This window comes from Hydra viridissima, unplaced genomic scaffold (genome assembly GCF_058129835.1).
Source record: "Hydra viridissima isolate aposymbiotic clone 2 unplaced genomic scaffold, HvirCarnegie_v1 scaffold_11, whole genome shotgun sequence".
In the NCBI taxonomy this organism is placed as follows: Eukaryota; Metazoa; Cnidaria; class Hydrozoa; order Anthoathecata; family Hydridae; genus Hydra; species Hydra viridissima.
The window spans coordinates 903,625-1,455,000 of NW_028324310.1; the positions used below are offsets into that span (position 1 = coordinate 903,625).

At 30.2% G+C, this 551,376-nt stretch overlaps 30 protein-coding genes, 4 long non-coding RNA genes and 24 pseudogenes across 78 annotated transcripts in view; 35 read left to right on the top strand and 23 right to left on the bottom strand.

Moving 5' to 3' along the window:
- Nucleotides 1–15,589: 15,589 nt before the first annotated feature.
- On the top strand, nucleotides 15,590–32,305 carry LOC149881575 (adhesion G protein-coupled receptor G2-like). Its single transcript, XM_090067160.1, has 10 exons — nucleotides 15,590–15,719; nucleotides 17,360–17,598; nucleotides 18,337–18,635; nucleotides 18,940–19,223; nucleotides 19,387–19,594; nucleotides 21,359–21,627; nucleotides 21,704–21,770; nucleotides 21,955–22,163; nucleotides 22,261–22,443; nucleotides 32,229–32,305. Exons 1-10 carry the CDS (start codon nucleotides 15,590–15,592, stop codon nucleotides 32,303–32,305), a joined length of 1,965 nt encoding a protein of 654 aa, XP_089923286.1.
- A 1,659-nt stretch (nucleotides 32,306–33,964) lies between these two features.
- On the bottom strand, nucleotides 33,965–64,996 carry LOC149881576 (adhesion G protein-coupled receptor G2-like). 3 transcript variants are annotated; one of them, XR_016445090.1, is made up of 12 exons: nucleotides 64,861–64,996; nucleotides 52,928–53,296; nucleotides 43,794–43,843; nucleotides 43,079–43,252; nucleotides 37,345–37,639; nucleotides 36,031–36,336; nucleotides 35,643–35,850; nucleotides 35,056–35,324; nucleotides 34,913–34,972; nucleotides 34,595–34,812; nucleotides 34,304–34,498; nucleotides 33,965–34,201 (listed from the first exon to the last, which is right to left on the bottom strand). XR_016445090.1 is itself a non-coding variant. In XM_090067104.1 (12 exons), the coding sequence occupies exons 1-12, from the start codon at nucleotides 64,928–64,930 to the stop codon at nucleotides 34,143–34,145; spliced, it is 2,280 nt and encodes a 759-aa protein (XP_089923230.1). In that variant the 5' UTR covers nucleotides 64,931–64,996; the 3' UTR covers nucleotides 33,965–34,142. The 3 variants fall into 3 exon arrangements, 2 of the variants coding, with proteins under 2 accessions (XP_089923230.1, XP_089923231.1); XM_090067104.1 differs by having other exon boundaries at nucleotides 34,906–34,972; XM_090067105.1 differs by lacking the exon at nucleotides 37,345–37,639 and having other exon boundaries at nucleotides 34,906–34,972; nucleotides 64,861–64,990.
- LOC149881577 (uncharacterized) lies at nucleotides 50,525–51,057 on the top strand (annotated as a pseudogene).
- Nucleotides 55,122–60,240, top strand: LOC149881578 (uncharacterized). Of its 2 annotated transcripts, XM_090067124.1 has the most exons (9): nucleotides 55,122–57,063; nucleotides 57,935–58,140; nucleotides 58,283–58,366; nucleotides 58,509–58,601; nucleotides 59,130–59,246; nucleotides 59,338–59,510; nucleotides 59,611–59,675; nucleotides 59,891–59,988; nucleotides 60,098–60,240. In XM_090067124.1, exons 3-9 carry the CDS (start codon nucleotides 58,312–58,314, stop codon nucleotides 60,211–60,213), a joined length of 717 nt encoding a protein of 238 aa, XP_089923250.1. In that variant the 5' UTR covers nucleotides 55,122–57,063; nucleotides 57,935–58,140; nucleotides 58,283–58,311; the 3' UTR covers nucleotides 60,214–60,240. The 2 variants fall into 2 exon arrangements, with proteins under 2 accessions (XP_089923250.1, XP_089923251.1); XM_090067125.1 differs by lacking the exons at nucleotides 55,122–57,063; nucleotides 57,935–58,140; nucleotides 58,283–58,366; nucleotides 58,509–58,601 and adding an exon at nucleotides 58,984–59,024.
- Nucleotides 55,151–57,167, top strand: LOC149881579 (uncharacterized). Its single transcript, XM_090067122.1, has one exon. The coding sequence runs from the start codon at nucleotides 55,151–55,153 to the stop codon at nucleotides 56,012–56,014; it is 864 nt and encodes a 287-aa protein (XP_089923248.1). The 3' UTR covers nucleotides 56,015–57,167.
- On the top strand, nucleotides 56,153–57,167 carry LOC149881580 (uncharacterized). Its single transcript, XM_090067121.1, has one exon. The coding sequence runs from the start codon at nucleotides 56,153–56,155 to the stop codon at nucleotides 57,065–57,067; it is 915 nt and encodes a 304-aa protein (XP_089923247.1). The 3' UTR covers nucleotides 57,068–57,167.
- A 5,408-nt stretch (nucleotides 64,997–70,404) lies between the features above and the next one.
- LOC149881581 (uncharacterized) lies at nucleotides 70,405–72,966 on the top strand (annotated as a pseudogene). The gene is made up of 7 exons (XR_016445115.1): nucleotides 70,405–70,503; nucleotides 70,771–70,961; nucleotides 71,121–71,260; nucleotides 71,421–71,871; nucleotides 72,100–72,178; nucleotides 72,566–72,718; nucleotides 72,832–72,966. The product of XR_016445115.1 is annotated as an uncharacterized LOC149881581 (transcript).
- Nucleotides 72,967–74,756: 1,790 nt separating this feature from the next.
- On the bottom strand, nucleotides 74,757–77,035 carry LOC149881582 (uncharacterized). Its single transcript, XR_016445110.1, has 3 exons — nucleotides 76,872–77,035; nucleotides 76,567–76,747; nucleotides 74,757–75,201 (listed from the first exon to the last, which is right to left on the bottom strand). It is a non-coding gene; the product is annotated as an uncharacterized LOC149881582 (long non-coding RNA).
- A 523-nt stretch (nucleotides 77,036–77,558) lies between these two features.
- Nucleotides 77,559–92,507, top strand: LOC149881583 (uncharacterized). The gene is made up of 6 exons (XM_090067123.1): nucleotides 77,559–77,687; nucleotides 81,270–81,620; nucleotides 84,620–84,712; nucleotides 86,211–86,560; nucleotides 91,598–91,647; nucleotides 91,799–92,507. Exons 1-4 carry the CDS (start codon nucleotides 77,618–77,620, stop codon nucleotides 86,453–86,455), a joined length of 759 nt encoding a protein of 252 aa, XP_089923249.1. The 5' UTR covers nucleotides 77,559–77,617; the 3' UTR covers nucleotides 86,456–86,560; nucleotides 91,598–91,647; nucleotides 91,799–92,507.
- An 8,989-nt stretch (nucleotides 92,508–101,496) lies between these two features.
- On the top strand, nucleotides 101,497–102,722 carry LOC149881584 (adhesion G protein-coupled receptor G2-like). The gene is made up of 5 exons (XM_090067126.1): nucleotides 101,497–101,734; nucleotides 101,813–101,879; nucleotides 102,011–102,219; nucleotides 102,308–102,484; nucleotides 102,598–102,722. The coding sequence occupies exons 1-5, from the start codon at nucleotides 101,497–101,499 to the stop codon at nucleotides 102,711–102,713; spliced, it is 807 nt and encodes a 268-aa protein (XP_089923252.1). The 3' UTR covers nucleotides 102,714–102,722.
- Nucleotides 102,723–116,742: 14,020 nt separating this feature from the next.
- LOC149881585 (uncharacterized) lies at nucleotides 116,743–124,598 on the bottom strand. The gene is made up of 3 exons (XM_090067057.1): nucleotides 124,554–124,598; nucleotides 123,449–123,517; nucleotides 116,743–118,044 (listed from the first exon to the last, which is right to left on the bottom strand). Exons 1-3 carry the CDS (start codon nucleotides 124,596–124,598, stop codon nucleotides 117,067–117,069), a joined length of 1,092 nt encoding a protein of 363 aa, XP_089923183.1. The 3' UTR covers nucleotides 116,743–117,066.
- Nucleotides 124,599–125,168: 570 nt separating this feature from the next.
- On the bottom strand, nucleotides 125,169–127,148 carry LOC149881586 (uncharacterized; annotated as a pseudogene).
- Nucleotides 127,149–132,139: 4,991 nt separating this feature from the next.
- On the top strand, nucleotides 132,140–133,637 carry LOC145182774 (uncharacterized). Its single transcript, XM_090067107.1, has one exon. The coding sequence runs from the start codon at nucleotides 132,184–132,186 to the stop codon at nucleotides 133,534–133,536; it is 1,353 nt and encodes a 450-aa protein (XP_089923233.1). The 5' UTR covers nucleotides 132,140–132,183; the 3' UTR covers nucleotides 133,537–133,637.
- Nucleotides 133,638–143,536: 9,899 nt separating this feature from the next.
- On the bottom strand, nucleotides 143,537–144,653 carry LOC149881587 (uncharacterized; annotated as a pseudogene).
- Nucleotides 144,654–160,203: 15,550 nt separating this feature from the next.
- LOC149881588 (uncharacterized) lies at nucleotides 160,204–163,971 on the top strand (annotated as a pseudogene).
- A 1,907-nt stretch (nucleotides 163,972–165,878) lies between these two features.
- LOC145201936 (uncharacterized) lies at nucleotides 165,879–168,793 on the top strand (annotated as a pseudogene). Its single transcript, XR_016445099.1, has 3 exons — nucleotides 165,879–166,298; nucleotides 166,447–166,531; nucleotides 168,700–168,793. The product of XR_016445099.1 is annotated as an uncharacterized LOC145201936 (transcript).
- A 7,302-nt stretch (nucleotides 168,794–176,095) lies between these two features.
- On the top strand, nucleotides 176,096–177,691 carry LOC145186314 (uncharacterized; annotated as a pseudogene).
- A 3,225-nt stretch (nucleotides 177,692–180,916) lies between these two features.
- LOC149881589 (adhesion G protein-coupled receptor G2-like) lies at nucleotides 180,917–182,089 on the bottom strand. The gene is made up of 2 exons (XM_090067143.1): nucleotides 181,790–182,089; nucleotides 180,917–181,610 (listed from the first exon to the last, which is right to left on the bottom strand). Exons 1-2 carry the CDS (start codon nucleotides 181,974–181,976, stop codon nucleotides 181,474–181,476), a joined length of 324 nt encoding a protein of 107 aa, XP_089923269.1. The 5' UTR covers nucleotides 181,977–182,089; the 3' UTR covers nucleotides 180,917–181,473.
- A 5,637-nt stretch (nucleotides 182,090–187,726) lies between these two features.
- LOC145193897 (uncharacterized) lies at nucleotides 187,727–209,667 on the top strand. 8 transcript variants are annotated; one of them, XM_090067108.1, is made up of 9 exons: nucleotides 187,727–187,764; nucleotides 206,683–206,762; nucleotides 207,202–207,258; nucleotides 207,785–207,855; nucleotides 208,040–208,323; nucleotides 208,474–208,807; nucleotides 208,903–209,096; nucleotides 209,234–209,393; nucleotides 209,499–209,667. In XM_090067108.1, exons 6-9 carry the CDS (start codon nucleotides 208,795–208,797, stop codon nucleotides 209,585–209,587), a joined length of 456 nt encoding a protein of 151 aa, XP_089923234.1. In that variant the 5' UTR covers nucleotides 187,727–187,764; nucleotides 206,683–206,762; nucleotides 207,202–207,258; nucleotides 207,785–207,855; nucleotides 208,040–208,323; nucleotides 208,474–208,794; the 3' UTR covers nucleotides 209,588–209,667. The 8 variants fall into 8 exon arrangements, with proteins under 8 accessions (XP_089923234.1, XP_089923241.1, XP_089923236.1 ...); XM_090067115.1 differs by lacking the exon at nucleotides 207,785–207,855; XM_090067110.1 differs by lacking the exon at nucleotides 187,727–187,764 and having other exon boundaries at nucleotides 206,658–206,762; nucleotides 207,168–207,258; nucleotides 207,780–207,855.
- On the bottom strand, nucleotides 189,253–192,633 carry LOC149881590 (uncharacterized). 7 transcript variants are annotated; one of them, XR_016445101.1, is made up of 9 exons: nucleotides 192,140–192,258; nucleotides 191,857–192,006; nucleotides 191,363–191,398; nucleotides 191,229–191,266; nucleotides 191,097–191,139; nucleotides 190,634–190,733; nucleotides 190,312–190,501; nucleotides 190,055–190,194; nucleotides 189,253–189,654 (listed from the first exon to the last, which is right to left on the bottom strand). It is a non-coding gene; the product is annotated as an uncharacterized LOC149881590 (long non-coding RNA). The 7 variants fall into 7 exon arrangements; XR_016445103.1 differs by lacking the exon at nucleotides 189,253–189,654 and adding an exon at nucleotides 191,526–191,663 and having other exon boundaries at nucleotides 189,677–190,194; nucleotides 191,104–191,139; nucleotides 191,363–191,404; nucleotides 192,140–192,251; XR_016445100.1 differs by lacking the exons at nucleotides 189,253–189,654; nucleotides 192,140–192,258 and adding an exon at nucleotides 192,301–192,633 and having other exon boundaries at nucleotides 189,669–190,194.
- On the bottom strand, nucleotides 201,457–204,828 carry LOC149881591 (uncharacterized). Its single transcript, XM_090067134.1, has 3 exons — nucleotides 204,607–204,828; nucleotides 204,092–204,297; nucleotides 201,457–202,799 (listed from the first exon to the last, which is right to left on the bottom strand). The coding sequence occupies exons 1-3, from the start codon at nucleotides 204,644–204,646 to the stop codon at nucleotides 202,686–202,688; spliced, it is 360 nt and encodes a 119-aa protein (XP_089923260.1). The 5' UTR covers nucleotides 204,647–204,828; the 3' UTR covers nucleotides 201,457–202,685.
- A 476-nt stretch (nucleotides 209,668–210,143) lies between the features above and the next one.
- Nucleotides 210,144–211,403, top strand: LOC149881592 (uncharacterized). Of its 2 annotated transcripts, XR_016445109.1 has the most exons (3): nucleotides 210,144–210,545; nucleotides 210,822–210,880; nucleotides 211,059–211,403. It is a non-coding gene; the product is annotated as an uncharacterized LOC149881592 (long non-coding RNA). The 2 variants fall into 2 exon arrangements; XR_016445108.1 differs by having other exon boundaries at nucleotides 210,144–210,880.
- A 12,266-nt stretch (nucleotides 211,404–223,669) lies between these two features.
- On the top strand, nucleotides 223,670–224,660 carry LOC149881593 (uncharacterized; annotated as a pseudogene).
- A 4,562-nt stretch (nucleotides 224,661–229,222) lies between these two features.
- On the top strand, nucleotides 229,223–231,856 carry LOC149881594 (uncharacterized). Its single transcript, XM_090067059.1, has 2 exons — nucleotides 229,223–231,173; nucleotides 231,288–231,856. Exons 1-2 carry the CDS (start codon nucleotides 229,223–229,225, stop codon nucleotides 231,854–231,856), a joined length of 2,520 nt encoding a protein of 839 aa, XP_089923185.1.
- Nucleotides 231,857–232,227: 371 nt separating this feature from the next.
- LOC149881595 (uncharacterized) lies at nucleotides 232,228–233,557 on the bottom strand (annotated as a pseudogene).
- Nucleotides 233,558–237,349: 3,792 nt separating this feature from the next.
- On the bottom strand, nucleotides 237,350–239,892 carry LOC149881596 (uncharacterized; annotated as a pseudogene).
- Nucleotides 239,893–240,784: 892 nt separating this feature from the next.
- On the bottom strand, nucleotides 240,785–242,064 carry LOC149881597 (uncharacterized). The gene is made up of 3 exons (XM_090067142.1): nucleotides 241,879–242,064; nucleotides 241,273–241,460; nucleotides 240,785–241,007 (listed from the first exon to the last, which is right to left on the bottom strand). The coding sequence occupies exons 1-3, from the start codon at nucleotides 241,919–241,921 to the stop codon at nucleotides 240,894–240,896; spliced, it is 345 nt and encodes a 114-aa protein (XP_089923268.1). The 5' UTR covers nucleotides 241,922–242,064; the 3' UTR covers nucleotides 240,785–240,893.
- On the top strand, nucleotides 241,927–250,804 carry LOC149881598 (uncharacterized). 6 transcript variants are annotated; one of them, XM_090067137.1, is made up of 4 exons: nucleotides 241,927–242,273; nucleotides 245,677–246,451; nucleotides 246,703–249,021; nucleotides 249,098–250,653. In XM_090067137.1, the coding sequence occupies exon 4, from the start codon at nucleotides 249,235–249,237 to the stop codon at nucleotides 249,577–249,579; it is 345 nt and encodes a 114-aa protein (XP_089923263.1). In that variant the 5' UTR covers nucleotides 241,927–242,273; nucleotides 245,677–246,451; nucleotides 246,703–249,021; nucleotides 249,098–249,234; the 3' UTR covers nucleotides 249,580–250,653. The 6 variants fall into 6 exon arrangements, 5 of the variants coding, with proteins under 5 accessions (XP_089923263.1, XP_089923262.1, XP_089923267.1 ...); XR_016445098.1 differs by lacking the exons at nucleotides 241,927–242,273; nucleotides 249,098–250,653 and adding exons at nucleotides 244,807–244,946; nucleotides 250,704–250,804 and having other exon boundaries at nucleotides 246,703–248,790; XM_090067136.1 differs by having other exon boundaries at nucleotides 246,703–250,653.
- A 12,574-nt stretch (nucleotides 250,805–263,378) lies between these two features.
- LOC149881599 (uncharacterized) lies at nucleotides 263,379–265,977 on the top strand. Its single transcript, XM_090067127.1, has 3 exons — nucleotides 263,379–263,517; nucleotides 265,185–265,271; nucleotides 265,437–265,977. Exons 2-3 carry the CDS (start codon nucleotides 265,197–265,199, stop codon nucleotides 265,857–265,859), a joined length of 498 nt encoding a protein of 165 aa, XP_089923253.1. The 5' UTR covers nucleotides 263,379–263,517; nucleotides 265,185–265,196; the 3' UTR covers nucleotides 265,860–265,977.
- LOC149881600 (uncharacterized) lies at nucleotides 263,826–275,627 on the bottom strand. Of its 5 annotated transcripts, XM_090067135.1 has the most exons (5): nucleotides 275,341–275,627; nucleotides 274,685–274,794; nucleotides 267,786–267,908; nucleotides 266,307–266,717; nucleotides 263,826–265,001 (listed from the first exon to the last, which is right to left on the bottom strand). In XM_090067135.1, exons 1-2 carry the CDS (start codon nucleotides 275,583–275,585, stop codon nucleotides 274,689–274,691), a joined length of 351 nt encoding a protein of 116 aa, XP_089923261.1. In that variant the 5' UTR covers nucleotides 275,586–275,627; the 3' UTR covers nucleotides 263,826–265,001; nucleotides 266,307–266,717; nucleotides 267,786–267,908; nucleotides 274,685–274,688. The 5 variants fall into 5 exon arrangements, 1 of the variants encoding a protein (XP_089923261.1); XR_016445094.1 differs by lacking the exons at nucleotides 274,685–274,794; nucleotides 275,341–275,627 and adding an exon at nucleotides 268,497–268,691 and having other exon boundaries at nucleotides 264,455–265,001; XR_016445096.1 differs by lacking the exon at nucleotides 266,307–266,717 and having other exon boundaries at nucleotides 274,685–275,605.
- On the top strand, nucleotides 266,397–268,562 carry LOC149881601 (uncharacterized; annotated as a pseudogene). The gene is made up of 5 exons (XR_016445091.1): nucleotides 266,397–266,919; nucleotides 267,019–267,577; nucleotides 267,822–267,919; nucleotides 268,086–268,285; nucleotides 268,508–268,562. The product of XR_016445091.1 is annotated as an uncharacterized LOC149881601 (transcript).
- Nucleotides 270,106–272,725, top strand: LOC145198072 (uncharacterized; annotated as a pseudogene). Its single transcript, XR_016445107.1, has 3 exons — nucleotides 270,106–272,137; nucleotides 272,253–272,507; nucleotides 272,632–272,725. The product of XR_016445107.1 is annotated as an uncharacterized LOC145198072 (transcript).
- LOC149881602 (uncharacterized) lies at nucleotides 272,826–273,540 on the top strand. Its single transcript, XM_090067061.1, has one exon. It carries the CDS (start codon nucleotides 272,826–272,828, stop codon nucleotides 273,489–273,491), a length of 666 nt encoding a protein of 221 aa, XP_089923187.1. The 3' UTR covers nucleotides 273,492–273,540.
- A 1,288-nt stretch (nucleotides 275,628–276,915) lies between the features above and the next one.
- On the bottom strand, nucleotides 276,916–280,954 carry LOC149881603 (uncharacterized). Its single transcript, XM_090067130.1, has 3 exons — nucleotides 280,703–280,954; nucleotides 277,665–277,839; nucleotides 276,916–277,514 (listed from the first exon to the last, which is right to left on the bottom strand). Exons 1-3 carry the CDS (start codon nucleotides 280,854–280,856, stop codon nucleotides 277,382–277,384), a joined length of 462 nt encoding a protein of 153 aa, XP_089923256.1. The 5' UTR covers nucleotides 280,857–280,954; the 3' UTR covers nucleotides 276,916–277,381.
- A 384-nt stretch (nucleotides 280,955–281,338) lies between these two features.
- LOC149881604 (uncharacterized) lies at nucleotides 281,339–285,562 on the top strand. 4 transcript variants are annotated; one of them, XR_016445093.1, is made up of 5 exons: nucleotides 281,339–282,378; nucleotides 282,985–283,050; nucleotides 283,225–283,421; nucleotides 283,859–284,813; nucleotides 284,942–285,562. XR_016445093.1 is itself a non-coding variant. In XM_090067132.1 (5 exons), exons 1-4 carry the CDS (start codon nucleotides 282,342–282,344, stop codon nucleotides 283,934–283,936), a joined length of 378 nt encoding a protein of 125 aa, XP_089923258.1. In that variant the 5' UTR covers nucleotides 281,339–282,341; the 3' UTR covers nucleotide 283,937; nucleotides 284,942–285,562. The 4 variants fall into 4 exon arrangements, 3 of the variants coding, with proteins under 3 accessions (XP_089923258.1, XP_089923259.1, XP_089923257.1); XM_090067132.1 differs by having other exon boundaries at nucleotides 283,859–283,937; XM_090067133.1 differs by lacking the exon at nucleotides 283,859–284,813 and having other exon boundaries at nucleotides 281,339–282,086; nucleotides 282,245–282,378.
- A 930-nt stretch (nucleotides 285,563–286,492) lies between these two features.
- On the top strand, nucleotides 286,493–288,552 carry LOC149881605 (ATP-dependent DNA helicase PIF1-like). The gene is made up of 2 exons (XM_090067129.1): nucleotides 286,493–286,745; nucleotides 286,878–288,552. Exon 2 carries the CDS (start codon nucleotides 287,775–287,777, stop codon nucleotides 288,240–288,242), a length of 468 nt encoding a protein of 155 aa, XP_089923255.1. The 5' UTR covers nucleotides 286,493–286,745; nucleotides 286,878–287,774; the 3' UTR covers nucleotides 288,243–288,552.
- A 4,164-nt stretch (nucleotides 288,553–292,716) lies between these two features.
- On the bottom strand, nucleotides 292,717–485,629 carry LOC149881606 (uncharacterized). 5 transcript variants are annotated; one of them, XR_016445092.1, is made up of 3 exons: nucleotides 296,088–297,868; nucleotides 292,955–294,462; nucleotides 292,717–292,888 (listed from the first exon to the last, which is right to left on the bottom strand). XR_016445092.1 is itself a non-coding variant. In XM_090067116.1 (2 exons), the coding sequence occupies exon 2, from the start codon at nucleotides 294,441–294,443 to the stop codon at nucleotides 293,313–293,315; it is 1,131 nt and encodes a 376-aa protein (XP_089923242.1). In that variant the 5' UTR covers nucleotides 294,444–297,515; nucleotides 485,394–485,629; the 3' UTR covers nucleotides 292,717–293,312. The 5 variants fall into 5 exon arrangements, 4 of the variants coding, with proteins under 4 accessions (XP_089923242.1, XP_089923244.1, XP_089923246.1 ...); XM_090067116.1 differs by adding an exon at nucleotides 485,394–485,629 and having other exon boundaries at nucleotides 292,717–297,515; XM_090067118.1 differs by lacking the exon at nucleotides 296,088–297,868 and adding an exon at nucleotides 298,158–298,308 and having other exon boundaries at nucleotides 292,717–294,462.
- LOC149881607 (uncharacterized) lies at nucleotides 299,294–301,274 on the top strand (annotated as a pseudogene).
- Nucleotides 306,892–308,653, top strand: LOC149881608 (uncharacterized). 2 transcript variants are annotated; one of them, XR_016444735.1, is made up of 3 exons: nucleotides 306,892–306,906; nucleotides 307,417–308,027; nucleotides 308,367–308,653. It is a non-coding gene; the product is annotated as an uncharacterized LOC149881608 (long non-coding RNA). The 2 variants fall into 2 exon arrangements; XR_016444736.1 differs by lacking the exon at nucleotides 306,892–306,906 and having other exon boundaries at nucleotides 307,315–307,602; nucleotides 307,838–308,027; nucleotides 308,367–308,641.
- On the top strand, nucleotides 311,087–313,716 carry LOC149881609 (uncharacterized; annotated as a pseudogene).
- On the bottom strand, nucleotides 322,653–324,239 carry LOC149881610 (general transcription factor II-I repeat domain-containing protein 2-like). Its single transcript, XM_090067163.1, has 4 exons — nucleotides 324,167–324,239; nucleotides 323,673–324,034; nucleotides 323,331–323,609; nucleotides 322,653–323,279 (listed from the first exon to the last, which is right to left on the bottom strand). Exons 1-4 carry the CDS (start codon nucleotides 324,237–324,239, stop codon nucleotides 322,653–322,655), a joined length of 1,341 nt encoding a protein of 446 aa, XP_089923289.1.
- Nucleotides 342,811–345,319, bottom strand: LOC149881611 (uncharacterized; annotated as a pseudogene).
- On the bottom strand, nucleotides 350,509–352,123 carry LOC149881612 (uncharacterized; annotated as a pseudogene).
- Nucleotides 360,786–371,310, top strand: LOC149881613 (uncharacterized; annotated as a pseudogene).
- LOC149881614 (uncharacterized) lies at nucleotides 375,874–377,031 on the top strand (annotated as a pseudogene).
- LOC149881615 (uncharacterized) lies at nucleotides 377,572–383,039 on the top strand (annotated as a pseudogene).
- Nucleotides 383,964–385,082, top strand: LOC145186317 (52 kDa repressor of the inhibitor of the protein kinase-like). The gene has a single exon (XM_090067169.1). The coding sequence runs from the start codon at nucleotides 383,964–383,966 to the stop codon at nucleotides 385,080–385,082; it is 1,119 nt and encodes a 372-aa protein (XP_089923295.1).
- Nucleotides 390,209–392,806, bottom strand: LOC149881616 (uncharacterized; annotated as a pseudogene).
- LOC149881617 (uncharacterized) lies at nucleotides 418,613–419,017 on the top strand. Its single transcript, XM_090067171.1, has one exon. It carries the CDS (start codon nucleotides 418,613–418,615, stop codon nucleotides 419,015–419,017), a length of 405 nt encoding a protein of 134 aa, XP_089923297.1.
- Nucleotides 422,133–423,600, top strand: LOC149881618 (uncharacterized; annotated as a pseudogene).
- On the bottom strand, nucleotides 443,919–444,860 carry LOC149881619 (uncharacterized). The gene has a single exon (XM_090067177.1). It carries the CDS (start codon nucleotides 444,858–444,860, stop codon nucleotides 443,919–443,921), a length of 942 nt encoding a protein of 313 aa, XP_089923303.1.
- LOC149881620 (uncharacterized) lies at nucleotides 464,695–465,235 on the bottom strand (annotated as a pseudogene).
- LOC149881621 (uncharacterized) lies at nucleotides 468,048–469,865 on the top strand (annotated as a pseudogene).
- LOC149881622 (uncharacterized) lies at nucleotides 477,866–486,205 on the bottom strand. Of its 2 annotated transcripts, none has more exons than XM_090067102.1 (2): nucleotides 486,058–486,205; nucleotides 477,866–481,114 (listed from the first exon to the last, which is right to left on the bottom strand). In XM_090067102.1, exon 2 carries the CDS (start codon nucleotides 481,093–481,095, stop codon nucleotides 478,330–478,332), a length of 2,766 nt encoding a protein of 921 aa, XP_089923228.1. In that variant the 5' UTR covers nucleotides 481,096–481,114; nucleotides 486,058–486,205; the 3' UTR covers nucleotides 477,866–478,329. The 2 variants fall into 2 exon arrangements, with proteins under 2 accessions (XP_089923228.1, XP_089923229.1); XM_090067103.1 differs by lacking the exon at nucleotides 486,058–486,205 and having other exon boundaries at nucleotides 477,866–481,022; nucleotides 481,093–481,381.
- Nucleotides 486,206–499,015: 12,810 nt separating this feature from the next.
- On the top strand, nucleotides 499,016–514,471 carry LOC149881623 (adhesion G protein-coupled receptor G2-like). Of its 2 annotated transcripts, none has more exons than XM_090067462.1 (9): nucleotides 499,016–499,060; nucleotides 499,284–499,457; nucleotides 505,361–505,655; nucleotides 506,120–506,425; nucleotides 506,581–506,788; nucleotides 513,431–513,699; nucleotides 513,779–513,845; nucleotides 514,001–514,208; nucleotides 514,297–514,471. In XM_090067462.1, exons 2-8 carry the CDS (start codon nucleotides 499,401–499,403, stop codon nucleotides 514,188–514,190), a joined length of 1,392 nt encoding a protein of 463 aa, XP_089923588.1. In that variant the 5' UTR covers nucleotides 499,016–499,060; nucleotides 499,284–499,400; the 3' UTR covers nucleotides 514,191–514,208; nucleotides 514,297–514,471. The 2 variants fall into 2 exon arrangements, with proteins under 2 accessions (XP_089923588.1, XP_089923587.1); XM_090067461.1 differs by lacking the exons at nucleotides 499,016–499,060; nucleotides 499,284–499,457 and adding exons at nucleotides 502,024–502,189; nucleotides 502,452–504,054.
- A 3,827-nt stretch (nucleotides 514,472–518,298) lies between these two features.
- On the bottom strand, nucleotides 518,299–519,172 carry LOC149881624 (uncharacterized; annotated as a pseudogene).
- A 4,183-nt stretch (nucleotides 519,173–523,355) lies between these two features.
- Nucleotides 523,356–526,983, top strand: LOC149881625 (uncharacterized). 2 transcript variants are annotated; one of them, XM_090067464.1, is made up of 4 exons: nucleotides 523,356–523,809; nucleotides 524,359–524,730; nucleotides 524,886–525,093; nucleotides 525,902–526,983. In XM_090067464.1, the coding sequence occupies exons 1-2, from the start codon at nucleotides 523,647–523,649 to the stop codon at nucleotides 524,379–524,381; spliced, it is 186 nt and encodes a 61-aa protein (XP_089923590.1). In that variant the 5' UTR covers nucleotides 523,356–523,646; the 3' UTR covers nucleotides 524,382–524,730; nucleotides 524,886–525,093; nucleotides 525,902–526,983. The 2 variants fall into 2 exon arrangements, with proteins under 2 accessions (XP_089923590.1, XP_089923589.1); XM_090067463.1 differs by lacking the exon at nucleotides 525,902–526,983 and having other exon boundaries at nucleotides 523,358–523,809; nucleotides 524,425–524,730; nucleotides 524,886–525,025.
- Nucleotides 526,984–541,297: 14,314 nt separating this feature from the next.
- The window catches only part of LOC149881626 (adhesion G protein-coupled receptor G2-like), a 28,003-nt gene continuing 17,924 nt past the window's right edge, over nucleotides 541,298–551,376 (bottom strand). Inside the window, exons 5-11 of one of the 4 annotated variants that reach the window (XM_090067342.1) lie at nucleotides 544,930–545,224; nucleotides 543,370–543,675; nucleotides 542,982–543,189; nucleotides 542,393–542,661; nucleotides 542,239–542,305; nucleotides 541,928–542,145; nucleotides 541,298–541,534 (exon numbers count right to left, since the gene is read on the bottom strand). In XM_090067342.1, the coding sequence (XP_089923468.1) occupies nucleotides 541,476–541,534; nucleotides 541,928–542,145; nucleotides 542,239–542,305; nucleotides 542,393–542,661; nucleotides 542,982–543,189; nucleotides 543,370–543,675; nucleotides 544,930–545,224 (1,422 nt within the window). In that variant the 3' untranslated portion in view covers nucleotides 541,298–541,475. Of the gene's footprint in view, nucleotides 541,535–541,598; nucleotides 541,832–541,927; nucleotides 542,146–542,238; nucleotides 542,306–542,392; nucleotides 542,662–542,981; nucleotides 543,190–543,369; nucleotides 543,676–544,929; nucleotides 545,225–551,376 lie in introns of those variants that run through there. The other 3 variants (XM_090067341.1, XM_090067340.1, XM_090067339.1) reach the window with 3 other exon arrangements.

The following is a 551,376-nucleotide window of genomic DNA, read 5'->3' on the forward strand; positions in this document are numbered from 1 at the left end:
AAAATGGCATGAAGTATCTGCGCTAAGACATATCATATGAAATTGTATAATTATGTGAGATAATCATATATGATAATCATGTTTAACAGCTATGCAAGATAGTTATGGAAGAGAATAACACAAAAGAAAAATGCATGGTAATTTTGTAAGGTAATTATGCAAAATAATAACGTAAAATAATTATGCAAAACAGTTATGCAAGATAATCTAATGGAATTCTGATGAAGAGTATAAAAATGTACGAGGAGCCAAATAGAAGGATTCTGTTTTACAGTTAACAAGACTTTTTTTTCCTAAATTTATCGATTCTACAGCAATTTAATCGGAATATTTTTTTAAAGTGTTTTTCAAATAAAAAATTTATAATTTTGTTGTCTTTACATTTATTAACTAAAATCGTTCATTCTCCTACGATGTCTTCAATCTCATCATTATTTGTATGCTTCTTGGTATTGCTTTAAAAAGCTTACACAGTAGTTTGCATCATTCTATTGCCGAAATATATATATATTAAGCATTGTTTTGTTTGAAAATTAAATGAAGAACTCAACAGTTGAGACTTTAATAAACATGATAACATTCAGGGTGGGTCAAAGTTGCCCGCATTAAAAAAAGCTTGGAGCATTTTCCAGATACTCCGAAACATAGTTTTTGAAAGTAAAAATTTTTATTGAATGTATAACAATAGAAAAAACAGCCCTCATAGATTTCTCCGTTTGCTTTTTTACGAGACGTTCAAAATGAGGTTGGGTCCAAGGAAAAAAATATGTCATCCGTCATTTATTCAAAAAGGTTAAAATTTCTGACTCACTTTGTCTACACCCTGTAAAATTTGTTTGAACATTAACAGTTTAAATAAAATTGCTTAAATAAGTCCAATTAAATGTAAAGAATAAGATGGCATAAGATTTTTAAGATCTGCCTGAAACAAAATGAGATTAAAGAACGTTATATTTGAATTAATGTGAGGTTCTTCGTACGTCTCTCTCTCATTAGCGCCAGAGCAGCCATGATAAGGAAGGTATAGAGACTTTGATGAAGCATTTTTTTATGTAACTGAAAGAACCACTGCATTTTCCTATGTCATAATGATTTCATGCTGATGACATGATTGTTGTGGATGAAAAACATAAAATATCACCAAACGTCCATCTATAATACAAAAGTAAAATTCAGCATTGTAATCCATTATAATAAATCAATATTTTTAAGTAATAAAAATCATAAATGATAAACTTATTTCCTTTCTTAGTTTTCCGATAAACGAGTTCTGCCTCCTAATTTTCATTACCATCCTCAATCCAAGCGAATTTTTTTACTAGTGTTTTTAAATCGAAGTAGCTAACAGATTCTTTGAAGTTTGGTAACAAGTTGGAAATACTCTGCAATAAACACCTTTTCGAAAGTTTTGATATTATTATATGATCAAGAATGGATATGAAAATATTCGTTTTAGGATATCCATTAGGAGATGTTCAATATCCTGTACAAAGTCGATGGCCGGTAAGGGTGTGTGAGGAATATTTTCTTCTATTGGTATTGACCAAATAACTACTTGAACTTAAACTAGGAAAAGGTCGCTTTTTATAAAAAATTTAGTTTGCAGAGCCATCTATATAATTATAGAAAAACCAATAACTGAGGTCCTCGCCGTTTTATATTTTTCAAAATTAGTTTTTTATTTCATCTGAAACTCATTTTGCCATGAGGTTTTTTAATTTTAATTTCGTGCCATTTTATTTGAAAATTTTTTAGATTTTTCTTTAAAATCTTTTCGGTAATGTAAAGATTTGGTAACAAACAAAAAACCATATTTGTAGAATATCCAAAAGAAATGTTTGCACTAGATATTTGATCACTAACAGACAGTAACTTTCGATTCTAATATTGAGAATTTAAAGTAACCAACATAAACGTACATTTACCTAATCTAATGACCTACTTTAATCCTATCTTGAACGAATTTATTAGCAGTATAACAAACAGAGCAATTTTTTTGCATCGCGTTACCAGGCGTTCGTTGGTGTCAATATCCCAATTGAAACAACTAACCTTTTAATGAATTTTTACAATGTCTATGAGAAATAATCGCCTAAAATTACTGCAACTTTAGGGAATTATTTCTCATAGACGTTGCAACTAAATTCTTTTTTTTACTCTATCTTGCTTAAAACCACCTATTATAAATATATAGCTCGTTTTAATAATCAAGAACTAAAAAATGACGAGCTAGGGTTAATTATTAAAAGATATGTATTTAAAATAGTTATGCTTCAAATTTCTAAAAGATTTTAGCATAGTGCGTCAAATAAGTTACGCATGTAAATTTATTTGCTCGTTTATTTGAGTGTGTAAATAAATGAAATTGTAGTTAAGGCCACGCGGATAACCGAACCGTTCTTTCGGTTAAAACCGAACAAAAAGAAGAAAAAAAGCAAAAGAATAAATCGAACCAATCAAAATACTTTGAATATGATAAAAGCGAAACCAAGCTCAAAATCCTTGAATAAATCGAAGCTTCTTTTAAATCAACATGTCTATTTATTAAGTGATAACAAAACCAAAAATGGAAGCATCTCGAAACATTTGCTTAAAAAAGGAACATTTGGTTATAAACAACCGATGCAGGTAAGGAGCGAAAACTTAATGAGCAAAAAGACAAAAATGACAAAAGCAGAGACAAGTGATAAGTGATCAATAATCTAAAATATGGTTCAAACCAATTAAAGTTTGACTTGACATAATTTGTTTGCAAATCTTGGTCGACCTTTTAAAGTTTTAGATAATGAAGGAGCTCAGGAATTTCTTAACGAAGTTAGCTGTTGTACAAAAAGGTAAAGGAACAATTGAATTTGAAAAAGATTTTCCCGAAGTAACTCGAGTTAGTTTTACAATAGTTCCTTAGGCCAGCCGAAGCAATGGTTTATAAATGAGTCACTCTTCACAACATCAATTTAGACTTTAATTTTATAAATTTTTTAATTGCTTGCATATCCTTTCCTGGCCTTTCCTTGGAGATACACAGGGGTAGCAGTTGTTTACTGCAATTTCCTGTGCGTCCACTTTAACACTTGTGTAAACCCTTTTAATGCAAATTTAAACTTAAACGAAGAAATGCATGGAGCCTGTGGCAATGTCATTTGCAGCAACATTTTTTTAGCTGCTAAAGCAAATGAAAAAATAACTCGGATTTGCGCTGCAATAATTACACAATCCAGCTAGTTATGATTAATTCAATCAAGATTTCATATGGAATTTATAAAGTAATTTAAATTGCACAAACCTAACATTACCTGCCTACAGAAATGGTGTCTCTACAACCAAGTAACAAGATGCCAATGAAAAAATGGAATTAAGCCAATTGATTGTTCATTTTATTACACAATGGAATCCTGAGTACATATGCGTAAGGTCAGTTCTTCAAGTTAAAGATGAAATTAAGCCACTTGTAAAAACAAATGGTAAAGTTGAAAGATCTTTCCCCTAAGATGATCAATGGGAGACATTAGAATATTATGCTGCTATTTTGAAAACTTTTACAAAATATATAAGTAGCTTTACCAGTTAACAAAAAACCCAGAATTCATCATATCATACCTGAATTCTATTTCTTGCATTAACAGTAACGTACCCAGGAACATCATTGACACAAACCAATAAAAATACTTCTCAGAATACTAATCGGAAACCTGCAAAAAAGGTATCCCCTTAATAGTGCGAAGCTGTTGATTAATTGTAGTGCAAAATTTCAAGACCAACTCTTTTAAGGCCTGTATTTTGATTGAACATAAAATAATTGGTGAAACAAGAAAAACAATATTGATTCAAAAAAAAGAAAAAAACAGTGTTCTAGAGGGGTGGAAAGTAATAAAGTTGTACAACCCATTTCTTCCTAAGTATGCACGAAAATAACAGCAAATTTGCAAATTCAGAGAGAGCATTTTCTACTGATGGTCATGTGGTTACAACCAGAAGAATGTTCACAATATTGTTTTTATGAGACCAAACTTTGAAAAATCAAAAATAAACTTTTGTTGTGTTTTTGAAAGGGATTTAAGATCTATTAAATCATAGATTTAAGATAATAATAGAAAATTTAATCATAGATTTGTTTAATCATAGATTTAAAATCTAGTAAAGAAATGATCTCTAAAAATATGTTTAATTTATCAATGAAACCGAACCTATAAAATATAGAAACTGTCTTCAATAGTAGATTTACTAAATTTAACAAGACCAACATTGAGTTTCATGAATATTTTGTGTTGATTTTCTCTTCAATCATTAACATAAAATACTGAAAATAAATCCGCTTAAATTGTTTATGATGAAAAAATATTTCTGTGAGTAAACTAGTGACTGGAACTCAACATAATTTTTTTCAACAGTGGAGTTTTTTGGCTGAAGTGTGATTCGCTACTTAACAACAAAGAAAAACAAAACGTGATTTTGAAAAGTTTCAAATCAGTAATTTTTAAAAAACAACTTTTACGCATTTCTAAATATTAGGTCAAAATAAACACTTCAAAATGGCGATAGCATCATAAATTAACTCATTTAAAACATCTAAACTTATTCATGATCTTTTATTTCATCCAAAGAAAATTATTTCTTCGGATGAAATGATAGGGTTAGGCATGGTTATGGGGGTTATAAATTTAACACCTCAACAATTTTATTAACTTCAAAAACTGAAATTTTCATTTTTTTCAGAAACAATTTCATACCAGAATATCAAAATTGCATCAAAAACTCATCCTCATTAAAGTCGGAATGAAGACTCCAAGTTCAAAAGCATTATATTTGTTGTTGATAGGGTTCAATTTTTTGCAAATTTATGCAGCGCCATAATACTATTGCAAAAATTAAATAATAATAGCATTAATGTAGCAATATAATGCAGGCGCGGATCCAGGAATTTGTAACTGTGTGGCCAAGTTTTATTTTCACGGTTGAAACTTCGATAAAAGATCGATACTTTTTCACACCATTTATTGATTGAATAAAACGTCGGTAACGTATAATAAAAACCGTTGTGGCCATGGCAGGAATGTGGCCATTGCCATAATGGCCACTCCTTAGATCCGCGCCTGTAATGTAATATGATGTAATATGATGTGATATAATGTAATATGATCTAATATGATGTAATATAATGTAATATGATGTAATATGTAATATTGATGATGTAGCTGGTCAATTAACGATGCTGTTGTGATCAATTCTTTTTTCGACAATTTAATAATTGAGGCAGAATACCACCACAAATTTGCGGCTACAATGAAACTAAAAAATATTATCAACAACAAATATTTGCAACCACGATGAAACTAACATCACCCTTAGTGTAATTCATTTTTGAAAGAGAATAGTCATCGAAGTCAAAAAAAGTAATACCACTGAAAACAGTTTACAAGTATAATTAATAATGTTGTTGGTTCTTCCATCCTACAAGGAACAAGACTTATGAATCAAATTTTGAAAAATGGTGGCTACCACAGTTTATGGAGTTACCAACAGAGGTTGGTTTAACAATCATACTTTAAAAGTATGGTTTATAAAAGTCTGTTTGTTTAGGGCTTTGCTTTTGGTCCAATGGCATTATTCAATTAGACATAGAACAACTCCTTATACAGTGCTAACCAAGAACAATATAGTTTGGACCAATCTAAAGTTTGTGGTACTGCTTTAGTCCAAAAACTCTCACCACTCTGTACAGCTTTCCCCTCTAATTTCACTTTTTATTACTCCAATAGATTTTTAATTACCAATAAGAATGTGATGAAGAACCTAAGGTTAGCTTAATTTAGACCTAAAATATCTATAAAAGAGCTGTATGTGATATGATATTTTGATTGTAAATATTCTCATATTAATTAACTCTAATAATCATACAAGATTCACCTTTATTTCAAAAATGAATCGATATCAGAAAACAATATTTTATAAAAAATATATTTTATTAAAAAGACAATTGTTAAAGTTTAGAAAATTTCAAGATGATTTAAAATTAGTGTAGATTGTCCGGACATTTGTCATTTTGGGTTTTGTTGTTATTTTTCTGTATCACACAAAAACATTTCCAGTAAAAGTGTAAATATTTTAAAATAACACAGAGGAAACAAAAAAAACAACAAAACTATTGTTGATCTCAAATATTGCCACTCAATTTACTTGACTGGTACTTTTCATTTGAATAATTGTTGTTGATAGGAATTTCTAAAAATCGCGCCTGCCTAGGAGCAGACAAAATTAATTTTGGGCATCTCAAACGAGATGTTTGAGGTAAGGTATTCTTTTAATGAAAAAAAGCTGAGAATCTTCACACTTTAAATGTGAGTAGCAGTTCCCATTTGATTGAAAATAAAATAACTTGAATTGATAATTTAAATCACAATTTAAATCAACATAACAAATCAAAATTCTAATGAATAAAAAAAAAATTAAATAATTTCTCAGCTTCTTTAGTTTTTTTATCATTTTTTTTGAAAATAAAAAAGCAAAGGGAAGGGGAATGGAATACAGTTAAAAAATATTAACTATATAGCATTTAGTTAAAACCGAAGATCTAAAAAAAATCTCTTTTATCTTTGATCCTGTTTGAGAAACCCTATGAAAAATATTTTTACCCTTTGTCCTTAAATAGGAATATTTTCCTGTTTTGCTAAACTGTACTTAAATAAATTTGAAACTCTTTTTTTTTTCATTTCCAGTATTCGGAGTTTCGATCCAACCTTCAATAAACAATAGCCACCTAATAGAAGGTGATTCAGTAGAGATTTCTGCAGCAGTTAATTACAAAGGCTTTCGCTTTAGAGCTTTTAGGTTCTTGAATAACACCACTCCTATTGCAGAACAAAAGCTTGGTATGCCTTTTTCAATAACTGCGAAAGGAAGAGAGCTGTATGGCGGCAGAGTATCAGTAAAAGTTAGTTTGTATAACTATACCATTTTTATTTTGAACTTGAAAGTGGCAGATTCAATGATAGCATTAATGGAATTTAGCTACGGTGAAATTTTGGCAACTGTAACTGAGAAAATAAATGTTGTTGCAACAGGTAATTTTTGTTCATTTGCATTTATTCACACTCACTTAGCATTAATAATTTCTATAATTAGAACAAATTAGAACTCTTATCAATCATATTTACATAACAAAAAGTAGTTGTGTGAATGGGTGGGTAGCTTTTTCGACAAGAAATATTTGTCACAAATCCTTAAGGCGTTTCTTTTTATAAACTAAATTTCTCCATTTAACAAAGAAAGTTTCTCAAGTTACAACTGAATTTAGTTTGCAAGAATTTAATATGATCAACGTTCCCAACAACTTTGGTTAGATTTACAAGCGTGACTAGTAGTGACAAGAGAGAAGCGAGGTTTTTTAGAGATTTATCATTTGTTTAACTAAGTACTTTGTTTAACTATTTTTCTAAGAGTAACTTAGTACTTAGTACTTTGTTTAAGAACCTTTTGTCACTTTTGGTTTCAGGTTTTTGATCAGGTTTTTGTTTATAATTTAATTAAGAGTTTAAAGTTTCTCTAAAAAGAAAGATTCATTTGCAAGTTGCAATAAATCTTTAAATAATGGTAAAAAAATTGAAATTTCATTGTTGCTGCATTTAAATTTTGTTGCTGTTTTTCAAAACACCGATCTTGAGATGTCTACTTTTTCTTAATTAGCCACTGAATTAGGCTCATCGAAGAATGAGATACAGGGTGTATCTCATATGGAATAAATAACAGTGACTTTAATGGATATGCGAAAGCATCAGCTGTTAGTTTTTGCGGAGTTTTTTCATTTTGTTTCAATAATCAGGTTTTATCACTTTAAGAAAAAAAAAGGAATATCACTAAAAAATGAAAGTCGTGGAAAGTTTGTTGGAATTATAAAATGGCTGGATTGAAAGTAAGGTGCTCATCATGAAAATAAAATCTTATTTGGGTCTTTAGGATTTCATAAGTTTTTTTCCACGTGTTTTTTTAAATTTATATATAATTTATAACTCAAGTTTTTATCTATTTTGTTAGATTTAATTCAATTCTAAAACAGTAATGGAAATTTATAACTAGAAGGAGATATAGTTTGTTATATCTTTTTATTAATAGTAGTTCTTTAAATATTTTTAATATCAAATAACAAATATGGTATTTTCTTATTCAGCGTATGATTGTAAAAGTCAATATGTAAAAGTAATGGTAATTCTTTTCATAAAATTCCTTTAAAAGATCAATTCTATGTGAGATAAGGGTAAATTTAGTCAAACCTGCAACAACCACTTAAAGATTGATGATTTTAGGAGTCGATGAAAAGGAAAAACTGTGGGGAAAAAAAATGTTGTGACTTTTATATTTGATTTTGTTGTGTTCTTGAAAAGTAAAACCAATCACAAAAAGAATTCGCTTTCTAATGATGATATAATTAACTTTAAAAAGCAATGATTTCTATTGTAAGTAAACTGTTAACAGAGGCTAGAACTTATATTGTAGAAAATAAAAAAGCTCCAAAAATAAAATTCTCCAAAAAAATCTTTACTGAGAAAAAAAAACTAAAACATTGAAACTCAAACAAAAAGAAAAAAAAAAAGGCTCTCTCACAAGAATAATTAAAGAAAAAGAAAATTGTTTCCAATGATCTTGCAGAAATATTTGATCATAAATTTATGAGTTGTTAAACTCCAAAAATTTTTTTAAAAAAGGATTGAAGAAACCTCTGTTTCTGAATGAAGCTGAAAATTGGGTTGAAACCATAGAAAAATCTTAATTTACCAGACATATCTCCTTAAATAATACACAGAAGAAAGATGCTTGACCTTGGTTTCATTATATCAGTTACAAGCGTAAAAGATCTGTCTCTAAATCTTTTATCAAAACTTGAAAACGTTTTCAATTTACTTTGAGATATAAAATGTCGCATAATTACATTGAATTAAAACTTGCTTGTATTCGGGGAAAGAATGATTTTGATAAAAATCTGAATCCAATTCAATTGAAAACTGCTTTGAGGATGAATTTTTTTTAAAGAGCTTTATAAGTGGAAAACAATTTCGCAAATTTCTTGCTTTTAATAAAAGATCTTCTGGATCATTTTATTAAAGTTAACAAAAGAAGATCTACTGTTGTATATATAAAAAAAAAGACATATCGAAGATTTTTACATAATTAAAGATCTAGGTGCTTATCTTTCATCAGCCTCTGATTCAGTTTGTATGCATAGATCCATACTTAGATCCATATTTAGCACATTACTTGTCGTTTAATTAGGCACATGGTGCCGCATGACTAAGAATATAATACCATAGTTTTAACAACTGAACCTCATGGTTTAGACACAAGGACCCTTGGTGCAATTATTGGGACATATCTGAAAGCAATAGAACCCATGGACAAACATTTGGGACCCTTGAGGGAACAATTGGAACAAATCTAGTAACCATGAAGACCCATTACGTGCAACATGCCGCATGAATTGTAAACCAAGGAGCCCCTTATAATTCTGTGAGGTTTTAATTGAGTTCCATGGTTCATCCATCAAATTCCCATTTAGTATTTCCGTAATGGATAAGATGGCCAGGTAACTTCGAGTTTTTCGATGATACAAAGAAGAGGAAATTATATCTTTCGATCTAGTAAATAAATCTCCAAGATTCAGCAACAAAAATCGGACTAGGATAAAAATGCACTTTCAAAGAGCATAATGATCCAAAGCATATTGCATGGATCATTAAAAATGATGTGAAAAATTAGACAAGATAGACTTAACTGGCCTCTTCAATCTTCCGATTTGAAACCCATCATAAATTTTAGGGGTCAAATTGACCTTACCATTCGAAAAAATAGTCCAAAAAAAAAATTTTAAAAGGGAATTTTCAAAAGATAGTGACCTCAAACAGGAATTTTGTGAATCATGTGACAACTTTAGAACTGGAGGTTGCGAAAAAAGTTGTTAAGTATTGCTAAGTGTGGTCCATTAAAAAATATTAATGATTAATATATGTGTATATGTAAATAACTACTTTCTTTTTCAGAAGCTAAATATTTGACACGAGAATAAAAGATAGCATAACTATTTAAAACACAAAATGATTGAATTGGTTTTTGTATACCTGAATTGTGATGCTTCATTTTTAAGAAACAAAGTTATTTTTGCACAAATAATCTTTTATCACTCTTTCAAATGACACAGTTTTAAAACTGGTCAAGTATTTGAAAATTTTTTGATACTCTTGTAAATGCGAGGTTAAATCTTGTAAATGTGACGGTATGATTAATTTTGAAGGGTACCACTTATCTTTATACAAAAATCGTTTTTTTTAGTGCTTTTTAGATGCTATTTATGATTATTGAGCATCGCATTTTTCTATTTTTATATTATCACATACATACTTTCATATTTATACTTTCATATTCATATTTTTATTTTTACAGCCCGTGATAAAAGATCAGCTACAACAAGACAACTGTTTAACTTATACAATGTGGGTTTAAAAACTTTTTTACTTTCCTTTATTTATTATTATGCGTAAGTTTTGTATATATTGTATATATATATATATATATATATATATATATATATATATATATATATATATATATATATATATATATATATACATTTCCTTTTTTTTAGACTTCCATTTGCAATGATCTGCAAAAGTTCAATTCTTGTTTACTTCCTGAAGAAATGATAAGCAAAGCCAATGAGATAGTAAGTTCAAGCCTTTTAATTACAACGCCTGAAGATATATTGCTGCTCTCAAATATTATCGATGAAATTGTTATAAATTCAACTCATGCAAAAAATGTATTTAACTTTTAAATTTTTTAATTTTCTTTCCTCATATGTATTAGTTCAAACATTTACAGTTTTTTGTATGTTATATATAGAATAATAGTAATTAGCTTTAATAAAGTACAATAACTTTAAAAAACTATAAATAATTATAAATAACAAAAATAAGAATAAATAACTATAAGTAACAAATTACAAATAACTATAAACAACAATAATTAACTAATTATAAATAGCTATAAATAGCTGTAATTAACTATAAACAACTATATATAACTAATTTAAAATGACTGTAAATACAATCAATAGCTACCTATAAATAACTTTAAATAACTATAACTAACTATATGTTAATAACAATAAATAGCTTTAAATGACTATAAATATAAGATTATGGCTATGCTATAAGATAACCCAGCAAGCACACAACGTTGAAACAACGTTGAAATAACGTTGATCAACGTCGATCAACGTTATTTCAACGTTGTTTCAACGTTGTGTGCTTGCTGGGAAGGGTTGTAAATTATAAAATTTTAAAAGTTAAAAATTTCATAGAAGCAATTCTTAATTTTTAAAATTCATTCTTTGTTATTTGAAGACATCAAAAATTGTTATAATCTTTTAGCAACTTTAATTTTTACGGCAATCTGTCAAACGGTTCCCCCGGCTCATAGTGTCCTTTTTCCATAATTTAGCTTTTTTTTTATCTTATCTTTAGTAAAGAACTACAAATATTTACAAACAACTTTCCACATTCATAACTAGCTTGAAATGGCTTTGAATGAATATAAATCAACATAACAAAATACGGCAACACATAACAATAGAGTAGTTGATGTTGTTAGTAAATTCTTACAAGTAGTGCTACATTATGCATGTAAGCAAGTACTCTTTTGTGTAAAAGGAAACCTTTAAATTTTCAACTACTTTAGTTATGACATTTTGCAGATCACGGGTTTATGCTGCAAAGATAAGGTGGCCTATCTATTTTATAGTAAAAGGGTAATATAACAATTTGTACAACGTTCTTCAGTTCTCTATTTAAAGCCATTTTTTTTTGAAAGTGATATTGGACGGGAGTTGATATTTGATGCTGATAAATTTAATTTTTGTTTACAGTTTGTTGTTTACAGCTGCTCCCTTTTGACAAGTTACTATAAAGTATTTGCAAAAAACGCGACGTTATTCAGTTTGAGGAAAGTTTTAATGACATTTCATAAACTAATATAATAGATCTACTCAATTTTTAGGAAAATGCCTGAAAAACTGTTGACATTTGGTTTTGGAAATCAGGCTATTTCCTAATAGCCTAATATGGTACTCATTAAAATATCTCAAAAAAATTTGATGAACCATCATTTTAACTAAGTTAGCTTACTTTACAGCTTCAAAATTCTTTAAAATATAACTAAGTGTTAAAGATTTTGAATCTAAGCTAAAAAAATTGAACTAAAGCAATCCAACTAGTTTCTAAATAATATTTTGTATTAATTTACCCAAGAGTTTAAGATAAAATTTCTTCATTTGTGTTTTAAATTATAAATTAAAAGTAAATTCTGAATAAGTTTTGAACTTTAATACGAGCATCAAAAACCAAACTGTCACAAAAAGTTTTATTCTTTTATTAAACTTAAGAGTACTTTTAAAACGTTATGCTTCTGTTAGTGTGATTTCTCCTAAAAGTAGTCTACGAAAAAGTAGATCTAGACATGCCTGCACGTTTCCTAAACGATGCTTGTAAATTAATCTTAAAAAAAAACGAAGTTCAAATTTTATTGTTGTTACAAGCTTATCACCATTATTTAGATTTATTAGAAAATAGTAAATATTAAATATTAAAGAAAAAGAAAGTTAAAAAAGTAAAATTGATTAAATGCTGCTCCTTAGAAAAAAACATGTTTCTGATGACTGCACCTTCCTTAGGGACCAGCTAAACTTAAAGTTAATTCTTTTGAAACCCTATATTTATTAATAGTAAAATGAGAGAACATGCTGAGAACAAACTTTCAAAAAATTTTAAAATTTTTTGAAAAGTTGTTTAAACTTTATTTGTTGTACAACCTCTCTACATGAGTTTAACAAGTGTTTTTTTTTATTGATCCATGAGTTTAAAGAATTTGTCTAACTAACCAACTTTATTAGGATTTTTTTTTTTTTTAAATTTGTAAATCTCTTGTTCTGTTTTATGCAATTCTGCTTACGTAGAATGTTAAACTTATTTCTTCATTTCTATAATCTTTAATCTTATATGTAACTGGAGTTGTATTTTTACTGCAGATATTGTCAATACTTCTTCAGTTCATTAATTGTTTAGAAGTTGAGTTTTTCTTTTTTATTCTTACTTTGTTTAGCCGGCTTGCCAGATCTGAAAGATCCTGCAGCTTGCCTGCTTTCTTTTATTTTATCATTATCTGGATATAGGTTTCTTCAAACTGTATTTTCATTTTTCTTCAAACTAGGTTCAATAAGTGTCATCTTTTTAAAAAGCGTATTGTTTAACTATTTCATTGAAGACGTTTATGAGTATGTGTGTGGAATAGGCTGAAAAATATTTCCACGCTTTTTCTTTGATCGTATGATTCCATCTATCTACATCACTCGACACTTTTTCTGTAAAGTTCAGTCGAATACGACCCAACTAGATTTTGTATATCTCTATTATAAAACTCTTTACTTTTATTTAGCCACTTTTTGCACTTCCTGCCCGGAGAGCCTCAAAACATAAAAGTCATGATCAAAAAGTAAAACCAATTGGGTTTGGTAGCCCATACATCCATGTTTCAAAAAATAAAAAAATTGAAATCAGCTGCCTACGTCCAAGGAAAAAAAAATGACTTTGAATTTTCTCATGTTATTGGTTCTTTTCCTAAAGGCATAAGGAAAAAAAGATGATACTTATTTATGAATATAAAATATAAAATTTGATAGATAAAATCACAAGAAAAAATAAAATTTATTAAAAAAAAAACAAAATAAAATAAACAAAATGAAACTAGATTGCTTTTATCGTTAATCCTTTATAAATTGCATATCCCTAGGGGTATCTTTACATGCTGATTCGCTTTCTTTTAAAAGTCCAAGTGTTTTAAACGCTTTTTTAAGCCCATATTTTTTGAATAGCTAGGTCCATTTTATTGCTTAGTACTTAATGTTACAGTGTTACATATTTATGTCATTTAACAGTGCAATAAAGAAGCTGTAAAAGCATAAATTTTTTTTATTAGTTGCTGACAATAAAATAAGTGCTTTATCAAATGAAAACACAAACAAGTACTTTTTGCAATTTTAGCTTTATTTGGACTCTTTCCAAATGCCCAATAGTGCCAAATCTCACGAAGAGTGTAGAAAAACAGTGTGTGTTGTATGTATGAAAAAGTGCAATTCACCAATTTCTGGTGTAGATTTTGAGAGATTCAAAAGCATTTTTGCAACAGACATTGACTTTTTGGACTCTAGAGTTCCAACTGGAATGTGTGGAACGTGTAGAAGTCAACTTAGAAGGGTTGAAAGAGGAGTATCTGTCAAGCTGCCTACTCTTTACAATTTTCAAACTATCAATTTCAAGACTGTGACAAGAGGTTCCAACTGTAACTGCCTGATTTGCCAAATTGGTTAACTGAAGCTGAGTGAAAAACATCCTTTGGATAATTTTACAACTTCAAATCGCACAAATCCCCTGAAAAGATGTTCAGATTGTTTGTCATCATCAATGAGCCAAACTAACGAGCAAATTTTCATGAAGCAGGGTTGCAACTTGCAAATTTTTTTACAAAAACTACAATTGCATAATCAGGCAAAAAAATGCCACACAAAGGGTGCACAGTTGTTCACTGCAAAAATCTCTCTGACTTTCTAACAGAAATTTCACTTAAGAGATAACTTCAAGCAGGTCATCTCATAAAGGTTGGGATTGATGAAGTTCGAGGCTTCCTAAAGCTTACAGTAAGTCTTCAAAAAATGAATGATGAAGATAATTCAAGCAGTCCACCTTCCAAAAAAAATTGTCACCTCTCGAGCTTTAAAAGACAGTGGAGTTAAAAAGCAATTTCTGATTGCAGTTGAAGAGGATCTACATTAGAATTACAGCAACATCAAAAACTTTATTGAGCTTGTTTAACCTGGAAATGTAGACTTTGTGGTCTCTTGCGACTTGAAAGTTGCTAACATTTTATGTGGCTTGCAATGTCACTCTAGCTCACATCCATGCCTATACTGTGATAGCAAAGCAAAGAACTTAGCTGAAAAAGGTGGGCTTTTGAAGATCAGACGCTGTCTGATCTTCAAAATTGTTACACAGACTTTCTTTCAAAAGGTGGTGACATTAGTAAGGCAAAGTTTTTCAACAATATTGTCCATAAACCGCTTCTAAAAACTGATCCAAGCAAGTTAATTTTCGAACTAATTCCCCCAATGGAACTTCATCTGCTTATTGGGATAGTAAATCACTTGTTCAAAGCACTAAAAGAAGCATTGCCAGAAGCAGATGAGTGGCCAAAAAGACTCAACATCACAATCCAACCATATTATGGCGAACAATTTGCTGGCAATGATTGCCAAAAACTCCTGAAAAATATTGAAGTGATAGATCAGCTCTTTGAGAACCTAGATTCATCAGTTTTGGCCATCATTGATGCATTGAAAATATTCAGTGCTGTTGTTAGAGCCTGCTTTGGAAAGGTCATTGACAAAGAATATGAAAAAAAAAATTGAAGAATTTCGGACATCTTTTTTAAGTCTAGGATTTTTAAGTGTTACCCCAAAAGTGCACACCGTTTTTTTCACATTGATGATTTTATCAGAATGAAGAAAAAATTCCTTGGTCCTTTCAGTGAACAATCTTTAGAAGCTCTTCATCACGATTTTTCTGTTCAGTGGCAAAGATACAAATATTCAAAATTACATCCACAATATGGAAATTGGCTTGAAAGATGTGTGGTTGAATACAATAGCAAGCACATTAAGGTGAAATATGTCTGTTGCATCTTTAATGAACATTGAAACCTTGCTACTTTAGAATAAGTGTTTGTGACAAAAAAAAATTAACTAAGAAAATACCTATGGATTTATTTAAACTGATTAAAAAATTTATTGATGAGATTAAATCATTTTAAATATTTATTTGTTTAACCTGTGTGTAATTGTATATTATGAAAAAAATCCACAGTAAATAAAACCTATATTATTTAGAATTTTGAAACAGCCTTTGCCAAAGTTTAATTATAGACACTATGTTAACAGTTTTTTTTATTTTGTGATAGTGTTTTAAGTTTAGAAATGATTCAAATTCAAAGAAAAAATGGTGGTTAAAGAAATCTTTTCCATTAAAAGTAAGGTCAAAATGACTGACAAGTTCAAAGTAACAATGATTTCCTATATACATATTGGCTGATGGCTTAATTTTTTATTTTTAAAGCCTCTATGCATAGACGATGCATATCAATTACAGTAATATCAGTTTTATTATTTGTTTCTTATTTTTGAGTGTGTCTTTTGTGGTTTGAGGCTCTCCGGGCGATAAAGAAAGGAACAAAAAAATCCAAAAAATCAAAATCTTTTTTTTTTCCTTGGACGTAAGCAGATGATTTCAGTTTTTTTATTTTTTTAAACATGGGTGCATGGGCTACCAAACCCAATTGGTTTTATTTTTTGAGCATGACTTTTATGTTTTGAGGCTCTCCGGGCAGGTGTGTAATTCAATTTGCTGACCACTTTGCTGACGCTTGATGTCACTAAAAAAAAAAATCAAACCATTAATAGTCAGAGTTGCATTATCAGCATTAGCATAATCTTCTCTAGTAGCTTTAGTTAGTTTACCTTCAAATATCAGATAACTCTCTCTTGGATGAGTATACATATCCTGTGATTCAATGTTAATACCTACAATACCAGGCCTATTTAGTTTGTACTATTATCTGGCTTATATAAGCAACATTCTTATGACCGAATACTTTCATCTTTTAGCGAGACTTCAATAAAATTTAAAATGTTTATTCTTATAATTTCAAGAAAAAAATTTTTAACTCATTTAAAACAAATCAAAAGCAGTGAAAATAATTTTTGTTTTTAATTTACATATACGTTTTGCAAATGTTTAAATTGAATGAGTTTTTTAAAGTTTTTGGTTTTAGCTGTAATCTTGCTGTTGTACAATATCTGAGCTGAGATAATCATTTCTCGCCTTTTTCCATGTTTTTTTTTGATAATTTTCCTACCACTTTCTGAAAGCCATGCTCTATACCTTCAAGTTTTAATACTTCATATCCTTTGAAAGTTACTTCAACAATTTTTATAACAACAGAAGAAGTATTGTATTTTTATATTTATCATTGCAAAGTCCCATTTTTATTCATTATTGAAAAAATGTTTTTTTTTTAAAGTTAAACAATGTTTGGAACAGAATACTTCTTTGATTTATTGGATTTATATGATTCTTTTGGTCTATTAGATATATTCAACTTACATACTAACTTTTTAACATCTATTATTCTCTTCATTTCACAACCATAACATAACATAACGCATAAATATCTATTAAACCTTTTTTTGAATTTATAAACTTTTGTTCGTTAGATACTGCATTGTTGACATTTTTTTCCAAAATACCATTTGCTTTATTATCTATTTCATTAGACAAAGATTATTCCATGGGTATTCCAGCATACTTTTCTGATATAGATTGTGATTTTGTTGTCAACAATTTAGATGCTGCTTTGTCTATCATCTTTTTACCCACGTCTATTGCAACAATTTTACCAACATGTTATGACTTTTTACCTATTCGGTTTGCAGCATCTTTACCAGCACCTAGCGTAGCAGATTAAAGTTAAACTAGATTACAAATCACTGTCTAAAATTAATCTTTGAAGAGCAATGAGGTACTTCAAAATTAAATACTTTAGAAGAGAGTACAAACATAAATAAATATTAAAATTCAATGTCTACTTGTTTCATTTTAAACAAATTAAATGACCATTTAAATTTTGGTCACCGAGAAAGATTTCCACACTTTTTAATTAAATTCATAGTAGTTTAAACGCTATTCAATCAAATATTAAAATCAACCGTCATTGTCAACAGATAAAAATAAGAAGTGATCTTGCTTACTGTTTATTGGTACCAGCGCTCAAAGATTTTTATTTTCAAAAAATTTAAACCAAGCTTCTAGAGAGAATAATATAGCTAATATGTTAATAGTTTATCAATTAAAAACCTATACTGGAATTACGTTTGACAAAGTCATTCTGAGCTAGTTTTATAAATTGACGTGCTTTTTAGATAAGTTTTACAATGAGTTTGATTAGTTCAGACTACTTTTGGCTTTTGAAGTTGCTTATGATTCTAAGCCAGTACAATAATTTTACTACTACGTTTATTCATAGCCTGCGCTCTAAAATGTTCCTTCAATTAACTGTATCTAGAAAACTACAAAAAATAAGTTTCTCTACTCGATTATCCATCAAAAAGTTGTGTCATTTTTAGAAGAGTTTTCTTTTTTTTGGTTTTAGGTTTTCATCGCTGTACTTGTAGATGTTTGATATGTTTTATAGATTTCAGTCGGAATTATTAACTTGGTTGATAAAATTCTAGAAGTTAACATCTCTTTACTTTCTGGATCCCAAACTGAATACAATTCATCAAGAAATATTTTGTCTACTCTTGATTCGCTAGCAATCTTGATCGCTAAAGAACTTAAAGAGTATAACAAAATGGAATATAATGTTTCAAAAAGCAACATTGCATTTAGTATAGGCGTTGTAGAAAGACAAGATGTTTATATTGTCGCATACAAAGATGTTGGAGAAGAAAAAAAAGTTACTATATTTAACACAATACCTGAAACTTGTAAGTTTTTCTAAATTGGGCATTTGCAATTTGTACTTGTAAGATGTTATCGTTATGTCTTCTTATTTTAACAACAAACTAGCTCTAATTTAGTATGTATTTGCGAAACTAAAAAATTTGCATGATAGGTAACCTTGCTTTTTTAAGCGAAATCTACAAACAAAACTACAGTGCAAGTGTTTCTTCCTGGATTATTTTGAAGGACAAATGTTCTTTTATTTATTACAAAAAAAACAAATGTCATCAATTGAAAGATACTCAGTAAAAGATTTTTGTTTATTTAACAGGCATTTTTGTTTATTTAACAGGCATATTCCTGGCAATGCGCTTATTAATGCCTCCAATACCATTTATTCTTTTCTCTATACCAAACCTCATTTTTTCACCATCCATGAGAAACTGTTCATCAAAGATTCAGAGGAGTCACAAAATACTACTAAAATTGGAGTTGCTGTCAGCACTGTTCTTTCTGCAAGTGTTATTAATCAACCTATTAAATATCATACAAACCCAATTTCCATAAAGTTTAAGAAGATTAATCCAAAAAAGTTAGAAGGAAGATTTGATTGCTATTTTTGGAGCGTCACGTATGGTAAGTTTCATAGTTTTGCTAACTTGCTTTCTAAAATAGGTAGAGGATGTAGATATGATAAGAAAAATGTTAATGTTATGCATCAGTTTGGTAATAAAAAATGCAATCCCTAAAAAAATGCGCTTAAAAGTGTATTTTTTCTTGATTATATTTAAAAATATAGATGCGTGGTCAAATATCGGATGCCGCAAATTAAACGAAAGCAGTCTCGAAGTTCATTGCGAATGTAATCATCTCACTAACTTCGCACTTATCCTGGATGTATCACAAAGCAATTATAACCCTCCAGTGCTTAAATGGGTCTCTTGGATTGGATGCACTATTTCGTTAGTGGGATTGTTTTTAACACTCATAAATCTGATATTTTTAAAGTAAGTAAAAACAAGGAACTATTTGACAAAAAATACTTTTAAACAAGCTAATAATTTGTTTTAGAGTATACCATAAGCAAATTATTTGTTCCAAAGTCATTTCTCCCACACGTCAATTCACACGTCAACTGAAGCGTCGCACATGACACAATAATAATGTGGAGCAATTCAACAAGTAAAAGGAAGTTTTTCTTCATTCGTAAAACCGTCTTTGTTATAAGGTTTTGTTTTTTTTTAACTTCCTAATATTCTGTCCAGAAATTCCTTTTATCTTCGGAATCCCTGCAGACTTCTTATGTAGCTCTGCCCATTAATCTTACTGCTAGCTCTTTTTGGTCTATTGTTACCGTTTGCTTTGGGCGTTTCGTGGCAAAACAAAACAAACAGTTTAAATATTTTTTCAAACATCTCAACTTATAAATCATATATAACAATTTACAGATAATTATGACAATATATGTAATAATTCACCATTTTATAAATATTGCAAATTAAAAGATAATTTGACAATTTACATTTATATTGCATGATAATTATTATGATCATGAGAAATTTTTTATGTAATCGACAGTTTATATAATATTGTGAGTGCGGTGGATTTTATTTAAAACTTATATTTTATATTAATGATGTTAAATGTGATTAATGTGACGATGGTGATGCGGATAGAGTGAAGCAGAATAATTTAGACGCGCGATAGGAGCATCAGACTTTTTAATAACAATTTTTAACGCATAAAGCAATAATCAAATTACTAATAATAATAATATTGCCTTACTCAAAATGCAAACAAAAACAAATATACCTACGATTGGTTTTTCATCTCTTATTTATTTTTTTCTTAATCAATATTTTCAATTATTTCTCATCAATATATATATTCTCTTAATATTAACTCATACAAATAACAATACATTAATACTTATAATAACGCATATTGAAAGTTACTCAAATACATTTCCTTACCAAATCCTTCTCATAAATTCCTCTTTGAATTGTCCATAAATTCTTTTCATTAAATTCTCTTTAAATCTTCAAAAATCCTTTTTTTTCATAAAATCCTCTTTTAAAGTTCAAAACTCTCTTTAAAACACTTCATCAAAACCTTCCCGAATCATCTCTCCAAAGAGAGGGCTCCAAAAAAAATCTAAAAAAAAATCTCTCTCAAAAAAATCTAAAAAAATCTTCTCAACCGTTCCTTTTCTATCTGTCCGCAGGTGTTATTTTGAGTTCCCGTCCAGACAATAGATTTCTTTTTTTTCTCTTCAAGTTCGTTCAGTACTTTATTTTCAACTGCTGAGTCATGGTATTCTTTAAAACAAGTTTTACTAGTTTTCTTTTTATTAGTCTTTACATCAGAGTGGCTACAGAACTTTCTAGAACTTTACTAATTAAAATCATATCATTGTGTTTCAATTCATGTTTGCGAAAGCAGTTTTAATCATTAAGGTGAGACTTATTCATTTTTCATGTTATTAGACATATGTGTCCACCTGGTGTTTTTGGTTGACTCGCTCTTTTCATCGTTCGAATGTAGCGTGTTTGAGTCGGGTAAAACTTAAAGATAATGTTTAAACTTTCCTCATCTTCCCTCCCCACAATAATATGACAACTTATATAGCAATTTACATGATAATACGACAATTTTTATAAAAAAATGATAAAGTTATATGATAATAAAACAATGTGTCAAAATATTACAGCAATTCCTTGAACATGGTTTTTGTGAACACTTAAAAAAAGTTGAGGGTCTCTATTTTTAAGGAAACTACGACAAAAGCTTCCAATGAAAATTCTCATTTGCCTGTGCACATCAATATTTTTATTGCTTGTGATATTCCTTGCTGGAGCAAAACGTGGCTCTTCATCTCCGTATTCCTGCCGCATCATGGCAGGAATGTTGCATTACTTTGTGTTGACTACCTTTTGTTGGACAGCTGTTCAGGCAGTAAATTTGTACCACAAGTTTGTGACGAAATACAAAAAAGATGATTCTGTAAAGTTTATGGTTGTATCTTCAGTATTTGCTTGGGGTAAGTTTTTTTTTCTTTTTTTTTCGGAGTATTTTCTGTAGTTGTGTTTCCATTTTCTCATTTAATTATTTTTTAGGATTTCCACTGGTTGCTGTTTTAATTACTGGTGGTACTGCCAACAATTCCTATATCGGTAGTGAGTTGTAAGTTTATATTTTCGAAGGCTGTTAGAACAGTCTTTTTTTATTTAACGCAAAGCTAAAAAAGACAGGATAAACATTTTAATAGTTCTTCTTGATTTTTTAGTAAACTAGCTTTTTAGTAAACTAACTTTTAAATGCATTCGTTTTGTTGCAGTTTATCAGTTAATTAGTTTGTAATTTTTAGCTGTATCATCCAAGGAAACTACTTTTATCTTGGTTTGCTAACACCTGTGGCTGTAATCTTGTTAATAAACTTTTTCGTTTTCATGCTGGTGATGATTGAAATAAAAAAACATCACACGAAAGGAAATGATTACAAAAGCATCCTTCACTCGTGTCGTATTGCATTTACATGCAGTGCCTCATTTGGTTTAACATGGGTTTTCGCAGTTGGTAGGTTGTTAGAAAGTTTTCCTATTGTCATAAAAATTTCTTTTAATTGTGGAGTTATTAGTTCCATAGCTTAAGTATTTTACGCTCTCGATTTTAGGCTGCATGGAGTACACTTTCCAAATACTTTTTGTCATACTCAACAGCTTGCAGGGTTTCTTTTTATTTATACTGTATATTGTTCGAAATCCTGATGTTCGGACTGAGTGGCGTCATTTAATAGAAGGGATAAGGAATCAACATAGCAGGAAAAATTGTCTTGACAATGGAATTAATAACAAAGGTAAGCTTTTGTAGAGAGTAAAAAAGTCTAACAAAACTGTTTCAGCTTTTAAATGGAAAGTTTAAACACCTAATTACAACGTTCGTTTTTTTTTTTAATATTCTTTTTAATTATCAGGTTTTATTTCGGAACCATCAAAGAATAGTTTTAGCTCAACTTGCAGTGATGTGACTTAATTGAAGACCGAATTTATTAAAATGTTACAGACGCAGATAAGACGCACATTGTTCAACGCGAAGAAAACTGGACACTCGGCAAAAAAGCATGCAAACATTCGTTTTGAAATATAATGTTGATTTGTATAGATTTTTTCCATATTAATGTTAAGTTGAATAAAAAATTTAAAAGAAACTCTGTTATTCTTTTTAACTTGTAGGTATTTTTAACAGATTCCAACGGGAAGGATTCAAACAACAACTGTAGCACCGGTTCACGTTATGAATTTTTACCTTCATTTGTTAATTATTTAATTCAAACTCCTGTCCCTCATTAGTGCTTTATTTTAAATTATGCTTATGTACCTTGATGCCTGTATTTTAAACAGAGGCATATTGGTTTGTAAGCAGCAAATTTATTTACCAGAAAAAGGATCAGATTTCCAGAAAATGACTTGCATCATATGATGAAGTTGGGATTTTTTAGTTAATGTTGTCATGAGATTGTGTTTTAGCTAATTCACATACTACGTGGTAGTTACATTGATTTTAACCAACCAAAGAATAACGGCAGCCAATAATCACCGTAATTAATAACAACAGCTGCAATAACAATCCATTAAAGGTTGCGATTCCTTCAAAAGTAAATAAAAAGACATCAACAATTTAAAAATAAATCGATGCCTAATTTTATTTAAATATTTTTGAAATTTTTAATTAAGCAATAATTTTTCAATTAAAAAAATTGAACAATTATTGCTTAATTAAAAGCAATAATTGTTCAATTTTTTAAAATAAACATTTCTTTTATTTAGTATCGGTTTAACGCAATATCTGCAAGCCTCATAAATCGACAATTGAAGGAATTATTTATTTGATTGGATTTAACTTTGAAAGGTAGAGGAGCTTTGAAGCCTGTTCACAGAAGAGCCCTATGGCTGTTTTCTTCATTTTTTCAATTTTTTCTTTTTCAGAGAGTTCTTGTAACTTGTTTATATCTCTCAGGAGTTCCTCCTTCTATTCCTAATTCCAAAATAGTAGTGTCTGTTAGCTACCTAGATGCCCGGAAATTATCACTAAACTGCTAATGCAAAGACAGAAAACAACTTGGCGTTCCACATCGCTGTCAGACGAACAAAAACTAGTTACTGTAAAGATATTAACAAGCTTCTACTTACCTAAAGCGAATTTTTATAAAAATATCTACTCTACAAATCGAATTGGGCTGATTGATCTAGAGGTGATCCAAGTTTCATCTTTCTATTGTTAAAGAGCCCTATAATCTGTTGAATTTAAAGAGTTGTTGTATCCTATAATCGAAGAAATTGTTAAGGCCTGCTTTTAAATCTTTAACTGAAAAGAAAAACGAAAAAGAAAGTTCGATCATAGAGTTAAAAAATCTTCTTTCTCCTTTTTTCCACTTTTTTGATTTTAATTTAACTTCCCACGAGGAGATTCCTCTTTGGAAGTCAAAAATGACGATACCACTTGATCAGCTCCAATTGGATTAGCACCCGCTATGTCTCTTAAGTTTTTTTGTCTACTTCCAGGAGAATAATAGTGAGGAAGCCCACGAAAAATGATTGACAAGCATTTTGTACAACGTTTTTCAAATCAAACAATCAGAAATGATACACATGATGGATTTACAAATTCCCCCTGCCTCCTCTGTCTTAATCAAGAGCAGAATAACAATCCAAAAAATACTGAATCGTGAAAGAGTTTTTAAACTTAGTATTCCCTAACTTAAAAATAGTGGTCTTGACTAAAGTTTAGTAATCATAAAATCCTGATTTTACTCTCATTGAATTTTTATCAAAGCATTTGGATTGTTAGAATAAATAGGATTTTCCTAAGGTGATGAAAAGGTGCCAACTTTAGCAGTTATTGATTGTAAAGGTCATTCTACCAATTACTAAACTTATAGTTAACTTGTAATTTACTTTTTACAGTGTCAATCTCTTTTTTTTTTTTAAATTTATAATCTTGCAAACTGATAACATTCTCACGTTATGATCATGAAATGAATAAATGGTTAAATGGTTCTAAACAGGTTAGTGAAATAGACTGTTGTCAAATTTAGTAACTATAAGTTAAATTTAAACATTTATGCATTTGGATGTCACTAATGGTGCTTTAACTAAGAACAACATGGGATGATAACATAAATCATGCAAGATGATAAAGAGCTTGATGTTTGATACCTTTTGAGTAAGTAATTACTTTCATTTAGGTTTCCACGTTTTATTTTGATAAGCTCTAATAGGTTTTGAAAGAGGAGACTTCACTTAGCAAAACTGCCAATTGATAGTTGTTTTTTTTTGTGCGTTTGAAACTGCCTTGTAATTCAGAGCTCATTAACAATTTTTTTTTTAAAGCAGACACGTATATATAATTTGCTTTTTGTCATAATGCAGAGCAACAAAACGTTATAATGCAACCTGCTCTTCAAATGTCGCTGTTAATGGCATCTGAGTTAAATTTTAAACTTCTTGAATTCCATTACTTTGCAGTTACTTGATCATGCCGAAGCAAGTGTGCCATTGTCTTCAAAAATTAGCAAACCAGTTTTACCAGCAACAAGTATTATTACCAACTTGATATGTTAGTTGAGAAGATGAAGATTATGATCGGGTTTTCTTTTTTACGGGCCATTATGTCATCAGAATCTACCTGTTTCTTGATCTAATTTAAGAAAATTATACTTTTCCATCATTCCAATCAAATAAAAGGTATTATAACGGCATAAAATAAAATCATTAAGTTTCAAGATATTGATTTTAAACTTATGTTGCTTTTTTTTTTTTTTCAAACTTGGGCTAAACATATTTAAACTTCTTACTTTTTAGAAAGCAATCTTCATTCAAATTTTTTAAAAAACTTATTGAAAGTATCATTAACGTTACGACTCCAAAAGTTGAGTATATTATCACTATATAAAATCTGATCACTTAAATGTTCTTTGCAAACAAGATTTAGCTGTTAGTCTGTATACAACTGTTTCTTTTCCATTGCATGACGACTTTCCGTGACTTGTGGAAAAAACGTCCACTCTGCATCAATATTGAATTAAATTTTATGACTAAAATTTTTTATAGCAACATTTTTGTGATTTTTATATTGTGTAGCACCACCATCTAAAAATAGTTTTGTTTTAGTTATTTTTAAGTGAGAACTTCTTACACAAAACAAGTTTTATAATAACTGTTCTCTGTATCAAAGAAGAATACTCCATTTCATTTAATTAAAAAAAAAAAATACTATGAAAGTTGCATCCAATTTTGATGAAAGAATAAAAGTTGCATCCAATTTTGATCCAATGATAACTTTGAATTTCATTTTGAACGACAAATGCAGAGCTTATCAAGCTATGCAAGATTCATTTTTTTAATTTTTCTTTCAAACATTTTGTTTAACACTTGGTGATATAAGAGTTTTATACCTGTCATTATGTCTTTGTGTCAATATGTCTTTTTTGCTTCACACAGCATCCCTTTGTATCAGTAGTTTTCCATCGAATAGATTTCCTTCATGTAATCGTAATGTTTTAAATCCAGGAATACTTTTAAAGAATATACTCTTTGACAACTTTGGCTTGTATGAATCACGCACTCATTTTAATTTAGATTGCATACATTGCTCTCAAATTAATTCTTTGAAAGTAAACCCCATTTGATTGGATTTACAAACGAAATTGTATTTTGGTGAAAGGCACAGATAAAAACTGAATGGGTTCCAGATGACCCTGGTGTAACATACCATTTCGTCTATTGACAAGTAAAACTCATTAAGTGCAATTAGCTGCAGTGTCACTTAATGAGTTTTACTTGTCAATGGACGACTTGCGTTTTAAACTACAAAACTTTGAAAAACCAATTTTTCGGTCGGAAACTTTGTTTTGAATGCTATATGCAAGTTTTTTAGGGTTTATTGTACAAAAAATTTGTGCATTTGATGGTTTAAGCAATTTTTTTTGGTCTTTAATTCCCGCCATTCGCTTAAGTAACTCGTCATCATGATAAAAAACCGGCTTCTTTTAACGTTGTTTCACATACCCATTTTATTAGATTGATTGAAAAAATAGCTATTTTTTTGAAGTCTTGTGCTATAAGTGTTATTGATTTTGTTAAGTCACAGTATTCAGCAGCGTACTTTCTGGACCAAGACATTAAAGTCAGTGTTAGCAGTTAAGTTTGGTTATATCTATCTGATTTTTTTTTTCATATTAAATGGCCTAAATAAATTTATACATATTTATTTAGCATTACTTTTATCACTTGTAACTTATAAAGATCGCGGTGATTTCTGTCTCAGTTCTGTATCACTAACAATATACATGTGCACTGTGTATATGTGCAAGAGATTTTTTTTCAGTTTAAAGTTTTGTTCGAATGCTTTGTTTATATTTTTTAGCTTATTTTTTGCTATAGAAAGACGTTGGTGTTTCGGAATTCTGTGAAATTTTATCGGTGAATATTTTTCAAAAGTAATGTGTATCTCTTTCTTTAATGTTGTTTAACTCCAATTGCATACTTAAGAAATCGATTTCGTTTTTACTTTAAGAAAAATATTTTCTTCTTAAAACGTAATGACTTCTTCTTCATACTTTGCAGTTCTCAGATTGACTATTTTGTAATTATTTCTCTCGGATATCTGAAAATCAAACCATTCTGAAATGCATGATGACATTTAGAATTTTTGAGGTGGAAATACCCGTAGTTCTTAACAGCTTTCATAGCAAAATTTTATGCCTTTAAACGTGTCGGTTGATAAACTCTCCTTGTCTTCTGCCGCAAAAACATATATATAATTGACTTAAAAAAATCATTTGGATAGAGTTTTTATAAACGAAAATATCTTTTTAAAGTTGTTCAATCAATGCCAAACTTGCAAACTAATACATTCAGTAGTCTATTTTTTAAACTTTACATTTGCTTTCAATAATTACTTTGGTGCAGCAGGTCTATCTATCTTTCTTTTATCATTTTACGAACCATTTCGAGAATTGATTGAAATTAAAACATAACAAAAAGTTGAATTTAACATAATTGTTTTTAATAATCATTTTACAAAATATTTGTTTTAAATATAAATCTTTAAAATGGTTTAAAATGTTAAAATGGTTCAAAAAGTTAAAAGCTATACTTTGATTGTGAAAGGGACCGTGATTTGATTAGTACGGAGATATATTTAGTCTTCGCGAAATATAGTCGCTTTGTTAGATGTTTGGTTGTTTATGATTTGATTATTTGGTTGCTCTCAGTGTTGTGTGGGTGTGCGTGGTTCACTAAAGGTTCGTATGTAGTTCTTATAACGGTAGGCAACTTTTAACTTTTTTACCTACATAAAATTTAACAAGTTAATCTTAATACAATTAACAAGGATAAAATAATTCTTCAATCAAAATATGAATTAAAATGGTACTTTCTAATGGTCTTTCACTTCTTATTTAATAAGTACTCTAAAATATTTTATTGAAGTATATTCTTTACAAACACATAAAATATCATACAACCAAGTCAATCAAAAATATTCTCTAATCACTAACGAGCTCATGGCCAAATTGTCAATGAATACTAGGGCTATTTTATTTTAAAAATATATAACTTGTTTGAGAACATCCCTTTATTTTTTTATTTTTCTGTACTTAATTTTTTCAAATATCTTTTCTCTTTTTCCAAAACCTCTTTTCTAAAAAATCTCCAAAAAAATCTTTCTATCAATTCTCAAATAAAATCTTCTCAGATTTTCTTAACCGTTCATTTCCCATTCGTCCGCAGATATTTTATAAATCAGGTGTTGTTCCACCATAGAAATTGAATTTTATCTTCATTTAGTGATTTTTTTTCGAATTCTGAATCATTATTCTCAAAAACAGATTTTACCAGTTATGTTTTGATGGACTTTTTTTCATATTGGTCTCCACTTTTAAAAATCATTACTAGCTACAGAACTTAAACTATTATCATTATATCAGTGTAGTTACAATTGATATTCTGGTCGTTCATACAAAAACATTTTAAACTTTAATAGTGTAATTGTGTTGTTTTTCATGCAGTTGTACATGTGTACGAATACGTTATACGTTTGAGTGGAATAAAACTTACAAATTTTGTTTATAATTTCTTTTGTTTTCCATTCTCACACTTGTATATAATATTTTTAAATAAAAGATTTCAGGTAGCAAATGTTTATTAGTTTTCGACGTCACGCATGATGGGGCCAAAAATATTAGTAGACATTTTAGGAGTGAGTCCCAAAGATGTTAGGGGAAATTATTTTCAATAACATTTGATTGCGTCTTAATGTATTTGTAGAAAATTAAAAGATAAAGTATGAGTTCAAAATTTAAATAAATTTAATTACTTTAAAAGACAATAAGTTCTTAATGCATATATTAACAATATGCAGTAAGCATATTGCTAATATATGTATTAAGAATTTATTGTTAAAGTTTTACGTCAATCTAGAGTAAAAAGTCAGTTTCTATCATTACGCGACCAATTACACAAACCATTCACGCACCATCTACAAACCATATAAGAACCATACGCAAATTAAAATAATACAATTCCACGAGAGACATGCATCCAAACACTTAAGGAAAGGCAATCTAATAGAATAAACACGTGGCATTCTTAGCATACGTAAGAAAACAAATCCTTAACAAAACCAGAAACTATAAATAAGAAAAATAGCACCCCTCAAAATATTAACTTGAAAAGAAGTCTAAGTAATTTATTTTTAGTATTAAAACTTATGAGCAATGGAGAATCTATTATCACATTAAATCATTTTTTAATTTCCTATTCAAAAAAGCAGAAAGGTGAGTAGAGTCAAGAAAACTTCAAATGGTACATGGACAGCTTTCTTAAAATAAAAAAAACTCCAAACAAAAAAAAACTAAAAAATTTAGCAAATGAGTTTGTGAAGTAATTTATTCGAAGAAAAGTAGGAATAAAACAATGTAGCATTCCTTAAGATTATTTGTTTACTTTAAACCGATGTTAATATTCAAAACGTATGAGTTATAAAATGTGTCAATAAGTCGTATGTGTTTTAGAGAACTGTTGACAAAGTAACTTTACTAAACTAAATTTGGAGATGATATTGAAAATTTTCATGTCTAGTTTTAAGGTGAAAGTGAGTAAACACTTTCTTGCCATAATTAATTCTGAAATGAACATATTTTTGAGAAATTTGAACACATTTCATTATTTTTAAGAAAACTCGCTCTGGCAATTGTAAATGACTAATTGTTTCACTATAATTTAACCCATCAACGATGAATCTGAATGTCAAGAAGCACAAGACAAATATGTCATCAGTGTTATTGAATATGATTTTGTAATTAAAGGGTGTAGTAGCAATATGTTAGCTTTTTCTAACTACTAGACTTACAAAACTTTACAGTTGATATTGATGACAAATGCGACGATTAACATCATTCCCATCTGAGAATACTTCTGATCACTGATGGACAGCTCTTTAAACAATTTGGAAGCTTTTTTTTATTGTTCAAATCTGAGAGCTTTAAGTCTTTCTTCCCAAGAGTCTTCCCAAGAGTCACTCTCATGGTCCTTTCCTCAACTTTGAGTTGTGTTATTGTTGTTTAATATTAAACTATTAATATTTACAGTATATTGTATTGAATATAAGATACTCATTAAATCATAATTTTTTATCATCCTTGATGAAGAACTCTCATCACCTTGCGTGGCCAAATATCTGAATAGTAAAATTCTTTCTAAATGGCATTTACAATTTCGACCAAAATGTTGCTGCCGCATTTGTGTTAGTTTTGTATTTTATGTACTTTTTTTTTATTTTCTCTACTTCTTATAATTTACGTATAAATTTCTATTACTTCTTTTTTTTTTTTCTTTTCCTCTACTTATTATTTCCTCTTTAATTCTTTTAAATATTTTTTTACTTTAATTTTCTTTTACTATTTTTAATGTATAGAGTATACTATCAATATAGGATATCCTTTTTGGGCAACCAGCCTTTAGCCCCACTATTGTTTTTCTTATGTTAATCTGATTTCAAAAATTAATTTTTTTAATGTGATTTCAGAACTTAATTTGATTTCACTTGGTACAATATCAAAGTTTTCTTTGAAGAAGTTCTCACAATAACATAGATAACATAATATTAAATAAACTTCTTAAACAAATATAAAAGAAGCAGCCTACGTGTTTCTATTTTTGTTTCTGAGTTGACAGAATAAAGAAGGAATCCATAAAACTCTTCTACAACCCTTTTTTGGAAAGTTAATGAAATCATACTCTTTAAAACTATTTTTTTTTAGCCAAAAGACAAATAACAAAAATGACAAAATAAGACTTAGAGAAATAATGTAAAAAACTTCTTAACGGATAATCCCGCTTTTAAATATAAAAAATAGAAAAAAACATAATTTTCAATAAAGTAATATATACATAACGTAATAACCAAACTTACAAAATCAAAAGTGATACAAAAATAAATTTTGTATTGGACTATAATTGTTGCATTAAACCCCAAAAACGCTCTAAAATAAACAGAATGTAGTATTTGCGCTACCCGTGTTTAACCAAAAACGAATAAAAAAGGCAAAATGAAACTGTGCTAACATATTTAGAACAGTTTTACATGTATTTTAAATAGAACAGATTGGTTTTTAAAATTTTAGGTCTTGGGACCTGTACGCTGAATTTGATAATAGGATAGAGGGAATTGTTTAGAAAGATTAATTAGCTGGTTTTATTTTTTTACTAATTTTTTCCTTGACTAGTTAAATTTCTTTTCCACTTAAAACATACATACCAGACTACAGCAGTTCACGTCATAGATAAAAATCTACAGCAATTCCAGCGTGACAAACTTTACTTTTGGGAAACAATCTTAAATTATTCAATTGAAAGGATCGTTGGAATTTTGTGCTGTGCCATCAAGACTTTTTGGAAATTTAGTCTAGTTTACAATCAAATTTAGTCTAGTATACAATCTCTAAGAGAAGATCAGGATATGGCTCGTAGATGTAATGACATTACTTTTTTCGCTGTTGATTTTCCACCAACTACTTGTTGGCCGATGTGGGAGGTACCAATTGTTAACCTTAGAAGATGCGACATGAACACGTGGAGAGAGCGCTGCTGACTTCAACTAAATAACCAGTATTCTATTTTATTTTTACGCAAACGAAGTTTTCTAATCTATCAATTTTTACATCTATCTCCCACTGGGTATCAGCAATAGAATATAATTTATCAAGGTACTTACTTAAAGAGCATCTCCTGCATATTCATTTATCACCTCAACATCTAAAATTTTTCCACTGTCCATTATGAGTACTCCAAATATACCATTCAATGAGAAAAACCACTAACGCTGCCACGTACCGTCCTATGTTACACCAATATTCAAAATCTCATCATCATTTTGAAAGTGCTGTCTTAAATCGCCGACAGAATCAGCTATTACTTCCTATCAGATTCTCTCTGTAATGTTAGCTATTTTCCAAAGTTTATCCCAGATTTTTTGAACCATTTGTTTTCACATACTCAGGAAAATCATACATCTTTCAATTCCAGAATGTTATATTCCAAGAGTTTTCATTATATGTTATATTCTGGTATTTATTAATAGATTTATACTTTGAACAAAGAAATGAAAGTTCACAAGGAAGTGTTCGCTTTTTGCTTTTAATTTCGATTATTGTTTAAGTTGTTTGAAACCAAGTTGGGCAGCTCGAAACGCTAATAACGTCAGACAAAATAACTTTACATTAGTTTATAAACTCCCACATCATTGCTTTTGATATGAGCATACTTTTATGATGTTGAGCTGAAAAACGCTTCAAAGTTGTGAAAGTAAGAGCTAGGAGAATCGAAAATGTCGGTGGACACATAAAGATAGAGGGTTTACTATATTTACAACTTCTCTGCCTCGTAGCACCTTCCGATCAAATACCCTTCATTTTTCTCTTCATTTAGTTCATACTTTAACTTTATACAAGTATATGGAGTTAAAGTATGCTTAAAAAAAGACTTAAAACTTTCAACAGCAAAATGAAATAAATATTGAACTGAAATTCAACAAAAATAAAATTTTCCTTTACAAAGGAGAAAAAGGTTCTATAAGGATTTTTCGCTACACAACTCATTTTTTTAGGAATAGGACTAGCACAACTTTGAGAGCTAAATATTTTTTAGGCATTATAACAATAGCTATTAAATTTAAAACAGGTTAGAAAAAATAGATATTGTTTTTTTTATTCAAAGTTTAGTAAGTTAAGCAGAGTTTAGATTTAGCTAACGCAAAATTTTTTATCCTGTACGAGATTTACATAAAATTTATTGCGCTATAATTAAAATTATTTTGAGAAAATTTATCCATCCGACTGATAATACGACTTTTAAACCGGCCTTCTATTTTTTTTCCGATTTCAGCAGGATAATTAAGGTGTAATTAAGTAGAACATGCCCTTTAAAATTGCTTTCACCACAAAGATAATTTTCCGTTTTTCAATTTAGGTCTAAAAAAATATAGGGTAACTCTGTAATTCGGACAATGCAGGTTTTATTTGGACACTCAACGTATCACTGCCAATAGAACTAATTTAGTACATTGACATGTTTTAGTAATTTAGGTGTTAAATTGAATGAGGAAATTAATTCTATCTGTTTTCTGCATGGTATTCTAAGTTTATCAAAATGTACCAAACTCTTATATGTATTTTTGTTTAAATATTCGGTCATACCATATTTCTTTTGTAAAGCAAAGCAAGTTGAATATTTTCAGTACATCTATATATATCCGCCTGCTTTATAATGAGCGATAAAGGGCGAGACTTCCAGTTACACTAATAATAAGCTTGATAAGAAACTCATCTAGCTGCATTTAATAAGGACACCTATACGTGAAAGTAACTTGGAAACTCTCTAATTAGCAAAAACACTGATTAAAAGTAACATGGAGATGTTTGTAGACAAACAGTGGTCTAATAGCCTAGATGAATAACGTGGACATTATGAGCAAATAATTTTATTTATTGTCCTTTTTGTTTCAACGATTCGGGCCCAGAAATTTTTAACTAGATGCCTAAAGGAAAGTCTTGATTTACAAAACAATACTTCTGCAAATATATTTTAGTTCTGCTTCTGTAAAAACGACTTGAGTAAATGTTGATTAATCGCTTGTGTCGAAATTACAATATCAGCTCAAGTGCTCAATTAACAAGCAATCTTATTTGGGGACTTTAAGTTTATAAGGAATTGAGTTATTTTGAAATTAACAAAGTTGAGAAAAAGTGGTAGTTTTTGAATCAATAGTGAAAGCAAATAATTTTGTCAGATCTACAAGTTAAGAAATTAAAAGAAGCGTTTCTTTTAAACATTTTATTTATCTATATAAACATTGAAGAAAATTGCATACAAATGAACATGTTTTCAAACGAATGTTTGCATGCTTTCTGCCGAGTGTTAAATGTTCTTCGCGTTGCGCCATGTGCTTAAATTCTCTTTTTTACTTAAGTAACATCTTGAAGGATATAGTTTCGTATTAAGTCACATCAGTGCAACTTGTGTTAATACTATTCTTTGATGATTCCAAAACAAAGCCTGATGGTTTAAAAATAAAACATTCAAATGATAGAAAAACATGACTCTCCATTAAATGGAAGAAGTTTTGTTAGTCATTTTAAATGTTTGTTAAAAACTTACAATTGTTTGTATGTCCTCTATCAAGACATCTTTTCCTTTTGCTTCGTCTATTTTTCTTGTTGCATACGTCTGCTATCAGATGCCGCCATTCTCTACGAACTTCACGGCTTAGAGGAACATTTAATATAAATAAAAAGAAGCCCTGCAAGCTGTTAAATACGACGAAAAGTATTTGGAACGTGTACCCTTTGTCACCTAAAATTGATAGCATTGAACACTTTAGTATTTTAAATAACAAGACCAAAAATAGAAAAAACTTTTTGATAAAAGTGTAAAGTTTTAACAACCTACCAAACGCAAATAATCCAAATACCCAGGTCAAACCAAGTAAGGTACTACATCCAAATGCAATACGACACGAGCGAATGATGCGATTGTAATCTTCCTTTTGCGCTAAACGTTTACTGATATAACCCATAACCAATATAAGAATTGAAATATTCATAAACAAGATTACAGCCACAGGAGTCAATAAACCAAAATAAAAGTAGCCTCCTCGGATAATACAGCTAAAATTCAGGATTTTGATTACCAACTTAAACAAATATATTTAAAAAAAAAGAAGAGCATTGTTCTAACAACTACCATAAATGCAAACTTACAACTCACTATTGATATAGGAACTGTTGGCAACACTAGCAGTTATTAAAACAACAACTAATGGACATCCTGAAAAAAAAAATCAAATAAATAGAAACAGAAGCAATAGCAAACGCTCCCAAAAAAAAAGAATAAAAGAAAAAAAAACATACCCCAAGCAAATACCGAAGATATAACCATAAACTTTACCGGATCATCTTTTCTAAAAATTTTCACAAAGTCGCGGTACAAACTTACTCCCTCAATAGCTGCCCAACAAAAGGTTGTCAAGACAAAGTAATGCAATGTTCCTGCAACAATGCGGCAAGAGTACGGAGATGAGGAGCCACGTTTAGCTCCTGCAAGGAATATCACAAGCAATAAAAATATTGATGTGCACTGGCAAACGAGAATTTTCATTGGAAACCTTTGTCGTATTTTTCTTAAAAAAAGGGATTTTAAAGGCTTTTAGTTTTTGCATGATTGATGTTGAATTAAAATGTCATATTATTATAAAATTTATCATATTCAGTTACAAAGTGGCATAGATAATCAAATACTTTCATAGAAACTATCATTATATGACTTATATAGGCACAAAACAAAAAGTTCCTCTGAAACAAAATATAATCAAAGATTAAAATGATATTACCTTATACATCATCTGTTGCCAAAGTTCTATTAAGTTATTTGTTTATTAAGTATTTTACGACAAATTTTAACTATTCTATTTGATAATTACTATTTGGAAGATACTAACTTGAAAAGAATCAGATTTAACAGTAATAACGTTAACCCCACTAATGAAATTGTGCATCCGATCTGAGACAGCCATTGAAGTTCTTTAGGATTTGAATGACTTTGTGATACATCCAGGATAAGTGCAAAGTTTGTGAGATGATCACATTCACAATGAACTTCAGTATCGCTTTCTTTCAGTTTGCGGCAACCATTGTTTGACCAACTGTCTATGTTTTGAAATAAAATAAAACTACTTTAAAATGCAAAATAAATCGCTTCTTTCTGTTTCTCATAGCAACCATTTTATCATCTATTATACCAACCCTAATTTCGTTTTACTGCGTCCTTCTACACTGCTATAATATATTCCTGTAATTTTGAATGCTAATTAAAACAATTTAACTTACCTAACTTGACGCTCCAAAAATAGCAATCAAACATTCCATTTAAATTATTTGGATTAATCTTTTTAAATTTTATGGATATTGGATTTGTTAGACTTTCAATTGATTGATTCAAAACACTGGCAGAAAGAACGGTGCTGACAGCAACTCCAAATTTAGTAGAATTTGATGACTGCTTTGAATCTTTCATAAACAGTTTTTCATTAGTGGTGAAAAAATAAGGATTCATATAGAGAAAGGAATAAATATTATTGGCGGTATTAGCAAGCGCACTGCCAGGAATAAAAATAGAAGCAAGTTCTTCAAAGTCTATAAAATAAAAAATAATCTTTTACTGAGTATCTCTTAATCGATTATATTTATAATACCATAACGCTTTAAAAGAAGTTTTGTCTCTCAGAATAAACCAGTGATAAAAACTTGCACTTTAGTTGGGTTTTGATATAAAAAGCAGGGTTATCAAGCAAAACTTTAAGTTTTCCTTGTTAAGAGAGTTCAGTACTTACTCGAACGCATTCTTTATTTACTATACTATATATAAAACATCTCGCCTTTTTGCAATTTTATTCTCTTTTTAGAACTTCAAAAAAACGTTTGTTGCTGGAAGCATAAATTAGTTGCCAACTTTATTACAAGTACTTATTATAGAATGCAACTTTGAAAAGCTTAAAAATTTTTGAAATCTATATCATACAAAAACTGTTTTCTTCTTCATAATCTTCACATGCAAAACATCTTGCCTTTTTGTAATTTTATTATCTTTTTACAACTTTACAAAAAGTTTGTAATTTGTTCTTAAATCCAATACTGCTACCTAAAAACCACTTTATTAAGAATTCATTTCCTTGTTTTCCATTTTTTTCTCTAAGAATTCGACATTAAAATGACTTCAGCACAAAAAACCTCCGAGCATCAAATATTTTGATCAGCTTTTAATTTTTCCAATTAAATATTTTAGAGATTCCGTTTCATTACAAATTCCGGTTGCTTAGTCTAGTTGACTTTTTTTTGTAGCTGCAACGCCCCAGCATTTAAAGAACTTTATTTATAAACTTTTAACTGAAAAGTTTAAATTAATTGCCAATAACAAAAGCTGCATTTTTTTTTTTTGCAAGAAAATGTTTTCATATTCTTAAAATATTAATCTCTTAACCAATAAATTTGATAAAATATTTATACAATAAGCAATAAATATTTTAAGTTGTTAAAGCAATATGCACAAGTCTAAATAAGAGCTAATTGTATTCTAAATTAAGAAGATGTTACGAGTATACGCTAGATTTACAAATTCCAAGTACGCAATTTAGAAAAACTTACAAGTTTCTGGTGATTTATTTGATATGGCAACTTTGTTTTCTTTTTCAGCAACTTTGTATGCAGTAATATACACATTTTCACTTTTTACAGTGCCCACACTTAATGCAATGTTGTTTTTTGAAACATCATATTCCATTTTACTATGCTCCTTAAGCTCTTCAGCCATCAAACTTGCTAAAGAATCAAGACTTGATAAAAGTTTTCTAGAGGAATTGTTATCAGCTTGACCTTCAGAAAGAAGGGAGATGTTAACTTCTAGAATTTTATCAACCAAATTTAAAATCCCAACCGAAATCTATGGCAGCGAAAAGAAAAGACTAAAATGAAGAACTATAACAAATTAGTATGCTTTTAACTCTTTTAAGAATAAAAGAGATTTTTTAGTTTAAAAATAATTATTTATAAAAAAGAGTGCATAAAGTTTGTATAGTTAAAACGTTCAATATTTAATTATTTGATGGAATATTCGGGAATAAAAGTTTTGCATTGCCAAAGCTTTCAGCCAATTGACCGATTTTTGAAATCGTTTTTTAGAGATTTAAACGACTTTAGAGTTATTAAACTGTAAATTACTAAATAATGATGATGAAATTGATGATGATGATGATGATGATGATGATGATGATGATGATGATGATGATGATGATGATGATGATGATGATGATGATGATGATGATGATGTTTAGGATGGTTTTTTTAAACTTTGACGAGTCACAAGTTCCGAAACGAACGACTGAAAGCCAATACCAGATATTCGTTGCTATTATAAACTAAGGTAATATTTGATAAATTTTAAAATTATGCACTAAAACTTAGTAAAGCACTGTTAAAATATGAACTATTTTAAAAATTTGAAAGTTATATTTACTTTGTGAACCTAGAAACTAGCGCAAACAGTTGAAATAGATAATCAAATTCTGCACCTTTGAGGTTCTATATGTAATTAATCACAAAAAAGTTAAAAAAAAAATAGAAATCTTATACTCTATCTTATGACAAAAATGTACTCCTCTTGTTATAATGCTTTTGTTGTTTAAAAGTTGTATCAAATAAAAATTTTTATGTATGGTGTACTTTACAAACCAAAGGAGCTGAATGGATGTGACTCTTTTCGCAACAGTGTCACCATATTTAATTTTATAATTTTGAATTTAAGTATTTTTCTAAAAAGGTTGTATTTAAATTTTTTGTAAGGTTTCTCGGCAACTGACATAAATTTGAATTCACTAAGCGAATTACTGATTTTGCTTTATATTTACAAAACTCTTTCCTTTATTCCATTTTCTTAATTTCAACTGATAGATCGAGGCTCCTTATATTGTTGAAAAGTAAATCTAGCTAAGATAGAGCGACTTCGGTAAATTTTGAAAACATAGCTTAATAAAAAGAAGAATTTTTGAAGAAAAACTTCTAAAACTTTATTTTTCTTTGATATTCATTAAGTCATTTTCACCCAATATGAACTAATAACTTAACCATAATTTAACCAATTATAACCAATATTTAACACCAACATAATCAAACAACTAAACATTTAATTGCAAAAAATATTAGCAAAATCTGCGAAATGGTTTTTTCAGTTATCAACAATCAATCGGCACTGAGTTTCATTATGTTCAACCGATAAAAATATTATGATACCAGTTATATACATTAATATGCATTAAGTATTATTATATTTAATTTAAATATTATTTGTCATACACATTTATTAAACCACGCGATGACGTCAAGTACTTATACAGTAATTAATATATGGTATGAAGTTGGTAATTATTATCGTATTTTTAGTTACGAGTAATTGTCAACTATGTCAGATTTAGTATAAATAACGCTGTTTCCTTTATAGCAATATATATAAACAAGTTACAAAAAAGGAGTCAATCATCCTTAGTCAGTTAAAAACAAAGAAATATTCACAGCACAAAGTGGCGACCCTGCCAGGACAACTGGAATCTACGGAACACTCTTCAAGCCATCAACTGACGTAAGGAATCAAAGATTACAATAGAATTTAAAATGCTTCCGTAGCAGCGCGAAGATCCAATTGCTAAACTATCAAGGAAATTGGAACTAACATTAACAAAAGTTGAGCAACTTAGTCTGGAAGTACGCATATCATTGAACAATAACGATACACACACTAGATAGATTTGAACCAACCATCAAAGCAAAACTGTCGGAGACTTTTAACTTAATCCAAAACATAGAAGAATTAAAAAGAGACGAAGAAAACGCGGACAATGAAGAAATCGGCAACTGGTACGAACAACAGAACAACTTAATTAAACAGCAAAGCGAACTTCTGATCTCGCTGGAACAATACCGCATAGAAAGAGAAATTACGAAAAAGAAGAAAATGCACGAAGAAATTGCTCGTGTAAAAGAAGAACTAAATGAACAAAAACAAGAAACAATTCAAAGCATGCACAGCGCACACACAAATGATTGTAAAGCAAAGCTTCCCAGACTACAAATTTCAAAAATTGATGAGAATATTCTGGATTGGGTGCGGTTCTGGAACAATGCAGCACAGAAATTGACAACAGAAGCTATCCTCCAGTAACTAAATTATCATAAATACGTAAACTACTATCAAACACGCCAAAAGAGGAAATTGCTGGACTCCCTTTTAATGGAAATGGTTATGAAAAAGCGAAAATGATTCTAAATCAAAAATATGGAATCACTTCTGAAATTATACGCCAGCATGGTCGTGATATCATGGATCTTCCCTACATAAAAAATGCCGACGTGGATCAAATACATAATTTTTATAGAAAATTAAATGTAAGCATAAACTCGTTGAAAACTTTGAACAAATTGAAAACAGCAGAAATACTGGTACGTGAAACTCTCGGCAAACTGGGCCCTGTTAAAGCTGATATTACTCGAACAGATCCAAAATGGCAGCAATGGGGCTTTGAACAGCTAATTGAAGCTCTACGTAAATATACCTTACGAAATTCAGAATCATCTATTGGACGAGCAAGAAATAATATCAGAAAAGAAAATTCAAAACCCCAAAATAATTGGGAGCACAAAAATCAAATGGAAAAATACTTCCAACATAACGAAACTAAAAACATTGGTTGTGTCAACTGCAGTTCGCAAAATCATCACAGTCACAAATGTACGAAACTTCATTCAAATCAGCAAAGGAAACAATATCTTAAACAAAACCATCGCTGCTTCAACTGCACGTCAACAAACCACACAGTATCCAACAGACGTAGCAAACTTTCTTGCTACTATTGTTAAGGAAGGCATCATTCATCTATATGCACTGGGGTTAATAAAAACGAATCAAAAAAGGGAATCCTTATAAATGGATACGAAGGGCAAACTATTCATCCCAAAATTGTTGTGAACGTTTGCAAATATAAAGTGAGAGCACTCTTGTATACGGGAGCTGGTAGTTCTTATGCTTCATCTACGCCAATCAACTACCTAAATTTAGAGTCAAATAATTGGAAATCGAAAAAGATTGAAACAACGACTGGATCAGTACATCAAAACCTTCCGTTGTTCTACACCACTCTATATTCAATAAACGGACGCAGCAGCCTTGATATTAAACTCTACAAGCTAGAAAGGAAAGTGCTTACAGTGCTACAAAATCCGAGGATATCCGTCCTAAAAAAGAAATTCAAACGCTTAGAGGGACTACATTTTCATAATGAAGATGACTGCGATGATCATAAAATTCATCTTATAATTGGTGCTGGTGATATATTGGACTGGAAATGATGTAGAAGCTATTGCAGAAGAAACCATATTTAGTTGGACGGTTATGGGACCAAGACAAAGCACCTCGGACTGTTTATATTTTACAAAGTCAACCAACGACTGTTACAAAGAACTATATAGCTTGGATGTTCTTGGTCTAGAAGATCAAAGCGAAGGGAATCAAAATGAAGTATATGAAGAATTTAAAGAACAGCTACAACAGACTCGACTGGTTCTTATCACACTGGATTACCATGGAAAGTAGAACATTCAAAACTAGCATCTTATTCTGATGGGACTATCTCAAGGTTGCATAGTGTACTTAGAAAACTGGAAAAGAAACCAAATGATCTCATAAAATATAACGCTATTATTCAAGAACAACTCAAGGACGGGATAATTGAGTATGCACCGAACAAACCAACTGGCAAGAGAATATACTACATGCCTCATCGAGCAGTAATAAAGGAGGACTCCGAAACAACCTAGCTAAGGATTGTTTTTGACGCGTCAGCTAAAGAGTATGGATCACCCTCACTTAACGACTGTTTACATATTGGTCCTCCATTACAACGCTTACTACTCAAAGTTATTTTACAAAACAGATTGCAACCTGTTTGTCTTACTGGAGACATTAAACAAGCGTTTCTACAAATAAGAGTTGATACTAAAGATCGTGATGTTTTCCGTTTCTATTGGATATCGGACTTGAGAAGTAAAGAAGTAATAACTCTAAGATTTACTCGAATCTCGTTTGGCTGTTCATCTAGTCCCTTTATTCTTGAGGGAGTAGTCAAGCAACATTTATTGACATAAGAAAAACATTATCCGCATAAAAAGAGTGAAATTCAGATAATCAACAAGGGTATATTTGTTGATGATATAATCACTGGGGGAGTTGACCTGGAATGTGTCGAAAAATTTAAACAAGTAGCAATTCATCTGTTCGAAATGGGAGGATTCCAGCTTCACAAATGGCAATTGAATTTTCCTGCATTAGAAACCGTTGATTCAAAAGAGAACAATCATGAAGTTACCATCAATGAATAAAATAAACGTTATTCAAAAATTCTTGGTTTGTTGTGGGACAAAAATGATGACACTTTATTAGTGGATTGCAGACCAACTCGTCAAACAAACATCACAACCAAAAGAGGAATTTTAGAAAGCTTGGCTAGAGTTTTTGATCCACCTGGTGTGATTTCCCCAATAACACTAACAGCAAAACTTATATATCGACAAGTTTGTGATTTAAATATTGCTTTGAAATCCATGGATTTGGTGATGCAAGCAAAGATGGCTGCTGCAGTGCAATATACGTAGTAGTACATCAAGGAAACAAAGTAACTCAAGGATTGTTTACAGCTAAATCACGCATATCAAAACGAGGTTGTGCTATTCCCAGACTTGAATTGATTTCTGGACTCATCGTAGCTAATGCTCTTACAAACGTTAAATTGGCACTTGAAGGACACCCATTTATGGAAATATACGGCTGGCTTGATAGTTCAATAGCACTGCATTTGATCCTTAATGACAATCGTAAATGGAAACAGTTTGTATCAAATAGTGTCAAAGAAATCAATAAACAAAGTTGGATTATCTGGCGTCACTGTCCAACCAATCAGAACCCAGCTGATATTGGAAGTAGAGGAATTAAAAATGGAAAAATTCCACATATATGGTTCAACGGTCCAACATGGCTTACAAAAAAGAGTGAGTGGCCACCCAATATACTTCATACACAAATGGATGAAGTAATGAAAGAAGTTAATCCAACAAAAATGTATAACTTTGCCCTAGCAGAGAGATTTAACTACTTTAATATATATATATATATATATATATATATATATATATATATATATATATATATATACACACACACAATATTATGTAATTAATATTGATTAAAACTCTAAGAATTATGAAAAAAACTGTCCTTAATATTTTATGACTCAAAATATTAGAAAACTCAAAAAAAAATTAATTAGTTAATAATTACATTTTTTGCATGATTTGATTTCACAACAACTTCATCAATAATCTCTGACACCAGAAATATATCCTGATGCGTTGAAACTAAAAAACTTGAATTGACAATTTCATTAGCTTGGCGTATTTTTTCTTCAGGAAGCAAGCAAGAAATTAACTTTTGTGAACCATTACAAACAGGAAACTTTAATAAAAAAAAATTTTTCATAGTATAATATACATACATACATACATACATACATACATACATACATACATACATACATACATACATACATACATACATACATACATACATACATACATACATACATACATACATACATACATACATACATACATACATACATACATACATACATACATACATACATACATACATATATACATACATACATACATCGAGTTCACTGGGGCAACAGAGGCAGTGCCCCCCAGGAAATTTATACTAATATATATTATCACTGATTATTATGATGGTGAGAGTATCTATTCGCCCCCGAGATAATCCGTGATAATATATTATTAGCATAATTTCCTGGGGAGGCAGTGCTTTTGCTGCCCCCGTGAACTCGGCGCCTATGTATATATATATATATATATATATATATATATATATATATATATATATATATATATATATATATATATATATACATATATATAATACTGACAAAAATCTTGCAAATAATTATATATAAACTCAAGCATTTGTAGAAACCTACCTTATATAAAAGAATAAGTTGCTGATTTGTTAACGATTTCGCATCGTAATCTGCAAAAAGAAGCACATATAAAAGTGCTTTTATAAGTCGTAAAAAAATTCCATCTTGAAGGATCAGTGCTGAGAAAGGTAAATGAGATTCCAATAGTCTTGAAGCATAGATTATATATAAAGAGATTGTGTATGTCTTCACATTAATGAAAATATATTGACACACTACTTATATTTTTAGCCAAATGAATTTTAGGAAAACATTCAGCTACATGCTATGTAATGTGTCAATATATTTTCAAGCAAGCAAATGACTAGTTTGTAAAATTTTTTGGAAAACGGATTATTTGTAAACATATACAATATATAACAATTTCAATTTTAATCTGTTTTTGACCTTCTCTCTCAGGTATTTTAATATTTTTTCAGCTTTCAAGAACAGTATCATCATATAATCAATTTTTATGATTTTTCAATCAGTCCAAATGAAATATCACGAGGTTTTTCTGTAACACAATGTGTATAAGCCATTACGATAACCTTAGCCTTAATCTACACACAAAAAAAACTTAAATGTTAAAAAAAGAGATGTATGGCGTATTGATTATGCATTTTGGAAATATCAAAAACAACTATTGGACCGAACTCATTACATTCACATCAAAGGGATAAATTTTCTGCAGTAAATAATACCTAGATTTTAAGGAAGAAACCAGTTCTGTAGAAAGATGTCAAATGAATTTTGAAGCATTTCCAACATGGTCATTTTGCAATTCAAAACAGTTTATTGTAATAGTTGTATTAACGTTTGCTGTGGAACGCATTTTAAAAACGTGTACAAGAAATGAAATAAAGACTGACAGAAGTAGAGAATAAACCGGATTTCGCTTTGTTTTAAAGCTGTATAAAACGAGTTTTGTTAATTGATTTTAAAATAAATATATATAGGAAAAGATATAAATAGTTATATATTTGGGGAAAACATAACAGTTGCCGACGATAAGTAATATGTGGCAAAAGCAAATAGTAATTTATCGGGTGTATAGCAATACATTGTGAATAAAAATGGCATAAAAAATTTAGATAAACACTGGGAAATATGGAAATAAATTTTTGTAATTCAATTTAATTGCAACAGGAATTACGCAAGATGAAAAAAATGGCATTACTGTTGCATTTAGCAGGGAAAAATGTAAAACAAATACACAAAACTCTTAAAGGAAACGATACTGATCAATAGAATGCTATGTATGAAAAACTAAATCAATATTTTAAAACGAAAAAAAAAATCACATATGAACAGTACAACTTTATGAACTTAAAACAAAATTGTATAGGAGAGCACTATGAGCTTTGTCGTTCAATCACGAAAACAAGCCGAATATTATACGTTTTCAAATATCGCTGAGGCAGTAAAGGAATATTTAGCTTTTCCAGATATCGCTGAGACAATTTATATGAGCAAACCATTCTATAAAAATTAAGCAAACACTTCTCAAGGATAGAGAAATGAACATTTAGAAATGTGTTGAAGTTGGTTGATTTATGGAAATATCATATTAACAAGCAATTGATATGTCTGATAAAAAAAACAATTCAATGCACAGAAGAAATTGGCATGGTAGACCATTTTAAAAAAGCTGTTTTTTGAAAACAAAAACAAGCAGCAGATTTTAAATCAAAATCTAACCGAAGCAAAATTATGTATAAAAGAGCATGTAACTTGTTATGGTTTCGATGTGGGGAGAAGTATTTCGTTGGACACCAAAATGGCAACACATGTTATAAATCTATAAAGTAAAAATCATCAAGCCATTAGTTGCTGAAAAATCTCTTTTAGAACAACGCAACAAGTTAAAGAGATAAGTAATAAAAACAAAAGTGAAAGTAACTCAGAAAATGAATTAAAGGAAGTGCTTTGCCCTTACATATCGTTCAAAACAAAGATGACAATCCTATGCAACAACATTAATAAATGTGCTGGTGGAAAATCCTAAAATAAAAATGATTATTGACTCAAGCTCTTATGTGAATCTAATTGAACATAAACACATTTGAATGGTTTAAAAACCATAATCCTAATTTATTATTTAAAAAAACAAGTTGGAAAATATCGTTTACGTAAGGAAACATTATTTATGTTACGTTGAATCGTAAGGAAATATCAACATGGATATTTTCTTACGCTTTAGCGCCTCTAAAATTTAAAGGATGTTAAAAGGCTGAAATTTAAACAAAAAACCAAATAGCTACTAACAAAATCGTATGTCGGTGTGTCATAAATAAATATAATGTTGGAAATATCATGCGAATTGAAACCACAAAAGAGCTGAATATTTTAAAATTTGTTGGAAAATGAAATTCGTGCTTAACAAAGATAATGGTGTGAATTCATTGGTTAACAAATCAAATGAAACTAGACAGCTTTTAACTTGATTAAAAATATTGATGATGCAATTAAATCTCTAACAAATCAAAAAAAAACAAAAAAAAAAACATGACTTGCAATATTTTGATACAAATTGCTAAATCACTTTGCAATTTATGAAGATATGTTCCAAGAACATTGTAACCTCAAAAACTTTGATTGCAAACTTCATTGAGACGAGAATATACAACCAATTGCGCAAAATTTGCATCGCCATTCTTATCACCTTAGAAAAGAGTTCAAGCTGAACAATGGCGTCTTGAAAAAGTAAAAATTATTGAAAAGGTTGAAGAATCTTGAGAAAGGATTTGTAATCTTGTAATTGTACCAAATGCAAATAAATCAATTCGATTTTATCAAGATGTTACAACCATCAACAAAGCAATTAATCGTGAATGATACCCAATTTTGAAATAGATATAATGTATGGTTAAAGATATTTGCTAAATCAGACATGATAAAGGCGTATACTCAGTTAGGGTTAGATGTTGAGTCAAGTAAAATCACAAATTTTTAAACGGATGAGGAAGTTTATAGACACAAACGATTGTTATATGGTATTAACAATTTGTTCGAGATTTTTCAAAAAACTATGAAACAAATTTATGGTAAAAATATATTGAGTAAAGTTTATCAGTGATGATATCATCAGAAGAATAAGATTTGTTAAGAAAGTTTATCAGTGATGATATCATCAGAAGAATAAGATTTGTTAAGAAAGTTTATCAGTGATGATATCATCAGAAGAATAAGATTTGTTAAGAAAGTTTATCAGTGATGATATCATCAGAAGAATAAGATTTGTAAGAAAGTTAAAACTATTGTCCATCAAAACCCAAAACATTTGGTTTGAAATTATATAAAAAAAAACCTCATTTTTGCTCAAGAGAAGATAACATTTTTCGGTAACGAAATATACAAATATGGTATTAATCCTGATCCAAACAAATTAGAGGCCGTCAAGAATGCAGCACCACCAACAACTATTAGTGAGTTTCGTAGTTTTCATGGTTTATTCACATATGTGTCAAGATTTGTTAACAACTTTAGTGAAAAAACAAGAGTCTTAGGCGAATAACTAAAAGAATAAAAACTTAAGTGGGTCAAAAACATAATGATGCTTTCAACATGCTTTGAAATGAATTAGCAAGTGAATCAATCGATTTTGGCTTTTTGTGTTCTGCACAAAGAAGTATAGTTAATTACCAATGCGAGCAATTATGCAATAACAGGAATACTTGTACAAAAAGATGTTGGAGTCAAACCAATCTGCTTTATCTGTAGATAATTGAGAGAAACTAATCTAAAATAGTGCTTTACAGAAAAAGAAGCTCTAGCTTTGGTATGGACAATTGAAAAGTCACATTTGTAATTGCACGGAAAAAACTTTGCTTAAAAAATTTGAAAAAAAAGGTGGAGTGGACCACAAACTGCTGAAGTTTGTTTTTCCTTTCGGTTCTAAACTATAGCAAGATTACAAATGAAATTGCAGGCACATGATTTTGACATAATACATAAAGAAGGAGAAGAGAACATTGCAGATTTGATATTCAAAAACTGCATCCCAAATAAAATATCTAGTGAGTCAGATGAAAATAACGTCGCGGCTTACGTAAACTCCTTTGTGACAAATATGGCATCCAAATCAATATCACTTGAAGTTATAAAAATTGAGACAACTGCAGACTTTAGTTTCGTTGTAGTAAAGAATGAATTGTTGCTTGGTAAATGGTATGACAACCCAGTAATTGAACCATATTGTAGATTTTAAAATGAGTTAACTGATCATGAGGGGATTATATTTAAAGAAACAATTGTCTTACCTAAATCTGTTTAAACTGCACATAAAGGACTTTTACGAAGAAAGAAAAACTGCTGTTCGCTTTCTTTTAAAGTTGTATAAAACAGCTTTTGTTAATTAGTCTCAAAATAAATACATATAATAAATGATATAAGTATTTATATTTTTAGAGGAAACGTAGCAGTGGCATTGATATATTGCCATACCTAACAAAGATTTGATTGTCAACAAATTTTTTTAAATAATGGACAGCAATCAAAATATGTCAAGGCTACAAGAAAAGAAACGGCAGGGTCACATTTTGAATGTTTTGACATTTTACACTTTCTAGCTTTATTAATCATAATAGCATATTTTGTATATGAATTCAAAGCAAATTCACGATTTGATGTATGTTTAAAATTTGATGGAATGAAATCTCTTTTCTTTGTTATACAAAAAATTACCTCCTCGAAAAACAAGTTTTTAAGAATGTTAATAATGTTCGGCATTTACTGATAGACATCAACCAAGTTAACTTTCCTTACGTTTTGAATTATCAAGACTTACACTAATAGTTCTAAGTCATTGTTTTTCGAAATAGTCAAAAATGATTTGATTGATGTAAATTTAACAAAAAATGGTGGCACATAAAAAACCATAAGAAATGCCAAAGAAATCCCCAAAAAATAAAAAATAAGGAAAGATTGCGTGAATATCAAACATTGTGAAATAAAAAAAAAAACAAAGGCTAGCATCGCATAAAACAGGACTTGAATGTGACTGTTTAAGGTTGAAATGCTTCGAAGTTGTTAAAAGAGATGATAGAATTTTTTTATTAAACAATTTTAACTCTCAAGCTAGCAAGGATGCTCAAGATTCGTATCTTGCTAGTTTTATAACTTTAAATAATGTTTCAAGAGGAAGACCACGAAATATAGATTCAAAAGGTTATAATAGCAGTGTTAAATATAAATTATTTTTTTTATATCAAGAGGTAATTACAAGTAACAGTTTGTTTGTTCATGTTTGTATTTATGAATTTAGTTCAATTTGTGCTTATTTGATCAATAAAAATTACATTTAGGTTGCCCTTAAATATATCACATTATATTATTAATATATCTATTAAATTTTCTAAAATTAATTTTTTAAAAAGAACGAATGGTAATACTACCTTAACTAAAGAGAATGTCATATCATATGATTGTAGGTTCTGGAAGAGCTGAATATGTATTTCACTTACAAATTGTTTTGGTATATATCACTGGATAGTAATTACAAGTGATAGTAACTAATAGTGACAATAAATAACCTGATGAGATTTTTTGTTTTAATTCTAGGCGCTTTCACACCACCTCCTAGAATATTTGAACCTGTTGTGAAAATCCCTCTAAATATGTCAAATGATACCTTTTGTATACAATAACCCTTTTATGATGCATGGAAATTTTTTATTCTTGTTAACTTTACATTCAAAGGCTTACTTCATCAACACATAAAGCCAGTCATTATCATTCAGACTATTAATAATATATCTACTAAATTTGCTAAAATTAATTTTTTAAAAAGAAAAAATGATAATACTGCCTTAACTAAAAAGAATGTCACACCATATGTTTGCAGGTTCTGGCAGAGCTGAATATTTGTAGGTGAGTCAAATTTCTTTCTTATCACACCCAAAATTACATTTGGGTTGCCCTTATTCTCTATTAATGTTAGTTTTAACATTTTGATGTAAACTTTTGTACAGCACTATTTTTTTGTTTGATGTACCATTCTTTGATCATAACTTTTCATTGTGAACTTTTGTAAACATTATAAACATTTCAATAATTATATTTATGCTTCAGTTAAAAGTGATTTTTCACTGATTGTTAATGACTAAAAACCTGCGATTATTTTTTATTTTTTACTTCAATAAGTTTGTGATAAAGAAGGAAAGGTTGAAAGACAATAAAAAGAAGGCTTTTAACCACATGCAAATTATAATTTTTTATTGAATACATTAATGATTACAAAATCTTTATTCTTAATGTAAGTTTTCAATAACATAAATCATAAATAAAAATATGTTTTTTCATTATATAGGTCACTCACCTCACAATTGAAGAGGAAAATACAAACATCATTATAAAAATTTTACTCCTTAGCTAAAAGATAATCACTTAAAATGTAATCACATTTCTTCTTTCAGAGGTCGAGAGTCCCACTCTCCTCAAAATAAATTGAGAACTATATCTTCCTGAAGAACTGAATATAAACAAGAAGTTTAACCTGTTTAAAATCAAGTTTGGAAATGACAAATTGTCGTTTGAACTTGATAAATTGTCGTATGAACTTGACAAATTGTCGTATGAACTTGACAAATTGTCGTATGAACTTGACAAATTGTCGTATGAACTTGATAAATTGTCATATAAACTTGACAAGTTGTCGTATGAACTTGATAAATTGTCGTATAAACTTGATAAATTGTTGTATGGCCAAAACAAAAACTGTGCATTAATTTGTTTTATGGATTTCCTTACTTATGAAAAAAAAAAGGTTTGACTTCATTAAAGTTGTTTGCAGAACGCGAACATTCTTATATGGAATGTGATAAAGATATGGGGTAAATTAATTGCAAAATACCCACCTTTATTCCATCATATTGAATAAAAATATTGAGAAATGCTTGTGAATGATCCACTCCATTTCAAGTCGTAGAATTGATGAAAGAAAAAATGTAACTGATTTTATGAGAGCATTTTATAAGAACAAATGTCCAATTCCAACACGTCCCCTTCATGAAATTTTTTTTAAAGGAGACTCAACTGGCATTATATTCCATCATGATTTGTGCAATGGATTATTGTTAAAAACAAATTTAAAAAATAATAGCAAAAATGCTATATAAGGTGAGATTCTATATAATGCAAAACTTTGTATCTCGGAGGCGAAGTACAGAGACATACAAGTATTAAAAAGTTCACATTAAATACAGAGTTTTACGATTCTGTGTCTTACAATCAGAATCTTGACGAGACACTTAATGAAAATATTGATTGTGAAGATGAAAAATAGTAGCCTTTTTTCATTTGTAGTTTGTACCATTTTTTTTGTTGTTGAAGTTTTTTGAAAGATTTTTAAACATTAATTTTTTTTTCTTTCTCTGCGTTTAAACTAAAACAATTTTAGTAGCGAAGTCGATTGGTAAAATAGGCTCCGGTTTGATTTTATTTATAAACTAATATAAAATAATTATTAATTTCACTTTTTAATCGATCTAAAAGCTAAAAAGACGTCATACGGGAAAAAAACAGCAGTTAAAAAAAAGCTTCACTTAAAAAAAAAAAAATGTAAATTGAAAATTATTGTACTTACATTAAAAATATAACTTTTTAATTGCATACAAAGATGGCTATTTTTGCAATATACTTTAAAAATGTACACCTTTTTCATGAAAATTAAAAACTTATATTGGTTTGAAAAGTTTAATGATGAATTATTTCAAAATGTATAAACGCGGCCCTGGGGTTTCTTCCCGTAGAGTCTAAATATCATATTAGTATCTTCGTAAGCTCATTGTGTAAAAAAATCTGGCGGTTGAGGTACAAACAAAGACCAAAAAGAAAAAGAATATTGGTTAGGAATAAATTTGAAACACTTTAACGAAAATTCAATGAAAACGAATAGCTCAGGTTGCTAAAAACTGAGATGGCTCAAAAACAGATGTTAATGTAAACTGTCCATTCTCTGATTCGACAATTGCTACATATAATATAGGAGTTAAAACTGATTTATATATTAATTAGAAAAAAAAGTCATAATTTTGAATTTTTTAAAATTGAGTGGTGTGTAAAAGCATCATAGTATATTTTTATAACTACGTGGTAAGGAATTGATGGCTTTCACGAAATCTTCATTAAAACATCCCAAAACTTAATGATTAAAGCTATATATTTTTTTTAATATTCGATTGTAAACGCCAACTTTTACTTACATAATCTCGTGAAAATAAAAGTATTCATTCAAGGTTATTGATCTTTGAGATGACTTGGTCTTATTTGATTTAAGTTCTTAATGCGGACTGCCGACATATCGTGGTAAAAATTGATGAACTTTATTCTTAAATTTAAATGCGTCTCGCACTTAAATTTAAATGCGTCTCGCACTTAAATTTAAATGCGTCTCGCACTTAAATTTAAATGCGTCTCGCACTTAAATTACAAACATGAGATTAATAATCTGAAAGAAAGAGGATCTAAAAGAAAAGGTTGTGGAGTATTTAATTATTGAATTATAGCTCATAGCTTTTTCAAAGTGGTCAAATAATAATTATAATATCTTTTTATTTTTCATTTGATAAAACGATATATTATTTCATGATTAAGTAAAAATAGTATGCAGAAATACTTTAAGACAGAAGCCATTTTCTCTGACGAAAACTGGGAGTTTTTATGACTAACTCATGCATGTAAACGGACCATATGAGATAAAGCTTTTAGCGTACCAATTCAAATAACCAAATTTTTTTTATGAACTCTTAAAAAAAAAATTACCCTACCTTAAACCACTATTTTTGAGGTTAGTTTTGTATTACTTTTAAGGATTTCTTCAGGTTTCTTCCATTTCAAGTCCTTAAATTTTTCACAATGTTTTGGTCACTTAAAATTAATTTTTTTAGACAAAACAAAATAGGCTAACAAAAAATGTTAATTCTGCTCTGACTAAAAAAACCTCTTTGTTAAAAGAAGAGTTTAAAAAAAGCAATATCCAAAATATAAATGAAGAGTATTTCCGGTCTTAGAACCACTCTAAACATTCACCTAACCAGTTTTTTTTTTGAATACGATTGATATTATCATATTATTAGATTGATTAGTTTTATTTTGTTTTAATGATAGATATAGTTAATGCTATATGACGCTAAACAAATATATATGAAAGTTACCTGTAACAACAAAACTTATTTTCTCTGTGAGAGTTTTCTTCGAAGGAAAATAATGATAGCTAAATTCCATTGATATCGTCATTGAGTCTGCTGCTGTCAGGTTCAAGATACTAATGACAAAAATATACTTTTTTTCTTTTCTTGATGCTTTTACTGAAACTCTGTCACCAAAAAGTTCTTTACCTTTGGTAGTTAATACAAAAGAACTAAGATTTTTACTGTATAGTTCTGCAATTGTAGTCGTGCCACTTATAAACTTAAAAGTTCTAAAGTTATCGCCTTTGTAATTAACTGTTGTGGTTATCTCTACAGAATCACCTACTTTCAGGTTGCTTTTACTTATTGATGGTTGGATTGAAGCTGCAAATACTAAAAATGATAAAAATGTACTTCAAATTTACGTAAATATATTTTAACAGAACAGGAAAATATTTCTATGAGGGGAAAAAGATATCAAAATCCTCATTTAGGTTTCTCAAACGAGATGTCAGAGAAAAAAGAAACTTTTTAAATAGTAGCTGTTCACTAAATGCCATCTTTTTCAAATTTATCAAAGTATGCACTCGGACTCACCCTTCTCTCAGTTATTGAACATAATGAGAAAAAACTAAACAAGCTCAAAAACTGTTACTGAACTAATTTTTATGTTTTTTTTTCATCTCAGCTATGATTAATTTTTTGATTTAAATTATCGGTTTAAATTATTTTGTTTAGACCAATTGAGCACTGCTAATCACATTTGAAGATTGAAGATAGAAAGATAAATATTTGAAGATTGAAGATAAATAGAAAGCTTTTAACCTAAAGATCTCGGTTGAGTAACCCAAAATTAATGTTTTTTGCTCGTGTGCTATTGAGAATATAAAAATTCTTGTTAATAATTATAATCATTTAAGTAAAAACTACTAGTCAAGTAAATATAGTTAAAATGGAACAAAACCTAAGCATTAGTTTTATTACACAAAAAAGTATGCACCTGCAGGTAACAGATTGAATTAAGATGTTGAGTGGTAATATTCGAGTTCAACAATAATACTGCTTGTTTTTTTTTTATTTTGAAAAATTTACACTTTTTAAGGAAATCAAGAAAAATCAAGGAAAAAAAACATCACAACTTTTCTTTTGCTCACAGAGATATTCTCATGGAGATAACTGGTTTTGAGTGGCAATATTTGAGTTTAAGAATAGTCGTACCGCTTTGATTTGTTTTCTTTGTGTTATTTTAAAGAATTTAAACTTTCATAGGAAATATTTTAGTGATATACAGAAAAACAACGGCAAAACTTGACAACTGTACGTACAATCCACATAAGTTTTTAATCATGTTAAAGTTTTCTAAATATTGATAATTTTTTTTCGGATTTTGTTTTCTAATATTGTTTCCTAATATTGATGCAGTTAACAAAGATGAAATATAAAATTATTAGAGTTGAATAGAATGAGAGTTTTTGCAATTACAATGCCATGCCGCACACTGCACTATTATAGAGAGTTTAGGTCTAAGTTGATTTTAGCTGAGGCTTTTCATCACATTTGTGATTTAAAAAAAAGCTATTGCGGCAATAAAAACTAAAATTAGAGAAGGAGTTTTGTACTGAGTGTTAAGAATTTTTTGCGCAGCAATTTAAATGAGTTTACTTTGTGTTATTTTAAATCAGATAAGTTGTTTTTAAATAAGGAGACTTTAAACCAAAGTTTATCGAGATGAACTTTTTGCATAACACCTGACATTGAGGAAATCAGTTGTATAAGTTTAAATAGAATCCATTTAAGTAAAATTTATCCCAGCGTGCACAGACGTCAAAGACACGTCCTATGGACGTCTTAATTAGGTCGCGACGTCTCCGACCAAATTATGACGTCCCAAGACGTCCTCACAGGAAGTCTTTGTTAAGACGTCCTAATGACGTCTTTGAGACGTCTTTAAAAACGTGTAAATTTATACGTATAAATTAATTACGTACGTAACTGAGTTAACGCATTAATGCGCTAACTCAGTTAATTAAAAATGTTCGCTCGAGCTGGTCGTCATTAAAATTTCTTTTTTTTGGGGGTTATTTATCGTTTTAAGTCATTTTCTAATTTTTTACATTTTTCGGAGTATTTTAAAACTTGATTAACCTAGTTATTATTAATTAACTTAATCAGTTAAATAAGTTTTATATAAGTTTAATGTTTATTTTTAATAATGATCTATTTAGATAATAAAAATTTATATCTGAAATGTCTAACGCAAACTATTTAAGACTCTGGCGAAGAAACTATGAAACCCAGTTGGAAGTTCTTAATTATTGTCACGACTCTTGTGAAGAGACCATTTTATTGGATTCACCATCCGATAAAGAAGAAGTTGAAATAGTTGAAGAAGAAGTTGAAATAGTTAAAGGAAGACTGGATTTAAATGGCGAGGTTTCACCCTCATCTTCCATTTTTAGCGATGTAAATAGCATTTATATCTCAGAAAACGGTGATGTACACAATAAAGATAACTTGGCCTCTGAACTTTCATCTTGGGCATGTGAACATCACCTTACAATGGCAGCAACAAATCATATCTTGCTTATATTAAGAAATCATGGTCACAAAGAATTGCCTAAAGATTCAAGAACCTTATTAAGCACACCAAGAAAAGTTCCTCTAAAACAAAAATGTGGTGGTGATTATTTTTACATAGGTTTAAAAAGTTCAATAAAAAGTAAGTTAGAAGAGTTTTCATCTCATGATATTAATTCTTTGAAGACAATTAATCTATTGATTAACGTAGATGGTATACCATTGTTCAAATCATCAAACACTCAACTTTGGCCTATTCTTGCATCGTTTCAACTTGCAGGTCCATTTGTTGTAGCTCTTTACTGTGGTAGTTCCAAACCTGACAGTTGTGAGGAATTTTTAAAAGATTTTTTAGACGAGTATCGTAATTTGGAGGTTTTTGGTTTACACTATAATGGCAAAAAATTTCATGTAAATATTAAAGGATTTATTTGTGATGCTCCAGCACGTCAGTTTTTAAAGGGAATTAAGGGTCATACTGGTTATGATGCATGTGAAAGATGTAAAGTTCATGGAGTAAATATAGAAAATTGAATAGTTTTTCATGATCTTGACTGTGAACCAAGAATAGACCAGGATTTTAAGCAGATAGCTTATACAGGACATCAGTTACTTGTGAGTCCTTTAATCCACTCCAGTGTTCAATGCATTAAAGATTTTTGTTTGGACTATATGCATTTAGTTTGCTTAGGAGTTGTTAAAAGATTGCTTCTATACTTAAAAGAAGGCCCTCGTTGTTGTCGCATATCATCTAATCAGTTAAATGTAGTCTCTGACACTATTTTATTGCATTATGGAAAAATGCCTTCAGAATTTGTACGCCAGCCACGTGGGCTAAGCGATCTACGAAGATGGAAGGCAACTGAGTTTAGACAGTTCTTGACATATACTGGAATAATAGCCCTTAAAGGAACTGTTAGTTCACCAATTTATATTAATTTTTTATCTTTATCTGTTGCAATAAGAATTATGCTTGAGGAAAATCAAGATTACAGAAATGACTATTTGGAATATGCTCATAAATTACTGGTCTATTTTGTTGCAAGTAGTAGGGAGTTGTATAGCGATTCTTTTTGTTCATATAATGTACACTGTCTTATTCACTTGCATAACGATGTTTCAAACTTTGGATGTAATTTAGATCAAATTTCTTGCTTTCCTTTTGAAAATTATTTAAAGTTGTTAAAAAGGTTTATTCGTCAAGCAAATAATCCTATATCTCAAGTTGTGAAACGTATTCATGAGTTTGAAATAAATAAATCAATAAACTTTTCAAAGGATATCAAGACCAAAATTTCTACAAATGAAAAAGACAATTGTTTTCTTCTCCATTCCGGAAAAATTGTTTTTATTACAAGTATTTTAGATATGACTACTTTTATTTGTAAAATGTTCCACAAGAGTCTATTAAGAAATTACTTTCCTGATCCATTTGATTCAAAGATGGTCGGAATTTATTTTTTATGTAAGTCTAACATTGGCAAAAGAAAAACTGTAAATAAGGTAGATATTAAAAGAAAGGTTGCATGTCTACCAGTCAATGATGGGGTTGTTCTATGTACTTTACTTAATGATGTGATGTGGTAAGCCAACTATGTATGTGATTTTAAAGAATTTAAGTTAACTTTGCTTTCTTGTATAAAATAAAAAATGTGCACATTTATTAAATAAATTATTGCGTTAAAAATTAGTTATTTTTATGATAAATATATGTTTTTAATTTTTAATATTTTTATTATCATTATGTTTTATTATAACTTTTAAAATAGTTATATATAATATCTCTATAATTTTTAACAACATAGCTTAAAAAATAATTTCATTGTAATTTTTTTTTTTTTTTGTTATATAATATTATGTTGTATAAATAAATAATAGTTGATAGTAAGTGCATGATGATTTTCAAATTACTTTAATGCTGTTTTTATGAAAGAATGTTAATTGCTAATTTTTTTAAATTCATATTTCTTTTTTAGAATTTTAAATTTTTTTAATGATTAATTGTGAGCTTTTAATGAATAATGGAGAGCTTTTCAATAAATACTAATTTGTTTAATTTAACTTTTAATTAAGTCTACAAGCATCATTTTCTGTATAAATTTTATATAATTTTTCTTTTAAGTATAACAATCATTTCCTGTTATATCTAACATCTATTTTTTAATTACAATAATAAAGTAATTGACAAATAGTTAAAATTTATCTGTCTGATTTTTTACTGGTATAAAAATGCATTTTTAAATAATCTTTTCACTCAGTTTTGAAGATATTGGTTCTTTTAGGAAGAGTAAGCTTCATTTTAATTTATTAATAAATTTAAAAAGTCATTTATCTTTTCATTTTAATCAATTGTAATTCTTAATTTATTTATATAAATAAATTATTGCTTTTTGAGTTATTTTATTTTTATTTAATAATTTATCATATTGAAATATGATTGTCTTTATATTTTAGATTTCTAATCAAAATATCTTATTCTTTGGTTTCTCTTGTGGAGAAAAACAAAAAAGTGGTAGATGCTGTTGTACCTAGTCATTGGATAAAAGATGACAGAGTATTTTGGCCTGAAGGTGCGTATGTAGAACGAAGTGCTAAGAACTTGGATGAGTTAGATGAAACCTGGCCTTCATATAAGTTAGTCAAAGTTAAATTCACTGCAGGTAGGATAGTTTACTAGTAAATAAGACTTCCTAACTATTTTGAATAATTAAAGCCATTGCTTTGTAGTTATTTCACAGTTTAACATAAATGTAGCTAATTTCAAAAATAGTAAATCAATTGTAATTTTATCATTATCATTAGATGACTATGAATGGTGCAAAGATGTAGAAATGTCTACTACTGAACATGACAGTGATGCTGAGCCTGTAATGAGTCAAGCAACAGGTAACATAAAGCTTAAAACAGTTTAAAGCTTATGTCATAGTTTTCATTTAACAGCAAAACTATTTTTTATATATTTATTATTGAAATAAAAGATATTTATTCTTTATCCTATTTTTCACTGATTTTGTTTTATTTTATTTAGCAAATAAGATAACACAAAAAATTGACCTACCTAGACCTTTTACAAAGTCAATGGAAAACAAAACAAAGTCAAATACTAAAAGAAGCAAATCTGGTGAGAATTATTCATTTGAGATTTATTAAAGTACATTAGGATTCATAAAATTTTCTTGCACTTAAGTGCAAGAATATTTTCATGATACTTTAATTAAAGTGCAACAATATATATATATATATATATATATATATATATATATATATATATATATATATATATATATATATATATATATGCATATATATATACATATATATACATATATATATACATATATATGCGTATGTATGTATGTATGTATGTATGTATGCATATATATATATATATGTATATATATATATATATATATATATATATATATATATATATATATATATATATATATATATATATATATATATATATATATAGTGCATGAAATAGTCGATCTACTAATTCCTTCGATAAACTCATTAAAAAGAAAACTAAGTCATACTGCTGGTTAGTACTATATGCTTTTGTGTACTATCAAGGAAAGTAAAGCTTTTGGGGACCTGATGTCCCTAGTTTTTTTTTAAGTTTACTTTTTATATTGTTTTTTTAAAGAATTAAATATCATACCGAATGTTATGGATTCCTCTTCTTCAAGCAGACCATTGCAGCCCGAAACTACAAAAGATTTAGCAGGTAGTTGCAAAAGGATGTATCCTTTACCAGATGCAGGTAAAGTTGCTTGTTTCCATTTCATGTTTTCTTTTGTTGGTTTGTAATATCAGTAAAGTTTTATTTAAATTATTGTTTTTTTACTTTTTAGAGTTTCAGAGAAAAGTTATGTTTCAACTTGCTGAAATAAAGAACTTGTTGATAGATAGAACTGCACATTTCTCTAATGATGCAGAAGAAATTTTTAAACAGTGTAAAAGTTCAGACGAACTTATTATTTTAGAAAAAACAATTGCTGACGGGGATATTCAATACAGTACTTTTGTATGCTTGAATATAATTATTTACTCATTTATATTATTGTCTTAGTTTTTTTTTTTAATTGTCATAAATTGTTTATCATATTATTATCTATTTGTTTTAGGTAAAACATTTATCATCAGTTGGCGGTAAAAATCCAGCTAATGCAATAAAAAATATTCTACTCACGTAAGTTACCAGCATAAGTTTTTTTTGACGCTAATTCTAATCCATATTTTTCAGAAGAAAGATATTCGTTTTCTTTTGTTTTTATAAAAAAAAATTTTTATATAAGAAAAGTTCAAAATAGGATAAATATTTATCTTATTTTGAATTTTTTTAATAAATATCTAAGATATAAAATTTCTAAGCACTGCTAGTGAAATATATTTTTGCATATTTAGACTAACAACAGACGATGTTTTGTCAGAATACAGCATGAATGGTTTAAAGAAAAAGAAAATATTTAAAGAGCTTGTAAATCTATGTAATGCAATCACCGGTATCGATCTTAGCTTATTATTGTATTCAATTAACTCATGTTTAAAAATTTTTTATTTTTTTTGATGCACTGATTTTGTTGATGAATTTTTTCTTATTCTATTTAATAGATGCTGTTTTAAAGTCTTATAAAAACGTGACAAAAGCAGAAGCAATGCACCTTATTGGGACAATAATAAAACATTCTTCCGAACGATTGAAGAGAAAATCCTCCAATATTAATTGACAATGATTAAATTCTAATATAATTAAATGTTGTATTTTTTAAATTTATAATCCTTTATAAATTTGTAATTCTTTATGTCTCTCTATGTCTCTCTATGACTAGATAGAATCATATCAAATTCGATTGCTATATGCAATTTGTTAAGTAAAGGGCTTGGAAAAATATCAAAGACTTTCTAAAGACTTTCTCTTGAGAAAGTCTTTACGTCTGTACATCTTTACATAGATACTTAGAATCTATATAAAGGTGATAAGTAATCTTAGAGTCTGTACATCTATTAATAGATGTACAGACTTTACTAGTAGATGTACATCTAATTAGATTTACAGACGTAAAAAGACGTTTATAGGAGGTCTTTTTCAGACGTCTTAAGGACGTCTGAAAAAGACGTTTTCAAGACGTCTGAAAAAGACGTCCTCAAGACTTTCACCTGAGACCGAATAAGGACGTCTTACAGACGAGAAATCAGACGTCTTATAGACGTCCTTAGGACGTCATTGTGCACGCTGGGATACTTCTGATTTAAGTCTAGCTTGTTTACAATTTTATTAATGAACCTGAATTTTTTGATCGCATTTTTTCCTCAGTGTTGCAGAGAAGATTGTCTTTTGCCTCCTTTCTAATAGATATTTTCCCAATCAGGCTTCTTTCAGTGCAACCTCTTTTGATCTAGAGAAGTTAGAGCGGCCCAAAGGAATTTCCTTCAGCATCTTCAAATTACATGTTGAGTGTTAGATTAAAAAAGTTATTGAATGAAATTGTTTCTGAAGGAAATGAAAGAAAAAGCATAAGAAAAAAATACTTAAAATTTGAAATTAATAATACAGATGAGGAGATAACCTCTCTTTACCTCTCTGCTTCAGAATCATTTTTCTTTTGATGAAGCAAAATATCACAAGTAAAATAAAATATTTCATATAAAATTATTCGTGATTCTCTCACTAATTTGATTTATTGGAACTGAGGTATTAGATTTTACAAATGCATATCAGGTGATGGTGTTTTTAAATATGTAGAAACAAAAATTTTCTGCTTGTCAACTTGCTTATGTTGTTTAAAAAACTGTTGCTAAATCCCTGTCAATAATTCACAGTAAAATGGAAAAAACAAGTTTGGTTGTTTTTATTTTGGTATAAGTATAATATGCATTACTAAGCTCACGTTTTGTTAAAACAAAAAAAAAAAAAATGTTTTATCTTTGTTTAAGTAGTTTGTATTTAATGGGAAAACGCTCTCTACCTCTTCAAATGGGGCAAGTTGAGAAAAATTGCAGAATGGTTTGGTGTAATAGTTTTGCCTCAAAAAAGAAAACTTATCCTTGAAGATCCTGCAATATCACGCATATTTTTTTTTAGGGATAATTTCGACGAAATACCACGAACAGTAAAAAAAGTAGATGACACGTAGTTTTTACGAGCGATATCGAGTTGTTATTTTCCCTTACATGAATAAAGCTAGAAAGCTAAAAGAGGATATTGCTCCCGTTTGTTGAAAAACAAAGAATTAATAGTGAGATAGACACAAAGGAATAAAACAAAACAGTATAAAGCTATGGGTTCATCATAATAAATATTGCATGTAACATTTAGTAGAAAGTCTAAACAGGTTCTCCTAATTCAAATTATGATAGAAAATAGAAACTCCAGCAACAACGTAGTTGACCGGAGCAAATTTTTCTTTGATGCCCATTATTAAAAAAACCTACCAGCATATTTGAAAGGATGAAGGTTCGTCGCATAATATCTGTTTTTTACAACCGGGCTCAGTAAGAGAAAAAACAAAAGATTTTCCTGCAATTTATATCTCTGCTAGAGGGAGGGCAGCCAAAGCTGCAACCATTTTTAGAGGTTAAGAAAAACGCATTTCACAAGTGCAAAAAATCAGCTCGGCACAAAAGGTATTCACATTTAAATTGAAGGTAATGGTTTGTGAGACCAAATGTTTGTTAGCGCTAATTAAATCAAACGCTCCTCGAATTTTTAAAAAACAAAAAACTTGTTAAAACTTGCCCTTCACCTTAACAGCTTAAAAAACATGATACAGTACGATTTTAAAGATGCAAAGGCGGATGGAAAAGAACTGCTTTGGTGCGCTCTGCCTAGTGCCACTGATGTTGGGCAATCAATTGATGCAAGAGACGTAATCACGCTGAAGACTGCGTAATCACTACTTTTAAACATCAAAAGTAACTGGATAAAGATAAAACTGGATAAAGATAAATATTCAGATAAACTGTACTTTAATGAAAGGTCTGTACTGCGGATAAACTTGTAAAATAAAAACGTGTTTTTTTCTTTCTAGTTTTGATTGTCGCCACTTTTATGTTCAGCTTAACAGTAAAAAATTGTTAAAAAATTATGACATTTTTGATTAAACTGTCCTCGTTTGTTTGTTTTAAATGTAGCTTATTAAACAATATCAATACTCACTCCCCCAAACCTCCTTTATGATGGTAAAATTCGCAATTCTAAAACTAGTATAGGGCACGATGTTGTTTACTTTTAAAGCTATTTTAAAATAGTATTACTTTCTTATGTTCTCGTTGGAATATTTTAAAATTCATTAATGTATTAAAGTATACATTAAAACTAAAGCGCCAGTTAATTTAAATGTACTTTCAATGAAAATCAATGACGAAGAAGTAATTCTCTCACACAAGATAAGAGCTTCGCCTAGTAAGGGTCTGCGTCTCGGAATCGTTTTTTCGAAATGATCCGGGAAAAGCTTAACGAGACGAGAAATATCCCGGAAAAAAATAACGAAACAAAGGAAAAAATTGTCCCCGAATGAAGTTATAAATCGGGACAAATATTTTTTCTCCGAATTAAAAAATCGTGTCCCGGATATTATCGTCTTGTCTCCTCTCGTCTCAAGTTAAATAATAACGAGACGCAGATGCTTATCGGCTAGCAACAAACATTAGCGTCTTAAAGCATTTGCTCAAACATTTTATTCGTAAGTACTTTTAAATTTAAGAAAAACACACAATCTTTCTATTGTGGTAAAATTCGTCTATTTTTTTAATGCAAAAGTGAAATGATAATAAAACTGCAATATATCGGCAAATATTAGTGCAAGTATAAAAAGTCTTTCACTGAATACACCAAAATAACATACACAAACAAATAAAAATATTGTAAAGTTTTATTTAGAAAAGCGCATTTTAATACAACTATCAATAAGAAAAGTTATCAGCTCAGTTTTCAGCTTGAAAGTAATATTTTTTCACTAATCATTAATTTAAGAAAACTTTATTTAACAAACATTTTAATTCAAACTAGGCGTTTTGTTTCCACATAAAAATTTATAATAATCAAAGATTAACGAAAGAAAAACAACAACTCATTTAGTTTCTTTAAGATATAAGAAGTTATATGCGCTATATATATATATAAGTAGTGATATGTGCTCTTGTTTTGAACTTGGCAAAAGAAGAGCGGATATAATTTGTGTACATATATATAAATATATATATATATAAATATATATATATATATATATATATAAATATATATATATATATATATATATATATATATATATATATATATATATATATATATATATATATATATATATATATATATATATGTATGTATGTATGTATGTATATATGTATGTATGTATGTATGTATGTATGTATGTATGTATGTATGTATGTATGTATGTATGTATGTATGTATGTATGTATGTATGTATGTATGTATGTATGTATGTATGTATGTATGTATGTATGTATGTATGTATGTATGTATGTATGTATGTATGTATGTATGTATGTATGTATGTATGTATGTATGTATGTATGTATGTATGTATGTATGTATGTATGTATGTATGTATGTATGTATGTATGTATGTATGTATGTATGTATGTATGTATGTATGTATGTATGTATGTATGTATGTATGTATGTATGTATGTATGTATGTATGTATGTATGTATGTATGTATGTATGTATGTATGTATGTATGTATGTATGTATGTATGTATGTATGTATGTATGTATGTATGTATGTATGTATGTATGTATGTATGTATGTATGTATGTATGTATGTATGTATGTATGTATGTATGTATGTATGTATGTATGTATGTATGTATGTATGTATGTATGTATGTATGTATGTATGTATGTATGTATGTATGTATGTATGTATGTATGTATGTATGTATGTATGTATGTATGTATGTATGTATGTATGTATGTATGTATGTATGTATGTATGTATGTATGTATGTATGTATGTATGTATGTATGTATGTATGTATGTATGTATGTATGTATGTATGTATGTATGTATGTATGTATGTATGTATGTATGTATGTATGTATGTATGTATGTATGTATGTATGTATGTATGTATGTATGTATGTATGTATGTATGTATGTATGTATGTATGTATGTATGTATGTATAATATGAGCATATATTCATAATTAATATAACATTTTTATAACACATGCATTTCGCTACCCTTTCGTAGTCGTTATCTACACTAGTATTAAATTCATCCTGCTTTATCACCCTGCATGACACTTATTTAGTCAATGTTTGAGCAGTTAAAAATGCTTAAACGTAAGCTCCAAATATATTTAAAAAAACAAAAAATAAAGTCATTTCAAACTGAAAGAAAACCTACCGTCAATAATTAAAACTGCACTCAGGATGAAATATTTTTGGGGCCAATCTAACATTTTAATCATTAACATTTTTACGATATATTAAAAGATGCCATTTAATTTTTGCAATTGACGCAAATTATGCTGATGCGGTACAAAAGTTTTATTTGTAAATTTGTTTAAGATTTAAAAAAGTTAAAAGTTTATTAAGGATCGAGTTTCTTTGACAAATATTCCTTGGATATTCTATAAAACAGTTTTTCTTATTTTTTCTATAGTTAAGGATTTTTTCTTTTTAGTAATAAGAGTTTTATTTTGTAACCTTAAATAGTTTAGTTTTGTTATAATTAATATTTCAAGTGTCTTTTTGTTAATTTTTTCTCCATTTTTAATATAAATATTATTATATTTTTGTTTATAATATTTTTATGTTATTATCAATATTCTTTGTGTATTTTATAAATTCTTGATTTAGTCATAACGAATGTTTCTCTTTTGCAGCTTTTAATTTCTTACTTTATTGTCACTAATGTTTTTCTTATACCATAAATAATATATATATATATATATATATATATATATATATATATATATATATATATATATATATATATATATATATATATATATATATTTATATATATATATATATTTATATATATATAAATACATATAGAATAAATTTTCTTTATTTGCATTTATTAATATTATTAGATAACGAAAAGAAATAAATTATGAAATTGAGAGTAAATTTTAATGAGATGAAAAATAATTAGATGAAATTGACACCACCTTTGTTTAAGTATTTGTTTGTTTTTACTTTGCAATCATCTTTTTCTTGCCATTTTTCAATAAAATCAATAGATGATAACTTTCTATTTTTTTACTATGTGAATAAGTAAACGTTCATTTCTTTTATTAGAAATGCTGGGTCTTCTGGTACGCGGAAGATTAACTTTTGTATTATATTCATGATATCGGTTAATTATTCTGCTAACAGTTGCATGTGCTGTGTTTAAATGTTTCGCAATTTTTCTCATTGTGATATTTTGTTCATTCATTGCTATGATTTTGCATTTTGTCATATTATCAAAAGTTTTTCCAGTCATTTTGATTCTTTTGTTACTGAAATGTTGTTTTTAATTAGATACTAATTTTTATATTTCATTTCACACAAATTTTTCTAACATTAGTAATAATTTAAATAAAAATTCTCTAATAATTGTTATTAATTTGCAAATAAGTTTTACTCAAAGACAAATGCATTTTTCAATGAAGTTTGAAATAATAGAGTGGATTCTTAATTTCGGCCATTATAATTATTTTAGATTACGAGCTATGTGTCAAAAAAAAGATAAGATAATCAGCGCATCGATTAATATTTTTTGAAAATATATGGTGCTTATAAATTAACACTTTTTATATTTGAAAAGAGTCAATCAATCATTGGTTCATTGTGAATCAAAGTCGAATGATGTCAAAAAAAAGGTATAATGGATTGATACAAATGGCCAATACTGTATATAATACATTTAACACAAGAAAATGTTTCGAATTTGTTAGTCAGATTTGGATGCACAATTTATTTTTGCAGAACCGATACACCAACTTTGCTTGAGAATGTCGCTTACATGTAAATGTCTGGCAATCGTGGATTTCATTGACGCTGTGGTTTTCTTCCTGTCTTATGCTCACGAGCAACATATATCGTGATTTTTTGGCATTTGTTTTTCTCGAACTCGTATTTTAGGTACTCAATAATTTGATTTCATAAATGCCTGCACAAAATGGCAAACGGCAAATTCTGGAAATAAAGGCTCTCTTGGAAAGTTAGGTGTTTATTCATAAAAGAAAGTGCTCATTGTTTCAAAAACAGCTTTCGAGGCAATTTTGTGTTCTACTGATCCACAAAGGAATATAAAGTTTTTGAGTTGATTACAGCTATATCTACAAGGGTATAAAAATACTGCACAAGGCCATCGTTTAGTTATTCTCGAAAAAGAAAGTGTCGAGCAAATCTTAAATGACTGCAATTGTACTAATAGCCGCGCACCGTTAGCCTTATTCGCGAGGCATTCATTTAAAAATGACTACTTTTATTTATAAAAGCAAAAGATAAATATCGATAATGATAATACTAAAAATTTTGATAAAGATTACATAAAAATACAATGAAAAATGAGCCAAAAATATAATATAAAGTGCAAAAAATTAACAGGTAGAAAATGTCAGCAGTAATAATAACAAAACTAAATAATTAACTTTAACAAAATAAAAACTGTAATAATAAATTTAGAAAAACCTGAGCTATACCAAAATGAAAAATATCTGTTTATAAAATATCTATGGAATTTTTACGCTAGAAATTCTATCGTCAATAAATTTTTAATTTCGATATTTAAATCTTAAACTGAAGTACAATTTAATTTGAACCACATTAGCATCATTATTGTCAATTGCAAAAATGAAATGAAGGCATTTCACAAATCGGTTCGATGCATATAATTAAAAAGATTCATCGGTCTAAAAATTTTGAAAATTTTTCAAACCTTGATATTCATCGATCAATGCGCAAACATTGACTAAATTAGAGTCATCCACGGTGAAAAGCTGGTGAATTTTTACATTAGAGTAGATGACATTTCCTAAAGGGTAGAAAAAATTTATTTTGTTTTAAATTGTAATTAAAATTAACTGACGCCAGAGCTGAATGGCTGATTTCTTTTTTACATAAAAATATGAAAAACGGAGTCGAAATTTAGTCTTATCAAACTGTACATCACCAATAATAATTTCAAAATTTTGAGAGGAACATTGGTCCCTCAGACTTTCAGGAGCTACACGGACCTATCGATCAAATTATTCTACGTCTATCTTCAGAGTTTTAGTCTACTTCCAATATATATACTTGTTGCTAAACTTACCATGGGTGGCTATTGCAGATTGATAACGTTTGACCTCGTTTAAAAATTTTTAGTTGTTGCTGAATTAAACATAAAAATTTTAATGAGTTTTTTTTCTGACTGCCGAAAAAATTGTTGATGTTCTTGATTAGGTCCTGGAAAAGATCTTAACAGAAATCAGGGATATCTTCTGAAGGCATATTTAACTGTGTTGGTAGTACGTGAGTATATAAGTCAATTAGTCAGATCAAGATATTGTGTTTCCAGTGCTTCAGAACAGCTGCTATTTTGCTCATTTTGAATATTTTTGTGCCAAGCTGAATTTAAATTGTAAAATGTGTTTCCTTGACCTCTAAAAGTGACTTGCTTTGACTGTTTTCCTTCTGGCAGAAGCATTACTTAAAGGGAAAGCAATCATTTATTCCATTAGCAAACACAATTGAAATGATTTAGTTTTATGCGAAGAATCCTTACTTTTTTTGACTATACTGGTATGTTTTTAAGCGGAGAGGGCTCCGGTCAATATTTAGCTTTTGAGGGGTACCGCAGAAAAAACTTAAAGTTCAGTTTCTATGAAAAAAACTATTTACTCTATAGGAAAAAATATGAAACTTTATAAAAAAAACCTATAGGTTAAATGATTCTCTTAAATAAAATGAATCTACAGCTAAAATTTCAACTCTGAAGCTTTATTTTGAGATGATATATCATGTTTTGAAATATTACATTTCCACAAAAAAACCATAACACTAGAAAATTGAAGGCAAAGACAATACTAAGTTTTAAAACATTTAAAATTCTTAGATGAAATCACCGGGTATTTTGGAGTTGTTTTTTTTATCTTTTTCATTAAGTCTTTTATGTTTTACTCCAATTCTTTTTCTTTGGTTTTTCGATTCAAGCGAATTCTTCCGCTTCATTCTTCTTAGACGAATAACATCTTGTTATACTGATTTCTCTAGGGTGCAATTTCTGTTTCAACGTCTATTAAAATTTTGCTTGTTAGTTGTTTTTTTTTTTTCATTCATAGTTATTTTATCACTTTAGTTTTATTGTATTCTAGTACTAAAAAGCCAAATGAGAAACAACATTTAGTAAAAAAATAAAACTTTACTAAATATACACTCAGCTAAAAAATGCCCCAGTTTTTACAAGCTGAATTATAAACGTTTTACCATAGTTGCTAGTTTTAACTGGTATGGAAGCTCCATAAAATCTATTGCTTAGCCTTTTTAAAGCGTAAATGAAGCGTTACAGTGCACACAAACTTTTTAACAATGTTTATTGCTTACTTATATTGTTAACTAATTATTCATTTATTTCAGAGATTACACTCTTTAAAAAGTTCAGGCAAACTCTGTCCGGAATGGTTCAGGTCGACAAATTTACCTGAACATTCAGGAAATTTACCGTATCGGTTCAAGTATTTTAGAAAACTAGCTGAACACTTAGTATTAAACTCCTGAAATGTTCAGGCAAAAGAAGTTGCGGGAACTTTTCTACCGGAACGTTCAGGTGTTTACCGGAAACATCAAGTAAATGGCCTGAAAACATGAAACTATTTTTCCGCGTCAACAGCAATCGTCATTAAATCTTTTAGAGGTCGCATGTTCTTGCTTTCTCTTATTTTAAAATTTTTTGTTAAAAATGAGCATAAAAAAGTTGTCAGAGTCAAAGTTGGCAGAAAGCTTAAAAGTAAGCTATCTTTTCATATTTTTTGTGAACGTACGTAAAAGAGATGTGTACATGGTATATTTACATATTTTTATATGTATATTAATATATATATATATATGTAAATATACATATAAAAAACCGTTGTCGAATATTACATTTACATACATATAAATGTATATATTTTTTGCCAACGTACGTAAAAGAGATGTATATATAAATAAACACATCTCTTTTACGTACGTTCGCAAAAAATATACACACATATATGTATGTAAATGTAATATTCGACAACGGTCAGCTCAGATGCTGATTTTGTTTTTACATTTACCATGTACTTTAGCTGATATTATTGAGAAAGTAGATGATTTAAAGTGACTTTTGTATCAATTGCTAAAGTAGCTGACAGAAATTATTTTCATCCCAATCTCTGTACTGTCACATGTTTTGTACTTAAAAGATCTTGTATCAGAGCATCATGAGTTATTAAAAATTTGTTATCCTGATAAAAAACTTTTATATAAACATCACAGAATGGTTCACTATGGTACTATAATAGAAAATAGTGGACCACTTTTACATATGATGGTAATGTGGTTTGAAGCAAAGCATAACTTTTCTAAGCATCTTGCTCATATCATTTGTAACTTTAAAAATATAGCGTTTCCTCTTGGAAGCAGACACCAACTTTCTCATGTTTTTGTTTGGATGTCTAGATGCCCATTAAAAGGGATTTCAGTTGTTGGAAGTTGTACAATTATTTCATCATCAGATATTAGGCATAAGTCATTAATTTTACCTCTCATTGGTGAAAAAATAGATGTGTTTATGACTGAAAAAGTAGTCATTTTTGGTCAAAAGTACAAAACAAAGATGTCTGTATTTCATTCTATTAGTGATGAAGGTGAACCGTCATTTGTTAAAATTTAACAAATATATGTTCATCAAAATGTAATTTATTTTATTGGACTTAAGTGGCATGTCCACATGTATTATCATCTAACTCTATCGTATTGTTGTTCTCTTGATTCAGAGCGTATATGTTTGAAAGAAAAAGACTTAGCAGATTATAAACCTTTTGATGCTGTTCATTGTTTAAAACCTACATGCATATATGAGCACATTATATATTTAATATGCTCGTATATACATGTATATATATATATATGTATATATATATATATATATATATATATATATATATATATATATATATATATATATATATATATATATATATATATATATATATATACACACACATTTGTTGTTTTGAACAAGTACATTTTTTCTCCTTTAATAAACAGCTTGAGAAGAAAATATAAATTGATTTTTTTTTTTTTTTTTTTGTAGAAAAATGATATAACATCTACAGCTCTCAGTTTAACTGAAACTAAACACCTCTGATGAGTCGGCTTTGTCACTGACATTATCACCGAAAATTCAATCTTCACCTGACGTTTTTAAATGAGTGAAGAAAGGTTAAATTAAATATTTCTACTTTTGATGTACAGGTTGCTTTAAGATTGGATAACATTGACTTTGTAAGTATACCTTAAAAGTAATTTTTTTTAAGTGTTTTGTTCATTATTTTAAACAAATTATAATAAACCAGGATTCCCCCAGCAATAAGTTCCTTTTATAACTAAAAAAAAAAAATTAAACTTTCAACTTATATAAATTAAGATCTTCTTTTTATATAGAACATACGTAGTTTGGTTGATGAACATCAAACAGGTAAGCTTGTTTTGGCAGAATATGATTTTACAGGTGCACTTATTAAAAGGCGTCAAAATATGATCCACATTGTTGTTAACTCAATGGTCCATAGAGTTGGAAATATGTAAGTTTGTGTGTATTTCCGTAATATTAAAAAACTATTGATGTAACACTGAAAATTTTAGTGGAATAAAAATTATTTATAAAGTTATTTATGAAAATTTATCAAACTTTTGCTTAATATAAATTTGGCAATACAAATATTTCCTTTAAATATGTTTTAGATATCCTTCAACAAAAACCAAATCTAATCTTGCAAAAGCTATTATCACTGCCTTTGCAAAGCTACATTCTGGTGAAAAACTTGGATAAGTGAGACTATTAGAGACATTTTATTAATTTTTTTTTTCCTCCCTTTTTTTTCTCACTAACACCAAAGGGGCCACTTCAGTCAAGGAATAGTAATTAGTAGTAGTAGTATCTTCACAATTTGTTAATTATAAGTTAAGTTGTCTATGAATTAATAAAATCTAATATCATAAAAAAAAAAAAAAGATTTTGTAGGAAAACTATTGTAACTCATATACACAGTATATAGTGGGTAATAAGAAAAAGTAGGTCACTCCTTATGGCCACATAGAAGAGAGACTGAAAACTATGCGTAAACATGTTGGTGTTGATGTAAAGCTTGTCGAAAGAGAGTTATTGTTTCAGCAGAAGAGTTCCACTTGTCCGGTATTTTAATATTAAGTATATTTTTCATAAAATCTTTCTTCCTTTAATTAAGGCATTTACCTAATACTCAGTATTGTAATAAATTTTCCAAATAAAGCAAATAAACAATCAGCTAATAAATCTAGCTAAAATAAACATTTTATATCTATATAAGTATTGAAAAATTATTTTTTAAATTTATCAAATTAAATTTAGATGTTATAAGTAATATGTATATTTTTTGTATAGCACCTTTCTCCAAAGAAGAACTCAGTATGATAGGAGAGTTGAGATTTGATGACTTAGGCTATGAAATGGATTGTGAATTGTAAGCCAACATTTGATGATTAACTCAAAACATTTCCGCCATTAAAAGATCTACCCATACACATAAGAATAAAAATCACCCTATTATCATTAAAATTTTTCACCAATAAATATTTAAAATTATTCAATCACAAAAATTAAGTTTATTGTAATTCATACAAGATATATCTAAGATGCATCTTGTATGAATTACAAGATACATCTTTTAAATTACAAGATACATGCAAAACCTATACGACAAAAAAATATTTAAAAATTACAAGATGATCTTGTAACTTTTAAATATTTTTTTGTCACATAGGTTTGGCTAAAGTATTCTTAGGTTTTGCTAAAGTAAAATTAAAGAAAATGGTTTTACAAGCAGTCTTATACTATATTCTTATCTTAGTTTCAGCAGAATTTCTGTTGCAATATCCCAGAGTCAAATGATTTTTTGGCTCATTGGGAGCAAATAACGCCACATGTTGGGCAAGGCAAAAGACAAATTTGATGGTGAAGCGCATTCTAGTTGAGCTTGATATGCAAGACAACCCTTCTTTAGGTATCTTAGTGTTATAAAACAATACGGCAGGGTGTATTTGATATGTTAAATCATTATAATATTTCATAAATTAATAAAATGATTTCATTGACAAATTCGTTTTTTTAAAACAGGAATTGAAATGGATTTTGCATTCTTATTACTCCCCTTTATCGTTAAAGTGCTATCAAAGAATAAAAGTTGTGCATCAGCTGCTGAAGTTGCAGAACATTTCATTCGATTTTATCCAGTATACTGGAATAATAGATTTTTAATAGATATAAATTTATACATATATGCATAAATTCTTCTAATAAATATAAATATATGTTATAAATGTTATATTAATAATTTATAAATTATACATGTTATAATAATATGTTATAAGTTACACATATATGTAAAATTAGTCTAATAGATATAAATTTATACATATACATTTTTCTGTATAGCAATGCTAATAACATGTAAAGCTATTAAATATATTATTGTGCATATTACTACAAACTTAATATTATACTTAATATATTAGTTATAATATTAAGTTTGTAGTAATATGCACAATAATATATTTAATAACTTTACATGTTATTAACATCTCAGTCGGCACAACTCGACGATATGTTACGCGTGGTTTCTGTTACGTGTTTAAAACCCGCTAAAACAATAAGAATAACACGTTTCAAGAATCGGTTTTCAATCCGAGAAATAAACTTGCTCTGTTTACCGAAGTACCAATTGTAATTGTGATGTATTTTATAGAATATTATGTTTTTACGGATGGTCTCACCGTTGCACAATCGTAGTATGATTTTGTTAAGGTTTTTGTAATGGTTGTGAAACCAGTGATAAAAACACGCGAATATTTAAAAGTTGATTTATGCGCAGAAGCAGTTACGGAAAGTGGATACTGACGTAGTTTCCTTCAAATGCTATAAATATAGCTTTAGCGGGTTTTTTTTATGAACTTATTTAAAGCATTTTAAAAAGTATAAATTGAAGGAGAGACTTTCGTAGAGCAGCTTTTAATGAGTATAGAAGATTTAAAATAGCAAAGTTGTGTTCCCTGCAAGAAAGCAACAGCTTCTTCACCTTATATTTTCTTGAAGATTCAACAGTATACTTAGAGTACATTTGGGGAAATATTTGTCAAAAAAATATGTTATTAAATATATACTTATATGTTAAGTAATAACAGTTTTTATATGTAATAGACTTTAATGTTTCTGCTTTTCATACATTTGTTGCCTTATGTAGAGTTTAGACCAAGCCTATGCAATATATTAGATATATCTATATTTCTGGTAAATATTTTTTGTTGTTGTTGCCATAATGTACATTAATTTGTTGGATATAAGCAAAAAAAATGTTGGATTTTATAACGATAGTTGGATGTTATTATATTCTCAATAAAATGATAATGTGTATATCGGTAATATGGCAATATTATGGATATATACCTATACTTATATTTTTTCTAATAATTAAGTTTGTTTCCTATATTTTAACATTTTACAAGTTTTAGTAGTTAATGCTGTAAAATTAGCATTTTAACAAAAATGAAAACAGCATCATATATAAAAGAATATATGAAGAAATGTCAAGCAGCTTTAGCTGGAAATATATCTTTGGCTTGTGCTTTCAATTTATCTTCATCAAGCTCTATTTTCTGATATTTCTTAGAAGAAATATCAGAAAATAGTGAGAGTAATATTTCAAAGTGTTCTCACAATGATTCACTAACGATAGCTTTAAGTGCAAGTATTCATTCTCATTTTGATTCCTCAGAAGAAACTGATCCTTTTGAAAGTTCAAGCTCAGAAAATGAAGATAAATGTTTAACTAAGCAAACTGTGCATGAACTTTTGTCAGTTCTTACCAAATGGGTAGTAAAATACAAACTCCAGAGAGAGTATTTTGATGAGTTTTCTCTTCTTAGCCACTTGTTACTTTATTACTTATTATTTTTTCTCAAATGTTGTTTTCTTCTATCAATATATAAAAATAGGGGTGTAAATCCCTTTTTAGAGATTAGAGATTTAGACTTAGAGATTTCCACGCGTTAGTTTTCTGAGTTTTATTTTGTGCTTTTTACGTTCGGCTACAATTATTTAAAAAAAATTTGGTTTGAAGAGTATAATAACGTTAACATACCAAAAAATGTTTACAATATTACTTTATGAATTCATTCTTTATTCTGTCAACTCAAAAACAAACAAACAAACAAAAAAATGAGTTGCACCTTTAGGATATAGTTAAGACGCTCCTATAACATTTTTGTACCTAAATTTCACAGGGAAACTTTTTCGCTGATACAAAGCATCATAGCATGTAAAACTAAATCATATTCTAAAATCAGATAAACAAAGTTTTAAATTATCAGAATAACAACCTTGGTATTTGTAATTTGGGATAGAGAGACAATATCGCAACGATGAGATAGTCGTTGAAGACCAAATGCCATTTTAGGATCATCTATATTGGTATTACACTCTCTACCTTAACTAAAGGAAAGAAACAAAAAACATTAACTGCAAATCAGGTACGGTGGTAAATTTTCTGTCAAAAGTGTATAGAGATTTAGGAGGAACTCAGTAATTGGTGGTAAAAAATAATTATTTTTTAAGTCTTATATTCAAATTACATAACACAAATATGAATAAAATAATTATAAACACCTTTTAGACAACATGAATACAAAGACAAATGTAATTCTTTAAACTTTTTATTGCATAAGGGATGTTTTTCTTTTGCTCGATTTATATGTAGTATCATTATATGTAGTTGATAATATAAAAACTGATGATTTACAAGGTGTGACTTAAAAGGAATAAAACAGTTGACAAAATAAAATCATAGAAATTAAAAAGCGTGTTGAGAAGATATAAACTATATTCATTAGAAAGAAAGCCCAAGCATTTTAAGTTGATGAAAAGAATGTGAAATTGACTTAGAAGACACTTGGGCGGCTCAGTATTGTCAGACCTATCAGTCAACTTTTTGACAGAATGACTCAAAGCTTTCGAATTAAAGCAATCAAAAAGGCTTTCAGATTTTTAAAGAGCTGTGACCCATCAATGATCAAAAATGTTCACAGTTGAGAAGGTATGAACCTTTGACTCTGCCATCAACTAATATGAACCTTTGACTCTGCCATCCAATAGTATAAAAAAGTTCAAAAATTGCAAAACTTGTTCATTCAATAATCATTGCAAAAGTCAAAACATGGGAATTTTTTCATTCATTAATGATTGTTTATGTTTTTGTCAAAACTTGCGAACTTTTTCATTTAATAATGATTGTTTATGTTTTATTTTCATTAGTCAATATGGTCAGAAACCGAAACCAGATTCACAAATAAATTTGTAAACCAGTTTGTCAAGTGGAACAAGTTTTAGTAAAACAAATTTTGCTGAATTTTTTAAAAATCTGGAAGAAGTTCTTAGAAAATATAGCTTTAATCCTAATGACATCTATAACGCAGATGAGACAGGCTTTTGCACAGTGCAGAAAGTTGGAAATATAAATCCATTGCTCGTAAAATAGATAAAGAAGTTGGAAAAATTACTTCAGTACAGAGGGGTTTTCTGGTTACAATTTTTACTGCGGTAAATGCTGTAGGAAATGCAGTTCCTTCGTTTATTGTGTTTCCTAGAGTTCATTTCAAGCACTCAATGATACACGGTGCTCCATCTGTATCAGTCGGGACAGTTAATATTGTAAGACTGGATGGCTGCCTTATTGTTTTCATTTACTAATAAAATAATTTAGTAAATCAGCAAAATGTTTAAATAGGCATTAAGTCTTTCGGATAATCAGAAGACACAACTTTTTAACAATACATTAACAACTCTTTAAAGAAGTTTTACCGTTTCGTAACACTACATTTCCAGTTCTTTTCATGAAACATTTTAGTTCCAGTTTTAAACCATTAAAGAATTAAACGGTCCAAATGATTTTACAAATTCTTGATTTATGATTTTTCAACTCTGAAAATTGTGTAATTATTTCATCAAGTTCTCACATATGAACCAAGTGTTGCCGCCCATACTAAAAAAAGGAATCATTTTTCAAACTAAAAAAAAAAAAAGATAAATAGTAAATACAAACAAGTATTAAGATAAGGTTTTGGTTCACTGTTTAGGATTAGAACCCTCAAAAGAAATCTAGATACCGTTTCTTAAAATTGTTTGTGCTGCCGATTGCATCTAATTAAAATCCACCATCATGTTCATAACTTTATTTCTATTTAGTATCTGAAATGTTAATTATAACAGGAACATTGATGATGATATAAGATGATATGATGATATGATAAATGATTTAAGATGATATGATACAAGCATCAATAAAAACAAAACCAGAAATGTTAATAACAATTAAAGGGAAATAAATATTGTCAGTATTATAATTGTTAATAATAAGTTTAAAATATTAACAAAAATAAAACAAAGACAATTATAATAACAAAACTGAATTAAAAAAAAACACTGATGATATAATAAACTTATCTAAGATGATATGATCCAAGCATCAAAAAAAAAACCACTCAAGAAATATTATTAACAAACAAAGGGAAATGTTAATTGTCAGAACTAAAATTGTTAACAGTGACAACGATAAAATATCAATAAAAATAAAACAAAGATAATTATAATAACAAAACTAAGTTTTGATTAATAACAAAAACTTTTTAGTAGCTGAAATAGTAACAAGTGAAAAACCTTAGCTATAGGAAAACAAAAAAAAGTTTATAGAATATTCAAAGATTATTTGCGCGAGAAACTCGATCTTTAATAAACTTTTAATTTTGCTATTTAAATCTTGAACAAATAATACAAACAATGCTATTGTGTACCGCATTAGCACTATTTGTGTCAATTGGAAACGCTAAATGGAATCATTTAGTAATTTTTTACAATGTTTATGATTAAAAAGTTTCAATGCTCCGAAAATTTTTTCATCCTGTGTGCCTTTTTTTTTATTGGCGGTAAGTTTATGTCATACTTTTAAATTTCATTTCATGCTTCAGTTTAATGATTGATAATTGAGCAAACATTGACTAAGTAAGAGTCGTGCACGCTGAAAATGCAGCGTGATTTAGATAAGTACATGAGGGCAAGAATATTGACATTGTGTTATAAAAATACATTTTTATAACCCAATATTCAGTTTGATACTCATTAGAAAATGTTATTTACTTTAAGCGTTATATATATATATATATATATATATATATATATATATATATATATATATATATATATATATATATATATATATATATATATATATATATATATATATATATATATATATATATATATCTGTGTGTGTGTGTGTGTGTGTGTGTGTGTGTGTGTGTGTGTGTGTGTGTGTGTGTGTGTGTAGGTGTGTACAGAAACACACGCGCATGTGCGTATATACAAGAATATAGCACCTAAATGATTTCTTTCGCCATGTTCAAATATAGAGCGCATACAACTTTGAATTCTTTGAAGTGCATTAAAAGGTCAGTGATTACTGTAACTGGAAGCGGCAATACAAATCACATTTATTCTCGGTAAATATGCAATAAAACACAAAACTTGTTAACTTTTTATTTTTGTTGACACCTTCATTTGCTTCAATTTTATTACACATACACAAACACACACACACAAACAGAAACACATTTTTGCCAATAAGTCGTGCGTTTAACGGCGTGTTTTCCTCAACCTCCTACGGAGAGGTGGAGGGGGAAATTTACAACTTTTATTATATACCTATACCTACTGAGTATACTTTAAAAATATTCACTGCTTACATCTACTACGAACAAATATATCTAATTTTGAACTTTTCAAGTTAAGTATGTTAATTGGAAAATTGTTAAAGTTGATACTTTTCATTTGATGCGGTGGTTATAAAAAATGGTTTAAATTTAATTTTCTCTTATTTTTGACATAAAGGCAAAAAAAAGTAAATACTTACTCACAAGATTAAGGTTCTCTATTATGATTAATACAAGTTTACATTAGCGGCAAAGACACAGAAGTAAGACTCTTCTAATTTGAAATGATTGATAAAGAATTAAAATACTAAATCATCAAAAACATCCACTAACTCACGAAAATTACATAGACTAATTTTACAAAAGTCTTTCACGTGACATATGCAACATGTTGGCTCCTATAAAAGTTAACTTAGTTCAAACAAAACTAAAAGACTTCATAAAGTGTTTCCATGAACTCTCGATAATCATGCAATATCTCCCAAAGCGTATTTTTATGGTGCAGGTGATGATAGCTATGAATATGTACAGAGAAATGCTTCACAACGAACCATGTAGGCTTATAAAAAGTTACATAGAAAAACTCAGTTAAAAGTTTTTAACTGTTGATAGTTTCGTTTTGTAAGAGTGCAGCTTGCATGAATGTCATGTCTTTGTAAACCATTTATTGTGGCCACAAGGTCATTTTTTCGGAGACTCTAAATTCTTACTGAAGGAATCCTCTACATATTTCTGGTCTCCCAACACTTACTTACAAGCTCTTTTTGGTTCTTATGTGAAAGCTGAGAGAGCTAAGATCTATATATCTGATGACAGGATTATAGATGATCTATATCTGAACATCTATAATCTTGTCATGAGAAAAAAAGATCTACTAGTATTTTTTTAATTGGTCTAACCGCTTGGCACATTTATGCTTGTCCTTTAATATCATTTATAATAAGGAATAATGGCGATTTGCAAATGGAGAATCAATAATCCAATGAACAGCATGTTCTGCTCTTACGTAGTGTTATCACATGCTAAGATTTCTATTTGTTCAATAAAGTTTTTATCTTAAGGAAACTTAATGAGAGTATTTCCAATTTTTTTATTTTTGCAGTTAAATCTTAGTTGTTTTGAGTTTTTTATGTGGCAACAAAAAAAACTTGCTTATATTAAAACAAATCTATGTTAAATAAATGATTTGTTAAATAAATCATGTATTATATGTAATTACATGATATATGTTATATATAATTTATTATATATAACATATATCATGTATAAGATATTATATATAACAAATATTATTTGTAATATATTTTATGTAACATATATTATGTATAATATATTATACATAACATACATCTTATATAACATATTCAACACGTTATTCTCACAAAAGTAATTGCTCTGATGAAATTCATACAAGTATTCTATTTCCTGCTCAACAAACTTGTTTCATTATTCTGTTTAGATTTTTTTCAAGCTTTTTTTTCAAGATTTTTTAAGTATTTGAAATTTAATTTTTATTGGAAGTACGTTTGAATTTAGTGGCGCTTTAGAATTAATGTGTAACTTAGTGTAATTATGAATGTATTTATCATAGATGTCAGATTAAAGAAAACGTTTTGCGTAATGTTCCACAATGATTTTTAAAAAGTTTCCACAAAAACATTAGAAAGCAACAATATTTAAAAAAGGCTTTAATGTAAACAACTGCCGTGTCCCATACTACTTTTAGAACTGTGAGTTGTAGCTCTATTATGAGAGTTGGGAGAGTCAGTATGGCTGCTTTTTTTAAATGTTCAGGTCGCTGAACATAACTTCGTTAGTAAACTATATTCGAACGTTTTTGATATTGGCTCGAGTAAGCTATCGCAAAAAAAAATAAGACTTACAAGATGCTAACATAGTAAGCAAATTTCCATACTTTTCCCAATTGTCTGTTTTCTTGTTCTTGAAAGGCTATAAGACCTAAAGAACGTCTATATAGTATATACAAGGCTTATTTGCAAAGTTGCAATAAATACTTAACGGAGTCGTACCGGCGTGATTTTTTCTATGAGATTTTATAACTGGTAGCAACAGTTGTGTATTTTGGGAGCACATTGCAATTATTAAGTCATTCCGGTTTGATAGGGGAGTTAGTTAGGAGTGATCAAGCACACATTAATTATACAGCATTTCTTTGTGAAATAGCACTAACGTCTAGGCCTTGTTTCGCTTTTAACTTGGATGTTTATCATGATAGACAAGGTCTTGTAAAAGTATACCAGCCTAGGAGCACGTGATGTTATTAATGGGATAGTTAAAAGTGATCTCTGATGTATAAAAACCTTTTTAATGAGTAAACCATTGAAAACCCTCAACTAAGAAATGTGAGTAGTAGAACTTACATTATTACTTTATTACATTATCACTTATTGCTTTATTACTTTATAACATTATCACTTATCACAGATCAAAATTAAATTGTATAAACAGATGATTAAATAACACCTTAAATCAAAAACTTTAAAAGAAAAAAAAATCATTTCTGTTAAAGTGATTTAGTTTTTCCTCATTTTATTCAATAACAGAAGAGGTTAAGGGGAGTGGAATACAGCGTATAAATGTAAACAAGAAAGCACTAAATTGACATCGACAATCTATGAAATCGATTTTTCATTTAGTTAGGATCTCATTTCAGAAACCGAACAAATTATATAATATATTTAGTTCACCTTATAGGAATCTTGATGGAATATTTTTTTGTTCAGTTAAAATTTATTAATCTAAATTTGAAGCGTTTTTATTTTTTTTTTTTATTTTTAGTATTCGGAGTTTCGATTAAACCTTCAGTAAGCAACAGTGATCTGAAAGTTGGTGATTCCGTAGAAATTACCGCAGCAGTCACATACCAAGGCAGTCAATTTATAAGTTTTAAGTTCTTGAATGGCATTACTCCTATTGCAGAACTAAAAAGTTCTTCTCCAAAGAACTTTTTAATAACTACCGAAGGCAAAGAGCTGTTTGGCGACAGAGTATCAGTGAAATCAAATGCGTACACTTTTACCATGAGTATTTTGAACCTGACAGTGGCAGATTCAATAACAATAACAATGGAATTTGTGTCTAAAGTACCTCTGGTCACTGTAACAGAGAAGATAAATATTGTTGTCACAGGTAAATTTTGTTCATACTATACAATTTACCCTCACTTAACATATAAAATCTCTATAACTATAACAAAGCAAAACCTATTTAATCAATTATATTCTTAAAATAAAAATTGGTTGAGTGAATGTTTAGTTATTTGGGTTTGGGCTAGGGTTAGCGTAATTACGCTTACATACATGGCCAAAATGGTGGCAAAAATTGGCCAAATGAAACTGTTGCAACTTTATCTCAGTTGCGACTTTAAAAAAACTTTTAAAAAAATTCTAAAAAAAAACTTTATCAAAGTTGACCGAGAATGAACAAGTGTTCCGTTTCTTAAACAAATTGTAAATATCTAAAAACTAAGATTTTTTAGATAACTAAGGTTTAGATACCTAAGGTTTTTTAGATATTTACGATTTCTTTAAGAAATAGAGCTTTCGTTCATTCTCGATTAACTTTGATCAAGTTTTTTTTTAAGAGTTAAGGAAATAATTTAATGTTTCAATTAAAGAAAGATTATTGAATGCTATAATAGATCTTTAAATATAATTAAAACATAAATAAAATGTCATTATTATCTAAAACTTATTGTTGTTTTTTACATCACCGGTATGGAGGTACCTTTTATTTTTGAGTTAGCCACGAAGTAGACACATCGAAGAAAGAGTTAACAGGTAAAGGAATAAAGCATTTGTTTCTTCCAAATCAGACAATCACACGATCGCAAAAGCACAGTAGCCTTTTTTATAGCAAAATATGCGATTCTTTATCGTGAATAAAAACATGTTAGTGTTAAAAAGATTAATTTAACATTTTAAATAACTACTTTGAAAAGGTATGAGTTATATTTCAATATTTACACATTCCACGATCTTTACTTTCAGCTCTTCTGCTCTCTTTCCCCAATTATTAATCTCAAGTTTATCACTTATGTACATGATGCATTTAAGTGATTAATTTGAGAATAAAATCCAAGAATAGTAAGGATGGTAAGTAGGCAGTTAGTTTTAAAAGAATCAATCGACGAAAATGTCGGTTCTCTAAAAGATCAAAAACCTTGATTACTCATCAATTTTATTCCTATGAAGTACTTAAAATAATAGTTAAAATTTACAAATAATAACCAAAAAAATTTAACAGCCATACCCATCAAGTACGGATCTTATAAAGCAAATTTAAGGTAAAATCATTAATTCATCGCCAGATAATTTTTAAAAACGTAGTATAATGCTGTGTATTATTTTAATTCATGAAAAATAGTCTTGAAGTCTGTAAAAATGTCCTCAGAGCGTGACAAAATATCCAAAGCATAAAATTTGTATGCACTGGTGAGATGAAAAAACTGTGAATCATTGTACTTAACATTTAAAAATAACGTTAAGGCATGGGAATGAAAGCATAGTGCTTCTGAATTATTTGGACGAGTTGTTGATGTATCAGGAGATAAGGCTGTTAATTTTTTTCCATGCTAAATTCGTTTTATCATCATCAATGTTGCATTCTTTATCAAAACAAAACGCACTTAATTGGTCTTGTTGTTTTATGAAAACAGATTCCAGAATATCAATGGCAACGTTTGGTGAAACAACACTACAAATATTATAATTATCTACATTGTGAGCAAGTTCGAAACGCTGCAAATTATTCAGACTCTTTTTTGGATTAATTATATCCTTTATAATTTGAAGAAAATTTATGCTTTGCCCATCCAGAATTAGAAACTTTACGAGGTCTTCTTTCAAGAGCTGTAAGAACTATTTAAGGCTCTCATGGTTATACTATTTGCAATAATGTGAGGAGTTATATGAATGCTTAAGATGACAATTGTTTCACTTTTTCCATTTGTTCAATTTTGCGTATACAGAGAACTTGACTTGACAATAACTTTGTATGTTCAATGCTGCATTTCAAAACAGTTTTATCCATGTTTCTAATTCAATAGAGATATCAATGAAGGCCCACTCCACCTATATATTTGCTATAGTGCATAATTGTATATAGAACCCTTTTCCTTGCCATGCTCTTTCAGTGAATGGTAACTGTGTCCTTTAAAACTCTTAGTTGAGGAGTTGAATGACTATTTACTATAAAAAATAATTTATTTGATGGTAATACTGTGCTTTGGTGCTATTTTATGGTATTTATGTGCTCATTGCCATATCTCCATGGTACTTTATATACTGATTTCTTCGAAAATAATAATCATAGAAGTTTATTTAGATGCATAGTCAACCAATCTAAGTTCATTTTCTCTTCCGAGATTTAAAGGTCGAGCTGGAAAAGCACCCATCTGGGTTCATGCACTTCAATAACTTTGTAATACACACTTAAGAACATACATTGAAGTCTTTCAAACAGCACAAACTTAAATTGAATCAGCAGAACTTACGTTGAGATCTTACATTCAGCACGTCTAGTGATTCACTTTTCATTGATTTTTGTGACTGCTTTCACCAATGGCTTTCTGAAAACTTTAACCCCTTTCTTTGGGTTAAGTTTTTTAATTTTCTTACTGCTGTATGTTTTTCATTTGAGTGGGAATCAAATAGCTAAACAAAAAATATATTAAAACATTATTAAGAAAATATTTTTTTGAATAAATTCATTTAAAATAATATTTAAATGATTTCAAAATATACATTATCTTGCTATATTTAACGTGTTCTTGCTATAATGTAATCTTTAAAGAAGAAGTAAATAGAAGAAGTGGCAACCATTATTTGAAATTGAATAAAACTTTTAAAATAACTAAAATCATAATTAGGAACATTTTTCCTTACTTACAAACACATAATCCTGACCGTTAAAAAACAAGGCCAAGAATAGGATGACTATAGCGTAATAAACTATGAATAGGTTATAATTATTATTAGATAAAAGTGATAAATCGAAGTAATTTTAATATCAAATAAAAATATAATCTTTTTGTTAATAGAATAAATCATTACATTTTGTTTTATATTTAAGAAGGTTTTTTTGGTCAGCAACATTACATCATTCAGTATCTTGCTTTTGTTTTCTAGATGATACCTCTACATCTACATTGAGCTCTTCCTCTTCACAAACAACAACTGTTCCACCTTCACAAACAACAACTGTGCTACCAACAAGACAAGGTTAAACACATATATATGCATATACTTATGTATGTATGTATGTATGTATGTATGTATGTATGTATGTATGTATGTATGTATGTATGTATGTATGTATGTATGTATGTATGTATGTATGTATGTATGTATGTATGTATGTATGTATGTATGTATGTATGTATGTATGTATGTATGTATGTATGTATGTATGTATGTATGTATGTATGTATGTATGTATGTATGTATGTATGTATGTATGTATGTATGTATGTATGTATGTATGTATGTATGTATGTATGTATGTATGTATGTATGTATGTATGTATGTATGTATGTATGTATGTATGTATGTATGTATGTATGTATGTATGTATGTATGTATGTATGTATGTATGTATGTATGTATGTATGTATGTATGTATGTATGTATGTATGTATGTATGTATGTATGTATGTATGTATGTATGTATGTATGTATGTATGTATGTATGTATGTATGTATGTATGTATGTATGTATGTATGTATGTATGAGTGCATATGTGTGTGCTTATATGTAAAACTTAAAAAAAAAAAGATAGATACCACTTTAATAGCACTAAAAAAAAAAATTTATGGAAAATGAAAGTGAGATAGCAGTCTGTACGTTTATGATTGCAAGGGTTCATAGTTACATTGCCAAGATCCATGGGTTTTATGGTGTCTAATTATCAATGAAAACTATATACTTACAAGCTTTCTTAATGGAGTTTTTCGAAAATTTAAAAATCATACGGTACTTTAATCGGCATAAAAACTTTCCATACAAAATTATGAGACAAGAGTTTTATCCCACAGCAAAGAAACTAAAATATCGTTGAGGTTTCTTGATTTATGGGTTCCGATTGTGGAAAGAGATTAATAAAAGAAGTGAAATGGATTTTATTTCCAATGTAACAAATCTTTAAAAAACAATAGCTATAATGCACAAGAAACGCCATAAGTTTACTACAGCATTAAGGGATGTTTATGCTTAATGCAAATATACTCATTATTGCAACTCATTAAAAAAAACTGAATTAAATCCAAGTATCAGACTATGAGTCATATAAGTGTATAATAAAAACTTTAAAGATGGTTTAATAAACTACAAAAAACATTACCTGTACGATTGTATATAACAATAATGTCAAATCCAAATAACCATAAAAAACATAAATATTAAAACTTTTGTAAACCTCATTATTTTGTAATATATTTTGCTTTAAATAAAATATCTTCACTATTATCGCATAATATGCAATAATTACGTATGTTTAACTACAAAACATTAGGTTCACTAAGCAGCATTAATTTAAATCGACTATCTATGAAATCGGTTTTTCTTTGGCGTTGCATATTTAATCGAGAAACCGAACAAATCATACAATATATTTATTTCAGATAATAGGAATCTTGATGAGATATTTTTCTGTTCAGTTAAAATTTATTAACGTAAATTTGAGGCGTTTTTTTTTTTTTTTTCATTTTTTTTATTTCTAGTATTCGGAGTTTCGATTAAACCTTCAGTAAGCAACACAGATCTGAAAGTTGGTGATTCCCTAGAAATTACCGCTGCAGTCACATACAAAGGCAGCTTTTTTATAAGTTTTAAGTTCTTGAATGGCGTTACTCCTATTGCAGAACTAAAAAGTTCTTCCCCAAATAACTTTTTAATAACTACCGAAGGCAAAAAACTGTTCGGCGACAGAGTATCAGTAAAATCAAAGGCGTATAATTTTCCATGAGTATTTTGAACCTGACAGTGGCAGATTCAATGACAATAACAATGGAATTTGAGTCTAAAATACCTCTGGTCACTGTTACTGAGAAGATAAATATTGCTGTCACAGGTAAACTTTTGTTCATATTATTCTATTTACCGTTGCTTAACATTTATAATATTTATAACTATAACAAAACAAAGCTATATAACCAATTATATTCTTAAAATAAAAATTGTTTGATTGAATGTTAAGTTATTTAATGGTCAGAAATGCATTTATGTGTATTTAGTATACTGCTTTTTATAAACTAAAGTTTTTTTTTTTAAACTTAGTTTTTTTAAAGTCGCAACTGAGTTTTGGCCATATATGCAGCGTGAGGTTTTTTAGCTATTTACAATTTGTTTAAGAAACGGAACTTTTGTTCACTTTTGGTCCACTGCAATTAGGTTTTTGTTTAGAACTAAGGAGATAATTTAAAGTTTCATTAAAAAGAAAGATTAACAAAGGTTCCAATAAATCACTTAAATTATTTATTATTTATACCTTCATTTCTATTTACAGCTCATGCATGCAGGTAAAGGTCTATATTTTGTACATTATAGCATATAGCTTGTGAAGAACCCAATAAAATCAAAAACCTATTGATAAAGGCTTCATTCAACAATAATATACCAATCTAAAGATACAAGAGTTTTAAATATATACATAACACAAAAAGTTCAAAAACAATAATATAAACACAACAAATCACAACAATCTTCCCATCTATATAGAAAAGACAACTATTTTCATCAGTTTAGGATAAAGTCATCAAATTTTGCAGGAACTTTGCAAGTTCTTGTAGAACGTCGCAAAAAGTTAGTTGATAACTCATTTATTGGTTTATTTACTTCAACACTTATTTCAGATGCAATTTTCGGTAATGGGCTTCTTTTTAAATTAAACACTTCCGCAGTTACATTATCATGAGATTCAATAATTCTATTCTCGTTGATATTATAAAACTTTTCTTGTGGGGTAGAATATGGTGCAAGATTTTGAAGTGAAATAGTTGATTCTCGTCCATCCGGGTAACGAATATTAGCATATGTTGGGTTTACATCCACTAATTCGACTTTATCAACAAGATTGTCGCTTTTGTTTGTTCGCACAAAACGTCTAAGAAAAATGGGACCAGGAGTTAACCATGAGGGTAATGAAGCTCTTTCTTGATGAAAGCCGAGGGAAACTGAATAACCTCTCATGGGTGTACAATTAGTTGCGGTTGATAATAACGAACGGAGTGAGTGAAGGGCATCGGATAGAACAATCTCCCAAAATTCTATTATCTAGGTTGTGGGTTTTTAGTGCGAAACAAATATCTATCCATGTCAACCAATTATACCTCTCAACTTGTCCTTTACTGATAGGATGGTATGCAGTGGAATTACTTGTTGCAATTCCTTTCTGAGTCAGGTAAGATTTTAGTTCATTAGATATGAATGACGAGCCTCTGTCAGAATGAATGTAAGTTGGAAAACCACAAAAAGAGAATATTTGGTCTGAACATTTCACAACGGTTGTTTAACTGATATCTGAACACGGGATAGCAAATGGATACCGAGAATATTCATCAATAGCTGTAAATAAGTACTTATTTCTTGAATTAGATGGCAATAGTCCTTTAAAATTTATACTTAGGCGATTGATTATACTTAGGCAATTGGACGTATTGATTTGATTAACTAACTGATATTTGCAGATTGATAAAACTTTGGTTTTAATTCTGAACAAATATGGCAGTTAGAACAAATATTCTAAACCACTTCTGTGGAAAAGGGTAAGCCTTAGATTTAACAAAATGAAGCATAGGAGTGACTCCTGGATGACATAAACAGTTATGTATATCGCTTAGGTTTGTTTGAGGTTGAGTTGTGGCACAAAAAGCACGCGTAAGTGCATCAGGGCCTACATTATCACTTCCAGGACGATACGATATAGTATAGCTAAACTCCGTTAACTCCATCCTCCAGCATTGAATCTTACTATTTTTAATCATTCTTTTCTTTCGTTTATCAAACGTAAAAGCTACAGAACGCCGATCAGTGATTAACTGGAATTGATTTCGTAACAATAAATGTCGCCATTTTCGAACAGCTTCAATAATAGCCACTGCTTCTTTTTCTAATGCTGGGTAATTAATTTTACTTTTGTTTAATGTCCGAGACATAAAAGCAACTGGGGGACCATTTTGATTCAAGTTAGCTGGTACAGCTACATCTGATGCATCACATTCAACAACAAAAGGTAAGCTCTCATCAATAGTACTCAAAGTGGCAGAAAGAAGTTCCCTTTTAAGTAATTGAAATGCTTAAAATGCTTCTCTACCGATTGGGAATGATTTAACATTAATTAAAGGTCGAACTTTATTCGCAAAAGAAGGGATCTACTTTGAATAATAAGAAAACATACCCAAAGTTTGACGAAGTGATAAACATTCAGATGGAGGAGGTAGTAAATCTAAAGGACATATTCGTTCAGTATCTGGTTATATGTTTTATGACTAATGCAATAACCAAGAATATTTATCGAAGGATCTGAAATGACAGATTTTGATTCATTTAATGTTAAGCCCCAACGTTGTGAAGCGCATTGAAACTGTAGACAATTTTCATCATGATGTGCCTGATCATAGCCATCAATGGTTATATTGTCAAGTTATGGAAAAGTGTCATGTAACTTTTCTTCTTCAACAGATTTGTCCATAGATCTTTGGAACATAGACATACCATTAGTAACTCCAAATGGAATCCTGCAAAATTGGAACAATTTTGCAGGATTCCATTTGCCTCAATACTTTTTATCTACAGGATTATACTACAGGATTTCATTTGCCTCAATACTTTTTATCTGAATTTTTAATGGGAATTTGTTGGTAAGCACTTTTTAACTCAAAGGTAGAGAATACCTTGTATTTTGCAAGTTCGTTTATCATATTATCTATTCTGGGGAGAGGGTATGCATCTAATTCAGTGTAAAGGTTAATTGTTTGAGAGTAATCCATGCAAAGTCTTTTTTTGTTTGGCTAAGTAAGATCCTTTACAACCACTACTTGTGCTCTCCATGGTGAGAAGCATGGCTCAATTATACCATCTGATAATAGCTGTGATATTTCACTTTCAATAAAATTTTGGTCATCTTTATTAAATCTTCTTGATTTGGTAACTATTGGCTGCGTTTTGTTTGAAATACTCGTAAACAAGGAAGGTATTTTTATTTTAGCCATTTGCAGTGCACATAGATTATTTTCCCTTGTGACTATTAAGTCTTCTTTTTCTCCACCAAATGGAAAAGTAAGATGTTTGTTTTGCATTTGGAAGTCATAGCCAAGTATGATATCACTACAAAGATTTTCCAAGACACCAAATTGAACATTATTATACAGTAAACCATTTAGTTCGAGGTTAACTGAACAACAACCCACCAAACCAGACTCCATTGTTGTGAGGGCCATAGAAATTTTTCTTTTACTGGGTTATGAATAATTTTTTTGCTTATAAAATTATCTGGCCGGCCAAGACAAACTTTGGAGAAATGTCCTTTTTTTCCACATTTAAAACATGTAACATTTTGAGCCGGACAATTTTTCCGAGCAGAGGTTCGATTGAGTTGGTTGTGAGATTGATTTCCCCAATAAATACAATTTGTTTGTAGATGAACAGGCATAGCATTGAGTGCTGCTGAAGATTCTTCTGGTAATTTTATAGTAGCAACAATATTTGGACTGGTTGATAGTTAGGGGGGTTTCTGTATATACGACTCAGAGTTCCTTTGAGCAATATCAAGAGAGCGAGCTTGGTTAAATGCTGATTGTAAATTCAATGTTGAATTTTCAAGAAGGCGTTGGCGAATGTAATTTGAAGTTCCAGTCCAGAAGTAAAAGCGTCTCTTATTTATTCCTCTCGATATTGTTCAGCTGAGGCATTTTTATAATTACAGTTTTTGCTAAGTTTGTGTAGTTTCTGAAGAAGTCTTCAAGAGATTCATCTGATGTTTGATGCCTGATTAGTAATTCATGCCTTGCAAAAATTTCATTAGGGGTTTTTATATATAAGTTTTCCAGGGTTTCAATAATGCTCTCATAGGAATCGCACTCTTCAATGTAATCATAAACATTGGATGATACAAAATTAATGATGGAACGAAATTTATCTGGAGCATCCTCTCAAAAGTTCGTTTCCAATGCTTCCATTCTTTCGAAGCAGTTGGTGCATTATGGTCAAGATCAAGCCTTGTTGGTTTTAAGATCTTTGACATTTTATATATATGTGTTGTTGAATAAATTGTGATGAACCCAATAAAAACATAAACCTCTTGATAAAGGCTTTATTCAAAAATAATATACTAATCTAAAGATACAAGAGTTTTAAATATATACATAACACAAAAAGTTCAAAAACAATAATATAAACACAACAAATCACAACATAGCTATAGCATATCATTAGGCTCATGGTGCTTTTGAACTTCATGGTGCAGTCATTAGGATCCATTGTACAACAATTGAGACCTAAGAGAAAGTAAAGGAAAAAATACTCAGAAAAAAAAGAGATTTAAAAGGGAAACTTTTAGAGGCACGGGACAACGTTAGATGCGAAAGTAAAATAAATTATTAAACTCAATAAATAATAGGATATTGCAAGGAACTGCTGTTCTGAGTTGACCATTTAACAACGTTTCCGTTAAATAATCATGTAAACGATTTTTTCCTATTTTCAAATTAATTGTTGAAATACTAATATAGTATGACTAGTTTTGACGAGTAAAAAAAATTTGTGTTCACCATTTACCTAATTTATGTTACTTCGTTTGTCATAAGTAAATTTGATTTTAAAAAATAATATTTTATTTATAGCTATAAAGTGACTCACTGATTTAAATCGGTCATATATTTGAAAAATCTATGATAGGTTATTTAGTAAATGCTGGCAGTATGATTAACTTTCAACAATACAGCAGTCTTTATGCAAAATAATAATTTTTTACAAGCGTTTTTTAGATGCCAACTTTTGAAATATATTACAAAATTTTTCAATCACTGGTTGTGCTTATTGAACTTTGAATTTTTCTATTTGTATATTCTCATATATATATACTTTCATGCATATACTTTTATCTTTACAGTCAATGACGCAACGTCAGTAACAACAAGACAACTGCTTGACTTATATAATGTGAGTTTAAAAGCAGTTTAAAAATGCTATGTTTGTTAATGTATTTATGCAATGCTATGAAGTTACCATGGTGCACACACACACAATATATATATATATATATATATATATATATATATATATATATATATATATATATATATATATATAGAATTCGTTTTGTTATGGTCAGCAAAAGTTAAATTCTTGTTTGCTTCCTGAAGAAAAAATAAACAAAGCCAATGAGATAGTGAACTCAAGCTCTTTGATCAAAACGCTTCAGGAAATAATGCTGCTGTCAAAGATTGTTGATGAAATTGTCCTTAACTCAACTCATGCAAAAAATGTATTTAATTTTATAGTTTTTTAATTTTCTTTTCCCGTTATTTACGATACACGAATTTTTTGATTCAGACCTTTAGAGATATGTACGTTAATTAGAGAAAGTAATTGTAGTTTTAAATAACTATAAATCACCATAAATAAGTTATTACATCTGATAAATCACAGGTTTATGCTGCAGAAATCAGACGGCCTAACCATTTTGATGTAAGTAGGATGTAGAACAACTTGTGAAACAGTTGCTATTTTCTATTTAAAATCAAATTTCCTGAAAGTGATATTGGATTGCGTTTTATTATTTGGTGATGATAAAATGCATTGTAATAACAGAATTGCTCCTTTTTTTCCATTCTGTTTTAAAGACGAGTGGTTAGCAAAGCAAAATCCCGTCTTATTAAATTTGAAGAAAGTTTTAGTGACATTTCATTAATTCATAAAATGAATCTACTCATCATAATTAAGGATAATATCTGACAAAATTGTAACGTTCGGTTTTGGAATTCAGGATACGCTAAGCCATAAATCCCTAAAATAAGAAATCTACAATAACAAACCAACAAGAGCTTACTTTCGCCTTAATGCAGTTAGATGACATAAAAAACAGTTGACTCCTTAATTGCATTCAGCAAAGATAAAAAATAAATTTAAAAACTTCTTGTAGGTTTTAAAATTAACGAGTTACGTTAAAAGTACAATATAGGCATCGGTACAATATTAGCAACCTTACCCTAGCTATGTACTTCGAAAAAGTGAAGATATTGAACCAATATATGTCAAATTTTATTCAACATTTTTATTCAAATTTTATCCAACATTTTTATTCAAATTTTTGGACATTTTTGTTCAAATTCAATATTCGAAAAAATTTATTCAGAAATTGACTTTCGAATTGATATTAACAATGAATATTCAAAATAATTCTAATTTATATTCACTTTTATATTTATATTCATTCAAACCAAGTCTAGTTAAGACAAGATGTAGTAATTGCCCAGTTACAGGGAAGTTCAAATATGAAAACAATATTGGAATGATAGAATGAAGAAATAATTTTGGAGCTGCTCAACGGCCAGACTGACAAGAAGATAAAATCTGTTGTCGCTTTTGCAGGTAACTGTAGCCTAATTTCTAAAGTAATATATTATAACCTAAATTAGTTGGTAAACAAAATATATGATAATTTTTGGTGTTATTGAACTTTTAAATTCCGTTAAAATGAGCTTTTTCCATTACTAAGCAGCTCAAATTTTTTTTGGCATTTGCTAAAGTTTAATGCCATTATACAAACTGTGTTATTCTTTTAATATTTTTTAAAAATATTTTTATTTTTTAGATTTATGAATGACTAACATGAGGGTTATAAACAAACAACAGATGACAAGGCTCCAGAGGTGCTTGGTCTATCAGTTAAGAAAAAAAAGCCAATATCTCCTTCCAAGGCTCACGCATACAAAAAATTTAACAAGTACAGAACGTTTAAGTTACAAGGCTCTAAGTAATTGCGTTAGGACCTGGATAATACCAAGGTTTTGGCTTGATTAATTTTGCCATTGAGCTAGTGGATACTAAGGCATTAAGGGCTTCATCTAGATTGCCTATCCTAAAGCCAATGTTAAGCACTTCTTCGCCAATCCACGTTTTAAGTAAATTAGTTATAAATTTTAATTGAAAATACTGCAATGAGGATTTTTTACCCTCTATTACCAAAATGTTAATTTCAGAACTTTTACTTAAAAATTCTCTTATTTGGTTTTCTTGTATTTCACTTCCACAAAATTAATTTCCAAAGTTTTACCGAAAAGTATATTAAATTGGATCTTTTACTTTTACGCATAATTTTTTATTTATTTTTTTGATTAAGGATATCCATTTTTTACAGAAACAAAGGCCCCTACTAAGCTGATACTATTCATCAAATCAATAAAAATGTTCAAAATGTTTTCTGTAGTCACATCATTTTAGAAGGAACACAGCGGATGCAATTGAAACAAAACCTGATTAGTATGTTAAAACACTAAAAAATTTTAAATTTTTTTAAAGTTTGAGAGATAGCAAGAAGTAACGATTTTTACAGATATTTTATAAAAATTCTAGTGTTTACAAATATATATTACGAAATATACGGTTTTTATCAAAATGTTTTAAAAAATATTATCCTTTTTTAGATATGTTGTGAGCTTACCTGGTCATTATACTGGAGTTGCTCAGCAAATCGTTTGTTTTTATGATTCAGCTGGAAACATGAAGGCTGCCGTTTAAAAATCTGTTCAAGAGCAGGAGTTACAACTTTGTGCGTATCATATGCTTAACCTGGCAGTCAATGACACTATTGATCGATGCAAGGCTACAATTTAATTTAACTTCGGGTTGGCTGTGGCTCAGGTTACATCAAGATGTAGCAAATCATCTCTTTCAGAGCAAGAAATCCAAGCAGAAGTTACAACATTACTGGACAGTACTGATGGGAGGGAAAAAGATGACATTAAATATGTTAAGATCATCACACCTGTCAAAACCCATTAAAGTTGTCTGCTCTTTATCGAAGAGCCCATTTTCAAGATGGGAAAATAGTTTTTTTCCATCTAGAACAAATAATTGACTGATGCTGGATCCAAGTTTGCTCAAATGTCATCTTGTCAGAGGCTGAATTTGTTCTACGTGACAAAGTTTTTCCTTTTTGCAGCAGAATGACCAATATTTTGGAAAAATCCTCAGACGACAACGTTTCTACCCTGGACAATGTAATTGGGCACTTAAATGGCCTTCACTACAGAGCTGTTGAAGCTGTCAGGAAGAAGCTGTAGTCTCCTTCTGCTGAATTTATCATGAGGAAACTTCTCAAAAACCTGTAGTCTCCTTCTGCTGAATTTATCATGAGGAAACTTATCCTTTTTTATTTATGTAGTGAGCTTACCTGGTCATTATACTGGAGTTGCTCAGCAAATTGTTTGTTTTTATGATTCAGCTGGAAACATAAAGGCATTAAAATTGACTGCTTTTTATAGAGGAGTCTATTGTCAAGATGGGAAAATAAATTTTTCCATCTAGATCAATTAATTGACAGATGTTAATTTAAAGTTTACTCAAGTGTCATTTTGTCAGAAGCTGAATTTGATCTACGTGACTAAATTTTTCCTTTTTGAAGCAGAATGACAAATATTTTGGAAAAATCCTCAGACGACAACATTTCTACCCTGGACAATGTAATTGGGCACTTAAATGGCCTTCACTACAGAGCTGTTGAAGCTGTCAGGAAGAAGCTGTAGTCTCCTTCTGCTGAATTTATCATGAGGAAACTTCTCAAAAACCTATATGAAATATTTGAGGACTGTTGCCCCAGAAATGTTTTTTACGCAGTTGTATTTTTTTTTAACTCTCTACAAATGCAAATGTTAGAAAACACTTGGTGGAGAAGATGTATTTGAGAATGCTTACAATGCACTTATCACTTACAGTGACAATTATCAGGCTTGGTTAAGAAAAGTCAGTAAACAAGTTCAGCATGCTGAGTTTGCAAATCTTAAACAATTTCCGATACATCTCTTCGAGAGACACCGAAAATTATTCAAGATTTGCAAACTCAGCTTGCTGAAAAAGATCCTTTGTTTGCTGAAAGTATCACCACTGATTATTATTCAACAGCCCTACAACCTGTGGCAATGTACTTGTCTATTCAAGCCATCTACCCAGATGTTCATGAAGGTTGTCTTCAATTTTGGAAAGTCAACAAAAACAAGTTTCCGTTGATGACTGAACTGCTAGGAAATATCTGTTCATTCCAGCTTCATATGCCTCTTCAGAAAAGAGCTTTTAGAGTTGGTGTTGCACTTTTGTAACACCAACACTAAAAGCTCTTTTCTGAAGAGGCATATGAAGCTCTCCTTCCTAGGGAAGGACAAAGCAGCAACCAGTCCAAGTGAAAAAGTTGCTGCACACCCAGTAAAACTTTAACAAATTTACCTATAAAACCTACATCTTGACTTCAAATTAAAAAGTGTTTATTGTTCTTGGAGACCCACTAGCAACACCTGAGTTTGAAGATTGGAGAACTCAAATTAGCATTCAAGAATCATCTGCTAAAGGAAAGAAACTGACTGAAACCAGTTGCTCACACTCCAACTGGGTCAAGACACTCATCAAATGGTTCAGCAGTTTATCTTAGACTTTTTGTTTTGAGGCTTTTCACTTTAATTAGACTTTAATTAATAACCTTTAACATATATTTTGATTGTGTATATATTTTTGTTTTAATAGAAAACACGCCGAGCCACCCCTGACGCCAATGGACGCCATTAAGAGTACCCACGCCAAAAGATGCTATTTGTTATTTATGGCTTAAGTTTTCTAAGTAAACTAAATAAATATAATATCATTAGTTAAATTTTGCATAATTTTTATTTTTTAACACCAGATACTGATAAATATCACTAGTTATCAAAAAATATTAATTATTGAAAAGTAATGAGAATTACAGTTATCTTAAGTTGAATAAACGCTTATTTATTTTTTATCTCCAAAAGTTCCTATAATATTGAAAATTAAAAAAGTTAAGCAAAAAGTTATCGAACATATCATGATAACTTTTCAAACCTGTAATAACTTATCCAAATCGTTTTGATAACATTGTCAATAAAAAATATCGTCTCGAAAATATATCGCAACGAAATAATTTCGATACGCATACGCATTATGTATTCTTAGTTTACTAACATTTTCCTTTTGCACAGTTCTGATTCTTTGGATATCACCCATTACCACTTGTTACCACCCACTACTACCCATTTGAGGCTTTGATAGGCAATTATTTTAAATCAGGATTTAAATCAAAAGCTCAAATTTCATTTAAAGATTAATTAAGAGTTAAAGATACTTAATCATTAGCTTAGCAAATGGAGGAAATCCACAAAAAGCTACGCAATTAGTTTCTAAACAATTTTTTTACTAATTAATCCAAGTATTTAAAACAAGAACCTATTCATTTGTGTGATACAAATTAAAATATTTTCCTGGAGTTTTAAATAGTAAATTTGGAATTTTTTTTGAGCTTTAAAACGAGCACAAAAAACGAAAAAATATATATTCTCTTGTTAAACAACAACTTTTAAAACGTTATTTTTCTGTAAGTTTAATATTTTCTAAGAGCAGCCTACAAAAATGTTATTTGAAACATAATGGCACATTTTCTAAACCGAGTTTTAAAGTTAATTTTAAAGTTTAACCAAGTTAAAATGTACTTGTTGTTTTGCATTTTACCTTGTATTTGAAAGTTTATCACTATTATTTAAATTAATTTTAAAAAATATTTATAAGTTTACTTAATTCAGAAAAAAAAGGTTCAAAATTTTAAATTGGTTAAGTCGGCAAATGTCGTTTAAGACCATTGCACCTTCCATTATGCAACGTTTAAATTTAAATTCACCAGTTAAATCTCAATTCAATTCTGTTCAGGTTCTAATTTAAAAAACTCTTGTGTTTTAAAATGTTCCATCAAATAATTATAAAAATTACTACAAAAAAAATGTCATTGCTCGGTTATCCATTAAAATGTAGTTTCATTCTTATAAGAGTTTAATGTTTATTTTGGTTTTAGTTCTTCATAGTTGTGTTTGTGGATGTTTGACATGTTTTATAGATTTTAGTCGGAACTTTGAACTTGGTTGACAAACTTCTAGAAGTTAACATCTCTTTAACTTCTGGAGCCCAAACTCAATACAATTCATTAAGAAATACTTTGTCAACTCTTGATTCGTTAGCAACTTTGATGGCTGAAGAGCTTAAAGAGTATAGCAAACTGGAATACAATGTTTCAAAAAGAAATATTGCATTAAGTGTTGGCATTGTAAAAAAAGAAGATGTTTATATTACTGCTTACAAAAATGCTGAAAAAGAAAACAGAGTTGCCATATCAAACAATTTATCAGAAACTTGTAAGTTTTGCACATTGTGTACTCATTATTTGATCTTGTAAAGTGCACTCATAATATCTTCTTCATTTAATAAATAATCAGCACTTATTTTGACATATATTTATTAACATAATATTTTAACATAACTAACATAATTATTTATTAGTTGTTGTATTATTTATTTAACATATTTATAGAATAATTTAATATACTTCTTAATTTAATGATATCTTAATATAAATATTGGCTACAACTTATTTAGTGTTATGAAAAGTTTTCTTTGTTCTTAAAAGTTATCAATTTTTTATTTGCTTATCAATTTATAAATTTAATTTTAAAAGTAATATAGGAGTGTTTAAATACTGCATTGTTACATCTAAGAAACTTAGTGACATGGCTACCCTAGTTTTTAGTGCAAAATAGAGTTTAAGTGTAACCTTTTTTCTTTGCTTGCTTATTCTAAAAGATAAATTTCTTTTTAGCGTTGCTAATTTATAAATACAAATGACAAAAGAAGTTAGAGTTTAAGACTGTTTTTTTTAAAGACCTTGAGGAACTCGCTTCTATCTTTATTCCTGGCAATGCGTTTGGTAATACCAACAATAGCATTTATTCCTTTTTATACAAAAAGCCTCAGTTTTTCACCACCAATGAAAAACTCTTTATTAAAGATTCAAAGCAGTCACCAAATACTGCTAAAATTGGAGTTGCTGTCAGCGCCGTTCTTTCTGCTAGGGTTATGAATCAATCAATACAAAATCTTACGAATCCAATTTCCATAAAATTTAAGAAGATTAATCCAAAAAAATTAGAAGGAAGATTTGATTGCTATTTTTGGAGCATCAAATATGGTAAGTTTCACAGTTTTTCTAATTTGAATTCTAAAATAGGTAGAAGATCTAGCTATGATAAGAAAAGGGAAGAATCAGTTTGGTAATAAAAAATTCAATCCTTAAAAAAATGCGCTTAAAAGTGTATTTTTTCTTGATTATATTTAAAAGTATAGATGCTTGGTCAAATATCAGATGCCGCAAACTAAACGAAAGCAATCTCGAAGTTCATTGCGAATGTAATCATCTCACCAACTTCGCACTTATCCTAGATGTATCACAAAGCAATTATAATCCTCCAGCACTAAAATGGCTCTCTTGGATTGGATGCACTACTTCATTGGTGGGGTTGTTATTGACACTCTTCAATCTGATTTTTTTTAAGTAAGTAAAGACGGTAAATATTTGACAGAAAAAGGTATTCCGAATTCAAATATCTTATTTCAAGTTCTATATTGCATATGTCTAAATAATTTTTTTCCCAATCTTAGTTCGTGTCTGAAGACTTATTTTATTCCAAAATAAGCCATTTCTCCGATCACATCTGCTCACTCTTCATCTGAAGTTACATACATGACAAAATAGTATTGCGGTACAACATGAAAACCATTAGGATGTTTTTCAACTGTTTAAAAAGTGTTATGTATAAACTACATAAGGAATTGGTGTTCCAAAACCGTCGATTTACAGTCCGAGTCCTTACTGACCTACAAAATAAAAGATTATATCGATGTTTATCTGATAATAACAACAGATAAAATATTAAGAATGGGTGTAAAGGATGATACTATAAATATTAGATGAGTTCCTGAACTTATAGCAAATGACGAAGAATGGCATATCACTGATAAATTCATTACTTTCGAAAGTTTATATCATCTTAATGTAGGTGATGTTAACTCTTGATCTTGTTAGTACACCAAGAGAAAGAATTGTAAACTTACACAAAGAAATTGATTTGTGACTTCTTGTGTATTAAAAACAATACTGATGAAATTGTTATGAAGATAATAATGATACAAGCTACTGAGACTTGTAAATGAATACTTGACATGTTATGCTGAATGTCTATATCAAGTAGATAGATGATTAACAACAGAATTATTTTATAATACTCGAAAAGTTTTTATCCTATTTGAGATATCTTTTATTAGTTTGAGTGGTACACTTTCTGCAATTCTAAGTCAATCTAATTTATCTACAAATATGAATAATAAGAGATGTTAGGTATTAGTTAATGGAATTAGTCCTCAGAGATTTATATTCTCAAAAGATCTAAATTCAGCATTTGGTATAGCTGATATAGTTAACAAATTTTTAGTTTATCGATTAAAGAGCTAGAATTCAAAAACATGTTGTTAGAAATGAATTTTTTATTCGTGATGATGAAGGGTATGTTAAGTTTGTCTCTTTTAATCCAAGGAGACTTAGTCAATTCAGGAACTAATGATAACTCAATAGCTATTCGAAATGGCTTTTTATGTAACGGAGCTTTAGTAGCTGGATATCAGACTAAAGCAAATGCTGGAGCTGTAAGTAAATGGATATATCTATCTATTAATTGGAATGTTGCCGGTAGAACTTTAGCTAGCTCAATATGGTGTAATGGAAAATACCAATCTAATTTAACAGCAAGATCATCTACTGATATTTTTCAATTAACGTTTGATGACTTAAATCCGACAGATATTGCACAATTAGATGGAGAAGCACATTTACACTTTATAAAGGATTCCATATTTCCATTGATATAATAAAAACACATCATACAGTATTTCCTGCTAGAGGTTTGGTTGACTGTGATCAAATCATTTAATAACGCTCGACGTCATTGTTTATGTAAAAGCTCTTTTGTTGATTATGTGACAAATGCATTTTTGTATAGTAGTGATTCTATTTTTGAATTATCCTATGGATTTTCAGAGCATATAAGGACATTATTTAAGAATTTAACAGTAATGATGTATTATTCAATGCAAACAGTATATCAAAAATGTATTTCAAGATTTACATTCTACACATGTCTGTTTTAATTTTTTATGCTTACATACAGCTGCACCTCTTCATTTTTTACAATGATTCTTAGCTCTTAGGTGAATTCAAAATCCTTTCGTAAGTTTACTTTCACTCAAACATAGCCTACACTGTGATGTTCTACCATACTCACATCTATACTAGCGCTTGTCAATACTTTATAAGACCAGCAAGGAGTCAAGCTCTCATTTCTTTCTTATCTAACAGCATATGTTTTATTTGCATATTCTTTTTATCTTAAACATTTCTTTTCCAATTTCTATTACAACGAAAACTATTTAAATGACTTTTTTCAAATTTATTTCTTTTTACAATTTTTAAAAGTTTACTACTTGTTCATGGCTGATTAAATAACATTGCTAAAAAAATCTATTCACAACCAAAAAATTTTTTAACTTTGTTGCATTTTCCGAGCTACTTAGCGGTTAAAAATGGTTAAATTGAGTTCATGTGTTTATGGTTACTTACATGGTTGATCATTTGATCATTATTCTACTGCATTATACTGCATGGGGGTTAAAATTAGATGGTCGAATTTTCAACCATTCAAAAAAATACTTCTGGAGGTGAATTTTTGTGGTTAGTAAATGTTCCAAAAAAAAAGGGGTTAACCAGATCTTGCTTTTTTCAACTTTTTATAAGGTTAGACAATTTATTTTAAATTGCATGGCACATTAGTTGCTCATGTTTCCATCAAACACTTGTAATATATGTTTCTTTTTTTAAGAAATTTACGACAAAAGCTTCCGATAAAAATTATGATTTGTTTGTGCACATCCTTGTTTTTATTACTTGTGACATTCCTTGCTGGAGCAAAACGTGGTTCTTTATCTCTGTATTCCTGCCGCGTTTTTGCAGGAATGTTGCATTACTTTGTCTTGACTACCTTCTGTTGGACTGCCGTTGAGGGAGTAAACTTGTACCGCAACTTTGTAACAATATACAAAAAAGATAATCCTGTAAAGTTTATGGTTGTATCTTCAGTATTTGCTTGGGGTGAATTTTTTTTTTTTTTTTCTCTTGTGACTATTTTCTGTAGTTTATGTTTCCATATTCTCGTTTAATTATTTTTAGGATGTCCACTAGTTGTTGTTTTAATAACTGCTGGTATTGCCGACAGTTCTTACATTGGCAATGAGTTGTAAGTTTAATTACGACAGTGGCTTGATCATTGTCTTTTTTATTCAATGCATCGCTAAAAAAGACAAGAAGGAACTTTTTAATGCACTTCTTTCTTTTATGTTTTTTAGTAAACTGCTTTTTAAATTTTAGTTGCATTATCCGAGGAAACTATTTCATTTTTGGTTTGCTAACTCCTGTCGCTGTAATCTTTTTTACGAATATTTCCATCCTTGTGCTGGTGATGATTGGAATAAAAAAGCATTACACGAAAGGAAATAATTACAAAAACATCGTTCGCTTGTGTCGCATTGCATTTTCATGCAGTGCCTTACTTGGCTTGACTTGGGTTTTTGCAGTTGGTATGTCGTTAAAAGTTTTTCACAAAGTTTCTTCTTATAGTTATGTTGTTAATTTCAATTCTAAAGTCTTTTACGCAAACGACTTTAGGTAGCATGGAGAACACTTTCCAAGTACTTTTCGTCATATTCAACAGCATGCAGGGCTTCTTTTTATTTCTGATATATGTTGCTCAAAACCCTGATGTTCAGACAAAATGGCGTTATCTGATGGCAGACACATGGATTCAACGCAAAAATGATCTTGATATAGGAGTTAACAACAGTGGTAAGCTTTTATAAGCGAAAAAAATCTGATTAAACTCTTTCAGCTTTTAAATAGAAAGTCACATCAGCTTGTTTCAATGTTCATTTTTTTCCAATAATGTTTTTAATTATCAGGGTTTAATGTGGAATCATCAAAGAATAACTTTAGCACAATTTGCAGTGACCTGACTTTATCAAAGGCTGGATTCATCAAAATATTACATAAGGAGAAGGAAATCTTCAGCACCTAGCGCAACACGTGAAGATTTGACACGTGCAGAAATGCATGCGGACATTCGTTTTTATTTATTATTTAATTTTAAAATAATTATTTAAAATTAATGAGTATGAATAAAACTTTTATGAAAGGTCTATCAGATATAGGTATTCTTAACAATTTTTCTGAAAAAGTTTTTAATTCAATTTAGCATTAACTATTTTGTGATTATGGTTTTTTCTAACTTTTTTTATCAAATTAAACCATGTATTTGTTTTTCCTTAATTACAATAGCTTTTCAATATTTTAGTGTTTAATATACATGCTAAAATTTAACCAAATGTTGATCTAAGTAGTATAGTGATTCATCATCTTCACCTAATGTTTTGTGGATGGACCGCCTCTGTATTTACTAACAACAACTTTTTATTCTTAAAAAGTTTAAAGTTTTTAGCGCCCTACGCCGTAGTACACATACTCCTACTATTTCTATAAGTTAGTTTATTAAACCTTCTCCTGTTGTTCCAGTAAGTTTAAAACATATAACATCACCTTCATTAAGATGTGCGTTAACAAAAATAGTTAGCTTTTTATTAGATGTATCCCATATTTCATCATTCACTATAAGCTGAACAACTCTATTGACATTTTTATCGTAATTTTCAGACCCATTTTGAATATTCAACCTGTTGTAGCATTGAGTAAACGTTAAAATAGTTTTTTTTGTTATTGTCAGCAAACTCTCGAAACTGCGTTTATCTGCTAAGATAAAATTTTGTTATATACGTTTATTATAGGCTTTTTTTAAAGCACTAAGTTATTGTTCAAGTTGATCTTGTTAAGTTTTACCTACAGAGTTCAAGTATTCAAGTATTTTACTCATTGTTCTACGTTCATCAGCGGTTTAAAAGTTTTGTTTGCCATTCATTACGTTCAATTTTTAGACTGGGATTTTGCTTATTCAAGAGCTACGAACCAATCGCATTTCATGTCGATCAAATCTAAGTTATATTTTATCTCCTCAAGGATTTCATAAGTTCCCATCTTGATCAATCAATCTTGTAACTGCTCCATTTATTGAATATTGAAAAACTGGAAGAAAGACTAGGTTAGATGGAGTTTCAATAAATTTTAAAATAAACGACCTTAGATGTTGAGCCATTAACATTAGATCCTGCAATGATATCCATGTGAACTTGAATACTGTTTACAATTAGAATACAAACAGTATTTCCAAATTCTTGGTAAGTTTGTGTGCATTTAATATTATTTAAATCTAAAACTGATGAAAAAGATACTATCCCAGATAACACATTGACGTCCACCCGATCTCTTGCCGACATGATTTATATCAGCATTAGATCGGCATCGTTTTACTTCATCAGCCCGATGTCAGTCCAACAAATAAAATAAATTAACTTATGTTCCATCGGAAAACATCATCGGCTTGATGTATACGAAAGCACCATAAAATGACTTGTTTTGTGAATGTTTACAATGCGCAGGCGTAATGATACTAAATGAGCGCAAATAGTCGCATTTCTTGTCTTAAAGTTTTCATTACCAATATTTTGAAATTTTCAGCTGAACTAAGTTTTAGACTTTAGTAAACTTAGTGTTTGAGACTTGAGTTCTCTATCAAAATTTATCTTTGTTATAAACTGAAAGGCAAGTTTTATTTTAACTTCTAAATTTATTTTGTAGACTGTAGACCAAAAAGGAAATAAAACTAATGCTAGAAAATAAAAAAACGTGTATTTTATTTATATATATATATATATATATATATATATATATATATATATATATATATATATATATATCTGCTTTCGTAAGCTAAAATATCATTATTTTATTATTCTGAAAATGGCGAATATTAGGTTTTTTAGTGGGATTTTTTTACCACTTTCACTTCGAATTAGAGCACTATCCATTGATTTTTAGGTCTATATTTTTATACTTTTCTGAATCAGCATATAATTCTCTATCATAATCAATCAAAGAAAAAAGGAGGGAGGAAGGGGGGGGGGGAGAAAGTGCAGTAGTGCCATATACATATATATATATATATATATATATATATATATATATATATATATATATATATATATATATATATATACAGTGTCTAAAAAAACTATCTGATCAAACATTTTTTTAAATAATTTTCCTAAAAAAAGTGCTTTATTTTCATAAATTTAGACTTTTTTGGTAAATTCAAGATTAATAAAAATAAAAGAGCATGTTTTTAAATAAATTTTATTTATTCTAATGTATAATATGAATCACAAAGTTGTCAGTCTGTATATATATATATATATATATATATATATATATATACATATATATATATATATATATATATATATGTATATGTATATGGCACTACTGCAGTTTCTCCCCCCTTCCTCCCACCTTTTATATATATATATATATATATATATATACACTGTGTGACAAAAGTTATCGCACGCTAAGAAAAAAAAATAATATTCAATATAGACACAATTTTTCTGCTATATTTAATGAAAACTATTTATAGCTTTTTTTTTTAATAGTATTTATTTTGTTAATTTATGAATTTTTTGGAATTTATATTGAAATAACATTAAAATTAGGCTCAAAATTTGAAAAAAGTTCATTAAAGATTATGACAAAAGTTATCGTACACTTGGCGTACACTAATATTTATTTTACTCCAAACCGTTATGTCCACAAATTTTCATATATTTTTGAAAATAAAGTAAACTATAAACACTTTAAGATTATTTTCAATTGTTTTAAATGAATTTTTTGGTTAAAAAAAAGTAAAATGAGCTCGAAACGGGTTAAGACCACTGTAGAAATTCGTAAGCTAATAATTAAGCATTAGAATGAAGGAAAATCGTTAAATTGTATTGCGAAAATTGTTGATTTTAAAAAATCCACAGTTTCTTCAATTATTAACAAGTTCAAAAAAACAGGAAAATTAGCTGATTTGCCCCGAAGTGGTCCTCCAAAAAAACAGAATAAGCGTGCTGAACAAAGCTTAGCTTCCACAATCAAGAAAAATCGTTTTGTAAGTGCCAAAACTTTAGCTTGCAAAATAGAAAACGATTTGGGGGTTAAAATTACTCCAAAAACAGTCATTCGAAGTCTTAAAAGACAAGGAATAGTGAGTCGCGTTCCAAGAAAGGTTCCTTGTATTAGTGATAAAAATTGTAAGCTTCGATTAAACTTTGCTAAAACGTACATTGATATGCCAGACTCATTCTGGAATAAAGTCTTATGGACAGATGAGTCTATATTTAATGTAAAAAGATCTGATGGTAGAATTCGTGTATGACGTTCATCAAAAAATTGCTTAGAAAATGGAACTACAGTCCGAACATTTAAACACGGAAATGGATCAGTAATGGTTTGGGGATGTATGTCGGCAGCAGGTGTTGGAAAGTTAGTATTTATTGAAGAAAATATGAATAAACATTACTATAAACGTATTATTAAAGAAAATGTTGAACAATCAGCACGTAATCTTGGTATTGGTGATGACTTCGTTTTTCTTCAAGATAACGATCCCAAACATAAGGCCGAAGATGTGATGGAATTTATGTAAAAAAAAAGGTTGGGACATACAAAATCATCCACCTCAAAGCCCTGATTTGAATGTAATAGAACATTTATGGGATGAAATCGATAGACGAATAGATAGAACAGGTTTAAACACCATAGAACAATTAAAAGTCCAAATTGTAAAGACGTGGGAATCAATCGATCCGTCTATTACAAAAAAACTCGTTGAGTCGATGCCAAGACGTCTTGCTGCTGTTGTAAAAGCTAAAGGACAAAATACACGATACTAAAATATAAGTTTAGTTCCCATAATATTTATCAAAGTGTACTATTTTGAAAGCGTACGATAACTTTTGTCACCTTCTTTTTGTTACTTTTCTTGCTTTTTCATCAAGATATTAAAATAAAATTTTTTTCTTGTTCTGTTTTTTCAATTTTTGTTTAAATAATTATAAATCAAATAGTTTTTATTCAGTTTTTAACTTGTTCCTTGCATTTCTTTTATTCTAAATTAAGAGTTAGTAATTTTTTTAAAGTGTACAATAACTTTTGTCACACAGTGTATATATATATATATATATATATATATTATATGTATGTATATATATATATATATATATATATATATATATATATATATATATATATATATATATATATATATATATATATATATATATATATATATGAAACTGCTTTTTTGAAGTTGATTAAAGTACGATTTTTTTCTTTTTTTAGTAAGCATGTCTGACAATGATTTGGAAAATGAGGAAGATAAGGAATTTGTGCCTATATAAAATCAAATGAATATGACATTTATTCCTCGCTTAGTTTGTTTTTGTGTTTCTTAAAAAACAGTTCATCTCAAACTGATGAAATGTTTAAAAATTCGAAAAGATTGTAAACGCTATTTTAAGTTTTGGAATTTGTATCTATCTAGTGATCCATGTTTAAAATATATTTTCTTTGGTTTCCAGATTTCCAGCACTCAGTTCTTTTCTTTCAACTCAATGTTCTTTGTTGGATGCGCAACAATGGGGGCAGAGTTGGAAACAGTTTAATAACAGCCCAACTAACTGCACCTTGATTCAAGATATGGACATGGTGAACACAACCAATGAGTTTATAGAATTTGAAAAGAACATCTTGAATGACACACTTCTATCAGTAAAAGTAAGGATAGTAGAAGGAAAATGCCGATTCTGGGACAAAACATAAAAATCACGTCCATGTCTCAAAACCGACATCTTCCGATTCTAGGACACGACATTAAAAAATCACGTCCATGTCCCAAAACCGACATCTTACTTTAGTTAAAACGACCCAAAAAAAATTTTCAAGTAAATTATTAAAAAATAATAATTAAAAAAAATAATAATTAAAAAAGATAATTAAAAAGTGGGGGTAAAAGTCCATCCCAGTTTTTGAAAAAATTAGGAGCAAATTTCATCATGCATCTTTTTCTTATCAATAGCTTTTGGAAATGAGAAGTTTTCAATTTTGCAAGGATGATTTCTGTTTTGTAAAAGTTGAAACAAAATATATTGCACACTAATGAAGCTTTTTCTATTAATTTCTTTCGACATGTTTTTTCTGTAAAAAGCGTCATAGAGCAAAGAGAATATAGAAATATAGTTGGCATTTTCATAGTAATGACTAAACCCAAGCTGCTTTAAGAAGATGAGTATATGCTCTTTACCAATTTTGGAATATTTGATGTTTTTTATATTAGAGTCTACTAGAAGGTTTAAAGCTTGAAACTTGCTATCAAGTTTATCAAAGACCTCCTTTTGAACTTTGCATTTTTGCTTTCCATTGTACTTTTTAATACATTCTTAGAAATGAGCAATTCTTGACGAACTCAGCCTATTTATATTGGAGTGATAGTACTCTGTTTTAGTGACTAGAGTATCCTGTTGGCAAGAGCATATTAAGCAAAACTTATACCACACTCATCTAATTCAAACATGTTAAGATCTTTATTGGAGCATTTATAAAATTATTTATGTTTGCATTTATAAAAGTAGTTTGGTTTTTGCTTAATTTTAATATAAGTCCCCTTTTTAGAATGGACAAGCTTTACTGCCATTTGAATGTATTGCCATTGAATGTCATCTTTTTCATCTTTAAATTTATCCATGTCGGTAAAGGGAATTTTTGTTCGTAGAATGTCTTCATACCTTTGATCGAGATGAATGGTTTTTAGAAAAAAGAAAGCTTTTTCAGTTTTCACCTTGTTTCCCATGTCTTTTGCAGCGTCAATGTCGAACTGCTTTAAAATTTTTTCATTTAACGAAGTGATATTAATCTTTATTAACAGCTTACAAATATCATAAGTTAATATATCAATTATCAGGACCGAAAAACTTATCATAATCGATCAAGTTAAAACAAGGCTTATCAGGACAAGGTCTTTTTTTGTAATGTCCAATAGCCAACGTGTGAATACCATCTTCAAAAATGATTCTTTTATCATCGTTAGCGCTAAGAGCCACTTTGTTAATCTCTTCGGTGTAAATGTCGTGAAGATGAGATCAGATGACGTTCATGGTTCTGAGTTTTTCTTTCTTATCCATTAAGCAGTCTTTATAATCTTGATGTCCTATTTTATTTTTAACGACGCTCTTCTTGACTCCTTTGCATTTTTTGTGTTCTTCTTCAAGAATCTTGTAAGAGTATGACTTAGTTCGAAGCCCAACAAACTCTTCAATTTGCTTTCCTCCAGTCTTATCCTTGAACATACCAATGACCTTTTTGTTAGCACCCACTTTAAACCCAACGTTTTGAATAGCAGGGTGGCTTTTATCGAAATCACTCGTGTCAAACTTGCTTTAAATATCACCAGCAATTCTTTATAAAAATCTTCCGTTTCGATTTTATAGATGAGAGAGTCGATGTCAGTCATCAACAATTTTACCTTATCACCGTATTTGGGTTTCATGTAATCGTAGTGGTGTTCAAACATGAGGGTTTTGCTTATGTCTAGGATACACATTCCTAAGTAAATAGGCATGTTGTAAACCAACTTTGTTTTCTTCATGTGAACTGCGACTAAGTTTTCATCAAAAATGGTTCTGCTTTCGAAATTCGGCTTTTTCGATAATTTAAGGGCTTCTCTTTCTTCAGTCACCAATCTCACGTCTACATGGTTTTCAATATTCTCCATGGTTTTTCCAAAGACGGAATTATTCATCAGTTTGAAAAAGTCCTTTTCAAAGTCGTTTTTAGATTTAGCCCTTAAATCAGTGTTAAGATCAATCTATTGCTTCATCCAATCGCTCTTTTCAAATTTAATGCCTCGATGAATTTTTGTAATAATCAAACCCATTCGTTCATAAAGTTTTAAGTTGGTATGATGAATAACATATTTTTCTTTGTTGTTTAAATTTGGAACAAGTTTGTCGACTTTATTAATTTTCAATCTTTCAGGAGCCAAAGGGTAATCGTTGTGATCGTCGTGATGGTGTGTAGGGTAGTCCAAGTCGACTTCAAGAATGCATGGAATAGATCTCCAATTGGAAAGTTTGTCTTCACTCATCCATTCAAATCCGTGAGTTGGAAGAGGTTTGCTCATCGCCCATCCATACAAGTTGTTGGCGTCTAAATATTAGATGAATGTAGATGGTTTTGAAGGATCGTAGGAATCACCCATATATTTGTTATTAGCAGTCCCAAGTCGTTTTGAGATCATGCTGATTCCTCCTCGGATTCCTTTTTTAACCATGACAAGCATATCAGGATCGCTCAATAACTCCAATTGAATGGCAGTCATTTTTAAACAAGCGCCCCAAGCTAAACCGGGGGAGGTGTAATACCAAGCAGGGTCTAGTTTATAATTTTTCATGCATACGTCTCTGAAGTTCTCCATAACATCTGCAAGCATCAAAACGTCTGACACGTTGTATAGATCGTGGTAGTCTTTAAAGGTGGTACAGCTAAATTCTTTCCAAACGTTCTGCGCATGCGTGTAATCTTCAGGTTCAATTCCTATGTCGTTCAGTTTAGAGAAAAACGCTTCCATGGGAGGTAATGACGTCTCTGAAAACTTGTTAATGGAGTCCACCCAGTCGTAAAAGTAAACACCTTTTTTCCTTAACAATTCAAACTTTTTTCCAGAGTAATAATGAGCAACGTTTCTGCATTGATCATCAGTCAGATTTTTAGCTAAATTGTCCAGACTGGAAGCCATGAATCTGAAGCTGTCAATAAACCTTAATTCTTTCCATACTTCCTGAAGTTTACCTTTCTTATTCATAAGTTCTCTTACTTTGAAATTTTTGGAGAGGCTAATATACTTTTCTTCGTTGTTGGGTATGCAGTTTAATTTTCCAAACCTATAAAAAACATGTCCAGATTCTTTTTATTTGTTAAATCTAAAAAAGAAGCTTCTACCGTAGGCAGCAGCGTTAATAGAACCTATTTTAACGTTCCTATCGAACTTGGAACCGAAAAAAAGTATGAAATGGCCTTAGTCGGGCTTGAGACGTATTGCAGCTACCCAAACATCACCTCGAAAAACAACGTCTTCAGATATAGCCCTAACCTAGGATCAACCAGTTACACCATATACATCGAAGAAGGCGCTTACGAAATTAACGAAATCAACGATTCCTTGCAAAAAGAAATGAAAAACCAATGTGGAACTTTATACAGAGGAGATAGTCATTCTTGGAACAAGTGAGACTACTTCAAGGTCTACTCTCACTTTTGGAAAACCTTGAACAAACACTCAATATTAGGTCGACTTTAACGTAAACAACAGCTTAGCCTCACTTCTCGGTTTTAATAAGAAAGAATACAGTTATGTTGAGAAAAAAGAAAATCCTGTTGACCCTAATAAAGTCACCAGCGTTATCGACTTTTACGAATCTGAAAGCATTGTAAGAATTGGAGAACTTGCCGTCATTAGAGTTACCAACGACATTATTGGTTCATCCTACTTAGATGATATTTATTCCTTCTACCCTGATGCTCCTTACTTATTGATCAACATGGATATTTAATCGACTTTAAAGGAGAAGACATCATTATTCGATTTCATGTTAGAGAAAGAATTTCTTCTGTGCTGCAAAATTTATATACAAACAGCGCTGTTGATCGATAAAAATTTTTTTTTTCTTTTCTTTAAAAAAATTGAGTATTTATCAAAACATCAAACTCAACATCTTACAGGGACAAGCTGATAAAATTAAAAAAGCAATTCATGATAAAACGATGCTAGCATTAAACTCACTCATCAAGACTTGAATGGTGAACATGTTCTCGCTGTCACAAACTCGCAATTGAACAAAATTAAAAAAGCATACAGCAATGGAAAAGGAGTCACACTTAAATTGAGCAAAAGACAAATGACACACAACTCTAAAGTGGAAGGAGGTTTCATTGGAGCTCTTTTACCTTTATTAGGAATGATTGGAAGCACTCTTGCTACAAAAGTTGTTCCTGCTCTTGCCACTGGAGTGCTTGCAGGTGTTGGATCTTCTGCTGGTTCGGCTATGGTTGATAAAATCGCAGGACGAGGAATTGTTTACATGAGAAAAAATGGAAAAGGAGTAAAACTCGCTGCTGCAAGCTCTGGTTTATACTTAAGACCTTGGACTAAAAACAAACCCATTTACGGAGATGGACTCTTTATTAAAAAAGGAAAAGGTTATGAACCTATTGGCTCTGGTTTGCTGCTTGGACCTAATTCACCCTTCTCAAGCATAACCTTTTTAGGCGCTATTCTATAAACTTCTTTTAAAACGTTTTTAAATGTTTTTAAAGAAAATAGACTTTTATTACTCCAATTTTTCCAGTAGACATAAACATAAGCGGATTATCCTTCTCCACAAAAACGTTCAACACGTCAGAAAATAGAACAATCTTTGATATTCGATACAATTGTTCCAACTTATACACTCTATGAACTTTCAACTCATCCAACAAATCCTCTACTCCAAATTTAAAACTCTCTGAAAAAATATCTTGAGTGTTCATCGAAAAAATAAACAACCCTTTATCTCTTGTTACGCTAAATTCAGAAGTAGGCTTAATCATCCTACACATGTCGCTAAATCTCGAAACTGAAACTCTTCTTTTAGACTCTGCATCATTTGAAAAATAATCAAGAAAATACACATCTTGAACATTTTCTGTTTCCACCTTAATGCTCTACTCAAAATTATCTAAAGACTTTACATCAATCATTAAACTACCAGGGCTAAAAATTGATAAAGTCACTGAACTCTTACTCTTCATCGTTTTAAAGGCCTTACTAACATAGCTCTCAATACCAATACACAAAGGCTCCTCAAATTGAAACACGTACTCATCAAACTGCTCTGCTGGAAGATTAACTTCAAATATTAAATTTATATTTGTTTTTGATTTTAAACGAATCCCTTCCTTACTAATGTTTAAGCTCACCATCTTCATATTATAAAACAAAAGATCTAACATAGCTTTCAACTCACCTGCATACTTTGTTCTCGCAATAAACTTTTTCTTTAAAAATTTATTTTATTTAAGTCAATTTCAAAAACTTGGATGGACTTTTACCCCCACTTTTTAATTATTTTTTAATTATTATTTTTTAATTATTATTTTTTAACTATTATTTTTTAATTATTATTTTTTAACTATTATTTTTTAACTATTATTTTTTAATTATTATTTTTTAATTATTATTTTTTAACTATTATTTTTTAATTATTATTTTTTAACTATTATTTTTTAACTATTATTTTTTAACTATTATTTTTTAACTATTATTTTTTAATTATTATTTTTTAACTATTATTTTTTAATTATTATTTTTTAATTATTATTTTTTAATTATTATTTTTTAATTATTATTTTTTAATTATTATTTTTTAATTATTATTTTTTAATTATTATTTTTTAATTATTATTTTTTAATTATTATTTTTAATTATTATTTTTTAATTATTATTTTTAATTATTATTTTTTAATTATTATTTTTTAGTTATTATTTTTTCATTATTATTTTTTAATTATTATTTTTTAGTTATTATTTTTTAATTATTATTTTTTAATTATTATTTTTTAACTATTATTTTTTAATTATTATTTTTTAATCATTATTTTTTAATTATTATTTTTTAATTATTATTTTTTAACTATTATTTTTTAATTATTATTTTTTAATTATTATTTTTTAATTATTATTTTTTAATTATTTTTTTTTAATTATTATTTTTTAATTATTATTTTTTAAATATTATTTTTTAATTATTATTTTTTAACTATTATTTTTTAATTATTATTTTTTTAATTATTTTTCTTTAATAATTTACTTGAAAATTTTTTTTGGGTCGTTTTAACTAAAATAAGATGTCGGTTTTGGGACATGGACGTGATTTTTTTATGTCTTGTCCTAGAATTGGAAGATGTCGGTTTTGAGACATGGACGTGATTTTTATGTTTTGTCCCAGAATCGGCATTTTCCTTCTACTAAAGATGTTAATAAGAATTTTTTAATAAATACATGTATACTATTAGTTGCCTATTAAACTCCGGAGGTTCGAAAAAAAAAATTAACAAGCGTCTTCTCTCGTTTATTAGGCACCTAAGAGTACATGTAAAATTCTTTTTATTTATGTATTAAAATCCATTTAACTGGGTTTTAGACGGGGAAAGATAAAACTACTTTTATAACAATGGTACAAAAAAAAACAGCAAAGAAATGTTTATGGAACTTGTGGTTCTCGAATTAAGTTTTTCTAATTTAAGCCCTAATAATTGAGCCCTATTAATTAATTAAGCGCTAATAATTTAAGCTTTCTCTAATTAAAGCCCTATTAATTGAATGGTTTTACATAAGAAGAACTTTTTTTTTTTAAATAATTTTTTTTTTTTATAAGAAAAAAAAAGTCTTCTTATGTATTACGACTACTTAAAAAAAAATTAAAGGTTAAGTTTTAGCTTATTTTTTTTCAGTCTAGCTGACGTAAAATATCATAAAACGTGTTCTGAGCAATGAGGTAATGGCTAATTTGAACATGCAGGGCCTTGTAAAGGAATACGTATAAAAAATAAATTTGCTTATACAAAAATCTACTGCCTAATACACAACGTTAACTGCTTAAGTTTCCGAAAACAACGGAAACTGAGTTTTACAAAAAAACTCAGAGCATATTAAGAAATAACTGTAGTCTAGGAGTAATAGGGAACGTTATTGCTATGTTTGGTGGAATACGAATAACTGAGGAAGAGGCATTTGTGGTTCATTCTTTATTATCTGAAGATAGTTTATTAAAGCAAGGAATTATTAATCTAACGTTAGTTGCAGCGTCAAGGATCAGGGAAGATAATAAACACTTTATTAGCAATAATATTATTTATAGTCTTGCTGAAACTTTTAATCAAGACCTAGTATGAAAAGAAGCGATGTTATTGTTACAGTTAGGTAAAAGCAGCTCTCTCCCGACTATTCATTTTTTAAAAAGCAGATGCTCTGAAAAGACTTCCTTACGCGGGCTTCAAGGATTGTTCATCAAACTGTGTCACATTGAATCAATGATAATTTGAAAAATATTATTTAATAAATAGCATTAAAAAATACAGATAAAACAAATTATTAACATAGAAGGGGTTTGACATGAAAAAAGATATAACAACTAATATATATAGCTGAGCTAAAAACCAAGTTGGGTTCAGTACAATACGAAGCGTTAGTTGAGAGTATTAAAAGGCTTAAGCCTTTTAATACTCTCAGCTTTTTTTAATACTCTCAGCTTACTATTACCTTTGTAAATTTACAAAGGCAAGCCATTACTTGGTTATTCGGGTTTGCTATATTTTTTAGTGAAGGATTTAACTCAAATTGCTTTACAAGGTGAAATGGACAGTCATCTGCGAGAAGATTGTTTGGAGCTAGGAGGCAAAAGTACTAAGGGGGTTACAACGAAAACTAAAAACTGGTAGTGGTTCTTTTTAACTTGAAGTACCAAGAGATCGTAATTCAACATTTAAACCGCAGTTGACAAACAATATTAACAGAAGAGCTAGATTATAAAATACTTGCCCTTTATGGTTTAGGAACGTCATATAATGGAATAGCTAGCCACTTACAAAAAATTTATGGGGTGGAGGCATCAGCTGCAACAATCTCAAGTATTACTGATTAGCTAGTTCCGCTGTTAAAAGAATGGCGAGCTAAACTGTTGGAACTGGTGTATGCGATAGTATTTTTAGACGAATTGTTATTTAAGGTAAGGGAAGATAGTAAAGTAGTAACTAAGGTTATTTAAAATATTACGGGTATTACTCAATCTGGCCACAAGGATATACTTAGGTTTTAAAATATGCAGAGTTCTATTGCAAGTATAATAAGATGGATCATTGGACTGGGAAAGTTTTGCGATAAATTTACCATTGGATGACAGTCGTTTTATACATAACCAAAAACCTTGCCCATCAAAAGATAAAATTTTAAAAGTAGTTTTACTTTTGTTGTAAAATAAAAACGAAGTTCAAAATAAAAACGAAGGGGATCCAAGGAAAGTCTTTGTCTGCATACAGCGATCAAACTATCGATACCTTTACGAAAATCGACGGCAACGGTGGCAACGAATATAACATAATCATATGTTAATTGTAGCATAAGAAAGCTTAGATTATGGCATTGACATTCTCTGTGTGGATTATGTTTCGTACCATTTGGCTTAATAATGTAGCAAGTAATAGTATCTCTTTTGGTAGGCACATAATCAGTATCATCGAATGTTTTTACTGGAGGTACTGGTTTTACTTGAAATGGAAGATAATATTTTGTTCATAGTTATGGGTAGGTTTCATTGTTTGAATTATAAAAGTAGTGTTTTGTTTTTGGACAGAAGTGATTGTCTGGTTAGTATTATGGAGATGACTAATTATCTCTTTTTTAGGGTAATGTGGTAATAACATTTTGACTAAACCTTTCAACCAATCAAGTATATGATCAAATTTATAATTTTTTTTTTTCCGCCAAGCTTTGAATTGGTTGGCAACTTCTTCAATAGTGACTAATGGTATTTGCATATGATAAAAACTCTATTTTTTTAAATTGGGTTATATTAACACACAAATTGAACAAAATTACGCAGTTTTGCTGCAAGCATTTGTATCTATAAATAGCAGCACCGTTTGCTTATTTGGTTTAAGCAGTGCCATTTAAAAAACAACAGGAAAATTTAAACGAAGAAAAAATGATGTACTAGTAGGTGAAGTGTTAGTTTCTAATCATTAACAAAAAAAAAAAAAAAAAAACGTTTAAAAAAACATTTTATAATTTATAGCATAAAAATATTACAATGTACTTTAACAAACTTCAATCTTTACCCTAACTAGGGATAAAAGAGTTGGAACTGAGACAAAGTAGCCAAAATTTAGGCTCTATTCAACCGTTTGTACTAATTTTGAGTTAATTAAAATATATTTAAAATTAGATTTTTTTACCACAGTTTTATTAGCAATTATTAATAGTTATTTAATATAAAGGATATAATTATTTACTAGAACTAGGCAATTTTATTAGCTTTGTAAGTTGCAATATAATCTAGATTAATAACAAATAAGTAAATTACATGCAGCTGTATACATACTCCATAGTAGCTGTTTCATAACTAGTCCGCGTTTGTACCTCAGCCATTTATTCTAGGAGGTATTCTGTAATTATTATTAACAAATAACTTTAATTACCTCCTTGTAAATATTTTGTGCTTCAATGTGCAACGGTGTCCAATCATGCTCCAATGTGCAGCGGTTTCCGATCATTCTTATCTAGAGCAACATGTTTTGCTCCTTTCTGAAATGAAGTTTCAGCAAAATCCTTGTGTCCATTTCGTGCTGCTCAGTGCTGAGGTCCTTTCTGCCAAAAAGTTTCAACAATGCCACTCATTAATGCAGCATATTGAAACGATGTTGAATTATTCATATCTACAGCATCAACCTTAGATCCATTCTGCAATAAAGTTTTAACAATGTCCTTGTGACCATTTTGTGCTGCAATGTGCAGCGGTGTCCAATTATTTTTATCTAGAGCATCAATCTTAGCTCCTTTCTGCAATAAAGTTTCAACAATGTCCTCGTGACCATTTTGTGCTGCAAAGTGCAGCGGTGTCCTATCATTTTTATCTAGAGCATCAACCTTAACTCCTTTCTGCATTAAAATTTCAACAACTTTTTTGTGACCCATTAATGCTGCACGGTGCAACAATGTTGCATCATTTTTATCTAAGTCCTCAACATTAGCTCTTTTCTGCAATAAAGTTTCAACAATGTCCTTGTGACCAGTTAGTGCTGCAATGGGCAGCGGTGTCCAGTCATTTTTATCTAGAGCATCAACCTTAGCTCCTTTCTGCAATAAAGTTTCAACAATGTCCTTGTCACCATTTAGTTTTGCAATGTGCAGCGGTGTCCAATCATTCATATCTAGACCATCAATTTTGGCTCCATTATCCAATAAAGTTTCAACAACTTCCTTTTGACTCATTATTGCAGCAAGGTGCAAGGATGTTGCATTATCCTTATTTACAGCATTAACATTAGTTCCATTCTGTAATAAAGTTTCAACAATGTCCTTATTACCATTCAGTGCTGCAATGTGAAGCGGTGTCCAATCATTTTTATCTCGAGCATCAACTTTAGCTCCATTCTGCAAAAGAGTTTTAACAATGTCCTTGTGACCATTTTGTGCTGCAAAGTGCAGCGGTGTCCAATTATTTTTATCTAAAGCATTAATTGATGAAGTCATGTTTTTTTTAATATGCTTTAACAAACCACCTTTTTGTTCGTTGGTAAGATGCTTAATCTTATCTACTTTTTCTACCTTGGTTCATATTTAATAATACCTGAAATACATGTAAAATATATGAATACAATGAATTCTAGTAACGACAACACAACAACAACAACTTTAGATAGAGCAGAGCCGCTAATTACGCCATGAGGTAAGATACAAAAAACATTTCGCAAAGTAGGTGGTTCATTAAATAAAGAAAAATCATGGCATATTAACTTAGAAATAGGATATGATTTTGGTAAAAGTAAAAAATATTACTCACAAACCGGATATGTAGATGAAATACTTGCTTTTTAGTAAAGTTGAGTAACCAGTTTAAAAAGATGACAACAAAAAGTAATATAAAAAAAGTTCTTAGCAACTTTAAGAATCCTAACTGGCACTGATGATTTTAAGGAGTTATTACTCAATGGCGAAGTTTTATGTCGATTAAAGTTTATTAATCAAAGAAATAACTAAAGATAGTGGAGATGTAGTCTTAATTACTAGGCCAAAGCGTTGAGGTGAAAGCCTTAACATAGATTAAGATCTTTAAATATTGCTAATCATGATAGTTCAATGAAACGTCAAGGTATATTTCCAGTAATAAAATCTTAACCTACAAGATGTTAAGGGCACTAGCTACCAAGAGATTGAAAGCCTGATTTAGTTTACCAAGAGATTGAATGCCTGATTTAGTTTTTGTTGATAAAAGCTTTTTAGTCAATGAAATAATTGAAGATAGTTGAGATGTAGTCTTAACTACAAGGCCAAGGTGTTGGGGTAAAAGCCTTAAGATGGATATGATTAAGACATGATCATATCCATGAATTGGATATGATTAGAAGGCAAAGCTTTGCCACATGAACAAAATAGTTATTGGAAGTTGAAGAAGATTTAAGTTTTGGAGATTGAGTTAGATCAAGAAGGCATACCTTTGCCACATGAACAAAACAGCTATCATAAATTGTTCATTGAAGGTGGAAGAGGATTTGGGTTTTGGAGAGAGTATAAAATTAAGATCAAGGGCGCTAGAGAGTGAAAGGGGCATAAGGACCCAAGTAATAAAACTATTTACTAACCATAGCTATTTAAAACATTTTATATCAGAAGAAGATCCAAGTTTGTTAGATGATGCACAAAAGAAAAAGTTAAATCGATATTTTACAGTAGAATTTGATAAACAAGACCTTAAGGATAGTCTAAAATTTTTAAGCGAGTAACTGCTTAAGCATTTTAATCAGAAAGTGTATATACTAATAGATGAGTATGATACATCTATTAAATAATCTTACTTAAAATTTGGTCATAAGGCAGAATTATTTGAACAAGTACTTGAGCTATTTCTTGGAATATTTGGTAGTAGCCTAAAAAGCAATCCTTATCTAGAAAAAGGACTTATAACAGGCATCTTAAGTATTGCTAACGCTAATTTATTCTCAGATTTTAGTAATGTTACTAAATATACTTTACTTGATGAAGCTTTTTTCAAGTTCTATAGTTTTACTCAAGACGAAGTTGATGATATATTAACAAAATTCTACCAGTAATAAATCCTGAAGGAATTTAAAAATGGTATAACGGCTATACATTTGGTGGAGAAGTTATCTACTACCCGTTATGCAATGTCTTGCCAATAAAGGGAAAATTGACCATAACTGTCTAGATAGCGATTATTGACAAGTCAGAAAATAGAAATATTTGGACAGAAACTAAGTGAATATTTAGTGAATCCAACAAGTTATCAAAGTTAAAGTAAGGAAAAGGATTACCATAATCTAATAAGCAGGATTTTAGCACCTTTATCAAGAAGATGTATGATAGAGTCTAATAGGGAATCTGGACATGGTAGATTTGATCATAAACCAATACCCATGGAAAATATGGGAGATGCTGCTATACTTATTGAGTAAAAACTACCCTAAACTACAGAGGACTTTATATCCATAGCCAAAATAAGCTGGAACCAAATAATCAATAAGTATTATCATGTTAAAGTAAAGGAATATCAACAGGTTAAGAAGATTATCAAAATCTCTATGACATTTTGTGGTAAGGTAGTCGATCTACAATGTCAAAATGATAAAATACGCTAGGTAGCAAAACATTAATATTGTTATTATAAACTAACCTACCTGTAACATTATTAAATTTCATATTCAACATAAAATAAGTCTACTATAAAAACTACCTTGCCTAGTTGTTCTCTTATAATCCAACAAAAGCTTGATAAGATTGTAAAAGAAATCTTAGCAGTCGCAAATGATAAAGTTGCATGTTTAATCTATTTGGCTCATAAGCGAGTGGAAAATGGCTGCGACACAAGGCTGTGTCAAAGAGTTGTCCTCTACTTTAGAGAGGAGCATCAGCGCCAACTGATGATGCCTAGCGATCTGAATAAAGTAGCGATCCAATGTATAGTGTTAGCAATCATATCGGGTTTAAATCGTGACAGAAGGACCTATTAGTAACGACAACACTGGGTAAGTGCAAGCAAGCTGTTATGGTGAAGGCAATTGAACCTGTGATAAAGATCATGACTTTAAATATGATAAAAAACTCAACTCCAAGCCACAAAACTCAGCTATTTCTACAATCCTTCAAGTTAACGCATTAACTTAAACCCCCGTTAAATGGGCTATACAAATCGAAACTAAAGATAATTGGAGTTTAAAGTTTAAACCTCGCTGTTACTTTAAGTGCTTACGAGATAAACTTTTCGCATTATTTAGTGGAGCAAATAACCAGGTAGATATCAATATGATTACCAAAGCCATTTATTATGCCAAAAACATTGTGGTGATAAAAAGAGAAAATCTGGAGAACCTTATTACTCTTATCCAGTAGACATAGCTATGTTAGTTATAGATGAAAAATTTGAGCTAAATGTTATAAGAGCAGCCTTATTACATGATACTATTGAAGATACAGAGCTTACTCTTGACAAGATTAAGTTAGAATTTAACAATATGGTAGGTCAATTTGTTAAAAAAGTAAAAGGGATTAAAGATCCAATAACTGGGAATAAACAAAGTGTTTGGTATAAAATACTCGAAATATGGCTAGATAAAGACGAAGAGGCTTATATTAATTATAGCTGTGATAGGGAACGTGACTTAAGCACATTACAAAGTAAGAAAAGAAAAAAGAAAATTGAAATATTCGAAGAAACTATAGATTACCTTTTTTATACTAACCCTATTGAGAGAGGAAATAAGTTAGCCAGCCTTTGTTTTGCTGCGGTGATGCAAGCTCCTATAATTTATAATCAAACCAAACTTTTTCAGGTCAAAAGACTTTTCAGAAGATAACTACCTGATTTTTTTCTCAAGTTTTTTAAAGTGATGAAGACACCACCATTATCCAATCAGAACTGGGATTATAACTGAAAATATGCCCATACAATCAAAGTATTTCACTAAGTAAACTAAGCCAAACGAAGTAGTTAGATACATTCTATTCCGTGAAGTTGCATATAATAAAGTGGCAGAACTAAAACGTTTAAACATTGGAAAATACCTCAAGAAAATTCGCGTGCCTGTCATGACAATAAGCAAATATTTAGCAATAGCTAATTGAAAATAAAATATTGAAGTGGGTATTATCTTCTTAAAAAAAAAACAGTTCAATTAAAACAACTACAAAAGTTAAGGCTAATAAAAATCTAATTATTTTAAGTGGGTATATTTTGACACTTAAATAACCAACAATTATACATAAAATTAGCTCAACGACAGCAATAATAAAATATGTATCACTTTGGCTAGCTACAATCATTAGTCCACGTATAAAATTCTTTCACTGAATACACCAATACATCAAATAGAAACCAATTACAAATATCAAAAACACCAATACAAACAACGTTGTAAAGAATTTTTTGGAAAAGCGCATTTTTCACATGTTTTAAGGAAGGAAATCAGGAAAATTGTAAACATATTTAACTCTTACCTGACTTAAGCATATAACATTCGAACAAAAGAAAAGTAAAAACAACAACAAACATGAAAAGACGTATACGCGGAGACTTATTCAGTTTATTATATAAATAAATGATGAATATGTAGCAAAACTGTAAACTACCGAAAACTATAAAGAGCTCGAAAAAGAGGAGATAGAGAGAGGAGGAAGAAGAGGATAAAAGAGTTTTAATAGATTTAATGAAGATTTTAAAATAAAAGAGTTTTAAGAGATTTGAAGGAGGATTTTATGAGAAAAGGATTTTTGAAAATTTAAAGAGAGTTTTATAAGAAGAATTTATGGAGAATTTAAAGAGCACCTTATGAGAAGAATCGGTAAGAAAAGATATATGAGTAACTTTAAATAAGCGTTATTATCTGTTTTTATGTATTTACATTTGTGTGAGTTTACATTAAGAGAATTTAAATTGATGAGAAATAATTGAGAATATTTTTTAAGCAAATAAGAAAAAGAAGAAAAACCAGAGTAAGTATTTTTGTTTTTTTTTCGGCTATATTTTTGTTATTATTATATCCGTTAATAATTGTTATGAAAAAGTCTAAAGCTCTAACCGCGCACTTATCATATCCACGCTGTTACACTTACGTCACACAAATATATCACCTAAGGAACAAAACATATAAACCATTTCATAAAATCCCTCAGATCCCCAACCATGTTCCCAACCTCCATACACCTTTCCAAACAACACTTTTCAAATCCAACCTCCCTAAGCCTAACCTTAATCATCGCACTAACAAACAAAAAGCAGTAAATAAAATATACTTTAATATAAAAAAAAATTAACAATAAATAAAAAAACGTCGTCCTCACAATATTTATTAGAAGGTAAAGATTCCAGCTCCGCTCCCAGTTTGAAAATGATATTTTTTCGTTATCTATTTATTTGACAAGCTTTTATTTAATAAACATTTTATTTCAAAATAGAAGTTTTGTTTCCATATTAAAAGTCACAATAACCAAGCATTAACGATAAAAAAGCAACTCCTATTTAGTTTCTTTAAGATATAACAAGTCATCTGCGATATATATATGTATAAATATATATATGTATAAATATATATATGTGTAAATATATATATGTATAAATATATATATATATATATATATATATATATATATATATATATATATATATATATATATATATATATATATATATATATATATATATAATATAGCATATATACATGATTAATATAATTTTTATACTACATTATGCATTTTGCTATCCTCTCGCAGTTATTATCTACTATAGTATTAAAACTCATCTACATAAATGGAACTATATACCGGAAACATGAAAATTGCTTACGATCAAATTCGATGTTTGATTGGTAGCCATTTCCATGTTTAAACGTAAATTTAATTGAAAGTCAAAAAACATAAAATAAAGTGATTACAAACGGAACTCACTGACAATAAAAACAACTGTCCTCAGGATTAAATGTTTTAGAAGCGAATCAAATACTTTCATCATTAGAATTTTTAAAATATATTGATGAATGCCATTTAATTTTTGCAATTGACGCATACTATGCTTATGCGATAAAGATATTATTTGTAAATTTCTTCAAGATTTAAATCATAAAATCCAAAGTTTATCGAGGATGGAGTTTCTAAGACAAATAATCATTGGATATTCTATAAACCAGTTTTTCTTACTTTTCCTACAAATAAGGATTTTAATGTTAAAAGCTTGTTTTTGTTACTTTAAATACCTTTAGTTATGTTATTATTGATATTTAAAATGTTTTGTTACGTATTTTTTTTTATTGTAAATATAAGTATCTTTATTTTTTGTTCAAGTTATTTTTACTTTGTTATGAATATTTTTGATTTATTCAAAAGAAGTATTTGTCTTTTGTTGTTTTTAATTCTTTATTGTATTGATACTAATGGATGTTTCTTATTTTGACAGCTCTTGAACGTTCATATATATATATATATATATATATATATATATATATATATATATATATATATATATATATATATATATATATATATATATATATATATATATATATATATATATATATTACTCAGTTTAGCTTTAAAAGAATAACTTTATTTATCAAGTTATAAAGTTAAATACGATTAACTTAAAAAGAATAGATTTACATAAAGTTTACTAAAAATTTAAATGCAATCTTTATTTTTATTAAACTACTGCTTAACATACAACTTAACCAACCATCAGGGCGCGACAAATCAACGAACGTGCGAACGTCTGCTAAAAAAAAGACTGAAAAACGAACGTCATGTTCCTTTACTTTTCCGTACACAAATGTTGGCGTTTGCTTAAAATTTTTCAAAACCAACGCATTACTAATTAAGCGATTGATAATTAAGCAATTGATCCTTTTTTATTCATTATAAAAAACACGTAATTGCAATACAAAAAACAATTAACTGCGAAAATTTTAAACGCATTTTCAAGGACTTTAAAAGAAATCACGCTAAAACTAATTTCTTCAATGGAATGAAGAAAGTAATTATTTTTGAGCATGGTTTTTGCATGCATTTACAAAAGCATTCAAAGTTTTACTAAAAATGACAGCATTAGCAATAACCTTTAAAAAGAAACCATGCTTAAACTTAACTATTGCTTTCTTCATAGTCAATAGAAATATACCCTGGTCTGGAAGCTATTGTTTTATTTTTTTCGGTCACGTGATCAATGTAGTTGCAAAACAAATCAGCCGTTGCACAGTGGGCCAGAATGCACTTTTACTGGACAAAATTCATAACTAATTTAATATTAGAGCTATATTCACTAAAATTAGTATGAGTACTAATATGATGTCTGCGCTTTTTATGAAGGTTATATTTTTTTATTTCGTTGCTATGGATACCTTTATTTTGCTTAGCAACAACCTACTTTTGTTATCTGCAGATATTTTGTAAGTGCTATATTCACTAAATTTGGCATGAGTACCAATATGAGATCACACTTCTTACAAAAGTGATAATTTTTTAAATTTAGTTGTTATGGATACTTATATTGCTTAGTTACCGGATACTTTCCGTAGTTACAAAGTGGTAAATTGATATTTGAATATCTTATCGGATTTTTGACCCACCTATATTGAATAAAAATTGAGTATTTAGGTAAATAATGTTTTAGGAATAATAAAAGCAAAAAATAGTGCAAGAAAACGTTATCAATTTTAAATTACATAAAAAAATTATAAAACAATAATATCGTTTGAAGATTGTTTAAGTAATTGTAAAACATCTGAAGGAAATGCTTTATGATTTGTTTGGTGTGATGTTGATTTACGCAATGATGAAATAACAGGATCACTGGAAACTAGGAGTCTATTGATAAGATCAGTATTTGTTGCTTTTCTGGATGTTTTTCTGCTGAAGTTTTTGCGATAAGATTTAAAGTCTTTATTTCTAGCCTCTTGAGCTTCCTCTGACATAAGTCCGATGGGTAATGTAAGGCTTTTAATTATGTCATGTCCATGTATCAATACTTTGTGAACTGATTGAGCCATGTAATACCATGGATAAAGGGACACATTTAGTCTAAAAGTGTCAAAACAATAATCCTTGAATTTTAAGCAGTCTATTTCATATCCTGAAGAGAGCGTTACCAAGATAATGTAAAATCTAAATATAAGCTTTTGGTCAATACCCAGAATTTCAGCTGTTTGTTCATATGCTGCAAAAGCACGCCTTGAGGTATTGCCATCATTACTTGTTCGAGAACCACCACTTTTAGGGAAATCAACAACAAGTCCCATTTTGTTCATAAAATCAGTCTGAATCTTTTGTTTAGCTACAGATGCCTTTTCTTTGTGTTCTTTAGATCTTGCTTGCCACTTTCTTGTTTCTTTTTTATATGAATTGTGCAATAACATCTCAAAAAATCGAATCCATGCATGAAGACTGGAAAGACCATATTTGAACTCTCTGTTAGTATAATCTATATTAAGGATATCAAGACTATTCATATTTTTTGGAGAGACACCACACACTGAACAGCATTGGTATGAGTTATTTTTTTCAGATAATATTGTTTGAACCTTCCCATCAATCATTGTAAGTTCAATAATACAATTCACTTCAATAGAAGATCCGCAAACCTCTAATAAAATCATACCCAAGCTTTCTATCTCACTTTTAATGTACTGATCTTCTTCAATCACAGATTCCTTGGATTCCATTTTGTATGCAAATCTTATGGGTCTACAATAGGCTGTGGAGGACGACTTTTGATTTCTCCAAATAGGCACCTTTTCGTTGCTGTTGTTAAATCCAGTCAAATCCAATGGGACTTGACAAGTAATAAATAATGATTCTTCACGCTTTAAATCTCTGTTAATGTCGGGTTCTGATAAAACTTGTTTATAAATGCTTTGGCCAGTAGCACCATCAAAACCAGCCTTACACGTTAGTGTCATTGTTTTTATTGCTTTGTTGTTCAATATCAAGTGCCTTAGCACAGGTTCCTGAACTGCACAGATTCTTTGCAAAGTATGAGTCATTAAATCTTTTAAAGGAACTGAAGCTGAATAGTCCTCCACTGTTATGTTTGCAGGATAACATTTCAATTTTGCATCTCTGACATCATTGTAAGCGGGGTAGATGTTATATTCTTTCCCCTAGGCTCCGCTTCTAATCAATTGATAGGAAGCTTTTGTCAGACTTGCATCAATTATTAAAGCCAGTACTTCGTCTGCTAAATATTTAGTTGCTTTATCTGTATTTGATATATTTAAAACATTCTTGGCAGCAATAACAACAGATTCATCTCTAAACTTTTTATTAGCAGCAAAAAATAATTAATTGGATGAATGAGATTCAATTAAACAAGATACACGCCGTTTTTTAGTTTTATTAGAACTATTATCAAATGCAACTGGTTTTCGACCACGTCTACTTGCAGTTGGTTCATTGTCTTTTTTTCTGACAATTAAATATTCATTAAGCCAGTTCACAAACTTCTTTTCAAAATTTTTCACAGTATAGTTTGCAGATTTCCACTTTTTTTTATACAAGTAAACAAATCGTTGAACAGCATGTCTAAAATCAACGTCTTTAAAATCAGCAAATTTTGGCTGAATAAATTTTAATATATCTTCAGTAATATTTTTTTTTTTTTTTTTTTGATTGTTTTTTTGGAGAAAATTATGAATGTCCAAGTTTAACAAAACCATATCTAAATAATTATTGTAACAAGTATTTTGTATTTAAAAGTAAAATGTTATAATATATATGCCGCCTGGACTACTAATACTTGTTAGTAATTAAGTTACTACAAGTGTTAGTAATTAAAATTAAAAGTAATTAAATTACTGTCAGTGTTAGTAATTAAATTACTAACAACTACCGAAAATATGTTGTTGCTATGTTATGCAAAATAAGGTATCCATAGTAACCAAAAAAGTTAACCTCATAAGAATTCTGAATCTCATTTTAATACATACCCCCAATATTGTGTACTTAGCGCAAGTAAAATACTGTTAAAACAACGTTAATGTAAAAATGAGTTGTTGCTATGCAAAATTTAGTACCATAGCAACCAAGTTAAAACATACATAAAATCTGAACGGGGATTTAAGGGGACGAGCAATCAATTAAAACTCGATTGAAGCATCATATAGCTCAAATAAATATAAGACAACACATGGCAAATTGTGGTAATTATTAGTTATTGTGCGGCAAAAAATAAGTTTCTTAAGAAATTTTTTTTTTTAATCTGTGATTTTCAAAGTATAACTGAGATAACATGCTATGACAAATTTATTTCACACATTGGTTTTTCTTATCTCTAAATACTCTAGAATAACATGTACTAATTTTTTGTTTCAAAAACGTAGATGTAATTGAAATTTAACACAACGTTGATGTCACCGTTAATTACTTATTTATAATTTTTATTTTTTTTATTTTATCTCAATATTCAAATGCTTAGAGTCCTGGTAACTAAGGGATTTAATATAAATAAATTATCAATAGATTTCTCCTAATATATGTAGATACTAAAATTAAATAGGTTTTCAAGATTAGACAACTAAAATTTTTCCCATTTTGTCCACCTACTGGCCCACTGTGCGTTGAAGAGAATTTTAAAAGATATATCAAAGAATTTTCAATTATAATTTATTTAAACAGTCCTTTTTAGAACTACATATAACTAATATATTTTAAGCAATTCCAGTTAGTGAATGTTAAAAGACATATCAAGGAATTTTCACTTAACATTTAATTAAACAGTCCTTTTCAAAACTTATATATACTAGCAAATAAGTAACCCGTAATACGGGTTATGGTCGGTCTGTTAATTTATAGTGGCTGTTTTCCACAATTTAAAGTTGCAAAACCATAACTATTACCCTTTTAGAAAAACGCCTTCAAATTAAAAAATATGCGGAGGTAAAATAATTTACCAATAATTTAACATTATTTGAGTGATTTACAACTGAAATAGGTCATATCAGTGTTAGGCAGAACCATTTTCCTCGACATTTCTAAGTTCAAAATAATACGTTTTTAGTTACTAACACAAAATAATATCATTTCCTCATGCTTTAAATTGACGAAAAAGTAGAGCTTAATTCGTGTTATATTTTTATAACGTGAACTTTAATTAATAAGATTAATATAAAGCGAACGTAAATTTTATATGAATTAATAATTCTTTGGCGTCCCCTTGATACACGTTTCTTTAACAAAGGAAATTGTCTTTAAAACGTTAAACGCACACAACTAAATAAATTTATTCAAAATATCTGGCCATTTGACTATAGCTATTTATGGCACTAATCTGACCATTTTTATATATGGCCTCTTTGTTTCAATAATTTTTAGTAAACGTTTATTTGCTACAATTTATTAAAACTTCCTTTTGTTACTCGAAATTTAATTCTCTTTAATAACTTGACACTAATAAAGGACCTCCCTTCCCCGTTTTTGCCTTAATGGTGGTACGGAGAATAGATTTATCTTCATTAAGAGTTATGAAGTTTTTGATGAAGACCTTCTACCAGAATAATAAAATGTAAAACAATGATTTACATGTATAACAATTTTTTCTTTTTAATATAAGAATTGTTTCTTTCCTCAAAAGTGTTGCAAATGAAAACTAAGATAATTAATTAGTTTAACACCTTATAAAATTTAAGTAACTCGGTATTTGACAAATGCGCTAAACTACAATTATAACCCCCTCCCCCCCGTATAAAAAGATCCCCAAAGTTACATACAACAAATAATTAGGAATAAAATAGAGAATATTTTTAAAATTGAACTAATTGCATATATTTATATCATTTTAACTGGCAAAAATTTACAATAAAAGGTAATCAGGTTTTTTTTATAAATCGTATAAATGCGTCAATCGTAAATCTTAAAGAAAAAAAAAAGGAATTATAATACCATAACAAAAAAAAAAAAAAAAAACCAAAAAAACCAAAAAAAAATCACCACATAAAAACTGAAAATCGATTTACCTATTTATAGTAACCTATTTTGACATGGCAGTTAATATAAACATTTATCGAAAATTTAACTATAAAATCTATTTCGAGGTACAAAAGGATTAACAATACAAATTTTATATATATATATATATATATATATATATATATATATATATATATATATATATATATATATATATATAATCAAATTAAGATATAAATTGCATTTTTAGCATAATGTTGTCTTGGCTTTAAGTAAATAAATAAAAGCAGTAAGTTTCAATAATGAAACTACCTATCATTCATTTTTAACAATAGACACCAACATGAAGGTGTTTATTGTTAAAAATGAATTTGAACACAAAACATCACAACAATAACACATAACAATAGAATATTTACACTCTTGATCCTAAAATCCAGCGAAAATAACAAACCAAATTAAAATATGAAAGTCAAAATTAGAAAACCAATTTAAAGTTAACTATATTTATTTTTTTACTAAACATATAACTACATAAAAGTATATTTGTTTTTATGTTCAATATTAGTTATTCAATTACTTCAAACTTAGGACATTTAAACACCCTAGATTTAAAGATGAAGGTTGCATACTCTCTCATACACATTACGCAAAACATTAACAGACATTGTGTTTCCAGAATAATTAAAAAGGCCACACAACACAACCTAGCTCTAAACCAGTAACACCGCCTGACCCTAAATGCTGCCAAGTCACCTCTGCTATAAATACATCGTTTGGCTGGCAAGGTTATCAATCTTGCTCAACAAAATCCAGAGTCACACCACTTTGAAAACATGGAAACAATATAATTTAAACATATATACAACTATAAACAAATATGGTTTTATATAACACATATAAACACATTTTATAACAATATTAAATGACATGTATTTATCAAAAACTATAATATATATATATATATATATATATATATATATATATATATATATATATATATATATATATATATATATATATATATATATATATATATATATTAGGGCTGTTCATGTGAACACAGGAAAAAAATTTTTTTCTCGGATTTGAATGCATAGTTGTTTATTTTGTGCCATTTGACATAGTAATTGACTGTGGAAAAAATCTTTCCAATCAGATAATGTTTAGGGGGTGCTCAATGACCATAAAGTTTTACGAAAAACGTCAAAAACGTGTAAAAAGTTCCAAAGTTCCAAAAATTTCTAGAACCTGGTTAGTTAGATTTTTTCCACTGAAATATTGTCTGATTGCGTGCTATATAGATTAATTAAAGTGCAGCAGATTAACTGTCATCAGGGCACCAGACTAAAAAATGTCTGCTAGTGTTTAAAATAACTGTGTTTATATCATTTTGTTAAAATTTGTATTCATAATTTTAATACTATTATTTAACTCAATTTAGAATTTGTTCAAACAGAATAAAAAGGTTTACAAGTATAAATATTATTTTTATTTGGAATTTCAGTTTGACAACAAATGTATTAATATTTTGATAGTACCTAACCTTAGTAACCTATTACAGAAAACTAGCATGGTAGTCTGGTAGTGTATTGTTTGTTATTAAGTGCAGATAATAATAATTTCTAATTTGAAAATATTTATTTAATTTCTTTAGTAATAATTATTATAATATATTGCTGCAGCTGCATATACCAACAACTGAATGATAAGTTTGTATAATATGGTATTGAGTTTTGATTTTCTCATAATATTTCAGTTATCATTGAAATGGCAGCATCATCTCGTGTTGCTATCTCTACACGACTTCAAACCAAAATCTTTTTAATTGGACAACCAGAGCCAAATCTTCCAGATAAAGTTCTTCCCTTAACATCTGATGTTTTAAAAACATTTTTTTATCATCTTTATTCAACCAAAAAGTCAGTGCCTGAAAGTCTTAAAACAACTGCTGATGAACTGATTATTATTTGGAATAAAGCCCGTATTCCGACAGCATTTCATCCGAATGTAGTCTTAAAGTTGAAAACTTTAGTCCAGGAATTTAAATTAATAAAAAAAAATAAATCCAGATTGTCAGATTCTCAGAAATCGAGAGAGAAATCATTTACAGACACCATTGGCCTACTTTTTGACATTGCCCACAAGGATGCTGAAACCATGATCAGAATTGAAGAAGATAAAGAATTTTTATTGGATCAGAGATGTCAGAGAAAAATGGTGATGTTTGGAGAGGACAAAAAACTTTCAAAATTAGAAGAAAGAAATGAAGCAAGGAAACAAGCAGAGAGAGAACGAAAGCTAAAAGAAGAGCAAAGACAATCTGGTGCGAGTGCAATAGTACCTGTTATTGAACCTTTACATGACGAAAGTTATAGTGATGACAACGATAACGATGCTGTTGATAATGACAAAATGGTTGATAGAGATTTTGAGATAGAAATCCCTGTTTATTACAGACAACAAGTCAGTAAAGCAAGTTCTTAAGGGTCAGCTGAATCAAGTTTAGCAAGTACTCCAAAACGACAATGTATCTTAGATACAATTCTTGACTCGCCTGATGTTTCATCAACATTAGACAGAATTAATCTATCTGACACAAAATTTACTATACTAGCAGCAGCAATTGCAAGAGCTGGTGGACAGAACCTCGATGATGGATCATTGTCACGTTCTACAGTCCGTAGAAAACGAACCTATCATCGATCAAATATTGAAGCCACTGTCCGAACTGAATTCTGCGATTTGGACAAACCACCATTAATCGTCCACTGGGATGGCAAACTGATGATAGATCGTACAAATTCTGCAGCCCCTAAAGCAAATGTTGACTGGCTATCTGTAGGTGTGACAGGTCACAATGTTGACAAAATACTTGGAATAGCAAAACTGTCAGCTGGAACTGGAGAAGCCCAAGCAAAAGCAGTTATTCATCTGCTTAATTTCTGGGACATAATTGGTAATGTTATTGGAATGAGTTTTGATACTACAGCCTCTAACACTGGCTCCAAAAATGGTGCATGTGTAGTTCTAGAGAAACATATAGGTAGAAATTTGTTATATTTCGCTTGCAGACACCATGTTCATGAGATCATAGTAGCAGGAGTGTTTGGATCACTATTTGGACCATCATCTGGTCCCAACATACCTCTTTTCCAGAGATTTCAGCAATATTGGCCCAAAGTTAATCAAGGAAATTTTAAACCTCTGGATGACATTCGAATGAAAATACCCCTGGTGCAAGAACTACAAAATGAAGTGATTGCATTCCTCAAAGAAAACCTGCATGTTAAAATGCCAAGGGATGACTACAAAGAAATCATGGATCTCTGTCTGTTAATACTTGGAAAACTGCCTGATCAAGAAGAGAAAAATTATCATTTCAAGATCCCTGGTGCTTATCACATGGCTCGCTGGATGGCCAAGGTTATTTATTGTTTTAAGATTTATTTATTTCGTGAAGAGTTCAAGTTGACCACAAAAGAGGAAAAAAATCTCTGTGAATTTTGCTTATTTGCTAGTCTGGTTTATGTAAAATCTTGGATATCATGCACAAATGCCAGCGATGCTCCAGTTAATGACTTGTTTCTGTTTCAGCAACTTAAGCAGTTTGCAGTTGTGAATAAAACGATTTCCGAAGCAGCAGTCAAGAACTTTCAAAACCATTTGTGGTACCTTTCACCAGAATTGGTCCCACTAGCTTTGTTTTCAAACAAACTTCAAACGGAAGAGAAGCGAAAAATGATTTCCAACATGAAATTTCACGGTGAAAACTGGTCTGAAAGGTTGATCAAATTAAAGAGCATTAAAAGTCTAGAGAAGAAATTTCTGGACATGCTAGTGACATCAGTTTCAGCAAGTGCGTTGCGGTCAATGAAGGTTGATATTGATTTTCTGTTCAACAACGATCCAGCTACCTGGAATGATTCCCCAGAATACCAAGAAGGAAAAAATTTAGTATATTCATTGAAAGTAGTAAATGATGCTGCCGAACGATCTGTGACTTTAATGTCGATGTTTAATGAATCGATTACAAGGAATGAATCTGAAATGCAGAGGTTAATTCAGGTGGTTGAGGATCACAGAAAGCGAGTGCCAGATGCCAGAAAGTGTACTCTGAAGAGTTATAGTCCTCGCTAGCATTAACATTGCACGAACTATAACATTACGATAATTAAATGTTAATTGCTCATATGTTTTTTTGTTTATAATTCGTATTTTAATCAATGACAAAGAGTCAAAAATCCTTGTGTTTTGTTTTGGAAAAATTCTGATATAACAAAAACCGCAGAACTTTAGTCGTATTGCAGTATTTTATTTCATTAATTTCTCTGCTAATAAACCAGTCTAAAGTGGATGTGGATTGTAATTTGTATTCAGAATTTAATATTTAGAGATAATTAAAACTGATCAAATCTGAAAAATCTAATTAACCGGGTTTTAGAAATTTGTGGAACTTTGTTACTTTTTCCATGTTTTTCACATTTTTCGTAAAACTTTATGGTCATTGAGCACCCCCTAAACATTATCTGATTGGAAAGATTTTTTGCACAGTTAATTACTATGTCAAATGGCACAAAATAAACAACTATGCAATCAAATCTGAAAAAAAAATTTTTTTTGGACAGCCCTAATATATATATATTAAAATGATAAATTTATACAAAAAAAATGTGCTCACAACTTGCAAACGGTAAATTTTCAAAATAAAAATCTTAAGACTATAAATTAAGAACATTAGAAAATATAACATTATTTGTGTAACACTTTTCACCTACCACACCTTGATGGAGATGTTTACTAATTTTGAAAAACAAACTATTAAATGTTCTCATTCTTGAACATGCAACATATAGTTGACCATGAGAGAAAAATGGTTTTTTTGAGATATACCCCAACTCTATTAAATGTTTGACTTTGATTTTTATTGATTGTCATTGAATAAGCCAATCTGACAGGAAACAAAAGGTAAATTAGAACCTGATGAAGCCAACTGAATTTGAGGAACAAAAACCCATTTACCACCAGAAACACCTGTCAAAACCTCTGCATCAATATAATTATTTTGAAGAGCACAAACTTTAATTCTAGTACCATTGCATAACCCAGCTTTGAGATCTAAATTTCTAAGTAGCATTATTACACAACCAATTTTCAATATTTAACAATGAGGTGGCATACCTGAAGGAGTTAAACTATTCAAACACTCAACAGGAAAGTCATTTCTTTCATTAAGGTCATCAGTATTAATTTGATCAGCACTTACATAAATTTTGACCATACCCAGCAGACATTCAAGCACTTCTTCATTGATTGAAAATGAATCAACAATTCATTGATTGATAATGAATCAACAATTCATTGATTGATAATGAATCAACATTTTGATCAGAATCTCCATAAATCTTTTCAACAATCGATTTATTTTCTCTAATAATGCACTGATTTGGTATTTTAGTACCTCTTTTATAAGGATCCTCCTCTTTGACAGGTATTGTTCCATTCCTAAGCTTTAGTAGCCATTGGGAAAATTCACCTTCCCCATCTTGTACTCTCATATTTTTAGTTCATGCAAACTTCTGCACCCATTGCCAATGCAAAGAACATTTTATGCACAATTCTACTATCTCAGCTGGTTGTCCTCTTTTCACAACAGGCAGAATTTGTGTAAAGTCACCACCAAAAAGAATGATTTTTCCTCTGAAGGGAAAGTTGTTGTTGCAAATATCTTTTAACAACCTATCAATTGCATTTAAGGCATGTTTAGGTATCATGGATGTTTCATCAAGCAAAAACAAACTAAATTGTCTTAAAAAATGCCCGTGAAATGAGTTAGGAGTTACATTCCATGTGCTATTATCCAATATTGGAACAGGAAGTTTGATTAAACCATGCAATGTAGATCCATTTGTAAGAAGAGTTGCTGCTACTAAAGGACTGTCAGGTTCACAAAAGGTCAAAACAATTGAAAACAACTGTCTAATTTGCTTTGGCATACGTGTTAAAACCGCCTCAGAAAGAGTATTCTGCCATTCAGTGTCATCTTGCAACAAACCTTTCAAAACACATGCTTCACGAAATGTTTCAAGGACAATACAATTAACAGTACGCACATCCTCCCAAGATGTTGCTCCTTTTACTTGCAAAAGTAACAGTCTAAGAATAAACTATTCTCCGGTTGGATTAACTTTATACATTCTTACTATCACCTTTTCTCCACCCCTTTGTCTAACCTTCCATTTACAATGTTTATCATCAAATATAAAGTGATAAGGAATGTCTACATACGAATAGCAATGTGCACTTTCATTTTCAGTATTTAACTTAAACCATGCTGTTAGGTGCGTATCGCGTTGAGCTGCACGCTCTAAAGCCATTTGTTCTGCTCCTTCTCTAAAATACACTAATTGATTTTCAGGTAGATGAACTTTAAGGCGTATAATAGTGTGTGACATATGACTTATTGGATACTCAAAAATTCGCCACAATGCTTCAGGTGCACTAACATAACGAAAATCTAAAAAAGTGTTTACTTCATCATGATTAATTTGTTCATTTATTAAAATATTGGCACAGTCGTGACCCTTGTATATGTATTTGTACAAATATTTAACAGCCTTGACAGACATGCAAGCTTCAACATTAATGTGAGCTTGATATTTCTTTGATAACCATGGATTGTAAGGTACCACCCAGCGGCTATCTACATTGTTACCTTTAATATTGATAACCAAACCATTATCACGACGTCTATATCGTGGATAACCATTATGAACTGCTACTGTGTTTGCATTAAATTCTTAAGGATAGTTTTTGCTGCACACCCCATCTTTCATGCAGGGAGAATTTGGATTCAGTATGCCACATGGACCGTGAATCATGCAAGTTTTAACAACGTCATAAAGGTCTCGATTAACAATCGGATCTTGAATTTCTGCAGATATTAAATTTTGATACCATGTGCTGTTTCAAGCTTATCATCATTTGCAAAGTGAAACAAAATATGAACATGTGGCAAACCACGCTTTTGAAACTCAATAACCTGAACATGTGTTACAACTTTCCCTAATACACCGTGCTTAAAAATGTCATTGAGAAGGTTATTTAATTTGAGTTTAAATACTTGAATAACCAAGTCAGGTCTATCATTTGCTAACTGACCTGGATATAAATTTTGAGTTATCTCGCGCCATTTTGGGTTGCAAGTGAAAGTAATAAAAAGATCTGGTTTACCATACTTTTTAATTATAGCCATAGCATCTTCAAAGTTTTCTTTTAAAGCTCTAGGACTTCCTACATAAGTTGATGGCAAAACTACAACACGCCCTGGTCTAACATTATGATCATTTCCGAGGTTGTTTACATGGTCGTGTAAGACATCATACTGCTCGCTTCTCAGTTTGTTTTGGTTATTTCTGATGAAAGCAAGGCGCTGGCCTTCAATTTTAACATACGCATCAACAGCATATTGCTGAAACAGTTTTTTGCCATAAAAGAGTGAAGAAAAAAATTGTCTAACTGAAAGTTTATAATTGTAATACTGAGATAATGTAACATGATTTCTAACCAATGTAGCACGCTCAGGGTTGTGAACCAATTTATTATGCCAACCAGCATCACCCCTCGGAAAAAATAGAGGATAAACCATAGGATCTAAGTTGGCAGACAAACTTGATATAGTTTTAAGAGGACAACCTCTTGGGTAAATAACAACTTCCCTGGAAGCAGGTGGTGCACCATCTTCACCAACAAATACAACTGCAACTTCGTTATATGAAGGGAGATTATAGCGACGTCTATCTTGCTCTTCAAGTAAAGACATTTTTACAACTGACACTGAGCGCCCTTCTAGAGCTGCTCGACAAACTTCTTCATCTTCCACTTCAGCCATGTTGCATTCTAAAATTTACTGCTGCAAGTGGATCATAGATGTATAGTTGACAATATGTTGGCAGAATATCTTGATCTGGTCTTAGATTACCTATATGATGAAAAACTTGACCATATATTCTAAAACATGGCGGCCCATTGTTTTATGGGTTAAACTACATAAGCTTCAAATGAAGCAAAAGAAAGACAGGCATTATAATTTCTAATATATTTTAAAAATTCAGATTGGCATTTCTCTCTGCATAGTTTCTTTTAAATAAATCTTCTAAATCTTGTGGAAATGATGAAGGTTGCGACAAAACTACCTTTCCATTATGGCAACATAAAAAATGTGTTTCATCAAGAAATTTCTTAGCACCACAATGCTGACAAACATAATTCATTTCTCCTAAATAATTATAATCTGGAATAGTATTACTTCTTGCTATACAATACATTCTTTCGTATCTAGCAGCATTTCTAGCATTTTGTTGATTATTAATTTCATCTTGCCTGAGCCGAGAGATCTCTTTCATTTCTGCGACAATTAACTTGCCTATTAACATTTCCATTTTTTAAACTAATATCTGCTTCTAGCCTAATATCATCCATTTAAACTTCACTTTCAATTGAAAGTTATACGAATCAGAAAAGAAACGAATCCTGAAGATCGCGATCTTTCCTATATAATTTCCTTTCTACTCTAAATAGCAGACACAAATAATTTTTAATTATAACAGACTGTCATTTAAATTAAATTATGCAATAACCTTATGACTATAAATATATATATATATCAGCTAGGAGATGTTTGAAAAAAGTTAGCTTAGCAAATAATTAAAAAAATTTATTAAAAACATGCAATTCTAATAATAAACATACTGCTAACAAAGAAAAATTAAAAAAAAAAAAAAAAAAAAACGTTGTAAACCCTTTTTTGCAAACTTAAACATTATTTCTTCAAAAAAAATTACTAGCAAACATTTTTTAAAAATTCACAAAACTTTACAATATTTTGTTCTTCTATACCACATAAATACATCATCTGATAAATCTAAAATAAAAAAATGTAACGAATACGTAAATAAATAAGAAAAACATTACCTACAAAAAATGAAAATCCATGTACCTTATAGAGAAAAGCTGCAATGATTTACCAGAGGAGTTGTAAAATATTAATATTTTATGTTAGCTTTTACAAAATAATTCATGCTGGAACATCATGATTCCAGAATATTTATAGCAAAATCATATCAACACATACACAAACAATAAAAAAACACTTTACATTATTTTAAAAACACATTGATAAAACAGCTATAAGTGTGCAAATAAAAATTTTAAAAATGATGCCAGAAAATTTAAAAAGATACAAAATATATATAACAATATATAACAATATATATATATATATATATATATATATATATATATATATATATATATATATATATATATATATATATATATATATATATATATATATATATATATATATTCAAGCCTTTATTATTAAAGATTATTCTAAAAATACATAATGTATTTTAATAACATTTTGCGTAATGTTGTTACTTATTATTTGTTTTATATATTGTTGTGTTGTTGCTGTGATGTTTTTTTGTTATCTTTTGAGTTAGTAGGCATTTGGCTTATGTTCATGTTGATGTCTATTGTTAAAAATGGATAGGTAGTTTTATTAAAAATCAATAATCTAAAAGCCGATACAAATTATTTTGCCAAATAAACAATTTGATTTATCTCAATTTGATTTTTTGTCTTTAGCGCTGTTTACTACATGATTTTGCTATAAATATTCTGGAATCATGATGTTCCAGCATGAATTATTTTGTAAAAGCTAACATAAAATATTAATATTTTACAACTCCTCTGGTAAATCATTGCAGCTTTTCTCTATAAGGTACATGGATTTTCATTTTTTGTAGGTAATGTTTTTCTTATTTATTTACGTATTCGTTACATTTTTTTATTTTAGATTTATCAGATGATGTATTTATGTGGTATAGAAGAACAAAATATTGTAAAGTTTTGTGAATTTTTAAAAAATGTTTGCTAGTAATTTTTTTTGAAGAAATAATGTTTAAGTTTGCAAAAAAGGGTTTACAACGTTTTTTTTTTTTTTTTTTTTTAATTTTTCTTTGTTAGCAGTATGTTTATTATTAGAATTGCATGTTTTTAATAAATTTTTTTAATTATTTGCTAAGCTAACTTTTTTCAAACATCTCCTAGCTGATATATATATATATTTATAGTCATAAGGTTATTGCATAATTTAATTTAAATGACAGTCTGTTATAATTAAAAATTATTTGTGTCTGCTATTTAGAGTAGAAAGGAAATTATATAGGAAAGATCGCGATCTTCAGGATTCGTTTCTTTTCTGATTCGTATAACTTTCAATTGAAAGTGAAGTTTAAATGGATGATATTAGGCTAGAAGCAGATATTAGTTTAAAAAATGGAAATGTTAATAGGCAAGTTAAAAAACACATTGATAAAACAGCTATAAGTGTGCAAATAAAAATTTTAAAAATGATGCCAGAAAATTTAAAAAGATACAAAATATATATAACAATATATATATATATATATATATATATATATATATATATATATATATATATATATATATATATATATATATATATATATATATATATATATATATATATATATATATAACAATATATATATATATATATAACAATACTCTTTACCTTCTTTTTTTTTTTTTTCATAAGAACTGTAATCCTCATGACAAAATTTAACCTTTACATACAGTAACATGTGACATGCCATGTCAGTGTTGGCACAAAATTTTAATTTATTTTCTAAATTTTCTAAAAAAGAACAATAATAGTTAATAGTATCACAGAAATTTCAAAGTAGTAATGATTTCAAAGTGGTAATAACCATTTTATGGAAATAGCATTAGTATAACTTTAAATAACATCCATACCCTTATTTTCCTTCTAAAAAATAAAATATCAAAAATAAAACTGCTAAAAGAAAAGCTAAAACAAACAAAATACAAACGATTTAAAAGATTAAAATCCTTTCTACTTTTTCTGATAAAAATTTGAACCCTTTCTACTTTATCTAATAAAAATGTATATATAACTATTTGGCGCTACTCGACTTTCTCCCCCCCCCCCCTAATTTTATGATTGATTCTGATAGAGAATTTTATGCTGATTAAGAATCGCATAAAAACATGGGTCTCAAAATCAATGGAAAGTGCTCTAATTCGAAGTCAAAGTTGTAAAAAATCCCACTAAAAACCCTAATATTCGCCTTTTTTTTTCAAAACGCTTTCATTTTCAACGAAAATTAATTACCGTTACATTGCGCAATAAACAGAACTGGTTTCCATAAGCCATAGCATTATTATTTTAAAGTATTGTAACGAAAGTGTTATAACGAAATGAAATTAATAGAAGATTTCAAATAAAGGTTGAACGTAGAATATGAGAATGTAGAAAAATTGATGAATAATTATTATTTTATCGTACGCTGGTTTTTTTTATTAAAAAAAAATGGTTTGAAGGTTACATTTTCTAAATTTTACATGTGATAGAACAACTATGAACTAAGTTTCAAAAGTTCTTCTTCTAAGAAAAAAAACTTTTGAATTCTTTTTTAAAATTTATTACAAAAGTACATTACTTGCAATATAGTTTATTCTCTAATAAATCAAAAAACGGCTATTTTCATTGCCACAAAAAATAGCGCAAGATAAACATACTTTAACGATTTTTTTAACGTAAAAACCATGCTATTAATGTTTTGCTTTTGTCAGCTAAAAGATCATTAACTTAGTATTTTCAAAATGGCGAATATTAGGGTTTTTAGTGGGGTTTTTTACAACTTTGACTTCGAATTAGAGCACTTTCCATTGATTTTGAGACCCATATTTTTATACGATTCTTAATCAGCATAAAATTCTCTATCAGAATCCATCATAAAATTAGGGGGGGGGGAGAAAGTTGAGTAGCGCCTAACTATTTTATATACTTACTTCAATTATAATATGATCTTAACGATTATCATTTATCTTAATATGATTCTTTATGTAATATATCTAAACTAATAATTTAATTCCAAAAGGAAAAAAGTTTCAACTCGCTCAAGAGATCTTTCTCCAATGGCCGCGTGCATTTAGAGAACGCGCTTTTTCAAAGCCTAGTAACTAATGACGAAACGACGTTAAACATAAAACGTTAAACGTTAAACGTTAAGCATTTCTGTACTAATTATATTAAGATAATATTTTGAAAATTGAAGGCAAAATATCTTAACAAGACAAGGTTTTTCGATAGTGAAAAAGAGAAAATGTTTATATCATCACAAACATTTGAAGGTTTAAAGATCACCTCCAAATCAGTTATTGAAGCCACGCAATTTTTATTAACTGCTGGTATGCCATTTGTTTTAACATAGAAGTTTAACCAAGATGTTTTTGAAGAATATTTTGGACGACACCGAAGTATGGGTCGCAGAAACGAAAATCTAAATGTTTATCAACTTGGTTATCAGTCTAATGCTATAAGAATGCAAAGGTCAGTTGTTCCTGTAACAGGTAACACTAGGGGCAAACAAAAAAAGATGCATATCATAGGATAAAGTTGATGATGATTTGATACAAAAAAGAAAATAACTTTTTTTAAGTAAACAGAACTCTTGCAAATCATATCACAATATGAAATATTAATAGTAGTATATATAATATATACAATATACAACATCAATAGTAGTATATATATAATATATACAATGTCAATAGTAATATATATATATATATATATAGACACTTGGGCACTGCCTCTTTTTTTTAAGGTTTTTGATAGGACGCTTTCACATATTGTACTAAGTCCAAACTTGAAAAAAAGTATGTTCATACCTATCAAAAGTATGTTCATAATAAAAATTTGGGATGGCGGAGTCCTTAACTTTTACATTTACCCAAAATTAAAAATAACCATACATTTGGAAGAAAAATTATTTAAGGTGGTCCTCCACAGAAAAGGCTAACTTTTGAAAGCAAAGAGTTTTTGATTTAATTTTTTCACCAAAAATGTGGTTCTATAAATTATTTACAAAAATCAACTTTAAAAAAAAAAAAATGTCTCAATCAGCCAATTATTTAAAAAATGAATGAAAAAACTAGCATTTTTTGTGACAAGCTAGCAATCAAAATACTTATCATGTCAAGCTGAAAATTGGTGTATATACTCATTGAGTTATATTAATCCGGATGAGAGAAGCATTTTATATTATTCACAGTATATAAAAAGTTACAAGATTTGAAACAAACATAGAAAAATTGGTGGACAAGTGGCCAACATTAGTCTCATAAAAAAGTACTTTCCTTATTTTAATTTATATATCCTTCTCTCATCCGGATCCTTTTTAATTATGTGAAAAATCAAAAAAAAAATTTGATAAAAAGCTTAAACGAGTCCAAATAAAAAGTTCACAAAAAACATATCAAAACCCTCCAGAAATATATTTCGAGTTTTTTTCTTCATCATCTTTGTCTAAGTAAACCTTTTAATTGTTCTTAGTTGTTTTCTTCTCTTTTTGACACGGTCAGTGGACTTTTGAAGAGACCGCTTTATAGTTTCTTTCTTTTTTTCATTAAGTTTCATAGGCGTAACATATCCTGTTAGATGAAATTTGTTTAGTACAGAGAGGATTCCATTAGGCCTTTCATTAAATTCAATAACAGATGAATTAACTGCAGACTCTAAGACCACTCTACCCACAAAAACATTTTTTGGGCAGCGTCTCCAAATAATCTGGTTGAGTGCCTCGTTGGCGTTTTGGGTCTTACCATGGAGACATTTTTTTAGTAAATCATCTAAAGATAAATCAGTAAAAGTTGGTTTAAAAATGTTAAAGACTGCAACAGAAAGATTCACTTGCTCTACATAAGTATTTAACCTAAAAATAACTCAAAATGTGGTTGCTATGGGCGTTTCTAAGGTAATTTTTTAAGATACCTAAATAAAACAGCTAATATCTTTTTTAATAGAGTTTGTTTACAATCCAATGTAATCAGAGACTATTCACAAGTGATGAATAAATAAAATAAGCTTTAAAAAAAAAAATTTTTTTTTATAAAAATAAGCTTTTATGAGTGTAGGACCACCTTAATGAGTTGTATGTCGTAAAATATTTAAATACATATTATAATTACGTATATATTTATCTGGTATATTATTTATTCTACATTTGTAATTAAAATACTTTACTTAATATATATTATAAGTTTCTGTTGCCTTTTTTATATTGTTTTTAAGTCCCTTAGACTTTTCCACTTTTAAATACTTTTTATGCTTTTCTGTTTTTGTCCTTTGCCAATGAAAAGGAGCGCACTCTACAATATAATTGCATCATATTTTCTAATAAATTCTTTTTTAATTCTTTCTCCACAACTATTCCTGAAGCATGGCAATCACTATTATAATAGCATAATATTTCTTCACTCCTTATTAATTCATTTGTAATTTTTGGAATGTCAATTTTTTTAATGCTATAAAAACCAGTTTTTATTCAAAAACATTCCTCGACTTTAATAAATAAATGCTGCATGTTTTTGTTAACAGCTTATAATCCTCCTCTGTTTTGCACATCAATTAGCTTTTGTTTTATATCATTGGTTAGCATACTTTCTAGTGACAAGATATGAGATTGATAGTTTTTAAAGTATTTGCTATTTTTACATTTTTTAAAAAACTTTTTAACCACATAACCAGCTGAAAATTGTAAAGCATCCATTTCAGAGTCTGTAACTGGGTTAACTTGAATGGGTTCTTTATTACCAAACTCTTTTTACTTTTTTTGAATGTGATATTAGTTTATCCACATATTTGGTTGCAAAAAAAGTGCAATAAGGCTTTTTCAATCCAGAAAAGTAGGATTCTGCACCAAGAACAAAGTCTGCATATATTTTAGAAAAATATCTTTCTACATCACCAGACTTACAAAGTTCAATAGTGTACTTTTTAGTTTCAGCATAAATCTGATCAGTTACAACAAAATTATATATTTTTAATAGGTTCCATTAAATCATTGGGATAATAGGATGTATTTAATATCTTTTTTTTGGCATGTGTAATTAATGAATTAATATCTTCAATGCTGATACAAGAAATTTCATCTACATTAGTCATATGTTTTGATCGTATGTGTCTTTTGCTTGTTTACATACCCGCCAAGATCAAAATGAGCTTCATCTAAAAAGATGATTTTTTTGGCAAAATCGGTATCTTCTGTAAGTCAATCGCAGGCCCACTTAGCGAAGCGAAAACGCATTGGATGGTCAGTTGGCTTCAACTCCTGAACCATTTGGACTTTGTATGGCGTCATCCAAGGTCTTTATGCAAAATTCGTTTCAATGATGTCTCCGAAATGTTCAATTGTTGAGAACGACGGTGAATTGATGTTGATGGCGCTTCACGCACACTTTCTGCCACAGCAGCAATATTCTCGGGTATACGCAATTTTTTTGGCTTTTCACGCTTTGGTTTATCGATGAGGATGCCAGTTTCTTTCACTTTTTTCACAAGATAACAAACAGACAGAGCTGACGGTGCTTCTCTTCTTCCAAAATCCGTACGCAATTTTTGCACTCATTCTGCAACATTACCACGATTTTCAAAGTAATGTCGCAATATTTCCCAGCGTTGTTCAAGCGTATACACAACCATATTAGTTCAGCGGAAGGATAAAACTAATTATCTGTCAAATCAGACATGAGCTAAGTGTTACCATTCACAAAATAAGCACTAGTTGAAAAAAAAAAAGTTAGACGGCGGACCCGTTATATATATATATATATATATATATATATATATATATATATATATATATATATATATATATATATATATATATATATATATATATATATATATATATATATATATATATATATATATAAATAGGGTAAGGTTGCCAATATTGTACCCCCTAAGACAAAAATAAAAAATGTAGTCAATCTACTGAGTGGAAACATGGATTTTCAATTGAATTTCATAATTTAGGGATTGTTTGTTGTAAAGACGTTAAAAAAACTCAAAATTTAAAAAGCGTTAAATCTCGAAGAATCAAATTAAAAAAGTAGCGCTAAGAGTACAATTAAGGAAACTAGATCCTTAATTGTACCGTTGTAATCCAATATCGTACCACTTTCTTAATTTTAATAACTCTATGCAACTTGAATTTTTTTTTCTTCTGGACAATGCCGAAAACAGATATCACGACATATGAAACAATTTTTATTTAAATTGTATGTTTACCAATGGGTTAGCTAAGATTAGAATAGAGGAGGAAGGTAGGTATTAAAGATAGTTATACTAAATAATGTAAAACATATATACTATATCTGTTTTAAAAACAACCACACTAAATATTGTAAAATAAAATACATAAAAACATTATTTTTGGCAAAATTTTCAGATATATTGTATCTGTTTTTGATTAACACCTGCACAGCCAACATGACACCAGTCTTGACATATTGGTAAAACTGAACTAGAGAGTGCATCTTTTTAAGGACTGCTTGTCAATACAAGAGTTATACTAAAATTTTTATTTTTTTGTTTAAGTGGTGAAGTTCGTATTGTAAGTGTGGATGTTTTTCTAATTGGAATCTCAAAAAGAATTCGTTAAACTTTACACGCGTTTTTTAGCGGTCAGAATGGTTGCGTCGGTACAATTTAGGACATGCCTTGAGGTACAATTTACGCAACTAATCTGACATACAGTTAATTAAAAAATTTGACAACTAAAAATAAGATATTTTAAATTCTAGGTATTTATTTTGAATTTAGATAAATTATGCTTTAACATAAATACACTGAACAAATCATATCTTCTGCTTTTTTTAGTGAAATACCCTTAGCCATAAAAACCTAAAATAAGAAATCTCCAATAACAAACCAACAAGAGCTTACTCTGGCCTTAATGAAGTTGGATGACAAAAAAAAAACAGTTGACTCCTTAATTTCATTCAACAAAGATAAAAAATAAGTTAAAAAATTTCTTGTGGGTTGTAAAAATAACGAGTTATGTTAAAAGTACAATAAAGGCATCGGTACAATATTAGCAACCTTACCCTATATATATATATATATATATATATAGATAGATAGATAGATAGATAGATAGAAATATAGATAGAAAGAGATATAGATAGATATACACAGATAATATATGAACTTTTTCACTGTTAGAGGTGATATTTTGTGTTACATATTTTTTAAATTGTGTATTTTTTTTTCATTATGTATTTCGGCTAATAATTGCCCGTATGCCGCACAGTGGGACGAAATCCCGATTTCGTGGCCAAAATTCCCAAAATACCTACACGAAGGTTTTCGAGGTCACTGATTACGAATCTCAGGTCAGATTTAAAAAATTCAAAATGGATGCTCCAATATGGCTGCCAAAACTGTTCATACGTTAAAAATATGAAATCTAATGTAGTTTGGTTTTCGAGGTCATTTCTTATGATTCAGGAGTTAAATTAGAGCAAAAACATTGTTATATTATTTCCAAATTTACGCTATTAATAAAAAAAATAGAAATTTGTAATTTTAGTTTTATTATTTTTCTTAAATTGGTGAAAGATTAAGTCACATATATGTAAAAAAATTGTTTATTTAATCCTAGTAACTAAAACACGTATGTCATATTCATCAATGTTCGAATCATTCGATTCGGAATCTGATGTTGAACCACTTGTATCTAAATCGGAATCGCTCCTTGTCTCTTGTCTGGTGACTTCAGGTTATTTTAACAATTGTAAAGCTTCTTGATGTAGAGATTTTGCCGGTCTATGGGGCAATTTCCTGATGCTCGAGAGGGATTATTAACGTGACATCTTAACAACTCGAGCAGCATGTACTTGACCAGAAGTCCTTTAACTCATTTGAGCAGCATATGCCAATTCTTCTGTAGAAAAAATAGAACGTAGTTCTTGAGTCTTTCGTCTCTTTGATCTATCACTAGATGAAGCAAAGGATTGCGAAGGTCGCCCACATGTTCCTTTTTTATTATCATTCTTCACAATCTTCTAATTTGTTGTGCATTCAGTATTGGATAATTTTGAAAATTGTACGGTGCCCTTCAATCATCCTTCTTTTTTTTTCAGAAAAAAATCTTCCCATCTTCCTGCTGCTCTCCATCTCAATCGCAAATTTGCAAATAACCGTGATAATGACATTTCATCCTCGCCTACTTGTATCAGATGTTCCGTTTTTTTGAAAATTGCATCTGTCAAAACATCAATGATGAATTATTTTTCATTTTTTAAAATGTCTTTCACCTTAAAGAATATATCTTTTCTTGACAATTTCATATTTGAAGACTCTGTAAAAAAAAACAGTTATAACGGCTGAGAGTTCTTTGAGGACTATTTTATAAAATTTTGAGATTATCATAAAATGGAACAAGAAGTAACTTGTAAAGCATATATTTAAAATAATAAATTATTGTATTAAAATGTAATTAGTGCCATTAAATAATGTTAATTCACTAATTTCCATGACCATTTTCAGACATTAATCTAGGTTAATAGAATAATGTCGCACCACACATTCCTCCATAAAAACTAGTCTCACTATTAAAATGGCACTCAATGGCAGCCAGTTTTTTTATATGTTATATTTAACACTATATACTATTAGTTCCTTGTCAAAAGAAGGTGGATAACCGCGTTAAATTTTTAAAACGACATTAAAAAATCGATTTCAGATAAAAAATTTACAATTTTTTATGTTCACTTGTCGCGCGATTGAAATATAAAAAAAAAATAAAATTAGCAATAACAGTGCATAACCATATATTCTACATGCCTCCAGAAAGTGATTACATTTTGCCGAATTCAAATTGAAATAGTTTCTTCAGTTTAACAACTCTTTAAAACAGGAAAGAATTTTTCGAGGTGTCCATTTGTTTAGTGCGTACCGAAAGGAGGCTAAATGTCAACTAATGTCCAGGCCAGCTCATAGCAGTTATATACCTGCCCTGTTCGGAATTTTGTTCTAGGATTATCTGTAAACAAGATCTGAACGTTAAAAGACGAAAATATAAAACTCAAAAGTTTGACTTTTGGCCACGAAATCGGGATATCGTCCCACTGTGCGCCGGTATGAAAATTTAACTACCAACAAATTTGTCATCCTTCGCTATATCTTCTATGTAATTGCTCTTGCCAGCAAGCTAATGAGCACTTTCGAGGGAAGAAGTCTCTCACTAATCACAATATATATATATATATATATATATATATATATATATATATATATATATATATATATATATATATGTAAATATACATATAAAAATATGTAAATATACCATGTACACATCTCTTTTACGTACGTTCACAAAAAATATGAAAAGATAGCTTACTTTTAAGCTTTCTGCCAACTTTGACTCTGACAACTTTTTTATGCTCATTTTTAACAAAAAATTTTAAAATAAGAGAAAGCAAGAACATGCGACCTCTAAAAGATTTAATGACGATTGCTGTTGACGCGGAAAAATAGTTTCATGTTTTCAGGCCATTTACTTGATGTTTCCGGTAAACACCTGAACGTTCCGGTAGAAAAGTTCCCGCAACTTCTTTTGCCTGAACATTTCAGGAGTTTAATACTAAGTGTTCAGCTAGTTTTCTAAAATACTTGAACCGATACGGTAAATTTCCTGAATGTTCAGGTAAATTTGTCGACCTGAACCATTCCGGACAGAGTTTGCCTGAACTTTTTAAAGAGTGTAATCTCTGAAATAAATGAATAATTAGTTAACAATATAAGTAAGCAATAAACATTGTTAAAAAGTTTGTGTGCACTGTAACGCTTCATTTACGCTTTAAAAAGGCTAAGCAATAGATTTTATGGAGCTTCCATACCAGTTAAAACTAGCAACTATGGTAAAACGTTTATAATTCAGCTTGTAAAAACTGGGGCATTTTTTAGCTGAGTGTATATTTAGTAAAGTTTTATTTTTTTACTAAATGTTGTTTCTCATTTGGCTTTTTAGTACTAGAATACAATAAAACTAAAGTGATAAAATAACTATGAATGAAAAAAAAAAAACAACTAACAAGCAAAATTTTAATAGACGTTGAAACAGAAATTGCACCCTAGAGAAATCAGTATAACAAGATGTTATTCGTCTAAGAAGAATGAAGCGGAAGAATTCGCTTGAATCGAAAAACCAAAGAAAAAGAATTGGAGTAAAACATAAAAGACTTAATGAAAAAGATAAAAAAAACAACTCCAAAATACCCGGTGATTTCATCTAAGAATTTTAAATGTTTTAAAACTTAGTATTGTCTTTGCCTTCAATTTTCTAGTGTTATGGTTTTTTTGTGGAAATGTAATATTTCAAAACATGATATATCATCTCAAAATAAAGCTTCAGAGTTGAAATTTTAGCTGTAGATTCATTTTATTTAAGAGAATCATTTAACCTATAGGTTTTTTTTATAAAGTTTCATATTTTTTCCTATAGAGTAAATAGTTTTTTTCATAGAAACTGAACTTTAAGTTTTTTCTGCGGTACCCCTCAAAAGCTAAATATTGACCGGAGCCCTCTCCGCTTAAAAACATACCAGTATAGTCAAAAAAAGTAAGGATTCTTCGCATAAAACTAAATCATTTCAATTGTGTTTGCTAATGGAATAAATGATTGCTTTCCCTTTAAGTAATGCTTCTGCCAGAAGGAAAACAGTCAAAGCAAGTCACTTTTAGAGGTCAAGGAAACACATTTTACAATTTAAATTCAGCTTGGCACAAAAATATTCAAAATGAGCAAAATAGCAGCTGTTCTGAAGCACTGGAAACACAATATCTTGATCTGACTAATTGACTTATATACTCACGTACTACCAACACAGTTAAATATGCCTTCAGAAGATATCCCTGATTTCTGTTAAGATCTTTTCCAGGACCTAATCAAGAACATCAACAATTTTTTCGGCAGTCAGAAAAAAAACTCATTAAAATTTTTATGTTTAATTCAGCAACAACTAAAAATTTTTAAACGAGGTCAAACGTTATCAATCTGCAATAGCCACCCATGGTAAGTTTAGCAACAAGTATATATATTGGAAGTAGACTAAAACTCTGAAGATAGACGTAGAATAATTTGATCGATAGGTCCGTGTAGCTCCTGAAAGTCTGAGGGACCAATGTTCCTCTCAAAATTTTGAAATTATTATTGGTGATGTACAGTTTGATAAGACTAAATTTCGACTCCGTTTTTCATATTTTTATGTAAAAAAGAAATCAGCCATTCAGCTCTGGCGTCAGTTAATTTTAATTACAATTTAAAACAAAATAAATTTTTTCTACCCTTTAGGAAATGTCATCTACTCTAATGTAAAAATTCACCAGCTTTTCACCGTGGATGACTCTAATTTAGTCAATGTTTGCGCATTGATCGATGAATATCAAGGTTTGAAAAATTTTCAAAATTTTTAGACCGATGAATCTTTTTAATTATATGCATCGAACCGATTTGTGAAATGCCTTCATTTCATTTTTGCAATTGACAATAATGATGCTAATGTGGTTCAAATTAAATTGTACTTCAGTTTAAGATTTAAATATCGAAATTAAAAATTTATTGACGATAGAATTTCTAGCGTAAAAATTCCATAGATATTTTATAAACAGATATTTTTCATTTTGGTATAGCTCAGGTTTTTCTAAATTTATTATTACAGTTTTTATTTTGTTAAAGTTAATTATTTAGTTTTGTTATTATTACTGCTGACATTTTCTACCTGTTAATTTTTTGCACTTTATATTATATTTTTGGCTCATTTTTCATTGTATTTTTATGTAATCTTTATCAAAATTTTTAGTATTATCATTATCGATATTTATCTTTTGCTTTTATAAATAAAAGTAGTCATTTTTAAATGAATGCCTCGCGAATAAGGCTAACGGTGCGCGGCTATTAGTACAATTGCAGTCATTTAAGATTTGCTCGACACTTTCTTTTTCGAGAATAACTAAACGATGGCCTTGTGCAGTATTTTTATACCCTTGTAGATATAGCTGTAATCAACTCAAAAACTTTATATTCCTTTGTGGATCAGTAGAACACAAAATTGCCTCGAAAGCTGTTTTTGAAACAATGAGCACTTTCTTTTATGAATAAACACCTAACTTTCCAAGAGAGCCTTTATTTCCAGAATTTGCCGTTTGCCATTTTGTGCAGGCATTTATGAAATCAAATTATTGAGTACCTAAAATACGAGTTCGAGAAAAACAAATGCCAAAAAATCACGATATATGTTGCTCGTGAGCATAAGACAGGAAGAAAACCACAGCGTCAATGAAATCCACGATTGCCAGACATTTACATGTAAGCGACATTCTCAAGCAAAGTTGGTGTATCGGTTCTGCAAAAATAAATTGTGCATCCAAATCTGACTAACAAATTCGAAACATTTTCTTGTGTTAAATGTATTATATACAGTATTGGCCATTTGTATCAATCCATTATACCTTTTTTTTGACATCATTCGACTTTGATTCACAATGAACCAATGATTGATTGACTCTTTTCAAATATAAAAAGTGTTAATTTATAAGCACCATATATTTTCAAAAAATATTAATCGATGCGCTGATTATCTTATCTTTTTTTTGACACATAGCTCGTAATCTAAAATAATTATAATGGCCGAAATTAAGAATCCACTCTATTATTTCAAACTTCATTGAAAAATGCATTTGTCTTTGAGTAAAACTTATTTGCAAATTAATAACAATTATTAGAGAATTTTTATTTAAATTATTACTAATGTTAGAAAAATTTGTGTGAAATGAAATATAAAAATTAGTATCTAATTAAAAACAACATTTCAGTAACAAAAGAATCAAAATGACTGGAAAAACTTTTGATAATATGACAAAATGCAAAATCATAGCAATGAATGAACAAAATATCACAATGAGAAAAATTGCGAAACATTTAAACACAGCACATGCAACTGTTAGCAGAATAATTAACCGATATCATGAATATAATACAAAAGTTAATCTTCCGCGTACCAGAAGACCCAGCATTTCTAATAAAAGAAATGAACGTTCACTTATTCACATAGTAAAAAAATAGAAAGTTATCATCTATTGATCTTATTGAAAAATGGCAAGAAAAAGATGCATGCAAAGTAAAAACAAACAAATACTTAAACAAAGGTGGTGTCAATTTCATCTAATTATTTTTCATCTCATTAAAATTTACTCTCAATTTCATAATTTATTTCTTTTCGTTATCTAATAATATTAATAAATGCAAATAAAGAAAATTTATTTTATATCTATTTATATATATATATATATATATATATATATATTATTTATGGTATAAGAAAAACATTAGTGACAATAAAGTAAGAAATTAAAAGCTGCAAAAGAGAAACATTCGTTATGACTAAATCAAGAATTTATAAAATACACAAAGAATATTGATAATAACATAAGAATATTATAAACAAAAATATAATAATATTTATATTAAAAATAGAGAAAAAATTAACAAAAAGACACTTGAAATATTAATTATAACAAAACTAAACTATTTAAGGTTACAAAATAAAACTCTTAATACTAAAAAGAAAAAATCCTTAACTATAGAAAAAATAAAAAAAACTGTTTTATAGAATATCCAAGGAATATTTGTCAAAGAAACTCAATCCTTAAAAAACTTTTAACTTTTTTAAATCTTAAACAAATTTACAAATAAAACTTTTGTACCGCATCAGCATAATTTGCGTCAATTGCAAAAATTAAATGGCATCTTTTAATATATCGTAAAAATGTTAATGATTAAAATGTTAGATTGGCCCCAAAAATATTTCATCCTGAGTGCAGTTTTAATTATTGACGGTAGGTTTTCTTTCAGTTTGAAATGACTTTATTTTTTGTTTTTTTTAAATTTATTTGGAGCTTACGTTTAAGCATTTTTAACTGCTCAAACATTGACTAAATAAGTGTCATGCAGGGTGATAAAGCAGGATGAATTTAATACTAGTGTAGATAACGACTACGAAAGGGTAGCGAAATGCATGTGTTATAAAAATGTTATATTAATTATGAATATATGCTCATATTATACATACATACATACATACATATATACATACATGCATACATACATACATACATACATACATACATACATACATACATACATACATACATACATACATACATACATACATACATACATACATACATACATACATACATACATACATACATACATACATACATACATACATACATACATACATACATACATACATACATACATACATACATACATACACACATGCATACATACATACATACATACATACATACATACATACATACATACATACATACATACATACATACATACATACATACATACATATATATATATATATATATATATATATATATATATATATATATATATATATATATATATACTAAAATGCAATCATATTCACTAACACAAGAAGTACATTACAATAACAGTACAAAAAAGCAGTAATTAGTAATAGGAAGCAGCAAAAAATATGTTAATATCTATGTTAAAAACTTTAATTAAAGCATTCTATTTATTTAAAGAGGTTTTTAAATCTGAAATAATCTTTCTTAACCTATCGGAGAAATTATCTACACAAAAATTATTTTAAAGATCTCAACATTAAATACAAAACTCAATTTTCAGTTCAGAGTCACAGGGAGAATAATGCGAAAGTTTTTGTTTTGTGAACCTTCACCGGGTCGTTGAATCAAGTTTCAACAAAAAGGGATTGAACAATGGAAACGGTCTTTTTTTCCAGTCTATATAATCTTTTGACTATGGTTAGACATGAAAAAAGCTTTAAATCAGTTTGAGTTAGATGCCGAGTCAAGAAAAATTACAAGTCTTTAAACGGATGAGGGAGTTTATAGACATAAAAGGCTAATATATGGTATTAAAAATTTGTTCGAGATTTTTCAAAAAACTATGAAACAAATTTATGGTAAAATAGCTGGAGTAAAGTTTATCAGTGATGATATTATAATATACGCATCACAAGAATAAGATTTATTAAGTAAGTAAGAACTGTTGTTTATCAAAAACCATGCATTAGGTTTGAAATTAAATAAAAACATCTGTATTTTTGCTCAAGAGTAGGGGAGAGGTGCCTATGATGGCATACTTAACTTTTCCGTTTCTCTGAGTCATTACCTGAAAACTTAAAAAATAATTTTTGACATGGGTATATTCCCTATAGCATGCAGAATAATAATGAACCTCAGAATTTTTACTATTTTGCTTTTTTATAAGTTTATACCATTAAAAAAAAAATACAAGTATGCCATCATAGGCAACTAACTGCTCCTATGATGGCACACTTTAAAGAAATTAGACAAACCAGAATTTTTTTTGTTTTTTATTAATGGAAACACCATTTATCAAAAAAACATAACTAAAAATAAATATTTGGTCTATTAGCATTGCTCACATATAAACTTTTTTCTTCTTCTAATTTTGCCTGCACATAAACAATGGCACCAAATAATGCATTTTTGACAACAAATCCATGGTTCTTTAGAGCAAGACAGCTAATAAAGTTTATCACAATAAAAAAAATGCTGCATAAGATTCAAAATCCATTTTACTATTACTTCAATTAATATCCTTACTGGTGTATTTTTCTTCAACAGCCAACTTTCATTTTGTTTTTCTAACAAATTTTTCGATTTCCATGTTATCTTTTTCTTTTGCTTTATCTTTTAATTCTTGGATATCCGGTATGGTATTCAGAGGTCCAATTTTTCCTTTTTTTCGTGCCCTTTTCAATTCAATTTTAGGGGTTGCTAAAGACACCGGACAAAACTTTTGTATACTAGATCTTATCCTTTCGTTGAAACAGAAGTTCCAATGCATATGGAAGCTTCTGATTGGGAAGATCTCATTTCGAAATATGTTGGTTTCTCAAACACTTGTATTTCATATTTGCTCTTAGCCCGATCACCTTTTTCTGCGCACTAAAATTTATTTCAGGCATTTTTTTCAATTCATTTTGCAGACTTTCCTAAGATATGCCATCATAGGAAAGAGTCACCATATTTGTTAAAACAAGCTGTATCTACCTTATTCTACACATAGCATTAAAAGAAGTATTCTAATAAATGAACAAAGCCTGCAGATGAAATGCATGAAAGTTTCACTTCTGTATAATGTATAATAAAAGCGTAATCCTAAATATATAAGGGCATGAAAACTACAACACCAGATGCGAAAATTTATGTTTGTTGATTACAAAGCATTATTTATGACAGAGGGACGAATTTTCACCATAAATGCCATCAACATCTGAAGACCACACTGGAAAAACAATGAAGCTACTTTTTTATTGTTTTGAGTAAATTAGATTTTAAACTTCAAAACACCATAGCTCACATCATAGCTCACTTATTTGTTTAACTAAATATCTGTGTAATTTGATCGGTTTTCTAGTTATATAGTCAATTAGTATATAGTTAAACTGCAGCCGAAAATAACAGGGGCAAAAACCAAAAAAAAGCAAAAATGTAGCTTGATCGTTTTTCCAGTGTGGTCTTCAACTATAAGTGAGCTTCGCAGTTTTTATGGTTTATGGGCACATGTGACAAGATTTGTTAATAACTTTAGTGAAAAAGCAATAGCATTAGGTGAATTATTAAACAAAATAAAAAATTAATTGGGTCGAAAAACATCATGGTGCTTTCAACATGCTTTTAAACAAATTAGCAAAAGAATCGATTTTGGGTTTTAAAGATCTTCACAAAGAAGTACGGTTAATAACCAATCCGAGTAAACATTCTATTATAGGAATACTTTCATAAAAAGATGTAGAAATCAAAGCAATCTGCTATACCAATAGATTACTGACAGAAGCTGATTTAAAATATTGCATTACAGAAAAGGAAGCTCTTGCTTTGGTATGGGCAATCGAAAAGTCACATATGTAATTATATGGAAAAATTTTGCTTAAAAACTTTGAAAAAAAGATTGTAGTGGACCACAATCTGCTCAAGTTTCATTTTTCTTTCAGTTCTAAGGTAAATTCACGTATTAAGGGATAGCAAATCAAATTGCAGGTACATATTTTGACATAATATGTAAAAATTGGAAAAGAGGACACTACAGATTTTGTATCCAGAAAATGAAGTCCAAATGAGATATCTAATGAGTCAGATGAAAATGAATTGGCGGCTTATGTAAACTTTTAAGTGACAAAAATGGCACCCAAATCAATATCACATGAAGTTATAAAAATTGAAACTGCTACAGACATCAGTTTAGTTGCAGTAAAGAATGCATTGTTGTCTGGTAAATGTTATGACAACTCAAACTTAAACCATGTAGTAGATTTCGAAATGAGTTAACTGATCATGAGGGATAATTAAGAGAAACATTAATAGTTTAACCTAAGTCTCTTTAATTTGCACATAAAGGACTTTTAGGAAGACAGAGAAACTGCAGTTCGCTTTTGATTTAAAGTTGTATAAAATAAGTTTTGTTCATTAGTCTCAAAGTAAATACATATAATAAATGATATAAATATTTATATATTCAAGGAAAACGTAGCAGTGGCAGTGATATATTGCTATACCTAACAAAGATTTCAATGTCTACAAAAATTTTTTAAAATTTGGCCGGCAATCATGAAAACGAATATCTCAGATTGCTTAAAGCTCAGATTGCTCAAAAGCGGATGTTGAAGAATAACTATATATTCTCTGCATATATTAAAAGAGTTAAAACTAATAAATATATTATTTGCAAAAAAATCATCAATATGCTTTTTTTTAAAGTTAGGTGGTTATTAAGAGCATCATACAACATTTTTAAAGTTAAGTAGTTAAGATTTGATGGATTTACCCTAAACTTCATTAAAAGACCCATTACGTTATGAATTTAACTTTTTTTTTTTAATATTCGTCTGTCTTTTATGAAATCTCGTGAAAATAAAAGTATTCCATCAAGATTTGTGATCTTTGAGATGGCTAGGTCTAATTTGATTTCAGCTCTTAATACAGACTGCCTACAAATCATGGCAAATGTTGTTGGACTTTATTTTTAAATTTGTCATTTAAATGCGTCTTGTACTTATATTACAAACCTGAGATTAATGATCTGAGAGAAAGAGCAGAGGAGTTTATTGCATTATAGTTCATCGTTTTTTCAAGGTGATCAGATAATTTTTGATTTATTAGTATTTTTTTATTTATTTGCTTTTTATTTATTTATTCATTTATTTTGATAAATCAATGTACTACTTTACGATAAAGTTACAGCAGTTTTCTTAAAACAAGGCTACTCTGCTTTTGTGATCACAATATAAAGAGGAAAATTGTTTGTTTCTTCTTTATCTGCTTAATAATTGTTTTTCTCATCAACGAAGTATGAACAAACATTTTGAGTCATAAGTCATTTTCTCTGACGAAAACAGGGAATTTTTATGATTCTAAGTAGAATACATTTAATAAAATTTATATTTAACTTAGTTATCAAACCTGAATTATTTGACCGCATTTTTTCCTGACCGTTGCATAGGGGAAGAAATTGTCTTTTGCAGCCTTACTAATAGATTTTTTAAAAATCTAGCTTCTTTCAGCGCAACTGATCCTGATGTAGAAAAGTTAGAGCGTCCCATAGTAAATGCCTTCAAATTACTAGTAAATGCCACCAAATTACAAGTTGAGTGTTGATTTTAAAGTATTATTGAATGAAATTGTTTCTAAATGAAATTAAATAAATAAATTTTTGAGATTAAGTATACCGTTGAAGAGCTAACCTATCTTTACTCTCTGCTTCAGAATCACTTTTTCTTTTGATAAAACAAAATATCACTGGTAAAATAAAATATTTCATATAAAATTATTCGTGATGCTCTCACGAACTTGATTTGTTTGAACTGAATTTTGAATTAAGTTCTCCATAATAGGTAATGCTGTTTTTAAATATCTAGAAGTAAAAATTTTCTGTGTTACTTGCTTATTATGTTAAAAAATTTCTTGTTAAGGGGGTATCCCCCTCTGATTTTAAATCTAAGCATTTTTACAAAATATGACTATTGGTGAATTGCTTATATTAAATTAAGAATAATACACTAATTTTTTTTTTTTAAATCCATTTTGTTGCAATGGTAACCACTAAATACACCTAAAATAACCAAAAAATGACTTTACGCCGGCCAAATTACTAAGAAATTGGCTCATTTCCACCTTTCCATATTGAACCATAATTTTGTTATAAGGCAGGGCTATGATATGAGTGGAACAGATTTTTCATAAATTTTTCTCACCATCACAACAGGATGACCAAAGTTTAACGTCAAATTTTTTATAATTTTATCGACAAAAACTTTTTTATAAATTTAAATAAAATCCACTCCATTCATATCATAGAGAATAATATGGACAACACTTCAAGAGAATTTCATTTAAAAGTATCATACCGTTCTCAAAATATATTGGCCGGCGTCCACAAATTGCTATTCTTAGAAAAACACGATTAAAGTAAAAACTTTAAATACAGAAATATTTTATTCATAAATTATTTCTGTATTTAAATAAAAACAGTCCAAATTTTTTAAACCCACCAAGTACATACAAGTCATCATCTTTTTCAATTATTTTGTCTTTTTTTTTTCAAATTTTTGGCACGTAATATTTGCTGTCTTGACTTATTATCAGGGATTAACTTTTTAATACCTGCGTATCCATGGCCTAGTAATCGCATGCAATAAATTATTCGCTTATTAATATCAAATCCTTTTTTATTATTATCGTTGATAGAGGTGAAGAACTGATGAAGATAGTTGCAATCTTTTTTTTTGAAACTTAAGATATAACAAGGAAGTTAAACCATGTCGTTTATTAAATCTCTCACCTAATGAGAGTGTGGGACTACCACATTCTGGACACTGAAAAGAACTAAAAACAGAAAATAAAACAGTAATATTAATGATATGATAACCAGATATACAAAGTTTCAAAAAAATATATCTTCTGAGTCTTCAACTTTTCGAGACGAAGCTGACAAGTTAAGTGAGTTTTCATTATTTTGTACCAAAATACAAGTGCTGTTAGCATCATTTAAATTAATTGTTGGCAACTCAATACTTACATTCTCAGAAACACTATCAATGTTCACAGATTTATAATGATTTCCCATAAATCTTTTCCTTTTACGGTGAGTTTGGTTACGTTACTTCATTCGACAATCTTTTCCCATTTTCACTAATAAAACTATGCTGATAAAATAATAGTAACTGATTTAAATTGTCTTACTTGATGTAGCAACCTTTACAAAAATTCTAGAAAAATTCATAAAGAAGCTGTTCAAGCTTGTACATTGCAATTATAACACACATTCGGTTTGAATTAAGGTAAAATGTAGGGTGTATACAGTTAAACAAGTCCGTTGCTATGGCGTTGCTAGGGGTATCACATTGAAATAGTTTATTTAAATAGACAAATTAGGATAGTTATAGGTTAATGTGCTACTTTACTTAATAACAAAAAGCGAGAAGAGAGATAACATTAAGTAAAACAATAAAACTTTACTGAATACACTCCGCTACAAATTGTACACCGTGTTTATAAGCTACATTGTAAGTACTTTACCATAGTTAATAGACTTAACTGGTTTGGAAACTCCGTAAAATCTATTGTTTAACCTTTTGACAGAAAAGCAGAGCGTAATTGAAGCGTGACAGGCACACAAACTTATTAATGGTGTTTATTGCCAAGTAATACTGTAAACTGATTATTCTTTTATTTCACAGAATATCTGCATCTATTTATAAGTGATTCTTTTTGTATGTAAACACTTTGCTCAGTGTATATGAAATAATATGCCAGGTGCTAATTGCTGTATAACGAACTTTGGAACATCAAGAAGAAAAAAGGGTGTAAGGATGTTCAAGCTTTCTAATTCAAATTCTACTGATCCTGCTCATCAAAACTGGCAATCTGAATGGTTCAAAACAAAAAACAGAAGGGCGTGTTATTGACCAGAGTTTATAGAGCAAATCAACTCTGGTAAAGTTTTTGCTGGATAATTGCACTTTAAGCCAGTTGATTTTGAAACACAAAAGTTGTAAATAAACTATATGTGAGTGTGTGTGTAAATTTCAAATGATTTTATATTTAGATATTGGTTTCAAAATGACAAAAAAGATCATGAAAAATGGAGTAATACCAACTCTATCTCATGTTCCATAAAATTTGAGACTGGTTTTAAACTTGAATAAAAACTTAAATAAACACAATAAAAATTTTTTTTTTTGGATGTTCTTAGAATTAAATATGCAGAGTAGGAAAATAAAAATAAATTTATCACAAGACTCCATATCTTCGAAAATGATCAAGTCTGGTATTGGTACCTTGTACCAGCTTTTTTACAGCATTTAGGTCAAGTCTACTGGCATAATAACGAATCCGACGCTCAAGGTGAGATATATTGTTTGTAAACCATCGATTCTTGTACACATCCCGTTTAAGCACTGCCCAAAAATCCTCTATAGCACGAGCTTCTGGTAAGTTTGTTGGATTGTCATTTTTTTGAACAAATGGTATCTCCTGGGTTTTTAACCATTTTGTTACCGATTTATCATAGTGAGATGTTGCTAAATCGGGCCAAAAGATATACTTGTTGTCTCAATAATATTTAATAATAAAAGGTTGCAAGCGCTTTTGTTAACACTCTTTTAAATAGATCTCTTGGTTTTCCGCTTGGCCAGAAGAAACAATGTAAATAGATATGACCCCTCGAGGGGAGATTGCCATTTATACAAGTAACTTTTTTTCAAATTTTGCAACATCATAATACTTAACAATGTCTGGTGTCAATTTTTGATCATTTGATTAGTATGTAGTATAACCAGCCAGTGCTTCTAAAAGCCTTTGAAAGTGATACACCTCTTCGATTGTTAAACATTTTCCTTAATTTGATGCGGTTGTTTTGTGTATAAAGAGTAGGCCTTCTTCCACTTCCAGCTTTGCACCCCAATGATTTATTTTGACTTTAACTGTTCATATATCTATAAATTGCAGCTTTTGAGTAGCCCTCCATTTTGAAATGTCTCCAAACAACGTGTTCTCTATCTTCATTTTTTATTTTATAAAAATTATACATACGACTTTTTAAGGCTTGTTGATTTAGAATTTTAAATTGTTGTCTAAGCAAAAAATAATCAGAGAATTTATATGCTAATTGAAAGATGAAAGATATAGCTTTCATTTGATACAAAATACTAACTATTTTATCAAGCTTACTAATTAAATACCGCTAATTTAAGTTAGTCTCAAACTTTATAGAATAGGTGTTACTACTACCTAAAAAAGCTGTTACACAGCTTCACCAAAACAAAGAATGCCAAGAAAACTTATTTTATCTGAGAGTAAGTACTTTAATAAACCTTATGACAATTCAAATCGAATTCCGAATCCAAAATTTTAAAATTGTTGGACAACAGATGTGAAAGAAAAAGAAATGTCTATTTTGAAAAATATTTCAAATAATTTGTTCTTCCAGAATTTGAGATGACTATTGACGAAAGATTAGGCTATAGTTGGCTGTATATGAATAGATGGATCCTGAATGTCATCCTATTTACTCAGACTACAAAAGAAGTGTGCAAAATATAACTGTGACAAACTTAATTAAAGTTCTTGAAAGTTATCAATTATGTATAGGTGCGCCAATTTATGAAAAGACAGCAAGAACCATATGCCATTTTATAGCTTTTGAAAGAAACCCACATTAATGTCATACACAATCATCACCATTCGATCATATGTCATACTATAGAAATATTAACTGCGATGTTTTACTTAAAAACTCAAACGGATGCAAAAAATGTTTATAAACAAACAAATCAATGATTTATTCAAAAATTCAGAAAATCAAGCGTCACAATGAGCCAGCCAAACTAAATGCTGCTATCTCTTTTATAAAATCATCTAGGCTTAAGTTAGTAATGCAGCAGCACCGTCTTAAATGTGCACAATTAAAAGCTAGAAATGAGGGCGATGAAGGAAGAGGTTATTATCATATTAATATAGCGAGTGTGATGATGGATTACGATTTACATAGTGATTTTCTATCAATAATTTCTAATACTAATCATAACGTAAGTGACTTCATGAATTTGTTTTGGCAAGAACAAAAAAGTTATTTAGTGTCTCTTCATCATTCAAGTATCATCCAATTATAATAAGATACTGTTTATCAATATAGCATCGAAATCCCCATCCACATACCAAGAAATAAGAAATAGTAAAGTCTTTGTGTTGCTAACCCTGAGGACACCTCCGAAGTAATAAAAGTTATATAACTCCAAAAGCTGAGGTTCAGGAAGGCATCGTTGTCAAATTAAGTATTTCAACGGAACAGTATACTAAAATTGAAAGATGCAATTTTCATCTTATTATTATGTCTATAAAACATTATGCGGTTTTTGAAAAGAATAGTCATGAGCTAATTGGGTTTGTTGATTTGGTTGATCCAGACCAGAATTCTGCTAGATTGGTAGATCCAGACCAGAACTCTGCTAGATTACAAAAATTTGAACTTGCAACTCATGCTCTTGTTTTCATGGTTTGTGGCATTGCAGCATCACTTAAGTTTATAGTTGCATATTTTACCACCATCACTATTACAGCAGTGCAGCTATTTATTTCTTTTTCGAATGCAGTATGCATTCTAGAAAAAAGATGCAATCGTTATCTAGTCTCTATAGTCGCTGATGGTGAATCATAAAACCGATTAATGATTAAACTTCACCGTTACATGTGCGGAGATTTGGTTACTCATGTTATTTTTTAAAAAATAAATTTGTATACCAAACATATATACATATATCTACTCTGAACCAGACCCACCACACCTGGGGAATACTGCTCGAATTTACTTATTAAACACTGGCGCAGGAAAATGAACACGCAACTTGCGGAATTACGGAAAATACTCATTGTTGCAGCACATTATTCAATTGCATCATGAAGATTTAGACAATGGTTTAAAACTTACTTCTAAGTTAAAGAATGAGCACTTACAAAACTCTTACCCTGCTATGGTTATGAAACTAGTTCCTCAAATTTTAAGTCAAACTGTAGCATTTGTTTTGAAAACCTTTGAAACTGAGGAACATTAGGAGACAGCTAGTTTTTGTGAAAAATTAATTGTCTTAAAGATTGGAAAAGATCTATAGATGACAGAGTAGACAATACTACTAGTTGTCAATACTCTTATGAGGCTAAAGCCAAAAAGTTCATTTCACATCAGACTCATGAAGGTTTAATAATGACATGTAACTCAATTGTGGAATTTATAAAGTTTCTGTTAGCAGAAAGTATGATTATGTACTCACTAAAAGATTTGTCAAGACCCTTGAGAAAAATATTTCATAGCTCAAAGTCAAATAGGGCGACATTCAGATAACCCTGATATTAAATAATTTGAATACAATGCTAATCCAATACGCACCCAAAGAAAGGTTTTGCTTAAGACTGGAAGGACAAGAGGCTCTTATTTTAAAAAAAAGTCTTAGATAAATGTGTCTGAATATCTTATAACAAAAAGAAAGAGAAAAAAAAAAATCTTTTATAAACTACTATAATATAACAACTATATGAAACTTTTCTTAAAACTGTTTTAAAACTATTGTATATATATATATATATATATATATATATATATATATATATATATATATATATATATATATATATATATATATATATATATATATATATATTTACATATATAGAAATATTATTTGTCTTTCATTTAATATGACTCTTTCATATTAGCAGGTAGTCCTTTTTTAGATAGTATTCCTGTTTTTTTATCGCTTTGTGATTATTAACAATGTCTTTGACAAATGACAGATTTCGAACTTTTAAATATAGCCCCAGTATTGAACACCAAGTAGATTTTTTTTATATCTTTTATTTTTTAAATTACAGCTTTCAAGAATAATCTTGTAATAATAATCTATATCTTGATCATATAATGATATTTCCGTAAATGTCCAGGCTTTTACTTAATTCTGACTGTTCTGTATATAAACAAATTGCTTTTTCTGCTATAAATAATATTTGCTCAAACTCAATTGTTATACTAGTGAGTCCTCCACGGCTAAGAGCATTAAAAAGTTTTTGGTCTTGAATATTTTTTGCTTAAGACAGGCGGCTTTTTGAAATTGATATTGCTTGTTGTATAGTAATGTCATTATTTGTTCAAAAACTTGGGATTTTTTTTTAATTTGTGGGTACAGTTACCTTAAAGATATCGCAATCCATACTTTTCCCTTTCACATACTGCTTGTCTATTTGATGCCTTTTTATCACATATATATCAGCCCTACAGTAAGATGCTATGCTGTCAGCAAGCTTCGTAATAATGTAGTAGCATCTTCATACTAATCATCACAATAAATGTAATACCGTTGCGGAAAAAGCTATAACATTTAATGACAAATGATAGTTTAAATAAAAACTATTAAAACTTTCAAAAATGATTGTTTCAATAGCTTTTACCAGAGAAAACCAAAGAACTGTAAATATGTGTTTGAGTTTGTTAGAGACGGTTTTTGAAGGATATTTTAAGAAAAGTATAGGGTATAAAGAAAGGAGAAAATATGCAAAAGGAGGTTATTTGTTAGGAGAGAAGATTGTTGCGATTTATTGATTTGTTTGTTGCAAAAAATCTACAATTAAAGTTATAGTTACCGCTGACTACCATTTTTACTACAACTTCTAATTATTCTATCAAACTGAATCTCATCTTTTATCTGGTCAGTCTGAAGTTTTTTAACAACTTCAATCATTTTATCACCATAAAGTAAGCATTCTTTTTGCAAGACTTTTTTTTTAGTAGTAAGATCAAAATCTTGGTGTTAAAATATGGATTATTAGCAAGTTCATCAACAATAATAATGATTAGGTGACTTCCCAGCCAACATTGACAAACGGGTACCGTATGGTTTTTAACTGGGCTTACGGGAACGGGATTTAGAAGGGTTAGTGTTCTGGTTTCCAGACGGGTCCCGTACGGTTGAAAAATTAAGCAAAAATACTAATATGGGCCGCATGTGGTGATTATAAAAGCTAAGAAAACTGGGATTTTTACGGGTTACTCATTAGGAACCCATCTGGTGAAAATAATATGCGGAAAAATCTATGAAATCAGACCATTATCGCCATTTACAATTTACCTTATGCAAAAAAAGTTTTTACAATATTACGTATAAATTTAAGTTTTAATCATTTTCTCGTTTTATGTTTTTTATGAAACTCTATATAAAAATTTGTTATAACTATTTTAATTTTTTTTATATAAATTTTTCTATTTTTCTTTCTTTAGTAAAAAGTTGAAAATTTTACAAAGTTTAAAATGCAATTTGAACAATAAATACTTTAAAGAATTCATTAATATTTACGTTTATGAAAAGTAACGCCACAAGGAAATGCATATAATATTTACTTGAGGGTTTTCATCATTGTCTTACTTCCTTGTGGCATATATTTTTAGAATCATGAATGGTTTTTGAAGACCACGGAACGTTTTTCTGTAAAACCAAAAGTGCAATTTAGTAATATTTTATTTCTATATAAAGGAGATTGCGGAGTATGGATTTTTTCTATTTTCGTTTACATTTTGTTGCAGAGTAACTTATTGTGTAATTTCTGTACTGTGTTACTGAGTAAGATGTTGTATGCAATTGTTGCATTCGATGAAGAAAACAATACAGATTACGTACCACAATTTGGTTAGTGAATGCTATGAGTGAAAATGTGTTATCAAAAATTTCCTCTAAAAAATCTACAGATTTTTATTGGCCTTGCTGGACAAGTTTGAAAAATATAGACTTAGCTAAATCAATATGTCAAGAACCTGAGGTTGGATGGCTTAGGTTTTCAGGAAGAATTTTGTCAACTGCAGGTAGTTTATATAATATTCTCAAAGATAGTAAAGTAATAATTTTGATAATTTTTTATAAATTTATTTAAGCATTTAATCATTATCATTGAAATTTGAAAATGATATTTTGATACATCAATAATTATCATAAGTACTTTTTAAAATTTAGACACAGAATCTGAAGCAAAAGAAAAATGCAGATATGCAGAATATACCTCAAATGTTGATGAAGTATATCAAAACCAAAAATATAGGTATATAAAGTTACATAATTTTAATTTAACATACAAAAGATGTTTTTGTTACTGGCTTAAAACTTGTACATTTATGAATTATTAAACTTTCAAAAAAACTAATAATACTTTTGATTATAAGCCAATCCTTTAGAGATTATCAAGAAAAGCCTTTTGAGAAAAGTGAGTAGGATATTGTTTTAATATTTGTTTTAATAATTGTTATCTATTATAATAATAGGTTCCAAATAAATATTTGTTATTTATACATTGCATAAAAATTTTTATGTATATTATAGCTTCCATTGTCAAGGTTTTTCTGTAGGAGAAAATTTTAATTTTTTATAATATTTTATAGTATAAATATATATATATATTTATATATAGTATATATATATATATAGTATATATATATATATATATATATATATATATATATATATATATATATATATATATATATATATATTTACCTTTAACCTTACTTGCAGGTACTTGTGCTAAAAGGGAATGTGGTGTGCATTGATATGAAACCAATTTACTTCATTAACCCCCTTGAATGCTTTAAATTATTGTATCATATCCCCTAACTGCCTTCTTTGTTCTAGAGTTTGTAGATTGAGATAAGTTATACAGGCTTTTATATATATAAATAAAAAATAAATACATGGGTTTACCCACAGCTACTGTGTTTTGCCAAAACACTTGCTCTGCTGTGCAACAAATTAAACAAAGCGAGAAATTTTAATAATCAACAGTTTTCTGGTGGAATAGTTCTCCATTCACCATTAAATATGATTTTAGTTTTTCATTAAAAATAGTTGTGTTTTTTTTGTCACTGATGGTATTTAGAAGTATATTCCAGAGTTTAAGACCATACCGGGATAATGCTTGATTGCTGAATTGATTATTGTATTTTGTTTCTTTTAGTTTTAGTGTTCTTTCTGACATAGAGTATTGAATTAAATTGCATAACGATGTTAGTGCTTCCTCTTTAATTGATTTCTGCATTATTAAAACAACCTTGAAATTTATTATTTCTCTAATTTTTAGCCAATGCAAGTTGTTATATTCTTTGTTATTTACTTGAGTTTCTATTCTGGTGTTAAATACCAGTCTTGCTCCACAATTCTTAACAGACTGCAGTTTTTTAAATAGTGTCTTATCAATTCCAAAGTAGAGAGAGTTAAAATTATATAGTTGTGAAAATAATAATGAACATACTATGGTGCACAGCTCTTTATGGGATAAGAATTGTTGTATTTTGGGTATTTTTCTCATTATATTGTAACAGTTTTTAACAGTCTTATTTATTTGTGTTTTTAAAGATAATTGATTGTCGAGTATCACATCTAGACTTTTTGCGGAATCAACAAATGAAATGCATTCCTTGTTAACAAAAGTACCCTTAATAATAATATCTTTTTGAATGTTAGGTGGTGCCATAATTAATATTTTTGTTTTTGATTGGTTTATTAATGATTCACACATCCATTATGAAATGTATTCAAGACATTTTTGTATATCCACAATTAGATATTTAAGAGATTTGGACCCAGGACTGTACCATGGGGTGCTCCATACTTTACATTTTGGTTAGATGAACAAGAATTACCAATTTTAACTTTTTGGGTACGGTCAACTAAAAAAGTTCAAATATATCATTGGTTAGTTAAAGTAAAAGTGTTTCAGTCAAATGATGTTGTTTGTAGCTAAGTGTTTTTACTAATTTATATATATATATATATATATATATATATATATATATATATTGTAAGCATATAAAAAGTATGCACAACACATACACAAACACACACAGGCACATACACTCATTCACTCTGTTTTCGGTTAGCATCAGGTCCTCTAAAAATAATTTTCACTGAAGTTTTGCCATAAAAAATATAACCAAGGTCAGAAAAAAGTTGCAAACCTCAGACACTTTAAGGTAGGCAATTAGGTCACCAATGCCAAATGCCAACCCTAATTTGGAGGGTTGATAAATATTATTATTATATATATATTTATATATACATATATATATATATATATATATATATATATATATATATATATATATATATTTTTATATATATATATTTATATATATATATATATATATATATATATATATATATATATATATATATATACACATATATAATATACATGTATATGTATAAATATATTAGATTTGTCAGTGAACTTGCATGAAGCCTATCAAAGAAATGCCAATGCTTCATCATTAGTATCACTGACTGAATTGAATGTAGCAGAATCTTTAGGTATGTGTTCATAATTTGTATTGTTAATATTATATTTTTATGAATTCTTTATGAGACATAATTTTTTATTTTTTATGGTACATATTAGAATTTTTTGCCAAAAATTTGTAACACGAATCTTTAAAGCCATTTGTAAAGCATTGGAACAAATTGAAGATACTCAAAAGATTCACTCTAAAATGATACAAAGTATTTTGCTAAATTTAAACATAGAAGGAGGCATGAATTCACCTGAGCTACCGGAAGGTTTACATATTCCACCAACTACAATTGAAGAACTGGATATGGTTCAAGAAATATTAACTGATGTTAATGCTCAAAAGATTTTGGTTAGTGTTTAGACAAATCTATTTTAGTGGGGAACCGAATTACCAAAAAAGCCTAAAATACTTTTTAAGTTCTTAGTGAGAAAAATTATATATGAGGTCCTTTTGAAAAATTCATGGGCGTCTTTGTCCCAACCCCCCGTCGTTGTAGTTATTGTATATATATATATATATATATATATATATATATATATATATATATATATATATATATATATATATATATATATATATATATATATATATATATATATATATATATATATATATATATATATATATATATATATATATATAGTGTATGTGTGTGTATGTGTGTATATATATATATATATATATATATATATATATATATATATATATATATATATATATATATATATATATGTTTATTTATTTATTTAAAAATATATACAATATCAATATAAAATTATAATTTATTTATCAGTAACTAATGGAATGTTATACATTTACTATCACAACAAATTTTTATCTGAAGAGTGTTGAGTAGAGAGTTTTATAATATATTATATGAATAAAACCAGGTGTGTTACCTATAAAATTTCAGACTAACAGTTAAATTTTATTTTTTAGAGCTTGTGTTAAAACAAGAAAAAGCTTCGAAACGAGAATAAAATGATGGAAAAGCTTCCAATTCGCGAAACAACCGTGAAATCAGATGATAAGCGATTAAAGAATGGTTAAAAATTCTCTCAATTTTGACATTGTAATTTTAATTGTTATATTGTTTGAAACATACAGTCAAATCATATACAGTTTTATTTTATCTGTAAATTATAAACGTAGTTTTGCAATATTTACAATTGGCAAACTTTGTAGGAACTATACGGGTTACCCAGCGGGCATACCCATATAGGACCCAGAAGAAAACTGCGGCCAAGATCTTACGGTTTTAAAGTACGGGATTTGACTGGGACCCATATGGGATACCCAGCGGGCATACCCATATGGGCCCCATATGAAAACCGCGGCCAAGATCCGGCGGGATATCGTTGGTCTTCCCATACGGGACCCAGTTGCGGACCCGTATGGGCCCCGTACGGTACCCGTCTGACAATGTTGGCTGGGTTTTAGAGATATGCAAGTTCAGCCGTCCTTTACTTCTACAAACTTTTACGCATACATTACCTGGGCAGAATCCAATGCTGAGCTAAAACTAATTTTAAATAAGGTATATGTTTAAGAAACTAAATCAATTAATCACTCAATCATTTATCTTTCTTTTAATTTGATCACTAATTTAAAACCTTAATGTTTTTATATGCTTTGTATAAACAAAGATGAAAAAGTGAAATATGTTTCTTTATGATTTACATGAAGAGAAACTTTTCACTTTTTTATCCTACTAAGAAAAAGTACCTACATCTTCGACAAAAGCCTCAGTATAATTTTGAAGTTCAGTATCTTTTTCAAAACATTTTTATAGCATTAAAAGGTCACAATTACAAAATTAGTCATCATCTTCTCTCTCTGCAGCCAAAGTGAACTTTTGTGCCTTGCACTGTTAATATCACACGATAACAGCTTCCACCTGAATTAGTTTTTTTTACGCTAAACACAAAGTTTCCAAACCAGTTGAGTCTATAAACTAAAGTTTACATACGTTTGTCGATTTGAGTAATGGTTTTTAGTCCGGAAAAAAGCAAAATTAATTTATCTGACATCTTATTCAGTGTAACTATCACCCATTTTGAGCAGTAGAAAGCAAGATATAAAAAATAATACCTGTTGATAAAGTGTTGCTATGGACTAAATCTTCATACTGCTTAGTAAAAAAACCTCAAAAAACACTCATTTAGCTCATAAAAACCCTGTAAACTTAAAAACAGAGATGGCTAGTCAAATACTAAATGTCTTAAACTAAACAAAAATGATCTCGAAGTTCTTTGCAATTATGATCATCTTACAAACGTTGCATTTATTCTGGATGTATCATAAAGCATTTATATTGGAAGCAAAATTTTGTGTTGGGGTTGCTATTGGCAATCTTAAACTTAACTTTAAGGAATCATTTGATAGGATATGTTTTGAAACAAATTTATAACTTGTTTCAAAGTATTCCAGAAGTAAATAGTTTCATTTAAAGGATTTAATACTTATGTCTCCATAATTTTTTTCCACAAATTTCAGAACAAGTTATATATTTTTATTTTAAAAATATATAACTTGTTTGAAAACATCCCTTTATTTTTCTTTTTCTGTACTTACTTTTTTTAAATATCTTTTCTCTTTTTCCAAAAACTCTTTTCTTAAAAATCTCCAAAAAAATCTTTCTATCAATTCTCAAATAAAATCTTCTCAGATTTTCTTAAACGTTCATTTCCCATTCGTCCGCAGATATTTCATAAATCAGATGGTGTTCCACCAAAGAAATTGAATTTTATCTTCATTTAGTGATTTTTTTTCGAATTCTGAATCATTATTCTCAAAAACAGATTTTACCAGTTATGTTTTGATTGATTTTCGTTTCATATTGGTCTCCACTTTTAAAAATTATTACTAGCTACAGAACTTAAACTATTATCATTATATCAATGTAGTTACAATTGATATTCTGGTCGTTCATACAAAAACATTTTAAACTTTAATAATGTGACTGTTTTGTTTTTCATACAATTGTACATGTGTACGAATACGTCATACGTTTGAGTGGAATAAAACTTACAAATTTTGTTTATAACTTCTTTTGTTTTCCTTTCTCGCACTTGTATATAAAAATTTTTAAATAAAAGATTTTAGATTGTAAATTTTAATTAGTTTTCAACGTCACTCATGATGGGGCCAAAAATATAAGTAGACATTTTAGGAGTGAATACCAAAGATGTTTGGGGAAATTATTTTCAATAAAATTTGATTGCGTCTTAATATATTTGTAGAAAATTAAAAGATAAAGTATGAGTTCAAAATTTGAATAAAATTTAATTACTTTAAAAGACAAGAAGTTCTTATTGCATATATTAACAATATGCAGTATGCATATTGTTAATATATGCATGAAGAATTTATTGTTAAAGCTTTACGTCAATCTAGTGTAGAAAATCAATATCTATCATTACGCGACCAATTACACAAACCATTCACGCACCATGTACAAACCATATAAGAGCCATACGCAAATTAAAATAATACAATTCAACGAGAGACATGCATCCAAACACATAAGGCAAGGCAAACTAATAGAATAAACACATGGCCTTCTTAGCATACGTAGGTAAACTAATCGTAAACAAAACAAGAAATTATAAATAAGGAAAATAGCACCCCTCAAAATATTAAATTGAAGAGAAGTTTAAGTAATTTTTTTTAGTATTAAAACTTATGAGAAATGGAGAATCCACTATCACATTATATCATTTTTTAATTTCCTATTCAAAAAAGCAGTAAGGTAAGTAGAGACAAGGATACTTCAAATGGTACATGGACAGCTTTCTTAAAATAAAAAAAACTCCAAACAATAAAAAATAATATATTTAGCTAATGAGTTTGTTAAGTAATTTATTCGAAGAAAAGTGGGAATAAAACAATGTAGCATTCCCTAAGGTAATTTATTTCCTTCAAACCAATGTTAATATTCAAATCGTATGTGTTATAAAAAAGTGTCAACAAAGTCGTACGTGTTTTAGAGAACTGTTGACAAAGTAACTTTACTAAGTTAACTTTGCAGATGATATTGAAAATTTTCATGTCTAGTTTTAAGGTGAAAGCGAGTTTCATCCAACCAATTTCTTGCCATTATTGAATCTGAAATGAGCATACTTTTGAGAAATTTGAAGACATTTCATTATTGTTAAGAAAACTCGCTCTGACAACTGTAAATGACTGTTTGTTTCACTATAATTTAAACCATCAACGATGAATCTGAGTGTCAAGAAGCACAAAACAAATATGTCATCAATGTTATTCAAAATGATTTGTAATTAAAGTGTGTAGTAGCAATATGTTAGCTTTTTCTAACTACTAGACTTACAAAACTTTACAGTTGATATTGATGACAAATGCGACGATTAACATAATTCTCATCTGAGAATACTTTTGATCATTGATGGACAGCTCTTAAAACAATTTGTAAGCTTTTTTTGTTCAAATCTGAGAGCTTTAAGTCTTTCTTCCCAAGAGTCACTCTCATGGTCCTTCTCTCAACTTCGAGTTGTGTTTTTGTAGTTTAATATTAAACTATTGATATTTACAATATCAATACATTGTATTAAATATAAGATACTTATTAAATCATAGTTTTTTATCATCCTTGATGAAGAACTCTCATCACCTTGCGTGGCCAAATATCTGAATTGTGAAATTCTTCCTAAATGGCCTTTATATTTTCGACCAAAATGTTGCTGCCGCATCTGTGTTAGTTTTGTATTTTATTTACTTTTTTTTTTTTCTCTTTCTTGTAATCTACGTATTAATTGCTATTCCTTCTTTTTTTTTTTTATCTTATCCTCTACTTATTATTTTCTCTTTAATTCTTTTAAATATTTTTTTACTTTAATTTTCTTTTACTATTTTTAATGTATAGAGTGCATTATCAATATAGCCTATCCTTTTTGGGCAACCAGCCTTTAGCCCCACGATTGTTATTCTGATGTTAATCTGATTGCAAAAATTATTTTTTTAAATTTGATTTAAGAAATTAATTTCATTTCTCTTGGTATGATATCAAAGGTTTCTTTGAAGAAGTTCTCACAAAAACTTAGATAACATAATATTAAATAAACTTCTTAAACAAATAGAAAAGAAGCACCCTACGTGTTTCTATTTTTGTTTCTGAGTTGACAGAATAAAGAAGGAATTCATAAATCTCTTTTTCGGAAAGTTAATAAAATCATACTCTTTGAAACTATTTTTTTTAGCCAAAAGAAAAATAACAAAAATGACAAAATAAATATTAGAGAAATAATGTGAGGAAATTTCTTAAAGGATAATCCCGCTTTTAAATATAGAAAATAGAAAACATAATTTTCAATAAAGTAATAACCAAACTTATAAAAATAAAAGTGATACAAAAATAAATTTTATCGGACTATAATTGTTGCATTAACCCCCAAATACTCTCCAAAATAAACAGAATGTGGTATTTGCGCCACCCGTGTTAAACCAAAAACGAATAAAAATGGCAAAATGAAACTTTGCTAACATATTTAGAACAGTTTTACATGTATTTTAAATGGAACAGATTTGTTTTTAAAATTTCAGGTCTTGAAACCTGTACACTGAAATTGACAATAGGAATTTTGTTTTGTGCCATGAAGACTTTTTTGAAATTTAGTCTTGTATACAATCAAATTTAGTCTTGTATACAATCTCTAAGAGAAGACCAGAACATGGCTTGTAGATGTAATGACATTACTTTTTTCGCTGTTGATATTCCACCAACTACTTGTTTGCCGATGTGAGTGGTGCCAATTTTTAACTTTTGAAGATGCGACATGAAAACGTGGAGAGAGCGCTGCTGGTTTCAACTAAATAACCAGTATTCTATTTTAATTTCACGCAAATGAAGTTTTCTAATCTATCAATTTTTGCATCTATCTCCCACTGGGTATAAGCAGTAGAGTATATTTTACCAAGGGTCTTACTTAAAGAGCATCTCCTGCATATTCATTTATCACGTCAACAAATTTTTCCACTGTCCATTAAGAGTACTCCAAATATACCATTCAATTAGGAAAATTTTTAACGCTGCCACGTGCCGTCTTATGTTACACCAATATACAAAATCTCACCACCATTTTGAAAGTGCTGTCTTAAATCAGCGACAGCATCAGCTATTGCTTCCTATCAGAATCTCTCTGTAACATTAGCCATTTTCAAAAGTTTATCCCAGTTTTTTTGCATCATTTGTTTTAGCATGTTCATGAAAATCATATATCTTTTAATTCCAGAATGTTATATTCCAAGAGTTTTCATTATATGTTATATTCTCGTATTTAATGATAGATTCCAAGAGTCATTTTGATATTTATACTTTGAACAAAGAAATGAAAGTTCACAGAAAGTGTTCGCTTTTTGCTTTTAATTTCGATTACTGTTTAAGTTGTTTGGAAACAAGTTGGGCAGCTCAAAACGCTTATAACGTCAAACAAAATAACGTTCCATTAGTTTACAAACTCCCACATGATTGCTTTTGATATGGGCATACTTTTGTGGTGTTGAGCTGAAAAACTCTTCAAACTTGTGAAAATAAGAGCTAGGCGAATCAAAAATGTCGGTGGACACATAAAGATAGAGGATTTACTATATTTACAACTTCTCTGCCTCGTAGCACCTTCCGATCAAATCTCGTTCATTTTTCTCTTCATTTAGCTCATACTTTAACTCTATACAGGTATATAAAGTTAAAGTATGCTTAAAAAAAGACTTAAAACTTTTCACAGCAAAATGAAATAAATATTGAGCTGAAATTCAATAAAAATAAACTTTTCCTTTACAAAGGAAAAAAAGTTTTATTTGGGTTTTTTGCTTCACAACTCATTTTTTTAGGAATGGGACTAGGACATGACATGATTTAGGAATGGGACTAGCGCATGACATGATTTAGGAATGGGACTAGCATGACATGGTTTAGGAATGGGACTAGCATGACATGGTTTAGGAATGGGACTAGCACAACTTTGATAGCTAAAAATGTTTTGGCATTATCACAATAGTTATTAAATTTAAAACAGGTTGGAAAAAATAGATATTGTTTTTTTTAATCAAAGTTTAGTAAGTTTAGCAGAGTTTAGATTAAGCTAACGCAAATTTTTTTATCCAGTACCAGATTTACATAAAATTTATTGCGCGATAATTAAAATTATTTTGAGAAAGTTTGTCCATCTGACAGGTAATACGACTTTCAAAAAGAGCGCCAAACCCCAAAGCCCATCCATACAGTGCTACTACCTATAATCATACTTATTTTAGCAGAAAAATAAAACTTGAATTGTGGAAAAGTTGCCTATCCAACAATCAACATGGCGAAAATGAACTGCTCAGATTTGGAAGAGTTTCTAATGAAAAGTGATTGTGATGATTCAGATGCAGATAACAACACTTCTTTAGAGGATGATGTTAGCGAAGGTATGTATAAAATTAATGCAGCATCAAGATATACTTTTCATTGAGTTTATCATACAATAATATAGTTTCTAGCCTCAATGTTGTTTAGGCAGGTTTTCCTCTTCTAGTTTTTCAAAACTGACATGCACTTTTTTATTTCAGTTACAAGTATTGGGGATCAATATGTTGAAGAAAACGCAAGACCTATATCTATACCAACAGGAGTTAATGGTATGTACAATTTGTCTAAAACTAAATAGACTTATAAAAGGAATTTTTTAGTCCTATTGATATGGCCTAGGACTGATTGTTTACATTGGTGTTAGGCCTAGCATTAGACTAGCTAGAGCCATTTAATTTGTTTTGTTAGGAATTCTTTTCTTGTTAGAAAATAATTTTTACCTAACATTTTCATTGCAGATTCAAATGTTAACCTTGTTGGAGAAGTAGGAGAGGACGACAGCTTTTCCCAGGAAGAACAAGGAGAAACCCATAGTCATAGACATAGTCGTAAGCGAGTTGCCCATCCAGAACTACACAAAAGAAATATTTTGAAACAGAAAAGGTCAACAGGGAAGGGATATGTTACATCAAAGGGCAAAGTAGTTGAACCAAAGATTTTTATTAACAAAGATTGTGGTTGCATTCTAGAGTGCAGCAGTAAAATAACAATTGCTCGCCGTAATCAAATTTTTTCTAACTTTTACACCATGAACTGGGATTTAAAAAACGCCTTTGTGATGGGTTCTGTTGATGTAAAAGAAAAACACAGGACGTATACTCATCAAATAACTCCCGTAGGGAAAATAGTCGTTCCTATAAACTAACTGATGAATGTGGAAATGTTAAAAAGACCTTCAAAACTTACTTCAAAGACACATTGCAGATACCTGATGGGACAATAACAAATACTTTAGCAAGGAAAAAAAGAGATGGTACACTTATCGAAGATCGCAGAGGTAAATCGACTCCACAAAATAAAAGTAGTGATGAAGACACAGAATATCTTCAAAGATTTATTCGCTTATTTCCAACGTACTAATTTCACTATAGCAGAAAAGACAACCAGTCCAGAATTTATTTGCCTCCAACTTTACGAATGTCAACGATGTACGAGAAATATGTTTGCAATTGCAATGAAAATGATCGCACCCCACTTTCAATTTTTGTATTTCAACACATATTCAATACAAAATTCAATTTACATTTTCACCATCCGCAATCAGATACACGTCGAAAATGTGATCTATTTAACAATAAAATTAGGTGTCTTTCGAGGGTGAAGAAAAGAACACTGTTAGGAGGGACCTTATTATTCATCAAGAGATGGCTGAAAAGGCAAAAAAAAAAAATGAAAGAAAATACACTAGATGCACATACAAATCCAAACAAGAGGGTATTAGTTTTCGACTTACAAAAAACTCTACCGACACCAATACTTATTACAGGAATAGCCTACTATAAAAGGCAAATGTGGACTTACAATCTTGGAATCCACGATGAAAACTTAAAGACAGGTTTTATGTATGTATGGAGTGAGGAACAAGCATACAGAGGTACTCAAGAGATAGGTTCGTGTATCCTCGAGCATGTTTTTCGACACATACCAGAAACTGTGACCCATTTAATATTGTATAGCGATAGTTGCGGTGGACAAAATTGTAAAATAAATATGTCTCTTATGTTACAATATATTTTGCACAAATCTCCATTTCTGATAACCATTGAACATAAATTTTTTGTACCAGGGCATAGTTTTTCCTCCTGCGACCGAGACTTTGCTGTGATTGAAAAAGGCAAAAAAATGAAGGACCAAATTTTTGTTCCAGATCATTGGATAGACCTTAATAAAAATACAAATAAGAGGGCCCCAATATTTATTGTAAGAAAAATGGAGACCCATGAATTTCTTAGTACAAAATCATTGGAGAGTGGGATAACCAATAGTAAAAAATTAACAAATGGCGAAAAAGTTTCATGGCTAAAGACATGCTGGATAAAATTGGAAAAAGAATCACCACGCTCGTTTCAAATGAAGCAAACACATTTAGAAAGTGACACATGTTGCTGGACGTAACAAAGCGAAATCGTGGACGGCCATCTACCACTATCAATGTTGAACTTGAGCCCTTGTACCCCAATGGGAGAAAACTCACAAGAGAAAAGCTAAGTGATCTTTTTGAGCTAATACAATTCATACCACCTGTCCATCATCCCTATTATCTTGCTCTTAAAGGTGACGAGGAGGCAACTGATTTGGGTCTAACAGATTATTCTGGCGACGAAGACATAAATTAGTGCATGCTACATATATAAAAGAATCATTAACAAGTCATAAACAAAACATCCATTTAGCCTAACCAACTCTATTAACAATATTTTAAAAAGTTTGAAGAAACATTTTTGTTATTGCAGAACACAGTAATATAGTGTCCTAATTTTTTAGTAGATATACCAGTGTATTTTTTCACCTGTCTATAATAAATACTATTTTTCTGATAATGATAATTTTTCCTGTTATTTTTAAAAAGATCCTTAAAGTCTTTTACAGTTTACTTAAAATGAAGTAATTGTGGCTTAGACAACTTTTCCGCTGAGCCCTTCAATTAAGGTGTAGTTAAGTAGGACATGCCCTTTAAAATTGTTTTCACCACAAAGATAATTCTCCGTTTTTCAATTCAGGTCTAAAAGTATAAAGGGTAACTGTAATTCGGACAATGCAGAATTTATTTGGACACCCACCGTATCACTACCAATGGAACTAATTTAGTAAATTAACATGTTTTAGTAATTCTAGGTGTTGGATTGAAAGTAAATATTATTCTATCTGTTTTCTGCATGGTATTCTAAGTTTATTAAAAGGTACCAAATTCTTATTTGTATTTTTGTTTAAATATTTGCTCATACCATATTTCTTTTGTTATGCAAAGCAAGTTGAATATTTTCAGTTTATCTATATATATCCGCCTGCTTTTATAATGAGCGATAAAGGGCGAGACTTCCAGCTATACTAATAATAAGACACCTATACGTGAAAGTAACTTGGAAACTCTTTAATTAACAATAACACTGATTAAAAATAACATGGAGATGTTTGTAGACAAACAGTGGTCTTATAGCCTAGATGAATAACGTGGACATTACAAGCACATAATTTAAGTTATTGTCCTTTTTATTTCAACGATTCGGGCCCAGAAACTTTTAACTAGATGCCTAAAGAAAAACCTTGACTTACAGAACAATACTTCTGTGATTATATTTTAGTTCTGCCTCTGTAAAAATGACTAGAGTAAATGTTGATTAATCGCTAGTGTCCATATTACAATATTAGCTCAAGTACCCAATTAACAAGTAATGTTATTTGGGGACTTTAAGTTAATAAAGAAATGGGTTTTTTTGAAATTAAACTGTGATTCTATACACTGCTTAATAACTTTTTACAACAAAGTTGATAGAAAGCGGTAGTTTTTAAATTAATAGTGAAAGCAAATAAATTTGTCAGATCTACAAGTTAAGAAATTAAAAGAAGCGTTTCTTTTAAACATTTTATTTATCTATATAAACATTAATTGAAGAAAAGTGCATACAAATTAACATGTTTTCAAACGAATGTTTGCATGCCTTCTGCCTAGTGTTAAATCTTTTTCGCGTTGCGCAATGTGCTTTAATTCTCTTTTCTACTTAAGTAACATCTTGAAGGATATAGTTTTGTATTAAGTCACGTCAGTGCAACTTGAGTTAATACTATTCTTTGATGATTCCAAAACAAAGCCTGATGGTTTAAAAAAAAAACATTCAAACGATAGAAATACATGACTGTCCATTAAATGGAAGAAGTTTTGTTAGTCATTTTAACTGTTTGTTAAAAACTAACAATTGTTTGTATGTCCTCTATCAAGACATCTTTTCCTTTTGCTTTGTCTATTTTTCTTGTTGCATACGTCTGCTATCAGATGCCGCCATTCTCTACGAACTTCACGGTTTAGAGGAACATTTAATATAAATAAAAAGAAGCCCTGCAAGCTGTTAAATATGACGAAAAGTATTTGGAAAGTGTACCCATTGTCGCCTAAAATCGTTAGCGTTAAACACTTTAGTAATTTAAATAACAAGACCAAAAAAAGAAGAAACATTTTGATAAAAGTGTAAAGTTTTAATAACCTACCAAACGCAAATAATCCAAATACCCAGGTCAAACCAAGTAAGCTGCTACATCCAAATGCAATACGACACGAGCGAATGATGCGATTGTAATCTTCCTTTTGCGCTAAACTTTTACTGATTTTACCCATAGCCAATATAAGAATTGAAATATTGATAAACAAGATTACAGCCACAGGAATCAATAAACCAAAATAAAAGTAGTTTCCTCGGATAATACAGCTAAAGTTCAGAAGTTCAATTAGCAACTTAAACAAATATATTTAAAAAAAAAGAAGAGCATTGTTCTAACAGCTACCATAAATGCAAACTTACAACTCATTAGTGATATAGGAACTGTTGGCAACACCAGCAGTTATTAAAACAACAACTAGTGAACACCCTGAAAAAAAAAATCAAATAAATAGAAACAGTAGCAATAGCAAACACTCCCAAAAAAAAAGAAGAAAAGAAAAAAAAAAAAAAAAACATACCCCAAGCAAGTCCCGAAGATACAACCATAAACTTTACAGGATCATCTTTTCTAAAAATTTTCACAAAGTCGAGATACAAACTTACTCCCTCAATAGCTGCCCAACAAAAGGTAGTCAAGACAAAATAATGCAATGTTCCTGCAACAATTCGGCAATAGTACGGAGATGAGGAGCCACGTTTAGCTCCAGCAAGGAATATCACAAGCAATAAAAATAATGATGTGCACAGGCAAATGAGAATTTTCATCGGAAAACTTTGTCGTAGTTTTCATAAAGAAAGGAATTTTAAAGGCTTTTAGTTTTTTGCATTATTCATGTTCAATTAAAATGTCATATTATTATACAACTTGTCATATCCAGCTACAAAGTGTCATAGAAAATCTTATACTTTCATAGAAACTATCATTATATGGCTTACTTAGGCACAAAACAAAAAAATTCTTCTGCACAAAATATAATCAAAGATTACAATGATATCGCCTTTTACATCATCTGTTGCCAGAGTTTTACTAAGTTATTTATTTATTAAGTATTTTGCAATAAATTTTAACCATTCTATCAGACAATTACCATTTAGAAGATACTAACTTGAATAGAATCAGATTTAACAGTAATAATGTTAACCCCACTAATGAAATTGAGCATCCGATCTGAGACAGCTATCGAAGTCCTTCAGGATTTGAATAACTTTGTGATACATCCAGGATAAGTGCAAAGTTTGTGAGATGATCACATTCACAATGAACTTCAGTAATGCTTTCTTTAAGCTTGCGGCAACCAATGTTTGACCAACTATCTATGGTTTAAAATAAAATAAAACTATTTTAAAATGCAAAAAAATCACCTCTTTCTGTTTCTCACAGCAACCATTTTATCATCTATTATACCATTTCTAATTTCGTTTTACTGCGTCCTTCTACATTGCTATAATATATTCCTGTAATTTTGAATACTAATTAAAACAATTAAACTTACCTAACTTGACGCTCCAAAAATAGCAATCAAACATTCCACTTAACTTATTTGGATTAATTTTTTTAAATTTTATGGAAATTGGAACTGTTAGACTTTCAATTGATTGATTCAAAACACTGGCAGAAAGAACGGTGCTGATAGCAACTCCAACTTCAGTAGTATTTGATGACTGCTTTGAATCTTTCATGAACAGTTTCTTATGGGTGGTGAAAAATTGAGGTTTTAAGTAGAAAAAGGAGTAAATACTATTGTTGATATTATCAAGCACACTGCCAGGAATAAAAATAGAAGCAAGTTCTTCAAAGTCTGTAAAGTAAACAATTATATCTCTCTGAGTATCTTTTAATTGATATTATTTATAACTTTGTAACACTAAAAAAGAAGTTTTGTCATTCAGAATGAACCAGGAAGAAAGACTTGCACCTTAATTAGATTTCAACACTTCGGTATATATAAAAATTTATTAATTAGTTACAAAATTGGAAGTTTAAATTAGTTGCCAACTATCTTACAACTACTAACTGCAAGCACGAAATTTAAAAAAATGTTTAAATTTATAGTAATTTTTTTTATATCACAACTTTCTTTTATTTTTCAGCATCTTTGTATGCAATAATACAAACATTTTCCCCTTTTTAGAATTTCATTACCTTTTTACAATTTTACGAAAATGCTTTTAATTTGTTTTTAAGTCCAAGACTACTACCTAATCAACATTATAATTAAGAACTGATTTCCCTGTTTTTGTTTTCTTTTAATCTTATTTTCACAACGAATTTTTACAACAAGTTGACTTAAGCACTAACAATCCTAGTAGCAAAATTTTGAACAGATTCATTTTTCAAAATTAGTTTATAAATTCTGGGTATTTGCCTGATTCTATTTTGCTCTAAAAACCATTTAGTTTTAAATTAATATCCAACTACAAAATTTATAATTTTTTTCAACAAGAAAATAATTTCAATGTTTTAGGTTCTAAGGGTCTGCGTCTCGGAATCGTTTTCTCGAAATGAACCGGGAAAAGCGTAACTAGACGAGAAATTTCCCGGAAAAAAATAACGAGACAAAGGAAACAATTATCCCGGAATAAAGTTATAAATCGGGACATAAATTTTTTCTCGGAATTTAAAAACTGTGTCCCGGATAATTACGAAACGTTACGAGACAGATCAATTATATTAACTAAGAGTCTGCGTCTCGGAATCGTTTTCTCGAAATGAACCGGGAAACGCGTAACGAGATGAGAAGTTTCCCGGAAAAAAATAACGAGACGCAGACCCTTAATATTAACTAGATATCTAACTCGCGCTTTCGCAGTGAAGAAAATTTTTTGCCAACCAAGTTTGTTTTGCCAGCCAGAAATGACGCACAGTGACTCAAAACAGCAAAAATATGGCACTAAATCCCTCACAGTTTTTTGGTAAATATTGTGCCCTTTTTTAAATAATATTAAATTAGAATGATCATTTATTTAAAAAGTAAAAACAGTTTTTTAATAAAACTTATATTTTACATTTTATGGTTAAAAAGAAGTTAAAAATTTTAATATTATTTTCAAAGAAATCTAAAAAATGAGAGATTTTTATTTACTAAAAATGGAGAACTTTTAATTTAAATTAAAGTCTATATTTACTTTGATATAACTTGATATATTTTTTGAAGAAATACAAATGTCAATTAACCCATAAAAACCTTGTCTTCCGCCATTTTTTTTATCAAAACAAATGAAAATGGTCACTGGAAAAACGATCAAGCTACATTTTTATTGTTTTGAGTAAATTAGATTTTAAACTTCAAAAAACCATAGCTGACTTATTTTTTAAGCTAAATATCTGTGTAATTTGATCGGTTTTCTAGTTATATAGTCAATTATTATATAGTTAAACTGCAGCCGAATATAACAAGGGCAAAAACCCAAAAAAAGCAAAAATGGAGCTTGATTGTTTTTCCAGTGTGGTCTTCATTTGTATTTCTTGAATTTGAGTTTTTTACTTGTATGACTTGTTTCAACATATCAAATATAGTTTCAAGAAACATTTTTATCATCATATGCTACTTAGAAATTTGTTAAAATGTTTTAATTTGAATAATGATTTACTATTCAAGAAGTGCTAGATATTTGAAATAGCATTACTTAACAACTTCAATATTTCCTGTATAATATAAAAGTAACGTTATTTACTTAAACATTATAGGGAACGTAGTGTGATAATTGTCAAAGAAGTTATAACATAAAATGTTAAACAGTGTAAAGTGAAAAATGATATAAAGTGCTTAAAAATTTTTCTGATATATATAAATGATTTTAAAAACAACAACAACAAAGAGATTAGATCTTATCCCGAATATACGTGAATTAGGAATGGATAAATTATCATTTTGGAAGGATTTACTTAATGAAATCAAATAACACTGAAGAAATTAGTAAATAGAACATAAATTAATGCTACTTAAGATAGATTTATTTCAAAAGTGAAGAAAAAAGCTAAAACAATGTGGTAGAAATTATGATTCTTTTATAGAAAAAGAAGACCAATGGCTTCAAAAAAATCTTATGACCAATAAAAGTAGCCATTTAGGTTCTGGAAAACCCCATAAACAATGGGTGGTCCTTGGAGAGCAAAGGAAAAGAGAAAAAATAAAAGAACTAGGTGTTGAACATCATGCTCTCTTGTTAGTCTCTGCAAGAAGTACACTTTTTAAAAAAAGTCAAATGTTTTATAGATTAAAAAAGTTAAAGACACTTTGGATAACCTTTCCCTTAAATATGAGTGTAAAACAAACTCTTGCATTAGAAGTGAATACTGACCTCAGCGGTAAACAATATTAAATGATCAGAAACTTAGCCCTTAGACATATATTTAACGATATTTTAGTGGAAAAAGTTAAATACTATCCCAAAAATATTTTTTTCCCCTGATTTCAGTTGCTACCATTAACTTTTATAAAGCTGTGTTTATGTAGATGGTATAACAATATCAATAATAGCAGCTGAAATAAATAATGGTAATTGTGTCAGAAATTCATTATTTAAATTGCATATTAAGGATTAACTAGTTATGTCTCGTTATGTCTCGTTATGTCTCGTTATGTCTCGTAATGTCCCGTTAAAAAGATGTAAATTCCGGGAAATTGTAAAGCTCCTATTTTGTCCGGGACATCTCGTCTCGTCTCAGTATCGTTCCGGATTTCGACTGAAAATTGAAAATTGTCTCGATATTTATCGCTAATCGGGACAAAGCTTTTAGGATCGTCTCGTCTCGTCTCGATTAAAAAAAATAACGAGACGCAGACCCTTATAAACATCTTCCCTTTTCACTATGTCTACACGTAATGCAATGTTGCTTTTTGAAATATTATACTTTATTTTTTTATACTCTTCAAGGTCTTCAGCCATCAAAATTGCAAACGAATCAAGAGTTGATAAAAATTTTCTTGAGGAATTGCTCTCAGCTTGGGCTCCAGAAAGTAAAGTGGTGTTAACTTCTAGAATTTTATCAACCAAACTAAAAACCCCATCTAAAATCTGCAACACCAAAAAGAAATGACAATAATGAAAAACAAAAATTAAAAATCAAGCTTTAAAAAATAAAGGAGCTTTTTTTTGTGCAAAAGTAACTTTTAATAAAAAAAAGTTTATAATATTTGTGTGGTTGAAATATTCTGTATTCAAATATTTGATGAAACATTCCGGAATACAAGTTGAATACATTTCTAAGGAAAAAAAGAGAAACTTATTTTCATATATAACTAACTTAAAAAAGAACAAAAAAACTAGAACTTTTTTTTGCGAGTTAAGAAAGAAGACGAACGTTTTCAGAAAACTCTCAAAGGTATGACTTAACACTTGCAACTCTTTGTATGCAAACAAATGAACTTTTGGGTCATTTCATATAAAATCACCTTATGGTCCCAATTTACCTACTCAAGTTTACTTCAAATTTCGACCACCTAAAAAATGCAGAAAACACCCTCAAATTTCAGCTTTATTGAACAATCACTCAAAAATTTATGATTGTATCAATATTGCTACTTTTCTTATTTTGAAAAGTTTGAAAGGTTAAATTCAATACATGAGCCTAGAAAATAGATTTAAAATTTGAAATAAATCATGGAGGTTCTTAATGCAATCATAAAAAAAAAAAAAGAAAAATAAAGGACTTAATACTCTATCTCTTAGTAAAAAATAAAACCCTCTGATTTTGATGCTTCTATAGTTTAAAAGTATTAGTTTAATATATCATTTAATTCTTAATATCATATTAGAAGGTAAAAATAGAAAGTAAAAAAATAAACAGAAAGATTTAATGCATATACACTTGAACCACAAGTAGCTCAAAGTTATATTCATACCTAAAAATTAACTTAGTGTCAGAAAATATGACAGCTTTGATATTTTTTTAATCAAATTACCGCTGCTGAAAGGAAATGTACCCAGTTGATAATACACATTTGTCGCCATTTTATTCATGATAATCTAGTGGCTTCTTTGAGAACTGGATTGCAGCCAAATTAGGTCAAAGTATTGTGAGGTTATGCTTTTTAATAAATGGCGAAAGACATTTCTTTATTCATTCCTCTACAAACCCAAATTAAAGTCTTTTCAGCTATGTATGGTGCACTTTATAAGCCAAAAGGGCTGACTGCTTGTCAAAAAAGGAACTAGAGATCAAATTTATCAATTTTAATATTCGCTAATTATTTAGTGACATATCTACCTTTTGACTGAAAAAAATATCGCTGGCCTGGCAAAGTTAAAAAGTTTTTTTTTTGCTTAGTTTTCTCAACTTAAAGGTTTGTGTAGAATTTTGAATAACAAATTGCTCTAAGTTCTACAACGATTGATCTCTTTGGAGTTTTCCTGTTATGATGTGCTTTATATTCTTCAGATTTTCGTACTTTTACAATCAAAGCTCGACAACATTTAAACTTTCTTGCAAGATCTCTTTGCATCTGTTATTCTTCTTTGATCTAGTTTATTTATTTGTAGGGTCTTGAATTAATTTAAAAACAAAAATTTTAAAATTTATGCGCTTAAACTTAAATCATCCCTTAACTTAACTAACCATTGGAGGCGGCCATCTGTATCCAGAATTAATTCGTTCAAGAATTTTCGAATTAATTAGATCAGAAAAATTAAAAATGATGCTTGAAGATTTAAAGGACCTAAAAGAATTAATATGTGCTTAAGGAGTTAATCCAGACTTCAGAAAAATCCATCTCTAAACTAAATCTCTAAATCCTTTCTTTTTTCCACTTTCTACTTTTCTATCAAAAGATCAAGTCTGTTTATGTTGTCGAAAAAAAAATCCAACAGAAGATCAAGCAACACCAATCAGTTTTGAAAAGTAAACTGAAAAAGATGAAGTTTTGAAGAAAATTTCTATAACATTTTCTTGATTTACTACTTGTTTACTAATTTAACCTTATATCAATGATAAACAACAATTAACAACAACACAATCAAACAGCAACACATAAGCTTCATTATGCAAAAATATTAGAAAAATCTGTAAAGTGGTTTTAGAGTAATTGAAAATTATCTGGCGCTAAAATTCATCATCTTCATCCAACATATATAATTATAAACGTGGGTATATTATAAATAGTAGCAGCCTGTTTAGCTGTGCTTATTTGAAATGAAACTATAGGGTTTTTGTAGAATAGTAATACCTTTTTATGAAATATAACTTAATATTACTTAAATATACTTTCAGTTAACTTAAGTGTTGAAACTAGCGTAAGAAATTGTATCATTGCGGATACGTCAAAAATTCATATGGTTCATTGTGCACAATGAATGCATAATTCATTGAGCATAATGAATTTAAAAATCGTATATAAAGCTTATAAAGTGAAAAATACATAACTCTAGTGAAAAGCAGTCGTTCTTGATTTTACAAGCTATTTCGGCAGTATGACACTAATGGTAAAAATGACGGAAGAAACACAACAATTTAGTCACTGTGAATTAAGCTTAATAAAAAGAATAGAGCTTGTTCAGTTTGGTAGTGACCTTAAAAACCAACCAAGAATTGTTATTCAGCATGACGGTGAGGAAGATTAGCATTCAAAAAGAAGTGAAGAAAGTAGTGATGAAGAGAACAATGCTGAAGAAGATTTTGATGAGAAGGCTATTGAAGAAAAGAGGAAAAAGAGTCGCCAGAGTATGAAGAGTCGTCAGAGTATGAAGAGTTGTTAGAGTATGAAGAGTCGTTAGAGTATGAAGAGTCGTTGAGTATGAAGAGTCGTTGAGTATGAAGAGTCGTTAGAGTATGAAGAGTCGTCAGAGTATGAAGAGTCGTTAGAGAATGAAGAGTCGTTACAGAATGAAGAGTTGTTAGAGTATGAAGAGTCGTTAGAGTATGAAGAGTCGTTGAGTATGAAGAGTCGTTGAGTATGAAGAGTCGTTAGAGTATGAAGAGTCGTCAGAGTATGAAGAGTCGTTAGAGAATGAAGAGTCGTTACAGATTGAAGAGTTGTTAGAGTATGAAGAGTTGTTAGAGTATGAAGAGTACAGTGATAGTGATGAAGAAAAATTTGCCTTAAGGTCAAAACCGGTTTTTGTTAGAGAGAGCGATCGTGTAACTATTCAAAAGCGTGAGCGTATTCAAATGGAAACAGAGATCAGTGAAGATAAGATGAAGAAGATACTTGATGTTAGAAAACGTGCATCAACAAGATTGGTAAATGAAATAATTCAAGAAGAACTTTATTTTTTTTTAGGGGGGATGTTGTAATTAGCGTAAGAAATTGTATAATTGCGCATGCGTCAAAAATTCATTGTACACAAAGACTATATATGGTTCATTGTGCACAATGAATGCATAATTCATTGTGCACAATGAATTTAAAAATCGTATATAAAGCTGAGAAAGTGAGAAATATGTAATTCTAGTGAAAAGCAGTCTTTCTTGATTTTACATAGGTCTCTAATTTTCTCTGTTTATATCTCTGCAAGATTATATCTCAACCATTATTAAGTGGACCTAATCATATGCACAATCAAACAAAGGCAAAATCATATAAAGTTATGTTTAATAAAATAATTCAAAAATTTTCAAAAAAAGACGAAATACTTCTTTTGCATGACTTGATTTAAAAACAACTTCAACAATAATCTTTGACACCAGCAATATATCTTCAGTTGTTGTTATTAAAAGACTTGAATTGACAATCTCATTTGCTCTGCTAATTTTGACTTAAGGAAACAAACAAGAATTTGGTATTTGCACTCCATTACAAATTGAAGTCTTTATAAAACAGACACATACCCGCCTTAAAAAAACTTCAGGGTCCCTTAAGGGCAAACCCTTAAGGGACCCTTATGAAAATGTCCGCGCCAAATTTCAGGGTCCCTTAAGGGCTAGCCCTAAAGCGGCCAAAAAAAAAACCACGCTTTACTACTCATCCTGTATGAGTAGTAAAGCGTGGTTGTTTTTTTAAACTAGTAATATTCAATAGTTTAACACAGTTTATTTAATAATATTTATATAAATCATCATTACATATCTTTATTTATAAAAGTGTTTTCTAAGTCTCTTGCTTTTTTTTGTCGAGGATCTTTGTTTTCACTGTCGTCTTCGTTTTCACTGTCGTCTTCGTTTTCACTGTCGTCTTCGTTTTCACTGTCGTCTTCGTTTTCACTGTCGTCTTCGTTTTCACTGTCGTCTTCGTTTTCACTGTCGTCATTATTTCCTTCATAGTCGTCGTCTTTACTCTCTTCCTCAATCGAAACTTCAAGTGTCTTTTTCTTACAGCGCTGCAGACGACCACCAGAGCGATCCTGGCGTTATTAAAAAATCGTGCTACTTTCAGTTCTATCTTTTTAGACGTGGTGCCAGGAAAAATGTGAACAGTTGAAACTATAAACATTTAAATAAATACTTATAAAAAAAAGAGAAAAAATATGTAAATAAATAGTCATTTAAAACTATAATTATATAACCAATTACTATAGTTATGCCTAAATATATGGATTCACATGTATTAGAGATTCACATGTATTAGAGATTCACATGTATTAGAGATTCACATGTATTAGAGATTCACATGTATTAGAGATTCACATGTATTAGAGATAGTATTGTTTGATATAGCCGCATTGACAATATATATTATATCTGCATATAAAAAGATATTAATAGTTTTACTTAATTTTACTGTTAAGTCAAACACCACAAGTCAATCTGTTGACTCACAGTTAAACAGATTCATATTTGTACAATTGTTCACAGTAGATGTAGATTACACTGATTTTCTTACGCTGATTTTCCTGGCTATCAAAAACTTCAGCTTCCCATGTGTTCCAAGCCTATTGATCTTTTGCTGTAAATCATGCGCCAGCAATTTGTTTGAAATTGTTCATAGACAGTCAACCCTCCTTCACTCTTCATCAATGCTAACTAAAAAAGATCAGTTAACAACTTAAATATATTACACCATCATTCACACTATGTTCCCTTGTCAAGAGCAACACATCATGGCTATACTTACATAATTAGAAATTGATAAAAACTTACCATATTATTTGGGTGCTTTTCAATCTCAGAATATTGCTGCAGAGAAGTAAAGATAGGAAATTATGTATGACACACATTCTGATCAACAAGATCACTAGCAACACATGCCTCCAATCTTCCCTGTCTTTGCTCAAGATTGGTCAACTTATATTCAGTTCACGAAGAATGAACATATTCATAAGAAACTGTCCTGTCATGATAACCACAATAAACAATATTCTACATATTTATACTTAAAATATTATACTACTGCCATTCATTTCATATGCCAAAACATTTTATAGAATAATTTCTTACCCCTAGTAATACAAAACATTCAAACCTTGTGCACTAAATGGTTCAACTTTAAGTCAGCTGCAAACCCCAAGCATACTACCATGTATACGCAGTAAACTTGAATCAGAAGAATCATGGAGACTTAACTAAAGTCACAAAAAATATTATTTTCAATAGTTTATATAACTTTAACAATTTATAATTACGCTTTGAAAAATAAAGTCTAAAGCAGTTTTGTACCATTATAAAACTAATACATAACTGACATAAAAATATATTTCTAATTTAATTTAAAAAAATGGATATGTACACCAATACATATTTTACATGTATTACTTGGGCCATATGTACTCCTACATGTGGACCTTGAGATTCATATCTAATCTCATTATTATTTATATCCTAGGGTTTTAGAGCATGGTGGCCTTATATACCAGGATATAAATAGTATTACTATAAATGCAGTAAAGATTAAGAGAAAACCTATACATGAACAATAAATAGTTTACTGCATACAACTGACTGTGTATCTGACCATGGAATGCTTGAAACCTATATGAAATCATTAAAAAATTAAAAAACACAATCAAATTTTTGTGTACCTAAAACATATAACTAGATCCCAATTTTCAAAAATTTACAATTGGCTGGGCAATACAGGTAGTTGAAAACTGAAAACCTTTAAAAAAAAAAAGCGTAGCAACAAAACACTTTCATATAAGAACAAATAAATCATCTCATCACGATAAACAGCAGAAAAGTAACTTTTACTTACATCACATAAATTAAGAGATGTACTTATGCAATCAGGCTAGAACTAAATAAAAATCATATTATTAAATGATATTTACTTTAACAATGACATTTAGCAACTGATAACATACATTTATGCATGATTAAAATCACATTAAAGAAATTTGATAATGTTAATAACTTACATGTGGGAATGGAGATTGAGACATTCAAATTTTGTTTTCACTCAAACTCAAACAGAAATAACAGCTTTATATGAAGAGATAAAAAATGACACTTGGATTCTTCTTTACTTTCATGACTTTCTCTTAATGAAACTTTACCTGAAAAAAACAATTTTTTTAAAAATAGGCCTTTTAGCACTGTAAGGTACAGCAGTGTATGAGTTTGTTCAATTAGTTTGACTAATTACTCTTAGTAAAAAAACTGACAGCAATCTTTTTTGTAGCATGCGTTTGGTGAGTGTTAGTCTCAAAAATTAATAATTTAGATTAAACAAAGGAAATCCTAATTTACATTCATTGCTTTTGTGCTCCATTTATACATATAATCCAGTCGCACCATCAAAAATAGTAGGCACACTTCTATCAAAGTTATCTTCACCAATTTTAATATTCTCCTCCTCTACAACAGGCTCACCCTGCGTCATATAATTGGAAGATTCTCCTAAAACAAATATATTTGACCAAAAATATTTTAAAAAAAAGTTACAAAAGCTTAGATAAAAGAAGGCAGTCAAGGTACTTGTCTGACAGTCTATAAATAGGATGAGATAAAAGCAACAATGTACTATAATTACTTTATAACATTACTTTGATATTTTTAAATTATCAAGATTATTAGAAAAACTCTTAAAAAAAACTCTTCTCTACTTAAGTTTTGCATTCAACTTATGCTTATAAAAATCCGTAAGAATATCTTAATTACTATCATAAAAAAAGCCACTCAAACTATATTTACAATTTTTTAAGGAAACAACGTCAATATAGGCTTTACGGAATTTCTTTCTGAATAGTTCAAAATTGTTCTGTTAAATCGTTTTTTTCCGAGTTTTAAAATTCCAGAAAATTAGAGCCGATTTCGGGCTAGCCCGAGTTTAGCCCTAAGCCACCCCTTATTAGGTTCTGCCCTAAACACACCCTAATTTTAAAAAATCATCAAAAGTATACTAATTTTGTGCTGAAAAGAAATGTAAGCTAATATTTTTTAGTTTTGATAAAAAATTGTTTGAGAAAATTCGCCCTTAGAATACCCTGAACCACGAAGGGACCCTTAAGGGGCCCTTAAGTCATTTTAAGGCGGGTATATATACAAGTTTATAAAATGATAATTTAATAAACACAGACCAGTAATTATATACAAAGAAAAAATTAGCAAACTGTATCATATAAACTCTAGCATTAGTAGAAACTTACATTATATAATAAAAGAAGTTGAGTAGTTAATGACTTTGCATCATAATCTGTAAAAATTAAAGGATAATTTCATTTTAATAAAAATTAAAGGATAAATATAGTGACGTTTTCTAATTGATCATAAAAAAAGTTCTTTAAAAATTCAGTGAAAAGTTCAGTTAAAGAATGCTAAGGATATTAAAGTGAAGTTCTGAACAATATCAATTTAAAAAAAATATAACACAAAACAATTATATTTCATTACTAAAGATTATCAATGCAGACATGTTTCCCAGTTATGTTCTTATTCCTATTTCAATAACACAAAAAAAAGTTGAATATAATGTTCTTATGCATTTAATTTGCTGCTTTTATTTTCAAAATTATTATAGTTGAATAAGTGTGACATTATTTCTGTTGGAATATTGCTTTCTCATATACTTACAATCAACATCAAATATTGTTTCTGTTCTTCTTCACAAATGTGGAGAATCATTCACAAATAAAAGCGAAGTAACTTTTGGCTTTGCAACTACATTATACTCATCATCTTTTCAACCAGAGGAATCATTGCTGAGAAATGAAATTGATACTCTAATAATCTCCAAGAAGCAGTATGCATTTCAGGAGACAAAGTTTTATGTTATGATTTATTATGTTTAATGATTAAGATATTAAGAGTACTGATAATCCATTTTGGAAAAATCTAAAACAACTTCAGCACCAAACACATTACAAGAAATGTTTTGCATTTTGTTTTGATAAAGAATTTGACATTGATAATGATAAAAAAATTTTGACATGCAAAAATTCAGAAATCTTATAATACAGAAGCACCAATTCCCCATCCTTTAACATTACCGTTAAATGAGTTCAATGATTCACCGTTTTTTCACACCAGTGGATGATGGAAATGGATCTTTTCACACCAATGGATTCACAGAATATGTTCTTGATAACTTGTAACACCCTGAGGACAAGTCAGTGATATATAGGGATGTGGATGCTTTGAAACCATGGAAGCAAAATGAAAATGAGTTACCTTTACCAGCTGGTCTGGCTGGAAGTTTCTCGGCTACACCTGTAAATTCTGCTTCATCAGAAAAAATGTTTTCAGTAGGAGGTATGACAGTTTTAGATTTTAGATATAATGCAAACTAGAAAAAACTAACATGCTAGTTTTAGCAACTAAGAATTACACAAATTTTCAATCTTATCTCATAGATTGGGAGAAAACCTGTCAAGGTGAACCATATGAGTTACCTCATGTCACACTTCCACCGGAGAAGACTCAACAACAGGAAAAATCTAAAACTGAGGCTTAAACACAAAGTCAAAATAAAACAAAAAAAAAAGTGCAGCTGAAAATGATTCTCGAAGTCAAGTACCATAAACTCAATCTGGTCTTGAACCTAAAGAGCAACAACACCTGCAACTACACACTCAAGAGATTCAAGGGACACTACCTCAACAAAAAGGAAACGAAGAATGAATAATCCTAACTTGAAGTCTCTTTTACTGGAGGCAGATAATGAATTACACTAGACAACAGAAGTTTGTGTCAATCTGTTATTTATTACCAAGCTGTTTATAATGGACCATTAAAAATCCTTGGGTCCTCATGTTATCTGCGGCTGTTGCAAATCAAAATTGGGCGAATGTTTAAGAGGCACCAAGAAAAGAATGCCATTTGCAGTACCCAGAGTTTGGAGAGAACCTGCAAATCTCCTGAATGACTGTAACATTTGCATGGCAAACGTTTGTGATTATAAGAAGACTAAGGACAAGAACAAGTCAGTCTATCCTGACACAAGGCTTCAACAATTTTAAGATTTTGCTGCAAAAGATCAACTATGATTACTACAAGTGGGATATGATTAGAGATTTAAAGATGCTTGATTCTCTTCTTGGACTGCAAGGAGGACCACTATCTCCAAAGAAAATGGGCTGAAAGAAAAGATTTGCAGCCAGGAGTCTATCTAAAAAATGTTGCTCAAGTACCTATAGACAAAAATCTTCTGCTTCCACTTGATATAAAAATGGGCTTGAACAATTTTTTAAGGCACTGCATCACAGTAGCCATATATCTATGGAAATAAGATCAATATTTCCTAAACTATCAGATGCCAAAGTTTCAGCAGGTTTGTTTACTGAACCACAGGTAAAACAGATGTTTGGATTAGATCTTCAAAGTAAAATTGAAGAGAAAGAAAAAAGAGCCTGCGTTGCATCCAAGCATATTATTTCAATTTCTGGAAAACAACAATAATACTTAGCATTTTTGTTTTCTACCTATGGGATCACCCAACATATTGCCACAACAGTTATATATAGACAAAAACATATGTGATTTTTAGAATTAGTATGCAAAAATATTTCTAGAAACATCAATATTTCAAATGAAACACATAAATTTTTTTTATCAATAACTTGTTTGTTTAAAGCTTTAAATGTATAATTTAGTTATTGAAATACAAACAACAATTTAAAAAAATCTTTGTTTAATATCTTGGTAATCAGCAAGAAACGCATTAAATAATGATAAAAGGAGGTAAAAAATGATAAAAGCGGAAAATTTAGCTTATCACACATTTTTATCCAAAATCTACGGAAATGAACAGCTGCACAGTGGAAAATTGTCGAGCAACAGCATATCATAAATGTCTTTTACTGATGTCGCTACTGTCATTATATTTCAATTTTATTTAATAGTCTAATAGTCAATCATTACTATAATGCCGGAATTTCACATAATTTTATGTAAAAAAAAAAAATAATTTTCAAGCCCTACTGTTTATTACTTTTGTGGATAATCAATTCAAACCTGTTCGCTTCATCACTATAAAAGTTACTTTTCTATAAAATTCTCTAGGAATAAATATAAAGTATTATGAATTTTTGAAAAGCTCAACTTATGGAGATTTTAACAAAATTATACATTTTTACTTATATGGTTCAGTTAAGGAGTAATTATTTGAACAATAAAACAAATGAAAAAAAAAAAATTCTTTAAGTTCACTGACACTTTTTGCAGTTATCCACGCTTCCCCACGCTTTACATTTAATATAGTATTAAAGCCTAGGTATTTATTAAAAACATGTTTAAGAATGAGTTGCAGAAACGTGCGGTTTCCAAAATTATTGAAAAAATAGTGATAAAAGTAAAAAAATACAGATTTTCAAATTTTGTTCATTTATAACAATAGCTTGGTATATGTTTTTTAATTTATTATCAATTTTTTATTGATACCATAGTATTCTTGTATTTTTGCACTCATTTTGTGGTGAATGTACACTGCCAATATATAAAGAGTTGAAACATTTATATCAGTTTAACAAATTCACAGTGGAAATTAAACCAACACGTTTGATAAATGAATATTATGTTTATTACTTTTGTGACTTGTTAAAATGACAACTTCTAAGTGTTCGAAATGTAAATTATTGCTTTCCTATATTGATGGAGGAAGGACAGTTGAGGCACTGTCAAAAATTTTAAAAGAAAATTATCAACTTTCTGAGGACAACTTGTGTTTCATCATTAGTGATATTCAAAGGCTCATTATTCCGTCATTTAATAAACGATAAATACAGGCTTTACGAAAAAAGGAAGCCTTTTAAACTAAGAACAGTGATTTGTTTGATTCTGAATATTGTGTATCTTTACCTAACTCAGAAGAGGCAATTACCGACTCCACGCTATCTACTTCTTTTGAAAAACGCGGATGATTGTGGGTGTCTTATGGAGATTCGTCAAAATCCAGCAAAAAAAGAAAAAATACCATGTTAATTAAGGAATATGGATTCGAGCACAACTTTAATAGATATCTTCAGGCGTTGCGTTCAATAGGAGAAGAAGCAGAAGCAAAACTTGTAGAATCATTAAGGGTTGCTGATAAAGACAAAAAAAAATTAATATCGAGTTTTACGGAAAACGCATGTAATATAATATCAATAAGCAAAAAAACAATCAAAGTTTTTTTTGCTTATTGATATTATATTGCACATTGTAGAATTTTTTTTTATTTGAAAAAGTTGATTTTTTTTTTTTTTTGCTAATTACTATACTAGCACCTTAATAAAGTTACTGGCGCAGTTGTTTGGCAAAATCCGGCACCTTCATCAGTTCGTTTTTGTCGACCCATATGCATAAAATTTTGCAAAGAGATTCCCGAGAAAACAGAGGCTGTCCGACGAAGATAAAAAAAATTTCAAATCTGCCACCGTTTGTCGCATTTGCGATGAAAGTCTTGAAAATGACAAAGTGCGCTTCCACTGCTTTTTTACTGGAAAATATCGAGGAGCCGCGCACAAAACTTGCAAAGCAAAATGCGAAATTCCAAAATTTATTCCTGTCATTTTTCTCAATTTGTCAGGTTATGACTGCCATTTATTCATCAAAAAATTGTCTAGCGGAGAACTAAGCTGCATTCCATGCAATGAGGAAAAATACATCAGTTTTTCGAAAAAAATCAAAGTGCGGGAGTTCACTGGGAAAGATGGAAAGCCCAAAGAAATGAAAATAGATTTAAGATTCATCGACAGTTTCAGATTCATGGCCTACAGTTTGGACAGCTTGTCAAAAAATTTGAAAACAGATCAGTTCAAAAACCTCGCAAAATATTTAGAAGGAAAAAAATTCGATTTGTTGCGCAAAAAAGGAGTGTACCCTTATGACTGGGTGGATTCGTTCAATAAATTTCATGAAACGAAATTGCCTCCAAAAGAAGCGTTTTTCTCAAAACTCAACAACGAAGCAATCAGCGACCAAAATTATGCGCATACGCAAACGGTTTGGAACGAATTTGGTTGCAAAACATTCAGAGAGTTTCACGATTTGCACAACGTGTCTGACGTTTTGATTCTGACGGATGTCTTTGAAAATTTCAGGGACGTTTGCATGAAACATTACAAACTCGACCCTGCTTGGTATTACACATCCCCCGGATTGGCTTGGGACGCTTGTTTGAAAATGACAAAAATAAAATTGGAGCTGTTAAGCGATTTTGACCAAGTGTTGATGATCAAAAAAGGAACCCGTGGAGGAACCAGCATGATTTCAAACCGACTTGGAAAATCGAACAACAAATACATGGGGGATTCGTTCGATTCTAACAAAGAATCGTCCTTCATTCAATACTTGGGCGCCAACAACTTGTACGGATGGGCCATGAGCAAACCTCTTGCCACTCACGATGACTGAAGACGAACCTTCCAATTGGAAATCGATTCCGTGCATTTTGGAGGTTGGTTTGATTATCCAGAAATCCTTCTCGACGAACACAACGGTTACCCTTTGGCTCCGGAGAGAATGACCATTGAAAAAGTGGAAAAACTTGTTCCAAATTTGAACGACAAAAAGAATTACGTCCTTCACTGCGAAAACCTGATATTGTATGAGCGATTGGGGATGAAAATTTCAAAGGTGCACAGAGGAATCAAATTTGAGGAACGGGATTGAATGAAACCCTACACCGACCTCAACACAAATTTGAGAGCAAAAGCTGAAAACAATTTTGAAAAGGATTTTTCCAAACTCAGGAATAATTCGGTCTTTGGAAAAACCATGGAAAACATTGAAAAGCGAGTTGACTTGAAACTGGTGACAAAAAAGGAAAAAGCAGTGAAATTGGCGTCCAAACCAAATTACACCAGGCACACAATATTCGACGAAAACTTGATCGCCGTTCACATGAAAAGAACAAAGATCCTTTACAACAAACCGATTTATTTGGGGATGTCCATCTTGGATTTGAGCAAGACTTTGATGTTTGAATTCCACTACGATTACATCAGAAAAAAATACTCCGAAAAAGCAAAGTTGCTGATGACTGACACGGACTCGCTCATTTACGAAATCAAAACGGACGCTGATGACGTGGAAAGCAAATTCGACACGAGTGATTTTGACAAAAACCATCCAGCCGTTCAAAGCGTTGGGTTCAAAGTTGGCGCAAACAAAAAGGTCATTGGGATGTTCAAAGACGAAACCGGAGGAAAACAAATTGAAGAATTTGTTGGTCTCCGCTCGAAATTGTACTCTTAAAAAATCCATGAAAAAGAACACAAAAGATGCAAAGGTGTTAAAAGAAACGTTGTCGAAAAAAACATCACGCACGACGATTACAAAAACTGCTTGAAAAGCAAAAAAGAAAAGGTTAGCAAAATGAACGTCATCCGATCCCATTTGCACGAAATTTACACGGAAGAAATAAACAGTCTCTCTCAGCGCTGACGACGACAAAAGGATCATTTTGGAAGATGGAATTCACACGTTGGCTTATGGTCATTTCAAATTAAAAGGTAAGGAAACAAAAGGTAAGTGACAAATTTTAAAAAAAGGGAAGGAACAAAAAATGGAAGGAAAAAAAAATAAACAAAAAAAAATGAACAACAAAATGATCAATGTGGAGGAAATTGTTTCGCCAAACGAGGCTTTGACCACTTTTCAATTGATAGATGCAGCAAAAAAACTGAAATTGAAAAACTTCAGAGGAGTTTTTGTCAGAGACGGATTGCCAAAAAAGGCAATGAAAAAAGAATGCGGAATTGTCAATGCGGGGGACTCAAGCACGGAAGGATTTCATTGGGTGTGTTGGCGCAAAGGCGGAGATGAAAAGTTCAGTTTTGACTCTTACGCTCAACCACCTTTCGTCGAGCTCGTCGACTATTTAAAAAGCCCAGTCTTTTACAACAGCGAAAGGGTTCAATTTGGAAACACGTCTTATTGTGGTCACTTGTGCCTTTACGTTTTGAAAAAATGTGAAGAGGGAAGCTTTCAAGACGTCATCAACACCCTTTGGTAATCGCTCGCGAATTAAAAAAAATTTGCCATTTAAAAATGATTGACAAATTCAACAGAAGCGAATTCAGCGTTTATTTCGACAATCTTGCAGCAGACTCAACAAGCAACGTTTATATTAAAACGGACGGATCCAGCACCATCACTGCAGAGATTGATTTCAATTCAAACAAAATCATCAACCAGACAGAACCAACCAACTCGCACGACGCCGCCACGAAAAATTACGTGGACACGCATGCATCAGGTGGCGGAGGAACGGTGATTGGAGCTGCGGACTTGGATTTAAATTTTCACAAAGCGATCAATTTGAATGAACCGACAAGTCTTCACAACGCCGCCACAAAAAATTATGTCGACGTCAGCTCGAGCATGAATGTTAAAGTGGACGGATCGAGCACGATCATGGGAGACTTGGATTTAAATTCTCACAAATTGCTCAACGTGAGAGATCCAACCACTTCTCACAATGCCGCCACAAAAGGGTATGTGGACACTCGAGTGGCTTACACGAGCATTATTTATTCGGACGTCAACATGACCTCACACAAATTGACCAATTTGGCAGAGCCTACTTCGTCCTCAGATTCAGCCACAAAAAATTACGTTGACACGAATGCGTCAACTTCAGTGGGAACATCGGACTTACTTAAGTTACGCAGACGCTTTGTCGCAAAAATCCAACTTTTTAGGAGTTGTTCCAAATTCAAGTTTTTCATCTTTAGGGTTAAAGTCGCAAATTGTGGCAGGATGAACCACCGCACCAGTCTTTAGCTACATTGACGGTCCTGGCGTTCTGAGAAGATTATGGTTGGCTCTTTACGGAACCGGAACAGGAGTTCCTGGATTTGTCTTTATTCAAATATTGGCTGACAGAGAGCTTGTACTCGGAAATAGTTCAACAACCACGGAAGGAATAGGAATGAACACCACTGCCCTTGCTTCCGACTTGCTCTTTTCTCCTCTTGGTGGACCATTTTACTCCAATTCTTTGCAAGGATGCAACGTTTACAACACCACTTCCTTTGGAGGATATTTCACGCTCGACTTGCCGTTTGCAACAAACCTGACCATCAAATTGGTCAATAATAATGCTGCGGCAATCACTTACTGGATTCCACCCTTCATTTCCACATTCACCTCCATCCCTCCTCTCCTTTCCTCCCTTAAATTGCACTCGACGACGTTCAGATACCTCAACACCACTTACGGAAACGAATATGTGCTTCTAAACACCAATGGAAAAGGAAATGGCGTTTTCTGAAAAACATCATGATGCACATTATTGGCTCCTCTGAAATTGGTGGGAGTCCAGAGTTAGAATGTATGACGGCAATGTGTCTCCAGGCAACGGCACTGTCCTCAGTCTCTGAATACCTTACAATGCAAACAATTACAATACTTTCCCTGGTTATGACGGCGACAGCAAATGCATCTTTTCCTCGTCTGGACTTGAAGATTTTTATTTCTCCTCGTGGAACGGATCAAACGTGTCTTCGTTCAACAACAAATCGACTGGACTGCTGTACCAATCCAATGCTTCCATCGCATCCACCACCACCATCTCCTTTTACAGAAATTTTGCAGAGGCAGACTCCATGCCAAGCGTCGCACCTGGAAGAAGACTTGTCATCACTCTCAACTCTGGAGACGCGCAAGTCGGTCAATTCGGAAGCTACTACCTTCTCCTCGGACAAACTTTTTATTACGCCTAATTCAAACCCTTTTTGAAAAATAATGGACTCAAATGGCGGGAAATAGAAATATGCAAATCCATCATCCAAACAAAAATAGAACAAGACCAAAGAAAAAAAGAACAAGAAATTTTTCGAGAAAGATTTAATTAACTTTTCAAAAATTAAAATTTTTTTGAAATTTTTTGAGCAAAGAAAAAATTTCAAAAATATTTTTTTTGGAAAATTTTTTTTTTGGAAAATTTATTTTGGGTTTTTTTTTCGAAAAATAATTTTTGTCCCAGAACTCTCATTTCCTAGTAGTTCTGTCCCACCCTGTATTAGTGACCCGCGGTTCAATCCTACCCGTGAATGAATGGCTCATTCCTCCCCAAGCTGTGCAACTGGATTAAAACATTAAATGTGCATTAAGTACGTGGTTTATGCAAGTAAAATACTTTGTTCTAAAAACTGCATTGTTTATTAGTAAATCTTCAACCACTATCTAATGTCTCGAAACAGCCGGTATGCTCATTAAAGAAGTTTCAAAAAATACAAACTATTTACTTTTGCACAGAAAAGAGTGGATGACAACGTTAACGGAGATACCCGCACAAAAAAGCGGTGAAAAAGTTGGATTGTGTTAACAACAATTTGTATGTAAGTACTTAGTGAAAATTTTGAGTCTTTAGTTTCCCATTTTAGCTGTAGGATCAACGATTCACTCCTACCCTTTGCTTACTCCTACCCATCCTCCCCTAATATTTCTTTTGAAGTTTTCATTTTATCAAAAAAGTATGCCGCTAAAGATAGTGGATGGTTGCAGCCCTACCTCTTATAGAATCTAGTTGACACTATAGACTAAAAAATATCAAAATATCAAGAGCATTTTATACAAAGTTTTAATTTTTCATCGAAGTTGAAGTTTAATACTTTCTTGATTTTCTAACTTCAATGCCTTAAAGCATCTAATTTTTATTTGGAAAAGGATATTTGCGACTGTGGAAAGTAGTTTTATACGTCAATTCGGTTGTCTTGTTTAACTGAAATATCATGCTGTTAACAACCAAACACCACATCTAACTTATATTTTTCTGGTTTAACAACTGTTTCACAAAAAAAAAGCGTTGCTGCTGCACTACTTTTGGGAAAATCCAATAATTTTTGATATCTTAAAAAGTATCTTATTTTAAACACATTTCGAATTACTTGTTTGAAACAAGGGGCCAGAATTCTCTCAAAGTTATTTTCAGCACACCTTCTTGAGTTAGAATAAGAGAAGTTACTTAGTTTTTTAAGTTAGTTAAGTTAATTATGATGACAATTGTTAAGAAATGTTTAAAAAAACAGCACAAGCAATTGCCGCTGACTTATTGTATAAAACTAAAAGGTATAAAACTTAAAAGAAATGAAAGCAAATCAAATATTGCCATCTAGCATACGTCAATTACTAGCAGCAACAGCAACAGCAAAATCCTAGTTGAAAATTTTTGTTGAATAAACTATCGAAAGCAATCCACCCAAAAAAATCCAAGCATCAACAGATGTTATTCCAGCAGCGTTGCAGTAATCAGTATAGCAGCAAGAGACCTAAATAAAAACACAAAGTTGTCTAATCATATAGCTGTGTGCTAAATGATTAGAAAAAAATTTAGCTGTTTGCTATGGTGAAGTACTATGGCTACTTGAATGCATTTATAACCTATTTTTTGTTTCAAACATTAGTAAGTCACATTTAGATGTAATTCACATTTAAATGTAATGAAACAGAAATCCTAATGTAACAGAAATTATCCTTTGGTCTGACTTATGTGTACTGCAAAATAGAAAGTTAATAATTAGTTTTGATTTAAAAAGTTTTATTATTGAAAGTACACAGTTTAAGACAATTTTACAAAAATTTGCAGAAAAAGGTCATTCTTTGAAAAAAACTTAACACTAATCACAGCTGTGTTGAAATATTTTTTAGAAAGAAATGAGGTATTTAGCCCAATCAGCTTAATTTGTACATTAAAAACGGTGAGGAGAACGCCCCTACTCCACATCCTTCAGATAAAATCAGCAGATATCTTTTAACTTTGAAAAATTACCAAAGACTATAAATTTTTTGAAGATTACGTTTTTTCAGTCAAATAGCTGAATTATCCATTCAAATCTGCCACATTTCATAACATGCAAAGAATTTCACGCTCACATCGAACCAGATATATGCGTAAGTATTTTGAAAAAAGGAAGGAAGTTACGAGTTGGAAAAAAAACACATTTGCAAGAAATAGTCCCATTCTCCAGGGTTTCATTATTAAAAGCACCAATTCCTCAGAGCAAAGAAAAAACTAATGCCATAAAATCAATTCTCCGTTTTATGCGTGCAATTGACTGCACTTTTTATGAAACAACATTAGAATTAAATCAACATTTTTTTTATTTTACAGACACTGATAATTTTTTTGTTGAAATAATCTTGGTTTCTTTTCAAAATGATTTTCTGTTTCATTTGTTTGATCTTTTTTGTGTACAGTTTAATTATCCACTTTCGCAATACAAACAGTGAGAATGTGATTGTAATTTCTGTTTCTGGAGATAAAATTAATAAGCATCGTTTTTCTGTAGATAATTTTTTGAATAATTTTAACTCCTAATCAATTAGTTTCAAATTTGTAAAGTAATTTTGCTATAATTTTTATTTTTTAATTACTCTGAAAGAACATGTTGCCATCTCTTCAAAATAAAGTTTGTTTGAAATTTTAGAAACATATAAATGTCGTGTAAAAAAATTTTGAGTCTTTTATCCAATATTTTTCAATAATGAATTTTTGGGAGTTATAACAAATAATATCACCGGTCGCGATATATCAAATCACAAACCATGTTTACTAATTTACCTTGCATTTATTTTCTGCTTTCTCCATTGCACACAATGAACTACAGTTCGATGCTTCGGCTCCGTAAAGACAAGCTTTTAATGTATTTAACCGACCATAAGTGATTTTTGATGCGTCTACGCAAGCTTTAAATCCTTTAGCTTCGTCACAAGTCTTGCTTACCATAGGTACATCACCATACCAGATGTAGCATTTCAAACCAAGTGCTTTATTTTGAAAAGAAAAAAGTTTTTTTTAAAAAAAACTTAAACAAACTACTTAATAGTAATGCTATTTTTTTATGTCTGCAATAATAAAAAGATCCAGTAAGTAATTTTATAAGCGCTCGATTGTTATAAGTTTTTTAAATTACTTACCGGAATCTAATAAGTTATTTTTTGGTGTTTTCAGTGTGGTGCTCAAGGCATGCTCAAAAATAATGTAATGTTGAAACTCAAAAAAGTTATATTCCTTCTTGTTTCTCCGCTACTAAAACTCCACTTATATTTAATTATATATAAAAACGAATTACAAACCTCCATGCGTAAGCATTAATATAAAAAGTACCAGTAACATGGTTGTTTAAAATCTTTAGGCCTTTAATTGTCAAAAGAATTTTCTTTCAAAATACTCTGAATAAAGTGTATAAAAATTAGATTTACAAAAAATATTGATCTCACTAGTTCAGTATCAGATTTCTAAGCTTTGGTTTCATATTTTAAATAAGATTTTCATTGTAATTTTTGCTTCCAGTCAAATAGAATGGTGCGACCATTAAAATAAACACCTATTATAGCTTTAGCGAGCTCGTAAGCTTTTTAGCAAATATTATTTTTCCTTCAACATTTAAGTAGGACCCACAAGTTGATCAAGTTTAACTCTATTGACACATCGATATTATGGAGCTTTATAAAAAATCACAAATCATTAAAACATTTCATGAACTGCACATTAAACTTTTTTATTAATACCAACCATTCACTATATTCCCAGAAAGTTTTTAATAAATATTTGCACAAAAATGTCTTTTATTTAAAGCTTATTTAAAATACATCGATTACAAAAAGCATTGACATTATTTTATTTTCAAGAATTATCACTTATTATTTCATTTTCAAGAAACATTCTCCTTAAACAAGTCTTGGATCAGAGTGTCATACAAGCCTTACATCAACAAGTCTTGTTTTTTGTATGACAACAAACATACAGTTGTATGTTTTCTTTAAAATGTTATCGTATGCAATATTAAGATAAATCAATAAAAAGGTTGCGATAAACCAAAAAGAACGCAGCATTTTTAATCGTCAAATTTAGTATTTAAAATTTCCATCACTTGCTTGTTTGCAAACAATACGTCTCTTTTGGATTGATTGATTAAGATTTTAACAGAATAAAGCAACGTTTTGGTTTTAACTCTTCTTGTTTTTCTAATAGATCTTTTTTGGAGCTTAACTAATACTTCCATATGTGCGGGAGGTATATTTTGAAGAAACTACTTCTACATTATCTAATCAATTAGCGTGTCAGCTAATGGAACCATGTAGTTTTCTTGTGTCTCTATATACTCGTGTTGGTTGATTCGAACAGTATAAATATTACAAAAATCTTCAAAATTTTAAGCAGGATTTTAATTCCTGTAGAAAATTTGCTAGTTGAACCTTTTCAAATAAATTGACATATTCTAATTACGAAAAGATTTATTTTACGATTAAAAACTTGATTTTATCTTATTCCCCATTTATAAATATATCTTTTAATGGCGGACCAAGTTGGACAGGAAACTTTAATTTATTGAATTTAACATCATTAATAATAAAATAAATCTATAAAAAATTGGTGACACTTCTAGACAATTATGAATGAATATTGGCTTTATTTCCTAAAAAGTAGTTGTTTAGTTGCTACGAAGAAATCATTCTTTGTTAGCTGAAAAAATTAAAAATATCTTTTGAATTATTATTGTATTTCAATTACACTTATTTGTATTACATTTGTAAGCATTACCATTATATGTTTTATATTAACACGTTAACTGCAAACTACGAGTTAACTCGTAGATTGCGGTCTTTTCTAGGACGCCAACTACGAGTTATCTCGTTCTCTGTTTACCCACCCAGTGGGCACAGGAACGTTTTGCAAACGTTTAGTAAACGTTTAATGGTCGGTTGAACGACGAATATATTTGTAAAACGTTTTAAAAACGTTTGATAAACGTTTTGATAAATTTTTTTTTATTATTTGATTTATAATTTTGCGGGACCTTAGAAAAACCTTTAAAAAACGCTTTTTGAAAACTGTAAACGCCTAACTGCGCATGCGTAACATTAGACAAAATTGAACAACAAAGATTATGTAAGCATATATGTATACACACAAACACACACACACACACAAATATATATATATATATATATATATATATATATATATATATATATATATATATATATATATAAATATATATATATATATAAATATATATATATATATATATATATAAATATATAAATATATATATATATATATATATATATATATATATATATATATATATATATATATATATATATATATATATATATATATATATATATATATATATATATAATGAGGAAGTTAAACTACCGTTTTCAATTATGAGCAACAAGGAAGCAATTCTAGTTACAAGGAAATGATCATAAACTTATACAAGGTATATTTGAATTGAAAACAATTTATAAATAAACTATTTTTGTTTATATGATTTGCAAAGTTAATTTTTGAGGTTTTTCATATAGTATAAATTATTGCATAAAGCATCTCCAGCTTACAGTGGATGAGATTTTACTAATTAGAGTATATATATATATATATATATATATATATATATATATATATATATATATATATATATATATATATATATATATATATATATATATATGTATGTATGTATGTATGTATGTATGTATGTATATAAGTATCTATATATGTATATATATGTATGTATGTATGTATGTATGTATGTATGTATGTATGTATGTATGTATGTATGTATGTATGTATGTATGTATGTATGTATTTATGTATCTATATATGTATGTATGTATATACTAAGCTACCATAACTAAAGTTAAACTACCATCCTCAAGTATAAGCAACAAGGAAGCAATCCTAGTTACAAGGAAATAGTCAGAACCTATTACAAGGTAAGTTTGAATTATAAAAATTTTTTTTTTCATTTTTATTATTTATGTATGTAGCTATTTTTAGCCAGACTGTTTCTACTCCTGCTAGAAACAGTTCTACAACCTTTGCACAAATAAAAACATTTTTTTCCCCTCGTGACATTCATAGGATAATATTTCTATAAAATTATTAAGCGATTACATGTTTTTAGCTTAATGAGAATTCTTCATTACGCAGTATCAATTATTGAGGAATAAAAATTTCTAAAATGACTGTAAATTTAGTAGACTTACACAAAAAAATTTATTTCACCTTTTAAAAGTTAGTAGGAAAATATATTGGCAAAAAAAAATCTTATTTTGTTGTTGTTCATTTTTGTCTGAAAAAAATGATATATGTAAGAATATATGTACATATATATATATATATATATATATATATATATATATATATATATATATATATATATATATATATATATATATATATATATATATATATATATATATATTTATGAATCTTTCACAATTTACTTCGAAAGTTAAGGAGCTGCTCTCAATTATGAATATTAAAGAAGCAAGAACAGTCACAAGGAAGCGATCACAACCCAATACAAAGTAAGTTTGATGAGAGAGCAGTTTTAAAATAAATTCTTCATTATAAATGTTGCTAATAAATTTTTTTTTATATTTTATTATATAAAGTCTGTTTATTTATATTAACTCTAATAATAAACAATCTTATATGTTGACATCAGAAAATCTATGAATCAGTTTTTCATTTTTTTGTTTTTGATTTTAGCCCAATAAAAAGACTTTATTCTGTAGTGACTATCATTGAAGTTGAAAAACAAAAGAAAATGACTGTACCTGTGCATTGGGTAGATGAACTCAAAAGTGTTGTATATTGGCCTCCGAAAGACAAAAAACAAATAAACTACTATATTAGTAATTGGGTTTCACCTGTTAAAGGGTGGGGAGAATATATATTGTTAAAAATAAATCTTGACAAGGGAACAAAGGAGATGTGTGATATTTGCATGAAGTTTGACTCTGAGTCTTCAAATTCTGATTTTCAAGAAGCAGGTATTTTGTAAATTTAACACACATGCTTTTAAACTTTAAAATGTTTTTTTTAAATTAGTATTGTCAGTTTTCTTTATTTAGGTACTTTATTGCAAGTACCTTATTAAAATGATACAGTCTTGTGTATTTATTTTCTAATATCAATTTTAGAATGTAATAGTGAAACATATTGCAATCGTCTTTGGGTTAGAGAAAGTAGTCCTGACGTTACAGTTGAAAAGGTTGCTGAATTGCCATTATTTTCTTCAACATCATTTTGTAAATCTCCTAGCAAACATCCTAAGAAAGTCTACTCAGAAATATCAAGAAGAGAACGTTTTGAATTCAAAATCATATCAAATCAATAAAAGTCAATCTAATTTGTCCTCTGTTTGTCAACATGATTTGTTTTTGGAACCAGTTCAAAAAACCATTCTAAGAGGGATTGGTGGTGCTTTTTTTTATGATGAACCACCAGCTAGCTTTAAAGCAATGGATGAAAGGCGTATGTTAATATTTATTGAACCTTGTATTGAAACTATGATTCTATTGAGTTTATATAAAATTTTTATTAAATTAGTTCTAACTTATTTATATTAGGTTTTCAATATGCAATATTTATGGAGTTAGCAAGTTTAAAATCTGAAATAAAAAAATCTTTATGTTCAATGGAAAAGCTGGGAAGAAGAACTGAGCCTGAAGAAACCTTATTTTATATTTGTAAATCAAATGATATAAGAGAGTTTGATGAAAGAGAAACATTTTTAAATGATAAGGAAAAGTTTCATTTGTTGGTATGGTTTTTGTATCTAATAATATATGGTGCTTTTCTAAATAAATCTAATTGAATGGCATTGTTAATTTTATAATTTTTTTTGTCAATTAAAAAAATAGTAGTGATATTGATAATGATATTCTATAACTTTTGTAGGTCCGTCAACTTAAACAAATAGGTGGTAGTTCGATTTCAGCCTCAGTTAATAAAGTTTTAGATGAAACCATGTCTAAAAGTGTTCAATTGCTATTTAACAAAGCAGGGAGACATGGCAAAAGATCATTTAGAAAAACATTATTGTATAAAGCTATTATTGGTAATTTTTAAATATTGATATAAATTTTTTTTCTTGTGGAAGTGTGTGTTTATGTAACCGCTTTTGTATGTGCTTTAAAATGCATAAATTTATTTTATATTTTAGAAACATTAGTGTCACATTCAACAAAATCTGTTTTGGTTGATAAGTTAATAGGTGACCATTTGAAAAGAGCTCCAGATCGAATAGAATAACAAATAGTTTATTTAGTATTTTTATGTTCACATTATAAATGAATACAAAATAAATAAACTTTAAAAGTCTTAGTGTTACACCTAAGTTTCTTTTTGTTAAGGACTTTTTTTTTGGATAACATAAGTTATTTACTTAACTTATAGATACAAAATGTTTTTACTCAGTGGGCACAAGAATGTTTTGCAAATGTTTAGTAAACGATTAATGGTCACTTGAGTAAGATTTATGTTTAAACATGTTAATAAACGTTTTAATAGTAATTTTTTTCTCAATTAGTTTATTATTTTACAAGTTCTTTACCACGACTGTTTTTTTTTACAAAAAAATTTACTTAAAGAGACAAAAATTTTATGTGCACACAAAAATGTCCCAAATAATCTGTTTGTCCCAGAGGTATAACTTTTTGGTAAATTTGTAAGTGATATATATGTGTGTGTGTGTGTGTGTGTATATATATATTTATAGATATATAAATATATATATATATATATATATTTATATATATAAATATATATATATTTATATATATATTTATATATATATATATATGTATGTATATAGATAGATATAAATATATATATATTGCATGTAATTTTTTTTTAAGATTTCATTTTAAGTATTTAAAAATGACCACCTACAAAGAAAGATATCATTGTAGAGTCTTAATACAGCTTTTTAAAATTGAGTATAGTAAAGAAACTGTTAACTGGCACCACACTCCGATGCGTTCTGCATCTCGCCACGGTCATAGAAGTCGATTTGAGAAAGAGATAGTTTGATCCAATAATAACAGAAGTAACTTCTTCACAAATTGAGTTATCGACAGCTGGAATTGCCTACCAGGTGAGATGGTAAATGCTGAAAGCCTAAATGCTTTTAAGAATCAGTTGTTAAAATTATTATTCGCAATTATGAGTATCAAAGGTGCAGACACAGTTACAAGCAAATGAATGCAAGGTATGTTTGAGTTAAAAATATTATATAAATAAATTTTTTAATAAATGTATGAAGCTATTTCTATTCATATTTGAATTAAACAGTGCAGCATATCACAGTTATTTGCACATAAGAGAAGCAAGTCCTATTTTTAAAGTGCAAAAAGTTGCTGAATGTAAGTTTATCAAAGAATGTCATCTGGTTTTATTAAACATTTTTTGTAAATAAATATTTTTTATCAAGTTTGAAAGTATTTCCAACGTTAATAAATAATATATGAAGTTTTTTTTCATCAAGTTTAAAAATCTACCCAAGAAGCATCACTTGAATTTATTGTTATGAGGAACTTTCATCAGGTTTTTTTTTTTTTGAATTTTATTACATAATCAAATTATAACAAGGTTAAAAAAATTGTTAAATAAACTAAAAGTAAAGTATAGAATTTACCATGAGTATAAATGTGTGTTAAAGTAACACCCTTTATATGTGCTAGTTGGAATCCATGAAAGATTTCTATAGTATTTCTGTTTTTAGAAACACTGGTGTCACATACAACGAAGTTCGATTCGGTCGATAAGTTGAAGATCATTTGAAGAGAGCTCTTGACAGAACAGTATAACAATTATTTTATTACGTTTTTGTAGGCTTATTTATAAATGTATGCTTTTTTTTGTGTGCTTATATTATAAATAAACAGAAAATTAAACTTTTAGAAATTTATTAAATTATCGGGATCAAGGCTGTTGCTCCTAAATTTTCGTTTGTAAAAGATTTTTTTTCTGCATAACATAAGTTATTTACTGAAATAACTTATACTTAAATAAATCCATTTAGGATAATTCTTGAAAAGATTAAAACGTTTCATTTACACAATAAAAACCCATCAAAAAAACGTTTTTGTGAGACCCTTAGAAAACGTTCTAAAAACGTTTTTAGGAAAACGTCCGGCCACCGTTTCATATGAACGTTCAAAAAACCATTAAAAAACGTTTTCGTGAGACCCTTAGAAAACGTTCAAAAAACGTTTTTAGGAAAACGTCCGGTCACCGTTTCATATGAACGTTCAAAAAACCATTAAAAAACGTTTCACGGGACCTTTAAAAAACGTTTGCAAAACGTTCTTGTGCCCACTGGGATACTTGCCATTTTTGCAGCTACGATTAAACTCGAAATATATCAGTGCTAATATTGATAGCTTCTGGGAAAAGGAAAAAAAATCAATGCTGGCTTGCATGAACAAAAAATTAATTAAGAAACTAACAAAAAATGTATTTATAAAAACTACTTCAAATTCAAGAGATAAAATAATATTTTATTGTTTGTGGAACTTCTTAAAATCTTCCACACAAAGGACTGGTTTCTCTTTACAGACTGGACAGAAAAAACGCGTTTCTGGACGTTTTTCTTTAAAAAAAAACAACTCATTTTTAAGCTTTTTGATGATAACTGGGCACTAGAGTTTGAGTTTTTAGTAATATGTGATAAAATCAAATTGTCATTTTTGGCAAGATTTCTGAAAATTGCCGTGGCAGTCGACATGTTAAAAAATCCTAGTTTTCTGGACTTGTCCTAAAGCTCATTTTTTTTATGGAAGTTTTTTTCTCCTTCTGGTTTTATCAACTTAATATTGAATTTCTTTTGAAAAATTATTTTAGGTGTAAGGTATGGTAAATTTTATTTAATATTTTGTTAATATAAACTATTAGCTTAAAGTAAAACCAGAAATTTAAATAAGTTAATTTTTATTCGTTTATTGTTGCGCGATTTTAGGCAAAACTGACTTTTGTGGGGCGCTTATAGCTGAACTTTGTTTTTGAACCAAATTTTCATGCAAAATTCTCAGCTAAATACTCCATGAAAAAGTATGGTAGCGATACACAATAGTTATATAAAAAACAAGTCTAACCTTTCTTTTTTTCAAAAGTTGTCAAGGTTTACATATGTTTCTAAAAAGAACCACCTCAAAAAACCGTTTGCCTAGGGCTACCTGAAAAAAATGGTATACTTGGTATAACACTAATTAAACTAATTGCTTATCATTATTTTTCGTTGAAATTTGGCATGTGCGTAGAAAATGCATGAAACAATTTAATTTAACAATAAAAAAAGCGGACTCTACATTTCTTCGACCACAAATTCAAGAGAGAATATCAATCTAATATTCAGGAGCAAAATATCCCATAAAAAAGTTTAGTAACTATACATAAAAATTTTAAAAAAATAAAGATTAGTTTTTCTTCTTTCCAAAAAGTATCTATGTGTATATATGTTTCTAAAAAGATACTCCACAAAACTAAGTCTGCCTCACGCTGCCTAAAAAAGAGTTAAAAAAACGAGAACCAAAATTTTAGCATAAAATTCGGTTCCGTAAATCGTGATTTCCGCGTACCTATATATAAGTATTTATCACTGATCTATACAATGATATATTAAAAATAACTAGATGTCTAACTTCCGCGTATTTTTTGAAGCAAAAATCGGCCATTATGGGGGGCAAATTTAACAAATCATAAGCTTCGTATTTGTTTTGTTTTGATAAATAGCGTAAAGATTTTGCCCCCCATAATGGCCGATTTTTGCTTCACTTTTTCTTATGCCGATTTACGGCAGTTAGACATCTACAGTATTGTGAAAAAGTTAAGAACCACAAAAAAAACAAATCGTAATTTATTTTTATTTTTAAATTTCTTTTTAACCGAATATATTTTTCTGGTAAAAAAAAAAAATAATAATAAATTTTAGAAAATAGACAAACAAAATAAAAAATAATAATAGTGATAAAAACTTTTGAACAAATATAAAAAATGTATTTAAAGTTTTATAGGTAATTTTTATTTTAAAAAAATTGTGAAAAAGTTAAGAACCACAGAACAAGAAACGATAATTTTTACCTAATACCGCGTAATTCTACCATGAATTTTTAAGCACTCATTTATACGATTTGGCATTGAGTCTATTAAATTCTCTAAAATATGTTTGGGAACATTTCCAAGTATTGCTGGTAAAATATTGCGCAACTCCTCAAGGCTCCTTGGTGCTTTCTTGGCAATCTCTTTATCAAGCCAACTCCAAAGATTTTCAATGCAATTTAGATCTGGGCTATTTGGTGGCCAAGTTAGACGCTCTATATTTTTACTTTCGAACCATTCAGAGACAATTTTAGCCCTGTGACATGGTGCATTGTCTTGCTGAAAAATGAACGGAACGCTTTGCTCAAGTGCATCAATTGACGGTAACAAGTTGTTATTTAAAATATCGACATAATAACTAGAGTTGAGTTGACCATCAAATAATTTAAACATACCGAGACCATAATATGTCATGCAGCACCATATTCCAACCGACCCGCTATCTTGTTTTGTTCTTTGAACGATACAATCGTGATTATATTTTTCTGAAGGCTGCCTGCGAATCATAATTCGGTTTTTTCGGTTATCAACCTCGATATTCATCTCATCACTGAACATTACTGTCCTCCATTTTTGTTTAGTCCATTCTTTGACGCTTTGGCAAAATTTTTTTCGCTTTTTTATATGTAGTTTGGTAAGTCGCGGTTTTAGAACAGCTTTTTTCCATAACATATTGTTAGCTAATAGTTTCCTACGCACAAGTGATGCCGATGCTTGACTTCCATTTGAAAGCTTCCATTCCCTTCTTAATTAATGCGACGGCATGGTTCGATTTTTCTTTGCCAACCTGATTAAAAGGCGATCATCATTGGGTGTCGTCAAACGCGGTCTTCCAGAACGATGGCGATCAACGTAAGATTTCGTCTCTTTGAATCTTTTGATGATTTTTAGCACCGAACTATGTGATCGCTTTACTATTCTTCCAATTTCGCGAGCGGATTTACCTTCCTGGTGAAAATGCACCACTTTTACACGATCTTCATAGGTAATAGCTTTTCTGCTCATTTTTTCAAAAGGAAAGAATATTTTTTTGTTTGAAATTAAATACTTTTTTTAAAAGTATTTAAAAAAATTAATTTTTTTCAAATGTTTTTATTGGTTCTTTGGTAATAACTCAGGTCATTAATAGAATATTTAAAAAAAAAAGGGAAAAATAAATTTAAAAAGACGTTTCCGCCGCATTTCGCACCAAAAATTCTTTGTGGTTCTTAACTTTTTCACAAAAAAAATATAAAAAAAAATTAACACATAATATTTACTCCTTATTTTTTATAGGTTCTATTAACTTATTTTCAAAAAAAAAAATTTTTTCTTTTTTCTCATGCTATATTTAATATGTTTGAAAAAAAAAGACTATTTTATTATCTATAGAATAAGAATTAATTAGATTTATTTGAAAAAAATATTTTTTTTTATTTAGTGGTTCTTAACTTTTTCACAATACTGTAGTTATTCTTAATATATCATTGGATCTATATTATAACTGGATAGCGCATCTCTAATATCGAAATTGAAGCCGAAAAAATATTTTGGCGGCCATATTGTGAGGACCCACGATTTGTTATGATGCGCTTGAAATTTTAAGAAAAGAAACCAAAAGAAAGAAGAAAAAAAGAAAAGGATTGAAAGTACCTAGAAATTAGAAGCAAAAAAGGCAATATCAACAAATTAGTAAAAATCTGTTGTAAAATGTCTAACGAATGATCGTATTCTTTAGATAATTTATCTAGATTCTTATGTTGATATTTAAAAATTATGATTATAAGTACAAGTTGAAAATATAATGCTCCTAAAAGTAGGTAAATAATCTTTTCAATTATTACGTTACTATTTACAATATAAAATAGTTTTGTGTTTGTAAAAGCTGTAGTTATTGATGATTTTTAGAACCAAGTGCATCACAAAATAACATACAAAATATTTGCTTTTTTGCCATTTTAACAACAAAACCAGATATATAAGAAACAGCTGCTTTTTTATACTCAGTTAGCAATGAAATATTAGCAATAAAAGAATAATCATGATCAGTAGTCTTAGATGTTCTTTCAGATAAGTCGTATTTTCTGATTATGTTTACTGTTGTAATATCCAAACTGCTGTTATTTATCATAACTGAATTATCTAAAACATTTAAAATATTTTCTGCTTGTAATTTTTCACAATTCCCTGATCCTCCTTCAATATGGCTCCAAAGTAAAAGTCGTTTATATGCTGTTTCTATGATCTGTTAATTTTTTTTCTGGAGTTAAACTGCAATTAAATATTTTTTTTGGGGAGCCAACTTTCATGCAGATAGGCATAACACTAGTTTCAAAATCACTTTTTACAGAATTTTCAAAAGTTGATCTATTAACAGGAACTTTTCTCTCTTTCATTTTCTAATATTGAAAGAAAAAAAATATATATATGTATATATAATATATAACAAATTAAAAAGAAAGTATATATATATATATATATATATATATATATATATATATATATATATATATATATATATATATATATATATATACTTGTATAATTTTCAAATTTTATATCAAACTAGAAGGAACCTCTAAGTTGTGTTTACTCACAGAGCTTAGCTAATAGTTCATGCAGCATTTATAAAATAAAAGCATACAATAGCAAAATGGTTATTATATGTTTTAGCTGCTTACCATACAGTTGTGTTATAAACCTTCTAGCACACTGCATAGGGTAACTAAGAACTAAAAGGTACATATCGAAGAAACCTGTACAATACATTAAAACAATTGATTATATACCTTTTTTAAGTAGTCTGGAAATTTTTTAAATCTTTTAGGAAAAGAATTTTCTTTTAATCTAACAGTTTGTCCAGTTCTGTCAATATATTTTTCTAAAAAATGATCAGAACATATCAAACTGCTACTACTTGGACTCCATTCTTGACGGTGTATTTTGATGGTCCATTCTTTTCTTTTTTCAGTGTTTGAAGGAAATCTGAATAAAATTAGTAGGAAAAATAACATTTGATATTTTATTAAGTTTGTTATACTTTTTGCACAACTGATATTATTTAAATCCATTTCTTCACATTGCAAGCAAACTTACAGAGGTCAATAAATTTTAAAATATTTTTATTTTTAAAAGTAATTAAGAAAGTCACCTATGAAATGTTCTTGGAAACTTTCGTTTTAAAGATGATTCATCATCAGAGATTCCATCGCTATCACTTCTTTTACTGTCGCTATGTTTTCTTTTATTGCAACCAAATGCAACACACTGTGTCCCTCGCTTTTTGGAATTTTCTCCAGACATTTATATAATGAATATTGTAATTATTCTACTAAAAAAAAATAATCATTATTTGAAAAAAAAATAATAATAACTTTCCTTACATTCAATCTATGTTAAATATAAAAAAATATAAAGTTAAACCATCAAAATAAAGAAATAGCTTGTTCACCTTTCAATATTTTAACTAAATAATTTTTCTCCGTGGGTCCTCCCAATAAGGCGCTGGTGAAAATATTTTGGCTTTAAAAATTACGCTATTTTCTTCGGAGATGCGCTATCCAGTTATTATATAGATCAGTGGTATTTATATTAAATTCTATTAGGTAGTTCTAATAGCATTGATGATGTAAATGAATTTATTGGCACAGGTATATATTTGTATAAATTTCATGCACTTATTATTCAAATCTTTTTACTGTGCTAAACAAAAGATATTTTTAGTTCTTTTTCAAGCATTTTGTCTTGTTCAAGTGTCAAAAATAATAAATAATATAAAAGCAAAATGCTTTTATTAACTTAGTATTAAAAATTTTAGAATGTAGTATGTTTACCAATGAAAATTTAAAAGAAGTTGTGTCGTACTGAATACTTATGTCAATATATGCTTGTCAAGATAGTGCTTTTTTGCTGTTTATAGCAGATACAAATATACTCTTACACATCTTACATATGATTGTCTATCAATTTAAAGCATGTGTATTAAGTTATGCTGAATTTATTTGATTATATGTTTAATGTTATGTAAACACACTTATCTATGTTACACTGTATACCTAGCTAATTTGAGATATGACCTAATGTATGAAAATATTTCAATTATAATTTTTGGTTTGTTTTTTATTTGAGTTTGGTTTATGTTTTAGCTATACATTTACAGACATATAATATGTATGAATCAGGTGGAAAAAACAAAAGTATGTATTATTTGTATGTGTTTTGATTACTTAACTGAACAGTTTTTTATTTAATTAGTTGTCACTTTTTATAATTTAAGGAACTTAACTAGAATAGTAAACAAATGATTATGTATTGTTGCGTTTAAATAATAGTTTCATTGTTCAGTTTGAAATGTTTTTTAAAGGATGTTTTCAGATTAAAGGCTAAAGTCATTCTAAGCTCACATATTTCTAAAAGTTCAGATATGTTTCTACAAGGTTAAATGAAAATAAAAAAAGAAATAATTATTAAATTTCAAAAAATTTTCTTGTTAATTCAGAAAGTTTGTGTGACTCACCAGAATTAGATAATGGGTCTGGTAAGCTGAAAAGGTAGTTTACCAATATTATACTAATGCCTGCGTGCCAAACATACTGCTGCCTGAGTAATCTTTTACAGAATGCTTTACATATCTAGAGACTCATACATGATTAAAATCTGTGAATAGTTTTTCTGTGAATGATTTATAATAATTCATTATATTCCAGATAGGAAAAGGTATTATATGTTTCTATGTTTTCTAGTACTCTCCTATATTTATTTTATTTCTTTTCCTCGCTACTGTTTATCATTTATAAATTTAAAAGATCAAAGGTTTTAAAAACTTAGGGATTATGAAATTAAAATAATAGGTATTGAAAAGAATTGCTAATGTTATTACTCTCCTTCAATATTTGCAAAAAAGCCATGATAAAAATCGTGATAAATCATTGTCATTTGCCATGACATTGATTTCAGTGTTCTGAATTTAGAAGAGGTTTGTATTGATTCAAGTAATGTGAGTTTTAAAAATATTGTGCTGTGTATGTTGTTTTTTTAGTTACATTTATTATTTATATTTTTAGTTTATTATAATTTTTGTGATTTTGTTTTGTTCTTAGAAATTTTGTGAAGATGTTAATGTAAAAAAGGTTTGTTTTGTTTTGCTGTGTTCAGAATTATTGAAAGCTGCCAAATATAATGGTATAACTGATGATCCTCTGGAGTGTTCAGGATATTAATTAGGAAGAAGCAAATAAAATATTATTTGATATTTTATTTGATCAACAATAATTAAACATGAACCTTTTTTTTTTTAAGATTTATTTTCTTTCTTATAAATATTATGGTAACACATTTACATGTCTTATAAATCATCATAAGATATCTAAGTATCTAAGCTTGGTATCTGGGTTCAAATCCTGGGATTTTATTTGCTAACACTCAATTACCAACAGCACAGATATTTATTTTATTTATTGCCTAGTTGTTTGTTGTAGGTAATACAAGTATTATGCAAAAATACTAAATTCAGCGTTAAATAATTTTTTTTTTCGAATCTCTTCTGTGATTAAAATTATTATTAGATTTAGAAGAGTTTTATTCCTTTTAGATGATGCTGTTGAAGTTTGGTAAAGTAACGGTCGAGAAAATATTTCAAAGCTTTGGCCACCACTTGTTCTGGATGTACCTTAAGTTTACCATATTAGATGGCTATGTAAATTTCTATGGTACTTTAAAAAATGGAAATGACACTACCACTCTTTTTCTTTTTTTGAATAGTTGAAATGTTCATAGGATTTATGGTGCCAAATTGTTATCAAAACAATAAAGTAAACAATAAGTTAATTTAAATATGGAAGTCATACAAAGTACACTTTTTACTAAAACTTAAACAATTAACTCTAAGTTCAACTTTTATACAAATGTTTTTATCAAAAAAAACCTTTTGATCAGATTAGTTTACCGCAATACTGAAGTAAAATACTAACACACTTATTGTGAGGGCGGCGTTTTTTAATGGTTTAAGTTATTTAATTTAATGTTTGTTAAGTGTTAATGAAGGTAAGGGGAAGTTTGGGTTTAGAGTTGTGTGGTTGCAAAGGTATATGGAGGTCGGGATCGAGGGTAGTGGTGTGGGGAGTACTTGGTTAGGAAAGGGCGAGGTTTGGGGATAATTTGGTTAGGAATGGGCAAGGTTTAATCTAAAAGGACTAAACTAATATTCGCCGTCCTCAGTATATTCTATAATATAATATAACTAAACAAATATTCTATTGGTGGGTAATGGTTAGCACTCTTATATTCATAACTTTTGTATAATAAAAATAATATTCTCTTACGCTTCTTGGAGTGCTTAAAACTGTTTATATCAATTACTCCTCTTTTTTATATCTTCTCTTTATTACAAATATCTCTTCTTTATTTGAATCTTCTGATTATTCTCTTTTAACCAATATTTAAATCTTCATTTCTTTTATTCAACTGCTTATAAAACTGGTTGTTCACCAAAGTACTTTTCTTATAACAAAATTCTCTCTTGTTAAAATTCCTCTTAAAACTTTCTTAAAACTTTCTCTTTAAAACTTGGTCTTCTTTTCTTCTTCTCTCCTTCCAAAGAGACGACCGTACTCATCAGTCCTTCTAATCTCTATCTTGATCCCTCTCTATTCCGTCTCTATTCCGTCTCTCCTTTATTTTTTCGAGTTTTTATAGTTTTTGATTGTTTTTCGGTTGCGATACCTATTCATCTTTTATTTATGCGGCAGGTCTTCGCCTTTACGTCTTTTCCCAGTTGTATTTAACTTTTCTTACCCTTTATCGTTTAAGCGTCTTCGTGTTAACGTCTTTTCCGAATTTTATTTAACTTTTCTTCTTACGCTTTATCGTTTATGCGTCTTCGTGATTACGTTTTTTCCCAGTTGTGTTTAACTTTTTTTCTATTGCTTTATCACTTATGTGAAGAGTTGATGAATCATCTAGTGTACATTTTTTTATCGATCGTCATTTTTTTTTAGTTCTTCCTCCTCACATTACACAATATAATATCCAATTTAAAAACAAATGCTGCATTTCGGAGACAAATTCAAATGTTGGAACTGTTAAAAACAAGTTCAAAAGTAGAACTCAAGTGAGAATGGCTTGAAGGAAAAGTAGACCTTAACTAAAATGAAGCTGGAATTTTTTAACTGGATGTTCTGGTCGCTTTCTTAGCTACTCCTCTTCTTTTTTTAATTTCCACCTTGATCCACATTTTTGTTCAACTCTCTTTTGCACGTACCATTTGTTGGTTATAAATGTATGATCGCCTATATTTGTTCACTCGAAAAGCACAAATTAGATTTAACCTTTCGACTTTATTACTTGTTTTGTTGCATTTTAAGAACTGCAGCCTTTCTGTGAGCGTTATTTTTCAGCCTCTTAGTATAAACATATCTTTTGAAGTTGAAATGCGTCTTTATCTTTGTATGAGTTTTATACCTACCCAGAAAAGTGAAATCTTAGTATTATTAAAAAAATTAAAACTAATAAGCCTGAGTTCTGAGTAACCTTTTTTAAGAATCTTATATAAGTTCGGTTATGGTTTAGAATTCGAACTTAATTAATAGGGTTCATTCAGAGTTTGTACAAGTTGAAGGTTAGGTGTAAAGTATTTTTAACGTAAAGGATTAATCAATCATATGGGTGGTAGGGGGTTTTATTAGTAAAATATTTATTTAAATAATATTCTGTAATCTATATTTTGTTTTTTTTTCCACAAAAAACGGCCTGTTCGGTATTAAAACCCTCAAAAGTTCGGCATTGGAACACTAAACATTTAAAAATGAAATTCTGATAAAATTTCATTCATTACAGATACAAAGAATCTGTTTTTTAAGACATTCACTTAGGTCCTATTCGAAAGGCATTTTTTGTTGAGTTCGGTAAAGCAATTCAATTTTTTAAAACAGCTGCTATATTTGAAGTTCAAATATTTTTTTAAAAATTAACATATCCAAGAAGAAAATAAATATACAAGTAAAAATCACCAAAACAATTCTTTATTGCTTGAAATAAAAACGGCTTCGTTCCAAAATCATGTGTGCCGATGTTCGGGTTGCAATACCGAGTAGAGATCCATGTTAGCATTATAAACAATTAACGCATGGTGTCTTCACCTTTTAACCCAAGAACATTTTTCTATAGGTCTTCAACTATAGCTCTTCAATTATAGCTCCTCAACTAGAGAAAAATGCAAAACCAGGGTTCGTTATAATGTGACAGACGGTTTTGATATTTAATTATATGGAAGTTATAAATATTAACTATAGAAATTATAATATTATTTAAAGAAGTTAAAAACGTAAACATGTCTGTAAGTAAGGATTTTAATTCGTTTTTAAGTTCTGATAAATTCATTTTTTCACTCAGACTATATACAGGTGTAAAGGGTTCTTTTATTGATGTAAATATGGCAATTGTTAAATATTTTTTTGTTTTTTTCAAGTCTTCTAAAAACGTTTTCTTTCTTTTTCAAAAATATTTGTGTGCTTACTGCCCTATTTTAAAAAAGAGTTCGACAGAGATCACTTAAATGTCAATATAAGATTTACTAAAAAGCTAGTTACCACCAAGTGCCATTTTTTTTTTTTTTATAAAAAAGAGAGCTATGTAATGTTTGGCGAGCTGAAGATCAAAAAAAAGATCAAAGACGTTGGAGAGATTTAATTATGGAAAACTTATGCGTGTAAAAGATGTAAATTAAAAGATGCCAATTAAAAAAGATGATGCTGCTATAAAAGTTTTTACTTATATACTTACCGCAAAATGGGAAAATTTTTAAATTATTTAAAACATTTTTAAACATCATCCAACAATTATCTATTAAGTTCGAATAACTTAATAGATAATTGTTGGATGATGTTTTTTCGTATACTAAGTTAGATTGCAATAAAGAAATGGAACAAAATGAAGGAACAGTTGGGTAATCTGGCTCCGAAATAAGCTCACCTTCGAAGCCATTTTTTGCAAAATGTTCGAGAGCGAGACATTTCAAAGTTACTACACTTGTTAATGCTAATAACAGTAAAAAACTTTGTTAAGCAATGCAAGTTAGTTTATACAAAACAGGAAAATAAGATGCTGCTAAAACGTTGGGCGAGTTAGATTTTGCTCTTTTAAAACCTAATAAAACAACAATTACTTTTTTTTAAATCCACCTTCTGATCTAATTCCATATACGTTGGACGAAGCTTTGGTTTTATGTGTGGATGGAGGATTTAGGCCATATCATACTCTTATGCAGTCTGGTGCTAAGTCACATCGTGCTAATATATATCCATCGTACCATTTTATAACAGCTGCAAAGAAAAAATGTTATCCAAGCGACCCTATTTTGGTATCAGAAATTTTTGTAGATATAGTTTTACAAACTTTAATTAATCATACAGTTTCAAAGTTGTTGGAAAGTCAAATGGAAGTGCTGCATCAAAACAAACCTCAAGAGGTAGTTATGACATATAAGTGGAAATGCGCTGGTAGCAGTGGTCATTCCACATGTAAGTTTAAAGTGGTCATTTCACGTGTAAATTCAAAGGAGGTGATCCTAATAATGTAAAATTACAGATGGGCTCACTTGTCAATAATCCGAAGCTAGAAGTGGACCAACAACCAATGGAAATAAACTAAAAGATATTGTGAGAGCGGCGTTTTTAATTAATAAATAATTTAATGTTGTTTATGGTTAATATTTGTTTGTATGATGATAAGGTAAGGGATTAGGAAGTTTGGGCTCTAGGTTTTGTTGGGATCGAGGTTGATGGTGTGGGGAGTACTTGGTTGGAAAGGGGCGAGGTGTGGGGATATTTTGGTTAGGAATGGGCAAGGTTTAGTCGTCAAAGGATTAAGATTTTGTTTACCGTCCTCAGTATATTCTATTACACAATATAATTCAATAATCGTTCTATTAGTGTGTAATGGTTAGCACTTTTTTATTCATTACGCTTATATGAATATAAATAGTGCATTTCAAGGAGCAAATGTTGTCAGGAGCTCCTTCTGGATCTCTCGGCCTCGCATGTAAAACAGGCTGGATGAACGGTGAACTTTTTTTTAGATGTTATGAATCACTTTATCAAGTTCTCGTCTAGTACGAAAGAAAATCCATTATTATTAATTTATGACAATTTTGAAGCGCACTTATCTATAGCAGTGTTAAATTTAGCAAAGGAGCATGGAGTGACCATTTTGACATTACCGCCTCATTCCACGCACAAGTTACAACCACATGATGTGGGAGTTATGAGGCCATTTAAAACTGCATATAATGCAGCAATTGATTTATGGATGGTCCACAATCCTGGAAAGACATTTACAATTTACCAAGTGGCTGCATCTGTAGGGCTTGTTTTTCTGAAAGCCATAACACTTGTTTTTCTGAAAGCCATAACACGAGTTTACAGATATCGATTTTATGTGCAGCTCTGTGACAAACAGAGCTTTTGATGTCAACAATACTTGCATAAAAAATCACGTAAGCATTACTTCTGATAACTTTTTTAACCCTCATGTTTCATCAAATGCAGACCCCACTACCTCTACTACTATAGATATAATAGTAATGCCATCTCCGCTAACTAAAGATACAAACAAACTAGTTACCAATGATAGAATGGTTGATCTGTCTACATCATCAGATTCTTTTATCAGCCCTAAACAATTCAGAGGTTTTCCTAAATCTGGAGAAAAAAACAGTAAAAGAAAGGAAAGGAAGAAGGGTCGCTCTATGATTGCCACAGACACTCCTGAGAGAGATCGGATCGAGAAAAGGCTCTGCAATAAAAAGTTAGTCAAACTTACAAAAGAATTAAAAGCTAATTTACAGAATATTAACAAAAAATTACTCAAAAAAAGACGATTCTGTATTGGAACATTTGACAATCACAAATGAGAAAGGTTTAAGAAAGGTTTAATAATCCTAGAAGATGATTTGAGTGCTTGTGATATATATCCTAAAGAAGATGACTTTGTATTGGTTAAATTTTGAGCAGCAAAAAAAAATTGTTTTATGTTGGAAAGGTATTATGTATAAACTCTGTAAAAGAAGAAGTTACAATTAGTTTTCTTCGGAAAAAAGTCATATTTTTAAGATGCCTAATTCAACAGATATTGTGACTATCCCTAGAACGGATGTTAAATTATTGCTACTCGGCCAACTTTTTCTGGAACAAAAAAAAGGCAGCATTGCCATTACAAACTTGAGGCTGTGTTTGACTATATCAGTATTTGCTAAATATTGTTTTTATTGCCAATATACTATATGCTAATATACTACTTTCATTGCATATAGACACTTTTATTATATCTTAATATTTGGAAATAATCATTTGTCATGGCAGAATTTATTGCTATTTATATTACATTATTACTTAATTATGTTATGTTTAATTATAAAGCATTTGTTACTGACTTAATTTTCAATAAATTAGTTAAAGAAAATATCTAATTTTAGTTTTCTATAAATCAAAGATAATGGCTCACTCCTACCATTTGCTTGGTTCACTCCTACCCATTCATGGGTAGGAGTGAACCAGTAGCAACACCTTCGTTATTGTTCAATTTATTAAAAATCTGAAGATACTTTGATATATTTCATGTATTACTATTAGAAACCTAATACATTAGGCTACCTTAGGCTCCTTATCCTATACTTTTTCCACTTTTGGTTTTCTTGATATAATCGATTTAAAAAAAAGTGGCTCACTCCTACCCATCCTCCCCTACACTGTCCGGAATGATAATAACCAATGAGATTTTAAAAATGTTTTGAAAACCAATAATCGTATAAGAAAATTATTCCTTTTTAAAGCAAATTTATCACCGTAACAAATAATATAAAAGTTAGATTTGAAAAAGTTGTTTGTAAAGAAAGAAAATGTATTTGCAAAAGGAAGTGAGAAAAATCATATTAGCTAATAGGCTGAAAAGTTGTTATGTTTAATATTGTTCAGAGGAAAACTGTCAACCGTATCATCAAATCGTTAAGGTCGTGGATTAGAAAGAAAGTTGATACACCAAGAAAGAGCTCAGCCAACTTTAAAACTTGATCACGAAGTACTTTGGGAGATCGATGCTTATCCAAATCCGTTCCGGATATCGAAAAAAAACTGGTGTTCACAAATTAACAATCTAATAAATGAGACTTAGCTTCAAGACATGCAGGAAGAAATCAAAAGTACATTATAATGGATGATGAAATCTACTACAAATTCAACAGTTCGATGTTACTAGGCCAGCTATTTCATACAATCTCAAAAGGAATAAAACCTGCTTTTTTCTTTAAAGTAGTTAAAACTATAAAATTTGGCAAGAAATATAGGCAAGATAACGAAACTTGGTTTAGCGAGCCATCTGTTTGGGTGGTTTCAATACACAGCCATAGTATCAATAAAATGGTGTCAACTTTATCCCAAGAAACATGAATCTACCAAACTTGCCACAACTTCGTCTAAGTGAAAACTTTTGAGCAAGCATGAAACGTGAGCTTCGCAATTGGGCAAAACTGTGGCAGACATGAACCGACTCCAACAAATTCGGTGCGTGGTATCACGAAATATACGAAAAGTCTCGTTCAAATGCTCATCCGAAATGCTCGCATTAAATTCAGAAAATATTGTGATCAGCTTAAAGATTATGTTTTCTTAAAATTTCTCTGTATTTGGAAATAAACATGCTTTAAAACAATAAACAAAATAGTTAAAAGTGATTAACTGGTTTTTAAAGTATTTCAAATATCCTTTTGATCATTATCATTTCTGACAATCTCTAAAACATCATCATTTTTAGTAAATTGTCAATCTGGGAAGTTTAAATAAAAGATACTTCTAAAGATGAAATATTTTCTTTTCTGAACTCTTTTGAACTTTATATTGTAATCATAAAGTTTCGTTTTTGCTCTCCCCCCTTCTCAAACATTTTCTGAACACAATTTCTGAAAAAATTTATATAATAAGCCTCTACTTAAAGTTATAAACCTCACCGTTTTGTTCTGTGTTTAAAAGTTATTATACAGAAAAGTTTTCGTGTGCGCTTGTCATTTAGAGAAATTATGAATAGCAAATTAAAATGTTATGTGTTATAAAAAACGGTTATTGTTAACATAATAAACTTCTTTTAAATTTTATTGAGTTTTTAAGAGATTATTCATCAAATATACCGTTACACTTACAATCATTAGAAATAGATAACAGTTTGGATTTTTGGTCCTCAGAAATGCATAAAAATAGAAAAAAGTTTCAGCATTATCATTTAAAAAATTTATTTTCTTTAAAAAGAAATGTTTTTTAGAAACCCAAATAATCAATTTTATAAAGATGGTGATACAAGAGCATCAGATTCACGATTTCGTTTTTTAAAAGTAAAAAGTCATTTCTTTGAAAATCCTTATGTGCATACTGATTCTGTATTTAAAATTGTAAACTCTAACATGTAAAAAAATAACTAGATATGCTCTTTTTTTGAAAGACTGCTATGTGTTTCTGACGCTGACATTTTGCAGACATTGAACCAACTTGTTTGAAATATATATTATAAAAAACCAACTTGTTTGAAATATATTCTTAATATATATATATATATATATATATATATATATATATATATATATATATATATATATATATATATATATATATATATATATATATATTAAGTATCCATTATCACGTGGAATCCATATTTCGTATATAAATTTAAAAATAGACTTTAGATTTTTTACTTATAATGAGATTTAAGAATGATGTATAGAAAACAAAATATTATAGTAATAGAATATTGTTTATGTTTGTGAATATACTTGTTCTTTTATATTTACATGTTTCTGGCCACTTTGTACTGCAAATGTTATAGATACGCATGTTCTATAATAGACTTAAATGAAAATTTCATGCTAACATTTTGAGGCTGTAAACTTAACAGCGATAACAGCCGCACAAATATTTGGCATTAAGTCAATTAATTGATTAATACAAACTGCTGAACTTCTATATCATTCTTCCTTCAGGACTTGAATAACCTAGTGTTTCCCATAAGTTTACCATAAGGTTTAAACTCTTAGATTTGAAGCAGAAAACCAGTGTTTCAACAACTTAGATCTGTGCTTGGATTCATTTTGCTAAAAGCCAACAATCAGCTTGAAACTTCAAATGCACACCAAGGTGGAGTGCATTTGAAGTTTCTTATAGTAGATACTTTATATAAAAAAAACTTCTTTTTATAATTTGTCCTGAAGTATTATGGTAATACACTTTTTCTAATTTCACCAAAGAATCCTCTAAGATTATTTGTTTTATCATCTAGGTAATGCAATAAGTGCCGTAGAGGCAACTTATCTGTATGCAAAATACATACAAGGCCTTGTAGTGTGTAAGTTGTAAACGTTTCAAATTACCTTATAACACCCTTTTTAAACCCTGTATTTATGCGAGTATTATTGCACCCTACGGTCTTCAATTCATTCACACTGTAATTCGTATTAGAACCCTTTAGGAATGCTTTGATACACATGTTAATATTTATAGCACTTCCAGGCTTTTGTGCTACTTGACGCAGATGTTTTGAATATGGCTCGGAAACTAAGATAGTTGTTTTTCTGCAACACTTTTTTTGTTACATATAAGACTTTTTTTCACTCCCTGAATTGTCTTATCCTTCCTCCTATAAAAAGGATCGGAGCAAAGATAAGACAATTCAATTATCTAAAAAGATAGGAGCAAGAATAAGACAATTCAGCGAGTGAAAAAAGGCCTCATATATTACAAAAAATCTTTTCCCAAATGTTTCCTCAATTCCATTATTTTTTCTTCCGTTGTCTTCTTATTTTGCTTCTATCACGTCTGGGATTATCATACTTGATCCATTTTTCATCTCCAGTGACTATCCAATGCAAAACATTTTTCCTTTTTTGCCGTTCAAGCAACTGTCCACACATTAAGTGTCGCCGTTCAATGTCTCTTGGCTTTAACTCATAGAGCACCCAATGACCTTGTTATTGGATCATTCCTAAAGCTTTTAAACGTTTCAAAACTTTTGTATCATCAACTTGTAACAACTTTCCGAGTTCATTTAGTGTCTGACAAGGATCTTCATCAAGCAACTCCTCCAACTTCTTATCTTCAAACTTTTTTGGTGCCCCAGAGCGTTCTTTATCGTCTACATCAAAATCATTGGCTTTGAGGCGTCGAAACCAGTTTCTGCACGTCTTTTCCGATAGAGAATGCTCACCATATGTCTTGACAGGTATTCATTGCGTCTCTACTGCAGTTTTTTTTGAAAAAAATAATGCAACAAAATTCCACACAAAAACACTTTATCTGGCACTAAGCTAGACATGCTTGAGTTGAGTTGATTTTGTTGAAGCCTGTTCGGCTTCCCGATAATAAACTAGCGGGTTTATAATATCCCCGCAATGCATTGTGTGCAAGCCATGCTTTCTTTAGTTCTTGTTAATCTTATACTTGACTATGCTAGAGTACTTTGTTAAGACTTTGTACTAAACTTCTTGTATTATAAATATATATTATGTGCTTACAACTACTCAAGTTGTTTATCTAATGCGAACCATTGAGTAAGCTAAAATACTCAATATTTGGAGCCCACGGAGAGATAGAGATTGTCAAAGTTAAGTACTTATGAGCATTGTATTTGTTTTTTTGGGGGTTAACCTGCGTTTTGGGGTTGTCTGGGGCGCGTATTTTTGCTAGCATTAAAAAATTACATAGTGTGTGTGTGTCAGAATTAGCCATAATTTTTTTGAATGAACATTTGATGTTACTAGCAATCTTAGGGTTCGTAATAATGGCAGGTATTGCTGGAAAAAAACGTATTCGCACCATTACCATCACTGCTATAAAAAACATACTTGAAAAGGCTAATAATTGCATGACTAATTTCAGTCAAGGTAGTGACTCAGTAGAGGAACTATGCAGTTTCAAAGAAGTTTTGATTGAAAAATATAATAAGGTTAAAGCCATTGATGATGAATTAATAAATTTAATTGAAGATGATGAGGACTTACAAAATGAAGAAAATTTAGCCAATGAATTCTCCGTATTTTTTAAGAAAAATATCAAAATAATTGAAAGGTTTAATGATAATTATTGTAAGAATAACAACGAGTCACAATCTGGGAGTGTACAAAGTTCTACATCTACTTTTGGAAAGAATAATATTAGACTTCCACCTTTAAAATTATGTACCTTTGATGGAAAGCCTGAGGAATGGCAGACCTTTTATGAAAATTTTGAATGTGCCATTCATAATAATGAAGATCTTTCCCCAATACAGAAACTTAACTATTTACGTAATTTACTTGAAGGAAAAGCATTAAAAACAATTTCAGGCTTAGCTCTAACGAATGATAATTATAGCACCTCATTAGAACTGCTTAAAGAAAGGTTTAGTAATAAACAACTTTTAATATCATCGCACATGAAGTCATTCCTTGCTTTAGAGAGAGTGCAAAGTATAAACAATATTTCTTCGTTACGTCGAATACATGACAATCTTGAAGTTCAAATTAGAAGTTTAGAAAATTTAGGTATAGATTCCACTATGTATGGACCTTTATTAATTCCTATCATAATGCAAAAAATTCCAGAAGAGTTAAATTTAATTATTACTAGACAGTTTGATTCTTATGATAATTGGGATATAAGGGGTGTTTTAAAAGCTTTAAAGTGTGAACTACAAGCTAGGGAGAAAGCTCAGTCAGACAGAGAAGATAAAATTAATCATTCCACTGCAGAGGTGCTACATTCTAGTGCTCACTTTAAGCCACAATATGATTTAAAATGTGTTTTTTGTAGCAATAGTCACAGAAGTGAAAATTGTAAAACTGTGACTAATATAAGTTCTAGGAGAAATATTTTAAGAGAGAAGAGGCGTTGCTTTAATTGTTTAAAGCCAGGCCATATGTCTGGTAATTGTCGTTCTAAAATCAACTGTTTTGAATGCTCTGGGAAGCATCATGTGTCTATGTGTTTTAAAAGGTTTCCTTCTCATGTTGATGATGAAAAAGAGTCAATCAGTAAATTGACATCTGTTGCAAGCAATGAATTACTAAAATCTAAGAATGTTTTATTGCAAACAGCTATTGTTTCTGTGAAAAATAAGGAAAATACACAGAAATGTCGACTTCTTTTTGACAGTTGCTCTCAACTCAGTTATATTTCGCCATCATTACGTAAAAAGCTTTTTCTTCCCACAATTGGTAGGAAGCAAATAAGTATTAAAACCTTTGGTTATCAAACCCAAACACAAACTTTAGATATGGTTCAGTTTTCAATAGTAACCATAAACAATTCTTTAATACCTGTAACATGTTTCGTTAAGCCCATATGTGCTCCTCTTAGTCAATTTATAGAAGAAGCTGTCAATTCTTTTGAGCATCTTAAAGGTCTCACTTTAAGTGATAGTAATGTTGATTGTAGGTTCTTAGAAGTGGATGTATTAATTGGTGCTGATTATTACTGGTCATTTTTTAATGGAAAAGTAATTCGTGGCGATACAGGTCCTGTTGCTTTACAATCAGCAGTTGGTTATGTATTAAGTGGTTGTGTCAATACCACATCTGGAAAGAATTGCAGTCTTTTTTCCACACATACTTTAAAAGTCGAAGCTGAATTTATTAATGAAATTTCCAAGTTTAATAGTAATGTCAAAAAGATTTGGGAATTAGAGAATTCGGGAGTTGAAAATATTGTTGTCAAACACTTTAAGAATAATATTCATTTTGATAATAAAAAATGTCTGTATACAGTTAAATTTAAAGAGAATCATCCATTATTATAATCATCATTTAAAGAGAATCGTCCATTATTAGGTGATAACTATAGTTTATGTACAAAACGTTTGAACACAGTTCTTAAAAGGTTAAAGAATGATCCTGAGCTCTTAAATGAATATAATGAAATAATCGTAGACCAGTTAAAGTCTGGTGACATAGAAAAAATAAATAACTATAATTTGAATACTGGAGGTGTGCATTTCTTGCCACATCGCCCAGTCTGTCGTAAAGACAAAGTTGCAACAAAAGTGAGAATGGTTTTTGATGCCAGTTCTTCTTTATATGGTCCATCTTTAAATGATTGTTTGCATGCTGGACCAAGTTTAGCAACATCTTTATTTAATATATTATTACGTTTTCGTGCAAATAAATATGCCTTTATAGCAGATATAGAGAAAGCCTTTTTGCAAATTGCTCTTGATAAAAATGACAGAAATTATTTACGTTTTATATGGTTTGATGATATTAGTAATGTTAGTAGTAAAAACTTGTTTATATCTCAATTAGCTACTTATCGTTTATGTCGAGTTCCCTTTGGTGTTACCTCATCACCATTTCTTCTTAACGCCACATTGATCATGCCGAGAAGTATTACCTCTCTGATGTCAATTTTGTCACAAAACTTTTACAATCCTTACATATAGATGATTTAAACTCAACACGGTTTGAAAATTTTGACTTTTTTGACGACTAAATACCCCTAAACTGCCCTCTTGAGGGTTGACTTTATATATATTGGGGACTCTAAAACAATAATTTTTAAAATCCCGGATTAAAATCCAAGGGAGATATTTAGCTTCGAAATTACCGAATTTTCTCACTTACTTAAATATTTTGTTTTGGAATTGTAAAGCCTAAATTAGTTCAAATAGTTTTAATATATATTTTATTAAATTGCTATAAAAAAGTAAATAGATAACAATAAAAAAATTCACAATAAATATGTAAAATTATTATTCACAACCTTTCTATATTTAATTATCACAAATATCTTCGTTTTACCCTTTTGTGCTTCTTAGAATTTTTTGCTATTGTAATCAACATTACAATTCAACAGCTGTTTGGAATAATCTGGATGAGACATAATCCTTTTGAATCTTTGCCAATGAGGCTTGAAATTTGAATTTAGTGCCTCTGTTGCTTGTTCACTGTAAATTCCAAGACCAGTTTTATGGTGCTTTAGAAACTGTGGAACATTGTAAAAGACAGCATGAACTTTTGGTATGACAGAAACAGTCAACTTTAGATAATTGATCTTAAAATCTTGAATCTTTTTCTCAAGTCTGGAGAGAGTGAGCATCCAAAACATGAATTAACAACTTGGAGAAACAAGTGTAGATCATGGCAGATGTATGATGCTTCAAATGCATTATCAGCCACAGTTATCCGCTTCAAAGAGTCAATTATTTCAGCAACTTCATGCAAACATTGATCATGAAGTGATCACCACGGTACGGCTGTTATGGTATATGTATTGAAGTCAACCATTCTTTTGTTTTTGGCAAAACTTGAACCAAGTGCTCAATAAGATATTTAACATGCCAAGAAGCAAATGAAGTTTTATTGGAGGAATAGCTTCGAAGATTAGCTTTTCAACTGGGAATCGAAGTATTGGTGGATGAACAGCATTCTCGAATTCTTTTGATTTCTTTAGATCAGTACCAGATAAAACAAACTTTTGATGTTGCTCTTTGATTGTTCGAAATGATCTGAGTTGGCCACAGTTGTTCAAATTTGTCAACTCAAGGTTGCACCAGAAACAAGGATGGTTACTACTGAATCTGAATTCCACAGATAATATTTCCAAGCTTCATGTCACATGACAGAATCAATTTGTCAATTCATTCATTAACTTGCATTAGGTCCAAAATCAGTTTGATATTGCCAAATGTTTCAGGGGTGTTTTCAGAGATTGCAGCAATTTGTTGCTTTTTGACACCTGTGCTTTTAAAATTTTCACTTGAAGCCAACTTAATTGACTTTTCTACTGGACTTTGTTGTTCTGTTTGGTGTTCAGAAAATAGACACAAACTAGCTTTGAAAAAGGAACCTCCACCATCAAGGCCCAGTTTCACAATGCCCCAGCTCATCAAATCTTTTGAAAATGTGATGTTTTCCTTCAGAGTTTTTAAATTGATATAATGAACAATGTCACGAACCTCATTAGAATCTGGCAATTTTACATTGGTAGCAATGAAAAAATCTTTTCGACTAGAACCTGCTGATGCAAATTTCTGTTGAAAATTTGGCTGAAGAAGGCGAACTGGACTAAATTGGTTTAAAAAAGATCCAAGCTTTCTGATTTTATTGCTTGAAAGCCAAGTACTCTGCTAAAAATCAATCATATTTTTTGTTGTCAAAGGGTCTTGAAAGAGGGAATGAGCTGCAGATGTTCCTTAAGAAAGAAAACTAAATCAGTTACTTCACATGTAAATTGTATTTCTCTGAATGTAGAGAATAATAAAATAACTAACCTTTTCTTATCGGAAGAGGTTTGCCATGAGCTTGACTAAGACGAATTGTTCCGCCCGGAGATGTTTCTATCGATGCAATGACAGATGAAGCAACTTGTTCTGCGATCTTCCAATGCAAATTGATATAAGTTCGCACGGCGAGTTGTATCACTGCAATTGTGAGAAATTCCACGAGCAATGATAGAAATGCATTTTGTGCATCGTTTATCAACTGACTTTTTTTCTTCTTGGAAAGATGTTGATGCAAGACTCTTTTCAAATGGATGCTTTTGTTTGCCTTTCACCTTCGCAATTTGACAAAAATAATGCAATCACAACATGTTTTAAGTGTTGTAAATGGCTTCACAACAATGGAATCAAAACTGTTGAGTTGTATTGCCTTTAAGACATTAGCTACATCACCCAGTTTTTTCAGGTTGCAACGGCATGTAACACAAATTCAAGTGGCACTCTTTCATCCTGAAATTTCACATCTGATGAAATCAAGCAATGAATCTCAGAAATGAAATGTTTTGAAATTTCGCAGTCACACAAATAATACACAATGTCCTTCTGCAATCATCATGGTCTTTGAAAAATGTAGACATTTTTTTTTTTTCTAAAAGTAACAACTATTTCAATACCTATGCCTTATTATTTTGATTTAGTTTGTAATATTTTTTAATGTAATATTTTTTAGCGTAATATAAAGAAAGAAAGTCATGTTAACATTTGTAATTTTTAATTACGTTTATATATTAAATATATTAAAATTAATTATACAATGTTAAACTGTTTATAGTTTCTCTATTGTGACTATCATAACTTTAGTGCAACATCTTTTTATTTCATTTATGTGCAAATTCTTTGTGTTGAATTTGTCTCTAAATAAATAATTTTGCAATCAATTATGATTGTCTGAAGAGAGTGGGACAAATATTGGTCCGGAGGGATTTACTTGTGTATCGATTACTAATGATTATTTAAAAAGAATATTCTAAATGACTGTCCAAAGGGAATTGATTGTGTCGCAATCGTTAGAGTATGGTAAAAAACCAATCTATTTTTGCTTATTAGTATTTGTAAAGTATCCAAAAAAATAAAAAAATGCAAAGCTAAATATCTCCCTTGGATTTTAATCCAGGATTTTAAAATTTATCGTTTTGGAATCCCCAATATATATAAAATCAACCCTCAAAAGGGCAATTTTGGGATATTTAGTCGGCAAAAAAGTCAAAATTTTCAAATCGTGTCAAGCTGTAGAACAATTGAAGAAGGTTGTTTATTTTTTAATTAATGTAAGGACATATTAAAAGAAGGTGGTTTCCACCTAAGAAAATTTGAGTCTAACTCTTCAGAATTTGAAAAACAAATTAACGGTCACAATTTTGAAAGAAAATCAAACACAAAGGTTTTAGGTCTTAGGTGGAATAAGGAAGAAGATTCCATAATTTATTCATTTGAGGAGTTGTTGAATTTAGCCGTAATAATTCCAACTAAAAGAGAAGTAATGAGTTTCATTGCCAGTATTTATGATCCAATAGGTCTTATAAATCCAGTAGTTGTAACATGTAAGAATTTATTTCAAAGAATTTGTATTGCTAAATTAGGTTGGAATGAAAAGTTATATGGAGATTTATTGTCAAATTGGAACCTTATTTTAAATGATTTCAAATCTGTTTCCCAAACAGCAATGCCGCGATGGTATATGAACCCTGGGTTGGGTACTATGACTGATGTTAAGTTCGAATTACATGGGTTTTCTGATGCAAGTGTTAAGTCTTTTGGGTGTTGTGTTTATCTTAGATTTTTTAATGCTAGTTTTAGTCGCGCCTCTTTGATAGCCTCGAGATCTAGGGTTGCCCCATTAGGCAATAACACACTGCCTCGATTGGAACTTTCTGGGACTTTACTTTTAGCAAAATTGTTAGCATCTATTTACGATCAATTGATACCAATTTATAACATTTCTAATGTAAGATATTGGACTGACTCAACCATTTTCTTGCATTGGATTTTTAACACGAACAATACCTAAGAACAGTTCATACAAAATCGATTAATTAAATTAAGAGAATTGACTTTAATTTGTAATTGAAATTATATTGAATCCTATAGAAATCCTGCAGATATAATTTCTCGAGGATCATCACTTAAGAAGTTATATAGGAATGAGCTCTGGGTTTCTGGACCCAATTTTTTAAATGATGTAAATATCAAATGGCCATATTATGAACATGTCAATCATTCAGATGAATCAATGGAAGTTTTATGTAATGTCGCACATTCTGTATGTAATCTTAATCCCGACTTTATTAATATTACTAAATTTAGTGATTATAGGTGCTTACTTCAAGTAACATCATGGATTCTGCGATTTCTCAATAATGTAAAAGGTAAAAGGAAGAACAGTATGAAGATCGGTCCAATTACTGCTGAAGAAATAGATAACTCAAAGCGATTGTGGATTAAATTTTCACAATTAAATCTAACTGATGAAAATAGTTTCAAACAATTACGAAAAGATCTTCGTTTATTCACTGAAGATGGAATAATTCGATGTCGTGGCAGAATTGAGAATGCTAACCTAGAATATGACACTATGTTTCCTATTTTTATTTTTAATAACTGTTATTTTGCTAAATTATTAATTTTACATTTTCATAAACTTGCCAAGCATAATTGGGTGAAAGAAACAGTTAATGCATTGAGATCCCAGCATTGGATACCTTGTTGTAGACAACTAGCAAAAAGTGTGATACGAGAATGTACAACTTGTCGACGTCTAGAGAGTAAACCTTATTGTTACTCACCTGCTCCTCCTCTACCTGAAAGTTGTTTAAACTCTGATTTCGCTTTCAAGTCTGTTGCTTTAGATTATGCAGGCCCGCTTTATGTTAAAGATGTTTACAATGGTAGTACATCAAATAAGGCATGGATTTTTTTGTTTACATGTTGCAGTAGTCATTCGACTTTGTTAGACTTAGTAGCTGACTGCTCATTAAATGCATGCATTATGGGTATTCGTAGATTTATAGGGAGACCGGGGGTTCCTGATATAATTTGTTCAGACAATGGTTCTCAGTTTGTGTCATCTGAAACTCAATCCTTTGCTGCTAACCATTCTATAAAATGGAAATTTAATGCGCCTTCTGCACCTTGGTGGGGAGGGATGTTTGAGCGACTGGTTCGAATGACAAAAAGATGTTTAAAAAAGGCGTTAAAGTCCTCGAAATCTTCATATGAAGAAGTACGAACATTGCTTTCTGAAATTGAAATGGTGTTAAACAACCGACCATTAACTTATTTGTATAACGACCAGGGCGATGAAGCACTCACTCCCAATCACTTAGTTTTTGGTCATAAGCTCCGTTTTGAATCAATTTTAAGTTCAAGTGATAAGATAGAACCATGGCGTACTTTATAACAGGCTTATTCACCGTGCGGATGACGTCATAAACTGGAGGCGAGTTTTTTTGAACAGAAAAAAATTAACACCTTACTCTTTTCTTTTCTTTTTTTTAATCAACAATGCACAACAAAATATAATGTATATTTTTTATCAGCAATATGCAGTAAAATACAATATATGCAGTAAAGATATAAATAAATATATATATAATTATCAATTTATATATTTCAGGCATCAGAAAAAATGATTTTTTTCTTTGTTGGCCTGTGTTATTAAATACTGAGTTTCAAAATTTTTTGTTTTGGTTCTTTTTCAGATCTTGGAGAATACAAATTACAATAGTTTTTAAAGAATATATATGAAAGTATAACCCCATGGTTTCTGTTCATATTTAGTTGGTATGACTCAGAAATAAGCATCATTAGATTGCACAAAGAAGAAATACATGTATTATCAGCTACTTCACGAAACATTATATAGCAATATATTACCCATTGACATACCAAATCACCAGGCACTGTTAATCCCCCACGATTGATTTCCTCAGTTAAATCTCTGAATTTCTCATAATAAAAATACGAGTCATCTGAATCTTTATCATTTCTAACAATATATCCGGCTGTGTAAATCAGAGTCATTTTGACATCTATAGATAATATTTTTTCTAATTCTGGTAGGTTATCAAATATCAAACATTTTTCTTCATTTAAATAAAAACCACATCTTTCACAAGAATGCCCTGATGTAGTAAAATCAAGACCAACACCATTATTGTCTAGCTTCAAAAGTAGTTTTGTTTTTATAATACCAACTTTTTCAAGTTCTTGTTGAACAGTAAAAAAGTATGTACCACCTGATACTTGTCTGAGTTTTCCAAACTGTTTCTCTAAAGGATCAGTTGTAAATGTTCCAAGCAAAACATATTTATGACTTGTAGACAAGAGGAACTTTGACAACTCCACAAGACCATTACAAGTATGATAAAGACTATTAGAAGTATCTTTTGAGAAACATTTAAAACGGACTTTTTGAGAAGAGCACATTTGTTTAGCCATGTTTCCAAATTCTAACAGTTTTTGAAGATTAAAGTCACCAGAAGAGAAAATAGCAGCTCGATTTGGATCACGCATAAGTACATCTGCATAAGGGCTATGAACATTAACAATTCTCCAAAATTCATTTATTATTGAAAGAAAATAAATAGTATCATCAACATCTTTTAATTCTGGATGACATTTTAAGGCACACACTGTTTCTTCACAAAATACTTTCAAACAAGTTGAAACTTTTTGCCTTTCAATTGGTTTGGGAAACACAGCAATGTCAGTAAGTTTAGACATTTTAATCATTTGATTTGATTTTAATTTATGTAATGCTACAATGTGAGACCATTTAGCAACTTTTTTTTTCCTTTTTAACAAAAAACTCAAGTTCTTGAGTTTTTTCAGTTATCCAATTATTGCGAATATTTTTTAAAAGGTGTACATAATCATATAAAAGATATATATTATCTTTTGTTGGCCAAGGTACACCATCTGTTTCAAATTTCTTGAAAAATGCCTGATTTGTCCTGTTACCATCACAAATTATAGATACAACATTACCACCTGCTGCTTTTATGGCAGATAAAAGAAGGCTACACACAGGAAGCATTTTGCATAAAAACTTGGGTCCACCAAACAAAGTTACAACCATAAAACTTAAAACAGTATTAGCAAGAACACTTGGATTGTTAACTGCTTTTCCAAAAACTGTTCCCCCATGGCACTGCAACATAGTCTTAACATAAACTTCATCTAATAAAAGAATACAATTTTTATGTCTAATATCTGTTAAATTTGAAAATACCTTTTGTAGATAAATATCCTCATGAATAGACTTCACTTTAGATGTTAGTCTTGTTAATGTTGTAATGCTAGGAAGTTCAAAGTCTTCTCTGAGGCGATTATATGTAGAACGTGACATTGCAAAGTATTCAAATGCTCTTACTATTGTTTCAACAGAATACTTTTTATCGGTAAAATATTTATCACCCATTGAAAAAAGTTGCTGTTGAATAATATTTTTTTTACTACTTATCTCACAAGTATTTAAAAATCGAACAGCTTCTGTAATATGGGACCATCTATTCAATATGGTAATTCTGTTTTTCGAGAGAGTTTTTCTTATACAACTAACTCCACAATGAAATGATTCATAATGAAAATTATTATCTACTTTCAGAACAAACAAAGGTACACCTGTGTTATGGAAGAACTCTAATGATTGAATAAATACTTGATTCTCTGTTTTAATATTATATAGTATATTTACTCCATTACAGTTGTAGTTTTCAATGTCTGCTTTCAGATCATTAAACGATTTTATAACATCTTTAAAATTGAACTCAGACAACTCATCAGGTTGAAAATTTCTAGTTTCTGAATGAGTTCTTGAAGTAGTTCTGGGACAAGCAGATGGCTTAGGAACTAAACTTGGTTTTACACACGTAAACACAGATGGAGAATCACGAGATCTTTCTTTGCCATAATCTTTTGTTGAAACGTATCCAACAGGCCAGTGCCTTTCACAAACAACGGTGTCGTTCCTATCTGGTATATTGTCTCTTGGTATAACAGCCAACCACTTTTTTCTTTCTTCTGGTGTTCGAGGAAGGCGAAAAGTTTTTTCTTTGGAGCTTCTATCATAATTTCCGTTGCAATTTGTGACACAGCATTTACGACCCATGTTTATTATAAATATTATTGATTACTTAAAAACTTTGACTAAATAATTTATCAAGACCCTTCAACGCTACACAAGTATCAAAATTAAAAAATACAAAATGTTCGCCTCCAGTTTTTGACGTCATCCGCACGGTGAATAGGCCTGTTATAAAGTACGCCATGGATAGAACAAGATGTGCATATAAGAAACAGTATGTTAACTAAAACGTTGAATCGTTTTAGAAGCAGATTCAAAAGTGAATACTTGACAGAGTTGCGTGAATATCATAAATCAAATCAAAATAATGGTAGTAATGGTATTAGTGTTAATGACATTGTATTAATTGAAAACGATAATTGCAAAAAACAGTTGTGGATGTTAGCACGAGTTGAAGAATTAATATATTCTAAAGATGGGGTCGTTCGAGTTGCTAAAGTTAATTACATACAAGAAAGCGGAAAATTGTGTTTAGTTAGTCGACCTATTAATAAACTATATCCTATCGAATGTTCTAACAAAGCAAAGATAATAGCTATCACCTTCGTTAATGAGAAAACTATTCCTTTACTCGTCAAAGGCGGCGGGAGTGTTGAAACCTGTTCGGCTTCCCGATAATAAACTAGCGGGTTTATAATATCCCCGCAATGCATTGTGTGTAAGCCATGCTTTCTTTAGTTATTGTTAATCTTATACTTGACTATGCTAGAGTACTTTATTAAGACTTTGTACTAAACTTCTTGTATTATAAACATATATTATGTGCTTGCAACTACTCAAGTTGTTTATCTAATGCGAACCATTGAGTAAGCTAAAATACTCAATAGGTTTATTGTGTATTTAGGATATGCACGAACATGGCTCGACGCAATTTTTAACTATTTTTTAAATTGCTTTGTGTGCACTAAGATGCAATAAATAAGTAAAAAAACTGCAACTAGTTTAATGTTGCGCTTCAGCTTTCAAAGTAATAAATAAGAACTATTTTTAGAAGTAAAAAAGTGAGTAAAAAAAACTCTAAGCATTTTTTTAAAAATGATGTAAAGCACCATTCACAGCCTATGATTTACGTTGTAAAATTTTATTACCAGGTGTTTTATAAAATGCAAACAACTAGTTCATAAGCTTTGCAGCATAAATTACCACATACAGCCCTCCCGCAAAAACCCAAAGATTGCCGAAAGGCAATCCAGCAGCATTACAGTAGTCGGTGTAACAGCAATTGACCTGAATAATGACAAATATTAACTACTAACAAAATGGGTTGCTTTGCAAATTCAAATAGAGCTGTTATCTATATCTTTCTACATGTATGTATGTATGTATGTATGTATGTATGTATGTATGTATGTATGTATGTATGTATGTATGTATGTATGTATGTATGTATGTATGTATGTATGTATGTATGTATGTATGTATGTATGTATGTATGTATGTATGTATGTATGTATGTATGTATTTATTTATAAATCCTTTTTACTTAAATTACCTTGCATACATCATTTGTGACACCGTAACAAAAGTCACTGCAACTTTTTACGTCGTATGCGCAGAATTTATCTATTTCAGATGACCATGTGAATGTGAAAGTTACGCAAGCTGTAATTCCTTTTCTCTCACCACATGTTGTAGTAACATCTGTGTTGTTTATTCTTTCGTAACACTTCAGAGCAAAAGCTTTTAAAAGGTAAAGTGAAAGTTAAAATTGTTTTGAAAATAAAGATATAAAATGGTGAACTAAGAAATAGAGGAAACTAATATTTTTATTTGCCAATTCACATTTTGGTTATACAGTGCTGTGTCTTGAGCGCATCAAATGCCCGGACATCTATAAGAAAGAACTGCCGCTCCAAAAAAGCTTTAACATTTGGTATATTCATTAACTTACGATCGTTTTCTGCTTATTACCTTTATACCGAAGAGTTTTTGATATAAAATAGTTATCAAATTTTTTTGATTTACTTTTGTATTATTTGAAGTGGGGTCCAAAGTGCAATTAAAGATAATCTAATAAAAGTCTCAAAAAGTCTTCACTTTTTATTGCTTATCGGGCATTTAACTTTTCCTAAAATGTATTGAAATACAATTTACTAACCTCCTTGCAAGAGCAAAAGAAAAAATTTTGCTGACACCATCATTGTTTTAAAGCCTTTTAACTTTTAGTTTTCAGAAGAATATTTTTTTTTGAGCTCCGAATAAGCCGTTAAACATATTGATCTTTCTAAACTGCTGTTTTCACCGTATTTGTCATACTAATGCTTATATTTGAATAGCGCTAACTCAATGTACGGTTTCATCGCTCTGGTTTCATGTTTTAAGTAAGATTTTTCAAACCACAAATCTTCTTAGTTTTTGTTTTGTTGAATATCGGTTTTAGCATGAAAATGTTGAAGACGTGGATCTTTGTTGGTTCACAAATTAAACAGCACATAAGAGATCCAGTTTTTGTAGTAAACATAGAAGAAACTTGTTGAAAAATAAAAATGCTGAGTATGTATCTAGTATCAGTTTTTTATTACATAAATGCTGTTTAAGTTGATTACTGAATTAAACTTGCATGTGTTTAAACTTTACATGCATATACAGTTGTGGACAAAATAAAAGTAGAGGGTAGTAAAACAGTGATTTGTGATAATAATTTTATGTAAACTTAAATATAAACTAATAAATTTAGGCATAACAGTAATACAAACACTGAATAATGAAATGGGAGTAAAAAATGTTGGTAACACTGTTCAAATTATTTTAGGGAAGTCCCGAGTTTTATATACGAACATATCTAGATTTGTAGGTTAAAATAACATATCTGTTGTTTCCTATCAATTTATTTATATTAGCTTTTTGTTTATTTGGTGTTAGTAAGACTAATTGAAGGTAAGATTAATTTTAGTGTTAATTTAATGAAGTATATAAAGTAATCGTATAAATTTATTTTATAAATAGAAATTATGGGTCGTGCAAAGCATTGTAGTGCAGAACAACTAATTATTAAATTAAAACAAGAAGGGAAAACATAAAAATTTATTCAAGAGACATTAAGTTTTTCTCCTTTGATGATTAGAAATGCTCTAAATGGAAAAATGTAGGCGAAAGAAGGGGCCGAAAAGAAAAAATGACTGAACATGAAGACAGATTGATAAAACGTGCTGTTGTTGCCGATCCTTTTGTAACTTCCCGCCATATTAAAGAAGATTTAAATTTAAGCGTTTCTTCGAGAGTATACAGTATGTAGGCGGTGAGTACAAAGTAAGTTAGTCGCCAGAGCCCAAGAAAAGTTCCCCTTTTGAAAAAAAGTCATGTGGTAGCAAGATTACATTTTGCAAAAACGCATGCAGATTGGCCTGTTTCAAAATGGCGAAATATTTTGTGGTCTGGTGAAAGCAAAATTGTTTTATTTGGGTCAAGTGGACGCAGGATGTATGTAAGGAGGCCACCTAACTCTGCATACAACCGCAATACATCATAAAAATTGTAAAACATGGCGGAGCAAAAATAAATATTTGGGGTTGCTCTTCTTATTATGGCGTAGGGCCAATCTATAAGATTGATGATATTATGGACCAAGACATATACCTTCAAATATTACAAAATACCATGTTGCCCTATGCAGAAGAAGATATGCCCCTAAAATAGGTTTATATGCAGGACAAGATCCAAAGCATACCAGTCGCAGGATAAAAAGATGGTTCATCGAGAATAGGGTTGCAGTTATGGATTGGCCTGCACAGTCACCGTATCTCAATCCGATCGAAAACCTTTGGACGGATGTAAAAGAGGCAGTTTATAGTCAAAAACCAAAAAATCAGCAGGAGTTATGGCAAGTTGTCCAGAATGCTTGGAACAACATTCTTTTAGAACGTTGTCAAAATTTGATTAACTCAATGCAGAATAGATGCAAAGCTGTGATAAAAAACCGGGGGCATGCAATTAAATATTAATTTTTTACTATTGATTAATTAAATTTATATCATTTTTTTGTTTATGAAATAAATTATTTGCAATATAACATTGAATAAATTAATACTACTATTATTATGTCCAACTTGTTTTTTATACTTATATAATTATTATAAATAAAAGGAAATATTTAAAATTTTCTACTAATTAGTTTATCATCTCACTCCTATTTAATTAATAATCCAGTGTTACAATTTCATTTTCAGTAACTGTTTAAAGATAATAATACTAAATCGTTAATTTTAATCACACTACTATTATTTTGTCCACAACTGTACATTTATTAGCTTTAAAATAACAAATCTAAACATTATCACAAAAGTTAAGTTTCTGCTTGAAACATATCAAAGTCAATACAAATTTTTCAAAACAGTTCTGATGTGGAGAAAAAAATAAAAAAATGGAAAGGATATATGCTAGCCATTGTCTAGATAATTAATGAAATATATTGATGAGCTTTATAGTCCACCACCTGTCTAGCAACCTGTGGGGTTAAAAACTATCAAACTATAACAATTGCAAAAAATCTCAGTGGGTAGCAATAAACAATATTCTTATTTAGATACAAGTTTAGTATAAATCTAGATGGTTTTTACAATGAATTGTTTTTGAAACATTATAAATTCATTATTCAAAGTTTAATATAATTTCGTTAAATATGTATGTTTTTCTTTCCTAAACGCTCAGATAAAAAATGGTTTGTTGAACATAAATATACTAAAACTACAAGAGGGGATGAATAAAATTGATTATAAAATATTTGAATGACTATGCTTCCAAATTCAAATACACAAAAGTGTAGTTTTAGGTTTTTTCTTTCGTTTTTAGAATAGAGCGTAGTACTTGCTTAAAGTTCCGAAATAAAAATTGTATAAAGCCATCATTCTTAATCGCTTTTTTTTTTACACATAATGGGGAGAATTACATAATAAAATGAATGAACATAAACAGAACAGATTTTTTGTTGTCGCTAGTTAGCGTCATTGAGATAAAATTGATACTAACCTGTAAATATTGTGCATATTGTGAAAACTAAACTTTGCCAATGTTTACGAAACAAAGTCTTAAGCACTGATCTCTTAAATAAAATATCGAGATCAATGTCGTTAAGTCAATCATGAAAAGGTGAACTGTTATTATAAGCGTTCGCTGATGTATGCATCGGAGTATTCTTGCCAATACTACAAAGCCAAACCATTTGCAGTGGTAAGTGTGCTTTCATATTCGAATTATATTTTTCAGCTTTTAGATAATAAATGGAAAAGTGCTGTAAAATACTAAAGCGTCAGTTTTGGATAATCTTGCATCTTTATTACTTAAAAGCGTAGCATTTGTTAATTTTACAAAGTCAGCATTTATAGTGAACAAAAAATTATAATGATTTTTTTGTGAACAAGACATCATAGTGAACTGCATTTGTTGTGAATAAAAACATTGTTTTTAAACACAAATTAATATTATCTTTTAATGTGAACAAAGAGCTTGTTTCAAGGTAAACAATAATAGTTCTTTTATTACAAAAAAGTATTGTTTTGCTTTGAGTTATCAGTTTGTGCGAGCATTAAAATATTGAATTAAATGTTTATCACATTGTTTCAGTTTCTACTTAAAGCACTCATCACAGTCACTAAAAATTAAATAAAAAGGTCTCATCATTAGGGTTGTGAATAAGAAATAGAAAATGTAATGAAGGCAATCTAGTGTTTCCCTCGGAATTTACTCATACTTTTTCAAGTCAATTTTTTAATCCAAAACAATTACAAAGATCATTAACCACAGCAAGTTCTGTGTTAGAAAATTATCTAAACTTCTCTACAAAATACGCGTAAACTTTAAGAAAGTTTAGTTTTGCTGAAAATCTTTTAGCAATTTCATTCATGGGCCTTAAGACTTTTTCCTCGAAATTACTTTAAAAACTCAAGTAATATTTATCTAGGTAAAATGGTGTCTACAAAGAAACCAAAGAACTGAGTGTCCAAGAAATCTTGCAAAATAGTTATTGTACCAGATTTCTGTACAGTATTGTGAGGAGGGAGAATTAAATTAAAAACAACCATCGGAAAAAACGTACACAAGATGACTCGTCAACTCTAATCATAAATAAATGAAAAAGCGAAAAGAATTAAGATAAAATTTACAACTGAGAAAAGACATACTACACGGAGACTTATTCAACCTGCCATATAAATAAACGATAAAACGAAAGGAAAAAAAGTTAAAAACAACGACCGGGTAGATTTACACACGATGATTCATCAATCTATCTCGTAAGTAAATGATAAAACGGAAAGAAGAAAAGTTAAAAACAACTGAGAAAAGACGAAAACACGAAGACTCATCAACCTGCCATATCAGTTAATAAAAAGGTATCGCAACTGGAAAACAAGCAAAAACTATAAAAGCTCAAAAAAATAGCCTTACGGTTTGAAGAGTTTTAAATTGAGGAGGAAGACGGAGTTTTAAAGTGAAGTAAATTAGAGTTTTTAAGAAAGTTTTTAAGAAGAATTTTTAAGAGAGAATTTTGTGATAAAAATACTTTGATGAACAAGCAGTTTTATAAGCAGTTGAATGAAAGAAGAATAGAAGATTTTAATATTTATTAAAGAAGAATAATCAGAAGTTTCAAACAAAGAAGAGACATTTGTAATAAAAAGAAGATATAAAAAAAGACGAGTTATTGATATAAACAGTATTTGAACACTGCAAGAAGGGTAAGAGAATATTATTTGTATTTTATAAACGTAATGAATATAAGAGTGCTAACTAGTACACACTAATAGAACGTCTATTGAGTTTCTATTGTATATAGAATAAACTGAGGGCAGTTAACAAAACCTCAACCAACAAAAGTTAAACTAAACACAAATAAATTATTTATATCGAAAAACACCACCCTCACAGTATTAATTGCCACCAGTTCCGCATCTTCTACATGTGTTATAACTATAATTCTACCTTTTAGAAAATGGGTTGTATGCACGCCGGATGATACACTTTCTCATACGATGACTTGAATTAATGGGTTTTTTCGCGTTCTTTAATAGTACAAACTCCTTTAAAAATTTAAAAAGTTGAACTGAAATGAGTTTGCTAAAACTAAAATGGCACCTTGGAAGCAATTTCATAGCTTTAAAAAAACTAAAGGGACCAGGAAAAAAAATCAAAAAATTTTTCTTAAGTTTTTTTAAAATTTCTTTGTAAAGCCCAGCTTTAGCTTCAAATCAAGAAAATAAATGCGAGCCAGCTTGAGGTATTTGAGCTCTGCGCGGTGATGAGGAAAAAGTCTGGGTTGATGTAAGTTTTTTAGCGACTGGTGCTCTTTTTCGAATTGGGAAAACTACTGAGGGGGATGCAGCTTGACGAAATGTACCTGATTTTAGTTTATGATGCGTAAATGTTTGTTTTTATTTTCTTAACGGTAAATAGGTGTTTTTTTTAATTTTTATTTTACATTTATGATATTAACTTTTATTTTGAAAAGATTCAACATCTAATTGTACTTGCTACTTAAGATTTCGCATGGTGGCAGCCCTACATACTATTGTAGTTAGGAAACACTAAATATTAAAAAACATCACATTGCTATAATGGTTAAGTTTTTCATCGAAGTTGAAATACAGTAAATCTTTCAAGATTTTTAACTCCCAATGGATGAATGTTTGAGTACTATTTGTTTCCTTGAAGTGGAAAGATATATATTTTTAAAAAATTTTAATAATCATTCCATTGAGCTGTAGCACGAAATATTTGGTTGTCGTGTTCAATTAAAATGTTAAAGCATGAAGGAACACTTCATGAAGGAACACTTCATGAAGGAACACTTCATGAAGGAACACTTCATGAAGGAACACTTCATGAAGGAACACTTCATGAAGGAACACTTCATGAAGGAACACTTCATGAAGGAGCACTTCATCTGTATTACTATGTCTGATTTTACAACTAACTAACAAGAAAAACTAAATAAAAAACGTCATAGCTACGCTGCTGTTGAATATATCCAATACTTTTTCACACCTTGAGGTTTGAGCTAAAAGAGTTGATTAGGCATTTTTCACTCAAACATTTTTTAAAGAGTTAGGTTATCTTAGTATCTTAAAAGACATTTAGAGTCAAACATTTTTAAAAAGAATAGCATTCATTTCTTCATTTATTTTATTTTGAAGTCATTTTAAGCTACTTGATCAAACAAGATGAAATAAGCAATTTCAAAACTTTGACTAGTTTAGCTTTGCACTTAAATTTTTTAGGAAGTGAGGAGAATTCTAGGATAGTAATTACAAAGTTACGACGAGAAAAAGATTTAAAATTTTTGCCTCCGACAGACAATATTGATGATAGTTTTAAGCTAGAAATAAAGAAAATATTGCTTAAACGTGATATGATGTTATTCATAATATAATTCCTACAGAAATGCTTAATGTTCAACGTCGTTTCGTCATTAGTTACTAGGCTTTGAATTAGTTACTAGGCTTTGATATTACGTGTTCTGTAAATGCACGCGGTCATAGGAGAAAGATCTCTCAAGCGAGTTTAAACTTTTTTCCTTTTGGAATTTAATTATTAGTTTAGATATACTACATAAAGAATCATATTAAGATAAATAATTATCGTTAAGATCATATTATAATTGAAGTAAGTATAAGAAATAGTTGTATATACATTTCTATTAGATAAAGTAGAAAGGATTTAAGTTTTAATTAGATAAAGTAGAAAGAATTTGAAGTAGAAAGGATTTTAATTTTTTAAATCGTTTATATTTTGTTTGTTTTAGTTTTTTTTTTAGTAGTTTTAGTTTTATTATTTTAGTTATCAGAAGGAAAATAGGGGTATGGATGTTATTTAAAGTTATACTAATGCTGTTTCCATAAAATTGTTATTTTTGCTTTGAAATTTCTGTGATACTATTAACTATTTTTGTTCTTTTTTAGAAAATTTAGGAAAAAAAAATCAAATTTTGTGCCAACACTGACAACGCATGTCACATGTTTTTGTATGTAAAGGTTAAATGTTGTTATGAAGATTACAGTTTTTATGAGAAAAAAAGAAGGTAAAGAGAATTGTTTGTAAATATATATTTTGTATCTTTTTAAATTTTCTTGCGTCATTTTTAGAATTTTTGTTTGCACATGTTTATTGTTTGCATATATGCTTTTTTGATATGTATGTGTGTAATAAGTGTTAATAGTGTAATAAGTGCTTTATAGTTGTTTTATCAATTTGTTTTTATAATAATGTAAAGTGTTTTTTTACTGTTTGTTTATGTGTTAATATGTGTTACATAATTGTTTTAAAAATGTGTTTAAATATGTATATAAGGTATTTATTTATTTTAGCATATATTTAACCTTATATACATATTTAAACACATTTATTGTACTTATAGTTTGTACATATGTTTATATTATGTTCTTTCCGTGTTTTTAAAGTGCTGTGACTTGGTAAACATCTACCTGAAAATCAATTAGTGTATTTTAGAGAAAGAGCAGAACATATGGCTTTAGATCGTGCAGCTCAGCGTGATATGCACCTAATGGCATGGTTTAAGTTAAATACTGAAAATGAAAGAGCACATTGCTATTCTTATGTAGACATTCCTTATCACTTTATATTTGATGATAAACATAGTAAATGGAAGGTTAGACAAAGGGGTGGTAATAAGGTGATAGTAAGAATGGATAAAGTTAATCCAACTGGAGAATTGTTTTTTCTTAAACTGCTACTTTTGCAAGCAAAAGGAGCAACATCTTGGGAGGATGTGTGTACTGTTAATGGTATTGTACTTGAAACATTTCGTGAAGCATTTGTTTTGAAAGGTTTGTTGCAAGATGATACTTAATGGCAGAATACTCCTTCTGAGGCAGTTTTAACACGTATGCCAAAGCAAATTAGACAGTTGTTTTCAATTATTTTGACCTTTTGTGAATCTGACAATCCTTTACATCTCTGGAATACATGCAAAGCTTTTATGATTGAAGATTTCATTCACCGCTCAATCCCACTTCTAATAGCTGAGTGAGCTACTCTTCATCAAATTAAAAAGATTATTAATCAAATGTGTTATATAAAACCATATTTGTTTATAGTTGTATATATGTTTAAATTATGTTGTTTCCATGTTTTCAAAGTGGTGTGATTTGGCATTATGTTGAGCAAGATTGATAACCTTGCCAGCCAAGCGATGTACTTATAGCAGAGTTGTGACTTGGCAGCATTTAGTGCCAGGCGGAGTTACTGCTTTGGAGCTAGGTTGTGTTGTCTAGCCTTTTTTAATTATTCTCAAAAAAAAAAAATATAATAATGTCTGTTAATGTTTAGCGTAATGTGTATGAGAGTATGCAACCTTGATCTTTAAATTTAGGGTGTGTTCATGTCCTAAATTTGAAGTAATTGAATAACTAATATTGAACATAAAAACAAATATACCTTTATGTATTTATATGTTTAGTAAAAAGATAAATATAGTTAACTTTAAATTGGTTTTCTAATTTTGCCTTTCATATTTTAATTTGGTTTGTTAACTTCACTGGATTTTAGGATCAAGGATGTAAATATTCTATTGTTATGTGTTATTGTTGTGATGTTTTGTGTTGGTATTCATTTTTAACAATAGATACCTTCATGTTGGTGACTATTGTAAAAAATGAATAACAGGTTGTTTCATTATTGGAACTTACTGCTTTTATTTATTTACTGAAAGCCAAGACAACATTATGCTAAAAATGCAATTTATATCTTAAATTGGTTTATATATATATGTATATATATAGTATTGTTAATCCTTTTGTACTTCGAAACAGATTTTATTGTTACATTTTCGATAAATGTTTATATTAACTGCTATGTCAAAATAGGTTACTATAAATAGGTAAATCGATTTTCAGTTTTTATGTGGTGTTTTATTTTTGTTTTTTTTTTTGTTGCTATAATTATAGTATCATAATTCCATTTTTTTTTCTTTAGGATTTACGATTGACACATACGATTTATAAAAAGAAATCTGATTACCTTTTATTGTAAATTTTGGTCAGTTAAAATGATATAAATGTATGCAATTAGTTCAATTTTTTTAAATTTTCTCTATTTTAAGCGTAATAATTTGCTGTACGTAATTTAGGGAATCTTTTTAAATGGGTGGTTAATATTGTAGTTTAGTTACTTAAATTTTATAAGGCTTTTAACTAATTAATTAGCTTAGTTTGCATTTGCAACACTTTTGAAGAAAGAAAAAATTCTTATATATGTTAAATTCTTATAAATATAAAAAAGAGAAAATTCTTATACACGTAAATCATTGTTTTACATTTCATTATTCTGGTAAAAGGTCTTCATCAAAAACTTGACTACTCTTAATAAAAATAACTATTCTCCTGACCACCATTAAGGCAAAAACGGGGAAGGGAGGTCCTTCATTAGTGTCAAAATATTTAAGAGAATTAAATTTCGAGTAACAAAAGGAATTTTTAGTAAATGGTAGTAAATTACCGTTTACTAAAAGCTATTGAACAAAGAGGACATATATATAAAAATGGTCAGATTAGTGCCATATATAGTAATGGTCAGTTATTTTTAATAAATTTATTTGGCTGTGTGCATTTAACGTTTTAAGGACAATTTCCTGTTTTAAAGATGTATCAAGGGGATACCAAAAAATTAATAAATCATGTATAATTTACGTTCGCTTAATATTAATCTTATTAATTAAAGTTCATGTTATAAAAAATATAACAAAAATATAGCCTTACTTTTTCGTCAATTTAAAGCATGATAAAGTGTTATTATTTTGTGTTAGTAACTAAAAACATTTTGTGTTGAACTTAGTAATGTCGAGGAAAATGGTTCTGCCTTACACTGATGTGACTTACGTCAGTTGTAAATTACTTAAATAATGTTGAATAAATGGTAAATTATTTTACATCCGCATACTTTTTATTTTAATTTTACAGATGGTTTAATTTTGTCAATTTGAAGGCGTTTTTCTAAAAGGGTATAGTTAAGGTTTCGCAACTTTAAATTGTGGAAAACTGCCACTATAAATATGGTCCGTCTGTTAAGTAACAGACCGACCATAACCCGTATTACGGGTTGTAGGGAGCGAATACCCGACCCGAATACCCGCGGGTACCCGTAGACGGGTAATTTTAATAACTTCAGTTACCCGATATCCAAGCCTTCGGGTCGGGTATTACCCGAATTAAGCTACCCGAATATTACCCGTAGAAGTACCCGATCATCGGGTAATTTTATTACCCGATATCTTTACCCGAAAGTCGGGTAATAAAATTACCCGTAGAAGTACCCGAAAACCGGGTAATAAAAATACCCGATAATCTGGTACATCGGGTAATTTTATTACCCGATAATTCGGGTAATAAAGTTACCCGATAATTCGGGTAATAAAATTACCCGATAATTCGGGTAATAAAATTACCCGATAATTCGGGTAATAAAATTACCCGATAATTCGGGTAATTTTATTACCCGATAATTCGGGTAATTTTATTACCCGATAATTCGGGTAATAAAATTACCCGATAATTCGGGTAATAAAATTACCCGATAATTCGGGTAATAAAATTACCCGATAATTCGGGTAATAAAATTACCCGAAATTAAGTAAAAAAATTACCCGATCCTCGAACCAAAGTTTTCGCGCGATCGGGTATTTTCGTTCATTTTTGTTTTTTTTTTGTTTTTTTTTTTTTACTGTGTTTTTTTAAATTTAACTTTATTTCAATTCTTTTAACATCATATTTATTTCTATTTGTTAGTTCCACCCTGTCCGTGTAAGTATTAATTTTTAACTAATTAAAAGTTAATACTTACGTGAAGTGGGTGGAACTAATACTCCATGTAAGTATTAATTCTACCTACTCCATGTAAGTTATAATTTTTAATTAGCTAAAAATTGATACTTATATGGAATAGGTGGAATTAATACTCAATTCTTCACAGTTTTTTTTAAACATTGTGCTATCACCTTTTAAATATAAAAGTAAGTAAAAATTTCTTTTTTTAAATTTATTTACTTTATTATTTGTCCCCATAATTATGAAAGTGGTCTCAGTCAAAATTAAAAATAAAAAGAATTTATCACTTATTTCACACGACTTGATTTTAAACTAAATATATTCAATGTAATTTTTACGATATCGTCAAAAATGAACCTTTAAAAAGTAGTTGTAATTACAACGTTATACGGAATTTTTAAATTTATTCAAATGCGAATCATTAAATATCTCGAAACAAGAAATATATGACTTAGACCACATTCATAATTATGGGCACATTTAATACGCTACCCGCTTTTGTTACGCGGTCATCGTAACTACCCGTAATTCGGAACTACGCAGTAGTCGTACTTTTTAATCTCGTACTTTTTTTCAAAACAAAATATGTAAAATAGTTTTATATTTTTCTAAAATTTTTTTTATGACTACTTTAAGGTCTTCTTTTTATTAACTTAATTATGACTATTTTAAATCCTTCCTATAAAATTATATATATATATTTATACTTTTATATATATGAATAATATTATTTGATTATTATTATTATTTGAGTATTATTTGATGTTTTTTATTAACATAACATACACTCTTATACAAGATGTCAACATTCAAGTCATATATATATTTATATATATACAAATATATATATATATATATATATATATATATATATATATATATATATATATATATATATATGTATGTATGTATGTATGTATGTATGTATGTATGTATGTATGTATGTATGTATGTATGTATGTATGTATGTATGTATGTATGTATGTATGTATGTATGTATGTATGTATGTATGTATGTATGTATGTATGTATGTATGTATGTATGTATGTATGTATGTATGTATGTATGTATGTATGAATGTATGTATGTATGTATGTATGTATGTATGTATGTATGTATGTATGTATGTATGTATGTATGTATGTATGTATGTATGTATGTATGTATGTATGTATGTATGTATGTATGTATGTATGTATGATAACGAGTTATTTAATGGTTATTTAATGTTAGACAATATAAAAGAAAAAGGTATGCCATGCAAAACAATAACATTTATAAGTTTTATTTCTTTTAAGATATAAATTAATGAGTTATTAAATTTCGTTTACTTTTACTTACAGTATTTTATTTACAGTAGTTATTAAGTATAACTAATTACCTTTTCTTACCTTCTGTTATTTTTAAAAGAAAAGCTTTTTTAATATTTTTTTTTTTGCTTGTCATATATATTTGTGTGTGTGTATTTTTTTATATATATATTTTATATATATATATATATATACATATATATATATATATATATATATATATATATATATATATATATATATATATATATATATATATATATATATATATATGTATGTATGTATGTATGTATGTATGTATGTATGTATGTATGTATGTATGTATGTATGTATGTATGTATGTATGTATGTATGTATGGATTCACATTTTACGATAAGCGCAACCATTTTATACTTACACAGCAGCTAAGCGCGTCCAAAAATTTAAGCGCATCCAGAAGTGGATCCGTATAAACTTATACCTTTTAAAATGCAAATAACGCATTTTAATGATGATATAACAACTGCTGAGGGTGGATCCGGTTAACTGTTTACACAGCTATTTTACTTACATTATGTTTTTCGGAAATTTGTCTTATCCGGATCCGGGTTTTTTTTTTTTTTTTTTTTTTTTTCTAATTTTTCTTTTTTATCTTGTTATAGTTTTTTTTCAATTCTGATTTGTATTTTGATAGATTTACTCCAGATTTACAACTTACTTTAATTACAGAAGTTGCAGCTGTGTAAGTTACGTCATTACGCAACGTAAAAGCTTAAATGGTAAACCATGCGAGTTTGTTCCAAAGAAACTCAAGACTGTTGAAGTATGTTAGTCAAGCACGAAATTTTTGTTAATTTCTAATATTCTATAGTTTAAATCTTTATAATTTTAGAAAAATTTTCCTCGTAATTTGCTCACAGAAGTAAGTGAACAACTAATCAGACAAATGTGAGGCACTTTTATATCGTAAATCAGACAAATGTGACGCACTTTTATTGATATGGTAGTTGTTTTTTTAAGCTAATAAAATAAGCATCTAATATAGTGTACCATTTCTTTTCTCGTGGCCGAACTCCTGTAATTCAACATCGTACTATTCAATTTTAAGAAACTTAGAAACGTTCAATATAAAAATTTATACCATTTAGCCATCATAAAAAAAAATTTAGAAAATCTCTGAAAGATTTTACTTTAAAAATCTCCTATCGGTGCAAAGGGTTATCAGTTTTATGCTGTGCGAAATGCTAGCTATAATATATTGGTATAAATTTTTTACTGACTTGACTTTTGGTCTGTAATTTATTTATGACACCATTGCCATATAACTGTAACATTATCGCAAGCTTAATGAATACGTAGTTTTGTTGCTCCTTTTCAATATTAATAATGCTTTTATAAATGTTCAAGTTAATAAAACAAAATCACATTTTCTGTTTTAAGTTGCAATTACTTACATTACTTCTAAAACGTTGGGATAGCGAAGAACATTCGGAACCTAACGATCATTTTTTGTTTTTTCTGTATTTGAATATTTAATAACAAGTTTTATGTTTCTTAGTTCTTATCACCAAGTAAAAGAACGGTAGGGTAAAGATGAATTTTTTTTTAATATTTAAAAAGTAATCGTCTAGTTACTTTTACATTAAAATTGCAATGTTTAAGCAAAATAAGTTGCATCCTAATGACTTGCCGACATTTATTGAACGTTTATTTAAATCTACTAAATAAGTTTCCTGCATATTCCCGAAGTATTGAGTAGATTCAAAAAAGAGAAAGAAACTAAGTTTATGTAACATTTTATTAAAGTAAATAAATAAATCATTAGGCATTGCAAAATATACTTTTTTAAATGAAGACAATTCAAAGACTTGTCTTTATTTAATTAAGTGTTTATTAACAGTCTGCTGCATTTAAAAACTTTAAAGACGAAATACTAGAATTAATTCAAAAAGGTTTACAGAACTTCGGAAAGAAAGATTTCTTTAAATGTAAAATATTTAAATAAAATTAAAAATACACCAAACTAAGTGCAGGCTGTTGCGTTCTTAAACCGAACAAACCTGCACTTAGTTATGATTTTTTGAAAAATTTCTTTCCAAAGTTTTGTTTTATTTTCATTTTCAATTGGCGGTTTGATGATGAAAACAACCTCTTTGAGTTGATTAATTTTATTGTCGTCTAAAGGTTTAAATGCAGCACTTTTTTTGTTATAACAAGTCTGTGACATTTCTTCATTTGTAAAAAATATATTTAGCAATGCCAGTGCAAGTACATGTCTTGAAGCTGCTTTTGCAGCTTGCCCCAAAATCTCATCTTTTTTTTTTTCTGGGTAATCTTTTATATACTCATCAAGCAAACTGCTTGCAGCTACATTTTCACTAGTTTTCGTCAACTGTGAAATTAATTTAAACAAACAAAAAAATCTGTGAAGTAAAGCTGTAATAAGGTAAGTTTCTCTCTCTCTCTGTCTCTCTCTCTTAAAGTTAATGCAAATTATTTTTTTTAAGTTTTTGTTTTTTAAAAAATGAAATCTAGGTTTTTTGATTTTTAAATCTAGTAATTTTTCAAGCCAAAATTTTTTTGTTTGAAAAATTGAAAAAATGTAAAAATCAAATGACAAACTCGAAACTTCACGTGAATTTGTTTCTTACGGTGGTTTCCACATACAAGTTTAATACAAATGTAAAAGAAAAAAATCTCTCAGTTGTTTGCTAATTGTTCGTAGCTTTTTTTAAAAAATCATTAGTTTATATTGTATATTATTTAAATACATTTTTTTGAAGTACTACTTCAATTGTTTTATATAGCGTTATATATAATCCAAAATCTTGAAAAAATAGAAACCACATCAAGTTGCATGTAATTTTTGCGGTGTGGCCAAATTCGAAGATTCGAACTATAAAATTTACGTAGCAATAAAACTTATGTAGCAAGTTAATGCCATTGTAATCTCATCTTATAACTTTAAAGTGTACGTTTAATACGTGAAAATAATCCAAAATATCGAAATTATATAGCTGCGTATAAGAGTTTTAAAACGAATTTAATCAGATATTGTTTGCACGGTGCCTAGGCCTAAAGTAAAGATCGCCGTGGTAAACCCCCTATTCTCTATTCCCTGCTTCAAAAAAATTGTGCCTAATAATTTTGTTTTCTTTAATTACGAAACAGCAAGTGGTTTAATATTTTTAAAATCGACCCTGTATCAGATTATTTTTTTCCTAATTAAATTGGGTTTAACTTTCAGCTCGCAACTTTACACATTTCCTAAAATATTCCTTGTCAAAACTTGGGCGTTTTGGAAAACTGTTGAAAATTGTATATATTCCGTAAATATTCCTTGTCAAAGCTTGGGCGTTTTGGAAAGCTGTTGAAAACCGCCCAAGTGGACTTCAACTATTTCAAATAAAATACTATTGTTAAATCATTGAGTTTTGGTGAAAATTCTAAAAAAGACATTGAAGTATTAAAAAACCCAGAATCGCTAAGGTTTCTTCAGGACTGTGCCTATCCGTGTGATTAAGCTCTGATATAGTAAACATTTTGTGCCTTGTCACTCTGTACCTAACTGTTCACGACTAAAGTTTTAAGCTGTGAAATCGCAGCTTAATTTCTAAAAATGTTTACTAGTCAATCGCAGAACTGTTATGTAGAAAGTATTGAGCACACGACTCAAAAAGTCTACAAATAAGTTAACCATTTTTGAAGATTACAGGTATTGTCACTTATTGACTTTCGGTTTTCGATATGTCCTGCTTCTTAAGTTTTTAAAGTTTTCCTAACTATTTAAAGTAAATTGACCTACTTAACAGTTCTAAATTGCCTATTACGCTGGTCAACAGGAATTTTGAGTCAAAGTTTAGCATATCTGATTGTTATTTCTTCCACATTACAAACTTAAAAAAGAAAGTTCACACCCAAGTTTTTTTTATACCCTCCAAAGAATGTAATACTGAAACTTTTATTTCTTAATTATAAACTTGAAGTTTTTTTTACAAGAGTACTATTTAACACAAACAATTGTTGTAAAAAAAATAAATATATGTAAAAAAGTTCAGAAATTTATGTTTTTTTTTTATTTTCCCTGTAATTGTATGGCCTTTCAAGTATTATCCTCCAAGTATAGTCTCCCACCTTGCTCTCAGTGTATTATACCTGATAATGACGTTCAATACATCTTGATAAAAATGTTTACTACTGTTTAACTACTTTTTAATCTCAAATAGTTAACTAAAGTAATACAAGTAAAACAGTTTGCTTTAAATCAAGAAGTGAATATTTATTAAGGGAAGAAGTTACAAAAATCGCATACTTTAAAAACAAGAAGCTGTTGCGAGAAACGCATCCTATAAAACAAGAAGCTTCTACAAACAGTTCGTTGCATTAATAAATAATGCAACAAACACCATTTTTCCGAATAGGCACCCATGCTATCTTTAAATTTTTCCATGCATGTAACATGCACTTAAGGTATTTTTTAAGTATTGAAACGTTTCAGACATTAAAAACTTGCTTCATCAATACATGCTGAAGCGAAGAATCATCAATACTTCCCATATCACTGCTCAAGTATTTTCATGTTTTAGTACTTTTTTTGAATGTGTTGTACTACTGCAATGTATGGACATTCTGTTTATGACCAATTAAAGTGAAATGTTATTTACTTTCCATCCCATTTTCCATCCTTAATAAAACACGCTTCTCCTTATTTAGTCATAAAAAGAAAGTAAGATGAAAAGATTGTCGTAAAGAATCAAAGTTTGTCAAGAAAATGGTTTTAGCTATTTTTTTGTAAAAAGAATCAGAAAATATTCATTAAAAGAAACACTTGAAAAGAAATAATTTTTCAGCTGATCACTGCTATTCTTAGGATATTACTTTTGGGACCTTAGTTCTAAGTGGCTAGTTAACTTTGATACTGGGGGGACATATTGAGTGTGCATCTGTACTTATCACCACTAATCAAATTTTAAAGTAGTCCATGGGAAGATGGAGCACTTTCCTATTCGAGATGTATTTTTACAAAAAACATTTGCATTAGGTCAAAATGAGAGTGATATGGATGGGGAACTTCCCTTCCCCCATTGAGAAAACTCCTTTGCATTTTTAATTTTTTCAACTGTTACGTTATGCATCCGCCCTTTTATAAAAATTTTGTAGTTGTTCATGAATATTATTTTAAAAAAATCTTTTAACTTTTTCTATCTGATATTTTAAATAGGCACAGGTATTAAGGAATTGGAGAACTGTGTAGAAGCCCAATAAACTAACTTAAAGCAGTTGCCACACACTTACTCATAAAAAGACTAATCAGTGAGTGGATGGCAACTGATATAGCAACTAACCTTTCATCTCACTTATATGACTATATTCATTTAAAAAAATAATAACACTGCATTTTGAAGGTGGTAAAATCCCCCTCCGCCTTCCCATATCCTACAATTTAGAATGATGGAAAAATAAATTAAATAAATAAGATGAATATAAAAGTCTCATAACAGCTATCTATGGATTAACTTCTCATTTCTACATAGCCAAAAGTCATGCAAGTTATTTGAAAGATTTAAAGAACGCGCTTGAGAATAATGAATGCATTATTCTTGGTAACTTTGCAGAGAATTTCATTTGAAAAGATTTTTAAGGATTTCCTTGTATCACAAAACCTTTACTTACATTCTTAGAGTATTTGTTTTTCAATAGAACCCATTTTATTAACAATATTGAGAGTCCATGATACCAATTTTAAGAATGATCCTAAAGAAGTTTAATCTTTGACAAAAGATATTTCCGAAGGTATTGGGAGTTGAGAGAAATTTTTTGAGTAGTTCTAACTCAAATGTTTGAGCGACTAGTACCAATATTAAAAGTAGTGTGACATATAGTTTCTTTATTATAAAAGTTTAGTCGTTTTGATGTGAAATGATTCATGTTCGTAACATAATTATTCCTAAGTCATTTTCAAAGAAAATTGTTTAAATTCGTTATTCATTTCAGTCGGGATAGTAAATGAAATACTTGGTAAAGTTGATTTAAAAAAGTTTGAGCGAAAATAACTTTTATATTCCTATTTTTCGTTTTGAAACGGTTTTGAAACGGTTTTGAAACGCTCAATCGAATTTCGAATTTTGCTAAATTTAAAAACGTAATAATATTTGCTTATCGCTTGAAACTGGTTTGCAACGCGTTTCAAATCCGTTTCACAACGGCTCGCAGTGAAAACATTCCACTGTTAAAGTAAAAAATATATTTTTGAGCAATTCATAAGTATCACAGAAAAATAAATTTTTTTAGATATGAAACTGGTTGATTGATAAATGAAACACCAAACGTGAAAAAAAACGTCTTTTTCGTCGCTATCGAAGTGTTTTGTCACACCAAACCTTTTATTGGAGAGAAAATAGTTTTGTCTAAAATGTGTTTTTGTAACATTCATATTAACACGAAATATATTGATAAAGTTAATCGAGAGTTTTTAAAAGTAGACAATATATAAGTAGAGTCCATAAATCCCCAACTTATTATCAACTAAATTTCAAACTGAAAATATCTACAAGTTTTCTAAGTCTTTTTAAATTTAAAGTAAAGTAGAAAGTGCATTTTATTAGTTACAGCTGCATTAATTTACTTAGTTTACACGTTTTTTTTTATAAGAAACATGTTTATAAGAAACTAGTACTAGAAATCCAAAAATCTTAAGAAACTTATTAGTACTGAGTTACTTTTCGATAATAACTTTATTTTGTTAAGAGGAATTTTCATAATTTTTCACCCAAATATCAACATAACACGAAATTAAAACAAATATTATCTACAATGGAGAACAACAATTCAATAAGTAATTAATTTTTACGCGCAATCGAAAAATTCGAAATTAAAGAAAAAAGAAAAAGTTTTGAAACCCTTAAGAAACTCTTATAAAACTTTTAGCAATAGAATTGAAAAAAAGTACCCTTAAAATAAGAAACTTGCTAGTACTAGCCCATTTGCTTGGTTTCTTATTAAAAAAAAAACAACGTGTAACTTTATTGTATAAAGTTTTCTTTACAATCTAGTGGTGTGTAACCTTGTGATTTTAAACTTATTTCACTTTTTAAGTGAAATAAGTTTAAAAGAAATGGAGTAATCATATTATGTAAAACTTTCTTAAGTAAGATATTGTTCAATCTTACTGCAAGCAAAACTCGGGACAATAAAAGATTTAGAATTAGCTGAAAGTTCTTTGTTTTTAAGTCACAAATTTCTATTTTCTTAAAGTTTCTTAAATCTAGAAGCAAATTTATGATGGTTTTACTCAGTTATGATCAAACTTTGTAACTACTTTTTGTTCATATGTAGTTATAAACAGACTCTTAAAAAAACAACTTTTTTTTTTTGCTTGCGAGTTTATTCCCACAAAATGTTACTTCATTAAAAGTTCCAATGCAGAAGTCACCTAATGCCTGCATAATTTATATAAAATCGATTTTTATATATTTAGAGATCTCTTTTACTCTGTATTGAATTTGAAAATTGTGCAAAATTTGTGATTAATTTTGTTATTTTAAATGTTTTTTTGTTGCTTCTCCTCCGTAAATCGAGGAATTTATATCATTATCCCCTGGACAATCATCCCCAATTTTTTGAGGAATGAATTAATTCCTGGCCTCAATGTCCAAAAAGGGTTAATTTTCTCGGGGATAATTTCCCCCTCCATCCCAAGAAAATTAACTCCATTTTGGAATTTATGTCTAGGGTGTCAATATCATCGGCCATAGAAAAACATGAAAACTCGATTTTTGAATTTTGCGCTAACTTGATGATATTTTGTTTTTAATTTACAATTGTTCATTTTTTCATGATTTTTTGATAACAGAGAATAAACTAGAAAAAAGGAGAAAATACGTATACTGAATTTTACTAATTTTTTCATTTTTAGGACTGATTTTGATTGTTTATTATCTTTCGCCAATACTAACGATGGGGATATGTGGATCCTCTTCTGGCTGCCATTGAAAATTTACATCCGTATTTTTAATTCACATTTAAGAACATTTTTCCCTCAATCTTGGGATATTAACATTTCATAAAATCTAGATATTTTGTTATTTTAATTTAGGTTAAAACAAAAAAATATTTAAATAAAATAAAAAGTCCGCGCGCATTTACACTGCTGGGCACCATCAGCAAATAAATGTTAAATTTTTTATCAAATACAATTTTCTAAATTTTATAGTAACATTTTTAAAACAACTATTTTGTAGTTTCTTTCTCTTAACTATATTTTCTTAAATATGAGTGACTTGATGCAATTAACTGTAATTATGGTGCGACTAATTGTAAAATGAAAAAAAGGAATGGAGCTCTCATGTGTGCCCGTCCTTGGCCTATACTAGCTGTTCTTTATAGGATTTTTTTCTCTTAATACCAAATATTAACTAACTGTATTACTGATCTTTTTTTATGGAAATTTAATATTTAAAATGTAACATACTAACTTTATTACGAAAACTATATTTTATTTCTCCTAAAAACATGAGCTTTAGAATAAATGGGTGAAAAACTTTATCTAGTGATATAACTCGGTGTTGTGATAGGTGAGAAATTTTCATTCAAAACACACTTAAATGATCTTATTCTCAAATTAAGCCAACGGAATGTTAGCATAAGATCGACTTAAAGTTAAATATAAAACGTTACTATTCATATAACACTCATCCCATTTACAATATGTTTTTCAAGTTTGGGAAATTCTAAAACCGCATGCTTTTCTAAAACCGTTGCATTTCAAAATAAGGCAGTACGAATTTATGCACAATAATTTTCGTAATGACATCCTAAGTTTTTCCCTTTTTAACTTAAATCAGTTTTTAAATTGTCCATTTATCTGGGAACAAATACACGATATCCTTCCAACCTTTTTTCAGAACTGTTTTAATAATATGACAACGTGTCGAGATAACCTAAGGTCAGTCACTTATAACTATATTTTTTGGAATACCCTCCTGAACGTCCTAACAACAGGTTTTATCCGTAAGTCCAAGAATCTGTTTTTAAGGGACTTCACCATTTCTTCCTGAATAGTTTTGGTTAATATCATTCTTTAACCTCTATATATTTTTCTTTGCGAATATATCATTTATTTTACCTAAAAAATTTTAAAATAAAAATTCTGATTTAACTGTTACAATATAAATTTTGTGAAACTCTAATTTTATATTGTGATTAATTTATTTCTAATGATATTCTTGTATTTTATTAGTAAATCATTATTTGCTGTGAACTGAGTATTGTAACATTATTCTTTATAAGAATTTTTATTTTGTTTTATCCAAATTATCCGTTATTATCTAAATTACGATTTATTGCCATTTTTATCGTTGCTATCTAACTATTATATATTATCTATTTTATTATTATAATATATTATCTATTTATCATTATTGTTATAATCTAAATTTACGAATTATATAAAATGGGTTTCCAACGCGTTGCAAACGGGTTTAAAAACGCAATGCAAGCTATTTTATTCTTAAGATTAGAAAATTCGAAACGTGACATACTAAGCGTTTTAAAACCGTTTCAAAACGAAAAACAACAATATATAAAAAAAAAAATTTTTTTTCTTCTTTAATCGGTTTGTAACCCTATGAAATTGAATCTCCATTATTTTTAAATCAAAGACGAAAATATTACCCAGGTAAGATATTATACCATTATTGATTACAGGCATTAATTGAAAGATGTTTCACAAAAATAAGGAAACTTTAGAATTTCTGTAAGCTCATTTTGTTACAAATATTACAGTTCTTAATATATTGATAACTTCACGAATTCATTACAATACAGTTTTGTTATTTTTAAGTTAGTTAACAACGAGTGAAGTTTTAGCGACATTTGATAATTATGCTTTTTGGCTTTGCCACTCATCGAAGTAATTATCGACTTAATCACAACCGTATTCTTGATTTAGTTATTTTTGGGCGAACCAATAAAGAAGCAGAAACGTCATATTAGCGGTGGTTTTTTAAAACGAACTTTACAAAATAAAATAAATCGTCATAGAGCATAAATAAATAGTTGCCCACATTCATTTTATACAGATTCGTAAAAATAGTAAAAAGATAGAGTTGAGGAGTTTTTAGATATTTTAATTTATTATGTATAAATATTTTCTGTACGAAACTCGTTTTTAAAAATAACTATATTTACTAAACGATAATAGTTTCTAAACATATTTTCGAGATTTTAAAAAAATTTAAGATTTTTAAGAACTTATAATATCACTTTACTCTAATTTACAGCTAAACATGGCATCATTTTTACCCTTGTCAATAAAAAAACTGGAAGAAGAAATAGCTCATCTTAATGCATACGATTTGCCATTAAATCCATCAATGATAGTAGGCGAAGGCACATCCGCAATCGTATACATTCACAATTTAAGAAAAAATACAGTTGCTGTGAAAGCGTTTAAGAGGCAAGTTTCGAAAAAAAAGATCATGGATATCGCTCATGTATTAAGAAAACTGGAAAATGATAACGTAGTAAAGTTCTGCGGTTTTAGTACAAAACCGTCAGCGCTACTCTTTGAATATTGCCGCGTTAATGTCGACGGGGAAAAAGTACACAACCTGTCATCACTTTTATCAATATTTAATGACAATACTTATTTCAACTTTAAAGAGAGATTAAACTATATATTCCAAGCCACCAAAGGATTGATTTATTTACACAACAATGGAGTTGTCCATCGTGACTTTAAACCGAGCAACTTACTTGTATTCGGAAGTTTAAATGAAATATCAGTTAAGGTAGCTGATTTTGATGGAATGTTGCTCCTAAAAGAAACTATAACTGCAACCGCAACTTCTTTTCCGACAAAAGGAATGACTTTATCGTATACTGCACCAGAAATCTGTTTTGGTTACGTAAAAACTCCATCGAAGAAAACCGATATATTTTCTTGGGCTATTTCTGCTTACGAAATTTTATCAGATCTGTCATCACCTTGGCAAAACGTACTTCCATCTTTAAAGGATCACTTACTAACTGAAGCTTTATGCAAAGGCATCAGACCAATATTGGATGATGTAAAAAATCTCTACCAAACAAAATCAATAGATGCAACAATTACAATTTCATTTATTCATTCTGCATAGAGCGGAGAACCATCGGAACGACCTGAATTAGAAAGGGTTACTGAACAATATACTAATTATTAACGTAACATATGTCCGTAAAAGTAAATTTATTCCGAATAAAATGAAAATACATTTTTTAAATTTATTCTTAATAAAGTTAAAAAAAAAGTTTTTTTGTACAAATTTTTTCGGTTTTAACTCCTAAGCAATATTTTATTTGCAGTTTATTGAGTCCATGGAGAACACCTTGTCATCCAAGCAAAAGGAAGCTGTGATATTGGAAATTGAAAAATTGCAACCAAATTCTCAGGTAAAATAAGTTAAATCCAAAATTTCAAAACTTTTTTTATTACTAAAAACAATTTTGTGTTTTCAAAATTTTGAATTACTGTCATACATTTGAAAAACGTGTAACTATTTACTAAGACAATAGTGAGACTCCAAAAAACCTTTTTAAAAATTTCGTTCTTATTAGAACCAAGAATTGTTAATGTATGATGGAGTATCCAATGATGGAGTATCCAAGATGACATTAAATTGCAAGAATTCTTTTACAAGTGAAGAGGCTGAGAAAAACAAAATAACCTCATTTGAAGAATCAGAAACACATAATAAGAAACTTGACCTAGCAACTAGTTCCCAGGACAAGCTCCTTGAAAGTGTTTTTTTTAAAGATAATTTAATTGATAACTTTAACAAGGACAATGTTCTAGGGACTAGTTTGCAATCATGTAGTGAGCTCAAGAAGGTAAAGAAAAAAAAAACTAACAACTTTTTAAATTTTCTTAAACTTTTTAAATTTATTAAACTATCAAATTTGCATTTTTATTTATTTATGATTTGTAAAGTTTTCACATTTTATACAGTTTTTAATGGTATATTGCTTATATCTTGCTAGAATATTGAATTTATGGACTTCACAGTTAATAAGTTTTCTTGTAAAATCAAAGAAACCCAACCTGAAGAAAATAGTATAGGGTTTAAAGAAAACTCACAATGGTTAAATAAACCTAATTCCCAGGGCCTTCTCCTTGAAAGTCTGGTTATGGGACAATGTTATCCCAATAACACAGAAAATCAAGAGAATGCCCAGGTTTTAAGGTTAAATTTGAACAACAAGGTATATACTAATAGTTTTTCTTTACATTTGTTGTGAAATTTTTCTTTTTACTCACATACTTTTACCAAACTATTTATCTGACAATAATCAACTAAAAAAAATTTTTATTGCAATTTTTATCAAAAACCTTATAGATTAAACTGAGTGCAACAGCTGAGAAGCGAACACGCTCTAATGTTCAAAGAGGGATATCTTTTGCTTCAAAAGAAAGAAAAAAACAGATACCATGATATTCGAGGTTCCCTTCATTGCTTGGCAAAACTTTTGATTGAATTTAGAAAACAATCAAATAATTCCAATGCTAGAGCTGAAGATATGGTGTTGAGTGAAAACTTTGACAAAATAGTAAGTTCAGCAAAATTTTTAACAGGGTACAGAGGCCCAAGAGATATTGACAATCCTAATACTTTTTGCAAGCTTGGTTTTTCACTTCACAACCTAGTTTTAATTGTCCGTGCTGTGTCGCTAAAAGAAAATAATAGCATAAGGACAGAAAAGTGTAGAAATTTTTTAGAACTATATGAATCAGAGTGGCTCATACTTGCAAATAATGCAAGGGCAACCTATAAGTGTAAAAAGGCTAAAGCACCTGAGAAACTTCCTCTTGAAGATGATGTTGTTATCTTTAGATCCTTTCTAGTCAATGAAATAGAAAAAAAATTGTGAAAAATTTGTTGTTAAAGAATACAGATATTTACAAAAACTCACACTTGCATGCTGGATGAGTTTCAATGCACGACGAGGAGGGGAGGTTTCTAAACTAAAACTTTCAGATTGGGAAGGAGTAGAAGATGACAGATGGAAACGTCGAAATGATATTGACCAAATTGAAGATGAGGTAGTTTTTTTTAAATTACTTTTTATTTTAAAACTGTATGGGCTAACTGGTGTGAAATTATTTAATTTTGGTTTAAACTAGTATAATCTGATAATCTAGGTAGAGCGGAAACTAGCATGTCACCTTAAATTATGCTACGTTGAAGGAAAGAAAAAAAAGGGCAAATCTGCTTTAGTACCAATTCTATTTACAGATGAGTCAGTTTCAGCGATAAGACTGTTAGTTAAATATCGCACAGCTGCAAACATATTGAGCGACAACTTATATGTATTTGCAAGTGGCTTAAGCGATCTTTATTACTGGGGATGGGACACCTTACAAGCTTTAACAAAGAAGATACCATTATTAAAGCAACCAAAACTAATCACACCTACAAGAACTCGTAAGCTCCTTGCAACTATGCTGCAGCTCCTAGACATGTCACAGGCTGAACTAACATGGCTTACAAACCATATGGGGCATACTCATAATGTTCATTTTGCATGGTACCGCAAAGAAGATAGTCATATAGAATTGACAAAAGTGGCAAAAATTTTAACAGCAGTAGATAAGGGAAAGAAATTAAAAAACAAAAAAATAGACAATGTTTTAGATGATGACAAAAGTGATTATGAAGTTGAAGGTATCAATTCTGTAACAGTAGATAAGCCAACTGAAGGTTAGTAATTTATAATGAATGAAGTTTTTAAACGAAAAAACTGAGATTATAACTACGCTAGGATTTAACGAGTAACATTGAAATCAAACTATAATCAATGCATTAATCATTTTAAGAATTACAACACAGAATTTATACTAAAATCTTATATGGCAAACACTAATACTTAACCAGATTAACTAATTTTGAAAATAAATAAACTCAGTACCTGTATCTGTAGCTGTGATTGCAAACTTTATTTCAGATGAAAGAACAAAGCAAACCAAAGAAATCAAACGTAAACAGAAAGAAAATTCTGATATTGCCATTGCAGATGATGAAAATGGTGTTTCTAGTAAAAGGGTAACAAAATATTAAATTACAGAGAAAATTACAAACTAAAATATTAATTTTTGTACATTTTTCTTTATAGTATATATCAATATAAAAATATATATGTGCACACACACACACACACACAAATATTTTTCAAAAAAGAAAAGAAAATTATTTACTAAATTTTATTTAGAAAAAAACATGGAGTAAGTGGTCAACAGAAGAAATAAAAGAATTGAAATTAGCACTCAAAGCATACTTTATTTCTAATAAAAGACCCCAGCATCACAATTTCTTGAATGTTTTAAGCAAATTTCCTCATCATAAGTTGAGAGGATTAGAAAAAGTTAGGGATAAATTCAACAGTGAATTTAAGAAGATAAAGAATTCTAGGTAAAATTCTGTTTCCTCAATAAAATTTGATTCATATAACCTGCATATGTGATTTGAATGATTATATGATAATCATATATATATATATATATATATATATATATATATATATATATATATATATATATATATATATATATATATATATATATATATATATATATATATATATATATATATATATATATAATGTTTAAAAAATAAGACATACTTTTGCTTTAGAAAAAGTAAAATTACAGAATATGAAGAAGCTGGAGCATAATTCTTTTAAATATTTACTAGATTTATTTTTTATATATTTTAACGTTTACATTTACTATTGCTGTAAAAATTTTATTTTAAAAACATTTCCTTCGCCATCCTTAGCTAACCTTTCTATTTAATGACGCGCTACTGCATATTCACACCCCCTCCCGTCTTTTTTCCCTTTATTGCAAGATGAGAAAGATCGTTGTTGAAAATGAAAGAAAATCAATCAATATTAATTTTTGACCAACATAAAGTAGTCTTATTTAAAGTTGAAAAATTTAAAAATCCCATCAAAATGATTATAATCGCCAATTTTTTAACGGAATTAGTTCTTTGACTTGAAACAAAGTTTGCAACGCAAACTGATGTTTTACACAGAAACAAGAAAGAAAAAGTGGGGTTAAACTTTCCAAAAAAGGTATAAAAGTTCTCGAGAGAACAAAAAAAAAATAATAGTAGAGTAATTCCCATTTAACGACTTTGAGCTTTATTCTTACGGATTATGATGAAGGCAACAAGTCTTCATTTCGTTTTAATTTAGTTGTATGCTGTGATGTATTTCGCATTATCAATTATAACTCCAAGATGTTTCTTTTATGTTTTTCAATTTTTTTTAAGGTTAATTAAACAAGAAAAAGAAAAACTAATTTGTAAATAATAATTTTCGCACTTTCCTCGTTCTTTTTGTTTATATACAGTTTTTCTCTCTTCTTTTATAAGTAAAAAAAATGTTTGCTTTTAAAAACCTCCACTAATCGCATCCAGACGCGCTTAGCAGTAAAACTACAAACCGCGGCATAAATCAACAACAATGATGAAGATGTGGATATGGTTTTCTCAGTATTCAGTATATAATATAATAGAAGCTTTCGAATCAGTATCGTGTAAAGTTGGATCCGCTTATACTAACTTTTCGATATATACAAATATTTGATTTCACTGTTTAAACGCTTCCGGGCAAATTTCAAATAAAGTCCTTAGAAATCCCTCATTTGAATGTATTTAAGTATAATTATACATTTTAATTCAAGATTAGGGAAATTAAAACTCTTTTAGTGAACAAAAAAAAATTTAAATTGGATCCGTTTGTAATGGATAAAGAGGTGGTCGCCCTTAACGATATATGTTCCTATGTATGTATGTATGTATGTATGTATGTATGTATGTATGTATGTATGTATGTATGTATGTATGTATGTATGTATGTATGTATGTATGTATGTATGTATGTATGTATGTATGTATGTATGTATGTATGTATGTATGTATGTATGTATATATGCATATATATGTATATATGTGTGTATATATATATTAGGTAGTTCAACAAACGTCCGTTTGTGGCGGAAAACAAGGTCACAAAAATTGCTTTGATTTTCGTTCTACAAACTGAGGCAGAATTTTTTAGTACCTGTCGGTAGTTGCTTTTTTCTAGTTATTTACAAAAGAAACTGCCAATAAAAATGACGCCATTTTTAATGTAGGATTCCTGCTGATTACAGTGATCTTTTCCTTTTAATTTTAACACAATCCTTTCTAAAGTTAGATCTCTTCAATGAAATAAGGTAAGTTTAATCTTAAGAGAATTTTTTTTGTAGATTAGTAAACTCAAATATTGTTGTACCTACTTCTAGCTTATTATATTACCTTTCTGAAAATGTATAATATTATAAAATATTTCATTGCCGGCCAATTTTAGAGTACACCTCTGTGAAGCTACTATATTCTAAAAGATTTTATTTATTTTTTGCCAAAACTGAGGGCTTGATAAAACATTGTTTTTATAATAAAAACAATGTTTCGTCAAACCAAGTGATTTTAAACAATAAAATTTATTGTTTAAAATCACTTGGTTTCTAATCTTTCCCCATCTAGTATTAAAATTTAATATGTATCCTCATCAACTATTAAACTAAATAAATATGTAATATACTGCCCATTTCATAATAAATTGTAAGTCACCTGACGCTTGTCCATATCATTAATTATAATCATATGCCAGTCAACATATTTTCAATTAATTTAACTTTGCAATCATGTCAGTCACTACCAAAAAAACTGCTTCTGATTTCAATGCTTATGTTGACTCCTTTAAAGTGGATAGCAATGCCAGCACAGTTTTCAGAAATGGTTTTGCAATCTACATCTACTTGTTAGAGAAGAAAAAGGTAACAAAAGCTAGTGTGAGACTGCATGAAATATTGTCTTCATATGGGTATGAATGTAATATTGGAGCTGTTACAATAGCCTTAAAGAGAATTTTTTTAGAAATTAAATATTTCAAAAAGAGGCTCAATGAACTATGGTGCAAATTATCAGACCTATTGGAATCACCATTTAAAGTCCCCAAAACGAAAGCCCAAATAGTTATGCCAATAGAAGTAGAGGAAGTATTGCAAACTGGAAATGTGGTGACAGTTAACATAGAGAATGCAAAGAAATTGAAAACAGACTGTTCGAAATGTCCTAATTTAAGAAAATCCCTAGTACTGCAAAAAGAAACAATGAGAAAACAGATCAAATACTTGAAGGCAAAAAGTTTGCTAAGTTCAGATAATGTACGCATAAAACCTTTAACCCAAGACCTTAAAAGGAAAAAAATATGTATCGACAAGCTCAGACAAGAGAAGAGAAAGTTGAAGCTAGAAAATTCTTTATTAAATGCACGTCTTGAAAGGTTGACGTTAAAAAATTTTAAGAGGACTATTTTGAATGCAAAGAGAAAAAGTAAAAGAGCTGATAAACACATAGTCAAGCTAACACAAAAGCTGAAAGAAAAAAAAAAGAACTCAAAGACATTGTCAATCGGGGCTTGGAATTGGATGATCTCAAAAGTCAATTGGACCGCCCACAGAACAACTCACCAACACACATTTTTACTACAAAGTCATATAACAAAAGACAACATAAAAAGCAAGTCAGATATACAACACATATCCGTAAGTGCATCTATATGTGCCTTCTAAACCAAGTACCGATAAAAAATGCTGGGCAAGTTATCCGTTTTGTTGTTGAAGAGCTGACTGGTTCACGCGTTTTGTATGTTCCCCGACCAACACAGACTGCACAGATGGCATATGAATTAGGTGTTATCTCAGATATACAAGTGGCAGAACACCTCTATTGCTCTACATCTGCTGTAGCAACACTCTCTTGGGATGTGACAACTAAAGCTGGGGTTCATGTTAACAAATATCACATAGCTACTTCTGGACGACAGCTAACAATACAAATTGCTGAATTAGCAGGTGGCAAATCAGGGGACTATATGGTGCAGATAGTAAATTCTTTTCAGGACATTGCATCAACTTATTCAAAAGTTACAGGTATACAACAGCATATTATACTTAACAAATTTTGCAACACCTTTGAGTCAACTCTTACAGACAGAGCAAAAGTAAATCACTGTATCAATCAACAACTCAGTGACATGTTTTGCAAGCCACTAACTGAACTCAACTGCAATGTTCATCCTTTAGATGGTCTGGCAACCGAAGCTTGAAAAATTCTACACAAACTTGACACAAATTACAATGTTACATGCCAAGTGTATGGGAATGAGTGTCATGCTGCGAATATGCTTAATGCTGTGTCTAAATTAAAGTAACTTTTTTTATATCCATATATTTTTAGTTTTAGGAATTAGTAATAAACATGATTATATGATAATTACAGATATATATATATATAAATAAAAGGTATTCTTTTTGAAATTTAGATACAAAAAGAAATCTGGTGACCCAGCTGGTTTTAAGACATACTTAATCAGCAATGGTCTGAAACCTGGAGTTATTGTTCGGTATGTAGGGAATCGGCTGCATATTCTATTCCATATGGCAGGCACTGTTTACCAGCTGAAAGACAGTCTCATCACATATCTCAAAAAATACTGTAGCGCAGCTGCATTGAGACTTGCTCTCCTGGGTGATTTTAACAATCCAAAAATTATGACTCAATTGAGAGTTTTAGGTAGGTTTGCATGTCTTTTTATCTAATAACTATCCATTATATAAGTTTAATCATTCTTAATTATTATATAAGCATTGTCAACAAGATATCTTTTTTTAAAAAATACATTTTTATCTTTTTTTCACAAGACTGTATGGCAAATGTTTGACAGGTCCATGGATGACACAATTTTATGAAAACAAAGAGAACAGAAGGCATTTAGAAATGGTACATATAACATAATTTACATTTAACATAGGTTGATAATACAGATTTAATTTTGGTTGATATCCACAATAAAAAAACATATTTCAATTAATTTTACTTGATGCAAAAATTTTAAATGCATGTACTGAATAAAAAAAAAAAATCTAATAAGTTAACTTGTTTTACACTAGAAGTATCAGTGCATAATATGCATAGCGAAAGAGCTCTGGGTATGTTTGATGCACTGAGTAAGAGAGCTCCTAATGCTACCACTGGATTTCTAGATGGTAAAGTAAAATGCAAAATCAATAAGACCTTTATTTGGTTGATGCAGTTGAATTTGTCTAAACAAAAAGATATCATTACTTTTGCCATTAAACAAGCAGTAGCAAACAGAAAGCTGTTGCTTGTGAGGAAGTCTGAAATTGAAGCTGCTGCCAAGTTACGTCAAGTAGAAACTGCTCAAAAACGGGACAAAGCGGAGAGGAGAAAAAAAGAAAGAGCAATAAAATTAGATTTAGACAAAAATGTGAAACCAAAAACATTTGCCAATTTTTCTGATGAAACAAGAGACATTATCAGGCAGATATTGAACAGAGATCCTGGTTTGCTACAAAGAAGCATAAATCATATTTGGGATGTAAAGGGGAAAGATATTATTTTTATGGGAAGTATTCATTCCTTTTCATCAAAAAAGAACAACAACTTAATCAATGTTGAATATTTGAACAATGAAAGAAAAATATTTTTAATAAGTGAATTTCTTGCTGACATTGCTTTGGGAGACATTAGCTTCCAATAGATACAATATCTTAAATTTTTTATGGTTTTCTACATTAGTAATTGCAATCCATTTCTTTAAAATAAGTTTTTTTCATCTGTACAAACAATATTTTCATGTACATTGTTTTTTTTATTGCTATAATAAAGTTAGGTGAGGTTTTTATTATAATATATTATATAAAGTCTTCATGTAACCCTTTTTTTACCTATTGAAAAAACAATGAAGTTTCCAATTATGAATTTTCTATGCCTTATAACTTTTTTAAAGCTATTATTGGAATGGTAAATGTTTTTTATTTTATTTTATTGTACATTCTAACTTTAACATTTAAAGTTTAAAAACTCAAAAAAAAAAAAAAAAAAGAACCGCCCCCCGGGAGCGTGTGACCCAAACGCCCCCGGGTAAATCTGCCACTGTTTTTTTTACTTTTTTTGTAATATATTAATGCAGCAAGCAACCCTGAAAATTTGTGGTCAATATCTATATAAATAATTAAGTAACACTGATATTTCTCTCATATTGTTACATTCGTGGTCATAATTTTTGAAAGAATTTGAAGCACAAAATTTTTCACCTTTAAAAATTGATAACTTTTTAACAAATTTAGTTAGAGAAAAAAGGATTGCAGTTTTGGAAATCGTTCATTCTGCTGTTTCCAATGATATATCTCATTTAAAAAAAAAATGAGTTTGATTTTTTTGTTGAACTACCTAAATATATGAGTGTATATATATGTGTGTGTGTGTGTGTGTATATATATATATATATATATATACTACTTTGATAACATTTTAGCGTTGGAAACCTCAAAAACAACTCACAAAAGATAAAGTGATTAGAAAAACTAGAACTATTTTTTTTTAATAGAATCTTGAATCAAAGTCCCATTTGATTCAGGAATTAAATGAAATTGATTTGCATAGCCCAATATATATATATATATATATATATATATATATATATATATATATATATATATATATATACATATATATATATATATACATATATATATATATATATATATATATATGTATATATATATATATATATATATATATATATATATATATATATATATATATATATATATATATATCTGTGTGTGTGTGAGTAAAAAAATATAGAAATGTTTAACAAACTAGTTAACAGAGAATAGCTTCCAAATAGCAAATGAAAATAATTCAAACTAAGATAAGTAAAATACTGACTTTGTCAACGACATGTTTGTGCTCCAAATACCAACTTCTGTATGCATAATTGTGAACCGTTGTCGGATACATTTATCCAGATTCTATATGGGCAATCTATTTGGAATGTGCTATCAATAGGAAAGAAACAAAAAAACATATTATACAGTCATTTATAACATAATCTTTTTATGACATAAAAACTTTAAAAACCAAAGTTTAAAGTTTCACTAGAAGAGAAAATAAGAATTTTAGTGAGAGAAACTTTTATATGCATACACTGTATGGTAAAAGTTAAGATAATAAATAAATCTAGTTGACCAATAACTTATTAAAGTCCTAATCTTTTCGAAATGAATATGTTTATATTAAGTAGACATTCTCCTCACATAAATTATGTGAGAAGAATGTGTAATTAAAACGAACATATTCATTTCAAAAAAGATGAAGATTTTTCAAATAGTTAAATTTTGTTATATAATAACTTTAAATGCTTTGATTTGTTTAAATTATTTAAATAAATCAAAAAAAAGAAAAATCATTAGGAGAATTAACTTATTTTTTCAAATTTAAGTTTCATTTTTGAGCCTGTCCACATTCTATTATCTGATTGCTTTAACATATATAGGATAGTACTTATAATACTTGTACTTAAGATTTTTTTAAATAACATACACCTTTGATTTGGACGCTTTCCTTTTGATCGACTTTTAAAATTTTTCCCTCCATGGGAGCATGCATAATGCACGCTATAAAACAACAAATCGTCGTTTAAGGTTCGCTTAATGCCTTTTTTTCTTGCAGATGCAATTGATCTACTTTCTCGTTTATATAAAGAAACGCTATGTTCTACTTCATAGTTCTTAATGGCTTCTTCTAACTCTTTTAAAGAGTAAAACCTATCACCAACATTTAAAGCCATTGTTTAACCGTTAGCGTTCTATCGGATGATTCAAAATAGAGTAGGTACAAACGGCGGGGCGGAGCGGATCAGCGGGGCGGAGCGGATCAGCGGGGCGGATCATTTAAACGGTACAAACGGCGGGGCGGATCATTTAAACGTTACTAAAGCGAGTTATATTTCATTAAAAAAAACGATTCAGATATAGTTTAAATTCACTAACGATATAATATTTAGAAGGAATTTGCATATTACAATTTTATTAAACGACAAAAAAAAGTATATAAGTTTATAATATTTTATAAATTTTATGAACTCAAAAAACAACGTGATCCGCCAATTTGTATCAAGTGATCCGCCAATTTATATCAAGTGATCCGCCTAATATTATGATTGTTTGAATCGAACTCCATTAATTTTAATGATTGTTTTACATAAAAACAAGGTGATCCGCCAAATTATATCAAGTGATCCGCCTAATATTTTGATTATTTGAATCAAAATCCTTTAATTTTAACGATTGTTTTACAAAAAAACAAGGTGATCCGCCAAATTATATCAAGAGATCCGCCAAACTTTATGAAGTGATACGCCTAATATTTTGATTGCTTAAGTCTAACTCTATAAGTTTTAATGATAGTTCTACCAAAAAACAAAGTGATCCGCCAATTTATATTAAGTGATTCGCCTAATATTTTGATTATTTGAATCAAACTCCTTCAATTTTAACGATTGTTTTACAAAAAAACAAGGTGATCCGCCAACTTATATCAAGTGATCCGCCTAATATTTTGATTATTTGAATCAAACTCCTTTAATTTTAACGATTGTTTTACAAAAAAACAAGGTGATCCGCCAACTTATATCAAGTGATCCGCCTAATATTTTGATTATTTGAATCAAACTCCTTTAATTTTAACGATTGTTTTACAAAAAAACAAGGTGATCCGCCAATTTATATTAAGTGATCCGCCAATTTATATCAAGTGATCCGCCTAATATTTTTATTGTTTGAATCAAACTCCTTCACATTTAACGATTGTTTTACGAAAAAACAAGGTGATCCGCCAAATTATATCAAGAGATCCGCCAAACTTTATGAAGTGATACGCCTAATATTTTGATTGCTTAAGTCTAACTCTATAATTTTTAATGATAGTTCTACCAAAAAACAAAGTGATCCGCCAATTTATATTAAGTGATTCGCCTAATATTTTGATTGTTTAAATGAAACTCAGTAAAGTTTAATGATTGTTCTACAAAAAAAAACGTGATCCGCCGATTTATATCAGGTGATCCGCCTACTGTTGTCATCGGCCAGAGTGAATGTTTATTGCTTAATAACAAAATCTTACTTGAAATTCTTTTATTCAATTGCTTATTAAACTGCTTATTCATCAAAATACTCTTCTTATCACAAAATTCTTTCTCTTCTTAAAAATCCTCTTTAAATCTCTTAAAAATTCTTTTCTCTTAAAATCCTCTTTAAATCTCTTCTTCTAACAAAAACTCCAACTTCCTAGATTCTTTCTTTTTTTTGAGTTTTTATAGTTTTTGCTTGTTTTCCAGTTGCGATATCTTTTCATTTATTTATATGGCAGGTTGATGAGTCTTCATGTTTACGTCTTTTCTCAGTTGTTGTTTTTAACTTAATTCTTTTTGCTTTATCATTTATTGATGTGAAGAGTGGACGAGTCATCTTGTATGTGTCTTTTCTGATCGTTGTTTTTAACTTTTCTTATTATCGCTTTATCATTTACGAGTCTTCGCGTTTACATCTTTTCTCAGTTGTATTTAACTTTTCTCCTAACGCTTTATCACTTATTTATGTGAAGAGTTGGTGAAACTCTGTAAAGTTTAATGACTGTTCTACAAAAAAAAAACGTGATCCGCCGATTTATATCAGGTAATCCGCCTACTGTTGTCATCGGCCAGAGTGAATGTTTAATGCTTAAAAACAAAATGTTACTTGACAGTGTAAAAAAAACTCAAAGCAAAGTTTGGAATGAAAAAGAGAGGGGGCTACACAACATGAATTTTAATTAAATATATTATTAAAAGATTTTATTTAAAGTAGGTTTTATTTAGTAGTAAACTTACGCAAAACTTTTAAAAGAAAAACAAAAACCATTATCAAAATGCAAGATATATTTATCATTTGAAATTCCTGTTGGTGTAACTGTGGCAAAATGGATCTTCGTGTAAAGTGGCAAAGCCCGAGGAATTTTACTGGACCCATTTTGCTTCCACCTATACCCATCTGCCCGCCAATCGTCTAAAATAATAATAATAATAATAATAATAATAATAATAATAATAATAATAATAATAATAATAATAATAATAATATATATTTATATATACACACAGGTATACATTGCATATACAATAAACAGCTACAATATTTATATGCAACACCACTTGGCAACAAAGAAGGAGAATTTAAACTTTTGTGTGAACTAAAAAGAGCATGATTTAACAACTCATCAATTGTATAGTTAGTAGGTTCCACAGTATAAAATAAAAATAGATATGGCAGGCAAAAAGGTGGAAATTGCTGGAATTATTGGAATTGCTTTATACATGGAGAACAACTTCACATCATATAAATTAAGTGACAGTAATCAGGACAACCAAAATTGTTGAGTAAAAAGAGCAAAAATATAAGCAAACAAACAAAGTTCAAAACATGCAGAGGTAATAATAAAAAATACAGCTGAGAACAAACCAAGTTTATACCAAGGTACAAATTCCTTATAAACAAAACAGAAAATTTATGGAACATATTCAGGGTGTTAGCTAGCCTAATCATTAGCCAAATGGCACCGAGTATACTGTAGAATTCCCAATGGGTTTAAAGTTTCCAAAATTCAATACCTCTTTTTTTTTTTTTTAGTAGTAGTAGTGGTAGTGGTAGTGGTAGTGGTAGTAGTAGTAGTAGTAGTAGTAGTATAGTAGTAGTAATCTTAGTTGGCCTCATTTTACGATTTGCCTAGCTCTGGCGCTACAAATTTTGCCCTCATATTACAATATTTTGCCTGTGTAACAATATTAAGTTACACAGAATGTTCTCATCTTACAAATCTGCCCTTATGTCACAAAATGTGCATAGCATGAGGGCAAAAACTGCACTCATGTTAAGCTACATAGTAACATCAGGGCATTTGTCATAAAACTTATTTATTTTAAGATAAACGATTAAGCAAGCAAATTTGTCAATTTAAACATGGCAAAGTTTGATGTATTAGTGGAATGATTAAGATTGATATAGCAATAAATTTAGATTGATAATATAGTTAGAACGATAACATATTAATAAATAATATTTATGTTGAACATATATGTAATAATATCTAAAATAAATTGAATAATGATATTGACAATATATTAATTAATTAAGATTGATAATAAAGTTAACTAATACCTTAATATAACTTTATTATCAGCAATAAACACAAATTTATTGCTACCTAGGTAGTAATTAATCTGTGTTTATTGTTAAACCAACAATGTTATTGAACTTTTTGTTGACTAATCATACTAATTAATAATACCTTTGAGGTCCTCATTGATGTAAGTTCTATGTTTTTTTGGTACTATAACTAATAGAGATTTACAGAGATAAAGAATAGAATCAGGAGTAATAAAGTAGCAAGCATGGTAAAGAGATACAACCTTAGCAGATGGTTAAGATCAGAAGTAAGATTTGATCCTAGAAGTCATAGGGTAGATGACTCATTCAGTACATTACTGTTCATAAATATAGGAAGATCTAGATTTTTGCAATAAGGATTCCCCGAAAAAAATTTAGTCTTACCTGGGTTAGAGATAATTCTCTATCAAAAAAAGAAAAAATATTATAATTTTATTTTAATTGCAAAATTATAAGTTTAATTTTATAAAAAAGTTTTGAAAAGTTATAACTTTGAAAATATGTCTCACCCATTTTAGGGCTAGAAGTTTGGGTTACATGAGGGCTTCGAACCGGGATTATAGATATATTCCTGTTTATCATAAAATATATTCCTGGCTAACACCCCAACATTGCCACAAGTCAACAAATGTAAACAGTTTCAAGAACAAATTAGACAAATATTTAGCATTAAAAAAATTAACTTAATGAGTTTTAATAGTAATAAAAATTTTTACTACTAATAAAAAGTATAAAAAATTTAAACAAAAATTACTTTTGGTCTTAAGTCTTCTAAGTAGTTTTTGTTTAAATTTTTTATTCTTTTTATTAGTATATACCTATATTATCAAAAGTGAGTTGTCAAAGTGAGTTTCTAATTCACTCGCTGTTAACACATGGCTATGTGTTAACAGCGAGTGAATTAGAAACTCACTTTATATACTACTACTAAATTATATTTTATATACTACTACTAAATTATATATACTACTAACAAATTATAATTATAATTATAATAATAATACACATTTTATATACTACTACTAATTTATAATAATATTTTTAATAATATAGCAGTTACTATATTGTTATAATTTATGATTGTTTTTAGGCAAGTATAATGAAAGCACATTGGTGATCACATTTTAAAATCATAACACAGATACTTTTAAACAGCATGTATAAAAAAGGTCATTTAAAAATCTGCAGATTATTTTCTATAGCATGTCTTACACTGACATAATATAAAATAGACACAAGCATGTAAGTTTGCTATGGAGCCATTTCACAATAATAAACAAATCTTCAAATAAATTATAATAGGAAAGACAATTTTTAGCTTCAAAAAAATGTTCCATATTAAATGACATCTTGAAAATATTCAATATAATATTAAATGACATTTAGAAGTCCTTTCATATTTATTAATAAGATATCTTGCTTTACTATAGCATAGCCTTAAGCAAAGGATAAACTATGCCTAAGTAATGTTAGATTTTACTTTAAAAATATTAAAAGAAACAAAGCTATATACAGTCTTGTAGACTACATGTAGGCTACAGTCTACATTGTAGATTACAAGTATAACTTCTTTAAATGTGTTTAAAGTCTAACTTTACTTTTTATCCAAAAACTATGCTATTTACTACATTATACTATTTTAGTATACAAATATATTTAAAAAATACAAATACTATACAAGTGCACTGAAATATTGCTGCCTAACCTTTTCCATGATTCACTTGTATGACATAAACTTCGCCTGCCTTAGGATTGTTGAGTGAAGTTGTTCTATCTTCATTATTGCTCTTGGTGATAAGATTTGCAATAACCTCTATTTTATGGTGCTTTATGCAACCTGTCAAAACAGGCACAGCCATTTATTAAAAAGTCATCATAAAAAAATTTAGCAATATGTTTGTTCAGGTTGAATTCGTTTGCAGAAATTTAACTATTAAAAGTGCCGTGTCACTTGAATAATCCGCTCCGCTGATCCGCCCCGCCCCGCCGTTTGTACCTACTCTGAAGGTTGTGAGTTCAAGATGGCAAATATTAGCGATTTTTGGTATATTTTTGTACTTTCAACTTCAGATTAGAGCACTTTCAACTGATTTTGAGACCTACGTTTTTATACGATTCTTAATCAGCATAACATTATCTATCAGAATCAATCATAAAATTAGTGGGGAAGGAGGGGGGGTGGGTGGGGGAAAGAAGCAGGGTCTAAATATATATATATATATATATATATATATATATATATATATATATATATATATATATATATATATATATATATATATATATATATATGTTTATAGATATATAAAGAATTTAATCTCTACAACTTCTAGTATTGATATAGGAATTATAAACTAAAACTGTATTTTTATGCATATTACTATTATTATGTTGATTTGAAAACGTTTAGTAAAAAAATTTATCATCAGTTAAAAAAGGTTTTCTATTGCTAACACCCATGTGGGATTATAATATAACTCACTTTTTCAAGAATATATAATATTATAAAAATAATTTTGTAGAGGTGGAAAGATAATACACTTTACATGAGAACTTATATGAGAAAATATTGTAACAGAAAAGAAGGTCACGATATTGGGAGTGACAATGTTGAAGTTGAGGCAAATCATTCCTCTGCAAGAAATCTATTATGTTAAAGCAGTGATTGTATTGAACAATTTTTGATGATAGCAATAACTTTGGATGTGAATAAGCTATGTTGACTTCATTAGATACCTCTGATGGCGACATTCCAGATACACATGTTTTTCAAATGGAATTAAGTTTACTCATCAGTGGAATTAACTGCTCACGTGTATTTGTACATGGTTTGCTAAAAATTTTAAGAAAGAATGAGCTCCCATTAATGCCTAAAGACTCAAGAACTTTGCTCAAAACTCCTAGAACAACCCATGAAATAGAAAAATGTGGAGAAACCTTTATACATATTGGTATATAAGCAGGAATTGAAAAGTGCATGCAAGAAAATTCAGAGGATTTTAATAATAATAATAGCATTGATTTATACATAAATGTGGATGGTTTATCACTCTTCAAATTTGTTGAAATTCAGTTTTGGCTGATATTGGGTTATTTTGGTTGTCTTGATATTTTTATAATTTCTTTGTTTTCTGGCAAGAGTAAGCCAGATAATGTGCATGAATTTCTTAGTGAATTAATTGCAGAGTTTTAAAATTTAGCTGGAACAGTTATTATAAATGAAAAATGTTTTTCTCTTTTTTTGAAGAATTTTGCTAGTAATACACCTGCTCGTATATTCCTGAAGTGTACCGTAAACCACACAGATTACAAATCTTGTGAACAGTGTAAGATTGCTGGCACATATGTTCAACATAGAGTTGAAAATCAAATTGATACATTGTAAGTATTTTGAAATGAAAAAAAATTTGTTTGTTATTGCTCATTTTATCTCTCACAAGTGTCGTGATTCCAAATGACTTTTCAGTTTTTATTGTAACAATCTATAATCTGGATAATAATTACTAAAAATTTGAAGGTGAAAATTATTTTCACTTATGATTGGATTTAACTCCAATATGTACACTCAGGTTTGTATCAAAAATCTGTAATCCTTGGGCCTCGTTTTGATATACTATTATATAAAAATGAGGAATTTCCATTTGAATTTGCATGACCTGCAATTACACTACACCAGCTGATAATAGCAATGGCGAAAAAAAGGTTGAGGAAAACTGTGATCAGAGGATGGCTTTACTACAACCACCTGCTTTTTATCAATCAAGGCGAAAAGAACGCAAGAAATAAAGACCTGTTATTTCTTTTGATTTTGAAAGTGATGATAGTGAAGTACGCCAGAAAATACCTCGAATACAAAACAAACCCCATTTTGATGTATCTGCAGAAACTATTTTACTTCTAAAAGTAACAACTAAGCTTTCCTTGAACACTGCTTTATGAAACTGCTTTTTTGAAGTTGATTATAGTACGATTTTATTCCTGTTTTAGTAAGCATAACTGGCAATGGTTTGGAAGATGAGGAAGATAAGGACTTTGTACCTATATCAAAATCAAGTGAGTATGACATTTATTCCTCGCTTATTTTGTTTTAGTGTTTCTTAAAAAACAGTTCTTCTCAAATTGATGCAATGTTTAAAAGTTCGAAAAGATTGTAAATGCTATTTTAAGTTTTGGAATTTGTAACTACCTAGTGATCCATGTTTAAAATATATTTTCTTTGGTATCCAGGATTCCAGCACTCAGTTCTTTCCTTTCAACTCAATGTTATTTGTTGGATGCGCAACAATGGGGGCAGAGTTGGAAACAGTTTAATAAGCAGCCCAATTAACTCCACCTTGGTTCAAGATATGGACATGGTGAACACGACCGATGAGTTTATGGAATTTGAAAAGAACCTCTTGAATGACACACTTCTCTCAGTAAAAGTAAGGATGTTAATAAGAATTCTTTAATAAATACATGTATACTATTAGTTGCCTTATAAACTCCGGATGGTCGAAAAAAAAAATTAATAAGCGTCCCTTCCTGTTTATTAGGCACCTAAGAGTACATGTAAAATTCTATTAATTTATGTATTAAAATCCATTTAACCAGGTTTTAGACAGGGAAAGATAAAATTACTTTTATAATAGTGGTACAAAAAGAAACAGCAAAGAAATGTTAATGGAATTTGTAGTGTGTACATAAATTATAGGCTTTCCTATATTAAAGCCCAATTAATTGAATCGTTATAAATAAGAAGAACTTTTTTTTTATATAATTTTTTTTTTTTTTTATAAGAAAAAAAAAGGTCTTCTTATGTATAACGATTACTTAAAAAAAAATAAAAAGTTAAGTTTTCGCTAATTGTTTTTCACTCTAGCTGACGCAACTTCGCCCAGTGGGTGGGTGCGACTGGAAAGACTGCACCAAAATATCATTAAATTGTTCTGAGCAATGAGGTAATGGCTAGTTTGAACATGCAGAGCCTTGGTAAAGGAATACGTAGAAAAACTAAATTTACGGATAAGAAAATCTACTGCCTAATATACAACGCTAACTGCTTAAGTTTCCAAAAACAACGGAATCTGAGTTTTACAAAAAACTCAGAGCACATTAAGAAATACTTGTAGTCCAGAGGTAATAGAGAACTTTATTGCTATGTTTGGTGGAATACTAGTAACTGAGGAAGAGACATTTGCTGTTCATTCTTTATTATTTGAAGATAGTTAATTAAAGCAAGGAATTATAGATAAAATGTTAGTTGCAGCATCAAGGATCAGGGAAGATAATAAACACTTTAATAGCAATAATATTATTTATAGTCTTCCTGAAACTTTTACCCAAGACTTACTATGAAAAGAAGCGATGTTATTGTTACAGTTAGGTAAAAGCAGCTCTCTCCCGACTATTCATTTTTTAAAAAGCAGATGCTCTAAAAAGACTTCCTTATGCGGGCTTCAAGGATTGTTCATCAAACTGTGTCAAATTGATTCAATGATAAATTGAAAAATATTAATTTATAAATAGCATTAAAAAATACAGATAAAAAAAATTATTAATATAGAAGGGATTTGACATGAAAAAAGATATGACAACTAATATATAGCTGGGCAAGTAACTGAGTTCCCTTCATACAAACTGAAGCGTTAGTTGAGAGTTTTAAAAGGCTTTACCAAGGCAAGCCATTACTTGGTTATTCGTGTTTGCTAATTAGTTTAGTGAAGGATTTAACCCAAACTACTTTACAAGGTGAAATGGACAGTCATCTGCAAGAAGATAGTTTGGAGCTAGGTGGCAATCATACAAAGGGGGTTACAACGAAAACTAAAAAACCGGTAGTGGTTCTTTTTAGCTTGAAGTACCAAGAGATAGTAATTCAACATTTAAACTGCAGTTGATAAAAAAGCGACTAACAATATTATTAGAAGAGTTAGTTAATAAAATACTTTCCTTTATGGTTTAGGAACGTCATATGATGGAATAGCTAGCCACTTACAAGAAGTTTATGGGGTGGAGGTATCACCTGCAACAATCTCAAGTATTACCGATTAGCTAGTTCCGCTGTTAAATGAATGGCGAGCTAAACTGTTGGAACTGGTTTATGCAATAGTATTTTTAGACGCATTGTTTTTTAAGGTAAGGGAAGATAGTAAAGTAGTTACTAAGGTTATTTATAATATTACGGGTATTACTCAATCTGGTCACAAGGACATACTTGGGTTTTATGCTTGTGAATCAAAAGGAGCACATTTTTGAATATCGATGTTAAATGATTTAAAAGCTGCAGGGGTTGAAGATATATTAAAAGCTTGTATTGATGGTTTAAAAGGTTTTCCAGAAGCAGTAAACACAGCATTTCCTAAAACCGAGGAACAACTTTACAATGTTCATAACTCTTTAAAATATGTGGTAACAATGAAGTATAGATAATATCTAAAAAAAAATTGAAGAGCCATTTCTAGAAAAAAGATTGAACCAAACAGCCGATCAGGTTAAGCTATGAAATGTTGGCACAACAATAAAGAAGCAGTGACACAATTTTTAAGGATGGATGTAAATAATCATAATATAATTCCTACAGAAATTAATGTTTAATGTTTAATGTTCAATGCTTAATGTCTTTTCGTCATTAGTTACTAGGCTTTGAAAGAGCGCATTCTTAAAATGCACGCGGCCATTGGAGAAAGATCCATGAAGCGAGTTAAAACTTTCTTCCTTTTGGAATTTAATTATTAGTTCAGATATATTACATAAAGAATCATATGAAGATAAATAATAATTGTTAAGATCATCTTATAATTGAAGTAAGTATATAAAAAGTTATATATACAGGAAGGATTTAAACTTTTATTAGATAAAGTAGAAAGGATTTAAATTTTTATTAGATAAAGTAGAAAGGATTTAAATTTTTATTAGATAAAGTAGAAAGGATTTTAATTTTTTAAATCGTTTATATTTTGTTTGTTTTAGTTTTTCTTTTAGCAGTTTTATTTTTATTATTTTATTCTTTTAGAAGGAAAATAGGGGTATGGATGTTATTTAAAGTTATACTAATGCTGTTTCCATAAAATGGTTATTACTACATTGAAATTTCTGTGATGCTATTAACTATTTTTGTTCTTTTTTAGAAAATTTAGAAAAGTAAATTAAAATTTTGTGCCAACACTGACGTGGCATGTCACATGTTTTTGTATGTAAAGGTTAAATTTTGTTATGAGGATTACAGTTCTTATGAAGAAAAAAAAGAAGGTAAAGGGTGTTGTTTGTAAATATATATTTTGTAACTTTTTCAATTTTCTCGCATCATTTTTAAAATTTTTGTTTGCACACATTTATTGTTTGCATATATGCTTTTTTGATATGTATGTGTATGTGGTAATAAGTGCTTTAAAGTTGTTTTATCAATGTCTTTTTATAATAATGTTTTTATAATAATGTAAAGTGTTTTTTTACTGTTTGTGTATGTGTTAATATGTGTTATATAATTGTTTTACAAATGTGTTTAAATATGTATATAAGGTATATATTTAACCTTATATAGATATTTAAACACATTTATTGTGTTTATAGTTGGTACATATGTTTATATTATGTTGTTTCTGTGTTTTCAAAGTGCTGTGACTTGGTAAACATCTACCTGAAAATCAATTAGTGTATTTTAGAGAAGGAGCAGAACAAATGGCTTTAGATTGTGCAGCTCAATGTGACACGCACCTAACGGCATGGTTTAAGTTAAATACTGAAAATGAAAGAGCACATTGCTATTCGTATAAAGACATTCCTTATCACTTTATATTTGATGATAAACATTGTAAATGGAAGGTTAGACAAAGGGGTGGTAATAAGGGGATAGTAAGAATGTATAAAGTTAATCCAACTGGAGAATTGTTTTTTCTTAGACTGTTACTTTTGCAAGCAAAAGGAGCAACATCTTGGGAGGATGTGCGTACTGTTAATGGTATTGTCCTTGAAACATTTCGTGAAGCATGTGTTTTGAAAGAATTGTTGTAAGATGACACTGAATGGCAGATCACTTTTTCTGAGGTGGTTTTAACATGTACGCCAAAGCAAATTAGACAGTTGTTTTCAATTATTTTGACCTTTTGTGAATCTGACAATCCTTTACATCTCTGGAATACATGCAAAGCTTTTATGATGCAAGATTTCATTCACCGCTCAATCCCACTTCTAATAGCTGAACAAGCTACTTTTCATCAAATTGAAAAGATTATTAATCAAAGTGGTAAAATGCTGGCTGATTACAATCTGCCTGTTATTGATGAGTTTATTGGCTTAAATCTAGAAATTTTTGATGAAAATGTTCAACATCTGAAATAGTAGAATTGTGTATAAACACAACCAGCTGAAATAGTAGAATTGTGTGTAAAATGTTCTTTGCATTGGCAATGGGTGCAGACGTTTGCATTAACTGAAAATATGAGAGTACAAAATGGGGAAGGTGAATTTTCCCAATGGCTACTTAAACTTGGGAATGGAACAATACCTGTCAAAGAGGAGGATCCTTTTAAAGGATGCATTTAAGTACCAAATCAGTACATTATTAGAGAAAATGAATCAGTTGTTGAAAAGATTTTTGGAGATGCTGATCAAAATGATTATTCAAAACGCGTGATTTTAACACCAACTAATGTTGATTCATTATCAATGAAGAAGTGCTTGAATGTCTGCCGGAAGAGGTCAAAATATATTTAAGTGCTGATAAAATTGATACTGATGACCTTAATGAAAGAAATGATTTTCCTGTTGAGTTTTTGAACAGCTTAACTCCTTTAGGTATGCTACCTCATTGTTTAAAATTGAAAATTGGTTATGTAATTTTGCTACTTAGAAATTTAGATCTCAAAGCTGGGTTATGTAATGGTACTCAAATAAAAGTTTGTGCTCTTCAAAATAATTATATTGATCCAGAGGTTTTGACAGGTTTTTCTGGTGGTAAATGGGTTTTTATTCCTCGAATTCAGTTGGCTCGATCAGATTCTAATTTACCTTTTGTTCTGAAACTTCATCAGTTTCCTGTCAGATTGGCTTATTCAATGATAATTAATAAAAGTCAAGGTCAAACATTGGATATAGTTGGGGTATATCTCAAAAAACCGTGTTTCTCTCATGGTCAACTATATGTTGCATGTTCAAGAACTAGGGCATTTAATAGTTTGTTTTTCAAAATTGATAAACATCTCATTCAAGGTATGGTAGGTGAAAAGTGTTACACAAATAATGGTATATTTTTTTTATTACTTTAATATTTTTTTTTCATAGTTTTTGATAAATATACCTGTCATTTAATATGTTTATATGTGTTATATAAAACCATATTTGTTTATAGCTGTATATATGTTTAAATTATGTTGTTTCCATGTTTTCAAAGTGGTGTGAGTTGGCATTATATTGAGCAAGATTGATAACCTTGCCAGCCAAGCGCTGTACTTATAGCAGAGGTGTGACTTGGCAGCATTTAGTGTCAGGCGGTGTTACTGCTTTAGAGCTAGGTTTTGTTGTCTAGCCTTTTTTAATTATTCTGGAAACACAATAATGTTTAGCGTAATGTTTATGGGAGAGTATGCAACCTTGATCTTTAAATCTAGGATGTTTTAATGTCCTAAATTTGAAGTAATTGAATAACTAATATTGAATATAAAAACAAATATACTTTTATGTAGTTATATGTTTAGTAAAAAGATAAATATATAGTTAACTTTAAATTGGTTTTCTACTTTTGCCTTTCATATTTTAATTTGGTTTGTTATTTTCGCTGGATTTTAGAATCAAGGGTGTAAATATTCTATTGTTATGTGTTATTGTTGTGATGTTTTGTGTTGATAGACTGCTTGGCTTACCTTCACGTTGGTGTCTATTGTTAAAAATGAATAATAGGTAGTTTCATTATTGGAACTTACTGCTTTTATTTATTTACTAAAAGCCAACATTATGCTAAAAATGCAGTTTATATCTTAATTTGATTTTTTTTTTTTTTAAATTTATTTTAGTATTGTTAATCCTTTGCACTTCGAAACAGATTTTATAGTTACATTTTCGATAAATGTTTACCGTAGATTTCCCTAATTCCGAACAAAATCGTACATAAAGTTGAATAACTCCGCTTGCTTTTTGAATTTAACGTTAATTTTTTTAAATAAATAAACTGGAACCTAAACTGAATCGAACCGTATTAAGCAACAAGTATATTTATTATAAAAATATTGTTAATTTTTGAATTTAAAAAATAAAGTTTTCGTTCGGAATTAGGAACACGTGTTCCTAATTCCGAACGTACGTATCAAATCCCAGAAAATGGCATTCATTTAAAAAAATTAAGTAACTTATGCTAGCGTAGACCTCTAGCTTAGAGTAAGGTAAAAGATTTTTAAAATTTAAAATTACTTTTATTTTAATGTAAGAGTATAACATTGCGTTGGTGCAGAGTGTACATTATCTATTTATTAGATCCTGTCTTCCATTGTTTTTTTGTAATCAGTTTAAAAAAAAAACCTTCACAGTCACTGCCTGTTTCTGTCAGTTGACCAGAAGAAATCTCAGTTATTGGTATCAGGTCGGTTGCAGCCTTAGCGAATGCTTCCCCGTTAATCAAATAGGAAGCTTGTAGTGTTTTTTTATCATATAGCAATGCAATTTTATCCTTTACGCAGTTGTATTTTGAAATGGCAGTAATTCAAAGACTGAAACCATTGTTCATTGTAGTTTTGTATTGTAATAATTGTAATAAATTTTCTTTCGCGATCTTCATTTTTTTAAAACTTTGGCATTTCTTTTTTATTAACAAACGTTAAGATAAACAAGACGTTTAGAAATTCAATAAAAAGGTTAAAAGCGTTTATTAGTTTCAAAGTTAATGTTGTTAAAATACTATTGTTAAATATTGCGGTTAATTACTTCCACGTAAAAACTTTTGCAAAAAAAATTGCATTCCATAATCTGTTCGGAATTTGGGAAACATTTTAATTATGCAGAAAAGTACTGTTATTGAGATATCTTACGAAGTATTGCTAATTTTTGTCTTTTTTTTCAGATAAATAACCACCATCAAATTCTACATCGAACAGTACGCAATTTAAATTACCTTTTTTTTTTTAAGTCGGTTTTATATTGTTGGTTTTTCAGGGTTTTAAAAAGTGTTTCGCTCGCAATGAAAAAATTTAATGGTAGCAATATATATTTTGAAAATATTTTTTCATATTCTCATTACCCTAGTCTTCCTATTTATTAATCAGTTTTCCTTTTAAAAATCCCACAAAAATAAAAGATGTAACAATAAGTGAACTAAAGCTGTTCGGAATTAGGGAAATCTACGGTATATTAACTGCCATGTCAAAATAGGTTACTATAAATAGGTAAATCGATTTTCAGATTTTATGTGGTTTTTTTTTTTTCTTTAAGATTTACGATTGACGCATTTATACGATTTATAAAAAGAAAACCTGATTGCCTTTTATTGTAAATTTTTGTCAATTAAAATGATATAAATATATGCAATTAGTTCAATTTTTTTTTAATTTTCTCTATTTTATGCCTAATAATATTTGTGGTACGTAACTTAGGGGATCTTTTTAAACGGGGGGTGAATATCGTTGTTTTGCGCATTTGTCAAATATCGAGTTACTTAAATTTTATTAGGTGTTTAAGTAATTAATTAGCTTAATTTTGAGGAAAGAAAAAATTCTTATGTATGTTAAATTCTTAAATCATTGTTTCACATTTTATTATTCTGGTAGAAGGTCTTCATCAAAAACTTGATTACTCTTAATAAAAATAGCTCTATTCTCCTGACCACCATTAAGGCAAAAACGGGGAAGGGAGGTCCTTTATTAGTGCCAAAATATTTAAGAGAACTAAATTTCGAGTAACAAAAGGAATTTTTAGTAAATGGTAGCAAATTACTGTTTATTAAAAACTGTTGAAACAAAGAGGCCATATCTAAAAAAGGTCAGATTAGTGCCATAAATAGTAATGGTCAAATGTTCAGTTATTTTTAATTAATTTATTTAGTTGTGTGCATTTAACGTTTTAAAGACAATTTCCTTTTTTAAAGAAACATGTATCAAGGGGATACCAAAAAATTAATAATTCATGTATAATTAACGTTCGCTTTATATTACTCTTATTAATTAAAGTTCATATTATAAAAAATATAAAAATTTAGCTTTTTTCGTCAATTTAAAGCATGATGAAGTGTTATTATTTTCCGTCAGTAACTAAAAACGTATTGTTTTGAACTTAGTAATGTCGAGGAAAATGGTTCTGCCTTACACTGATATGACCTATGTGAGTTTTAATTTTCTCAAATAATGTTAAATAATTGGTAAGTTAATTTACCTCCGCATACTTTTTATTTTAATTTTACAGATGGTTTAATTTTTTGAATTTGAAGGCGTTTTTCTAAAAGGGTATTAGTAATGGTTTTGCAACTTTAAATTGTGGAAAACAGCCACCATAAATTAACAGACCGACCATAACCCGTATTACGGGTTACTTTTTGCTAGTTTAGATAATAATTGGACCTGGAAGACATTACGTACCATAAGTTTAAAAAGAAAAAGTTCTTTGTTTTTTAAGACAAGCAACAGTGCTGTGATGCACTGTGTTATGTATAGCATAGTACAGACATGTAGTGAAAATAAGATCAACGCTTTTTAGTATTAAAATTGGCTTAAAGAACATAGTTCAAAAGCGAAGAAAGACCCTAAGAATTATACTCCGTTTGTTTATGCAAAATATATAAATAATACGGAATTAATTAAGTTAGCAGCTAAAAGTATAGGCCGCCAATCTTTGCCACGTTTAGCCGAATTCGAATCACCATTAGAAGTTAAAATATGCAGATTTCTATTGCAAGTATGTTAAGATGGATCATTGGACTGGGTAAGTTTTGCGATAAATTTACCATTTGATGACAGGCGTTTTATACATAAGCAAAAACCTTGCCCGTCAAAGGATAAAATTTTAAAAGTATTTTTACTTTTATTGTAAAATAAAAACAAAGTTCTATTAAGGGGATCCGAGGAATGTCTTTGTCTGCATACAGCGACCAAACCATTAACACGTTTACGAAAATCGACGGCAACGGTGGCAACGAATATAACAGAATCAGGTGTTAATTGTAACAAAAGAAAGCTTGGATTATGGGATTAACATTCTTTGTGTGGATTATATGTTTCGTACCATTTTGCTTAATAATGTAGCAAGTGATATTATCTCTTTTGGTAGGTACATAATCAGCATCATCGAATGTTGTTACTGGAGGTACTGGTTTTACTTGAAATGGAAGATAACATTTTGTTCATGGTTACAGGTAGGTTTAATTGTTTGAATTATAAAAGTAGTGTTTTGTTTTTGGACAGAAGTGATTGTCTGGTTAGTAACATGGAAATGACTAATTATCTCTTTTTTAGGGTAATGTGGTAATAACAGTTTGACTAAACCTTTCAACCAATCACGTATAGGGTCAAATTTATTATTTTTATTTTTCCGCCAAGCTTTGAATTGGTTGGCAACTTCTTCAATAGTGACTAATGGTATTTGCATATGATAAAAACTCTAGTTTTTTAAATTGGTTCATATTAACACACAAATTGAACAAAATTACACAGTTTTGCTGCAAGCATTCATATCTATAAATAGCAGCACAGTTTGCGTATTTGGTTAAGCAGTGCCATTTAAAAAAAAAAGGAAATTTGAAACGAAGAAAAAATGATGTACTAGTAGATGAAGTGTTAGTTTCTAATCATCAACAAAAAAAAAAAAACGTTTAAAAAAACATTTTACAATATATAGCATAAAAATATTAAAATGTACTTTAACAAATAAGATCAATTATTACCCTAACTAGGGATAAAAGAGTTGGAACTGAGACAAAGTAGCCAAAATTTTGACTCTATTCAACCGTTTGTACAAACTTTGAGTTAATCAAAATATATTTAAGGTTAGATTTTTTTACCACAGTTTTCTCTACAATTATTATTAGTTATTTAATATATAGGATATAATTATTGACAAGAACTAGGCAATTTTATTAGCTATGTAAGTTGCAGTAGATATCTAGATTAATAACAGATTAAGTAAATTACATGCAGCTCTATACATTCTCCATAGTAGCTGTTTCAGAACTAGTCCGCGTTTGTACCTCAGCCATTTATTCTAGGAGGTATTCTGTAATCTTTAGGTGATTTTTAGACAATACTCAATACACTGGTGTAATATCGTGGTTACCATAAGCATTATTATTGGCACCTTTCTCCAATAAAACTTTAATTACCTCCTTGTGAACATTTTGTGCTGCAATGTGCAACGGTGTCCAATCATGCTGCAATGTGCAACGGTTTCCGATCATTCTTATCTAAGGTAACACGTTTTGCTCCTTTCTGAAATGAATTTGAAACAGCCTTTTTGTGAACCATTAGTGCAGCATGGTGCAACGATGTTGCACCATTCTTATCTAAGTCATCAACCTTAGCTATTTTCTGCAATAAAGTTTCATCAATGTCCTTGCCACCATTTAGTGGTGCAATGTGCAGCGATTTCCAGTCATTCTTATCTCCAGCATCAACTTTATCTCTATTCTGCAATAGAGTTTTAACAATGTCCTTGTGACCATTTTGTGCTGCAATGTGCAGCGGTGTCCAATCATTTTTATCTAGAGCATCAACCTTAGCTCCTTTTTGCAATAAAGTTTCAACAATGTCCTTTTGACCATTTTGTGCTGCAAAGTGCAGCGGTGTCCTATCATTTTTATCTAGAGCATCAACCTTAGCTCCTTTCTGCAATAGAATTTCAACAACTTTTTTGTGACCCATTAATGCAGCACGGTGCAACGATGTTGCACCATTCTTATCTAAATCATCAACCTTAGCTCTTTGCTGCAATAAAGTTTCAACAATGTCCTTGTGACCATTTAGTGCTGCAATGTGTAGCGGTGTGCAGTCATTTTTATCTAGAGCATCAACCTTAGCTCTTTTCTGCAATAAAGTTTCAATGTTCTTGTCACCATTTAGTTTTGCAATGTGCAGTGGTGTCCAATCATTAATATCTAGAGCATCAATTTTGGCTCCATTATCCAATAAAGTTTCAACAACTTCCATTTGACTCATTATTGCAGCAAGGTGCAAGGATGTTGCATTATTCTTATCAACAGCGTCAACATTAATTCCATTCTGCAATAAAGTTTCAACAATGTCCTTATTACCATTTAGTGCTGCAATGTGAAGCGGTGTCAATTCATTTTTATCTAGAGCATCAACTTTAGCTCCATTCTGCAAAAGAATTTCAACAATGTCCTTGTTACCATTTTGTGCTGCAAAGTGCAGCGGTGTCCAATTATTTTTATCTAAAGCATTGCTTTTTTTTAAGTTGTTAATCATTTTATTTTGCTTTAATAAATCACCTTTTTGTTCGTCGGTAAGTTGCTTAATCTTATCTTCTTTTTCTACCATGGTTCATATTTAATAATACCTGAAATACATGTAAAATATAAGAATACACTGAATTCTAGTAACGACAACACAACGACAACAACTTTAGATAGAGCAAAGCCGCTAATTACGCCATGAGGTAAGACACAAAAAACATTTAACAAAGTAGGTGGTTCATTAAATATTGAAAAATCATGGCATATAAATTTAGAAATAGGATATGATTGTGGTAAAATTAAAAAATTTTACTCACATACGGGATATGTAGATGAAATACTCGCTGTTTAGTAAAGTTGAGTAACCAGTTTAAAAAGATGACAACAATAAGTAATATACCCATGGAAAAAATGGGAGATGCTGCTATACTGATTGAATAAAAACTTCCTAAAACTACAGAGGATTTCGTATTCATAGCCAAAATAATCTGGAACCAAATAATCAATAAATGTTATCATGTTAAAGTAAAGGAATATCAACAGGTTAAGAAGGTTATCAAAATCTCTATGACATTTTGTGGTAAGGAGGTCGATCTACAATATCAAAATGATAAAATGCGCTAGGAAGCAAAACATTAATATTGCTATTATGAACTAACCTACCTGTAACAATATTAAATATCATATTCAACATAAAATAAGTCTGCTATGAAATTTACCTTGCCTAGTTGTTCTCTCATAATCCAACAAAAGCTTGATGAGGTTGTAAAAGAAATCTTAGCAGTCGCAAAAGATAAAGTTGCATGTTTAATTTATTTGGCTCATATACGAGTGGAGAATGGTTGCGACACAAGGCTGTGTCAAGGAGTTGTCCTCTACTTTAGAGAGGAGCATCAGCGCCAACTGATGATGCCTAGGGATCTGAATAAAGTAGCGATCCAGACAATGTATAATGTTAGCAATCATACGGGGTTTTAATCGTGACAGAGACCTACTAGTAACGACAACACTGGGTAAGTGCAAGCAAGCTGGTATGGTGAAGGTAGTTGAATCTGTGATAAATATTATGACTCTAAATATGAAAAAAAAACTCAAACTCCAAGCCACAAAACTCAGCTCTTTCTACAATCCTTCAAGTTAACGCGTTAACTTGAACCCCCGTAAAATGGGCTATACAAATTGAAACTAAAGAGAATTGTAGTTTAAAATTTCAACCTTACTGTTACTCTAAATGCTTCCGGGACAAACCTTTCGCACTATATAGTGGAGCAAATAACCAGGTAGATATCAATATGATTACCAAAGCCATTTATTATGCCAAAAATATTGTGGTGATCAAAAGAGAAAATCTGGAGAACCTTGTTAAACTTATTCAGTAGACGTAGCTATGTTAATTATAGATGAAAAATTTTAGCCAAATATTATAAGAGCAGCCTTATTACATGATGCTATTGAAGATAAAGAGCTTACTCTTGACAAGATTAAGTTAGAATTTAACAAAAGGGTAGCTCAACTTGTTAAAAAAGTAAAAAGGTTTAAAGAACGAATAACTGGGAATAAACAAAGTGTTTGGGATAAAATACTTGAAATATGGATAGATAAAGACGAAGATGCTTATATTATTAAGAGCTGTGGTAGGGAGCATGACTTAAGTACATTACAAAATATAAAAAGAAAAAAGCAAATTGAATTTATCGAAGAAACTATAGATTACTGTTTTTATACTCACCCTATTGAGAGAGGAAATAAGTTAGCCAGCCTTTGTTTTGCTGCGGTGATGCAAGCTCCTAAAACTTATAATCAAACCAAATTTTTTCAGCTCAAAAGGCTTTTCAGAGGATAACAACCTGATTTTTTTCTCAAGTTTTTCAAAGTGATGAGGACACCACCATTATCCTATAAAAACTGGGATTTTAACTGACAATATGCCCATACAATCAAAGTATTTCACTAAGTAAACTAAACCAAACGAAGTTGTAACATACATTCAAGTCCGTGAAGTTGCATATAATAAAGTGGCAGAACTAAAACGTTTAAATATGAGAAAATACTTCAAGAAAATCCGCGTGCCTGGCATGACAGTAAGCAAACATTTAGCCATAGTTAATTGAAAATAAAATAATGAAGTGGGTATTATCTCCTTAAAAAAAAACAGCTCAATTAAAACAGCTACAAAAGTTGAGGCTAATAAAAATCTAATTATTTTAAGTGTGTATATTTTGTCACTTAGATAACAATTATTCATAAAATTAGCTCAACGGCAGCAATAACAAAATATGTATCACTTTGGCTAGCTACAATCATTAGTCCTCCTATAAAAAATCTTTCTCTGAATACACCAATACAACAAATAGAAGTCAATTACAAATATCAAATACACCAATACAAACAACGTTGTAAAGTTTTTTTTGGAAAAGCGCATTTTTCTCATATTTTGAGGAAGGAAATTGGGAAAATTGTAAACATTATATTTAACTCTTACCTGACTCTAGCATATAACATTCGAACAAAAGAAAGTAAAAACAACAACAACCATGAAAAGACGTACACGCGGAGACTTATTCAGTTTATCATATAAATATATGATGAATATGTGTTGAAACTGTAAACAACCGAAAACTATAAAAAGCTCGAAAAAGAGGAGATAGAGAGAGGAGGACGAGGAAGATAAAAGAGTTTTAATAGATTTAAAGAAAATTTTAAGAGAAAAGAGTTTTAAGAGATTTTAAGGAGGATTTTATGAGATAAGGATTTTTGAAAATTTAAAGAGAGTTTTATAAGAAGAATTTATGGAGAATTTAAAGAGCACCTTATGAGAAGAATCGGTAAGAAAAGATATGTGAGTAACTTTAAATAAGCGTTATTATCTAATTTAATGTATTTACATTTGTGTGAGTTTACATTAAGAGAATATAAATTGATTGAAATAATTGAGAATATTTTTTAAGAAAAATAAGAAAAAGTAGAAAAACCAGAGTAAGTATATTTCTTTGCATTTCGATTAAGGCTATATTATTGTTATTATTATACGCGTTAATAATTGCTATTAAACAGTCTAAAGCTCTAACCGCGCACTTGCCATATCCGCGCCGTTACACTTACGTCACACAAATATATCACCTAAGGAACAAAACAAAGAAACCATTTCATAAAACCACTATATCCTCAACCTTGTTCCCAACCTCCATATACCTTTCCGAACTAAACTCTTCAAACCCAACCTCCCTAAGCCTAACATTAATCAACGCACTAACAAACAAAAAGAAGCAAATAAAATATACTTTAATATAAAAAAAAATTAACATTAAAAAAAAACACGTCGTCCTCACAATATTTATTAGTATGAAAAGTTTCCAGCTCAGCTCCCAGTTTAACAAGCTTTTATTTAATAAACATTTTAATTCAAAATAGAAGTTTTGTTTCCACATAAAAAGTCACAATAACCAAGAATTAACGATAAAAAAGCTACTCTTATTTAGTTTCTTTAAGATATAACAAGTCATCTATGATATATATATATATATATATATATATATATATATATATATATATATATATATATATATATATATATATATATATATATATAATATAGCATATATACATGATTAATATAACATTTTTATACAACATTATGCATTCTGCCATCCTCTCGCAGTTGTTATCAACTATAGTATTAAAACTCATCTGCGTAAATAACACTCTTTTACTCAACGTTTGAGCCGTAATCAATTTTTAAACGTAAACACCAAATGAAAGTCAAGATGTATAAAATAATGTGATTACAAACGGAACTCACCGTCAATAAATACAACTGCGCTCAATGTTTTAGAAGCGAGACTAATGTTTTTATCATTAGAGTTTTTAAAATATATTAATGAATGCCATTTAATATTTGCAATTGACGCAAATTATGCTTATGCGATAAAGGTTTTATTTGTAAATTTTTTCAAGATTTAAATAAAAACATCAAAAGTTTATCGAGGATGGAGTATCTTAGACAAATAATCATTGGTTATTCTATAAACCAGTTTTCCTTATTTTTCCTTCAGTTAAGGATTTTTTCTTTTTAATGTTAAATGTTTTTTTTTTGTTACTTTAAATGCTTTAGTTATGTTATTATTTTCATTTTAAATGTCTTGTTTCTAATTTTTTTTCGATTGTAAATGTAAATATCTTTATTTCTTTGTTAATAATATTTTTACGGTTTTATCAATATTTTTGATTTAGTTATTTTTGATTTAAACATAAAAATCAAGTTTATTGAGGATCGAGTTTCTTAGACAAATAATCCTTGGATATTCTATTAACCAGTTTTTCTTATTTTTCCTACAGTTAAGGTTTTTTTCTTGTTAATGTTAAGAGCTTGTTTTTGTTACTTTAAATACCTTTAGTTATGTTATTATTGATATTTAAAATGTCTTATTAAAATTATTTTTTTTCGATTGTAAATATAAGTTGGGTCGTTTCCACACCTACCGTGAGCCGACACTTATAGTAGGTTTTAAATACTTACATAATTATTGCAAAAAGTTGTAATTATTTTTTTATTTTTATATTTTGTGTATCAACAACATCGTCATGCACTTCTATTACAATAGATAGAAACCGCAATACATAGTTACTTATATGAACTCGATGGGTTTATTACGTCCGCCAATTAAAATACTTTTTTTTTAAATACCATCTATTAGAAGCGTTTCAAATAAAACAAGGAAATTTAAAAAGATAACGTAAAATTTTATTTCTAAGTTGACTTAATCAGGTAAATCAAACATGAATCATTATTAATATTATCAAAACAACTCATCATTATAGTATCAATGTTGCATTTTTGAATGCACGATAAGTATGAACTAAAAAAAATGTCATTCTATACATATCGTATGCCCAATGAATAATCAACTTATTTCTTTTTTACGATAAAAATAAATATTATTTTACTTAGATTCTTTTACAATTGCAAGACAAAAATGTAAGACAAAAGTTTGTAGCTCAAAACGAAGACTTCAATATACAGATAGTCAATTACGTGATGCTATTAATGCTGTTAAAAAAGGTATGGTTGTGTACAAAGCGAGCAAAACGTTTGGAATTCCTCATCAGACGCTTCGTGATAAAATATTTGGAAGAACTGCTTTGAAGATACAAAACTGGGTGTATGAATCGGTTCTAGGTGAACAAATTGAAAACAAGTTAGTCGAGTGGTTACTAACATGCAGCAGAATGGGATTTGCCATGTCTGTAGTACAGCTATTAGATACTGTGCAAAAATATTTGAATTCCAACAATATAAAAACAAAATTTACTAACAAATCGTCCTGCAAAAGGTTGGTTTTATGCATTTCTTTGCCGTCACAAACAGCTATCTCAAAAACGAAGTGAATGCTTAAACCGAGCTAGAGAAGGAGTAACTGAAAAGGCCATAAGAAACTGGTTTGCTGAAGTTCCGAAGCTTTTAGGACAAAAAGCTCAATATTTAAATGATTCAATGCGCGTTTTCAATATGGATAAGAGTGGTTTTCAGTTGTCACCAAAAACTAATTTATTAATTGGTGAACGAGGAAAAAATACATGTGATGAAAGTGCTCGAAGTAATAAAAAAAGCATCGCCACTTTATTTGCAGTAAATGCCAGGGAAACTTTTGCTCCATCATTAACAATTTTTAAATATGCTCGTCTTCCAAATAGAATTATAAATGCTGCTCCGTCAGGATGGGGAATGTTTTTTTGAGTATATTACAAACGTTTTTCATCCATTTTTGATAAAAGAAGAAATTCCTTTACCAGTTATTATTTTTTTAGACGGTCATGCGTCACATTTTTCTATCGAACTTAGTGAGTTTTGCTCTAAAAACGGAATAATTCTTGTTGCTTTGTTCCCAAATGCAACACATATTTTGCAGCCGCTCGATGTGGCAGTTTTTAGGTCAATGAAAGCAAAGTGGAAGTTGCTTTGCCGACAATGGCGCGTTGACCATGAAGGACAAGAATTAAACAATGAAAATGTACCAGAAGCATTAAATTCTTTTAAAATCGATCCTTCTATGGCATGTAATACTAGAAGTGCTTTTAAAAATACCGGAACTTTTCCATTTGATGCTAATAATGTTGACTACAAAAAAATTGTTCAAAAAATATCTGAGTCAACTTTTGCTCCGGCTCCTTATTTAGAAGAGAACCATTCAAGTGTGACTTTATCAGCTTCCTCTTCCATAACCTTTATTAAAAAATGCATTGATTTAAGTATTTTAGAGCAGTTTAAAATGACTGATGAACATTTAGGTTGGAAAGGTGATCTTGAATACCTCCAGTTGTATCACTTTTGGAAAAGAGCCTTATCTGAAACGTATATGACCATAATTTTACCTGATGAATTACAACATGGTAATAAAAATCAATCAACAACTTGTAATTTAGAAAATTTGCAAGATATAACCGATATGGATATGCCTGATTACAATAATGCAGCTGTAATAGAACCAAAACCAGCTTGTTTCAGTTTAAAAGTAGCAGCAGAAATCATAAATCCAATTGAAAGTGTTTTAATATGCCCAAAAAAACCAGTCCAAATGTCCAAGCGCAAAGGAGAACGTTTACCGTCGGTTGTAACATCTGAAACGTGGCAGCAAATTCAGAAGACAAAAGTACAAGAAAAGTCACAAATAAAGGATGAAAAATTAAGAAAGAAACAATTAGCTCCAAATAAAAAGTCAAAATTAGAGGAAGAAAGATTAAAAAAGAAACAATTGGCTATGAAGAAAAAGTATTAAATGAAAAAATTAAAAAAGAAAGAGAAAACATGAAAACTTTGAAAAAAAAAAAAAATTGCAAAAAAAAAGAAAGCCTTGAAACTGAGTCAGAAAACGAGTTCCATTAAAATGTTGATAATCATTATAAAATAAGAATCCAATAGCTAAGATGAAGCTCTATCCTTTCCAGTTTAAGAACCTAAACGATATGTACTAAAGTAACGGAAATGCTTTAAAATCTTTAGTTTTAGTTCATAATAATATTTTTATTACTATATATTTAATGTTTATTTGATAGTCTTTTTTTTATTTATACACCCAAGACGTTTAATAAAATGTTACTAATGCATTAAATTTTCATTTGGAACCGCGAGCGCATTTTAAACCAGACACTAAAGAAGATTTTAAAATATACGATAAGTGTCGACAATATATACGATAAGTGTGAAACACTTACGATAAGTATGGAAAACTGCGCTTTAAAAGTTTGATCAAAATAAGTACATTATTGATTTAAATTTCAGAGTAAGAATAATTTTAAACTAACCGTTATATTATTGCATTGACGGCTGCAAAAATTCATTTCTAAAGCATTTCTACTTTTTGAGTAATCTAATATATTATAATAACTTTTGTTAAACTCACGGTAGGTGTGGAAACGACCCTATCTTTATTGTTTTGTTCAAAATATTTTTACTTTATCATCAATATTTTTGATTTGGTCAAAAGAAGTATTTGTCTTTTGTTGTTTTTAATTTCTTATTTGTTACTGTTAATTATTTAGTTTTGTTACTAATGTTTTTTTTATACTATATTAACACAAACAATATATATATATATATATATATATATATATATATATATATATATATATATATATATATATATATATATATATATATATATATATATGTAAAAACAGACAACAAACTATTTTTATTTGCTCTTACTAACATTTAGATAACGTAAATAAAAAAATTATGAGTTTGACAATAGATTTTAGTTAAGTGCAATAGGCACTTCCTGTAAATATTGGAAGCTAATACTTTTAGAGAGCACCGAAAAAACCCTTTTGGAATTTTGTTATATACACATTGGTAACTTACCTGGCAAATTTTCAAAATTATTTACCGACGTCCAAGGGAGAAAGAGCAATTTGAAGTTTTTAGTAAAAATATCCAAAAAAGAACCAAACATTTTCAAAAATCATTTTTGTTTGTTGGCATTTATTTTCTTCAAAAGTGAAATTTTCTTATACAGTGATACCAAAAATTTACAAACACAATTAATTAAAATAGTTTTAAAATTTTGTGCCAATAATTTCAAATATTGCTTCTATCAGAGTTAAGAAATCAATGTTTTTAACACTTGGAAGCAAAATTCTCTGAAAATTCTTTTAAACATTTTTCTGAAAATATTTTTTCTAACTTTTCAGCACGTTTGCTGTTAAATTCCACAACACATTGTAGAAGCTGGGTTCCATACTCATGATGTGAAGGGCTTCGTTTGAATCTTCGCCAGTGAGTCTTAAACTTCCAAATTAACTTCCAATATTTACAGGGCGTGTAGGCAGCATAAAAAATATAAAGTAACTGCATCCAGTATTTAATTTAAGATTTTAATCCTACTTTAATCGAAACCTTGTCTAAATATTTGTTTTTGGTGACTATTTATCATTTTGTTATAACTAGAAAAATGTTTTGTTTTAGTGTAGGTAGCAACCCTTGTTTCGAGCATGAGATCTTAGTCAATAAATTAAGTCACTTTCTGAGTTGAAAGGTCATAAATCATGAGTTAGTAAAATGATTAAGGTCTTTAATCGCTTTTTCTGCAATAGATCTAGCTTTTAGTTAGAAGCCTCTTACAAATTTCTCACTTATAGTAGTTTTATTCTGCGTTATAATAATAATCTGCGTTAATTTAAAGGGACTTACAGCAGAATAAAAGTATTTTTTTTTATGATTACAAGAAGCAACCAAAACAAATTTAAATTATTGCTAACAACTCTTAGCAGCATGAAATGGAGGATTTTCTTGCTGGAAGATAATTCCCATGTCTTTTTGGAAAATGTCAATGGAAAGCGTTAAATAAATAACCAATATTTTTAAATATCTTTGAGAATCAAGCCTTCCATCAAGTACTTTAAAGCAACCAACACCTTTACAGTTCACGCAGGCCCATATGCTACTACCTTGTTTTGTTCTATAAATAGAACAATCTAGGTACATTATTCATGAGGCATTCATCTAAGTAGTGTTAGGTTTTTTCTTGAATCAACCTCAACGTTCATTTCACCGCTGAAAAGAACTTTGCACCACATGCTCTTAGACAAAATTTTAACAGCTAAACATCAGATTTTTCTTGCTTTCTGATGTTTTTTCGATAGATGTGGTTTTTTGCAAGCAGGTCACCACATGTAATTGAGTTTTCGTAGTGCTCTTTTTTCTTGCCATTTTCGACTGAGATCAATAAGTGATAACTTTCTATATTTTTTTACTTTGCAAATAAGTGAACGTTCATTTCCTTTATTAGAAATGCAAGGTCTTCAGGGACGTGGAAGATTTTCAATTATATTGGATTCATGATATCGGTTGACTATTTTGCTAACATTTGCATGTGCTGTGTATAAATGTTTCGCATTTTTTCTCATTGAGATGTTTTGTTCATTCATTGCTGTGAATTTACAATTTGTCATAGTATTAATAGTTTTGCCGGTGATTTTAATTCTTTTTTTGCTGAAATGTTTTTGTTAATTAGACACTAATTTTTATATTTGATTTTATACAAAGTTTTCAAACATTTGTCGCAACTTAAATAAAAGTTCTCTAATAATTATTATCAATTCTCAAATAAGTTTTATCCAAAGACAAATGCAATTTTGAATGAAGTTTAAAGTAATAGAGTGAATTGTTAATTTCGGCCGTTATATTTATTTTAGATTACGAGATGTGTCAAAAAAAAAAAAGATAATCAGCACATGATTAATATATTTATAAATATTCTACATTAGAAAGAAAATATGATGCTCATAAGTTAACACTTTTTATATTTAAAAATCAATCGATCATTGATTTATTGTAAATCAAAGTCGAATGATGGCAAAAAAACCATTTTGGAATGTTACTAATGGCCAATACTGTATATAAAACTTAACACAAAAGAAAATGTTTCGCATTTGTTAGACAGATTGGATTCACAATTTATTTTCGCAGAACCGACACACTAATTTTGTTTGAGAATAATCAAAAGAAAAATCGTGGATTTCATTCACGCTCAAATTCTCTATCTGTTTCATGCTCACAAGCGACATATATCGTGAGTTTTGGGCATTTGTTTTTCTCGAACCCGTACTTTAGTCACTCAATAATTTAGTTTCAAAAATGCCTGCACATCTGATGGTAAATTATGAAGGCTCTCTTGGAAAGTTAGGTATTACTTCATATTGGAAAGTGCTCACTGTTTTAAAAACAACTTTGTGTCAAAACGAATAACAAAGGTAAATAAATTTTTTGAGTTGATTACAGCTATATCTATAAAGCCATACAAAAACAGCCCAAGGCTATCGTTTAGTAATTTTCAAACAGAGAGTGTTGAGCACATTTCATATGAATGCAATTGCACTAATAGTCGCGCATCGTAAGCCTTTTTCACAAGGGATTCGTTTGCAAATGACCATTATCATTTATAAAAGGAAAAGAGAAAAATTAATAATGATAAAACTAGAAATATTGATAAAAAAAAACATAAAAATATTATTAAAAATAAACCAAAAACGTAATAACAAATTAAAAAAAATGAATAGCTTGAAAATGCAAATAGTAATAATAACAAAACTAAATAATTAACAGTAATAAAATAAAAATTCTCATAAGAAATCAAGAAAAACCCAAGCAAAATGAAAAATATCGGTTTATAGAATATTCATGGAACTTATGCGCTAGAAATTCTTTCCTCAATAAACTTTTAATTTCGTTATTTAAATTTTAAACTAAAATATAGTTTCATTTGTAGAACATTGGCATTAATAAGTGCTTAAAAGAAATTAAGGCATTTCACAAATTGGCTCAATGCTTATGATTAAAAAGGTTAGTCGATCCAAAAAGTTTGTCACCCTGAGTGCAGTTTTTTTAATGACTTTATGTTTCCTTTTATTTTAGAATTATAGTATTTCATGTTAATTTTTTTTATTTTGTACTTACGTGTAATGATTGAAAATCATTGATCATTAAGCAAAAAAATTGTTCTATTTTAATTTGTAATTAAAATTAACTGACGTTAGTTGCTGAATGGCTTCCCAGTAAACACGATTTAGTTGGTCCAACTGACGGGCCAGTATTGGCTACAGTTGGCTAACTGTTGGCATTTCTTGCCAACCATTAACCGACTGTATACCGCGTGTTTTTGAATCGTAAAAGTTTCCCGTAAGTTTGTAAAAGAATATTATAAATATATTCACTTAGACCATGCGACTAATTATTAAAATTATTCAAATAGATTCATTCAATGATTAAAACTATTCCATAGAGTTAGTTTAGTTTGAAGCTTTTTATCATTTTTTTTTCTTTCAAACGCTTTTTCTACCCTTTAATTAAACTTTTAAACTCAAACTCTCGTACACCTCTTAATATAACCGTTACGCTGGTAAGTAGAAATATTTTACATTTATCCATTAGAAACACATTCAGATATAATTTTTGACATTGGTTGAGTTTTTAATTTATTTTTATGATGACACCATTGTTGTATTTGTATAAGACATTTTAGCTCTATTTTAACTATTATCAAAAGTTTAAATACAGCTAAAATGTATATGTGCGTGTATAGTAGTATGTTTATGTGTGTATTTCTGTATGTATATGTATGTATGTATGTATCTATCTATCTATATATATATATATATATATATATATATATATATATATATATATATATATATATATATATATATATATATATATATATATATATATATATATATATATATATACAGAGTGTCTGCCAGATCAGGGGAATTCAGGGAAAAGTCAGGGAAATCAGATATCTGCAAAAAATCTAGGATAATCAAGGAAATTAGGTTGAATTTTAAAAAAATCAGGGAGAAATCAGGGAAAATGGCTCTTCATCAAACTTACATAACTTAAATAAGTTGTACATAGTACATGTAATATAAAAGTTTATTTGGCAGATAGTTTTATGAACTTCACTTGCATCAAGCGAATCTTGAATCTTCACTTGCAAAAATGTAAACAATTATACAACCCATATTAAATGTATCAATACTTGATACATTTAGTGTGGGTTGTATTATTGTTTACATTTTTGCAGTTGAAGAGCATTTTTCTAAACGAATCTAGGTCAATTTTTGTGAAGTTGAATTTGGGTAACTTTAAATTAAATCAAGGAAAACAGGTAGAAGATCAGGAAAATATCAGGGAAAAGTCAGAGAAATCCACCTAAAAATATTGGCAGATATCCCTATGTATTTTGTATATATTGCATATAATATATGCCATATACAATATTGACATAATATATGCAGTATGTAAATAAATGGTATATGCAATTGCATATACAATATGACATATACATTTCATATTAAGCATATATAACATATTATATTATATATATATATATATATATATATATATATATATATATATATATATATATATATATATATATATATATATATATATATATATTCATATAATGCATATAATTATAGCATTTTATTAAAAGGGACTTCAACTTCTGAAAACTATGAGAAAACTGTTCAAAATTTTGGGGATCAGGGAAGTAAGGTTTTGGATAAACTATTTGTTTTTTTGTTTTTTTTTTTGTTTTACTACTTGTTATACATTGTATATGTGTTAAGTATACATACATTGATTAAGATGCTGACATGTTGACAAAGGAAAACTATTTATATTTTTTGTAAAAAAAATTAATTTGTGTTTTAATTAAAGTCATAAATGGATGAAGGCTTTAAAAAAATACATATTTCATGTTACAAAAATACACATTTCTACTTTTTTATGCAGATAAAGGTTTTAAATAACGCTCTTTTCCATGGCCTTAATAACACAGCACAAAAATGTGCTAGAATACCATTTTTACAGCAATCAATTCACCTACAGGGATAAATAACATGAATTTTTAAAATTTTAACTCCAAATATTTGAGTTCCATAACACCTTTATCGATGTATGTCTTCAATTTAAAAACTAGATTGTGTTTTTGAAACCAGTTTTCCAATAAGATTCAAATGCAATCAAATATTATTTAATTATTTATGTATGTTTATAGAGAAGTTAGCAGCTTTGGAGTTAAGATTAACAGAACTGGAGCAAAAAAATTAAGTTTTTAGAAGTTCAAAGTTTTTTGGATAATGAAGATATTGTTGTTCCCCCTGGCCTTCCAATGGAAAGTAAGGAAGATTTGGAGAGGTTTAACCTTATGATACAGATGAAATCTGAGATGGCTCTCTATAAAGTTTGAAATTATTTTTTGTATTATAATGTTTCTAGCAGTCTTCAGGTTGCGTTTAAACTAGTAACTATTATTTTATAAGATCAAAGATAAGTTTTTTTATAAGTCTTATAATTGTAATTTATCAAAGGTAATTTAATAATACCTTAGTTATATTATACCGCATTACATTTTCATTTACCTTTGAAAAAATAGTTTAAATAAAAAAGTTGTAATATGTAGCATTATTTGTTTTTAGGTCGAATATCTGCGTTCTATTGGCGGTAAAGTTGAACGTCCAAAATACATATGATGTGTGTTGGGAGCCATGTTTTCCAAAAATTTTAGCGTTTTATGTAATCTAAACGGATCTTCAAGTAAGATGATAGCTACTGGAATGGGCAAGGTTAAGTTGCGATGTTATCATTTTGTGTTAAAGTGCTTACTATGTAAGTATTACTAGTTATGTAAATTTTTAGTCTATAAAAGTGAACTGTATTTTTATATTTACAAAAATATGTTTACAACACTAAGAAAGAATATAATATGTTAGTACTTATGACAATTACCAGTGTTGTCATTAGTTGTAAATTTGTAAGATATTATATTCTCCCTTGGTGACTTGAACTTATTATCATATGCACATATTTTTAAAACTGCTAACCAGTTAATGTAATTCTTGATTTGCAAAGTATATGTATAAGAGCTTAAAAATAACTTAAAAATAATTTATATTTAAACAAAAAATAAATTGAGTTTTTAAATTTATTTTCATTTTATTCTTTTAGCAGCAGTAAGAATTCAGTATCTTAATTCCAAGGATAAAGATATTTACCCGATGGTTTCAAGATGGTTTCAGGGCGCAAATGATCAAGGAGATGGGCGAATAAATAGACAGACGAAAAGCAAGGTTATAAAAAATCAGTTGCAGTTAATCAATGAAAAGAATATTTAGTTATTATTTTCTTTTGAAAATTTATAAAAGCTTATTTTTCTTGATTTTATTTATAAATCTAATTTTTCTTAATTATTATTAATAATTATCTAATAAATCGCCACGTTTTTAAATATTAGCGTTTTACAATATTGTTTTTAATTAAAGTTGCCAATATTAGTTTCAAACCTTTAATAATATTAACTACAATAATAGAATATTTTTAGTTCTTTATTTGTAAATATTTTTCTTTAATGGTCTGGAAATAAAAGTGTAATGATAAAAAATTTGTTCTTTTCTTTGTATTCAACTAAGTTATCTATAAATAATACAATATTTTGTGTCGACAGTAGTACTGTTTGGTAAAGTCTGATATACAAACAATCACTATTAGATAGAAAATTAAATATGAAAAAGCAAAGTTATACTTTGTTATTAAGCAATATTCAAAACATGATTTATAACTTTTGCACTTTCAATTTAAGCGCAAAAGTGAATTTAAGAAATCGCGAAAAAAAATCATATAGTTGGGCCGGTAATGGTACCAACTGTTAGCCAACTGTTTTATTACTGTTGGGCCGTTAATGGCAAACAATTGTTTAAAAACAGTTGGCTAAGTGTTGGTAAAAGCGTTACGTTTTTTTCACGGTACCAACTAAATAGCCGACTGTTGGCCCAACTGTAGCTAATAGTTGGTTATTAGGATCGGGCCAACTACTTACCAACTGTTCGATGTTTACTGGGTTATTTCTTTTTTACATAAAAAATATGAAAATCGGAGTCGAAAGTTTAGTCTTATTAAACTGCACATTACCGATATTAATTCCGCAAATTAGAGTGGATGATTGGTCCCTCTGACTTTCGGAGCCTCACGGACCTATCGATCAAATAATTTTATATTTACCTTGAGAGTTTTTGTCTTCTCAAAACTTATGTCCTTCTTGCTAAACTTAACTTGGGTGGCTATTGCAAACTGATTATATTTGACGTTGTTTAAAAATTTTTAGATGTGCTGATTTCAACATATAAAAATAGAAATAAGTATTTTTCTGATTGATGAAAAAGTTGTTGATGTTCCTGATAAGATCCTGGTAAAGATCTCAACACAAATCAGGGATATCTTTTGAATGCATGTTTAACTGTGTTGGTAGCACGTGAGTAAACTCAATACCCACATTTTTTAGAGTGTAGCTACCAGGTAATATAAATCATGCGAGATTGATGAATAAATTATATACAGTTGCATTAAAATAACTATTGAGATAAAATAGTATTATAGTTTGTTTTTATGGTTCAATACAGTTTCACATGAAATGTAATAGTAGATACCAAGATGGGTCGAAAAAGTTCTTTTCTTTTTATGACGCAGCGTCAGCAACTCAATATGCCAGATCAAGATATTGAGTTTCCAATAATGCAGAACAGCTGCTATTTTGCTCATTTTGAATATTTTTGTGCCGAGCTGAATTTTTAAATTGTAAAATGCGAATCCTTGACCTCTAAAAATAGCGGCTTATTTGGACGGTTTTCCTTTTGGAAGAAAAATTACTTGCCGGGAAACCAATATTTTATTGTATTAATAAACCCAATCGTAATGGTTTTTTTTATGTGAAGAACCCTTACTCTTTCGAATATACTGGTATGTTTTCAAGGGGAGTTAGCTCCGGTCAATATTGAGTCTTTACGGGCTACCAAAGAAAAAAATCTAAAATGCAGGTTCTTAGACAAAGTTTACTCAATAAGAAAAAGTATAAAAAATTATAAAAAACCTTAAGTGATTCTTTCATATGTAATGATTCAATAGTTAAAATTTCAACTCTGAAGATTTATTTTTAGATAATATATCTTGTTTGAAATATTGTGTTTCCACAAAAATTATAACAGTAGAAAGATGAAGGCAAAGAGAAACTAAGTTTTAAAAGTAAAAAACATTTAAGGATCTTGGATGAAGTCACCAGGTATTTAGGAATTGTTTTGTTCACTTTGTCTAAAAGTCATTAATGTATTCCTCTAAGTCTTTCTCTTTGATTTATTGTTTCAAGCAAATTCTTCCACAACATTCTACTTACACGACAAACATCTTGTTAAACTGATTTTTTTTAGGGTACGCTTTCTCTTTCGATGTCTATTGAAATTTAACTTGTTTGTTCTTTTTTCACTCATAGTTATTTTATTACTTTAGTTTTATAGCATTGAAATACTAAAAAGCGAGAAGAGAGATAACATTTAGTAAAACAATAAAACTTTACTGAATACACTCAGCTACAAGCTGAACACAGTTTTTATAAGCTACGTTCTAAACGTTTTACCATAGTTAATACAGAATTACCATGGCAACGTAATTAATAGAGTTAACTGGTTTGGAAACTCCATAAAATCCATTGTTTAACCTTTTGACACAAAAACAGAGCGTAATTGAGGCTTCTACTGGGCACGCAAACTTTTAAACGGTGTTTATTGCTGAGTAATACTATAAACTAATCATACCTTTAATTCCCAGCTTATCTGTAGTGATTATTTTTAAGTGATTTTTCTTTTTATAGAAACACATTGACAGATGTTTATGAAAATTAAATGCCAGTTGCTAATTGCAGAATAACGAACTGTGGAACATCAAGAAGAACAAAGAGTGAAGGGATATTCAAGCTTCCTAGTTCAAATCCTACAGATCCTGCTCATCAAAATTGGCAATCTGAATGGTTAAATTCAATGACTAAAGGACGTGTTATTAACCAGAGTTTATAGAGCAGATCAACTCTGGAAAGGTTTTTGCTTGAGAAAAGCACTTTAAGCCAGGTGATTTTGAAACACCTAAGTTTTAAATAAACTATATGTGAGTGTGTGTGTATAATTATCAAATGATTTTATCTTCAGATATTGTTCTCAAAATGACAAAAACGATTATGAAAAATGGAGTTATACCAACTCCTACAAAAAGCTGTAACGTAACTTTCCCAAAACAAAGAATGCGAAGAAAAGTTATTTTGTCTGAGGCTAAAAAATTAACTAAGTACTATAATAAACCTAATGTCAATTCAAATGTAATTCCAAGTCTAAAACTCTTAAATTGTTGGATAACAGATGTGAAAGAAAATGAAATACCTATTTTGAAAAATGTTTCAAATGTTCTTCCAGAATTTGAGATTACGATTGACAAATGTTTAGGCTATAGTTTGGCTGCATATGGGTATATGGTTCCTGAATGTCATCCTAAATACTCTGACTTCAAAAGAAGTATGCAAAATATGACTGTGACAAATTTAATTAATGCGCTTAAAAGATATCAATTATGTATAGGTGCACCAATTCTTGAAAAGACAGCAAGTACCATACACCATTGTATACCTTTTAAAATAAATCCACATTATTGGTATACACAATTATCACCACTCAATCGTATGTCATGCTATAGAAATATGAACTGCGATGTTTTACTTAAAAATTCAAACAGATGCAAAAATTGTTTATAAACAAACAAGTCAATGATATATTCAAAAATAAACAAAGTTAAGCGTAACAATGAGCCAGCCAAATTAAATGCTGCTATCACTTTAACAACACCATCGAGGCTTAAATTAACAATGCAAGAACAAAAAATTTGTTTAGTGTCTCTCCATCTGGAGTCAAGTATCACCCAATTACAATAAGATACTGTTTATCTATAGCATCAAAATCCCCATCTGCATATCAAGAAGTAAGAGGTTGTAACGTTTTTGTTTCGCCAACCCTGAGGACACTCCGTGATTATAAAAATTGTATAACGCCAAATGCTGGGTTTCATTTTTGCATTGGCCGAAATTAGTATGCAAACGGAACAATATATAAAAGTTGAAAGATAAATTGTTCTTTTTATTGATAAGATGTCCCTAAAGTTTAATGTAGTTTTTGATAATAATAGCCAGCAGCTAATTGGGTTTGTTGATTTGGGAGATCCAGACCTGAATTTTGCTACATTACAAAAATGTGAGCTTGCAACTCATGCTCTTGTTTTCATGGTTAGTGGCATTGCCACATTGCTTAAGTCTTCAGTTGCATTCTTTGCCACCATCACTGCAACAGCAGTGCAGCTATTTATTTCATTTTTGAAGGCGGTATGCATTTTAGAAAAAAGATGCAATCTTTATCTAAAATGCATACCGCCTCATATAGTCTCTATAGTCGCCGATGGTGAATCATTAAACCGAACAATGATTAAACTTCACCGTCACATGTGCAGAGATGTGAGTACTCCTGTTATTTTTAAAAAAATAAATTTGTATGCTAAATATAGATACATCTACATTTTACCAGACACGCCACCTCTGATTAAAACTGCTCTAAATTACTTGTTAAACGTTGGCGCAGAAAAATGTACACGTTACTTTTGAAACAATGGAAAATACTTTTGTTGCAGCACACTACTCAATTATATTATGAAGATTTAGACAATGGTTTAAAACTTATGCCTAAGTTAAATAATGAACACACACATTAACTCTTACCCTGCTATGATTTTAAAACTAGCTTCTCAAATTTTAAGTCAAACTGTAGTATTTGTTTTGAAAACCTTTGGAACTGAGGAATATAAAGAGAAAGCTGATATTTGTGAAAAAATGGACATGTGTTTTAATCGTGTTAATAGTAGATCTCTTGAAGAACATAAAATTAATATAAAAGCTTTCCTTCAAAAACTCGCAGAACGAAATGATTTACGATTTAATTTCCTTTTAAATGATTTTTTAGATAATCTTCAAGATTGGAAATGATCTATAGATGTAAGAGTAAACAATACTCTTTATAGATGTAAGAGTAGACAATACTCCTAGTTGTCAATACTCTTATGAGGCTAAAGCCAAAATGTTCATTTCAACTCAGACTCATGAAGGGTTAACAATGACATGTAACTCAATTGTTGAAGTTATAAAGTTTCTGTTAGCAGAGAGTTTGTCTTATGAACTCACAAATAGATTTTGTCAAGACCCATTAGAGAAATATTTCATTGCTAAAAGACGAATAGGGAGACATTCAGATAACCCTGATACTAAATAGTTTTAATGTAATTCTAATGCAATATGCATCCAAAGAAAGGTTTCGCTCAAAACTGGAAATACTAGAGGCTCTTACTTTTAAAAAAGTCTTCGATAAATGTGTATGAAGAACTTATACCTAAAAGAAAGAGAAAAAAAACATGTTTTACAAACTACTGTATTATAAAAACTATTTGAAACTTTTCTTAAAACTTTTATAAAACTATAATATATATATATATATATATATATATATATATATATATATATATATATATATATATATATATATATATATATATATATATATATATATATATATATATAAATATATATATATTATTTGTCTTTCAGTTAATATGATTCTTTGATATTAGCACGTAATCCTTTTTTAGATTAGTTCTCCTGTTTTTTTATTGCTTTGTGTAATGTCTTTGACAAATGAATGACTTCGAACTCTAAAATATAATCCCAGTATTGAACACAAAGTAGATTTTTTTATATCTTTTTCACTTTCTAAATCACAGCTTTCAAGAATAACCCTGTAATATTTATATATATCTTGATCAAATAATGTTTTTTCTGTAAATGAGTCTATGTCTATGTTTTTACTTTATTCTGATTGTTCTGTATATAAACAAAATGCTTTTTCTGCTATAAATAATATTTGCTCTAGCTCAATTGTTATGCTAGTGAGTCCTTCACGGTTAAGAGCATTGATAAACTTTTGGTCTTGAGTATTTTTGGTTTAAGATTGGCAGCTTTTTATTATTGATATTGCTTGTTGAATAGGAATGTCATTATTTGTTCGAAAACTTTGGATCTTTTTTTTAATTTTTGGATACGGTAACCTCCAAGATATTGCAATCCATACCTTTCCCTTTCACAAATTGCTTGTCTATTTGATGTCTTTTTATCAGTAACACTACATATATTAGCCCTTTAGTAAGATGCTATGCTATCAGCAAGCTTAATAATAATGTAGCAGCATTTTCATAATCAGCATCACAATTAATGTAATTCCGGAAAAAGCTAGAACATTAAATGACGTCAAGGATTTGATAGTTGTAATAGTTTTTACCAGTGAAATCCAAAGAACTGTAAATATTTGTTTGAGTTTGTTTATGACGGTTTTTGAAGGATATTTTAGAAACATTTTTCAATTACTCTATCAAACTGAATTTCATCTTTTATCTGGTCAGTCTAAAGTTTTTTAACAACTGCAATTATTTTATCACCGTAATTTGAGTTTTCTTGAGAGACACTTTTTTGAGTTGCGAGAAAAAACTTTGGTGTTAAAATCTGGATTTTTAGCAAGTTCATCAACAATAACATTGTTCGGGTGCCTTTTAGAGATATGCAAGTTCAGCCGTCCTTTACTTCTACAAACTTTAACACATGCATTACCTGAGAAGAATCCAAGGCTGAGTTAAAAATAATTTTAAGTTACGTGAATGTTTAACCAACTAAATCAATTAATCACTCAATCATTTAACTTTAACTTAATTTGATCACTTATAAAAAACGTAAAAAGAATTTTGTTTATGTTTTGTATGAACAAAGATGAAAACGTGGAAAAGGTTTCTTTACAATTTACATAAAAAAACATTTTTCAATTTTTTATCTTACTATGAAAAAGTACTTACATTTTCGATAATAGCTTCAGTATAATTTTGAAGTTCAGTATCATTTTCAACACTTTCCGATAGAATTAAAAGGTCACAATTACAAAATTAGTCATCATCTTCTCTCTCTGCAGCCAAAGTAAACTTTTGTGCTGTGCATTGTCAATGTCACGTAATAACAGATTTCACCTGAATGAGTTTTTTTTTACGCTAAACACCAAGTTTCCAAACCAGTTAAGTCTATAAACTAAAGTTTTACGTAAGTTTGTCGCTTTGAGTAATGGTTTTTAGTCCGGAAAAGCAAAGTTAACTTATTTGACATCTTATTCAGTCTAATTACCACCCATTTTGAGCAGTAGAAAGCAAGATATAGAAAGTAGTACCTGTTGATAAGGTGTTGCTATGGACTAAATCTTCATACTGCTTAGCAAAAAAACCTCAAAAAACACTAATTTAGCACAAAAAAACCTTGTAAATTTAAAATAGATATGGCTGGTCAAATATTAAATGTCGTAAACCAGACAAAAATGATCTTGAAGCTCATTGGAATTTTGATCATCTTACAAACTTTGCATTTACTCTGGATGTATCACAAAGCATTTATATTGGATGCAAAATTTTGTGTTAGGGTTGCTTTTGGCAATCTTAAACTTTACACTATTTAAGGAACTATTTGACAGAATATGTTTTCAAACAAACTTATTACTTGTTTCAAAGTATTCCATAAGTAAATGGTTTCATTTAAAGGATTTAATGCTAATGTCTCTATAAATTTTTTCCAAAAACTTTAGTTTGTGTCAGAAGAGTTATTTGTATCATTCCTTAAAAAGCATTTCCCCAACTTTGTCATCTCATTCGTCATCTGAAGCATCAATTGAATAGCTAACAACACAAAATGTAGTAGGAGTTTTTCTTTGCATTCGCGGAAGCTTTCATATTAGGGTTTTACTCTTTTTCGTATTTAGTCCTGAGTTTCCAATTACTTTTAAAAACCCTGGAGGTTTATTAGTAACTCTGCCAGATAGTTTTACTATCAGATCCATTTAGCCATTAAACTACACTTGTTTTAGGCATTTCGTTACAAAGAGAATTCTTAACAAGTTAAATAATATGGTTGTTCATACATAATATCTGACAGTTTATATGAAAATGTAAAAAATCATATAAATTAAGTAACAAGTTACAAAACTATAACACAACTGATTTTTAATATTTGAAAACATATATACACAAAATTAAAATTTATTTATATTAATTGACAATTTATTTAATGTTTTCGACAATTTGAATGAAAATTGATCAGTTTGTACATGATATAAGATAAATTAAACAATAAGACAATTTACATTTGAATCAATATGCATAAAAATACGGCAATCCATATTCAATTTATTTTAACTTATAAAAAAATGCATGACATTTTAGTTGAACATGTTTAATACATAGACTTTAACAGTTCAAGATTTCTTTTTAATTCTAATTTGCCTGTCCACATCTTTGTTTTTATTGTTCATGATATTCCTTACTGGAGTAAAAATGTGGGTCTTCATCCTGCCGTACTGTTGAAGGAATATTGAGTTATTTTGTCTTGGTTACCTTTTGTGGTACAGCTGTGAATGAGTAACTTTATATTGCAACTTTGTGAAGATATTAAAAAGAAATATGACCCAACAAAATTTTTTGCCGCATATTCAGCATTTACCTGCGGTTAGATATTTTTTGTTGTGAGCATTTGTTGTTGTTTCTATCTCCACTTTCTGTTTTAGCAACTGTTGATGCAGCAAACAGTTACTATATCGGTAATGAGTTGAAAGTTTTTATTCAAGGCGGCTGTTAGAACATTATCCTTTTTAATTAAAGCTTAATTAGAAATGATGTCAGAAACTTTTAAATGTTTTGTTTCTTTTTTGCATTTTGTAAAGTTGGTAAACGAAACTGTAAGCTTAAGCTCAGTTATCTGAAGAAACTTCTTTAATTTCGATTCTCTACTTCCTGTAACTGTTATCTAGTTTATGCACATTTTTATTCTCATACTAGTGACGGTTCGTATACGAAATAACGTAGCGTGTCAATTAAATAACTAATTAGTTTAGCGGAAAAGAAAGATTACAAGTACATCCTTCTCTCGTAATGCATTGTATCTGCCTGTAGCCTTTTCCTTGGTTTGACCTGGGTATTTGGCATGTTTATGTTTGATAGATTATAGTATAAGTTTAATAGATTACGTTTGATAGACGATAGGGAGAAGTTTTATAATATTTTCAGCTCTTGGTAAAAACTTTCCACTGTTTATACGATCTTTATCAAGACTTCTTTTCTTGTAGCATCGGCTTCATGTCAGATGACGTCACTCTGCCTGAACATCATAAGTTAGAGCATTATTTGACATGAATTAAAAAAAAGCCCTGCGAGCCGTTAAATATAACGAAAAGTATTTGGAAAGTATGTCACCATGTTGTCAAAAATTGTAGGTGTTAAACACTTTAGTTATGAAATTAATAACAACCCAAAGAGAAGCAATTTTATGATGAAAGTGTAAACTAGCAATCGAAGAATCAACCAACTAGGGTCCAAAGTGACCAATAAAAGATTATTTGGTTCTTTTTTAAATAAAGTCAACCAAAAATAATTACCTTAAATTAACTGGTTACTTAGTGCTTAATTAACAAACTGGTACTTTATATTTGAATTTTAATCGGTTACTCTAAATATTTACTACCTCCGCTCCACAACAGTTGTCACATTTGGATACTTTTGGTCCACATATTGAAAATGTATGCTTTTTGAATAATTCTTTTAAAGATTTGCTAAATTTGTATCGTTTTAATTAATTTCTAAAAGTGAAAGTTTAAGAAAAAAAATTAGTCGTACCCACAACACAATACTAGTAGAATTACAGTGCGAATCTGCCCACGCTTGTTAGAAATCCTTGAGTAACCCTTTTTAACAAGCTATTACTTTTGAAAATTGGTCTAACACAAACGAAGCTATAACTGTAAAAGTTTGATCAAATGGGACATGTATTACGTAACAAAATTTATGCATCAAATGTGACAACTATTGTGGAACGTAGGTAGTAATTCAAACAAGTTAAAAAGCCTTGTGCGTGTATATAAAATGACTTGAACAGCAAAAAAATCTAAATAAATATTACAAGCACAAGTTTTTTTGGTTACTTGTTAGGTTTAACACAACCTTTTTTTTTCCTAAATAAAGGGAAAGATCGCTTTTGTTGAGTTTCAGCTCAATTTTTTCCGCATTTCGTTTCCAGTTTTATCAAATTTTCTTAACCTCTTTCCGCATGGAGTATTATTTATGAAACAGTTTTGATTTAAAGATAGTAGAGTAAAATGGGGTCAAATGAAATAGTTAAGAACTTTGATTAATTTTTTTTTAAGGAAAAAAGGTTTTTAATTTTTTTTTTTTTTAAAGTTGTAGAGAAATTTGAGCTGTAATTAAATATATACAAATCAAGTAAAAAATGTTTTTAGTTTTTTAAGAAACTTTATTTAATTGAAAAAAAAAGTTATTTCATTCTACCCTCACATTCGGGGAGAATGAAATACGCAAATTTATGTGAAATTAAAACAACACTTAATAAAAAAAAAAACAAAAAGCAACCAATAATAACAATTTAAAAAACAACCAATAATAACAATTAAAAACAACCAAATAAAAAAAACTTTATTTTTGAGATGATGGTGAATCGTAAAGAGGTACTAGAGGTTGAGCTGAATTGTCATTTGTGCGGCACTTTTTGATGCAATAAAACTCAGCGCCTTTTACATATCGTTTTGGTATGCATGTTTGACGAAGCCAAGCCTTGCATTTCGAATTTTCAAACTGATACCATTCCATGTATTGACTTGTTGAAGCTTCGCCTAAAACTTTACGGCACATTTTACACTTCACTTGGTTTGCAGCTGCCTTTTGAATAGCCGGAGTTATTAGAATATTGAAGGTTGTTTGCAGGCAAGTTGTCTTTGGAGGTGACTTTGAAGCTGATGCTATGCAACACATGCTGATGCTAGATGTTGTTGATATAGATTTAGATAGCAGTGGCTGAGATGGTGTAGTTCCTGGTGCTAGTAGTGGTTGTGGTACTTTCATAGATTCTGGTGGTTGAGATGATGAAGGTTCAGGTTGAGATGACGGTGTTTCAAACGTATTAGCAATTTGAAATTTTGACTGATCGATTTTACTGATGTTGAGTGGAAACAAGCCAGTATTCTGAAATCCACTAACTATTTGGGTGCGTGTAAAAACTTCACCAGAGCTAAGAAGTTTTGGTTGCAGTTGGCTAAAACATTCTTTTGATAAGTTGCTGAACTTTGTCTCTGCATAAAACTGTTGAAGTAATTTGCGCCAAACTCTTTTGAGATGACAATAAACACCGACATCTAGTGGCTGCAGAATATGTGACGTATGAGCTGGTAAGCAAATTAACAAGATATTGTTTGATACAAATAAATATGACCCGATAGGTGACATGTGTCACATGTCCATCTACGACTAAAATATGAATGCCTATAATTTGATAACCATAATAAGATTTATCTAATTAAATAATTATTTGATTTAAGTAAAGATTAAACTAAATACCTGGAATTTTTTTAATGGCAGGAACATACACGCCAGTGAGCCAATTCAAAAATTGCTTATCTTCCATCCATCCGGATGGAGATATGGCGTAAACGGCATCGTCTGGACCACTTAAGCACCAACTTCTCTATAGGCGTTTTTTTTATTTAAAAATAATATATGGAGCAAGACGATTATCAGCAGCATTGATGCAATTTCCAACTGTATTATGGGTTTTTTCATTGTTGCCAACCAATTTTAATGGTCGTTTTGTACCACGCCGGCAAACTATATGGTGCTTGCCTTGATCCCCAGAAAATCCGATTTCATCAAAGTTCCACAAATGACATGAAGTAATTTCATTGATTCCTGCTTCGTTGAATTCTTTTTGCAGTGTGTTGAAATACTTTGCAACTATTTCTTGTGTGCAAGAAGCGGCTCTGAGTGATGAAATATTGCTTATGGCCCTGATGCTTAACTTATGACTCCACCGGTTTATGAAAAGCTTATACCAATCTCTCCCTGGTGTACCATTAGGAAATAAATGAGATTGACTTTGGCGTTGCAAACAGTCGGTAACTAGTGTGATGACGTCATTGTAAGTTCTACCAAAGCCCCAATCGGATAATTTGATTAGGATATTTACCAAAGTTGATTCAAGTTGTTGCGACAATCTCGTGTTTGAACCACTCCCAATTGTTTCACCTATGCCGTGGACACGCCTGTGAAGAGTTGCTACTGGTATGCTGAATGATTGAGCAGTTTTGTTAGGTGAAAATTCACCGCTTTGTACTTTGGCCACTGCAAGAGCGACTTGCTCATCGGTGTATGGTTTTTCTTTTTTCTTTGAGAGCAACTTGTTTCGAGGCATATTTTATATTAGAATAGGTTTAACACGACTTTATTTAAAATTTATACAAAAAAATCATAGACATTGATTGGTCACTTGAGATTTAATTAATAAAAGCCGCATCTAACAAGTGAGCAATTAGCGTATTTCATTCAACCCCACATGTGTCCGTTTTCGTTTTTATCTCATAACTTTTTTCCCTGAATAACAAATTTAATTTTGAAAAAAGATTCTTGACCACCGTAAAAAGTTCTACCAGTATACTTAATAAGCTCATTAGTATCAAATTTAATTTCCGAGAGTTTTATGTCCATTTTTCAAAAAAAGAAAAAAAATATCATCACGCATTCGAAAACTTAACAAATTATCAAAATAATTTTTTTTTTTAAATTAAAATTTGATATCATCTTATTCAGAAAAAAATCCTCTACAACATGATCAAAAGAAATTTGCAAAAAGTTTATTCAATAATTAATTAAGAACAAAAGAATAAGCATAGTCATAACTATTTCATTCTACCCTCTATTTCATTCTACCCTGTTTTACTATATAACTTTAATGGTATATTGTAGATGTTTATTTCCATGTTTAAGCAGAGAAATAAATATATTGTTAAACTCATAGCGAAGTAACCATAATAACATTTTAGTCAACTAAGATACAGGTATGTATTTATTTTGTATTTAAGGATATCATGGTTACATAATATGTTAAATACATGTTAAATGCATGCGGCGTTATTGTAATATGTTCTCACAATATATATCTCCACATCAAGGCGATGTTTCTTCATACCCTTTTTCTTACATAAAAAGTTAAGACATTGGTTAAGAGGAAACGTTCTGTTCATCTCTTGCAGACAATTTTAGTTCGTATAAGATTGCATTTCACTAAAATAGCAATACAATTATGTAAAAACTGATTATTAGCAGGTTTTTATCAGATATTATTATTATCATCAGCAAATGTTACATCCGACACCAAAGTTTTACTTCCGGCACTATTTTCTGTAAATAATTTTTAGTTTCACGATTCTTTATTAAATAAAACAAAAACAGAAAGATCGCCGGATTATTGCAACTCTGTGATTTATGGTATTACTTATGATTGGTTAATCCAGATATTTTCGCATTCTTGCACCCAAATGATTCACATAAATTTTTTAATGAAACAAAAAGTCATTTAAATTAACAATTTTCCGTTAAATCCGAAACCAACAAATTAATGATCTCCTTTGCAAATAAAAACAACAATTAAATTGAAAACTTAGAGATAATTATTTTTTATAATAATGGATCATTTTCCTTATAAGCAAAAAAGGAAATAAAAACTCATAACATATTTCAGTTGATAAAGTTTGATATTTGTTACGTACGGCAGCATGGTATTGCCCGGTTATTAAATCTTTGACAGCTCTATTTTGTCGAATATTGTAAGCATTTTGAGCTGCCTAACTAATTCCATATCACTACAATACCAGCAATAATCAAAAGCAAAAGCAAAAAGCAAAGACCTACTTGTGAAATTTTATTTGTTTGTTCATGGTGGAAATAGCAAAACTACTTTTACACTTTAAATTTGTAAAGAAAAAAGGAAAATATTAAATGAACTTACAAACAATACTTACATAAAAATTCTTGGAATAGAACAGGGGTGGGGAACCTTTCTGAGCTTGGGGGCCGCATGACCCTTAAAAATATTGTTTGGGGGGCCGCACTAATAAATATGCAAATTTGGTGTATAGTACTCGTACTAATTTTAAATTTCTTAAAGCATCTTGTATCACAATATTTCTTAACGCATGTATCACAATATTTCTTAATGAATCATGTATCACAAAAGTTATCAATGGCTTTTCTGATTCTGTTTCTTTTGAACCAGAACTTGAATATTTGGCTCTATCTTCGTAGTTTTAAGCTTCAGTTGGTCTTCCAGATGCTCATTGGTCAACTGTGACCTTAAACAAGACTTGATAAATGTCACGTGTGAAAACGTAGATTCACAGCAGTAGGTTGTACCAAACAGCTCAGAAGACGCCTGGGAATTCGACGGAGTTTTGGATACTCAACTGCAGTTTTTCAAATTTCCAATGGATCCTCCTTGTTGTCAAAGAGAGATTTTAGGATACTGTCCTCAGAAAGCTCAATCAATTCCATCTGTAAATTTGTTGAAATTTCAACAAGATGAGGCTGAAAAGCTAATTTCAGTGTTTCATTATGTTCTTCAAAGTCTTTAAACCTGTCATTAAATTCTGCAATCAAAGAATCCAGGACTGTTTCATATCTTGATATATCATTATTTTCCAACCTTTTCTCATTTTTTTGTTCAAGAGTAATTTTTGTGAGCTCTGGGAAATGTTCTGTTGATAAATTCGGCTTAGAAATAACATCTTTGAGAAAAACAAGTTTTTTCTTGAATTCCTGAATCTGCTGCCACATTTCATAGATTGACTTAGTTTTACCTTGCAATGAACTATTCAGCATGTTATGCTTTGCCATCAGATCGCAGAGGAATCCAGCATCTCTACAAAATTCTGGATTAGAAAGCTCACAGATCTCCTTTTGGCTTGTAAAAAACTCCTCAATTTGTTTTCGAAGCTCAAGCAATTTTTGCAGAACTAAGCCTTGTGACAGCCAACGAACTTTGGAATAGTAAGGAAGATCCACAGAATATGTTTCTTCATCAGATTGCAGAAGGTTTCGAAACTATCGATGGCGTGAAGAAATTGCCCGTATATAATTTACGATCCCTATAACTTTTTTTAATGTGTCATCCAAAGTAGCAGCTTTTGCACAAAGACTTTGCTGATGGAGAATACAATGAAATGTAACCAGACAATCTGGATCAGGCAATTCTTTTTTCAGGAAAGCAATGAACCCTTCATTTTTTCCACGCATAGGAGGAGCTCCATCAGAACAAATGCTGACTAGATTTTTCAACTGAAGTTGAGCCTGACAAGTTTTTTCTTTGAAAGCAGCAAATATATGAAAGCCTCGTGTTTTTCCTTTTAGTGTTGCTAAAGCAAACAACTCTTCCTAATTTTTGAAGTCTGCAGTTATAACCCGAATAAATAACAGAAGTTGGGCAGAGTCATTCACATCAGTGGACTCATCTAAAGCAATTGAATAATATGCGTCCTCCATTTGACATATTGAGATTAATTGCTCAGAACTATTTGTAGCAAGCTCATGTTGACGGTCCGTAATTGTTCGCCGAGAAAGCGGAAGCTGCTTATACTTATCCACTTTATCTGGATCCATACATGACACTGCTTCAATGAGGCAAGCCTTCAAGGTTTCAATATCACTATATGGTTTTCCTCCTTTGCCAAGAATGGGAGCAATTTTATATGTTGCTTCAGTTGCTCTATTTCCATGTTCTTGAACAATTGAAAATGTCTGCTGTTGTTTGCTCTTTTGAGACTTCAGTTTTGCTAATGCATTTTTTCGAGCTTCTCCCTCTAATTATGCATACTTATGATCCTTATGAATGTTTTCATAATGTCTCTTTGGAGTAGCATTCTTCAAAGTAGCAGTTGTGAGGTCACACAACAAGCAAAGCATTTTATCCTTGGTTGGAATCATGAAGTAACCTTCCTCCCATTTTTCATTAAAAGACCGATTTTCCTCTTGCACTGTTCTTGCTTTTTTAGGGAGAACTGACATTTTCACACTAGTTGAAAAATTAGACATAAATAGAAAACCATAATATGCATTATAATACAAAAACTTACAGTCAATTGATTTCTACTGTCACAAAAAAAAATCCGTACGGTGTTTTTTCAATTCATTTTCTTTTGTTTTGTTGTTATTTCTGTCAATCAATTACTACTGTACCAGCTTTGTCAAGTTAAACAATTTTTTCCCTTAATTAACATTAGCATTCATACACTTTACTATAACTAAAATGTAAAAATAAAGTAGTTTTTTAAATTTCATTATTTTCTCTAAAATATTTTTAAAAAAATTTAAGCTCTTATTTTTACGTTTCGGGGCCGTACAAAGAGTGTCTGGGGGCGCATGCAGCTCCGGAGCCGCAGGTTCCCCACCCCTGGAATAGAACATTCAGGAATTCAAAAATTCACCACCCTCATAATCATGTATTAAGCATTCACGTAAAAGAACTCTGATAAACATTTTTTTTAAAAATAGAAAATATTATAGCGGAAGTTTCACAGTAAGTATCGGCTGATGCGGTAGCTGTCAAAATGATGATGAAGTTTAGAATATCGGTGCAAAAGATACCATGCTCACGCCCAGTGGCAGATTGACAAATACAAAAACTGATAGACTGCAAAAATTCATTAGTGTTGTAATAAGACAGAATACTAGCAACTTTGTTGGCTTTAAGTCAGCAGCATTTACCGCTTAACATCTGGCACTACATACATTGGCCAATAAGTAGTTGGTGGAACTTTAACAGCAACAAAATCAATAGGTTGATATCCACATACCAGGTCCTAGTCATTCCTCAGAGGTTGTGTACAAGATCAGATCTGTGTTTGAGGAGTTCACTGAAGTAGATCAATTTTAAATATATGTCACTTCACGATACAAAATGCCACTGTATTCTTCTATGGATTAGTTTGGGATTATTTACCGACAAAAACATTTGTCTAATTAAAATTGCTAAATCTAGTTGTGTATGACACAGAAGCCAATTTTAACATTAACATGAAATCTTCGACCTTAAGTTATGAAAACAGAACATGATTCCAGAAAATTACATTGCAAATGGTTCCAAGAACAAAAATTAAATACGCATTTCATGTTACAATTTGCGTATCATTACAGCGGCTGTAATTACAAGAAAAGCACTCAAGGGTTTTGTCAGAAACTTTTAGCATATCTTCCTTTCAATAAGAGCTTTGTAAGTTTCACAGAGTTTAGATATATCAGGTGAAAAAGCAGTAAAAACAGTAAAACCAGATAACTAACTTTTCAGTCGATCTTCCTATTCCTAATAACAACTTCCTAAGACACAAAATCTAAAGAAAACTTCTGTCATGGTTAAATCACATTTATTACTCCAAAGTTTTATTTTGCCTCTGCTCTTCATTTTTGCTAAAAATTCGCTAGCACAATTACTGCTATCTGCCTATTTGAGGTGGAATTTGTAGTTTGTTACTACAACCGTTAACCAAAAAACCTCTTTTTTCTTCTTAGCCAGTTGTTACTTTATTAAATTTTGTCTTCTTCTATCTATAAATAAAAATAGGGGTGTAAATCCCTTTTTAGAGATTAGAGATTTAGACTTAGAGATTTCCACGCGTTAGTTTTCTTAGTTTTACTTTGTGCTTTTTACTTTTGGCTACAATTATTTAAAATTAATTTGGTTTAATGAGTATAATTATGTTAACCAAAAGCATACCAAAAAATGTTTATAATGGTGCTTTATAAATTCATTTTTTATTGTCAGCTCAGAAATAAACAAACAAACAAAAAAACGAGTTGCATCTTTACTATTTAGGTGAATGCTCCTTTAACATTTTCGTAACTAAATTACACAGGGAAACTTTTTCGATGATGAAAAGCATTAGTATTATAGCATGTGAAACTAAATCATATTCTAAAATCAGATAAACAAAGTTTTATATTATAAAAATAACTACCTCTATTAAAGGAAATAAATAAAGAATATTAGCAGCAAATCAGGTGCGGCAAAAATTTTTCTGTCAAAAGTGTATAGAGATTTAGTAGGAATTTTACTAACTCAGTAATTGGCCTCGTTAAGTGATGGGAGATCCTCATTAAAGGTGGTAAAAAATAATTATATTATGAGCCTTATTATTCAAATTACATAACACAAATATGAATAAAATAATGATAGAAACCTTTTAGACAACATGACTGCAAATGTAATTCTTTTAACAACTTATTGCATAAAGGATGCTTTTCTTTTGCTCGATTTATTTGCAGTACCATTATATTTAGTTGATATTATAAAACTGATGATTTACAAGGTGTGACTTAAAAAGTATAAAACAGTTGACAAAAAAAAGTTTATAGGACTCAAAAAGCATGTTGAGATGAATTACACCATATTTATTAGAAAGAAAGCCCAAGCATTTTAAGTTGATAGAAAGACCGTGAGAATGACTCTGAAGACTCGGGCGGGTCAGTATTGTCAGACCTATTAGTCAACTTTTTAACAGAATGACTCATAGCTCTCGAATTAAAGAAATCTGAAAAAGCTTTTAGATTTTAAAGAGCTATGACCCATCAATGGTCAAAAATGTTCTCAGAACTCAACTCTAAAATTTTTTGAGTCCAGTAGTATTAAAAAAATTCAAAAAATGTGATACTTGTTCATTCAATAATGATTTCTTAAGTTTTTGGTCAAAATTTGGGAACTTTTTCATTCAATAATTATTGTTTATGTTTTATTTGCATTTGTCAATATGGTCAGAAACCGAAACCAGATTGACAAATAAGTTGGTAAACCAGTTTGTCTCGTGCAACAAGTTTTAATAAAACGAATTTCGCTGAATTTTTTAAAAATCTAGAAAAGTTCTTAGAAAATATAGCTTTAATTCTAATCACATCTATAATGCAGATGAGACAGGCTATTGCACAAAGCAGAAAGAAGGGAATATAAATCCGTTGGTTGTAAAATAGATTAGGAAGTTGGAAAAAATTACTTCAGTACAGAGGGGTTTTCTGGTTACAATTCTTACTGCGGTAAATGCTGTAGGAAATGCAGTTCCTTCATTTATGGTGTTTCCTAGAGTTCATTTCAAACACTCAATGATACACGGTGCTCCATCTGAAACAGTCGTTACAGTTAATTGTGTTAGGCTGGATGACTGCTTATAGTTTTCATTTATAAATGAAATAATTTAGTAAATCAGCAAAATGTTTAAATGCATATAGTTGTCCGAAACTAACAAGGCATACAGCCTTGTTAGTTTTGGACAACTATAAGACAACTTTTTAACAATACATTAATAACTTTTTAAAGAAGTGTTACCGTTTTGTAACACTTCATTCCAATTTTTTATTTCATGTAACATTTTATTTCCAGTTTTATGATTTTTCAACTCAGAAAGTTGTGTAATTATTTCAACAAGTTCTCTCATATGAACCAAGCGTTGCCGCCCAATCTAAAAAAAAAGAAAACATTTTTCGAACTAAAAAAAAAGAAAAAAGATAAATAATAAATACAAACAAATCGCGAGGTTAGAATTATTTTGTTCTATCTCCCAACGTTTAAACTTGGAGATAGAACAAAATAATTCTAACCTCACAAGGTCATTTTTTCAGAGATTCTAAATCCTTACTGAAGGAATTCTCTGCATATTTCTTTAAAACGTTTATTCAACGTGGAATCACTTTACGCAAACAGCCACTTTGAAAACATCTCAAAATTTATCCTTTATCAACGTTAAAAATAAACCGCTTTTTAAACGTTATATTTTCAACGTTAAAAAAGCGTATAAATTTCAACGTATATTATCTTCTCAAAAAATCGCGTTTATTAAACGTTGAATAAAAGTACGCAAATAATCACAGTAAAAACGTCGCAAAGTTTAAGGTTTATCAACGTTACACATTAGCTGCTTTTTCAAGTATTTAAGCTATTTATAAAACAACGTTTATTCAACGTTACTTATACCAACGTTGAAAATGTGGTAATTAAAAAACATTGAAAAAGTGTTTTTTTGCCAACGTTAATAAAACGTTGCTTTTGCAACGTTGATAGCGATTCCACGGCTCAACGAAAAACATTTGACGTTTGACAATAAACACGAAATTTTCATGAACTTTACTCTCTTATATCTTTTTGTATGCTTAAGCAAACACCTTGAGGTTTTTTGAATCAATTAGTGTTACTCAACCTCTTTCCAGCCAAATATAGAAAGTACTATGGATTATATGGCTTCATTTAAATTTTATCCATATCTTAAGACCACTTTTAAGAAAAAAGCTTGAAGCGGGAACATTTTTTTAAAACGAAGCTTTTGGAGGTTAGGATTCCTTAGTACCAAAACACATCCAATTTTTATAAAACTTTCCGTATATATTAAAAAAGGGATGAGGAATCTAATGGAATGTGGACACTTCTTAACTTTTATACATAAATTTTTAGTTCTTAACGTTTCAAAACTTCAAGGTTAATTTTTTTTTTTAAAAAAAGTTTTTTTTAAAAGTGTCCAGGTGGAAATTGCAAGTTTAGTCTTTCCTCTTTTTATAACAAGTATTTATTTATGTTTTCTTGAAGAATAGATTCTAAGGATTTGTATATAGAAATTATGTATATATATATCTATATTCCTTCGCATATTTTATGACGTTTTTTGTTTTGATTTTCGCGACGTAAGAATCATGTTCTATCTCCAAGTTTTAACGTTGGGAGAAAGTTTTTGATTTTTTCTAAAAGTAAAAATTGTTTTAAGCTTTAGCTTTAATTTTTAAAAAAATAATAACTTTTTCTTTAAATAATTTATGTTGAAGCACATCATTTGAAAAAAAATTTATAAAATAATGCGTATTTTAAAAGTTATTATTACTAACTAAAATTAATAACTCATTTTCTCCCAACTTTTAAAACGGAAGATAGAACAAAATAATTCTTACCTCGCGTTTTGCTTAAAATAGATGAACTTGGGCAGTCCGCACAGATTAAAATAAAAATTGTGGTATTTTATTTGCTTATAGTTGTTGGATCACCATAAAAAATTTAAAGTCAAATGTAATAATGGTTCAAAAGTTATTCAAGAGTCAATATGACACCAAAACTAAGTAAATAAATTAAAACCCACAGTTTGTAAAATAGACGATTCTGGACAATCCCCACAGAATTGAATAAAAATATTTTGGCAATTTATTTTTTTATAGTTGGTAAATCAATATGGAAAATTTCAAGTCAAATGTAATAACGGTTCAAGAGTTATTCAAGAGTCAATATGACACCAGAACTAAGTAAATAATTAAAAACCCTCAGTCTGTAAAATAAACGATTCCGGGCAATCCCAACAGAATTAAAATTTTTTTTTGTTGGTATTTTGTTGTTTTATAGTTGTTGAATCAATATGGAAAATATCAAGTCAAATGTAATAACGGTTCAAAAGTTATTCAAAAGTCAATATGTTCCAAATATACTCTCTTTTTCGGTGCCATAACATTTCAAATTTTCCATACTTAAGCCCTATACCTTTCGTCAAAAAATCATCAATTTTTGCACTACAAAAAATTCAATAACTTTAGATCCGCTTAACTTCAAAGGCCGAATGACCCCTCATTTTTAAGTCAAGTCAAGCTCTATACAATGATATAAATTATATATGTTTATTTGAATTATAAAAAAATCGTCTGGAATGGCTAACGTTGAAGAAGTAGCACATTGACAATTTTTGTCTCATTGATGTAGCCATTACAAAAATAGTTTGCCGTAATGGAAAGGCAAGGAAAACTTCATAGAATGCATATTTTACAACCTATTTTTGTTGTGAATAATTTAAAACTTTTAGATTTTATGTCAAATTGTATATAATATACATAAATCACAGGGTAAATTCTATTTATTCAAGTTATTTTTGTCTATATTGTTATTTTATTTTAAGTTGACCATTTTAATATAAAATACTAAACTTTTTAAAAAAAGTTATTTCTTAGTTAGAAATAGTACTTTATTTTAATAATGTTCAGATGTACAAAGTAATATCAAAACTAATAAAATATAATAAGTCAGACTAAATTTAGTCTGTTAACAGACTAAATTTTAGAGACATATTGTGTGTTTGTTTATCTGTATAATATGTACATACTTTTTTTAAAATTTCACATAAATGTATATAAATACATCTATACAAAATGAATTTCAGCTCAGTCAGTAGCAAACTTTGGATATTTTTAAATTAGTTGTTGGAGTAATAAACCATTAAAAAACTTTTGGTCAGAGGAGGTATTTTTAGTGGGCAAACATCCTGTGGAAGAAAAGTTTTTCAAATTCTGCCTCAAACATTTTCAAAACATGACAGCTATTTGTATATATACACATAAATTATATATATATACATATATGTAAATAAAAAAAATGATATCCATTTAGATAATCTATTATAATGGCTTCACAATCTTGGGTTTAAGTTGTTTATTTTGAAAATAAGATTGAAACAGAGGCAGTATGTATATTATATACATTTTGAATCTGTTTATTTTATTATTACTGCCTAGATATATATTGTAATCTGTTTACACTTATTCTACATTTTAGTTTATACATTTATTGTTTATATTTATTTTACTAAATAATTACTAATAGATAAAGAAGTATGTGAAGGATTTAATTTCACGACTCTGGAATGAGGAATCTGAAGAAGAATGTGAGTAATTATGTTTGTGAATAATTGTGTTTCTTTTTGGATTTGTCTTTTCTTTGTTTTTTATATGCTAAAGAATAAAAAAAAAAAGGATTGTATGTATTAAAAAAATATATATATACATGCTTAATAAATTGCAATTTTTTTTTTAGAATTTCAGAAAAAGGTTTTTAAACAACTTTTAGAAATTAAAAGTATGGTAAAGGATCTTCAAAATGTTTCTTCAGTTGTATGCGAAGATCTGCAAATAAATGCAGGAGTTCAATAGAAAAACTTATTGAGCTAGATACTACGTTAAATGACAGTGTCATTTTTTCTAAATGGGTAAGTTGCCCTGTTGCTATTGCTAGTTTGAATTTTTTCTTTATATTCTCATGGTAAATTCATTTATATTATTAACTGAAAAGTTGATTAAAGAATATAATTTTATTTTATTTATTAGTATTTTTATTTATTTATTAGAATTTTATTTTATTTATTAGAATTTTATTTTATTTATTAGAATTTTATTTTATTTATTAGAATTTTATTTTATTTATTAGAATTTTATTTTATTTATTAGAATTTTATTTTATTTATTAGAATTTTATTTTATTTATTAGAATTTTATTTTATTTATTAGAATTTTATTTTATTTATTAGAATTTTATTTTATTTATTAGAATTTTATTTTATTTATTAGAATTTTATTTTATTTATTAGAATTTTATTTTATTTATTATAATTTTATTTTATTTATTAGAATTTTATTTTATTTATTAGAATTTTATTTTGTTTATTAGAATTTTATTTTATTTATTAGAATTTTATTTAATTTAATAGAAATTTAATAAAATTTGTCATTCTATAAATAATTACTTTTTGTTTTTTCAAGTTTCAATGTTTTTTAATTTATTTAAAAATGTAAGGGATTTTATAAAAGATTGCCTTATTTTATATAATTATTTAAACATTGATTAAGGATTTTTTGAAAGCAGGTATTGCAAATAGCAAAAATTGGTGGAGTTAACTTAAAAGATAATGTAAAACGTGTTATTGAGTGTAAACCTTTCCAAGCCGAAATGGCAATGGTTTTTAATGGATTATTTAAAAAGTGTTTGCAAATATATATATTATATTAAATATTATTATACGCTTTTTTAAGCATATCATTATATGCTTTCTTTCCTGTAGCATGAATGTTGCATTGTACTTTATTGTAAATATTGATTCAAATAATTACTAACTTTTTAGGCTGTTAACTATTGAGTTGCGCTGTTTGTTAAACATGATGGGGCAAACCAATTCCACGAACAAAACCAAACAAAAGTTTGCTTTTTCAAAGACAAAATTGTATCGTGTTTTAGTTGGTAATATGTTTTTAAAAACTTTTTAAGTATGCAGATTTTTACTAATAGCATTTAAGCAAGAAGTTTGAGTTTTATATTTTAAAGAGTGTCTCAAAAAGATACCCAGATGAAGCAGGGATTTATGAAGCTGTAAAATGAATTCTGAAATATTCGCTAATAAATTTTTGTAGAAAGCAGAAGTCTAAAGTTTAGAGTTTTTTAATGACATTTTAGGATATGTGATATGATTTTGTTTGTGTCTTGTGTAAAGCGCTTTTTCTAAAATATACGTTTATTTATTTAATCTTTCATTGTATCATAAATTATTTTATTCAAGCTTTTCAAATTTAAGCAACTACAGTTGGCTAATTAGATTGCTTCAGAGAAACTGATGATAGTAAAAGTTTGTTATATATATATATATGAGCCGCTCAGAAGCCAATGCGGTTAAGTCCATTTTTTGATATATACTGATTTTTGGAAATTTTGATGAAATAAATAATAATCTTCTTAGTTGTTAAAGGATTTACTCGCTGGTTACTTTATACACTTTTCTAATTAACTTAATAAACCAAGAATTTTAAAAACTAATGTATCAAAAAACATTAGTTTTCTCAATTTTTGTGTTTTGGACTTAACTGCATTGGCTTCTGAGCGGCTCATATATATATATATAAATATATATATATATATATATAAATATATATATATATATATATATATATATATATATATATATATATATATATATATATATATATATATATATATATATATATATTATATATATATATATATATTTATATTTATATTTATATATATATATATTTATTTTTACTTTATAAATTTATTAATAATCATACTAATTCATTAACATTTTTTTTTTACATTTGCTCTCAGACCACTAATGATAAAAGTTTTATTTTTTGGTTTAGATTCTGTATCTCATTGATATCCTGGCCTATCGATACGATATCCTGTAAATTGTATTTTTTTATATTGTATAAATATATATAGAGACACTCACACACATAAATCTTTAAAAAAATATTTATATTTTTATATATATTTATGAATTGCATATTTTAGGCTTTTTTTATATTTATCATTCTATATTACTGTTGTATTAAAAATCGATTTTGGAAATATTGCAAGTGAAGAGTTCAACAAACAATTTTGTTTTATTTGCCAATTCAAGATATATATATAATGATATATATATATATATATATATATATATATATATATATATATATATATATATATATATATATATATATATATATATATATATATATATATATATATATATATATATATATATATATATATATATATATATATATATATATATATATATATATATATATATATATATATATATATATATATATATATATATATATATATATATATATATATATATATATATATATATATAAGGGTTGATTCAACGTTATATTTCAATCTTTATTCGACGTCTTTGAGTAACGTTAAATCGACGTTTTATTATCAACGTTACAAATCCTTGCAAAATCGACTGCTTTAACAACGTTTAAGCAACGCTTTTTTAGTAACGTTTTTTCAACGTTATGTTACGACGTTTATGCAACGCTTTTTTAGTAACATATTTTCAACGTTTAGTTGCGACATTTTTGTAACGTTTTTTAGTAACATTTTTTCAACGTTACGCAATAACGTTTAATCAACGTGTCTTTAACAACGTTACATATCTTTGCAAAATCGATTACTTTGTCAACGTTTCCGCGACATCTTTTGCGACCGGTTTTCAACGTTGATTCAACGCTGTCATGTTTGCTGGGGAAACACATTTTTTATATTTGTTAATTTAATGTGTTTCTGAGTTTTTAAAAATAGGCATTTGCATACTAATGCAAAAGTATAAAAACTCACAATATGCTTGTAATAAGCTAATAATAATAAATAGTAATATTAATAACAAGCAAAAAGCAACCCGTAGTACGGGTTATGGTCGGTCCGTTAATTTATAGTGGCTGTTTTCCAAAATTTAAAGTTGCGAAGCGTTAACTCTACCCTTTCAGAAAAACGCCTTCAAATTCAAAAAATTAAACCATCTGTAAAATTAAAATAGAAAGTGTGCGGAGGTAAAATAATTTACAAATTATTTAATATTATTTGAGTAATTGACAACTGACATAGGTCATACCAGTGTAGGTCAGAACCATTTTCCTAGACATTACTAATTTCAAAACAATACGTTTTTATTAACTAACACAAAATAATAACACTTCATCATGCTTTAAATTGACGAAAAAGTAAAGCTAAATTCGTGTTATGTTTTTTATAACATGACCATTAACTAATAACATTAACATAAAGCGAACTAAAATTATACAAGAGTTTTTAATTTTTTGGTATCCCCTTGATGTTTCTTTAAAAAAGGAAATTGTTTTTAAAACGTTAAGTGCACACAACTAAATAAATTCATTAAAAATAACTGAACACTTGCCATTACTGTATATGGCACTAATCTGACCATTTTTATATAAAGCCTCTTTGTTTCAATAGTTTTTAGTAAACGGTAATTTGCTACAATTTATGAAAAATTTCTTTTGTTACTCGAAATTTAATTCTCTTAAATATTTTGGCACTAATAAAGGACCTCCCTTCCCCGTTTTTACTTAAATGGTGGTCAGGAGAATAGTTATTTTTATCAATAGTAATAAAGTTTTTGATGAACACCTTTTACCAGAATAATAAAATGTAAAACAATGATTTACATGTGTAAGAATTTTTTCTTTTAAATATATATAAGAATTTAACTTATACGGGAATTTTTTCTTTCCTCAAAAGTGTTGCAAATGCAAACTAAGCTAATAAATTAGTTGAACACCTTATAAAACTTAAGTAACTCGATATTTGGCATATGCGCTAAACTACAATATTAACCCCCCGTTTAGAAAGCTCCCAAAAGTTACGTACATTAAATTATTAGGCATAAAATAGAGAAAATTTAAAAAAAATTTGTTTTTTTTATATTAAATTAAAAAAAAAAAGAAAATTAAAAAAAACAAACTAATTGCATATATTTATATTATTTTACCTGACAAAAACTTACAACAAAAGGTAATCAGGTTTCTTTTTATAAATCGTATAAATGCGTCAATAGTAGATCTTAAAGAAAAAAAAAATGGAATTATGATACTATAATTATAACAACAAAAAAAAACAAAAAAAAAACACCACATGAAACTGAAAATCGATTTACCTATTATGACATGGCAGTTAATAAAAAAATTTATTGAAAATGTAATTATAAAATCTATTTCTAAGTACAAAAGGATTAACAATACTATATTAAAAAAAAAAAAATCAAATTAAGATATAAACTGCATTTTAAGCATAATGTTGTCTTGGCTTTTAGTAAATAAAAAAAAGCAGTAAGTTCCAATAATGAAACTACCTATTATTCATTTTTAACAATAGTCAGCAACGTGAAGGTGTCTATTGTTAAAAATGAATACCAACACAAAACATCACAACAATAACACATAACAATAGAATATTTACATCCTTGATCCTAAAATCCAGTGAAGATAACAAACCAAATTAAAATATGAAAGGCAAAATTAGAAAACCAATTTAAAGTTAACTATATTTATTTTTTTACTATTCATATAAATACATAAAAGTATATTTGTTTTTATGTTCAATATTAGTTATTCAATTACTTCAAATTTAGGACATTAAAACACCCAAGATTTAAAGAACAAGGTTGCATACTCTCTCATACAAATTACACTAAACATTAACAGACATTATTATGTGTTTCCAGAATATTTAAAAAAGGCTAGACAACACAACCTTGCTCTAAAGCAGTAACACCGCCTGGCGCTAAATGCTGCCAAGTCACACCTCTGCTAAAAGTACACCGCTTGGCTGGCAAGGTTATCAATCTTGCTCAACATAATGCCAAGTCACACCACTTTGAAAACATGGAAACAACATAATTTAAACATATATACAACTTTGTCTAGTTGTGTAATTCTGAGTTCTTTCTTATTTTCGACAAATCCGCATTTACACTTTCCGTTTGTTACTTTACTGGTTTGATCCATACAAATCCATCTGGTTTTCTCCAAACCATTTTCCATAATCTTCTAAACTCAATGATAAACATGTCATTACCGACATGGTCATATAAGATATAATTTACGCTCTTTGCAACTTGTGGAAATAGGCAAATAGAATTTTTCTTTTCATCTTGTTTTCAAATTTGTATTTTTACGAGTATTTTTAGAGTTTAGAATGGCTCTCATAACAAACGATGACAACTGTCCATCATAGAAGCAACCTGCATTACTATATATTTGACGATTATATAAGCCTCACAGTTATTTTGTTTCTCTAACTGCATATCGTCAAAAATGACCAGACTTTTCTTTTCTGATAATAATTCTGAAGAATTTGAAATATCTGTTCCTGACTTGAAAAACTTTTTCCAATATCTGATTGCTGCTTTTTTCTTTTACTGTTAATGTTTTTTACTTTTTAATTACTGTAATTGTTTTTTCTAATTACTGTAAATGTGTCAATGAGTGAAGAAACGGATATAACTTTTTGCACTCTTGCTTCATTATTATCAAAAAATCTTAAAACAGTTTCCTCAGGTAACTTTTCTTCAAAGGCTTTCTTTACAAGCCGATATGCCTAAAAAAGGTTTATTTTAAAAACAACGATTCTTTTACAATCTAACCATCCTGGATTAATAAGTCGATGAAATAAAAGAGTTGTCCCACCACATCCACAACTAATACCAATTAAACCTGTAATACTTCTAGGCAATAATGGCTTGTTTTGACTTTTGTTTGGAGAATTACTCCATGATTATTGTTTATTGTTCATTTCATTTGTAAAGAAAAGTTATAAAGTTTACATAAAAAGGAAGATAAAAGTTCGTAAAGTTGTTTTAGATAACAAACTATTATCTAAAATTGATCCTTTAAAAGCAGCTTAAGATCACTAAAGAGTGTCTCATAATTTCGGGGCTGTTATGGAATTTCTGCTTGGGTTTTCTCACATTTATTCTTAACCATTTTCTTTACTTTTAGCTTTATAAGATGTAGAGGTATTTGATTTCTTTTGCAACTGTGATTAAGGTATCGTTCATAGGACGCCATAAAAGTTTTTGATGGCATCGTTCTAATCATCTTCAAGAACAATCTAGTTTTTGGGTTTAAAATGGTAATTTACTTTCAAACTTGTGTTTTTTTGGTCCATGTTCCCCAATAAAAAATCGCAATAAAAAATCAAGAAATATTCCAATCGACGCAACAGGCTGAACTCTTTCTCAACCTCTTCAGAAATGCTTTTTAAAAAAAGCTTTTCAGTTACTAAGATCCAGCAATGTTTAGGCCTACACACTAAGCAAATTAAGTACGTCATTTTCATATCTTCTACTCTTCATATGCAAATGTGCTGAGCATACTGCTGGGTTTTTATTTTGGAAAAAAGTATGAAAAAATCTGTGTGGATATGGAAAAACTGATTGCGAAGTTTGTTCTTTTTGTTATTGAAAACAAAATTCTTCAATTTCTCTTTTTGATTTTGAGAACAGGCCCATTTATATTCTTTAAGATTTATTTCTTCTTTCTTTTTTTGTGTGTGTCCTGAGTCATGTTTTTCTTTTTTATCAATATTTCTTTAATTGTGATAGTTAAAAAAAGATTTTCTAAAGATTGATATGCAGAAAATATTAAAAATACTATGAAAGTTTTCTGACGAAAAAGGCAGTTAGTTTTCAGAACGTTATTAACTTAAAATGGTATACTAAAATGGTTATATGTTTAAATGAAACGGAATCTATGCTTAAAATTGTATACTAAAATGGTTGTTTAAATGAAACGGAATCTATGCTTAAAATTTGTTTTACCATTTTCAGAATTTTTCAAATTCAAAAGAACATATATCATTCCACAAAGACAGTTTTACTGAAAGAATATTCAATTCAACCTAACAATCTAGTTTGCGATTTAACGGTAAAGATTAATTTCTTCAAAACTAAGAATAATTCGTTAATGGACTGCACCTTATGTTAAGAACTTTGAAAGGAAACAATTTTCTCACTTTAAACTGGTAGCGCCCCTTATATATTTCCGGTCCCCTTTCTCCAGCCCTGCAAAAACAACAGCGCAGATAAAACTTGTGATTAAAGCATAAATTAGCATAAAATATCTATTCAATAATATTCTTTAAAGTTATTATATCTGACTTGTATATAACTCAGCCCTGTTTTTGTTAACTGAATTAATTTTATTATATTTCCTTTAGGAATGCGTTTTTTTCTACAAGTGCCATTTGATGACGGATGATTTCGTTAATCAACCTAAGATGTTAGTCCTCAATAACTTTTTTTATATCTTAGACTTTAAAATATACATGCAAAAGTTTAACCTAAAGTTTGTAGCAGTATTAGTAAATGTGAACAAAAAGATTTAAAATGGAATGATAAGAATAATTAATGGGTAGGCTCTGAAAGGTAAAATTTGCTTTATCAATCATTCTATGTTAAATACAAATTATACTACTTATTTATTGGTGACACGATGGAACTCATATGCTTTATTAAAAGTTGAAATCTGATGACCGAAATGTAATGTTAGTAAAGAATGTTTGTTAAAATGATTTTAAAAAACTTTGGCATATATGCAAAAAAGAACTTTCAAGCAAGATCAACAATATGGGACACAAACAGTTAACATCTTGGATGTCAAACGGGAACCGTACGGAATTTGGCCAGGGGATTTACACGGGAACCATATTGGCAGAATAATAAAAAGCGAAAAATCTCTCGGTTGCTTTTTTCTTTTCCCCGTATTGACCCCAGATTTCTCCCGAATGTGGTTTAAGTATGGTTTTTTTTAACATGATTATTTATAATTTGAATTATAATCAATCATAACAAATAAATATTATTATTTTAATGTTTATTTGTTTCATTTTAGATAAATTATATAGTGATTTTGATGAATGGTTTTTGAGATTCTGGACGACAAATGCCTATACATTTCAGGGAGAACAATTCTCACTACAATGCCTAATCATGAATGCTAAACACTCAGTTTCAATAATGGTGTGGTTCATGATGTCAGTAAATGGTGCTAGGCGGCTTCACGTTGTTAAGGGCAAAATGGATCCACACAATTTCATAAATGTTCTTTATCAAATATTGTTATCAGACATTCCAAATTACTCTCCAGTTGGGGGTTGTATTTTTAAGCATGACAAAGCCCCCTGTCATACGGCCAAGTTAGTGACTGCGTTTCTGAAGAATAAAAAAATTTCCATTCGACCGTGGCCAAGTAATTCATCAGCAATAAACCCAATTCAAAATTTGTGGACAATTATCAAACGGATGATTGCCAAATGAATCAAATAAGACCCAATAGGCTATAACCCTAACTTAATGTTCTGGGAAAACCTTATGGAGGGAGTAATATATATACCTCCCTGATATCAAAAATGCAAAAACTGAAATGGAACTATATCATCCGGAAAAAAAAAACATTTTTAAACCTCATTTTCTAACACATTGTTTGAATGATAGGTTCATATATTTTGCATTTTTTACAGTGTAAGTTATTCTTTCAATTGAATTATGAAATTTTACCTAAGATTTGATAAAAGAAATTTATGAAGTTTTTTGTCTATAAAAAAATTTTTATTTTTTTTTAATTCTCATTTAGTTATAAATATTGAATAAATTACAACTCCTTATTTTTGCATTTTTATGGCATAAGTAATTTCCATCCAACCTTTCAAAACGAACTTTATCCTATATCAACCATAAATATTTTTGTTCTGGATAGTGGAATTTTCAAAATTGCGTTTTTATCGAATTTCTGGGAAGTTGCTGTTGCTCATTTAGTTTGCGCATCAAGAGACAACAAAATTTGTTGGTTTGCAAATCCTTAATACAATATTATTACATTAACACTACAGGAAGACTGTGTGTATGCTTTGTATGTAAAAGTGTACTCGCAGTCTTGCACTCTTTTTGATTGAAAGAATCAAAGAGCAGTATTCGTGTCTAATTGACTTTCATGATGCAAGAGTGCCAGAAGGCATTCGTGACAATTGCAGAATTAGTAATCAAAGAAAGCACAAAGGAGGGAATATCAGTCATTCAACTCTTTTCCAATTTTCTACACTAGTAATTTGCCTCATTACAAGGAGTGAGAGTTGTAATTGCCTGATCTACAAAATTGGCCATACAAGCACTCCTTGGAAAATTTGAGCTCTTCTAAATCTTCAAAAATTGAAGGACGATGCTCATTTTGCTGGACAGTAATCGGAAAACGATTGAAATACAATTGTACGTGCTCCAACTTGCTTCAGCAGACCCCACAGCAGGTGAACAAATTGCACCTTCAATTTTCACTTCTAAAGATGCTTCACCACATGCCGCTATCAGAGTCACAGAGGCAAAAGGTGGAAGACCTCTTCCACGTACACAAGGTAAAGTTTGAAGCTTACATTACTCTGTAATATTTTATAAGATGGATTTGAGAAAAATAAAAAATGTTTTGCTTTTGCTTCAATACAAGTTATTTGTTTTAAGATTGGACATGAAAAAAGTAATCTAGGTGTGACAAGTTTCTATCAGTTGAAGAAGCTTTTAAAAAATAATGATTTTTCTGAATTTGTCAAAAATCAACAACAGTTTATTGAAGTTTTCATATTTCTTATGATTTAATTGCTGTATTTGTTAAATATTATTGAATGTTTATGAACTTCCGTCAAACACAAGGTTGTCTAATTTAGGCATTAGAAAACTAGCTAAAACTCTGAATCATGCTTAAAAATCAGCAATGGTTGAATCAATGTATAGAGCAAAGTTTATGCAACTTGGAAGTTAACTTACCAATGATTTTTCTTAGATTGCAATTGGTATTTTCCTGGATCAATTAGAAACAAGTCAACAAATTGTTGAACACTGCAAGAATCTTAAAGAGATTTAAAATCTGATCTTGGCACAGAGACAAATATACTCAGAACATCTGGTCAAGCTGGGGTTGGATGGTGGTGGCGGCTAGTTCAAAATCAGTCTGGGTATTCATGAGCTCAATCCAAATAGTTCCATTTCATTTCCATCCATTAAAGAGACCTTGACTTGCCAAACTGCAGCAAACAGTCGTGTGAAGCGACAACTTCTTTTTGCATTTGCTGATGTACCTGAAAATTACAATTATGTCAAGAAACATTTACCCTGATCTGAGCTAAAAATGTTCCATTTGATTTGTCATGTGACTTGAAATTGCTAAACATTCTCTGTGGTTTGGAGTCACATGAATGCAGTCAACCATCCATAGGGTGTAACACTAGCTTTCGAAATTCGGAAGTCTGTGGGAACCTTTGTACACATGTATCACTTCGCAAACGCTTTAAAGCCTTCAAAGCTGCTGAAAAAGACTTGAAAAAAGCAAAAGATTTCAAAAATATATCTCATGAACCCCTTATCTCTATGTTAAATAGTAAACTTGTGCTTGACTTGATTCCACCCATGGAACTACAACTTCTTTTTGGTGTGGTGAGCCTCCTCTACAAAGCTTTGAAAGACTGGTGGAAACAATCAGAAGAATGGCTTACAGCGCTTCACATCAAAAATCCAGCTTTTTCATTGAGGTTATATTGCAAGAAATGACTGCCACAATCTTCTGAAAAATATTGTTGTGCAGCTAAGACTTGCTAAACCGATTAGAATTGTGCTTTCCAAATTTTGACAAAATTTGGAAAGTGATACAAAATTGGGAGTGATACAAAAGAGTAAACAGCAATCCGGAGAATGGGAAATGGCTGCAACTCTGTGTTGTGGACTACTGCAATAAGCATTCGTAAAAAGCAACAGAAATATGCAAGATATGTTTTATGTTTATTAATATTTTTCATTAATTGTAGTTAGAAAGATGCATGTTAGACTGAAAAATTTCATGTCGTGTCTATTATCAGATCAAAGGATAATTTTAGAATTCATTTTTAGAAAAGCATAGCTAATACTGTAAAAAATGCAAAATATGAGAAGCAGTCGTTTACAAATTTTGTTTATTCGAATGAGAATTTTAAAAACGATGTCTTTTTTTCGGACGATATAGTTTCATTTCAGTTTTTTAATTTTTGATATCATAGATGGGTATATATTAGTCCCTCCTAAGAGTCTCTTCGAATCATCAAGTAGCGGTTATAGTCTCTTGAGCCATATGTGGAATAATCATCAATTATATTATCTTGCACAATTAAATATGGATTTAGATTATTATTTAGAGAAGCTTCTTCAACTATATTTGCCACAACCGCAGCAATTTTTTGTCTTTTGTTCTTTTTAAATTTATAGTACTTAAATGAAGAAAGTTTGAAAACTTGATTTCATTTCAAAAGGATAGACTTTTAAATGAGCACTAAAGTTGTCCAAAGTAAGCTTGAGAAATATTCATCTGACCTGCGTGCGCATATGGGAAGTCCAGAAAAAACGAGATGAATCCCGTTTGAAAATACTTGTCCTCGTTAACTTGTGCATAAAAACCATAAAAGTGTTGAATTGAAAAAAAGTTATTTAGAAATGTTTCTGTCGCCTTCGACAGTATTGGGTTCAACATTTGCTTTCAGAATAAAGGTACTTATTTGGTCTATCCCATTTTTTTGAGATGTTAAAGAAAAAGAAGAAGATGAAAGCAACAGTGGTTGAATTTGTAAAACATACTGCAACTCTAATGAAAACACTGTGTGTGTAACTTGCGAGTCATCTACTTCATCCATTGAGGCAGAGACAGACAGAAAGTTCTAAAACAAGATTAACAATGATTATAAATACTCTTAAATGATATAAAAACTCTATCACAATATTCTAATTTTTTTATACTGATTCTTTCATTTAAAAATGGTAACTAAAAAGTCAACAAACAAACCATTCAAATGAAACCAAATAAAAATTCTTATTTTCACAAATGGGATAAAAAATTGTTAAAATGTATACTGAATTGGAATCGGGGAGCTTTGGTGGCCCCCACAATGGCCATGATGGTAAAGACGGTTCTTCAAAAAGGCTTTTTCTTTTCTCCTTCTGTTTTGTAGATTTAAAGGAGTTCCTTGTTTTTTTGATGTATAAAAATCAACTTCTACTTCTGATTCTGCAGTGAAAATATATTACAAAACAAATAACTTTTTTAGCGTACGTACAATCATAGTTTTATATGTACAATAAGCGTATACAAAAATCTATATTAATAATAAGGCACACCAGAAATCAAAATAAATTTAGATCATAAAAACAAAAATACCTAAATTAAATACTCAACACATTTTCTGCAATACTTAGTACATTGATTACAATATGAGCCGCTCAGAAGCCAATGCGGTTAAGTCCATTTTTTGATATATACTGATTTTTGGAAATTTTGATGAAATAAATAATAATCTTCTTAGTTGTTAAAGGATTTACTCGTTGGTTACTTTATACACTTTTCTAATTAACTTAATAAACCAAGAATTTTGAAAACTAATGTATCAAAAAACATTAATTTTCTCAATTTTTGTGTTTTGGACTTAACCGCATTGGCTTCTGAGCGGCTTATATAAATAATTTATTAAGTTGGTTTAAAAACACTCACATTCAATGGTGGAATGTCTGCCTTTTACTTTGACCCACACGATCAATAAGTATAATGAGTCCGTTTTCAGGAGTAAAATTATTCTTTACTACAAGTTTTTGAACTTTTTGAATAAGCAATTTCGTATCAATTCCAACTGAAACGTATAACATAAATAAAAAATACAATTTTGTAAGATTAATTTACTTTTAAAAAATGTAACAACTGAAACACTTTTTATTTTTTAATTCCAACAGGGTATAAAATACTTATCTGTAATATGCATGCCGCATTTACACCATCTTTATGCATTACCTTTATTTGAAGGTCATCTTCCGTTAATGTTTGACCACGAGATCTCCAATCATCCATAGAGCAATTTTTTAGTTTCTCTGACATTATTATGTAACTGTTATTTAATTCCAGAACTTCACTGTCACAATACAAATATATAATATAATTCATCTGAAATAAAACAATTGAAAAATGTAACATAAAATTTATACATTTATTATTTAGAAATTACACAGTTAAAATAGTATAAAGATTTCAAATGAATTGATATATTTTTAAATCAACACAAAAAATTTTAAAAATTAAAAAAAAAGTCCTGTAAATAATTTAAAATTATAACCCATAGTAACTTTAAAAATTTAGTTTAATTTACAGACCAATGGGATAATTAGAAAGGAGTTTTCCCTATAAATAATCATGATACATTTTCGAATGGGTCTGACATTATAAGCATGTGTGCGACTTTTCTGATAATATCCCATTCTAAGGAATTTTGATGAGTACGGAAATGTATAAAGTGGCTTCACATAAGATAAAAGAATTCCAGATATATGTAAACAGTCAAGACTTGTACTAGTGCATAAAACAATGGAACCATCGGCAATAACAAAAGCACAATCCGGCAGATCAGTAGAAATCTTCACACTAATAATTCCGATCTGGCAATTTATCATGTAAGAGAAATGGTTCAAGATATAAAACAAACTGTCGAAATTCAGAGGCTTTCCAGTTTTTTAAATTAACCAAAGAACTAAGTTTTCTGTGGAATTCTGATGGTAAATACTTCCTTATATCATCGATTTCAGCGGATACTTTACTCAGTAAATACTGTGAAAGTCTACAAGATAAATTCAGAAAAGGTACTTTAGTGAAATGATATGTGCATAACTTTTTCAGCACACCTTGGAGTACCAGATGCATATATTCTGGAGGACATGACGATTTCAGTCCACTTAATTGAGGAATATTCAAAAGAGGGGAAGGGCCATGCTGAATATTTTCTGATATACTTTTGTAACTTTCATCAGAACGTGGTGTACAATTCTAATCTGTAAAAATAATACAATTGTAACAATAATCACTTTTGATATTACAGTACCCACATCCGTAGTATGTATTGTGATTAAAAATATTTTGAGCAAATGAACGTGCAGGTGTATCGCAAATAAAATCAACATCAGAAATAACCATTTGTTGTCCTTTCAAATCAAAAGGAACACTTAAAATTTGCAATTCATCAACCAGCTGTTTAAGATAAAAATTCAAATTTGTTTTTTCTACACCACTGTGCAATGCTACAGGAAGTGCACCAATATGATTATAATCCCTAAATGACATTAAAATTGGCCAAAAAGATAATTTAGAAGATTTAAAAACAGGCAAACCATCTAAATTATAAAACAGCCGTAATTTTACTATGCCACTGTTGCCATCTTTATTTTTTAAACTTAATTGTAAATAACGATAGCCCATGCAATACAATAAATTGTCTTTCATTTCCAATATATGACATCAGTTTTTTTTTTTCAATTCTTTTTACCCAATTTTTAGACTGGTTGTAGGTTATTGACTTAGCTTTAAGTGTAGTAACATGTAGTGGCAAAAGTTTTATTATAATTGATGTTTAACAACTTTAAAAGAGCTTCCATAGCATTTCTAGTCAGATTATATCTTAAATAAAAGTCCAAAAGCTTTTGATTTATGCCGTAGCATTTTGATGTCATGCTAATGTCATTGTCCTTATCAGATGACTCATCTGAACTAATTACATTGCTAGAATCAAATGAAATATCATTATTACAACTTGCATCACATTCATAATCCGTAAAATCTGTTACCAGTGCAGATGCACTGACAATAAGCCATCGGAATTTTGCTATTACCAGTGCGCCAATCATATTGCGATAATTTTATCACACGGATATTTTTAACACGTGACTATTCCGTTCCGTTTATGTTGTTGTTCTTTTTACATGAATGCAAAATTACTGTTGTGCGTTAAGTTTGGTCTCTATAAGAGTAATAATTACATTGTACATAATTTTTTAAATTTCTTCATTAAGTTTTCAAAAATTCAACTGTTTATTTATATTTTTAAGATATCTTAGAGAAAAATAAAATATACTAAATTGCAAGAGTTTGACTTTAACTGGATCCAAGTAATTTATGGTGATCATTTTTCTGCATGTTGCAAGTTATGTCAGAAAGTTTTTTTTTTAAGTCAGTGGAATTAGAGCAAGGACACTAAGTAGTTATGCAATTATCAAACTTCATATGTGATTATTTAAATAAATTTAGGACAATAAAGATAAAGGTAGATATTTTGCTAAAATCTTTAATGGTTTGTTTTACAGTTATAAAAAAGGTTTTAAAAACTTAAACCTTCATGGTTTTAAGTATATTGAATCTAATTATTCTTTTGATTTGATCAATCAAGATTTTTTCATATTTAAAAATTGCCAAAAGATTTAAACAAAGCAAAACGAAGTCCTAATGCACCATTAAGTCTGGAATGTTTTTATATTAAAGTTATTGTTATAGGAGTTAAACTCTTTTCAAGTTTAAATTTAATGAATCTACAATTCAACAATTTATTAAACGTAATAGGTATGTACAGTATTGGTCTAAAAAATTAGCTGCATTAAAGTTACATTCTGTGGATTTGTCATTGTGTGTTCATTGTGTGTGATTGCATTGCTGAAAGGTTGTAGCAATATTTCCTTGAGTTTGTCGTGAAAGTTAAGCTTATTATAAAATTTATGCACCAAACATATCAGTGTGGAATAAATGCTTGGTTTGATAGACTTTTAAAGCTGTCATTTAATATTAAAAGTTTAATTTGGTACTTGCATATTGTTAACTCTTACCCTGAAAAATTTAATTGAAGATTTTCTTAAGAATTGTAAGCGATCACACATCATCAAAGCAATTAAATGATCCAGTTATTCCAATTACTAGAGACATGTTAAAGTCTGTTAAATCATCTAGAATGTGATATGTTGCGTTTGAAAGTCCCCAAAAAAGTAAAAGCATTATCAACTGCAAGTTCAAAAAGAAACGTTGAAATTGATGACATGTAAAAAAAGAAACTAATTCAAGCACCAGCCGATGGTTTAATAAAAACATGAAAAACTTGATAGTTTAGAAAATCTTTTATGTTTAAAAGGAGACTGTTATTTATATTTTAAAAAAAGTTTTTGTAAAATTTTTATTCTGGTTATATTGTATAATAAAAGAGTTTTTGATTCCATTAAAAAATTCTGATCAATTATATGTTGTTCTTTTTATTTTGCAATATTAACTAGTGTTGTAATTGAGTTTAATTAAATCAACTAAAAGTCACTTATAATCAAAACTTTAACTAAGTGACTTTTGTAAAATAATTGAGAGTAGTTAACTTTGAAAAAATTGAGTAGTCAATCAATTAAGGATTTCCTACCAATAGACCAAAAGTCGATTTAGTTGGTTAATTATCGTGACATTCTTATTTCTAAATTCGATATAAGATTTTTAATTTTTTAGTCTGATTTCAAAAGTGTAAATATCGATTTTGGTCAACTTTAGAAAGTATATTAGTCAGTTAAAAAATTTTTTGATTAAAAATTTTTTCTTTTTTAATAAAGATGATTAAAAAATTCAACATTATATCACTAAAGTACCTTTTTTTTTTACTAAATCATAACTGTGAAGCTGAACGCTTGATTAGGACCATGTTTTTTCTTGGAAAGAAAAGTTCACAACTAAAATACTAAAAGCAAAAATTTAAACAAAAAATATTTACCCCCAAAAAAATGAAATACGCTCTCATCATCCAAGTAGCACAATAACAATTCTAGACACCCTTTATATAATGATAAACACTTCTTCAAAATTTCAATTAATTTAGATAAATTTTAATGTATCTTAGCAAATTAAAACCAGCACCAAAAGAATTCATTTCTTTTCACTAGGCTTGTCTTTAAAACCCTTTCTTCTATTATAGGGTTTTATATTTGTATCTCCATTTAGTATATCACATTCCTTTGAACTGTTCTGACATACAAAACATTGCGACTAGACCACAAGGTTCCATAGAACCTGATGATCCTCAGCGATTTTTATGTCACAAAAAGCATATTAATTTGAGTCTTTTTTATTCTCTCAAGTATCACACATGGTGCAATGCTTACTTTTAACACGACAATCAATACATTTACCAGATTCAACACAAATTAACGATACAAATTCATTTAATGACAAAATCCCTCTCTGCTGCCATGACGCATAGCCTGATAAAGCTTCATCTGATGATCCAGTCATCTCCTTCAGTTCAACTGTAGCTTTTTTCAATGCCACCTAAGCAACAGGTACATAAACTTTAGCAGTTTTATCCTGTGTGTGATGAAAGGTTGCTGGGCTGTCGGTAGACCGTGTTCATTAATCCAAAAACTCTATTAGTTACAAACAGACCTTTGTCTAGTTTGCGAAATGCTATTACAGTTCTTGAAATAATGGGTCTGTGCAAGCTTTTACTAGTGTAGGTTCAGCAACTCCATTCACAAACTTTACAAGAGAAATTTGAATGTACTTTCTTCTTTTTTACACTATAACTGAAGACTATATCCCTACTGCTATAGGTTAGACAGGAGCAAACAATGTCTGAAATAATATCTAATTTAATTAAAAGCCATGGAGACACAGCATCCTTTAAATAAGGGTTATTGTATAATTATTGCCTTGAATACGACGTTTTAACTCTAATAACGACTTCATTCATATTTGTGGTATCATTTACCTAAGTTGGAGTTGCACTTAGTTTTGGTCGAACCCGTTTATATTTATCTAGGATAAATTCAGAACAAGAATTAACTTATAATTAAATTTTTCTTAGATTTTAGGACTTTTAAAACCATAAGACCACCTTAAGAGCTCTTTCACATTCCGAAGTTTTGCAGTTTTCTGTGATGAGACCGTTAACTTCTAAATAACTTTTAAAAAACACATGACCAATTAGCGTTGCTATACATTCAGTTTTTTTTAACCGCAGTCATTGTCTCATAGACAAGAATCTCATAGAAGACTTTCCCAGCTTGTTGTTTTTTATCTTGGTGGAAATGCAACTAAATTTAAATTCCATCAACTTGGCGCTTGTCATGAGGCACGTTTTATGGCAGACAGATTTTACCTCCTTACATTGAAAATGACATAAAATGTTATTAAAATGATGACACAAAAGAAAGGAACCCTGACAGAAAAGGTACAGAAGTATATATTTATGTGTGTATATATATATACATATATATTTTGTCATTATTCTGTGCCCATTTTAGTATTTCCAACAAATTTATAAATTTTTAGGGTAAATCCGGTAAAACTAAAAGTTAAAAGAAATATCCGGAATTACGTACATATCCGGAAAAAGATAATCCCAGTTAGAATATAGCGTTCTTAATCGAATTAGTGAGAAGACTAATGCTAGTCCATTTTTTGTTATTTGCACTTTTTTGACAATTCATTTTAACTTACGTCGATCTCTCTATGTACTATAAAAATAATACTCGGCCATCTTTCTTTCAGTATTTTTTGCCATTAAGTATATTGATAAATAGTTTATAAACTATAAGTGTTTAAAACTTAAAGATTATCTGATTATATTATTAATGAAAATATTGGACTAGTACTGATTTTCTTTCATCGACTTAGTTTTGTTCCATCTATATTTTTACATTACAATATTTTCACAACTAATAAGCTGCGGTTAGAAAGACTTAATTAGTCAGATTTGGTTTATTGCTGCAAATGTTATCTATTTATTATTCTTTAATATTTTTATAGTATTGGATATATATAGCTATAGCTAAAATATAGCATCAGAACTTTTTTCGGAATTTTAAAGATATTGTTAAAAACATTAATATGGCTATAATTTCCGCAGTCCTTACAAAATGCCGTTTAAATTTTGTGAATGCAAATCTATGGTGTGGGAACGGGTATGGTGTCACCTCATCCAGATACAAACCATTTAGGTTACAAAATATAAGAGAAAAGTATGTATTTGAATCATATAATACAATAAACAAAAATTGATAAAACATAAATATGTGCTATGTATAAACATCAATATGTTAAAGAGACTTCTTGTCAAAATTTATCTTATAAAATATTTGGTATATGTTAGTGTATAAATAAAAGCAACGGTCACATTAAGAATAAAAAAATACTAGTTTACTATATTTTCCTTTTTCGTTAAATAAACAATCTATAATAATTAAACTTTAGTTTCACATAACAAAAATAAAAAATAAATAAAAACACCAAGTATAATATAAAAAAATTACACAAAATAATAAGATCAGCCTGAAATAATAATTTAAAAATGACCAAATATTAGTAACGGCATTCCCCACAAAACCAACTACTTATTGGTTTTCGCTCAACACCCAAACAACCAAAGTGGCTCCATAATAAACATCTATCGCATTGAAGCCAACGATTTTTTTTTTTTTACCAACAATAATCGTTGCTAGATCATCTTCCTGTGCTGGATCATCTTCCTGATGGCAAAGAGCGCAACATCGACTGATGTTCTTTAAATTTTTTGTTTGGTTTTCCAATGCCATCCATGCCAAATCATCAAAAAATTGTTTAAATTGTTGAATATCGACTCTAGGATCAGCAGCTCGCATATCAATGACTGATTTTAATGATGTACTTGACAATTTTGAACAAAAATTTATTAGCATCGTCATCGGACACTAACCATCGCAAACTTATAATTTGCGTATCTATCGGACTCAACTTTTCATACCTTTTTGGTGCATGGTAAAAGAGCCGCTGCTTTAAGTTTAATGGTCTACCTGAAGATTTTCTGACAATAGGTTTTAATAAAAGAGTTGGCTGGCTAAATAAATTTGTTGGAATTTTGTCTTTGTTGATTTGGTCAATATCTTTTCCTTGAATTTTATGCTCATTTGGTTCTTCTTTGCATTGATCTATCTCTTTCTAATGAATTGAAAAGTCAAATCGCTCTTCTTCTTCATCAAGCCCCATTACCTCATCTTGAATTACTTTTATAAGTATATTTACAACAATTAACTTTGATATTTAAAAATAATTTATTACTTTTGTATTACTATATTACATTATTCCTTTTTTATTTAAATCAAATATAGCACATTCAAAGAAAAAAAATCTATTACCAATTTCGGAAGAGTTCTTTAAATCAAAATCTGTTATGCGATTACTTTGGATATTTGGGTTTGTTGACATCCATTGAGTGGTGCGAATGTGATCTTCCAACGTCTTTACCCATTCCAATGCATTAACAAAACTTGAAGGAGGAAGATCTGCAAGAATTGAAGCTATTGGTTGTAAATATGACATTACTGTCTGGTATCGCTGAGTATGAGTTAATACTTTTTCCTTAACAGGTGCAAAAGAAACAGATGACATATTTTTTGATGGGATATGAAAAGATTTGATTTTTGGTGTATACCATCTATAAAAAAATAAAAAATTACAAAAAATTATAATACAACTACTTAATGGTACTTTTGTATTAAAATATTTAAAATTATATAGAAATCTTATATAGACCAAGGAATTAAGCTACATTTTGAGATTTTTTTTTTGGCACCATGTAATGTAGGATTTTTTTAAACTATTGTAATATGTAGAAACAAAAAACAGTTGGTGAAATCCTTCTTTTCTTAGTTAAATGATTTTGGTTCTGAAAGGGCATTAAATGCCCAAATACGGACATGTTTTTAAATTAAAGGTATTAACACCAAAATTAGTATATAACCTACTTTTAAGATAACGAAATTGAATCAGATACTATATTTTAGTCAAATTTTAAATTTTTAAAGATTATTAAAAAATTGAAAATCGGTAAGTATAAAAAGAAAATCGGTATGTAACCGGTCTGTATTGTTAGCAACTTGTATCAAAAAATTTGAATTAAGAAACTTTTCTGGAGTCTGTATCAAAATCAGATAACTCATCATCACTATTTACAGCTACATTTTCACACCTTTAAGATGTACATGATAAGTCAGTGTTTATGCAAGAACAATCACCTTGTTTTCACTTTCGTTTACAGTCGCAGGAAAGTAATTCCATGATCTACAAATAAAATGTTAATCATACTATCATTTTATAGAATCAAGTAATTGTATTCAATAATACAAAAATGGTAATAACAAAGACCTGACCTTGTCCAAAGCAGGATTGCAGCTCATCCAGTTAATATTAATTCCATCAGTATAAACAGCCTATCCATGTCCTTCTGGAGATGGAATTACAGAGTAATTCATAAGAGCGAATCTCCATATTTTGCATTGATAGTTAGCTCTTAAAATGTGTTGATATAAGCTTGCTTTCAAAGGTGGAAGTCTTTCACAATCAATCTTTTCACTTTTTGAGCAGTACATTTTGTATCAAAGATGATTTATGTCTTCACATTGTGTACCATACAGGTGGCAAGTAAATGCCTCCAGCTCTGAAATTGTTTTCTCACCATTGTTGACGTTTTTTCACAAATTGCAAAATAGCTCAATGTACTTCTTGTCTGTAATCATAATTTATATGCTCTAAAAATGATAAACCCATAACAAATACATCAGTATCAGGCAAGTGAATTACAAACTTCATGAAACTTGCTGAGAAGGCATGAAACATATAAAGAGAAACTCTAATGTCAGCTTCATCTTGTACTGTTTGCAATTCCTCGACTAATTCTATACCTAATATTGAAAGTTTATGACATCTGTTTTTACTTGTAACATAAAAGGTCATGGCGTTTTCTGTTCTAAAGTAATTGTTTCTACCCCATTCATTAACAGGAAACCCAATAATTGCTGCTTTATTTCTCCGAACTGATAGAAAGTCATCCCATTGTTTTACTGGATTATCTTGTTTTATACTACAGAACTTATGAAACCTGCTTATGCTCGTTTTTTTGTTCTGCACCTTTAATTGAATCTTCCATGTATCAAATACAACATCTATGCAGTCTGCATTAACACTTAGTTACAATATTATCTGCAACAACTTTTGAGCCAATTGACCTAAAGTTAAAGCTGCAGCTTTTGCTTGTTGTAAAATAGACACACCATCAATCAAACTAACGTAGTGAAAAAGTTCAGAACAAGGTTCTGTGTCTTTTTCTAGCTCATAAAAGATAGAAACTCTTGATGTTTTTTTAGGCCAGCCATGTATAATCTGCTAATGACAATGGAAGGGGTCCTAATGGGTAGCTAAATACATTTCTTAAATCCAATTTTTGCCTTTCCACGATCAAACAAATACTTGATAATAAGTTGCGTGAAGCCTTTAGAGAAATAAATTTTTTGTTTGAGCTAAAATGTACCTTTTTCTTCAAAGAAGAAAATGTTTTAAGTTGTAACTTTTTTATGTGATCTAATATCGATTTAGTGGCACAAAAAGATAACCTTTCATTACAAATGTTTTCAAAGCAGATTTTCCTTTTTTTTTTTGCATTTAGTATATCATTGGCAATTTCATCTGAGACAACGATGCTATTTGATAAAAAGAGCAAAAGGTTTTCAGAAAATGGATTTATAAAGGCATCTTGAAAAAGTGACATCAACAATTTGACATAGTTCTCATCCTTTCTAATTCTACTCGATGTTAAAGCTTTGTGTTGATGGACTTTATGACGCATATTGACAAATTCATGCAAAGAATTTCTAATCCCTGCTCTAAACCATGAATTAAGTATCCACCTACTTATTGCATTTCTGTTCATTGAAATCCTGTTGTACCTCCAGGAGTTTTAGTATCTTAGTTAATTGTGACCTCAACAACCTTATTGGGTCCAACTTTACTAAATGTGTTAAACTCACTAAGCTGAACAACAAATTTTCAATTTGTAAATTCTTCTTACACTATAAGATAATCATTTTCAAGTGCAATCATTTTTGCTAGGTAACGAGTCAAATACCTTCCATAATTGTAATTATGCAACTTTTGTATTTTTCTGGATTTTCCATTTGATTTGAACAGGTTTTGCATATCTGGCTTGATCAAAGACACTGATAATTACTTCAACATTTAACTGTTCTTTCAACTTTAAAAATCAATCAAGTATGGTATATATGGTAGAAATATCAGTAGCAGGTCTATCAGTAGTTTTAAGATAGCAAATAGTAGATTTTGTGGTACCTATACCTTTTCTTATTTCAAAATTGAATCCTGTCAAGCTAATAATTATCTGCGGTGAAGGTGTCTTTAGTGCTAAAATCCAAAGTAAATTGTTGATTTGTTGACTTTCCAGCAACATTTTACTTTTTTCATTTTCTAATAACTTTAAGTTGGTTGCTCTTAATCATTTACCAAAGTGAAAACTAACTGTGCTGTTGTTCAATGGTAAAGTAAATGACTGTCTACTTCGTTTGAATTTTAGCTCCAACTTTTTCTCCACGTATGCACTCTAACACAATTTAAGAGCATCTTGTTTGCAATCACTTTCTAAATGATATAATATCTTCACATTCTTTTCCAAAGTATTGTTCATGAGTAAAATTCTGATAACATGACTCACGATACTTTGCTTCTTTTGGCATTTAAATCATCACTGCATATTGACTTAACTCTTTGATTATTTGTTTCAATGCTACACTTTCTAACTAGCTTATCAGCTCTCATTTCCATACACGATAAAAGTTTTTCTGAATTTGATGATTTTGTAATAAATTTACTTTTACCTACAAAATATAGATTGCTCAGGTAGTTTATCACATTTTCTTGTGGATATATTTTTCTTGACATTTATACGTAAACTAGATCTTTTTTTGCTTATACCATTTAAATGTTATGTTTTTAATTTTTGTTTTTCTGATTTTCTTTAGTCCTTTGGTGTTTACAAATAAAGATCTACATGATTTGAGTACTTTCTTCAATGTTGCTAGCTGTGTGCAATACTTTGACACATCTCGAGTCTTGGCAGCAATTGATAAATTTTGCCAAGATTCTAGACTAGATAACTAATTGGATTTTATTTTTTTAAATAGAGTCGTGATGCATACAGCATAACTGAATGGTTCTAGGTTTTTTAAATAGAGTCGTGATGTATTTTGATATCTGTGTAGATATTAATAAATGGAATTTAAAAATCTAGAAAAATAAAGTTCTTCTGTTATTGAAAAACTATACTTATATCAATATAAGAATGTAAGAATATATAGATATAAAGAATAGATATCAATATAAGAATAGTCATTAAAGTATCACTTAAAATTAATAAAAATCCTCCTTTAAACAAAAGTTAGTCGTTGTTCCAGATCGTATATATTATCTTAAACAATGTTAGTTTCTAAAGATGAAATAACAGTAAATATAAACAACAACAATATAATAAAGATTATAACAAGAAATGGTTAATGTCATATTTCTACATCCCCTTCCATGTTTTTAAATGTCAATCGATATAAACAGAGTTTCCAGGTTCATTTCTTGAAGTCGTCCAACGTCAAAGATTTACCGGATTCAGGTTGGTAAAATTTTCTCGGGATACGTACTCTTGTTGAACGCTTTAATTTATGATCTCCGACCTTGGTATCCACAAGAGGTGGCATTGCTAGTTGCGATGTGTTTGTTGATGGAGACGTTGGTGTAGATGGCGGCTGGGGCACTGATGCTACTGGTAGAGGCGATGGAGTTACTGTTTGTGCGGATGTCGGGGGTGGTGACAGTACTACGGATGGTGCTGATTTCGGTTCAGATGGTATTACTTTGTTAGATTCTGAGACACATTCTGTGATTTGTGGTGAATCGGTAGAATTTTCTTGGCGAAAGCTGGTTTTTAGTGGTTTGATCAATGCGACTTCAGTTTCGTGTGACTTTAGTGGGTTCAGAAACTTTCGCAAAAATTTTCTGTTTCTTACAGATAGTCTACCTGTTCCTTCAACTTTAATGACATATTGGTCATTTTCTCTACACTCGACAACTTTCCCACTGCGATCTCATTTTTTAGGGTGGTTCCCTACTTGATTTTGTATGAAAACACTATCTCCATCATGTAGTGGTGCAAGGGAACGTGTATGTTCTTGAAGTGATTCAAGGGTCCTTGCATATCTTGTTCGTAATGCTTCTTCTTTTGCTGACCATGCGTGTCTCCATGTTTTTAGGAATTGATCATTATCAAATATAGGGATTCTGTTTTTTATCCTGGGCATTGCATCGCGAATGGGATGGCCAAATAATACTTGAGCAGGAGACAACTGACAAATAGGGTCCGGCGTGTTTCTAATTGTGAGGATTGCCCTTACAAAAGCGTTATTATTGAGATCGCCATTCGGTCCCACATTGTTTTCCAGGAGACGTTTCGTCGATTTTACTGCGAGTTCCGCTCTTCCATTAGATTGTGGGTGATGGGCTGATGAAATGCGATGAGTTATACCCCATTGTTGCAAAAACTCTTTTGTTTCACCAGAAGTAAATTGAGGACCACCATCGGTAGATAATTCTTCTGGGACTCCAAACGTTGTAAATAGTTTACGAAAGCACATGGTTAGTCCTTTTGCGCTTATTTCTGATGTTCCTGATTTTATTCTGTAGGCTTCGGTCCACCCGGAGAGTCTATCCCCAATAATCAGATAATTCCAGCCACGAAATTCAAAATAGTCAGCGAATATGCCTTCAAATGGCGTCACGGGGATGTGAGGTTGGATAGGTGGTAGTCGTGCATTAGACGGTGCATTTCGATTACAGCTGCAACAGCCGTCGCGTTTACTTTGTATGCTGTAAGTGATACCCGGCCAGAAAACGGTAGCTTGAGCTCTGGCTATCATTCCTGGAACTCCTTGGTGGGCTGAATGCAGTACATCCAAAATATCATTTCGTAAGGCTGGTGGGATTACAATTCTGTCGTTGTATATTATAACTCCATCTGACACCATTAAGTCTTTGCGGTATTCCCAGAATGGTAAAAGGCTTTTTTCAATATTCTTTTTATCATCTGGGAAACCATTTTCTATTGCTAATACTAATGCTTTAAAGTCAGTGTCCTTTTCTGTTTCAACTTTGACGCTTTCCCAAGACACTGCAATCATTTTATCTATGTCGTTTCGTATTGAGGCTATTATTAGAGATTCCATGTTGTCAAAATCAGTATTTTGATCGCAGGTGGCTGAATTATTAAGTTCATTCATGTTCTCTGTCGGGTAACGAGAAGTAGCATCCACTACCAGATTTGTTTTTCCTGGTTGGTGCTGAATGATAAATTTCCATGGCAAGGTTCTCTGTTTTAGTCGGAAGAGTCGTGTGTTAGCAATTTCATCTAGGGTCCTATCTCCTAATAATTTAACAAGCGGTTTATGGTCAGTTACTACCAAGAGGTTATCACATCCTTGTGTGAAATATTTAGTCTGCTCTAGACTCCAAGCCACGCCTAGCATTTCGCCTTCAACTGGTGCGTATCGTTTTTCCGTAGATGACAAAAATCTGGAGACGAAACCTTGAGGAGCTCGAATGTATCTATAGCGTCCATAAGGTGTAATGAAGGTGGTAAGATGTCTATCTTCGATGCGTATCGGGACGCTTTGATAACCATTCCATGCATCGGTTACAGTTTTCCATGAATTTCTTGGTACTGAACGAGCTAGTTGGAATGGTGATTTCATTGCATGGGTTTCTCTGTGGCAATATTTATTTAACGGGGATAGGTCAACAGTGCGACGAGGCCCGCCGTCATGTTTTCGTGTGATGACCATTCTGTGGCACCATGTGGTAGGTTCTCCTAGGGGTAACTTTTCAATGACACCAAGAGATTCATCACGAAGTAAATCTTTCTCGACCTGATCTTGCCAATGGATTGGTATGGTGGCTGGAGTGAATGCTGCAACTGGTTTGACATTTTCCTGAATTAGAATACTAATTGGAGGTCCCTCCATGTCAGGTAAGATCTGGTGTGGGCATGTGTTAAATGTTGAGGCAGCATATCTTTCAAGAAGCCAAGTTTTCATCCGTTCGTTGTTTCCCGGAGAGCAATCAAAAGGGAGTTTAGTGGGTGCACTTGGTGGAAGGCTTCTTTTGGGGCAATCGCATGCATGGTTTGGGCTGTTTTCGCTCAATGTTTTAGTTACTTTAGTCTGAGGGTCTGAGTAAATAGCTCCATGGAGGGCACTACCAATCTCTGGAAAGTCTTTAGAGATGATACCTAGTTGGGTCATTGCCTCTTTAGATAAGTAGAATCCGCTTGCATCTGGACTGATATAAACCATTACAGCGCATTCGATTTTGTTGCCATTAGGTCGTTGTCCTTCAAGACGTACAAGAATTGCACCTTCAATACGGAATTGGGTTTTGTTAGCAGCAGACATGCTATATTTCACAGGTATTAAATTTTGTGCTTTAAAACCTGTACTCTCAAACCCTTTCCTGGACCATAAGCAGGACTGTGCACCAGTATCTGTGATAACTTGTAGATATTTCGGTGTGATGGAAGGGAATGGGATACCAAATGCATCATAGTCTGATTTGTTGGTGATCATACGCAGCTGAATTGTAGGATGAACCAATGATTGAGCTGCGGCCCATCCATCGTGGGTAAATATGTGATGAGTTATTTCTGTGGAGTGTGGCTTTACGTTGGGCATCAATAGAGATTTTGTTTTTGAATGCTTCATTGCACTCAACTTTAACACAAGTCCGCTGGCCTCAGCATCTTTAGAGGCATTTAATTTCATATCGTTTGGGATGATTCTGTTGTTCATTTTAGAATTGCGAGATCTAAGCTTCTTCCAGCAGTCTAGACATAACTTGTGAGGTTTTGTATTCCATCCTCTAGATGATTCGGTAAATATTCTATAAGATTTTGAGCAATCTGGGCATATGGCTGTGACATTAGTATCTTTAATACCGTGTGTATTGCTCTTGTTTTGTTTCCTGAAAGTTGATACACTTGCTGTTGTTGAACTACAGCCTAGTGCATTTCGTGCCATCTCCTTACCCTCGATAAAAGCAATGATATCTGCGATTGAGGCTGTGTCAAGGGAGACCCATCCAAGTACATCTTTACGGATGTCAACATCTGATAGTCCGGCAACAACAATATCTCGTATGATAGCATCGGTAAAATCAACTGTTGTTTGTGGGTGGCAGTGGCATTGTACAATGTAGTTGCAAGTAGCAGCCTTACCCTTCATTTTTGCATAGAATGACCGAATATTTTCGTTGTGTCTCTGTCTCATTTGGAGGAGTTCTGCCCTTTTGACACTAATGGCTACTGGGATAACAGCCAGTCTCTTCATTGCTTTAAGAAATGTCTCATCGTTTTCGTTGATTATCTTAGGGTTTTCTTTCAGGAGTTGGTTGCCGAGGTCGTCTTCACAGCATTGAAACAGCTGTGCTGTCATCTCCTCTTGTCTAATGTCTGTACATCTCTTGAACAATGTCCAGCGGCTAATAAAATTTGCCCACTCTTCTTCAGATATGTCCTGGCCAATGTGAGGACGATCCATTTTCGGTGCGTTGTGCTTTGAGAAGGCTGAATGAATGTCAATTGAGTTTGGAGGATGGTGAAGTTGGTGGCTGTTAAATAGTGCAATAGCAATTGCTTCGCTGGGGCCTTCAATGATGACTTTGCATCCTGGAGCCTGGCAAGGTAAGCGTATTGTGGACATATTATGAAAGAGAAAAGGTTAGCAAAGTCCTGCTTTTTTGTTCATACGTTAATAATTCCAAACAAAAAAAATGTAACTGAATCACAATATCGGACTTTTACAATAATACCAGTGTGTCATTGGAATTCTATTGGATACTGAAGAAACTAACATAAACAAAAGTTAGTCGTTGTTCCAGATCGTATATATTATCTTGTACAATGTTAGTTTCTAAAGATGAAATAACAGTAAATATAAACAACAACAATATAATAAACAACAACAATATATAAACAACAACAATATATAAACAACAACAATATATAAACAACAACAATATAATAAAGATTATAACAAGAAATGGTTAATGTCATATTTCTACATCCTTGACAGCAGTACCTTTAAATATTTTTTTACAAACTTATTTTCAAATTACATAATAATTAAACTTTGTGGTTATTAAACATGTCAAATATACGAATTCACTTGGTAAATAATTCTAATTCACTTCAAAAAGACTTAAAGCAATCACTACTAAGTTAGGAGTTATTAGAAAACAAAGAATTAAAGAGCAAGAGAATGGTTGACAGAGGACTTACATTTAAAATTGTGGTTGTTTGAGTCGGTTTTTATAACATGCAGAGACAAATACAGTAAAAGGATGATAAATACTGTGAAAAAAATTGCCTGTATTGACATAGAATTTATATTGTTATATGTGTAAACTGTTAGCATCAGCTTATATCATATAAAATATTAAACTAGTAATTGGTTACCATATACCATGCTTTAAATTTTCTTCAAAAAATTTAAATATGTTAACTTTTTATTGTTTACAAACTTATTTTCAAATTACACTTACATATTTATTTCGCAAAGTGCTATTACTAGTGCATATACACTGGTAATAAACCGTCAAAAATTGCTATTACCAGTGCACCTATCATATCATCTTAATTTAGGCATGTGACACGCGCGTATTTTAACTGAAATTAAATAAATTTCCATGGCGAAATCATTTGTAAATACTAATTTTTTAAAAATGGCCGCAAATTTAAAGTTAGGAGATACTTTCCCTGATTTTCAAAGTTGTATAAATGCAGTCAATAAGTTCGCTTTAATGAATTATCATCCCTTAAGGATAGATAGTAAAGAGACTATTGCTAGTCATAATAAAAAGTTAGTTGCTTATAAAGCTATTGTCACAACAGAAGAGATATTCGCATGCAGGTTTTCTTTTTTCTTGTTCTTTTTTTTTTTTTATGGATTGATTTTAGCGATTAAATGCCAGTCAGGAAAACCATTAAGTTAAGTTAAATATGAATGGATTTTATTATTTAATACAGTTCTTTAATGCTTATAAAATATAAGTTTCTGTCTTTTGCCTTAAGTTTATTGGTTCACAGCATAATTCTTTGAACTAATTTATTGATAATAGTACTGAATGAATGAATAAATTTCAACTTTTGTCTGCTCTATTTTAATATTAAACTTTTTTATTAAAAATATATTTTATATTTATTTAAATTTGCAGGACATGTTTTTAAACATTAATAATTCATTTTCAGTAAAGTTACATTTAAAAAAGTATTACATGGTGAGTAAGGAAGAAACAAATTCTAAAAATAATTGTAGTTTTTCACAATAATTTTTTTCACAGTATTTATCATCCTTTTACTGTATTTGTCTCTGCATGTTATAAAAACCGACTCAAACAACCACAATTTTAAATGTAAGTCCTCTGTCAACCATTCTCTTGCTCTTTAATTCTTTGTTTTCTAATAACTCCTAACTTAGTAGTGATTGCTTTAAGTCTTTTTGAAGTGAATTAGAATTATTTACCAAGTGAATTCGTATATTTGACATGTTTAATAACCACAAAGTTTAATTATTATGTAATTTGAAAATAAGTTTGTAAAAAAATATTTAAAGGTACTGCTGTCAAGGATGTAGAAATATGACATTAACCATTTCTTGTTATAATCTTTATTATATTGTTGTTGTTTATATATTGTTGTTGTTTATATATTGTTGTTGTTTATATATTGTTGTTGTTTATTATATTGTTGTTGTTTATATTTACTGTTATTTCATCTTTAGAAACTAACATTGTACAAGATAATATATACGATCTGGAACAACGACTAACTTTTGTTTATGTTAGTTTCTTCAGTATCCAATAGAATTCCAATGACACACTGGTATTATTGTAAAAGTCCGATATTGTGATTCAGTTACATTTTTTTTGTTTGGAATTATTAACGTATGAACAAAAAAGCAGGACTTTGCTAACCTTTTCTCTTTCATAATATGTCCACAATACGCTTACCTTGCCAGGCTCCAGGATGCAAAGTCATCATTGAAGGCCCCAGCGAAGCAATTGCTATTGCACTATTTAACAGCCACCAACTTCACCATCCTCCAAACTCAATTGACATTCATTCAGCCTTCTCAAAGCACAACGCACCGAAAATGGATCGTCCTCACATTGGCCAGGACATATCTGAAGAAGAGTGGGCAAATTTTATTAGCCGCTGGACATTGTTCAAGAGATGTACAGACATTAGACAAGAGGAGATGACAGCACAGCTGTTTCAATGCTGTGAAGACGACCTCGGCAACCAACTCCTGAAAGAAAACCCTAAGATAATCAACGAAAACGATGAGACATTTCTTAAAGCAATGAAGAGACTGGCTGTTATCCCAGTAGCCATTAGTGTCAAAAGGGCAGAACTCCTCCAAATGAGACAGAGACACAACGAAAATATTCGGTCATTCTATGCAAAAATGAAGGGTAAGGCTGCTACTTGCAACTACATTGTACAATGCCACTGCCACCCACAAACAACAGTTGATTTTACCGATGCTATCATACGAGATATTGTTGTTGCCGGACTATCAGATGTTGACATCCGTAAAGATGTACTTGGATGGGTCTCCCTTGACACAGCCTCAATCGCAGATATCATTGCTTTTATCGAGGGTAAGGAGATGGCACGAAATGCACTAGGCTGTAGTTCAACAACAGCAAGTGTATCAACTTTCAGGAAACAAAACAAGAGCAATACACACGGTATTAAAGATACTAATGTCACAGCCATATGCCCAGATTGCTCAAAATCTTATAGAATATTTACCGAATCATCTAGAGGATGGAATACAAAACCTCACAAGTTATGTCTAGACTGCTGGAAGAAGCTTAGATCTCGCAATTCTAAAATGAACAACAGAATCATCCCAAACGATATGAAATTAAATGCCTCTAAAGATGCTGAGGCCAGCGGACTTGTGTTAAAGTTGAGTGCAATGAAGCATTCAAAAACAAAATCTCTATTGATGCCCAACGTAAAGCCACACTCCACAGAAATAACTCATCACATATTTACCCACGATGGATGGGCCGCAGCTCAATCATTGGTTCATCCTACAATTCAGCTGCGTATGATCACCAACAAATCAGACTATGATGCATTTGGTATCCCATTCCCTTCCATCACACCGAAATATCTACAAGTTATCACAGATACTGGTGCACAGTCCTGCTTATGGTCCAGGAAAGGGTTTGAGAGTACAGGTTTTAAAGCACAAAATTTAATACCTGTGAAATATAGCATGTCTGCTGCTAACAAAACCCAATTCCGTATTGAAGGTGCAATTCTTGTACGTCTTGAAGGACAACGACCTAATGGCAACAAAATCGAATGCGCTGTAATGGTTTATATCAGTCCAGATGCAAGCGGATTCTACTTATCTAAAGAGGCAATGACCCAACTAGGTATCATCTCTAAAGACTTTCCAGAGATTGGTAGTGCCCTCCATGGAGCTATTTACTCAGACCCTCAGACTAAAGTAACTAAAACATTGAGCGAAAACAGCCCAAACCATGCATGCGATTGCCCCAAAAGAAGCCTTCCACCAAGTGCACCCACTAAACTCCCTTTTGATTGCTCTCCGGGAAACAACGAACGGATGAAAACTTGGCTTCTTGAAAGATATGCTGCCTCAACATTTAACACATGCCCACACCAGATCTTACCTGACATGGAGGGACCTCCAATTAGTATTCTAATTCAGGAAAATGTCAAACCAGTTGCAGCATTCACTCCAGCCACCATACCAATCCATTGGCAAGATCAGGTCGAGAAAGATTTACTTCGTGATGAATCTCTTGGTGTCATTGAAAAGTTACCCCTAGGAGAACCTACCACATGGTGCCACAGAATGGTCATCACACGAAAACATGACGGCGGGCCTCGTCGCACTGTTGACCTATCCCCGTTAAATAAATATTGCCACAGAGAAACCCATGCAATGAAATCACCATTCCAACTAGCTCGTTCAGTACCAAGAAATTCATGGAAAACTGTAACCGATGCATGGAATGGTTATCAAAGCGTCCCGATACGCATCGAAGATAGACATCTTACCACCTTCATTACACCTTATGGACGCTATAGATACATTCGAGCTCCTCAAGGTTTCGTCTCCAGATTTTTGTCATCTACGGAAAAACGATACGCACCAGTTGAAGGCGAAATGCTAGGCGTGGCTTGGAGTCTAGAGCAGACTAAATATTTCACACAAGGATGTGATAACCTCTTGGTAGTAACTGACCATAAACCGCTTGTTAAATTATTAGGAGATAGGACCCTAGATGAAATTGCTAACACACGACTCTTCCGACTAAAACAGAGAACCTTGCCATGGAAATTTATCATTCAGCACCAACCAGGAAAAACAAATCTGGTAGTGGATGCTACTTCTCGTTACCCGACAGAGAACATGAATGAACTTAATAATTCAGCCACCTGCGATCAAAATACTGATTTTGACAACATGGAATCTCTAATAATAGCCTCAATACGAAACGACATAGATAAAATGATTGCAGTGTCTTGGGAAAGCGTCAAAGTTGAAACAGAAAAGGACACTGACTTTAAAGCATTAGTATTAGCAATAGAAAATGGTTTCCCAGATGATAAAAAGAATATTGAAAAAAGCCTTTTACCATTCTGGGAATACCGCAAAGACTTAATGGTGTCAGATGGAGTTATAATATACAACGACAGAATTGTAATCCCACCAGCCTTACGAAATGATATTTTGGATGTACTGCATTCAGCCCACCAAGGAGTTCCAGGAATGATAGCCAGAGCTCAAGCTACCGTTTTCTGGCCGGGTATCACTTACAGCATACAAAGTAAACGCGACGGCTGTTGCAGCTGTAATCGAAATGCACCGTCTAATGCACGACTACCACCTATCCAACCTCACATCCCCGTGACGCCATTTGAAGGCATATTCGCTGACTATTTTGAATTTCGTGGCTGGAATTATCTGATTATTGGGGATAGACTCTCCGGGTGGACCGAAGCCTACAGAATAAAATCAGGAACATCAGAAATAAGCGCAAAAGGACTAACCATGTGCTTTCGTAAACTATTTACAACGTTTGGAGTCCCAGAAGAATTATCTACCGATGGTGGTCCTCAATTTACTTCTGGTGAAACAAAAGAGTTTTTGCAACAATGGGGTATAACTCATCGCATTTCATCAGCCCATCACCCACAATCTAATGGAAGAGCGGAACTCGCAGTAAAATCGACGAAACGTCTCCTGGAAAACAATGTGGGACCGAATGGCGATCTCAATAATAACGCTTTTGTAAGGGCAATCCTCACAATTAGAAACACGCCGGACCCTATTTGTCAGTTGTCTCCTGCTCAAGTATTATTTGGCCATCCCATTCGCGATGCAATGCCCAGGATAAAAAACAGAATCCCTATATTTGATAATGATCAATTCCTAAAAACATGGAGACACGCATGGTCAGCAAAAGAAGAAGCATTACGAACAAGATATGCAAGGACCCTTGAATCACTTCAAGAACATACACGTTCCCTTGCACCACTACATGATGGAGATAGTGTTTTCATACAAAATCAAGTAGGGAACCACCCTAAAAAATGAGATCGCAGTGGGAAAGTTGTCGAGTGTAGAGAAAATGACCAATATGTCATTAAAGTTGAAGGAACAGGTAGACTATCTGTAAGAAACAGAAAATTTTTGCGAAAGTTTCTGAACCCACTAAAGTCACACGAAACTGAAGTCGCATTGATCAAACCACTAAAAACCAGCTTTCGCCAAGAAAATTCTACCGATTCACCACAAATCACAGAATGTGTCTCAGAATCTAACAAAGTAATACCATCTGAACCGAAATCAGCACCATCCGTAGTACTGTCACCACCCCCGACATCCGCACAAACAGTAACTCCATCGCCTCTACCAGTAGCATCAGTGCCCCAGCCGCCATCTACACCAACGTCTCCATCAACAAACACATCGCAACTAGCAATGCCACCTCTTGTGGATACCAAGGTCGGAGATCATAAATTAAAGCGTTCAACAAGAGTACGTATCCCGAGAAAATTTTACCAACCTGAATCCGGTAAATCTTTGACGTTGGACGACTTCAAGAAATGAACCTGGAAACTCTGTTTATATCGATTGACATTTAAAAACATGGAAGGGGATGTAGAAATATGACATTAACCATTTCTTGTTATAATCTTTATTATATTGTTGTTGTTTATATTTACTGTTATTTCATCTTTAGAAACTAACATTGTTTAAGATAATATATACGATCTGGAACAACGACTAACTTTTGTTTAAAGGAGGATTTTTATTAATTTTAAGTGATACTTTAATGACTATTCTTATATTGATATCTATTCTTTATATCTATATATTCTTACATTCTTATATTGATATAAGTATAGTTTTTCAATAACAGAAGAACTTTATTTTTCTAGATTTTTAAATTCCATTTATTAATATCTACACAGATATCAAAATACATCACGACTCTATTTAAAAAACCTAGAACCATTCAGTTATGCTGTATGCATCACGACTCTATTTAAAAAAATAAAATCCAATTAGTTATCTAGTCTAGAATCTTGGCAAAATTTATCAATTGCTGCCAAGACTCGAGATGTGTCAAAGTATTGCACACAGCTAGCAACATTGAAGAAAGTACTCAAATCATGTAGATCTTTATTTGTAAACACCAAAGGACTAAAGAAAATCAGAAAAACAAAAATTAAAAACATAACATTTAAATGGTATAAGCAAAAAAAGATCTAGTTTACGTATAAATGTCAAGAAAAATATATCCACAAGAAAATGTGATAAACTACCTGAGCAATCTATATTTTGTAGGTAAAAGTAAATTTATTACAAAATCATCAAATTCAGAAAAACTTTTATCGTGTATGGAAATGAGAGCTGATAAGCTAGTTAGAAAGTGTAGCATTGAAACAAATAATCAAAGAGTTAAGTCAATATGCAGTGATGATTTAAATGCCAAAAGAAGCAAAGTATCGTGAGTCATGTTATCAGAATTTTACTCATGAACAATACTTTGGAAAAGAATGTGAAGATATTATATCATTTAGAAAGTGATTGCAAACAAGATGCTCTTAAATTGTGTTAGAGTGCATACGTGGAGAAAAAGTTGGAGCTAAAATTCAAACGAAGTAGACAGTCATTTACTTTACCATTGAACAACAGCACAGTTAGTTTTCACTTTGGTAAATGATTAAGAGCAACCAACTTAAAGTTATTAGAAAATGAAAAAAGTAAAATGTTGCTGGAAAGTCAACAAATCAACAATTTACTTTGGATTTTAGCACTAAAGACACCTTCACCGCAGATAATTATTAGCTTGACAGGATTCAATTTTGAAATAAGAAAAGGTATAGGTACCACAAAATCTACTATTTGCTATCTTAAAACTACTGATAGACCTGCTACTGATATTTCTACCATATATACCATACTTGATTGATTTTTAAAGTTGAAAGAACAGTTAAATGTTGAAGTAATTATCAGTGTCTTTGATCAAGCCAGATATGCAAAACCTGTTCAAATCAAATGGAAAATCCAGAAAAATACAAAAGTTGCATAATTACAATTATGGAAGGTATTTGACTCGTTACCTAGCAAAAATGATTGCACTTGAAAATGATTATCTTATAGTGTAAGAAGAATTTACAAATTGAAAATTTGTTGTTCAGCTTAGTGAGTTTAACACATTTAGTAAAGTTGGACCCAATAAGGTTGTTGAGGTCACAATTAACTAAGATACTAAAACTCCTGGAGGTACAACAGGATTTCAATGAACAGAAATGCAATAAGTAGGTGGATACTTAATTCATGGTTTAGAGCAGGGATTAGAAATTCTTTGCATGAATTTGTCAATATGCGTCATAAAGTCCATCAACACAAAGCTTTAACATCGAGTAGAATTAGAAAGGATGAGAACTATGTCAAATTGTTGATGTCACTTTTTCAAGATGCCTTTATAAATCCATTTTCTGAAAACCTTTTGCTCTTTTTATCAAATAGCATCGTTGTCTCAGATGAAATTGCCAATGATATACTAAATGCAAAAAAAAAAAGGAAAATCTGCTTTGAAAACATTTGTAATGAAAGGTTATCTTTTTGTGCCACTAAATCGATATTAGATCACATAAAAAAGTTACAACTTAAAACATTTTCTTCTTTGAAGAAAAAGGTACATTTTAGCTCAAACAAAAAATTTATTTCTCTAAAGGCTTCACGCAACTTATTATCAAGTATTTGTTTGATCGTGGAAAGGCAAAAATTGGATTTAAGAAATGTATTTAGCTACCCATTAGGACCCCTTCCATTGTCATTAGCAGATTATACATGGCTGGCCTAAAAAAACATCAAGAGTTTCTATCTTTTATGAGCTAGAAAAAGACACAGAACCTTGTTCTGAACTTTTTCACTACGTTAGTTTGATTGATGGTGTGTCTATTTTACAACAAGCAAAAGCTGCAGCTTTAACTTTAGGTCAATTGGCTCAAAAGTTGTTGCAGATAATATTGTAACTAAGTGTTAATGCAGACTGCATAGATGTTGTATTTGATACATGGAAGATTCAATTAAAGGTGCAGAACAAAAAAACGAGCATAAGCAGGTTTCATAAGTTCTGTAGTATAAAACAAGATAATCCAGTAAAACAATGGGATGACTTTCTATCAGTTCGGAGAAATAAAGCAGCAATTATTGGGTTTCCTGTTAATGAATGGGGTAGAAACAATTACTTTAGAACAGAAAACGCCATGACCTTTTATGTTACAAGTAAAAACAGATGTCATAAACTTTCAATATTAGGTATAGAATTAGTCGAGGAATTGCAAACAGTACAAGATGAAGCTGACATTAGAGTTTCTCTTTATATGTTTCATGCCTTCTCAGCAAGTTTCATGAAGTTTGTAATTCACTTGCCTGATACTGATGTATTTGTTATGGGTTTATCATTTTTAGAGCATATAAATTATGATTACAGACAAGAAGTACATTGAGCTATTTTGCAATTTGTGAAAAAACGTCAACAATGGTGAGAAAACAATTTCAGAGCTGGAGGCATTTACTTGCCACCTGTATGGTACACAATGTGAAGACATAAATCATCTTTGATACAAAATGTACTGCTCAAAAAGTGAAAAGATTGATTGTGAAAGACTTCCACCTTTGAAAGCAAGCTTATATCAACACATTTTAAGAGCTAACTATCAATGCAAAATATGGAGATTCGCTCTTATGAATTACTCTGTAATTCCATCTCCAGAAGGACATGGATAGGCTGTTTATACTGATGGAATTAATATTAACTGGATGAGCTGCAATCCTGCTTTGGACAAGGTCAGGTCTTTGTTATTACCATTTTTGTATTATTGAATACAATTACTTGATTCTATAAAATGATAGTATGATTAACATTTTATTTGTAGATCATGGAATTACTTTCCTGCGACTGTAAACGAAAGTGAAAACAAGGTGATTGTTCTTGCATAAACACTGACTTATCATGTACATCTTAAAGGTGTGAAAATGTAGCTGTAAATAGTGATGATGAGTTATCTGATTTTGATACAGACTCCAGAAAAGTTTCTTAATTCAAATTTTTTGATACAAGTTGCTAACAATACAGACCGGTTACATACCGATTTTCTTTTTATACTTACCGATTTTCAATTTTTTAATAATCTTTAAAAATTTAAAATTTGACTAAAATATAGTATCTGATTCAATTTCGTTATCTTAAAAGTAGGTTATATACTAATTTTGGTGTTAATACCTTTAATTTAAAAACATGTCCGTATTTGGGCATTTAATGCCCTTTCAGAACCAAAATCATTTAACTAAGAAAAGAAGGATTTCACCAACTGTTTTTTGTTTCTACATATTACAATAGTTTAAAAAAATCCTACATTACATGGTGCCAAAAAAAAAATCTCAAAATGTAGCTTAATTCCTTGGTCTATATAAGATTTCTATATAATTTTAAATATTTTAATACAAAAGTACCATTAAGTAGTTGTATTATAATTTTTTGTAATTTTTTATTTTTTTATAGATGGTATACACCAAAAATCAAATCTTTTCATATCCCATCAAAAAATATGTCATCTGTTTCTTTTGCACCTGTTAAGGAAAAAGTATTAACTCATACTCAGCGATACCAGACAGTAATGTCATATTTACAACCAATAGCTTCAATTCTTGCAGATCTTCCTCCTTCAAGTTTTGTTAATGCATTGGAATGGGTAAAGACGTTGGAAGATCACATTCGCACCACTCAATGGATGTCAACAAACCCAAATATCCAAAGTAATCGCATAACAGATTTTGATTTAAAGAACTCTTCCGAAATTGGTAATAGATTTTTTTTCTTTGAATGTGCTATATTTGATTTAAATAAAAAAGGAATAATGTAATATAGTAATACAAAAGTAATAAATTATTTTTAAATATCAAAGTTAATTGTTGTAAATATACTTATAAAAGTAATTCAAGATGAGGTAATGGGGCTTGATGAAGAAGAAGAGCGATTTGACTTTTCAATTCATTAGAAAGAGATAGATCAATGCAAAGAAGAACCAAATGAGCATAAAATTCAAGGAAAAGATATTGACCAAATCAACAAAGACAAAATTCCAACAAATTTATTTAGCCAGCCAACTCTTTTATTAAAACCTATTGTCAGAAAATCTTCAGGTAGACCATTAAACTTAAAGCAGCGGCTCTTTTACCATGCACCAAAAAGGTATGAAAAGTTGAGTCCGATAGATACGCAAATTATAAGTTTGCGATGGTTAGTGTCCGATGACGATGCTAATAAATTTTTGTTCAAAATTGTCAAGTACATCATTAAAATCAGTCATTGATATGCGAGCTGCTGATCCTAGAGTCGATATTCAACAATTTAAACAATTTTTTGATGATTTGGCATGGATGGCATTGGAAAACCAAACAAAAAATTTAAAGAACATCAGTCGATGTTGCGCTCTTTGCCATCAGGAAGATGATCCAGCACAGGAAGATGATCTAGCAACGATTATTGTTGGTAAAAAAAAAAAAATCGTTGGCTTCAATGCGATAGATGTTTATTATGGAGCCACTTTGGTTGTTTGGGTGTTGAGCGAAAACCAATAAGTAGTTGGTTTTGTGGGGAATGCCGTTACTAATATTTGGTCATTTTTAAATTATTATTTCAGGCTGATCTTATTATTTTGTGTAATTTTTTTATATTATACTTGGTGTTTTTATTTATTTTTTATTTTTGTTATGTGAAACTAAAGTTTAATTATTATAGATTGTTTATTTAACGAAAAAGGAAAATATAGTAAACTAGTATTTTTTTATTCTTAATGTGACCGTTGCTTTTATTTATACACTAACATATACCAAATATTTTATAAGATAAATTTTGACAAGAAGTCTCTTTAACATATTGATGTTTATACATAGCACATATTTATGTTTTATCAATTTTTGTTTATTGTATTATATGATTCAAATACATACTTTTCTCTTATATTTTGTAACCTAAATGGTTTGTATCTGGATGAGGTGACACCATACCCGTTCCCACACCATAGATTTGCATTCACAAAATTTAAACGGCATTTTGTAAGGACTGCGGAAATTATAGCCATATTAATGTTTTTAACAATATCTTTAAAATTCCGAAAAAAGTTCTGATGCTATATTTTAGCTATAGCTATATATATCCAATACTATAAAAATATTAAAGAATAATAAATAGATAACATTTGCAGCAATAAACCAAATCTGACTAATTAAGTCTTTCTAACCGCAGCTTATTAGTTGTGAAAATATTGTAATGTAAAAATATAGATGGAACAAAACTAAGTCGATGAAAGAAAATCAGTACTAGTCCAATATTTTCATTAATAATATAATCAGATAATCTTTAAGTTTTAAACACTTATAGTTTATAAACTATTTATCAATATACTTAATGGCAAAAAATACTGAAAGAAAGATGGCCGAGTATTATTTTTATAGTACATAGAGAGATCGACGTAAGTTAAAATGAATTGTCAAAAAAGTGCAAATAACAAAAAATGGACTAGCATTAGTCTTCTCACTAATTCGATTAAGAACGCTATATTCTAACTGGGATTATCTTTTTCCGGATATGTACGTAATTCCGGATATTTCTTTTAACTTTTAGTTTTACCGGATTTACCCTAAAAATTTATAAATTTGTTGGAAATACTAAAATGGGCACAGAATAATGACAAAATATATATGTATATATATATACACACATAAATATATACTTCTGTACCTTTTCTGTCAGGGTTCCTTTCTTTTGTGTCATCATTTTAATAACATTTTATGTCATTTTCAATGTAAGGAGGTAAAATCTGTCTGCCATAAAACGTGCCTCATGACAAGCGCCAAGTTGATGGAATTTAAATTTAGTTGCATTTCCACCAAGATAAAAAACAACAAGCTGGGAAAGTCTTCTATGAGATTCTTGTCTATGAGACAATGACTGCGGTTAAAAAAAACTGAATGTATAGCAACGCTAATTGGTCATGTGTTTTTTAAAAGTTATTTAGAAGTTAACGGTCTCATCACAGAAAACTGCAAAACTTCGGAATGTGAAAGAGCTCTTAAGGTGGTCTTATGGTTTTAAAAGTCCTAAAATCTAAGAAAAATTTAATTATAAGTTAATTCTTGTTCTGAATTTATCCTAGATAAATATAAACGGGTTCGACCAAAACTAAGTGCAACTCCAACTTAGGTAAATGATACCACAAATATGAATGAAGTCGTTATTAGAGTTAAAACGTCGTATTCAAGGCAATAATTATACAATAACCCTTATTTAAAGGATGCTGTGTCTCCATGGCTTTTAATTAAATTAGATATTATTTCAGACATTGTTTGCTCCTGTCTAACCTATAGCAGTAGGGATATAGTCTTCAGTTATAGTGTAAAAAAGAAGAAAGTACATTCAAATTTCTCTTGTAAAGTTTGTGAATGGAGTTGCTGAACCTACACTAGTAAAAGCTTGCACAGACCCATTATTTCAAGAACTGTAATAGCATTTCGCAAACTAGACAAAGGTCTGTTTGTAACTAATAGAGTTTTTGGATTAATGAACACGGTCTACCGACAGCCCAGCAACCTTTCATCACACACAGGATAAAACTGCTAAAGTTTATGTACCTGTTGCTTAGGTGGCATTGAAAAAAGCTACAGTTGAACTGAAGGAGATGACTGGATCATCAGATGAAGCTTTATCAGGCTATGCGTCATGGCAGCAGAGAGGGATTTTGTCATTAAATGAATTTGTATCGTTAATTTGTGTTGAATCTGGTAAATGTATTGATTGTCGTGTTAAAAGTAAGCATTGCACCATGTGTGATACTTGAGAGAATAAAAAAGACTCAAATTAATATGCTTTTTGTGACATAAAAATCGCTGAGGATCATCAGGTTCTATGGAACCTTGTGGTCTAGTCGCAATGTTTTGTATGTCAGAACAGTTCAAAGGAATGTGATATACTAAATGGAGATACAAATATAAAACCCTATAATAGAAGAAAGGGTTTTAAAGACAAGCCTAGTGAAAAGAAATGAATTCTTTTGGTGCTGGTTTTAATTTGCTAAGATACATTAAAATTTATCTAAATTAATTGAAATTTTGAAGAAGTGTTTATCATTATATAAAGGGTGTCTAGAATTGTTATTGTGCTACTTGGATGATGAGAGCGTATTTCATTTTTTTGGGGGTAAATATTTTTTGTTTAAATTTTTGCTTTTAGTATTTTAGTTGTGAACTTTTCTTTCCAAGAAAAAACATGGTCCTAATCAAGCGTTCAGCTTCACAGTTATGATTTAGTAAAAAAAAAAGGTACTTTAGTGATATAATGTTGAATTTTTTAATCATCTTTATTAAAAAAGAAAAAATTTTTAATCAAAAAATTTTTTAACTGACTAATATACTTTCTAAAGTTGACCAAAATCGATATTTACACTTTTGAAATCAGACTAAAAAATTAAAAATCTTATATCGAATTTAGAAATAAGAATGTCACGATAATTAACCAACTAAATCGACTTTTGGTCTATTGGTAGGAAATCCTTAATTGATTGACTACTCAATTTTTTCAAAGTTAACTACTCTCAATTATTTTACAAAAGTCACTTAGTTAAAGTTTTGATTATAAGTGACTTTTAGTTGATTTAATTAAACTCAATTACAACACTAGTTAATATTGCAAAATAAAAAGAACAACATATAATTGATCAGAATTTTTTAATGGAATCAAAAACTCTTTTATTATACAATATAACCAGAATAAAAATTTTACAAAAACTTTTTTTAAAATATAAATAACAGTCTCCTTTTAAACATAAAAGATTTTCTAAACTATCAAGTTTTTCATGTTTTTATTAAACCATCGGCTGGTGCTTGAATTAGTTTCTTTTTTTACATGTCATCAATTTCAACGTTTCTTTTTGAACTTGCAGTTGATAATGCTTTTACTTTTTTGGGGACTTTCAAACGCAACATATCACATTCTAGATGATTTAACAGACTTTAACATGTCTCTAGTAATTGGAATAACTGGATCATTTAATTGCTTTGATGATGTGTGATCGCTTACAATTCTTAAGAAAATCTTCAATTAAATTTTTCAGGGTAAGAGTTAACAATATGCAAGTACCAAATTAAACTTTTAATATTAAATGACAGCTTTAAAAGTCTATCAAACCAAGCATTTATTCCACACTGATATGTTTGGTGCATAAATTTTATAATAAGCTTAACTTTCACGACAAACTCAAGGAAATATTGCTACAACCTTTCAGCAATGCAATCACACACAATGAACACACAATGACAAATCCACAGAATGTAACTTTAATGCAGCTAATTTTTTAGACCAATACTGTACATACCTATTACGTTTAATAAATTGTTGAATTGTAGATTCATTAAATTTAAACTTGAAAAGAGTTTAACTCCTATAACAATAACTTTAATATAAAAACATTCCAGACTTAATGGTGCATTAGGACTTCGTTTTGCTTTGTTTAAATCTTTTGGCAATTTTTAAATATGAAAAAATCTTGATTGATCAAATCAAAAGAATAATTAGATTCAATATACTTAAAACCATGAAGGTTTAAGTTTTTAAAACCTTTTTTATAACTGTAAAACAAACCATTAAAGATTTTAGCAAAATATCTACCTTTATCTTTATTGTCCTAAATTTATTTAAATAATCACATATGAAGTTTGATAATTGCATAACTACTTAGTGTCCTTGCTCTAATTCCACTGACTTAAAAAAAAAACTTTCTGACATAACTTGCAACATGCAGAAAAATGATCACCATAAATTACTTGGATCCAGTTAAAGTCAAACTCTTGCAATTTAGTATATTTTATTTTTCTCTAAGATATCTTAAAAATATAAATAAACAGTTGAATTTTTGAAAACTTAATGAAGAAATTTAAAAAATTATGTACAATGTAATTATTACTCTTATAGAGACCAAACTTAACGCACAACAGTAATTTTGCATTCATGTAAAAAGAACAACAACATAAACGGAACGGAATAGTCACGTGTTAAAAATATCCGTGTGATAAAATTATCGCAATATGATTGGCGCACTGGTAATAGCAAAATTCCGATGGCTTATTGTCAGTGCATCTGCACTGGTAACAGATTTTACGGATTATGAATGTGATGCAAGTTGTAATAATGATATTTCATTTGATTCTAGCAATGTAATTAGTTCAGATGAGTCATCTGATAAGGACAATGACATTAGCATGACATCAAAATGCTACGGCATAAATCAAAAGCTTTTGGACTTTTATTTAAGATATAATCTGACTAGAAATGCTATGGAAGCTCTTTTAAAGTTGTTAAACATCAATTATAATAAAACTTTTGCCACTACATGTTACTACACTTAAAGCTAAGTCAATAACCTACAACCAGTCTAAAAATTGGGTAAAAAGAATTGAAAAAAAAAAACTGATGTCATATATTGGAAATGAAAGACAATTTATTGTATTGCATGGGCTATCGTTATTTACAATTAAGTTTAAAAAATAAAGATGGCAACAGTGGCATAGTAAAATTACGGCTGTTTTATAATTTAGATGGTTTGCCTGTTTTTAAATCTTCTAAATTATCTTTTTGGCCAATTTTAATGTCATTTAGGGATTATAATCATATTGGTGCACTTCCTGTAGCATTGCACAGTGGTGTAGAAAAAACAAATTTGAATTTTTATCTTAAACAGCTGGTTGATGAATTGCAAATTTTAAGTGTTCCTTTTGATTTGAAAGGACAACAAATGGTTATTTCTGATGTTGATTTTATTTGCGATACACCTGCACGTTCATTTGCTCAAAATATTTTTAATCACAATACATACTACGGATGTGGGTACTGTAATATCAAAAGTGATTATTGTTACAATTGTATTATTTTTACAGATTAGAATTGTACACCACGTTCTGATGAAAGTTACAAAAGTATATCAGAAAATATTCAGCATGGCCCTTCCCCTCTTTTGAATATTCCTCAATTAAGTGGACTGAAATCGTCATGTCCTCCAGAATATATGCATCTGGTACTCCAAGGTGTGCTGAAAAAGTTATGCACATATCATTTCACTAAAGTACCTTTTCTGAATTTATCTTGTAGACTTTCACAGTATTTACTGAGTAAAGTATCCGCTGAAATCGATGATATAAGGAAGTATTTACCATCAGAATTCCACAGAAAACTTAGTTCTTTGGTTAATTTAAAAAACTGGAAAGCCTCTGAATTTCGACAGTTTGTTTTATATCTTGAACCATTTCTCTTACATGATAAATTGCCAGATCGGAATTATTAGTGTGAAGATTTCTACTGATCTGCCGGATTGTGCTTTTGTTATTGCCGATGGTTCCATTGTTTTATGCACTAGTACAAGTCTTGACTGTTTACATATATCTGGAATTCTTTTATCTTATGTGAAGCCACTTTATACATTTCCGTACTCATCAAAATTCCTTAGAATGGGATATTATCAGAAAAGTCGCACACATGCTTATAATGTCAGACCCATTCGAAAATGTATCATGATTATTTATAGGGAAAACTCCTTTCTAATTATCCCATTGGTCTGTAAATTAAACTAAATTTTTAAAGTTACTATGGGTTATAATTTTAAATTATTTACAGGACTTTTTTTTTAATTTTTAAAATTTTTTGTGTTGATTTAAAAATATATCAATTCATTTGAAATCTTTATACTATTTTAACTGTGTAATTTCTAAATAATAAATGTATAAATTTTATGTTACATTTTTCAATTGTTTTATTTCAGATGAATTATATTATATATTTGTATTGTGACAGTGAAGTTCTGGAATTAAATAACAGTTACATAATAATGTCAGAGAAACTAAAAAATTGCTCTATGGATGATTGGAGATCTCGTGGTCAAACATTAACGGAAGATGACCTTCAAATAAAGGTAATGCATAAAGATGGTGTAAATGCGTACATTTTTTAAAAGTAAATTAATCTTACAAAATTGTATTTTTTATTTATGTTATATCTTTTGAGATGTATCCAATGAATTTAAATAATGAACAATTTGAACTTTACAATAAAACTTTACTTAAGTTCTTAAGTTCTAATAAGAACTTTACAAATTTCAAATTAAAAAACAAACAGCTTGAACTTAAGTTTATGCGTAAGAGTAAATTTACTCTTCCCGCCAATTTATTTTCCAGTTAAGGCACTACAGACATCGGACTGCCATGCTGAGCTGCCGCATACGGCATTCTGCATAGAAACGACAAAGGGCCAACATGCACTAGCTTCTGTCGGAATTTTGTAGGCAAATCGAGCTTTGGACCGCATTATAAATGCCGGCGATGGTATTTTGTAGGTTAATCCAAATATGGACCGCTTTCAAAATGCCAGCAGTGACATTTCCGATAATGGTCCGCAACCGGCATGTTTGCTGGGTTATATGCGATTCACACGAGGGGATATTTGATGGAACATTCCGTGGAACATGGAACATGAACCGATATTTTCTGGTGTGAACACAACTTGAACAAAAATTCACGGAACATTTTAGGAACTTTATTACCGCCCCGAAAAGCCAGAACAAATAAATGTTCCGGAATATTTCTTTGCTTTCGTATAAAAAACATGGTGTCAATTTTAACTATCTTAAATGTTTATCCAAAAATGCGTGTACGTGTATGTTATTACACGAAAAAATGTAACAGATGAAAGTGTCAAGAGTGCAAAATCAGTTGCTTGATTTATTGTTTAAAGGTTGACGGCAAGATTTATATTTAATGTTAAACCAACTCAAACAAGACTTTTTATGAAGTTGATGTTAGGTTGTTAGCTTAAACTGAAATATTATTCACACTGTGTTATCCTTTTACTATTATCAAAAAGAAGACGTGTGTGACACTTTCAAAATGTAGTAGGCTTCAAGCAGTCTTAAAGTGAAATAACAAGCTTGTTGTGAATAGTCTAGAGGTTAGGTCTATATCTCTTCTAGAATATGCATGACAAAATTAATTACATTGTATGCAAAAGTATTTAAATACATAAAAAATTTAAACCAATTTTAAAGTTTAACCTTTCATTTAATTGTCAAGCACTTCTTTGTTTCTCTTTTTTTTTTTAATTTTTTTTTGCCAGATTCAATTTACTTATTCTTTTTAATAAGTGATAGACAAATCAAAATATCTAATAAATTTAAAATTTCCTCAATGTCTCAGCACACAGATCAAGACACTATTAATGATAGCATAGCTAATACTGCTCTAGTTGCACCTCCTATAATTAAGTTTGTATGGAATATAGCTAAAACAAGGGATATTTTAGATTTATGGAATAATAATAATAATAATAATAACAATAATAATAATAATGATAATAATAATAATAATAGTAATAATAATAATAATAATAATAATAATAATAATAATAATAATAATAATAATAATAATAATAATAATAATAATAATAATAATAATAATAATAGTAATAATAATAATAATAATAATAATAATAATAATAATAATAATAATAATAATAATAATAATAATAATAATAATAATAATAATAATAATAATAATAATAATAATAATAATAATAATAATAATAATAATAATAATAATAATAATAAAAATAATAATAATAATAAATAATAGTATTAAATAATAATACTGATAATGATGATAATAAATAATAACAATGGGTGACAACTAAAAAACGAGATTGGATTTAAAGACATTCTTTTAAGGTATAAGGTAAAACAAAAGGAAAAATGTTTTAGTATTTTTATTTTAGTTTTTAAATATTTTATCTGTTTTTATTTTTTATAGAAAAATAAATAAAAAATAAATTTAAAGACTAGAAGATAAAAAAATGTATATATGAATTTTTTACAAATTACAGAAATGCTGGTAAAAAGTTCTCAAATGACCACTTTAAAACTGAGAATGTACCTAATAGTACTATCTACAAGATAATTAAATGTGCTGAAAGTAAATCTGGTTACCAAAGAGTTTAAAGAAGTGAAGGAAAAGCTAAAAAAATGACCAAGACAAACATCAAATGGCTCAAACTTATGTTTGACCATAAAGATGGAGTTACTCAACGACAAGCAGTTAAAAAAGTTCAACTGTATTCAGCAACACTTTAGTAAAACATTAAAAAAAAGAAAAAAATTAGGCCAAGAAAAAAATGATATTTCTAAACCATTCTGACCAGCAAAAAGCAGTTCCTAGAACTAAGTGCAGTCAATTGTGTTAAAAGTTCAGAAATCGTAAACCAATCATTGATGATGAGTTTTATTTCACTTTAAATTACTCCAGTATCAATGGGTATGATATATTTTATACTAGCAATATAAAATCTACTCCATCTACAATTAAATACAAAACAAAGCGCAAGTTTCAAAAAAAACTTCTCCTATGGATTGTTTTTTCTGAAAATGGTTGTAAATCAAAAAATCTACTTAAAAAAATACATTAAGAAGAGACTTATTCCATTCATTTATAAGTATCATTCAGATGGTGCATATGTATTCTGACCCGATTTAGCATCATTTCGCCATGCAAAAACAATAATCACATACTTAAACAAGAAAAAAGTGCATTTTGTTGAGAAAGCGGATAACGCCACAAACTTGCCAGAATGTCGTCCTATCGAAAATTTTTGGAGCATTTGAAAGGTATTGTCTATAAAAATAATTGGTATGCAGAAAATTTTAAAAAATTATGTGATAGAATCAAGTATTGCTTTCATAAAGTTGAAATTGAGCTCATGTGGAGTTTAGCTCAGTCTATATCAGGCCTAGTGATAAAGTCAGAAGGAATAGTTTAATTGAAAATAATTGATTGTATAGAGAAAGACCAGAAGAAAAATACTTTCTAAAACATTTTTCCTTTTTGTTTTTCCTTACACCTTAAAAGTGCTATTTGTCATTAAATCCAGTCTCGTTTTTCAGTTGTCACCCGTTAAAAAAATTTTACTTCTCGTAGACTATTATCAAAAAGTTATATGCAAAAAGTATAACTTTATTTTGTTATAGGGAAAATTGCTATATTATAGCGATATAATTCTATTTATATAAGTTAACGTTTATTTAAGCGATAATCCTTTTACGTACCGTCAAACAGATTTTACGTGTGAACGCTGCAAGGAACATTTTGAAAAACATTTTGTTCCGATAACATTTCTTCCGGAATGTTCCGCCAAACGTCGCTCGTGTGAACATGGTATTAGTAAATTAGCGATAACTAAGGAATCATTTTAAGCATGAAGTCCCCATCTTGCTCGTTTTTTACAGGCTTCCGAATTTATGAAATATTTGTAAAGTGGATTATAATTTTGTAATCGGTAGCATGATTTCGAACCATATTGGGCGCGCCTAACCTGGCCCGTTTATTTGGCTGACGAGATTTCGAAATCGTATAAATTCTTATTAAATTGTTTCCTTTTTATCCTCCGGTAACTTAACTTCAGGTCAAGTTAGGCAAAACATTTTTGCGCCTAACTTGGCCCGTTTATTTGGCAAACGAGAGTCGAAAATATAAAGTTTAACTAAAGGTTTTTTTCATCGTTCTGTAGCGTAACTGTAGGCCAAGTTAGGCGCAAGTTAGTTAATTGATTGTTTATTTCTGTCGTTTGCAGATTTCAAAATAAACATTCAACTGACCATATTAAAACATTTTTTTAGCATCTCTTGTAATTCTATAGAGTCTATAAGAAAAGTAATTGAGAACGGTTTTAATGAAAATCTAATAACTGTTTATTCCGAATTGTTGTTGAAGATTAAATTTCTTCACAAACCAGATCTTTATGACTTCTTGACTGTTCAAAAGTCAATAAAGAGAAATTTTTATGTTTAGTGTGACATACCGCAGGACTCAAGGAAAACTATGGCGTTGAACTAAGTATTTCTCTATTTAGTTTAAAAAGTAAAAGGAAAAATAATAGCAAAAATTCACTCTTTATATCAACTACAACAATAGTAATAATAATAATAACAATTATAATAAAAACAATAATAATAATATTAGTAATAATAGTAACAACAACAACAATAACAATAATAATAATAATAATAATAATAATAATAATAATAATAATAATAATAATAATAATAATAATAATAATAATAATAATAATAATATTAATAATAATAATAATAATAATAACAATAATAATAAAAATAATAATAATAATAATAATAATAATAATAATAATAATGATAATAATAATAATAATAATAATAATAATAATTATAATAATAAAAATAATAATAATAATTATAATAATAATAATAATAATAATGACAACATTTAAAAATTATAATAATAAATTTGACTTAAAACTTTTTTAAGAAAGTTAGCATGAGCAAACCATTTTTTTAGTTTATCTTTGCCTTGATCTAATTGATTTGCATTTTTTTTTTTAATAAAACTTTTATAATATCTTGAATAAAATTTTTTTTACATTAGGCTTTGGTGTTGGATACTTTTGACTGTGTATTAAAAAGCTTTATACATTTTTTTTTTTACAGATCTGAATCTACTGGTAATTGTCTATTTAGTTCGTTTTCAATTTGCTTTAGCGGTGATAATAGTTTGGTCATGGATTTAAGAATTCTCACAGCAATTGATTTATATTTAAGTCCCTCTTTTAACAGTTATCACCCATCGTTTGTCAGCTTGTACTTAAAGTATCTAAATGAGTTATCATCATTAGATAATTTGTTAGCAGTGTCTGTGTCCACACATTTTGTAGACTCAGGAAAACTAAAAGATGATCTTGTTAAGGAAGAAGCATTACATCTATGTCAAGAACTCGTATGGTCTAGTTTTATTTGCGTCCGTGCTCTTTCAACTGTGTGTTTTAAACAAGTTCAGTGTTACTACAGAACAATTGGTTCTCTCCTAAAATATAAACTTATGTTTAATCTTAAAAATGAACCTTGTGTTTTGTTTTGAAGGATCAATTCCTCCACTCCATATAAACACAATCATTATATACCTCTAGTTTTCGTTCCAAATGAGAAATGCTTAAAGCGTAAATTTTTATGTAAAAAAGTTAGAAATTGTGATAAACAATTAACAATTACTATGTTTATAGATAAAAACAACACCAATCAAGAACTTCCTATTTCTACTACTGCTAATAAATTTTTTTTATATGAACTTAACAACAACAAACATATAACATCCTCTCACGGAAATAGTGTCTTTAATTCCTTTATAGATTCAAAATCGTGTTCTTCGAATACTTTGCTACCTTTAAATGAAAATGATTATAAAATTAAAAATAAAAAGTTTTTATCTGCCAAAATTTCAAAACTAGAGTCTAATACAAATAAGTTGTCAAGTGAATTCTCTAGTGAATATGATATTGCATGCTTTCATTCAAAGGCATCTACTTTAAATGATTTGCAAACAAAAAAAATTGATTAGAAATGTTTTTGTGCCTAATGAAAGTTATTCTTTTCCAAAAACAAATAGGCGATCTTTCTAACTTATCTGGTTAAAGCAATTTTCATAGCTTAGTTATTCACCATCTGAAGATGGAGCATATTGTCTGAGTTGTGTTTTGTTTGGGTTTAAATACTCTTCAAAATCTAGTAGAATTAAAAACTTGTTTTCTCAGCCTGTAAAGCACTGGCCAGATGCTCTGAGTGCTTTTAATAAACATTATCATGGGAAAAAAGGAAAGATAAATGAAGATCACTTAGCTGTACAAAGTCTTCATTACAACACCTGGACCATATTTTCAGCAGTTTTAAATACAATGAATGGAAGTTTTCAAAATATTGATACTTTCATTAATAAAGAATTTGAAAAGGAGGTTGCTTTAAATCGGGACAAATTGTGTTCAATTGTTGACTCAATCATTTTGTCAGTTCGTCTCAATATAGCTTTCAGAGGTCATCGTGATGATTCCCAACACCATCCTACTGTTGGAAAATATTCTTTTGTAAATGGAGTAAGAAATTTTGTTGAACTTTTAAACTACAGGATCAGAGGTGGGGATAAAGTTCTTGAGCATCATCTTAACAGCTGTGCAAAGAATCCATCTTATATTTCTAATTCGTCACAAAATGAATAAACAAATTGTTGTGGAAAATATATCAAGAGTATTTTAATTTCCAATATAAAGGAAAATCAATTTTTTTTAATAATTGCTGATAAAGCATCTGATTGCTCCAATCAGGAACAAGTGTCTTTAATTATTAGAAAATAGATGGAACTTTTGATGTTATAGAAGACTATGGGTTTTTTGCATTGCAAATATGGTTTATCAGGAGAAGCTCTTTACAAAACTATTTTATCATGTCTTAAAGATTATTCTCTTGACATTTCTTATTGTCGAGGTCAGGGGTATGATGGTGCAGGATTTGTTGCTGGTCATGTTAAAAGATTTGCAAAGAGAATTAAAGATCACAATGACAAAGCAGTGTATACTCACTGCTTTAGTCATCGTTTTAATACTAGTGTAGCAAATTCGAGCAAACTACAAGAAGTCAGAAACATGATGGAGCAAGTAAAACAATTTTCTTTTTTTTTTAATTTTTCTGAGTCAAGACAAAATTTGTTAGAAGCAGCTATCACCAAACATTATCCTTCTGCAACAAAGAAAAAATTAATTGATGTTTGTCGTACAAGATGGGTTGAACGCATTACTGGGTTGGATGATTTTAAAAGTTTGTTTGTACCTATTGTTTTTTGTCTTGAAGGAATGAGCATGAACTTAGAAAAAAAGTGCAATAAAGAAACTTCATCACAAGCTTCTCTTTTTTTAAAACTCATTACCACTTTTATTGCAACTTTAGTGATTACTCGAACAATTCTTGACTACACTATTCCTGTTACTCAAATGTTGCTAGGTAAAACCTTTGACATTTGTGATGGTCTAAGTTCTATTTCAGCTATAAAAAGTTGTATGTTGACACTTAGAAATTTAATAGATGATTATCACATAAAGTGTTATGATACTATTCTTTGTCTTGCTTCTAAATTTGATGTTGCTGAAGTTAAACCAAGTGTATCAAGTTGTCAAATATATAGAAATAATGTTCCTTCATGTTCAACTTCAGACTATTTTAAGAAATTTTTAACCATACCACTTATCGATCACCTCCTATTCGAAGTTAGTAACAGATTTACTGATGATGGTTTGGTTGCTTATGATGGCTTGGTTATTATTCAAGATAAAATGATGTCTTATGTTTCTAAGAAGATTGAGTGGAAAATTAAGTTTCAATCCTTTGTAAATTTTCATTCAACAGATTTGCCTTGTGGAATTTTTTTAGCGCAGAACTTGATTTGTGGGAAAGCAATTGGGATCAAGAAAAAAATCGCTTATCAGATAATGTTTCAAGTATTTTAAGTTTTTTTAACAATTAATTTTCAAATTTAAGAGTTTGTCTTTGCATTCTAGGAAAATTGCCTGTTACCTCTTCTGCGTGTGAAAGATCATTTTTAGCTATGAGACGATTAAAATACTACACACGAAGTACTATGTCATAGGAGAGAATGAACAGTCTTGCTTTATTGCATATTCACAATAAGATAAAACCTGATGTTGAAAAAGTTATTGACTTATTTGCACTTAAAAATCGTAGATTAAATTTTACAGATAAAAACTCAGAAAGTGACTTAATTATTTCACCAAGTTCTCATACTCGAAACAAGGGTCGTTGCCATAACCAAAACAAAACATTTTTCCATTATAACAAAATAATAAATAGTTACCAAAAACAAATATTTAAACAAAGTTTCGATTAAAATAAGATTAATATCTTCAATGAAATACTGGATACAGTTACTTTATATTTTTTATGGTGCCTATTGCACCTAATTAAAATCTAGAGTCAAACGCATAATTTATTTCTTTTCGTTATCTATATTGTTAATAAGAGCAAATAAAAAATGCTGATTAATTATTTTTATAAATATATATATTATTTGTAATATTTATAGTATAAGAAAAACATTAGTAACAATAAAATAGGAAATAAAAAACAACATAAGAGAAATACTTGTTTTGACTAAATAAAAAATATTGATAAAAACGTAAAAAATTATTAACCAAAAAATAAGGATATTTATATTTACAGTCAAAAAAAATTAGTAACGAGACATTTAAAATATTTATAAAAACATAGCAAAATAACTAAATCAAAAATATTGATAACACCGTAAAAGTATTATTAACAAATAAATAAAGATATTTACATTTACAATCGAAAAAAAATTAGAAACAAGACATTTAAAATGAAAATAGTAACATAACTAAAGTATTTAAAGTAACAAAAAAAAACAAAAACTTTTAAAAATAAAAAGAAAAAGTCCTTAACAGTTAGCGGATTGACAGATAAAGCTATAGTTGTTGGTTTGCCTTCACGACCTTCAATATTTACATGAATCCAGATGTCATTGTGTGAACTTTTATTGTTCAGCACATGCAAAGATAGTTTTAGACTTTTCTCTGCTAACTTAAGTATATTAACGTCCTTAACACTAGTATATTAAAGTCCTTAAAAAGTCCTTAAGGAAAAATAAGAAAAACTTGTTTTTTAAATATCAAAGGATTGTTTGTCTAAGAAACTCGGTCCTCGATATTTTGATTTTTTTATTAAAATCTTGAAGAAATTTACAAATATTATTTTTATCGCATAAGCATAATTTGAGTCAATGGCAAAAATTAAATGACATCTTTAAATATATTTTAAAAATTCAAATGATAAAAATATTTGATTGGTCACTAAAACATTTGATCCTAAGTGCAGTTTTTTTATTGACAGTGAGTAAAGTTTGGAATGAATTTACTTTATGTTTTTTGAAATTTCAATCGGTGTTTACTTTTAAGCATTAATAACTGCTCAAATATTGACTAAATAAGTTTAATGCACACAGATAAAGGAGGATGACTTTTAATTCTGTAGTAGATAACAACTACGAGAGGAAAGCAAAATGCATAATGTGGTATAGAAATGTTATATTAGTTATGTATATATCCTCATATTATATATATATATATATATATATATATATATATATATATATATATATATATATATATATAACTGAATAAGAGTTGCTTTTTTTTTCGTTAATTCAAAGCTATTGTGACTTTTTATGTGGAAACAAAAAGACTTTTTTTGAAATAAAATGTTTATTAAATAAAAGCTTGTTAAATCGTTAGCGAAAAAATATCATTTTCAAACTGCGAGCTGAGCTCTAATTTTTTCATACCAATAAATATTTTGAAAATAACGTTTTTTGTTTTATTTATTGTTAATATTTTTGATATTAAAATCTATTCCAGAAGAAGCATCTGGAAGCATCTAGTAGCATTCAGAAATATTTATTATTTTTATGACATCAAGTGCAAAAATCGCTCCCGACAGTCTTGGATTGGAACTAAGAAAGAATATTATTGGCGATTACGTAAGTGGAATGCCACAAAAAAGTATTTATGATAAATATTGCGTGAAAAAATGGACCGTATCAAGACTATGTTCCAAATATCGTTCTACGGGGAAGCTGGCAGCAGATAACAAAGGTGGAAGGCCGCGTTCCACCACTTCTAGAGAGGATTCTATGATCGTCAGATCCGTCAAGATGAATCCCTGGATATAATCAATCGAGATACAAAAGCAATTAGAGCTGCCTGTATCGGACCGAACAATCAGACGACGTGCTGTTGAAGCCGGATTGTTTTCTCGACGCCCTGCAAAGAAACCGCTGATTTCACAAAAACCAGAAGAAAAGACTCCTGTTTGCTACTTCTCATATTGACTGGAATGTGCAGAAATGGCGAAGTGTCCTGTTCAGTGATGAATCGAAGTTCAAGATCATTGGGAGAGATTGGCATTTGCCGTGTACGTGTACCGGCAGGAAAACGCCTCGATTTATGTTACTGCCATAAGACCGTGAAGCATGGTGGAGGTAATGTAATGGTCTGGGGGTGTTTTTTTGCTAACGGTCTAGGTCCAATACATCGAAACGATGGAATAATGGACCGTTTCATGTATAAAAATATCCTGAAAGATGTTATGTTACCTCATGCTGAATGGAGTATGCCAATAAAATGGGTTTTTCAGCAAGACAGCGATCCGAAATACACTGCAAAAGTAGTCAAGCAGTGGTTTCAAGACAACCACCTGTCGGTGATGGATTGGCCGCCTCAATCTCCGGATCTCAACCCTATCGAGAACCTGTGGGAGATTGTCAACCGCAAAATTAATCGTTAAGGTGTTCGTAATAAGGATCAACTGTTTGAACAATACCAAAAGGCCTGGGCAGCGATTCTACAAAGTTTCATTGATCACCTGATCGAATCTATGCCTCGAAGATGCAAGGCTGTGATCGACAACAAAGGATTCGCCACGAAATATTGATAGCGAAATACAGCTTGGTCAACATTTTGTCAAGTTGCACTTATTTTGTCCAGAAGGAAATGAACTTTTTTTAATACTTTTGATTAACTAATTAATTTTCGTGAACAAATAATGAACTTTGTGATGAATAAAACTTGAAGAACTTTGTCTCTAAACAGTTACATAGTTATTTCTCTAAATTGAAAAAATGCAGCACTTTTATATAAAGAAACTAAATTAGCATTATTTGGTTGCAAATGTTTTGTCCAATACTGTATATATTAGGGGTGTCCACTATGCAAAAAATTTTTAAAACCACCCAAAATGAATTTTTTCCCATTCTAGTGTTTGTGTTCAGTGTAAAAAAAAGTTTTACTAAACTTTAATGACTATTCTAGAGCCCCCTCAAAGCCCCTAAAGATAAGCCCCAATTTCCTGTATAACCCATTAGTGCCTGAGTTTTTTGTTACATTTTACGATTTATAGAGATGGCACGAATGGGTTAAAACAGTAGCATATTTTTGCATTGATTACCAATTTCATAAACAAGCAAATTAATATTATGATATTGACGCAATTTAATATGTAATATTGACTGTTATAATTATTTTGCTGTTTCCTGTTTTAGTAAAATAAATTAAAACTGAAATGTTGACAAGAAGTGGTAAAGTTGTAGAAACTGAACTCAAGTCTTTGCCAACCAGTTCCAGTTGTTTGTCAGACACAACCGACCAGCCTTCACCGTCTTCATCACCATCAACAACAAGGCCTGTTACTCGTGCCTCTACAAAGTTTTGGTTAATTGGACACCCATCACCATCAATAACTGTTTCCAAACTACCCAATTGCAGACAGGTTTTGAAATTTTTTCTTTTTTTACGACGCGATGAAGAAAATGTCCGTAATCATGTAACAAATCAAGAAATTAGCTAAATGGTAATCGACGCTGTTGTAACTTTCTGGAACAAGGTACGCATCAAGACAAAGACAAGACAAAATTCAGTGTTAGATCTTTTGTGTCTCTGGAATGAGTGGAACCGCTTGTTGAAGAACAAGAATCGCGAAAGTGATGCTGGCGGAAAACGTGTTAACTTCTTGGCCAAGTTGGATAGTCTTTTTGATATTGGATCACCTGATACCATACAGGAAATCATCAAATCCAGGCTACTGACTGCCCAAAAGAAAGATGACGATGTTGCATTCTATTTAGATAAAAAAAAAAGACAGAAAGGCGACCATGGACGGGCATGACAAATTATTTTAGATTAAAGCAAAAATGAAAGAAGTCAGATTTAATCGGAAAATCATACTTTGAGATAAAGAAAAAGAAAGAGTAGAAAAAGAAGGTAGACAGGATGATCAGGATGATGAGGACATGGAAGTTAAATACAAAGAATAGAATATTAATGAAAATATTGCTGTTGCTGAAGTAGATATCGGTTTAGGGTGGGACTTGAATTATAAACCTCCAATGAATAGACGATCAGAATTTGTTACTCTTCACCTCCCCAAAAGAATTATGCAATGCGAGGAAATCACTTCTGCAGCAGACAGGCTGAAATTGTCTGATAATAAAACAACAATGATTGTTTCTGCTGTAATTAAAGCTGCTGGTGGAAACTTGGACAATTTTGATATCTCCATATCGACATCTCGTCGAAGTAGAATGTTAAATCGACAGAGAATTGCTGAGAGTGTTATAGATATTGAGAGGCTCAACCCACCCCAGTTTGGTGCCCTTCACTGGGACGGAAAATTGATAAAAGACATACTAGTGGTGCAACATGAACAGTTAGCTGTGCTTGTGTCGGGTGCTCCAGAATACAATGAGGGAAAATTGCTTGGTGTTCCCGTTCTCGTTGATTCGAAAGGAGAGACTTAAGCAAATGCAACATTGGATCTCCTAGAAGCTTGGGATCTAAGCGACAATGTTGTGGCATTGGTATTTGATACCACTGCCAGTAATTGTGGCATTCACAATGGTTTAGAGATCAACGATTAACTTTTCTTAACTTCCACGTCAAAAAAAAGTTAAGCATTGTCTAAATACTTATAAAGGAATTAAACTTCAGAAAATTTTTCGTTTATTTATTTTCAAGTTTGACGAAAATACATAAAAACTCATGACAATTTAATAACCATTATTCCCATCAAGATCGTCTTCATAGTGATTTTCGTCATCGATTTTACTTAAATTGTTAATTTCAGCTTTTCCATCTTGAGAATTAGAAAAATGAGCATTCAAATGACTTTTTTCATTTCCACCTTTACGGAGCCATTCTAAGATGGGAACCAATGAATGAATGTATTTCCGATACAGCAGACGTACAATCACGTTTCATTACACATTCTAAAAACAATTAAATCAGTATTAACGTTTACACTAAATGCTGGAATAAGGGTCCAAAGATTTTAGCAAGAGGATGCAAAAAATTAAATACAAAAAATTAACAGCGGCACTAGAGAAGCCGTGGATAGAGCACCAATAGATTAATAAAATCATTTCAATTGCTTCACTACTTTTACATTCTACTGATCTTTTTAGAAACATTTAAAAAATTTAATCAGATGGCGCTATGCTCTTTGAAAGCCCTATTCAACGTATCATAGGTTTATATCGTACCCTTCAAAAACTATTTTCATAGTTTTAATGGTGTTTAAGACTTGAAGTACATTAAGGAATAGAATTATAATCTGAATTTGATTTTAGTTAAACAAAAAAGTGAATACTTTACCGATAACAAGTTGACATAAAGCAGTGTCTCTAAATGAAAGCTTTTTAAGTGTACCTTTTCCATCCATACTTAAATGCGACATAACAAAATTAGACAAAAGTTGTTTCAAGAGATTTGTAGTATCTTTAGTAGATGTTCCCCCAATTCGTGAAAGAAGGAGAAACTTCAAATAAATTATTAAAAAATGCACTTTTAAATAGATAGAGAATTCCAGTTTAGAATCAAAATTTAATTCCGCTTATTCAGTAAAAGCAAAACCTATTTTAGACATCAAAACAAACAGTCTTGAATAAAAATTTTAAAGTCATAATCAAATTTTAAATGACAGGATATTGAACTTAAAATAGAAAATATGAGCTATTTACTAACTAAACTTCATTTATTTGCAAGTATTACACACTGGTCCTCTAAATTTCTATACCCATTCAAGGTCTGATTAGGTCCAGCAATAACTTCCAGATGAACTTCACCACTTTCTATGTGCTCTGAACATGGCATACACATCATTTCAACTGCTACTCTCATATCTTTAATTTCATTTGCCAACTTTGCTTGCTGATAGAGAAATTTTCTCTGGAACTCTGTAAAATACATAACATTATTCAAATAAGAAAAAGATTTTTAAAAACTTTTAAAATTTTGGCTCACTAACTTAATTATTCGTTTTAAATCTTAATTTTTTTAAAATCTATTTTAAAATGTATGTTGTAAAATATATGCTTAAAAAATTTCATGCAATACTTAATCGAAGTCCATATTTCACAGTTATAAGATCCAGAGATAATAGTAAAAGAAAGATTATAGCTTAAGCAACTAAATTGGTCACATCAGACTAAACTAAAAAACTTTTAAAGTTTGATAACTTACTTTAAAAAGTATTTTAAAGAGTAATTCATTTTTAAACAACACAAATAATATATAAATAACATATAAATATTTACAAACACCAACTCAAGCTAAAAAAGTAAGTGTTACTTTGTTGATTCACAATATTGCCTTTTGGTATAGGCGCTCTCTGCCTCAATAAAGGAATCCTGGAATTAAAATTCTAGTTAAAAGACAAAGAGATTGTGAAAGTACTGATGCTTTAGCTACAATGTAAATAGTTATATAATTACATCATGTTGCAAAGTCATTTTTAACGAAAATTTTACTAAAAATTTGTAAAAAATTTGATTTCAAAAAACTTATTTCATTGGGATTTTTTGCGTAGGAATAATAACACTGAATACGTTCATAGGTCATAAAATTTCATCTGAAGGAAATTTAGAGATTCTACTTGATTGCTCCATTTTATTATGTTTTGGTGAAGCAGATACACTCGATTTGAATATAGGAATCTTTGCATTCAAACTTCTTCTTGACACAAAAGGTGACTGCAGGAGAGTTGATGGTTTGGCTGCAAAGTAAATAACGATACAGTTACATTACTTACTTAAAAATAAAATATTTTACAAAACCTTTTAAGAAACCAATCTGCAAAAATTGTATACATGTTATATGTTTGTTATAAATATTAACAGTATTCAACACACAGTATTGACAAAACTGATCAACTTCAGAATCTTGTGGTACTACATCAGCGCTTTTTCTGTACAATAAATTAATTGGTTGCAATGTTTTGCTCCATTTTGCAGGTGGAGGTGGAAATGCAGACAGTTTTACTATAGTGTAAATAAATTGCTATTACATTAGTTATGAAAAGTTATTAAAATTAATTGTTTGACTTAAAAACACATAAATATACAATATTATTATAGTTATTTTTTGTAATTGCCATTATTACCACCAAGACTTTAGAGCTATGGTCTAAATTTCACTGCCTCATCTTGGTTTCTCATGAAAACATCAGCTACAGGTAGCTCTGGTTCCAAACCCTGATTATAATCATTGTTTTTTCTTATAACAAAATGCTAGTTGTCACCAAAATCTAATTTATCACTCTTCTTACATTTTGCATTAACATTAACATCAACTTCTTCATCACCTGAAAAATAAAATTAGTTATACTATAATTGTAATAAAACTAAACAGGTAAACCAGTAATATTATCTTAAGTAAGAAAAAATGAAAATGTGAGTCGTTATTTACATGTTGTTTTGAAAATGTAGAATTTTTTTACAGGTGACCTTATTAAGAAAGAAATATGCTGTGCTTAGAAAATAGTGATTATAAAAACAAAAAAATTTAAATTAAGTTCAATGTTATGAAGTTTTTATTCTGAAAATTTAATAAAACAACTATGAAAGTATTGCTACACCTTTAAGTTGTAGCTAAGATGACCTTCGCTTTAAAAATAGCTTCGTTTAGGTGACCTTAGCTTTAAAGGTCCTCTTTAAAAAAAAATCTGTTTTGGAAACTATAGAAACAATTTATCATTTTTGCTTCATACTTTTGATCTTTTAATATTATGTTGTAATATTCCTAGGTTATAGAACGAAAATCAAAATAATAAACAAAATACAAAACAATCAAAACGAAAATTTAAAAGTATAATAATTAAACATACCTTAAGTTTATTCTTTTCTAAGTTCTTATAGGTAGATATTTCATTTCAAAATATTTTCTTTTTATTGAAGCCATATTTTTCTTGGGAATTAGTATATGATCAAATCTACCACGTCCAGATTCCCTTTTAGACTCTATCATACATCTTCTTGATAAAGGTGCAAAATCTCTCCTATCAGATTATGACAGTGCTTCTCCTTACTTAAGGGGGCTCACCCCTATCAAAATACAGAGTCGACTGTAGCAAAAAATTATTTTTTTTTGAAATATTTGGTTTTTCATGTTTCAAGTCTAAGAATTAACGAGAAATCTGATTCTGAATTAAAATTTTGAAAAAAAAAACACATAAGTATGTCTATTTTTTGATTATTCGATCGTAGTCAAAATAATCTTCTTAGCAACGTCCATAGCAACAATTTTATTTTATTTTTTCCACTTATTTAAAACACCTTTTTTTTTTAAAAGTTAATCTTATATGATTAACTTGAGTCTCTGAAGTATTAATTTTTCAAACTGCTTCCATGAAGGTCTGGAAAAGCTAACAAGTGAATTTAGTGTGCATGTTAACCACACTGTCACACAACCACATAGTTATACTTTTTTTTTTTTTTTTTTTTTTTTTTTTTTTTTGTTCTTTAATCTTTATAAACTCGTAATATATAATACCATCTTTACAGTTTAAGTATAGTTAAAAAAAAAAAAAAAAAAAAAAAAAAAAAAATCACAAGATTACGTTATAACAAATATTATATGAAATAAAACTGTAAAGTGTTAGATTACTTCAAAGAACGCGGGAAACTTGCAGAAGACCGATGGTCTTGTCATCAAGAAATCGCTTTGCGTTATTAATATTTTTGGATACTTCAATTTAAAATAAATTTATATTTAAAAAATCATGTCATCAGTTTCGACAGAATGAAAGTAAAAATGCAAAAAACAAAGAATGCAGACAAAACAAAAAAAAAAAAAACAAAAAAAAAAAAATTTTTTTTTTTTTTTTTTTTTTAAATTTTTTAATTTTATTACAATACACATAAATATAAGTAGGTACACGATTTGCTAAATAGGTAATATAAAGTCGTTTTTTAATATATAGTGTTGATAAATAAAAATTTATTTATTTATTAGTGTTGATAAATAATATAATTTATTACTGTTGTTGTTGTTGTTTGTTTTTGAGTTATTTACAGTTTTTAGAGTTATTAGAGTTGATATTGGTTTCGGAACAAAGTTAGTTTTATATATAGTTTTGAATGTTTTAGGCTTAATAAAAGTTCATAAAGTTGTTAGTGTTTAAAATAAGATCTTTTAATAATGTTTTCAGAGTATTTAAGTTATTCGATTTTTCCAGTTGGGTATTTTTGGATACTAATTTGTTATATAGACAAGGACCACGGTACGAAATAGAAAAGCGCGAGAGAGTAGTTTTTTGGAAAGGTACTTTGAAGTTTCCCGTTCCTCTGGTATGGTATCTATTGTTGCTATTTTGAAAGAAATTCTTTGAAAAGTGAGAAGGAACAAGTCCAAGTTTATATTTGAGCATAAATAACAAATTTTGGAATATATTGACTTGATATACATTTAATGCTTTCAAATTTTTTAATAGTGGCTCAGCATGCGAGAGTCTATCCTTATTAAAAACTATTCTTGCAGCATGTTTTTGTTTTCGATATAGTGTGGTTAGTTTGGATCTATGTGTACTCGCCCATGCAACATTAGCGTATATGTAGTAGCTTTGTATGAACATTATTGCAGTGGAAAACATATACAATGATATAAAAGTTGTATAGAGAGAATGTATAGGGCATGTGCAAAAGAGAGTAGGAACCCATTTACGATTACTAAAAAAGGAAACAAAATGAATTGGTGGAAAAGGAAAACTTACAAATGCAATTAATGACAACCTCGTAAGCAAACCCACCTAGAGCCGATTGTGTGCAACCTCACTTCGGTCCTAAGTGTGTCTGATGTTTGGTTTTTTTGCGGGACCAATATGGGCAAACACAATTAACAAATTGTGAGCACAACTTTACGGGACCGGTCTGGTTTTAATTTGGGCTTCCCATATATAAATTTAGAAGTGGGCAAGTCCACATAGGGCCTATTATAGGCTGGTTTATATCGGTCATAAGTGTGTTTGATAGTTGGTTTATTTATGGGACCAATATGGGCAAACGCAACAAAAAAGAAATGTTAAAAAGCAAGATAATTCAACTTTACTGGACCTGTGTGGTTTTAACGTGGGCTCATCTTAAGGAGCGAAAACCCGACACGAATACCAGCAGATACCCGTAGACGGCTAACTTTAATAACTTTAGTTACCCGATATCCAAGCCTTCGGGTCGGGTATTACCCGATTTAAACTACCCAAATATTACCCGTAGAAGTACCCGATTTACGGGTAATTTTATTACCCGATTTCTTTACCCGAAAATCGGGTAATAAAATTAACCGTAGAAGTACCCGAAAATCGGGTTATAAAATTACCCGATAATCCGGTATATCGGGTAATAAAACTACCCGATAATTCGGATAATAAAGTTACCCTAAATCAGGTAATAAACCCGATCCTCGAACCGAAAATTTCACGCTTTCAGGTATTTTCGTTCATTTTTTTTTTTTTTTTTTTTTTTTTTAATGTGCTTTTTTAAGCTTAGTTTTATTTCAATTCTTTTAATACCACATTTATTTCTGTTTATTATTTCCACCCAGCCCGTGTAAGTATTAATTTATAACTAATTTAAAGTTAATACTTACATGGAGTGGGTGGAACTAATACCCCATGTAAGTGTTAATTCCACTTAGCGTAAAAACCAATTTATGTTTTTTTCCACATATTTTAAATGTTTTTTTTTAAAATACAAGACCCGAATAAACGGGATGAGTTTGTGAAAGAGGTGTTGGCTAGAAGAAATAAAATTTATAAAGACAGCGTGAATGACAACATTTCAGAGTTGATTTTATTTTCCAGCTGATTTAAGCAAGATGTTCAAGCCGCTCATCGACAGCAACGAAAAGCTAAGTCTGTCAGACAGAGTGAATGGTGACGATCAAAAAAAGAAAATGCCTTTTGAAGTGAACAAAATCGGAGATAAAATGTACATTGGAAAAATGGAGGTTGAAATGGATGGAGATGACATTATTGTAGGTGGAGAAAGGTATGAAGGAACAAAAGGCCTTTGGGAGCTGATGAATAAATTTACAATACCAAACGACTATACCGATGAAGGTTTGCAAAATTATGAAAAAATTCTGATGGAGAGTGATGCTATAAGATCTGATTCGCAACCGCATAAATCAAAAGCTTCTAGGAGACCAAAGTATCAGCAACTTATTGCTCTTATTTGGGAAAAAATAATGCGTATTGAAAAAGTCAAAAAAGGTCGTGGAGTGATCATTCTCTCCAGCGATCCGAATGCGTTGGTGGAAAAGCTTGATATGAGTATTGCTGTTTGGAATGCTGGAAATACAGGGTCGAGAAATGAGGCTGTTGCTATTTGCGACGAGCTGTTAAGGCAAGGGGAGATAAATAAAGAGGAATATAAATCGTTAATGAGGATTATTGATAAAATTATTTAAAAAGAACTTGTTTTTTATTTAAAAATGCTTATTTGTAATAATCGAAGATATGTGTAAAAGAACGTTGTTGGAGGAGGTGGGATTGTAGACATGATTAAAAATTTCATCAAAAGAGCAGCTGCTTCAAGCATGTCAAAAGCAACAGTGAATTTGCTTAAAAATGCTGCAAAAAGCGATATTGGACGAGAAGCGATTACAGCTGCAAAATCTGCTGGTAAAGAGTTAGCTTTTTCTGCCATCTCCGCTGCTAAAGACGTAGCCATTGATAAAGGTAAAAACACCATTGAGAAATTAAAGACTGGTTCATCGATTCAAAGTAAGAAAATGTCTAAAAAGAATGCGATTCGAATCCAAGACCTGGTTAAAATGAGTTGGGGCATGAAAGTTGTCTGAAGTATTCCGAAAGTTCCGAAAGTTCCAAAGTATTCTGTTGCTGCAAGGGGGGCGCGCCCTTCGGGCGCGTACACCTCCCCTCCTGGACGAGCCCGAAGTGCTAGCGTGCCGTCTTGCGATAGGCTGTGTCATAATAGTGAACTATTATGACATTGAAATGAATTAAAAAAATTTCTTTTCTATAATAAAAAATGATAAATACCGATCGATTAAGAGTTACTGAAAACCCAGAGTATGATATTGGTATTAAAAAAGTTGATTGTTTTGAGTACCTTCCAACCAATCTGGATTTAAAATTCTTCAGGAACGATTACTTCTGAAATTGTCTGTCAATCGATTCAAACAGTGCCATCAGAGGCTTACATTCTCATTGAAGGAGTGTTGAAAAAGAGTGATGGAACCTTTTACGAAGCTACAGAAAAGATTGCCTTGGTGAATAATGCTTTGATGTATTTGTTTAACAACGTGACTTATGACTTGTCAGGAGAGCAAGTGGAAAAAGTTATTCATCCGGGTCAAGCTATTACCATTCTCGGAATGATAAAATATCCTTACGGATTTCAGGTTACAGATGGTTTGAAGCAAATGTGCTTCATGGACACATCAAATCTTGTTGGAAATTTAGGATTCAATGTTAGACGAGACCACTTGTTTGCAGATACTACATCCGTTGGAGCTTTTTCGTTTAAAATTCCGTTGAAGCACATTTTTGGTTTTTGCGAAACCTATGACAAAGTTGTTTATGGGTTCAGACATACCATCACCTTTACAAAGAAAGAATGCGATGATGCGATTTATAGAGCGGAGAGCGTTAGTGTAGGGATGATCGACCTTAAAAAATTCAGACTTTATATGCCTCGCGTTGAATTAGATGTTTCGAGGAAGGCTGATTTCATGAGTTTAATGGCTAAAAAGATTCCCATTCAAGTGGCTTTTAAATCAAACAAATGTGAAAGACAGCTTATTCCAGCTGGACAAACAGAATTTACCTGGTCGCTTGGAAGAATCACTGACAAAAGCGTTCCAAGATTTATCGTGTTCGGACTTCAGACGTACAGATCTTTAAGTCAAACTGTTAATCCGTCTATATTCGACCATTGTGATGTTAGCAATTTTTACGTGACCGTTAATGGAATAAAGTATCCAAATTACAATTACGACTTGAATTTTGGAGAAAAGAGAGTGGTCATGGCTTATGCAGATATGTTCTCTTTTGATGAAAAATATTACGGCACAAATGAACTTGTTTGTCAATCAGGTTTGTACTTGTTTGAGTATATAAAATTGTATCCATTGTTCTTTGTAAAGAGTGGCGTCAGAAACAGCTGAATTGGTGGTAAACCTTAGATTTCGAACAGCGACTCTTGCAAATACCGTTATTTTTGCAGTGGTTATTTCTGATAAATTGCTTAAATTTGTTTCAGACGGAACCAACATGACTGCTGTTTATTGAGATGTCTTTTTTCGGAAAAAAATTGAATTGACTTAAAAAAATTTTCTTTCCTTAATAAAATGAGATATACAACATCGTATTTGAAAAATTTGCTGAATGAAAACGGTGTTAGTAAAACAGCAAACGATTTAATGATGTTGATAATGCTCGCGGTTGAAAATAATTTGATCAGTAAAGATGAGATTTTAGGAAGAGCAAAAGAAAAGAAAATACGTGAAATAAAAGAAGAAAAACCAGCTGATCCAAAATGGGAATGGCTTTGTTTGATTAGGAAAAATCCCATCTCTGTGAGAATAACCAACATCAAAACGGGTGAGGTGACTGAATACAAATCTCTTTACAAAGCGATGTCAGGGACTGGTCGTAAATGGAGATATTTAGAGCGTCGAGATGGAAAGGTGGATGATGGAATTAAGATTGAATTTCTAAAATCTGATAAGCTTCGTAAAAAGCAGCAAAATTGATTTTTTAACATGACAAAAGTTAAAAAATTTTGCTATATAAATTTTCTTTCCAAATGAAAAAGATGGAATGGACTAAAGCTTTAAAAATGTTTAATTTTATTCATTCAGATTTATGCCAATTTTCATTTACGGGAAAATGAAAGGCTTTTTGAAAAATTAAAACGTTGCCAAAAATGAAAAAATTGAATTCGAGTTAAAGAAAATCATGGCATGAATAAAAAAGATGGAAGAATTAGAAAATGTGCCGGATGATGTGCTTGAAGAAAGATTGGACCAGTTGGAAGAAATGGAAAATCTGTCAGAAGATAAATTGGACGAGAATTATGAAAGTAGAACTTCATACACTTGGTTCTGATAAATATGGAAATATTCTTTTGGTTGATTTTGATTCTGGTTTTGAAGAATGGGAATACGATCAACATTTTGAAGAATGGAATGAACAAAGAATGGTTGAATTGGAAGAAGATAGAGAGAGTGCTCCTGCTGCTTAATTTTTTAAATTCTTTTCACAGGAGAATCAAAAAGTTGCTAAAATTAAAAAAAAATTGAACTTGAGTTAAAAAAATTTCTTGGTATAATAAAAGATGGAAAGGAAGTATGTGATTGAATTTGATGAAATGGGCTGTGCACATGTATTTGATGAAATAAGTGAAATTCATGCGAGTTATCTTGCTGCTTAATTTTTTAATTCTTTTCACAGGAGAATTGAAAAAACGGTAAAGACTTTTCGAAGAATTGAGAAAATTTTTAAAGTGTGTCAAGATTTAAAAAAATTGAATTGACTTAAAGAAAATCTTGGCGTAAATAAAATGAGTTGTAACTCTTCAAAGAAATTAATCACCAAAGAGCGAAAAATTGAAAGCATCGAAAATTTTTTTCTTCCCCTAATAAAAATGAGTGATAAAGCTTCAAAGAAATTAATCACTAAAGAGGGAAATATTGAAAGCATAAAAAAAATTTCTTCCCTTAATAAAAATGCAAGACAAAGCATCGAAAGATAAAAAAGTATCAATAGCATCATTAAGAAGTCAAGCCAAAGAAAGGGCTATAAAAGGCTATACCAGAATGACAAGAGAAGAGCTTGTTGAGGCTATAAAATCAACAAGGCCTGTCATTGGTTCTAAACCTGCAGCTCGTAGACGGACGACTGATGCAAGGACTGTTTCAAACGACTTGATTTCATTCGGACCTGCTCGCTTACAAAATCATGCGACTAGAGCTGAAACATCTATCCTTGACACACCTGTTGCTGATTCAACGAGCGTCATCACACCTAGGCTGCCTGGTTTATTTTCAAGGTTTAAGACGACTGCTATGAATGCGGTTAATCATGGTTTTAACCAAGTGCTTACTCTCATTGATCCATTCATTCCAACTACTGTGAAGAATGCAGTGAGCTGCGTGAGAAATGGAGTTGAAAAAAGAATAAAGTCTCTCAAAGGCCTTGTATTTAGTGCTCCTGTTCCTGCTCCAAGACCGAGTCCAACGCCAAGACCTTTTACAATAAAGTTTAAAATGACTGAGCATGCAGCGGAGCGTGCTGTTAGACAATTTTCTTACGAACCTTCTGTTCGATATCAAGACCCTGCAGCCTTTTTTAACTTGGTTAGAGAGTCTGCCATTCATGTCATGGAAGGAGAAAGAAATACAAAAGTAAGAATTATTCTAACGTGTGAAATGAAATCTGTAAGCATCTTAACTGGTGAAGAAGCTACTCAAATGGCTGGTTTTTCATCCAACTCTGAAATTATACTGAAGGCTAAGGATTTAAGAAAGTTAATGGGCGAAATGGAAGAAAAAGTCTTGGAAAATAGTGTCAAATACAATAAGATGGGATCCAATTGCAGAATGTCTAAGATTTTAAGAATGGATATTAACTTTATAGATTACGAGCCTCTCAGCGGTTCGTCCTACATCGATCTCCCTACTGAACTGAAAAACAAAAAGGCGATTATTAACATGGAAAACAAAGACGACCAATGCTTTAAATGGTCAGGCACCAGAGCGTTGAATCCAAAGAGTAAAAATAACGAAAGAATTGATGAAGACTTCATTCAAAAATCAGAAGAGTTGAAATGGGAAGGAATTAAAGTCCCTGTCAAGCTCAAAAAAATCGACAAGTTTGAAAAGATCAATCCAGACATTAGCATCAACGTCTTTTGCTATGATGAAAAAAAACCTAGCCCTTTGCGAATATCTGAATTTTTTGATCGAAAGCATCGCGTTGATTTGTTGCATATTTCAAACGATGACACTGACCATTATTGCGTGATTAAAAGTTTCAGTCGATTAGCTGGTTCCTCAGCATCAAAAGGCAAAAGAAAACAGCATTTTTGCAGAAATTGCCTGCAAGCTTATGACCAGGAAGAAAAGCTCCAAAATCATCAACCTTATTGTTATAATAACGCCCCAGTGAGAATCGAACTTCCTAAAGAAGGAACAACCGTTCAGTTTAAAAACTATAAAATGTCAATGAAAGTTCCATACGTCGTAAAAGGTGGTCATGACTGATGAGGATAAAAATAGTTTTAAAGATACAACACAATGTCACATTTGCAGTAAAAATCTAGACGGTGATAAAGTGTGTGATCACTGCCATTTGACTGGAAAGTATCGTGGAGCTGCGCACGACGCTTGCAATAAAAAATATCAAATTCCAAAATTCATACCCTTCATTTTCCATAATTTGTCTGGTTACGATAGGCATTTGTTCATCAAAAAATTAGGTGGAAAATTAAATTGCATACCCAACAACGATGAAAAATACATCAGCTTCTCAAAAGGCATTAAAGTGAAAGAATTTATTGATAAAAAAACTGGTAAACTGAAGGAAGTATGGAAAGAATTGAGGTTTATTGACAGCTTCAGATTCATGGCTGGTAGTTTAGACAGTTTGGCTAAAAATCTAACCAACGACCAATGCAAAAACGTTGCTAAATATTACTCTGGAAAGCAGTTTGATTTATTAAGAAAAAAAGGAGTTTACCCTTACGAATGGGCGGACTCGATTGAAAAGTTCTCCGAAACAAAATTGCCTCCTATTGAAGCTTTCCATTCCAAATTGAACGATGACCAAATAAGTCCTAAAGACTATGCGCATGCTCAAAACGTTTATAATGAATTTGGATGTGAAACGTTTAAAGATTACCATTAGCTGTACAACGTGTCTAATATCTTGATGCTTGCAGATGTCTTTGAAAATTTCAGAGAGGTGTGTCGTACCTATTACGGTCTTGACCCTCCTTGGTATTACACCTCCCCTGGTTTAGCTTGGGATGCAATGTTAAAAATAACTGGAATTAAATTAGAGCTTCTATTTGACCCTGACATGCTTCTCATGTTTCAAAGAGGAATACGCGGTGGAATCAGCATGATTTCAAACCGACTTGGAACTGCTAATAACAAATACATGCACAAATATGATCCTAACAAACCATCGAAATTCATCCAATATTTAGACGCTAACAATTTGTATGGATGGGCAATGAGCAAACCTCTTCCCGTCGGAGGTTTTAGATGGATGACTGAAGATGAACTTTTAAATTGGAAATCCATGCCATGCATTCTTGAAGTCGACTTGGATTACCCTGATCACCTTCACAATTATCATAACACTTGCCCTTTGGCTCCTGAATGATTAAAAATAGGCAAAGTGGACAAGCTGGTTCCAAATTTAAAGAACAAAGAGAAATACGTCGTCTATCATGAAAACATGAAACTGTATGAGCGAATGGGACTAGTTATTACAAAAATTCATCGAGGTATCACCTTTAGAGAAGAACCTTTTATGAAACAATACATTGACATCAATACCCAATTAAGAGCAAAAGCTCAAAGTAATTTTGAAAAAGAATTCTTCAAGCTGATGAACAACTCCGTCTTTGGAAAAACCATGGAGAATATTCAAAAGCATGTTGATGTTAGACTTGTCACCACAAAAAAAAAAGCTTTGAAGTTGTCTAGAAAACCTAATTATGAGCGAAACACCATTTTTGATGAAAACTTGATTGCTGTGCACATGAAAAGAACAAAACTCTTTTACGACTAGCCTGTTTACTTGGGAATGTGCATCCTGGACATCAGTAAAACTCTCATGTTTGAATACCATTACAACTACATGAAGCCTAAATATGGTAATCAGGCAAAGTTGTTAATGACTGACACTGACTTGCTCATTTACGAAATCGAAACTGAAGGTTTTTACAAAGATATTGCTGGTGATGTTGAAAGCAAGTTTGACACGAGTGATTTCGACAAAGACCATCCTGCTGTTAAAAATGTTGGGTTCAAAGTGGGTGCAAATAAAAAGGTCATCGGCATGTTTAAGGATGAAACTGGAGGCAAGCAAATTAAAGAATTTGTTGGACTCCGACCTAAGCTCTATTCTTACAAGATTCTTGAAGAAGAAGAACACAAAAAATGCAAAGATGTCAAGAAAAATGTGGTTAAAAGTAAAATAGGGCATCAAGATTATTTTGACTGCTTAATGGATAAGAAAGAAAAGCTTGCAACCATGAACGTCATCCGATATCATCTTTACGACATTTACACGGAAGAGAATAACAAAGTTGCTCTTAGCGCTGACAATGACAGAAGAATCATTTTGGAAGACGGAATTCATACGTTGGCAAAAGGACCTTATAAAAACAGACCTTGTCCTGAGCCCTGCTTTAACTTCATGGACTACGATAAAGTCTTTGGTCTGGAATAACTTAGGAAATCTTACGACAAGAATATTTTATTACTTCGTTGCGGATTATGGCAATACTTAGGATTAAAAAGAGACGCCATCTTGGAAAATTTTAAAGATTTAAAAGAAAACCTTGAACCCTTAAGTATGGAAAAGTATCAATGAGCCAGAACCCGCATTTCCTAGTAGTGCTCTGCTCTATCTAAAATTGTTATCGTAGTGTTGTCGTTAATAGAAAAAATTGTATTCATATATTTTACATGTTTTTCAGGTTTTATTAAATATCAACCATGGTAGAATAAGGAGCTAAGATTAAGCATCTTAGTGACGAACAAAAAGATGATTTGTTAAAGCATAAATTCTAAATTTATACTGTTAGCGAAAAAATATCTTGTTAAATATATAGTTAGCGAAAAGATATCTTGTTAAATATATAGTTAGCGAAAAAATATCTCTATAGTTATATAAAAAGTATTTCTAACTGTGAGTTGAGCTGGAAACTTTACATACTAATAAATGATATGAGTATGACGTTTTTTGTTTTTTTTTATTGTTAATTTATATTAAAGTATAATTGTTAGTATATAATATAATAAAAAAATTAATAATAAAAGTGAACACATTGTTTTTGATTCCCAAGAATGACAGCCTTGAAATTGTCTTGAGATAATTAGATTTAATTTTTTAAGCAATTTTTGCATGAGAATTGGTAAAAGCTTAACTTTTTGCAGACCAAAGAGTTGTGCTCATAAAATTTCATTCTCCTTTAAACAAGAAACAATTGAAGAAAACTAATTGTCAAAAAAAAGTTTGGAACTTTTATTTCTTTAATTTAAAAATTCTTCATATTGTTTTATAAGTATTATCAAAAAAATTTCTGAAAATCATTTTATTATTTAAACGTTTAAGAGTAGATTTGGTTAATAATTAAGTTATATAATTATCGATAAAAAAAATTTAGCTAACTGTAAAAAAATTGCCTTCAACTTACTGCAGTTAACACCGCAAGTGATTGGACAAATGATTCTTATGTCTCTTTTTGTACATAACCAACTTCATTTTCAATGAAAACTGAAAACTTTTTTTGGTAATAAGTTAAAAAACAATTCAATATTTATAAAAAAATGTTAATCGGTAATTGTACAATGGATGTTTCCAGCCCGTCGAGAGGATGAAAGAGGTTCGTCAACTTACTTTATTATATTATACTGCTTGGCCAAATGTTTCCTCATGTGCTTGGAATCCAAATTCTCAAACTTGTAACTGTATAGTCAATGGCAATGTGGTGAGCTATTCAGTTAAATTGCATTAAATAAAACTTATTTATACATATATTAATGCTAATGTTCATGATAATGTTAGTATTATTTATGCTGGTATTATTTCGTATCTCTATTAGCAATAATATTAGTTTTTGTATTTTCATTAACAATTCGCTTGTATAAAATTATTACTTAGACGATTGTACAATACTAAGCATGATTTGAATTAGACAAATATGATAAATGAAATTGGCGTTGTGTGTTTTTTAATAATATGTTGTAATTATTAAAAAATTCAAGTAATAAAAAATAGTAAACTGATATTTCAGGGTGTACATTTAAACAAATATGAATAAATTATATTGAATTATGTCATTGTTTAAAATAAACGTCTGAGTTAAAAAAATGTCCAAGAAATAAAAGTTCCAAACTTTTTTTTGACAATTAGTTTTCTTCAATTGTTTCTTGTTTAAAGGAGAATGAAATTTTATGAGCACAACTCTTTGGTCTGCAAAAAGTTAAGCTTTTACCAATTCTCATGCAAAAATTGCTTTTTTATTTTTATTTTAAAAAACAATTCACTCGAACAAGCATAACGCGTGATTAATACAATAAAAATCTTAAAATTTAATTTAAAATTTAAGTCATAGATATCTGTATCGTAGTAAGTACCAATATTTTGGAAGATTTTTAATCGAATATCGATATAATCTAAAATCACATTATCGCAATCCAATTCCTCCTGTTACAATAAACGTTTTTTTTCTTTCTTATTTTGATCATCGTTTTGCGCGATGGAACTGCTTGCTTTGTTGATAGTGCTTTGTGGAGTGAACACTATATTCTTTTTTTTCATTTAATATTAAGCACAAATTTCCTCTTAATGATGATTTAATTGTTAATGCTGGTTGGGTGGATGTTTTAGACCGCGAAAACTCGAAGTGAGAGCAAGTTCAGTATAAATTGATAAAAGAAATATAGTGTTATGTACAAAAAAAAAAGCAGAGGAAGATAAAAAACAACTTGATCATTGAACAAGGATAAAAAAAATTGCTTTTAAAACTTATAAATAAATATTAAAAAATTTTTCTTTTTAATATCTTCTTTATTTTTCCGATCTTTATTCTCACACACACCATACGAAAATAATGTAGGTGTTCGTAATACAAGAGGACCATCTCCAGTTGGATAAGAATATTTTACTGGCACTTTTTGATAGACTACTGATACTTACTAATATAGCCAAAGTTTTCTTTTTATAATACTTCTGCTATTTTTCTTGGACAGATATTAACTTGAATGCACAGATAAAATTGTTTTTGTATCAGTGTGTGAGAATAAAGATCGGAAGTTAAGTTCAAACTTTTTTGACTTATGTTTTAGTCAGAATATCAAACATTTGTTTATTCCTTGTTATTAAGTATAAAAAATTTTGAGAAAAAATGTGGATATAATTTCAATTGACAAAAATTTTTTAGATACACAGTAAGTGAAGTCTTTAACTGTGTTCACTCCACAAAGCACTATCAGAATCTTGTAAGCAAACCTCCAGAGCATGGAATTGGTGCAGCACTAGAAGATGGGCAAGCAAAGCCTGCTGGACATACTGTGCAATTTAGAAAATATATAAAAAGGAACCTGTACAATTTTTGTTTTAGCGGTTTTTTACTTTAACTGGTCTCATTCCAGTTATAAGTGAATTGAAACTTAGTATTTATCTATTAAGGACATCTATATTGCATGATTTTTTTGAAAAACTTTCTTTTGTAGTTTTATCGGTGTGTAAAAATTTTTTTGCTGATAATTTTTGATAATCGTTGAATGAAATAAAATTTAAATTTTGAAAAATTTAATTTTATTTTTGTATTTATTTGCAAGTGAGTTATATCTAGAGCAAGTATATTTATAACATAAGTATGGTAAAAAGCATTTTGGTTTCTTTTTAGCAGCAATTTTCAAGAGCATAATTTTTAAGTAAAATTATCAACAAGAAAAACTCGACTCCTAAAAGCTGAGTTAAAAAAATGTATAAAAAAGTTTTAACTCTACTCTTGTAAATTAGATTTAATTTTTTAAGCAATTTTTGCATGAGAATTGGTAAAAGCTTAACTTTTTGCAGACCAAAGAGTTGTGCTCATAAAATTTCATTGAATGAACATCAAGTTTCACAGAGTAAAGTAAAGAGCTATTAATGATTTTTTTTATTAATGATTTTTTTTATTAATGATTTTTTTTATTAATGATTTTTTTTATTAATGATTTTTTTTATTAATGATTTTTTTTATTAATGATTTTTTTTATTAATGATTTTTTTTATTAATGATTTTTTTTATTAATGATTTTTTTTATTAATGATTTTTTTTATTAATGATTTTTTTTATTAATGATTTTTTTTATTAATGATTTTTTTTATTAATGATTTTTTTTATTAATGATTTTTTTTATTAATGATTTTTTTTATTAATGATTTTTTTTATTAATGATTTATATAAAAAAAGGAACTAATTATTAAATACTTAAATATAAGAGTAACCTAACGTAAAAAAAACAAGAGGATAGCGGGCAGCTTTGATTTTTAGTATAGTTTTTAGTATTATTTTAGTATAATTTTATTAAATCATTACAAGCTGCAACTTTTTTTTGTTGTTGATTTTTTCTCTATTTTTTTCTTCTTTAATTCACTTCAACTAAAAGAAATTATTAACAAAAAGAAATTTCAAAATAAAAAAGGCTTACTTTATAGAGTCTAATACGATTTCAAAAGTCACGTTTACTTTCTTGGTATTATACATGTTATGTATCTAAATAACATATTCCAATAAAAGCTTGATTTAAGTTACATTAACAACTTGATTTTATAGATTTTAAAAAAGAAACATTAATTTTAGAAAGTCAATATGCTTACCGCAGTTTTGATTTTTTCTTTGAGGAATGAGGAAAGGTTACTGGTTGGAACTGAATACTGGCTATCATATTCCTCTTTAAGTAAAAAATATGCTACATTGAATTTATGCTTTAACAAATTATATATATATATTATATTATTAGTTTATATATATATTATATTATTTTTTTATTCAATGTAGTATAAATTCCTTATATGGTAGTTAATTCATAGAACCAAAAAATTTGCAAAATCGAAAAATCTATAAATTCTAGAAAATTCGATATTGATTAAGTTTAAGATGAAAATTTACTGATTGAACCTTTTGATTTGAGTAAACACTTTTTTATTATATTTAAGTTTATTTTATTTACTGCTTTTCGTTTGTTAGTGTGATGATTAAGGTTAGGCTTTGGGAGGTTGGGTTTGAAGAGTGTTGTTTGGAAAGGTATATGGAGGTTGGGAACAAGGTTGGGAATTTGGTAGGTTTTATTCAATGGTTTCTGTGTTCTGTTCTTTAGGTGATATATTTTTAAAAGAAAATAAGCTTACACAATTCATCATCGAATCTAACTTAATGAAGAATTATATTTCTATATAAAACAGAGAAATTGATAAAGTCTCCTACAAGTCTTGAGAAAAAAAAAAACAAAAAGAATTACAAAATAATTAAAAAAATTTATACTACATTGAATGTTTTTTTAAAACATTATTATTTTTTTTTTGTTGATGATTAGAAACTAACACTCACCAACAAGTATATCTTATTTTCTTGGTTTCAATTTTCTTGTTGTTTTTAAATGGCACTGCATTCCAGATGCGCAAACAGTGCTGTTATTTACAGATATGTCTGCTTGCATGCTAATATGAACCAATTTAAAAAACTGTAATTTTTATGATATGTAAATACCATCAGTCACTATTGAAGAAGTAGCCAACCAATTCAAAGCTTTGCGGCAAAATAAAAATAATAAAATTGACCCTATACCTGATAAATTGAAAGATTTAGTGAAACAGTTATTACCACCTTACCCTAAAAAAGAGATCATTAGCCATCTCCATATAACTAACCAGACAATCCCTTCTGTCTAAAAACAAAACACTATTTTTATAATTCAAGCTATTAAACCTAGCCATAACCATGAATAAAATATAACTTTATTCCATTTCAAGCAGCACCAGTATCTCCAGTAACAACATTTAAAGATACTAATTCTGTACCTACCAAACGAGAGAATATTACTTGCAACATTATTAAGCCAAATGGTGCAAAACATATTATCCACACCAAGAATATCAATAACAAACTCCAAGCCTTCTTATGCTACATTTAACACGTTTTTCAATATATTTTCGTAAAGGTATCGATCGACGTATGCAAACAAAGACTTTGTTTGGATCCCCTTAATATAACTTTGCTTTTATTTTACAATAAAAGTAAAACTACCATTAAAATTCTATCCTTTGGTGGCAAGATTTTTGGTTATGTGTAAAACGCCTATCCAATGATAAAGTTATTGCAAAACTTACCCAGTCGAATGATCCATCTCTTTATGTTTGCTATAAAACTCTACAGACTTAAATTTCTAATAGTAATACAAATTCTGCTAAACTTGGCAAAGATTGGCGGCCTTTACTTTAAGCTGCTAACTTAATTAATTTCCTATTATTTATACATTTTGCATAAGCAAACTGTGTATAATTCTTAAGATCTTCGCATTTGAACTGTGTTCGTGAAGCCAATTTAAATGCTTAAAAGCGTTGATCTTATTTTCGCTACTTGTCTGTACTATACTATACATACGACTGTGTATCTCAGCACTGTTGCTTGTCTTGAAAAACAAAAAACTTTTTCTTTGTAAACTTATGGTACGTAATATCCTCTCGGTCCAATTATTATCTAAATTATTTATATCCATCCTTAAAAATTGTGTCAGTGCTTCTTTATTGTTTTGCCAACATTTCATAGCTTAACCTGATCGGTTGTTTGGTTCAATCTTTTTTTCTAAAAATTGCTCTTCTTCATTTTATAGATATTATCCATACACCTAGTGTCCTTGGGGATACTTAAGCTTTTCTCTAAGACTCATACCAATAGCTTTACATTGATGTTCGTTATAGTAAATCCCGTCAGTTTGCTGTAAAAAATACTCACACTCCTCAGTGTAGAATGTTTTATTTTCAGCGAATCTTCTTTGACCATGAACTAAACATTTGATTACAGTTATCATGCCCATTAACAATTGATATTCTTAATCTTTTAACGCGCGATTATTATTACTACTGGCATCATTCATTATATGAAAAACATTAGCTTTATCTTGTCGCTTTATTAATACTTTGGCAATATTTTCTCCACCAAGTCTATAACCAGTAAGATATAATACTATGCTCTCATTAATTGAAGTCTTAGTTCATATTTTTGTAGCATAACAGCTACGGCCCTCCTTAATCTCACTACGTAACTGATTGCTTTGAATATCAATTTCTAATATCCTAGCTTTAGTATGATGAAGGTAAAATGAATTGCATTCTACAGCCATATCCAGTAACACTCCGAAATCTTCGCAGACGCCATCTTCTTACCATACATTTAAATATTGCTGCCAGGTTGAGCTTTAACTAACCGCAACTCCACTTAAACTTTGTAACCTGGGTAAACAAGAAAAAGGCATACCATACCTTTATTGTAATACTATGCCACTTTTGCAACTATTTGTCCATTTGGTTGTTTTTTCTTATTGATGGTAAAATAGCCACAACAATTGTACCGCAGAGCTCTGTTGACAACTCGCTAAACCGTATTTTGAGCATTACCTGTAAATTGTAATAGTTTGCGATTCTCACTTTTATAGAGCTTCCCTTTATGACAGTGTGGGCATTCATCGCCATTACAAATTTCTTCAGGATATTAATAGCTAGTATAAGCATCCTTATAATCATCAAACTACGTCTCCCTTTCCAGTTACGACGGTCACGCTTCTTACTATTACTACATGTTACCTTACCATCATTTTCATTACCAGATTCATCCGAAGGCTCAATGATATTATTAACGGAGATTTGCCAGTTATCTAGCTCTTCTGTTATTAATGTATGTCGCTTTTTTATCAACTGCGGTTCAAAGGTTGAATTACGATCTTTTGGTACTTCAACCACAAAGAACCACCGCCAGTTTATTAGTTTTCGTCGTAAGCCCATTTTTACGACTGCCACATGGCTCCAAGCTTCTTTCAAAAGACTGTCCATTTCACCTTGTAAAGCAGTTTGAGTTAAATCCTTCACTAAACTATTTAGCAAACCCGAATGACCAAGTAATGGCTGGCCTTGGTAAAGCCTTTTAATACTCTCAGCTAATGCTTCATTTTGTACTAAAGGCAACTTGGTTTTTTGCTCAGCTATATATATTTGTTGTTACATCTTTTTTCATGTTAATATTTTCTTAATTTCTTCTATGTTAATAATTTGTTTTATCTGTATTTTTTTCTACTATTTATTTAATAATATTTTTCAAATTATCATTGATTCAATTTGACACAGTTTGATGAGCACTCCTTGAAGCCCGCATAGGGAAGCCTATCTAGAGCACCTGCTTTTTAAAAAATGAAAATTCGGGAGATAGCTACTTTTACCAAACTATAACGATAACATCATTTCTTTTCCTAGTAGGTCTTGAATAAAAGTTTCAGCAAGACTATAAATAATATTATCGCCTATAAACTGTTTACTATCTCCCGTGATCCTTGACGCTGCGACTAATGTTATTTCTATAATTCCTTGCTTTAATAAACTATCTTTAAATAATTAAAAATGATCCGCAAATGCCTCTTCCTCAGTTACTAGTATTCCACCACACATAGCAATAAAGTTCTCTATTTTTGGACCATAATTATTATTATTTTAACCTTGCACTTGTTGCTCAGCAATTTCAAGTTGTAAATCTAGATTTAATTTAGCTAATTCACTTTTAAAACTACTTCTGGAGACCTTTAGCATTGGTGTGCTTTCAGAGCCCATATAATATGCTGTAATATTATCTGAGCTCTGTTCCAAAACTAAACACACCCAATGCTTGTTGAATTAATTTATCGGTATTAATAATTTAGCAATGTTATGACCATCATTACTATCATTAATGCTATCAGCACTCAGACTATTATTAACAGTTAATTCAACAGGGATTTTAGTTAGTAAATCTCTAACAAAATCAAATTTTCTAGGGTCATCAAAAATATAATTTGCACTGACGATCTTAGCATACTTGATCCCTGCATTCTCTAGCAAGTCGCAGTTCTAATAGTTGATCAATTGCTTTCTTACTATACTAGTACCAAAAGTTATTGCCATAAATACTCTCTTGATGTTCAGTATATCCTTGGTCAATAATCTGTTACTCACCAACCACCTGTTGCAGTAATGTAATATCTGTAATAACCTTAATTTCAAGTTCGGTGGAACAAAAATATTCTGGGTGTTCCAGTACAATTTTCACCGGAAAATCTTTATATTCTTACTTCTTAACAAAACCTATAACATAACCCATAGCTTTATCATTATCTTGAGCTTCGTTTACAACTTTACACAGAAACTTGAACATTATCGCTCGTGCCTTTTCTATTTCATCACCTGATTCTATCCCACCAGGATCTCTTTCGTAAGATCTATTTTTAAAGAACTTTCACTAAATAATTTTTTATGATTTCCCATGTTTTAATATTAGACACTTTATCACGTATGTCTTGATCATTATTTAAAACAATTTCAATGTTATGCTCAACTTTTATAGTTTTATTAAATACGACTGTTAGCAAACCTTTTTGTTTTTCGCCATATAACTCAATCGCAGTAATAATAACCGTCGCGATTTTAAGAGTACAAAAAATTATGGCTGTTTCAAAGCTAAGTTACACTAGTATACTCCTGATTCTTAGCAAAAGATTCAGTGCATTTTAATGACAATTCAATTTTAGACTTATCAATGATACTGCATATGTATTTAAATAATACTATGGGGGCTTCCTATAACATCTGCTTTAATAACACTTGCAGCAATAGCTAAATCTAGTTTTTTCAGATTGTTCTTTAGATATTTTTCAGAAAATATATACTTAACTATTGAACCTTCCTCTGTTTTACCGCATAGAACTAGCCATTTCTTAAACGCACCCGCTGTACCTCCACCCTTTTGCAACTTTATCATTTAATTTAACTATCAATCTGTACACTATCGATTTTCCTCCGGCATTAGTTGTTGTATGCAATGCAAGTTCAATAACGGATATATCAAATGCTCCAGCTAAAAGTTCTGTCATTTGCTTATCCAGCGGTATTGAGTATTAACTTACATCATCATAATTGCCATATTAAGAAACAAACAGTAAGGTAACATCAACTTCTAACTGAAAACAATTAAATTTTTCTCGTAAGGTTGATTCTCCTTGCTTAGGTGACAAAGGTATACTCTTTTTTATTTCTATAATTGCTTAAGTTGTTTTCAAGACGCACATTTCTATTTGGCCTTCTTTTGGAAATATATATTTAATTATATTATCTACAGCATGCTTCTTATAGGTAAACTCGTATTTATGTTTTGTTTCATAAGCAAGCTTAGTAGCTTTCTCTAACAACGAAGTAGTCCCTTTTATAGCTACACCCTCTATTAGGTATCTTCTTTTAATCATAGCATTTCCACCCACTTCTCCAGCTAAATTAACACTTGATGTAACTATTTCGACCACTTTTTCTGTAATAAAATCTTTTTTACTTTGATCAAAACTGCAACTCGGTTGTGTCGGAATATTAGTTGATAATAAGAAATAAGATTAAAATTAACCAAGTAAAGTCCAATAAAAGGACTTGTAATATGCAACTATTTCAGGAGGTGCGTTGTTTAATATTGTGTCCAGCTTTCTGTTAATCTCTGCTTAGTCATGTATCCCTGCATCAGTAATGGTAGTTTGAATCTCCTGTATTTCATTATCTTGCGGCTCATCATGTTCTATAATATCTGCTATTTGTTCTGTATCTTTATTAGGGTGTTCCACTTTTAACCTGACCGAAATAAATTCAAATGCACCCTATCTCAATCATCATTATTTGGTCCCAGGACACACCAAAAAAACCTTTAGGTCTACAATTCAAGGGGTTCCAGTACAAGGAATTTTTATTTGCGAAGTTCAATGTGGTTATTCAGTCCCACCTCCCCTTCAATTTCAGATTCATATAAAATCAACACAAGCCATAAGCGTTAAAGTATGCGTATTCAAAGACTAGCAGAATCTATTACTCGACTTGATAATAAATATTTAGAGCTTATCCACTCCGTAATAAATGATGTTCTTCACGAAATTATGGATGGAGCATGTTTTTATGGTAACGGTTCACAAGATGTTTCAACAGAGCAATTATTAAAGGAAATTGCTACTAAAACGAATGACGATATTGCAGACGTGATTATAACCTGTGTTGTTGAGTTTTGTATTACTAATTATAATCCTTTTGAAGGTAAAGAATGGATTTTTATTAGGCATTGTTTAGAATACTTTAAAAATGAGGAGCAAGTATATTTAATGTCTCTGAAAACTCTTACATGAGTATTTACAAGGTAAAATAAATATCTCATGGTAAATCAGTAGTGTTGCAAGATCAAATAGAAAAACTGGCAAATATCACGGTCTTCGGTAAAGCAAACTTTGCTATTCGTACGATTATAAAAAATGCAACGGATAAGACAAATGTTTATGGGCTTTCCTCTGCTGTTTTGCGGATACCTGCTCCAATTATCAAAGAATTTATTAATGTTATACGTGATACCAGTAAAATAATGCTCAACCCTTTAGCTCCACAATTTTTGAAAATGTTGGGAAGAGGTTAAGTAGTGGAAGATAATGATCACAATAGGCCTAGGCCACTTTAAGACCCACCTGCCACCAACGAGCTACGCTCAAGATAACTCTTAAGTATTTTTGTTTCTCCAGTTGTTGATAGCATAGCGAAGAGTCGTATCATATATTTGCTAAGATTAGAACAGTCAAGAGTAAATTTCTGGTTGAGGTGCGTTCAAAACAAATGCCAAACATTTCCCAGGATAAAATGTTTACTGAGTTAGCGGGAATGATTTCTGATCCATCAATATTCTATAAAGACGAAAAGCAAAAGCAGCAATCTATTTGCTTCATCTGATTTAGAATTTGGAACTAAGGCTAATTACTAACTATAAATGTATTCAACATCATATTTAACATAAAATAAACCTTATGAAAACCACCTTACCTAGCTGTTCTCTTACAATTCAAGAATAGCTTGATGAGATTGTTAAAGAAATCTTAGCAGTCGCAAAAGATATGGTTGCAATGATTATTTTATTTGGCTCGTATGCGAGAGGAGAATGGGTGCAAGATGAGATAAAAAAGATCATATTAATTATAGTTACCAAAGTGATCTCGATCTTAAGCTGGTATTAAAAAAAGGCAAACATGTAGGTCATGCTGGATTATTAAAAGAAAAGAGAATAGAAAAAAGGTAAATGAAAAAATTCATTTTCCAAGGATCCATGGGTAAGTTTGGTACTTTGGTCAATTAATACATTGAATGTTCAGCTTGAAAAAGATCATTATTTCTTTTCCCACATAAAAAAGGAAGGTATCCTTTTATATGAAAAAGGGGAAATCCAATAAGCAGAAGGCATGGAGTTTCCTCGGATTGAGCGAAGAGAAATCGCTAAACAAGATTATGAGTGCTGGTTTAGAAGCGGAACAGAGTATTTATTAGGTGCCAACGTTTATGTAATCGAGGAACTTTTGAGTAAACCAGCTTTCTTGTTTCATCAAGACACCGAGTGTTTATATAATGCCATCGTGTTAGTTTTTTTCTCGCTATAAACCAAAGCTACACGATATACGAAAGCTAGGTATTGTAGCTGGAAATTATAATGAGGAATATTTTCCCTCATTCCAGTATTGAACAAAGAAAATGTTTTAAGTTACTTGAACGAGCCTATATTGAGGCACGGTATAATAAGGATTATACAATGACCAAAGAACAATTACTTTATCTAATTGAGAGAGCAGAACAATTAAAAGCAGTGACGGAAAAAAATTGCTTTGAAAGGAATAATAAAGAGGGAATTTAATCCGGGCAATTTTCTTATAATATGGTAGGTGTTTTTAAGTGGAGTCTGTATGTAACTAATTAGAATAATGATAGAGAAAAAGCTTTGAAAGGAAGAATAGCATTTTTAAAAGCTGAGATTTTTTTACTCCAATTGTTATGGTAATTATTAATTAATATATAGGTACATAAAAGGAAGCATAACTATTTTGTGAGCTTTGGATTAATAGAAGTATCAGCTACTAACCATCATGTTACAGCTAAGGGTGACGACTATAACGGTTTAAAATGGTTTTGAAAAGGTTATTAGTGATAAGGAGAAAATTACTACTGGACTCAAGAATAATTTATGGACGTATTTTATGGACATCTTTGTGATATGAATTTGAAATGATCCAAGAATCGCCCATTCAAAGTCCAAGAAACGCCCGTTTTTAGACTAAGTAAACTTGTAAATTTGTTGCATAATTTATCTATATGATATATCATAATAAATGATAGATAATTTAAATTAGTAGTCAGATTAAAATTATGAAAAAACTAGTAACAAGAAGGATCAGCATGGCAGGATGTTGATTTCATCAGAAAAAAGAGAAATGCTTAATATAATGCCTGATGATAACTTTAATCTAGAAATTTATAGAAACAAGGTAAAAATGATTAATGCTAATAAAATAATAGATGACATGCACGCAATCTTTACCAAAAACCAAAGCGATAGAAAAGATTCTATGGTAAATGATTTGATAAGTAAAATCAGAAATATCAAATAGAAGAAACAAGAAATATAAAAAAGGAATAATAAATTAGTATTTGATTTTTCTGCCCTCATAATGCTATTTGCTAAAAAACTCGGGTTAATTAATATTTGAAACATGCTTTAATTTCAAGTGTAAATATTGCAGAAATATATAAATATTGTATTGAAGTACAAAATTTGACAGAAGACAATTGTATAAATCTGATAAAACTTTCAGGAATCAAAGTTATAGATTTTTGTGGAGAAAAAGCGCTAATATCAGCAAGAATAATAAAAAGAACAAAGCAGTGGGGTTTATCCTTAGGTGATAAGGGTTGAATTGCTTCGGCAATGTTAAAAAATTTTCCTGTACTTAAGTTTGATAAGATATGGCAAAAATCTGACCTTGATGCAGAATTCATAATGGCAAGGTAATGGCTGGTATTTTGATTCAGGAGAGTAAAAAGGCATAGGTAGCTCTAAATTCTTATGAGGATGTAAATGATATGTTGTTAAGGGCCGTTATACAATCGTCTTTATAACGCTTCTAGGATGTGTTGTTTAACAAATATATTTTATGGTATAACTATAATAAAATTAGTTAAGACCAAAGCCATAAAAATATAAAGTAACTACAAGATGATTTATGGTTATGTTCGTGTTAGTACCAATGAACAAAATATAGAAAGTCAAAAAATATGATCAACCGTTATGGTATGGATTATAAAATAATAGCCGATGAACGGATTGAGTTAGAAATGTCCTCATACAAATCCACTGCTCAAAGTCGTAAATATGAGTTACTAGAAAAATTCTCACTTAAAGATATGTCATTAACTCTGAACTATCACGTTTACGGCGTTCAGGTAAAGAAACGTTGAATATTGTGGAAATAATTTCGCAAGAACAACAATCTAGACTCATTCCAATTAAACAAAATCTAGACCTTAATCCTAGAGATAAAAATAATATTACCAAGAAGATCTTAATCACGGTATTCTCTATGACAGCCAAAGTAGAACACAACTTAATCTCAGAACAATCTAAAGAAGGACTGCATGCTAGAGAAGGGTAGGATATTAAACTTGGTAAACCATTACATAAAATTATATCCACCCATTTGTTTCATGGCAAGTACTTGCCCTTGAGAGAAATATATAGCAAAACGCCAAGAAAAAACAGTTTACTTTAATATGCAATTAGTTTTTCTCAATTTAATTGACCGACAAATCATGAAACTAGAAGAAAAATAACATTTCAGGATAAATTAAAAGAGATATGTAAAAAACAAAATAAGTTAGCACAATTTATAGAGGGGCTAGATGGGATTCCTATGCAATCTATAGAGGACTATTATGTAAAGTTACAGATTATCATTAGAAAGAATGAAGAGAAGCGAAGCAGTATTTACCAGACAAAAATTGGAGAGAAGAAGGAAATTGGAAAAGCAGAAAGGTTTGATCAGTTGACAGAACTTCAGAAGCTAACAACCCAACCAAGTTATTAATTCTTGGTGCTGCTGGAGGGGGTAAGAGCACGCTGATTCAGTACATAGCATTTAAATGGAGCAAAGGAGAAGTTTGGTCAGGTAACTTTGATTATGTATATAAAACTAACCTCAAAACACTGCTAAATAATCAATGGGGAAAATCTTACCATAACTATGATCTAGAAAATGGAGAAGTCTTATTAAAATGTCTAATTCATTATAGTCTAAGGATGAATTTAATACCTGAAGATAGAAGAGATTTAGCATTAAAGGTAGAAGATCTAGAATTATCAAATGATAACATTAAAATACTACTTTTACTTGATGGTTACGACGAAGTAGCTTACTTGAATAATGAACCATACAATAAAAATTTAGAATATGTAACATTTCAGCATAAGCAAGTAATTATTACTTTTCGTCCAAATACTATTGATATAGAAATGAATGAGAAATTAGATTTGATAATAGAAAATACTGGTTTAGATAATATTGGTATAGAGCAATATTTTACTAGATATTTTAAAAATGACATTAAGAAAGGAGAAGAGCTGCAGACATTTCTAGCTTGTAACGAGGTAATCAAAGGTATTTGTCATATTCCAGTAAATATAGATATGCTTCGTTACTTATGATCTGAAAAAGGATTGAGTAAAGAACTAATCATAACAAATATCAGTGATTTATTTGAAGAAGTAGTTAATCAACTGGGCTAAAGATATTTTGCTTAATACTGGAAGGGACCAAAAGAAGAGGAAGATGCTTTCGAAGCGAAATTATAAAATGGTGAATCTATTCTAGATGAATTGAAGATATTATTACATGCAGCTTATAAAGGAATAACAGGTGGGGGAATTATTATAGATGAAAAGGATAGACAAGAGAGCTAAATTATTAAAGGTAGTGTTGGCCAAAAAGAACAAAAATGGAACATCGATACAAAGTTCTATTAATTACCTCACAGCCCATAAAAAAGTTAAGGATGGCTTAAAACATAAAGTTAAAATAAATAAAGTATATAACTATGGATTATTAAAACCAGAAAATGTAGTTGTGCTACCTGATATTCAATGCTCTAGTGGTAGCAATACCCAGATACCAGAAACTGATTTTCAGAAACAAAATTATAATTTTCTTCGCCTAGTTTTTCAAGAAATACTAGCAGTCTCTTATTTAGTTAATCAATTAAAAAATGATCAATCACAAAAAAAAAAGAGATTTGCCAATTTATAGCTAAGCATATGAATGAACCTAGATACTTAATGATGTTAAAGCTCAAGGCTGGAATAGTGGCTGCTGATCACAGTTAGTATGACGATTAAATAGCTCAAATGTTTTGGGAATCGGTAAAATGTAACGCTGATGGTGTGATAGAACTAGGGGTAGAGAGAAAAGTGAATCTACTGATGCATTTGCTAGTTCAGGCTAGGATCAAAAGAGAAATAGATGGACGGATACAAAACAGAGAACTGATGTTGCAATTGATAGATGTAGTACTTAAAGATTTATTAGCATGGGGCGAGAGTTTAAAGAGACTGATTATATATGCAAAAATATTAATTAAGGAGAATTTGAAGGTTTGACAAAGTTACAGTCTCTAGTAACAGATTTGTTAGCATTTAATAAGAGAGTAAAAGACGATAGTATTAGTAAAAATGTTTATCAATGGGAGGTCAAAGGTTTGACAAATGGAAATTTACGTTTTAGGGAAGCGATGCAACCATCTCAAGAATCACCTGTAAAAGTAAAAATAATAGATAAATCAAGTACAGCCACGTTTACAATTATAAGCACAGGCACGTTATTAATACAAAATGGCTATCTAGTGATAATAAGTGACATAATTAATAAGTTTGCGTCGCATGAGCAAATTGAAATAAGAAAGCATTCATGAACATGCAAAACAAAGTTCGTATGCAACAGCAAAAGCAACTAGGGCGGTGGAAAAAATATCATTTATAAGTAAGACTGTAAAAGTCGAAAATTTTCTAGAAAAATTGATTGCTTTATGTACTAACAATGGCTTACTGAAAATAGTAACAAAAACAATTTGCCGGATAGCGATGAAAAACCCTGAAAGTATTATCAATAGGGTTTAAAAAAAATTATTTATTTTGGTTGTGGGAAGAGCGTTTGAGATGCACATTCCATATCATCAATAATATGTGAAATCCTTGCACAAAATCCTGATAAGTTCCAAGAATGTATAGATAAATTAACCGTATTGCATCTAAATGATGTCTCAGTTAAACTTCTTCAGTAATTAAAACAATCGGAATTCATGCCGCAGGTAAGGTAATAAGTAAGATATACAAAAGTAACCCTGAATTCGGAAAAAAAATTACGGAAAAATTATTGACTAAATGTCTTAATAGTAATGAAACTATGCAGTTAGGAGCAGTAATTGAAATAGGAGAGTTGGCTGAACAAGGGGTGAATTTTGAAGTTGAGGTAAAGCAATAATTAGAAGATTTATTAAAAGCTAGAGTTAATGACCATAGGATACATGCTGCAGCTTCCCATGCAATAAATATGATAGTCAGAAATACAATAGACAGGACAAATGTACCACCAAGAGTTGATATAGAGGTTTTGTTTAAGCAAATGGACATACCGAAGGCAATCACACTAGGTAACAAAGAAGTAGGTAAAAACGCTACATCTTTTAAGGAAATTCTAAACAGATTGTTACCTGAATATCAGCTACTATCTAATTTGATTAAACAAAACTCAAATATTTTATACATTACGTATAAAAAGAAGTAGTGATAAAATTGACAAAGCAGGTTGCAGAAAATTACAGGCTGCAGTGTCTCCTCTATTGGATAATCTAGATATTGAACTTATAAAATTTGGGTCCTAAAAGTACAGGGTATCTATCTGGTAAGATTGCATTTGGCGAGAAAGTTATTGATAACTTGTTTAAGTTATTGGACTGTAAAGATTTACATTCTGAGTTAGCAATCCCCGTAAGCAAGCCCACCTAGAGCCGATTGTAGGCAACCTCACTTTGGTCCCAAGTGTGTCTGATGATTGGTTTTTTTGCGGGACCAATATGGGCAAACACAATTAACAAATAGTGAGCACAACTTTACGGGACCGGTCTGGTTTTAATATGGGCTTCCCATACATAAATTTAGAAGTGGGCAAGTCCACATAGGGCCTATTATAGGCTGACTCGAATCGGTCATAAGTGTGTTTGATAGTTGGTTTATTTATGGAACCAATGTGGGCAAACACAACAAAAAAAAATGTTAAAAAGCAAGATAATTCAACTTAACTGGACCTGTGTAGTTTTAACGTGGACTTGTCTATGTTTAAAATAATTGACATCGACGCAGATATGAAAAAGGTTAAGTTGAAAAAATAAAAATGGCTAATCGCCTAGTGAACTTAAAGTTTACGAATCAAAAAATGATTTTATTGATGATGTTAGATTATTTTTATTTTGTTCTATTTTATTTAAAAAATAACAATTTCTTTAAGGTATAATGCCTCAATGCAGCTTTAGTATTAATAACGATGATTCAAGAAATTGCTTTACTAAGATTATCTTTTATAAATAAATTTATAAAAGTAAATTTATCATAATGATAAATTTACTCTGTGATGTCTCATTGTTTCCTGTTAATAACTTTCGTGAATGGCAATATTTATTATATTCTATTGCATTAATATATTAATGCAATACAATATTGTGCTTTTAAGAAACATTAGTACACTTTTTTAGAAAAAATTTATTTTTATACCATGGAAAGATTGTCAAGAACACAACGTCGTAAAGTGCAAAAAATTGTTAGCATAATGCTAACTAATTTAAGTCAAGATAATTTAATGAATGAAGAAGTGATATTAAACAATTTTAATTTTGATTGAAATTATATCTACACATGACTCACATGTATCCTGTAATTGGGGTGATGAAATAACGGAAATGGAATTGCCACAAAATTCATGTACAGAAATTCCATCATATGGAGCTTGTTCAACTTTAAATAATGATTTTGTTTACAATAACTTATCAGAATTTAGCAATGATTCTGATAATGAGTCAATTTCAAGTTGATTGAGCAGTGATGACTACAATATACAAGAAGAACTTCGGCAATGGATAATAGAATTCAATGTTTCACATAGGGCTGTTAATGCTTTGTTAAAAATATTTCAAAATGTGGGCGTTCATGTTCCAAAAGATGCTAGAACTTTATTAAAAACACCATCTAGCGTTTTAAAAAAAGTAGTTGCAGGTGGTGTTTATCATCATGTTGGAGTTGAAAACGCCATTAGAAGGCTCCTACAAACAAAAAAGTTGCCTGCTAATTGTCTAAATCTAAGATTGAATATCAATATTGATGGTCTACCAGTTTTTCAAAGCTCAAATGTGCAGCTATGGCCTATTTTAGATTCTATAATTGAAGTATCTTTGAATGATGTTTTTATTATTGGACTCTATTCAGGTATAACAAAGCCATCTTCACTGTTTGATTATTTAAACGATTTTGTTACAGAAATGAAACAAATGGGTGTTGAAGGTATACATTACTTAGATAAGCACTATACAGCAACTACAAATGCTATTATTTGTGATGCACCGACAAGAGCCTTTATATAATGCATTAAAGGGCATTGCGGCTATAATGCCTGTGAGTGTTGCACACAAGAAGGTGTGAATTGTTCAGATAAACTGACTTTCCCAAAATTAGATGCACCTTTAAGAACTGATGAAGATTTTCTTGCTGAAAAAGATGAAGAACATCATACTCCAAGTATGGTATCTCCGCTTACTGAACTTAATATTGAGATGGTTTCTCATTTCCCTTTAGATTATATGCACCTGGTTTGCCTTGGTGTGGTTTGCAGAATTAAATGTTTATGGATTAAAGGTGAATTATATTTTAAGCAATCAACAAACACTTTTAGCATAATATAAGCAAATTTGTGTTCATTAAGAGAAGCAATGCCTAGGGAATTTTGTAGGCAACCAAGATCTTTATTTGAATTTTTAAAGTGGAAAACTACCGAGCTTCAACAGTTTTTGTTATATTCTGGAGCAGTTGTACTTCACAATGTTTTGCCACAACACATGTATCAAAATTTTTTGACACTTTCCATAGTAATGATTCTTTTGTTATGTCCAAGATATGCTGTATGGATATCAATATATATTGGTACCAATAAACTTGAAATATTTAATAATACCAATATCTTAAATATTTAACTTGACCCATAGGTCAAGTAAAATATTTAAGATAGTTTATTGGTACCAATATATATTGATATCCATATGGATTGTCAAACTAAAGTTCCATGTAGGTCCAAAAAAAAAGGAGTTTATTGGGTCCAATATGGGCCAACCATGAAAAACTCTGTTAAGAAAAATAAAATAAAAATATAGGAGTTTGTTGAGTCCAATATGGGCTAACTAAATGGACTAGCCCATATAAGACCCGTTGATAAACCGCGGACAAATTTTTATGGGTCTCATATAGACTTCCTGCATAGGGCCCATAAAACGCTCCACATGGGTCCAATATATGACCCATGTACTATTGTTAACTGGGATAGTATTTAGTGAAATAGTAGCTAATAGCACTGAGTATAGTAATGAGCAAATAGATATGAAATGATACTTTACAAGGTACAGAGAATTATAGTGTTAAATCTGCAGTACAATCTAGGGTTAGTTTTAGTTTAATAAAAGGGATAAGTAAGATAGTTGAAGTGGCTGGTAGGGCACTTAAGCTGGAGATTGTAGCTGCTATTTTAGACAGATTAATATTCATGTTACAATATTATCATGTAGGTGGTTATGCCCAAATAAATGATACAGCATAGAAGCAATAAGTGGAATAGCTAACAGTCCTAAACTCAAGAAGAAGTTTAGCTCGAGAGTTTTAGATAAATTACAAGACGCTTTATTGAGTAGAGTAGTAGGATAATGCCGGTTCTGGCGCATTGGTACTTTCCTATATATAAGGTTAAGAAGTTTGATGGATTGGCTTACCTTTTTTTTCAAAAATTTTCTTCCCGCAATATATTTTTGTGATGAAATATTAAAATTTTTTCTTTTTGTTAAGTTATAAAACTTTTTTCTTGCCATGCTTATGTTGTCATAAAAACTTCTTACCGCAATGATTTAAATTTATTTTCTTCTTTTAAAAAAATGTTTCTAGCGAGAACAAAGCATGCAGGCGAAACGAAAGCGTTGTTTGATCTTTTTTTCAATAACATGAGGATGGTGTGTTTAAGAATTAGCAAAGAAGGAGTTTTTGTGAAAACAAAAACAACGATAAATTTAATGTTTGAAGTGGAGCTTTTTGCAGATCGGTTTGACGAGTACGTTTTTGATTTTGAGGAGCCGTTGCATGTGGGTGTTGAGACTTATGTGACTACTACAAAATGCGGGTTCTGGCTCATGAGCATTTTTGCGCATGCTCATGGCTATTTTTTTTTTGCGCATGCTCATGGGTATTTTTGCGTATTTCCATTTTTGTGGATTTTCATAATGAGATGCCATAATGAAAAAAAAAGGTTGTGAATGACTTAATTTATTCTTTGTAGTTCAAGTATGGAAAAAGATGTTTATATTTTTCTCTTCGCGTTTCTCTAATTCTTTGTGCATGTTGTTTTTGTGTTGATCATCGTGGAATTGTATGGCCATTCTGTGTAATTCTGGATCAAAAGTGTTTATTTCCTGTAGTTCGCTGTAAAGGAATTCCTCAAATTCTTCTTGTTCTGTAATACTCATCTTTTTATAGCAAGAAGAATTTATTTAAGTCATTTTCATTTTTTTTATTTCATCTGTATAATAGATCCATAGAATTTCGCAAGTGATTTTTTTTTAAGCAGCAGAAGCACACACTCTATATTCATCCTTTTTAAAACCTTCAATCAACGCCTCAATCTTTAATCTATTTCTTTTCTCCTCCTCATCATTGATGTAAATGATAAAGTTGTTTCCACCCGTTTCATTACGCATATCTTCTAACAATTCATTATATATATAATCATCATATTCATTTTGTTCTTCAACACTCATCGAATTGTAATCTAAAACTATAGTATCATTGTAAGGTCCATTGTAAGGCAAATCTTCAGGATCATCATCATCTTCAGCGTCAACTAACACAAGTCTATCCTCAGCAACAGAACTGTCATCGTCTTCGCTTTCATAGAGATCTTCTAAAAATTCATTATCTGACATACTCATTGTTATTTTTTATATGAAAAGAAATTTATTTAAGTCATTTTCAATTTTTTTTATTTCACTGTACATTAAGCTCATGGAAATCACTAGTGATTTTTTAAGCGTAATAATAGGCTTGTCCTAGAAGAAGGTAAAAGCTTCCGGATTGACCGACTTGAGCATCACCAGAGTTGAGCGTGACAACGAGTCTTCTACCAGCTGCGACAGTAGGCATAGAATCTGCTTCTCCGAAATTTCTGTAAAAAGAGATGGTAGATGTAGAACCGATGGAAGAAGTGGATTGATACAGCAGTCCAGTCGATTTGTTGTTGAAGGAAGTCAAATTTGAGCCGTTCCACGACGACAAATAAAAATCTTCCAGTCCAGAGGATGAAAAGATGCATGTGCTGTCACCGTCATATCCTGGAAAATACGTGTAATTGTTGGTGTTGTACGGTGTCCAAGGAGTGAGTACAGTACCGTTACCTGGAGGTAGATTTCCGTCGTACATTCTAACTCTAGATTCCCACCAGTTTCCAGAGGCGCCAATGATGTGCATCCTGATGTATTTCAACGACACACCATTTCCTTTTCCGTTGGTGTTCAGCAAAACGTATTCGCTGCCGTAAGTGGTATTCAAATATCGAAACGTTCTGCAGTACAGCTTGTAAAGAGGGATGCTAGCAGGAATGGAAGCAAGTGTGGAAATGAACGGTTGAATCCAATACGTGATGGCTGTTGCATTTCTGTTGACGAGTTGAATGGAGACATCGTTTCTGAAAGGCATGTCCAATGTGAAATATCCTCCCAAGGAAGTGGTGTTAAACATGTTGCATCCTTGCAAAGAGTTGGCGTAAAAAGCTCCTCCCAATGGTGAGAAAAGCAAATCAGTAGCAAGTCCTGTTTGATCCACTCCAACTCCTTCCGTGGTTTCTGCATAATTCCCTACATTGATTTCTCCGTCAGTGAAGATTCGAATGAAAACTTGACCTGGAATATTCGTACCAGAGGAGCTGTATAAAGCCAGCCACAGTCTTCTCAACACTCCGGATTTTCCAGAAAACGCAAACACTGGCGAAGTGGTTAATGCTGCAACTGTCTGAGACTTTAATCCCAAACTGGTAAAACTAGATCCTGGAACGACACTGGTTAAACTCGATTTTTGTAACAGCAAGTCTACATAATTCTTTGTCGCTCCATCTTGCGCGTTGACTGGATCAGTCACATTAATTAATTTATGCGAATTCAAATCCAAATCTGCTGTACCTATGACTGTTCCACCCGAAGCATGCATGTCCACATAATTTTTTGTAGCTGAATCCGAAGCTGATGTAGGCTCAGCCAAATTAGTTAGTTTATGAGCTGTCATGTTGATGTCGGTGTATGAAATGTTATTGTAAGCGACTTTGGTGTCCACATACCCTTTTGTCGCTGCGTCTTTTAAAGCGGTAGGGTCGCTCACATTAATCAACTTGTGAGAGTTCATGTCGATGATCCCTGTGATGGTGCTAGATCCATCCGTTTTAACACACTGGCTCGAACTCACATCAACGTAATTTTTTGTGGCAGCGTCATGAAGATTAGTCGGTTCGTTCAAATTGATCGCCTTGTGAAAATTTAAATCCAAATCTGCAGTTCCCACTACAGTTCCAGTACCACCTGTCACGTGATTGTCTACGTAATATTTTGTGGCAGCATCGTGTGCGTTGGTGGGTTCACCCAGGTTTATGATTTTATGAGAGTTGTAATCCAAATCTGCAGTGATGGTGCTCGATCCGTCCGTTTTAATATAAACGTTGCTGGCTGAGTCTGATGCAAGATTATCAAAATAAGCACTGAATTCGTTTCTGTTGAATTTGTCAATCATTTTTTAATGGTGAAAAATTTTTTTAAATCCTTTGGATACATGGAAATTCTTCGAATTTTTAAATCCGTTTGCAGATCTAAAAAAATTCACCAAAGGGTGTTGACAACGTCTTGAAAGCTGTCTCCCTCTTCGCATTTTTTCAAGACGTAAAGACACAAGTGACCACAATAAGACGTGTTTCCAAATTGTACCCTTTCACTGTTGTAAAAGACAGGACTTTTCAAATAGTCAACGAGCTCGACGAGAGGTGGTTGAGCGTAAGAGTCAAAGCTGAACTTTTTGTCTCCGTCTTTGAACCAACACACCCAATGAAACCCATCTGTGCTCGAATCACCCGTGTTGACAATTCCACATTCTTTTTTTCTTGGCTTTTTTGGCAACGCGTCTCTGACAAAAACTCCTCGAAAGTTTTTTATTTTTAGTTTTTTTGCTGCTTCCATCAACTGAATAGTGGATAAAGCCTCGTTTGGTAAAACAATTCCCTCCACATTTATTTTTTTGTTTCTCATTTTTTATTTTGTTATTTTTTTTAAATCTTTCAGATCCGTGAAAAATTCTTCATTTTTGTCACTTACCTTTTTGTCTCTGCGATTATACCTCTGCACTCTTCGATCAACCTTTTTGACTTACCTGAAATTTCTTTGTTTTCCTCGATTATCTTTCTGCACTCTGCGATCAACCTTTTTGCCTCTGTCATTGGTTCTGGTTCTACCTCTACACCGTGTTCTTCCTCTGACTCATGTTCTACCTCTGTCATTGGTTCTGGTTCTACCTCTACACCGTGTTCTTCCTCTGGCTCATGTTCTACCTCTGTCATTGGTTCTGGTTCTACCTCTACACCGTGTTCTTCCTCTGACTCATGTTCTACCTCTGTCTCTACCGATTTTTTCAACTTGTAGTGTCCATAAGCCAACGTGTGTATTCCATCTTCCAAAATGATCCTTTTGTCATCGTTAGAGCTGAGTGCGACTTTGTTGATTTCTTCGGTGTAGACATCGTGATGATGAGATCGTAAGACGTTCATTTTTCTGAGCTGATTTTCTTTTGTCATTAAGCAATCTTTATAATCTTGATGAGTGATGTGCTTTTCAACCACACATTTCTGAATTCCTTTGCATTTTTTGTGTTCTTTTTTTTCATTAAAGGCCTCATAAGAGTAGAGCTTAGGACGAAGCCCAACAAACTCTTTAATTTGCTTACCACCTGTTTCATCCTTAAACTTACCGATAACCTTTTTATTTTTAAACCCAACGTCAAATGCAAAGTTTTGAACGGCAGGATGATCTTTAGGAAAGTCGCTCGTGTCAAACTTGCTTTCAACGCCATCAGCAATGTCTTTGTAAAAGTCTTCTGTTTCTATTTCATAAAAGAGCGAGTCAGTATCAGTCATGAGTAATTTCAGCTTATCCCCATATTTAGGTTTCATGTAGTCGTAGTGATGTTCATACATGAGTGTTTTGCTGATGTCTAGGATGCTCATTCCCAAGAAAACAGGTTTGTCGTAAAAAACAACTGCCTTTTCCATGTGAACCGCGATTAAGTTTTCATCAAAAATGGTGTTTCGTTTATATTTAATTTTTTTAGATAATTTTATAGCTTCTTTTCTCGTAGTAACGAGTCTAACATCAACGCGTTTTAGAATATTCTCCATGGTTTTCCCAAAGACAGAGTTGTTCATGAGTTTGAAAAATTCTTTATCAGATTCGTTTGTAGCTTCTTTTCTCTTATCGGTGTTGAGATCAATGTACTTTTTCATGAAAGGTTCTTCTTCAAAGGTGATACCTCGATGAATTTTAGTAGTGTTCAACCCCATTCGTTCATAGAGTTTTAGGTTTTCATGGTGAATGACATATTTTTCCTTGTTGTTTAAATTGGGAACTAACTTTTCCACTTTTCCAACGAGCATTCTTTCAGGAGCTAAAGGGTAATCATTGTGTAAATCGTGAAGACTTTCAGGATAATCTAAATCGACTTCGAGAATGCAAGGCATGGATTTCCAATTTAAAAGTTCATCCTCACTCATCCAACTAAATCCTCTAACTGGAAGAGGTTTGCTCATAGCATATCCATAAAGATTATTGGCGTCTAAATATTGAAGAAACTTCGAAGGTTCTGAAGGCTTATAATCATCACTCATGTATTTGTTGTTAGCAGTTCCATGTCGATTGGAGATCATGCAGATTCCACCGCGTATTCCTTTTCTAATCATGTTGAGCATATCAATATCGGTTATAAGATCTATTACAACTTCAGTTTTCTTTAACATAGCATCCCAAGCCAAACCAGGAGAGGTGTAATACCAAGCAGGATCAAGACTGTAATGTTTCATACAAGTGTCTCTAAAAGTTTCAAAGACATCTGCCAGTATTAGCACATCCGACACGTTGTACAAATCGTGATAATCTCTAAATGTTTTGCATTGAAACGTGTTCCAAACCTTTTGCGCATGCGCGTATTCTTCATCGCTTATTCCCTCGTGTCTAAGTTTTGAGAAAAACGATTCTTTTGGAGGTAATTGCGTTTCTTGAAATTTATCGAATCCGTCCACCCAATCGTAAGGGTACACACCTTTTTTACAAAGCAAATTAAGTTTTTCACCTTCAAAATGTAATGAAAGGCTTTTAAACTGCTCTGGCTTTAAATTTTTAGACAAAGTATCCAAACTGGAGGAAAGGAATTTAAAGCTGTCGATGAACCTCAATTCAATTTTTTTGTTTTTTGGTTTTCCATCTTTCCCAATGTACTCTCCCACTTTGATTTTTTTCGAGAAGCTGATATATTTTTCTTCATTGTTGGGTATACAGGTGATCTTTCCACCTAATTTCTTGATGAACAAATGAGTGTCGTAACCAGACAAATTATGAAAGACAACAGGAATGAATTTTGGAACTTGAAACTTTTTATTGCATTCGTCGTGAGCCGCTCCACGATATTTTCCAGTAAAATGACAGTGATCGCGTACTTTGTCGTCTTTGAGTTTTTTATTGCAAATGTGACAAACTGTTGCGGATTTGAAATTATTTTTGTCCTCTTTTGTAAAAACCATCTTTTTTTTCTCGATTTTTCCAAAAAGTTCTTTTATTGCGCTTTCCAAATTTTCAACAAAAAATTGAGCCACGTCTTGGTTCTCGTTTGACGATACGGAAATGACTGGATCATGCTCTAAAACGGTTTCATCAAAACATTTGATGTAATAGGAAAAGGAATTTGGAATGTGCCTTTGAAACTTTTTTGTGTAAGACTGGTTTGAGTTGGGAACGCACGAGTCTATCGGCTTGATAAAGCTTTCAAAGTCAGCATATACAATAAATGGAACCCTCATTGACTTTCCGATGCCTTTAAACTGTAGAGTTGAACCCTTTCTAGGAAGTTCAATTCTCATTGGCGCGTTTTTATAACAATCTTCTCGATGATTTTGAAGCTTTTCTTCTTGATCATAACATTGAAGACACCTTCTACAAAAATGTTGTTTTCTTTTACCTTTTGTTGCTGAGGAGCCTGCAAATCGACTGAAACTATTAATGAGACAGTAATGTTCTGTGTCTTTGTTTTTAATATACAGCAAATCAACATTATGCTTTCGATCGAGAAAGTCAGATATTTTCAAAGGGTTGGGTTTTTCATTTTCATACTCAAAAACGTTGATACTAATGTCTGGATTATTTTTTTCAAACTTGCTAATATTATGGTAATTCACAGGAAACTCCATCCCATCCCAATTCAGCTTTTTCGACTTTTCAATCAAGTCTTCATCAATTCTTTCGTTGTTTTTATTTTTCAGATTCAGCGCTCTGGTAACTGACCATTTAAAGCATTGATTGTCGTTGTTTTTCATGTTGATGATTGCCTTTTTGTCTTTTAGATCGTCAGTCAGCTCAATGTGGGATCCACCGCTGAGAGGTGTGTATTCGATAAAGTTTATATCCATTCTTAAAATCTTAGATAGGATGCTATTAGAACCTAAAGCATTGTATTTGACACTATTTTCCAAGACTTTTTCTTCCATTTCGCTCATTAACTCTCTTACATCTGTAGCTGCTAGAATAATTTCCGAGCTGGATGAAAAGCTTGCTTCACGAGTCACTTCTTCACCAGTCATCATGCTTACAGATTTCATTTTGCATGTTAAAATAATTCTTACTTTTGTATTCCTTTCTCCTTCCATGGTTTGAATGGCAGACTCTCTTACCAAATTAAAAAAGGATGCAATGTCTTGATATTGAGAAGAAGGCTCGTAAGAATATAACCTAGCAGTACTACCCAACGCGTTTTCAGTCAACTTGAATTTTATTTTATAAGGCTTTGGCAAGGGCTTTTTATACACTGTTTTTAATACAAGTGATTTGATAGACTGTATCTTTTTATCGATTTGTTCCACTGACTCTCTTACCTTCTCCTTGACTATTTCAGGAACGTAGGGTTCTATCCATTCTTTAATATCATTAAACTTAGTTTTAACATACGACGCTACACTTTTTGCAGCTGCCTTCAGACTTGGAATAAATGAAGGTCTCGGTGGAATGACTGGTTTTGGTGTTATGACAGGTGTTAAATCTGAAACCGGTTCATCAAGGATGTGTTTTTGCAAATGAATTGGTTTCGGAGCAATAGGAGGCTTTACCACAGGTCTCGGTGGAATGATTGCTGGTTTCGGAGCAATAGGAGGTTTTACCACAGGTCTTGAAGGTTGCAAAGTCATTATAAGCTCCCCTTTTCTCATTTTAGAATACCCTCTTATTTTTTGATCTTTAGCGATTTCTCGCAATTCTTTCAACGTTTTGTTTTCCATTTTTAATATATCAAGAAATTTATTTAACTCAAAATCATTTTTCTAATATTTTTTATTTCTTTTCAATTCTCTGAAAAAGAATTGAAAAAATTTTTTAAATCCGCACGTGGATTCATGGAAATTCTTCGAATTTTTACATTTCTCACAGACTTTTTCTTTCTAGCTTTTCCGAATTTAAAATTTCAATCTTTATTCCATCTTCCACTTTTCCATTTCGACGTTCTAAATATCTCCATCCATGTCCTGTGTTTTTCATTGCTTTGTAAAGGGATTTGTATTCAACCACTTCCCCGGTTTCCATATTGGTTGTTTTCACAGACACAGGTTTATTTCGAATTGAAGCAAGCCTCTCGTATTTTGGATCGATCGGTTTTTTTTCCGTTTTCTCATTTTTCATTTTTATTTCTTTTTTTGGTCGACCCACTGCCCTGTGTTCTTTTAGACCTTTCAAAAGCGAATCTTTACTTATTAGATTATTATCAATCGCAATCATCATCAAAGGTAACAATTTGTTTGAGGTTAATGTGATTCCATTTTCCATAAGCAAATTTTTCAGATAATTTTTTGTATATCTCATGTTTTAGTTTTAAAAAGAAAAAAATTTATTTAAATCATTTTTGTTAAGAATCTCATGACGGTCTTTTAAACCTAATAAACAACGTTCATGTTGGTTCCGTCGGAATCGAATTTGATCAATCTGTCTGAAATGATCACTGCAAAAATAACGGTGTTTTCTGGTACTGCTGTTCGAAATTTGAGGTTGACTACCAATTCTGCCGTTTCAGAAACAACTCTTTCTTTTTGCTTACTAATGTCTACAAAAAACAACGGAAACAAATTTTTATAATCAATCAGAGTCAAACCAGATTGACAAACAAGTTCGTTTGTACCGTAATATTTATCGTCAAAAGAGAACGCGTCAGAATGTGCCATGGTAATTTTCTTTTCTCCAAAATTCAAATCGTAATTGTAATTTGGATATTTTATTCCATTGACGGTTACGAAAAAATTGCTAACATCACAATGGTTGAAAATGGCTGGATTTAAAATTTGACTGGAATTCTTGTTTGTTTGAAGTCCTAACACGATATATCTCGGAACGCTTTTGTCTACGATTCTTCCAAGAGTCCAAGTGAATTCTGTGATACCAGCAGGAACGACTTGTCTTTCGACTTTGTTTGACTTATAGGCTACTGGGACGGAAATTTTACTCGCCATTAATTTCAAGAATTCGGATTTCTTCGAAACATCCAACTCAATTCTAGGCATAAAAAGTCTGAATTTTTTAAGGTCGATCATTCCTGCAGCAACAGTCTCGGCTCTGTAAATGGCGTCGTCGTATTCTTTTTTTGTGAAGGTAATGGTGTGTCTGAAAATGCGCCAATGGATGTCGTGTCTGCAAACAAGTGGTCTCGCCTCATAACAAATCCTGGATTTCCGTTGGCGTTTGAAGTGTCTTTATACCACATTTGCTTCAAACCATCTGCAAGCTGAAAACTAAAAGGGTATTTCAACAATCCAAGCATGGTTGTTCCTTGACCTGGATACATGACTCTTTCCACTTGTTGTCCTGATAAATCATAGGTGACATCATTAAACAAATACATGATGGCGTTGTTCACCAGAGCAATGTTGTCTGTTGCTGTGTATGCAGTTCCATCTGCTTTTTTGAGAACCCCTTCAACGAGGATGTAAGCCTCTGATGGTACTGTTTGTACAGATTGACAATCAATCTCAAAAACGATCGATCCTGAAGAATTTAAATCGAGGTTTGTTGGGAGGTACTCGAAAAAATCAACTTTTTCAATTCCAGTGTCATACTCTGGCATTTCATCAACTCTTAATCTATCGGTGTTTATCATTTTTAAAATGAGAAAAAAAAATTTATGTCATTTTTGATTCGTTAAAAAAATCAAGCAATCAAAAGCCCGCTCCCCATTTTAACGAGATCTTGGATTCTAGCCGCATTCTTTTTCGTCATTTTCTTTTTCACTTGAATGGAAGAACCAAACATTTTTTTTTGCAGCTCATCCATTGGATGAATATACGGATGAATATACGGATCATTCTTTACCTCTTCGTTTACATTCGTGGTGAGTATTTGGTTTGGATTCACCGTACCTGTCTTGGCGTAAACTTTTTCAAGCGCTTTTTTTCCTTTGTCGATGGCAACGTCTTTAGCAGTGGATATAGCTGAAGAGGCTAATTCTTTTCCAGCAGATTTGGCGGCTGTGATTGCTTCTCTTCCAATTTCGCTTGCAGCTGCTTTTCTCAATAAATGAAGAGACGATCGTGAAGCGTTTGAAGCTGCCATTCTCCTCAAAAAATTTTTAATCGCGTCCATGATTCCTCCACCTCCAACGACGTTCTTTTTAAAATATCTTCTGTTGTTCACAATGAGCATTTTTTTAAAATGAGAAAATATTTTTTTAGATCCGTTTGCGGATCAATGGAATTTCACTTGTGAAATTTTTAAATCCTTTGGATTCATGGAAATTCACAAGTGAATCCATTCTCACGACTCGATGTATTTTTGAATCGCTCTGTATTCCTCTTTGTTTATTTCCCCCTGTCTCAAAAGCTCGTCACAAATGGCAACGGCTTCGTTTCTCGATGCTATATTTCCAGCATGTCCTGCAGCAATACTCAATTGAAGTTTTTCCACCAACGCATTAGGATCGCTCGGAAGGATAATCAAACCATGACCTTTTTTTTCTTTAAGTTTGTTTTCAATAGGTATGATGAATTTATTGTATTTCTCAACCTCTGTTGCTTTAGGCTTGTTGTGTCTCGCATCCGACTTTACGGCCTCACTCTCTACTAAAATTTTCGAGTAATTAAATACATCTTCTGCTGTCACGTTTTCTGAAACGTTTGGATTGGTCATCAACTCCCAAAGACCTTTGGTTCCTTCATACCTTTCGCCTCCAACAATCATATCGTTTCCTTCAAACATCACTCCCATTTTTCCAATCGTATATTGACCATCGCTTTTGCTCAATTCAAACTTGTTCTTAAAGCTTCTTTTAAATTCAGCTCTTGCGTTCAGATCAAACAACTGATCATCCTCAGGAAAAATAGACGACTCTAAAGGCGCTTCTTGCTTTATGCTCTCCTCCTCGTTTTTAACCTCGTTTTTAACCTCGGATTTTATCTTTTTGAACGTCTTCTCATTGCTCTCAATCAGAGGCTTAAAAAACTTGCTCAAATCAGTCTGATAATTTGCATCTGAAATGTTGGTGTTGAGACTCTCATTGTAAAGCTTTTCTCTATTAGCTCTATATTCTCTCAAAATCTCATCTCGCTTTTCAGGATCTTGTATTCTAAAAAAAGACATTTTTAGAATACGGAGAAAAAAACTTAAAACAAAAACTCGATTGCGTTTACTATTTCTTTTTGGATTCTTTAATTTTTCTTAGATTCTTTGAATCCCATGGAAAAATATTAATTTTTCTTAAACAAGTTGTTGAATGCTTTTATCGCGTCTTCTCTTCCTTTTTGGATCAACGACTCTTTAGTCAATTCGTCAATGACGCTTTTTGTCTTGGTTCGGATTTCTTCACTCATGACTTTGAATTTTTGAAGCTCGCTGAGAATGAGTTCGTACTCGGAATCACTCACAAATCCATCCATAAGAGATTTTGAAATGTGGTCACTAATCGTATTCAATTTTGACTCGGAAAGAACTTTCAATTTTTCATGCTTTTCAGCCTTTATCATCATTTTTTTGTTCTGATGATTTCCGAAAATGGATAAAGCTCCCAATACAACAGCAACCCCTTCACACGCAATCGAAACTGGAGTGGCAACGACGGTTGATAAAAGTGCAATCCCTGTAACCCCTAAACCAATGCATACCGTTTGCAATCCATCGTCGGTGAAACGAATTATTTTTGCAGCTCGATGGTATTTTTTACTCAAAGCCATTCGTTTCACTTTTTCATCCTCTATTTCTTTTTGGATCTCACTGATTTTTTGAAGTCGATATAAATGCCCTCCATCTGATGGTGCCGTTGGAAGAACTGGATAAATTTTTTCAGTGTTTTTGATTATCTCCATCTTTTTAACAAAGACACATTTTTTTTAATTCGAATCGATGTAGTTTATTTTACAAAGCTTTTCACCTTTTTTAACGGTGACTTCCTGGTTGTTATAATTGTGTATGGTCATAACTATGTCATCCACAGACTCGGAAAAAATAGCATCGTTTTTGAAATAATTCAATTGGTTGTTTAATTTATCCATCAAAGTGGCGACAGCAATTCCTTTGTCTAATTGTAAACCTATAGACAACGATATCTGCTTGTGAGATAAAGGAAGAAATTTAATGTCTTGTTGAGCAAAAATCTCGTGCTGTCTGTTGGTGTTGAAATACGTGGGATAATCCAACTTTTTCTTTGTTACAATAATGTTTTTCGTATTTTTTCGTTCCAACTCTTTGATTCTATCCTCTAAATGACTCAGTTGGAAATTAAAATTGTTAATCTCTACTGAGGCGCTGTTTTTAAGCAACTTGTGTGGGGCATGCATTTTTTAATATGAAAATAAAATGTTTTAAGTCGTTTTATTTTCAGTTTTTTGTGCTTTTACATTTCCTCGTCTAATTCTTTTACCTCTAAATCCAAGTCTTCACACATCATGATGCTATGAGACAAAGATGCATTTTTCACGATGACTGCCTCGACCAGTTTAACTTGAATAGACACAATCGAAGGACCAATATACACCCCCTCAATTCTAAGTCCTCCAATAGCGTAACATCGTTGGTTGATAAAATCATATCCAGAAGAGTTGACCAAATTTTTATTACTACGTTCTCCTTTGACTCCATTTTTTATATCAAGAGCTGTTTTCCTTCTATGAAATGTAGAAGTAATGAATATTTCGTCTTCATTTTTAAATTCGCTTGCGGATTCATGGAAATTTTTAGATCTTTTAGTAATATACATTTTAGCATAAAACACTGGCGCTGCTTCAGGATGATCAGGCTTATATTTTAAAATACTCAATTCGTCTGAATTAATTTGCTTTTTTCTTCCTTCTTTTTTAAGTTTGGCTGACAATTTATCTACTTCACCTCTAATAAACAAAGTAATCTTTTCCATTGTACTAATAAAATTTGCTTCTTCTTCAGTTTTACCCTTTTTAGCATCAAAGCAAACAAAGGACATGGAATACCCAGTCAATTTTTGTGTTGTAGGATCTTTATTCTCACACACACCATACGAAAATAATATAGGTGTTCGTAATACAAGAGGACCATCTCCACTTGGATAAGAATATTTTACTGGTACTTTTTGATAGACTACTGGTTTTGTCGCTGCGTAAATTTCTCCAACTGATAATTTGCTCTCATCAAAATTTCCAATTGTAATAAAATTCATTTCTTTTCTATATACAAGATTTTTATTTAACTCAAAATAAAAATTTTTTTCTTATCATACAAAACGACTATTTTTGCAAACGTATCAATTCTTCATTATTCACCCATGAGTTGAAAGAGTCTGGATATCCAAACCATTTGACTAAAGATCTGTTCTTTTGCTTTCGAATGACTTTTTCAATTCTAAATATGTCTTGATTGGTCTTTTGCATTTCTTGTTCATAAAATGTACCTTTAATTTCTTCACCGTTAGCATCAGCGATTTTATACGTGGATGGATTCGTATGCTGAACATTTAACACGGTAAAAACCTCTTCAGTCCATCTCGGTGTATACCCCTTTTCAAAATGAGACTTCTTTTTTACGATCCTCACTTTGTCACCCATTGAAAATTTTGGTTTTGTTGGTAATGTTTGATCCTTTCCATACAGATTCCACCATACCCTACCTTTATTCTTTTCATCGCTAGCCTCCACTGGAGTCATTTTAATGGAAGAGTGCTTGGTGTGGTTGTAGTTATCAACCATCTCATCCAATACGTCAATGTATTTATTGGTGTTGTTGGCTGAAAAATATTTAAACATTCTCTCTTTCATCGTTCTATTCCATCGCTCGACAACAGAACTTTTTTCTTCATTTTCAGTGGAGTATAATTGTATTCCCAACGCTTTCACATGCTTGTTGTAAAACTCTTTACCTTTATCCACCCACATCTTTGTACACCTTCTCTCCTCAACTATTTTGCTTAGAGCGTTAGCTACATCAACTCCAGTTTTACTCTTTAACGGAACAATCCATCCATACTTTGAAAACACGTCGATCACCATGAGCAAATATTTTACCCCGTTGTTGAATTTTGAAAACGATTGCATGTCAACCAAATCTGCAGCCCATATTTCATCCATGTCGTTCACAAACACTTTTCTTCTTTTAAAATGATGAATGACTGGTTTATGAAGCTCGTTTGCAAGCTGATCCGTCCATTTCAGGTTCTCCGGTGCTTTTTTTTAACAGATACACCTAGACCGAATTTAGCTTTGGCTTTGATGATGGGAGTGATCAGTTTTCTTTCGTTTATCTCTTTTTGAGTAGGGTTTGGAATGGAGTTCATTTCTTCAAGCATCATTTGATCTGCCAAATTTCTGCTTTGAACGTCGTTTAAATATTTATAAGCTAAATCGTGATGGTATGCTGCATTGTCCACTCGATCTACCGGTTTGCTCCACTCTTGATACATGTCTGTGGATGTGAGTCTTTTGTCCAAGTTTGTGCCAGGTCCTGCAAAATTCATTCCTGGAATGTGCATTTCTCCTGGAAATTTTGCCCATGGAAGCTTTATTTTTTTTGAAAAATTGTTGATCGATTCCACCAAGTCTCCTCCTTTTGCCGTATGCGAAGATGATCCTTTGAGTGCATGCGAAGAAACAAACTTACATTTGGTCGTTCCGCAAACGTTGCAAGCCCCTTTAACCATATGCCTGTTGTTTTTTGTGATTTCGTTTCTCAAATGATTCGTTTCTGTTTTCCTTTTGCATTTAACACAATACATTTTATTTAAAAAAAATATTTTTAAACTAAAAATGGAAGTGTCTGATTTGTCATGGAATATTGGAAAAATCAAAAGAAACAACAACAAGCTTTTACCGAGAAGCATTCGAGGAATCATCGTTGGGAAATCCGGATGTGGAAAAACAACGTTGCTTCTCAATTTATTGCTCAGGCCTGGATGGTTGGATTATAACCATTTGCAAGTTTTTGGAAAATCTCTTTTCCAACCCGAGTACAAAATACTAAAAAGTTCGTTCGAAAAAAAATTACCAAAAAAAATAATTCTCGACTTGTTCAAGGTACAAACCGAAATTGAAAAATTGAAACTAGATCCTGAATGTGTTATCAACGATCTTTCAAAAAAATTTTCCGAAACCGAGGGTATGGAGTGTGAATTTTTTGAAACGGCTGACGATGTACCTAATCCTGAAGATCTTGATTCATCCAAAAACAATTTAATGATCTTTGACGATTTGCAATTGACCAAACAAAACAAATGTGAAAAATATTACATCCGAGGAAGACACTCTAACGTCGACTGCTTTTACCTCGCTCAAAATTATTTCATGCTCCCAAGACAAACGATCAGAGAAAACACCAATTTTATCTGTCTCTTTCCTCAAGACTTAAAAAACATTAACCACATTTATCAAGATCACGTTTCTAGTGATATGGAAAAAGAAGAGTTTGAAAAGTTTTGTAGACATTGTTGGTCTGAACCTCACGGATTTGCGGTGATTGATTTATCGTCAAAAAAAGACAATGGAAAATATCGAAGCGGATTTGACACTTTTTATTTTCCAAAAGAAGCCATTTAAGAAATCGTAGATTTCAATGAATCCAAAGGATTTAAAAAAATTCTTCGAATTTTTCACGGATCTTAAAAGATCTAAAAAAAATGTTACATAATAAAAAATGTCAAGCATAATCATCGACGTGGATGGAAATTCCAACGTAATCATAACAGAATTTTTAGACAAAATCGTTTTTGACAAAGGAAAAACTTATGAAATGGCTTTTTTTGGGCTTGAGACGTACAGCAGCTTTCCAAACATCATCAGCAAAAACAATTCTTTCCGGTATAGCATGAACAATGGAGTTCATTGGGAAAACGTCGTCATTCCAGACGGGAGCTACGACATCAAAGACATCAACAATTATTTACAAAAGACTGTCTCAAACACAATAAAAAATTATGCGTCTCAAAGCTCCAGCTACGTCACAGCAAATAAAATCAGCTACTCTCCCGATAACATAAAAATAGAAGCCAATTTAAACACTTTAAAATCAAGCATCACACTTGGAATGAATTATTTGATGGATTTGAACGTGGATAACAGCATCGCCCCACTTTTAGGATTTACAAAAAGACAATTGGACTCCAATTCAACATACGAGTCTGACGATATTGTTAGAATTTCAAGCATCAACACGATCAGAATCCTCAACAACGTCATCGGGTCTGCTTACGTCAACGGAACCCCACTCAATTGCATCTACTCTTTTTATCCAGCTGTTGGTCCTGGTTTTAAAATCATCGAAAGACCCACTCATTTGACTTTCCTCCCTGTTAAGGTTCCAGAAATTTCTACAATGATCACTCGCGTTGTTGATCAAAATGGAAATTTGGTTGATTTTCGTGGAGAGGACATTACAATCCGTTATCTCATTCGAGAAGTGAAATAAATATTTTTTCTCACATTTAAAAATGAGCAAATATGTTAGTGTTAAATTAAATGTGTCTCAGGGACAGATTGAAAAAATAAAAAAATCAATGATAGCAGGTAAACCTGTGAGCATCCAAATTTCAAAAGATGATTTTAATGGAAACGACGTTTTACTTGTAACACAAAATCAACATCGAAAACTTTTGGACGCTCTCCATCGAGGAGTTGGAGTCACCATTAAAATGAGCAAAACCCAATTGGAACATAACGCAAATGTGAAAGGAGGATTTATTGGAGCTCTTCTACCTTTATTAGGTATGTTGGGTAGTACACTTGCAACAAGAGTAGTTCCAGCTCTTGCCACCGGATTGTTAGCAGGCGTAGGATCTTCTGCAGGTTCTGCTATGGTTGATAAAATTGCAGGAAGAGGTATCGTTTATTTGAAAAAGAATGGAAATGGAATGAAAATGGGAACGCACAGAGGAAACGGATTATTTTTAACACCCTGGCCTAAAGGAGGATCATTCAAAGACGGAGTTTACGTTAAAAGCGGAAGAGGATATGAATCTATCGGAGCTGGTTTGCTTCTCGGACCAAACTCACCCTTTAATAGCATTCCCTTTTTAGGTGCTATTCTATGAATAATCTCTTGTAAAAATTCGAAGAATTTCCATTGATCCGCAAACGGATCTAAATTGTACAAAGAAAAAAACTTTTTAAAATGATATAAATAAATTTTTTCTTGCTATAAAAAATGACATGCTCCTTTAAATATTTTGATAAAAAATCAAACAGCTACCATACATACAGCTCCGAAAATTATGATCAATATATCAGAAAACGTATTCACCTTGATAAAGATTCCAAAGCAGTTGGTAGAGAGTTTAAAGCATATCTACAGTATAAAAAATTGTTAAAAGAAATAGAAAAATTAAATGAACTAAAAAAAGGTAAAATAGAGTCGTGGAAATATGATCAGATGCGCATAATGAGAATTGAAGAAAAAGAACAAAATTTAAATTATCAAAAACAAAGGCTAGCAAGATATTATAAATATATAATTAAAAAACCTGCCCCATCTGAACTCTTAGATTCACATTAAAAACTATTTTATATATTTTCAGATATATAAAATTTACATCTTCACAATATATACGTCACTATCGTTTACTGTAGAATAGAAAAATACGATGATCAACACAAAAACAACATGCACAAAGAATTAGAGAAACGCGAAGAGAAAAATATAAACATCTTTTTCCATACTTGAACTACAAAGAATAAATTAAGTCATTCACAACCTTTTTTTTTCATTATGGCATCTCATTATGAAAATCCACAAAAATGGAAATACGCAAAAATACCCATGAGCATGCGCAAAAAAAAAATAGCCATGAGCATGCGCAAAAATGCTCATGAGCCAGAACCCGCATTTTGTAGTAGTTATGTGAGCAAGTTGTTTAAAACGGTGAAAAGTGGAAGCGAGTTGACTGTCGATTTTGAAATTGGGAAGTTTGGAAATCGCCGTGAGATCTTTAGACCAGTTTGCGTATAATATTAAGGTGGCGACGGAAAGCGTTCAAAACGTGAATTTGAGTGAGCGCTATTCTTTTTGTTCAAAGAGAAGAATTTTGGCTTCGAGATTTAGCGATATGTGTAAAATGATAAAGCCGACCTCGGAATTTAGAGTGGTTTTAGAGAAAGGAGCGTTGATATTTTCAATGGAGAAAAGCGGTGTTTTTTCAGAGAGCTTTAAGTTTGGAGAAGAAACAGAGGATGAAGTGAGGGTTGATTTGGTGCGTCGGTCTGAGCAGCTGTATCGAGTTTCAAAATTAGTTTTTTTTTCGAGCGTGTAGGATAAGTTTGTGGGAGAGACGTTGATGATTTCGTCCACAGGAGAAATAGGGACGGTAAAAGTGTATTTTCTCTGAGAGATTTTTTATTCTTGTCAAATAAAAAATTTTTTTAGATCCTTTGGATCCGTGAAGAATCTGCGATTTATTATAGAATGGCGCTTAAAAAGGGAATGCTTGAAAAGGGTGAATTGGGTCCGAGCAGTAAACCGGATCCAAAAGATTCGTAGCCTTTGCCAGTTTTTAAGAAGAACCCTTCTCCATCGACGCTTTTAGACCAGGGTCTTAAGTATAAGCCAGAGCCAGCTGCGGTTGATTTCATTCCTTTTCCGTTTTTGTTTAACTAAACCACGCCGCGCCCAGCAATTTTGTCAACCATGGCAGAACCGGCAGAAGCTCCAACACCTGAAAGCAGGCCAGTTGCAAGAGCAGGAACAACTTTTGTGGCTAGAGTGCTTCCGAGCATGCCGAGCAAAGGGAGGAAAGCACCGATGAATCCTCCTTCGACTTTTGAGTTGTGCATGAGTTGTTTTTTGCTGAGTTTGAGAGAGACTCCTTTGCCTTCGCCGTATGCTTTTCTAATTTTGTTCAATCGCGAGTTTGTGACAGCGATGATGTGATTTCCTTCTAAATATGAATGAGTGAGTTTTATGCTGACGTCGGTTTTTAATTTTGTCAGCTTGTCCTTGCGAAACGTTTAATCTGATCTTTTGGTAATTGCTCATTTTTAATAGAAAAGGAAAAAAAAATTAGATTTATCGATTGAAAGCGTTTCCGGAGAAAAGATCGGAAAGAGTTGAGGAAATTCTCTCTCTGTTGTGGTATCTGACGATGATGTCTTGGCGCTACTGCACTTTCGCACCCCCCTTTTTTTATAATTGATTACGATAGAGAATTTCATGCTGATTCAGAAAAATATAAAAACATAGACTTGAAAATCAATGGAAAGTGCTCTAATTTGAAGTCAAAGTTTTAAAAAATCCCACTAAAAACACTAATATTCGCCATTTTAAAAACCATATCACGGTAGCAAAAGTGAATGGATGGTTTTCATCGTATAAGTACTTACTTTAAATATTGCGTAATTTTCTTTAATTTCTCTAGAGCTTGCTCAGGCGTAGCTAATGATCAATAAAACGTATGCTACAAGAACACAACAAAATAGACTTTTTTTTTATTTATTTACATGTATATAAATTAAATATTTTTAGAATAAATTCATTTTGCATTTTTGCATTTGAGTTCACACAGGATAACTTGCTACAATTTGGGTCCAAAAGTGAAAGAAGCGATGTTCATTAAATCGTTGTACCCACATAAACTCTGATAAGTAATCCGGAATCATTTCACGATTAGTAGGCCCCATCATAGCTTTTAATTTTGATTTGGCTCGACACCACATTGCTTCCACATGGTTCGTAGTAACTCCTGTGTGAGGATCAACAAAATGAAGTCTATGGTTGACGGTGTCATGTTGATATGCTAAGGCTGGTAAGTTATTGTAAGCAGCCCACATGTCACTCCACACAATTGAACCAGGACGAATCCATTGTTGTATTATAGGAAGCAATGTAGAGGCGTCTCGATTCGCAACAGGAACTAAGAAACCTTTCTTTGTTTCTGGCTCATAGCCTCCAAATATCCATTGTTGTGGAACTAATCGACCAACTTCGTATTTCCTCCTAGAAAATAAACATTCATCTATTTCCAAAACACAACCTGGTCCACCAATTTGTTCTGGATTATTTATAAAATATGAAACACAAATGTCTCGACAAAACTGATTCCAGTCAACAACCGAATGATCGCTGCCTATTCTCAGTTCGTGTTTGACATCTTCTAAAGACATACCTCGGCTTGAGCCAGCGCTTCTACACCATATGTAAGTTATTGATATAACCTGCCACAATTCCAAGTGTGAGTTTTCAAAAAAGCTCCCTTTTCTGATACTTAAAGTTCTGCGGCAACGTTTAATGGGGCATCTCCAAACCACTTTATCCACTGCTCGCATATAATTTTGCTGTGTGCAAGGTACGCCACATAAGTTACAATTCATAGAGACTGCCAGTAAACCATACTCTCTGCACCAAAGTATTGTGGAGTCCAAGTTGTTCATAAATCGTGCTCCAATCTGTGTAAGAGAAATAGAGTCGAATTCATCCATAGTTGGTTTTCGAAGAGCCATATTGTAAAGGAAAAAATAGTATGAAATGTCGGCAAACTTTCTTTCGGCGAGAGAAATTATAAAGAAAGAACAACAACAAAAGGAACATGCTGCATTGCTGCATTGCTGTATGCTTTTATTACGGATTTACTCCTAAATTATTTGGAACACAAATTTTGTCTGTTATTTGTACGAATCAATAATTTAAACTGATTAAACTCAATCAAATTAATTGATTGATAAAATGTATTTTAAAATATATACATTTATTGGCTCCAAGGTTTTTTATTTGCTAAATTTACTTAAAATATTTATTTATTGGGATAAATGCGCTTTTTTAAAAAGAACTTCCACGCGTTTTGAAAGTTAGTTGCAGTTTTTCTTTTTTTTTTTATGTGTAAACCATGTCAATTTTGCGTGGAGTATTGCTTCACGCTTAAAAATCTTTTTATTAAAAAAAAATGGCGAATATTAGTGTTTTTAGTGGGATTTTTTAAAACTTTGATTTCAAATTAGAGCACTTTCCATTGATTTTCATGTCTATGTTTTTATATTTTTCTGAATCAGCATGAAATTCTCTATCGTATTCAATTATAAAAAAAGGGGGGTGCGAAAGTACAGTAGCGCCGATGTCTTCTCCTCTAAAATCGATCAAGTTTCCATTTTGATCGACAATTTGCGTTTCCATTCTTGAAAATTTGCTGACAGCGATGGGAAGGTAAGTCAAGTGAAAAGGTTTTTCAACAATTTTATATCCAGGTTCAACCTGCGGATAAAAGGAGTAAATGTTGTTTGTTGTTTTTCCGTCTAAATAAGACGATCCGATAATGTCGTTGGTTACTCGGATCACCGCTCTATCTTCAATTCTCACGATGTTTTCAGACTCGTAAGTGTCGATGACGCTTGTGCCTTTTTTAGGATTGGTAGGGTCTTCATTTTTTTCAACGTAGGTGTATTCATTTTTGTCAAATCCGAGGAGCGTTACAATGCTGTTAATAATGTTAAAAATGACCCAGTATTTTGTCGTTTCTGAAGGCTTTCCAAAGGTCAATACGGCTTTCAATGAAGACTCGTTTGCTGTGATGGTGACTCCGTCTACTCTGTACAAACTTTTTGTCTGTTTTTCCATTTCAGTTTGAAGGTATTCGTTGATCTTGTTGATGACGTAGGCTCCTTCTTGAATGTAAATGGTGTAGCTGTTTGTGCCAGCGTTTGGGCTGTATTTGAAAACTTTATTTTTAGAGGTGACGTTTGGGTAGCTCTGATAGGTTTCGAGCCCCACAAGCAATATTTCGTACTGTTTGTTTAAATCCAGCTCAATGGGTCTTTCAAAGTACTTTTTGATGGAGCTGTTTGATACTGTGGGTGTATCATTTTTAGATTTAGCAAGCAAATAGAATCCCGACATGTTATTTTATACGCTTGGAAAGTAAAAATCGTCAAACCCGCTTCGGTATTTTCCATAGTCTTTAATAGAGGATAAACCAATGACGGCAAACCCGTGAGGCTGAGACCAGCAGTATTTGCAAAACTTTTTAAATTTTTCTATTTTCATGTCGCTCGAAACGTGGTCTTGATAAATATAGGGACATACTTTTAGAGTCTTGAGGAAAGAGACAAATAAAGTTGGCATTTTCTTGGATGGTTTGTCTGGGGAGCAAGAAATAGTTTTGAGAGAGGTAAAAGCAGTCGATGTTAGAATGTCTTCCTCGGGTGTAGTATTTTTCGCACGTGTTTTGTTTTGTGTCGAGTAGCAGGTCGTCAAAGATCATTAAATTGTTTTTGGTTGAATCGAGATTTTAAGGTTCAGGTACGTCTTCTTCATTTTCGAAAAACAGGCACTCTATGTATATTTCTCCGTTCCATTTTTGGAAATTTCTTCAATGACGGCTTCAGGATTCGCGTTTTTTTGATCAATTTTGTTAAAAATTTTTAACAGTTCGAGAATGATTTCTTTTGGCAGTTTCTTCTCAAAGGAGCTTTTGAGTATTTGGTACTCGGGTTGGAAAAGGGATTTGCAAAAGACTTGCAAGCGGTTATAATCAAGCCATCTAGGTCTAAGCAGCAAATTGAGCAGGAGCGTTGTTTTTCCGCACCCGGACTTTCCAACAATGAGTCCTCGAATGCTTTTTGGCATTAACGCGCTGTTGTTTCTTTTGGTAATTCCAATGTTACATGTCAAATCAATGACTTTCATTTTATGTAAAAAATAAAATTTTTTTTATTGTATTTAAAATGTACTGCGTTAAATGCAAAAGAGAAACTGAAACCATTCATTTGAAGAACGAGATGACAAAAAATAATCGAAAGATTCTCAAAGGTACATGCGACGCTTGCGGAACGACCAAATGCAAATTTGTTTCTTCACATGCGCTTACAAAAGGAGGCGACTTGGTTGAATCAATCAATAAACTGTGAAGCAAAGTGAAGCTGCCGTGGGCGAAATTTCCAGGAGAAATGCACATTCCAAGCATGAATTTTGCCGGGCCTGGCACAAATTTGGACAAAAGGCTCACGTCAACCGACATGTATCAAGATTGGAGCAAGCCGGTGGACAAGGTGGATAATGCAGCATACCATCACGATTTGGCTTACAAATATTTCAATGACCGACAAAACAGGAATGTGGCGGATCAAATGATGCTTGAGGAGATGAATTCGATCCCAAACCCAACACAAAAAGAAATCAACGAAAGTAAACTCATCACACCGGTGATCAAAGCCAAAGCAAAATTTGGATTGGGCGTCTCTAAAAAAAAAAAAAATGCCCGAGAGCACTCTGAAATTGGCGGATCAGCTTGCAGTGGAGCTTCATAAACCGGTCATTCGTCATTTTTAAAGAAGAACAGTGATTGTGAACGGCGTTGATGAAATATGGGCTGCAGATTTGGTTGACATGCAATAGTTTTTAAAAGTCAACAACGGTGTAAAATATTTGCTCATGGTGATCGACGTGTTTTCAAAGTATGGGTGGATCGTTCCATTAAAAAGCAAAACGTGTTTTGAAGTGGCTGAAGCGTTGAAAAAAATCTTCGAAGAAAGAAAGTGCGTCAAAATGTGGGTGGACAAAGGAAAAGAGTTTTACAACAAGTATGTGAAAGCGCTGGGTGAGCAATTGTATTCCACTGAAAACGAGGAAAAAAGTTGCGCCGTCGAGCGATAGAACAGAACGATGAAAGAAAAAATGTTTAAATATTTTTCAGCCAACAACACCAATAAATAAGTTGACGTTTTGGATGAAATGGTGAAAAATTACAATAACACAAAACACTCTTACATCAAAATGACTCCAGTTGAAGCCAGCGAAACAAAGAGTAAGGCGTGGCTAAATGAGCAAACAGAAAGAAAAGATCCAAAATTCTTAATGGGTGACAAAGTGCGGATCACAAAATCGAATTCTAATTTTGAAAAAGGGTATACGCCGAGATGGACTGAGGCGATTTTTACAGTGTCAAAAGTTCAGTATACGGATCCGCCAACGTATAAAATCGCTGACGCTAACGGAGAGGAAATTCAAGGCACTTTTTACGAGCAGGAGATGCAAAAGACGCATCAGGACATATTTAGAATTGAAAAAATCATCCGCAGAACCAAGAGCAAATCGCAGGTCAAATGGTTGGGGTACCCAGACTCGTTTAATTCGTGGGTGGAGAAATAAAGAATTGATCAGTTTGCTTTCGAGCGACATTGACCATTTCCTTTCCCAAAAAAATTTTCCTTCCCATTAAAAAATGAGCAAGATGATGGTTTTGTTTGAGCCTTTTATAAATGAGTACCTAAAGACGGAGGATTACGAGGAGTCGTATTATTATTCGCCTTATGAAGAAAAGTACCATTACAAGATTTACAGCTTTGAAAATTATTTGGATTTTACCATTATTCGTCGAATGGATGAATTTGAGTTAAAAATAAAATGTGGAGGGATTCGTTTTGAAAAAAGCGACATGGTGATGGAGAACACGTTCGAATATGCTCGAAGAAAATTAAATAAAGTTAAGGAACATAGATTTTTTAGAATCAGCCATGAAAAAGAAATTTTTTTATTTTTCCTTAATAAAAAAATGGATTACGAGAGTTATAAAAAAGTATATCCGACTCTTCCTTCTGCTCCTGCGGATGAAGGAGGGCACGTTTACCGTCTTCAAAAAATAAGCGAAATCCGAAAAGAGATGGACAACGAGAGGAAAAAGAGAGTTCATCTCAGCAAAAAGTACCATCGCGTTTTCAGGATCATTTCGAATGTGGACAATACGATGCAAGGTCTGTGCATTGCTTTGGGTGCGACTGGAATTCGACTTTTGTCAACGATTATTGCTAGCCCAGTCGCGCTTGTGTGTGAATGCGTGGCTATTGGAATGGGTTTTTCATCCATTGTCGGAGGTCAAGTGAACAAAAAGATGGCGTTGAAAGCGGAGAAGCACGAAAAGATAAAAGTGTTAGCAGAGTCGAAATTGAACACGATCAGCGAGCACATTTCCAAATCGCTTATGGACGGAAAAATAAGCGATTCAGAGTTTCAGTTGATTCTTGGCCAGCTTCAAAAATTTAAAACCATGACGGAGGAAATACGAACCAAAACCAAAAACAACATGGACGAGTTGGCTAAAGAGTCGCTGATCCAAAAAGGTCGAGAAGATGCCATTCAAGCGTTCAACAATTTGTTTAAGAAAAATTGAAAAATTTTTCCTGGGATTCTAAAAAGGGATCTGAAATATAATTTCTAGCGTATTTTAAAAACCATGCATTATTTTAAAATACAAGACCCGAACAAAAGGGATGAAATTGCGAAAGATATTAATGACAGAAGGAAGAGGATTTATCAAAACAGCATCAACGACAACATTTCAGATGCGGATTTTCAGACTGATTTGAGCAAGCTGTACAAACCGCTCATCGAAAGCAACGAAAAGCTGATAAAATAAAATAGAGAGCAAAGTGACAGAGCCTGTTGATGAACCGGAGGAAGAGTCTATGAATTTGGGCAATATTTCGTCTAAATACTTGAGCATGTACGGCAAAGAGTCTGCCGATCGAAGAAAAAAAAGATATTTTGAGGTGAATAAAGTTGGAGGTAAAATATACATTGGAAAATTGGAAATGACAGTGGATGGAAATGATATCACTGTTGGAGGAGAAAGTTATAAGGGAACAGAAGGCCTTTGGGACCTTGTGATTAAATCCGATCCTCCAAAAGAATTTACTGAGGAAGATTTTAAAAATTACGAAAAGATACTCATAGACACTGGTGCTATACAGCATGGACCCACAGGAAGCAGAAAATTCAAACAAATCATTGCACCTATTTGGGAAAAATTTAAGAGTGAAAATAGAGGAAAAAAAGGTTCGGGAGTCATCATTCTTCAAAGCGATCCAAACGCGTTGGTGGAAAAGCTTGAATTGAGCGTGGCTGCTTTTCGTGCTGGGAATACTGGATCGAGAAATGAGGCTGTGAGCATTTGCGATGAGCTTTTGAGGCAAAAAGTGTATAGCAAAGACCAGTACAAATCGATGATGAAGACCATCGAGGGAAAATAAATGGATCATGGATTTGCAAGCAAATTTAATTTTTTTTGCTTATTAAAAAATGATCATTTACAGAAACAGATATGTTAAGAAACACGTTGTTGGAGGAAGTGGAATCATCGACACGTTGCGAAATTTTTTAAAAAGAGCGGCTGTGTCGAGCGCATCGAGAGCAGCGTCTACTTTGGCTGGCAAAATTGTAAAAAGCGAGTTGGGAAGAGAAGAGATTACGGCTGCAAAATCTGCTGGAAAAGAGCTGGCTTCTTCGGCTATTGTGACTGCTAAAGACGTGGTCGTTGACAAAGGCAAAAAGGCGATGGAAAAGGTGTATGCCAAGACTGGAACCCCAAAAAATCCTGTTCCGCTCACTCTAAAGAGCAAAGACATTATTTCGGGAATGGTTGCAACGGTAGCTCCAACAATCAGCAGCGATTATTCCTCGCTCGGGGGTTCGCTTCGTTCGAAAAAGTTGTCCAGGAAAAACGCCATCCGAATCCAAGACCTGGTAAAAATGTCACAACCAAAAATGGGAAGCGGGATTAAAGTTGCATAAAAATCACTTGTGATTTCCACGGATCCAAAGGATCTGAAAAAATTATTTTTCATAGATTTTCAGAGGTTCAAAATTTTTTTTTCTTTTGTATAGAAAAATGGCAAATTCCGATGTTTTAAACATTACAGAAGAAATAATTGTTGATGAAGAAATTTAGAGATTTGAATTTCACGAATTTAAACACGGCCGGGGAGATAAGAATCAACATTGAGCGGCAAGATTTGTTCACGCTCCTTGTGAGTCGTACCTTTTGGTTCAAGGAAAGCTGACAAAAGCAGACGGGACCTCCTATGCGGATGCGGATGCGATTGCTCTTGCAAACAACGGCATCATGCACCTGTTCAGTCAGATTTTTTATCATTTGTCGAATCAAGAAATTGAAGCCGTATACAGTCCGGGTCAAGCCACCACCATGCTTGGTTTCCTTAAATATCCGGTAGAGTACCAAGTGACTGAGGGGATGAATCAGCTGTGGCAAAGAGACACCACTGGCAATGCCGATCTTGCAAACAACACTGGGTTTAGTCAAAGGCAAGATTTTATCATTAAGAAACCCGCTGGTAAAGGAACATTTTCATTTTGCTTTCCGTTGAAAAACATTTTTGGTTTTTGCGAAGGCAACGAAAAAGTTCTTTACGGATTCAAGCACACCGTGACCCTTGTGAGAAAGAGCGACGTTGATGCAATTTTTAAGAGCGAGGCAACAGCCGCAGGAAAAGTGACCTTGAGCATGTCTTTTTTCATGCCTCATGTCACTCCCTCTTTTATGGCAAACAATAATCTTTACAAGCTCATCAAGTTCAGAGTGGACGTGCCGTTGTCGTTTAAATCCAGACAGTGCAACACCATTGCCGTGTCAGTGTCCAATACCTTCAGTTGGAGGTTGAGCGCCAGATCTGCCAGCGAAAGGCCGAGGTACATGATTGTCGGATTTCAAACCAACAAAGACGGCAATCAAGATTTAAACCCATCCGTGGTCGACCACTGCAATTTGAAAAACATGTACGTTACTTTAAACAGCGAAAGGTACCCTGCCGTCGATTACGATTTGGACTTTAATAACAACAAATTTTCGAGGGTTTAAGGGACGCGAGCAAGTTTGACAACAAAATTTTTGGAATCAGCGAAATCATCGCTCAGCCGAATTTGACAGCGTTGAATTACAGATACATTTGCCCTCTTTTCGTTTTTGACGTGAGCAAGCAAGCCGAGAGGCTAAAATCGACCGTGTTGGACGTGCAAATTAAAGCCACTTTTAACGCAGCCGTTCCTGCAGACACTCAAGCCTTTGCGGTTGTCATTTCTGACAAACTGCTCCGAATCAAATCCGACGGAAACAAAATGAACGTGGTTTACTAAAACGACCCACATGAAAAATAAATTGGGTCCTTAATAAAAGAATGAATTTTACGAAAAAAGATTTGAAAAATTTGCTTATCGAAAACGGCGTTTCCAAAATGTCGAAAAGCAAAATGGGGTTGGCAATGATTGCGGTGGAGAACCATCTGATCGACAAAAACGCGATGATGGAGGACGTCAAACCGATAGACCCAAAATACGAAAGGCTCCATTTGATCCGGCAACAATTATTTTGAAAAGCGAAACGGCAAAGTGGACAAAAATGGATTTAAAATAGAAATTCTAAAATAAAAAAAAATGTCGTTTCACCCGTTTTTTCTTGAGTGCAGCAAAAGAGAGACTGATGTAAAAAAGAAATGGCAGCTCGAGGCTCTTGCGTTTAAGGCTGAAAGCGGTCCGTTCAAACTTCCTGAAACGTACAGCGATGAGAAAAGAGACGAGCTTTACGCGATTTTGTGGGAAGAAAAAGAGGATGACTTTTCGCGAATGGAAAAAGAAATCATAGAGCGCAACAGTGAGTGGGCAAATTTAAAGAGGCAAGAAAAGCTGAAAGCGATCGACAGACACGTGCTCGGTTTGGACTGCGATTTGGAAGAAAAGAAAAAAATGTCTGGAAAAATGAAAATGGACGTTCTGTTCAAAAAAATCGAAGATTTTCCTGGTCAAAATTGCTGAAAACAAAAAAAATTGTTGAAAATAAAAAAATTGAATTCGAGTTTAATAAATTCGATCGAAAATAAAAAAAGAGATGGATCTGCAAGAAATTGAAGAAAGAGAAATAGAGTTGGAAGATATGAGAAGACGGATGGAAAGAGATATGGAAGATGATTTTGAAGAGGATTTGCCAGAAAATAAGTTTGAAAATGAGATCATCGCAGAAGAGTGGGAAAAAATTCAAAAATTAATTTCAAGACATTGGATGGAAAGATATTGCGCTCCTGCTGCTTAAAAAATAATCGCAGATTTTTCATTTTTTTAAGTCTTTTCGAAGAGTTAAAAAATTCGAATAATTTTTCAGAGAATCTAAAAAGTTTCTGAAAATAAAAAAAATTTGTTGAAAATGAAAAAAAGATAAAAGATTTTCCCGTGTTCAAAAAAAGACGCTTAACATTGCTGAAAAAATAAAAAAATTTGTTGAAAATAAAAAAATTGAATTTGAGTTAAAGAAATTCCAACGAAAATAAAAAAGATGGGTGAAACAAATAAAATTTTTACAGAAAGAAAGTTGGAAGAAATGATTAAATTTAATGAAAAAATATATGAAAATGTTAGAGATGAAATTTATAGCAATATACATGAATGGTTCAAAATAAAAAAAGAATTGAAAAATTTGCGGAGATCTTTAGGTTTGCTTGGATTGAGTAAAGAAATGCGAGGAGATTTTGAAGAGAAAATTTTAAAAAATTTGGAGAAGAAAAAGAGCGAGTTTGAGGAGGAAAATCGTGATTGTAAAGAAAGAATAAAAGCAAATAAAAAAGAATTGAAAATAAATAGAGAGTTGTCGGAAGAAGAAAAGATTGAGTTGGAGGAAGAAATTATTGAATGGAAAAAGGAAATAAAAAGAAACAGAAATGAATTGTCGCAAATAAATAAAAAATTGAAAAAATTTCAGAGAAAGAGAGAGGTAATTAAAATGAAAATATTGATTAAAGAAATAATAGGAAAGTTGGAAGATGAAAAAATGAGAGCGATAAGTAGATTGTCGAGATTTAGGGAAGAATTAGAAAAATTGCAGGAATTAAAAGAAAATGAAGCATTGGATATTGATTTATCTGAAAGATTTTTAAATTTATTGAAAGATTTTTAGATTTCCTGAAAAATTTTTCGAATTTTTTAAGGTCTTTGGATCTTAAAAAGTTGCTGAAAATAAAAAAAATTGAATCAAAGAAAAATAAATTACAACGAAAATAAAAAAGATGGATCCTGAGAATGATGAATTTAACGAGCCTGGGCTGCTTGCAGCGTTGTTCAGCGTTGTTATCGAAAGTTTCATTATGGTGGTCAACACGATCAATATGATTTTTTAAACATGGATTTCTTTAATTCTTTTTTGAAGAATTGAAAAAATTGAATTCGATTTAAATAAAATCTTTCAGTTTTAAAAAGATGATTTACACAAAAAAGGTTTTGAAAGATTTGCTGGCCAAAAACGGAATTACTCAAACGGCAAACAATTTGATGGCTTTGACACTGATCGCGTTTGAAAACAATTTAATCGATAAAAAGGATTTAATGGAAAAGGTGAAAGAAAAGAAACCTGTTGGGAGACTGAAATTGCTTGAAAAAAAACCGCCAAAAGAAAAAAAACCCATCGATCCTAAATGGCAAAGACTTGAAAACATCAGAACTCATCCTTCCGCTTTAAAAATAACACATGTTTAAACGGGAAAAGTCACCGAATACGGGTCCCTTTACAAATTAAGAAAAGAGACGGGACACTGCTGGAAATATTTTGACGATAAACACGGATATAAAATTGAAATGCTGAAAACTTAAATTTGTTGAAAATTTAAATTTTTTTTGCTGAAAATAAAAAAATTGAATTTGAGTTAAAGAAATTTTTTTTCTTATATAAAATGGATAGAATGATTGTTAAAAATTTAAAAGAGATGGCTAAAGACCGTGCCATCAAAGGCTACTCAAAAATGAGAAAAGCCGAGCTCATTGAAGCTATAAAAAATACAAAACCCATCATCGGGTATGAACCTGCTTCTTGTCAAAAACCTGTCATCGCTCCGAAACCAATAACAATTCTGCCAAGACCTGTCATGCAGAAACCAGCTCTTGCTCCAAAACCAGCCCATTTGCAAAATCCTGTTCCTCGTCCTGTTAGTCCGATTCCTGCACCAAGACCGGTTCTTTCTACTGGCTGGTTTACAAGAATTGCAACGACTGTATCCAACGGTTTTAACCAAGTAAATGCTCTCGTTAATCCATACGTTCCAACTGCGGTAAAAAATGCAGTGAGCAGCGTGAAAAATGGAGTGGAAAAAACGATAAAGTCTCTCAAAGACGTTGCATTTGGCAAACCGGTTCCCGCTCCTAGTCCGGTTATTCAAAAACTGGTTTCAGCTCCAAGGCCGGTTCTCGTTCCAAGACCGGTTAAGATAAAATTTGTATTGAATGAGCATGCGCTAAATCGCATCACGCAGCAATTTTCTTACAAACCTTCTGTTATTTATCAAGACCCTGACACTTTTTTAAACATGGTCAAAGAGGCAGCGATCAAAGTCATTAAAAAAAACACAAAAACGAACCTTGTTTTAACCTGCGAAATGACTCGCGTAAATATTGCCACTGGAGAAGAAATTCTTCGCACTGTGGTCTTCCCGTCCAAATACGACGTCATTCTCGAATTGACCGACAAAAGAGAAAGCTTTGAAACATGGTCAATTATAACAAAGAAGGGTCCAATTGGAAAGTTTCCAAAATTTTAAAAATAGACGTAAACATGATCGATTGGATACCTTTTAGCGGTACTTCTTACATCGATCTCCCTCCCGAGTTGAAAAGCAAAAAAGCCATCATCAACCTGAAAAATGAAGACAACGAATGTTTCAAGTGGTGCGTCACCAGGGCGATAAATTTAAAAAATAAAGACAACGAAAGAATTGATGAAGACTTGATTCTAAAATCAGAAGAGTTGAAATAGGAAGGAATTGAATTTCCAGTAAAACTCGATGAAATCGGCAAGTTTGAAAAGATCAATCCAGACACGAGCGTCAACGTCTTTGGGTACGATGAAAAAATAATTCATCCTTTACGAATTTCTAAAATTTTAGATCGAAAGCATTCTATCGATTTGCTTCTCATTTCAAACGATGACACTGACCATTACTGCCTCATTAAAAATTTCAGACGATTGGTTAGTTCTTCAGTATCAAAATATCAACACAAAAAATGCTTTTGCAGAAATTGCATGCAAGCCTGTGACCAAGAAGAAAAGCTTCAAAAACATCGAGACGACTGCTATAAGCACACCACGGTCCGAATCGAACTTCCTAAAGAAGGAACAACCGTTCAGTTTAAAAATTACGACATGTCCATGAGAGTCCCGTTTGTGGTATATGCCGACTTTGAAAGTTTTATCAAACCTGTCAACACTTGCGTTCCTGACTCAAAACAGTCTTACACCAAACAATACCAAAAACACGTTCCAAGCTCTTTCTGCTATTACATCAAATGCTTTGACGAAACCATTTATAAAGAAAAATCTTTCACGTACACAGCAGAAAGCGATGATGACAACGTTGCTCAAAAATTTGCATTCAGTCTCGAAACAAACCTTACAAAAACTTGGAACAAGATTGATTTTAAGGAAAAGGTCGTCATGACTAATGAGGATGAAAAGATTTTTAAAAATGCAACACAATGCCACATTTGCAAAAAAAATTTTAAAAAAGATAAAGTGCGCGATCACTGTCATTTTACTGGAAAGTATCGTGGAGCCGCGCACGACGATTGCAATAAAAAATATCAAATTCCAAAATTCATAGCCATCTTTTTACACAATTTGTCTGGTTACGATAGCCATTTGTTCATCAAAAAATTAGGCGGAAAATTAAAATGCATCCCCAACAACAATGAAAAATACATCAGCTTCTCAAAAAGCATCAAAGTGAGAGAATTTATCGATAAGAAAACTGGAAAGCTGAAAGAAGTGTGGAAATAATTGAGGTTTATTGACAGCATCAGATTCATGCCCTTTGGTTTAGACAAACTGTCTAAAAATCTAAACAACGACCAATGCAAAAACGTGGCTGAATATTACTCTGAAAAAAAGTTTGACTTGTTAAGAAAAAAAGGCATTTACCCCTACGAATGGGTCGACTCGATTAAAATATTCTCAGAAACAAAATTGCCTCCCATCGAAGCATTTTATTCAAAACTAAACGAAAAACCGGCAGAAGTTGAAGACTATGCGCATGCGCAAAACGTTTGGAACGATTTTGAATGCATCACGTTTAAAGACTTCCACGAGCTGTACAACGTGTCGGACGTTTTGATTCTGGCGGATGTTATTGAAAATTTCAGAGACGTGTGCCTGAATTATTACGGTCAAGATCCCGCCTGGTATTACACCTGTCCTGGACTCGGCATGGACGCTTGTTATAAAATGACTGGAGCAAAAATAGAACTTTTTAGCGATCCCGATATGCTTCGAATGATCCAAAAGGGAGTACGAGGCGGAATCAGCATGATCCCAAACCGACATGGAACTTCCAATAACAAATACATGGGCGACTCGTACGATCCTTTACAACCTTCAAAATTCCTTCAGTATTTAGACGCCAACAATTTGTACGGATGGGCGATGAGCAAACCCCTTCCTGTAGGAGGGTTCAAATGGATGACTGAGGAAGAGCTTTTAAATTGGAAATCGGTTCCGTGCATTTTGGAAGTTGACTTGGATTACCCGGATCACCTTCACGACAAACACAACGATTACCCTTTAGCGCCTGAAAGAACGACCATTGGGAAAGTTGAAAAACTCGTTCCCAATTTAAACAACAAAGAAAAATACGTCGTCTATCATGAAAACCTAAAACTTTACGAACGAATGGGTTTGGTAATCACAAAAATTCATCGAGGCTTCACCTTTAAAGAAGAACCTTGGATGAAAAAATATATTGATTTCAATACCAAAAAAAGAACAAAAGCTACCTGCAAATCTGACAAGGAACTTTTCAAACTGATGAACAACTCCGTCTTTCGAAAAACCATGGAAAACATCAAAAATCATGTTGACGTTAGACTCGTCACTACAGAAAAAGAAGCACTAAAATTATCCAAAAAAACTCAATTCGAAAGCTTCACCATTTTTGATGAAAAATTAATTGCCATTCACATGAAAAAAACAAAGTTGGTTTACAACAAACCCATTTATTTAGGAATGTGCATCCTCGACATCAGCAAAATTTTAATGGCAAACTTTCATTACGATTACATCAAACAAAAATACGGCGATCGCGCAAAATTATTAATGACCAACACTGACTCGCTCTTTTACGAAATCGAAACGGAAGATTTTTACAAAGACATTGCTGATGACGTACTTGAAAAATTTGACACCAGCGAATTCAGCAAAGAACATCCTCCCATTAAAAATGTTGGGTTTAAAGTGGGTGAAAATAAAAAGACCATCGGAATAATAAAGGATGAGACTGCAGGAAAGCAAATTGAAGAGTTTGTTGGACTTCGACCAAAACTCTATTCATACAAGATCCTTGAAGAAGAACACAAAAAATGCAAAGGGGTTAAAAATTGCATCGTTAAAAAGCACATCACTCATCAGGATTATTTCAACTGCTTAAAAATAAGAAAGAAAAGCTTGCAACAATGAACGTCTTCCGATCTCACCTTCACGATGTTTACACAGAAGAAATAAACAAAATCGCACTCAGCGCCAACGATGACAAAAGATTCATTTTGAATGAGGGGATTCACACCTTGGCTATTGGACACTACAAAAACAGACCAATCAAACCATGCTTTAAATTAATGGACTACGATAAATTTTTTGGCACAGAAGAATAAATCAGTGCGGTAAGAAATTTTTATGACAACATAAGAAGAAATATTTTAGGAAGAAAAAAATTTATAACTTAACAAAAAGAATCATTACAAAAATATATTGCGGAAAGAAATTTTTTATAACTTCAACAAATTTTTTTGAAAAAAAGGTAAGTCAATCCATCAAACTTCTTAACCTTAAGTATAGGAAAGTACCAATGCGCCAGAACCGGCATTATCCTACTACTGAGTAGAGAGACCAAAAGAGGCAAATAATTTAGTATTACTAATAGTAAAATTAAAACCCATTGACTTCGTTATAAAACTGCTAAATTAAGATAATTTTTTGGTTAGAAAAGAAGTTATTGATGCTTTAGTGAACTCCTTCAAAGGTTTTCTATTAAGTTGGTAGAGAAGGTAAAAGATAATTGTACCTTAAAGATAGAGATTATTGAGAAAAGTTTATTTAACAATAATTTAGCCCAAGGTCTGCAATATTGAAATGCTTACCTGAGATAGCTAGTAGTGATGATAAGGATACTAAGGATCAGAAATTAATAGATCTTAAAGGTAAGATATTATTTGAGCTAAATAAAATAGGATATGTTAAGAATGACGAAGGCCTAAAATGGATTAATGTGAGATTTGAGGAGCTAGTTAGTTTATCAAGAGAAAGTAAGGTACTTATTACAAAGCTCTGTCATAAATCCTTAAAAATTTAGAAATCTTACAAGATTCAAAAGTTATTAAATTAAAAAACGAATAATAATCAAGTGTATAGACCATGGGTTAACGATGTCGCTAAGAAAGAAAGGTGAGATAATATTTGAAGGCACATCATAGACCATGGCAGGCTACAATAAAGATCTTATTTTAGAAGAAATTGCAAGAGCAGTAGTTAACCAAATACAGAATATGTTGGCAATACAATATAAAATCCACACACCAACCTATTCTAATAGTGAATCAGTTTTACAGAAGGCAGCACCAGATATTAAGGAGTGTGGTATAGTAGATAATATACATAAAATTGTTAGTGAAACTTGGTTGTGGTCTTTAATGTATTTATCAGACCGTAAAAAAAAGTATTCCAAGCAAATTGCTTGTTTTGCTTTAGGACCTGGATTATTTCTGCTATCATGTCATACACAAGAAATATGTAAAAGAAGGCAATTATGGAAGAAACATCCTAATGAGATTGCAATTATGTCAATTATGGAAGAAACAATTTTGGAAAAAACATCCTAATGAGATAACTAGTGATGTTCGTAAAGAGATATTTGATGAGATGGAATATATCAATGCTAACCCAAGATATTATGTTAGTGGTTTTAATATAAGTTATGATTAAGGTAAAGGGTTATTGGATTATATTAGTAGCGATGGAAAGCAGAAGAAGTTTAGTGGTATAGAAGCAATTAGAAAAATATTCATATGTTCCTTAAAAAAGATAATTAGAGAAAAGGTTACCGAATTTTTACGAGAAACCTGGGAGGAATATATGGATCTTATAATCACTTAAGGGGAATTTAGTATGAGTTACGACGGAGCAACGCCTTTAAGTGTTAGGCGAGTGATAAGTGACGACGTCACCGAGTTCTCATCAATTGACTGTGAGACTCAAAAAGAGTTTACAGAGATTCAAATGCCGCATATAAAGGATAGGCAAAATAGAAACGCAATCTTAGAAAAAGAAAGAACGAATTGAAGAAATATAAAAGATACCTTTCTATTTTTTTTACCTTAGTAGAAGAAATACAAAAGATATAAGTTTAATACGTTCTCAGAAAATTAATAAAGAAGTTGTTTTTGAATTATGAGGAAAAGTTAACAATCTACAAGCAAACCATAATAGTAATATTAGAGCTTTTAAACGTTTACCTGGTGAATTTGGATATATTAAAAGAAAGTTTTTAGATAATAGTGCAAGTTAGTCTATAGTCAACATGCTAATAGAGAGGAGATATGATAACCAGTTTCTTGATCATATAAAATTATTGCAAAAATCAAGAAAAATATTTGGCTTTGATAATGCTTTAAATATGGGTAAATGTTTGAGTCATAACAAGCTTTTAATAGCTTGTTTAGTGAGCTAAGATTTTGATTGTTTATCAACAACAATTTAATAGAATATGAATATCCTATCTGCAGAAGAGGAAAACTATTTAAAAATACTAAAAGAAGAGCTAAACCTTAGTTATCACGAGAGTAACTACCAAGAAGATAGTGATAACAAAGATACTTGTGCTAGTTTTGCAAATGCTGATAAAGAACTAGCTGAAAAGATAATACCTGATGACTAAAAAATGAGACAAAATTTAAATCATTTTATGTATGCTATTCATAATCATGCAATTGAAATAAATTAGTATATCTATAGGGAATTTAATTCTCTATTAAAATTATACTATTGTTTTAAAATATTAATTAAAATGGCTCCGTATTAAACAAGTTTGCAAAAAGATCTAAGAGAAAGCATCTGCCAATTTAGAAATTCGCATCTGGAAAAGCCAAAAATCTTCACAGTAAAACACTTTCTAGATGAAGGAGCATCGAAAGCGACCATATGTCGTGCTCTAGAACCTGTAGACAATAGTTTAAGTTATCAACGAAAAAAAGGAAGCGGTCCAAAGGCAAAAAAAATAGACAAAAAGCACATAAACCAATTACAAAAGGCACTTGATCATCATAACGGTATTTCACAACGTCAAGTAGCTCAAAGATTCGATTGTGACCAATCGTATATATCTAAAATTCTTAAAATCAAGACGAATATTAGATATTACAAGAAGAAATAGATTCCACATCGAAGCGAAAGCCAACTAGCTCGAATCAAACCTTTGTGTCGGCATATATATCGCAATTTTAGGAACTTTGATTTTGTCTTGGATGACAAATCATATTTCACATATGCGAATACAACATTGGCTGGCAACGATGGCTTCTATTCTAGCGACGTTTCATCCACAACTAACGACTTCAAATTCAAAAGAAAGAAGAAGTACGAGGAAAAGGTGCTAGTCTCTTTGATTATATCGCCCAAAGGGACTTCAAAACCAATGTTTTTTGAAAGTTGCCAGGCAATCAACAAAAAAGCATACATCGGACATCGGTTAATACCTTTCATTGATGAACATTATAAAAATGAAGAGTACTTGTTCTAGCCAGATTTAGCTAGCTTGCACTATGCAAAGGAAGTGGTTTCTTTTCTCGATGCCACTAACATCAAATGCCTGCCAAAGGTAAAAAATTCACCTAATGTACCAAACGCTCGACCAATTGAGGACTTTTGGGGTCAGTTGAAACGCTTAGTCTACAAGGATAATTGGCAAGCAACAAGTATTCCTTAACTCAAACGGCGTATCGTGAATTGTCTTAATAAAATGGATCCGGAAGTGGCAAAATGTTATGCCTCAATGACTTCAGTTCGTCTTGGTCGTGTTGCTTTTAATGATGTTATTGAAAACCAATTAATATATTTTTTTAAATATCATATAATTGTTTATAAATTTATTTTAAATTAAATTTGATAGCTATGTAACTATGGCTATAATAACAATTTCAAAGTTGTCTCATTTTTTAGTCATCAGATATTAGGTAACCAGTACAAAGAACGAGTCAAGGAGATAAATAAAAAGTATTTTGAAAAGCGGTTCCCTTTATGATGAAGCTATAAAATTAGAAAAAAATGTGCGCTATTACAAAGAAGCAATATATATTTACAAGCTTATAGATACTCCAGAATTTTCAATGCTTATATAATAGGGTTGCATGAAGCACCAAAAGATGGTCCATCAGAAAAATTTGTGACTGAGTATGTACTAACAAATGTTGTACGGTTACAAGAGCTACGACAACTACTAAAAAATGCAAGAGATCTAGGCCAGCTCTCTGCAGAATTAGCAAGTGCATTAATAAACCAGACAGAAATAGTTTCTGGGCTTAAAATAGTATTAAGGATTTAAAAGAAGTAGTATGTAGTTTATATCAAGAGGTCCGAAATTTACTACATAGATTGTCAAAGTTAGAAATGCAAAATAATGATAAATATGAACTCATTAGTGAGCTAAAAAAATTCTAAAGATTAATAGGGACAAATTGGAAATGGTAATTGGCAAAGAAGAACTTGAAAAAGTAGTACTCGAGATTGGACAGAAATATCAAAAACTAGAAGCTGTAACATAAAGTTAGGGTGTGCCACTTTTAACCTGACCAAAAAACATTCGAATGCATCCTATCTCAATCATCCTTATTTGGTCCCAGGACATACCAAAAAATTTTTTAGGTGTCCAAGTCAAGGGGTTCCAGTACAAGGTATTTTCATATGCCAGGATCCATGTAATTATTAGCTTCCCCACTCTCTTTCGGTGCCCCTCGTTTATGAATGGAATAGTAGAAAATTGTCCATTTTACATTTATTTTTCTTCTGAAAAAAAATCTTTCATTTAAGGTGGTAACCCTAGAAATAATTTATTTTTTGAGTTTAAGCTATTAATTGATATTTGGTTGTAAAACTTGATTCTATTTCAAAAAATTTAAAAAAAAAATCATTCAAAATTTTTTTTTGTTTTGATTATCCAAAACTAAATTAGTTAAACTTCAAACAATGGGGCGTATTTGAAAATACGATATCTTGCTATATAATAAATCTATAACTTTGAAATTTTGCAAAAATGTTTATTATATATAATATTTTCATTTGTTATAGGATTTTTTGATTTGCCTTGATAACTCCAAAGTTATGCAAAATGTTTCAGAGTTTAATTAGTCAATCAAATAAATAAATCTTTATGTTGCAAAATCCTATGAGAAATGATTTATCAATGTCTTTTAAAAATGTCCTGAAAATTTCAGTTCATAAATCCATACCATTTTTAAAAATCCAGACTTGAATATAAATAAATGGCGCTAGTCCAGCTCTTTCCTTTAGTTCTAAATGTCGATTTGCTACTGAAACAATAACTAGATTTGGCGTCAGGTACCAACTATGACGGACCAGGCTTGCATGGAGATGCTTTCCCAGGGGACCATACTTGGATATATATAGCTTATTGCTCATCATTTCATGAGTTAGGTTAAAAGCATCGAAATCATGTGATGGACCCGGGCCGTCAGAGGAGACTTTAAAAAGTATGCTCCATAAAATGCGACGATAAAGTCAGTGGACAGTTCGAGCATATCTTTCTCACTATTATTCACCTTTAAAGTTATCTTTGAAACAGCTGCATTGTTAGCAAGTATAGACAATCAGCCATGAACCTTGCTTTATGGTGGGAACCATGTAGTTTGGAAACCACGCACATGGCCACCAAGGTAAATGTTTATTAGCTCACAAAGAACTTTGTAATCTCCCCTTAAAATCTTGTTTTAGGGCTGTTATGCAGAAGTTCTCAGTATCTAATACCCTTCTATGAAAATTAAAACCTACCATATACTCCTCTCTTCCATTATTGAAAAAATGCAACTAATCAACATTATTCGCTCATTCTCTTTTTTCTGGCCAGAATGTTTGAAAATCTTTATATATTGCACGTGATTGAGATTTTCTTCAACCTTGAATAAAATCCCTTGAATTGGAAATATGGCTTTCAGATATAAATTGTCTTCAAAGATCATTTAGCAGAAGATACAAAATGTAATAATTTTGCAACAGTTTAGTGCAACAAACTTTTAAAGTATGTAATCAAAATATTTACCTACAGAGCCGCCAAAGCACAGTTCTTTTAAGCACATGATCCACCAAGAACTTAATTGCCCACTTGTATTTTCCAGTATTAGAGGCTGCTGTATCTGCTCTACAACCAATGATCTGGTCAGTGAGTTCATAATACTCTAATATGTTCTGAATAGCTATAGCTTGATCCTGCCCTTTAGATAACTCAATTTCTAGAACTCCGAGCAAAAATTCTAAGGGTTCATTGACCTGGGGGATGATATACTGAGAGCAAGCCTTTCTCCAGTTTCAGACATTTTTGTTTGACCAGTTTTGTATCAAAATGAATGACAACCTTTAAACCTCTAACTTTGTCCAGATTTTCTTCTCTCATTATTCTAGCTTCATTTTCAATCACAAACCTTTTGTTTCTATGTAGACCACTTTTTCATAGAGGAACTTTATTTAGATCAAAACCACCAATCTTGAAAGTGAGAACAAAAGAGATGTTTCAGCTCGAACACTGACCTGGTACCTAGTCAACAAAGGAACCCAGTTGTCAAGAACATCATTCATTGAAAGCTCAATGTAAACTCTATCTTCACTAATCTTCTTTTTTTTTTGGCAAGGCTCAAACTCACTGTTAGTATCAGTGGCACTCGTATCACTTGAAAATAATTCACTCTCAAAAGCTTTCATCCTTTCTACGTCCACTATAGCTTTTTTCTTTGACGTTTCTTGTTTTTCTTTTTTATGCTGTTCTTTTCTTCGCTTACTGTCTATCATATCTAACATTCGTTTTTCCCCGTCTACCATTTTTTCTTCATAAGATTTATCTTTCCCAGTGTCAAACATAACTATTTCACCTTTGAATGCTCTCTTTAGGAACTCAATATCATCAGTCTTTGCTTGATTGCTTCTATTTTTGTCGTCTCTTTTAAGTTTTAAGATGTCTGTTTTATAAACAGGAAAAACACAGTTCGCTTCTTTTTAAAACTCTCTGCTTTTGTTTTATATTGCTCTTCTTTCATCTTGTTTATTTCCATAAGGGTTCTAAGACTACACAGTTTGTTGTAGCGTTCATAAGATTTCTCAAGCTTCTTCTTCACTTCTTGTTCTGTAACCCGAATATTTGAATCAAACCCACCCTTGTCCCAAATATACTCCAGTAAATTCTCCCCTGTTACATTTCGTACACATACTCCAGTAAATTCTCTCCTGTTACATTTCGTACACTCCCCTCACGTGCAAAGCATAGATCTTCACATTGTCTTTTAAGCACAGGATAGTTTTGCGTTTTTATTGTTCTTACTTGACCTGAGCCAATATATTCGACAAAAAACTACTTCCAGTGTGGGTAGTCTAAGCACATATAAAAGTCTTTGCATATTTCTTTCAAAAGTTTTTCACCTAAAAAAAGTTTTTCCGATTTATTATTATAATTAAATCTTAAAATAGTACCTGTTTGTTGCAAACATATGTAATTGATGCTGAAGTATGTAGATTGTTTTTTTACACTTATAGTTCTCTATGGAGTTAAACTTATGTTGAAGGATGTACCTGTGTATCTTGGTTGACAATCCCTGTTAGTCCTAGGAGAAGTTTATCTCATTGGAGGAAGACCTTTGCTACGTGTAGTTACCAAAGAGCTCTCCTCATTTTTCTCTCTTAGAGTACTCTGACCATTTCTAGACCTAGGAGATTTACGAGGAAATCCATCAACATCACAGGCCATTACAAATTTAAGAAATTTGTTATAATCTGAAAAGTATAACATAAAAGGGTCTTATAATACTTTGCATAAAAGTAATTAATTGAATAGAGCGTTAATCCCGCTAAAACAATGACAATATATTGCAAAAACAACATATTTGAATCTGACTTTATTCATCTAAGACATAATATTTCAGTTTTTGTATAAAAAATCTCATTTTATGTTTAATATGTGACATCTTAATTTGTGGCTGAAAGTCATGAAGAAATTCTTTTACAGGATACCATGCAAGTTAAGCAAAAAACCCCAAAGTGGTTGGAGAAGACATAAAATAATGTGATTTTATATAATTTTGATGTGATTTTTGACTTCATTTGTCTTTAATTATTGTAAATGACAAGTTTTTACAAGTTTTAATTCTTAAAAGAAAGATTTTTTTGTCAAAACTAAAACAAATGTAAAATGGACTATTTTCGACTATTCAATTCATAAATTAGGGGCACCGAAAGCGAGGGGAGGGGCGAATAATTACATGGAACCTCGCATATAAAAACACCTTGTACTGCAACCCCTTGACTTGGAGACCTAAAAATCCTGGGACCAAATAAGGATAAATGAGATAGGGTGCGTTTGAATGTTTTTTGGTTAGGTTGAAAGTGGAACACCCTAATAAAGATACAGAACAAATAGCAGATATTATAGAACATGATGAGCCGCAAGTTAATGAAACACAGGGGATTCAAACTACCATTACTGATGCAGGGATACATGACTAAGCAAAGATTAACAGAAAGCTGGACACAATATTAAACAACGCACCTCCTGAAATAGTTGCATATTACAAGTCCTTTTATTGGACTTTACTTGGTTAATTTTAATCTTATTTCTTATTATCAACTAATGTTCCGACACAACCGAGTTGCAGTTTTGATCAAAGTAAAAAAGATTTTATTACAGAAAAGGTGGTCAAAATAGTTACATCAAGTGTCAATTTAGCTGGAAAAGTAGGTGGAAAAGCTTTGATTAAAAGAAGATAGGGGAGAACGGGGTGAGATGGGACATGGGGTGAGATGGGACTTGGCAATATCTCAGTGAAAAATTTAATAATGCAAGAGTTTTTTTATATATGTTATAAGTTTGCAATAGATTCTTCATATTATTGTGTTTTTTAAATTTCAGAAGTATTTTTTTTCGGATTATTTGCGAATATGTAAAAATCTAACAACTTCTTGGATTTTGAAGACATCATTAATATTAAATATTTATGTGTTGTTTGCATATATTTTTATGTTTATGGTTTTTAATTATTCGCTATTGTTTTATTTAACTACTGAAGAAATATGATTAACATATAGCTACGAGAACTATGTAAAATAAAGGTTTTCTCACACCTACTAGTGATAGGGTGACTTGGGACAGGAGAATCGGGGTGAAATGGGACATTGTTCAGTTTTATCATTTTTTTTTAATTTACTATACTTTAACTTTTATAATCAATATTTTTGGTAAAAAAGCAAGTGAACAGAAAATTATTTTTATGTTTTTGATAAGATTTCAATGTTTACTTTTTAGTAAAGTGTTTTTTATCATAGAAAATAATAATAATTATATTGGATTTCTTTGTTACTTTGTCCTGAAGACATCTTTCACAGTAAGTATTGTTTTAATGCCAATCATTTTTGTATATTCAATTCAGTTTAAATAAAGTTCTTCACTATTAGCCTTATTAAATTTAATCACATTACATTAAGTTTTATAGGGTTGTGATACTATTTTATTTTTATTAAAATAAATTTAAAATTTATAGCTTAATCTGGATTTTGGTTAATGCAATTTAAAAGAGCATAATTTTTTTAAATAATGGAATGAGTAATATAAGTAATAATTTTTCAGATGCCAAGAAAGTACAACCGAGTAACAAGTCGGTTAAAGCCTGATGCTCATACAATAAAAGCTGCTGTGATGGCTGTCGAATCTGGGAGTTTATCACTATGAGCTGCTGCACAAGAGTATACAATTTCAAAATCAAGTTTACAGCGGAAAATAAAGGTTAATAAAGAAACTTCTTACAGTAACTTATACTTTGATGAACAACATAAATATTTTTTTAATAAGACACAAGAAGATGAACTTTCAATATATCTTCGTCAAGCATATTCTTAAATTGTACAAAATTATCTGTTCGTACGCCAGAAGCTAACAGCCTCAGTCGAACAACTAGTTTCAATAGCACAAATGTAGATACTTTCTTAAAAAACCTTGACAGTGTGCAGAAGCGCTATAACTTTTCTGCTGATTGCATTTACAATATTGATGAAACAGGTCTGACAACTGTTCATAAGCCAGTGAAAGTGACTGCTGGTAAAGGAGTAACCAAGTAGGACAGGTAACTTCTGCTGAAAGGGGAACCCTAGTTACAATGGTGGGTAGCAATAATGCCCTTAGAAATTTTATTCCACCGTTTTTGATATTTCTTCGTGTCCATTTTCGTAGCCATATGCTTAAAGGTGCACCAACAGGTACAAAAGGTGATGCTAATCCTAGTGGATGGATAAATACAGAAATTTTTTTGAAATGATTTGATCATTTTGTGGAGTATGGACATCCTAGCAAGGATCATCCGTTACTTTTAATAATGGACAACCACAAAACTCATATATCGATTGAACTGATGGATAAAGCTAAGGAAAGCAATGTTGTGCTCTTAACATTGCACCCCATTGCAGCCACAAACTCCAACCACTTCACAGATCAGTATTTGGGCCATTAATGAAATTTTACAATTCAGCATGTGATTCATGGTTAAAGGTACATCAAATACTCCTATGACGATATATGACATTTCTGAAAATTTATGAATAGCTTATACGAGAGCCTTTACTTCCCAAAACATTCAAAATGGTTTTAAAGCAGCTGGCATTTTCCCGTACGATCCATATGTTTTCAGTGATGTCGACTTTTTATGTTCTTATGTATCTGATCGACCAATTCCAGCAAATGACAATTCCGACAAACAAACAATCCTTACATCACTGTGTATTGTATCTGAAGTTATTAATGAAAAGAAACAGCAAATCAGCACTTCTGCCTACCATTGGACAGCAGAAGATATAAGGCCATTTCCAAAAGCGGGTGAAAGGGTGGCAAAGAGAAAAAGTGCAAAACGAAAATGTTTTAGGTCTCTGGTATTGACTGACACACCAACAAGAAATGAACTAGTTGAAAGTTTATCAGAATGTAAAAGAAAAAAAGAAGATAAAGATAAGAAAAAGAAAAAAAGTTACCCCCTCAGACATAAACGTAATTTTGACTCAATTTAAACATCAAGCAACCTGTTGAACAAAGTTACAAATGCATTTAGAATGGTATTTTATTTTTGTTAAACATAAATAAATTTTGTGTATTGTTATATTTTATAAGGAATAGAATAAACAATAAAATAATGCTTAAAATTATTTGTTTCTATTTTTGTCCCATTTCACCCCAACCATTGTCCCATTTCACCCCAACATGGGGTGAGATGGGACAAACAGTGTCACTTTAAAAAACCAAGCCCTTGAACTTAATTTGATGGTTAAATAATGGGTTTTGCAATAATTTAACATGACAATTCATTGGACTATAGTTTTAAACCGATTTGTATGGTTTTTGTGGAAAATTTAAAGCGCAGCACGCAAGCAAATTTTTTTGTCCCATCTCACCCCGTTCTCCCCTACTTAATAGAGGCTGTAGCTATAATAGAGGCTTGGTTGTTAGGTAAAGCTACTAAGCTTGTTTATGAAATAAAACATAAACACGAGTTTACAAATAAGAAGCATGCTGTAGATAATATAATTAAATATAAGTTTCCAAGAGAAGGCCAAATAGAAATGCGCGTCTTGAAAATAACTTTAGCGATTATAGAAATAAAACAGAGTATTCTTTTGTCATCTAAGCAAGGAGAAACAACCAAACGAGAAAAGCTAATTGGTTATTTTGGTAACAAGTTGATGTTACCTTACTGTTTGTTTCTTAATATGACAATTATGATGATGTATGTAATTCCTCAATACCGCTGGATTAGCAAATGACAGAAATTTTAGCTGGAGCATTCGATATATTCGTTATTGAATTTGCATTACATACAATAACTAATGCTGGAGGAAAGTCGATAATGTACAGATTGATATTTAAATTATATAATATAATAGAAAGGAGTGGAGGTACAGGGGGTGCGTTTAAGAAATGGCTAGTTCTATGCGGCAAATCGGAGGAAGGTACAATGGTAAAGTATACATTTTCCGAAGAATATCTTAAGAACAAGCCTAAAAAAATAGGTTTAGCTATTACTGCAGGTGTTATTAAAGCAGATGTTGTAAGGAAGCCTCTATAGTATTATTTAAATACATGTGCGTTATAACTGATAAGTCTAAAATTGAATTGTCATTAAAATGCACTGAGTTTTTCGCTAAGAATCAGCAGTATTCTAGCGTAATTTCTAAAATAGCTTTGGAACACCCAGAATCTTTTTTTAATTTTGAAATTGCAAAGGTAATTATTACTGCAACTGAGTTAGATGGCGAAAAACAAAAAGGTTTGCTTACAACCGTATTTCATAAAATTATAAAAGATGAGCATAACATTTAATTTGTTTTAAATAATGATCAAGACATACGTGATAAAGTGTCTAATAATGTAACATAGGAAACCGTAAAAGAATTATTTAGCGAAGGTTCCTTGAAAAAATCTCTGACGAAAGAGTATTATGGTGGGATAGTATCAGGTGATGAAATAGTTAAGGCACGAGAGAAAATGTTAAAGCATCTGTTTAAAGTTGTAAACAAAGCTCAGGATCATGATAAAGCTATGGGTTAGGTTTTTTTACGAAGTAAGAATATAAAGATCTTGTGGTGAAAATTGTACTGGAACACCCAGAATATTTTGGTTCACCCTAAATTGCAATTAAGGCTTTTAAAGATATTAAATTACGGCAACAGGTGGTTGGTAAGTAACAGATTATTAACCAAGGATATGCTGAACGTCAAGATAGAAGTTATTGGTATAACAACTGATACGAGTATAGTAAGAAAACAATGGGTCTACTTGCTTGAGAGTACAGGGATCAAGGATGCTTAGATCGTCAGTGCAAATTATATTTTAATTATTGAAAATGCTGAAAAACATGTGCATAGTCAAAAATATAATAATTGTGGTCCAAAAATAGAGAACTTTATTGTTATGTGTGGTGGAATACGAGTTACTGAGGAAGAGGTATTGGCGATTCATTCTTTATTATTTGAAGATAGTTTATTAAACCAAGGAATTATAGATATAACATTAGTTGCAGCGTCAAGGATCAGGGAAGATAATAAACAGTTTATAGGCGATAATATTATTTATAGTCTTGCTGAAACTTTTATTCAAGAACTACTAGGAAAAGAAACGATGTTATCGTTACAGTTAGGTAAAAGTATCTCTCGAATTTTCATTTTTTAAAAAGCAGATACTCTAGAAAAGCTTCCCTATGCGGGCTTCAGGGAGTGCTCATCAAACTGTGTCAAATGGAATCAATGATAATTTGAAAAATATTATTAAATAAATAGTAGAAAAAAATACAGATAAAACAAATTATTAACATAAAAAGGGTTTGACATGAAAAAAGATGTAACAACTAATATATATAGCTGAGCAAGTAACCAAGTTGCTTTCAGTACAAATTGAAGCGTTAGCTGAGAGTATTAAAATGATTTATCAAAGCAATCCGTTACTTGGTTATTCGAGTTAGCTAAATAGTTTAGTGAAGGATTTAACTCAAACTGCTTTACAAGGTGAAATGGACAGACATTTGCAAGAAGATAGTTTGGAGCAAGGTGGCAATCGTATAAATTGGCTGACAATGAAAACTAAAAAACTGGTACTGGTTCTTTTTAGCTTGAAGTACCAAGAGATCGTAAGTCAACCGCAGTTGATTAAAAAGCGACAAACAATAATGACAGAAGAGCTAGATAATAAAATACTTGCCCTTTATGGTTTAGGAACGTCAAATGATGGAATAGCTAGCCACTTACAAGAAATTTATGGGGTAGAGGTATCAGCTGCAACAATCTCAAGTATAACCGATAAGCTTGTTCCGCTGATAAGTAAATGACGAGCTAGACCATTGGAATTGGTCTATGCAATAGTATTTTTAGCCGCATTGTTTTTTTAGGTAAGGGAAGATAACAAAGTAGTTATTTAGGTTACTTATAATATTATGAGTATTGCTTGTGAATCAGAAGGAGCACATTTTTGATTATCTGTGTTAAATGATTTAAAAGCTCGAGGGTTTGAAGATTTATTAATAGCTTGAATTGATGGTTTAAAAGGTTTTCTGGAAGCAGTAAACACAGCATTTCCTAAAACCCAGGTACAACTATACGTTGTTTATCATTTTCATAATACTTTAAAACATATGGCTAGCTAAAACGAAAAAGAATATGTGGTTGATTTGAAAACAGTTTATCAAACTTCATGTAAGGATTTAGCGTAGAATAGTTTGATGCAATTAGAATAAAAATGGGGTAAAAAATACCCAATGGTTATTAAATCTTGGGACGAAAGTTGGCAAAAATTTAACTACTTATTTCAAGTACTTAAGCGAGGTAAGACGGCTGATTTACACGACTAATCTATTTGAAGGATTTCATCGTCAGATCAGAAAATATACTAAAATAGAAGGTTCATTTCAGGGCTATTTAAATGTCACAACCGTGAGTAGATGCATGGTGGATAAATGTCAGTGATTTGGACGAAAGGGAAAAAGCTACTAGGAAATATTACCTGAGAGAAATGCCCTACGAGAGGTAATAAAGATAGAAGAGCACGTTATAGTGGGCAGTTGAAAAAGATATAAACTTATGTGAAAAGCTCCTTTAAAAAATTTTCAACTTAAAGTAAAGGAGCATAATGAGCATAACAGCATGCATAGAAAAATTAAAAGACTTCAGAGAAGTACGACGAAGAAGATGTAATATTGTAATTGCAATTAAGTTAATAGTACTAGTTTTGCTGAGCAATAAGCACAATATAACAGCAATTTTCAGGTTCGGTAAAAGCTTAAATATACAACAATTAGAGAAGCTAGTCACTTATAAAGAGCACACTTTATAAAAACCATGTTATAGTAATTTAACGTTAATGGTCCTTGCACTTTACGCGAATAGTTCAAGAGAGGCAATATTAGAGCGAGTCAACTATATGTGCCAGGTTACGGGGAAGAATTATGATTTATTTCATATTGATGGCAATACGTTAACAGTTAGTACTACTTATGGTACTGGTAACCAGGTTCAAATTTTTACGTCGTTTGGTAGCCAGATAAAGACTGCTACTGATTTTTTTTAAATAAATAATAAAGATCAATATCACTCAATGCCTGAGCTTTTATCACGTTGCAACTTACAGGGAAAAATTGTTTCAGCAGATGATGCATTAGTCATGACGCTATCTGTGAAAAGATTGTCGATCAAGAGGGAGGGAGAGTTAGTTATAATACTTAAAGCTAATTAACCTAATTTGCATTATTATAGTAGTAAAATAATGGACAAAATCAGCGCAAAAGGGTAAGATGTTAGTAGTTTTGAAGGAGGTATAGACTTACAGCATGGTAGAATATAGAGAAGAAAAATAGCAGTAATTCAAATGCCATTTTAATACCAAAATGGTTTTCGTTATATTAAACAAATATGCAAAGTTACACGATACAGAGAACATAAATGGAGAACCTGGGAGTGTTACAACAGAAAATGCTTTACTGATAACTAGTTTAAGCAAAAAGTTTATTACCCAGAGAAAGTTGCAAGAGTTTAATAGGAGCCATTGGTCCAGTGAAATAAATCTGAACTGGATAAAAGACCAAGTTTTTAGAGAAGATAAGTCAACGATCAGTACTGGCAAATCACCGTTAATAATATCATTGTTCAGAACCGTTGCTCTTTCAATAATAACCTTGTTTTCCAATAAAATTACTGAAACTCGAGAACATTTTGATAATTATGGAGGTAAGTTGTTTAAGCCTATTTCAACTTAAAGTTTGGACTTTTAAACCACCCTGGGTACATTTATTAGTGCAAACGGCTTGTTTAAACTGGCATTTTGTGCAATAAAACATATTACAGCCGAAAGGAATATGCCAGTACCATTTTGGGCTCTGACAATATCCCAACTGGACATTTTTTTCCCTAACAGGCTAAATTTTGGAAGAGGCTTCAAAGTTGACACAGTTCACTGAATGTTCTCAAATTTAGATATTAGTTAACGACAAATTTTTATTTCCAGCGGAATAGCAGCGTAATCTTTTACCTTTGATATTTTGTATGTGAGCGTGATGCACAACGCCATCAATAGTTACTCGACTTAAAAGTTCATTGACAAATTTTTCATCCCAATCGAATGCTAGAAACAAAACTGCGTAAAATTATTATGCAATAATGTTACAACCAGTAATTTTTATAGAATTTATAATTGATTAGTACTTGTAAAAGATTAAGAGATTGGCTATTTAATATAATACTAAATAACTGAATTGTTAAAATGAAGAAACCAAAAGTAGTAACCTTAAGTCTTGAAGACCAAAAAAAGCTAATAGAACATATCAATAATAATTAGTTAGATAATGATGATAAACAGGCTGTGATTGAACTATAAAATTTTTATAAAGGTTTGACTGCGAAGCCTATCTCGTCAAATATCGGTCTAAGTAAGCTACGAGAGATGCTAATTGGCTTAAAGGGAGATAACTTAAAAAAAAAAGATGTTGTAGATTCGTTAAAGGAACCATCCGATGAATCTGGTGATGAAAATGATGGTAAGGCAACAAGTAGTAATTGTAAGAAGCGTGACCATCGTAACAGGAAAGGGAGAGGTAGCATTTATGTTTATAATGGTGCTAAAACTAGCTATTTGGATCCTGAAGATTTTTTTAAAGGCGATGAATGCCCATACTGTCATTAAGGGAAGCTCTATAATAGTGAAGATCGAAAACTATTTTAATTTACTGGTAATGCTCCAATTACGGTTGAGCGAGTTGTTAAGATAGCTCTGCGGTGCAATCGTTGTGGCTATGTTCCTATGACTAAAAAAAAAATAACCAAATGGACAAATAGTAGCAAAAGTAGCATAATATTTCAAAAAAGTTATGGTATTCCTTTTCATCTTTTATCCTGGTTACAAAGTTTAAGTAGAGTTACTGTTAGTTATAGCTCAGCCTGGTAGCGATTTAAAGATATATGGATATATAAGATTATTTAGCTATATAAGAAGGTGGTGTTTGCGAAGTTTTCGGAGTGTTACTGGATATGGCTGCAGAACGCGATTCATTTAATCTTGATGATACTAAAGCTAGGATATTAGAAATAACAATTCAAAACAACCAGTTGCATAGTGAGATTAAGAAGGGCCGTAGCTGTTATAATACTTCAATTTGTAGTTAGACTTTAAATAATGAGAGCATAGTATTTTATCTTACTGGCAATAGACATGGTGGATAAAATATTGCCGAAGTCTTAAAAAAGCGACAAGATAAAGCCACTGTTTTTCATATGATAAATGATGCCAGCAGCAATAATTATCCCGCGTTAAAAGATTAAGAATATCAATTGCTACTGACCATTACAGCTGTAATCAAATGCTTAGCTCGTAGCAAAAGAACTTTTGCTGAAAATAAACCATTTTATTCTGAGGAGTGTGAGTATTTTTTACATCAAACTGACGGGATTTACCATAACGAACATCGGTGTAAAGCTATTGGTATGAGTCTTGAAGAAAAGCTAAAGTATCACCAAGGGCACTAGGTGTATAGATAGAATCTATAAAAAATTGAACCAAACAGCCGATCAGGTTAAGCTATGAACTGTTGGCACAACAATAAAGAAGCTCTGACACAATTTATAAAGATGGATATAAATAATTTAGAAAATAATTTTACCGAGAGGATATAACCTACCATAATTTTACAGAAAAAAAGTTCTTTGTTTTTTAAGACAAGCAGCAGTGCTGAGATACACTGTGGTATGTATAGCATAGTACAGACATGTAGTGAAACAAAGATGAACGCTTTTAAGTATTTAAATTGGCTTAATGAGCACTTTTCAAAAGCGAAGAGAGACCCTAAGGTTTATAGACCGTTTGCTAATTTAAAATATAAAAATAATAAGGAATTAAGTTAGCAGCTTAAAGTATAGGCCCCCTATCTTTACCAAGTTTAGCAGAATTCGGATCACCATTGGAAGTTAAAATATGCAGAACTCTATAGCAAGTATGATAAGATCATTTGATTGGGTAAGTTTTGCTATGAATTTTCCTTTGGATGACATTCGTTTTATACATAAGCAAAAACCCATCACAGGATACAACTTTAAAAGAAATTTGATTTTATTGTAAAATAAAAAGAAAGTTCCATTAAGGGGATCCAAGGAAAGTCTTTGTCTGCATACGGCGATCCAGCCATTGTTACCTTTACGAAAGTCGACGGCAACGGTGGCAACCAATATAACAGAATCAGTTGTTAGTTGTAGCATAAGAAGGCTTGGATTATTGCATTGATATTCTTGGTGTGGATAATATGTTTTGTACTATTTGGCTTAAGAATGTTGCAAATAATATTTTCTCGTTTGGTGGGTACAGAACCAGTATCATCAAATAATGATACTGGAGGTACTGGTGTTACTTGAAATGGAAAAAAAAAAAATTTTGTTCATGGTTATGGCTAGGTTTAATTGTTTGAGTTATATAAGTAGTGTTTTGTTTTTGGACAGAGGTGACTGTCTGTTTAGTAATATGGAGATGACTAATTATCTCTTTTTTAGGGTAATGTGGTAATAACTGTTTAACTAAATCTTTCAATTTATCAGGTATAGGGTCAAATTTATTATTTTTATTTTTCCGCTAAGCTTTGAATTGGTTGGCTACTTCTTAAATAGTGACAAATGGTATTGGCATATAATAAAAACTCCGGTTTTTTATATTGGTTCATATTAGCAAAGCAGCCGATAGAAATTTTGGGCTCCTGGGAAATTTTCTTAAGGGGCCCTCATTATGATCAATTATAAACCCAGGACTAAAAGAAGCATGCTCTGGGCATTGATAATTAAAAATAAAAGTTAATTGAATGTTTTAAAAGTCAAAACTGAATAAATCTTTGTGAAAACTATTTTAGAAAATTTGTTTGTACCTACACGGGGCCCCGGGAATCTTCCCCGTCCATCCCCCTCCCCTTCTTGGCGGCTATGCATATTAGCGCACAAATTGAACAACATTAAGCAGTTTTGCTGCAAGCATACGTATCTATAAATAGCAGCACTGTTTGCGTATTTGGTAAGGCAATGCCATTTAAAAACAACAAGAAAGATGAAACGAAGAAAAATTGATGTACTAGTAGGTGAAGCGTTAGTTTCTAATCATCAGCAAAAGAAAAATAGTAATGTTTTAAAAAAACGTTTTATAATTTATAGCATAAAAATATTACTAAGTACTGTAACAAAAAAGATCAATAATTACCCTAACTACCCCTAACTAGGGAGAAGAGAGTTGGGACTGAGACATATTAGCCAAAATTGAGGTTTTATCCAAACGTTTGTACAAACTTTGAGTTAATTAAAATTTTTTTAAGCTGAGACTTTTTTACTACATTTATCTGAGCAATTATTATTTGTTACTTAATGTATAGGATTTAATTATTGACAAGAAATAGGCAATTTTATTTGCTTCGTAAGTTGCAATAGATATCTAGATTAATAACAGAGTAAGTAATTACATGCAGCTGTATTAGAATATTGATAGTTTATACAAAGTATCCTCTTAGACTACAGTCGTCATTATCAGTAATATGTACATACTTCATAATAGCTGGTTCAGTACTAGTCTGCGTTTGTACCTCAGCCATTTGTTCTAGGAGGTATTTTGTAATCTCTTGGTGATTTTTAGATAATTCTTTATATACCGGTGTAAAATCGTGGTAACCTTTAGCATTAATATTGGCACCTTACTCCTATAAAACTTTAATTACCTCCTTGTGACCATTTTGTGCTGCAATGTGCAGCGGTGTCCAATTATTCATATCTAGAGCATCAATTTTGGCTGCTTTCGGAAAAAATGTTTCAAAAACTGTTTTGTTACCATTTCGTGCTGCTAAGTATAGCGGTGTCCAATTTTTCTTATCTTAAGCATCAATTTTTGCCCCATTCGCTTCTAGGTACAATAAAGCATTTTCACTGCCAAAAAAACCCGCAATGTCAAGAAGTCTTTGACAATCAATATATTCATTGTCAACACTTAAGCTTTGAATAAAAAAAAAATCCAGTACTTCTACATTATCTCCTTCCACAGCAAGTTCCACACCTGTCAAGCTCTTTATATCTTTAGCCCTAATATCGGCTCCTGCTTTAATACAATCTCTCACCTTCTCAAGGTTACCTTGCTTTGCAGCCATAAACATCTCATTTTGATTAGTAACTAACTTCAAACTTTGGCTATAACGATTAGCTAAGTAAGCAAAATCATCTCTTATTATTTGACCAATAAGTAAACTTTTTTTTGTTAACGAAGTTTTTCCTTCTGTAATAAACTTCAAAGCGTTTGCAATAACTGCTGTGGATGGCTCAAATGGTAAGGTATCAATTAAAGGATCACCATGAGCTAAATAATTCCGTAAAGCCTTTCCCATCAAAATAGGAGAATATATATCAAAAAACAGCTGATTATCTCCAAATGACCCAATTTGGTCCAAAATATCTGTTATATCCAAAATTACCATTTCTACTGCGACCTGCATTTTTTTAACTTGCCGACATTTTTGTATAAATTCTAAATTATCACTCTCAACTAAATCCGCTAATGTTTTTAATCTCGTATCCAGTTGTTCCGTCATTTCTTTAAAGATGTCAATAGTTTCTTTAAAGATGTTGTCAATAATTTCATTTAACTCATTTTCTACAACCTTCTTTTTAATAATTGACCTAAAAAAGCTTTTAAAATGTAAAAGTATATTATCAAATTTCTCATGATTTATAGAATTTTTTATGGAATCTAGGAAAGTTCGATAGGCATTTCGTCCATTAGGCCCGTTGTCAGCCAGTTTTGCTTCTTCTAATTTCTGAAGAAAATGATTTTTAGATTTTTCATTTTTTATCTTCATTTCAATATTACTAAAAATCAAGTTTACTTTCTTGATTACGCCTTGATCAATTTCTTTTTTCTCTAATCTTTTTTTAAGTTTATTGATTTCTGGAATCATTTTTAATTCTGAATTAATGGTATTAGTGATGTTTTCATATAGCTCCCATATTTTATTCAACTCAATGAGTTGTTTCTTTGGTGTAACACTCTTACAAATATTTTCAACCAAATTTACAACTTCTTGCAGCTTCTCAGTTGATATTGTTTTTTTAATTGCATTCAAGAGGTTTTGACATTTATCCTTGATGAATATTAGGTCATTATTGTTAATTTGGTTAATTATTGAATCAATTGTTGATAATCGATTTAGGTAATTAATTTTAACATCTTTCAACTTGCTTTTTTGTGAGTCAAGAATCTCATATATCTGATTAAATAAACCTTGTTCTTCTTCTGTTTTATCATTGATTATTTTACTTAACTCATCGATCATATTCGTAATTTTCACAAACTCTTTTGTATCACTATACTCTAACTTTATTTCTCCTATTTCAACTCCAGTAAAAATATCAGCAAGTTTCTTAACCTCTAGCAAATCGTTACAACTAATTATTTTCTTCAAAAATATTCTGATTGCATCGACCTTCTTCTTATAAAGAATTTCACCTATACCTAGCCCAACTTTTCTTAAATCTTCTTGTATTGCAAGGAAGGAAGCTAAATTTTGCCTATCTTCAAACTCCATTTTTTTTGTAAGGGTATTATTATGTGTCAGTAAATCACGCAATGAAGTAATAGTCTTTCTTAAATCATTTGGTGCTGAATCAGCTAACATATCATCTATCGTATCAGATACATTAGGTGAGACTAGAGTATTTTTTAAACTCTCTCCAATGACTTGCAGAGTTCTTTCAATAGCTAATATCCCTAACTCCGGTTTTTGATCCAGATTAATTGATGATGCTAACTCTACGTAAGACTCTATGCGTTTTAGGGAATAAACATCTTTGAGTATTTTATAGTCATTATACAGCTCTTGATATGATGAATTACTTTTAATTACTTCCTTTTTAGCACTTTTCCGAGCTGATGGATCTCTATATCCTTGCTTTGGATAGTTACTGTTAACATCTTCTTTCGTAATAACAGTTTTCTTAAGTGTTTCTTCAAAGTTTGTTAGATGTTTTAATAACCTTTCTATATCTAGTATTAGCTTGTAAACGACATTAAATTCTTGATGTTTTGTATGAGAAGAGACAAAAATAACCACGCAAAATTCCATCTCTTCCCATGGTAATTTATCGTACGTTGATTTCAATTGCCGTTTTAAAATATGAATATTTTGGGCAACAAATCTAGCGATCAGTATAAACTCTCCATCTACGTCTTTGCCTGTTTTTTCCATGTATCCTTTCTTTAAATGATTTATCTGATCACAGAGCGTTTCTATTCGTTTTTTAACATTTTCAACCGAAGATTCGACCTTTTTTTCATTTTGATTATTTCTTTCAATAAAAAAACGTAGATTTATCAAATTTTCTTCAACAAAAAACTCCATGTCTTTTGATAATGGTACGCCTTTTAATTTTAGTTCCTCATAAGCTTTAGCCAGAAGGTAATCAGTACTTTGCTGAGTATCAGGAGGACTTTTATCATTAGTTTTAATTAGATTTTCAAGTTTCTCATGGTTACCAGAACGTATATCAATATAAAATGCATTATGATCATTATAATTACCTTCATTATGCTTTAACAAATCATCTTTTTGTTCGTCGGTAAGATGCTTAATCTTAGCTCCATTTTCTACCATGGTTCATATTTAATAATACCTGAAATACATGTAAAATATATGAATACACTGAATTCTAGATAGAGCAGAGCCGCTATTAGGCAAGTTACAAAAGCGTCATCAGATAAGTTGCAAAAAACACTTCAGAAAGTAGGTGGCTCATTAAATATAAAAAAATCATGGCGTATAGAAATAAAGTATGAGTTTTGTAAAAATAAAATATTATTCTTACATACTGGATATATCAGTGCAATACTTGCTTTTTATTAAATCAAGAAGGCAAACCATTGCCACCAGAACAAAATAGCTATCATTAATTGTTTATTGGAGGTGGAAAATAATTTGGGTTTTGGTGAGAGTAAAAAATTAAGATCAAGAGGTCTAGTTACCAAGAGATTAAAAGGGGCATAAAGAACTAAGTAATAAAACTATTTACTAACCGTAGCTTTTTAAAACATTTATAACAGAAGAAGGTCCAAATTTGCTAGATGATGCACAAAAGAAAAAGTTAAATCGATATTTTAAAGGAGAACTTGATAAAGAAGACCTTAAGGATAGTCTAAAATTTTTAAGCTAATTACTGTTAATAAGTTTCAATCAGAAAGTATATATACTAATTGATGAGTATGATAAACCTATAAAATAATCTTATTTAAAATTTGGTCATTAGGCAGATTTATTTGAACAAGTACTTGAGCTATTTCTTGGAATACTTAATAGTAGCCTAAAATGCAATCCTTATCTAGAAAAAGGACTAATAACTGGCATGTTGCGTATTGCTAAAGCTAATTTATTCTCATATTTTATTAATGTTACTGAGTATTCTTTACTTGATGAAGCTTTTTCCAATTTCTATGGTTTTACTCAAGAAGAAGTTGATGATTTCTAAACCAAAATTCTATGAGTAATAAATCCTGAAGGAATTTGAAATTGGTTTAGCGGCTATAAATTTGGTGGAGAGGTTATCTACAACCCGTGGTCATTTATGCAATTTCTAGCTCATAAAGGAAAAATTGACCATTACTGCCTAGATAGCGGGGGTACTACTCTTGTCAACAAATTATTGCTATCAGAAGAGATTCAGGAAGAATAACAAGAATTGCTGGTAGGGAATGGAGTTGTCAAGAAAATGAACAAATAGATCTTGGAAGATAATAGCGATAACTTTTAAAGTCTATTAGTATTTGCTGGTTATTTAAATCCAATTCTGGAAAAAGATGATGAAGAATATCCAAGATATAGACTAACTATTCCAAATAAGGAAGTCACAAAAATCTATGTGTAAAGGGTATTTAGATGGGTAACTAATAAATTAAATATTAAAGTTAGTGATTATGATAATTTTGTGGAATTATTGACAAGTCAGAAAATAGAAATATTTTGACTTAAATTATGTGAATTTTTTGTGAGTGCAACAAGTTATCATAATTTAAGTAAGGAAAAGGACTATCATAATCTGATAGGTGGGGTTTTAGCACCTTTATTAAGAAGATGCATGATAGAGTCTTATAGGGAATCTGGACATGGTAGATTTGATCATATACTAACTCCCAAGGAAAATATGGGATATACTCCAATACTCATTGAGTACAAACTATCCAAAACTGCTGAGGATATCGTATCCATAGCCAAGATAGGCTTGAACCAAATAACCAATAAATATTATCATGCTAAAGTAAAGGAATATCAATAGGTTGAGAAGATTATCAAAATCTCTACGATATTTTGTGGTAAGGAGGTCGATCTGCAATATCAAAATGATAAAATACGCTAGGAAGCAAAGCAGTAATCTTGTTATTATGAACTAACCTACCTGTAGCAATATTAAATATCATATTCAACATTAAATAAGTCTACTATGAAAACTACCTTGCCTAGTTGTTCTCTTATAATTTAACAAAAGCTTGATGAGATTGTAAAAGAAATCTTTTCAGTCGCAAAAGAAAAGATTGCATGATTATTTTTTTAGGCTCATATGCTAGTGGAGAATGGCTGCGACACGAGGCTGTGTCAAGGAGTTGTCTTTTACTTTAGAAAGGAGTATCAGTGCCATCTGATGATGCTTAGGGATCTGAATAAAGAAGCGATCCTGACAAAGTATAAAAGTGTTAGCAATAATACTGGGTTTATATCGTGACAGAAGGACCTACTAGTAACGACAACACTGGGTAAGTGCAAGCAAGCTGGTATGGTGAAGGTAATTGAATCTGTTATATAGATCATGACTCTAAATATGATAAAAAAACTCAAATACCAAGCCACAAAACTCAATTTTTTCTACAATCCTTGAGGTTAACGCTCTAACTTAAACCCCAGTTAACGGGGTATATAAATTGACGCTAAAGATAATTGGAGTTCAAAATTTCAACCTTGCTGTTACTCTAAATGCTTACTAGATAAACTTTTAGCACTAAATAGCGGAGCAAATAAGCAGGTAGATATCAATATGATTAACAAAGCCATTTATTATGCCAAAAATATCACAGTGATCAAAAGAGAAAATCTGGAGAACCTTATTAACACTTATCCAGTCGAGGTTGCTATTTTAGTTATGGATGAAAACCTTGAGCCAATTATATGAGCTGCCTTATTACATGATACTATTAATAATACAGAGCTTAAGCTTAACGAGATTAAGTTAGAATTTAACAAAAGGGTAGCTCAATTCGTTAAAAAGTAAAAAGGCTTAAAGATCCAATAACTGGGAATAAACAAAGCGTTTGGGATAAAATACTTGAAATATGGATAGATAAAGACGAAGACGCTGATATTATTAAGACCTGTGACAGGGAGAATAACTTAAGCGCATTACAAAATATAAAAAGAAAAAAGCAAATTGAATTTATCAAAGAAACTATCAATTACTTTTTTTATACTAACCCTATTGAGAGAGGAAATAAGTTAGCTAGTCTTTTTTTGCTGCGGCGATGCAAGCTCCTATAACTTATAATGAAACAAATTTTTTCAGCTTAAATAGCTTTACAGAGGATAACTAAATCATTTTATCTCAAGTTTTTCAAAGTGATGAGGACACCACCATTATCCTATAAGAACTGGGATTATAACTGACAATTTGCCCATACAATCATAGTATTTCACTAAGTAAACTAAGCCAAACAAAGTTGTAAGATACATTCAAGTCCGTGAAGTTGCATATAATAAAGTGCCAGAACTAAAACGTTTAAATATGGGAAAATACTTCAAGAAAATTCGCGTTCCTGGCATGACAATAGGCAAACATTTAGCAATAGCTTTAAAAGTTTTAAAGAGATTTAAAGGAAGATTTTATGAGAAAAAAGTTTTAAAGAGATTTAAAAGAGATTTTAAATGAAAAGAGTTTTGAGAGATTTAAAAAGAGGAATTTATGAGAAAAGGAATTTTAAAGATTTTGTCGTGAATAAAGTCTTCAGGATGTTATTAACGTGTACGAAGGTGTTAATGTTTGTAGGTGCTTATGTGTGTAGGTGTTAATGTTTATAGGTGCTAATGTATGTAAGTGTTAATGTATGTAATTGTTATTGCATTAAATGTGTGAAAATGACGCGAATGTAAAAAGGTATAAAAAGAGAGTGTATTTTGTAAAATGCATAGATTCGCAGTCAGATGTAAAAAATATTATCATGTTCAAAAAGTGACTTTTTAGTGTCTCAGGGAAAGTCTAAATAATTCCCCACAGTTTAAAGAGAATTTTATGTGAAAAATTTATGAAGATTTTAAAGAGAAACTTATGAGAAGAATTGGTAAGAAAAGATATTTGAGTAACTTTAAATAAGCGTTATTATTTGTATTGATTTACCTTGTTCCCAACCTCCATAACCTTTCTACAACCCAAACCTAGCCCTTTCCTAACCAAGTACTCCCCGGAACATCAACCTTATTTCCAACCTCCACATACCTAATTCAAACAACACTAAACCAAAACCATCCCTTTACCCCTTTCCCTTAAACATAAGAAAAGCTTAAACATTAAAACAAATAGGTAAATAAGAAGAAAACAATGAAACAAAAAATCACCGCCCTCAAATTATCTGTATTAATGTATTTACATTTGTGTTAGTTAATATTAAGAGAATATAAATTGATGAGAAATAATTCAAAATAATTTTTAAGAAAAATAAGAAAGAGAAGAAAAACCAGTTGTAAGTATTTTTGTTCGCATTTCGATTAAGCCAATATTGTTGTTATTATTATACTTGTTAATAATTGCTATTAAACAGTCTAAAGCTCTAACCGCGCACCTTACCATATCCGCGCCGTTACACTTACGTTACACTAATATATCACCTAAGGAACAGAACACAGAAACCATTGATTAAAACCCCCAGACCCCCAACTCTGTTCCCAACCTCCATATACCTTTCCAAACAACACTCTTCAAACCCAACCTCCCTAAGCCTAATTTTAATCATCACACTAACAAACGAAAAGCAGTAAATAAAATATACTTTAATATAAAATAAAACTAACAATAAAAAAAAAAAAGTCTTCCTCACAACATTTATTAGTATAAAAAGTTTCCAACTCAGCTCGCAGTTTGAAAATGATACTTTATAGCTAACTATTTATTTAAGAAGATTTTATTTAATAATCATTTTAATTCAAAACAAACGTTTTTTTTTCCACATAAAAAGTCACAATAACCAAGAATAAACGATAAAAAAGCAACTCTTACTTAGTTCCTTTAAGATATAACAAGTTATCTGCGATATATATATATATATATATATATATATATATATATATATATATATATATATATATATATATATATATATAAAATGAGCATTTATACATAATTAATATAACATTTTTATACTACATTATGCTTTTTGCTATCCTCTCGCAGTTATGTACTACAGTATTAAATCTCATCTGCGTGCATGGCACTCATTTACTCAATATTTCAGCCGTTTCAATGCTTAAATGTAAACACCAATTAAAATTCAAAAAACATAAAATAAAGTGATTACAAACTGAACTCACCGTCAATAAAAAAAAGCTGCCCTCAGGATGAAATGTTTTAGGGGCGAATCAAATATTCAAATTATCAAATTATCATTAGAGTCTAAAAATCAAAATATCATTAGAGTTTTTAAAATATATTATAGGATGTCATTTAATTTTTGCAAATGACGCAAACTATGCTTATGCGATAAAAGTATTATTTGTAAATTTCTTCAAGATTTAATTTAAAAAATCAAAAGTTTATCGAGGATCGAGTTTCTGAGACAAATAATCATTGGATATTCTATAAACCAGTTTTCCTTATTTTTCCTTCAGTTAAGGATCTTTTCTTTTTAATGCTAAAAGTTTTTTTTTGTTACTTTAAATGCTTTAGCTATGTCATTATTTACATTTTAAATGTCTTGTTACAAATTTTTTTCGACTGTTAATAAAAATATCTATATTTTTCTGTTAATAATATTTTTACGGTGTTATCAAAAATTTTGGTTTAGCTATTTTTGATTTAAATAAAAAAATCAAAAGTTTATTGAGGATTGAGTTTCTTAGACAAATAATCCTCGGATATTCTATAAACCAGTTTTTCTTATTTTTCCAACAGTTAAGGATTTTTTCTTTTTAATGTTAAAAGTTTTTTCTTTAAATACTTTAGTTATGCCATTATTTACATTTTAAATGTCTTGTTACTAAATTTTTTTCCATTGTAAATATAAATATCTTTATTGTTTTATTCATAATATTTTTACTTTGTTGTTAATATTATCGATTAAGTAAAAGCAAGTAATTCTCTTTTGTTGTCTTTAATTTCATATTTTATTGTTACTAATGTTTTTCTTATACTATAAATAATACAAATAATATATAAATATTTAAAAACAAATAATAAACATTTTAGATAACGAAAAGAAAAAAAATATGACTTTGACAATAGATTTTAATTAGGTGAAATAGGCAGCATAAAAAATACAAAGTAAGTGTATCCAGTATTTCATTGAAGATATTAATCCTATTTTAATCGAAACTTTGCTTAAATATTTGTTCTTGTTAACTATTTATCATTTTGTTATAATCGGAAAAATATTTTGTTTTAGTGTAGGTAACGACCCTTGTTTCGAGCATGAGAACTTGGTGAAATAATAAAGTCACTTTCTGAGTTGAAAGGTCATAAATCATGATTTAGTAAAACGACTAAGGTCTTTAATCGCTTGTTCTGCAATAGATCTAATTTTTAGTTTGAAAACTCTTACAAATTTTTTTTAATTATGATAGTTTTATTCTGTGTTATAATATTAATTTGCGTTAATTCAAAGGGACTTAAAGCAGGATAAAAGTAATATTTATTATGAATAGAAGAAGCAACCAAACAAAATTCAAATTATTGATTACGAATCTTTGCAGCATGAAATGGAGGATTTTCTTGCTGGAAGATAATTCCCATGTGCTTTTGGAAAATGTCAATGGAAAGCGTTAAATAAATAACCAATATTTTTAAATATCTTTGAGAATCAAGCCTTCCATCAAGTACTTTAAATCAACCAACACCTTCATACTTCATGAAGGCCCATATGCTACTACCTTGTTTTGTTCTATAAATAGAACAATCTAGGTACATTTTTCATGAGGCATTCATCTAAGCAGTATTAGGTTTTTTCTTGAAACAACCTCAACGTTCATTTCACCGCTGAAAAGAACTTTGTACCACATGCTCTTAGACAAAAGTTTAAGAGCTAAATATGCTTGCTTTCTGATGTTTTTTCAATAGATGTGGTTTTTTGCAAGTAGCTCACCACATGTAATTGTAATTTGGATAATATTAGCCAATGGGAAAGTGCTCATTGTTTTAAAAACAGCCTTCTGCGCAATTTTATGTCATAGTGATTAACAAAGGAATATAAAATTTTTCAGCTGATTACAGCTATATCTATAATGCTATAAAAAAAACTGCACAAGGCCATCCTTTAGTTAATTTCGAAACAGAAAGTGTCGAGCACAGTTCATATGAATGCAATTGCACTAATAGTCGTGCATCGTAAGCCTTTTTCACAAGGGATTCGTTTGCAAATGACCATTATCATTTATAAAAGAAGAGAAATATTAATAATGATAAAACTAGAAATATTGATAAAAAAAACATAAAAATATTATTAAAAATAAACCAAAAACGTAATAACAAATAAAAAAAAATTAATAGCTTGAAAATGCAAATAGTAATAATAACAAAACTAAATAAATAACAGCAATAAAATAAAAATTCTAATAAGAAATTGAGAAAAACCAAAGCAAAATGAAAAATATCGGTTTATAGAATATCCTTGGAATTTTTGCGCTAGAAATTCCATCCTCAATAAACTTTTAATTACGTTATGTAAATTTTAAACTAAAAAACAATTTCATTTGTAGCGCATTGGCATTATTAGTGCGTAAATGAAATGAAGGCATTTCACGAATTGGATCAATGCTTATGATTAAAAAGGTTCATCGATCCAACAACTTTGTTACCCTTGCAATTTTCTTAATGACTTTAAGCTTCCTTTCATTTTAGTATTACAGTATTTTAAGGTAAAATTTTTTTTTGTACTTACGTGTAATGATTGAAAAGACAGTTGAAATTTTAACTATTGATTCATTTGTAATGAATCAATAGTTAAAATTTCAACTCTGAAGATTTATTTTTAAATGATATATCATGTTTTGAAATATTTTGTTTCCACAAAAATTATAACAGTAGAAATATGGAGGGAAAGACAAAACTAAGTTTTAAAAGAAAAAACACATTTAACAATTTTAGATGAATTCACTCACCAGGTATTTAGGAAACTCACCAGGTATTTAGGAATTGTTTTTTTCACTTTGTCTAAAAAAAGCACAATGGTTTCATGTCCAGGGAACTACTCCACCTACTATATTGCTGTTGACTTCTAGTTTATGAATATTATAGAATTTTTTATTTTTATGTTTAACTACAGAAATATAAACAGCTAAGGATAAATAACTTATGCATAAAATTAATGTAAACACAATAAACAATAAAAAAAGTTTGTCAAAGTTTTAAAGAATTTAGTTGAACCAATTTACGGCAAACCGCAAGGATAAATTTGTATTTAACATTAACATTACATGATTTACCAGCTATATATAAACAAATTTTTATTTGACAAAAAAAAAGGTCAGTATGTGCCTTTTATGACAAATGAACTATGATTTGAAATATGAAAAACAAAAACATGAAATATCTGGCCGCATTTTGCAAAATAATTATAAATTTGAATAACTTTATAAAGGGTTTTGCATTATCAAATGAATTATAAAAAATCCCTTTAGAAAATACGCCTACTAAAATATAATTCATACTGGAATATATATTATGGAGCCTACAGAGCAGTCGACGCAAAAAATGGCGACATTGGAAAAAATACTCAAAAAAACACAAAATTAAGCCTAATGAATGAAGGGCCAAGGAGTTGAATGAAACCAGACCTTGACAAAAAAATTTATATAAGCTTTTTTAAATTTCGCTATACTTTTTTTAGTCATTTTAAAATTATCCTTACAGATCTATTTTGTTATTGACGGAACTTTGTTTACACGAGAAAAGTTCCCAAATTTACAAACGTTTATCTTGAAAAAATGATAAAAATCTGTTCGTGCCGACTACTAATTTTCTTTACCTTTATATAATTTCTTTAGTAATTTGTCAAATCGTGAAGTAGTTACTTTTCTCGACCAGCCTTATTAAATAAATGCTATAAAAACTTAAGCTAATACCATGTGACCAGAGTTTCAGTTTAAAAACTGTGGGCAGCTATTTTAGTTGTTTTTTATTATTGACGGGTGAAAATTTAGAGTTTGTGGGAAACTCTCATGGCTCCCTGATTTCTGCGGCACTTTTGATGCAAAAATTAAGGTTGCAAGGCCTATTCACTGATAAGTACCGAAATTGGCGACAAATGCACAGAAATGCCTAGAATTTGCTTGTAATGTCAATTCTGTGATTATTTCGTCAAATTTGACCCTTTCACCGAGATTTCTTTGAACCTTTGGACATTTTCTGTTAGAATCTATCAGCCTGAGCACAAAAATGACAAAGACACGTCCAACTCTTATAGGTCCATGGTTAAATTTATTGTTTAACCTTTTAATACAAAAGCAGAGCGTAATTGAAGCGTGACATTGCACACAAACTTTTTAACGGTGTTTATTGCTAAGTAATACTGTAAACTGATTATTCCTCTTTTTCAAAGATTATCTGTAATGATTATTTATAAGTGATCTTTTTTTATATAAACACTTTGCTCAGTGTTTATGAAAATAATATGCCAGGTGCTAATTGCAGTATAACGAACTGTGGAGCATCAAGAAGGACAAAGGGTATAGGAATATTCAAGCTTCCTTATTCAAATCCTGCAGATCCTGCTCATCAAAATTGGCAATGTGAATGGTTAAGTTCAATAACTAAAAGACGTGTTATTGACCAGAGTTTATAGAGCAGATCAACTCTGGAAAAGTTTTTGCTCGAGAAAAGCACTTTAAGCCAAGTGATTTTGAAACACGTAAGTTGTAAATAAACTATATGTGAGTGTGTGAGTAAATTTCAAATGATTTTATCTTTAGATATTGTTCTCAAAACGACAAAAAGATCATTAAACGATATTTACGAAAAATGTATTAGGCAACTAAAATATATACAAAACACATAGAAATCAAAATTAAATATATTTTTACAACAAATTCATTTCAATCTGTCGAATCATCAAATAAATTGGATTGGCTAAACATCCGATGTTTTCAGGGCAATGGTCTTTGTAATTTATATGCATTACGAAGGCCAATGTGTGCAGCATCTAAACAATAGTATAAAATTAAATTTTGACATACCCATAATTACAATATGGTATAAATCATAGGGTAGTTAAATTACCGATAAATAACTTTTATTATAGGTGACTTTATTGTTATTGATGGTGCAATTAATGAAGTGTATGCACTTCCAGCCGAGAAAGACTTCGAGCTGGAAGAGAATACCTTTTTATATAATTACTAATTAAATAAAAAGTGATTTAGGCATTTTGGATCAGGATGTGCACTGTCACAATCATTTGTATCCATAGCATTATTCAATTTCTTGTATTCAACAGGCCCTATAAAAACTTATATATATATATATATATATATATATATATATATATATATATATATATATATATATATATATATATATATATATATACAGAGAGAGAGAGAGAGAGAGAGAGAGAGAGAGAGAGAGACAGAGACACAGAGCACTGTTATCATGAAATCCAATATTGCCGACCTAGTTGACCCAAGAATGCCACTCATATGGGGTGATAGTGTACACATCCCAGGGTCACCTGGTACAAATTTTGAAATCTTTTAGGTACGTCTTCGGGAAAAAAGTGACTTTGAAGTTACAAAAATGGAAAAAATTTACCTTTGTTTTTGACTTTTTCCTTTTTTACCTTTGTTTTTGATTTTTTCACTTCCAGTGCAAAACTTTACTAATTACTGCCTATTACAAGCCCCCAGGCCATAATGTGGGTAACACATGTGCTCTAGTTGAATATACCAACAACATTGTAAAATAAGGATTTTGATGTTCTTACCAAAATCTTTGGTTTCGGGGGTCAAAACTGTTGTTCTTGAATGAGCCCTGAGGGTTTGTGAGCAAAGCAAAAAAATGTGTTGAAAACCTTTTGCATGTGATTTTTAACTGGTCAACATCTATTGTGTGTTAAAAAATCCATTTCATACGTAAAATCAGCTAAAATTGCCTAGAATTTCCTTTGTGTTTTGTTTTCAAAATCATTATCAAATGTACAAATTGTAAAGTTCAATAAATTTACACTAACAGTGAATTAGTTTCTCAAATTTGTTCAACTCTATTCTTTTCTTGTGATATTTTCACACTCTTCAACTTATTTGACATGACATTTAAAGTACTGGTCAGCTTACTATTCTCAAACGGCACTAAACTTTGACATAAGATTGGCACAAGTTTTAAATATCTTTTTTCAAATTTACCATAACTCATTATAATGGGTTACATATGACCTTGAATTCTCTTCTAACAAGTAAAATAAATCCATTAAAATGAAGCTGAACGGATGAAAACTTTTCGTTATTTTCTAAAGGTATTAACTATTCAAATCCACGAGACAACTAAACAGCCTTCCTTTGTATTCAGGGTGGGTTTTATCTCTTTTGTATCTTAACCAATGCTGGTGAAAATCTTGATGTGCAGTCTCAACAACCTGTTCACTGAAATATCCTAAGGGCAATTGTTTTATGTTTACAAAGTCCTTGATATAATGGAATACTGTGTGGATTTTGGGCGTGATGCTTCCAAGTTGGATTGCCAAATATGTAGCTTTAAATTGATAAATCTTGACAGAAAAATCCTTTTCTAGTACATTTCCAAGGCATGAATTCACAACCAAGTTAAACTTTTTGAATGCTTCAATGACAGCAAGAACTTGGGTGTTAGAAGTTTTTTCAGCAAGACTTTGTAAAACATCAACATTTTTTCAACAATTTTCTGCAAATTCATTGCCATGCTACGGGCTTTGGTGAATGTGAAGCATGGCTGGCCACTTTTCAGCATCAGACCACACAGTTTTGAGATTTTTGAAGAGCTGATTGACTGTGCCCAAAAGAAGGTGTAACTCCATTGATGGAATGACGTCTAGAATCAGTGTATCCTTAGGTTCATTGATAATTGACTTGTGAACAACATTGCCAAACATTTTGGCCTTGGCCCAACACTCCACCCAGTTTTTCAAAAGACTTGAGATTCCTTTTGACTGAGCCAAGTGTTCTTAAACTGCCTCAGCAAGCAACAACAAGGGTGGATGCTTGAGTGTGTTTGAAGTCCACAAATAATGTAGGCAACTTTCATGTCACATGCAATAATCAACTTCAGAGCATCTGCATTGATGAGTGACCAGACCTTTTATATATTAGAATGAGTTTCTGGCAAATCTTTAGAGACTGCTACAAGAATTTGTCTTTTCACACTTGTTGCTTTTGCCGCTCTGGAACTCAAAAGTCGCTTTTGAGGTGGTGAGTTCGATTTATCTTGTTCTGTGGAACTCTCAATGACACTGACACAAAACTTGAGGAAACCTTTGCCTCCATCAATGCCTAGTTTGACAAAGTAGCCACCTGAAGTTTTTCTAGATTAAATGACTTGACTAACCAGAACAGACAAATCTTTGCAATGAACAACAACATGGGTTGTGTCATAACATTTGGAATCTGTGGCTTTTAAGTCTGTATAGGTAAAAAACTCCTTCAGTTGTTGACCAGCCATTTGAAAATTGGTATAAACGTTGGGCTCAATCATCTTCTTGTCTGATGACTGATGAACGGTTGTCACTAATTTTTTGATCCCATTGTTGGAGAGGCCAGTGTTAATTTGTAAATTGATGAGGTCTTGGGTTGTCAATGTTGATGTGGCAGAATGTGATCTTGCTGCACTTGACCCTAAAGAAAATTTGCATTTATAACCTCCAGCAAACAAAAATTACAAAAACAATCATTTTATAGTTAATCACTTACAAAGTTATAACATTATAACTAATTTTTGCTGACATTGTACCTGGATTAACAGGGAGTGGATGACCTCCACATGCTTTTGCTAAAGGAGTTGTGGCTTTTGGAGATGCTACCTTATTTTCAATCACATTGGATGCTATCTGTTCTGCAGCTTTGAGATCTAATGAAGCCAATTTTTGTATATTTTCCCTGAACTTTAACTGAGAATAATGATGTGGTAATCCCTTACCAAATGGGCTGAGGCAGGTACTGCATCTCACAGCTGGTATTTGATTCACTTTCATTTTTTCATTAGGTTCAGCTTTTTCTGGAAACCTAGACTGTTTAATTGTGCAAATCAAGCAGTCACACACATGACTACGTGTTTTAGCTCTGACTCGGATAGTTTTGAAATCAAACAACTTTGGCAAAGCAACATCCTTTCCTTCCTCTTTTCGTCTTAAGGCAGTTCTGCATGCTTCACAAAGACCTTGAGGCACACAAGAGTCACACCCATCAAGATTTGTCTGGTAAATACGACAAACTCGTTCAGCCTGAAAAGCACTTATCTTTCGGCCACATTTTTGAAGGCAGAGCATGCAGACACACTTTATGTTCTACTCATGGTTTCTTGCCTGATTTGGCACCTTAAGGAGTCAGTGGATTGTAGCTGTGTACCTAAACAAATTGAGCTATAATATGAAATTGAAGAATATGAAAGTCAAACATTAAGAATTCTGGCAATGTTATTTCATTATAAACATTACTAGAGGATTCTCTGTAATGTCATCATAAGAGATGCCTAGATTTATTTTAATTGGATTTCAAGAAAATGATAATCTTTAGAATCCTGCCATCTTTGATAATGTGAATTTAATACAATAACATATAAGTCACATTGAGGTAGGTGTATTTCAAATAAATAACATATTGCTATATGTAGAGCTACATATTTACCTAAATCAATACAATTACATCAGCCTAACAATTTGTATATTATAAAAAATGAAAAACAAAATTTTTTACCACAAACAACGATTTTCAAGTGAAAGGTTTAATAATTTTGGATATTTCTGAAAACGTTTCAGTTCAGTGCCACAAAAACAAAGTCTTGTTATGATGTAAACTTTTTACGATATGAACGTCACAGCGTACAAAATCAAAGCAAAAATCAAATTAATTATGTATGTTCTTATTCAAGTGATGATGGGTTGATATTGTAATTCTTCTTATGCAAAACCCTTTATTTTTCTAATCATTGTTAAAACAATAACGGAACAAGACTAAAATTAAAACACTTAAAACTAAAAATTAAATTTAAGCATATCTTATGATAGAGTAGTAAAAATGTTCATTTTGAGAATAGTAAGCTGACCAGTGCTTTAAATGTCATGTCAAATAAGTTGAAGAGTGTGAAAATATCACAAGAAAAGAATAGAGTTGAACAAATTTGAGAAACTAATTCACTGTTAGTGTAAATTTATTGAACTTTACAATTTGTACATTTGATAATGATTTTGAAAACAAAATACAAAGGAAATTCTAGGCAATTTTAGCTGATTTTAAGTATGAAATGGGTTTTTCAACACACAATAGATGTTGACCAGTTAAAAATCACATGCAAAAGGTTTTCAACACAATTTTTTGCTTTGCTCACAAATTCTCAGGGCTAAATCCATGTGTAGAATAAGCGCAATTTTACTAGAGTAAAAAATGTCAAGTTTATTTATAATTTTCATCAAAAAATCTGTTAAAATGTCTCAACTAACTTCTAAGGTAGTATTTTAGTTAAAAGAAAGCTTATGGGGCACTAATAGTACTGTCATATAAGGTTTTATATAGAAAAAGGTCCATATGGTGAAAATAGGGCTCATTCAAGAACAACAGTTTTGACCCCCGAAACCAAAGATTTTGGTAAGAACATCAAAATCCTTATTTTACAATGTTGTTGGTATATTCAACTAGAGCACATGTGTTACCCACATTATGGCCTGGGGGCTTGTAATAGGCAGTAATTAGTAAAGTTTTGCACTGGAAGTGAGAAAATCAACAAAAAATCAACACTAAAACTACCATAACTTCTGTTATACTGCAGGAATTGCGATAAAACTTTACCCAAATCTTGGTATACTATTAATCATAGACCAATAAAATTTGGTGGCTACATTGCCACCAAATTTTATTGGTCTATGATTAATGGTATGGATTTTAAAGCGGTTTTGCTAAGTCAAAAACAAAGGTAAATTTTTTCCATTTTTGTAACTTCAAAGTCACTTTTTTCCCGAAGACGTACCTAAAAGATTACAAAATTTGTACCAGGTGACCCTGGGATGTGTACACTATCACCCTATATGAGTGGCATTTATGGGTCAACTAGGTCGGGAATATTGGATTTCATGATAACAGTGAGAGAGAGAGAGACAGAGAGAGAGAGAGACAGAGAGAGTCAGAGAGAGAGACAGAGAGAGACAGAGAGAGACAGAGAGAGACAGAGAGAGACAGAGAGAGACAGAGAGAGACAGAGAGAGACAGAGAGAGACAGAGAGAGACAGAGAGAGACAGAGAGAGACAGAGAGAGACAGAGAGAGACAGAGAGAGACAGAGAGAGACAGAGAGAGACAGAGAGAGACAGAGAGAGACAGAGAGAGACAGAGAGAGACAGAGGGAGACAGAGAGAGACAGAGAGAGACAGAGAGAGACAGAGAGAGACAGAGAGTGACAGAGAGAGACAGAGAGAGACAGACAGAGACAGACAGAGACAGACAGAGACTGACAGAGACAGACAGAGACTGACAGAGACAGACAGAGACAGACAGAGACAGAGACAGAGACAGACAGAGACAGACAGAGACAGACAGAGACAGACAGAGACAGACAGAGACAGACAGAGACAGACAGAGACAGACAGAGACAGAGACAGAGACAGACAGAGAGAGAGAGACACAGAGAGAGAGAGAGAGAGAGAGAGAAAGATGTATCACTAATTAAATAAAAAGTTACCTTTGCATTTTGTATCAGAATGTGAACTGCCATAAGCATTTGCATTCTTGGAATTGCTTAACTTCTTGCATTTAACAGACCCTATAAAAATTATATATATATATATATATTTATATATATATATATATATATGCATATATACATATACATATAAATCAATAATATTATTTATCTAAAAAAGAATTACTTTTTAAATGTTTTGGATCAGGTTGCATAGCCTCTTTTTTATCCATGGTTGTGTGTTGTGATCCACCACATTCAAAAGTACCTAAATAAATTGCTTTTATATATCTTTAAATGCCATCCATCACAATTTATAGAAAACTTTGGAAAAACTCTAACCAAGAATTCATACATGCATACATAAATACAGAGAAAGTTGCAGATTGAGACTTTTCAGAGCCTGGGGCTTTTTTTAGAGACCCCTCTCTATTATATATAGCTTCTTTTTTTTTTTTTGAAGTAATGGTTTTAAATAACAATTGTAAAAACAATATATCATAAATGCTTATACTTTTAGGATCTTTAAGATTTCACCTAGCATCCCTGCCACCATTCTTATCCTTAGCATAATGCAAAAATTGTATGATGCGCAACTCAACAGCATTTCGAGTTTCATTCAGAAATTTAGCCCAAATACAGTCATTTAGAAATTTCTCCAACTTCACCCGAAGTTTTAATTTTCCATTTTTTCCACTTCTGAATGCATGCAATCTTCTTCATTTAAATATAAATTACTATCTGAATAATTAAAATTATTTTCATTGTCATCAAAACAAGCATCAGATAAAGAGAAATTGAAATTCAAATAAGTTTCTATTTTAGAAATTGAAATTCAGAAAAAGATCAGAGAAATCGATAGGGAAGAGGTTATCACTGTCAACTTGTGTACTACAATTTTTGTCTAAATGAAATATTAAATTATACTATAACTATATAGTATAAAGTAAACTATTACAATTACAAAAAGATTAGATAAGCTACAACATTGTGCTTTTATAGCATCAATCTTATATGGTATCAAACTTTGTTATAACGATATAAAACTTAAATTTTCTGTATCTTTATAACAAAGTTTCAGATTATTTATAGATAAATGATTTATAATTTTATTATAATTTTTATTGATAATACTAAATATTTATTTAATATTATTAACCAAAAATTGTTGTAAAAAACAATGACAATTTCAAATTTGCCCTTCGCCTATAAGAATGATTTGATGCCATCAATAAAATATAGAGCTAGTTGATGTAAATATAAATATAATAAGTACAAATTAAGAAATATAATAACTTTTGCTAAATTAAAATGCTACAAAACAGACTGTCGAAGAAAAAAAAGTGGTTTCACTAATTTATTACAGCTCTGTTCTTTAAGAATATTGAGCAAGATTATTATTTAATACTTTTAATTTTAATGATATTTAATAGTACCATTAAAATTTAACAGTATTAAATAATAATATCAATATATTTAGATTTATTTTGACAACAATTCTACAAAGTTACAGTGTTAAAAAATCAAGATTATTAATATTAATTAATAATCTTGAGTGTTATTAATAATCTTGATTTATATACCAATAAGTTAATGGCATATAAATTTTGATTTAATATCAATTTATAAATAAAGAAAAAAAATTTATCAATTATAAATACTAACTGATATTATCAAATAAAACTAATTTACAAAGTAAAAGTATCAACTTTTCTATGCATTAAAAAATGTTGCTACTTCAGAATTTCGCCATTTAGAACTTCGCTATTCGTTGAAGTGTGCTGCCATTTTTAAAATTTAATAGAAATAAGTTCGGTTTTTTATTAAAATGTATCATTGAAATAAAAAACAGAACCCAATCGGCTGATTGTCACCTGAACATCTGCTGAATGTCTGTTAGCCTGTTCGTCGGCGAACAGACATATAACCGACGTTCAGCCGATGTTGTTTTGTTGAAAACAGTGTAGCCGGTGTTGAACCAATGTAACTACCTCGGCCCGAGCTAGGCCCGACGTCGGCTTTAACACACTGATTTTAAATAAACATGTGAACGATTTATTACTATTTTCAGATTAATTGCTGAAATACAAATAAATAAAGTATAATAAGTTTATAGTACATATTGTATGATAAGTAAATATAGTATGATAAGTATAAAGAAATTTGGGTTTAGCATTTACCTAATTTATGCTACTTCTTTTGTAATAAGCAAATTTAGTTTTAATAAATTAATATTTTATTTATAGCTCTATAAATTGACTCAAAGATTTAAATCGGTCATATATTTAAAAAGTTTTTGATGCTAAATTTTTTAAATATATTGCAACATGTTTTAAACACTGGTTGTGCTTATTAAACTTTGAATTTTTCTATTTGTATATTCTCATATATATCCTTTCATGCATATACTTTTAACTTTACAGCCAATGATGCAACGTCAGAAACAACAAGACAACTGCTTGACTTATACAATGTGAGTTTAAAATCTATTTAAAAATTCTGTTTATTATTGTATATATGCAATGCTAAGAAGTTATTATCATGGTGCACACACACACAAATATATATATATATATATATATATATATATATATATATATATATATATATATATATATATATATATATATATATATATATATGTATATATATATATATATATATATATATATATATATATATATATATATATATAGAATTCGTTTTGTAATGGTCAGCAGAAATTAAATTATTGTTTGCTTCCTGAAGAAAAAATATGCAAAGTCAATGAGATAGTGAACTCAAACTCTTTAATAAAAACGCTTCAGGATATAATGCTGTTGTCGAAGATTGTTGATGGAGTTGTCCTGAACTCAAGTCATGCAAAAAATGTATTTAACTTTATAGTTTTTTAATTTTCTTTTCTCGTTATTTACTTCCGATAAACAAGTTTTTGATTCAAACATTTAGAGATTTGTATGTTATTTAGAGAAAGAAATTATAGTTTTAAATAACTATAAATCACCATAAATAAGTTATTAGATCTAATAAATCACAGGTTTATGCTGCGGAAATTAAGCATCAGAAACATATTGTTGTATAAAGGATTTTGAACAACTTGTGAAACAATTTCTATATTCTGTTTAAAACCAATTTCCTGAAAGTGATATTGGGTTGCGTTTTTTATTTTGTGCTTATTAACTGCATTTTTACCAAGAGATTTGCTTCTTATTTCCATTCTATTTTAAAGTCGAGTGTTTGCAAAGCAAAATGCCATCTTATTAAATTTGAGAAAAGTTTCAGTGACATTTCATTAAATAATAAAATGGATCTGCTCATCATAATTAAGGATAATGTCTGAAAAAATTTTAACGTTCGGTTTTGGAATTCACTCTGTTAGGACATGTTCCACATTAAGATATCTTAAAAAACTCTGCTGATCAACAGTTTAATTAATTTTGTCGACTTGCTATCTCGTGTAATGCAGGAGACTCTAAATCTACATGGAACGTAAAAGAATAATAAAAAAAAATTGGCAAAGTTTACATCGAAGCCAAGCAGATGTTTCTATATTTTACTGAAAACCTGTAGCTGAAGAACTTGCCATTTCTGAAGTTTGACTTAACTAATCTGGACACAGCTGCTTTAAAAAAAGTAATTTAAACAATTAGTTTTAAAATAAACATTGTCAAATGAGAGCTTTTATTAATCAAATCTAACTCAGCAAGAAAATTTAGGTACGAAAACTCTTAAACCACATGTACTTTTAAAGATCACATGAAATCTCACAGTGTCAATCCACAATCACTGTTTATATGTTATCAACAGTGACCACGGATTGATACTGTAAGTTATATACTTATCATATGTTAAAAACCAGTTAATGGTTTTGTCAAAAATTGATAGTTTAAACAAATTGAATTAAAGGAAACTATCTGCACATTCTAAGGATCTGCCTATCGAAACTAAACTCTCAAAACAAATCGTATCAAAGCTCGTGTGGTAGATACATTTATAACGATACTTGCCTTTAAAATGTAAATGCACTTATTAGCAAATAGTTAATCACTTAAAAAAAAAATTGAATTTAGATTAAAAGGTCTACCACATACACCGCCCAGCAAGAACAAACTGCACGAAAAGAGAAGCTTTTATTAGTAAATATCTTGTTGCTGTCTTAAGATTTCGGTTACTTAAACAGAATAAGTTTTATAAAACCTTTTACTGACCCATTATCTACAATTTTATTAAATCTGGATTTTGGGTTTTAACTTCAAATATTAATTTTTTGAATAATATAATTACAAACGGACATAGCAACGTATATCGAAAAAGTATTTCAAATTGCATTCAAACGTGAACATATAGAACCAAAATATGGTCAATTTTTATCCAACATTTTTATTCAAATTTTTGAACAATTCTGTTCGAATTCAATTTTTGAAAAAATTTGTTTAAAAATTGACTTTCAAGTTTATATTTAAAATGGAAATTCAAAATAGTTCTAATTTACATTCACCACTGACATTCAAACCAAATCTAGTTCAGACCAGATGTAGGAATTGCCTAGTTACAGTCAAGTTAAAATATGACATCACCAGTGGAATGAAATCTAACCGAAGCAGAGCTCATAAAGAAATATTTTTGCTGCTGCTCTAGGCCCAGACTGAAAAGAAGATAAAATCTGCTGTTGCTTTTGCAGGTAATTGTAGCCTAGATTCTAAAGTAATATATTCTTAACTAAATTAGTTGATAAACAAGATAAATGATAACTTTGGTGTTATTGAACTTTTTATTCCGTTAAAATGAGCTTTTTCCATTGTTTAGCAGCTCAAACTTTTTTTGGCATTTGCTAAAATTTATTGCCGTTTAACAAACAATGTTATTCTTTTAATATTGTTTACAAATATTTTTATTTTTTAGATTTATGAATAACTAACATGAGGATTATGAACAAACAACAGATGACAAAGCTCCAGTGGTGCTTGGTCGATCAGTAAAGAAAAGAAAGCTGATATTTCCTTCCAAGACTCCCACATTCAAAAACTTTAAAAAGTACAGAACCTTTATGATACACAGCTCTAAATAAATGCGTTAGGACCTGGGTAATACCAAGTTTTTGGCTAAATTCATTTTGCCATTGAGCCAAGTGGTTACCAAGGCATTTAAGGGCTTCATCTACGTTGTCTATCCTAAAAGCAATGTTAAGCACTCCTTGGCCAATCCACGTTTCAACTAAATTAGTTATAAATTTTAATTGAAAATAATGCAATGAGGATTTCTAACCTTCTATTACCAAAATGTTAGTTTCAGAATTTTTACTGAAAAATACTTCAATTCGGTTTTTTTTTACCTTTTAGCTTAATTTTTTTTTTGTTTTTTTATTAAGGATATCTATTTTTTACAGAAATGTGAAGAAGGCAGTCAATTTTTATTTAGTGAGAGAAGGTGCAAAAACTCTAGCGTTACTTTAATGATTTGTGGAGTCCAGAAACAATGACCCCTACCAAGCTGATACTGTTCTCCAAAATAATAAAAATTTTCTACTCAAAATGTTTTTTTCAGTAGCCACACATCATTTTGGGAGGCACACCGCTGATGCAATTGCAACAAAACCTGATGAGTAAGTTGAAATACTAAAAGTATATAAAGTTTTTTAATTTTTGAGAGATAATAAGAAAAAACGATTTCTGCAGATATTTCATAATAATTTTAATGTTTTGAATACTTTTAATATTAATTCTTTGTTTAATTTTGTTGTATACCATTATACTTACGAAATATACGGTTTTTATCAAATTGTTTAAAAAAAGTTTTATCCTTTCTTATGTATGTTGTGAACTTACCTGATCTTAATACTGGAGTTGCTCAGCAAATTGATTCAGCTGGAAACATGAAGACTGCCGTCAGAAAATCTGTTCAAGAGCAGAAATTACAACTTTGTGCGGATCACATGCTTAACCTGGCAGTCAATGACACTATTGATCGATGCAAAGCTGCAATTGGATTTAATTTTGGGTCAGCTGTGGCTCATGTTACTTCAAGATCTAACAAGTAATCTCTTTCAGAGTAAGAAATCCAAGTAGAAGTTATAACTTTACTGGAAAGTATTGATGTGAAGGAAAAAGATGACATCAAATATGTAAAGATCATCAGACCTGTAAAAACCCGTTAAAGTTGACTGCTTTTTACCGAGGAGTCTATTATCAAGATGAGAAAAGAGTTTTTTTCCAACTGGGACAGTTAATTGATAGATGTTGGATCCAAGTTTACTCAAGTGATCTTGACAGAGGCTGATAAATTTTCCTTTTTTACGCAGAGTGGCCAATATTTCGGAAAAATTCTCAGACGACAACGTTTCTACCATGGGCAAAGTCTTGAGCACTAAAATGGCCTTCACAACAGAGCTGTTGAAGCTGTCAGAAAGAAACTGTAGTCTCCATCTGCTAAATTCCTCATGAGGAAACTTCTCAAAAACCTATATGAAATATTTGAGGACTGTTGCCCCACCAATCTTTTTTATGCAGTTGTTAAACTCTCTCTACAAAGTCAAACGTTTAATAACACTTGGTGGAGAAGATGCATTTGAGAATGCTTACAATGCACTTATCACTCACAGTGACAATCATCAGGCTAGGTTGAGAAAAGACAGTCAACAAGTTCAGCAAGCTGATATTGCAAATCTTGAACAATTTCCGTTGCATCTCCTCGAGAAACACCCAAAATTATAACAAGATTTGCAAACTCAGCCTGCTGAAAATGATCCTTTGTTTGCTGAAAGTATCACCGCTGATTATTAATTAACAGCCCTACAACCTGTGGCGATGTACTTGACTACTCAAGCCATCAACCCAGATGTCCATGAAGGTTGTCTTCGATTTTGGAAAGTCAACAAAAACAAGTTTCCGTTGATGGCTATACAGCTAGAAAATATCTGTTCATTCCAGCTTCATATTCTTCTTGAGAAAAGAGCTTTTAGTGCTGGTGTTGCACTTGTGTCTTGGGGAAAGACAAATCTGCAACCAGTTCAACTGAAAAAGTTGCTGTACACCCAGCAAAATTATGACAAATTTTCCTTTAGAACCTACATCTTGACTTCAAAATATGAAAAAGTGTTTATTGTTTTTGGAAACCCAATAGCAACACCTGAGTTTGAAGATAGGGCAACTCAAAGTAGCATTCAAAAACCATCTATTAAAGGAACAGAAACTGGAAGTTTATTCAGCACTAGCACACCAATTGCTCACACTCCAACTAGGTCAAGACACTCATAAAATGGAATTGCTGCTGCTGGTTCAGCAATAGACCTTAATTAGACTGTTTGTTTTGAGGCTTTTCACTTTAATTGGACTTTAATTAATGAATTTAAATTATATTTTGATTGTGTTTATATTTTTTAAAACTTTTTTATTTAATAGAAAACACGCCGAGCTACCCCTGACGCCAAAGGATGCCATAAAGGGTACCAACGCCAAAAGATGCCATTTGGTTATTTAATGTTTAAGTTTTTTAAGTAAACTAATTAAATATAAATCATTAGTTGAATTTTGCATCATTTTTATCTTTTATAACACCAGATACTGATAAATATCGCTAGTTATCAAAAAATATCAATTATTGAAAAATATTGAGAATTACAGTTATCTTAAGTTAAAAAAATACATAAGTGTTTTTTAGCTCTTAAAGTTCCTATAATATCGAAAATTATAAAAAGTTAAGTAAAAGGTTATCGAACATATTACGATAACTTTTCAAAACCTGCGATAACTTATCAAAATCGTTTTGATAACATTGTTGATAACAAATATCGTCTCGAAAAAATATCGCATCGAAATAATATCGATACGCATACGCATTGTGCATTCTTAGTTTACTAACATTTTCTTTTTGCACACTCCTGATTCTTTGGATGTCATTGTCACTCATTTGAGGCTTTGATAGGCAATTACTTTGAATCAGGATTCGAATTAAAAGCTCAAAACTCTTTTAAAGATTAATTAGGAGTTAAGGATATTTAACCATTTGTTTAGCAAATGGAGGAAATCCAAAAAAGGCTACGAAATCAGTTTCAAAACAATTTTTTTACTAATTTATCCAAGTATTTAAAATAAGAACCTAATCATTTATGTATTACAAATTAATATAATATCCTGGAGTTTTAAATTGCAAAATCGGAATTTACTTTGAGCTTTAATACGAGCACAAAAAACCAAAATGATTCAACAAAAAATATAAATTCTCTTGTTAAACAATAACAATTGGGTTTCTGTAAGTTTAATATTTTCTAAGAGCAGCGTACAAAAATGTTCTGCACATACCAGCACGTTTTCAAAACGAGTTTTTAAGTTAATTTTAAAGTTTAACCAGTTTAAAATGTACTTGTTGTTTTTAATTTTAACTGGTATTTATAAGATTATCACTATTATCTATATTTGTTTAAAAAAATATTTTTAAGTTTACTTAATTCAGAAAAAAAAGGTTTAAGCTTTTGAATTGGTGAAGTTGGAAAATGTCGTTTCAGATAACTGCTCCTACCTTATGCAACGTATAAATTTAAATTCACCAATTAAATTTAAAAGCACCAGTTAAATTTAAATTCAATTCTGTTCAGGTTCTCATTTAAATAACTCTTACAATTCAAAATGTTCCATCAAATAATAATAAAAATTTCAAAAAAACAATTTATTTGCTCGGTTGCCCATTCAAAAGTAGTTTCATTCTTATAAGAGTTAAATGTTTATTTTGGTTTTTGTTTTTTATTGTTGTGGTTGTAGATGTTTGATACGTTTTATAGATTTCAATTGGAATTTTGAATTTGGTGGACAAACTTCTAGAAGTCAACATCTCTTTACTTTCTGGAGCGCAAATTGAATACAATTCATTAAGAAATGTTTTGTCAACTCTTGATTCGTTAGCAAATTTGATGGCTGAAGAGCTTAAAGAGTATAGCAAACTAGAATATAATGTTTCAAAAAGAAACATTGCATTGAGTGTTGGCATTGTAAAAAAAGAAGATGTTTATATTACTGCCTACAAAAATGCTGAAAAAGAAAACAAAGTTGCCATATCAAACAATTTATCAGAAACTTGTAAGTTTTGCACATTGCGTACTCATTATTTGATCATGTAAAGTGCACTCGTAATATCTTCTTCTTTTAATAAATAATCAGCACTTATTTTGACATCATATAAGTTTGCTTCTATTTTATCAACTTGTCATACATTTATAAGTAACTGCGGTTTAATATATTTGTTAACTTAGCTTTTTAACATAATTATTTAATGGTTATTGTATTAGTTATTTAACATTTTTACAGAATAATTTAATATACTTCTTAATTTAATATACATATTGGTTACAACTTATTTAGTTTAATGAAAACTTTTCTTAGTTCAAAAATGTTGAACTGCAATGCAACATCTACGAAACTTAGTGACATGACTTCCCTAGTTTTTAGAGCAAAAGAGAGTTTAAGTGTAATTTTTTTTCTGTTAATTTACAAATACTGATGATAAAAGAAGTTTGAGTTAAAGGTATTGTTTTTTTTTCAAGACCTTGAAGAACTCGCTTCTATTTTTATTCCTGGCAATGCGTTTGGTAATACCAACAATAGCATTTATTCCTTTTTCTACAAAAAGCCTCAGTTTTTCACCACCAATGAAAAACTCTTTATAAAAGATTCAAAGCAGTCACCAAATACTGCTAAATTTGGAGTTGCTGTCAGCGCCGGTCTTTCTGCTAGTGTTATGAATCAACCAATACATAATCTTGCGAACCCAATTTCCATAAAACTTAAGAAGATTAATCCAAAAAATTTGGAAGGAAGATTTGATTGCTATTTTTGGAGCGTCAAATATGGTAAGTTTCCTAGTTTTTCTAATTTGCATTCTAAAATAAATAGAGGATGTAGATATGATAAGAAAAGTGAAAAATTAGTTAGGTAATAGATAATTCAATTCTTAAAAAAATGCGCTTAAAAGTGTATTTTTTCTTGATGATATTTAAAAATATAGATTCGTGGTCAAATATCGGATGCCGCAAACTAAACGAAAACAATCTCGAAGTTCATTGCGAATGTGATCATCTCACAAGCTTCGCACTTATCCTAGATGTATCACAAAGCAAATATAATCCTCCAGCACTGAAATGGCTCGCTTGGATTGGATGCACAATTTTATTGGTGGGGTTGTCTTTGACACTCTTCAATCTGATTTTTTTTAAGTAAGTGAAGACTTTTTAAAAATTAAATATCTTATTTCAAAATCAATATTGCATATATCTAAATAAATTTTCTCCCAAACTTAATTCGTGTCTGAAGACTTATTTATTTCATTCCGAGAGAAGCCATTTCTCCAAAACACGACTGCTCACACGTCATCTGAAGCGACATACATGACACAATAGTATTGCGGTACAACATAAAAAGTATTAGGAAATTTTGTCTTAATTTGTAAAGCTCATATTAATATTCGTATTCTGTCGGGTATTTTCTTTTACCATGGAATCTTAAAGGACTTCTTATGTTGTTCTGCTTATTATATTTGCTGCTAGCTATTTCTGGTGAACCATTTGTTATAGAAAATTTTTTTGACAAACAATTAGTCGACAGTGGAAAAAATCTGCAAAATCTATATAAATGAGTAGTAGAAAAAGAGAGTAGTTGGCTCACCCCCTGCATGAGCATGCACCGACCATAAAACTCATCCCCAGAAATGATAATTGAATTATTAAAAATTATTAAAATTGTAGAGGCCAGTAAACGGCCTCTACAGAATTATTTTATAACACTACTACTCAAAAAGTCTTTAACCTATATGATAAAACTTCTATTAGTTTGAATTAATAGAAGTTTTATCAAACCTGTTTTATATATATATATATATATATATATATATATATATATATATATATATATATATATATATATATATATATATATATATGTATATACCTTACCTTTTTTAACTTTTCCCAGTAAATGGCCTCTTATCTTCTATAACTTAACCAGTAAAGAGCCTCTTACCTTTTTAAACTTTCTCTGAGAAGCTACCTTCACAAATCTAACATATTCTTTCACTTTCTAAAACTTTCTTATTATCTATACCAAATGTATTACTTTTTTGTTTAATGTTGCATATGATTTTAATATCTTGCTCCAACATTTCCACAAACAATTTGTGTAACATCTTCATCATCAGTTGTGCAATTAATCATCAATTAATTTCATTCTCAAGGCTTTTAAGAATGTTATCAACACGCTCACTATTATGATCTATAGGATATTTAGCTCTTAATACAGACCACAGGAAATATTTTTCATCCTCATTCCTAATGTTAATTATAGGCTGTTTAGCCAACTGTTTAAGAAGTGCTATGTATAAACAACCTAAAAAATTGGTGCTCCAAAACCGTCGATTTACAGTGCGAGTTCTTACTGACCTGCAAAATAAAAGATTATATCGATGCTTATCCGATAATAACAACATATAGAATATTAAGAATGGCTGTAAAAGATGATAACAAAAATATTAGAAGAGTTCCTGAACTTATAGCAAATGACAAAGAATGGCATATCACTGATAAAAGTCTCATCACTTTCGATAGTACATATCACCTACATATCAATGTAGGTGATGTTATAAGTCTTAATCATGTTAGTACACCATGAGAAAGAATTGCAAACTTACACATAGAAATTGATTTGTAACTTCTTGTCGAGTTTGCGAAAACATTTTTTACTTAATAAAAATGGCTTTTGATAAATTCGGAAATGGTATGACCGTAACTAATCCTAGTGAAGATGTTAAAGCACAGTATTATATAGACGATCACTTTTTTCAAAAGTGCGGTAATACTATGACGGAGTTATATATGTGTTGTCATAAAATAACAAGTGTAGCAGATCCTTCAAATAATCAAAATATTATTATTAAAAATTGTTGATAAAAATGCATTATTTTTAAAAAAGAGTGGTGGTACAATGAGTGGTCTTTTAGTAATGAATATGAATAGAATAACAACTTCAGCAACTCCTACCAATTTTAACAACTCAACTATTAAAAACTGTTAATGGAGATCTTGTGCAAAAAGGTTGCTGATGCAACGACTGGTGAGTTACAAATAGGAATTAATAGAATAACAAGTTTAGCATATGCTGTCATGGTTAAGATACAACTATTAAAAACAATACTGATGAAATTGTTATGAAAATAATAATGACACAAGCTACTGAGACTTGTAAATGAATACTTGACAAGCTATGCTGAATATCAATATCAAGTAGATAGATGATTAACTACAGAATTATTTTATAACACCACTACTCATAAAGTCTTTAACCTATTTGATAAAACTTCTATTAGTTTGAATGGTACACAATCTAGAACTGCAAATCAATCTAATTTATCTACAAATATGATTAATAAGAGAAATTACGTACAAGTTAATTAAGTTAGTCCTCAAAGGTTTATATTCTCAATAGATCTTAATCCAGTATTTGGTATAGCTGATTTAGTTAACATATTTTTAGCTTATCAATTAAAGAGCTAGAATTCAAAAACATGTTGTAAGAAATGGATTGTTAGGTCGTGATGATGAAGGGTTTGTAAAGTTTGTTTCTTTTAATCCAAGGAGACTTAGTCAATTCAGTAACTAATGGTAACTCAATAGCAAGTGGAAATGGCTCTGTATGTAACGGAGCTCCAGTAGCTGGATATCAAACTAAAGCAAATGCTGGAGCTATAAATAAATAAATATATCTATCAATTGATTGGAATGTTGTCGGCAGAACTTTAGCTAGCACAGTATGGTGTAATGGAAAATAATAATCTAATTTAACAGCAAGATCGTCTACTGATATTACCCACCCAACAACAAGTCGTCTTAAAGACAAATTGAAGATGTCTTGAAATTGGTCTTAAAGTTGTCTTAAACTGGTCATAAATGAAACACTTCAAGTCGTCTTTACTAAAACGTGCTAAAGTTGCCTTATTTCAGACGTCTTAAAGATGGCTTAAACTGGTCTCAAATGAAACACAGCAAGTCGTCTTATTTAAAACGTCTTCAAGTTTTCTTAACACGTATTAATGCCGGCTTAAAAAGACGTGTACATATATATATATATATATATATATATATATATATATATATATATATATATATATATATATATTACCTTCCAGTCTCCTTCCAATACAATATAAATATATATTTTTATATTGTGTTAGAGACTGGATGGTGGTGACTGAATATAGGAAGGTGTGAAAAATATGAACTATCAAAATGCAATAAAAGAAATAAAGAGACGATGACGAAAAATGATTTACTATAGAAAAATTTCACAGCATCCACAAAAAAGAGTACATGATTATATTTTTAATAAGATTTTTGTACTGCTGGTGCGTTTTTAACATGTTCTGAATAAATTTATGGACAGTCTTCTCCAATTCTTTTGGATATGTCGCTCGAACAGTCGCTAAAAAAAGAAAATTAATAAAAAAAAATAATAGGTCAAGAAAACCATTGTTTTTTTGGAAAGCAGCATTCGAAGACACTTACCAATTACACATTTGTAAAGGTGGGTTTCTTTAAAACTTTTCCCTCCGCCTCTCTGTAGATCCATGTTGAACTTAATCATTAGTGAACAATCTAATTTCTAAATTCGATTAGTTTCTCAGAAATCTGTAAGATATGTGCTTGTAATAAACTAGCCATAGGGCCTTAACAAAATAATTCAAAATTTTTTTGAATTATTAGCTGGTCTTTTGCATATTGTCGAGACAGAAATCCGGAAAAACGCATTTAAAACCAGCAGCTATAAGAGGAGACATATTTCTGATGTTGCTTATACGACTGGCAGCTAAAATCGTAATCTGTCCGCTTGCAAAATTTTTGTTCTTCATTAAACACTACCCTTCGTTCCCAAGAACCTTTGATAATGCCTCTTTCACAAGAATAATATCCAGTATGAGCGCAACAGTCTATTTTAAAAATGATCTTCCTGGGGCATTACAGAAAAAAGCCCTAACTTTAACAGTGTGTACAAATGATTTTATTGTTAGATAAAATTTTCCGCATAACTTTAAACCATACAATTCTTGTCATTCTTCCGCAATTGGAGTTAAAGACGTAATTAAAGACTCAATTAAGGAAGGAATTAAAGCATGGACGTATAAGAGATGGACGTGCAGCTTATTATTATAGTTTAAACTTTTAGTATTAGTTTAAACTTTCATAGTATTTGTTTAATAAGACTGTTCAGGATAAAGTAACTACTTCACGTGTTGACAAATTATTAGACAAATTATTCCAAGGTAAAGGAAATTAGTTGTCGGCACGAACAGATTTTATCATTTTTTCAAGATAAACATTCGTAAATTTGGACACGTTTTTTGCGTGTAAACAAAGTCTGTCAATGATAAAATAGACCTGTAAAAACAATTTTAAAATGACTTAAAAAAGTATAGCGACACATAAAAAAGCTTAAATATAATTTTTTGTCAAGATCTGGTTTCATTCAACTCCTTGGTCCTTCGTTCACCAGCCTTAAATTTATGTATTTTTTAAAATTTATTCCCATATGCCGCCATTTTTTGCGTCGACTACTCTATTAACTCCCCAACATATATTCCACTGTGAGTTGTTTATTGGTATGTGCATTTTCTAATGGGTATTTTTTAACTTACTTGATAATGCAAAATCTTTTAAAAAGTTAATCAAATTTATAATTATCTTGCAAAATGCGCCAGATATTTCATGTTTTCGTTTTTCATATTTCATATATTATGCTCTAGGTAGCTGCAAAACTTCTTGATATTTCGTATTAACTATTACCTCTCAAGTTATACCTGTGTTCCAGTAAATGATATCAATTTCTTTTCATCATCCGCGTTATTTCTTAAAATATTATTGTTTATAACAATAGATTTTTAAGAATGCGCAACTAGCATGGTTTGCAAAAAGCAAAAATTTTTCACGTCCATCTCTAATACTTCCACGAATAAAGACATCTTAAGCTGCTTATTCCAAAAGACGTCTTGTTGAGATGTCTTAAGGACATCTTAAACTGGTTGTTCCGACAGACGTCTTGTTAAGAAGGCTTGCGGACGTCATAAACTTGTTGTTCCGACAGACGTTTTGTTAAGATGTCTCACGGAAATCTTAAACTGGTTATTCTGAAAAACATCTTAAACTGGTTATTCCGAAAGAAGTCTTAAACTGGTTATTACGAGAGACGTCTTATTGAGATGTCTTAAGGATGTCTTAAACTTGTTGTTCCGACAGACGTCTTGTCAAGATGTCTCACGGATGTCTTAAACTGGTTATTCCGAAAGACGTCTTGTTAAGATGTCTTAAGTACATCTTAAACTGGTTGTTGGAAGATGTCTTAATGAGGTGTTGAAAAGCCGTCTTAAACACGTCTTTAACTAGTTGTAGACGTCTAGACGAGTTAAAGACAAGTTACATACGTCTTAAAGTCGTCTTATGTTGGGTGGGTACCCAATTATCGTTTGGTGTCTTAAATCCAACAGCAATTGCACAATTAGATGGAGATGCACAACTATTTACACTTTATAAAGGATTCCTTGATTCCTTTGATATAATAAAAACACATCATACAGCATTTCGTGCTAGAAATTTGGTTAACTGTGATCAAATTATTAAATAACGTTCTGCGTCATTGTTTGGAACACTATGATATAAAAAAGTTGTAGCGATAATAAAAATGACAAATTTATTCGAAATAAAAACATTTCATATTTGAGTAAATGTATTGATTCACTGTTTCTTTTATGGGAAAAATCCTGTTGAACCATTAGTATTAGGTCCTGCAAAAAAAGCTTCTATAAAAATTTAATGACTTCTCTTCAGATGTATTTTAAGTCAAAGAACATAATTCAGTAGTAAAGTTTTATTGTGATATGTTGCTTAAAACAATCACATAGGATTTAAGTAAAAGCTCTTTTATTGATTATGAGACTGATGCATTTCTGTATGGTAATGATTCTATTTTCGAATTATATTATGGATTTCCAGAGTATATAAGGACATTATTTAAGAATTTAAACAGTAATGATTTATTATTCAATGCAAATAATATAATAAAAATATATTTCAAATTTTACATTTTACACATGTCCTTCTTAATTCTTTATGTTCACATACACTTGCACTTTTACATTCTTTACAATGATTCTTAGCTCTAAGGTGAATACAAAATCCTTTCGTGAGTTTACCTTCACTCAAACATAGCCTACACTGTGCTGTTCTATCATACTCACATCTATGCTAGCGCTTTGTCGATACTGAATAAGTCCTGCAAGGTTACAAGCTCTTATTTCTTTCTCATCTAACAGCAACTGATTTTTTTTCTTATTCATTTTATCTGAAACATATCTTTTTAATTTTCTATTACAAAGAAAACTATTTAAACGTCTTTTTTCAAATTTATTTCTTTTTACAATTCTTAAAAGCTTATTACTTATTTATAGCTGCTTAAATAACATCGCTTTAAAATCCATTGACAATCTAAAAATTTTTTAACTTTGTTACATTTATCGAGCTACTTTGCAGTTAAAAATGGTTAAATCGGATTCATATGTTTATGGTTACTTATATGGCTGATCATTTGGTAATCATTCTACTGCATGCGTGTTAAAATTAGATGGTCGAATTTTTAACCATTCAAAAAAATACTTCTGAGGATGAATTTTTATGGTAAGTAAATGTCCCAAATAAAGGGGTTAATCAGATCCCGCTTTTTCAACTACTTATAAGGTTATACAATTTATTTTAAATTGCATGGCACATTAGTTGCTCATGTTTCAATCAAACACTTATAACATATTAGTTTCTTTTTTTAAGAAAATTACGACAAAAGCTTCCAATGAAAATTCTGATTTGTTCGTGCACATCCTTGTCTTTACTACATGTAATTTTTCTTGCAGGAGCAAAACGTGGTTCTTCATCTCCGTATTCCTGCCGTGTTGTTGCAGGAATGTTGCATTACTTTGTCTTGACTACCTTCTGTTGGTCAGCCGTTGACGGAATTAATTTGTATCGCACCTTTGTATTAATATTCAAAATAGATAATCCTGTAAAGTTTATGGTCGTATCTTCAGTATTTGCTTGGGGTGAACTTTTGTTGTTTTTTTTCTCTTGTGAGTATTTCCTGTAGTTTATGTTTCGATATTCTCGTTTAATTATTTTTAGGATGTCCACTAGTTGTTGTTTTAATAACTGCTGGTATTGCTGACAGTTCTTACATTGGCAATGAATTGTAAGTTTGTATTTACGACAGTGGCTAGATCATTTATTTTCTTTTTTATTTAACGCATTGTCTTTTTTATTTTGCATCGCTATAAAAGACAAAAAAAACTTTTTAATGCACTTCCTTCTTTTCAATTTTTTAGTAAACTGCTTTTTAAATTTTAGTTGCATTATCCGAGGAAACTTTTTCAATTTTGGTTTGCTAGCTCCTGTCGCTGTAATCTTTTTTACGAACATTTTCATTCTTGTGCTAGTGATGATTCGAATAAAAAAGCGTTACCCAACAGAAAATTACTACAAAAGCATCGTTAACTTGTGTTGCATTGCAGTTTCATGCAGTGCCTTATATGCTTGACTTGGGTTTTTGCAGTTGGTATGTTGTTAAATGTTTTTCACAAAGTTTCTTCTTATCGCGGTATTGTTAATATCAATGCTAAAGTCTTTGACGCAAACGATTTTAGGTAGGATGGAGTACACTTTCCAAATGATTTTCATCATATTCAACAGCATGCAGGGCTTCTTTTTATTTCTCAAAAATGTTGCTCAAAACCCTGATGTTCGAACAGAATGGCGTCATCTGATGGCAGACACCTGTAGTCAACGCAAAAATGACCTTGATAAAGGAATTAATAACAGTGGTAAGTTTTTATTAGCGATAAAAAATTTGAATAAACTCTTTCAGCTTTTGAATAGAAAGTCACATCAGCTTGTTTCAATGTTCATTTTTTTTCTATAACTTTTTTAATTATCAGGAATTATGTGGAATCATAAAAGAATAATTTTAGCACATTAATTAGCACATTAATCATTAATTATGTGGAATCATAAAAGAATAATTTTAGCACAAATTGCAGTGACCTGACTTAATCGAAGAATGGATTCATCAAAATATTATATAAGGAGATAAAAATCTTAAGCACCTTGCGGAACACGATGAAGATTTGACACTGCAAAAATTCATGCTGACATTCGTTTTTAATTTTTATTTTAATTTCAAAATAATGATTCATAATTAATGATTATAAATAAAACGTTTATGAAAGGTCTATGCTGATATCCTTCACATTTAGGTATTCTTAACAAATTCTAGGAAGAAAATTTCTGAACAATAGTAGGAACATTACTTCAGTTAAATTGAAAGGGTGATCAAATGCATTTTTGTGATTCAAAAAATGTACTAAACAAACTTTTAAGAAAAAAATCCATCGTCTTTAGATCAATTCATGATACATCTGCGGACAGATAAAAAAGGAATGCTTAAGATACGAGTTTAAGGAATTTTTGAGGATGTTATAAGAAAGAGTTTTTGAAGAAGTTTGCATTTTTGTTTTTTTAGGAAAGGATTTTAGAAGATTTTGAGAAACTCTGCTGATGAGAGAATTTTATCTCTCCGCAGATGTTTTATGCATGAAATGTTTAAAATGGCAATAAACATTTTTAAAAAAGAAACTTTATTAGAAGATTATTAATCAAAGTATTATCATAGCGTATATATATAAAAATCAAATTCACATATTTTAATTATTACAGCAGATAAAACGGAAATTATGCTTAAAAATTATTTTCACATTTTCAGCAATTTTCAATTTATAAAGAAAAAAATATAAACTCGTAAAAGTTTAAAAATTTTAAATCGTAAAAAGTTTAAAATTTTTAGCGCTCTGCGCCATAGCGCACATACTCCTACTTATCTATTTCTATAAGTTAGTTAATAAAACCTTCTCTTGTTGTTCCAGTAAGTATAATAAACATACCATCATCTTCATTAAGATGTGCTTTACCGAAAATAGTAAGCTTTTTATTAGAAGAATGTCATATTTCATCATTCACTATAAGCTGAGCAACTCTACTGACATTTTTATAATAACAATGCGGGCATACAAACAGTTAATCAACGTTTAATTAAAGTTCGCCCAAAATGTTTAGATTTAATTACGTTTTGATTTAGAACGTAAGTTATTCAAATGTTCCGTTTAAACCCTACCTCAATGTTAGTCTTAAACTCTATCTAAATGTTCGTTTTATATAAAACTTAACTAGCTCTACTTATATAAAACATTGTGAATATAAATCGTAATAAAAACAACTCAATAAAACAATCGAATTAAGTACTTAAAAGTTATCAAAAACGATCGTTGTCTAAATTTAGACAACAATTAATTTTTCTTAACTTCGACGTCAAAAAAAGTTAAGCGTTGCCTAAATACGTATAAAGGAATTAAACGTCAAAAAAATTTTGTTTATTTATTTTTAAGTTTGACGAAAATACATATAAACTCATGACAACTTAATAATCGTTATTGCCATCAAGATCGTCTTCATGGTGATCCTCGTCGTTGTTTTTACTTAAATTGATCAATCCAGCTTCTTTATCTTGAGAATTTGAAAAATGAGCATTTAAATGACTTTTTCCAGTTCCATCAATACAGAGGGGAGCCATTCTGAGATGGGAACCAATGAAAGAATGCATTTCCGTTACTGTGGACGTACAACCACGTTTCATTACACATTCTAAAAACAATTAAATCAGTATTAAAGTTTTCACTAAATGTTGGATTAAGGGTCCGAAGACTTTAGTAAGTGGATGCAAAAAATTAAATACAAAAAATCAACAGTGTACAAGACGAGCCGTGGATGGAGCACCAATAGATAAATAAAACCGTTTAAATTGCTTCACTACTTTTAAATTCTACTAATCTTTTTAGAAATATTTAAAAACTTTAATCAGATGGCTCGATGCTCTTTGAAAGCCCTGTTCAACGTATCATAGGTTTATATCACACCCTTCAAAAACTATTTTCATAGTTTTAATGTTGTTAAAGATTTGAAGTACATTAAAGAATAGAATTATTACCTGAATTTGATTTTCGTTAAACAAAAAAGTTAATAGGGGAGAACCTTAATGAATGGGACGATTATTGAATGGGACAAACTCAGATTCTTATAGAAGCATCGATGTAAGAGTATTCACATTCCTGTAACAAAGAGTGATAGAAACAAGAATTCAACTGACCGACTCATCCATCCTATTGCGCTATGACCGTAATGACATTTGATGTTGTTGTGTTTTCGAATGTAAAAAGTAGTTTTTAAAAATGTTTTTGTTTTTCTTACTTTGCAGCAATTTTTGAAGTTATGGAAAATAAAATTCCATGTTTAAATAGATAGCAGTCTCTAGTACTACAGTGTGTAAAACATTCAAGCTTAAATAATGGTGTTTTTGGTGTGACTTATTATTTTTGGATAAAGTGATGCGCATATTGAATGGCAGAGGATCCAAAATCGAGAAAAAACGGAATCGAGAAAAATCGAGAAAAAACTCCGTCGGAGTCGAGAAAAAATCGGAGCTTTGATAAAACTTTGTTATAAATTAAAAAATTAAACTATCTAGTTGATAATTAAACATTGTTCTTATATTTAATTTTTTTATTTTTATATATTTCGATTTATAATTTATTATAAATTTTTAAAAAAATTATATTTTTATATTCCTTAGTACTTAAATATTTTTCTTATCGTAATCTTTTAACGAACAAGTTTTATCTAATAAATGGCTTTCTAATCGGCATCGGTTAGGAAGAAGGCGTGAACTTTCAGTTAAATGCCCTTCCGTTGTGCTCTGTAATAAAGACTTCTTGGGGTACCTATAGAAAAAACTAAAAAAAAAATATTAAAAAAGTATTTATTTTGAAGATCTTTTAAAATATTATTTTAAAAAGATGAAAACATTTATCATTTCATCAGAAAGTGAACTACGAAACTTTGTGACAAATCTGGAAGAGGAGGAGAAAACTCTTTCTGCTTCCGAGGAAATTGCTTGAATTCTGTGGATGGCTAGTTCAAATTTCAAAACTGCTTCTGATTTCACACCAGTTACTTCGTATTCTTTTAACTGATCGGTGAAGGTCTTGACTTTTGTTGGCATTTTAGCTGTTGATTGATTTTGATATAAAACTTCTTGAATTTCGACAAAAAAGATCTCGATTGTGATAGTTCTTCTTGTTTGCTTTTAGCGCGATCATCAGATTTTGTTTGGAGACTATTTTCTTTTGTTGCAAATAGTTGATCAAATAATTTTGCAGCATAAACTTGAATATCTTTATTGGAAGCGTAAAAAAATGTGTGGTTTTTATTTTTAAAAAAATGGGGATAGTGCAAGTAACCACTTAATGATACGAACATAATGTTTTTACGATTTTCGTATCTGGAGATTAACGTCTCTGCAAAATTAGAACTGATGTCAGTTTTTACAACCTTCAATTTCCTTACTAACGTTTCCATAATGATGTCACACTCCAAAATTTTTGTACTTGGTTTTTCCAATCGAACTGCAGCGTCAGCAATGACTTCCAATAAGTCAGACAGCGATTTTAAGAAATCCAAGTCAATATCATCTAACATGTTTAAGCAGTTTAGTTCTTCGAGTGTTTTTTTACAGCTTCTAAGCAGTCCAAAAATCTTAATTAGTATTCGAAGTTTCTGTAGACTTTTTTCGATATTTTCTTCATATTCAATCTCATTCTCCGAATAGTCAATAAGAAACTCTCCTTCAGTCTCTCCATCAGTTTCTGTTTCTGTTTCAATATCCGATTCAGTTTTTTTGTTCACAATTTCGCGACAACCTTTTTTAGCGTATAGCAAATCACAAACACTCAAATGAATTGAATGATTCTGGCAGATTTGATGTGGAAACTTAAACATGGTACCCAATATCACCATCCAGCTACAGCCATCCGTAGTTTTACCTACAATATCTTCATCATCTATACCGAATTCTTTTAATTTTTGCATTATTAAAATGTTTAATGTTTCGGCAGAACTAGGAGACGGCAATTTCACCATTCTTAACCAATATGTTCGGTCGTGATGAACATTTAAATTGTAGTATCTTCTACCTCAATTGCTTCACCATTCGTCACCTGTGAGTCCAAGTTTTTCTCCTTTTGCTTTCAATGCAGCCAATTCAGCGATCATTAAACATTTGGCTTCAGCATGAAACCTCTTAATTTTTTCTGAAATTGTGGACGCTGACTTGGGCAAACTATGCCCATAATTTTCAAAAAGCATTCTTAGTGTTTCAGATTGAGTTATGGACCTAATCAAGTATCCATCAAGAGCTGTCAACTTGGCAAGAAGATAGTTTAACGATATCTTAGTCAAAACTGGTCTGGAACTGGATGGTTTTAAATCTATTTTCTCGCAAATTTTGATGTGACCAATTAGGCCGTTTGTGCTGCTTCGTGGACAAGCGATTCTTTTATGGCATTTTTTGCTATCTCCGTATTTCTTATCATTTACTACAACTTTATCAAAGTATTTCCACGCTTCCGAAACCATTTTTCTCTATAAAATAATATTAGACTTAAGGTGGAGCAAATTATTTTGATCATACGATATACGACATTATTGTAAAAAAAAAAAGGATTATATCTTTAAAACTTACCTCGTTATTTTAAGACCAGTTTTTGTATATATTGTAAATAATGATCTTGACTTTTTTTTTGTAAAGGTAAACTACTAAATAGTTAAAATACATTAACTAATATCACACACGCATAATATTTTAAAAGTTACTGTTTACAATATCTTTGCTTAAAAATTAAAAAATTCTTGCTTTTTGACAAAAAAAGATATATTATTATGCATTACATTTTATTATACCGCAATTGATTTTTGTGGATTTAAAAACTTCTATCATTATAAAGATACTATTATAATCAAAAGAGTTTCTGAAATAGTACAATGGAAAAGTACGAGTATGTTCTATTATATGGTTTTAATAGAATAAGCTTTTTTTTTGAGGTTTTTTCCACCACCACCACCCGTCCCACTGTGCATTACTATATGCTTTGCGATGTAAATTTGTGTTGATATTGAACATAGAGAACACTTATATTTTGAAAACAACATGAACTATTGTAAAAGCAGCGTAGAAATAAAATAAGAATTTAATTATTTTACGAGTAAAAATTGATATTTTCTAAAAACCTCGTCGAAGTTCTGTATGTGTATATGGGCGTGCATATATATATGTAAATATATATATGTAAATATATATATATATATATATATATATATATATATATATATATATATATATATATATATATATATATATATATATATATATATAGAATTCGTTTTGTAATGGTCAGCAAAAGTTAAATTCTTGTTTGCTTCCTGAAGAAAAAATATGCAAAGCCAATGAGATAGTGAACTCAAGCAGAGCTCATGGAGAAATATTTTTGGGGCTGCTCAACGGCCGGACTGAAAAGAAGATAAAATCTGCTGTCGCTTTTGCTGGTAATTGTAGCCTAAGTTCTAAAGTAATATATTCTAACCTAAATTAGTTGATAAACAAAAAAAATAGTAATTTTTGATGTTATTGAACTTTTTATTCCGTTAAAATGAGGTTTTTCCATTACTAAGGAGCTCAAATTTTTTTTTTGCGTTAGGACCTGATTAATACCAAGTGTTTGGCTAGATTAATTTTGCCATTGAGCCTAGAGGATACCAAGGCATTTAAGGACTTCATAAGCGTTGCTTATCCAAAAAGCAACGTTAAGCACTCCTTGGCCAATCCACGTTTCAAGTAAATTAGTTATAAATTTTAATTGAAAATACTGCAATGAGGATTTCTTACATTCTATTACCAAAATGTTCATTTCAGAATTTTTACTTAAAAATGCTCTTATTTGGTTTTCTTATATTTTACTTCCACAAAATTAATTTCCGAAGTTTTACCGAAAAATACTTTAATTCGGATATTTTACTTTTCCGCTTAATTTTATTTTAATGTTTTTTGTTAAGATATACATTTTTTACAGAAATGTGAAAAAGGCAGCCATCTTTCTTTTAGAGAGAGAAGTTGCCAAAACTCTGATACTATTCATCAAATCAATAAAAATTTTCAACTCAAAATATTTTTTTGCAGCAGTCACACATCATTTTATAAGAAACACAGCAGATGCAATTGAAACAAAACCTTTTGATTAAGTTAAAATACTAAAACTTTTTAAATTTTTTTTAAATTTTGAGAGATGACAAGAAATAACGATTTCTACATATATTTCATAAAAACTCTGGTGTTTTAATTACTTTTTATTTTGATTATTTGTTTAATTTTGTTGTATGCTATCTATACCTAGAAAATATACGGTTTTTATCAAACTGTTTTAAATAATTTTTATTCTTATTTTAAGTATATTGTGAGCTTACCTGGTCATTATACTGGAGTTGCTCAGGAAATTGTTTGTTTTTATGATTCAGCTGAAAACATGAAGACTGCCGTCAGAAAATCTGTTCAAGAGCAGGAATTACTGCTTTGTGCGGATCACATACTTAACCTGGCAGTCAATGACACTATTGATCGATGCAAGAATGCAATTGGATTGAAATTTGGATCAGCTGTGGCTCAGGTTACATCAAGATGTAACAAATCATCTCTTTTAGAGCAAGAAATCCAAGCAGAAGTTACAACATTACTGGACAGTACTGATGTGAGGGAAAAAGATGACGTTAAGTATGTAAAGATCATCGCACCTGTCAAAACCCGTTAAAATTGACTGCTTTTTATTTAGGAGTCCATTGTCAAGATGGGAAAATAGTTTTTTTCCGTCTTGGACAATTAATTGACAGATGTTGGATCCAAGTTTGCTCAGGTGTCATCTTGTTAGAGGCTGAATTTGATCTAAGTGACAAAATTTTTGCTTTTTGAAGCAGAATGACCAATATTTTGGAAAAATTTTCAGACGACAACGTTTCTACCCTGGGCAAAGTCATTGCGTACTCAAATGGCCTTCACAACATAGCTGTTGAAGCTGTCAGAAAGAAACTGTAGACTCCATCTGCTGAATTCATCATGAGGAAACTTCTCAAAAACCTATATGAAATATTTGAGGACTGTTGCCCCAGCAATGTTTTTCACTCAGTTATAATTTGGTTAAACTCCTTCAAAGGCAAATGTTTGATAACACTTGGTGGAGAAGATGCATTTGAGAATGCTTACAATGCACTTATCACTTACAGTGACAATAATTAGGCTTGGTTGAGAAAATCAGTTAACAAGTTCAGCATGCTGAGTTTGCAAATCTTGAACAATTTCCTTTGCATCTCATCGAGAAGCACCAGAAATTATTCAAGGTTTGCAAACTCAGCTTGCTGAAAAGATCCTTTGTTTGCTGAAAGTATCATCGCTGATTATTATTCAACAGCCTTTCAACCTGTGGCAATGTTCTTGACTATTCAAGCCATCGATCCAGATGTCCATGAAGGTTGTCTTCAATTTTAGAAAGTCAACAAAAACAAGTTTACTTGATAAATATAATATCATTAGCTAAATTTTGTGTAATTTTTATTTTTTTTAACACCAAATACTGATAAATATCGCTAGTTATCAAAAAATATCAATTATTGAAAAATAATGAAAATTACAGTTATCTTAAGTTAAATAAACGTACATCTATTTTTTACCTCTTAAAGTTCCTATAATATCGAAAATTAAAAAACTTAAGTAATAGGTTATCGAACAGATAATAATAACTTTTCGAAACCTGTGATAACTTATGAAAGTTGTTTTGATAACATTGTCGATAACAAATATCGTCTCGAAAAAATATCGTATCCAAACAATTTCAATACGCATACGTATTGTGTACTCTTAAATTACTAACATTTTCTTTTTGCACAGTTCTGAATCTTTGGATATTACCCATTACCACCCATTACCACCTATTTTTCGATGTCACCCATAACCACCCATTACCACCCATTACCACTTATTTGAAGCTTTGATAGGCAATTAATTTGGATCAGGATTTGAATCATAAGTTCAAAACTCATTTAAAGATTAATTAAGAGTTAAAGATACTTAACCATTTGTTTAGCAAATGGTGGAAAGCCACAAAAAGCAACGCAATAAGTTTCTGAACAATATTTTTGCTAATTAATCCAAGTATTGAAAATAAGAACCTAATCATTTGTGTGTTACAAATTAAAATATTTTCCTGGAGTTTTAAATAGCAAAATCAGAATTTACTTTGAGCTTTAAACGAGAACAAAAAAAGCAATCTTATTCAATAAAATATACATATTCTCTTGTTAAACGACAACTTTTAAAACGTTTTGTCTCTGTAAGTTTAATATTTTCTAAGAGCAGCCTACAAAACTGTTATTCTAAACATAATTGCACATTTTCTAAAAAAGTTTTTAAGTTAATTTTGAAGTTACACCAAGTTAAAATGTACTTGCTATTTTTCATTTTAACTAGTATTTATAAGTTTATCACAATTATTTATATTTAATTAAAAAAGTATTTATAAGTTTACTTACTTCAGAAAAAAAAAGGTTCACACTTTTAAATAAGTTAAATCAGAAAATGTCGTTTAAAACGACAGTCAATGACACTATTGATGGCAAATTATATTAGTGTCATTGCACCATTCTTATGCAACGTTTAAATTTAAATTCACCAGTTAAATTTGAATTCAATTTTGTTCTGGTTCTAATTTATATAACTCTTGCGTTTCAAAATGTTCCATCAAATAACTTTAAAAATTATAAAAAAACAATGTCTTTGCTCGATTACCCACTAAAATCTAGTTTCATTGTTAGAAGAGTTTAATGTTTATTTTGGTTTTAGTTTTTCATTGTTGTGGCTGTAAATGTTTGATACGTCTTATAGATTTTAGTCGGAACTTTGAACTTGGTTGACAAACTTTTAGAAGTTAACATCTCTTTACTTTCTGGAGCCCAAACTGAATTCAATTCATTAAGAAATGTTTTGTCAACTCTGGATTTGTTAGCAACTTTAATGGCTGAAGAGCTTAAAGAGTATAGCAAACTGGAATACAATGTTTCAAACAGAAACATTGCATTGAGTGTTGGCATTGTAAAAAAAGATGTTTATATTACTGCTTACAAAAATGCTGAAAAAGAGAACAAAGTTGCCATATCAAACAATTTATCAGAAACTTGTAAGTTTTGCACATTGCGTACTCATTATTTGATCTTTTAAAATGCACTCGTAATTTCTTCTTCTTTTAATAAATAATCAGCACTTATTTTGACATAAAATATGTTAGCTGCTATTTTAAGAACTTGTCATATATAAAAATATAGTTTCATTGTTATAAGAGTTTAATGTTTATTTTACTGTTCTGTTGATTTTATAAATTTATTAACATAATTTATTAACATAACTAACATAAATTATTTATTGGTTGTTGTGTTATTTATGTAACATATCAATAGAATAATTTAATATTTTTCTTAATTTAATATACATATTTGTTACAACTTTAGTATCATGAAAAATTTTCTTAGTTCAAAAAAGTTATTAGTTTTGCATTTGCCAATTAATTTATACATTTTAATTTTAAAAGTAATATAGAAGTGTTTAAATATTGCATTGTTACATCTACGAAACTTAGTGACATAGATACCCTAGTTTTTAGAGCGAAATAGAGTTTAAGTGTAATTTTTTTTATTTGCTTGGTCATTCTGAAAGATAAATTTCTTTTTAGTGTTGCTAATTTATAAACACTAATGACAAAGGAAATTTGAGTTAAAGACATCGTTTCTTTTTAAAGACCTCGAAGAACTCGCTTCTATCTTTATTCCTGGCAATGCGTTTGGTAATACCAACAATAGCATTTATTCCTTTTTTTACAATAAACCTCAGTTTTTCAGCACCAATGAAAAACTCTTTATAAGAGATTTAAAGAAGTCCCCAAATACTGCTAAAGATGGAGTTGCTGTCAGCGCCGTTCTTTCTGCTAGTGTTATTTATTAACGTATTAAAAATCTTACAAACCCAATTTCCATAAAGTTTAAGAAGATTAATCCAAAACAGTTAAAAGGAAGATTTGATTGCTATTTTCGGAGCGTCAAATATGGTAAGTATCATAGTTTTGCTTACTTACTTTCTAAAGTAGGTAGAGGATATAGATATGATAAGAAAAATGATAAATCAGTTTGGTAATAGACGATTCAATTTTTAGTAAAATGCATTTAAATATGTGTTTTTTCTTGATAATATTTAAAAACATAGATGCGTGGTCAAATATTGGATGCCGCAAACTAAACGAAAGCAGTCTCGAAGTTCATTGCGAATGTGATCATCTCACTAATTTCGCACTTATCCTGGATGTATCACAAAGTAATTACAATCCTCCAGTCCTTAAATGGGTCTCTTGGGTTGGATGCACTATTTCGTTAGTGGGATTGTTTTTAACACTCATAAATCTGATATTTTTCAAGTAAGTAAAAACAAGGAACTATTTGATAAAAAATGTTTTTAAAAAAACTGCTAATTTGTTTTAGAGTAAAGCAAATATTTGTTTTGTAAAGTAAAGCAAATAATTATTTTGTAAAATAATTTTTTGAAATAAGCAAATTATTTGTTTCAAAGTCATTTCTCCCAGACGTCAGTTCACGCGTCAACTGAAGCGTCACACTTGACACAATAATTATGTGGAGCAATGTAACAAGTAAAAGGATGTTTTTTCTCCATCCGTATAACCGTCTTTCTTATAAGGTTTTTTTTTTTCCTTCCTAATATTCTGTCCAGAAATTCCTTTTATCTTCGGAATCCCTGCAGACTTCTTATGTAGCTCTGCCCATTTATATTACTGCTAGCTCTTTTTGGTCTATTGTTTCCGTTTGCTTTGGGCGTTTCGTGACAAAACAAAACGAATAATTTAAATATTTTTTCAAACATCTCAACTTATAAATCATATTTAACAATTTATAGATAATTATGACAATATATGTAATAATATACCATTTTATAAATATTTCATGACAAATTAAAAGATAATTTGACAGTTTATATATATATATATATTGCATAATAATTATAATGATCATAAGAAAATTTTTACGTAATCGACAGTTTATATAATAATATGACAACTTATATAGCAATTTACATGATTATACGACAATTTTTATAAAAAAATGATAAATTTATATGAAAATAAAACAATGTGTTAAAATATTTTACAACAATTCATTGAACATGATTTTTGTGAACACTTAAAAAAGTTGAGGGTCTCTATTTTTAAGGAAACTACGACAAAAGCTTCCAATTAAAATTCTCATTTGCCAGTGCACATCAATATTTTTATTGCTTGTGATATTTTCGAAGGCTGTTAGAACAGTTTTTTTTAATTTAACGCAAAGCTAGAAAAGACAGGAAGAACATTTTAATAGTTCTTAATTTTTTAGTAAACCAGCGTTTTATTAAACTAACTTTTAAATGCTTTCGTTTTGTTGCAATTTATCAATAAATTAGTTTGTAAATTTTAGCTGTATCATCCAAGGAAACTTCTTTTATCTTGGTTTGCTAACTCCTGTGGCTGTAATCTTGTTAATAAACTTTTTCATTTTCATGCTGGTGATGATTGAAATAAAAAAACATCACACGAAAGGAAAAGATTACAAAAGCATCCTTCACTCGTGTCGCATTGCATTTGCATGCAGTGCCTCACTTGGCTGAACATGGGTTTTCGCAGTTGGTAGGTTGTTAGAATTTTTTCCTACAGTCATAAAAGTTTCTTTTAAACGTGGAGTTATTATTTCCATAGCTTTAGTGTTTTACGCTCTCGATTTTAGGCAGCATAGAGTACACTTTCCAAATACTTTTTGTCATACTCAACAGCTTGCAGGGTTTCTTTTTATTTATGCTGTATATTGCTCGAAATCCTGATGTTCGGACTGAGTGGCGTCATTTAATAGCAGGGCTAATGAATCAATATGGCAGTGAAAAATGTCTTGACAATAGAATTAATAACAATGGTAAACTTTTGTAGAGAGTGAAAAAGTCTAACAAAACTGCCTCAGCTTTTAAATGGAAAGTTTAAACACCTATTTACAATGTTCGTTTTTTTTTTATGTTCTTTTTAATTATCAGGTTTTCTTTCGGAACCGTCAAAGAATAATTTTAGCTCAACTTGCAGTGATGTGACTTAATTGAAGACCGAATTTATTAAAATGCTACAGAAGCAGATAAGACGAACATTGTACAACGCGAAGAAAATTGGACACTCGGCAAAAAAGCATGCACACATTCGTTTTAAAATATAATGTTGATTTGTATATAATTTTTCTATATTAATATTTAGTTTAATAACAAACTTGAAAGAAACGCTATCATTGTTTTTAAATTATAGCTATTTATAACAGATTCTAACAGGAAGGATTCAAACAACAATAGTAGCACCGGTTCACGTTATGAACATTTAGGTTCATTTGTTAATTATTTGTTTCAAACTTCTTTACCTAATTAGTGCCTTATTTTAAATTATTCTTATGTACCTTGGTGCCTGTTTTTTAAAAAGAGACATATTGGTTTGTAAGCAGCAAATTTATTTTCCGGATAAATGATCAAATTTCTAAAAAATGCAAAGTTTCGTATAATGAAGTTGGGATTTTTAAATTAATATTGCCATGAGATTGTGTTTTAAATAATTCACACACTACTTAGAGTTACATTGGTTTTAACCAACCAAAAAATAACGGCAGCCAATAATCACCGTAATTAATAACAATAGCTGCGATAACAACCCATTAACGGTTGAAATTCCTTCAAAAGAGAATGTAAAGACATGAGCAATTTATAAATAAAGCGATGCCTAATTTTATTCGAATATTTTTGAAATTTTTAAGCCATGATTTTTCAATTAAAAAAATTGAACGATGTAAACTTCCACTCTTTTCTTATCGTCGAAAGAGACGATAAGCACTGCTTTTATTTATTATCGGTTTAACGCAATATCTACAAGCCTCATAAATCGTCAGTGGAAGGAATTATTTATTTGATTGGATTTAACTTTGAAGGGTAGAGGAGCTTTGAAGTCTGTTCACTGAAGAGCCCTATGCTTATTTTCTTCATTTTGATGAATTAAGAGATATGATGAAACACTGCATAGACCTTTGATGCAGCTAAAACTGAAAGACTTACGAAACCTTGTTAGAACTTCAAAATCTTGTCTTCAAAGTCCGAGTTCTTGCCAAAACATGCTTTAACAAAATCTTTAATCAAGTTGAGAGTTTAAATGAGACCAAGAGCTCGCACAATTTTTTGTTTTTCAGAGAGTTCTTGTAAGTTGTTTATATCTCTCAGAAGTTCCTCCTTCTATTCCTAATTTTAAAATAGTAGAGCTTATTAGTCATCTAGATGCCAAAAAAAGATCACAAAACTGGTAATGCAAAGACATAAAACAAGTTAACGTTCCACATTGTCAGAAGAACGAACACAGGTTACAGTAAAGATATCAACAAACTTCTGCTCAGCTGAAGCAAATTTTCATCAAACTCGACAAATCGAATTGGGCTGATCGATTTGGAGGTGATCCAAGTTTCATCTTTCTATTGTTAAAAAGCCCTATGTTCTGTTGAATTTAAAGAGTTGTAACACTGGGCAAAAACAGAAAAATTATTTTTTTGTATCTATAGCAGTTTTAGCTAATTTTAGGCTGAGAAAAAAGAAAATGGCAACAAAAATTTTTTATTAGCTCTTGTTTCTGAGATATAGAATAGCAATTAATTTTTATTTCAATTAATTTGCAACGGAGCAATATGACATAATTTACATATTCTAACAACATTTAAGGTACATTTGGTTTTTTTTTATACAGATATATTCTATCAGTTTTAAACAAAGAAATCTTAATCATCAAGTTAATAGGTTTAGAGTTGATTATGGGGTATCGGCACGAAATCGTGATCTTTTTGCTTTCCTTTTGTAGATTAGTTCTGGAGCATCCCAACACACAAACCAACAGTAACCTGCAAGCATAACCTCATTCCAACGACCCTGATATCATTACAGAAATAACTTGTTGAAACCTTTCCCAATGTTCAATACTAACAGCTCCACTATTGGAAGGGGTGGGGTGGGGGGTGGGGAGTGGGAGGAAGAAATGTGAGTGGAGGAAATGAATCTTGAGGGACATGTTACATCCAAGTTGATGGTATTTTTGCAGAAAAACTGTTACCAATTGAATGTAGTTATAATCTCGTTTGTTGCCAAAAAATCCATAAATCACTCCCTTGAGAGCTTCCCAAGTTTCCTTTTCTGGCCTCTTCAAAACATCATCAAATGCAGGATTCTTCATAAAATGACGTATTTGTGGCCCAACAAAAATACCCTTTTTAGCTTTTGCATCACTAACTTTTGGAAATTCGTTTCTTAAATACCTAAAAGCCTGTCCTTCTTTGTTAATACCTTTGACCAAATTTTTCATTAAACCCAACTTTATATGTAATGGTGGAAGAAGAACATCTTTCGGATCCACAAGTGGTTCAGCAATAACATTTTTTTCTTCTATGTTGAGATTTCTTGCAGGCCAGTCTTCTTTTATATAATATGAACTTCTGTCTCTACTGTCCCACATACACAAAAAGCAGCAGTATTTAGTATACCCTAACTGGATTTCTAAAAGTATGCAATGACATTTAGGTCACCACAAATTTTCCATGTGTGTTGATTGTAGTTAATTGAGTTGAGGAGAACTTTCATTATTATATAAGTCTCTTTCAAAAGAGCTGCATGGCCAATACGAACAGAAGGAAGACGATTTCCATTGTGCATTTATACAGCTTTCAAGCATAGCTTAGATGAGTCTATGAATAATCTCCATTCAATTGGATCATAGTTCAAATTAAGACAATGCAGTAATTTAAAAAAATCAATGCAAACAACAAGGTTATTTTTCTTCTCAAAAAAAGAAAGCAGATTCTGCTGCCGTTTTTTGTAATGTGTAACCTTGACATCAAGTTGGAGAAGATTCCGCTGCATTAGTCTTGACTCAAGAAGTTCTGCCTTTTCCTGTGACAAGTCCAGATCTCGAACAAGATCACTTAATTCTGCTTGATTCAATCTGTGTGACACAACATCTGTTAACACAAAATCAGGATCATTTGATATGGAAGACTTGTTTTCTATTTTACATCATTTTTATTACTTCTAACTCACAACTTTGTGGTGAAGTAAGAACTGGTAAACTATCTGAATGTGGAATAGGTCGAATGGCAGATGGAAGATTCGGATATTTAACTGTTCCTATTTTCTTCATTGACAAACCTGCCTTAATGGGAGGGGTCAAGCAGAAATAGCAGTCGTCTGTATGGTTTTTAGGCACTCTCCATACCATAGGAACAGCAAAAGTCAATGATCTTTTTTTAGCTTTCAACCATTCTCGCAGGGTACCCGAGCAAGAACTACATCATATATGTGGAGCCCATGACTTATCCTGGTCCCCTACCTTCACATCGAAGTAATTCTGGTAAGCAGTCTGCACAAAAGGTGTCATATTTTTTTTATGTGAGGAAATCGTTATTTCTCCACAAATGTAACAAAAATTGTCCACTAAACTTACACACTTCCTTGGCAATTTTTTTTAAAAATGTAAGTTTATATCCTTGCAAAGGTTGAATTAAATGATCGCGATTTGCAAAATCTAGAAAAATATCTGTTCTTTAAAATTTTAGTTTATGCAAAGCCGTTTACTTTTTTTTCAAGGAGCAAATTATTTTAAGTTTGTTAGCAAAAAAGTTTAAAAAACAACAACAAAACAATTAACTTACGATTACAAATGTAAAAACACTCCAGTCACTAACTGCATTATATAAGTAATAAAACTATAAAAGTATTATTATTTTTAAAAAGCACTTATAACTTTTAAAGTTCATTTATTGTTCAAACAACATTAGTAATTCCAAACTTTAATCGAAGTAAAAAAACATCCAAAAAGATAAAGTGGATAACCAAATGGTGTTAAAAACTTAATGAACTTCTACAAATACACTTAAACAACTTTATAAAAACGTACTTAATAAAAAGTTACTAACAGCCCGTAAAAACGAGCGCTAATTTAAAAAACATCCAATAAAAAGTTGTTTTTCTTAATTTAAATTTGGGATTACTTATGTTGTTTCAACTAAGAATGAATTATAAAAGTTATAAGTGCGTTATAAAAGTAATTACACTATTATAGTCTTATTCCTTTTGTAATTCAGTTAGTTAGTAGAGTGTTATTACTTTTGTAGTTTAAGTTTATTATTTTATATTTCATAACTTTTTCGCTAACAAATTTAAGTTGATTCGCCCCTTGAAAACAATGTACACGGTTTTGCATAAATTAAAATTTTTAAGACCAGATAGTTTTCCAGATTTTTCATTTCGCGATCACTTAATTCAACCCTTGCTTTAAGAAAAAATTTTTGCTTTTATTTTTTAAACTAGAGCTAATATGTCATTTTTAATGTCATTTTCGAACTCAGCAGATGGAAATACATAAGAAATAACTCATTTTGGTTTCGAAACAAAATCCCTGAAGGGCAGTGATTTTGTTTCGGAACTAAAATTAGTTATTAAACTTTTTTTTTACTTCTAGGAGAATAATAGTGAGGAAACCCACGAAAAATGATTGACAAGCATTTTGTACAACGTTTTTCAAATCAAGCAATCAGAAATGATTCTAATGATGGATTTACATTGTGCCCCTACTTCCTCTATCTTTATCAGGAGTAGAATAACAATCCAAAAAATACTGAATTATTTGAAGAGTTTTTTAAATTAGTATTTCCTAACTAAAAAGTAGTGGTATTAACCAAAGTTTAGTAATCATAAAATCCTGACTTAACACTCATTGAATTTTTATCAAAGCATTTGGATCGTTTGAATAATTAGGATGTTCCTAAGGTGATGAAAAGGTGCCAACTTCAACAGTTATTGATTGTAAAGGTCATTCTACCAATTACTAAACTTATAGTTAACTTCTATTTACTTTTTGCAGTATCAATCTCTTTTTTTTTTTAAATTTGTAATCTTGCAAACTGATAACATTCTCATGTTATGATCATGAAATGAATAAATGGTTCTATGGTTCTAAACAGGTTTGTGAAATAGACTGTTGTCAAATTTAGTAACTATAAGTTGAATTTGAACATTTATGCATTTGGATGTCACTAATGGTGCTTTAACTACAAACAACATGGGATGATAACATAAATCATGCAAGATTATAAAGAGCTTGATGTTTGATAGCTTTTGAGTAAGTTATTACTTTCATTCAGGTTTCCACGTTTTTTCTCTCTCATTACAATATCATCAATTTTGTATTGCTTTTAAACTTCCAAAACTTTATCCGGAAAAATATACATCTGCTATTTTATTTTGATGAGCTGTAATAGGTTTTGAATGAGGAGACTTCACTTAGCAAAACTGCGAATTAATAGTTTTATTTTTTTTTTGCGTTTGAAGCTGCCTAGTAATTCAGAGCTCGGTATTTATTTTTTTTTAAAGCAGACACGTATTTATAATTTGGTTTTTGTCATAACGCATAGTAACAAAAAGTTATAATACAATCTGCTCTTCAAATGTCGCTGTTAATTGCATCTGAGTTTAATTTTAAACTTCTTGAGTTCCATTACTTTACAGTTACGCAACCATGACGAAACAAGTGTGCAATTGCCTTCAAAAATTGGCAAACCATTTTTACCATGAACAAGTACCATTACCGACTTGATATGTTAGTTAAGAAGATGAAGATTATGATCGCGTTTTCTTTTTTATGGCCCATCATGTCATCAGAATCTACCTGTTTCTTAATCTGTTTTAAGAAAATTAAACTTTTCCATCATTCCAATCAAAAAAAAAGGTATTAAAACGCCATAAAATAAAATCCCTGAGTTTCAAGATATTGATTTTAAACTTATATTGCTTCTTTTTTTTTTTCACACTTGGGCTAAACATATTTAAACTTTTTACTTTTTAGAAAGCAAATTTCATTCAAATTTTTTAAAAATTTTATTGATAATGTCAGTAATGTTACGAATCCAAAAGTCAAATACAATATCACAATATAAAATCTGATCACTTAAATGTTCTTTGCAAACAAGATCTAGCAAGTTAGTCTGTATACTACTGTTCCTTCTCCATTGCATGACGACTTTCCATGACTTGTGGAAAAAAATGTCCATTCTGCATCAATATTGAATTAAATTTTATGACTAACATTTTTTTATTGCAACATTTTTGTGATTTTTATATTGTGCAGCACCACCCTCTGAAAATAGTTTTGTTTTAGTTATTTTTAAGTAAGAACTACTTACTCAAAATAAGTTTTATGATGACTCTTCTCTGTATCAAAGAAGAAAGAATTTTATTCCGTTTCATTTAATTAAAAAAAAAAAAACACTATGAAAGTTGCATTTAATTTTGATGAAAGAATGAAAGTTGCATCCAATTTTGATCCGATGATAACTTTGAATTTCATTTTGAACGACAAATGCAGAGCTGATCAAGCTAAGCAAGATTCCTTTTTTTCTTTCATTTTATCAAACATTTTGTTTAACACAAAAGAGTGTGACACTTGTCAATATGTCTTTGTGCCAATATGTTTTTTTTACTTCACGCAGCATCACCCTGAATCAGTTGTATTCCATCGAATAGATTTCCTTCGTGTAATCATAATGAAACTGTTTTAAATCCAGGAATACTTGTAAAGAATATACTCCTGGAAAACTTTGGCTTGTCTGAATCACGCACTTATTTTAATTTACGTTGCATTTAAACTCTGAAATTGATACTTTGAATGGAAACTGCCATTTGATTGGTCTTACTAACGAAATTGTATTTTGGTGAAAGGTACAGATACAAACTGAATGGGTTCCAGATAACCCTGGTGTAACACACCATTTACGGTTTAAACTACAAAACTTTGAAAAACCAATTTTTGGGTCGGAAACTTTGTTTTGAATGCTACATGCAAGTTTTTTAGGTTTTCTTATACAAAATATTTTTGCATTTTATGGTTTAAGCAATTTTTTTTTGGTCTTTATTTCCCGCCATTTTCTTAAGTAATTCGTCATCATGATAAAAAACCGGCTTCTTTTAACGTTGTTTCAAATACCCATTCTGTTAAATTGATTGACAAAATGGCTATTTTTTTGAAGTCTTGTGTGTAAGAGTTATTGATTTTGTTTACTCACAGTGTTCAGCAGCATACTTTCTAGACCAAGAAACTGAAGTCATTGTTAGCAGTTGAGTTTGGTTAAATCTGTCTGATTTTTTTTTTTTCATATTAAATGGCTTATATGAATTTATTCAAATCTTAGCATTTACTTTCATCACTTTTAACTTATAAAGATTGCGGTAATAATCTATCTCAGTTCTGTATCACTAACAATATACATGTGCACTGTATATATGTGTAGGGATTTTTTTTCAGTTTAAAGTTTTGTTCAAATGCTTTGTTTATATTCTATAGCTTATTTTTTGCAATAGAAAGACGTTGGTGTTTCGGAATTCTGTGAAACTGTATCGGTGATATTTTTCAAAAGTAAAATTTATCTCTTTCTTTAACGTTGTTTAATTCCATTTGCATACTAAAGAAATCAATTTCGTTTTTACTTTAAGATTGGTTTTCTTGTTAAAACGTAATGACTTCTGCTTCATACTTTGGAGTTCTCAGATTGACTATTTTGTAATTATTTCTCTCGGATATCTGAAAATCAAACCACTCTGAAATACATGATAACATTTAGAACTTTTGAGGCGGAATTACCCGCAGTTCTTAACAGCTTTCATAGCAAAATTTAATGCCAGTAAACGTATCGGTGAATAAACTCTCCTTGTCTTCTGCCGCAAAAACCTATATATAATTGACTTAAAAAATTCATTTGGATAGTTTTTTTACATACGAAAATATCTTTTTAAATTTGTTCGATCAATGCCAAACTTGCAAACTAATACATTCAGTAGCCTGCTTTTTAAACTTTACAGTTGCTTTCAATAATTACTCTGATGCAGCAGCTCTATCTATCTTTTTTCTATCATTTTACGAACCATTTCGAGAATTGATTAAAATTGAAACATAACAAAATGTTGATTTTAACATAATTGTTTTTAATAACTATTTTACAAAATATTTGTTTTAAATATAAATCTTTAAAATGGTTTAAAATGTTAAAATGGTTTAAAATGTTAAAATGGTTTAAAATGTTAAAATGGTTTAAAATGTTAAAATGGTTTAAAATGTTAAAATGGTTTAAAATGTTAAAATGGTTTAAAATGTTAAAATGGTTTAAAATGTTAAAATGGTTTAAAATGTTAAAATGGTTTAAAATGTTAAAATGGTTTAAAATGTTAAAATGGTTTAAAATGTTAAAAGCTATACTTTGATTGTGTAAGGGACCGAGATTTGATTAGTACGGAGATATATTTAGTCTTCGCAAAATATGGTTGTTTTGTTAGATGTTTGGTTGTTTATGATTTGATTATTTGGTTGCTCTCAGTGTTGTGTGGGTGTGCGTGGTTCACTAAAGGTTCGTATATGGTTCTTATAACGGTAGGCTCCTCAACTTTTAACTTTTTTACCTACATAAAATTTAACAGCTTAATCTTAATACAATTAACAAGGATAAAATAATTCTTCAATCAAAATATTAATTAAAATGGTACTTACTAATGGTCTTTCACTTCTTATTTAATAAGTACTCTCAAATATTTTATTGAAATATATTCTTTACAAACACATAAAATATCATACAACCAAGTCACTCAAAAATATTTTCTAATCACTAACGAGCTCATGGCCAAATTGTCAATGAATATTAGGGCTATTTTATTTTTAAAATGTATAACTTGTTTGAAAACATCCCTTTATTTTTATTTTTCTGTACTTACTTTTTTCAAATATCTTTTCTCTTTTTCCAAAAACTCTTTTCTTAAAAATCTCCAAAAATATCTTTTTATCAATTCTCAAATAAAATCTTCTCAGATTTTCTTAAACGTTCATTTCCCATTCGTCCGCAGATATTTCATAAATCAGGTGTTGTTCCACCATAGAAATTGAATTTTATCTTCATTTAATGATTTTTTTTCGAATTCTGAATCATTATTCTCAAAAACAGATTTTACCAGTTATGTTTTAATTGATTTTTGTTTCATATTGGTCTCCACTTTTAAAAATCATTATTAGCTACAGAACTTAAACTATTATCATTATATCAGTGTAGTTACAATTGATATTCTGGTCGTTCATACAAAAACATTTTAAACTTTAATAGTATAACTGAATATTTTGTTTTTCATACAGTTGTACATGTTTACGAATACGTTATACGTTTGAGTGGAATAAAACATACAAATTTTGTTTATAGTTTCTTTTGTTTTCCATTCTCACACTTGTATATAATATTTTTTAAATAAAAGATTTCAGGTAGCAAATGTTAATTAGTTTTCAACGTCACTCATGATAGGACTAAAAATATAAGTAGACATTTTAGGAGTGAATACCAAAGATGTTAGGGGAAGTTATTTTCAATAAAATTTGATTGCGTCTTAATGTATTTGTAGAAAATTAAAAGATAAAGTATGAATTCAAAATTTAAATAAATTTAATTACTTTAAAAGACAATAAATTCTTAATGAATATATTAACAATATACCGTAAGCATATTGCTAATATATGCATTAAGAATTTATTGTTAAAGTTTTATGTCAATCTAGTGTAAAAAATCAATATCTATCATTACGCGACCAATTACACAAACCATTCACGCACCATGTACAAACCATATAAGAACCATACGCAAATTAAAACAATACAATTTCACGAGAGACATGCATCCGAACACTTAAGGCAAGGCAAACTAATAGAATAAACACGTGGCATTCTTAGAATACGTAAGTAAACAAATCCTTAACAAAACCAGAAACTATAAATAAGAAAAATAACACCCCTCAAAATATTAACTTGAAGAGAAGTTTAAGTAATTTATTTTTAGTATTAAAACTTATGAGAGATGGAGAATCCATTATCACATTAAATCATTTTTTAATTTCCTATTCAAAAAGTTGAAAAGGGGAGTAGAGTCAAGAAAACTTCAAATGGTACAAGGACAGCTTTCTTAAAATAAAAAAAACTCCAAACAATAAAAAACTAATAAATTTAGCAAACGAGTTTGTTAAATAATTTATTCGGAGAAAAGTGGGAATAAAACAATGTTGCAGTCCTTAAAGTTATTTGTTTACTTTAAACCGATGTTAATATTCAAATTGTAGGAGTTATAAAAAGTGTCAATAAGTCGTATGTGTTTTAGAAAACTGTTGACAAAGTAACTTTACTAACCTAACTTTGGAGATGATATTGAAAATTTTCATGTCTAGTTTTAAGATGAAAGCGAGTTTCGTCCAAACACTTTCTTGCCATAATTAATTCTGGAATGAGCATATTTTTGAGAAATTTGAACAGATTTTATTATTTTTAAGAAAACTCGCTCTGGCAACTGTAAATGACTTATTGTTTTACTATAATTTAACCCATCAACGATAAACCTGAATGTCAAGAAGCACAAGACAAATATGTCATCAGTGTTATTCAATATGATTTTGTAATTAAAGGGTGTAGTAGCAATATTTTAGCTTTTTCTAACTACTAGACTTACAAAACTTTACAGTTGATATTGATAACAAATGCGACGATTAATATCATTCCCATCTGAGAATACTTTTGATCATTGATGGACAGCTCTTTAAACAACTTGGAAGCTTTTTTTTTATCGTTCAATTCTGAGAGCTTTAAGTCTTTCTTCCCAAGAGTCTCCCCAAGAGTCACTCTCATGGTCCTTCTCTCAACTTCGAGTTGTGTTATTTTAGTTTAATATTAAACTACTGATATTTACAATATATTGTATTGAATATAAGATACTTAATAAATCATAATTTTTTATCATCAATGATGAAGAACTCTCATGACATTGCATGGCCAAATATCTGAATTGTGAAATTCTTTCTAAATGGCCTTTATATTTTCGACCAAAATATTGCTGCCGCATCTGTGTTAGTTTTGTACTTTATGTACTTTTTTTTTATTTTCTCTACTTCTTATAATTTACGCATTAATTTCTATTACTTCTTTTTTTTTTCTTTTCCTCTACTTATCATTTTCTCTTTAATTCTTTTAAATATTTTTTTACTTTAATTTTCTTTTACTATTTTTAAGGTACTATCAATATAGCTTATCCTTTTTGGGCAACCAGCCTTTAGCCCCACGACTGTTATTCTGATGTTAATCTGATTGCAAAAATTAATTTTTTTAATGTGATTTTAGAACTTAATTTGATTTCACTTGGTACGGTATCAAAGTTTTCTTTGAAGAAGTTCTCACAAAAACTTAAATAACATAATATTAAATAAACTTCTTAAACAAATATAAAAGAAGCAGCCTACGTGTTTCCATTTTTGTTCCTGAGTTGACAGAATAAAGAAAGAATCCATAAATCTCTTCTACAACCCTTTTTTGGAAAATTAATGAAATCATACCCTTTAAAACTATTTTTTTTAGCCAAAAGAAAAATAACAAAAATGACAAAATAAGACTTAGAGAAATAATGTAAGAAATTTCTTAACGGATAATCCCGCTTTTAAATATAGAAAAAAGAAAAAAAAAAAAAATTTTCAATAATGTAATATATAGATAGCGTAATAACCAAACTTACAAAAACAAAAGTGATACAAAAATAAATTTTGTATTGGACTATAATTGTTGCATTAAACCCCAAATACGCTCTAAAATAAACAGAATGTAGTATTTGCGCCACCCGTGTTTAACCAAAAATGAATAAAAAAGGCAAAATGAAACTGTGCTACCATATTTAGAACAGTTTTACATGTATTTTAAATAGAACAGATTTGTTTTTAAAATTTTAGGTCTTGGGACCTGAACGCTGAATTTGACAATAGGATAGAGGGAATTGTTCAGAAAGATTAATTAGCTGGTTTTATTTTTTTACTGATTTTTTCCTTGACTAGTTAAATTTCTTTTCCACTTAAAACATACATACCAAACTACAGCAGTTCACGTCATAGATAACAAACTACAGCAATTCCAGCGTGACAAACTTTACTTTTGGGAAACAATCTTAAATTATTCAATTGAAAGGATCGTTGGAATTTTGTGCTGTGCCATCAAGACTTTTTTGAAATTTAGTCTAGTATACAATCAATAACAGAATATCAGGATATGGCTCGTAGATGTAATGACATTACTTTTTCGCTGTTGATTTTCCACCAACTACTTGTTGGCCGATGTGGGTGGTACCAATTGTTAACTTTCGAAGGTGCGACATGAAAACGTGGAGAGAACGCTGCTGATTTTCAAATAAATAACCAATATTCTATTTTATTTTCAGGCAAACGAAGTTTTCTAATCTATCAATTTTTACATCTATCTCCCACTGGGTATTAGCAGTAGAATATATTTTACCAAGATTCTTACTTAAAGAGCATCTCCTGCATATTCATTTATCACCTCAACATTTGGAGTACTCATAATGGACAGTTTTTCCACTGTCCATTATGAGTACTCCAAATATACCATTCAATGAGGAAAACCACTAAGGCTGCCACGTGCCGTCTTATGTTACACCAATATTCAAAATCTCATCATCATTTTGAAAGTGCTGTCTTAAATCGCCGACAGAATCAGCTATTGCTTCCTATCAGAATCTCTCTGTAATGTTAGCTATTTTCAAAAGTTTATCCCAGATTTTTTGCATCATTTGTTTTCGCATACTCAGGAAAATCATACATCTTTCAATTCCAGAATGTTATATTCCAAGAGTTTTCATTATATGTTATATTCTCGTATTTAATAATAGATTTATACTTTGAACAAAGAAATGAAAGTTCACAAGGAAGTGTTCGCTTTTTGCTTTTAATTTCGATTATTGTTTAAGTTGTTTGAAACCAATTTGGGCAGCTCAAAACTCTAATAACGTCAGACAAAATAATTTTCAATTAGTTTATATACTCCCACATCATTGCTTTTGATATGAGCATACTTTTATGGTGTTGAGCTGAAAAACGCTTCAAGCTTGTGAAAGTAAGAGCTAGGCGAATCGAAAATGTCGGTGGACACATAAAGATAGAGGATTTACTAAATTTACAACTTCTCTGCCTCGTAGCACCTTCCGATCAAATCTCTTTCATTTTTCTCCTCATTTAGTTCATACTTTAACTCTATACAGGTATATGGAGTTAAAGTATGCTTAAAAAAAGACTTAAAACTTTTAACAGCAAAATGAAATAAATATTGAGCTGAAATTCAACAAAAATAAACTTTTCCTTTTCAAAGTAAAAAAAGGTTTTATAAGGGTTTTTTGCTACACAACTCATTTTTTTAGGAATGGGACTAGCACAACTTTGGTAGCTAAATATTTTTTAGGAATGGGACTAGCACAACTTTGAGAGCTAAATATTTTTTAGGCATTATCACAATAGTTATTAAATTTAAAACAGGTTAGAAAAAATAGATACTGTTTTTTTTATTCAAAGATTAGTAAGTTTAGCAGAGTTTAGATTTAACTAACGCAAAATGTTTTATCCAGTACGAGATTTACATAAAATTTATTGCGCGATAATTAAAATTATTTTGAGAAAATTTATCCATCCGACAGATAATACGACTTTCAAACCGGCCTTCTATTTTGATTTTGATTTCAGCAGGATAATTAAGGTGTAATTAAGTAGGACATGCCCTTTAAAATTGCTTTCACCACAAAGATAATTTTCCGTTGTTCAATTTAGGTCTAAAAAATATAGGGTAACTCTGTAATTCGGACAATGCAGGTTTTAATTGGAAACTCACCGTGTCACTGCCAATAGAACTAATTTAGTAAATTGACATGTTTTAGTAATTTAGGTGTTGGATTGAAAGTGGAAATTAATTCTATCTGTTTTCTGCATGGTATTGTAAGTTTATCAAAATGAAATTCTTATTTGTATTTTTGTTTAAATATTCGGTCATACCATATTTCTTTTGTAAAGCAAAACAAGTTGAATATTTTCAGTACATCTATATATATTCGTCTGCTTTTGTAATGAGCAATAAAGGGCGAGACTTCCAGTTATACTAATAATAAGCTTGATAAGAAACTCATCTAACCGCATTTAATAAGGACACCTATACGTGAAAGTAACTTGGAAACTCTCTAATTAGCAAAAACACTGATTAAAAGTAACATGTAGACAAACAGTGGTCTTATAGCCAAGATGAATAACGTTGACATTATAAGCAAATAATTTAATTTATTGTCCTTTTTGTTTCAACGATTCGGGCCCAGAAATTTTTAACTAGATGCCTATAGAAAAGTCTTGATTTACAAAACAATACTTCTGTGATTATATTTTAGTTCTGCTTCTGTAAAAACTACTAGAGTAAATATTGATTAATCGCTTGTGCCCGAATTACAATATCAGCTCAAGAGCCTAATTAACAAGCAATCTTATTTGGGTTAATATGGAAATGGGTTATTTTGAAATTAAACTGTGATTCTAAACACTGTTTTATAACTTATTTCAACAAAGTTGATAAAAAGTGGTAGTTTTTAAATCAATAGTAAAAGCAAATAATTTTGTCAGATCTACAAGTTAAGAAATTAAGAGAAGCGTTTCTTTTAAACATTTTACTTATCTATATAAACATTGAAGAAAATTGCATACAAATGAACATGTTTTCAAACGAATGTTTGCATGCTTTCTGCCGAGTGTTAAATCTTCTTCGCGTTGCGCAATGTGCTGTAATTCTCTTTTCTACTTAAGTAACATCTTGAAGGATATAGCTTCGTATCAAGTCACGTCAGTGCAACTTGTGTTAATACTATTCTTTGATGATTCCAAAACAAAGCCTGATGGTTTAAAAATAAAACATTCAAATGATAGAAAAACATGACTCTCCATTAAATGGAAGAAGTTTTGTTTGTCATTTTAACTGTTTGTTAAAAACTTATAATTGTTTGTATGTCTTCTATCAAGACATCTTTTCCTTTTGCTTCGTCTAATTTTCTTGTTGCATACGTCTGCTATCAGATGCCGCCATTCTCTACGAACTTCACGGCTTAGAGGAACATTTAATATAAATAAAAAGAAGCCCTGCAAGCTGTTAAATACGACGAAAAGTATTTGGAACGTGTACCCTTTGTCGCCTAAAATTGTTAGTATTGAACACTTTAGTAATTTAAATAACAAGACCAAAAATAGAAGAAACTTTTTGTTAAAAGTGTAAAGTTTTAATAACCTACCAAACGCAAATAATCCAAATACCCAGGTCAAACCAAGTAAGGTACTACATCCAAATGCAATACGACACGAACGAATGATGCGATTGTATTCTTCCTTTTGCGCTAAACGTTTACTGATATAACCCATAACCAATATAAGAATTGAAATATTCATTAACAAGATTACAGCAACAGGAGTCAATAAACCAAAATAAAAGTAGCCTCCTCGGATAATACAGCTAAAATTCAGGATTTCGATTACCAACTTAAACAAATATATTTTAAAAAAAAGAAGAGCATTGTTCTAAAAACTACCATAAATGCAAACTTACAACTCACTATTGATATAGGAACTGTTGGCAACACTAGCAGTTACTAAAACAACAACTAATGGACATCCTGAAAAAAAAAATCAAATAAATAGAAATAGAAGCAATAGCAAACGCTTCCAAAAAAAAAAAAGAATAAAAGAAAAAAACAACATACCCCAAGCAAATAACGAAGATATAACCATAAACTTTACCGGATCATCTTTTCTAAAAATTTTCACAAAGTCGCGGTACAAACTTACTCCCTCAATAGCTGCCCAACAAAAGGTTGTCAAGACAAAATAATGCAGTGTTCCTGCAACAATGCGGCAAGAGTACGGAGATGAGGAGCCACGTTTAGCTCCAGCAAGGAATATCACAAGCAAAAAAAATATTGATGTGCACTGGCAAATGAGAATTTTCATTGGAAACTTTTGTCGTAGTTTTCTTTAAAAAAAGGGATTTTAAAGGCTTTTAGTTTTTGCATGATTGATATTGAATTAAAATGTCATATTATTATAAGATTTATCACATTTAGTTACAAAGTGTCATAGAAAATCAAATACTTTCATAGAAACTATCGTTATATGGCTTATTTAGGCACAAAACAAAAAATTTCTTCTGACGCAAAATATAATCAAAGATTAAAATGATATTACCTTATACATCATCTGTTGCCAAAGTTCTATTAAGCTATTTGTTTATTAAGTATTTTACGACAAATTTAAACTATTCTATTAGACAATTACTATTTGGAAGATACTAACTTGAATAGTATCAGATTCAACAGTAATAACGTTAACCCCACTAATGAAATTGTGCATCCGATCTGAGACAGCCATTGAAGTTCTTTAGGATTTGAATGACTTTGTGATACATCCAGGATAAGTGCAAAGTTTGTGAGATGATCACATTCACAATGAACTTCAGTATCGCTTTCTTTCAGTTTGCGGCAACCAATGTTTGACCAACTGTCTATGTTTTAAAATAAAATAAAACTATTTTAAAATGCAAAATAAATCACTTCTTTCTGTTTCTCACAGCAACATTTTTATCATCTATTATACCAATCCTAATTTCGTTTTACTGCGTCCTTCTACATTGCTATAATATATTCCTGTAATTTTGAATGCTAATTAAAACAATTAAACTTACCTAACTTGACGCTCCAAAAATAGCAATCAAACATTCCATTTAAATTATTTGGATTAATCTTTTTAAATTTTATGGATATTGGATTTGTTAGACTTTCAATTGATTGATTCAAAACACTGGCAGAAAGAACGGTGCTGATAGCAACTCCAACTTTAATAGTATTTGATGACTGCTTTGAATCTTTCATAAACAGTTTTTCATTTGTGGTGAAAAAATGAGGATTCATATAGAGAAAGGAATAAATATTATTGGTGGTATTAACAAGCGCACTGCCAGGAATAAAAATAGAAGCAAGTTCTTCAAAGTCTATAAAATAAAAAATAATCTTTCACTTAGTATCTCTTAATCGATTATATTTATATAACGATTTTTATTTACGATTTTTATTTATATAACGATTTTTAACGATTATTATTTACGATTTTTATTTATATAACGATTTTTATTTATATAATCGATTTTTATTTATATAACGATTTTTATCTCTCAATCGATTTTTATATACATAACGATTTTTATCTCATAATCGATTTTTATTTGTATAACGATTTTTATCTCTTAATCGATTTTTATTTATCATAACGCTTTAAAAGAAGTTTTGTCTCTCAGAATAAACCAGTGATAAAAACTTGCACTTTAGTTGGGTTTTGATATAAAAAGCAAGGTTATCAAGCAAAAATTTAAGTTTTCCTAGTTAAGAGAGTTCAATACTTACTCGAAAGCATTCTTTATTTACTATACTATATATAAAACATCTCGCCTTTTTTCAATTTTATTCCCTTTTTAGAACTTCAAAAAAACGTTGTTTGTTGCTGGAAGTATAAATTAGTTGCCAACTTTATTACAAGTACTTATTGTAGAATGCAACTTTGAAAAGCTTAAAAGTTTTTGAAATCTATTTGATATAAAAACTGTTTTCTTCTTCATAATCTTCACATGCAAAACATCTTGCCTTTTTGTAATTTTATTATCTTTTTACAACTTTACAAAACGTTTGTAATTTGTTCTTAAATCCAATACTGCTACCTAAAAACCTTTTTTATCAAGAATTCATTTCCTTGTTTTCCATTTTTTTCTCGAAGAATTCGATATTAAAATGATTTCAGCACAAAAAACCTCCGAGCATCAAATATTTTGATCAGCTTTTAATTTTTCCAATTAAATATTTTAGAGATTCCGTGTCATTACAAATTCTGGTTGCTTAGTCTAGTTCTATTTTACTTTGAAAACCAGGTTAGTCACGTGACTTATTTTTATAGCTGCAACGCCCCAGCATTTAAAGAACTTTATTTGTAAATTTTTAACTTAAAAGTTTAAATTAATTGCCAACAACAAAAGCTGCATTTTTTTTTCTGCAAGAAAATGTTTTCATATTCTTAAAATATGAATCTCTTAACCAATAAATATGATAAAATATTTATACAATAAGCAATAATTATTTAAGTTGTTAAAGCAATATGCACAAGTCTAAATAATAGCTAATTGTATTCTAAATTAAGAAGATGTTACGAGTATAAGCTAGATTTACAAATTCCAAGTACGCAATTTAGAAAAACTTACAAGTTTCTGGTGATTTGTTTGATATGGCAACTTTGTTTTCTTTTTCAGCAACTTTGTATGCAGTAATATACACATTTTCACTTTTTACAGTGCCCACACTTAATGCAATGTTGTTTTTTGAAACATCATATTCCATTTTACTATGCTCCTTAAGCTCTTCAGCCATCGAACTTGCTAAAGAATCAAGACTTGATAAAAGTTTTCTAGAGGAATTGTTATCAGCTTGACCTTCAGAAAGAAGGGAGATGTTAACTTCTAGAATTTTATCAACCAAATTTAAAATCCCAACCGAAATCTATGGCAGCAAAAAGAAAAGACTAAAGTAAAGAACTGTAACAAATTAGTATGCTTTTAACTCTTTTAAGAATAAAAGAGATTTTTTAGTTTAAAAATAACTATTTATAAAAAATAGTGCATAAAGTTTGTATAGTTAAAACGTTCAGTATTTAATTATTTGATGGAAGATTCGGGAATAAAAGTTTTGCATTGCCAAAGCTTTCAGCCAATTGACCGATATTTGAAATTGATAAACTCTTATGATAAATTCTTATGATAAATTTTAAAATTATGCACTAAAATTTAGTAAAGCACTGTTAAAATATGAACTATTTTAAAATTTTGAAAGTTATATTTACTTTGTGAGCCTAGAAACTAGCGCAAACAGTTGAAATAGATAATCAAATTCTGCACCTTGGAGATTCTCTATGTAATTAATCAGAAAAAAGTTAAAAAAAAATAGAAATCTTATACTCTATCTTATGACAAAAATGTACTCCTCTTGTTATGATGCTTTTGTAGTTTAAAAGTTTTATTAAATAAAAATTTTTATGTATGGTGCACTTTACAAACCAAAGGAGCTGAATGGATGTGACTCTTTTCGCAACAGTTTCACAATATCTAATTTTATAATTTTGAGATTTAAGTATTTTTCTAAAAAGGTTGTATTTAAATTTTTTGTGTGGTCTCTCGGCAACTGACATAAATTTGAATTCACTAAGCGAATTGCTGATTTTGCATTATATTTACAAAACCCTTTTCTTTATTCCATTTTTTCTTAATTTCAACTGATAGATCGAGGCTCCTTATATTGTTGAAAAGTAAATCTAGTTAAGATAGAGCGGCTTCGGTAAGTTTTGAAAACATAACTTGATAAAAAGAAGAACTTTTGAAGAAAAACTTCTAAAACTTTATTTTTGTTTAATATTTATTAAGTCATTTTCACCCAATATGAACTAATAACTTAACCATAATTTTACCAATGATAACCAATATTTAACACCAAGATAATCAAACAACTAAACTTTTAACTGCAAAAAATATTATCAAAATCTGCGAAATGGTTTTTTCAGTTATCAACAATCAATCGGCACTGAATTTCATTATGTTCAACTGATAAAAATGTAATAATACCAATTATACACATTAATATACATTAAATATTATTATACTTAATTTAAATATTATTTGTCATAAACATTTATCAAACCACGCGATGACGTTAAGTATTTATACAGTAATTAATATATGGTACGAAGTTGGCAATTATTATCTTATTTTTAGTTACGAATAATTGTCAACTATGTCAGATTTAGTATAAATAACGCTGTTTTCTTAATAAAAATATATATGAACAAGTTACAAAAAAGGCGTTGAGTCGATCTTCCATAGTCAGCTAAAAACAAAGAAATATTCACAACACAAAGTGGCGACCCTGCCAGTACAACTGGAATCTACGGAACACTCTTCAAGCTATCAACTGACGTAAGGAATCAAAGATTACAATAGAATTTAAAATGCCTCCGTAGCAGCGCGAAGATCCAATCGCTACACTATCAAGGAAATTGGAACTAACATTAACAAAAGTTGAGCGACTTGGTCTGGAAGTACGCATATCATTGAACAATACAACGATACACACACACTAGATAGATTAGAACCAACCATCAAAGCAAAACTGTCGGAGACTTTTAATTTCATCCAAAACATAGAAGAATTAAAAAGAGCTTCTGACCTCGCTGGAACAATACTGCATAGAAAGAGAAATTACGAAAAAGAAGAAATAAATGAACAAAAACAAGAAACAACTCAAAGCATGCACAGCGCACACACAAATGATTGTAAAGCAAAGCTTCCCAGACTACAAATTTCAAAAATTGATGGGACTGTTCTGGATTGGGTGGGGTTCTGGGAATAATTCAGCACAGAAATCGACAAGAGAAGCTATTCTCCAGTAACTAAATTATCATACATACATGAACTACTAGCAAACACTCCAAAAGAGGAAATTGCTGGACTCCCTTTTAATGCAAATGGTTATGAAAAAGCGAAAATGATTCTAAATCAAAAATATGGAATCACTTCTGAAATTATACGCCAGCATGGTCGTGATATCATGGATCTTCCCTACATAAAAAATACCGACGTAGATCAAATATATCATTTTTACAGAAAGTTTAATGTAAGCAAAAACTAGTTGAAAACTTTAAACAAATTGGAAACAGCAGAAATACTGGTACGTGAAACTCTCGACAAACTGGGCCCTGTTAAAGCTGATATTACTCGAACAGATCCAAAATGGCAGGAATGGGGCTTTGAACAGCTAATTGAAGCTCTACGTGAATATATCTTACGAAATCCAGAATCATCTATTGGACGAACAAGAAATAATATCAGAAAAGAAAATTCAAAACCCCACAATAATTGGTAGCACAAAAATCAAATGGAAAAACACTTCTAACATAACGAAACTAAAAACATTGGTTGTGTCTACTGCAGTTCGCAAAATCATCGTAGTCACGAATGTACGAAACTTCAATCAACACAGCAAAGGAAACAATATCTTAAAGAAAACCATCGCTGCTTCAACTGCACGTCAAAAAACCACACAGTATTCAACTGTCGTAGCAAACGTTCTTGCTACTATTGTCAAGGAAGGCATCATTCATCTATATGCACTAGGGTTAATAAAGACGAATCAAAAAGGGGTACCCTTATGACTGGATACGAAGGGCAAATTATTCATCCTAAAGTTGTTGTGAACGTTAGCAAATATAAAGTGAGAGCACTCTTGGATACGGGACATGGTAGTTCTTATACTTCATCTACGCCAATCAAGTACCTAAAGTTAGAGCCAAATAATTGGAAATCGAAAAAGATTGAAACTATGACTGGATCAGAACATCAAATCCTTCCGTTGTTCTACACAACTCTATATTCAATAAACGGACGCAACAGCCTTGATATTAAACTCTACAAGCTAGAAAGGAAAGTGCTTACAGTGCTACAAAATCCGAGGATATCCGTCCTAAAAAAGAAATTCAAACACAAGAGGGATTGCATTTTCAAAATGAAGATGACTACGATGATCATAAAATTCATCTTATAATTGGTGCTGGTGATATTGCAAGAATAAAGTTGAAAGGTTTCAGTACTGGAAATGATGGAGAAGCTATTGCAGAAGAAACCATATTTGTTTGGACGGTTATGGGACCAAGACAAAGCACCTCGGAGTGTTTATGTTTTACAAAGTCAACCAACGACTGTTATAAAGAACTATATAGCTTGGATGTTCTTGGTCTAGAAGATCAAAGCGAAGCGAATCAAAATGAAGTATATGAAGAATTTAAAGAACAGCTAATACAAGACTCGACTGTTTCTTATCACACTGGATTACCATGGAAAGTAGAAAATTCAAAACTAGCATTTTATTCAGATGGGAGTATCTCAAGGTTGCATTTTGTACTTAGAAAACTGGAAAAGAAGCCAAATGATCTCATAAAATATAACGCTATTATTCAAAAACAACTCAAGGATGGGATAATTGAGTATGCACCAAGCAAACCAACTGGCAAGAGAATATTCTACATGCCTCATCGAGCAGTAATAAAAGAAGACTCCGAAACAACCAAGCTAAGAATTGTTTTTGACGCGTCAGCTGAAGAGTACGGATCACCCTCACTTAACAACTGTTTACATATTGGTCCTCCATTACAACCCTAACTACTCAATGTTATTTTACAAAACAGATTGCAGCCTGTTTGTCTTACTGGAGATATTAAACAAGCGTTTCTACAAATGAGAGTTGATACTAAAGATCGTGATGTTTTCTGTTTCTATTGGATATCGGACTTGAAAAGTAAAGAAGTAATAACTTTAAGATTTACTCGAATCTCGTTTGGCTGTTCATCTAGTCCCTTTATTCTTGGGGGAGTAGTCAAGCAACATTTATTGACATAAGAAAAACATTATCCGCATAAAAAGAATGAAGATAATCAACAAGGGTATATTTGTTGATGATATAATCACTCGGGAAGTTGACCTGAAATGTGTCGAAAAATTGAAACAAATAGCAATTCATCTGTTCGAAATGGGAGGATTCCAGCTTCACAAGTGGCACTTGAATTTTCCTGCATTGGAAACAAATGATTCAAAAGAGAACAATCATGAAGTTACCATCAATGAACAAAATAAACGTTATTCAAAAATTCTTGTTTTGTTGTGGGACAAAAATGATGACACTTTATTAATGGATTGCAGACCAACTCGCCAAACAAACATCATAACGATAAGAGGAATTTTAGAAAGTTTGGCTAGAGTTTTTGATCCACTTGGTGTGATTTCCCCAATAACTCTAACAGCAAAGCTTATATATCAACAAATTTGTGATTTAAAGTTTGCTTGGGAAAAAACACTTACACCTGAATTAACAAAGGAATGGATGCTTTGGAAATATACGTTACCAGACCTTACACCAATACCAAGAAGTGTAACTGTTTTGAATGATATAATAAAAAAGATTGACATCCATGGATTTGGTGATGCAAGCAAAGATGGCTGCTGCAGTGTAATTTAAGTAGTAGTACATCAAGGAAAAAAAGTAACTCAAGGATTATTTATAGCCAAATCACGCATATTAAAACGAGTTTGTTCTATTCCCAGACTTGAATTGATTTCTGGAAACATGGTAGCTTATGCTCTTACAAACGTTAAATTGGCACTTGAAGGACACCCAGTTATGGAAATATACGACTGGCTTGATAGTTCAGTAGCACTGCATTGGATCCTTAATGACAATCGTAAATGGAAGCAGTTTGTATCAAATCGTGTCAAAGAAATCAATAAACGAAGTTGGCTTATCTGGCGTCACTGTCCGACCAATCAGAACCCAGCTGATACTGAAAGTAGAGGAATTAAAAATGGAAAAAATCCACAAATATGGTTCAACGGTCCAATATGGCTTACCAAAAAGAATGAGTAGCCACCCAATATAGTTTATACACAAATGGATAAAGTAATGAAAGAGGTTAATCCTACAAAAATGCATAACCTTGCCACAGCAGAGAGGTTTATCTACTTTGATGAACTTATGAACAAGTATCAACTACCAAAAGTTATAAGAATAATGGCATGGATCTTAAGAATCATTATCAATCTCAAAAGTAAAAGGAAATGTCGAGGTGTGCTATCAGCTACTGAAAGGAACAACGCAATGCAGAAGCTGATCAAAATTGCTCAAGACGAATTTGAAAAATCCCAACAATGTAAAGAAACTTCAGAAAGATTACGATTACATAGAAATCACGATGGGCTTTTAGTTTGCATGGGTCGTATACAAGGTGAGCACCCAATATTTATACCTCGCAAGCATCCCTTTACAAATTTGGTTATTCAAAGAGCACATGCACATACTCACCAATGGATGGTTGGTCTAATAATGTTCAAGTTTTGTGAGCATTATTGGACAGATACCTTACATAGCCAAGTCAAAACAATTATATACGATTGCAATTGGTGTAAAAGATTCAAGTGCAAAACATTACTAGCTCCATTAACAGCTGATTTGCCAAAGTATCGAAGTAAAAGCAAATACCCCTTTGATACTATTGGTTTAGATTTCGCCGGCCCAATCGAATATACAGTAAGCAAAGAGTATTACAAAATATCATACATTGTACTTTATACTTGTGCAACTTCAAGAACAATCCATTTTGATCTACTAAAAACAATGGAAAATGAAAAATTTCGTCGAAGTATAAAAGAAATGATTGCAAGAAGGGGCACATCTGCACTCATAATAAGCGACAATGCTAAAACATTTGTAAGTACTGCAAGGTGGATCCGACGATTGCAGAAAGATCCGCTGATAAACGATTACTTAGGTGAAATGAATATAAAATGGAAGTTTAATTTAGGAAAAAGCCCATGGTGGGGAGGTTTCTTTGAAAGAATTGTGGGTTTAGTAAAAAGATCATTGCACTAAGTAACTGGAAGGATTCGTCTGACTTTCGGACGACTTAAAGAAGTTTTGAGTGATATTAAAAATACGTTGAATAACCGACCATTAGGATATATCGAGAACGATATATCCTAATGGTCGGTTATTCAACGGTATAATTAAAAGGACATAGCAGTTGGAGAGATTTTCTTGCTTAAAGGAGAAGAAAAGAA

Coding starts and splice junctions, on each gene's coding strand:
- LOC149881575 (XM_090067160.1), top strand. CDS start 15,590: ATGAAGAAAAAATTCCTTGGTCCTTTCAGTGAACAATCTTTAGAAGCT. Junction 15,720..17,359: donor TGGAAATTGGCTTGAAAGAT/GTGTGGTTGAAT, acceptor TTTGTTCGTTAG/ATACTGCATTGTTGACATTT. Junction 19,224..19,386: donor TTTTTGGAGCGTCACGTATG/GTAAGTTTCATA, acceptor TTAAAAATATAG/ATGCGTGGTCAAATATCGGA.
- LOC149881579 (XM_090067122.1), top strand. CDS start 55,151: ATGTCTAACGCAAACTATTTAAGACTCTGGCGAAGAAACTATGAAACC.
- LOC149881580 (XM_090067121.1), top strand. CDS start 56,153: ATGCATTTAGTTTGCTTAGGAGTTGTTAAAAGATTGCTTCTATACTTA.
- LOC149881578 (XM_090067124.1), top strand. CDS start 58,312: ATGTCTACTACTGAACATGACAGTGATGCTGAGCCTGTAATGAGTCAA. Junction 58,602..59,129: donor TACTAAAAGAAGCAAATCTG/GTGAGAATTATT, acceptor GTTTTTTTAAAG/AATTAAATATCATACCGAAT. Junction 59,511..59,610: donor ATATTCAATACAGTACTTTT/GTATGCTTGAAT, acceptor TATTTGTTTTAG/GTAAAACATTTATCATCAGT.
- LOC149881576 (XM_090067104.1), bottom strand. CDS start 64,930: ATGTTAATGATTAAAATGTTAGATTGGCCCCAAAAATATTTCATCCTG. Junction 53,297..64,860: donor TGCAGTTTTAATTATTGACG/GTAGGTTTTCTT, acceptor TATCATTTTTAG/TATTTGCAGCTTCAATCCAA. Junction 43,844..52,927: donor AATAAGTTTTGTTGTTACAG/GTAACTTTCATA, acceptor TTCTTTTTGCAG/ATTACGATGCGAAATCGTTA.
- LOC149881583 (XM_090067123.1), top strand. CDS start 77,618: ATGTTTATGATTAAAAAGTTTCAATGCTCCGAAAATTTTTTCATCCTG. Junction 77,688..81,269: donor TGCCTTTTTTTTTATTGGCG/GTAAGTTTATGT, acceptor TTTTATTTTTAG/TATTCGGAGTTTCGATTAAA. Junction 81,621..84,619: donor GATAAATATTGTTGTCACAG/GTAAATTTTGTT, acceptor TTTGTTTTCTAG/ATGATACCTCTACATCTACA.
- LOC149881584 (XM_090067126.1), top strand. CDS start 101,497: ATGATTTGTTTGTGCACATCCTTGTTTTTATTACTTGTGACATTCCTT. Junction 102,220..102,307: donor GACTTGGGTTTTTGCAGTTG/GTATGTCGTTAA, acceptor AAACGACTTTAG/GTAGCATGGAGAACACTTTC. Junction 102,485..102,597: donor TATAGGAGTTAACAACAGTG/GTAAGCTTTTAT, acceptor TTTAATTATCAG/GGTTTAATGTGGAATCATCA.
- LOC149881585 (XM_090067057.1), bottom strand. CDS start 124,598: ATGAAGAAAGCAATAGTTAAGTTTAAGCATGGTTTCTTTTTAAAG. Junction 123,518..124,553: donor AGCATGGTTTCTTTTTAAAG/GTTATTGCTAAT, acceptor TTATCGCATAAG/CATAGTATGCGTCAATTGCA. Junction 118,045..123,448: donor TAAAAATTCTAATGATGAAA/GTATTTGATTCG, acceptor ATATGAACCAAG/GTAGAAAAAGTAGATAAGAT.
- LOC145182774 (XM_090067107.1), top strand. CDS start 132,184: ATGATAGATCGTACAAATTCTGCAGCCCCTAAAGCAAATGTTGACTGG.
- LOC149881589 (XM_090067143.1), bottom strand. CDS start 181,976: ATGAAAGATTCAAAGCAGTCATCAAATACTACTGAAGTTGGAGTTGCT. Junction 181,611..181,789: donor TTTTTGGAGCGTCAAGTTAG/GTAAGTTTAATT, acceptor TTTAAACCATAG/ATAGTTGGTCAAACATTGGT.
- LOC149881591 (XM_090067134.1), bottom strand. CDS start 204,646: ATGTTACTGGTACTTTTTATATTAATGCTTACGCATGGAG. Junction 204,298..204,606: donor ATTAATGCTTACGCATGGAG/GTTTGTAATTCG, acceptor TTCAAAATAAAG/CACTTGGTTTGAAATGCTAC. Junction 202,800..204,091: donor AAGCAGAAAATAAATGCAAG/GTAAATTAGTAA, acceptor GTTTTTATTTAG/GTCTCTTGCTGCTATACTGA.
- LOC145193897 (XM_090067114.1), top strand. CDS start 206,742: ATGATCATAAACTTATACAAG. Junction 206,763..207,201: donor TGATCATAAACTTATACAAG/GTATATTTGAAT, acceptor ACCATCCTCAAG/TATAAGCAACAAGGAAGCAA. Junction 207,856..208,039: donor CGATCACAACCCAATACAAA/GTAAGTTTGATG, acceptor TTTTGATTTTAG/CCCAATAAAAAGACTTTATT.
- LOC149881594 (XM_090067059.1), top strand. CDS start 229,223: ATGGCAGGTATTGCTGGAAAAAAACGTATTCGCACCATTACCATCACT. Junction 231,174..231,287: donor TCATTTTGATAATAAAAAAT/GTCTGTATACAG, acceptor GTTTGAACACAG/TTCTTAAAAGGTTAAAGAAT.
- LOC149881597 (XM_090067142.1), bottom strand. CDS start 241,921: ATGATGGTGTCAGCAAAATTTTTTCTTTTGCTCTTGCAAGGAG. Junction 241,461..241,878: donor TCTTTTGCTCTTGCAAGGAG/GTTAGTAAATTG, acceptor ACCTTTTAAAAG/CTTTTGCTCTGAAGTGTTAC. Junction 241,008..241,272: donor TCACAAATGATGTATGCAAG/GTAATTTAAGTA, acceptor GTCATTATTCAG/GTCAATTGCTGTTACACCGA.
- LOC149881598 (XM_090067136.1), top strand. CDS start 249,235: ATGGCTTTAGATCGTGCAGCTCAGCGTGATATGCACCTAATGGCATGG.
- LOC149881599 (XM_090067127.1), top strand. CDS start 265,197: ATGGAGAACACCTTGTCATCCAAGCAAAAGGAAGCTGTGATATTGGAA. Junction 265,272..265,436: donor AATTGCAACCAAATTCTCAG/GTAAAATAAGTT, acceptor CGTTCTTATTAG/AACCAAGAATTGTTAATGTA.
- LOC149881602 (XM_090067061.1), top strand. CDS start 272,826: ATGCATGTACTGAATAAAAAAAAAAAATCTAATAAGTTAACTTGTTTT.
- LOC149881600 (XM_090067135.1), bottom strand. CDS start 275,585: ATGGCTTTAAATGTTGGTGATAGGTTTTACTCTTTAAAAGAGTTAGAA. Junction 274,795..275,340: donor GGAAAGCGTCCAAATCAAAG/GTGTATGTTATT, acceptor TCCTATTGATAG/CACATTCCAAATAGATTGCC.
- LOC149881603 (XM_090067130.1), bottom strand. CDS start 280,856: ATGGCTGTGCCTGTTTTGACAGGTTGCATAAAGCACCATAAAATAGAG. Junction 277,840..280,702: donor ACAAGTGAATCATGGAAAAG/GTTAGGCAGCAA, acceptor TTATTATTTTAG/ACGATTGGCGGGCAGATGGG. Junction 277,515..277,664: donor TTTTCTTTTAAAAGTTTTGC/GTAAGTTTACTA, acceptor TTTGTTTTTAAG/CATTAAACATTCACTCTGGC.
- LOC149881604 (XM_090067131.1), top strand. CDS start 282,342: ATGTTCAACATAGAGTTGAAAATCAAATTGATACATT. Junction 283,051..283,224: donor TGTACCTATATCAAAATCAA/GTGAGTATGACA, acceptor TTTGGTATCCAG/GATTCCAGCACTCAGTTCTT. Junction 283,422..283,858: donor ACACACTTCTCTCAGTAAAA/GTAAGGATGTTA, acceptor TTTTCACTCTAG/CTGACGCAACTTCGCCCAGT.
- LOC149881605 (XM_090067129.1), top strand. CDS start 287,775: ATGCTACCTCATTGTTTAAAATTGAAAATTGGTTATGTAATTTTGCTA.
- LOC149881606 (XM_090067116.1), bottom strand. CDS start 294,443: ATGGTAGAAAAAGAAGATAAGATTAAGCAACTTACCGACGAACAAAAA.
- LOC149881610 (XM_090067163.1), bottom strand. CDS start 324,239: ATGTCAGTTCTCCCTAAAAAAGCAAGAACAGTGCAAGAGGAAAATCGG. Junction 323,610..323,672: donor CTTTAGATGAGTCCACTGAT/GTGAATGACTCT, acceptor TTCAAAAATTAG/GAAGAGTTGTTTGCTTTAGC. Junction 323,280..323,330: donor TGGATGACACATTAAAAAAA/GTTATAGGGATC, acceptor CGCCATCGATAG/TTTCGAAACCTTCTGCAATC.
- LOC145186317 (XM_090067169.1), top strand. CDS start 383,964: ATGGGTTTTTTGCATTGCAAATATGGTTTATCAGGAGAAGCTCTTTAC.
- LOC149881617 (XM_090067171.1), top strand. CDS start 418,613: ATGAATTTAATACCTGAAGATAGAAGAGATTTAGCATTAAAGGTAGAA.
- LOC149881619 (XM_090067177.1), bottom strand. CDS start 444,860: ATGGCTCTTCGAAAACCAACTATGGATGAATTCGACTCTATTTCTCTT.
- LOC149881622 (XM_090067102.1), bottom strand. CDS start 481,095: ATGGTAGAAAATGGAGCTAAGATTAAGCATCTTACCGACGAACAAAAA.
- LOC149881623 (XM_090067461.1), top strand. CDS start 503,926: ATGAATTTAAATTATATTTTGATTGTGTTTATATTTTTTAAAACTTTT. Junction 504,055..505,360: donor ACGCCAAAAGATGCCATTTG/GTTATTTAATGT, acceptor TACGTTTTATAG/ATTTCAATTGGAATTTTGAA. Junction 513,846..514,000: donor TCTTACATTGGCAATGAATT/GTAAGTTTGTAT, acceptor TTTAAATTTTAG/TTGCATTATCCGAGGAAACT.
- LOC149881625 (XM_090067463.1), top strand. CDS start 523,647: ATGGCTGAAGAGCTTAAAGAGTATAGCAAACTGGAATACAATGTTTCA. Junction 523,810..524,424: donor AAACAATTTATCAGAAACTT/GTAAGTTTTGCA, acceptor TTCTTTTTAAAG/ACCTCGAAGAACTCGCTTCT.